This window comes from Platalea leucorodia (genome assembly GCF_965183815.1).
Source record: "Platalea leucorodia genome assembly, chromosome: 5".
Classification (NCBI taxonomy): Eukaryota; Metazoa; Chordata; class Aves; order Pelecaniformes; family Threskiornithidae; genus Platalea; species Platalea leucorodia.
The window spans coordinates 41,736,846-42,313,561 of record NC_138827.1 but is presented as its reverse complement, the minus strand read 5'-3'; the positions used below and the strand labels follow the sequence as shown (position 1 = coordinate 42,313,561).

At 39.0% G+C, this 576,716-nt stretch overlaps 13 protein-coding genes and 1 long non-coding RNA gene across 29 annotated transcripts in view; 7 read left to right on the top strand and 7 right to left on the bottom strand.

The window, feature by feature from the left end:
• Nucleotides 1–5,342, top strand: part of VCAM1 (vascular cell adhesion molecule 1) — a gene marked incomplete at both ends in the record, with an annotated part of 7,297 nt that extends 1,955 nt beyond the window's left edge. Inside the window, 5 exons of the mRNA XM_082312468.1 lie at nucleotides 1–169; nucleotides 791–1,063; nucleotides 1,664–1,930; nucleotides 2,377–2,643; nucleotides 5,182–5,342. The exon at nucleotides 1–169 is cut by the window's left edge and continues 149 nt beyond it. Of these exons, the coding sequence (XP_082168594.1) occupies nucleotides 1–169; nucleotides 791–1,063; nucleotides 1,664–1,930; nucleotides 2,377–2,643; nucleotides 5,182–5,342 (1,137 nt within the window). The remainder of the gene's footprint in view (nucleotides 170–790; nucleotides 1,064–1,663; nucleotides 1,931–2,376; nucleotides 2,644–5,181) is intronic.
• A 23,405-nt stretch (nucleotides 5,343–28,747) lies between these two features.
• On the bottom strand, nucleotides 28,748–38,642 carry RTCA (RNA 3'-terminal phosphate cyclase). Of its 2 annotated transcripts, none has more exons than XM_082313371.1 (11): nucleotides 38,280–38,518; nucleotides 38,055–38,155; nucleotides 36,964–37,107; nucleotides 35,390–35,513; nucleotides 34,808–34,866; nucleotides 34,144–34,285; nucleotides 32,836–32,960; nucleotides 32,642–32,700; nucleotides 31,923–32,017; nucleotides 30,642–30,746; nucleotides 28,748–28,948 (listed from the first exon to the last, which is right to left on the bottom strand). In XM_082313371.1, the coding sequence occupies exons 1-11, from the start codon at nucleotides 38,322–38,324 to the stop codon at nucleotides 28,910–28,912; spliced, it is 1,038 nt and encodes a 345-aa protein (XP_082169497.1). In that variant the 5' UTR covers nucleotides 38,325–38,518; the 3' UTR covers nucleotides 28,748–28,909. The 2 variants fall into 2 exon arrangements, with proteins under 2 accessions (XP_082169497.1, XP_082169498.1); XM_082313372.1 differs by lacking the exon at nucleotides 28,748–28,948 and adding an exon at nucleotides 29,699–30,280 and having other exon boundaries at nucleotides 38,280–38,642.
• Nucleotides 38,643–39,330: 688 nt separating this feature from the next.
• Nucleotides 39,331–52,901, top strand: DBT (dihydrolipoamide branched chain transacylase E2). Its single transcript, XM_082313370.1, has 11 exons — nucleotides 39,331–39,391; nucleotides 43,798–43,921; nucleotides 44,094–44,169; nucleotides 45,094–45,275; nucleotides 45,644–45,771; nucleotides 46,557–46,800; nucleotides 47,584–47,750; nucleotides 48,791–48,868; nucleotides 49,777–49,968; nucleotides 50,136–50,207; nucleotides 51,107–52,901. Exons 1-11 carry the CDS (start codon nucleotides 39,341–39,343, stop codon nucleotides 51,272–51,274), a joined length of 1,482 nt encoding a protein of 493 aa, XP_082169496.1. The 5' UTR covers nucleotides 39,331–39,340; the 3' UTR covers nucleotides 51,275–52,901.
• A 3,806-nt stretch (nucleotides 52,902–56,707) lies between these two features.
• LRRC39 (leucine rich repeat containing 39) lies at nucleotides 56,708–64,947 on the top strand (the record flags this gene model as incomplete). Its single annotated transcript, XM_082314308.1, has 8 exons — nucleotides 56,708–56,832; nucleotides 57,745–57,850; nucleotides 58,955–59,111; nucleotides 59,702–59,838; nucleotides 61,405–61,550; nucleotides 61,949–62,101; nucleotides 63,164–63,303; nucleotides 64,825–64,947. 8 exons carry the CDS (start codon nucleotides 56,708–56,710, stop codon nucleotides 64,878–64,880), a joined length of 1,020 nt encoding a protein of 339 aa, XP_082170434.1. The 3' UTR covers nucleotides 64,881–64,947.
• Nucleotides 64,948–64,955: 8 nt separating this feature from the next.
• On the bottom strand, nucleotides 64,956–69,577 carry TRMT13 (tRNA methyltransferase 13 homolog). Its single transcript, XM_082314309.1, has 5 exons — nucleotides 68,469–69,577; nucleotides 68,086–68,158; nucleotides 66,999–67,073; nucleotides 65,671–66,085; nucleotides 64,956–65,353 (listed from the first exon to the last, which is right to left on the bottom strand). The coding sequence occupies exons 1-5, from the start codon at nucleotides 68,616–68,618 to the stop codon at nucleotides 65,158–65,160; spliced, it is 909 nt and encodes a 302-aa protein (XP_082170435.1). The 5' UTR covers nucleotides 68,619–69,577; the 3' UTR covers nucleotides 64,956–65,157.
• Nucleotides 69,578–71,914: 2,337 nt separating this feature from the next.
• SASS6 (SAS-6 centriolar assembly protein) lies at nucleotides 71,915–84,720 on the top strand. 3 transcript variants are annotated; one of them, XM_082314305.1, is made up of 18 exons: nucleotides 71,915–72,214; nucleotides 73,513–73,573; nucleotides 75,414–75,493; nucleotides 76,641–76,745; nucleotides 77,698–77,869; nucleotides 78,818–78,895; nucleotides 79,277–79,396; nucleotides 79,498–79,689; nucleotides 79,902–80,096; nucleotides 80,489–80,578; nucleotides 80,662–80,841; nucleotides 81,471–81,552; nucleotides 82,008–82,117; nucleotides 83,004–83,099; nucleotides 83,447–83,535; nucleotides 84,021–84,112; nucleotides 84,215–84,317; nucleotides 84,631–84,720. In XM_082314305.1, exons 1-17 carry the CDS (start codon nucleotides 71,922–71,924, stop codon nucleotides 84,298–84,300), a joined length of 2,121 nt encoding a protein of 706 aa, XP_082170431.1. In that variant the 5' UTR covers nucleotides 71,915–71,921; the 3' UTR covers nucleotides 84,301–84,317; nucleotides 84,631–84,720. The 3 variants fall into 3 exon arrangements, with proteins under 3 accessions (XP_082170431.1, XP_082170430.1, XP_082170429.1); XM_082314304.1 differs by having other exon boundaries at nucleotides 83,004–83,117; XM_082314303.1 differs by having other exon boundaries at nucleotides 83,004–83,126.
• A 1,073-nt stretch (nucleotides 84,721–85,793) lies between these two features.
• Nucleotides 85,794–101,198, bottom strand: MFSD14A (major facilitator superfamily domain containing 14A). 2 transcript variants are annotated; one of them, XM_082314307.1, is made up of 12 exons: nucleotides 100,965–101,198; nucleotides 95,285–95,380; nucleotides 94,097–94,159; nucleotides 93,337–93,464; nucleotides 92,147–92,261; nucleotides 90,777–90,995; nucleotides 90,398–90,511; nucleotides 89,817–89,888; nucleotides 89,185–89,297; nucleotides 88,931–89,028; nucleotides 88,183–88,346; nucleotides 85,794–85,876 (listed from the first exon to the last, which is right to left on the bottom strand). In XM_082314307.1, the coding sequence occupies exons 1-12, from the start codon at nucleotides 101,049–101,051 to the stop codon at nucleotides 85,850–85,852; spliced, it is 1,296 nt and encodes a 431-aa protein (XP_082170433.1). In that variant the 5' UTR covers nucleotides 101,052–101,198; the 3' UTR covers nucleotides 85,794–85,849. The 2 variants fall into 2 exon arrangements, with proteins under 2 accessions (XP_082170433.1, XP_082170432.1); XM_082314306.1 differs by lacking the exon at nucleotides 85,794–85,876 and adding an exon at nucleotides 86,667–87,494.
• A 7,314-nt stretch (nucleotides 101,199–108,512) lies between these two features.
• On the bottom strand, nucleotides 108,513–130,573 carry SLC35A3 (solute carrier family 35 member A3). The gene is made up of 8 exons (XM_082312166.1): nucleotides 130,525–130,573; nucleotides 118,258–118,462; nucleotides 117,195–117,349; nucleotides 116,992–117,114; nucleotides 115,863–116,034; nucleotides 112,527–112,645; nucleotides 111,887–112,020; nucleotides 108,513–109,593 (listed from the first exon to the last, which is right to left on the bottom strand). Exons 2-8 carry the CDS (start codon nucleotides 118,442–118,444, stop codon nucleotides 109,503–109,505), a joined length of 981 nt encoding a protein of 326 aa, XP_082168292.1. The 5' UTR covers nucleotides 118,445–118,462; nucleotides 130,525–130,573; the 3' UTR covers nucleotides 108,513–109,502.
• An 86,067-nt stretch (nucleotides 130,574–216,640) lies between these two features.
• On the bottom strand, nucleotides 216,641–254,652 carry AGL (amylo-alpha-1,6-glucosidase and 4-alpha-glucanotransferase). Of its 4 annotated transcripts, none has more exons than XM_082312332.1 (34): nucleotides 254,419–254,652; nucleotides 253,828–253,977; nucleotides 251,148–251,358; nucleotides 250,076–250,242; nucleotides 249,450–249,653; nucleotides 245,074–245,255; nucleotides 244,731–244,842; nucleotides 244,305–244,425; nucleotides 244,014–244,116; nucleotides 243,826–243,923; nucleotides 243,086–243,225; nucleotides 240,449–240,636; nucleotides 239,600–239,723; nucleotides 238,373–238,536; nucleotides 237,717–237,818; nucleotides 237,297–237,449; nucleotides 237,066–237,216; nucleotides 235,768–235,892; nucleotides 235,545–235,657; nucleotides 235,284–235,418; nucleotides 234,608–234,738; nucleotides 233,884–234,020; nucleotides 232,664–232,797; nucleotides 231,336–231,511; nucleotides 229,454–229,556; nucleotides 227,981–228,206; nucleotides 227,425–227,536; nucleotides 226,918–227,053; nucleotides 224,921–225,033; nucleotides 222,926–223,137; nucleotides 222,232–222,329; nucleotides 221,586–221,673; nucleotides 221,364–221,497; nucleotides 216,641–219,891 (listed from the first exon to the last, which is right to left on the bottom strand). In XM_082312332.1, exons 2-34 carry the CDS (start codon nucleotides 253,907–253,909, stop codon nucleotides 219,774–219,776), a joined length of 4,593 nt encoding a protein of 1,530 aa, XP_082168458.1. In that variant the 5' UTR covers nucleotides 253,910–253,977; nucleotides 254,419–254,652; the 3' UTR covers nucleotides 216,641–219,773. The 4 variants fall into 4 exon arrangements, 3 of the variants coding, with proteins under 3 accessions (XP_082168458.1, XP_082168457.1, XP_082168459.1); XM_082312331.1 differs by lacking the exon at nucleotides 239,600–239,723 and adding an exon at nucleotides 239,114–239,237; XR_014228214.1 differs by lacking the exons at nucleotides 221,586–221,673; nucleotides 239,600–239,723 and adding an exon at nucleotides 239,114–239,237.
• A 663-nt stretch (nucleotides 254,653–255,315) lies between these two features.
• On the top strand, nucleotides 255,316–256,390 carry LOC309590568. The gene is made up of 3 exons (XR_014228163.1): nucleotides 255,316–255,447; nucleotides 255,570–255,657; nucleotides 255,762–256,390. It is a non-coding gene; the product is annotated as an uncharacterized lncRNA (long non-coding RNA).
• Nucleotides 256,391–264,980: 8,590 nt separating this feature from the next.
• Nucleotides 264,981–282,495, top strand: FRRS1 (ferric chelate reductase 1). Of its 4 annotated transcripts, none has more exons than XM_082311945.1 (17): nucleotides 264,981–265,200; nucleotides 266,179–266,338; nucleotides 271,500–271,695; nucleotides 271,927–272,063; nucleotides 273,299–273,393; nucleotides 274,099–274,249; nucleotides 275,097–275,276; nucleotides 276,180–276,278; nucleotides 276,833–276,980; nucleotides 277,521–277,637; nucleotides 278,433–278,548; nucleotides 278,834–278,920; nucleotides 279,895–279,992; nucleotides 280,169–280,227; nucleotides 280,954–281,097; nucleotides 282,231–282,292; nucleotides 282,398–282,495. In XM_082311945.1, the coding sequence occupies exons 2-17, from the start codon at nucleotides 266,288–266,290 to the stop codon at nucleotides 282,488–282,490; spliced, it is 1,833 nt and encodes a 610-aa protein (XP_082168071.1). In that variant the 5' UTR covers nucleotides 264,981–265,200; nucleotides 266,179–266,287; the 3' UTR covers nucleotides 282,491–282,495. The 4 variants fall into 4 exon arrangements, with proteins under 4 accessions (XP_082168071.1, XP_082168070.1, XP_082168073.1 ...); XM_082311944.1 differs by having other exon boundaries at nucleotides 264,981–265,378; XM_082311947.1 differs by lacking the exon at nucleotides 266,179–266,338 and having other exon boundaries at nucleotides 264,982–265,200.
• Nucleotides 282,496–288,065: 5,570 nt separating this feature from the next.
• On the bottom strand, nucleotides 288,066–317,885 carry PALMD (palmdelphin). The gene is made up of 8 exons (XM_082311953.1): nucleotides 317,612–317,885; nucleotides 312,052–312,132; nucleotides 306,387–306,517; nucleotides 296,888–297,002; nucleotides 295,990–296,023; nucleotides 295,790–295,900; nucleotides 293,933–295,030; nucleotides 288,066–289,639 (listed from the first exon to the last, which is right to left on the bottom strand). Exons 1-8 carry the CDS (start codon nucleotides 317,654–317,656, stop codon nucleotides 289,596–289,598), a joined length of 1,659 nt encoding a protein of 552 aa, XP_082168079.1. The 5' UTR covers nucleotides 317,657–317,885; the 3' UTR covers nucleotides 288,066–289,595.
• Nucleotides 317,886–325,167: 7,282 nt separating this feature from the next.
• PLPPR5 (phospholipid phosphatase related 5) lies at nucleotides 325,168–558,205 on the top strand. 6 transcript variants are annotated; one of them, XM_082311958.1, is made up of 25 exons: nucleotides 325,168–325,179; nucleotides 326,751–326,837; nucleotides 341,779–341,857; nucleotides 342,778–342,824; nucleotides 343,684–343,753; nucleotides 345,084–345,203; nucleotides 347,616–347,737; nucleotides 352,893–353,014; nucleotides 362,193–362,488; nucleotides 363,520–363,680; nucleotides 365,057–365,212; nucleotides 380,145–380,215; nucleotides 401,288–401,339; nucleotides 404,599–405,989; nucleotides 422,210–422,389; nucleotides 435,169–435,256; nucleotides 443,882–445,104; nucleotides 490,002–490,220; nucleotides 492,389–492,463; nucleotides 512,373–512,561; nucleotides 533,505–533,637; nucleotides 535,916–536,166; nucleotides 545,196–545,372; nucleotides 547,053–547,172; nucleotides 555,831–556,791. In XM_082311958.1, exons 19-25 carry the CDS (start codon nucleotides 492,395–492,397, stop codon nucleotides 555,861–555,863), a joined length of 972 nt encoding a protein of 323 aa, XP_082168084.1. In that variant the 5' UTR covers nucleotides 325,168–325,179; nucleotides 326,751–326,837; nucleotides 341,779–341,857; nucleotides 342,778–342,824; nucleotides 343,684–343,753; nucleotides 345,084–345,203; nucleotides 347,616–347,737; nucleotides 352,893–353,014; nucleotides 362,193–362,488; nucleotides 363,520–363,680; nucleotides 365,057–365,212; nucleotides 380,145–380,215; nucleotides 401,288–401,339; nucleotides 404,599–405,989; nucleotides 422,210–422,389; nucleotides 435,169–435,256; nucleotides 443,882–445,104; nucleotides 490,002–490,220; nucleotides 492,389–492,394; the 3' UTR covers nucleotides 555,864–556,791. The 6 variants fall into 6 exon arrangements, with proteins under 6 accessions (XP_082168084.1, XP_082168082.1, XP_082168080.1 ...); XM_082311956.1 differs by lacking the exons at nucleotides 490,002–490,220; nucleotides 555,831–556,791 and adding an exon at nucleotides 558,147–558,205 and having other exon boundaries at nucleotides 443,882–444,797; XM_082311954.1 differs by lacking the exon at nucleotides 490,002–490,220 and having other exon boundaries at nucleotides 443,882–444,797.
• Nucleotides 417,911–448,995, bottom strand: PLPPR4 (phospholipid phosphatase related 4; the record flags this gene model as incomplete). Its single annotated transcript, XM_082311943.1, has 7 exons — nucleotides 417,911–419,248; nucleotides 421,261–421,434; nucleotides 422,708–422,765; nucleotides 427,627–427,822; nucleotides 429,557–429,686; nucleotides 434,035–434,220; nucleotides 448,918–448,995. 7 exons carry the CDS (start codon nucleotides 448,993–448,995, stop codon nucleotides 417,911–417,913), a joined length of 2,160 nt encoding a protein of 719 aa, XP_082168069.1.
• Nucleotides 558,206–576,716: the final 18,511 nt, after the last annotated feature.

Here is a 576,716-nt window from a genome sequence, read left to right as displayed (position 1 = left end):
TTTCATGAAGATGATAGCGCAAATACAGAGACCAAAATTGTGACATATTCATTTAATCCCACGGTTGAAGATATTGGAAAAGAGATTACCTGTGTGGCCAAGTTACCAATTGTTTCTATGGACTTTGAACCCAAAGAAAGAGTAACTTCTCAGAAACTGAATGCAAACTGTAAGTATTTTTATCCTAGGGCATTCACACCAAGTACCGTTTAATGTTAAGTTTCATGGAATGGGTTTACAAAGCGTGATTTATAAATCATTTATAATCTGCACTTCTTATCTATATTGTTTTTGTAGATAATCTATTGTATTCAGTTGAATTCTCTTATATTCAGTAACAGTCATTGAGTCATTAAATACCCACTGTTGTTCATGACAGAAGTAGGCAATGCTTTGGTAACTCCTCTCACTCTCTTACCTTGGGCTATGGTATTCAGTCAGAAAGTAAAGACCGGAAGAAAAATGGCAGCATGCAGATAAACAATTGTTTTTAAAATTGCCATTGTATGCTTAGCGGTTCCAAGTTTATAGTCCTAAACAATAGGGAGACAAATGTAAGATTAAAAAAAAAAAAAAAAAGTTGTACAGATTTGGTCTAGCTTAGCTTTCAAAGCTGCAAGCTAAATGTCTTATCAAGTCTGGAAGAATTGTTCCACTGTGTTACTGGAATACCCATTATTCATTTTTTCTTAGTATTGTGTGAAATGTACCTCTAGAGAAGCTAGTGTTAAAAGATGTGCGTGTCATTCATCATTAACTTACTGACCTCGCCTCTCTTGTTCTCTTCCAGTTGGTCCACAAAATACTATCATTACTGCATCTCCAGGCAACTCGGCAATGGAAGGAGACCCTCTAACACTCACTTGTGTGACTGAGAGTAATCCACCACCACAAATAGTTTGGAGAAAACATCTGGCTGATGAAAGCATTGAGCATCTGATAGAAAACAATGTCCTTTCTATTCCTCATGCCCGTTTCACTGATTCAGGACTGTACATCTGTGAAGTAATTAATCTGGTAACTAATAAAACAGAGAAAGCAACTGTGGACATTGTTATACAAGGTACAAGTCTGCTTGAATTTAACTTGTATCATCCAGTACCCAACTGGCAGCTGTCTATTTGATTGGAGGATGCTGAAACACTGAAAATTAGGAAATTATGGGGCCTTCTTTGTTATATATTCAGGATTTAGCTTTCAATTTACTGCTGCTCTTCATGGGCTGTGCTTTTCATTTCTATGCTTAATTTTCAGCTAATTCTCTCTGTACTGCTGTTGTACATGCATACCTCTATACATTTCCTACAATGCAACACTCAAAGTGATAAAAGAATCTGAGAATGTGGTGGTGTGGGGGTCACTGTTATTGAAATGATAATGTACATAGCAATTTCACAGGGACATCACAGTCTCCTTCTTTGAACTAGTAGTTTTAGTCATTAGTAGTAAATTTACTAGTCACTTAATAGTAAAACTATTTGGGACATTGTTGTTGTTGTTATTATTACTGCTACTGTTTCAATAGAGCCAAAAGTCTCAGATGGAGCCTGGGACCAAAACCAAAATGAACAGATCCTTGGGGGAGCAATTTCTACTTTGTTAAAACCCCCTCTGTCTTCAGTACTTTTGCATTAGTATAACAGCCTTTTCTTTTGTCATGCAGGTGCTCCAAACATTGCAGAACTCTCCATCGAGCCTTCTACAACAGTTCAAGAAGGAGAAAATGTTACCATACAATGTTCTGCTGAGAGTAACCCTCCTCCCAAGATTATTTTGAGGAGAAAATCTGACAGTGCAGACATGGGGCCTTACAGTGAGGGGAGAATTCTCCTTCTTCCGTCCGTGACATTTCTAAATGGAGGAGACTATGAATGCGTAGCAGAAAATAAGTTTGGGAAAAGTAAAAGTGAAATAACATTTAATGTGGAATGTAAGTATGTGTAATGTTTTCCCAATAATTTAAAAATAATTAGTTAATTCGTCACTTACTTCAGTGATAAATGTAACCATCAAACTAAACAAAACCCTGTGAGTACAAAAAAATCAGCATAGTCCTCTGCTCTTCCCCAAAGAAAGGAGCAGTGCTGATGAGCAAAACAAAGACATGAAATCTTTAATGTAATGACAGTCATAAGGCAGGATCTGAATGAGCGAGAAACTGATCTACCCTCTTAACATTCTTGGTTAGAAGTACTTGGTTAGTAAGTTTAGGCTATAGAGAGTTTGTGTGGAAGCTCTGATACTGTGTGCTTTACTTATTCTGAGAATGAAAAAGAAATTAACTTGGGGAGACCAACAACCTGGCATCCAGTAGGACATGTTGGATCCATCTCTAAAAAATCCAGTGATGATTAACTACAGGATTCTTCCTTTCAGATGGACCGAAGAATACAATGATCTCTGTTATTCCTGCTACTGCTGTTAAAGAAGGAGAAACTGTGACGATGACATGTACTAGTTCTGGTAATCCGGCTCCAGTGATCTCTTGGAAGAAAAAGGCGGCCAATGGGGAGTCTGAGAAAATTTTTCAAGATGCAACTTTAACTATACAGAACATAAAAAGTCAAGATCAGGGGCTTTATGAATGTGAAGCTTATAACCAATTTGGCAAAGAAGAAAAATCTATGAAATTACTTGTACAAGGTTAGTAGAACAAGACAGAACACAGTTTTTTGTTTTATGTATTTTAGATCCAGATCTCATTCAGTGAAGGACAGGGGAATTCTGTCTTTGATGTCAATGGAGTTAAAAGGCAGCCCTAATGTCATTAAGTCATTTAGGAAGCTTTAAACAATGAAGGGTGAAATCTGCCTGAGTACAGATAGCTTATGCAAAGTTCTCACGTCAGTTGAGCTTCCATCACTCCTTCCAATTGGAAAATGTATGCGTGAGGCAAAGAAGCTACACAGTGCCTATATTTTCTTCCAAATAAGTCTCAGTGGAGGATCCAGACACCTACATACAAAAGATTCAAAGAGAAAGTACATGTTGAAACTTCTCTGTGGAGGGACTGTATTACAGCCCCTTGGCTCTCCTTTAAGTTACGACCCTGTATCCTGCTTTCGCAAGCTGCATTTAAGCTATACCAAATGCTGATTCCTTAACCTACGTGCAATGACAGCAAAGTTTCATTTTTGGTAGTAAGTGGACTTTTCTGCTTTAGCTCTGCTGCTTCTGTTTATTGCATGGCAACAGTATTCCTTAGGGATCAGTTCTGCCACTAATCCACCTCTCTTCCTTATTCTTTACTATTTTTGTAGCTGCACCAAAAAATACACCTTCAGTTTTCCCTTCAAGTGTGGTGATACAAGGAGAAAGTGTTACCATCTCTTGCACATCTGTGGATGTTACCTCTGTTCAGAGTACTCTGTGAAACAAAATAGGTGATGGGATCACAACCCTTGAAACAGTAGATGGCAAATATACCATAGACAGGGCTCAGCTAAAGGATGCAGGAACATATGAATGCATATCATTAATGAACTGGGAGAGCAGTCTCAGCACATAGGACTTTATGTCAAAGGTTAGTTAAAATACCTACTGTACAGAGTTAATATTAGGATTTGGTTTAGACAGACAGAATGACATCTTCACTTCAATTTCATTAAGAATTGTCTTTAAAAAAAATGACATGAGTTGCATAGGTTCTTGTCAAAAGTGGTAGGATCTTAGTACTAATGAAAACTTCTGTCCAAAACAGCAGATGCACAGAATAATTGCTGCTTCAAAATTTTTCATAGTTCCACTTCCACCTTTGAAAACAGGATGCAAAATTGTGGAACCTAGTGAAAACAATACTATTCTAGGACTCCTTCCTTTGCCTTCTCTATTTCTCTTCTGTTGAAAGAGGACATCAACCTCTGGTTCTGTTGGTCTCTGTCCTTTCATGAACTCAAATGAATAAACACTGAATTTAAGATAAGAAAAGAAGAAAAGGCTCCATATAATATGAAAGATATGCAACATACTCCAACTGATAAAATGTTCTTTCTGTCAGCTGCTGTTGACTGCAGCGTGTGAAGGACAACTAGTGACAGAGTAGTGTCTAAAGCTATGTGCTCGAATATTATAGTGAATCCGTTAACTGGATTAGTACTTTGTGTGTACAAGCTGCTGATACCTCATGAGTTTTTTGCTTCTGTTCGTTGCTAAATCCTACCTTGCATTTCTTTTCTTTTCTTTTCAGTTCCTCCCCAAAATGTTACTGTGTTAGTATATCCATCAGAAAACGTCAAAGAAGGAGAAAATGTTACTATTACATGTAGCACATACAGTAACCCACCATCACAGATGGTCCTGAAAAAAGTCCATCAGGAGAAAGAAATTATTCTGCCATCAGTGAATGGAACCTTTATACTCTACAATGTCACCAAAAATGATACAGGCAGATATTTGCTTGATGTTTTCAATGAGGTTGGAAACAACGTCAAAGTGATTGAGATAGCTGTTGTAGGTAGGTAGATCTATTGCCTTAAACTTATTTTGTTCATACTTTCTAATGAATTTTTCATCAAGGGTGAGCACAACTAGTTCATGGCTGATCCTTGTGCGACAATACTGCAGTTAACCTAAAAAAACCTCCAAAATCAAACCAAATAAATAATAGAACAGGTGATGAGAATAAGCTGTATTTAAGCTCCTTTCAGGGTGGATGTTATTGTCTCTCTTACCCGAGTTGGTGCAGTAACTGTAAGGATAGGGCCAGAAAAAGGTGGATCCTGGCCACATTTCTGTCCTCATGCATGAACAGTAAGACTAATCCAGAGAAAGTTCTGTTTCACAAAAAGACCTAAAGATTGGGCTTTTTAAACATGGTCTTCTCCTGAAGTGTTGTTTGTGGGAGGTAGAAATGTCCCCAAAGGTTTCCTGGGTAAAATACATGTTATTCTTCTTGTATTCTTCATGAACTCCATGGTATTCTTCATTGTAGATGATATCAGATGGGTTTGAACTTGCATGGCAAATTCAAGGCCAGGACAGTGGCTAGGAATTAAAGTGTATAATATGGAGTTACAACAGAAAAAAGCATAAGGAAAACGTTTTGAAATGTGCTTTGTGCATGAAAACAGAAATAGTGTTCCAAATGAAGGTCATTAATAACACTGCTTTTACAGTAATATACATGTATCTGTTTCAATCAGGTTTTACACAGCTTTTTTCTCCTTTTGTCTCCATTTTCAGGAAGATTGGAAAAAACAGATCTAATGATCCCACTGATTATTGCATTCTCCTGTGTAACAGCAGTAGCAGTACCTGTAGCTGCAATTTTGATCTACCTGTCAAGAAAAGCAAAGATAAATGGATCCTACAGTCTTGTAAAAGCACTCAGGCTGAAAGTGTGAATATAAGTCGAAGTTCATAATAAGCAATGCTATTTATTGTTGTGATGGTTCTACTCTTCTATAACATATGGTAACAAACAAGTGACTTAAGAACACCACCATATGATAGCAAATGGATTTTTTTCATGTTTTGATAAGTATTTCAGTATTTAAATTAAAGGGAAAGCTAGCATCCTGTCCTAGAAAGTGGTAAATCACTTCTGTGTTGAAGCATGCTGAACAAAGAGTTCCTTGGAGAACTAGGTTTGTACATAGTGTATAATTTGTGTTATAAATATGTTCAACTGAATATCAGTTTGTAAAATTGCAGTCTTACTGCAACTGTACAGAGAAATGTTGTTAATACAAAGTATAAATCAGCATCGCATGAGGCGATCAGATGATAATATTTTATTTTGTATTACTCCATAGAGTGAATGTTTTTAACATAATTTGTCTGCTTGTGGTAATGTTTGGACAATGTTCTCTTTTCACTCATATTACCATAAACTCTGTACCTTCAATGAAGTTACACAATCACTGGGCTACGCATTTCTAATTAATTTAAATTAATTTAAGATCTCAAGGCTCATTTGTGAAACATTTTATTTTTAATATTATTCAGAAAGTATCTGGGATTTTAGTCTAGTTGGTTTTAGGACAGCTAAGGTATTTTTGTTGGGTTTAATCATTCTCAGATCAATGTCAGAATTCTGTTATTTCATGATGAGCCAAATCAGACCCTTCATTTAGACTATAAGCTGCCAACAAATATGCTTTACAGAATTCCACTGCAGAATAAAACTACCAGTAGTTTTCTTTGACTAGATCCCCCTAGTGATTCTTGCTTAAGATTATGTCAGAATACACATTCCTATGGAAGGAACCAGTGAAAACTGTTATCCTTAGCAACAGCAAATTCGAGTGTCATGGGAAGCCCAAGTTGTAAAGGCACAAGCAAGGCAGGCAGCCACCTAAAGTCATAGGCAAGGGGCAGAGGCAAAATCTGTACAGCCTCAGCAATGATGGGTGAATTGTTTCCTGAAGAAATGCCCTTCCCAAGCTGCTCACTGTGGAAAACTAAACCTTCCTAAACTTTCCTTTTAATAGACAACTGGTGCCTGCATGCTTCACCATGGTTAGCGCCTTTTTTCACCGCGTGCTCCCGCCAGTGTTGGCAAAATGGCTGTGAAAATAGTGGGCTTTCTGTGCAGAGGCAAAGATGAGGGGGAAGGAGAGGTGGAGTTTGGTGGTATTCTCCCTTACGTCCTTTCTCCTGGCTGGCAGTGCTGCTTTGGCTCATCTGGTTGGCGATGTTCAGCACTGAAGAAAAGGCTGTGGGAGGTGGAGGCACCGTGGCTGAGATGTTGAAGTGCATCTAGTCTCAGCAGCGCCGAGCCACTGTGTTAGGCACAGGACAGTGGGCTTGGCTCCCCCAACCTTGCACACACAAGGTCAAGCACAAGGTCAAGCAGAGATATGTGAAAAGAGTTTCTTGATGTTATACAAATGGTAATAACTGCCCCCAACTGCAATACAAATGCAGATGTCTCTTGGTAGCTAGCTGTGGGATGAGGCGGTGATGCAGACCTCCCATGTATTTTTCATAGCATGTTCAGCAGTGTTTTGTGCACAGTAAATCAGTGCATGCAGGGTCCTGCATTTACCTACAGTTGCAAAGGGAGTCTTGGAAAGTGGGGGTGTAGCAGAAAAATGGGAGAGCAGTGTGGACTTGGCTAGGAGGAATGTGAGCATGCAGTAGGAGGGTGAAGAAAAGATTGAAAACAGAGGAGGAGGAGAGCTTTGACAGGCCCATGACATAAATTTCTTGGAGGTGGTGCCAGGCAGATTTATTCAGAATAACGTCAGGCCTGTCTCAGTGCTGTCTTGTGAACAAACCAGAAAGCATGATTTTTCCACTGTGCAAAACTTTGGTGCACACACATTTTGCCTACTGGGTATAGTTCTGGTATCTGTATTGCAAGAAGGGTAGTTAGAAAAGATACAGAGAAGGAGGACTGGAAAACAGGAAAAAAGAAAATGCCTGGGACTTTCCAGTTTGGGGAGAGAATTCTGAAGGAGGAGGGGATGTGACTGACGTTTTCCAAATTGTGAAGGCAGTTGGTAGCAAACAACAGATGCAGAACTGCTGTTTGCTAAAGGATGCAATGCCTGAACTGCAGGGCACGCAAACTAAGGAGAGAGTGATTTAACAAAAATAATATAAAGTACTTCTTTACACAGTGAATGGTGAACTACTGGAAGCTGCTGCAGAAGGTTGTGGAGGGTAACAGTGTCAATTGGCTCAAAAGGGGAATGGAAAAAATAATGGACTAAAGGTCCATAAACAAATACTAAAGAGAATAGGCAGGAATGTACTGTATAACATCACTAATCCAGTGGCCATTGATGCTGAGCAATCCTCAGGGAATATACTGCAGAAAGTGGCCAGGTTTCCATGCCCTCCTGAAATAGTGTCTTTCACTGCTGGAGACATGTTGGGGTAGCTGGATCACTGGTGAAACCCAGTAAGGTATGTCTTGCCTTCTTATGCCTTCTCTGAGCAGTCTTGGGCCAGGCATATTTGGAGAAGGGGCTTAGCAGTTCCTGTGCTGTTTTTTCCTCTCCCTTAGTCCCTAAGGAATAAAAAGATGAAAGATGAACGGGAAAGAAATAGGAGTCATCCTGCAACAGTGCTTTAGTGCTTGTGTAGTCTTTCCTTGAAGTTCCTCCTCGGGTTCTCAGTATCCTCTCCGCTGCTGGTTTCACCAGTATTTGTAATACAGGTGCAGACGTTAATGTCTACATGGCTTGTCTGCTCTCTCAGGGTCTCCATTAAGTCATATAAGTCAATAGGAGTTGGCCTGTGATTTCAACAGGGCCAGTTTTTCACCCAGAAACACTAAGTGAGTAGATAGAGCTTGTAGTGCTCATTTTAGGAGAGGCTGCTCTTGTGTGGGCAGAAAGCTTCATTTCAGGGAAATCGCAAAGAAGGACCTTGCCAGGCGATCTCCTCCCCTACTGCCTGATTCTTGGTATTTTCCAGGACACTTAATGATTTGGGCAGAAGTTCATCCTATGGAGGTTAAAAGTTCACAGTCAAATAACTTCTCTTTTTATTGAAAATTGCAGAAGGAATGTTGTTTGTCCTTGCGCTGTTTCAAGCAAAATGCAGAGCCTCTGCCCTGGCAAAAAGGCATGAACAGCAGCTCCAACCCAGCAAGTGCTTTCAGAAGGGGTCAGAGCTGCCTGGAGGTCCAAAAAAGAGTCCCTGCCACAGGGCCCATCTTTATGACCAAGAAAGTGGTCTGTAGAGCAAAGGGATGCGACAGGTCCACTCAGGTTTTCTCTACAAAATCACCCCACAGGTTTTAGAGTTGCATTTTCCCCTGCCTGGGCCTGTGCTCAAGCAGGTTGCCCTTGTGTCCTCAGAGCAGGGGTTTACCCCAGCAATACCATGGGGCAATGCTAAATGCTAATGCTAAAATGAGCCTGGATTTGAAAAGGTGATTGCAAAATCTCACTCACCGCAGCTAGTTCAGGATGTGCTCTTCCTTAAAATGTAAAGCTCAAACAGAAGAAGATATGTTTTTTAAACTTCTCCAAGAACACTTTCAAATTATTTTGTAGGTACACTGACTGGAACAGTTAATACGTCCCATGACAGAGGTGCTGTTGTCTGCTGGAGATAACACTGGAGGCCCTGTGTTTGCAGGGACTGGCACCCCCGGGTTTCAGGGACTAGCAGGGCCTGATCATGATGTTTAAGGCCAAATGATGGTCTGGTGTCTCTGGCTGCAGCAGGCCATTCAGCTTCATCGACTTGCTGCTGTGCTGGACCAGGTAACTTCTCTGAGCAGAACACGTCCCCCTGTAGGGCATCTGATTTTGACTGGAAATTCCTCAAAAATGGAGAATATGCCATCGTCCTTGGTAATTAGCTGTGCCCTTTCTGTTGTATATACATGGCCTACTTCCTAGTCCAATTTGTCTGACCTTTTATGCCTTTCTCCCCACAAGATAATTGCATACTGTAATCAAGCCATCTCTTATTTCTTTGATAAACTAAACAGATTGAGCTGTTGTAAGCAAGCCTGCCTTTCTCTATAAGGCATTTTCTACAGTGGTAAATAATCCTTGTGGTCTTTTCTAAATCCCCTCCAGCACTTCAACGTACCCTTTAACATGTGGCAAAAGATCTGTATATGATCCACCAGTGCTGTTTCTGCCAGTACCAGAGGTGATTGTGCTTCTTTATCCTCCTCTGTGCAGCTCTGCTTCCATAAACAGCCTTTTTTTACATTTGCCATTTTTTTGTCAGAGAATCACAGCCGGGAATAAAGAGTAAGTCAATTCCTTATTCCCATTATGGTTTCTCAGTTCTTTGTAGGATACAGTCCCCCAGAGCTGTTCTTAGTACAGTTTTTTGAAACAGAAAGCAATGTGATACAAAGTCAAATGTCTCATGAGTCCAAATACCTTAAATCTAATTTGTCTGATAATGCCTACGTTCCATAAAACCATGCTGACTGGCACTAATTATGTTTTCTGTCCTTTAATCCCTGTATCAGCTTTTCCCATTATTTAAAACTTTGTCATACCAACCAGTCTGAATTTTACTTGGACCATTCAGCCTAGCAATCAAAAACTGAGCTTTTGACACTACTCTATACTCAGTTTGAAGGCCACTTCACATTTAAAAAAGAAACGAGAGAAGCAGTTATATCAGGGAAACTACCTCTCTTGTTCTGTTGCCTATTGTGTGGCTCAACAGCCTTTAAGCCTCGCAACCTTTTGGGATCCACATGCTATATATCCTGCCACCAAAGTGATGCAAGTTATGCTAACAAAAATATGGAAATGCTTGTAAAAAGAGTGATGTGCTTTGCTGTTAGCTACGAGGCATCTTACTAGTTAAAATGTATTATTCCGAGTACCTGGGTAGCCACCAGGTACCAAAGCAGTGAATCTCCTGTCTGCCCCTCTGCCCTTCCCACCTGAGGAGTCCTTCTGATGCTGTTGAAGTACACAGAATGGCCAAATGTGTCTATGAGGTACAGGCGTGTAAAGTTCCCCTTGCTTACTGTGTTCTTGGTTCCTCTCGGAGATTCTGCTAAGGTTTGTTGCGAATGAAACAAGGGGAATATTTTTCTGACAGGTTGAAAAATTTACCCTTACAGGGGCATCTTTTGCTTTTTGCAATGCAAAGAAATTTAAATCCAAAGATTTGTGCCAGGACTAACTGAAGATTTATTTTTAAAAAATCATGTGACAGAGGATCTGGGACTCTGTGCTTATGTGACTTGAAGTAGGACAACAGTGACTTTTTTTTTTTTAATTACAATAACAAAAACTATACCTGTACGTTAACTGAACCAGAAAGGAACATATGAGGAAACCGAATGACTTTACTGCTCTTTGCTCTGTTTAATTGTAAAACCCAGAATGTTGTGACCTAATGCTGTTGATTTTTTTTCTTAAATATTTTACCTTTCCTTTGAATGAGAGGCAGATGTGGGACATCTGCTCTCAGCAGTTGAAAGAAATGGTGCCATAGATGTTGAATGAATTCATGTTCCTGACACAGATGTCATGTCTTCAACACTCCCACCTATTTCAGGCTGTTGTATTTTATGTTGTTCTTTCATATTTGTGAAGGGCTCAGAGACTTACAGTGATGGAGACTACCAGTTTTAAAAGTGATGTAACTTTGAGACACTGCTACCAGTTGAGCCACAGAGCCTCTTTGCTTTGGCTGGTCAAACCTAGTAGATTAAACTAGCTCTTTACAATCCCCTGCACTCGGTGTGCATGGAAAAAAAACGCACTAGATAGATAGATACTTTAGCACTACTTCCAACATGCAGCTGAAGAGAGAACTTCAGAAAATGGGCTTGAGGTATTTACTGGCATTGTATCTTGACCTCCAGCTAATGGGCTTAAGCAACAAAATCTTACCACAAATGGTGCATTCCTTTACTTGTTTCAAGATCAGAACTATGTATAAAATAGAGCTAAAACACAACTGCCTGCAGTTTTTAAAATTACATTGAAAATTTATCTATCATCTGCTATTGTTTCTATTGATTCCCTGTTCGACTAAAAATCAGGAACATTTTGTCCCTCCATATATATCCAAGCATCATAACAGTAGAGTGAGGCAAGACAGCATGATTCTTCACTGGTGAATAATTCATTCAGGCACTCTTATCTGAAAAGCACACAGAAATAAACATTTTAGAGAGAGAATTTAGTTTTTGTAGATAAGCTCTGGGAAAAAGGAAAGAAAAATTCCTTCTCACAAACAAAATGCAATTCTAGCATCACATTGTCGTTGAGTCTTTTGTTCTAGTTCATAGTCACAGTGGCCTGGTGCCGATAACAGAGCAGAGATGGAGCAGATATAGCAAGATTTTGTTTATATTGATTAAAGAACATCACTTCTTTTGAGAAATTGTGACAATGTTGGCATAAACCACTCTTCCCAAGTTGTCTGAGTTGAAGTAAAAAGCAAGAACATGGCAGAATAGTTCTCTACTTGCTTTGTCTGCCAGCCAAAAAAAGCTGTGTATCTGTAGAAGCAGCTAGAGAAATGTATAGGATACAGGAGAATTTATTTCCACATCCAAAGGTAAATTCATAGGCTGAAAATTCTGTGTTCAAAATATAAACATGCTGAAATATCCTGTGTATTATATCTATAAACTTACTGACGGAACTTAATTCTTCTTTATCTTGATGCCTGTTTTGTAGCAAGTATCTGTAGTAGCAAGCAGTTGAAGAGCACTCTTTACCAGTAGTCTGCATGTATGATTATTCCTTTTTCTTTCCTGTGTCTAGCTCACTGTTAATTCAATAGAATGGGGTTGTATACACCTCCAAGATCTGCACTTCTTTGGACATGAAAATCCACCTGCTAAATGCTGTTGTGTTTTTTGTTAGCAAAGCCCTCTTGTTGCAGAGACGAGAGACCGGTGAGTAGATATGAATTATGATTGAGGTGCTCGTTTAGCCTTGGGCTTGATTGAATAGAGAAGTGAAGGTCAATACTGGGTGAGATTAATGCTGACTCACCCCCAAGGTTTCTGTGATCTTTTATGAGTGCACGCACATAATTTTGGAACCAGACCCAGGTAAGGAGGGAACAAGATAATTGTAGAAAGACCCAGTGAAAGGGAAATGAGGTTCACTATGATGTAGAGCCTAAGACCACACTAGGTCAGACTATTTTTAACCAGCAGTAGGTAAAAGTAATGCCTAAAAAATGCCGTAAAAACAACAAGTATTGTAATACATTCTCCAAATGCACTCCCAGTCTCCAACAGTTTTGAAGCTCAGGAGTTTCCTGAGTCAGAGTTTGCTTCACTGCTTTTAGTAACTTGCAATGGATTAATTTTCTGTTTGTTTTGTCACTTGAAATTATGTAAGTTCATAGCATGCACAACATTTCTGTTTGCAAGGAATGAAGTACTGCTTTGCTGAGTTCGATATCTTGTGGTGGTATGTCTGGGAGCTTTTGAAGTTTCTGTTTTATACTCTTTTGGTTTGTGTTCTTTTCAAAATGGAAGAAAGCAGGAGAAAGTTTGAGCAATTTTTCAACACTGAGCTATCTAGATTTCTAGATAATGTCTGGGACACAAGAGAATGTAGTGTGAAGAACTCTGCACAGCATTGCCACAAGCTGTCAGCAGCAGGAGGGAGGGATTTGGCAGTGATCCCACAAATTACAGCTGGAGGGCTGAATGTGTAAAATCTATTAAGGAGTAACTCTGCATACAGTCTCTATTGCCAATTACTGTGTTTAACACAGTACAAGTGAGTAGTCAGTTACTTTCACATTTGAAGAACTCTCACAGATATTCAACATTCAAATTATTATTTTTTAAAACAAATGTAAACAGATTGGATAATTACTTTAAAAATTAGATCAAGTGTTTTCTATAGAATTAGGATTGGAAGAAAACCTATTTTTTTGTTTTCGAGGAGGGTAGTCATACTACTGATGTAATAGTATTTTTATTAAGAGTTTATATTTGAAACAGAGTAGAATGTTAAAAACTTTCAAAAAACCAGCGGTTTTGTGCTGTATCTCTTTGAAATAAAAACAGGTTATTTCATTGGAAGAGTATTGCAATCACATTAAATGAATGTTTATCTTTAAAACCCTAGCTTGGTCCCTTTTTGGACTGGTTAGAATGTTATGTCAGTTCACAAAATTGCTTTTCACCTAGCAAAGTTAAAAAGATTTCTTGTCCAGAAGGTGTACGGTAATTTAGAATATTGCTCCTTTGTGAGACCTGGGCCCCTCCAAGGAACTGAAATCAAGGTAAAGGAGGACAGTTTTGAGGTGGGGAAAGGGGTGGATTTTTGTCTCACTGAAGGGCTGAAGAAGAGTCCCCGTGAGTTTGTTGCAGAGGGATTGTTTGACTTCTTTATTTTCTGTTACACTGTGCTACCCTGTTCCTTTCCTGGAGTATACAATGAAGCAGGGGACGGCTGTGACAGTCAGGTTGAGGGCTGGCAGGAGCAAGACTAGCCACCACACCTTCTCTTGTTCATTGCAGACAAAATGAAAGCTTTCCCTATGCTTTTCACAACAACCCTGGGAAAAATTTTGATGTAGGTTATTCAGATTCAAAGAGAGTCTAATGTTTTTGGTATGTAGAAATCTTGACCAGAGGATGTTAAATAAGAATGGCTGATACATTGTTAAATGTCCTAAACTGTAAAATAAGAGTAATAATAAAACAGGGTAGAGAGTAGTAATAAAACAGATGAGAGAGAAATATTGGGAACCTTACTGAATTGGTAGAACATTTTTAAAATCTCATAGAATTTTATAAAAGATTGTTTACATAGGGATTGTTTCCACTGTTAATGACAAAAATTTAATTTCAAGGTAACATTTTGTATGATTTATCAAAACGAATATGTGAAACAATAGACCAACAGCATGAAGCACAGATGAAACGAGCTTCTTTTGTTGGAGCCTGTGAAGAGTGTGTAATCAGAGCTCAAGTCTATGACACTTGAAAAGAAAAACTGTCAGTTCTGAACCACAAGATTAACATCCCTGCCTGTACTTAAAAGATGAATACCTCTTTTTAGTTGTATCTTTCCTGCAGTTGAACTGTCAAGCACAGACATCTTGAAAGCATGTTTTTTGAGTGTCTTAAAAGACCCATCCTCGGGCTTCTGGTTTTTTATGGAAAGAGGCCGAAGTCTGCAGTCTAGATAGATAAAGGAATGTAGTACAGTGCATCTTCTAGGTCACCCTGATTATGGCCCATATACAAGTTGTACAAAGAAGCACCTCAAATTTCATATAATATGCTTGATCAATTTAATTCTTGATAATTTGATTTCCTAACTTTAAAGAGGTCACAATGAGATTGAATTAAAAGCATAGACTTTTTGGAAAATATACTGATGGCAGGTTTAAAAGCCAAAGCATGAGAAATTTTGTGGCTAATGTAGGCCTACTTTTACATCCCATTTAATCTGTTTTGTAATTTGAAGTTTGTAATCTGCAGATATGTCTAAATACTGTTGCCAGATAAAAAACACATCTTAGGAGACCAAAGCGTATTTCTGGAGCGATTGTAGTCTTTCAATATCCCTCCACTTAGCAGGGGTTAGAGAGAACACAGAGCCAGTCTCTTCTCAGAGGTGTACAATAAAAAAACCAAGGGGATACGGTCAAAAGATGTGACAAGGGAAGTTCCGATTGTATTTGAGCAACAAATTCACGGTGAGGGTGGTTCAGCACTCAGAACAGATTGCTCAGCACCTGTAGAACCTCTGTCCTTGAGGAGTTTTGCAATTCGACTGGAAAAGACCCTGATCAACCTGATCTAACTGTAAAGTTAGCCTTGCTTTGAGTGGGACGTTGGACTCCTGTGGTCATCCACGCCTAAATTTTTCTGTAACTATGCATGACAGAGGCTTCCACGAGATACTGTTGCTTGTTTTGTAAGGAGCAATGTAATTCCCATCCAAGATCAAATGAAAAATATTCAAACAGTTCAGTACACTGCTCTTTGCCAATAAACATCAGGAGGATGTAAGAAACACCCCTGAAGACAGATTTAGGAATAGCTGCTTCTACAGTATTGAGCTTTTTTTGATATCTGATATAGATTGCTTAAATGTAAGTAAATCTGCAGGCATGAGACTTAGTCTCTCTTCTAAATCCTTGGCATTAGTCATAAGTCTAAATGTCCAGTCATTTCATGACTCCTTTTAAAGTGCTGTCCCAAATTACCTGTAGAAAAGAGTTGCGTAGTTTAATTAGACACTTTGTAAAAAGTGTTTCCTTTGATTGATTTAAAATACTTCTCTGTTTTGTCCCCTTGTTTTTTAATTACGATGTAGGAAGACTAAAAGTTTGTCATCTACCGTTTTTCTACTAATCACTAATGTGTGCAATTCTGTCTTACTCATATCTTTTCTAAACGAAAAAAAAAAAATCACCAAAATATCACTCTTTTATGTGTTTATATTTAGAAATGCTTTTCACATGTCAATAATCTCTGTCACCCTCTCCAAAATTTCTAGTGCAATGTCACCTTTCATAGGCAGTGATCAGCCTGGTACTTTCTATGCCAAATGAAGCTCCGTCATTTAGTTTCCTTAAAGGAGTTATAATGTTTCTTGTATAATTCTGCATCTCATTCCTAGCGGATCCTAATATTTTGGGATATTGCTGTCTTAAGCTGACAAAATCTGGCTGATACCAAAAGAAGGTATTTCATAATTTCCAATCCCAATCGCCCATTGGAAGGCCAAAAGGAGAGTCTGCTCCTTACTGAAAACTAATTTCTCACACACACCCCTTTTTTTTTCTGCTGGGTTAATTTTGACTGGATCAGGTCCTGAATCCAAATTGCTGTAGGGTCTTACTCATATTTAGGCCAGTGCAACCAAGCTAGTGGTGGTGATCATCAGCACGATGACAGAGCCATTTCTCCCACACTTGCATCAATTGAAAGTGTCTGTGAAACCAGTTACTCCTGATAGCTGACCTTTTTTTTAACCATAGATGCATACTCAGAAGAGACCTTTACTGAGCTTAGAACAGTGATTGTTAATTGCCTACTTAGTAACATGCACACTAAACTTACAGTGGATTTAATAACTTCATCTAAATAGTCATTGTTCAGCGTGTCACACAGCAAAAATTTCCTGTAGGAAGTCGAAAGCAGTTAGTTTCTCTCTGGAAGTCTTTGATATTTATAAAGCCTGACCTGGATTTTCCACTTGGGTAAGTTGACTGAAAAATATTTTCCATTTCACATTTGAAGTGTATTTGATAACCACGTTTAGGACTTCCTTTAGAGTATCCTTCATTGAAAAGTGTATTCAAGTAAATCTTTATTCCCAGAGAGTTTAAGGTTATCTTAACATTCTTTCAAATGCAAAGACCTGTACTGTAGAAATAAATGAGACTTGTCAGACATTACACAGGATACAGGATTCAGCCCTTACAAAGGAAGATGTGATGATGGGCTGTATCTCTCCTACCATGGCCCTGCAGTGCTTTGCAGCCATATCCCTTTCCTTTCCAGGTTATTGCAAAAGGCATTTAGGATCAGCCATTCATAAATCACCAATATCATCAGAAGCCAATTAAAATATACATTTGCTCACTATGGAAAGTTATAAGAACTTTTGATGTGGGGGAATGCCAGCATATTCTGTTTTAATGAATAAGCATTGAGTAAAAGAGAGAAGTTTTCATTTCCTGTTAGTATTAGTTATAGAAAACACCTCTTCTCCTCCTCTCCTCTTTGAAAGTTCTCACTTGTACGTCTGTTCTGGATTACCTGTTTTATGACCACATCAGCCACATCCCAGGTGCAGCCATGAACTCCACTGTGTGCTTCCCTATGTTACTGAGATAACACCTCTTCAGCGTCTTCCACCTCTTCAGCGTCTTCCACCTCAGCGATGGCATTGACCAAGAGTCACGCTGGGCGGAATGGCAGGACAGCTGGTGCACAGGACAAACCCAGGGCTGTGAGCTGCATCAGGAGGGTTCAGTGTTCACTGCCCCTGGAGAAAGCCTGCAGTCTGGAGCCAGGCGCTTTCCCTAAGGAACCTGGTGAGCAGATCTAAAGCTGTAGATGAATGTGCGCTCTGAGTTACTTTCAGCAGTTTTGCTGTACAAGTGATACATATTGGTATGTCAGCAGCTTCCCAGAATTGTTCTGAAACAGCAAGTTGGTTAAGAACACATGTTGTTCCTGTCATCTTGTATTATCACCCACTTGCTCAACAACAACAAGCCCCCCCACCCCCCAAAACCCAAAACTTTGTGTCAAAATCCATGACTCAAGAACATAAATCTACAAATTGCTGCTGTTTGTCTTCCTACTGTCTTCGCATAAAGAAATTGCTTAGGAAATAATTTTTCCATGATAATCTAGAGTCAGCTGGTTTAGACACATATCTGTGTAACATCAAAATTCGTGTCAGCCAACAGCTGTGCCTTTTTAGAGAAGCATAACTATAGTGTGAACTGACAGCCGTCCTCACAGCTATTTAATACCCTGACCTAAATTTGGGTGTTTGTCACGACTGCCAAAACTACTACTATTTGCTTCTAAGATTAAGGGGGGAAATAATGTCTCTATCTGCATGCAGTTGTAAAGCTGTGCCACAGTAGGTTTTACTCTGTTAATTACTAAAATCCAGTAGAATGTAGAAGACATTGTTTTTAGTATTATTTTAATTATTTTAATATTAAATTATGCAATTTAATTTGGTGGACCTTTAATTTAACTTTGTTAACATATTTGTCTCCTTTCTGCACGGTTGAGTTGCAATGGTATTGACAAGGTAAGAACTAACCAAGTAAGTTGATCCCTCATCTTTTTGCACCAGACATAAAGCTAAGATCCATTTTGTTAGTCTTTAAAAATTACCATGTTGCTCACATAAAGTAACGATCAGAGCCAGAAAATCATGTATTAACAAAACACAATGCTTTTTAAATGTGTAAGTAAATTCAGTGCACTTCATTGAGGCTTCAGTAAGTCTTTTCAGGACTGCGACCCAACCCTACGCCACATGCAACCATAGAGCTGTGGGGTTGTAATTGCAGAAATGTTGTGGAGAGGAGACAGGGCAGCAGCTTGTGAGACAGTGCAAGAATGGCCATGAGAGTGCCAGGAGTCATGAAGCCCAGTGACCTAGGCTCTCGAAAAACTTTCCAGGTGCAGCAGTTTCCCTGCAAATGTTTTCCTCTTGATTTTGTGCATAAAATCCTAAAAATTGCCCCAAATTTGCACTTGATCCTAAGCTGAGACCCCCTAGACTCATAAATGAAAGTTGTTTCTGAGTTACTCTTATCCTGTTTTCACGCTGCATTCTTATTTGTAAAGAGGCATTAAACATGTTCTGTGTGCTCGGGACAGCTGTGGTATAGCACGCAAGCTGGGTGCCAGATTTTGTTCCAGAGAAGAGAGAGAGAAGAGAGTTGTGCTAAATTTGAACAGCATATGAGGCACTTTTGGACGTTTGTGAGAGATCTGTCAGCATGAAAATAAAAAGGTAGGTTTTTTAGTCCTATACTAGAGAGATTTAAAATATTACCATCAGTGATGTGTGGAAGTCTTTGAAATAGTTATAAATTTCACAGTCTTTACAAAATATTAAGAGCAGTCAGGTGGTGAAACTAGAAACTGAGAGCCAGGCATCCTGAAACCTACTTTTTGACTCAGTCTTTTCTAATATGCCTTTTAGCAATTGATTTCACTTGTCTGTCTGTCCTGTATCTTGCCTTGTTACACAGCTTTATCTTACAGGCATATAGTGAAGCTTAATTCATGTAAATCACTTTAATAGGAGAAAGACGCTGGGGCAGAAGAGTGCTCTTCCTCATATGGTGGTACTTTTGAGCACAGGGTAGATAAAGCATATGTAGGAGTAAAATGCTGGGAAAGAGACTTTTCTAAAATTTGATCAAGTTTTCTTTAATCTGTTTTGTTTCTGGGCTTTTTGTGGGTTTTGCATATCTTGGTTTAACTGAAGGTCAGTCTTACATCTATGTGAGAAAAGCCAGTCTTGTTCTTTTCCTGGATGAAGTTGGGAAACCTCAGGAATCTCATGCAAGTAATTTTGTGAAATTTCCATCACAGCTTCCCAGCAGTCTGGATGCAGTCCTAGGCATACTCTGAAACAATACTGTGTCACCTGAACAGGGAGAATTAAAAGAAACACCTCCTGCTTTCAAAGATGTATGTTGTCTAAGGGCCAATAACTGTTATTTTGCTGAGGACTGGGAGGTAGTTGCAAGCCTTCACAAATCTCCATGTATACAATGGGGATCCATTTTTGCGAGAATGGTATTTGACTACATGTTCATCTAGGCTTTATTTTTTAGCTTGCTTGAGCCGGAACTCCCAGGCAATCCATGCCGCCTACACATAAAATCTCACTGTGCCTAACTTGATTGAGCCAAGGGCTTTCCAAGAGGAGTGACTCAGGCATGGGGATAGCCAGGTTCACATGCAAGTCCTACCCCTCTGGGCTCTGTGGGTGCAGCTGGCTCCAGGAACTTGAGTATAAACTCAAGCACAGCTACAGCATTATATATGTGAGCTTAATTTGCTTCAGTTTCATGTGGGTTAAAGAACAAATTGTTTGATGCAAAAAACCCCAACCAAACTCTGTAGGAGGATGTGTCTCTCCTCTATTCATGCAGAAATAAGGTGAATCCCATATTCCAGTATTCCTTCTATTTCATGAGATATCATGAACCACCATTTACTGTAGCTGTCTTTGCAGGCAAAGGCTAGTGCTGCATTCATGGGAACTGAGCCTCTGTCCAGCTAAACCATGGGAGGGGCTTGCAGAGATGTCCTTGAATGCCTTCTGCATCTCCAATTGTTGTAGTTTGCAGGAAGTAAAATGGTTTTGCAAGGACCAAGGTTAGCTGGAGCCAGACTGTACTTCTAATTCTGTAGTTTAACAATACCGTGATACTGTAATGCTTCTGTAAGTAGATGTGAATGTGAGAGGAGGGAGGAGAAGGGAAATAAATGTAAATTTGGAGGGAAGGTGAGGAAATGCACATAAAGCAGGAAAGAAATTAACTTGAAAGCAGAGCACAGAAAATAAAAATAGAAGCAGAAAAGGAAGTAAAAAACAAACAAGAAATAAAAAAGACTTTTTTTTTTTTTTTTTTAATTTGATCCTATTTGTCATAAGTACGTGGTTCCACTGCAACTGAGTCTGCAAGCTGGAGATGCTGATAGTCTGCCGTGCAGAAAATGGGCATTGGGTTGCTCACTTCTTCACATATGTGCTACAGCCAGTGATATGAAGAAAGTGAATAGTGACCAGGGAAAGAGAATGAGAAAGAAGGCAAAAGAAAGGCTTAGATCAATAGGGTGAGACTGTGTAATTTAAACCTGCTAAGTATCAGAGATTTTGTAATATGTCATGAGATCGAATGGAAAATTGTGCACTTTTTCCTGAGATTTCCTTATTTTCTTCTGCTGAATTTTGACCTTATTTATCTTACCCATACTACTGATGTGTCTAGGGGACTAGTGGCTCCTGGAAACAGCCTGCCTATGGTTTACTGGAAACTTGAATTTCATGCAGTCACACAGTGGGTGAAGCAGCTTTAAGGAAAAAAGGTTAGATTGTAGTGGCTGGCTCTGAGACTCAAATTCCTGGGCAGGGGAGCCTGGGTTTGCCCCCCAGGCTCACTGTGCAGCCCATGAGGAGTGGAGCAAGGAACCATCCAAATTCTTGGTGATTGCTGCTGAGACCTAAGCAGTACGTGGGTATGTTTGAAACCCAGTTCTTCCTGCAGGGACATCTTTCTGTCCGTTTGTGATCTTGTAGTGTGAGAGACCAGCAACCTTTTCATCAGAGAGACAGCGGAGTCATTTAACGATCAGGACAAGAGGCGGTAGGGTTTCCTTCTTTTCACAATGTGTGATTTAAAGCATCATCCAGGAAGTAAGAGATCCAGGTTTAACTTCTTCCTCTGCCAGAAAGAATTTAAATAGCTTTCCCTCCAAACTGCAGCAATCACTAGCTATCCAGTTTGCTGTGGGAGAGAGGCTCTCCTCTTTTCCTGCATGATAACCAGAGTGGCTGGGGCATTTGCATGGAGGAAGATTTCATTGGTTCTGTTTCAGGATCACTAATCATTGAATAAAACACATATCTAAATTCTGTCTAAACGTGGGCTTGGGCTTGAGTCTTGGTTGAGTGGCAAAGCATTTGAATTGTGCTTATTTTACAGAGAACATATTAAATAATAAACAGGATACAGGAATCTGGCTTGCAGTCAGAGGACATAAATCTTGTGATCCTGGAGGTCACCATGTTCTAAGACGGAAGCAAACAAATCTATCTAAAAGCACAGTTTCAAAATTACTAGTGCTGACTGACCAAAATGTGTTAAAAGGAAGTTAGTTAAATATCACATTGACCTTTTCTCTCTGATGGTGGTTATCATTGATTCAGTTACCTTAATTCCTTTCTGCAAGTATGAAGGGTTAATATATAAAGTATTTTTATTTAGCATATGGCTTTTTGGACTGTATTAACCCACTCTAAATATTCTATTTCACTATTACTAATCAAATCTGTCTTCAGCTGTGCAGGTTTTACAACTGATTAAAAAAAAAAAAAGGAGCAAAGAAAACTTAAATATGTCCTCAGCTTCAGAGGAGCTGAGCACAGTGCAACAATTGTAAACTTCAGTGGGAGCACAAGTAGCCATTTTTGGAAATAATACTTCATACAGGTATGTAAGTATTCCTCACTTTACCTTGGAGCAGGCCCTGTCCTGTTGAAAGATATAAACTTCTAAATCAGTTAGTTGCTTTTAAAATTTTGCTCCAGCAGTCCATCAAGTTTGAAAATTTTGTTCCAGTTGTAATTAAGAAGGTGAAATAAATTAGCACATTTGAATGTTTTCATCAATTAGTTGCATAGGTCTTTTCTTAGCCCTCCAGCTACAGCAGTAGCTTAGACTGATTTTGGAGGTTTTTTGAAATTGGTCCTTTTTTAGCACTGAAAAACAGAGACATTAAAAATATAGAATTAAGAGTTATTTTCAAAGGCTTTTGAGACCAGAAACTTTTACATTTTGGAATGGAAAGGGAAAAAAACAATTAGTGGTACTATTAAGAATGTTTCAGCTGAGAAGTCAATAGTGTATGTAGCAAAATCACTGGTAAAGCTGAGGAGCTGAAGTTCAAAGTCCAGAGCTATGATGTGGGGGGTAATAAAAAGATGAAAGGTTTGAATGGATAGAAGGCCCAAGATTTGCTTGGCTTTATGGAATGTAATTAATTTTTAAGCCCTATTTTGAGCTCATACAGTTCAGCTTAATTCGCAGAGTCTTCCTTTACAGTTTTAAACCTGATAATTTGATTATGAAAATGAACTCTCCCACATAGAAGAGAATGCTAGCAATCTTGTTCTGATAACAGATATTTATACAACACCGCCAAATCACTTAAACATAAGGGGGCCATGTGCTTATCCTCATTTCTGATGACGAGCCCACTGTAGCTATCTAAGGTTTGTCAGCATGTGTTGATATTCCCTGTTCAGTTGGGGCCAGTGCTTTCCAGTGCTATTTCAGAGTAACTTCTTTGATTTACTTGGATATTCTGAGAATTTAATTGCCATAAATTGAGAATCTTTCTTTACACTCATGTCTTAAAATGGTACTGATAGAGGACCTGATTTTTAACCTATCCTTGATCAGGGAGAAAGGAAAAATCTGAGGAATCTTGGGAGTGGGGGCTGGGGAAGAGAGCACTAACTTTTGTAAAAAGCAATATAATTGGTAAATTTGCATAGCTGAAAGACAAGTGAGTGAGCATAATTCATTTGCCATGGAGTACTCACTAGCAAGCCATTACAGCAAAGTATAATTCAAAATCAGAGTAGTCTGTGGCTAAATTTGGGGGGATGATGGTAGAATAAAAGTGATGGAAATGCTGTTTAGACTCACTGCTTACTCTCCCCTCCTTTCTTTGCCAAATGATGTAATCTGATAATCTTTTTCATTTATGCATATAGCTCAAATTCCATCTTCAGTTATACAAATATAAATTCCCTTAGTCATGGTTTCATCATATTATAAGCAAAGGTTTGCTGTTGTATTATAACAGCAAAGTCTTGACCACTGTTTCTAAAATACAGTATACTAGAATTTGTCCTAGGCTGCACAGGTTTTTTGTATAAGACCCCATTCTGATAAAAAGTGAATGCTTTATTCGCCACTTTTTTTTTTTTTTTTTTTTTAATTGAATATAATACCAGTATAGGAAAGAAGTAGGGATTAAAACAAGCCTGACTTTGTTCAGATGCTACAAGCATTAATGGCTGAGAAAACATACAATCTACTAGTACAGTCCTGGATTACAAGAGTTGCATAAATTTCAGGTCAGCTGGAGTCGTATCAACTAGAACAGTGCAGTGCATGTAAAATTCTCTGTTTATAGAGAGGTTTCCATGTGGAAAAATCATTAAACCCTTTCACAAATTGTCTTTTTACACAGGAATCATTCATCTGGTAATGGAAGTCTTAAGCGGCTAGACAAATATATTTGGAAGGAGAGAAAGAGAAATAATTCTAGATGTTTTCTGGGCTAATAAGATTTGTTCTTTCTATGGATCTTTGAAAACTTGCATGGTATGACAGAAAATTTGTCTAAAATTTCATCCTAAAATACTTGTATGTGAAGAAAGATTCAGTTATTATTTGAAAGTGAGATTTCCAAATCAGACTTCCTTGTTCTAGCAGATACCCTGTCATTATGAGATGATGGTATTGGATTTGGAAAGCATTGAGCAGAAAGCCTCCTGGGCAGAGGAGAGACTGTGAAACACTGAAGAGGCAGCTGGGTGGTACAAAAAATCAAAATCACACAGCTTGTAGTGTGAGCTTCTCCATGTGCATATTCCATAAGAGCTCTTAGCTTTTAAGAGGACTTATCAGTAGGTTTCCTAAGCCTTCAATTTTGGTCTTCAATGCACTAGTAAATCTGGGATTAAAGGAAAAATTCTGGTTCTGCCTAAGTTTACACAGGACTGTGTTCCCACTTGTTCTACCTCAGTCTTTACAGACTTTTCTGTAGTCAAATATTAGGGAATCACTTTCCAGTTGACCTATCTTACTTGATTTTTAGACACTGATATTATTTCCTATTCTCTCCAGTCACCAACAGATTGAATCTCTGTGCATTCACTTCAAGAAGATGTAGCTCTAATTCTAAAAAACTTCTCCATTGTTTCCATCGTAAAGAATTTAATTTGGCATTTTTTCCCTATATGCACCTTTCTTTGGTATAGTGTTTTATTTAACCTATGGCTCATTTTAACAATGTCAGTTATAAATAACCTGTGCTGGAATATTTTAGAGAATTCTTCCGCGCCATGTTCGGATGATCATTAGGTGCCAGACAGGGCATTCAGGATCATAGGATAATTGAGGTGGGAAGGAACCACAGGAGGGCTCTGGTCCAAACTCCGGCTCAATGCAGGGCCAGCCATGAGCCCGGGCTAGGTTGGTCAGGGCTTTGTCCAGCCGGAGCCTCTCTTGTTTCAGTTTACCCCCACTGCCTCTCGCCCTCCCGCCATGCACCAGCGTGAAGGGCCTGGCTCCGTCTCCTCCATAACCTACCGGCGGGTTGCTGGCAGGTGCCCAAATCCATCCCCTCCCCAGGCTGAGCACCCCCCTTCCCTCAGCCTCTCCTCCCAGGGCTCCAGCCCCAGACCAACTTGACCGTTGGTGTCTTTCTTGTATGGAGGGGCCCAAAACTGGATGCAGTATTCTCAACATGGTCTAGAAAATAGTAAATGTTTTACCAATATTTTAGTGACCAGAATGAGACACATAGGCTTGGAAGAGTTACCAGCTGAAGTAGATTTAAGGGCAGGAGAGGAGAAAAGGTTCAAAGGAACTCTTTTGAGAGGAACAGGGCTCAGTCAGAACCAGAGCGCAGTATTTCCTGGGGAACTTTTCGTAACTGGCTGCATATAATGCCATTATTATTTGCCTTGAGACTTCAGTCCCTGCGCATCTCAGTGCAGTGCCTTTCTCTGATTATCGCATTCACGCAAACACAGTTCTCTCTCCTGGAAGTACACTAGGGACACACGGTTTGAGAGGATTCATCCCATTTCCTTGGTATATAGAACTTGTGAGTCATTGCCACTGCTTGTTTGAGCAGTATTAAATGTAAGCATCTTAGTTGTATCTATACACCCACACTGAAGTTTTTATATAAGATTCAAATGTTCCTGATTAACATAAGAAAACCCAGTGCATATTTGTAGAGCAGGTGCAAGCAATGTCTCATCCCTTCCTGAACAAAAGATTAATACATTCCCACAAGTGACTTAATCCAACCTTATCGCTAAAAATGATATGATTGTAAGTGGATACAAATGAAAGTTCAAAAGCTTCAAGTAATGCATTGTAATTATTAGTTAATATTCAAAAAGGGCAGGAAGTTTAAAAAAAAGAAAAGTTACACCACTAACTACCAACAACTAATTTGCACACACTGCATTAATTTTAAGAATTAATTATGCTGTAAAATTTAAGCTTAAGTACATACAGCACGTGCAATGTAGGAGTGTGATGTAACAAGATCTGCCGCTCATGTTTTGACTTGTACATTTAAAATCTAAGCGAATTGAAAGTAAATGTAAACCCAGAGGATTTAAGTTTTATGATGCGGAACCCCATTGAAAAGGGAAAATAGCAACTTGGTAGAATATGAATGATACTAGTAGTCCCAAGTTCATTTTACGAATTTTATTACCTCAGTTAAAATTTGTTCAAGTATATATGTAATGAAGAGTAATTAATTATTGCATATAGAAAAAGAACAGGAATTATGATAAACGGTTCCTGGTAAGAGGTCACCATGAGGTGACAGGATGTGAATTGGGCCTGAGTAATAAAATTCTGTGTGTGCGTACATGTACAGCAGGGAGTAAAAATTGTTTGGGGAATTTAATCCTATTGAAGGGTAAAATCTGTTGTGGATGTCTCCCATCTAGAGATTTTCTAACGGCCGAGGAGAAAAAGGCTGCATGTAAAGCCTGACCAAATCAGCCCCAGGCTCCTTCAATGCAGAGAGCACTGCAGGGATGGCGTAAGGGGACAGCCATCACGACGACGAAGGCGAGCGAGGAAGGGCCGGCACACCGGCCTCCGCATCCATCGGCCTCCTCATCCGCGCGGTGGTGGCCCCGGTGGTCGTGTCACAAGAAGAGGGGGCTGGACACTTGCACAGGCCTGCAAGGAGGCTACCAAGGACTGCTGATGGTTAATGGCCAGCTGCTCTTTTTAACAGGCTTATGGAGAGCGGGGAGGTGCAGTACCAGTCGTCAGTATTGCTGAGCGGCTGTTCATTGTACATTTACTAAGAGGAGGTTTTTTTCTGGTAACTTGGGTTTTGTTAATCTTTGTTAAATATGTTGGCTGAGCATTTCTATGCTTTTGTATGTCTGTTTGGAAGGCAGGAATTGCATTTCAATTTTTCAATGGGAATTTTTTGTTCAACAGATTTTTGTTTTGTTTTGTTGATTTTTTTTCTTAGAAACAAAACCGATGCATTTTAAAATTCTTTCCAAGAGAAATTTTTAGTTAGATAATAACCTGATTTCAGGAAGTGTTGGATAGAGCTGGAAATTCTAACATGAGATAGTTCTCTTAAGGTTTCACTGGCTGTTCTTTTTTGCTGCAATTGTTCCAAGACAGTCTTGGGCATTTGTGAATGTAGGAAAAATTTTTGTAGCACTGCAGACATCATCTCAGGTGTGCAAACTGGCGTAGCTTTTCAGAAGCAAAGAAAAGCTATGAAAAGGTACTCCAGCCAGCCTTTGAGACCAGATATAAAATCATGCTAGAGCTTATCCTACTTTTCATACATAATGTAGCATGTATATGTGCACAAATATATAAAAGCCTGCCTAAATTTAAAAGATTTAATTTAGCTGTGCTTTTATTCATAAGATTTTCTTAACATGACAGGAGCTAGTTATGCTGATTTTATTTAGTCTTTAAACCATCTAGGCATTAACATCCAAGTGTGCTTACAGTCCACAAAGAATCTATTAGGCAAGAAAGTGGGTCATTCTTATTTGATTGCTAAAGTGAAGCAGTGATTACAGGGCAAGACGGTCAAGTGTGTAAGGCGCTCGCTAGAGATTTTAAAACCTAAAGGGAAGGCGTTAGTTCTGGATTGTCATTTATAAAGATGTACACAGGCTTACTTTGAATAACAGTACAAAGAATGTCAATTTTATTACCTCTCGAGGAGCATAATTTCTACAAATGTTGGAATTGCATAATGAAGAAGAAATTTAACTGCCTGTACTCTGTGAAAGTTGCTTGATTGGCTATTGGTAAAAAGACCTTAAATTACAGAGAATCCAACGATCAAACTTCAAAGGTAACAAAAAGGAATACTTTAACTATGTAGGTTACCAACTGTATTCAATATACTTTCCTGTATTAATTTTCAGCAAGGATATATAACTATCTGTAATAAATTTTGCGTTTTATCATCTTAGTTCTAGAGCTTACTGAAGCTTCCTTGTTCTCAGCTGCCCAAGCAACCTGAGTGTTTCCCACGTACCAGAAATCTTCTCAGTTAGGTAGAACTGATTATATAATTTTCTTCTGCCATGTTTTCTTCTGAAGAAATAGTGAAGCACTGGTATACAGCTAAGGTCACCTTCCCAATATGTTTCCTGTAGCAAGAAGTAACTTCCATTTAAGAAGCAGTCTCTCAGCTTAAGAAAGAAAGAAAGAAACAAACAAACAAACAAACAGAACATCCCCACAAAAATTAAACAAACAAAAAGCCTAACCCTTTTTCCTACTCACATTAAATATCAGTTCTGCGAGTGATTAAGCTCTGTTAGGAGGTTGCCCAGAAAAACTGTAGAACCTCCCCCTTTGAAATTTTTCAAAACCTGACTGGGCAAGGCTCTAATCAGCCTGGTCTAACTTCTAAGTTAGTGGTGCTTTGATCAGGAAGTTGAATTAAATTACACCCAGCCATCCCTTCAGCAGGAGTCTCTCCGTTAGAAGGTAAATTAGTCAAGTATATTAATTTTTGGAATTGTGGAAAGAGGTGAAGATTCATTCAAATGTGGTTTAGAAGAGCTTGTTTTCTTAAGCACAGACAACTCCTCTTTGGCGGCTTGCTTTCAAGTTTTTTTGAAAAATACATTCAGAATTCTTCCCGAAGGAAACATCGAAAATCCTTAGCAGCACAGACTCGTAATTCAGGGGTGCTCTTCAACGGCGGCCGAGTCTCGGCGCTACAAACCCGCTTCGGCGGGTATCTGCTGCCGCCTTCAGACCATTCCCAGCATTAGAGAAAAGGAATTATTTCCTCAGAAATTACCAGCATCCCATTCTTTTGCACTAGTTTTCAGATGGAGAGAGGGGAAGAATCCCAAGAAGAAAGATTTTGTTAAGTAGATAGTTGGTGAACGTTTTTGCATATCAGCAAAGGATTTTCTTCGTGTTAGAAATGCACAGTAATGCCATTATCTTAATGAATAAGACAAATGATACCTCAAGTTACATCTTTAGCTGTTAGGTTCAATAGTCGCAACTGAGGGAAAAAAAAAAAAAAAAAAAAGTCTTAGAGCAAAGGCTGCAGACCGGGCTGTGGAACACCTGGAAATCAATTCAAGCTTCCAGAGTGTGTTTATGTCATTTTGGTTAAGTGATTGCAACTCCGTGATTCAGTTCTTCATATGCAAAACAAATTATGCCCTATCTCTCCTTTTATCTCCCTTTTACTTCAGAGAAAGCTTTTGTAGTACGATCAAGGCCAGATTGGCAGGTCTTCCTTACTTAATCCACAGATGGGGGATAACGCAACTAGATTTTATATGCCTAAACACACTTGTGTGTATATGCAGTGCTCAGCGTACATACATCTATGTATCTGTGTGCATACACGTATGTTCAACAGCTCCCTCATCTCAGCTGAAATTACGTACTCCCTTTAAAAAGAACAACAACAGCTTGGTGAAAATGTAGACCCAGTTAGTATACTAACAAGGACAACTGTAGACAGAAAATCCAATCATATCATGAAGTTAGTATTTTGTGTTTGGGGTGTAATGTGGTACATTGCTTTACCTTGCCTGAGAAGGTTTTTTAAAATAGAGTAAAAGAGAATATTTAAAAGAAGATTATTTTATGCAGAGTGTTCTTTCTGTAGGGAGAGAAAGAAATTATGCTTCTGAAAAGGTCCTTTGTATCCATCTCCCACTAACACAACCTGCTGAGATAACCCCAAATATAAATACCAGGCTTTCATATGGTGATATTGCTTTATTATTTCCTCACGCACAATTTAAGCAAAATGGTTAAGGAAGAACAGCGATACAGATTTGATGGCGCACTTCATTCTATATACCTCATAACATAAAGGTTCCCAAAGAATAAAAGTTACATTTTTTAAAGGGGAAAGAATGTATCAGTATTTTTTCAAAACTGAAATAGTTATTTTCTACTTTGGTGAATCTGAATTTTCAAAGCTTCTAATTGAAGCTCTCAAATACATACAACATATTCTATTTGCTGTCCTATCTGTACTCATTTTGCTGCTAACAGTAAAAAAAAAAAAAAAGTTTCAGTTTTTCACGCCAGATTCTCAGCACACCAAGGAAAAACTCGACATCATCCTTGAAGTTAAATCACTCAGATGTGACAGAAGGCTCCCCCTGCGCACATGCATCTTATACATCCATTGAAATGTAGTGCAATACATCACTGAGGTATGTTGAGTTTTGCTTTTGTCAGCTTGCTGCTTTTTTTCTTTTTTTTTTAAACCCTATAAGTTTGGGTTTATCATCCCCATTCCTTGGCACTCAATGATGTAGGTGTCTTTACTGGGATCTTCCTCTTCCGATTTTGTCACAGTAAATTTGGCCTAAAACCAGATTAGAAATATCTCGCTAATTAAGTTATAACATACATAAGTTTAAATATTCAATATCTGATGCCCAATAATAGTATTGCTATGTGTTTATGTATATCACAGCTTTGACTGATTTCATTAAAAACATTTAAATGAAGGTGGTAAAAGTATCTAACCATTCTAAAGGCATCTAACTCTAAAGTATGTTTGCTTTCTACAGGTAAACTCCCATATAAATATTGTAGCAATTATTTTATCCATCCTTGTCCTCCATGATCAAGTTCAGTCCACAGTGCCTGCTAAACTGTACATTGCCTTGCCTAGTTACTGGATGACAACCGACAGGTAAAACTTCCTGAGCTTTTGGACTCACCTTTGTTAGCTGCTCTGCAAAGTGTATAGCGGTTTGAGTATGAAGTGTAATTGGTCCACTTTTCACTCTAGACACCCCCTTTGCTAGCGCCATAAAAATGATCAGCTGAAAGGGAGAGAAAGGTAATTATTAAATAACTCTTCAGATCCTAGGAACTTATTGATTTAAAAAAGAAGGAAAAACATGCAAAATGTCTGTAGATGTAAAAATGTGGTCTGCCAGGTTTCAGAAAAGTTCATGATGCTGAGTGTTAAGAGTGATCCAAGGCTCAAGAAGCTTGGAAATTTCTACTGTAATGCCTATTACAGAAGAGCTGCTACTTTGCCACAGTGGAGTTTGCCACTGAATTCCTTTTACTACATTTAACTTTACTCTCCCCCACCCTCCCACCCTGGAATTCCCCGAAGTCATATCAGACCCCAGATTCGTACATTACCTTTATGGAGAGAAAAACTCAGGAAGAGTTTTTTTTTAATTCTAACACTTTCCGATCACATATTCACCAGACAGATATTTTAAAAAATCTGATTTGATTTACAAACATCACCATGACAAGTACTCTGTAAAGCGTGACGTAACTCTTGAGCAGTTCCCATACACACTGAATCTAGCTGTGGCATGTTTCCACCAATTGTACTGCGCATGCTTTGGAAAAACTAGGATGAGTTCAAGACCTAAATACTTCCTATTATACTACATAACAGTAATGTGTGGCCAGGTGTTTACAACTAAGAGGTAACATCACCCTATCTGGAACAGCCCAAGATTCTTATCACACTGCGTTACTGAAAATAAGATAGTGGAGGATCTTCATTCTCAAATGAAATTAGGTGGGCAAGACAAACAGGAGCACCTCCTAGATATTCTGTTCTCTAATAGCTTCTCTTAGTATCATTCTTAATATGTAACCAGGGAGCTATTTTTAGTCCACTACATGGAGTGCCAAATAGAAGCAAATTCCTGTCTCTTTCTTCCATACCTACTAGGATTTACAGGAAGGTAAAATTTAAGGGTGTTGGTGCAAAGACAGGAGCATCCATGGTCCCTAAGAACTGTATGTAATTTGCTAATCCTAGTGTTGTTGTGACCACACACAGAAACCTCCTAAAACTTCTAATTATCAAATAATTATGTAAAGCCACGCCTACTTTTGGAGATATAGTCTAACTTTGACATCTACATCCCATTCTTTCCCTGTTCAGATTTATGTTCTTTACATGTAATACATACACGAATGTTCTTGCTACTTCAACTTCATGTAAACACATACAGGAGCCTTACTTGGTCTTGCAGAGAATCATCCACAGTTCCACCATGTTTAAGATTCCTAAGCAGTATCTCAGCTGCTTCAATGCCAACCTTGTCAGAATTCTTTCCTAACAGAGAAATTCAAGAGATTGGGATGCTGCCAATTATTATTTAACATTTTAAAAATACAGAAGGGGAAAAAAAAAAAAAAATAATCAAGAAATTATCAACTTTTTAAACCTTATTTCCATATTCTTGCCTCAAATGTCCGCTTAAAAAACCCCTCCCATCTTATGATGACATATAGTTCACACTTCCTAAGCAGTGGAAAGAAAGCAGCCCTGCTTAGTCATTTTATTCAAACCATTTAAAACCAAAATCACTTCTATTCCTTTTAATCTAGATTCACTGTTGAACGAAAACTTTACAGGTAAACCACAAAGACTGTATGTTCTTGAAGTCCAGAAGCATTTTCAACTCAGTGATCCTTAACAATCCATTCTGGTAAAAGGCGAGTTTAATAATTTTGTAATTTTTGTCACTATGCAGAAGCAGCTTAGTACAAAGTGTAAGATTCCATTTACTACGTTTAGAATCTGCTCATTTCCACTGTCCTTTATTGCTAAACAACATCCATTTAAAAACGCAACACTCAAAGCATCAGATCTTTGAACAGATTATACTTCAGATTCCTATTTGTTAATAGTAAATTAAGTTAAATCTGAAAGAGATATACTTCATGGAACTCTTACCTCTCTTGCCAAGTGACGACCCAGCTAACAAACAACCCGTTGAAGTCTCTGCCACAACGCTAAGCAGAAAAACCAGAATCAATATGAAGAACAAAATCACTCGCATTACGCTTTATTTATCAGATATCTAATCAAGACGTAGCTAATCAACGGCAAGAGTATACGTATCAATAGAAAGTTTGGGTTCATCTTACATTATTCCGCTTCCAGTCCCAAAGGCTTGATCATCAGGTTCTCGAACAGGCTGAATGTTAATGTAAAGATCTCTGATTTCTTTTCTGATGCACCTCACTGCTGCCGCCGCCATGTCTTTTGCCAGCTAACAAGATAAGAGGTAAAAACATGAATTAAATTATGTAACTATAGTAATACTTTTTCCTTAAAAGTCTAATTGTTACAGTGAATCCCTGAATAAAGGGGCTACTTTATTAACTAGGAAAACAAAGGATTGCTATAAAATGCCTACAAGCAAGCACTGACCATCATCTCCTCCACGAATTTCCCCACAAAATTAAGGTAACGTTAAATGCTGAACAAATGACAATTATAGTGATGTATGTAGAAGCTTTAATATCAATAGAAATTCAAGACTTTTTCTCCATTTGTAGGGAGAAAGATTTGATTCTAGTCTTGATTATCTCAAGACACTAGATTGTAAAAAAACAAAAACAAAACCCAAAAAAACCAACACCCCACAATTATTATGTACAGAATATACTCTGTAAGATTATAATATATAAAACAACAATTTTAAATCACAGGCAGGTGGGGGCAGATGAAGCTTATCCCATCCTGGTGATTCAATCATAGCCAATATTCATAGGTTTGGAGATTTTTAAGACCAAAACCAGCAGTCCACAGCACTTCAAAGAGTAACTCAGTTTCTCCTCTTCCTTCCTCTACTAATTCCTAGCCTGTGTGCGAGAAGGAGCCTTAAGGAGAGCCCACCACTCATTCTCTGTAAACACAGACAGGATAGGAATAATAGAAAGAAGGGGGTACAAAGGAGCAAATTTCTCTCTGTTTTATCTTTGGCTAAACATACCCTTAACTTGTTCTGTCTAATACCCTTAGCAATGGTTAAATGTGATGCAGTCTGACCTCTGCCTATTACTGTGCACCAGAGTTTACCCATATATGAACAAGGGCCTTGATTTCCGACTTAAAATAGTCCACAAATATGAACAATATGTAACTCAGATATAAGATACTCCTCAATATATGCTAAAGACTTTTGAACAGTGATATGAAGGATATCAAGGACACCATTCTGATTTCCTGTTTTAGCTGCTACCATATTGCTATGCAATAAATGCATTTTAGAAATGTCCACAATTCTATTCTACAGCCTGAATAACTGAAACCATTTAATAAGGCTACTTCATTTGCAATGAAAGACTGCAGAATACAGGAACAGTACAGCTGTGTTAAGCAGATTCCATGCAATTTTATATAGATCATATATGAAGTTGGATACTACCAGAGCTATTATCAGCACTTACTTTTATAGGCAGCGCTCCAGCAACAAATGCTCTTCCATATATCTTTGTCACAGTGCCGCGTTCTGTTAAGTTTATTGGGCTCAACACTTTGACTGGTGACATCTGGACTACAACTTCACCACCTCCCTGAGGATAGTAGCCCCTATTTAGAAACAGTAATCAAATATAATTAAATGCAAAGATCACAACGAAACCAAGAAAACAGCCAGAAGGCTCTTCATAAATTTCATTATACATTTTTATGTTCTCTGTTACTGTACATATGAATTTTCTTGACGTGTGCCTTAGAAATCTTTGTAATAGAATTAGGCTCTCTAACAGTATTACCTCATAACACACATCTTATTAACGACCTAATACCAACATAACTGGCACCTCAGAAAAAGCTCCGTAATGAACTGCCTGTTCAGCATGTGCTTCCCTCAGGGGTAGCCCATAGGAAACACGAAACAGCAGCTGAAGACTTAGCAATGAAAAAACAGACAGGAAAGAACCATATCACATTCATCATATGGTGACAGTACACACAGGGGCAGCTAATGCAGATTAGTTCGTGTATTATAAATTCATCCCTTGGCTTGATTGAGGGCACCTTGTGCGTGTGCCTCTGTGCTCGCAAACTGGTTCATAAGGCCTGCCTCTGCCACGTGTCTCCATAACTCACCTCTTTTTTATGTCACAATTAAATGTGAAATTGAACTTTTCAACTATTGGCTTGAAAACCTGAAAACCAAGCATATATAAAAACACAGCATGAATCTATTTTGCATTTATAATTTCCCACTATTTTACCCAGTTTTCAAAAAAAAAAAAAACAAAACCAAAAACCCCAAAACCATATTGCACACAAAAATTTCAGTTACATCATAAACAAAAAAGATAGCCAGTTTCATCCATACAACTTATTTGACATTCCTCATACTTCATTCTGAATGACACTTTGTATAAAAGGATTTTCTTATGGAAAGGGGAAGAGAAATTAACAATTCACAGCACTTCTAGAATAAAGAACATATTTTAAGTGAAATTTTCTTTAGTAATTAAAAGCAAACAAACTAGTTGCTGTTTCAGGGAATTCCATGAAACGCTGGTTGCTCTCTACGTATAGTACGCTAACAGTGTTATATTCCCATGCCTAATTCCATAATTACAGATAAACTTGCAGTAAGAGCAACAGAAGTACAGTAGTTACATTGCATATATATATGCATGAAAGATGCACCAAGCCAAAGAAATTTTTCCCTACCATGACTGTGTAGTCTATCTGAGGAGCCATCTCAGCATTAGTCCCACCTTTTAAATGAAGTTCTGATGGGGAAGCAGCAAACAGCACACAGGGCATTGCTACCTGCATCAGTAGACACACGCTCCTAAAAGCAATTACAAGATACTCCAATGTTATGCACTCATAATCCACAGAATTCCATAGAATCATTACATATCAAAGGCAAATGACTTTCCACAGCATTTACATAACTATTTGATTTTGAACATTATCTATAAACTTATTAGTCTTAAAAAATACTAATTTAAAACTTCATGTCCTTAGCAAGCCTAAATATGAAGGTTTTTGTTTCACAATAATTGCATCTTTAATATTCCTGTTTGAAATAAAAGTAGTGTAGCTTACTTAATATAGTGATGGGACTGTGAAAACTGTACGTTTAGCTAGCAGATGATAAAAGCAGAAAAGGCTTAGACAGCAATTTTAACATTTTAATACTTATTTAATAACAAACGATTTAGAAAACTACAAAATTGCTTAGAAGCTGGTTAGCATCCCACACAAGAAAATTCAGAGGCATAGAAAATATGCTTTTAGATATAAGATTCCCCTATCACTGAATCTCTCCACATTTCATAGATAATAAAAAACTTGCAAAATAGATTTTCCAAAAGTAAGTTTTTTCAGCAAAACAAAACAGTTCTCTCACAGGGGTTTCAAACATCATTTTGAATTGTGAAAACACTAATCACCACTGAACTGAAGAAAACATGGTTTTGTTTTCTTAAATAACTTCCAAATTTTTGTGAACCATACCATTACTAATTACTAATTCTGCTGCATTGTTGCTTACTCAAACCCTTCTGTGTTGAGTAAAAGGCATCAGCGTAGTTGTTTATACTATTGCAGCTCAGGAAAATATTTAACTTAAAGGAAACTTTAACTTATACCTAACCTGGCTTATGCATCCAAACATCTGTTCACACCAGCCTTCCATAGCTAAACCCATTTACTTGGTTTTGCAACAGATGCCAAGAACAAAGGACCCAACACAGAAATATAGGATAGAAGAAACACAGGCACAAAGAACCGTGGATAGAATATGTTCCCAGTTCCAAAAGACTAGTATCCCATATTGTACCATTACATGCACAAGTAAAATCTCAAAATTTACTTTATTGTATGATGAGGATCATTTCAGATCTCACGGATTTGAGATACTTATCTAATTTGATACATTTATGTAATGTACCAATGTGAGAAAATAATGGATAAAGTTTTAAATATATGGGCAGCTCTTTTTTGCTTAACATTAATCAAGTGTTAAAATTATAATTGATATGTAAGTTGAAAACTATTATACTTGCATCTACCTCATACATAGCCTGCCTACGCTAAAGGTTCTTTGGTCACATCTGTCTGGCTCAGGCAGCACAGATTTTGGCTCATTACCCATGTATAAATGTTCTTTTTTTTCCCCTGCTCTTTTGTGATAATTTTAAAGTTACCAAAACACCTTATGTCATAATTTTAAAGTTACCAAGAGCAGTTAAGAGCAGTTACTGGTCAGTCATTATCGGTGTACAAAGACATACCCTGCTGTTTTCGTATCCGCTATGTGGGTTCCACCTTTGATCTTCCCAGGAGTGAAGGTTATTTCTGTTGAGCCAATTTCTCCGCCTTCCAGGTTCCCCTCACATAGATCTCGAATGATCTCCAATCCAGACAGATGCTGAGGCCTTGGAGTGACAATACGAAGTTAGAGATATGTGCAAGTAGGCTACATACTCACGTTACATTAAAAGAACTACTAAACACCAACTAATAAATACTACAATTGCGAATTTCAGATCAAATAAGGATCAGAAATTCTATCTGGTTCCTCCAGTACTTCTCCTGAGTTCACAGGAGCCAAAGGAGCGGCATTCAGGCCATTCTGGAATTTGCAGGATTCTGGTGTGTCTTCCATTAGAATGGGTCCGGACAGATGAGATGCAGGAGCAGTCGCTTGTCCTAATGTGATAAATGCTTGGACAAAAATGCAATGGGATAACGATGGCAATACTGAACTGGAGCCAAGCCAGCAACTGGTTGCCAGAGCCACAAGAGAGCTGTTTTGCTATGCATCTGTCTTGCTGTGCTTGCGCTTCCATTTGTTTGAGTAATTTAAATAGGAAAGAAACGAACTGTTCTTAACACTATATGCTCGGTGAACCACGTTTGCTGAGGCATGACATGACCTCAACTGTATTTCACGTTTCCCACCGTGCAGTCTGCTTTGCGCCTTTGGAAGCACCTTCGAGGGGCTCTGTAAGCCGGCGGTGCCCGGCAGGCGGCGAGAGGGGCGGCGCCCCCCCTGCCCCGGCAGCCGGCCGGCGCCAGGGGCGGGAACGGCGCGGAGGGGAGCGGCCGAGGGGGCCGCGCCCTCCCGCCGGGAGCCTGCGGGGCGCCCGGCTCAGGGCCCGGCTTTCCTCCGCGCTCAGCCCTTCCATATAAGCGAGCCGCAGACGGGGTTTTCTGGTAAAAAGGCCGTCTTAAAGCAACGGAAATACATGGGGCTTGTTCCTGGAAGTATTTCCGACAGAAGCAAGCCAAGGCGTTTGCACGGCTGCGCCCCACGCCGTAACGTGGCCCCGCTGAACCGCCGCCCGGCGAGCCGACGTGCGGACGCGGGAAGGGCCGTTACCTGAGGCCGGGCTGGCTCCTCCCGGCGCGGATCCGGCGCACCCGCAGCGGCAGGCCCAGCAGGCAGCTCAGGGCGGTGGACACTCGCAAGATCTGCCCGCCCTGCACGGAGAAACGGCGCTCGTCAGGCGCTACGGCGCTTCCCACCCAGCCGGCCGCGACCGGCCCGCCCGTCACCGCTGCCCGCGGCGAGGTAAGGCGAGGCCAGCCCGCCGCTGGTGCTCACCCCCTCCATGATCCCGCCGTCTATCTCCACCCTGTCCCCGTCCATGACTGGCGGTGAGCGGAGCTGTCTCTCGCCGAGGGCCCTGCCGCGCCGATGGGATCCCGGCGGGGCCCTGCAGACGGCGAGCCCCCGGCGAAGCAGCCCCCGGGGGCCGCGAACGCTTGGCCGCAGAAGCGCGCCCAAGATGCGCTCCGGTGGCGGCGGCGCCGCAGCCTGCCGGTGCCGGTGCCGGTGCCTGGGCCGGGCGGCGGCGCTGGAGCAGGCGCAGTGCGGAGCCACCTCCCCGCCCTCCCGCCGTGGGTTGGCGGGGGCGGTGCCGGTGCGTGAGGAGCCGCCGCCGGGTCCCAGCGCCCGGGCAGCCGCGTAGCGGGCGGGGAGAGCTCCACGTCCCGGCACAGAGCAGAGCTGCGGCGGCTTGGCCTTTCCCCTGTCCCGAGGCCGCGGCCAAGGGCCACGCTAGGCTGGAGCGGTGGCAAAGGCGGCGCCCCGCAGCCCGCGACCGAGCGGCGGCTGGGACGGCAGCCCCGCGGGCACGGCTCTGCCCCGCGGCGCCCTGTGCCGCCGCCGAAGGCCGGAGGAGAGCGGCCGGACTCCTGCGGTCACGGTCACAAGCGAGTAGTTTTCCCTGGAAGCGAGATCGCTAAAAGCAGCAGGGAGAGACACACACGGGTTGGGCTGACAGTCACCCTCGGGACTGTACTACAGGTGCACCGGCAGAGGCCGGGCCCTCGGCGCTGCCCTTTGCGCCACTTCGGCCAAGGGAAGCCGCGCTCCCTCCACACCGCCAGCGGCTCTGCGACGGGAGCCCCCGCCAAGCGCTCGGGACAGGGGACGCCCTCCCGTTACTTCCCGTGGGCGTGTGACGGCTCCGAGGCGCCGCCCGCGCTCCCCGGCGGCGGCCCGCAGCCGCCGGCAGCCCCCGCCGCCGCCGCCGCCCCGCCTGGCCCCCGCCCAGGGTGGCCGCCCGCCGCCTGGTTGGCTGCGGCTGGCGTGGCGGCCCTCCGGTTGGCTGGCCGGTGGGAGGTGTGCGGGGCCGGGGGGCTGCCTCTTCGCGGAGGAAGATGGCGGCCGTGACCGCTCTGAGGAGCAGCTGCCGAGCCGCGGGGCGCCTGGTAAGGGGAGCGGGGGACCCTGCGGGTGGCGGCGCGCCCCGTTAGCCGGTGAGGGGGTGGCGGACAACGCGGGGCATCCCCGCCTCGGCGGCGGCATCCTGAAGCCCTCGTGCTTCCTTCTAGGCGGGAGCGAGCGCGGACGGCGCGGCAGACCCTGGGCGCTGGCGGGCTTGCCGCCTCCCCTCAGCCCTCCCGGCCGCCGCCTGCCCCGCGCCTGCGGGCGGGCAGTGCCCGAGCTGCCCTCCCCGCCTGCCTTCAGCCTGCCCGGCCGCGCCCCGCCGCTGCTCCGCGGTGCGGCGGCACAGGTGACCGCGTCCCCCGCAGCCTGTCAGCCGGCAGCGCCCGGCCCCGCACGCCGCGGGCTGCCGCCGGCCGCCGGAGCCCGCCCGCCGCTCCCTGGGGCCAGAGCGTTCTCGCTCCCCGGGGACCCCCAGAAGAGACTTTCTCTGCCCCAGGCTGCTGCCCCCTGAATGTCTTCCCCTTCTTCCCTGTGAGAGAAGCGTGTGCCGCCTGTAATAAGCCACTGACATCCCTCTCTCCTGTTATTTCTTAGTCACCTGATCGTTGCCTTGCCTATACGTTACACTGCCATCACCGCTCCTCCGCCCATGCATCCGCCCCCTCTGCGTACCGTATCTGCACAGAGACGGTGTAGTTACACACACACACAAAGGGGAAAGTTTTGAATCCCAGGAGCCTTGACATTTGTAAATTAAGTAGCCGGCTTACCTTACCATAGTTCAAGAAGTGAATCTGCTTGGTTGCCTTTTAGGACACTTACAGTCTCATAAACATATACCATCATGAAGACTTACTTCATGCTTTCTTCTGCCTTCTTGTGTCTTCCTGCTGTAGTGAAGTGTTGGTTTCCAATTATGTCACTGCTGTTTTGTGGAATGTCAGAAAAAGAAACATCTTTTTGCAAGATAATCCAAGGGAAAACAAAAATTAAGGATCAGTTCTAGTTTCTATTATTATTTCTGCTCTTGATAATAATTCATATTGTATTTTGAAAGCATAGTAGTGAGGAATTTTTTCAGTGATACCTTTGTAATTATCTAGTTTTAGGCTACATATAAGCCATTCTACTAATGTAGAGTATTGAATATAGCAGCTTCGTTTTAGTTTTCTTTCTAACTAAACCCTCTACTCTTAAATCCAGATGGAGATTCTGATAAGATGAAAATGCTCATCTTATCTATGTGCATGCTGTAATATGTGCATAGTTGTAGAATTGGCTGTTTATAGTGTGTGTTTCCTGCAAGCACATTTTGAATTTTGCTAGATACTAATTCTTCTTGTGACCATGTACTGTGACACAGCGATAAGATCCAAGAAACAATATGGTTATTACAATATTAAAGGGCTTTAATATTCTCAATGCTTTTGCGAACACTTTGGCTAGCAAGAGGAAGAAGGACAAAGTAATGGTGGTTGTCCATGGGTCTTTGTGTTAAGTACTAGGGAAGTAATAGTTACCTAGACACTATAGACACTAGGACATGGTGCCAGTTATTTAAATGAGGAATAATGTCTGACTGAAACATGCTACCAAGGACATTGGTTTGGTATATAGGCAACTATATACTGGGAGATACAGAATATGTATGCAAAACAAATCCAAAATGACTCAGTGTGACAACAAGTCAAAAGAGTTCTGTAGAGGAGTATCCTTTAATGAGAAGTCGTTGCCTTTGAGCACAAACTATTCAATTTGACTTTGAAATTCAGTGTTACTTCATCAGGTAATCAGTTGCCTGCAGGCTGCCTAAGAACATTTCGTTTTGAGGCCAGCAGTAGATTTTTAGGTTCGGTGGTGATTTAGAAAAGCACAGTTGGCTTCTTTTTAAGGAAACAACCAAAGCTGAACTGAACAGGGGCAAGGCAGTTCTCCCCAAATAGCATACAGCTCCCATGTTGTCTTGGTTCAAACCACAAGTCTTAGTCAACCAGCTATCAGTGGCTGATGCGTCCTCAGCATTCGTGAGAGACAGGAGTGCGCCCTCAGTTTCTTCTCACCACAGTAACTCCACACTTTGAAGACTTGCACAGGAAAGGTGTTATTTTACTGTGGCATTATTGCCTTTAAATTGTCATATAGCATAATAGTGGTGACATAAACATAACTGCTAGTACTGTACTTGTTGGGTTTTTATTACTGTATTTTTCCAGACATCAAGATATGTAGACGGGCATGCTATGGATATTAGAACTAATTTTGTCCTTTATATGATTTTGTTATTTCTTTATTCGGCATTACACAGAAAATAGTATTATGGTGACTAAATACTGCAATTAATAAGCACAGCCTCTTTATTTCATGGATTTTAATTTTTTCCCTTGTTAGAAAGGAACACTGTTCTACGAAGAGAGAGACTGGGTACTGTATTATTGCTTTAATGTACTAGCACACCAACTTTTTAGTAGAGATTGTGCAAAACTGCAAGCCAAAAAGATTCCATTTTTTAAAAATGCAGTAGTTTTGAACTATTCCTACAAATGCAATTTGAAACAGCATTGAAACTCTTCTGTAACAAAACCAGTCTGTTTTTTTGGCAGTGACATTACTAATTCACTACCTGCATTGGTTACCAAATGTTAAAAACACATGGAAAGCATTATGAAACTTCACATTTAGAAATAGTTCAGAGATTTGATGTGCTGCTTGTGATCATCTTCGCAGGTAAATATTTAATGTTTTCCATGTAGGGTCATCTAAAGAGAAAAGAGTTTTATTGTAAGTTTGGGACAAAAAGATCTTGTTGGACAAAAAAATGTAACCATGGACTCAAGTGGGAAGAAAAACAGAATTAAAAATAGGAGAAAATAGGCTTGTGAAGATGTACATTAGATACCAGTTTTGTAATTGAATGAGAATTTTAAATGTGTTCATAAAATAAGATTTGTCATAGCTTAAAATTACCATTTTACCTGATTTTTTTAATAGGAAAAATTGTTTGGAGGACTAGTGAAAAGGATTTACTATTTGCTCATTATAGGAGTTAGAAAAATACTTACTGTAGATCAGTAAATACAATCTTAGTAGCGGGCAGCTGCAAAGTAACTCAATAACTTTATTATGTCCTTTATGGTAGATTGTATTGTATAAATATTTTTTCCTAAAAGAAAGGTGATATTAAATATAACTTGCAATGCTAGATTAAATAATATAGAAAATATGTACATCGTCAGTTCAGAATTGTACAGTGTTCTGAATAATATACTTTTTTAAAGTGTAATATAAAATCAAATAGTTGAACAGTTTGGGGGGCAGGGAGGGCAATCAGGAAGTTTCATATGCTCTGTAATTACTGAAAGGATTTTTAAAAAAGAAGTTAAAATGAACTTTCCCATGCAGGTGTGCTGTTTTCTGGCTCCTCTAAGAAGATAATTTCTAAATTTTACAGTTTTGAGCTACTTGAGGTACATTGTAGCACCTGAATTTTTTTCATATCTCTAAATTAATTAGAGATAGTATCTACAGATAAATTGTTATTTTTATTAATTTTACAGCACTCTAAGACAACATAACACCAGAATTACATTAGATTTAAGAAATCTTACTAAATAAGAAAGGGTTTGAACTAACTTCTGTTGAGATTAATGATACGATGCCTGTTTATGTCAGTGCAAGTGCTACTGGCTTTGCTTTTGACCAAAATCATGACTGATTACATCATGCTTTAAATCATAAGGTTTTGCCTGAAGAACCTTTCAGAAAATTCCGTTGACCCTTTAAGTTGATTTCTGGATAAATATAATTGTAACCATGAAAGAAAACCATCTTATGCCCAGTTCTTAAAAAATGTCATTAAAGTTGATGTGAAATGATATTTACTTGAAGATTATTGCCTTCTATATATTAACGGAAATAAATGGCAACTCTCTGTGCCCTCTGGTGTGAATTTCCTTTCCAATTAGTACTTCTGATCAGCCTTTGATTGGAATAAGAACTGACAAAGAAAAATATGCTGATTTTTCCTGCAGTCTAGAGGACCCTTCCAGCATCCATTCTGGATAAGAATATTTCAGATGGCTGATGTAGTTGATATTATGTATGCTCTTTGTGTACGTGTCCTGATTACACTAATTGCTTAGAGAAACAATAGCAAGTATGAATCTCTTACCACATATTGTCATGATTTTTGTTAATTGGTTATGTTATTGTGGCTTTGATCTCCCCATGTGTTGTGTTAGTGAAAGAAGTTAAAGACCTGGCAAAGCTTATGCTAATTTAATGGTTATTGTACATTCAGTATGTATTCAGTGTAATTGTGTTTCCATAAGAACTTCTCTTATATAAACTAGAATTAAACTATTATAGTATTATTGTTGCATCAGGAATATTAAATGAGCTCTACATGCCTCGGTCCATTATATTAACACTTAAGACTTTTCTCCCCCAGGTTTGCATTCACCGTGTTAGATCGTGCAGCAGCATTCGCTTTATAAAATCAAAATATGTGTGCGTGTTTGACAAATCTGCCCTCAAGTTTAGTCATCAACAGCGATTATTCAGAACATCTGCTGGTAATCTTTTTCATAATAAAATAATTTATTTTATTTTGTTATTTTATGAGTGTTATGTTAGCAGTTTGTATGTGACTGGTATGCAGTCTATTTTTGATGCATTCAGATTTTTCTGTCTGATATCTTATATTTAATATTAAACATGCTGTATTTTCTTATTGTCTGTTTTAAGTTTCGTGTGGCCAAATTGTCCAATTTAAGCTTTCTGACATTGGAGAAGGGATTACAGAGGTGACTGTAAAAGAATGGTAAGCTCTACTTTCTTAGAAATGTACTGAGAAATCAGCAAGCAGTTTAACAGCTGTATTATCAGTTATTTATCTGAGAATGTTTTCTGGGTTACTAGTAAAGTTTTTCAAGTTTCATTTTCCACATTTTAAAACCTTGTATATACTGAGCTTTACATTTTGTTTATTTGCAATATAATATGGTTTATTTGGGAGTGGAAAAGATGGAAGGAATGGGATGCCCTAACTGCACCTGTATATAGGCTTTCCTGCCGTGATTAATGTTTTTAGAGTGCAGGGGATCTGTCTTTTATTATACTTACTTAGGCTGAACTTTAGAAACAAATGACTGGTCTGGAGAATCCATGTAATTTTATCCTATCCCCCTTCTCTATTGACTTTAGTAAAAGATTTGAACATTTAAATTGTTTGTAAAAAGCCAACAATGAATGGATTAAGCAAAATCAAAGTGCACAGTGAAGGAAGGCAGTGTTGAAATGCCTTGTTGTTTGTACAAACAGGTGAAAATACCTCTCTTTGCATAGAAGACAATGTTTCCCACTTCCAGTTTCTTTTCTGAAACTGATCATATACTGACCCTGGCAATTTGAAACTAAGAACTTCTTTAGGTTCAGACTAAGCTGTGCTCGTTCTTATTTTTAGATGGCTTATAACCTGTCAAGAAAACGCTGCTTTACTAAAATAATAGTAAAAATATATATGCGATGATATTCTAAATCATTGTGTCATTTCACACAACAAAGGGTTCTGGAGCAGTCAGGCAAAAGGTATATAGCAAACGTATCCATTATGTAGAATTTGTCTGCTTATCTGGAATGCATTGTCATGTTCGGGGTGTGTACATAACTGAATTTATCAAAAGAATACACAGCATAGATTTTTACACTTAATATGTTTTATACTAGCCTGTGTCTTTTCTCTTAGGTATATAAAAGAAGGTGATAGCGTGTCTCAGTTTGATAGCATCTGTGAAGTACAAAGCGATAAAGCTTCCGTTACTATTACTAGTCGTTACGATGGCATCATTAGAAAACTCCATTACAATTTAGATGAAATTGCTTATGTTGGAAAACCATTAGTGGACATTGAAATCGATGCTTCAAAAGGTATTGTAAGCCCTTTTTTTCCTCCTGCGTATTTCATGCTTGTCGTTGTAAAACCATCAGTGACAGAGGAGTTTACTTTTTCCTCCTGAAAATCTTAAAATTGAATTATGATTTTTCCTTTATAAAGTCAAGAAAATTAAGCAGGAAAAGCTGTGATATTTTATTTGGATTTAAAATCTCAAAAGCCAGACATTTCCTATTGAAAATTTAGCTTAAGCAGCAGTCTTTAGCATGCTATGTTCCCATCCACAGTAGCTCAAAGTAAATGTTAAAAACTTCAGCTGTCACAGAATCACAGAGTGGCTGAGGTTGGAATTTAACAAATGTTTATAATGTAGTAAAGTTAAATTTTTTCTTTCTGTTTGCAGGTGTTGCCCCAGAAGAAGATGTTGTTGAAACACCTCCTATGTCTCATGAAGAGCACACTCACCAAGAGATAAAAGGTCACAAAACATTAGCAACCCCTGCAGTTCGTCGTCTGGCCATGGAGAACAATGTAGGTTTGCTGAATCAGGTCCTGCTGCTTTTTATCCATCTTTTATATAGCAGTTTGACTGACTAGGAGAACATCGATCTAGAGGAAGGTGCAGTGAGAAATGACTTGTTTTCAAATAAATTTCAAATGTGTAAAAACTGTTGTAAAGATGAAGAGGATTGTGCTTTCTGATGATTATGGTGGATAGAAAAAGAATTACTGTACTTAAAATGCAGCAAGGATGCTTTAGGCTGGAGATTAAGAAAATCTTTTCAGAATAAAAATAATAAAGTATCAGAATAGATTCCTGGGACAGAGGGAGGAGGAGCGAAAACTGGAATCTCAGCTTTAGCTACCGTGTTCTGTTTTTCAGATTTGTATTAGAGCTGAGGGCGTACTAGGTGATCTTTTAAGCGCTTTTCTAATTCTTTTTTCCTGTGAATCTATGAATATTCCATTGATTTTGAAAGCTTGTGGTGCATGTTTAGGAGAAAAATAAAACAATAAGTAGAGAAAATTAAGTGACAAATAGCTTTCCTCAAATTAATATTTCACTGCTGATCCTATGAGGTAATTAAGAGGTAAGTAGTATTCGTGGTTCCTCCTTAAAGTATGCAATTAGACACCTAGCTGGCCTTCTGGATGATTTGAACAATGTTAGGTACCCAATGAATCATAGAAAGGGAAAGAAAACTGTAGGTATGTTAGATCAGTAACTGGAATAATTCTTAACTGTAGCTGGCAATGTAGGATATTTTTATATTGTTGTAAAACGGAAGTGTCATAGCTTGTTATGTACTTTTCAGATTAAATTGAGTGAAGTTGTTGGAACAGGGAAAGATAACAGAATCCTTAAAGAAGACATACTCAATTACTTGGCCAAACAAACGGGAGCTATTTTACCTCCATCACCGAAGGCTGAAATTATCCCACCTTTGCCAAAATCAGAGACTGTGCCAGCTGCTCCAAAGGACAAAGCACGCAAAATTCCTGTATCTGTTTCCAGACCCATTGTGTTTTCAGGAAAAGATAAAACCGAACCTATATCAGGTAAATCATGAAATATAAAATCTTGAGACCATGTTGACAGTAGGCTACCCGTAAATGTTACTCGGTGAACAGTTGATTCCTTTTGATGGGAGTGTGTTTCATGTTGTCGTCATGCAAGTGAGCAATAGGAAACGATGCTCTGTAAGAAAGTGTTGCACGAAATTATTATTTTATGAGATAATTGTTCATGTTTTGGTTGGATGGAGCTGGGCTGCAAGTTGCACTTGCTCATTTTTAATCCATGTTTCTTCAAATGTATGCTGAAAAAGGTAGGAATTCTGAAACACGTGAATTTGTCACAGTATGAATCATTATGTAATTAGTGGCAAAGTGCAGTGAATTTAAGGGTTTATCAGTGCTTAATAAGCGTACTTCAGCATTCACACTTGTTCTGGAGAGGAGTGCAACAAAAGACACTAAGGTAAGAAAAATCACATTCAAAGAGGAAGATAAAAGGTTTTTGCTTGCCTTTCAGGCAGTGTTTATTTGGAGAGGCTGGAAAGAGTAGTGCAGATTACTGTATTATGATTTCAAATACATACATAAGAGAAATGCAGTAATATAATCCGAAATATTACAATTGTAAAAATCGAGTTGCATGTGCTGAATAACTGTTGATCCTAAAGTGAGCTTTACCCTGTCCTTTTTTTGTTGTGGTTTTGTTTTGTTTTTTGGTTTTTTTAAGTTGTGTAATTTGTTTAATGGAAACAAATAATTGAAATTCCACCATAACTTCCCAGAAGCTCATTTTGTTGGTTTAAGAAGTCAGTGAATATTTTCCAGGTTTTCACAAGGCCATGGTAAAGACTATGAGTGCAGCCCTGAAGATACCCCACTTCGGTTATTGTGATGAGGTTGATTTGACTCAGCTTGTTCAGTTGCGAGAAGAGCTGAAACCTGTAGCACAAATTCGTGGAGTTAAGCTTTCCTTCATGCCTTTCTTCATAAAGGTGAGATGTGCAGCAGAGCACTGTTTGCAGTACTTACGCAGATTTTGCCAAAATCTGATCGGTGATTGTTTCAAGTCTGGAGCACCTCTCTATCATCTGAATAATTACAGGTCACAAGAAGAGTCTCAGCTTTTCTTGTTTATTGAACCACTGATGAATTTACTGTTGGGACTGTAGTTAGGGTTATATAATATCATGGAAAATTTTTGAAATATTAATGGGGAAGGATAGAGCAGATAAAGCATTATTCATTATGGGGGTAAGCATCTCTGGGTGTTTGAATTACACAAAACAAATTTTGGAAACTGATAGTATTTTTTTTTGAGCTCCATTAAAATGAACGTCACGTGAAATGCATCATTATTATTTTTGTTAGATTTTTGTTGGTAACGAATCCCTCAGGTGAATGAGTGTGTCTCTTCTGTTGTTCAGGTGAATGAGTGCGTCTCTTCTGTTGTTCAGAAGACCAGGCACTTGCATTCATTTAGTTGCCATGGTTCCATTTCCAACTGTTGGCATCAATGAAGACTGATGCACTGCCTAAGCTGTGCATTGAACGCATAGCTTAGTTTGAAACTTCTGGTAATGCTATTTCAATTAGAGTGCTACGTAAGCACTCATTCTGCTCACTCTCTTTATGGGGAATTAATTACTTCCTTGAAATAATTGTCATCAAAGTGGAGAGCTGAGAATGACATTGCTGCTGAATCTCATAACTTTTGTCTTGGGATATTTGATTTGAATTGTGGAGCAGAAATAACAAATGCAGGTTCAACTTCAGTTATACCTGGGAAAGGGATTATCACTTTTCACATGTCTGCTGCATATTTCATTTTTGTAAGTTGTCTTTTTCTTCTGCTATCCTAATAATGACAGAATGTCAACAGACAAGTTTAGGAGAGTTTAAGCCAAATTTCATTGCATTGAGGAAATCGATATTGTTATTAATCTAAATTGTCTCCTACTGTTCCTTCCTGTCCATGCAGTCTCCGGTTATAAAACATAAAAATCTGTCTTTTTTTTAATTTTATATTTAACAGGCAGCCTCTCTGGGATTATTGCAGTATCCCATTCTTAATGCTTCTTTGGATGAAAGCTGTCAAAATGTCACATATAAGGTTTGTAAACTACTGATAAAAGTTGTGAGCAGAAAACCTAAACTAACAGCTAACAAGGGCTTTTCTGAATGTCTGAGCTAATTGTAAGAACCAAAATTATGATGCTGTGCTGGAAAATAATTTGCGTGACCAGATCCTAAGATTGGAGTTGAATTATTATTGATCTTATTTCAGTGGTTTGTTTAATGACAGTCACTTTGTTATTAAGGCTTGCCTCAAAAATGCATATTAATATAGTGATTTCCTATTTTTCACCTGATGATGGGCCAAGCATTTAAAATTAGAACATGTAAAATCTAATACAGTAATTTTTTAGTAATGGCACAGTGGTTCCACTGTTCCAACGCTCAACCCTTGTGCATTAAAGTTACATTTTAAACTCAGTTTTGATAAAAATTATGTCATTTTCATACAAGTTGCTGGGTTGATACGTCTGGGCAGCAAGTATCTATTTTCTTAAGTGATGTTTGCAGTACAAACTCCTTTTGTGCTGTTTTATCAATATCTTCAGATAAATCCCTATGTATTCCTTCCAGCAAATGAAAGGCAACTCAGTTTACTTTTTTTTAATTTTAGTGTTCTCTTTAAAATCTCCTAGTCATGTGTTGTTACCCATATAATCATCCTAAAGTGAAATATTTTCAGTGCGAAATTGATTCCAGGATTTTGTATTTTCCGGATGTGAAATTGCCAAAATCAATTTGCACTTTGCAGATGTGGAAAGCTAATATGTAAAAATTTACATCCCCTTCTCCCCTCAAAGTTGTATAGAGGAGTTGCTTACTACAGACAGGGCTTTCTAGGTTAAAGAGACAGATAAAGAAGACATTATTCAAGTGCTTTTTTATGGAAAACACATTTTATGTTGACTGCTTATATTAATGTCCGGTTAATGAAACTTGTTGCAGGCTTCACACAACATTGGAGTTGCTATGGACACAGAGCAAGGTTTAATTGTCCCAAATGTGAAAAATGTTCAAGTCTGTAGTGTGTTTGAGATTGCTTCTGAATTAAATCGCCTACAGTCCTTGGGCTCTGCAGGCCAACTGGGAACAAATGACCTCACTGGGGGAACATTCACCCTTTCAAATATTGGCACAGTAAGTACAGGAAAAATGAGAACTTAACTTACATGTGAAAACTGCTTCTGAAATGAATACCTTAGTAAAGTTTAATATGCAATGAACAAAACCTGTAGCAATTAATGCAGGAAGCAATCGGCTTTAAAAAAACTGTTAACTAATATCCCCAGCTTTTTCTTTTCTAGATTGGTGGCACTTACACCAAACCAGTGATACTACCTCCTGAAGTAGCTATTGGAGCACTTGGAAAGATACAGGTATATTAACTTTATCTCAGTGATGGGAGTGTTTAACTCCAGCTAAAACTGAGGTCACCTGTAATGAAAATGAAATGTGGCGTGTCCCTTTGATTTTGTTTTTCTTATATAATAATTTCCCCTTTATGTTACAGAAACTGCATAGCTTGTGATTGAAAAGTTTTGTGATGTTTTTAGATGACTGTGCAGAGACACCAAATGTTTCAATAGAAGTCTCTTATGCCAAAGGTTCAGATTTGTTTTCTAGAATCCTGTTGTATTTCACTCACATTTATGTTTAGCCTTCTAGTTATTAAGAAACAACATAAATATATTTTTACAAGTTTTGCAACATGTCGACAGCATTTTTGCTGTCATCAAGGAGAAGACTATTCTGATAATGAAGTTTAATTTCATGAGCCAGATAGCTTGAATCCATACAGAACTGTGTATGATGAAGGCAGTTTCATATTTTCTGAATTTCAGGCTTTAATTCTTTAATATAAACATTTGAGATCAATGCTGGAAATGAAATTAGTATTAATTTAAGATACTTTTTCTATGTTCTTCCTATGAGCCTTTTGTTTAGGGAATGCTTTAAGGAAACCATCACGTTGAGCATTAACAGTGCAATAAGCTATTCAGGAAGAAACTTTTGAGTCAGAAAGGGTTTTCACTGCTTCGGTATTTCCATGATGGTGGAAACAGGATACGACTGTTTATTATGTAGGTTTGCAATATATTCTAATCCACAGCACAAACAATAACGGGAAGGTCTTTGTGTTTTGAATGGCACTACTGCTGTCTGTCTAATTTAGCAAAATGTTTATATTTAGATTAATGAATTAACAATTTAAAAATATAGATTTGTTAATGGAAGTATTTAATATTTCTGTTTTTTTCCTTCCTCTGATTTTTAGGTTCTTCCTCGGTTTAATGGAAAAGGTGAAGTATTTAAAGCACAGATAATGAATGTGAGTTGGTCAGCTGATCACCGCATCATTGATGGAGCTACAATGGCCCGGTTTTCTAACTTGTGGAAATCTTACTTGGAGAACCCTGCTTCGATGCTGCTAGACCTTAAATAAAGGAAACCATGCTAGAATATGCCTTTAAACTCTGTGGATTAGACTGAATAATTATAAAAGCTGGCTCTGCTAGCACATGCCCTTTGCTACTCACATTATATAATAATTTTATGTGGTTAAAAGTTCTCAACAGCTGATATCAGTCTATCAATTAGTTGTTACTTCTTTTAATTAGTAGCGCTGTAATTTCTTCTACAGCAGACTGTCAAACTTAATAGGTCATGGCGTGACTTCTGAATATGGTGATGGAATGTCTTTGTTTTGCCTTTTATAATACATACGGTTGTGAGGCTGGTGTGACTGAATGACGCTGATCTACATCTGCAGCATTTATAATCTGATTAACCTGTTTTGAAGGGAAATAATACTCATAGTTCTTCCTCGTTGGACACATAAATTTATTTTAACAAATAATATCCAAATTCCCAAAAGAAGTTATGCAAAAATCATATACAAATAAAATGCCTTTTATGCTTCTTGCTGTAAGATGTCCAGAGAGCTTTTTGTTGTTTAACTGAGTAAACCTCTCAAGTTTTTCACTAGTCCACTTTTTCCTGGCAATTACTTGCACAAGTACTCTTTGTCAAATTATAAATGAAGAGGCCATATTTATTCAAATGCTTACTGATAACATTTATTGATAACTATCAGGGCCTTAATACTCTCTAGTATATCCTTTATTTTTATAGGCTGGAAGTAGTTGCAGTCCTTAAATACTTTCTAGTTATTTTTGTTTCTTAGAGAAAGCATCTGTCTGTTTAAAAAAAAAAAAAAAAAAAAAGAAAAGAAAAAAAAGAAAAAAAAAAAGGAGGATCTCATTTGTTATTCTGTCATTAGCTAAGCCTGATGGTAAGCAGATACTAGAATTTGACAGATTAATCAGATACAACAAAGAATTAACATTTTAAAAATACTATGTGAGATAAGGACTTTTTAAACTCAGATACGAGGCACATAATGAATAGGTTCAAGTTAATGCCTTCAGAACAGACAACAGGTATGTGGCTTAAAGGTAAACTAAACAGATGATGAGGATTGCACTGGTTATTTAACAGGAGATATGAAGAAAACTGTTGGATATAAAAACCTTCTAGAAACATAAGTTGCAAACAGACACAAGAAAAGACAGTTACATGGCCTTAAAAATTAATTTGAGAGGCACAAAATGGACATTTTCTCCTTTCTTTAGATATATCAAAAACTGCCTCTACAGGACTGTTCTCCAAAATTGTAGACCAAAGTTGTCTATTGCATTTAGCTGTGAAGATGCGAGACAGAAGCTACCAGAGGTAGAATCTCTGCTGTCCTTGATGCTGAGACTGAGCAAGAGGAAAGCTGGTAACGTAGGGGAGGGAGCATGGGAGCATACGTGTAAGGTGCTATTTATATTTCTATTGTGGTATAAGGGTCTTTTATATATAGGTCATTTCTTACGAAGTTTGACTAATATATCATGCTTATCGCCTACTTCATTTTTATCAGATTTATTTATTCCTAATAAAAAAAAATAAAGCCACAAAGAATTGTAATATTGTTTCTATTTGTGAATTTTATGCAGGCAATCCTGTACAGGTGACTCAAACTTCTATCTCTTCTTATCTTTAAGAACATACTGCACTCAAGACTACCAAAAGAACACAGCCTAATGGCTACTTTCCTACAATGACAGAAAATCCTTGAAAACACCAAATAAGTATATTGTTGTGGTAAGGGATTAGTCTGAATAGTACATTTTTTAATCTGATAATTATGGAGAAAATAAATTGAGGAAATGTAAGTGTACGATAGAAAGCAGTGAAGTGATTTTGAAATATTTGAGACAGAATAGTTTTGCTCACACAAGGAGCCTGAAACTTCTTTGTCTCTCAAAACTCCAATAAAAGAGGAGGTTATTTTTTTTTCCTAGCTCTAATTATCTGTCTCTTTTAAGGAGGAGGAAATCAAGTAGTTAGGTTTTTAGTTATGACTTTTTTAGATCAAGAAAAAACATTGATTAAAAAACACTGTGGGGATTGAATCTATGCCAAAACTGAAAGAAGAAATACCTATACCAAAGAACCTGTTGGATCATTTTTGCTTTTGCATAACTTGAAGAAGAAAAAAAAAAAAAAAAAAAAAAAGGCTTAGAAAGTTGAAAGCTAAAGCAGTTAGTGTCTTTTTAAATAGGTATTGGTGTTCAGGTAGTTAGTTGGTCACGGGCTGGAGAGGGTTTTTTGGTTATAAAGTTCTATGTGGTAATACTAGAATCTAAGGGTAATAATGAGGAAAACTTACTGCTACTGAAAGAGGGTTATAACCAAATGAATGATATTTTTTAAATTTCATCTTCACATTTTATACTCCAGTGCAAGAATTGGTTAGAATTATCCAGTTTTATGGTTTCTGCCTCAAATAGTGACCTGTCATTATTGCTGTCTCTCTCTTTCCATTTGGTTGAAGATGATGATTCTGGCAGAGTTGTTCTCCTTTTATCTTCTCCAAGGGCTCTTTGAAGAAATAGAATGTTAAAAATGTTTCATGATTGGAAGCATGAAAAGGGGTGAGTAATAGCCCCTCTGCAAATCCTGATAAAGGTTACTTTTCTGTCCAGACTTTGATAATTTGCACTAAAATTCTTCAACATGAGAATTCTTTAGCATGGGCAAAAGTAATGAGTAAAATACTTAGTGATGTCATACTTTTTCTAGTCTAATTAGTCAATGTTGCTGTTTAATAGCACTTGGAAGCTCAGTTATCTTGCAGAGAAGCATTACTAGAGTAAAGCAAGTAGTTGTCATTTTGAGTTGTAAACTAGCTTATTCTTCATTGTGGAGCATAACAAGAAGTACTATGTTCTTTTTGTTACAATTTGTAACTTTTGTTAATGGGAGTCCAGGAGTTTATGGGAGTCCAGTCATGTTCAGCAAACTGGGAAGAAATGAAGAGCGGCAAATGCTTGGGGGCTTTGCAGAAGTGCCTCATGTGATACCTTCTATTCTCAGCATAGGTTAAAATTAGAACTAGACTGACATTGCATTGGAGTCCGAGAGAGAGTTCTAAATGGTTTTGGTAGTACAGACAAGATCTTGTAATTTATCTCTGCTCTTGCCCAGAAAGCAATGAGTCACAGAAAATCCCTGAAAACACCAAATAATTGAGGTAAGTTGTTAAATTCTTTCAGGTGCTTGCAGATGAAGTTGTTGGGAGGTCTGATTACTTGGGAGTAAATTTGCGGTTGTTTTACAGCCACACTTGGGAATTCACTTCTGAATTGTTGGCTGTGATGGCATGATTATTATGGTTTTTAGTTTCCTGACAAATAATAAGATCTAAGAACAAGAAGCTTTTGATGGTAGTACTGTTATTATATAATTAAATCTCTTTGAAAACAAAGTCATATACTTAGGCCCTCTTTCATGGTTCTAAAGCAGTGTTTATTGAGTAGTATGCTTTCTACAGCAAAAGAGAGTTGCCCAGTGTAAGCTTTACTAAAAATAAGTATTGTTTTGACTGTACGGTCCGATACTGATTTTAGTAGTACAAATACCTCTTTAGAGATTTGCACCGCAATGTCTCTTTTCTGCGTAATTTATATAAAAGATTTCCAGTTTTCTATCTAAAAAGGCTTATAGTTCAAAAAATATCTCTAAACAACAAGAAATGATAGATCAGGTAAATCACTTAATCTCAGTAGAAGTTTAATCCTGAAAAATAAGGCAATTTAAATTGTAACCACTAATCAGACCAAAAAACCTCATACAATGTCTTAGTGATTACTGTTGCATATTGGGATGAGGAATGGGAAAGATAATTACTGTAAGGACCACTGAAAGAGAAGTTAATCCTTCAAACTAGTAAATGTGATCACATTGGGCGGGGGGCGGGAAAGAGGGTACAATCCTCTCTTTACAGAAAAAAATTCAATCCCTTTTTAGGAACCCGCATGCCAGACTGCATTGTGCCACACTGTGGTTGCCATTTGCATCACCTGTCAAATCCTGCCATTTTTCCTTAACAAACAGAGAACAGTTAAGAATCCTTAATATCAAAGCATTGGACCAGATTCTTCTTTACTCAGGCATTATAATTTGATTTTATGCTGTCTTTACAACAGGAAGCAATCCTGACAATTTACACTTCTTATTATTTGCTTGCCTATACATTTTTAATGACGTGATTTCAGTATAATCAGGCTTTACAAATTACTGTGTTAGCAAAAGACATGGAAAACATAAAATAGAATGATGGACAGTTTGAACACAAAAATGTTCACTGTGCAATGGTGGTGTATCCACGCTACACAAAATTATAATGGAGTAAACACAATAGAAAAGATTTGCTCTAAAAGACAGACCTGCAGCAATTATTGTAGGGAAATATATGTATGAAAAGACCTGAAATTCCACTTTTGTTGTTATGTACCTTCTTGTTTGGAAGAAAGTTATCCTCACTTTTTTAGTTTGAATGGATATGCAAGACATTTTTCTTACTTGTCCCTGCAAATATTAGCAAAAAGTTTGAAAGGGAGCATTCAAATCATCAGTGTTCAGAGTACACTGCTGTTGGCATGAAGTTTAGCCCTCCAAGCTTATCTGAATATCAATATCTTGGCTCCAGTTTATTGCCAAAATAGCCGTTCCCCAAATGACTACAATAATGGCAATAAGAATGCTTTTTAGAGGGATGCACTGATTAGGATGACTGAGTATCCTGCTTTGCTGCTCTTCAGGAAAATATGTATTAATTATTTCACTAAGAAATAGATGACTTCAAAACTTTAGGCTGAATTTTTTTTTTTTTTAATGTGGATCCTAACAGCACGTCTACAAGAAGATTCAAAGAGAGATCTGAAGAATTTAAAAAGCCTTTTCTTAAAGGTAATGCATTACTAAATATAAAATACATTATAATGAGTTGAACCATGAAGAAAATGAATGCAAATAAAGTATACTAATTTATTTCCAGCAACAGTTCAGTTTCTCTAACGTGCAAAACTCCTTTAGTTACAGGTATTTATACCAGGTAGCTGCCAGGATGCAGCTATCGGGATTTAACTGCCTTAAATTGCAGGTAACAGCTTAATTTCTTCCTGGGAGGGCAATGAGTGCTCATATCTGCATTCAATAATTATGGTCAGTTCTCAGCCTACGAATTGGAAGGAACTGAAATAAGCAGTTTTTCACTGACTAAGAACGCAGAGAGATTGCAAGAATACCATTTCTTATTATAAGAAAATTGAACTGGGTGCAATTATCTATTTTTATGAAGCGAAAGCAGTTGGTAAAATTCTGTCAGTTCTATACATTAACTAAATTTAATAGTATAATCAAGTGGGTATCGCAATATTTTAGTTTTCATGTCACTGTCCCCATCTGGTAGCTGATACATGCGCTGATGCATTGAACCTGAGAATTCGGTCAGATTCCTGTGACTGAATCTGAACATGCAAGGATCATGACTGAAACTGCAGTTTGCGTTGGAACATTCACTGCTGTGAAGACACTTTGGGAAGTGAGAATACACAAGATAAATGAAGAATTGCAGAAAGAAAAGGAATTCAGACAGAGGTCTGCAGGAAGGTAGGTAAATTGTAGATCTTTAAGTATGTGAAAAGCTAGACTATATGTTACATTTCACAAAACTATAATTGGTCTTTTCAAACTCAACCAGAGTCTAATTCTTTAGTCATTACTCCAGCAGAATTCCCACTGGTTAGAATCTAGCAATATGGTCAGGTCAAACCAAGAATTGTGTTCTGTGATCAAAATATTAGCATATGTACTAAATCCCCTAAATTCAGGTATTAAAATCCTCTTCCGTGTGATATTCTAACCAGTGGACATATAATTTGTTATGCTTTCTTCTCAATGGAGGCATTAACAGGGTCGCTTGGTCTTCTGTCTGGCCAGCAACTTCATGAAATGTGAAGAAATTTAGCATTCTATTTTTGGAACCCTTCCCAATTTGTCAGATGTGTTTGAAATGGAATAACAAATTCGAAGTTACTAATGGAAAACACAAGCAGAAAGAGAGAGAATTAGCCTAATTTTTGTAATTCTTGTTTAAGTCCCCTTTGGAAATCAGGCTAAAAGAATCCCTAGCTGATTGACCTGTCTTGATTGCACTTACTTTTGGTGGAACTGAAGGCTTTCTTTTTAGGAGACTGCTTCAAAATTAATGGCTTTGGAACTTAATTTCATATGACTTTACATTCTGTTGCCCTGCTGCAACACGTGAATGAATTTATGTCTTCCTTCTGACTGTAAATTTGAAGAACCATAAAATAGAATTCCTATAAATTACCTCAGCCAAACACTACTTTATGTTCTTGCGTTCCCTCAAATTGATGATAGTATATTTAGCATCCAGATATAATAAATGTTGTTTGACATCCAAAAAGGCTACTGTCTCTTTGTTCCAGGAAATAGAATGGATAGTAATTATTGCCCATATTCCTTGTTGCACCACTGACAGATCTTCTTCCCTTGTAGGCTACTACTTGTCTGGGAGGAGAGAGCTGCTTTAGCAAAGCTCAAAGAAAAAGTTATTAATGAAGATGGAAGAGCAATTTTAAGGATAGAGGAAGAAGAATGGAAGGTAGTGTTGATAGGAATGGATATTGCTTGAGTTGAATGACTGATGCATTAGAAAACTACTATTTACAACTTTACACTCACAGTTGTACTATTTTTAATCTATGAAGTGCTCACTGTGTGCTTTGCTAACAATGAATTGAGACACGCTGTTGTAGAGCGTAAAAGCAAGCGGATTTTTTTAGTCCTGAATATTAAGCATTACTCTGCAAAAAAGATAGCCCAAAAGGCTTTTCTGCATTAGAAATTATTTACACTGCAAATTATGAGTTTAATTACGTAAATCCTCATTTAACATTAACATACCAGAACTACTGAAACACATCAAAGTGAAAACCCTTTGTGTTTAGGTGCATGAAAATATTTCGTACTGTTGTTTACTTTCTCTTTCTAAGAGTGAAAATGAGCCAGTAGATTCCCAGAATACTATTATTGTTGTTTCTAATGCGTGGGGGGAAGTGGCTAACTGTAGAATCAACAACAGAGTGGAAGCTAAGAGTCTGTTCAGAGCTACACGGAAATGCAGATGCCAGTTCCTAGGAAGTGATGAGAATTAGATCATGGCGAGGCCAGAGAGTGACAGCCACACCCAGCCATGCTCTGGCGGTCCGTCAGCCAGCGTTCCTTGTTCAGAACTCATAGCATACAGACGTTGTAGTTTTTCTATCCCTCAGCTCTTCTGCTCTCAGATGCTCACTGTTTTTCTTAACAGAATAGGAAATACAATTTAGATCACCATTTAAATGCAAAAAGCTATTTAGAGCAGTTTCGTCTTCAGCTATATTGGCTTTGTTTAAAAAAAAGAAACCAACAAAAGCAAGCCTGAGACTTTTCAAGCAATGACAGTAGCACGGACATTTAAATCCTGGGAGCAAAAAGCAGGCAGGTTAAATCTATAGTCAGAATGACCCGCATTGATGGTGTTCATTTTGGGATGTTACAGTATAGCTTGAGAAGAAGGCAAGATTTCTTTTTTCCTTCTTTTTTTTTTTTTTTTTTTTTTTTTTAATCACAAGACTGTTACTGTTTCAAATAAAACTTCTGCCTAAGCCTGTACTCTTGTTGTATACTAAGCTGAATTTCTTCTGGTTCGTATTTCATGTCTTAGACACTACCTTCGTGCTTATTGAAACTAGTCCATCTCCAGGAATGGCAGCTTCACAGAACTAGTTTGCAGAAAATTCCTCAGTTCATTGGAAGATTTCACAATCTTGTTGTTCTGGATCTATCCCGGAACTCAATTGAAAGTATACCTAAAGAAATTGGTGAGCTGTGCTTTCTTTTATTTTAAGCTGCTTTTCTAAGAAAATTAATCTTACACAAACATGCCGTTTTTGTGCACTTTGCCTGTCTAACAATCCCATTGGGTAGTTAGAAAAGAGACGATTTAAGTCTCACAGTGAGATAGAGATCTTAAAACCATGGATGCCCTATAAATTAAAAAAAAAATGGCTGGATGGAGGAGGCATATCTTTATGAAAGCTCCCCATGAGAAAAAAGCTTGTAAGCACAGCAGATACTAGACATCAGAATGCAGCTAGAAAAGTGATATTGAAAAACAGGCTTCACGTTCTGAGTCTGCAGCATGAGTAGCCTATGTTCATAAGGGGTTTTTTTAGGTTTGGGGTTTTTTTTTTTTTTTTTTGTAGCACTCAACTAGAGTACAGTTCTGTACTAAAGAGTCCTGAACTGCTACTATTTGAATTTCAGGGATTTTTTTTGTTTGTTTGTTTTTGTTTTTAGTGAGAACACAGAGCACTTGTATAACAGTACAAGGTTAACACAAAACAAGTACTATTGTATTTCAAATAGAATGACCGTGAACGTTCATCTTTTCTCATTGTTCTCCCTGCAGGCCAGCTGACTAGCCTCCAAGAGCTGCTTCTCAGTTACAATAGAATAAAGTCTGTTCCTAAGGAAATAAGTAACTGCGTCAGTCTGGAAAGATTGGAACTGGCTGTCAATAGGAGTATCTGTGATCTTCCTCCTCAGGTTTGCTTTGTTTTGTTTAGTTTTGCTTAATGCATATTTTGAATTTATCCAAAACCAATTATCATTAAATGTTGCACTCCATGTTTTCAGATTTGCTTTGATATTCTGATTTCACAACTATTCCACAGGAACGCATATGTGAACAATATTTATATGACCAGTCGAACTGAAGCCACATGAGAAGGACATACATATACCTCAGTAGCTGAAGGAGCCAATCTTCATTTTGTCCAGATCAATGACTTGGTAGCGCATATAGGACAGTGATAGACTTGATGTTAATTTGTTTAGGGTGAAGGTCTGCACTGATATACCCCACCGAGGATCTGACACCTTAGCACAGGGAAGTTCCCTTTTATGGTTGAGATTACAAATTCATACCACATGCCAGGACACAACTGTGAGCATCTTTACCAGAGCTGCTAGCTATGAAAAGGGTTTGTGTCACTTATACAACTGCCTATGCACAAAGAGTTGAAGGAATGTTGTTCTGAGATGTTGAAAGCAATTAAGAGAGAATGAAAACAACTGCTCACCTACTATTGAATTTTAATTTGGGCTGACCTAAATGTGAGAGAGACCTGCATCTCTAAGTATTAGTCTCTTAGGTAGAGGTGACAAGTACGTAGCTGTATTTACTTGTTTTAATTTATTTTAAAAAACAGTAGTGGCAATAGTTGACAGCAATCAGTGCCCTGCAAAATTGAGTCCAAACAGTAATACCTAACAACAAATCTTCAAATGAAAATATACACTATTAATCAGAATCCAGAATTTACAAAATCTGTGTGGATACAGGTTACGTGGTGTAATGTAGAGTGATAGCTTTTAAATTAACAGCTCATAGCAAATATGTAGTTATGTCCTGTTGAGACTACAGTGATGTGAACACTGTGAAGCTTTGGTTATATGTACTTGAGTGGCATTTAGTATTTAGACAGTTGGACCAGATTTGCAATAAAACATCTTTACATCACTTGGACATTGTAAATGCACCTGAAGGCATGATTCACCAAAGGACTTAGGTGTTGCAATACTGAATGATGCTATATTTAATTTTTGGCATGTCTTGCCATGGTAGTAGACTTAACAACATGGAAAGTGTCTAGGTTCACTCTAAAATACAGTCCGTGCAATTTGATCCATAAAAATTGAAATACTTGTCTAATGAAAAATGGCATGTTGCATGGAGAGACACCACTGAGTATGAAATACTAAGGACAGTGGTGTCTTTAAAATTCCTTTTCTTCTCAAGGCTTGGGGTATATCTGCGTTGTAGTCATGGCATTCAGCTTCTCGGCAGTTAGGACACTCACTACCAGGTGGGAGATAAAGGTCTTCTGCCCGATCAGTTTCAAACCTACCTACCTTCCAGGTGAGAACTGTAATCGTTAGGTAATACCAGCTAATGTAACTCAGAAACCATTCTGTGTTTACTAACTCCCAAATGTGTTGTAGTGTTTTTAAATTGTTTTGGTTTTTTTTTTTTTTTCAGTCAACATTATCACAGCACTGCTGTAATGAAACAGCTGTACAAACTTGCATTAATTCTCCCTTTCTTTTTAGCTCAGTGATTTAAAGAAACTTTCACACATAGATTTGTGCATGAATCAGTTCACTACCATCCCTTCAGCTCTTCTCAACATGCCAAATCTAGAATGGTTAGATATGGGGGGAAATAAACTCCAGGAGCTTCCCGATGCAATTGACAGGTAAATAAATCTCAAAGTTCACATCTTATTCATTACATTACTCAATTCTGTTGCATTGAAATTCTAATTATTAAATGCTACTTCAAAAGATTATTTTGATGTTAACCTCACTGCAAACTTAAGATTTATCAACCCTAATGTAATATTTTGGATGAGCTGGAATAATCCATTCAATAAACAATAAATTCAGTATCAACTATCAAATATTTCTTGCCAATGACATTGTTAACTAGAGGTTAGGTGATTATCTTGGATATGGGGTTTTCTTTGAGAATTGTTGTATTCTTTATGCGAGTCCTTTATGTGGCTGTAAAAATTAATCAATTACTTTTTATATTAATGATTGCTAAGATTAATTTTCTAAATCTTGATTGATTGTGCAAATACCTATTTTACAGAATGGAAAATCTCCACACTTTATGGCTCCAAAGGAATGAGATAAACTCTTTGCCAGAAACCATTGGTAATATGAAAAATCTTAGTACTCTCGTTCTTAGCAACAACAAACTTAAGGATATTCCAGCTTGTATGAAGGACATGACAAATCTGAGGTAAGAAAAAGCAATGAATATAAATAAAAATACTATAAAATATAAATAAAAATACTAAAAGCTAAGTTTTAATGCCTCCCTTGAGTGGAAAAGAAAAGGCACGTCCACAGTTGTACAGGTGGACACAATGCCATGTAAATCAGCATAATTACACAGATTCACAACAGTTGAGGATCTGGTCAAGAAAGCTTTGTGTAGCACAACTCATGTAAAGAAGTAAGCTATGATAGTTACAGTCCCAAATGTAACAGGAGACTGGAATACATTTTCTCATTTCTGAAAGGTCCAAATGCCCACTTGTAATTGGCCTTTTATATCACTCTCTAAAGCCACGAGCTAGGAGGAAAAATATGTAACAAGCATAAAAATGACAAAAAGTAGAACTTTGGCACTGAAAAGTCAAGCATTCATGATTAAACAAAAAGGATTAGGCATATCAATGAAACTCTCTTGATTTGAAAAGTAAGAGAGAATGAATGTAAATTTTTAATTGGTAGAATTGGAAATATTATTTTGTATACTATGACAGAAACTTTCCTGTTCTTTGCATTTTCATTTGAATTACTGGATGCTGGCCATTTTAAAGAAAGAATGCTAGTCTAAATAAATCACTTCTAACCCAGTAAGACAATTCCTGTTTTCAGATGTTTTGGAAGAAGCAGCACCTCTTTAAACAAATATATACAAGCATAGGCCCAGGGATGGATCGAGAACAGAGGGAGGCTGCTGCCTTGCAAAGCTGGGAGGATGCAGGCCTTTGCACTCTTGTTCTCCTCCACTCATCTGTTTGAGGGAGCTCAATAAAGCTGACAGTGGGGTGAAAACCTGAAGACAAAATGACAAGGACTGCACTGTTTTCTCCCACCACAGGCAGCTACTGTTATTATAAGGGGTCTTCTTAGCTTAGTTCACTTAATACTACTAATATAGTAGTAGGTTTAGTATAAGAAAAGACTTATTTTGCTCAAAATATTGTTTGAGGAATCTTAATTCAGTTTCAAAAGAGTTGTTCTCTCTGGACAAAACCTATTGCAAGAGTAACCTTTTCTGGTGAACTGTCAGATTTGTCAACTTCAGAGACAACCCACTGGAGTTAGAGGTAACACTCCCTCCATGTGAGGATGCAGAAGAGGAGGAGCAACAGGAAATGTTTGGCATTGAATTCATGCACATGTATATCCAGGAGTCACTGAAGAAAACAGGTATGGCTTTTTTATTAGTTCTAATCCCTCTGGAATACAGTGAGGAAGGGAAGGACAAACTGGATAAAAGAAAGCTAGGATACGTGTACAAATGAAACATGAATAATCTTCTTAATAAATGATTAACACTTTCCAAAAATCTGTAAACAGATTTTTCCTGAGGGCAGGGGCACTTTTACCAGGAGTTGGCACAGTAGGTCTTCACATGAACAGCACATATTCTAGTAGGAACATACTGGAACTATGGAACACTGGAATAAATGTGCCTGAGTTACCTATAGCCTGGATAACTGGGAGTTGATGACTGTCTCTTATATTTATAATTTAATCAGAGTTTACATAGTGTGGGTCTTCCAGCACTGTTTGTCTCATGAAGCTCAACCTCCTCTGTTTTTGGATGTTGTCCAGATGGGGACTACTAAAGAAGGATGTAAGGAGAGATGCCTATGTTCCCAACGTACAACATTTTTAGCAATGAATTATCAACACCTGATAAACAGATGTTTCTTAAAACTTGCTTTCCCTGACAGAAAATCCAGTCACCTAAACAACCCCCCCCCAATTTCATCCCGTTTCTCAATCAGTGTGACAAGAAAATTAACCCAACAGGCAACTAAACACCACAGAGCCGTTCACGTACTCCCCCCTCTGCCCAGTGGGATGGGAGAGAGAATCAGGGCGGGGGAATTCATGGGTTGAGATAAAGACAGTTTAATAGGACAGAAAAAGAAGGCAAAATAATAATAATGATGATGAAAGAATATACCAAATAAGTAAGGCACAGTGCAATTGCTCACCACCCGCTGACTGATGCCCAGCCAGTTCCTGAGCAGCAGTTTCCCCCCGGCCAACTCTCCCCAACTTTATATACTGGGCATGACATCACATGGTATGGAATAGCCCTTTGCCAGTCTGGGCCAGCTGTCCTGGCTGTGCTCCCTCCCAGCTTCTCAGTTGGTAGAGCATGGGAAGCTGAAAAGTCCTTGACTAGTGTAAGCACTGCTCAGCAACAACTACATCAGTGTGTTATCAACACTATTCTCATACTGAATCCAAAAAGCAGCACTATATCAGCTAGAAGAAAAAAAAAAAAAATTAACTCTATCCCAGCTGAAACCAGGACAGAGACCAAAATGAGCTCTTTTGAACAGATGTGGAGATGGCAGCTGTTACTTGCAGAGAGAACTTCACTCATTGCAGATATAAAATGTTCTCTCTGATCTTCATTCTCTGTATCATGAAGGCTTAAAAAATGAATGACTGAAATGCTCTTGATTTAGAACACTAAGCCAGCTTCTTTCTTCTCAATATTTCACGAATGAATAATCAAATTAGCAAAAATATATCAAGATGACAGTTTACAAATAAGTTTTCTTCCTTAACAGATTCCCCTAGCAGCATGGGCTGATGAAAGTACCTAGGCCTACTTAAATAATTTAAGAGGAAATATAAAGCTATCCTGAACTTCAAAATGAAAATGAAGTATGTTAATTTCTCTTAATTTAACCCATTGTCTTTCAGGAAATCTGGAAAGTTGTACTTCTGGTCCTTCTCCTATCATAAATGCTAATGAATAAAGATTGTAACTGTGACTGGAAGAAAAGATGAAGTATACTTCTTCCTAACAAAGAGGCGTACAACAGGTTTCAAATATTCTTAGGGACTTTATTTTTCCACTGATGAGAACTGGTTTGCATATTTGTAATTCCCAGTGAAACTGGGAAATAAAAGACCTTTTCCTGGGTACAGGAAAGGCTAAACCAGGTCTTTTTGTAAGCAATGAATTAGCTTTTTAAAAATAATCCAGATAAGTTTTACAGGTTTTTTCCCTACCAATTCCAAATCTATCTCCTGTCATGTAGTTGGCTCTGGTATCAAAGATGAACTTGGGACAGCTGTCAACAGGACATTCTCCAAGGATACAGCAGACTCTGTATAATACTGTAGTGCAGCCTTGTATCCTCGTTGTTGTAAATATTCAATCCGTCCATGATCAATGAGCAGTTTACAGAGGCAACCTATCTCCTTTCGTTCTTCAACAGTAAGTATCCTAGTTTCATAAAAAGGAGGAAGACAATGAACAACATGTCAGAAGAAGAGTGTTGTTAATCAACATTAGTAGTTAAGCTTAGAAAAACTATTTAAGTTACTCTAAGTTCATTTCAATTCAGGCAAGCATGACTGTTTAAATATTTTGAAGTGTATGTCCATGAAAATCGTATTTTTAAAGTAGAATATTTTTATAAATCTAATAATTAAAACGTTTGATAAATGAGTCATTTTGAGGACCCAGAAGAATTTCATATACCACTGTACAAAATTTTGCTTTTCTGCAGGAGTCCATTTGCTAGAAAAAAAATTACATACCCTTGTAAAGTATCGGAACCACTCTCTGTCTTGCTGAATGTTTGCTCATGTTCTTCTGTCTCGTTAGTGTGATCCTTGCTTTCTTCACTTGTAGAGGCTTTGGTTGTGGTTTCTCGCATGCCACAAGTGGCCCAGCTACTCATTCTCTGAAAATAATGAAATTCTACTGGTCCAAGTCCTACTGATTTAAAGAACTCTCTGCCTACATAATGTGTCCAGTCACACTTGTGATGGCAGCACAGTGCAATAACAATTCCAGCTACAGGCTTACAGTTGTCTTTGTTGCTTTCATTATCAGCACAATTGTTAGAAGCCACCTCTGTCTCCTCATTCCTAGAGCGTTTTGGTGCAGGCTCTTCATTTTCTCCATCACAGCAAGTTGTGTAACTTTCAACCAAGCATCTCAAAGCAAGATCTGGGAAAAAACAGACATTCCCCCCGAAAAAAAGAGTGATGAACACCACGCCATTATTTATACAGGCTGTATCATGGTTGGGAATGTACTTCCCACGAAGAATAATAAAAGTGTACATCACAAACTAAGCCAAAAAGCCATTTTAAGGATCACTAAAAGTTACAAGCATGCTTTGAAAACATGAAAACCCTAAATGCTAAATTAACATTATGAGACCTCTGGAGCTACTAAGGGCTTATCCTCTTGAATATTTTTTCTACACAAGTGAATGTGAAATACTTAACAAACTGGCATATTGTATGAGGATCTCTTCCCTGTAACATATGCAAGTATTTGCTCTAAAAGTTTGATATCTAGGACACAATCTATTTAATATGTACATGTACTTCTTAAATGCTTAACTGTATCATCTTTGTAACAGTACCTATATAGGTGTCACATTTGAGATGTCTGTCTCTACTTAGTAGGCATATAACATTAGAAAAAGTGTCTTAGTTGAAAATTATCAGGACAGAAACACATTTTTCTTATTTGTTTGCTTGGGATACATGTTCAGACAGCCAATACAAATGTAGAAAGAAAAATATTTCAGAGTAGAGGCAAAAAAAAAAACAAACAAAAAAAAGTACTTTCAACAGTTTACACATACATGACCCACACTGCCATACACTATTCTTTGTTCTACTCTATAGAAAACAAGAAAGGTTTTACTTCTGTCTAAAGTAGCCTTGCACATATTATCCATTTACTATTCCACTGAAGTCAATAGATATTTAGAATATAATTGCTACATTCACCAACAAAGGGTTAGAGGGCAAGAAAACCTTAAAAGGACAGTTTGGAAGATCACTCCATTCAGATTGTAAGATTTAGTATCCTAATTTTCTGCAGTTAACACATAGATAATTCACACCTGTCGCAGCACCACACAAATGCTTCCCAATTCCTACCACTGGTAGTTTTTTCTTCTCCAAAATAGGTACCTTATCTGGAAGGGAAAAGGAGGAAAAAAAAAAAAAAAAAGAAGAAAATATACACACAATCCACAACAACCCCAGAACCTCTATTATTACAGTTGGGGCAATATTTTTTCTGGATAATATAATGTCAGCATACTTTAAAAAAGAAATAAATGTTTACCACTACTAAAAATACAGTGGTCTGTACATAGAGTTAGAAGCTATTAAAAGGAAAGTTTCTCTTTCTAAAACAAATGAAGAGAATCGGATGCTGTGGCTGAGAAGCATATTCTTCTTTTTCTTAAACAACTCAACCTTGTCCAAAGGCAAAGAATGTATTTTAATGCTGTTATGAAGCAATATGATTTTGTTTCTGAGCAGCAACACTGCTATATAGCAGTAAAATGATTACCCAAGAACACTGGGCTGATTTTCCTTAACAGAATTATCTGTGGCCCAGAGATTAGCTCCAGCTAAATAGTAATATAAATACTTTGCCTTTTATTAAAATGAAGTATTAGAACTCTAGAATTTTGCATTTATGCTAAGATAGTTACATTTATCTATTTAACCATTTCAGCCTTTCTATACTGCCTATGAAATGCAAATGTGACATTAATCCATCTCCTGGTGACAGGTGTTCCCACAAATTCTACAGTATTGATGTACAGAGCATATCAATGGTATGCATGACTTGCTTTGTTCCGCACACCTAAAACAAACAATGCAAAGGTGTTTAATCCTGCAAGTTCTAAAAAACCTTCAAAATGTTTTTGTTTTGGTATTTCTCACCTATAATGATGTCCTATAAGCGTATAAAAAGCAGAAGATTTTAAATCCCCATTTAATATATATATGTGTGTGTGTGTGTGTGTATACATATGTATATACACACAGCATTGTGTCCAAGCAACCATTGAGAATAATCTTCAAAACCAAGTACATTTAAGCATGCTACGTACGAATTGACTTGAACTCCAGTATTCAGAGTCTAAAATGAAGCCTCTCCTTCAGAATTATGCAAGCCAAGAAGGAACTTACTTAAACATAAGTGTTGAATATCAACTTGGAGCCTTTCAAATATAGAATCTCTCCTTTTATGTTTTCCATCCACCTGTGTAAAGAGAACAAGATCATTCAGTAGGGCTGGCCACTAATAACTATAGTTTTGCTCCAGGTATTAACGCTGGACTTTTTTCCTGTCAAGTCAACATCTGCACATTTCCAACATCAGACACCAAGACTTTTTTTTTCCTAATAAATTTTCTACCAGCAAAGTATAGAATGTAGACAATCACACTTCCAAAACTCTTAACATTTCATAGGCTTTATGTTATTTTTGAAGATAAAAAGCAAATACTAACAGCTTCAATGACAACAGTTTAAACATTATACTCTGCTAATGTAACAACATCCTCTCTTACCTTGAATCTTGTAGTTGCCCTTTCCACAAGCAAAAACTGAATATTTTCAACATTCTGTAAGGCAACATCAACCCAATGAGACAGCTTTCCCCGCCCAGCTCCAAACTCAACAAAACATCTTCCTGGACCAAGTAAATGTAATTTTTCCATGTTACCTAAAATAGAAGCCTACAAACATCAAAATATTATTTATGAACCAAGCGAACATATACACTGTGTATTGTATTGCCTGATAGAAAAATGACTACTTCACCAAACTGCAAAAGACTTTTTCAAGTCTTTGCTTTCACGAGAGATTAGGGAGAAGATGTTGTGTGTACAGAGGAAAGGGATTATAAATTCTGGCTAGTCAGCATCACCCTGCCCTTCTTCCACTGCTCACAGAACTCCACCAGAAGTTTTTGGAATGGATTCTTGGGATCAGGTACACATGATAATATTGTTCTCTGCTGATTCTTGAAGTAGCCATCCAAAATATGGGTACCGTACTGGATTTTCTGTGAAGCATCAGTGCCTGCAGAGCCCTCTCTCTCTGATGCAGTTACATGTTTTATAATACATAGGAAAGTAGAGCACGGAAAGAAAGTACAGAAACCAGACACGTCTCACTTTTTAAATCTTCTTCCCAAAACTTTCCATTTTGCTACAGTATGCAATCCATCTCCCTTAAAATTCCTGCTGTTCAATATACATTAAAAAGGCAGAAGGTAAACTCAGGCTCTCCAATCCTTTTTATGCATCTGTTACACAACCCGGAAATCTAGGACCAGCTCTTACAGAAAAAGTAAAAAATTCCTTTTACTTTTTAGCAAATACAATATTTTACCTTTTGTAGCTTAGATTTATTATGAGTTAATATAAGTAAAAATTCAGAAGAACACCACGCAATTTGTAATTTATTTCAGTATCCTAATAAAGTTTTGTTACTATCACTTAACAAAGCAGCCATTCAAAGGCTATATATATATATGCTATTATTTGAAGAGTACAGAGTTATAGAGCATATCACATTTCCTCCATATGAAGTAACTAGCATTATGCACGGATAGTCGCTCGAATTTACAGCGGCAGAATTCCACGTTTAAAAACATCTATAGCTATTAGTAAAGCAGCGACCATACCTGTTGTTTCAAGTGTTTGAAAGCAGATTCCCCGTTCTTTGGGTCATTTAATGCTTCTTGTAAAGCCTGGTGGGACAGTATTTGTTCCTTAAGGCGAAGTTCCAGGCCTGCATGCCAAGGCAAAACTTTTAGATATAGGTTTCCAGTTTCAAGAGTTTCTTTTTTTGCAACACACAAGTTACAATAGTCAGACATGAGCTCAATTTGTAGCACTAACAAAATAGTCTGTTGGCAGCATAAATCTATCATCATATGTGTACAACAGTGCTGGATTGTTATCTGTAGTGCTATTTGAGTGGGAAACAAAAACCGCAAAAGGAAGGGAAATGAGCTATATGAACAGAAGATCAGTGTTTTATCATTCTCTCTATCTAGTTCATTCTTCTGAGTAAAATTTAGCTATTGGAGGATTGCCTACATCTTGATGATAATTACTTCAGATGCGTTTAGTGCCAAATGTCTCACATTTTCACAGATATCTAACAACAAAAATAACAATGAAATACTTAATCAATTCAATTTAAAACATCTTATTTAAGTATTGAGCTCACCATTACTTGCTTTTTTCAACTTAATTATCAAGTTCTCCAGTTCTTCTTTGGATAGAGAAGAGAGAGGTACCTTTTTAAGGAAAAAAAAAAAACAAAACAGCACCACACATAAATACAAGACGTTTTTATTTTTGCTAGTTCTTTAGTCATATGATAAATTGCAACATGTTATGTAGGGACTGAACTTTAGAATAAATAAATGTACTCACTTGTTTTTCTGGTATTTCTGCTACATCTTTTAAACCTGCATTAATATCTTGAACAAAGTAGACCTTTAAAAATGAAAAGAAAACTGAATTTGTTAGTTACCAGGAAGCAAAAAGCTAAATTCTTCAGTGTTTTTATCATAAGGTACATAGCAATAGCAATCCACTGCAAAAGAAGATATTCCAAGTAATTTTTTTTTCCTATAGTCTGATCCTGAATCCCCAGCAGAAATGACCATTCTGACACATTTTGACAAGATTGAACATGTTCATAAGCATTAAGCTGTCAATGCTTACTCGACTGATTCCAGAGACCATTTTAAGGTTTCCTAGGTAAAACTAAAGGTGCAATACTGATAAGGCAGACAATAAAAAAAGCCATCTTCTGTTTTCTTGAAACAGCTGTTGAGACATACATTCTATTCCTTCCCTCAGCACTGGCTGCAGCTGTCAGCCTAGCTTTCCATAACTCACTGCTAGCTTGCGTGAAGCGGGCTGTTGGCCAGGGCAGCAGAGTGACAGAGGTAGGAAAACGCCTAGGGCCTCCCTGCTAGTTTTGCTTTCCGAGGACAATCTCTCACCAGGCCTCTAAAAGGAATGGCATTGTGAGCGACTCTTCCTAGAGAACGTTTTTCAGAAAAATGAATTCAGCATTTTTGTTTGTAACTAAGAGAACTGAAAAGTTGTACTGAAGTACAGTGAGACGGGACATAGAAGGTGAGGAGAGTGGAATGTGAATTCCATTTCAGCAAGTACTTATTCAACTTCCATAGCGTCCTTACTGTAGGGCTTGCTAAGACTGCTGTCCTCCAGTTCCCAGCTGCTGTCAGCACGATAAATTCTCTGCAGAGCTGTAATGTTTAGGGCCTTAAATCTGAGAGGAAATAGCGCTGAATTTACACTGCACTTACTGGCTTTGGCTTCTCTCTTGAATTACATTTTTTTAAATGCTTTTGTAGTTGGTCTTCATATACAGTGCTAAAATCCAAATGGAAAGAAAAGTAAGTATCAGCATTTATCATGTGAACTCTGACAAAGTATAGGAAAAGCATTTACATATACTTACTGTTTTGGATCAAGAGGACACGGAATTCTTTTTCTGTCATTTTCTTCCTAGTTATAAAAGAAAAGTTTTAGACAACACTTCAGCATGCATTCAGTGTTCCCGTTTTAGAAAAGCTGTTGAGGGACATCTAAGTTTCATAAGACATCTATTCTGAGGTAGGTGGGTTAACTGGAATGCAGAAACTGAGACAAGAATTTAATATTTAAGTGGATCCTAAAAGAATAAACCTATAACGTAATGGCAGTGTTACTGCTGGGCTGAACTGACGGCCCTAGCGCACCCAGGGCTCAAGGGAAGGGGCAGACGCTGCCTCTCCCGCCCCCGCTGCGAGGCCGGCCCAGGCGGCCATGCCGGCCCAGGCCCCCCAGCTGCCGCCGGGGCTTCCCGCCCGCCCGCCCCGGCCCCTCCCAGGGAGCCCGGGGCTCCCCTGACCCCAGGAGCCCAGCGTCCCGGGCCGGAGAAGCGGGCCTGCTGCTCCGCCCAGCAAGGCCCAGTACCTCGTGCTGCCCATGCTCTCCGCAAAAGCGCCTCCCAGGAGCCGGGATCATCTTGCAGAAGCGCTTCTTCCTCTCCACGAAGTAGGCACATCGCCCTGGCACCGGGGACCCCCGGCCCGGCTCCGGCTGCTGCTGCGGCGCCGCCATTTCCGTCCCAGCACCCCCTGCGGCCCCCGCCTCGGCTCCATCTTGAGGCTCCTCCTCCGCGGGAGCCCGGCGCCAAACTCGAAGCGCAAGATGGCGGCGGAGAGTATGTTCAACCGGCCGGTGTGTGTGCAAGTGAGGTGCCAGGGCTGCGAGGAGAGGTGAGGGGCTGGCTTAAATGGGGCGGTGGGCTCTGACTTGGCTTCCTCACCAGCTGCGCGGAAGCTTTATTGCATTCTTTAGGAGAAGGGCTGCCGAGCGACGGCCTCCTTCCTCCTCTCTTTTCTTCCTGCCTTGTGCCCTAGCAGCTGCTGGGCGAGAGGCGAGGCCCCGCCGTAGTGCGGGCGGTGGGCTGAGCAGCCTTGTTCTTGCCGTGGGGCTGCTTACGGCGGGGCCCTCGGGGGCAGAGGGAAGGGGACTTGGCCGCGGCAAGGCTGGAGGTGGTCAGTGAGAGCGGCAGCGGCTGCTGTGGGCGCCTCGCCAGGGGAGAGGGGCGGAAGGGGCGCTGGTAGCGGAGAAAACCGGCGGTGGCTTTACCGAAACGCTTTCGGGGCGCGGGGGCAAGCGCGTCTCCCCTGCAGGCTACGCGGGGGCCGGGATTTCTGCCCCGGCCGGGCCCCCCCGGCGCCGCCGGGCCGGCCGGCCGCGCCGCTGTTTGCGCGTCTCCCAGGCCGCGGCGGTTGCCCCGCGGGCAGGCCCGCCGCCGCCGCCTCCTCCTCGCAGCCTGAAGCCGGCCTCACCGCGGCCGCCGGAGCACTTCAGCTCCCTCGTTACTGCCCCTGCGGCGCGGTCGAGCCCAGGCGTCCCTCCCGATCGGTTTCTGCCCAGGGATCGGTCGATTTAGGCGCACCCGTGTGCGTGTGTGCGTGGCTTAGCACTGGGGTTTGGGAAAGCCCAGGAATATTTTATGTGAAGTGTTTATTCAAAATATAGTGCAGTAATAACTCGGTAATATAGGTCCTATCTGGACTAGACAGTGTATGCAGGAGTTAGGGCTACTCTGGCTTGCCTGCATTAGAAGGCACAGAAAGGCTGATGTCTGGGGGTGTATTCTGTAATGCAAGTAACTTCTCGGATTACTCAACAAGAAGTAAATGAAGACAAGGTAGTACTGTATAAATGGTTATCAAAAGTTTCAGCAATCCTTAATAAATTTCAGCAGGCTTTTCCACAGGTTCTAGTTTCCGGACAAAGTTGCAAAACTTCTGCCTTACTCTTTAAAGTTTGGTGGATAACAAGCAAGAAAAAAACCTGAGCTGACTGAGGACCTGTAATGATAACTGAAACTCTGGGGCTTTCGGGTATCTTAGTAGTAGTCATCAATAGGAACCTTCTCGATATTTCTGCCTAAATTTTTGTTTTCTACATGTCATCTGATTCCTGTAATGTGGCTATGAACACATGTTATTTGGAGAATGTTTTCTTGATTTGTTACTAAGTTTCATCTTTTTGTATACAGGAGGTTAAATGTTCGAGTGAATATTGAGCTACTGTCAGTTTCTAATCCTGTTCATAAAAAGGTTTGTGGATTAGTTATATTTGTGTCATTCATTAAGCATTGTCTGAATTTCATTGTATAAGAGGACAAATAGGCCAAGGAAAAGCAAAATGGGATTTTAGTACGTTTGTCACTTGACCTTATTTTCTTTTTAATATAATTTCTTGAGTAATTTAGTTGGTTTGGTATGGTGGTTGTTTTATAATGTTTTTAGCCCTATCTTTTAGTTTGGCTGTTCATGGGTCTTAGTAAACTTGCAAATTAAAAGTGTTTGGAGACCCTCAGAGGAACCTGAGTTAGAGCTTCAGAGCAGTCTCACTTAGATAAACTCAACACTTATTTAAGAATGTAGAGCAGCAGTTGTCTTTGCAAAGTCCTCATCTTAACTAGCAAAAATGACAACTAGTATGTGGATGTAACATTTTGGTTTTTATTGATAAGTGTGTTAGTCTTTGGATGTTTGGAATTCATCCAGTGGGGGTAGGAAGGAAGTAATATACTAAATTTGCAGTAAAAAAATCTTCTTTCTCAGGAAAAATAGCAATGAGATTACTACTGGAGGTTATAAAATCTTTTTTTGTTGTATGTCTAATCTGTCGCTTGAATTGTACATCCACCTACCATGATGTTAAGATTGGTCATTAGTTGGTTATAGTATTATTGAGTAAAGATTTGTTTGTAGAGGAGTACAGCATTTTTTTGTAAGATTCTGCTGACTGTGACAATGATAATATTAAGTGTGAAGGAGCAGTTCAGTTAAGAACTGTGTACCAAGTTGCAGCCTGTGTCAGCAGGAGCCTGGAAATCCAGTTGGGTACATCAGTGAGCGATCAGTCTAAAAAGATAACTTCAAATGCTTGGATCAGTTAATGGGACATCAAACCAAGCAGGCGTTCTTCTCTTACTCAACAACCTGCCCTAGCTGGTTTGGGGTGGCATTAGTTTTAACATAAGCTAGCTGCTTATATAAATCCCTGTTTGTTTATACATCTCCAGCTGAGAGTTTTGTTAATGTTACAAGTATCTGAATTACTGAAACTTGTTTCAGTTCCATATGTGTACATGTGCTATGGTCACACTTCACTTAGGTTGGAAGAGCTGTGAGGTTTCTACTTACTTTCTTTCCTCTGCTAAGGGAATATTACATTCTTCACACAGGTTTGAGCCTCGTTATAGAGAACAGGTGCTTAGGCCTAATGTACCAGGTGTTTTGCCTAACCCCAGCCTTGTAATGAAAGACTAACCTTCACAGAGAAGGCAGTTTTTCCAAAACACTGTGTAGATCTCCAGCAAACAAATGAGTTTATTTTTAAAAGCTAAGCAGCATAATGCTACAATTTTTTTTACAAGCCTACTGGACTTCAGCTGTATCCATTTTATGTTTGCTTTGCGAAGCTCTGTATTCCAATATAAAAACTCTTCAGAAGGTGCTGTCTTAAACTTTTAGGAGCGGTATGCTCTGTAAAACTTCCAGTTATGGAATGACGTGTTTGTGATCCATTACAGTGGACTGCTGGTGCTACGCTCTATTTCATGATGGGGAAAACTAGCGAATAGTTTTATTTCTGTGAAATGGTGAAGACACATTGAATTTTGAAACCTTTGCTGCTCAAAGGTGAAGGTTTTTATTTGGTTTGTTTTTGTGAGAAATAGTTTTCCTTTTTTTCCCCACTGTAATATTTGAAGTTGTGTTAAATGTTAATGTTTTCCACCTTCTGAATTAGTTGCCACAGTTCTATCTTATTTTTGGTTAAACAGTAAAAACATTAAATACTGTTTGCAATATTGGTTTACAATATTTAAACAACCCTACAGGATGGTTTATGGTATTTTAAATCATATTTAAATATCTGTCTTTTCAGGATTTAGCTGTTCGATTGACTGATGATACTGATCCTTTTTTCCTTTATAACCTTGTCATATCTGAGGAAGATTTTCAAAGGTAAGTGAAATTGTAATGTCTTGTCTGTGAAACATTTCTAAATGGCAAAAAAGAATGAAGGAATATTTTTAGCTTAGAATGGCCTATCTTAGAATCTAGGTTTTGGCATTTTTCACTTGTGGAGTTTTGTCAGTATTTTTGGCAGTATTGTTCTCTTTGACCAGTTGGTGAAACAGCCAAGTACAGGAAAGCGATTGGCTCAAGATTATACAGATGAGTGACAGAATCCTGATGTTAAGTTCCCTGCGTAGCTACACTACCACAGTTTATATTACTGCCTGCATCTTCTGTTTATCGTAACTACTTTTTATAGAGTATTATAAGTGTGTGAACTAGTTCAAGAAATAATTGCAAGAGGAAAGTCTGTTTGTGTGGATGTGGATTCACAGACCTGAGCCTTTGTCTTATGGGTTTCTTGCATACTAATTGTACTGTTGGGTCTCATTTTACTTTACTTGCTCAAAATTTGATAATCAGATTTGGGCACCAGGCATGAACAGTTGAGTTTTCTGCTTTGTTGTTTGAGTGTTTTGGTTTTGTTTGTGGTGGTTTTTTGGGGGTTTTTTCTTGTTTGTTTGTTTTTTTTAAAGACAGATGTGATCAGTGTGTGGCTCAAAAGGCAAAAGTAAAATAGTATTTGTAAAACAGATGTGCAGAAGTGTGTTGTTACACAAGGTATGGCTTTGTGCATACACTGTTGAATGTCTGTTTCTGTCTTTGAGTTGACTGCATCTCTGGTGAAGGTGTGCAATTAAATAAACAAGTAGGCAGATAAAGTCTTGATAATGATTGTGTCTCCCCTCATTGTCCTTTGCTGCTTCTGTGTGCCCCTATCGAATAACCTTACCACTCTGTGCTGTAAGGAAGATGCCTACTCAAAGGAGCACGTTTGTTTTGCCAGTAACTTTTATTTTCCTTAGTGCAGTCCATTTGCAAGAACTCTTGAAATCAAAAATGTCCTCTGGTGATTATTGTCCAAGACGTGATCACATTTCTTCTGTGTTCAGGATTGAAAATAACATGCTAGCAAACTTCAATGACATGATCAGAATTAGTTCTTTCCACTAGTTTAAACAAAATATTTTATAAGAAATAAATGACACTTCTATATATTGTTAATATATTTTTTTCCAATCTGTTTATATAGTTTAAAATCCCAGCAAGGTCTCTTGGTAGACTTCTCTGCTTTCCCACAAAAATTTATAGATCTGCTTCAGCAATGCATTCAGGAACAGAACAAAGATATCCCGAGGTAGGTAATAAGTGTGTGCCGTATTACTCTGTGTGTGTGTGTGTGTGTGTGTGTGTGTGGTGAGGTCTTAAAATACTTGTCAGCCACTCAGACTGAGAAGTGTCAGTAGAATGAGAATAATTTAACCTTTCCATGGACGCATCAGGATATCAGTCAGTGGATGTTGCTGACAAAACCTAAGTCTCAGGAGGACGGAGCAGTGGAATTGATTTCTAGTAATAGTCTCCCCATCTGAGTTGAAGCTGGCAAGCTTCACAAGCTAGCAGAAGTGAGAGGATGCAGCATTGGTCCTTTTTTTTTTTTTTTTCTTTTTAAGTCTAATGCTGGCGAGCTAATCTGAATTTGATGGACCGAGGCGTAAATTGTTCTGTTTCACAGGAGAAGGCAAAGTTATAAAGCATTCTGACAAGGATTTTTTTCTTTCATTTCAGTGTTCAGATACTAATACGTGAGGGGGGAGGCCTGAGGTCCACTCTTCCCTGTAGTGGCCTTTTCATGTGTTATTTGTTTGTGTGGGTACTGAGGAAAGCCCTGCCCAGAGTACCTAGCTCCACTCCAATAGTCAGGCCATTTCCTGAAGTATGTACTGTGGGCTATGAATTTTACTAGGTTATAGGATACCTAAGTCAGGAGTCTGTTTTCCTTTTGAACTTGGTTACAAAGGCCTTACATGGCTTTGGGACTTCTGAATGGGCTTCTGAAAATTTTACAAATAAACAAACTGATTAGTTTTGTACATTTATTTTTATAAGGTGCAAGCATTTTAGTTGATACTTGTAGTATTAATTACAACATAGGGATTGAATTTCCTAGTTCTTTTTCAAACAAAAACTGGGCAGCCTTTTATTGCACATATAAAAACGTATTTTATTTGAAAACAGCTTGTAGGATCTACAGGTAGTTTCAGGGAAAGAAATAAGCTAAACATTTGATTATTTTTGATTTTCCCTAGGTTTTTGCTGCAGTTAGTTTCTTCAGCATCTGTTCTAGATCACACACCTGTCTCTTTAAATGTAGTGGAGACCAACCCTTTTAAACATCTTACCCATCTCTCTCTAAAATTCCTACCAGGAAATGATGCAGAAATAAAGAAGTTTCTAGCCAGCTGTTTGAAATGCCTTAAGGTAAAATGAAGGCTTGTCATAGCTGCAACTAGGCCTTGATGCTATGTGTACTTAAGCATTTTTTCAGTCTTAATACTTCAAAAGGATGTACCAAATTGTATGCTCTGGTTTATTTTAACTCATATATGTCATTGCATGCAGTTATTTGGGTGCATGTTATGAAACTAAATTGTTACTGTTATTCTAGCAATTAAAGTATTACATGTATTCAACCAAGTGCTATAATTTGAACTGGCAGAAAAACAGGTATTTTACACATGCAGTGCATGTAATCTGCAGCTGTCGAATGCTTCTGAATGCTTCGGCGTCGTGTGCTTCACAGCCTTGTGCCGGTTGCCAGATCAACTGCAAAAGTAAAATACTGTAAACTTGCAGTGTCTTTGTTCGGCAGTTGGGTTTAGAAAAGCATGCCTGTGTATATAATTCTAAGGCTTTATGGACTTCAAAGGGCTAGCAGCTGTAAATAGCAAATTAAAATTGTAATGTTGATGCCGTTGGTAGCATGCTAGGTTTTATTTAATGAGAAATTAATGGTCTCATAGTTTGATTGTTGTCTGTTTTGGTTTCATAGCCTGGGATTTGTGTCTCTCCTACTGTGCTGTCATGTTTATAGCCACCTAATAAGCCATTTTAATATAAATTTACAGTACTTCAGTTGATTTGTTGTTCATGCAACTCCTTTGTAAACCAATCTTTATGATAAGATGCTATTTCCTTATAAAAACTTGGTAAGAATTTAATTCAGGGTTTTTACCTTGTGAGCTAATGCTTTTTCTTTTAAATGTATTAATTAATCTTATTCAATATGAAGTTGATTTAATAAGATGATTTTTCCACAAATATACTGGGTATGTGGTTGCTTAGGAAGAGTATGCTGATAAAATGGAAGCTAAATATGGCTTGTATTTTGGGAGCTAAGGATTTGGCTTGATGTCAATTTGTACACAGGAAGACAAAATGATGTTGGAAGAAAAGCTTAGAAAAACGGAAGAGGATCTTACCAGACAACTCAGCTACACTCAACAGGTAATGTAAATTTTTAACTTTCCTGTTGTAAGTTGCACTTTTTTTAATTTGTGGAAAACGTACCTTCTTGCGGGCCGGTTGGTTAGCCACCACCTAGCCAAGATAATTGACTTGGGAGTGAGTGAAAAGAAAAGTAGTCTACTGTAGCTTTTCTTAAGAATGAGTAAAGCGTGCAACTCAAAATTTAGTTCTTACAGTACTAAACCAGAATTTTACTTTATTTTGTACAGAAGTCTGTCTGTTATAGGCACGCACAAATTAGATGCTGAAATTTAGACTTTTCATAATAATTCCATGTCCTGTTTAAGAAGTAACAGTAAAGAATCATTCAGTACTGACTGAAATGCTTAAATTTTTAAAACTCTGTGCCTTGTCAAACAGAGCTTGTCAGAGAAGAGCCGAGAACTGGACAAACTGAAAAATGAATGGACATCATACACTACAGCTCTAACAAACAAACACACACAGGAGCTGACAAATGAAAAGGAAAAAGCTCTCCAGGTATGACAACAGAAAAGAATTCACAATATTCTTCTATGTGAATAGTTTCTTGGCTTAATTTTCAGATTCACTTAACTGCGTAGTTTCTTTGCTTCTCATAGGCACAAGCTCAGTACCAACAACAGCATGAACAACAGAAAAAGGAATTAGAAAATTTGCATCAGAAAAGTATTCAACAGTTGCAGAACAGACTGTCGGAACTTGAGGTCATCAATAAAGATCTAACAGAAAGGAGATACAAAGGAGACTCCACAGTCAGAGAACTGAAAGCAAAGCTTTCTGGAATAGAAGATGTATGACTTAGTAATTCCCGTATCCAAACTTACTATTTTTAGAGCATTAACGCTGCCTGCCTCTGCATGTAATAGAAAATACAGCATATTAAGTTTGTTCAGCTCCTTTTCATTCCACATTATGCTTACTATTTAGATATATCTGCTTAAATTACTATTACGGGTTTTCTTAAAAATAAATAAATAAATAAAATTCCTTCCCAACATTCTAGGAATGTCAAAGAGCAAAGCAGGAGGTGCTGTCGCTGCGTCGGGAGAACACTACTCTGGATGCTGAATGTCACGAAAAAGAGAAACTCATTAATCAGCTACAGACACGGGTTGCTGTTCTGGAACAAGAGATCAAAGATAAAGATCAGCTAGTAATTAGAACAAAAGAAGTATTAGATGCGACACAAGAACAAAAGGTTCCTTCAAGTTCCAAAATAATTTTCTCTAAAGCTCTGTAGAACCTTCTTAATTGCAGTCTCTATAGATGAGCAGCTGACCAGTTTTTATGAATACAGCAAGTAAGCTTGCAAATGTCGTTAAAGATTCTAAATTATGGCATCAAAAGTATACCGGATTCAGTTTTACAAAGGTCGCTACTGTTTTAATGTTGTGGTACTGGCGTAAAGTTAGTGGTACTTTTTGTAAACAAAAAAAGGGATGAATTGAGATCCTATGTAATTTGACTGAAAAGCAAGGCCTGAATTTCTCGTAAGGATTAGTTCTCAGAGAATTGTTGAGGTTCTAATTGAAATAATAAGCGATGTCTATCACATATATTTATTATAATATTTTTAATAATCTTTTAAAGGCGATACTGGAAGAGAGTACAGAGAAAAAACAAAGCCATATTGAAAAACTAGAGACAACAATTAAGTCGCTGTCAGCTGAACTTCTTAAGGTTTGTTTGAACATGCCATTATCCTTATGAAATGTCTTCCTTATTTTTAGGTGTTTCTGATACATTGTTGTTTTTTTTAATAGGCTAATGAAATTATCAAGAAGTTACAGGGAGATTTGAAAACTCTAATGAGTAAATTAAAGTTGAAAAATACAGTAACAATTCAACAGGAAAAACTATTGGCAGAAAAAGAAGAGAGACTTCAAAAAGAGCAGAGAGAATTGCAGGAGACGGGACAATCTCTTCGAATGAAAGAGCAGGAGGTATTGCGATAGGTTAACCCTCTGTCCTGTAAATGCTATTGTGTGTAGTGTGTTGGGTTCTCTGGTTTTTAACTTACTTATTTTCAACAATAGGGTCTTGCATCTTTCCCTGGAATAAAATGCACTCTTTTACTTAGTTAACATGTTTGTTTAAACGTGTAACCAACTTTTTTCATTTTTTTCATGTTTAACTGATTTGTAAAAGCCATCCATCCATACGGAATAAAACTAAAGTTGTGTTAAGAGTACAAAGCAAGGTGATGGATGAATCGACATGCTGTAGAGGGCATGTTCATGTGAAAGCTGGTGAAGGAGGCAACAACAGGAACAGAGTGAACTTTTTCTTCCATTAAGTATATTTCTCTGCTTAGAGTCCTTGCATTAGTTAATCACAGAAAAATTGAAGTGGGAAAGGTTTCTGGCTGTCATCTTGTCGAAACCTTAGCTAGAAGTAGGGCTTATTTTAGAAGAATTATATTGCTTTTGTAAAAAAACTGACTTCAAACTTCTCTAAATATTTTTAGAACAACTTCAAAGATCCTTTTTGTTTATTTATATTATCTTTTTTCTTCAGTTTGTAAGTAGTGGTACCTCCTGATGGTGTTATAATTATTATGGGAATATTGCAGGTTTGCAAGCTACAAGAACAGCTAGAAACTACAATACAAAAACTAGAAGAAAGTAAGCAGTTACTGAAAACCAATGAAAACGGTAGGTTTATACAATTTCATTTCTCTGTCTGTAAAAAGGACACAGTGATCTAGCTGCTACTGACAATTAATGGAAGCAACCGTATTGCTTTACCTGTGTTCTTTTTTTGTGAAGAGCTGCGATTTATTGCTTTTGGAAAACAAGCTTTTGCCTGTAGTGGGTACGCAACAACCTAGAGCCGCAAGCAGGGGCGGCTTCCTTCACAGCTGGCGCTCCTGGTGGCTTGGGGTGGTGGGCGGGGGGGGGGGGGGGGGGGGCGACTCTAGGGGAAGGACCAGGATGGCACGTAGGGGTGGGGGAAGCCTCGAGAAAAAGGCTTTTCGTGAGCCTTGCTTGAGCTCAAAGAGGAAAAATAGCCCACCAAACTGTCGTGTTTTTTGAGGAAGGGCTACTTGCTGTTTTAAACAGCTTGCAAGAGGTAGGAAGTGAGCCTGACCTTTTTCTTCTCTCTTCAGTAATCAATTGGTTAAACAAACAGCTGAATGAAGTTCAGATGACAAAGAAGCTGGAGACTTCTGCCACTACACATGGTGGTGTTAGGACTGCCATTTCACCTCATGGCATGGTAAGGTACAACTGTAAATAATGTGGTTATGACGTAGTCATTGTTTCCTGAAATATATGCCCTTAAAAGGAAAAAAGAAAGTGCTTTCATCTTCTTTGGGCCCTATGGTTTTGGGGGTATGGGGGTTTTTTCTGTTTCGTTTAGTTTTGGGGGGGTTGTGTTTTTTTTTTTTTTTTTTTTAACAACGTAATACCCTGTTGGGTGCTGCTTGATGCCTTGGCCTTCAAAGTGAGAATTTTCTAAGCTCTCATTTATTAAAATACACAAAAAACCAAAGCAAAACTAGCTTGGAAAAGATGAAGCGCAGGGTGAAGGAAAAAAAAAAGGCATTTTTGTGTTGTGAGGTTAACTTACATACTAATTATCTTTGTATAGGTTGAAAAAGAAAGTGTACTATTTGAATACTCTTATTAGTGATATTTAGAAACGTGAAAGTAAGGGGTAAGAAACATGACCTACTATCTTTGTTAAATTCCATAGCTTATTGGTTCTTACTCTTTGTTGTCCCTGTGTGTACAGGTGTCTGTTGTCACCTGGCAATTGATGAGCTGCTTATTCAGCAGTGGAAGGGCACATTCATGCAGAGGTCTCTGATTTATAGCGAGATACATTTAATATATTAATCAGTTACAGGGTGTGTAGCTTATTATGAGCTTATAAGTATTAGCTAAGAGTGCTCAGCTCATCTAACTTACAAAAAGTTAAGAGTTTTCCTTCAGAATGTGAATCTTGGAAAAGTGGCATTTTTTCGTCCCATCAGAAGACTCAAATGAGCGTTACCTCTGTAGTTGTGGTTAGTTGTTAACTTTGGAATTCTGAATCTTTACAAACAATTACTTCAAGACTTGTTTTTCTCCTTTCTGGATGTATTCTATTTCTCTTACAGCCTGACCGACCATCCTTTCCCAGCTCAGGCATCGGTCATCCCTTTTCTCCTCTGTATGCCTTCCAGAACTTCCCAGAGCCAGCACACAACAGAAACGTCAGTTCACAATGCCCGGTACCAAAGGCAGGCGCTTTGACTTTTCTGTTTGGTGAAGAACGTGATAGCATAAAATAGCAAAACGTTACGCTTTGATTACTTCTCAAAATGCACGTTTACTGTATATCCTCGTACTCTTAAACGCCCCGCCTTGAACATTATCACTATTAGAAATAGCTAGTGCTTGGTTGTAGGTTGCTTGTTCTTGCATGCTTTGCTGCACAGAAGAGCTGTGCACCGTATAGAAGCAGTAATCCCTGAGGAGTTCACCCTCCGAACGCACTCGCTGGGGGACCGTCATGCCCGGAGTAGCTCTCTTTTAACCTGCAACTCTTACGTTTCTGCAGATTCAGTTTAACACGCAGCTTTCTAAACTGAGTCGATGCTCAGAAGCTCAGGCAGTGCCTGCAACTAGCCAGCCAGCAAATAAGGAGAAGTAAGTGTCATCTGTTGCATTTTTAGTGTTGTTTTATTATTATTTTTATAGAGCTGTTTGTTTGTCTTCTATGTGTGTCTGGAACATTTCCAGTAGCAAGCTACTTCTGTGACCTGCCTTTCTCCATCAGCATGTTAATGCATTTTAAGTTGTGGCAGACTTAATTGCTCACTAAGCATGGCTTGTAGATAATACATGAAGAGCTGTGCCTTCAGGAGGGGGTCCCAAGGAACAAAAGTTCATTGTCCCTCAGGGGCAGACCTGAGGCTCTCGGGTGATGGGTCAGTCACAAAGTTAGTTCTAGGCTGTCCTTAACCTGCTCAGCGATGGTTCACCTTTGAATGACAAAGCTCATAGGCGGGCAGTAGTTCCACTTCAAGTTAAGATTTTTCTGCATGAGGCTGTATCCACACCCATTCTTAATGCACTGCTAACTAATGACAGTTGTTTAAAATTTTAATAATAATTGGCCTTTTTATTTCTAGTGGTGATAATTTGGGGCTGGACTCAAAATATTTCAAGAAAAAAGATGACAGCATTCCTTTACGAGGGCTTAGTCAAAATACACTTAACACAGGTACGTATGGAAACAGGAAAACAAGAGCTTATTTGAAATGTACTGGCAGGGTATCGATAGTTACGGTTCTGTCAATGGTATCTTGTTTCTGCTGTTCTACAGAGTACCTGAAACCGTACTTACCACCAAAAGCCCAGCCGTCACCAAAAGCTGCGCTAACACCGGCCTCAGCCTATTTTCCTGGATAGCAGACAGGGTTCTTAAAGTAAGAGAGAGTCCTCTTTTAACCATCTGGGAGATTTTGGGGTGTCCTGTAATAATGTATTAGTAAAGTATCACTGTGAACACGAGTTTATCATCAGTGTGAATTGGTTTGCTTTGAGAAAGCCATCTTGGCTGACTTGGATGACTTTTCAGGATACTTAAGCCTAAAGAAAAGAGAAAACTTTTAAGCAGCCTCAGCGGGAGCAACGCTGCAGTTAAAAGTCGCTGGGCTGTGCAGAATTTTCTCTTGGTGGATTGGAGACCCTGTAGGCTTCCTAAAAACCCCACTTAAGTGCACCACTTTTTTGTTACAGGAATTGACAAGCGTGGCTCTGTAACAGATGAAATGTACGCTCCAGCGTTCCCTGAGAGACAACACTTCCCTAGGAATAAATACTTTTCTTGACTCCTTTCAGAGAAAGGATGATGCAAGCAGAAAGTGCGGGAGAGCAGGGCGAGGCTGTCCAGTTGAATCATCTAAGTTAGCAGGCCCGCCTCACTAATCCTGCCTTACAGTTTGGATTTTAAAAGCTTGCTTAGTTTTGGAACCAGCTTATTGGAAGTGCATATAGACTTACAAATATATTTAATATTAAAGGAAGATGCTAAATTATTTTGCTGAAAGTATAAAATTATAATTTAAAATTCTCACTCTTGGTTACCCTGACTTTTCTATTCATCTGTCAGTATTACGTTCCACAGGCCACCAAGCATAAAACAGGATAAGGATCTGAACAGTTAAACTAGTGAAAGTATCGCAACATCTAAAAGCCGCTTCATTTTTACTGATCATACTTTACAGCTGTAAGACTGTGCAGAAATTTACGTTTAGGTAGACTGAGTCTATTCAGCTTGTTCTGCTGTGGGGGGTTCAAATGCTGGAATCATGTAACAGCTTCATTCTGTGCCATCTTTTATTCGGTGGCCCAATAAAGAACTGGCATGCAGGTATTTGTAACATACAAAATACACTTTTTTAATGACTACTTACATACTTCTGCTGTTAAAGATAGTTTGTACCTTTTACCTTAGTCATTTAAGTGCATCCAGAGGATTGTACAATTAAGTGGTTTGTTTTGCAGTGCAAAATGTGTATATTTGTGTATAAACCAGCACCATGATGATGTATATTCACTTCTTCTGGCGTCTGTAAGTTTCAATGGAAATATTAAATGGTTTTTATCAAAAACCGAGGAGTAATGTTTGAAGAGTCCTAACCCAACATCTCCCCTGTCCAGAAATGCCAAGCGGAGGTAAGTGCCAGAACGGCACGGTTGTACTCACCTTACCCTTCTCGGGAGCTTTCTTCCCAGCTTACTCGTTTCCCCACGCAAGGCAGCGCTACCGGACCAGCGCTGGGATGCACGTGCAAGCCCCAGATGGCAGCTGCCCCCTTCCAAGGTCTGTGCTTACGCTACTCTTCCTACTTCTGTCTCAGTAGGTGTAAATTAATGTGAATCGGTCCATTTCTCTTGAAGTACGGATTAAGCTGGTAATAAAAACGCGGTGGCCTTCCAGATCTCCCATTCAAATCTAAGATGGAACAAGACTGTAGCGGGCCTGGGAAGAAAGACCAAGGGCATTGCAGCAACTGCAGCGCACTAAAGGTCGCCCGTCTTTGTTCCCAGCCCCTTTCTCGTAGCCGGTCTCTATCGCGATCCTGTGCCCTTAGATCCGCCCCACAAAAGGGAGAGCATCCACCTGCTCAGGGCGGCCTGAGCTAACAGATGATACAACACCAGCCTGGACCTGTGCCCCTGACTTCTTCCCCACACCTACACTATGGAACTTAAGTTAAGGTTTTAAGAGACATTAACAATTGTTTAAAAATTCATTAAAATATTCAACTTTATTAACAGTATATTTACATATTTTTTTTTTTTCCTGCTCTTGGTCAACCATGGTGAATGTTCAAAGGTAAAAAAGCATTAAGCAATAACCACAAGATGAAAACATTTTAAACCTATACAATACTTTTTATACACAAATTTATACAAAGGAACACTTAAATAATACAACTGGACACAAAAATATACACTTTTAGAGAAATTCACATCAGTAATTGTATAAAGCTCTCTTCTGTACTAAGGGTCCTGAAAATGTCGGACTAAAACGTTAGCTCTGTAATGCAAAAGGGTTATTGTGACAGTCCTCAAAGGCCACGATATAGCACACGGACAGAGGCGAGGCTCTCAGCTTATGGTTCAGTCTCTGTATTCAAGTTTTGAGGTCCTTTATGATTACGCAAACATCAGAAATATAGTGGTATAATAAACGGTACTTAGGAAAGCAGCGTTTTGGAGCCACTATTAAAAGTTGTAGGCTCAAAACACCCACTTAATACTTAAACAAGTGTTTGATACTACCGTTTATTCAAAAATAGAAAGAGTAAATGCACTTACATAAAAATAACCTTTACTGTTCAGCAAGCGTGCTCGTGTGATTTTTCGATTAGTACAAACTTAAAAAAAAACCTGCCATGTGACTTTTAAAATAAAGGATACCAATTCACCACCTCCCTGCTCGAGGACATTTACATTAAGGCTTTGAATCATCTGACCCAAGATTTTACAACATTAAAATGAATGGGTCCACGCCGATGCTCGTATGTCTCATTGAGACGTAGCATGACTAGAATTAAAGCTCACCACCTTAAGGAAACAGAAGGACACATGCTCATGCCTTGGCTCTACTCTTTTTTGTCTCTGAACTAGAACGTCAAGTTTAGTAGTAACAGGATTTCATGGCAAGAGACAAGTATGTAACAGGTTGGTTTGAGAAGTAAATTATTCATTCAATGGCAACGTCTTTGGAGAAATGTCCTTTTTTTTTTTTTTTCCCCTACAAATTTCATGCAGAAAGATACTTCTTAAGATTACCTTAAGAAGTTACATTTTTGATGGAATTGGAATGTGTATCCCAAACTGCTGATGGAAAAAAAAAAAGTCTGAAAGGTCTTCCTGGATTTTTGTCATACATTTGTATCTTGCAGCAATGGTTCTTTAGCTTCACCGGGAGCCTGGGGACTGTGGGGGTGGCCGTGGCTGCCGCAGTGCTTCTTCCAGTTGCTGGAGCGTACGTTTAGGTTCGTGTGTTCAGGAATGAACAAGGCAACGAGCAGCGCCAGCAGCACAGAGCACGCTCCGAATAGGAATGGGGGGCCAGGAATGATGGAATTCTGAGAACAACAGCGTAACCCCAGGCAGTATTAGTGAACCTTAGACACGTGTTAACAGACTACAGTTGCTAATTACACAAATTTCAGGAGGGGGAAGCCCTTCTTCTGGCTCCACTAGCCCGTACAGTACGCGTCCCCGTGTGGAGTCTTTTAAAAGCAGCATGGAAAGAACGCTACATGCTCAGGCTTAGGAGAGGGAGGGAGCGCATGCTTCTTGGGATGCCTGCCAACTTCCTTTTCTAGGGCAAGGTCTTGCTGCTGGGTTTCCTCAACAAACTAGGATCTACTAGGAACTAAAAAATTAGAGAGCTCGGTTGGGAGACTGAAGGACAACAAAACCAAGCCATAGACGACGTGACAGGTAACTACGCTGTCAGGGAGACACGAGAGGAGGGGAGGCTGTGGTTATTACTCCATCCTTCCCGCAATCTGTTCTCTGTACCGGGCTCAGCAGTCGTCTAACTGCTACCAGCTCTGTCGCTTTGGAAGTTAAACTAAACCATACCATCTAGGTAAAACCAACCAAACAGATCAACAGCCCTCCCCAAGAGCGACTGCAGAACCTCTCCACATCCCTCAGGGACCGTCAGCGTAACTAAGTGCAATGCAGCAGCAGCCTCGAGAACGGGCGGGCACGTGACCCCCTCCCAATTGCTTGTTTTGGAATCGGTAAGTAAGAGAAGAGTACCTGCTGTAAATGGTACTGCGTGACCACGCTGCCTCCCGGCGGCGATTCAGGCATGGGGAGTTCATTCAGTTCAACATGAAATATATAGAATATAAAACCATAAAGTGCTGGTCCCAGTCCATTACACAGGCCTCGAATTCCCGTTATCATCCCTTGAACAACACCTGGGAAAAGGAAAAAACACCGTTCTCCATCTGTATTTATACATCTGTAAGTAACCACTTTTAATGGATTATGAACAGCTCAGTAAGACTTTATTCACTTCAAACCGACGCAAGGAGGGAAGCTTCTCTGGGTGGCACTAGAGGAGGGGTGCAGCACAACTGTCATTATAGCATACGCGAGGTTCTTCCACTCCCTACAGGCACGGGGTGGTGCTTCCCCCGCTGTGCTCGTTCCGGGACCAGGAGGTATGTATGCACTGTCCTTGCTACCGCTGCCACACGGAGAGAAAGCACTGCGCGGACAGCTAAGCTAACTTTTGTCAAAAGCGAGGAAAACGAATAGCATGTTAGGTTTGCTAAATGTTTTGCTCCTGTTGGGACCCGAGTGTTTTCCCTCTGTGCCAGAAGGAGGCGGTGCCCCTGTATGACCGCGTCCAGCTAACCTGGATTTTAACATTTTGTGACCTGTGCTCAGGTGCGGAGGCTGCTCTGCGCCAGGAGTCGGGCGGGCACCCTCGGGACACCCTGCCCTGTCACTCGCGGCGCTCTCTGACTGGAATTCAAAGTATTAGGACCAAACCCACCCTGCTGGTCAGCATCAGCAGTTCGTGACACCAGTGCGCTTACAGCTGGGAAAGTAATACTGGACATGGCTGCAACGGCTCCAGCTGCCCACATCATCCTGCAAGGAACACAGACGCAAAGTAACTGCTCTGCACGGGCAGCGTATGTATGCGTGTATACGTACATGCACGCACACTTCAGTGCTTCCCTGGGATAAAGGATAAGATCCAGAAAAACACTCTATCGTTCTGATATTAAAATGAAATTTACATACCATGGTTCTGATCCAAAGCCATACCAGGCAAGCTGTAGTATTTGAAATCCTAGGCCCAGTAGGATGGTATTTTTATTTCCAATGGACCGCATAAGTAAACTCAAAACTATTGTCTGACAGAGAGGGGGGAAAAAGTAAACAAACAAACAAACAAACAATCACTTTTTATTCTGAATGTTAAATACCTGCAGATAAATTAATAACTTTTAAAAGCAACAAAAACCCTCAAAACATTTTATTCTAAATGTTAAATACATGCAAATGAGCAAATTAATTTTAAAAAGCCAAGTAAAATTCTCCAAAAGCACCACTTGCCAAGTATTCAGGAGCCTCTACCAAGAAAACAGCATCATTTAGCAAGTAATATGAGCAAACTGTCACCCCTTCTTTGATGCACAACGGATTTACTGTTCCCAACCCCATACACTGTGGGTCTTGCTGAGCCCCCCCCGTGGGCAAGCTGTTTTTTCATCTAAGCTAAGGGACGAGCGTTAATCAATTGTTAGAGACTTAGAAAAACAGCTACAGAAAAGGTGAGTCACATTTCTGGAACCGCAGCGCCGTGGAAGTTCTCTGCAGCGCTTGGCTCTTTCCAAGTTCCCGAATCAAGGAAATTCCCAGCAGTAACTCACCTGTGCAATAATGGAAAGAATCCCAAGGACTGCTATAAATGCTGCAACGCTTTCAGATGAAAATCCCATTATCTGTATTAAAAAAAGGCAATTTGATTATTAACCGTAAAACGTGTATTATGATGTCACAAACATCAGTAGGAACACCATGCAGAAGACTGGGATTATTCAACTCCTCCCTAACTTAGGAAAAAAGTTGGGTTTTTTCATTAAATCAAGCAAGTATACAAAAATAAAGGGGCACAAATAGAAAACAAGTAAATGGTTCCCTCAAAAAAACAACAAAAAACCAACAAACCCTCCCCAACCCCCCCCCCCCCAGTTTAACATAGTGAACCTCACAGTCCAAGAATAATGAAAATTACAAAATATGAGGAATTGTTGTAGAAGTCCTTCATCTCTCTCCTCTCTTTTTGTCTCTCTTAAGAGAGACAAAAACAGAACAACAAGAGGACTTAAATCAGCTGCTGGAAGCTTTTAAACGCCACCAGTTATCTATGCTTTCCGGATGAATTCGGCAATACTGAAAACTTTCCGATACATTTATTTGTGTTCAAATCCATATCAAGACCTGAAGTTACCTGTCTGAGGTATAGGAAGAAGCTGGAGTATTGACCTGCCTCTGGGAGGTAGGAAAGAAAGACTGTTATGCAGATTAGCAGCACAATGGAGTCTTGGCCGACTTTCTTCAGTGACTACGGCAAGAAAAAAGCGTTACAAAACATTTAATCTTCATATTCAGAAAAGCACCTCAATTAACGAAGCTATTACGTGGTACCACCAAACCATTCCCTCCATGTTTAGCAAGATCGCTGGCAAAAGTATTAGCAGCGACGCAAGGTTAAACTTGAAAAAATACGGGCTTTGCTTTCCAAGCTTGAGAGGTAGTAAATGCAGTCTCTTCCCCATCTCCAAAGCTCACCGTGTACAACTAAAATACTCCATAATTAAATAGCTTACTGCAAAAGGGTCAGCCTGTTCCCACGAAATGGGTGCTCCCCAGGACGCCGGCCTCATCTTCTCTGGCAGCGATTCTGGTACAGCAACAAGAATAAAACAAATGTCCAACAAGGCTATTGCTGTAGCCAGGACCACGACCAAGCTGTCTCCGTAGACTCGACCAAGGTAGGCACCAATAGCAGGGCTGGTAACTAAACTGGCCGCAAAAGTTGCTGAAACCTAGAGCGAATAACAGCTGGTCAGATTTTCAATGGTATCCGCCAACAGTAGCATTACCCACTTTTCCTCCCTTTCAGAAGCCTAACCGTGCTCATCAGGCAGCGATTAAAAGTAACCTTTTCCCTGTGACTGTGTGGTAGCAGCTCCGTGTTTCAGACAGGCAAAATGTTTCAAGAAAAACAAATTTTTTTTTTTGATAACTGGACAGCAACGTGAGGCTCACAGCACTCTTGCATGTACTGACATAATTAGGTTTAATTAACTAGACAGTCTGATATCTCTGGGAAGTGATGAGCTGTATTTCATCTTCATATTAGTGAAATACGCAACGCCTGTTAAGAAAAAAAATCACGCCTATCAAGGGCATATTAAATTTAACATGCTGGTTAATCCAACTCGGTACAATAGATCTTCAGAAAGCAGTTTTCAGTTAACCAGCTGGCCTTGTCCTGAAAGATGGTAACTTTACAACCAAAGGAACGTTCTCAACATGTCTCAATCCTTGATGCGTGCAGGCAGAAAGAAACTATTTTGTTCTATATCCACTGCTTTCGGCTCTTCCTGCTGAATAGGACAATGGGTTCTCTAACTTGAACGCACCAAATAATTCTGCTAATCCAAAATACGTGGGGCTGTGAAGGCTGCTGAGATCTGGCGGGTTATCGGGAGACAACGGAGAAACGGAGGCGAGTTGTAAGAACTCAAGACAGACAAGTTACTCGGCTACGCTCGTTCTGAACGGAAGCGCAGCAGTGTGACCGGTGACGCGAGCAGCAGCGGTCAAGGTATCATACAATGGCAGTTCCAAAACTAGCCAGGAACAAAAGGTTAGATTTTTGAGAAGACGACAGAGTAGTGCTAGTGTGAGAAACGACGGAGGAGAACTAAAGCCCCTCATGGCATCGCTGACACCGACAATAACCGTTAAGACAGACATCTGAAAGACAGCTTTTAGGACGGTCATATTTTAAGTTAGAAGCAGAATAGTCAAGAGATACAGGACTGGATGACAAGGACAATTAAACAGAAAAACCTTACTCCAAACTAAAATCAACTTGCCAGAGAAGAAACAAAAATACAATTTCGAAAAGCTTTACCTATTGGAGTGTTTAGAACTGAATACCACAGAACAGAACCAAAAAAATACCTACCAAACCATAGGCCATGCTTCTTTCATGTTCTTGGGTTATGTCTGCTACATATGCAAAAACCACAGAAAAGGTCACTGCAAAAACTCCAGAGACAGAGATAACAGCGAAGTACCACCTAAGAACGGGTTAAAAAAACATTAGAACAGCTACATAGAAACAAAAAGTCTCCATTTACAATCCAAGCACCGTTCAACAGCAAATCATCTTGTCCAACTTTTCCTGACAAATATGAAGATAAACTTGGGTAAAGCCAATGTGAATGTGCCTTGATACCCTTGCATAACTCCTCCGTAGCGCACCGAGCACAAAAATAAACAGCATAATTTTATAACATCTACGAAAAGCTGCTGCGATTAAGTGCTTCTAGGAAGCGAGATGTCGGACCAACTCCAGTGGGACGCCTATGGCCCAAAGCGAATTAGGAACTTCAGTATTTTGAGAATCTGGTCGTTGAGAGGTCTCAACATTAGCCTTACCTTTATGCTACAGACACTGGCACTCATCGTTGGAAACATCAGTCCACGCTTGGAAACAAGCTACTTCCCAGAGACGGGATGAAGAATCCATGAACCAGAGAGAAAACCGAGAAGGCTCACGGAGCTACGTGGACAGCTGGCTCTGCCCCGCCTCAGGGCAGCCGTGCTATTTCAGCTGCGCCACGCGGGCAGTCCAACGCCACCGGGCGTTCTGAGCACGCACTGCCTGGGAAGGTACGTGCCAGTTAAGAGCTTGCTAACTTGCACACGGCGTGAAAGCCGCTGGATTTTAAAATTTGGGAAACAAAAGTATAGAACTGCAGCAACACTTTGAGTTACAAACGGTTACTTCATGCACGACCTAGCACTAGGTAAGGTTTTCATTTCTGCATAGTTCGTTAGTATTCAAGTAATATGGCCACAACCGGCACGGTTCACTGGAGAGCACTCTAACATCTGTTGCCAATGTCCCGAAGCAGGAAGCGAGGCCTACAAGACCGAGCTCAAAACCAGCAGCTCTTAAAATTCTGACCAAGGTGTTTGGCCTCATGGCAGCTACTTGAGCTTGACTCCGTTCTCCCAACTTTGCACCAAAGTACTACAAAAGCCTCAACCTTCCGCGGAACACAATATTTTATCAACACCGCCAGAAACATAAGCACTAGAGCAACCTTGACAAAAAACGGCAAATCTAGCGTGAAAGAATTTACTGACCATGGGCTGATCTTCATTAGTGGTATTGGCGCACAGGTGAAAAACACGGTTAGCAGCAAGAAGGACTTTCGTCCCCACACGTCAGAGAGGGCACCTATGAGTGGGGCACTGAGGAACGATAATAAGCCCTAAACGAAACAAAACATTTTAAAAGTTAGAACTACATGCTTCGAATCGTGATAGCCGACCACGCCTCAATCTGATAGCAGGCTGGGCTCTCTTTTCATTAAAGGTGATGACGACAGCGCAATGCATCAAAGGCAATATGGTCAAGCATTACTCATCTTCTATCCCTTGTCTGGTTACATAAAATTTGAGATTTGTTACCTCAGAGCTACACAAAATTCGAAATGCAGATGATCCAGTCATACCAGCAGTTTTATGAACTGTGTTTTATAGTTTTATATATTTCGAATTCATATAAACCTAAATGACTGAAGATACACTACTGGAGCAACAAGCTCCAAGTAAAAAATTCTCAAATTTTAACACCACGTGTGTCATTTAGGATTAGTCAACTACCTTTTTATTTGCTGAACCCAAACAGCAGGTACAGACCAAGCAATATCTTACTAAAAGTAAAATGATGCATATTTGCCTTTTAAGCAATCATTTATTCCCCTCTTCTATTTATACTGTGAAATACTGTGAAAGCTATGTTGAAAAACCTCTCGAATGTTTCTCTCTATTGGCAGTCATTTCTAGACTCCTCCCACCACTCACTTTAAATTGTACTTGTGATTAACTTTTGTCACCTTACCTTTACCCCTTGAATTAGGCCATTCATGAGAAATGTATGTTTTGGGAAGGTTTCATGCAAAACCTGGAGAAGAAATACAAACACTGTCATTTACACAATATTAACTATAAATATTGCTCGTGATGCATCCAGCTTCTACAGTGGCACACCCACAGTAGTTTTATGTTTTCATAGAATATAGGGAAAGGAAAAAAGACACACCACAAATCGTCTATTTAATCTTTAGTTCACGTGGAAGGTACTTTGAGATTTTAGCTCCGATTCATGTCATCCAACTTCAGCGTCTGAAATCTAAACAGACCACAGAGAACCTAGAAAATGATCTCAGGCCGGACCCTGCACACGCTACTGTGTCATCTGTAGGGGGCTGGGGAGAGAGAGGAGAGCCATCGCCATTCTGAAGCGCCTCTCAATTTGCTGACCAGAGCCCAGATACGCAGGTTAAAATAAGCACCGCTCTCGGTCTGGCTCGCGTTCTGCAAGATGGATTCCATTCAGTGACCGACGCGGGGTTTATAGCCAAGAGACTGCTCGTGGTTAACATCAGCCCACAGAGCCGCGCCAAGACTGTTTTAGGTGGAGTTTGCTTGGAGATCTTTAAGCCTTCGCTCCTTTTAATTTGTAAGTGTGTGTCACTCTCAAAGATCAAATCCAAATGGAAAGCAACCAACTACATTAGAAAATAATTTGGTACAAACACGCTGGTATGACTCTCTCGCTAATCACAGGGAAGCTCTGACTGGTGCAACAGGGTCTGCGCTCTGAAGCTTCCCTTTAAAGCACAGCCAGGTCAGCAAAGATCTCCCTACCTACACACGCATGCTTGCATAACTTTACCAAATTTCAAGTGTATTTTTGTCCTTACATTTGCAATGTGCCAACTTTTTGTAGCATCTTGAAAGGAAAGATAATTTCATTACTGTCTTACTGGTTTCAAGTCAGAAAATATTTACATGTAAGCTTGAGCGTTAGCAGACTTGCACATAAACAGCTATGCTGCATCATTACACTGCTTTAATGAAGTAATTTTAAATTCCTGATTCCAGGTAAAAATACAAAACTTTTCACTTGCACAACAGAGCAGCTCAATGACACATAATTTTCATTTAACTCAGAAGGTGTTCAGTGCCTTTGCAGTAATTGCCCCATCTCCCATACAGCGAGAAAAAGCTTAAGTGTCGCACTTACCACCAGAGTGGGCGCTGTCAGAAGTCCCCAAGCAAAAAACTCCAAGAAGATGACTATAACAGCATGGTAGACACTCGGTGAACCTATTCCTTGCGGCTAAAACAAGAGAAAAAACAGGTGATTAAAACATCTATCAATCTATCACAGTCAAGAGAAATGCATCTGAACACTAGAAACAGAAGGATTCAGAAGTGAAACAGGACTCAAAACATCGGAATACAGTTACTCAAGCTAACTGGTGCCAAGAGAAATTCCTTCCTTTTTTAACACTTTGCTGCTAAGGTCCTGAAGTGTCTTAATCTTCCGCAGAATACAAAGTGTGCTTCCATGTCAAATTAAAAAATAAACCACTTATACTGCCAGTCTGGGAAACAAGGATGCTACTGAAAGCAGAAACAGACTCTTCTTTGGAGAATTAGTTCCTTTTCCTTGAGAAAAATGCTTAAGCCCACACAATGCTGCATGGAAATCAAGTTTTCATAATTTCAAAACACAGTAGTGTTCACAGTTGGCTATTCCAAAATCTAATTACCTGGTGTGTCAAACACCTTTATAGTACTTCTGTTACCAAAAGACACCACGGCTACGTACCAAACTTTGATAGCTCTAAATCAGGAAAGAAAACCTGAAATAATGAGAAGTGAATCTCACGAACAGCACTGATCCCTTCCCAAATACTGAGAGCAGGCTTGTTAGCTACAACGTGCTTCAAATGTAGGAAGAGATCAGCATAAAAGATTTGAAATAAGGAACTTAAAATTCTTTGGTGATTTAGTATAATCAGAAGTAGCTTTTGAGGAGAACAAAAAGACCATGGGTGGGACAACCTGCTCATCTCATATGCTCTGTAAATGCTACCCTGTCAAACAACATGCCACAGTTCTTCATCTGCAAATTGAGGAAACGGTGCACTAATTATTTTGCTATGAAGGCAGTATGAATAAATCATCAGAAATCTCATATGCATTCTTTAAGCTCAGAAGTGCTGCCTCAACATCTGCTTTCCCGGCTTTGCATGAAGGTGAGTTACCAACAGAGTGGCACCGATTTGATTAGACCTAGCATTTATACTGAGCAAACACACGCAGGCTAAGGTCCTCAGCTGCTTCTCGGGAAGGCTCGGGGGATCCTATCAACGTGTACAAATATCTGATGGGAGGGAGGACAGACGACACAGCCAGACTCTTCTCAGAGGCGTCAGTGAGAGGACTGGAGGCGCACGCTGAAATACAGGAAATTCTACTTAAGCCTTGAACAAAACAAACCCCTGGAAACAGGCTGCCCAGGGAGGCGGTGGAATCTCCATCCCCCAAACCCAACTGGACACAGCCCTGAGGAGCCAACTGCTCCAGCTGACCCTGCCTGGGGTAAGAGAGTGGGTAGTTACAGGATGGTTGGGGTTGGAAGGGACTTCTGGAGACCACCTAGTTGGCTTAGAGATGTTCAGAGATGCCTTCCAACCCCAAATACTACACAATTTTAAGTTTCAGTTAGGTAATACTAGAGTCTTTTATTACAAGATTTATGCAATTCATACCTAGCTTTTCTTTCCAGATTCTAATATTCCCAACCTGGTGGGGGGGGGGGCGCTTTTGAACAACTGTACGAAATAAATACAGAAAACCACACTGGCCATTCACCCCTATTGCTAGAAAAGATCACAATTTTCAAAAGTAACCATATCAAGATGTAAAAGGTGAGCTACAAAAGTACCTTAGCACTCTACTATTTTTCTTTCCCAAGCCCCCTTCAGTAAATACAGACATACCATACAGATGTTTGCTACTTTTTCATCCTTTTCTCTTAAGGAGGTAAATTAACAGTCTTTATGGGTACAGAAAGTGGCTATAATTATCTTCACTTCCCACAATTCCTCTCCCTTTCCACCCACAACCCTTATTTTAGTTTTAAGTTAAAAATTTATCCAGCTCTGCACAAACTGCAAGTAACAAATCTTAGCTGTTTGGCTAAGTCTGATACAGAAAATAAGGTTCATTCTCACAGTCCCCAGGTTCCTGTCACGTTACTGGCTCGTGACCCCCAAGGTATTACAGACGGTGAGGTGGGAGTCATGAGCCACCCCTGTCCCTCCAAGCACCCAGGGTCGAAAGCACCCCCGTTCCGTTCCCACGCAGCAAACACCAGCTCAGCAGCCATCTGTCTCTGTGCTGCCCTCGTCCAGTTCTGGGCAGCTCCTCGGAGATCACATGCACAAACCGAAACAGCAGAATGGTACTAGTGGCTCTTCTGCACAGCTAAACCGTTGGCCATTTCAGAGGCACACAAGCGGGTGGCTGCTGCCATGTCATCCAGCTGTAAGCAACCTGATCAGATCTTTCCATTACACTGGCAGGAACAAACAGAAGTGACATTTAGATCACTAGGGTTAAACTGCCTTGCTTTCTTGTTGCTAATGCTCACTGATCACAGGTACTGTTATTTGTTCTTATCTATAAGAAAAGGAAGTAATTCAGTCACATTTAGACCATCACCTGTATAGCTACTTTTAAAAAATGGTTGCAACTATAAAGTACCAAAAATACTCCTGAGGTGGAGGAAAGAGGGAAAGAGATTAATAAGCGGTTACATTACAGTGCATTAAGATATATTATGTGCATTCAGTCTGCAAGGCTGAAGTACTAGTCTGATGGACCCTCCTACCCCAACACGTACAGTGCAGGTGTTGGGTATTCAGCCCTGTCTTACTCTACAAACCTGCCCCGCTGCGCTTTACAAACTGGCTGATGTAGTGCAATGTAATAACCTAAGTGCACTCAAATCAGAAGGCCTTGCACCTGGAGATAAAGGATACAGCGCCTTTGTGTGAACAGCCTGGAACTGAGATGTTCCAATCAGCGCACCAGCAGCCCTTCTCCGCAACCACGTAGCCAGAGCAGAGAGTACTTATGTTTGGCAAAATCTGGGGCACTAAACAGTGCTCTAAGAATGCCCCTTTCTCTAGCTAGAGAAATGTCTTTCATCAAAAACTTTGTACTGTCAGTCGTGCCAGTGATAAGAAGTGTATATGCCAGGCAACCCTAAGAACACACACCTGACAGCAACAGAATAACCATCCAAGCAACAAGCGCATCAGATAGAAGACCGCAGCTGCTGCTCCTCTGCTGGAAAGGAAAAGGCACCAAATAAAGTATTACGGTCTAATTCTCTCCAGCACTGCCCAGGCATATACCTCCTAATTCATTTCATGCGTGCTTGAAAAATACGTAACCTTACATAAGATGAATTCCAACTGGTCATAAAGGAAGGCAAAATTAAAAACAGCGTTGAAACTCCTTCACTGGTGTTACTGCCTCTCCTTTGGTGAATCTGACAACACACACTTGAGTACGCACACCATTACACACAGTTTTCTGTGATACAGCTACTAAGCTGCAACACAAAAATACCACCATGCACCACCCCAGCCTCCCGCACCACCCACCACCTCGCCAAGGGGACCCAGCGCAACCTGCGGCAGGAGGGGAGCCTTCGCAGGGGCAAGGGGTGGTTTTCCCCTTTTGCTTGGTTTTTCCCTTCCACATCAGAACCAGTGATTAGAAGTGACAATAAATTAAACTGACTGAAGTTCCCCACCAGTAAACTCTTTTTGCCTGCGACGCTGCCTCATTGAACAGCTGTATATTCTTGCCGGCAAAAGAGTCACACGGTTTTCTTTGATGTCAAATAGTTTCAAAATAAACCGATCAGGCTGGAAACTGTACACTTAGATGCTTGATTACTGGTTTGCCAGTAGGAGACATTCAAGACATGGGCCATTTTCATTTACCTGCTTCCCATAATGTCACATAGCATGTTGGGTAAGCAAAGAAACTAAGGAGACTGAGCACAGAAGACTAATTAAATATTTCAGCAAACATTAAAAAAAAAAAAACAAACCAACAAAACCAAGCATAAAGTTTTTGCTGTCATTATAAAGACTACTCTGCTATACCAGACTTCATAATGTATTTAAAACAAATAAATTCTCAAAACATTTGTTTGAAGGCAAAAAATACCACAAGCTGTTATTTTTGTTCTCTAACAACAATCTACATACCTTCATCTACTGTTTATGGCCCACTTTCCCACTGTTCTAAAAACAACTGAAAATTGTACAGAACTCATGTAAGTTTGCACTCTGCTTTTGAAACTGGTGGGAGAGACTGAATGCAGCACCGTAAGTATCACTGAATGCAGTTGTTATAATATCCTTTCTCCTCTCTTGGCAAAAGAAAGTTAGAGATAAAGGACACTTGGAAGTATATTGTATTTCAATCAGTGACTACTCCAAAGAGAAATTCTGAAGCACCATGTCCCGTGATTAACAACATTTACCCTGCTTCCCATTCTAAAATATTTGTATTTAACATTTGCACAAGATAATCTTGTACACTTCTATCTTTACAAAGAGCAGGAAAACATCAACATCCGTCACTGGAATTAGTTTTGTTTCTTACCACTAAATAACCCAGACAGTTGGTCACCACCTCCATGAACAACTGTAGCGACTCTGACACCTCCCTCTTTGCCATTATTGCTCCAAAAAGGCAAACTGAAAGGCCACCAGCGACTTTGTCTGTCAAGATGTCTCTTTATTTGAAATAACGACGCTGTATTTAGAAGAGTGCACATCAAAGCTACACAATGTTACACAGTGGAAAAAATCCAGGAGCAATGATACATTGGAAGTGACGCTACTCATCAATGAAAAAACCCAAGCTCCGACAGCCAAAACACTTAACAGCTTCCTTTCTTTTCAAAACGTGAGTATTTAAGAGGAAGCAAGATAGTGGGAGGGAACCGCAAAACACTTCTTCCAGGCATCCTTTACGGGATCTCTCTGATGCGAGCAAGAGTCTGCCCCAGACAGACTGTGGCTGGCCTCCTCCTTCTCAGACTGTGGAAAGGGAGAGGACAGAGGGCTGCAGTGATGGCGGGCCGCTGCCCTGCGGGCTCAGCCCGCCCCAGAGGGGCTCAGCCCACCCCAGAGGGGCTCAGCCCCGCAGCAGAACCGCGTCCCCACCGCACTCGGTGCTGCCCCCTGCCCCTCACCACGGCCAGCCGCCCGGCGATGGTGCCGCCAGCACAGGCGGCTTCCCAGCAGCGGTTCCTTCCGCAAAGACTCATTTAAATAGTTTTCAACGCCAGGTTAGGTTTAGACACGTACCGCACGACCTGGGACAAACGCGAGCGATCTGCAGTTACCTATGCCTAACTCCGGAGCCGCCGCCGTTGTGCACTCCTGCTCCTGAGCGCTAACGATCGGCCCCCGCTGAGGAAGCGCACTTCGGAGGTCGGCCCCAAGCACCCTGCCGCCCTTACAGGTGGTTCTCGGCCAGCTGCCTCAAGGAAGCCGGCCCGGGACGCCGGAACGAAGCTGTCGGGGCTGCAGCAGCCCGCACCATAAAAGAAACCGAAACCTCGCCGCCGAGCTCAGCCCGCCGCCGCCGGAGCCCGGCCCGCCGCCGCCGCCGCCGGAGCCCGGCCCGCTCGCAGGCCGCCAGCCGCGGCTGCCCGAGGCCTGCCAGCCCCGCCGCGCCCGGCCCGGCCCGGCCGCACCTGCCTCGGCCCCCCGCCCGCCCGCTGCCAGCCCTCCGCATCGCGGCGGGACGCCCCGGGGCTCCGCCGCCGCCATCCCGCCCCACAGCCGCCCCCCCGGAGCGGCCCCGCCCGGCCTCACCGTCCCGCCGTCCTTAATGATGATCTTCTTGGCCAGCATGATACTGCGGTTCACGGCGCGTTTCTTCTTCTTCCCCCCCTGGGTCATTTTACCATCCTACGGCCCCGGGGGGGGGAGCGGGGCAGCAGCGGACCCTCCCCAGCAGCCGGGCCTGGGCCTTCCCTTCCCTTCGCCTCCCCTCCCCGCGCGGCCGCCGCCACCGCTCACGCACCCGGCGCCATCTTGGCCAGCCGCCCCCGGGCCCCGCCGCCGCCGCGCATCACGCGATCGCCCCATTGGCCGGACGCCGGTCACGTGCGCAGCAGGGGCCGCGCGGGGCACCGCCCGGCCGCCCGCCCTTCCCCCGGGCCCGCCGCGCCCCGGCGGGGCCTCGCGCGCGGCCTTTCCGAAAATTAATGGTTAGGGTTGGAAAAAATAAATGCATTTACAGAAATAAATAGAAGAGAAGAGACTGCTGCCAGACGCCGTGCCGCTCGCTGTGACGCGGCCGGCAGAGCCAGTGCCCCAGGAAGGGGGAGCCCTGCCTGCCGCCTCTCCCCGACCGACCTCCATCTTCTGGCCCACCGGTCCCCGCCGGCGCTGCTGGGGACGCCTGGCCTTTTGCCCTATCCCCGCAGCACCGGGATTTTAAATTACATGATGGCGGCCCTCTCTGCCCCTCAGAAGCCTCGGTTTCTCGTGTACCTCGGCAAGCACCGACCCTCCCAGCTGCCCCCTCCCAGCCGAACCCGGGGGGTCGCTTCCAGCCCTCTCCTCCCTCCCCAAGAGGCCTGGAAAAAAGCAGCAAAAAAGGCAGGTCCTTTATAAAGGATATACCTGCTAGACGTCAAAAGACATTTCTAGAGCCAAAGTACGTAACCACAGACATAAGCCATGTTCAAAACCCAACTTGGAGACGTTCTGCTTTCTTACTCTCAAGCTTTAAACTTCGCCTATGGAAACTCTAACAACTTTAAATGGGCAGGCCATTTCAGGTTCTCATTTACCACACAGCCTGAAGGTAATACGATAACAGGGATCGGCTTTCCCAAGGCATCATACCCATTAGCGGAGAAAATCTTTTACAAATGTGTGCTATTATTATTATTAATGATTCTGTGGCTTATAGTTTAAATTCCTTCACCACTGATGTCTGGCAGCACTAAACGGAGCAACATCTGTCCACATCCAGTCCTATTACATTCACGATCTCGGACACAACTCTCCATGGCCATATCCACATACCAGTCTTTCCTCTATGTTCTTCTTCACTCAGTCCTCCACCTTCCAGCCCTCTTTCTGCATATCCCCATCTCCCGCGACACCCCTCTTTCCCCCAAAACCTCAGCCGCGCAGTAACATCTTCCCTGTCCATACAAACAGTGGCGGCTACGCTGAACCTCAACCCTAACACGCAGCTGTACTCCAGCTCCCTGACAGGCAGGCACCGCTACCCTAACAAAGGGGTGTAAATCACTTGCCACTGAAGATCATGTGGGCTTAAGTGAAACTATTAGCCTTAAGACCAAGCAGTCTCTTATCATAATGCAGCGTTTAAGGAATTTAGCATTTCAAGAGGCGTAGCCCTACTCTGGCCAATGGCTCTGCTCTGGTCTCACAGTGCGACAAAGGCAAGTAGGCTCTAGCTCATGACACGAAGCATGGATCTACCCGGCTACCCATAGGGAAAAAAGGATGTTTGCAGCCATTGCTACTATCAGTCTTTTGTTACAAGTCTTAATAAGTTATGCCAAGTATGTGACAAGTCTGTTCCAGGGTCTCTCACCTCTTCTACTTGAAAAGGAGAGGGGTCCTAAAATTTTGGCACCGTTTCAAGTCTACTCCTTGGAGAGAGTGCTGCTACATTTTGGTGGGAAAGTCACACAGAGACATGTGCATGATATGTAAGGAACTCACATAAAAAAGTTAACACGACTACATCTCAGCAAAGACATTTTGTAACTAGGCTGATTAAACAGATGTTTTTCCATCCACACCTTTATATTAGACCAACCCCCCCTTATTGATGTCATTATCCCAAAATAAATGCATCTTAAATATCAAGTTAAATATCATGCAGGCTGAGCAGATGATTCAAGTAAGAATTCCTACATTTAGAATAAACTCCAGATAAATATGAATTGCTTTTGCTGTCGTGAATTTCAGCCAGCTACACGTTTTCAAATATCAAACTCCACTTACCTATGTAAGTCCCGACATAATCCTCTCTGCCATTATTTAACTGAGAGACAAATTCCTGACAAACATTTGATCTCCTGAAGAAGAGAAACAAAAATTGTCTGTTACCTCTAAACACCTGTAGTGTTCAACCTTCTATACAAAGTAAATGCATAGTAGTACCTGCTAGCTGTAGAAGATACTACCATCTTTTTGGAAGCAGAATGAAAACGGACAGAGTACTGACCATCTCCCAAGGGAAACCCTTGATTCTAAAGCACAGACAGACGACGGTTTCAATGGTTTTGGGTAAGACTCCTACAGATTGATTTTAGGCCAAGCTCGAAGATCACTGTCCCCTGCATCCCAGTACTCTGTACCAGCTATGCTCCTTTGGTTAGTTGCTGAATGATTCATTTCTGTCACCTCATGGCCTAAAATTTTCAGTTTAAATCATGCTGCACGTGATCACTAAGATCAGAGCGGAACTGACAAAAGGAACTGACAGAAATGAAGAGTCCTGAAAATTGCTGGTAGCTGGTGAAATGACCTGATTTTATTATCTGTATCTCTGGAAAGAACAGGGAACTATGTTATCCACCATCTATAGCAATGCATTTGTGAACTCTGTTCAGGTCTTTGATATATTAGGCATTGGAACAGACTGTCCAGGGAAGCGGTGCCATCACAATCCCTGGAAGTATTCAAAAAAACGTGTGGATGTGGTGCTTAGGGACATGGTTTAGAGGTGGACCAGGCAGTGAGGTTAATGGTTGGACTCGATGATCTCAGAGGTCCTTTCCAGCCTCAAGGATTCTATGATTCTATATTGTAAATTATAGCTATACAAAACCTCAGCTTCTAAATTGTAACATGAATCAATGGATTGTGTTGTATTCTAGAGGGTATATTGTATAGTACTTTCCACTGCTATCAAAATTAAGTATTTAAAATGGCGGGGGAAGCTACTGAATCACCAGCTGTCTCCTGGTAACTTGTGGCAAAACTCTTCTACAAAGGATTACAGTGTTTTACAATCGCACACCATACTATAGCTTGGTACTTGATACCCAGGCGCTCCCTACCACCTCCAGTTTAGGAACTTCAGTCCTGAATAAGGAGATCAGGGGTCTTCAGACCAGAGGAGTGCAGAGACAGTCAGTCACAAGAACACTGCTGGAATGCGATTCACAAGAAGTCATGATACAGTGGCCAAAAAGAAGCATGTCTCAGTCAAAATTAAATTTATGGCAAAATTCAGTAAGCGGTATGTTAAAAGATACCACTAACAAACATCTTAGAATAGCCTCCTGGAGTTTACAGAAAATTATGCCAAAAATTATGTTCTGAAATAATAAATGTTAATTAAAACATTGTTTTATTTCTGCTAAAATATGCATAAGGCAAGGCTCTCCATTTACAAAGCGCTCAAACAGTTTTATATCATATTCGTAATAAAAGCCGGTGCTTAATTTTCACCAGTTTATTACTATAATGACATTATCTACACATACAGGAGGAAAAAAAGACAGTATTTTACCTCAATATGGATTAAAAAAAGACCGTATTAGGTCACATAAGATGCATTCCGTTGTTCAGCAGTGTTATAAAAAAAAACCAACTGTTTCCAAACTGCCTGGGAACACCATCTATTAGAATTGTATTCAGTGTCATCACACACAAGTATCATTACCAACATATAAAAAAAATCCTAAGACTACCTTAAAAATTTTGCTACAATGGTTGAATACGTGATTTATATTTGGGCTCATATATTTAAAATTAAATTTAAAATATATTGACAATAAAGACAAACTTTTAAAAAAGTGTCACTCATGGCAGCAAATATAAACATATGCTTAGCATATATGCAATTCTTACCAAGCTATAGGCTGCTAATGAAATGAATATGGCTCATTACACCCAGAACAATGATGGAAGGTTGAAGGCAAGAGTTAAAAATGTCATGTCTACTCTTGGAAGCAAATGTGCAGCAGACATTCAATAATGAGCACTGAACCCCACTTATTTTGCTGCATTTCCCCCTGCATTTTTTTCCAGTAAAAACACCTTAATTCTAGAGATCTAAAAACATATAATGAGCTTACCTGGAAAGAGCAGAACTCTTTAGTAACTTCCTGTGGAAAATAATCAGCATTAAAAATGAACAGAACAATGAAAACAAAGGCAAGGAAACACTTCTTGGACTTTGTCACAATAGCTGAACACCATAGGTAATGATACGCTACCACACATGTGGTATAATACCATGTTATAGATAAACATTACCTTTCTAACACACAAAAAAAACCTTAATGTTTTTTAATATCTCATTTTTACAAAACATGGATTTCAGAGAAGAAAACAACGAATAATCTTCCTCATTCACAATACCCAGCAAGAAACACTGTCAATGGGAGGAAAATGAACAACAACTTCAAATTTGGAGAACGATGATCACTTAAATACAACAGAACATGCACGGCCGATATGGAAGTATATTAAAATATGAAAATTACTGACAACGAAAAACAGAAGAAATGCAACGTTTCATTTATCAATTTTAAAACAGTTTAACAAAATCCATTACAGTCTTTTGAATTACAGCCATAAAAATAAGTTAGGAACGCAAAACAATTATGTACTTCGAAAAATCTGTGAGAGGACTGTAGGAGTAACTGAAAGGCAAGCATATGCTACCAAAATAAGATTTGTTTTTTGAGGAAAAATAAAACAATAGTTTCTAAAAACTTACAGTAAAAACCCCAAGGTGTTAGCTTGTGGAAGCCGGTTCTAGAACATTAATCTACCCATTATTACAGCAAACAAAAAGGGAAGTTTTCTTATAGTTTGTCTAAAACAAAGAAGTTGAATAGAACTACAAAATTTTCTGAATTCTTTAAGAAAAAAGATTATTGGGCACTTGCGGATAGCACAGAACTACAATGTTTAAAAAAAAGTTTGTCTTACTTCATTAGAGTCAAGATTTTCCACCACTGAACTGATGATTTATTTTGCTTTGAAGAGAGTTGTAAGTTTATTGTTATTTGACCATTTATCATGTATCCCAAAGATTCTCAAATAAAACTACCAAATATCCAAGTATTCAATAAATACTAGTACTCCCATTATGCAAGTCTTAAAAAAAAAAAAATCACATAATTCAAGTTATTGCAAATAAATACTTAGCTAAAACTTTATAAATATTTAAATAAAATTCTGCTAAGTATAGGTTAGCCTCCTAAATATACAACTAAACTAACAAATTTATAGTCTAAAAGACAGAAAAATAGTTCAGAAAGACAGGTTTATTTTTTGAAAGTTAAACTCCTAGGTTGCTTTTAGGGCAAACTCAAAGCACACTATTCCCTACATCCCAATGCTCTGTGCTAGCTATGCTTCTTTGGTTAGTTAATGAGTTATAGACTTAAAACTGCTTTTTTTTTTTTTTTTTAAATTTTAAAGTCCACATACAAAGGTATCCCAATGAGAAAATGTGCATATGCTCCGAGATTGCAAAGGTTACAGAAATCAGTAAACCCTCCTCAAGTCCCTTCTGTTCTCAAGAAACATACGCTGTCTTCCCTCTGTCTAGAATAATGCTTTTCAACCTGGACGGTCTCAGACAAGAGTCTTTCCTTAGCCTTTACAGGCTAAAGAGAGCTAAAAATGCAAATTTATATTTCCTTTACAGCAACAAGTGTATGAAGAGATCTATCCCTCTACTGGAAAATTTAATGGAACTGTAAATTGAAAGCATGGAAGAGTCACTGATCTACGGACAGGAGTTACTGTTCCTTAGCACAGCAGATATATTGTTTTCCAAAGCTGTATGACATCCTATTCAAAAGCAGAGAGCACATATTCCTGTTCTTTCCTTATTGACAAATATTGACAGGTGCACCTGAAATATTCAAACTGGGTTATATCTAACAGAACTCCAGCAACATGGTGATTATTTGGCCTGTTTGGTCCCTTCCTGCGCAACTGGCTTTAAAGTGTTCTCAGCCTGCTGCTTACATTTTTTGGAGAAATTCCTCAAGGAAGCAACCAATTATATCACCTGAACATTTCTACTACCGCGATTCATGAAATTAACAGTACTAGTGTGTAGGCCAAACGCCAACGCAGACATTACTACCAACGCTTCTCAGATCATGTCAGTCACGCGCTTCCCGTTGTACAGTAAGCGACGCTGCGAGCCACTGTTCTACGCAGATATCTTACCTCACGTTGTGTTTCAGTGGCGAAATGACTACATGCAGTTTTTCAACGATTTTGCCACGTTGGGTGTTATAGGTAAAAGGTTTAATATTAACATAGAATGCCAGTTTAGGGTAATACGAGAGAGTTTTAACTACTGAGCAGCAGAGCTCCTGCACTTACAGCATGCTGGGATAGATTCACAGTTGACAAAGCTTAGCAAGCCCTTGGCATAACTCTGAAAGTTCTTTCATGTCTTGCTCCAATATGATAAACAAACAAAAAGCTGATAATCCATGTCATTGCCAACAGAAGGAAAATGCTATTTTTACTTTGCTGACGTAAATAGAATTTTTCCTTTCCCATTTACACTACTTCATTAAAAAAAAAATCTCAGAGCACTCTTACAGAATCTCCTTGTCGATCCACCACTAAAAGGTGGAAAAGAGAATGAGGTATTTTGGTAAACATTTTAAACCACCTCTCTCTTCACAACATGTTCATTAGCACAAGATAGAAGTGAGAAAGAGCATGAGGGAGGAAAAAAGGAAATCACACATCTTTACCACTTGCCATTCTACAGGTAAGGGACTATTGATATGTTTTTGTATAAATCTATACCTTTACTAATGTAACGTGGATAAGAAGTCACTCTACATTAATATCCATTGTGAACAGGTCTCCTGAAAACAAGTGATTTTTAAGATAGCTTTTTTTGTTTATCAGTTCTGGCTTTTTTTTTTTTTTTTGGTGTTTCTGGCTATATGCAAATACTCCAACAAGTGAAGTGTTCGTAACAGTCTAATTGATCTAAGTTCTAATTGCATCTAGGTTTCTTTGTGAAGTTTTTTTTTTTTGGTTTAAAACAGAAGAATGGCATGCTTTTATATTTACCTATTGCACAATTAATGACTTTTTCATTATGTTTCCTATTAAATTAATTCTACTAGTAGACTGAATAGCTCCAAAGAACCCATTTTGGTCTGTTGGCTCAAGGACTCCCAGAACAAAATAATAATTAAACCAAACAAACAAACAACCAAACTCTAATTAAGCCATTACATAGAAAGGTACTGAAAAAGCCTTGGAGAGTTCATGAGTAAACAACATTTGTTTAAAAAACACCTCTGTAATAAAGTACAGTACAGTATACAGATGATATACCATAATAGCTCTAGATGGAGCTGTTACAGACAACAATAATGGATTTAAAATGTTATTATGGGCTTTTTTTTTTTTTTAAACCGTGGTTAAAAAAATCCCCAGAGGATAGTTAAAGCATAAAAACTACTTTAAAGGTTCTACCAACAAGTTGATTTATAATCAATAAAAAGAATGAACATTACATCTGAGCAAGGACTCCATCATAACCCTACTCTTAGTGCCAGGTTAGTGCAGTAACCTCTGGCCTGTGTTCCCAGAGTTATTGCATCTGTTGGAACACTACAGGCTCTCCGGATGAAGGCTGGAGTATCAACACAGATTTCCAGCTTTCACTCTGAATTTCTCCCTTTGTGTACTTAGGTGAGAATGTTAACATTCTTACAATAGTTTTATATAAGCAACAGAACAGATTTCTGTTATTAAATCTGCCTTCTAAAAATATAAAAATATTTGTTATTGTGAAAGTGTCTTTCCATCATACTTCAATCTTCACAGTTTTAATAAGGAATATCTAATTAGAACCATCACTTTAGAACTATGATGTGTATTCAGCTGATTTCATGTAAATAGACAAACAGTTAAAAACATATTTACTAAGATTAAATACAGTCAAATTGCAAAAACATACAATCTGACAATGTTGTCATGTGCTCTTTCAAAGAGTGCATAGGACATATTTCTGCAGCAGTCAATACAGTAAATTCTTTTGATGCAATCCCAGTCAAAGCTGTAAACATTCCTAATTGCAGTTTCTTGGAAACTTTTTGTTCCTTTCAAGTTTTTATTAGCAAGTTGCACTGGGCATCCCCCTGCCATTTTTTTTTTCATCAGTTACAGACAGTATCATCATCCACCTTTAACCCCTCTGGCTGTTCAAAACTACTCATAAGCATTTCTTCAATAGATTCAGGGTAGCAATCCTTTCCTTGCAGTGCACAATGACACTTTCCACATGCCATTGTTAGCAAGGCCCCCAGTGCATGATCTTGAGAAGCAGGTTGATGAGGAAGTCTGCTATGCCTTAATGGGATTTCCTGCAGGTTTGGGATCATAACCGTATAGGAAAGTAGCTGCTATTACAAGGACGGCTCCGAGGAAAAAGACACTGAATAGAATACAGGGGGAAAAAAAACAAATAAAGTTAGCTCATTTTAGTTGTATTACATAAACAAAATTCCATCAATCAAAAGAAAGGATGTTTTTCCTGTGGGAACGGAGATAAATTATATTTTTCCAGTTTATAAAGAACAAAATAATTTGCCTATATTTATTATAGAAGGATGCAGGAAGAAGTTGAAATAAGAAACTTACACCCACAAAGTAATGTATCACTATACTGACATATTCTGGAAACTAAAATTATAGTTTCATGGAACAATTGTCAAAAGTAATCAGACCAGTCCTTTTTTTTTTTTTTTTCTTTTGCCTAAAGCTCTGTGCAAAATGCAAGCGGAAGCTAAAGAAGTGCAACTACCGTGGTTACCCAGCCATTTTTAACATCTTACATGCTGGAGTTGTGTTTGCTTTGAAGTCCAAAGCTTATGTCAAAGCAAATTACTGCTGCTGAAGAGCCAGTCTGCAAGCCAGTATAATCTAATTTTTGGCAGATACATAAAGATTTATGTAAGGAAAAGATAATAAAGACATCTTTTGTATTGTGACATATGGGCCTTTCGAGTTGTTTTGATAGTTACAAGTCTGAAACAAAATATCCAAAGCCAACAGACAATCAGTACACATTTTAGAAAAGAACCTTGTCATAAAGACATGACAATGTTGACAATTTGATCTTCTGAACCAAACACTAAAAAAACTGTGGCACATGACATGATAATCCTTCAGAGAATACAGTTAGCCTATTTCTGGACAAAATCCATTGCAACAGATTCAAGCACTTAAGTACTTTACATCTATTATCCCAATCAAAAATAATGAAGTGAGAGAAACAATTACTCAGTTTCAGTTCAAATAAATTCAGTTGGCATAAGCAAGGTAGTAGAGATTAAGTTTGATGAGCTCAAGTTAATCAAGTTTTATTAAATGAGATGGCTTCAAGTTCTATATGCTGCTAGTTGGCTCCATCTCATTTAATTATTTACCACTGTTTCCATTTTCACCATGTTTGCAGAAGCTGGTAAGTTACTTATTAATTTTCCATTTGAGTACACTGAAATTCTTAAACCACTTTCTACATTTGTTTTAATAGGAGAAGTATAGACTGCTTCTAATTTAAGTTCAATGTCTTCCACTTTTTAAGCCTAAATAGTTGCTCTACTTCCTTTTTTGGATGTTTAAGTAAACTCTTGCTAATATTGCAAATCCTACTTTTAGATAAAAAGATGTTTCTTTATATCAGATACAAAACTTGTAAATATTATTCAGAATATTTTTACGCTATGAGTACGTGTAACATCTGTGAGGAGTGTAGGTCAATTATAAGCAAAATCCTATTAATATATCTGAAAGCTGGAATATTACTTCTACACTCCATATATTAACAGGCACTGCCAAGACAAGCACTATTCCAGAACCTACCCACGTACAAAACCCGCAGTGCACGGAGCTACTAAAAGCTGATTCACAAAACGTCAGGACACAGTGTATTGGGCCTAGAAGCATATAGCAAGCATTTTTCTCTCTTTCTTGGTTGAGTGTTTTCACTCATAAATATGGTATTGTCTTTACAAAAAAGGCCTGCCTTTGGGCTTCTGGGTGTCCTTGGGCAACTAATTGCTGTAGTGTAACTTCCATGCGTGTACGATTGCAATTATCGGTTTTAGAGGCTGTTTTGAGATTGGATGAAAACCCGTATAAAAAGATTGTCATCGTTATCATTGTTCCGCCGTAACTCCTCTTGCAGTGAGAGGCCTTGTGGAAGATCTGTCCATTTAGAGGACAAAGAGAAGAGAGGAGAGGGGCAACCCCTCTGTCAGGACCTCACTCAGGACAGCCAGCAGGGGGGGGCCTGGTTCAAAGAGCAGAGCTGCAGGCAGCGCAAGGCAAGCATCAGAGCTAGAGGCGACGGGCCTCAGCATAAAAGCAAAGTAGGAGCTCAACAAACTAAGGGAGATTGGGCAGGGAGGAAGAGAAGAGAGGGACAGTGAACTAAAACATAGAGCCTGCAAGAGAGAGGTTTGTCAAAAGCCAAGATTTGAGATTCAGTTATTCCTGACCTGTGGGGGGCTGCATCTTACAGAAAATTTAATCTTGCCAACTATACTGAAAAAATTAAGTATTAGTTATGGTATGTTATGAAACTAAACTTTTATGTGCAAGTTGTATCTAAACATTCTAAAAGTGTGGCTTGGACTTTTTAGATTTACTTTTGCAGTTATATCTGGTAAGCATTAAGTTTTCAACTACTTTTTTTGTCAGCGTACGTGGGAAATAATTCTTACCTTGTAGGGACAAAATCTTGCAGCCAGAAATAGGAGATCAGTGTTGACAGTATGATAGAGAGAGAAGTTGCAAATCCCTTTAAAATGTTGTCTGCATATTTTATAACAGCAGCAATCACCAGCCCTCCAAGTGCCTGAAAAATATTGAGGTTTGGATTTGCAACCTGATAATTCCACTGAGAGGACCTAATTTAACAACATGTGTTTACTTTAGGAAAAGCTTTTATCTATGTTTAGGAGCATCACATTTATTTTATATTATGGATATGGACTGTTGAAGATAAATATTGGAAGAGTTCTTTCCCCATTAATGAAATTGTTGCTTACATTACCATCATTAAATTAGTGGAAATGCTTGTACTATACATTTTTAGCCACAGGAGGAAGGGCATATATATTTTTTTTTAAACATTGCAAAAGAAATAATGCTTACATGCTTTTATGTTGCACAATACTTAGTCATATACTTGCTATATATTTTCCAGGTTTTTATTTAGAGGTTTATCCTAATAGTGATAGATCAGACTTTTGACTATAGAACTCTAAGTAGCTTCAACGACACCCATTAGTTTCCCCAGTCATTTATAGAAGAGTAAATCCCAAGTGGCTCCACAGAAACATGTGATACAAGGCATCTCACCTGTAGAACAACAACTATCCAAGTAAGTTTATTGTATCCTTGAAAAAATCCATTCTTTGACAGTTGTTCTCCATCATAAATGTATACACCCATCAGTCCAAATATGCTACCAAAAAATCCTGAAAGTACAAGGTTGATTTAAAAGCTTCAGGTGAAAAACATGCAAACAGGTTCCTTATCCTCAAGGACTGCTCACGTATATCTGATTTTAAAATAGGACTGCTACTTGCAAGACCATCACGTTCAAATGCTATCAGTGTTCAGACAGATATTCTCTTTTAAAAGCTATTTTTCACACTTATAACAAGTTTTGTCTGTTTCCATTAGGACGTTCTTATATACTTATCTTCCATTGCTTTCTACTGGAATGGGGTGATTTTTGTTTATGGTATATAGCTAAATTAACTTAAACACAATTTCAGTTTTCCTGAAACTGGTCATGAATGAAGGCTGAAGTCACACTATAACCTGGAGAGAAAAACAGGGAAAACTTTCAGTGGTGGAGATGGTCACTGACACAGCAAGAGCAGGACTTATCAGCTTGCCAGTTCAGACAAGGATCTTGGAAGTGGGATTCTTCTGAACCACTCTCAAACACAACAAATGTTTACTAGCAGTGACAATGTCAAAAGAAGACATTGAGATGAGATTGAAAAGTTTATAATTTGGTAAGTGTAGTGTTCTATCAGATGGGAAACTTTTCCTAGTCCCCTCAGGCATGGAAGTAATGCAAGCGCCTCCTCTGTGACTGAGGTAGGCTCTAGTCCTGAGCAGGAAAGGGGGAACGTGTTTTCCATTCCTTTTCTGTGGAAAGCTGACACCTATTTTCATTGCATTTCTTTGCGTCTGAAAAGGGCGGCCTTGTTTTGAACAAAATAAAACCTTCTGTTTGACAAGGAATAATTATTTTGTAGACATAATTAAAAATTTAGGTTTCGTTCAGGTTAAACCAATGACTATTTTTCAATTGATCTGCTAAAATAAAAAAATAAAATCAACTATTCATACATCGCTAATATGATACTGGTATGCATTAAAAGCTGAATTTTTCAACAATTATTCAAATATATTTTCCATTTTTTTCTACAGTTCTAATAATTCTCTATGGATATGAAAATGAAAACCAGGTTGGTTTACGGTTTTTGTTGCTTGTGTTTTAAGAAAAGCTCTATTTCAAACTTCTTGCTTATGAATGACTTGTTCCTGAATGATGCAATGTCTTAAGCGGGCAACTATCTTGCACTTGCAGAAAGGATACACTAACGTATTTTTGAAATAGTGATTTCATGTTTTAAATATTTTCTAAAAGCTGTATCAGCAAACCCTCTATGAAATATGACAAAATTAATTTAATTTTTGAACTGAAACCAACCTTAATAGTAAACATATTCTACTGAATTTTGTATCGAGGCAAGTTAAGCTCACTGACAAAAACTAAACAAAAAAATATCAGGTGATTCGATTCTCACTATTATCACAGACATTTATGTCTTCATATATCACAGTTCTAGTTACTTGTTACCTTGAACAGCTTGCGTTTAGATGCAGTTCTGATCTCATTGTTTTCACAAAGCAATTACTGGAACATTCAATATATGACCAGGCCGACTATCAAACTAGTGAACTCATTTGTTCTCATACATACTTTTGTGCACTGTAGAAAAATCTGAAGAATGTTTTAGAAATGATCATTTATTTTTCAACAATTATAAATATTTAATTGGAAATTGTTTCAGATATCTGCATTGTTGCCCACCAAAGCACTTTTAGCATGGAAATTGAGAGTAATAATAATAATAATAATCAACTTTCCTTGGGAACAGATTTTACATTGTAGCTCCATCCAAAGCACCACATCTTATCTTAAATCCTGGACCAAGCCCCAGCTACTCCACCCTTCTCTGCCTCCAGAATTCCCTAACATAATCTTTCCTGATGTATCCCCTACACCCTGTTCAAGAAAACTTAGTTTTAATATGCATAATTTCAATAAATACTAGCAGATAGTAAGTAGAGGTTTTGATCCCCTTCTCTGTCCTCAAGTTTCAAAACACCATGGACGTAAAAATATTAAAATATAATCAAAATGCAGTTCTCCGTATTTAACTGAAACCATTTATAATTAAACCACAGCAACAGAAAAAGAAACGAAAAAATATTGCTTGTATTCAGACATTTTTGACCAGTTTTTGACCAACTATCTAATTAAAAAAACCCACACCATCTCCTGTTTTTCTGGTACTTCATTACGTTCTACCAGTCTCAGTACGCAGCCTTGATCCACTAAATCATCCTCATGACTTAATTCTGCAGTACTGTGGATTTGATCAAGAGTCCATTCTAAGGTGCTGGAAAGTTCAAATTCTGCTGAAAGCATTTATTCAAATATGCAGTAAATAATTATTGCCTACAGGTGAAGACTAGCGGGATTCCATTAGAGAAAGAAGGGTAACTCCAACAATGTTTTGTTTCTGTTGCAAAAGAGGAACAAAAAGATATTGCCGATGTCACATTTCCAACCCTACAAACTGGATAAGATTGCTTTGAGGTGAGGGAAAACTCATTCAGGAAAATGGATCGACTCTGTCACCATTAATATCTAGGTTCTAGAAGATCCAGAACTACTTTGGAAATAGAAGGTATTCTCTTACTGATAGGTGCACAACAGGTAAGGGCATTAAAATAGTTAAGATGAACTGTCTTTTCCATATGCCTCTCTCCAGTGGTTATACAGACAACTAAAACAAACTGACCTTTGTACTGAAATAATAATAATTCATTACCTCAACTTTATTCACAAACAAAGCAGTTTTTTGGTATTAAAAGTGCCAACCTGTAAAAACTGCCTACCCAGACACAAGAGAAAAAAAATGTTAATTTTAAAACATCTCAAAACATTGATTTAGAAACATATTTTGTTTTAACATTCCTATATTCTCTAAAAAAAGTAAAAAAAAAAAGAGGGGGAAAGAAATACCATCTATATTTATCAGATCTTATGAATTTGTGCAGAAGAGTAATTTTTAAACACAGGATGCGCAGAATACTGCATAAGATAACATTCTTTAGAAAATTTTAAATACAAATTCAATCGACAGATTCTGCACAAGCCTATAGACACTCTATAAGCAGCCTAAATCAAGAACTAGGTTGAGATCAGAAAGCAACTGCTAGAATTCCATCTAGCAGAGTTTATATACTCTTGGTTTTAAAAGTACATTTATGCACAATACTAAAATATTGGTGATATTTTTAATTTATATATATACATTTTGCACATTTATCTTAATTCTTCAGAATGCAGTATCTCTAAGAGATGACTAAAATTAAACTTACCAAGCTGAATGTTTCTGATCCACACGGACTGCTTAGTTTCCTTTAAAATTTTCTCAAAATACACCCCAGCAAATCCACTAGAGAAGCATGCTATAAGAACTGCAATCAGGCCTACAAACTGAGATCCTGCTGAATGCTCCTTAGCAGCTGTTGCTTGAGAGTCTGAAGGCCACTGGATGTAAAAACAGTTATACAAAATTCACTGATAAAATCAAGTCATGAGCATCTATAAAATGCAAATTTGTTTTCTAGCAACAGTAACAGACAATCACATACTTGCAAAGTTTTGTATTTTGCACCATAAATACTTTTAAAGGACTGCAAAGCTATAATTTTTCTTACTACATATTTGTAAGGCGTAAAATTGTGCCTGAGCGGGGAGAATACCCATCAATTTAAACAGGTCCAGGATTTATGTTTTATAAACCAGAACTGTTTCTGAATCCCAGCATGACTTATCATGGTCATTCACAGTCACCAACTTTTGCCACCCGACAGTTACCTTACAAATATAAGCACAGTTAGAAAACCACTTACACCAGTTGTCTTTAAGATGGGATGAATTGTCTTTTACATGTGCCCCTCTTCAGTGATTATGCAGACGACTAAAACAAGCTGAAATTTATGAAGCTAAATCCTGCAATATTTCTAATGCTAACAGAATAAAATGCAGTGCCATAGACAAAAACATACTGAAGGGTCTGCTAATTACTATCAGGATGTTTTGTTCTCATTTTTAATTATTACATTTGAAAATTCTACAAAATGTAATCCTCAGAATTTTTTTAAATCCTTAAGTTTTAAAATAAAAGTTTCTAGGATCTGCTGAAGTCTGCTAAAAATTCTTAGACTAATCTCTTATCCCATGATCCTGCCCTCTGAAAACTACAAACTCCTGTACCCGCGCTATTTAGAACAGAGGCCAAGTTTGCCTCTTGAAAAAGTTCAGGTAAATTTGCCATGCTGAAACCGTATCACAAGGTGAGTAGCAGGACTGTGCTGGCACAGAAGATCTGTGAATCCCTAATGTAATAAGCTGGTAGAATCAGAAGGCTGTATAATCAGTATAGAAATCCATGTTCCTTGAATAAATACATTAAATAAACACAAACCACCTCTTAATATTTACCTGCACAAGTGCCACTCCTGTCATCAATATTACTAATGAAAGCCACTGGTATATGCCCAATTTCTTGCTTAACATGGACACAGAAAATAATGCTGTGGTAAGAATTTTCAGTTGATATGTAACCTAGAAGAACCCAAAAACAGTTACTACCGCATAATTCATGGGGTTTTTTTGAAACTTACAGAGAAATCCAAATACAGTACCTGGTATGTGGCTGCATCTAGGTTTGACAATGCTACATAGAGCAAGTTATTCTGAAGAGTATAAATTCCTGAAGGAATAGCAAGCTTAAGAGTTTCCATGGGTTTGTTAAGGATTTCATCATGTAGCACTCTGTTCAGAGTCCGTAAATTGCACTCTACCCAAAGAAACAACAAAAGAAATAGACATTCACTAAGAGGGAGGGAAGGGGAAAAAAAACGAGAGATAGCGATGTTCTGTGCTTAAAGATTGTTGCTCCCTTTTTGTAGCTAACGCTGCTATCAAGACCTCAAAATACTGTCTATGTTTGTTTGACTTTCATGAGCGTCATATGTGTAAGAAAAAAAGGCTGCAAAGTGTCTTCCTGTAGCCTGGAATATCAGAACTAGTATAATTATTCAGAACACTTTAACTAAAACTTACTGAAACCATATCAATATTTGAAGATGATATATTCATTAAAGAGTATCACCTAAAAAGTGCACATTTAGCAGCCTACAGAGTCATCAATATTTATGCATATACAATAATATTTTTAAGCTGTTGAAGATCAAATGTATGTGTCAAGGAACTGGATAAAGTCAGTATAAAATGTACAAAATAAGAACTAGAGTAAATCTGAATATACTTTTTTTGAGCTTAAAACTGTGCTTCTTCCTGTAGTAATGAAATTGCTTCCTCCCTTCTGCATCTGCCGTTTATTATAGGCTTCTAAATTATCATTCATGCTTTGGAGACACTGAAAGCTTTTCATTTTTTCCTACTTCTACATATGAATTTTTTAAAAAGCCTGAGCAAACATAAGCTTCAAGCTGTTAGTAGAAAATTTATTCTTGCACTCCTCAGTATCCACATTCTTTAAAGAGAACTCTCTTCAGCAAATATACAATATCTTGTATAATGTGTTGTGGAGTGAAGTATGATTAGTGTCTTTCCAAGACTATTTCTTAAATGAGAAGGGAAACGCTTTGTTGTATGCCTGTACTCACATGGCTGCTTTGCAGTTGCCACTACAATACAGCATATTGATTAGGAAAATTACTTGGTGCAAAATTTGACACATACTGCTGTCTTTGTAGACCAACAGAACGCAGGCCAAAATCTTCAGAAGTTCAGCAATAACTACTGCAGTAGAGGATAAGTAACGCGGTCCTTCTTCTTTCAGTGTCCGAGAATAACGCATGGTCAAGACTAAACTTGTGGTCTGAAAAACCAGGATGCCCAAGGAAAGGTATTTTAAATTGGTAGACATTTCTTGACTTTTTTCTTCCTGAAACAGAAAAAAAAAAAAGCCAAAACAAAACAAGGCTTAAAAGGCAATATTGCAGATAGATGTTTCCCTTGGGAACCAGCATATTAAAAAAAAATATCCAGGAGGCTCAGCCAAAGGAAAACAACAAACCTAATCTGATATTTAAAAAGAAAAAGGAGACTAACATTTTAAAAATGTTTCTCAAATACATGATTACAAATGGGGAAGCATATAAGAATATTAGGAGAAGTGATAACTAATAGAGAAATGAAATATTTCTTATGTGTAATAATAAGTAAAGTAAAATAAGGACTATTAACTGATAATGAGATTTCCAATAAGTGGTTTTACAAAAGAAATCTCCCAAGTTAAATCAGTCATGGATTTCTTTATGTAGGTGAAGGCTCAGAAGGTATTTTCAAAGTGAAAAAGCCCCACACTGTGGTACTGCAGAAAGCCCAGTACCCCTGCTGCAATGAGCTATTCCCAGAATGAAGAGATCTCGTTCTTCCACCTCTCCAAAGTTTTTTAGGTTGCAGTCTCTGCCTTGCCAGATGACACAGTGCCAGCACAAGACAGGGTGAGGGTTGGGCTGCTTTAAATGAAAATGAGAGGTATGCCTGATGCTGAAGGAAAAGGAGAGTTGTGGGAAAGCAGGGTTGGATAGGAAGAAGGGGGATGGAGGAGCTGCAGGGAAGCCAGCACCAAACCTGTCCTGCTGATTATTCTGCTCAGAAAAAAATCAGTTGAATATAGATGAGTAGGTGACTGCACCTACTTTCTCATACTGCACTGACTACTACAAACCTTACATTAGTAAAGCTGTATCACCCTCATCTCTACCATGAACTTTCACCAAGCTGACGTGGTTTTCTTTGCCGTTTGTCCCCAATAAAAGCAGTAACTTAGTGCAGGAGATTAATAGAGACAGCAATTCTCATTTTGCAAGCACAATATATTACAAGGAAATTAAAAAATGCATCACTGCTATTCAGAATATTATATAATTTTCTGCTATTCTTCATATGAAGTAAGAACTTCCATACACACAGAAATTAATGCTTTCCATAAAAAATTAACTACTACTGCCTTCACTGCCCGCATATTCAAAAACAGAGCAGTGTTTTATAATGCCAAAGTAAAATCAAATCAGTAATTAAAAGTTAACAAATATGTTTTCTAGTAGAAGAAAAACAGTAACAAGTCAAGACAATGAATGCAGTTCTCACTTTTAGAAGTCTGGAGATGGCATAAGCAGTACTTACTGGATGCATATGCCCGAGCTGTCCCTATGCATGTTTTACACCTACAGGCACACAAGTTTTGACTCATTAGCTATCTAGTTTTGTACACACTACTGAAGGATGTGCTGGTACCTCTAAATATTTGTAGCTGAAACTGAAGCTGTTTCTTGCTGACTGCATTTCTCTAGGTCAAGATGCATTTCATAACAATTTTCACTGATAGTTTTTCAGGGATCTGGAGAGCTGTGCTATTTAAATATTTCTGACTTGCCTTTATAGTGTCTCTAAGCATTAATAGATTTTCTCCAGTCAAGTATACAAAGTCAAATTAATACCTATATGGCATGGATACTTAAAAGACATTGCACTAACGTGCAAATAAATATGAATTGCGAACAGCCACAGAGATATGAAGTGCATACTTGTATCCTACACAATAAAATTGTTTACCTCAAGAATCATACAGTTGTAAAAATATTTGTAAAAGTATATTGGTTAAGGAAGAAGAAAAAAAATGCCAGGATGCAGAAACTGAGGGAAAAATATGCAAGGATTCCTTTAAGGAATCTTAATAGAAGATACTTTTGTATGAACTACGATCTCATTTAACTCACTGAAGAAATAAATGCTAAAGATGCAACCGCACTGGACAATATAAATCAGACAAATGTAAAGCACAAAGCAGAAGAAAGCTGCAGACAACATTCAAGATTTGCTCACTTTTTCCACAGGTTCTGGTGGAATAACCCTTTACATGAGGATGTTAACTGTGGAATTATGCATCCCCAACAACAAAATGAAGAAGATCAGTTACTCAAAGAGGAACATCTTTAAAGAATAGATTTGCTATAGCTGAGAACAAGGTAGAGAAACAGAACAGTTCCCGTGGAGGGATGAAGAGGGGACATGCAAGGTCAGAGATCATACTCTCTGGAGAAATACCAACAGCATAGAGAAGATAGAGGGAGAAAAAGAGAAAGAAGAAAAAAAAAAAAATCCACTGAGAGAAAATACAGAACTGAACTTCATGAAAAGGTCTGCCTATGGTGCTGAAGAAAACTGACATTGCAAAACGCACATGTATGCGAGCCAACTTGCATAAACTTTCTTCCACCTTTTCCATCTACCTCATTGTTTAGTATTGCTTTTCCAGATCGCCAGGTCTCAAAGAGCAACGTATGGTTAAGATGAACAACGCTTAATTTCATGAAAGCACATTTACAGATAAATAAGTTTTTAAACTTTTTGGTTTTCAGTTTTCAAAATGCTTCTGCACAAAATACAGATAATGGGAACACACATCTCTCCTGAACTCGGACCCAAATTTCTGCATTCTGTGAGCCTGTGAAGTGACAACGGGTTTTACAAATGTTCGAAATTCTCAGACATCAATTCCTTAACCCTGAAAATAGGTCACAATATATCAGAAAATAATGTTCACATTAATTTCTTGCTGAAATACAACCATCTATTTACTAGGCAGCTTAAAATGTAATTTTAAAAGTAAATCACTAATACCTTGTTTATGAGTGAGTATCCAAGCATTCAGCATGAAAACATACCAACAAGCACAACAGTTTAATAAGCCCATCAGCAAAGCCATAAGGAATACATACCACAATATTATCTTGAACTAGTCTTGTCTTCATTAGTAATTATGATAAAAAAGAAAACTTTCCCCAGACAATGTGTATCAAAAAGGTGCCAGTAGCAGGAAACATTTCTTTACCATAATTCACTAAAGCAGTTTCAGTTACCAAAATTCACACAAAATGGACTTTAAGTGTCCAGTGTGATAGCTGAAATAAGGATATTTATTAAAGGTTGTCCTGTCAGTGGTCAGCAAGATAGGCTTGTAGAGAACAAGTGTGTAAAGTTTCCTGCTGTACTTAAAAATAATTGGTTCACAGAGCAGGAACTAGGGAGTCCTGAAACTTAGGTATGCCAATGAAACAACCACCCTCTGCTGAGCACACATAAGTATCTTATCAGCGATCCTTTAAGAGAGCTGCATATCAGTCCGTAGAACCTGTTGCAAACTAGGGACTGGATCCAGAAAAGGAGCCAAGTACTGAACTTGAAACAGTTGAACCGTCTTCAACTGCAGTTTCACAGCAGGTTTAGATTTACAGATTACTACCAGAGGTGTAGTTGCTTTCTTCTAGCCATGATTTCCTGACACCCACACTGCAACAGACTGCGCAGTCATATACGAAATGAACTGTCTTCCTCAGTAACAGCCCACACTTTGGTGGTCTTAAACCAACAATGAAATGGAAGTTACCACTGCATTTCCTGTACAGAGTTACAACCAGGCTTAGATTTCTTACTGGGCTTTGGACAGACTGCTCGGTACTCTGCAGGATGCATCTTTTCCAAAAATCAGATTTATGTTTGCTAATTCAAAGACTGGAAGATGAGTGGTTACATTAACTCAGTGAATTTTGAAACGTGTCTTACAGTGAGAGGTGCTAAGTACCTGCAACTCATTGACTGTAATGTAGCCTGTCACAGCTGTTAACTCAGTGACTAGGCTCATTATTCTTTTCTTTTATTAATCTAAGTAAACCTCTTCTGCGTGGTTTATTCAGTACACCATGTAGACACACCCTACAGCCAGATATACGGAAGGCAGGGGAAGAGGTTAAAGGCAGGTCTATATGGAAAGTCAACATGCAGTAAGCCAAGACGGTATTTACAGCCATGCAACATTGGACTTCAGTACACACAGGTGGATAAAATGCAGACGGATACTATGTGAAGAGTTGTTCTCCTTAAAAGTATAAAGGAAGAGGACTTTTTTCCTGAGTTTTACAGACTCAGAAAACAAAACAAAACTATCCATATAGGAAGTAATACCTTCAGCTCAAAGAATCATACTGTGCAACGCCTGAAAAATACCTATTCAAAAGAAGCAGATTTTTTTAAAAGTGGAAAATCACATATTTCCATTTCATAATACTCATTCAGATAAAATGAATAAATTTCCAACTTGCAGATTTTCATCTCCCTTTGTAATTTCTCCAACACAGGCTAAAATTTCATATTTTACATTTTATTTTTATATTGTCCCTACACTTTCCCTCCTAAAATACTGGTAAATTCTAATGTTTGCAGATGAAATACATTAGGCCAAAAGGAACATAATCAATTTGACTTAATGAACAGTAAACATACTATATATATTTTATTTTCTTCTATCCATTCTTAACAAAACTTGCTAATATTTATCAGGATTTACTACATGAGCAACAAGAAGAAGATTACAGGACTTTCCTTAACCTTAAGATTTTGTCTTTTAAAGATCTGATGGTGTAAACACATCTGATGGTAAGAAAGCTTTTCTTACAGTCACTACAGCTGGCTCACTTTTTATTATATTCATTAAATTTAATTTTCTTTAAATTTCTGAAACTTCAAGAGAGTATCAGAGAAAACTTGAAAAAAAGAAATCAGCATCCAAAAAAACCCAAGCACCCAACACTATCTCAAGAAGTAGCTAACACAACAACAACAAACCCAATTAACAACGAATTCCAGTAAGTCACATAACAAAAAAGCAGGTTAAACTCACAGATTAAAATAACAACATGCTCTCTGTCAAGTGACTGAGCAATCCTCAGTAAACGTCATGCATGCAATTACGACCAGGTAACAGATGTGACAGGCTACATTACAGTCAATGAATTGCAGGTACTTAGCACCTCTCACTGTAAGATACAATTAAAAAGTCACTTAAAATAGTTTCGGGGTACCTATGGTCACGATGTCTATAAATCAAGGTCCATTTACCGCTTACCACTGACATATCTTCAGAACAAGTCCATGCAGATAAAATGAGAGGAATTCAGGACAGAGGGAGGGTAAAATGTACCGCTGGTTGCGGCTCCCATCCTGCAACTGAGACCTCACTGGCAGAGCCTAGGATTCTACACAGGCACAGAAGCAAAGGCCTTCCCAGGCGATGGCCTGGGGGTGCACCCTATCGAAAACAAACGCATACGGAGTAACGGAAAATGGTCAAGTGAGGCCTTTCCAACGGGCTACAGAGTTAAAGTTTGTATTAACTTCTACCCATTTAGCAAAAGATTTGACATGAAAATAACTTCTACTGGCAACTATTTCTTTACTCCTCCCTACTCTGTCAGAAGGAAAGTTAAATTTAAAAAAAAAAAAAAAACTATTATTATGCTTCCAGTCTTCACAGTGATGGCATTTCGTGAATTACATTCCTTCCTGCCTAGCTGTGAAATATTTTCACTGCTGACGGTCTTTTAGAGTAAAAAGCCAAGTCACAGGAGTTATTGCTATTGCTAGCTCTTATTCCATTTTATGACTAATGAATTTAAGACTGCTTAACCAAACAAGAGGCACTTGCACATCAGTTAAAATACAGAGCCAAACAGAAGCAGACGACCTGCCTCTTAAAACTGCAAAAGGCAAAGTTTTAAGTTTTGTGTGCCAGTACACCAGGTTCTATGTCTGGGATCTGCCAGAAAATAAACACCGATTGAGTCTGCCTTACAGAAGGAGAAACAGAGTGGAAAGTAAAGTACAGTATTTCATTTCAGTGGAACAGGTATGGACACACTTCCTGGGCATTTGCTCTGAAATCAAGATGGCGGATTACAGGAACAGGATTGTGTTCTCATATTTCTCAGATGAAATGTGAACCCAGTGCTGATGTCACACCTTTACAAATATAATCAACTAGCACTGAACAGAAAAAGCACACCTGGAAGGTGGAGCAAGAGCTAGCTCACAGAACCTGAAGAACGTATTTATATAAGGCTTCCTTCTATGCTTTCGCATGAGTATTGCCCTCTTCCCAGTGTTGGCTAACACGCAAGTAACATGCTACTTTCTGTAACACAACTACATTCCTCAGAGGAAAGTTCTGTTCTGTAAATTTTCTTTCTGTTGGACTCAGTATAGCCGCCTTTTTACCAAAAGTAATATCTAATACAACAAAGAGTTTATGTATAGAAATAAATGGATGGAAGGAACCTGATGAAGCTCAACAAGGCTAAGTGCAGGGTGCTGTACAGGGGTCAGGGCAACCCCCAGTATCCATACAGGCTGGGGGGTGAAGGGATTGAGAGCAGCCCTGCCGAGAAGGGCTTGGGGGTACTGGGGGATGAAAATTTGGACGCAAGCCGGCAATGTGCGCCCACAGCCCAGAAGGCCTACTGTCTCCTGGGCTGCATCACAAGCAGCGTGGCCAGCAGGTCGAGGGAGGTGCTTCTGCCCCTCTACTCCACTCCGGTGAGACCCCACCTGGAGTGCTGCGTCCAGCTCTGGGGCCCTCAGCACAAGACAGACATGGACCTGTTGGAGCGGGTCCAGAGGAGGGCCACAAAAATGACTAAAGGGCTCGAAAACCTCTACTATGAGGAAAGGCTGGGAAAGTTGGGGTTGTTCAGCCTGGAGAAGAGGAAGCTCCAGGGAGACCTTATTGCGGCCTTTCAATACTTAAAGGGGGCTTATAAGAAAGAAAGACCAAGAGAGACTTTTTAGCAGGGCCCGTAGTGTCAGGACAAGGGGCAATGGTTTGAAACTGAAAGAGGGTAGATTTTGATTTGATGTAAGGAAGAAATTTTTTATGACAAGGGTAGCGAGGCACTGGAACAGGTTGCCCTGAGAAGCTGTGGAAGGGCTCTGAGCAACCTGATCTAATGGAAGGTGTCCCTGTCCATGCCATGGGGCTTGGAACTAGATGACCTTTAACGTCCCTTCCAACCCAAACCATTCCGTGATTCTATGATAAATATCCCAGATGGTACTGAGAGTGCATAGACCTTTCTGAATCTAGTAAGTGCTGCTGAACTGGGTTATGAACAAGATTTTACATACATACGAATACTTCTTAACTGCCAAATTTGGACTGCTTCAACAATGCATTTCTTTCTCCCCCTACTCCCTCAATATGTAATCTTTCATGTCTGTGTAGTTTTTTCCATAAACCATAATGTTATAAACATTTCTAATAATCTTAAACCTTGTTTTTCTCACTTTAAAATGCTACTATTGATGTTTTCAATCTTAGAATCATAGAATCATTTAGGTTGGAAAAGACCTTTAAGATCAAGTCCAACTGTTAACCTAGCACTGCCAAGTCCACCACTAAACCATGTCCCTAAGCACCACAGCTACCTGTCTTTTAAATATCTCCCGGGATGGGGACTCCACCACTTCCCTGGCCAGCCTGTTCCAGTGCTTGACAACCCTTTTGGTGAAGATATTTTTCCTAATATCCAATCTAAACCTGCCCTGGCGCAACTTGAGGCCGTTTCCTCTCGTCCTATCGCTTGTTACTTGGGAGAAGGGACCAACCCCCACCTCGCTCCAACCTCCTTTCAGGTGGTTGTAGAAAGAGATAAGGTCTCCCCTCAGCCTCCTTTTCTCCAGGCTAAACAGCCCCAGTTCCCTCAGCTGCTCCTCATAAGACTTGTGCTCTAGACCCTTCACCAGCTTCACTGCCCTTCTCTGGACATGTCTTCCTCAGACTTGATAGAAGTTTCTTCCTTGTTCTCTCCCATAAGCTACTTGTCAGCTGTTCCTCCCCGAATACATGGCACTTTTCAACTAAACCACTGCAAATCACTTAATAATTTTAAAACTTACCTTGCTCTTTCTTTTGTTTTTCAGTTTGTTACTCATTCTTCTTGCTGGATACATTATAATGTGTATTAAGTACACTATGGAAAAAAATAAGCTATGTTTTTCTTAGAGCTTATATTCTTCTTCAGAAGCGTTATTAAAAGCAAATCTTCTAGCAAAGTTTTTTCCTTACTCTTCTAGCAGAAACTGAGTAACAAAGACTTTTTCATATAAAGGTTTCCTTCAGGTGGTATTCCCAATTTCTCCATTTACATTAAAAACATTCTTAACTGGTGAAAAAAAAAAAAAAATATCACCGCATTCAAATAATATTTTCATGACAAGGATATCGAGCACAACACAGTAGAACACTGGTGGACCTTGCTCCTGCAACATCATCTAGCTCCCTAGCCACAACCCCATCTCGGCCTTTTTAAAATCATGCAGATACTTTCTAGCACTGGCAAGTGCACTTATGCACAGAACAGTTAAACATTAAATTGTAACTGCTAAAACCCAACCAATGATTTCTTCTCAACTTTGCTCCAAAAACCTAGGCTTTTGCCACGGATAGTGGAGGCTGTATCACTGATTCACTGGCCTATCACTCAACCAGGAAATTCCACCGTTACCAAGTCTAACAAAGGGAATGCAATGACATATTAACTAACATCTAATTTCAGACAATGCTATATATTGCTTAGGACTCAGGTAAGGTTTTCTTACAGTTTGACAGAAAACCTAGCAGAAAGGGAACTTAACGCTGCTGAGTTTTTTGATCTCACAAAGGTCGTGTTTTTTTTTATTTTGTGGGGAAAAAAAAAATCACCATTCTAATCTATGTATCAGAAAGGAAAAGTTGGGCATTGTGAATCTTAAATGTGAAATTTGTGGCTGAATACTCTTTAAGTCCACCCCACCCCCTTTTTCCTTTACACCAAACCTAAAAATCCAAAGATAAGATTTCTTTGACTGACGACAATTTGGTTTGATGACTATTAAAGAAATCATATATTGAATATAAATATTCAGCATTTGGGGAATTCAGGCCCTCATTGAGCTAAATCTAGCACCAGTATTTCTTGTAAGATGAAGTCTTCAACTATGTGCACAGTAGTGCAATAGTTTTATATTGACATAACAGTCATTAAGCCAAACTCTGCCTGCCAGCACAGAAATTTGATACAACCTGCCTTAACTGCCTCTCTCTTTTTCAAACAGTACGTACACTGCGTTCATTGTATAGATCAGAGTATAGCAAGATCATAGTAGCCACATTCAGATTCTGTGAGCAAGGGGGCATTCAGTCCTCAGTGTTAGTTCAAACGCCCATCCCTCCTCAAGCATACAGGAGTGCAATGCCATGAACTGAAGCACTGCCTGAATGCGGCTCCTGCAGACGTATCAGGCCAATGAAAGACTGAACATTGCATACAGCCGGGGTTTAGCTACAGCTTACACTTAGGCTATTTATGAATTACTGATCAAGTCTGGGTGCTCGAGGCAATGCAGCCACCCTCAGTCAAGGTGACCTAGTTTGAGCAGAGTAACACAAACTAGACACTACAGTGAAAATAAACCTGTAGATGCTTAATGCAGCAAGTTAGTAATTACAAATAGAATTAGACAGCTGAACAGTGTACTGAAGGGGTACGAATATAAGACAAGAAGGTTCAAAAATTCAATGGGAAAATCCTGAACTCCTAACCATCTTACATTATTCTGCTAGATCCTAAGAGGTACAGATCTTAAGAATCTCTCCTCCCCTCTAGAGACCCTCTATTGATGTGATCCAGCTGTGCAGCCTCCTGAGTTCCAGTGAAGGCACTGAGCCTGCGCAAGCAGCATGCATATGGGTATGAACTGAAGTAGTTAGTAAAGAATAAGCCCAGGTGGCAAGCAATTCAAGAATAATAAGAGAGGAATAACTGTGTCTGGCAAGCCTGTCCCGAAGATCAAGTATGTATGTGTTGCCCTCACTTAACATTGCCAAATCCGGAACTGTTTTAAGCAGACACATGTGATTAGATTTCCCTAGGTACCTGTATCAGATGATCCCTGCCTTTTTCTTGTTATTGCAAACAGCAGCATAACTAGCATAAGGAATTAGGCAGTGTAGGCAGCCTGTAAGGTTGTTGAAGACAGAGAGTCACTCCTAACAATGCACTGCTCTAAATAAAGCAAATTTATACTTACTACCACTACAGTCTTTCCCCAAACCAGTATTTTTGCTACACATTCTACTTCTACAAACCAGAACATCACGCATCCCAAACCAATGGACCCTTATCACCCAGAACCGTAATTTTCAATCACAAGTTTTTGCAATGACTAGCACTGTAAAAGGGAATCATGAGCTGCAGTTTCTAAAGGAAGAGGTTACTGTAAATCAGTTTCCCCACGACTGTCACCTCCCTCAAACTCACCCTGCAACCTCTAAAGAAATTTGATGTTGCTTATTCTTTTATAAAAGAAAAGCAGGCATCACAGAGCTAGAGTCTACTCTAGCAAACTGTCTACACAGCGACAGTTTTTGTGGAGCAGGTCCTGTGTACTAACTTAACAGAGAAGAGCTGAACAGGTCAGGCTCAACTCAGTCCACATACAGAGAGTCCAGACGAGTCAAGTGCAGCGCCTATGGAGAAAGGCAACCCCACAGATTTTGGGAGAAGCAATCTGTTCATTCTAAAACTCATTTTGTCAGTCTGCACATAAGTTCTTTGAAAACCAAGGGTTGCCTTAGATCCCACCCCTCCTGTGTAGAGGCCACTGTGTCAGATAAGCTTCCCACTATGGTGCTCGCTCAGTTTTAGAAAGGTTTTTTGCACATGTTCTTTATGTCCCAAATAACACGTCCCTCCATTGCTGAAAGCAGTCCGAGTATGAAATTGTGATACCATGAAAATACTTATAAAGCGTGCATTTCTGTTAACTTCACATACAGCACTACGTCAAGCATAGTGAACACCTTCTCAGCAGAGCACCAGCTGCACCTACACTGAGAAGAAACCCAGCAAGTGAGCCACAACCTTAGCAACAGTGGCACAGCTGCTGACCAGATCATAAAATCATAGAACGGTTTGGGTTGGAAGGGACCTTTAAAGGTCACCCAGTCCAACCCCCCTGCAATGAGCAGGGCCATCTTGAACTAGACTAGGTTGCTCAGAGCCCCGTCCAGCCTGACCTTGAATGTTTCCAAGGATGGGGCATCTACCACCTCTCTGGGCAACCCGTTCCAGTGTTTTACCACCCTCATCGCAAAAAATTTCTTCCTTATATCTAGTCTAAATCTTCCGTCTTTCAGTTTCAAACCATTGCCCCTTGTCCTGACACTATGGGCCCTGCTAAAAAAAGTCTGTCCCTATCTTTCTTATAAGCCCCCTTTAAGTATTGAAAGGCCGCAATAAGGTCTCCCTGGAGCCTTCTCTTCTCCAGGCTGAACAACCCCAACTTTCCCAGCCTTTCCTCATAGTAGAGGTTTTCAAGCCCTTTAGTCATTTTTGTGGCCCTCCTCTGGACCCGCTCCAACAGGTCCATGTCTGTCTTGTGCTGAGGGCCCCAGAGCTGGACGCAGCACTCCAGGTGGGGTCTCACCGGAGTGGAGTAGAGGGGCAGAAGCACCTCCCTCGACCTGCTGGCCACGCTGCTTGTGATGCAGCCCAGGAGACGGTAGGCCTTCTGGGCTGTGGGCGCACATTGCTGGCTTGTGTCCAAATTTTCATCCCTCAGTACCCCCAAGCCCTTCTCGGCAGGGCTGCTCTCAATCCCTTCACCCCCCAGCCTGTATGGATACTGGGGGTTGCCCCGACCCAGGTACAGGATCCTGCTCTTGGCCTTGCTGACCCTGGTGAGGTTCACATGGGCCCACTTCTCCAGCTTGTCCAGGTCCCTCTGGATCGCATCCCATCCCTCAGGCACGTCAACTGCCCTTCCCAACTTCACAGATAGCTGCTTCCCACAGTAACTTCACCGCCACCCTTCCCCTCCCCTCCCTCTTCCCCAGACCATTCCGTTTACGGACATTTCTCTCAGTATCTCCTCAATCCCACCCCTCCCCTCCCCAGCCTGCCCCCACAGACCTGCCTCCCGCCCCATCCACCAACCCCAAACGTCTCCCCCTCCCACACCAAAGGCCTCCCTCAGGCTTCTTCCCTCATCCACAACCCCGGCACCGCTCCCTCCGAGGCAGCCGCAGCCGGGCCCCTGCTCCCCCCGGTGCCAGCCCGGGCCTCCCACCTGCAGCGCCCGGCCGGCGGCCCAGCTCGCCCCTCTCCGCCGGCTCCGCTCCCACCAGCCACCCGGTGTTTCCGGGTGCCGCGGTCCCGTCCCGCAAAGGCTCCGGCTGCAGCTGCCGCCCCGCCCACTCCGTTCCCAGCGCCGGGGCGAGCAGCGCTCCCCGCCCGTCACGGGCCCCGCAGCCGCCGCGGCGGGCAGCCAAGCGACGGCCTGCCGGGCTGCCAGCGGCCGGGCCGGGTCCTGGTCTGGCGGAGGCGGGCGGGGGTTAGCAGGGGCTGCGGTGCTGGGGGCCGCTGCGGGGAGAGGAGCGAGGCGGGGCGGGAAGGGCCCGGAGGGCCGCGGGGCGGGGACCTGCGGCTGAGGCGGCGGCCGGCGCCCGTGGCGCGCAGCGTTACCGGCCGCCGGCCCCGGCCTGGCGCGGCCGAGCGCCCTTCCCTCCGGGGAAGCGAACAACGTCGTTCATAGGGGTACTTCTGCAGTGAATGGCACGCGTGTTTTGTGTGAAATCCATGATGAATTTATTAAAGAAGAGCAAGGCTGGTTCGAATTAAGATGTGGACCTCTCAAAGGGAACCTTACTCCATATTCCAAACAAACAAATTGTCCACCGAATTTTGAAGACCATATTTAGGCAAACCTCCTTTATGCTTCAATTACAGCTTCAGATACTTGGGCCGATTTACTGACGGGTGGCAAAGGACAGCGTGCCCTGTGCAGCACATCAACCCTGCCGGAGGTGGTAGCAGAACTTGGATGGAAATACGTTTCATCAATTGCAACTGTAAACCATGGGAGACAAGCAGGCTAGTAATAAATGTAGCTTTAATACTAGGCACATGTTCAATGAGACATTAATTAGAAGCACGCTTTAGGAGAATGCACTTTGTTAACACCGAACGAGCTTAGCCCATGGCGAACGCTGCTGCAGGAGCGGTAGGAGCGGCGGTACAACGGACGCACCACCACTGACAAGGTGCCGGAGCAATGGTGGCTGCACAAACCGAAGGTGGCTCTGGCAGCTCCAAAAGAGTTTGCTGCAAGATGGGGAACTGCTCCTGAACTGAAAAATAGGCCATGGTCTTGCTGTGACCGCATTTACTGTACCTGCTTGCAGGTGTCAGCATCGTTCTTGAAATTAAACTTGCAGATATATTGGGTATCACAGGTTAGACTAAATACTTGGGACAAGATACAATCAGTTTTATGAACTTAATTACATTTTCATTCCTTTCCAAGGGAAAATGCATTGTTTTTCAGCAGCTTTTAGACTGTCAGCTAATCTGGGGTGCATTGCCTCATACGCTTCTGCGCAGAACTCTAGGTATTTGCCATCAGTTTGAACAGAGTTCAGCATTTCTTTGCTCTGAGCTGTTTGGCTTCTCTAATGAATAAACTTTACTTAACCCCCAAAAATTTCAGTCCCATGAAGTTTTTTCTTTTGCTTTGCAACCTCCATATTGAGCTTACATTTGCTTACGACAGACTAAAACCAATACTCTGATATTATTTGGCATCTCTTCTTCTGTCCCGTGGCGGACTGCTTATCAGATATTTACATTAGCCGTATTTTATGCGATGATGACCAGGCATGGTGCTCAGTTTGCACATACAACAATTTGTTTGACCTCCTCCGCTTTGGTTAATAACCAAATATTTTCTAAGTATTTGTTTGTCACACCAATCAGATTTCAAGTAGGTGTTCATTGCATTCCCCATCGGAAATAAAAATAAATCATATAGGTAGGGTACAATATGCTCACTTAAAATGATGCCTAAAACACTGACAAAACTAACGATATCTACTGATGACTAAAACCAAAGGTAAACTAATGAGAGCGGCATGACATACTAGCTACACATACAACTTAACAGCCAAGTAGCATCTGCCAATTTGACTCAAGGGTATTTTTTTTCTTACATCAAGTAATTAATCTAATGTTACTGAATATAATCCATGTCTAGGATGCCAAGCAACTCTTCAGAAGTTCACATGGACCATTTTGATGTAGCAGCAGAGAGAGCAAAGGCACTCAAAACACTGAATAACAGCAGGAGTCGGGGAGTGGAGTGTTTCCCAGCAGAGCTCTATAAAAAAAGAGAGCAATTTGATAAACCCAAATGAAAATAGTTCTATTTATTACTATTATGAAAGCATAGAAAGCTTCAGAGAAATATTTTCCTATTAGCCCCCTTCTATTATGTAGACACTTCTGATGTTAAAAGATCATGTGCCACATCCGTTGTACACCTAAATCAACAGGTGTTCAGTGTTCAAGTGATAGGCAGGATCAAAAGTATGAAGCACTTAATGTGGTCCCATTTTTCCTCATTTTTGTTGATACTATTCCCATTTATTATGTTGCACATGCATTCTCAAACACTTATTCAGGTATAGGAAATCTGACAGATACCTCACAGTATAAACAATACTTTTAGTTTTCTACAACATATATAGGAAGGAACCAGTAGAAACTACAAAGAGGAAAAGTGCTTACCACTTGACTGCCACCTGAGGATGATGAATTCTGAAAACAAACAAAGAAATCAATCTCAAAGTGTTCCCACCCAATAGTTTCGAACACAGTTTTGCCTGTGATCAACAGAATTTTAATAGTTTAACCCATAGCACGGTTTTAAGTTGTTCAAGAGGAAAGTAGCCTTGCATGGATAAAAGTAAATACTTTTAGTTACATACACACTCTATCTCATCTTACATCTGAAAATTTCAGCTAAAATTGATGAAAAGGCAAAAGTCTATTTTTCTCTCAGTCCATTACCATATTCCATACAGAGTTTTCCATCTGCATAGTTGAAAGAGGATGTTAAAAATTGATGAGTACTGAACAAAACAAGAAGTGCAAAACCAGGTAACCTACCCGTGAAAAACTCAACAATCTAGCTTATTAAAAAAAAAAAAAGCGAAGGATTAACAGAACAGAGTCTATAAAAATCTACACAGAGAACAGGAATTTAAAATTAGAGGACAGCAACACGTAACAAGGCCGCTAACTGGAACATGAAGCAAGACGGATTCAGATTTAAAATATAACTGATATTGAAATAGCTTTCCCAGGCTGAGGCTGTATTTTCCACAGCAGTTTCTTTAAATATGCTCTAATACAAATGGAACTAATACAGAATGTTCTCTTCAAACCAAATCGTCCCGAAATTGCTCTATCAACCACTCAGGTTCTTTGTTTACTAAGAAAAGAAGATCAAAATGCTGTGTTGAAAGTATTCTTACCGGTTTCCCAGAATAAGTGCTTCCTGAGGTAGAGAAGCCCTGAAAAATAATTATAAACCATTTATTTTTGTTGTACGAGATTCCTAGTGAATTGTGTCCAAAAAGCACACAGCAGTCTTGAAAATGCCCTAGATATTAGTAGTTTTGATACTGACTTTGATTTTACCTTTTTCCTTGCACTTTTTTCCCTGTTTTAATTGAGGCATCTCAAGTAAGCACAGCTATGTCCTCTTTATTCCATGAACAGTTTCAGAGGATTTTCAAAGCAATGTATCATTGACTGAACTACAAAGTTTGAAACTGAAACAGTTATCCTGAGATTTAAATACATCATTCTTAATAGAATGATCCAAGCATGTTTCTGTGAGTAAGTAACAGAGCATATCAAAACTCTGCTATGGGAGGAATGAACGCTGCCTCATCCTAAGGTTCAAGTTTGAACAAAATATTCCAATTTTTATTGGTCAGTTTTCTCAGACATTTACCATTGTAGCATAATCTTAAATTTCACCCTCATTATTGTTACCTATTTTAAATACCAATATCCACATTTCTACCTTAGTTGTGGAATACTGAAAGAAGAATATCCTTACTGGCTTTCCTTGATGACTGCTTCCTGAGGAAGATGAACCCTGAAAAAAGATACCCGTTTTTGACTCTAAGCCTATTTGTACTTCAGTATATTCTTTCTATCTGGAATAAAGGACCACAGGAGAATGAACTGTATTTTGTGTCCAGTCATCCAAAAATCCCAGGGAAAAGCTTATCTGAAATACAGACATCTGACATCTTTCTGTTACAAGTATTCTTTTGAATGATGTATTAGTCAGAGAATTTAATTCAAAGTTCTCAAGAAGAAAGTGCTGTTTTGTAGTTATGATGTGTTTAATATATAGAAAGGAAAAAATAATAAGGTCCAATTAAAACATTAATTCACCTGGAATCAGTCTACAGCTAGACTGGGAGCAGGGGGAGGTAAATGTTAGAGTCCTTTACTCTACAGCCCTACTTGAAGAAAGCTCTAATAAGGAAGGTAACTGAAAATAAAAGTGCGTACTGAAAAATTAGAGATGTTCTACAAGAGTCTTATTCAGTTTTCTGGCAAAGTTGCTCTGCTTATTTGAATGGCATTGCCAACAGGTAATCTTACAAGCATTAGCTCTTTGCGAAATGCCATCAAATATGGTACACAAAATGTCTCGCCTTTATGATTCATGTATAACAGAATGTAACATTTGTGTCCGGTTTTTAATAACAGGTGGATACATCTTATTTTCTGTAAGAGATAACCTAAAACATTGTGTGTGCTTATTTATATCTCCTGCCATTGAATGACAAGAGCACGGTCTAAATTACATAGTAAAAAAAGTGGTCTGAAACAGGAGAAGATGAAAATACGCATAGTCAAATGTCAACTATTATTTCCTTCAAAACGAAAAAGAAAGTGTTTTCTTCAAAGCAAGCCAGAAATACTTAAGACAAATGCATATAAAATCAATGAAAAAGTGAGCCCTGAGTACAAAGCGTACGATTACTATGAATTTAAACAGAAATAACTGTTCACAAGTCCCTTACAAAAAAACAAAAAAACAAAAAAAAAAAAAAAGGATCCTGTAATCTCATTCTGTGATTACTAGAACTAATCCAGAAATGGACTAGAAGTTCAGTTACAGAGTAAAATGCTGGCGCAAAACTATGGAACTGTGTGAAAATTGTGTTTGCATTTGTTGAGACTATCTCAGATAAGTAAATCATGTGACACTCTTTGCATATTTAAGTAATTCTCAGGAAAATATCTAGTCCATAACTAACTGGATATAATTTTTTTAACAGGCTTAGAAGAAAAAAGAAAGGTAAACTTGAAATTTTTTTACTTACTGGTTTACCATGTTGTCTGCCTCCAGAAGAATATGAGCTCTGTAAGAAGTCAATCAAACATCTGTTAATTGAATGGAAACACCTTCTATCACTGTCTTGAGACAATTTGTGCAGTACTTAGGACAAACTTATTTGGATGTTGTTTAGACAAGAAGTAACTAACTGGGGTACCTCAAACCTTAGCTATCTCCTGCATACCAAAGCAATGACAATTTGTTATTCTGAATCAAGAAAGCGGTGTTATGAAATACAATATAGCGATTATAGTTTTACACAGAGCATTAATTCATTGTAACCACTTCTTTTATTCAGCTTGCTGAAATGACTTTGATTGATATTACCTCAACTATTTAATTTCAGTAAAATGGCCAAATTAACATATCTTTCAGCATCAAGTAACTGACCTGATCCAGACAGTACAGGGGAAGAGTTAGGAGTGATGGGATGGGAAGAGAATATACTCACCTGTCCACCATAGTGGCTGCTTCCTGAGGGATAAGATCCCTATTAAAGAAAAACACAGGAAACTTAAGTGCTTAAGCGTTGGCAGAATAACAGCAGTTACTCTTTTTTTTTTTTTTTTTTTTCTTTTCAGCTGTGCAGAATGAAACATCACAAAAGGACCTTTTGACAGGAGATCTCAGTAGGAATCTGGAAAGTATATTAATCTAAAAAGATGCAGTGAAAGAGTCCTGACTTAATTCCACTAAATTCCTTAACAGTTGAAAGTAGTAAATTTGGCAAACAGTCACAAAACGCCTGCTAAGACTATTCTCTGACATAAATATACGGACATAAAGTGTCTTTAAGTATGGCTCTGTTCAAGAGAAAAAAAAATCTACTTTATTTGTGATTTTCTGATAGGTCAAATGTGTTCAGAGAGCATCATGTGTGCATTATGTGTACTATTGAAAGAGCATCCTTATTATTCCAAGTACGTAATTTAGGAAAAAATTGTTTTGCAGCTTTTAAAAATCCTCTCCATGCTACAAGAAATTATCTTAATAGAGTGATACTGAACTCAAATGCTTGCCAATGGAGTAAAAAGAAATTAAATTATTTTTTAGTATAGCAGAGTGAAACATTGCAAACAGAGTAATACTAATGAAAAATATGTTCTACCTTCTTATTAGATAGCCATCCATCCTTTACATCTGTTAACTATATGGGCTAGTAAGATTTCTTGATCAGTGACAAACTAAGTCTACAAAAGGAACATAGGGACCTGCTTACAGTAAGAGACTTGAATTGCAGCTGAAGATGAGGAAAGTAGTATCATTGTGGGTAACATACTATAATTTATATTTTCAAAGCAATATCTATTGGTATATTTTGTACCAAATTTCCAAGTATTTAATCTAAACAAATGTAAAAAAAAAAAAAAAGATAACTTTAATGTAACTGAAAAACAACACAGAAAACAGATTTTGAACTGGTGTCATAGCAAAGTGAAACTGAAACATAAAAATAGTTAATTAAAATTATCACTTGAGATAAGAGGCATTCTCAGGTAAAACAACTAAAATTATCATTTATGCAGTTTCTTTAAGTTGAAGTTTATCCATGCCACTCCATTTGAGTTACCGAGAAATGGTCCCTGTTTTCAGATATTTATTGAGAGGAAAAGGACTCTGAAAAACTGACTGGCAGTATATGCACTGCATCATATTTTTCATTGATAAATAGTAAGTAGGAAGAAGGTCTTGAATACAAAGAAAAGTTGCTTGCCTGTACACCATACTGTCTGCTTCCAGAATACGGTGAACTCTGTAAAAAGAATGTGAAATTTTTGTAATTTTTTTAAATACCACCTGGCATCAAAAAAACCTGGACCTAATCTAAACAATACTCATGACACTGCTTAACTGGTAGAACTTTACACAGTTATTAATGCAGTGGCAAACAGCTACTTATCCCCACATCCTATTAGCGGTTTACGCAATGAGATGAACCCCATGAATGATTCCTCAGTATTTTTTCCAAGGTAAGTACAAAGTAAAGCCTTGGCTTTCTTATGTAGAAAGATATAACTGAAATGTCAAGAAGGATTCAATAAAAGCCACATGCACTCTCTGGAATTATTGTCCCTACCTCTGTGACTAAACTGAACTCAATATGTAATGGCTTCTGGGCAAATATGGCAACTGAGCCATGTTTACTCCTGAGGAACTAATCTGTGTAAGTGTTAAAGACAAATTGCCTACCTGTCCACCATGGTAGCTGTTTCCTCCAAAAGAGCCCTATAATCAACAAAAATAGCAATGTTTACTCTGTATTTCAATGTCATGTAGAAGAAAAACAAGAGAACATATTGACCTATTGCAATGATCAAGTCATTTACACTATTACTAGTATACTTTTCTATTTGGTTGATTAAACAAGTAAAGGATTTAGCTTCGATTCGCCCTTATTCCTTCAGATTATTTGCTTGCAAAGAGAAGCAAGCTGATAATTTATATGTTGTTTTCAGCACTTCTGATTCTCAGAGGTGGCATATATACCATGAGTGGTATATTTATGGCACGTGGGTTTTGCTTGATTTCATAATCTCAGAAGAAGAAGTAGTCATCTAAGCAATTTTGACTATACTGAGACAACAGATAACGGAACCCTCTCTCAAAAGTAAATTAGCTTAATTTCAGCAAAACAGTGGGGGTTTTGTTTTTTTATTTACAAAAGTATAGGGAATATACTAATTAGCCAGAAAAATGGAAATACCTTTAACATTTTAAATGTGTTGCTCTGCTCCCACTTGGAAGCATTTTGGGCCAAGATTTTAGATCTAAGTTTCACTAGTTCAATCACACTGTTAATAACCCTCATAAGAAGAGCACTATTACACACACATGTCTAAAACCCAGCAGATATACTATGAGATATTTGAGAAACAGATTCTTAGAAAGGTCCCAGGCCTCTCTTACAAACCAAAAGAAATGAAATGCTTTGAAGCAGACTTTCATGTCTGGATATTTTACAAAATTAGCACTAGTCTTCCTTTAATACAGATACTTTTTTACTTGTTTAATTCAGGGTGGGGAAAGTGCAATTTATTTCCCATGTATTTGTTTGAAAATAGAAATGCATCTGGGTAGCTAGTTTTGAATACAACACTACAGTTGCAAGTCACTTAATATTTTTGTCCTTAGCAGGCTCAGAATTTCTTATTTTAGCACAACGTGAAAAAAACTTTCATTATACATATAAATTCACAGACAGAATTATTTCAAGAAATATAGTTCCTTGGGAATTCTCCAGTATCTGTACATACTATGAAAAATACACAAAGACAAAGAACACTTACTAAACTTCCGCCGGGGCACACACATCCACCCTGTATAAAACACAACCAAAGTTAATTTCCTGAGTCCAAGACTGGAAGAGGCCTCTGAATTAGTAAATCAAACTCACATTCTGCTACTGCAAGAAAACGGACTATAAAATCCTGCTCATAGACTCACAAAGCTCCATCTAAAAAGTAGTTTCTTTCTCTCTCCACTGTCCTTTCAGGCTAGCTGTGCACTTACTGATCAAATTTTTAAATATAGTCTTCTAATTTCTAATTCAAAACTTAGAGTAAAAACCTTACTCACCAAAAGGACGAGTAAAAAATTCTGAGTAGTACTACAGAAAGCAATTTTTTTTTCCCTAGACAGGCCAGAGCACCTGGAATGCATGCAATACTCTTCCATGCTACAGACGTTACGGAGAACAGGTGATTTCTACTCTGATAAAACTAATTGAGAGGTGGCCAGGGGTTCACCACTCAGTGTCTCACTTTCCACATTCAACCTGCATGAAATGTGTAAGAAGAAAAATGTTTAGCACCAAAGCAGGTACGGGAGCTCAAATACAACTGCCATTCAGACAGTTACTACGGGCTACTCTGGCCTGTGAGATGTCTGAATGACACTGAAAAGGAAAGTAACGTGTTGCTGAGGCTTTTGGCAAAAAGGACAGTGGTGCAGGAAAGCAGTTCTTGTGAAGGAAAGGTAGGCAAAGTAAATTGTGAGTGCCTGACACTAGCATAGCTGAACAGTGTGGAGAAAGAAAAGCATACCTGTCCACCAAACTGGCTGCCTCCTGAAGAAACGCCCTGGAAAAAATGAATAACTAATTATGTTACTGAGTAACATTCTCACTTGTTCTCTGTGGTCCTTAGTCTTTCAAATTGCTTCTGTTTAAAATTAACAACAAAAATGGGCTTCTTAGAACCACGATCTGTTTAAGGAAGCATTTCCATGCAGTCAGACAGGCCCCTGTATCATTCGCTCGTATCATGATCTGACATACCAGACAGGCCTATACTTAGTAATCCACACTCAGTTTGGCTTAAAGCTATTCTTTTAGAATGTTCCTTTTTTGCAAAAAATACGGGTCAGTTTTCCTGATGAACTGTGTACCAAAACTGCAAGTACTATGAAAGCAGAAGTTTTACCTGTCCACTATACTGGCTGCTTCCTGAAGAAGCTATACCCTAAAGAAATGAGAAAGCATTTATATTTGTTGCACATTCTTTAACTTACAACCTGTCACAGAAAAACATTCTTATTTGTCTTCCATGGATTTAAATATCACAGGAATGCGAACGCTTCCTTTATAGCCATACTGAAATCTACTGGTCTTTACAGTGGCTACTGTTTAAACAGAACAATAACATTTAAATCAAAGTCAGCATCAGGCAGGTGTGAGTAGTGCTGCTGCACTGCACTGTGTGCTCAGGGCAGCCTCCGATGTTTTACTTTCCTGTGTGGGCTGACACAGCAGAAGGCCATATATTCATCTATTCTGCCTAAAGACTGTTTTGCTGTAAGCCACCCCTTTATAAAATATTCCATTTTTCACAAAACAGAAAAAAAGAGAAAGGTGAACAACGGGAAAAACAAGCCATAAATAGAAGAACAATTCTCACCTGTCCTCCGTAATGGCTGCCACCTGAGAAAAATGGACCCTGAAGCAAAGGTGCCAATTATTTCTCTATCAAAAAGCTTATTTAAGGGTTTTTGAAAGACAGACTATTTTCTTTCTCTGTTGTACAATGAAAGATTACAGAAAGATAAATGCTCAACCTATTCCTTTATGTGTTCTATGCAAATTAGGAATGGTCTGTAACAAACAAATGTTCCATAATAACTGATCATGAGCTATTAGGATTATATACCTAGTTTCGGGAGACTGTATTTGGACTGAAAATTTCTTTCTCCTCTAATTCCCTCTCCAATAAATCTGACAATGAATGTTTTCAGAGGCCAAGGACGAGTTTGTTGGGGATTCCACTCCATATTAAAGGCTATACCACTATGAACCCATCCATCATCTTTCATTTCACAAGGGCGTGGAACACCTTCTCTTAACAACTCCTGACCTTCTCCCCTGTTCCCCTCCTGAGACATACTGCTTCTCTGGTATCAATCCTGATATTGCATTTAGCTGAAGGAAGTGAGGTATTCCATAGGTTGAGGTAGAAGAGGGATGCAATCTGCTTCCAGCCACTCCTTACTGTTAGAGCTAAGAAACCATGACAGCAGCAGAAGGGAAATGGGTCCAGAATGAGGAGGGCAGGTTGGAGAGTAGAACAAGGCCAGAACTGCATTAACTGTGATACAACAGGAGTAATGGCCCTTCGTAGTTTTTGTATTGTTTCAGATCATATACCTTTAGATACCTGATCATCTATTACCAGGTTAACAGAGTTTACTCAAAATATTATTTTTTAGTCAATAAAAAAGTACAAAATTTTGATGTAGAAGCTGGATGTTAGGATAGGACTGCACAGGAAGAGAGTCTCACCTGTCCTCCATACTGGCTGCCTCCTGAAGAAGGTGAACCCTGAACAAAAAGAATTAAATTATCTCTACCCATGTCACAGTACTCCTTTAAACCATGCTCCATATGGAGGAGAGGTACCTAATTTCTTTCAGTGCAAAATGGAGTGGACTGAACCAGACTGTGCAAAAAGGAGTGAGACTCATCTGCATTTACCACGATGCATCAGAAATTACATCTCCTAAAAACTCTCCTGTGGCTTTGTATCACGTACATGTATAACTACTATATACCTAGCAACTAATTAAATCAAACATAAAAAAAACCCCATCTCCTTAAAATGTTCTTTTACACAGAGAACTACTAAGTCTCTTGGATAAAGTACTAAACACTACAAGGGAAGAGTTCTCACCTGTGCACCATGCTGGCTGCCTCCTGAGGAAGGTAAACCCTGAATATCAACAAAAAAGTACACTGTAACTTCTTTACACCCATTTCACAAAATCATAGAATCATTTCATGAGGCTTTTAAAAATTTTGGTCAGCTTCATGAAGTACTAATTTATTTCAGAAAGACATGGCCTCTGGTCCTACAAATTTCAGGAGCCAATTGAATCAACCATGTATTTAACATTCTATTTTTTCTTAGTTTTAAATAATGGTCATCATCTGAACTTGTCTTTTTTAATCACAGTAGCACCAGAATGCTACAGAGAAAGATTTACCAAGAAAATTTTAGACTAAGATAAATAAAAATAAGGCAGACAGCAGGTAGGCAATGAATAAACTACAAGTTTGCATAGGTCAAAACTACAAAAGTGGGGACTTTTAATACTTACTTGTCCACTATAATGGCTGCCTCCATAAGAAGATGGCCCCTGGAAAAATATTGAAAATCAGTTATTTCTGCATATCTAATTCATGGAGACAAGCAGCAAAGACATCTGTATTTTTTCATTTGACCATTTGTAATCTTCCCGGAATAAACTCTGTATTTTTGTCTTCCTTGAATTCACAATATTACTACAGAGAACAGATCACTATAAAGTTTCTTGAAATATTAAATCGAGATAACTATCTGGATAATCCTTTACGTGATAGGAGTCAAATAATGGTAAAACAAATATATAATACAAAATATTAAAAGTAATAGCTTACATGTCCACCATACTGGCTAGCTCCAGAGGAATATGAATCCTGTAAAGAATACCAAATAAGTGAATTATCTGCTGTAGGATTTCCTTAAATGAAAACATGACTCTTCCAGGACAATAGGAGCAAGACAGCAAGGTAAGAGTGAAGGCAGGTGAGCAGGACTTTCAGTATGTTTTAATAACTGGACTTCAAGCCTTACAAGGTAACTTGGGGAAATACTCGAGTTCCTAAGCAAGGGTGGAAAGCAAAAAAACCTACTGCTTTGTTTGCGTGACTTGTTGGGAAGCTTACAGCAGCATTCTTTCAAGTTCTTTCTCTGCTCATTTCTGGAGAATGGCATTTCTTTATTTGGAAAGCTAAATCCTGGGCCAAAGCTAGCAGTAAAAGACTGGCTACCTAACAGGACTCTGAAAACCAAACCAAGCAAGTTTACTGAAACCTCATACAACAAGAGGTGTCTTTAAAGAGGGGAGATTGGATTTGTTTTTCTTCTTAATGGAATTAGGTCCACTACGAATCAAAAATGCTACATTTTGAGTCATTCTTTCCCCATACCTATTTTTTGTGTGAGCTACATTATGCAAGTTTCACAAAAACAAGGGCACTATTTGCTAAAAAAGTCATCATGTATAATTTTTAGGACATATCAAACTCAATGATGAATTTAGTTTACTGAGTTTTTGCTCTTTAAACATATCAAAACTGAATTTAATTGAGTTTGTGAATAACCGTCATTTTCAGGAGTGGCAAGCTGGCTCTCCTTTTGGAATGAGTGCTTACTTGGCTACTGTACTGGCTGCCTCCAGAAGAAGATGAGCCCTGGAGGGAAGAAAAAAAAAAAAAAAAAAAAAAAGAAACCAGTTATTTTTCTCTAACAGAACTATTTTAAAGCAAAATTTCTTGAAGGACAGCAGTATATAAATTTCTATTTCAAACTTTTTTGCTTGGGTTTAAAATCCACTTAAAATGTAAAATCCAGCCTTCTCTACTTTGTTAATGCATCTAAAATTTAGTGTGTACCTGTCCACCAGAATGGCTGCCTCCAGAGCCCTCTCAGGAAGGAAATACCAGTTATTTCACTTTAAAGGATCTGACTGAAGGATAGGCAGCTTATTTCTTTCAGTTTAAAATCAGCACACTGAAGAATGACATCCCCACAAAAAGCTTTTAATATTCATTCTTACAGAATACTAAAGAACTTTTGAGTACTCTGAGCTTCCACAAGATCTGCTAAGCTCATAAAGAAATGAAACTGTTTTGTGTTTAGTATATAATGTTAAGCATCTATCAGAAATGTGTCCTTCATAAGGAATCTTAACTATGTAAAATGACTTTTCAATTGCCCTGTAAAGAAGATATTAAAGACAATGTTCTGAGGTAGACTGCAACATATAGTTGGGGGAGAACTAAGATCTACATTCAGTATGTAAACGCCATTCTCCCGTGCTGAGGTATGGGGTGCACCTACGCATTAAAGTACAGATCAGGTGTGTGCCTTTGAGACAAACCTACTGATAGTCCCCACTCACTGTAGTTTGTTTTGCATCATGGATGTGCCTTGGAGTGAATTAATTGGATGCCTTTCAGATTAAACTAAATCGTAGAATGCTCTCTAGGGGCACACTTAATGCATTAAGGTAGTAAATGGACTTTTGGTCCATGGAACCAGACCAGAGCAAACCCTTCCTGAAATCGTATAGTGTGGCCATCAGTTCGTCAGCACTCATTGTTACACCATGTAGAATGAAACAATCCTAGCTGTTTGCAGCATTTGTCAATGTAGCCACAACCACTATGTTCCCTCAATCTTTATACACTATCCCTGATTCTGAACTGCTGTCCAAAGACTGCCAAGTCAGTAAAAAACAAAAATATCAGTCCCAATTGGAAGTTTCAAAGGAAACAAATCCCAACATCAATAATACGAAGGATGCAGAACACAGGTGGGTAAGAATATTTTCCTGACTGTAGATATACATACATTCCTCCTTCCTCCAAGGGAGCACAAGACCAGTCCTATATACCATGTAACATTAATTTTTGTATGGTACATTTATCTAGCTGCGTCCAAGCCAGTTTTGTATCAGCTGGTAGTCTGGTAGCAATGCCACAGAGTCCTGTGCTAGATACAAAAAGACCCAAATGTTTTTTCTCCCTTTACTGCAGCACATACAGAGCTCCAGTGACATACATGGAATGACTTTCTAATACATGATGAACAGAATTGGTCTTGGAATGCTGTAAACAGGTCTCTCCTGCAAAAGAGCTCTTATCCCTATGAGAGGGCTGGCATCATTAAATGACTGATGTATGAACGCTAACCTTTCTCACAGTAAATGATCTAAGAGGAATACAAAGACATAAAGCCACATCCTTAGGGGATATTTTGACATAATTCCAAGGAAGCCAATGGAACTGACTCCCAAATTAAGTATTTATATTGTTAGGCACCCGTGATTGTGCCAAGCAACATTTTTCATTCAAAGACTTCTCTTTGAATAAATGCTATTTCAAATGGAAAGAGAAACTGTGAGTACTGCATGAATGTCCTGTGTGTATTTTTAATTGTAACTAAGGTAGGTTATTTTCAGAAGTGTATGACTTCTATTAGAAACTGACTCTTTTTAACCTCCCTAGCCATTATATTGACAAAACAAACACAGGGCACACTTAAAAGCTGATGAACATTGTTTACATTTGCAGAGGAATCACTTCTGACTAAGGTAGGGGATCCACCCTGTAAGGGAGGGGGGAGGGGGGGAAAGAAAAAAAAGAAAAATTAGCCTTTGTCTTTGATCATAAACTAAAAATGAAACAAAACCTTAGAATGCCTGTTCTATGGTATTTTAAAGGAAGAATATCACAGTCTGAAATGAAATTACATTTACACTTCACTGTTCTTAATATACCAAGACAGCAAATAGTCTTTTTAAGCCTGGAAGACCATAAATCACAAAGTATCACTATGTATCTACCCATGACTTATTGCCTAGAACATAAGAATGCTACCCAAGGTGCAAGAATGTCCTTTACATACTACATGTTGATTGACCACATATGATTTGCTTCGGAAAACATGTATTACCCTATTTCACAGTCTTTAAATAATTTCATATGGACTTAAAAACAAAAATGAGAAGTGGCTCAGTTTGGTTTTTTTTTTTTTAATTTGGTAAACACTGATTTCTGAGACAACTTTTTATGGTTGACAATTTTGTAGACTCATTAGTTTAGCTTCCCTTCATGATCCCTTTTGTCAATTAATTCTGCTAGTTAATGCAAGCAATTTTTTTTTTTTTTTGAGAAGAGATACACATCTCTGTAAATACTGTATGGGAACTGAAAGTCACTGCTCAGAGAATACACTTTGCTGCCAACTTTGGGGATTCCTGGCTTGTATCAGGAATAGTGTGGCCAGCAGGACCAGGGAAGTGATCGTGGCCCTGTACTTGGCACTGGTGAGGCCGCACCTCGAATTCTGTGTTCAGTTTTGGGCCCCTCACTCCAAGAAGGACACTGAGGTGCTGGAGCGTGTCCAGAGGAGGGCAACGAAGCTGGTGAAGGGTCTAGAGCACAAGTCTTGTGAGGAGCGGCTGAGGGAGCTGGGGTTGTTTAGCCTGGAGAAAAGGAGGCTGAGGGGAGACCTTACCTCTTTCTACAACTACCTGAAAGGAGGTTGTAGCGAGGTGGGGGTCGGTCTCTTCTCCCTAGTAACAAGTGATAGGACTAGAGGAAATGGCCTTAAATTGTGCCAGGCGAGGTTTATATTGGATATTAGGAAAAATTTCTTCACTTATTATCAAGCATTGGAAGAGGCTGCCCAGGGAAGTGGTTGAGTCCCTATCCCGGGAGGTATTTAAAAGATGGGTAGCTGTGGTGCTTAGGGACATGGTTTAGTGGTGGACTTGGCAGCTAGGTTAATGGTTGGACTCGATCTTAAAGGTCTTTTCCAACCTAAATGTGTCTATGATTCCGTGATTCCAAAATCTTCATCTTGGCATAATGAGAAATAACTCCTGCCATATCAGTAATATTTAAGCCACCAATGGAAAATAAATTAAAAGTGCATTCAAATAAATAAGTTAGAAATAAACAGGACCACAAATAATGTCCCAGTTAAATAATTTAGTAAAAGAAAATGTATAATGAACAAATAACACTTACAGAACTTGCCCCAGAACAATCACATCCACCCTGTAAAGAATGCAGAAAATACTTAAAATACCAAGAGCACAGGACTGAAAGGGACTCCAGTTACAACTCTAATTACTTCTTCTACCATCCAGGTATGCAAGCCATACAGTTACATTCATAACTGCCCAAGTGCCCAACTTCTAGAAATTAGTCTATTTTGTTCTCTTCACCCTATGCAACTATTCTTGCACTTATTGCTCTGATGAGGCAAAAAACTTCTAATTTTGTTATCTTCAAATTTGTTATCTACAATCTTTACCTTAAAAACCTTACTCACCAAAAGGACGAGTAAAAAATTCTGAGTAGTACTACAGAAAGCAATTTTTTTTTTCCCTAGACAGGCCAGAGCACCTGGAATGCATGCAATACTCTTCCATGCTACAGACGTTACGGAGAACAGGTGATTTCTACTCTGATAAAACTAATTGAGAGGTGGCCAGGGGTTCACCACTCAGTGTCTCACTTTCCACATTCAACCTGCATGAAATGTGTAAGAAGAAAAATGTTTAGCACCAAAGCAGGTACGGGAGCTCAAATACAACTGCCATTCAGACAGTTACTACGGGCTACTCTGGCCTGTGAGATGTCTGAATGACACTGAAAAGGAAAGTAACGTGTTGCTGAGGCTTTTGGCAAAAAGGACAGTGGTGCAGGAAAGCAGTTCTTGTGAAGGAAAGGTAGGCAAAGTAAATTGTGAGTGCCTGACACTAGCATAGCTGAACAGTGTGGAGAAAGAAAAGCATACCTGTCCACCAAACTGGCTGCCTCTGGAAGAATTTGAACCCTGTAAATGTTATATTTTCATTTAAAAGATTTTCTTTAAGTGTGGCATGTACTGTCTTTTACTCTCTAAACTATGTTTGAAAATATCTATCTGGTTAAGAACGCGATTTTATCTATAGAAAGATTAATGAGGATAAAAAACCCACAGTAGTCTGGAAATGTAGGTATTACCAATCTGGTAATATTTTCTTGAAGTACGTACATTGAGGGGGAAAAAAAAGCCCAACAAAATAGCAGTGAAGAAAAATAATTTCCCACCTGTCCACCATACTGGCTGCTTCCGGATGAGGAAGAGTCCTGAAAAAAATAAAAATCACTTAATTTATATTTAAAAAATATAAATTAATACCAGATATTTATTACTTTAATTTGTTTCCTGGTGTTAGAACATCAGTTAATACATGAATTGTATTTTGACCACTCTGCTTACACTTGGACTTTTATGTAGAGAAATATAAGGAAAAGGTGTTTGAGTACCAAATCAATCTTGCTCTCAAATAAAAAATTGCTGTAATACAACATGAGGACTCAAGCTTTTGTATAACAGATACTTCAGGTGAAAAACATAAAGAATTAGTATTTACCTGTGCACTGGAGTAGCCACCACCTTGAGAAGATGATCCCTGCAAAAAGTACACCCAATTTATTTTTGTTTAAAATGGCTTCTGGAAAACAAGACTATGTTGTTGAACAGTCATACACACATCTTTTAATTTTTTAAATTTTTTTTTTTAAAAACGGTTTGCCATTTGTTTTCACAAGACATGATGCCAGATGTCATGAGAAATTCTAGGAGATAAACAGTTGGGTATAATTTACTCATCAGGATGATTTTTAAATAGAACACCTATTTTGGAAGGGAACTGCAAATAATGAATAAAATAGATGCTTACATGTCCACCTGACTGGCTGCCTCCTGGGGAATAAAAACCCTGGAAAAATGTATTGAAATTACATGAAAAACCCAACTTCCTTTCTTTTGTATTAGGAAAGATCAGGATGCAAGCTGAACACTCCTTGCTTCTCCACATTCCTTAATTTTCTCTCATGGATTGTTCAAGAGCAACAAAAAAAAGGTCTTTCTGCATAAAACAACACATGCCCCTTTATGCCTGTTGATAATTGCTCTTTTGGTGAAAGGCATTCTTTTGGACACAACAATTAAAGAGTTCTTGTATCTCCAACACAATAATTTCTCAGTCTGTGTCATTTAATTCTCATTAGAATAAATAAAATGGGTGCCATGTAAAAATGACAGGAAAATGGAAGCCCTCATAAGTCATACAGCACAACAAAGCAAAGGGTTTCACTTAGAATAAATACTGGACAAATTATGGTATTGAAGCCTTTTGCAGTCAGGCAATGAGTAAAAAAGCGCAGGAACCTGAACAAGTAAATTGTGGTACCGTGTTTGTAATGTGAGTTTGACATTCAAGAGCACTCTTCAACACCAGTTGGGATTTCTAGCAGTACTTCAACACTTTAGCCATATCCTCACTCCCTCTCTGCTTGAGGACTTTCTATCCCACACTGGAAGCTGCCACACCACCTTCCACACAAGATGCCGTTTAGGTGCCTAGCAGTTGCCAAGCACTGGGGCAGACACCCTGGCAACATGTAAGGAAGGAGTGCTTACCCGTTCACTCTGCTGGCTGCCAGATGGTGAGGTGGAATCCTAAAAAATATTAGAATCTAGTTATTGCATGGCAAATATTTCTATTTTTTTCTAAGCAAGGGTGGAAGGCAAAGAAAACTACTGCTTTTTTGCGTGACTTGTTGGGAAGGTTAAAGATGGAGGCTGTAGGATAAGCAGCATCCTTTCAAGTTCTTTCTCTGCTCATTTCTGGAGAATGGCATTTCTTTATTTGGAGAGCTGAATCCTGATATAGCGTAATAAAGGAATGACATCACATCTCAATCTATGTTGTTTCCTCTTAGAATGCTATAGGGGAAAACATCAGCACTTTAAAAGCTGTCTTGGTTTCTGTCAGACCTCAGTGGTACAAACCAATGTTGTTACACCTTAGTTTCTTTCATACCTTAATTTCTTTCAGAGGGCCTTGGGGCCCTCTGTAGTATCATATTTTAGCTTTGCTGAATATCCACAGGAAGATTTTGATACAGAAACTGCGTGGAAACTAATAACACACTATATTTGTGGCTGAAGTGCACAGCTGAATTTATAAACATTTGTGGAGAACAATTTCCTACTAACCAGGACACTTGAAAACAGACTTATTAGAAATCCAGTTAAAGCACAATCAATTACTCAAGACTCCAAGAATACGAGACATTAAACTTGGAAAGTTTTATAAACAGCTTCACCAAAATTAGTAGGAAATATACTTTAGTCAGGAGAAAAGGTATGTTCTTAAACAGAAAAGCAAGCAGTTCTCACCACACTACATGAAAACAGACCATTCCTATGCAATATATAGATGAAGGAACTTGAATCTTACATGTCCAGCATTGGAAAAACACAAATTTTGTAGTGTGAATTGGAGATGGAAAGAGAGGGAATTAGGCTGTGCAGTATTGATAAAGGAAGTTGTATTGTAGAAAAAGAATAAAATTAAATAATGATCAAGGGTCAAATGCAATGTGTTTTCTCAAAAAAACAAGGAAAAGTTGAATTTTAAGAGAAATCCGTATTTTAAGAGCAATTAAGTTGGAAAGTCTTAATTTGTGGGAATTGTTATGAGAGTCCAGAATAGTAAACATATATGGAATATACTCTTAAGGAAATAAATCACAAAAAATAGCCCTTAAGAACAAGAATGGCTGATCTGACATATTGATAGTACTGTACTTGTACTTAAATTAGTGTTATTGTATTTAATTAACTCAGTGAAAAAGTAGCCAAATTAAATTGCTGCAAGTAAGAAGTATCTGGCTGTTTTGTATGCCATGAGCATATAGTAATACTGAGTTTCGATGGAACTTGTGAAATAAAGCAAAATAGCTTCCTTTGTAAATGCTACTTCCAATAACCATTTCAAAAAAATGTATGATTGTTGCAAGTCAGAACTGTTGTAACTGTAGTTTAAATTTGCCAAGTCCATATCAGACCATAGCACAATAATGTGACGTAAGTTAAATCTACATTTTCCTTTATCTATAGAAACAATATAATTTCAAAGAAGTTATTGCAGAAAATTACTAAACAACACAGATGATTAGAATGTACTGTGAAGGAGCTCTTGAAGACCAGATAATGAGATAAGGTAAAGGTCCATGTAAGTCCCTAGATACTTTAAAAGGGAGTACATTCTGATATTGATATACTTGAGAAGAAATGCTTACGCTGTCTTCAGTTTCACCACCTCCTATGGGAGGTGAATCCTGTAAAATAAAGGAAAAACGTGTATTTTCATATAAAAAGGACTCTTACATGATCTTACTTGTGGAGAATATAAAATAGAAGAATAAAATTAATCAGCCACTTAGAATCTCCAGTTTTACCTAAACCAGGGAATGTGCAAGAAAAGAAAAATACATAACTTTACCCGTTGCTTAAGCAGAAGAGGTTAAAAAAAAACCCTCCTTGTAAATATACATTTTTATAAGGAAAAATTTTAGATAAAGTTGATTTGCAAAATTCACCATTCTTTACATTCAAAAATCCCATTATCTATGCTTTCTTTTTAGATCCTGCACTAGAAGTAGCAACATGACACAATCTTCTATGAAAAAGCAATCTGGATTGTATGTCTTTTATTTTTAATAAATAATTCTATATGACTTTGGCTGGTTAAAATGTATTGCTAAAAAAACATAAGATGGTCCCTATAGAAAGATCCCACAATGAGATTCACATCAATAAATACAGACTTCAAATATAGCACGTGCATTCGCCTAGACTTTCAACAGCTTCTGCATAAATAAGGTGTGTAAAGTAAATGCACAAACTATTTTCCTTTTGAATGAGTTAATGCATAAATAATAAAGTAGTAAAAGCATTGAACAGTCACAGTGGCAGAGGAAGCAGGATAGTGTATATAGTGTATCACCTTCCCTCCATTATGGAAACATTTAGAGTTGTAAAGGGGTAAATAAAAGTAAAGAGAAACAAAAGGTAAAATGGCATTTCCATGGTCATCACTTAAAAATAATTGAAATATAGAACCCTGTGCACATAAGAACCAACACAAGCTTAAGCTTTTGATGTATGAGACAAATAATATTTACCTGACCATAAGATCCAGCACCACTGGATGTGGAGGATCCAGCACCACTATATGTGGAAGATCCACCCTGTTCAGAAAACATAAATCATTTTCATATTGTAAAGAGACTTTTTTTTTTTTTAACGCTTACTGTAGGGATTGCCTTCTGGGGAGACTTAAAAAATATGAATATTTACTTAGTTTTCAGAATGGCTATTGAGCGAGTCATAGTTATGTCCCTGTAAAACACTCATTTAATATATTTTTAACTCAAATTCTACTTCTACTTTGGAAGAGACCTTAATCTTGCAGATAATTCAAAGCTAGCATTGTTGAGGAGAATAAGCTTTAACAGTTGGAGGCACCCCACTTTTTACTCCCCTATAAACTTTCAGGCTACTTAGTCAAAAGTATATGCAAATTCACTCTGCAAAGAGAAAAAAAACACCTCATTAAAATATAGTGAGAGCCAAAATACAGAATATAGCTCTATATAGGAGCCAGGGTATTGGCTCTCAGCACTTATACGAAGAGAAGAAAAGAGTATTTACCTGACCATAGGATTCACTGCTGCTCTCATAGACAGAAGACCCTCCCTGTACAGAAAATAAAGTTTATTATTTTGGTTCCTTCAAGAGTCTTCTTTCAAGGGCAGTATAGGAATGATGGTAACAGAAGTCTGTGTTATCTTTACAAACAAGGAAGAACACTTACCTGTCCGTAAGATCCACCAGGATAGAAGGAAGAACCTCCCTATACAGAAAACAGAAGTTTACTGTTTTGTAGTTGAAATGTTCTCTCAAGGAAGACTTTTAGACTGCTCCTGTGCAGGCACAGTGACCAAAACACTTACCTGGTTACCGGAGTAAGAGCTGTGAGAAGAACCTGGTCCCTCCTGAAAGGAAAACACAGACCAGCTGTTTTCTTGCAGATGAGTATTTAATACCAGTGTATCTGGTTCTCACTTTAAACGCTTTCTCCCAATTTTGAGCTAACTTTTATGTACCTAAATAAGAATCAGGACCAATATTGTTAAAGTGGAAGAAGCCTTCTGGTGGTTATTTTCTTAGCCTGCTGAAATTTTAATTCTGCAAGGAAACTGCAGATACCATTCTGTACTGTCCTCTGTCAAACCTCACACCACACATCAGGGTTAATTTAAGTTTTCTGCTCCAAGAGACAACTATCAGGTCTGGAATTATAGCATGTCACAGCACCCACAATATCGGGAGTGTAGGAACCAGGATGATGGGAGTCTGTGTTATCCTGATAAGGGAGGAAGAACAACTACCTGTCCATAGGATCCTCCAGGATAGAAGAAAGGCCCTCCCTGTGCAGAAGACAGAACGGGTTACTGGATACTATTTGGCTACTCCTTCAAGGAAGGTTTTAGATGGAGCTTCTGAATGGGGCATTTTATCTGAATGTTTACCTGGTTACCAGAATATGTGCTGTGTGAAGAACCTGGGGCTCCCTGAAATGAAAACACAGACTAGCTATTTTCTTGTAAACAGGATGATGCAAATAGTAATGTACTTCACTCTCACTTTAGGCCAATATTGTTAAAGAATAAGGAATTTTTTATCACTAATTTTCTTAGCTGGAAGAAAGATCACTCCATGGAAGTTATAAACACAATTTAGTCTTCTCCTCTGACAGGCTTCATGTTGTAAGTTACAGTTGATTCAATTCTTGGGTGTTATATTTCACAACAGTCACTATATGGGGAATATAGGAATGACGATAACAGAAGTCTGTGTTATCTTTACAAACAAGGAAGAACACTTACCTGTCCGTAAGATCCACCAGGATAGAAGGAAGAACCTCCCTATACAGAAAACAGAAGTTTACTGTTTTGTAGTTGAAATGTTCTCTCAAGGAAGACTTTTAGACTGCTCCTGTGCAGGCACAGTGACCAAAACACTTACCTGGTTACCGGAGTAAGAGCTGTGAGAAGAACCTGGTCCCTCCTGAAAGGAAAACACAGACCAGCTGTTTTCTTGCAGATGAGTATTTAAATACCAGTGTATCTGGTTCTCACTTTAAACGCTTTCTCCCAATTTTGAGCTAACTTTTATGTACCTAAATACGAATCAGGACCAATATTGTTAAAGTGGAAGAAGCCTTCTGGTGGTTATTTTCTTAGCCTGCTGAAATTTTAATTCTGCAAGGAAACTGCAGATACCATTCTGTACTGTCCTCTGTCAAACCTCACACCACACATCAGGGTTAATTTAAGTTTTCTGCTCCAAGAGACAACTGTCAGGTCTGGAATTATAGCGTGTCACAGGACCCACAATATCGGGAGTGTAGGAACCAGGATGATGGGAGTCTGTGTTATCCTGATAAGGGAGGAAGAACAACTACCTGTCCATAGGATCCTCCAGGATAGAAGAAAGGCCCTCCCTGTGCAGAAGACAGAACGGGTTACTGGATACTATTTGGCTACTCCTTCAAGGAAGGTTTTAGATGGAGCTTCTGAATGGGGCATTTTATCTGAATGTTTACCTGGTTACCAGAATATGTGCTGTGTGAAGAACCTGGGGCTCCCTGAAATGAAAACACAGACTAGCTATTTTCTTGTAAACAGACATTTAAGTAAGTGAGTCCATTTCTGAATTTCTATTCTTTCAAAATATAGCTTTCAAAAAACACATTACTGCAATCATTAAAAGAGAACACTCGTTATTTTTGTTAGAGATAAGGAAACCTTTAGCAGGTACTTTTCTGTTCAAGTTAAAAGACCTGAAAGAGATAGTAACTTTTCATTTTATGCTTTCTAATCACAGAATCCTGTGTTGTACCTGGAGACTCTATATTTCACAGGTGGTCATGACCCCGATCGTGTTTTTAAAAACTGCCAGAATACTGAACTTCCAAAGTGTAAATAGGGTTTAGGAGAGCAGATTTTTCAGCTCAGCACTTAAAGGAGAAGACTATTTACCAGTACATAAAATCCATTATTACTGACACATCCCCTTTATATACAAAACAGACAAAGTATTATTCTATGGTTAGACTGCTTCCTCAGAGACTATTTGTAGACTGAGCTCTTGTCTTTAGATGAAGCTTAGAGAAAAAGTGGAATAATTGCAGTGTGAGGAATTTGGGGTTCCAAATAAGGAAACCCATTGTTTCCTTTGAAACAAGATGGTTTAAATATGTATAGCTTTGACTCTTAATTTATAATCTTTTCCAGGTTTGAAGAGACCTTCATGTAACTCCTAGCTTTTAAGTTTAGAAGAAAGCTTTTTGCAAGAATTTTCCTCCTGGGCTAAAGAATCTTCAAGGAAGTAGATGATTGTCTCTTTTATGTAAGACATGAATGCTGGTTTGTCTATACATATACATCTACCTATACCTTGCTTTTTTTATGCAGAAGAACAAACCTGCCTATCATGGCCAATGTGTTTACATGCTAATCTTAGGCACTGCTACTGCCCTATGTAGAGAATTGACCCTGGACAGAAAATGATAATAATTCCATTTTTTAATTCAGTCTATTCCTTTGCAAAGATCGCTGAACTTTACTGTTGGGTGAAGACAAGGATGAAGACTATTGCTACCTAGTTTATCATAAATTAATTTTATCAGCTGATACTATCACAAACTGTGTCTTGTGTATCAAAGTGGACACATCTGCTCTGAGAACTGGTTTTCTAATGAGCCCAATTTAGATGTCTTATTTTCTTCATGATGAAAATTATTGTTTGATAGCAACTAAATACACTTGCCTCCCGCTGGCCAAGCTGTGGTGGCTTGCTGTTAAAAACTAAGCCTCTTTTTGCACCAATTTAAGCATGCAAAGAAAAAGGCCCTATTAGAATGAAAGCTTGAATAAAGAAGTCCATCTTTTTCCTTGGAAATGGATTTGCTTATCTAGCAACACAATCACAGGACAAATAAAAGTTTTTCCTCGATGAAGTTTCAATACTAGTTATCTTAATAGACTAGCCTGTATTTTAAAACATGTAGGTCATGATTACTGCTCAGCCTCAATTATATGAAAGAGGCAGTATTTTACCTGACAAAAATTACTGTTGCTATATGCTAATGACGGTTAAGTTCAGAAAGCAGTAATTTCTTTATACAATTAGTTTACTTAAATAGCATGCTTTTTTATAGAAATAATAATCCACAATATGATTCTTGTTAAAATTGAAAACTAAAAAAATATTACACCATTCAAATGGGTTTATGTAAATACAGCCTCAATAAAAGCTTCAAAAATAAGTTTTTGGTAGAAGATAGGTGACTTTAAAATCCACGTTCACCTGGCCAGAAGCCTGGTAAAGCTAGCCTATAATGCCCATGTGACCGCATTCCTTGCGCTTTTTGCTGTCACGGAGACATTGCCTAAGAGAAAAGTTTATCCAGTGCCACTGATCATGCAATTGCAGTGTTTCTCTTTATGGCAAAGAAGAGTTTAAATATTGATTTAAGAGATTATCTTTTGAAATATTTGTCAGATTTTGACATTCTAATCACAATACTTTGTTGCACCAGTGACAAGGACAAGGAACCTAAGCTGGATGCAGTTAAATTCTGTGGTTAGTACAGGGCATATTGACTCTGGTTTTTGAAAGTAATGAATAATTAGCACATAACAGTCAACTGACAGAGCATCTGGATTACCAAGCACAGCTACAGAAAGTTAGTGGCCAAATGGTAATTATGTAGTTAAAGTGGGACTTATTCTTCCATTTCATTGTATATAATTCTATCCATACTAAGGAAATTATCAATAATATTTAGTGTTACCCAAGTGTCCATACTTACTAGGTGATTAATTCAAAATACTCTATTATGTAGATGAAAATATAAACTCAGGAAAAAGAATTACCTGTCTATTACCACTGCTTCCATCAGGACAAATGCAGCCACCCTATAAATTAAAAAAAGGAAACAATTATTGCTTTGTGGAAGTTTAAAATAAAATCTTATTTCAGATGTGAAACTGCGTTTGGGGGAAGAAAGATTGTGGGACTACAGAGTAGTTGTGACCTTTCCTCTACCTAGAACAAATCAGGGGACAGCATAGCTCTATACATTTAACGTTTGCTTTGGAAGTTAGACTGATGCTACGTCTCTCAGTGCTATGTCTCAATACCAGATGCCTCATCAAGACAGAATTATCTGGGTAGTCAAGAGTACAGAGAATCACCATTGTGCTCTTACCAATAAAGCATGTGTGAAATTGAAATAATGTTAAGAAGTGATTTCAGAGAGCCATTTCAGATAAATTTAATCTGAACAGGGTCACTTCATTTACAATTTAATGCATAATATCAACAAACCCCCATGCAAAATTACTGGACTTAAACTCTGACTCCTGAATTTAATTAGTTTAATTACCAGGAAGCTATCTGGACAAGACTAGACAAAAATAGAGAAAATCCTCACCTGACTACTTGATCCACCACCGGTTGCTATGAATGATCCACCCTGTGAAGAAACCAATTATTTTTTATAGAAGCATTTTATCAGAATCTAACATGTATAAAATTATGGAGTGAGAAGTAAGGTGACAAACTCTTTGTACTACTTCCCTGCACCAACAAACAGTATCTGTTCAGGACTCTCTGTATGAATCATTGTGAAAACATAAATTTGGATGAAACTTAATTAGTGACTGGATACACTACACAGGAAATCCATATCAGGAAAACTAATTAAGAAGGCTGTTACTCTCTGGAGCTCAGAGATCTGACTGTACTATTGAATTAGACTTCAAACTCTCTGAGACAGAAGACTATGCTAGTGTTACATCTACATAATGCTGGGCATAGTGGGATTCCAGATCTCTGGGAAGCTGATGGGTACCAATACAGTAAAAAATATTAAGAAAAATAGGATCATGTGCCACTCTGGATCAGTTAAAGTTCACATAATTCTGTAACATATACACTGCTGCAGCAGTACATAAGTCTACAGAATATGAAAATTGGACCTACTTTTGTAACAGAAGTACGTAATCACTAAGATGTACCTTGTTACCAAATTCTAAATAAAACAGAATTATCTATCTGGCCACTACCATCACTAGAGCAGGACTGTTTCTAGAAAAAGATTCTAAAACTATTTGTTTTGTGTTTTGCAAACAATTTTTACAAAGTGTTATGTAAAGAAACATTTGCAATGCTTACCTGCTTAGTGGGGTGAAGGAACAGAGGAGACAGTATATTCTGAGCCCATTATCATTACTTACAATTGTGCAAAATGATAACATTATAGGGAAAATGCTACCAAATCAAAATAGCATCCTTCAGCACAGATAAATTAGCAGAATCTAATTTTCAGAAATGAAATATAATTTATCAGAAAGCTCCTTGAAATGAGATCATGCAGCAGACACTATGTTATTACCTGGAGGTTAGTGTGGCTGCTATTTGAAGTAGAAGACTCATTCTGTGAAGAAATAAGAAATGACTCATTTTTCTGTAAAGGTAATAAATTAAAATACATAGTTCTATTGGGAAAGAACTACCTAACCCTAAACAGAATACTCTGTTACGGAAACTAGATCCTTATTCTTCTTTTTGTAGGTAATACACCAGGGAGCTGTAACACTAGCAGTAGTTCAGAAAAAGCAACAAGAATGGTTTACCTGTACATCATAGTCTCTTCTGCTCAAAACATGTGATGTATCCTGTAAAAAGCAGAGACATTTACTGTTAGGAGATGAAAACTTTATGATGAGTGACAGGCCTTCTTTTTTTCCGTATTATTTATTTATAACAACTCCAGACCCTTTAATGCATACATTGAGTAGGAATGCCTTATTATAAAACAAAAGGTTATTTGTACATAATTTTTATAGGCTACTGCTGAGTATGACTTGAAGCTATACAATACACATATCCGTATCTCCTCCACAACATGCTGAGCACAATAAATTACCAAACTTTATTCTTTCCTACTTCATTATTCTATCTTACTTCAGCTAAGATTTTAGCTGTCCTCTGTTTGTATGACACTCATTTAATTTTAAGTTTAGCTTGGACCAACTCTGTATGTGGTTCCCGAAGAACAGCAATTTGAGCTGCCCTATACCTCATAGCAGGATTTTAATTTTTTTTCATCTATATTCTTCCTCTAAAGTAAATTCACCCGAAGAGCAAATAGCCAAGCTATTTTATTTTACTTTTTCCTTAAATAGGAGAATATTAATTAGGACAAACATAATTAACGAAAAATTAGGCATAACTGGGACAAATTAGGTATAGTTAGGGAAAAAATCCTCCAAGCAGTGAAAAAAGAAAAAAAAAAAAGTTACTTACTCGGGCAACAACTTTCTTGTTTGCACAACCAGAACTCTGTAAAGGAACCAGAAGCCAGTTATTACTTTATGGATGCATCCATCCACACAAAATACTTTTAGCAGAAATCTACCTAAACTTGTCAAGGTGGCATATTTTGGGACAGGAAAATGTCCAGAGAATTGACCTCACTTTCACTAAACAACATAGTGGAAAATATTGTCTTAGAGTTATTAGAAAATAAAAGTAACTAACACTGATAGACTAGCTTTGGAGCAAGAGAGGAAAGTGTCATTTATCTGCCAAAATGCTCATATTGTACAAATAGGAATCCTATTCCTGTGGAACAAATACAAAGTTCGGACTTAACTGCACCATAAAACACACCTACTGAACAGTGAGGTAGCAAGGTCTCACTTTCTTTTAGTGTTCTTTTTTTTTCCCCCTACAATTCAGCATGAACTTGTGAAAGTATAAAACAGTTTGTTTACCAAGCTATGCCTACAGTTTATTCAAAGGGTGATTCCAATTTTAAGTAAATTCGTTTGAGTATCAGTAAAGAATGGAGTAATAAACCCAAAAAGGTTGCGTCAAGCTCATCACCTGAATTTTGGCCAGTTTCTCAGGAGTTCTTCAATCTGCCATCAGCTACATGCTACCACAGCTATCATTTTACTATCAGTAAGAGTCTTAAAAAGCATATTCTTCATCTGTTTTCACCTTATCACTCCTTCATCAGAAGTTCCTGCCTAGTGGAGTCTCCCTTAGCTCAACCACTGTGGTTTGAAGAACAATCTGTATAATGAAATTTTGGTGTTTTGTTTTTTTTTTTTTAACATTCCCCACCCTTCTTTGTGACAATGTTCAGAAGCAAACTCTTTTACAATGAAGTCCAGCAATACGCACTGGATAGCGATAACCAAGGCAATAATAGCATCTTTTGTGAACAAAGGAGGAAGTGTTGAGACTTAAGCAGGGCTTGCTGCTGAAGGATTTTTTTTGCAGAAAAACCTAACGCAATGCATTCAAGGGAAATACAAGCAAAAACAAAAGATGTTTTCAGAAGGCCTCCTTACTTCCTAGTATACATGTTTGATGCAGTAGTAAAGTACTAGAGAGGAAAAATAGGGAAAATAACAAAGCGGTAAAGTGTATGGCTGACAACTGAAGAGGCAAGTAGCTGATGACAGAAGGTTACTCTAGATGGCAGTAAAACAAAGGAGGCTGTAACAGATGGAAAAAGCTTTTCTATGAACAGAAAGAAGTATGGAAAAATGTCCTTCATTTACACAACAGTATATTTCCCTGGTCATGAACTATCCATGTTAATCACAGTTTCTACTTGTAGGACAGATGGAAAGTCTTGACAGAGCGTGTATTACCAGGGGATAAATGTTACTTTACAATACTAGCATATATGAGAGTTTAAATTAGTGGAAAAAGCTTGAGGCAGCTACATGTCTCACGTACACAGATGGTTAATTCCCAAATAACTGTCCAGTCAAAGTGCATATACTACAAAAAACTGTGTTAGTATATATTCTTAGAACAGAATTGTGCAGTTTTAAATAATTGTGCAGCAGCCTTGAGAACGGCCAGAAGGGACTGATTACAGAGAAATATAACATCAAATATCCCATTCTTTAATTATCTTTTTGAAGGGTATTTTTAATTATCTTTTTGAAGGGTATTATAAAGCAATCATACACTACAATTAGAGGCCCACAGGTCTAGTATAGAAGTGTTCAGTTACTACAACTGTCATTAATCATAAGAATTTGAATACTGCAGAAGAAAAAAAGCACTTACCCGACCTTTGGCACTATAGGTAGTGTCATTCTGGAAAAGAATAGATTATTTCCTTCTTTAAGAATTATTTAAATACAGTAAGCTTACAGAAACCTGATTCTTTCTGATACTGCATACAGACATAACAAAAATAATTTCTTGCTCACATCCTCCACAGCCTTGCCTAAATTAGTTTGAAATCCTACCGTTCCAGTCTGAAAAACACTTTAATACCAACTTTAGATTGGTAGAAATGTAAAACGAGAATCAGTGGAAAATCTGCCACTGTATCTCTCTTCTTTCTTTCTTCATATGTATTTAAAGCTTGTCTATAGGATTTTCTTTTTTTGGAAAATTACTGTAAAATGTATCCTTAGATTTTAGGCAAAATCTTCTGTTAGTGAAAAGCCACTGAAATCTTTTTATCCATATTTCATTTCATTAAGTTAAATGCATTTAAAAGCACAAAATGTATCTGTAAACACTTACATGTCAATTTTCAGTAAGAAAACATGCAGTTGCTGAAACAGCTATTAGTGTGGGAACTCAACATTCTTTCTGGGTCATTCTGCTCACAAGACTGCATCTAGCAGTGCAATATTTTCCCATCTATGTGAAAAATGTTGTGATGAAAATATATTGGAGAAAGCATACTCACATCATCACAAGCATTGGGATTATAGTCTGAGGAATCTTGTGAATCCTAGAAGGACATCAGATACCAGTTACTTCCTCACAAAAATGGATTGTTAAAAATACACTTTGATGTTGTACTTTGCAAGATAGAATTGAGGTTCACGCAAAGAAAAAGCTGCTGAATTAAAGTAATATCTTTATAAGAAAAATAAGGAGCCAAATACATGGCTGCAATAGTTTTCTTCAGTAAAGAAAAAAAACAAACCCAAAACGAACCCAAAACAAAAAGAGCACAGAAACGATTACATTTTATTACACCTACGAGAAAGATGATGCAGGGACTACAAAGATTAGCATGAAATAATATATAGCTAGGAGAAAGAACAAACTAGTTACCTGACTATCATAATAGTTGTCTGAGTAGGTCAATCCACCCTTTAAAACAAACAAACAAACAAACCAACCAAAATCAGAGAAAATTAGGATATAGAAAACCTGATTTTGAGCAGAGGCTAAAGCTTGTATGAAGTGACATACAAGTAGGGAAACAGAGCATTACTTACTTGGCCACCACCATAGTTTTGTGAGAAGGATCCACCCTATAAAATGAACAAATATAAACACTACTTCAGAAGAAACTGTGATTTTGTTTGGGGGATGTAAAGCTGGAATAAACAATTGCCTGGGATTCCTCTGAACAAATACAACTATCTAGATATGTAGATAACTTATCAGATATGACAAAAATTCTTACCAGGAGAAAATGAAGATCTACTTACCTGGTTGCCACCATAATTTTGTGAGGATGATGATCCACTCTGCTAACAAAAAAAAAAAAAAAAAAAAAAGAATTAATATTACAATATTGCAGATCAGATATTGTTCAGCCATTGTGGAACCTGTGTGAAGTAAAACCTCAGTGGGAGGAAATAATAATCTCGTACTTACTTGGCTACCACCATAGTTTTGTGAGGAGTATGATTCACCCTGTGAAAACAAAACAGCAACAGTTACAATGCTGGAGAGCTGAATTTGATCAGAATCCACAGAGCTAGCTTTATTAGGTTGCTGAGTTCTTTCTTTCTACATAAGTGCAATTTCAGGGCTGATAAAAAGTATGTTTGAAGAGAATGAGTTACAGGCTGGAGATGGGGAGACTCTGCAAGAATCTATAACCTCACGAGCAAGAAAACTATACTGCGGATTAGAACTATTGAAAAAGTTTTTAATCAATGGATAATAGCTACCTACCTGACCACCCTGTGATCCATCCTGTAAATTAGACAAAAATTATGCCTGCTTTAGACACTTACTTTTTGGCTATGGATTATTTTTAATGAAAGCTACAATACTTGCTTATAAGGAATAAGGAGCAGAGGCAGATACGCAATATAGATGTGATTTCTAACGTAGCAAGCATAGACTGCCAATAGTGCAAAGGTTGATGAGACATGTCAAGGAGCCACAAACATTTATCTTTAAGTAATGCCTAGTACAGCAATGAGTTTCATTCTGAACAGTCTCTAGAGAATGTATCTTTTTTTTTTCCTTTAGAAAACCTAATCTATACAAATGGAATGAAAAATTCTCCTCATAGCATTACTACATGGAAAGCTGTGAGCTGTGAGATACAGTGGCCTTGAGGAAAAGGATTTAAATAAAACACTCCAGTATGTTTCAACATGCCCTCTTTAGAAGAGGAATGTAACTCCTCCAAGTGAAATCAGAAGAGACATTTGTAGAAGTATTAGTGTCAAAAGTGCATAATAAGAACAGTGAAATCCTGAGCTATTGAAGTGAGTGGGATATTTGCCATTGACTAAAACAGGGATGAGACTTCATCCAGAAGAGGCAAAGGAAAATGAAATAAAAAGTATTATCTTTCAATGTTCTAGCAGTTTTTAGAACAAAATTTAAGTGTTTCCCTTAGTCTTAGAAAGAAATAGCTCCTCTTTATAAGAAAACTTTATTTAAAAAAACCCTATATTTATAAATATAGTACCTATTTATATTGCTAAAACACGTTATTTGTTAATACAATTAATCTATCTGATTTTTCTATTTCTTGTGAAAAATTAGTAAGAATCAAGAGAAATATCACGAATAAAAAAAAGAGATAACTATTACTGTTTCCTTACTAATTTTTAACATTTACAGAGATTGTTTCTTTAAACATAGCAGATATCTTTTAGGATAGTGGTTTTTAGATTTCCAACACTGAAACTTGTAACAAATACACATGTAGGTATCTATACTTCACTGCACAAACTGAATTAATTGTTAAGCCCGTCTCTCAAGAACCTCAAGTGGCAGTCCTAAAATATTTTCTGACTTTTGATGGGAAAAGTCCACAGAGAGGCTGGTGAGCTCCAGCCCGGATTTAAGTAGTGCCAGTTGAGTAATTCTGCAGTGGACTTGTTCTTTCCAGAATCTGAACTTAATATCCCATAGAGCTAGACATTTCATAGACATAATGCTAGGAAAAAGGGGGGAAAAAAGACCCCACGCTCCTGTGTATTGGAATATAGTGAGTTCTAATGTCATAATTGGTAAGATAACATGGATTTGCACTCTATGAATCTGAAGCTGGTACTAATTGAGTTAGTGGCAAACCTAATTTTGGATGTATCTTAAAATCAGAGGAGGAAGGCCATTTACCTGGTGGCAGGGATTGCTATCATATGAAAAACCCTGTTAAAAAACAAACAAACCAAAAGGTAAATGCCCAAATTTTCATTCTCTTGCAAAGTAATTCTTTTTCTTAAAATTTCTTATGTGATAATTAACGTAACAAAATTCAACATAAAACTTTACAGAGGGTGAGTTTAATTTTATTTAACCCTTTAAGTCTGTGGTTTTACCCTCTGTCACTCCCATACCCACATACTCACAAGCACCAAGACACATGCACAGAGATGGTCAAAGCAGGACTACTTGTGTGCCACATGGAAAGCGAGGTAGGCTGGCAACTGATATCTCTCTGTATCATCCTAGTTCCTCTTGATTGGTAAAGATGAACTGGTTTTTTTTTTTTTTTTTTTGGACAGTCCTTTTAGGAATCAACAGTTACTGTTGTGTGACCGTCTACCTCAGAATCTTGCTAGATTCACCCATCATAGATCTTAGGCAAGGCTGCTGCCCAACGCCTTTCATTTCCCTGTTTTGGGTATATTTTGGCTACGGCCAGTCTTCCTGTTGGGGTAACAGGGTGAGAAACAATAAACACAATGAGTTCTACCCTGGCTGTCACCCTCCCATTATTAGAGCACAGGTCTTCTGTTGGTAAGTCAACCTGTGACACAGCTTGGGTGAAAGTAACACATTCTTCAGTGTTCATCAGTTTCACTGCTGTTAACTTTGTCCTCATTGTGCTGTTTCTTATGTTTTCACATGCATTTCCATTCATTATTCCATTCATTTCCATTCATTCACTTAACTCATACCAATCCTAACATTTCTGCTAAATACGTCTGCTAAAAATTTCGGTATTTATACTTCTCTTTCACTCTCACTGCTTTCCACAATATATTTATTTGAACATAGGTTTACTATAATGGCCTCATCCATGACCCTTTCAGCTGGGATCTCATCGTTGAAGACACCATCTTTACACTGTTGTAGGCATACACAGGTTGAAATGGAACCAGGATGAAAACCACTAATCTGATTCTTATTCCACAGAAGCCGCTCTCTGACCTTATCGCTTTCTATAGGAACTAAATGGAGCAACATCTAAAAACCATTCCCAAGTAAAGCTTTTATCTGTTTACTGAGTAGACAGATAAATTACTACTTGTCTGTCTTCTGTGTGTGACACTACCCAGGAGAAGCCACTTCATTTTTGTTACAATGACCAACAATATCAGCCTTTCTTGATCTTTATGCTAGATAATTCCATGTAACAATGAAAACAAAAGACTCCAACTAATACACATTATATAACTTATTGAAAAATATGTTATTACTATGAAGAAAGCTGGGTCTAGTTTTTAAATAGTTTGGAGAAAGAGGACTTACTTGTCCACAACCACTGCTGCCACTTGAAGAAGCAGATCCACCCTGCTGGAAAAAAAATAGCAGCTCAGTAATCCAAATATTCCTTTTCTCCATTTCAAATACAGAAATATATTTTAAAGGGCTTTAGCTGCCTGCTTAAAAGGTAGAAGACCAGCTACATCCTACTGTGAATTTTCTTGTAAAGTTTTGCATGTGTTGAATAGTATAGTGCATAAAAAGCTGACACCTACATGCACTCCTTTCCATGTGGGAAAGAGCTGCTTTAATGAGCCTATTTTTCCCAGACTCATATGAAAAAAAGTTCACAACTCTTACTTCTAATGAGAACTTACTATATTATTTCAAGAAACAAACTTCAGAATTCTCAATACATATGTGGGAACACCACATACATGTTGTATACTGACTGGTGACTGACTGATGCTTACCTGGCCATAGGAACCGCCACCTTGAGTCTGGTAGCCCTGTAAGAAAGGCAAGAACTCAGTTGTAAACAAAGCCATAGCCTTAGCACACCTGCAACAGAAAAGCCCATTTCCACTAAAAGTTCCTCTGTACTATGTTCTTTTTCCTTCACGGTAATTCAGTGGTACAAACCAAAATCAAGGACCACTGAGCGACACAAGAAGGAAAAAAACCCAGCATAATCCCCCAAATTAATTTACAAGGCAGGCCCCTACAGAAAAGCTCAATACATTTCAGCAAAGAAGTCTCACCTGGCCGTAGGACTGGCTGCCTTGGGAACCCTTTAAAAAAGAGAATTACCACCTTGACAAGGAGGCTTCTATAAAGAGCATAATGTTTATGCAAATACAGCTGCACAAATGTTTCCCAAAAAGGCTCTTCCTGAGCCAAAGGAGACAGAGCAGGACGCTAGCATGTCTGCACCAGATTGTCCTTCTCTCAGCAAAAGCCACGAGTCGAATCGAGATGCAGACTACCAAAGGAAACATCACTCTCAAAAACCTGCCAGTCGTGCTGGTCACAGAGAGATCAGTGAAGAACTTCCTACAGAATATCCAGTTTGCTTACCTGGCCATAAGAACCGCTGCTGCTGCCGCTGCTGCCGCCGCCTGAGTAACTTGGCACGCCCTAACACAAGGACACCATTTGGTTACTTCCCTTTTGTAAGGGATCCAGCCTGCCTTAGGAAAAGCAAGCAACTACATCCTAAAGCTACGCAGGGCAGTATGAAGAGCCCGGACTTCCTCCTGGCCCTCACAAATGATGCGGAATGCAATGATTTCACGTGCTGGGATTCCAAATAAATACGTAGCACGTGGATAAATTTTGAGTGTGAAAATACACACATTCAGAGAAAACGTCCTTTAAAGTTCAAATTCTGAGCGATTGCTAAGTGCTTTTGCAGTGCCATGGCACTCCACGTTCTCAAATGCTGTATTCTGACTGGTGACTGATGGATGCTTACCTGGCCATAAGAACTGCCACCTTGAGGCCAGTAGCCCTGTAAGAAAGGAATTATTGATTCATAATTATTGTATTTATGAAGCAGATGCCTCTCTCATGTTTGTCTCTTTGTGGTGGAAAAACCCCAGAATAAGACAGAGAATGTACAGACTCTGCTGCTTAACTAGAATGATTTTGGTATTTCTTATTCTGGATGAATATCTGATCACACTGTATTTATCAAACCACAATCATAGAGTAGTTTTACATCTGTTTCAGATGGGACTCTAGTCTTACGAAGGTTTTCCAGGGCATTGAACGGACACAAAATTTATTATTATGTTTCTTTTACCTGCTGTTTCTCAGACACTGAGCTTAGACGGCTAATGGTAGGTGAATACTGACTTCTATATTTGCATTTTTGATGGGCCCCAGTTGCACAATTCCCTGACTCTTCGGGAAATACAGGTGAAAAATAATTTTAAAAAATTAAGAAAAATATATAGATTCATAAAATGGAAATAAAACAATGCAATTAAAAGTAGCAGGTCAAATTAATTAGTCAAGGATGCCAGTACCTTTTGAAAAACTTTCAGTAATACAAAGTTAATGTGGGTAACTATAGGCTGCTGATGCAATATGCCTTCAATATAATGTCAAAAGAGAGCGTATGTTTCACGTACATGCCGACCTGTGCCACAGCTGTCTGGGAGAGTTATGAAGACAGGGATTACCAAAACGAATTTAAACTATCTCGTGTATTTCTGCTATCTGACATAAAGATTCTGACAAAATTCATAGCTATCTTAGGGCTGCTTTAATTCACATAAAAACTGTAAAGGGAGGTAAACATTCATCAACTGCAGGCTCTAAGACCAAATCCTCCTGCAGCTGAGGACCTGATCCAATGTTCGTTAGCTCCTCAACACTGTTTCTCTGTACTGAGACCAAAGGAGACAGTGAAGAACTGACTATAAATTTGTCCTGTACCATGTAAATCTACTGGAACAGGAACAGCACCAAATAGACTATTTCTACCATAAATTTTAAAATTCCATACCCATGGAAAAGATCAGATAGCAACAGGAACCCATGCTTCCTGCAGATATCCATTAAAAACACAACTGTCATTTTCCCAACAAAACTTTTGAAATGGACTCAGATTTTATTTTTTTAACAACTCAATAGAAATTGAAAAAAAAAAATTAAATCCGCTACCTTTTGCAGTGCCATGGCACTCCACTTTCTCAAATGCTGTATACTGACTGATGCTTACCTGGCCATAGGAACCGCCACCTTGAGTCTGGTAGCCCTGTAAGAAAGGCAAGAACTCAGTTGTAAACAAAGCCATAGCCTTAGCACACCTGCAACAGAAAAGCCCATTTCCACTAAAAGTTCCTCTGTACTATGTTCTTTTTCCTTCACGGTAATTCAGTGGTACAAACCAAAATCAAGGACCACTGAGCGACACAAGAAGGAAAAAAACCCAGCAAAATCCCCCAAATTAATTTACAAGGTAGGCCCCTACAGAAAAGCTCAATACATTTCAGCAAAGAAGTCTCACCTGGCCGTAGGACTGGCTGCCTTGGGAACCCTTTAAAAAAGAGAATTACCACCTTGACAAGGAGGCTTCTATAAAGAGCATAACGTTTATGCAAATACAGCTGCACAAATGTTTCCCAAAAAGGCTCTTCCTGAGCCAAAGGAGACAGAGCAGGACGCTAGCATGTCTGCACCAGATTGTCCTTCTCTCAGCAAAAGCCACGAGTCGAATCGAGATGCAGACTACCAAAGGAAACATCACTCTCAAAAACCTGCCAGTCGTGCTGGTCACAGAGAGATCAGTGAAGAACTTCCTACAGAATATCCAGTTTGCTTACCTGGCCATAAGAACCGCTGCTGCTGCCGCTGCTGCCGCCGCCTGAGTAACTTGGCACGCCCTAACACAAGGACACCATTTGGTTACTTCCCTTTTGTAAGGGATCCAGCCTGCCTTAGGAAAAGCAAGCAACTACATCCTAAAGCTACGCAGGGCAGTATGAAGAGCCCGGACTTCCTCCTGGCCCTCACAAATGATGCGGAATGCAATGATTTCACGTGCTGGGATTCCAGATAAATACGTAGCACGTGGATAAATTTTGAGTGTGAAAATACACACATTCAGAGAAAATGTCCTTTAAAGTTCAAATTCTGAGCGATTGCTAAGTGCTTTTGCAGTGCCATGGCACTCCGCTTTCTCAAATGCTGTATTCTGACTGGTGACTGATGCAGACTGCCAACCTTGTACATTTTGAGTATTTGTGATGCTGAGTACTGGCCTCCCTGTGGCCTTGATCCCTAGAAGTCATACCTATCCTTGTGAAACACTTTCCTGGTTGCATGTAGTGGTACAGAGAATATTGACAGACATTTGCCTTTCCCCACCCCCCGCCAAGAGGAGGAAGTCTGAAGAGCCTTCAATACTTGAGTTTATACTATGACTATTCTCATGTGTTACTCCACAGCAATTTATGTTATTATCATGTTAGTATTTGTTAAACTCACACACTTGTTTTTCACACAAGTATCTTTATCTGCATGGCTTTAAATAAGGCTGAAAGACGTTGTACATAGGTCCGCAGTTATGATTCTCCATCATTCTTGATATGGATAAGCAACTATCCTTCACGACTTTTGGAAGTTTGAGATCTAATATACATAGAGTCAGAATCTACCAGTATGGGATTTACGGTGTGATACTGAGCCTAGAATCACTTCTTCTCAGTGTCATGACTTTTATGCATCTTTTAGAGGACACATTGAGTGGAATACAGTAATTTCACTTCAACCAATCACAGATGGAAATACATTTATGAGCATTCCAAACAAAAATAGTTGAACACCAATACCAGATGACACTTTTATGAACAAAAATCAAAGAAACAGAAGTATCTGCACCCTGTGAAATACATTGAAAAATGTAGGAAATCATTTATTTCCAAGTTGTGCTGGCCCTATTTTAGTGAAGTCTACAGGAATATTTCTAGTTGTTTTTAAGTTCACTTACCTGAATATAAGTACTGCTGCTGCTACTTTGCTGTCTTTCTCCACCCTACACAGGAACAAAAAAAATGGTTATTTTTAAGAGGAATTGCTAACGTACTAAGACATTTCAAGAAGCAATTCTATCCTTATATCTACTAGACAGTTTGGAAGCCAGAAAGAGTTCCTTATGCCCTTTCTTACTTTATTTATGCCATCTCCATGCGCTACAATGTTCAATACTTCAGTATATAAAGATCCTTCATAAACAAACTGCTAACAGTATTTATACATCTTGATGTCATTTTCTCAATCAAAATTCATCATATAATACATTGTTGTGTCATATTGTGGTATTTCAAGTGAGTTTAAATAATTCTGCCCTTCAAATGTATCACACAAATTGCAATTAAACTCATATTCATTTATATTCATATTATGACTGTTTTTTTCATGAATAAGCACAACAAACTTTTGACAAAGGCTTTGTCAAAACAAAAAATGGAAAAAAATTGGAAAAGCCACAGTTAACCAAAGAAAAAGTCACTGCAGAAAATCTTTCAGTTCCCATGCAGTACATGGATTATGAGAGCAATCAAATATTCTTCAGTTTTATTTATATAAACACATTGAAAATATTTAACCTGTGTAATCAAAACACTATACATTTAGATTCAGAAATAAAATAACAAGGAAATCTCATTCCTTTCTCTGCCAGCATTCATGACTAGTTATGGAAGAATCTAATGCTATAATCTAATGATTTTTAAAAGACAAATTCCAGCTGGGGTAAACTGCTACTCATGTTTCAATGAAAGTGAGAACTTGTTGTCGCAGTCTGAAGGACTATCATACAAAGAAAGGAAAGCCTAAACCGTGAAGAGTGGTAGGTAGGTTAAAATTGCAAAGGACCCAGAAAAAATATGCCTGAGTGATACCCATAATACTTTACAAACATACTCTTAATGAGATAGGATTGTAATCAACTTTCCAAGTGCCTGGTTATCAAGAAGCGATGTTATAAATACAACAGCAAACAAAAGTTTACCTAAGCACTAACTAGCAGGGTTTTAAAAAAATATAATGCTGAACTAGTTGTTTCCATTAAAAAAGTAGACTATTTAAACGAACATGGAACTGTGCAGGTTATGATTTATGCATGTTTGATTTAATATCAAGTAACATTCAAGCTTAGATTCTAGAATTCCATCCGCCTTCCTGAACAGATTGAGATGGTTACATTTTGCATATTTTGAGAGCACTATGGAATTAGCATACAGAGGTTTTCATATTTTACGACTGTAGAAAACAGCTGCAATGGCCTTTAATCAGCAACAGAGTAGGATATCCACTTTGCTCTAACCACAGAAACGCCCTACACCACCACTGTAGTTTGTGGATATCTAAGATATCCGTAAGTTATCCATACTTATTTATTCCCAAAGAGGTGAATCATTATTTAGTTTACTGAGACAGGGCTTCGGTTAAAACTCAAGTATAATGGAGAAAGAATGTCTACCTGTATTATGATCTTAGTAGCAGAACTTCCCAAACTCTGAAAAAAAAAAAAAGAAAAAAAAACAAAACAAAAAAAAACACAACAGAGAACATTTAATTTGACTTGGTTAAATGCAATGCAGTTAAACAGAAAATACCAAGTTGTACTATTTTGCTTGGGAGAATAAATGGAAAGGTCGCACATGTGATGTACTTAATATCAAATTCTTAACACCTAGCATTAAACTAGTTTATTGTCAGCTCTGAAAGTTTGGGGAGGCAGCCTGACCCTACTAAGTAATTTTCTACACTTGCATCAGCTTATGTGCAGAGTGGCAGAGCACAGGCTATACCATTTTTGCACTACCAGTCAGCTCAGCTTTTCCAAATGTGCTAAGTGAAGCTAAGACATCATCATCATCCCTCCAATCTGTCTCACTGTCACCTGCATTGGACATATATCACCACACATATGAACTAAATTCCTGATCCAGTCATTTGTCTGCTGAATTTTGGGGCATGAGGGACAAACGTAAAAGCGTAGAAGACACCATCCTGAGGCAACAGGTTTGATCCCGTAAGAACTATATTACTATTATAGAAATCATAAGAAAAAAGTATGCTTACCTGGGGGTAGGTATGACGCTGCAAATGAAACAAAACAATCTTTAATTATTTTGCAAAAGGGCTTGTCCAAACAGAATACTGCAGCAGAAAAAGGGTGCTATCTTTTGGATGCAATGCACAACCAAATATGAAAGAAAGATATGGAAAGGATAGCACAGAACAAATGCATCTTAATCTTCATTCAGGTTAGAACAACAACATGTCTGATTAGAAACTAGACATCAGAAAAATGTGTATCTCAAATGTTAGATCATACAAACTCATTTCAACCACCTTAAGGTTAAACTTACTTTTGACTGACTGTATGAATTCCAAGTAAGCAGAGTGGAAATTTAATAGTTTAAAAATGAGAATGGAAGTGAATTTACAAAAGAAATTTGCAACAGAAACAGAAAATAAAAACTGTTCAGGAACACAGAAGCAGTATGCATTGAGACACCTGGAATCTGCAGCTAATCCAGTATCTCTGCAAGTGCTAATAGCAATCATAGAACTATGAGACTTGTAGCTATCTTCCTACTGGCTTTCCCTGAAGATAATTATGCATCTAGGATAAACACTGCCTGCCAAAGAGTTGCCTCCATACACGGGGAATCTTTCTGACAAATTAAGCATGTAGATATTTGAAAGCTTTTTGAGTTAAAATTCTGAGCATTGTAGAGAAAAACTGCTTACCACAGGTGGAAAAGGGTTGCTGTTGGCAATGACCACTACCTATAGAGAAATCAGAGAAAGCTGTTTACTCATCATAGAGTTAATTTAAATAGTTAAATATGTTAGGAAAATGAAAAATACTGAATTCTATAAATTTACAAACTCTGATAATAATGCTATGGATGATCACTTTTATAAAATATTATTTTTATTAAAATTTTTAATGCACATTACCAAGCAAAGAAGAATATATACATATACGTGGTTTACACAAGAGTATGAGGAGATAAATGATTTGCTCCCAGTCACACAATGACTCAGCTGTAGAGGCAGAAGCAGGATTTAATGTATTGTACCATATCCACTGGCCTATACTGCATGTCCTTTTTGATCTTCAACTTTCCATGCCAAACTAGAAGATCAATTTCTTTTCTCTTTATTCAATATTATGCTAAAAAGAGGCTTAATATTGAATTCATTCAAAAAAATTAAGCCAAATGCAATAGTAGTATCTTCTGTTTAGGTTTTAATGTTTTCTAATTAGAAGCTTCCCCCCTGCCCCGCCCCTTTTTTTTTTAAACTGGAAACAGTTTATATTATCCAGTGGTGTAAAAAAGAACAGGAGAGTTGGTGCTATCAGAAGTAAAGAATTCTATTATAAAACAGGGAGAAATATTAAATTTTTATAACTAAGTTATTAAAAAAATAATCTATCAGTATGTTTTGAATTCTTAAAACAATCAGAAATTAAAATTAAAAAATATATCTGTGAGGATATGAATGCATACACTGTGTGTTTACTGAACACACCATAGTATTAGCCCTGAGCTTCCTGGGGACTGAACTGAGAGGAAGAGTCCATGTAAATGAGTCAAATTTAACAGTAATATGAATTCTATTGATTTCACTTGCTTTGAGTCACATTCTCCAGCCCCATCTGAGTAATAACTACATAATCTAGATCCTTAAAAGTCCTAATTACATCACAATCACTATCCTAACTTTTTTAAAACAAATCCCTGTAAACATGTATGAAATTTTATTTTATATACAGTCAAGTCAACTATCAACAAAAGCCACCACAGCACAGCTAGTGAGTATAGGGCATCTAAGAACCAAACTGATTCAAATCATATGAATCAATCTGGGTTAAAACCTTGAAAAGTCTTAACTGGCAAAAGGAACTGTAGTACCACTGAAATAAAAGGAGTCATGCCAAGTTAAAACTGTAAGAATTTTTTCCCTTTGAATTGAAAAGGAGTGCTTACCTTCTTACTGGAATCTGAACTGCTTGAAGGGACAGACTGTAAAAAAAAACAGAATCCATTTTTTGCTTAGGTAAATGTATGACAAATTAACTACAGCACTATTTTCCACAAGAATGTTATCACTAACTCATTTCCCTGAAGTACCAAACAAAATAAGGTTCTGAAGAAAAATAGTAATGTATTGGCAATTAATAAATGAACAACTGAAATCAACTGATTTAATGTTTTTCTATAAACCCTAATTATTTTGCTAGTTTTACACAGCACTGTATAAAAGCTGCAAATGTTTCATCTAGCATCAAACTGGAAGTTTGTTTACAATAAAAATAATCCATTGGTAGGAAAAAAAAAACAAAACCTCTTCTGTCTTCATCAAAATACAAACCAACCCAAACTCCAGAACCCATCCCCCCAAATTAAAAAACCTGCCATTGAAATATAAACTGGAATAAATGGGATGCGCCATAAGAATAGAAATGTTTTAAATGAAGCACAAAATAACGTGCAGCAAAGTTTTCCATTTTATCAACCCATATGTACAATCGCATAGGCAAAAGTCACCAAAATACTTTTAATCCTTAGTAACTATCAAAGAAAGCACTGACTTTTGGAAAAACATAATAAAAGTAACTGTTGTTCATTTACAGAATAAATATAATTGAATTTCTGTGCAAAACATAAGTAAATAACTTCTAAGAAAGCTGATATTACAACATACACTAAACATTTAACTCATCTGTTGAAGTAATTTCCAGATATGATTATTACTTAACCATCTGAAGACAGTCCTACTTTATCCCTTTCCATGAATTTTACTATTGTTTGATAGAAGTTGGGCATAACTGCTTAGTTTCTGAATAGCTTAAGAAACTGAAAACATGTTGGAAAGCACACAGTTACCTGGCCATAGGTAAGACCACTGCTGGATGCAGATGCACTCTGGAATAAAAACATAAACCAGGTATTTATTTATATAATAATTTGTTAATTATATCTAGAAGTCATCGCTTTTTTCCTTAGAGGATGTACACTTCAAATCAAACTGATTTCATCTATACTTAAATACATCTAGGGCAATAGTAAAGTACACTGAACTTTTAAAGATAACTGAAGTAAAAATTTTCCAACATTATACTATAGTCATAAGATTAATGCTGCTCTATCACAAATACAGTTTACACTTACATATTAAACAAAGATAAAATATATTTAATATTTAGGAATTAATATAACTAATGATGTATTTAAAGTTAAGCATATGATTAAGCAGTTTCTTGGCTAAGGTTTAAGTTCCTAACATGCATTAGAGAGTGTTGTCTTTCTGATAGGTTTTTTTTTTACTTGCTTTCGTGATTTTAAAAATGGAAAATATGTTAGATTTTAAAATAAATCTGTTTCCAGGTGAAAATGAAATAAATGAGATGGACAATAGAAATTTCTCTACTAATTAAAGAATTATTGGATTAATACAGAAAGATTATAACAAAACCCAAATAATATTGCACAATATGCAATATCCAAAGACAATGACTCTAACATAAAGCAGTTAGAATTCTGACATTTTAGTAGGCTAACAAATTAAGTGTTTATAATAGGTGATGAGTAGCCTCTATAACATAAATGATTACACTTCAAGGAAGGGATAAGGTAACACCTTTCAATTTTGTTTTTTAATCTCAGAATAATACCTCAGACTAGCACTATTTTCCTTAATATATTTAGGAAGAATAATATAGCTCTACAGAAGACAATCAAATGCAATTTTGCAATAAGGAGATGAGTTAAGAAGCATAGTAGCAGACAAGCAGTAAATACATATATAACCAGCTTACATCTTTACAGGCATGTTGACTATATGCATTCGCAGCACCTCCCTAAGAAAAAAAATAAAAAACAGTTATTTCTCTTCTATAATTGCTTGAGAAGAAAAGGTACGCTTCGGACACCCTCAACTCTGACCGATCCTTATGTAGAATATGTAAAGAAGAGATGATAAGAGGAGTATTGTACTCTCCACTACTAATGTGTGAACACCCATTTGTGAACATAAGAGCCAGGCACATTAACCCTTTGTATATTAGTGATTATCTAGTGGTACTCAGGAAACATTTTAAAACAGACACTGTCAACACATTATTTTAATAGAAGTAAATTATAAAGATTTAATATAATGCTTGTAATTAAAACATATTATGTATGTAATAGGTACATACACATATATGTAAAAATTAGGAAGTGGAAACTGGAGAGAAACAAAAATTAGCACCTTCCTGATTTACAGTCAATCAAATATAAAATATTGAGGTCCAGTATAAATACTAGTAGTTCCTTTTTTAAAGTAAATCTCACTTATTATTATTAATACAATCAACGGTGTCCCCCAAAACTGTAATTTTGTTGTTCTTTGCAAAAGCCCAATACACATTGTGATGAATTTTACATTTGACAAGTACCGATGACATGAATGTTTTACATTTTTGGAAACATTGTCCTTGTTGGTGCTCAGTCATCCCCATTTTTCTAGTCTGAAGTGGCAACTGATAGTGCTTAGCAATAGAACTACATGACTAGCTTACTTTTGTTTACTTGCTATACTAAGAAAAACAAGCAAAAAAACCTGTCATTGACATAGAAAGAGTAAACTTGACTGTTTCATTTACCTTTCAAGTTTTTACTCATTTTTTATATTGAGTAAATGTACATAGTAGCTTTGCATTAAAAAATAAAAATTTTATCTTGTAAATGCTGAAAGGAAACCAAAATAATTATATATATTTGACATAAATCTGCAAATATTTTACTCCGTACAATTAGTCACCATCTTGATAAAAATGCTTCAGCTAGGTTTTTGATCTATTCAGCACCACATTAGAGCACTCTTGCATCTTTCATCTGTTTCTGGATGACCGGCTTGACCTGTCTAGGATTCATAACTTCACAAGTATCCCTGCTGCATGAAAGAATGAAAAACTGAAATAGCCTTAGTTATTGTAGATATCTGTGTGATTACTTCTGAGAGGAGGAACAACTTAGAACATGCAGACCAATTCACACCAGTCTTGTCTTGGGTAGAAGGGGAGAACAGACAACCAGTATAGTACAATGAGTGTAATATAGGTGCAACAGAGGATAGCCCCTTCCAGTCCTTTTTTCGTGATTCTATAATCCATAAGTTTCTATTTAACTTTTTAACATTTTTGTCTGCCAACTACTTCATATCATTGAATAAACTGTAATATTAATCTTCTAGCTCTCTCTTCATTATTTTCTATTTGCAACAGAAACTCACACATGAACACTCATATAAATAACACAATTGAAGGCTAGGAGTTACTATAAATACAGTTATGTCGGGGACAAAAAAGTAAACATAAGAAAAGTGCTTACAGGGCCACATCCACTCCTGCTTATTGTGTAGACTACTCCACTCTGAAATAAAAACAGAAGTCAATTATTTCCATGTAAAAAAAAAAAAGGAGGGGGGGGAGCAGAAAGAAAAAAAAAGCCCTGCTGTTTATGGCATGAAAAGCTGTGCAACTGGCAATGTGTATGTGCAAATATGGGATCAACAAGTACAGAAGTTACCAGTTCACTGGCAACTGGCTGTAACAATTCTAATTTAGTATGAGACATTAGTCATCATCTGGATTTCATAGAACTTTGTCATTGGTCATGTAAGCTTTCAAAATCCACAGGTTGTTTTACTAAATGGTCTCTATTGTAGATAAAATTAATAACTATATAGTTATAGTACTCTTCCTACTTACTAGTGATTATGTTGACATCAAGTTATTAGTATATATCAAAATAATTGTATTTCTCAGAGTCTGGTAATTCCACTTACAAGTAGTGAAGATTGAACAAGTGGAATATTACCAGATAATTCACTAATAAATACAATCACTAGTAAGTAGGAAGAAATATATCCTTGAGAAGCTCAGTTCACGAACCTGGAGGTATACATTTCTGTGATTAAAGAAGTGAAAGTGATCAGCGAGAATGCAGACATACATACCCCAGCAGTTTTAAAAGGCTAACTAGACAGTGAAATCCCCAAATTTTCAACTCCAAATATAATCCGGTGTTAAAAGTGATACACATATTATACTGGAGCTTTAACATACACATGAATATCTAGTGAAGTTTGGAGAAATTGGCAAATTTTTGTGGAGAAGACAGTGAAACACAAGTATAATTAGTCCTTTTATTTTCATCATTAGAAAAAAAGAAATAAGAACAATGCCTAACAAATCAATTAATAATAAGTACAGTTTCATTTTCATTATGCCAGATGTCTCTAAAACTATAAAACAGAGTTTGTGACTGTGTTTGCACACATATGTGCACACACAGGTAAGAATCCTGTAGGCAGATGGAAGGAATTTTTTTTATCCCCTTGAAAGGGTCAAGTTAATGCTTGATAAAAATGCTTAATGTGTGAAATCAGAGGTGGCGAAGCATCTTGTAGGTAAGAATACTGACAGCAAGCTATTGAATTCAACAGAGTGTAGGTAGCTGAACCTAGTCCAGGTACTGAACATAACTCTGGCATTCTGCGTTAACTAGCAGAGACGATATTTCAGTAGAATATCAAATCACCTCAGTACTCTGTAGTTACAGAATTTTAATTGTTCAAGGTTACTAAAGGAAAACGTAGAAATGCTAGAAGTTAGGACTCTTACCTGACTGCCTGAATAGCTGCTCTGAGAGGAACCGGAAGGTCCAACCTGTGAAGAAACCAAAACGCTATTTATTATTTTGCAGAAAATTGATTTTTATATAAATGATTTTCAGGAAAGAAAGATCTACTTGGTGGGAAAAGGAAGAACACACCAAGTAGTTCTCTGTGACTTCATTCCACCAACTGATACTATTAAAGTAATTTCAGATAAAATTATTTTATTCTTTAAAGACAAATAATCAAAACTATACCAAAACAGCTGGTATAAATTAACATAATTCTGCTGCTTGCACCCTTTTTTATCTGGCCTCATACACTTGATGTCCTTCATTGAGGAGGAGACCTACACTGTCAAGATCATTAAAAAGTAGAAGAAAACTTTTTACTGATGTGACTATGTAATCACTAGACACTACGAAAATGTAGGGCATACTTGCTGGGAGAAAGGAAAAAAGAAAAAGAGGCTTCTTCACTGAGCTGAAAGTGATAGTTTTCAGAAAAAAAAATCAAATAGTTAAATTTTATATCTAGATGATGATTTGCAAAAGGCAAGGTTTCAGAGCTGTTGAAATAAGTGATCTTGAAAAGCAAGCAAGGACTATGACAAAAAAGTGAAGACAGAAAAAAGAAAACTTCTATTAGAAAGTTACTCCAGATTAGCTAGAGAGAACCTGCAGGAGGAAATGGTTACAAGGCTGACAACCATTTAGAAAGTTTGGGAATTTAATTAACCAAGGTAAACTGGCAAAAAGAAAAATAGATTGAGCAACAAGAGGGATAAAGCTGTGACTAGAAGCAGCCTTTGATTAGGTCTTGAGATCTTGGGCATTAGCAGTATGTCAATGTCTTTGGGGAAAGAATATTTACCATGATGCATCGGCCTTGTGGGGTGTAAGTCCCTCCACGCTGTAAGAAAGTACAGGTTCCAGTTACTGCTATTGACTGGTGTATGAATACCATATTATTTTAAACAGGAAACCAACTGAATTCATGTTCATGGTCTGAGTGAAGAAGTGTTTCATTGCTTACAATACTTTACACATTGTAACAATATGGTCTGAGAACTGACATTTACCAATTCAAAATAAAAATACCTTCAAAACTGCATACAAAAATGTAACCATAAATGAGATCTTGCTAGGAAAGTAATTTGAATGGTACGATATAATCTTCATGCTACAACCACGAAACAACTGGACCAGTAGGACAGCAATTCTAAAACTGGGGTAAGTGAAAATTGGGAAATGGAAGAAAAATTGCTCTTACCTTGTTACATTCTAGTTGTATCATAAGCTGTGGAAAAAAAAAAAAAGAGGAAACATTTACAAATTATTTATTGGGAAAAAAAAAAGCAGCTTATTATAGGAAACGGGAAATACATTTGGTGAAGCGACGGACAAAAGACAGGTGTTCACTCTTGGTTAGACTGCAAGATGACATAAATCAGTGTTGCTACAGTTAAGACCCTATATGGTAAACTTGAACAGACTTTCTTTACTTTAGCTGCCTATCATGTTTAATATGTTTCATATAAGCACAATTCTTATTAAAAAATATTTCTTATTTTTTAATAAACAAACTCATTTCTAAGAATATGCTACACAGCTATAGTTCCCAGGGACTGGGGCAGCAGTAAAGAACAGCACAGTACACCAGAAGTACAGTAGAGTTCTCCTTATGACCAATTTTCTTTTCTCTGTCTTTACACTATGGATTGTTTTGATAACTAGATTATTAGTTTCCTTATTTCTGTGGGGGAAAAATAACATTTATTTAATTTTTTCATCAATTTAGTAAGGGGATTAGGCAGTTAAATTAAAAGTGCTGAAAATACCTAATGATTTTGGCCATCTTAGTTAATGAACACATGACAACGAATGTATGTCTTGTATCAAGTCAAAGATATTTTAATTTACTGTATTAATTTCTAGTATGCAAATACACTGAAAACATACCTTCCTTTTACTTTTTCCTGTCCCATTGACTGACTCAGAACGCATAGGTGTGAGAGTTTTGCTCTGAATTCCAACCCAAAATTTCTCTAGATCTTGAACAACGGTTGCACTGGAAAGAAAACAAAATAATCATTATTTTTCTATCAAAATATTTCAGCATAAAATACCAATAAACTCTCCTCCCCCCGCTCCAGCCAAGAAAACCCACTCTATTTTGATTTTAAGGGTATGCAGTACAAGTTTGAAAAGATCATAATTTTCCAGAACACTTTTTCAGTTACTGTATTATTATCCAACATAATTTTGAAGATAAATAAAATAGATACTGAGAAGGAGCAGAAGAGGAATGGACACTATTTGAAAAAGCACTGACTCCATGGGGAGTATCAGCTCAAACATCCATAAAAATTGCCACACCTCTTCCCCGCTCCAACAATCTGTATCTATGATAGTGAACTGATTTTCATGGCATTAATGAGTGGAAGTGATCGTGTTTTTAATTAGTGTTCTTTTGCCCCTTTTTATATTCCTCAAGATTTAAGGCAGCAAGGCCAATATGCCCTATCATAGTCTACACTTCAAACAATGTCAGGCTATCAAATATTTAGATATTTTCCAATTACATCAAGCATGCATTTTGTTAGACCAGGTGATATTTTTACAAGCTTCAGATCTGCAAGAAAAGTAGCATTAAACGTAGGATAAATTTGTCTTCTCCTGTTTTCAGCAGTTAGTTCATGGGACATAAACATTTTAAAATTTATCTTACAAGCATTTACATCAAACTACTACTTCTGCTGTTCAAAATGAAAAAAGTTATAATTGAATAGAGTCTGAACTTCACTTATTCAGGGAACTAGTTACATTCATATTGTTGCTTTTGTAATTAAAGAGGTCAAAGTGTATAAACTGATTACTCAAAGATCCATTAATAACACTGTGGTTAATGGAATTATTTACATATATTTACATCTGTAGGACAGTGTTTACCTTTTGTAATTATACCTTCAAATGGAGATCATGTTATTTAGTGAACACAGTGGGAAGTTATGACAAACTATGAAAAAACCCATGATTGTGGCAGGACAAGATCAGAAACAGCAACACAGATCCATGTCAAAATAATCCATAGAAATAACATTTCAAGGGAAAAAAAAAAAAAAGAAAAACAATTACTTACATAAATTGAAGATCTCTAACATCATGTGGAGCAATCCATGTTGTTGTAACTTTCTGCTTCACATCTGAATTTGCATGACTTACTGCTGAATTCTGCAATTAAAAAGAAATACATATAATTATATAAAATGTGAAAGTGACTTTTACCTATATTATTAGCGGAACTGTCTCTACTACAATAGGTAACATTGATGTCCTCCTAAAAAGTGCCAGGTAGCTTCTACATTAGATTCATATCACATATAGAAGATACAGGTATTTCTTGAGAAAGTCTAAATTTTTAAACTCTACTGATGAAATAACTTTGCCATATAAAAAACGCTCACTTCTTCTATCTATTCTGATTAAAGTATTTAAAAGGAAACCAAGCTTAAGTAAGTATTCCAAAGACTGAACACATACCGTCACGTTATGACAGTCCAAGCCTTTAGTGTTTGGATCTGTAATTTTAAAAGTACCAACAGGAACATCTCCTTCTATTTCTCGAGCTTGTAGATTAAATCCTTTAAAACCAACATCTTTAAGTGCTTCTAGAGTCACTGTGAAAACAGACATTTTGAGAAACTTAAGTTTCATACACAACTAAAACTTCTTGATGTTTAACAACTAATTTCCCTCACTCCAAAGCACAAGACTGCATGTACGGAAATTACTTAAAACTTTTTTTTTAAATTTTAAAAAATGTTGGGATTTATTAAAGTCTTTATTAATTATCAAGAGAATGACAATAAAGTAAAAGGAAGAGATTTGGAAAGACATTTCTGTGTAAAGTAACATGAAAAATATGATTTACTGACAATTTTAAGTAATTCCGCTCTACCAACTGACTACAACTTTCTTATAAATCTCATTTGCTCCCCATGCATACTCAGAATATTGGCCAATGGTCCTGCTGACCAAAAGTTTATTTTCTGTCTAATTAGGCCTATGAAGTCAAAATAGCTGCAGGAGAAAGAGAATTGCATTTATTTCTACTTCTGTTTCAAAAGAAAAGATTAACTTTTGCCTAAGGCTGAATTGCAGAACCATTTTTTTTTATGTGTTACAACTGGAAAAAGAGAAACTAGACAGTTTGGCTCTCATGTTCTATATTAAATATGAAAAATTAATAATTATGAACAACTCAATTTTACTCAAATTTTGTTACTGAAGGAGCTCAGAAAAATACGGAAGAGAACAGTTTTATGTATATCCAAGCAAGAAAAGCATGGTTAGATAAAAAAGGTGGGGGGGGGGGGAAAAGGGAAGGTTAGTAGCATCTGGGATTCAGTATTTTTGTCATGGTAAATCCCATATAACCTGTATATACTTAAGTCCATCCATCATTTTGCTGGCAATACTGTTTTAAATAATCAAACAGCCCTCCCATCCTTGAAGGAGTTATTCACACATGTTTACATATCACTCTCCGTGGAAGCACATCCATGCTACTAGGTTTAGGTAAAACAGAGTCCCAGCTGGACAGTAGCTACTTAATGAATAATGTTCTTTTTCATCTACTGAGATACAACAATGAACGTGTGATGGATTACAACTCACTTCAACTTCCATGCTTCTTCTAGCAAATGGCTAGAAAAAGAAGCATTCACAAGCCACTTGAAGTGTGACAGCACCATGAGATGGCATCATAGTGTGGAGAAACAAGGCTGCCAAGGTGTTCCATCCAGAGAGCAATTTGGGATTAGGAAGATAAAAAGGTGGTTTAAGCCACAATAGCTCCACCTCCTGCAATTTGATAAAATCTGGGATGCAGCTCTTAGAAGGATGACTCAAAATGTCTCACTCTTGAGTTGTCTTATATTGCATCCTGAATTTTTATTTTCCTGTAAGATGACAGCATTTGAACATTTAATGAGTAGGATCCCTTTGTATTGCAGAGGCCTGACACAACATCAGATACTCAAATATGAAGCTAAAGAGCAACTAATTATTAGTCCAGTTTGGCCAGCTGTCCCATTTCATTTTAATTTTGTCACAAAAATTACAGCATGAAGTTAAAATACATCTATTAGATAGGGAAAAGAAAAAAAAGAGATAATATATTTTCAGTTATAGAAATATATACATACATAAATATATAAAACATTCAAAAAAAGATTAATATCTGAGGTATAGATGAATGAGATTGAAAGTAAAAAATAAATTTAACTAGACTGAGAGGGAAATGGAGGACTTTTGGTAAAGACTGGTAATTCTCAGAGACACAGATAAAGATTTTATGTCATTCAGATTATTTACCTTGGATTTCATTTCCTGGCTCAAAGTTATCAAAAGATACAGCAATAAGATATGGTGGTGCAGATGTCTGTGGTTCAGCTTCATAGTTTGGTAACAGAGAATCACAATCAATTGACGTATTTGTCTGTGGAAAACCAAGGATTCTGGGCAAAAATATCCCACAGAACAAAAAAACAAAGCAGGAGTGTCTCCTCATCTGTGGAACAAAGAGACAATATAGTTTATAGTAACTCCTTTTTAGTAGTTGCCATGTTTGACAAATATCTGCTTTTCTCCAGGGCAGGAAACAGAACAAGCCTAGAAAGCTGGGCTTTCATTGCATTAATGTATTTTGAAGAAAATAAATTAAATACCTATATACACTGCCAGAACAGTGCAATAAATGACCCAAATATTTCCATTTTAAAGTACTGAATTATTAATAGAAGTTTAAATTCTTTGGTTACATGACAGCAATCCATTTACAGCCATGCCTGCTGCATTATGGTTTTGGACTAGAAAAGGCTTTAAACGAACTTCCTCATTGACCCAGCAGATTTAGCTTAGTTCCTTCGTTATTCAAGACCTAAGACACAATCCTTGGTCTCTCAAACTGCTTTTTGGAGATATAACCATGACTAGCATGCTCTCTTTTGACTGCTTTGCCTACTCCCACTTCCAAGAGACAGCCAAGAAACCTCTTGTTAAAGGTCCTGGACAACTCTTAGAAGTTCTTCAAAATATTTGTTTCCTGAAGGACTTAACAAAAGACTTCCGCAAAGTCCTTTGGAATTTCTAAACAATTTTAAAATACTAAATTGTTAGTGTGTGCTTCCTATGAGTTAAGAATAAATTATACCCAGTACAGAAATTCACAAAAATAACTAAGAGGCAGGACTGAAGTCTAGTCTTCAAGGATTGTTAGTGGAAAGAAAATGTATTTTCTTTATAATTCACTTGTAGTACTGACACTGATAGTAAACTGTTTCCAAGAAAGAAAGGAAACATTTCCCAGCAGTATTCTCAGGTGTTTAATACCAGATTTTATGGCCCATGTTCAAAGTCTAAACATTCAACTGTGGCACCACATAATTTGTAAGGCCATTACATCTTATGAATAGCTCACTGTTCCAGTTACAAAAATGCTGATACTACTGTTAAATCACAACAAGTATTTAGTAACGCTATTTTCCATGCCTGTCTGCTACAGGATTGCCTTGTGTGATACAATAGGCTGTAAGAGAAAGAATGGAGATGTTTACTTGAGATTTTTTAAAGCATTTCAAACACAATGTAAGAGATATGTTCAATTTGTATCATCTACCTGTGTATCTTAATTTGTGCACGAATGCATAAGACCATTCGGTTTTGTACGTGCTAATGAAATAACTAACAGAAGCATCTGGAAGCGGGGGGGGAAACTTTAGAACACAATTTCAAACACCCATGCACTAAACTCTGAACTTAAACAACTTTTTAAAAAAGCCGCTGAGTCAACAGATAATAAAACAGGTGACTGTGAAGTGTTGAAAGATTTCCTATAGGAAGATGATAAAGGCTTGCATGGTGTCACAACCAGTAAGTGCAGCAATCAGGAAAGCTATATATGCAAGTTATCGTGTCTTTAAAGCAGATGAAGACTATCCCTCCCAAAAGTCTCATGAAAATGTCACTTAAATGGGAACCTGGTAAGCATTATGTTTTGGTATCAGCACGCTGGGTGCGGTTATCCAATCTCTTGTGACAATTTTGACATGGCCCACCTCTAATTAAATTTTAAATACAGCATGTAGGTGCTATTATATTAACAGATGTGGTAAACAATGATTTAATATGAACCCGTCTATGTGTTGTTGAAATCTTTGTCTGACTCATGGAGAGATGGAAAAAAAATCTGTTTCTAATTAGATGTTCTATTTCAAAGCACAGAGTCTTCAGCACTAGTTCAGCTGGAATTGGAAAATTGTCTGGAGCTGCACTCTGCCACGAAAGAAAACCAGTTTGAAACCTCCTTTCCTCTTTTTCTGGCTAGAAGAGAGGCAGGAACACAAGCACAACAAGTTAAAACACAGCTGAGATGCCTTCTCTTTGCATCAGCTCTCTGATTTAACAGTTCAAGAGCTATCCTGAGAGTCTCATCGTGCCATCCTTTGCAACTAGGTTTTAGATGAGGAAGAGAGAGATATTAGCATCTTACAAAATTCCAAGTCCAGACGTGAGGCAGAAGCAGAAAATAGTTTCCAGGGACCAGAATTCCAATACATATTCAATGCAGTCATGTTATCTTGCACCACAAACGTACCTTTTCTCCATGAAAGATGTATAGAAACTAAAAGTAAATATTTATAAAATAGAAGCATAGGGAATCCTGGCAAATAAATATTATTTGCAAGCTTCTAATTGGATATAATTATGAAAAATTAACTGTAACCTCAGTTCCTTCATCTGATGGAAAAATTCTAATTCTTTTTTTTATCAGAGATACAATCCCTTCTTCCTATGAGCCTATATGGCCCACATCTTTCCAGTACCTGAGCTGCTACCTTAAGAATCCTCTTCCACGTTTAGTCTAACACGACTTCAGGCCAACAATTAAATCCCTGGGTGCTAGTTAGTTAGCTACTGCGTTCAAAGTCTAGTGGACTCAGGAAGAAACGCTTTGGTGGTTTGCTTCTCCAGAGCCTTGGGCAAACTTCTGAATGGAGGCAAAAGATGTTTTAAAAGCCTTTAAATATAGAGCATTTAATTAATATGATAAAGACTTTTCTCTAATTTGAAAAACACAGTCCTGGCAAGTCCACCCTGCCAACAGTTTAAGACTCAGTCCTGTATACTCCTTTCTAATCCCATTCTTTCTGAGTATTTTTCACCTTTCTTTTCTCCTCCTAAATGCTCTTGATGAGCCACAGACTTACTCTTTGAGAATAAATATCACCAGTTAGTGTGCACCCTGTCCACCACATCCCCAACAACACACCTTATCGACCGAGTGCTGATGCGTGGGCATCCTCCGGTCCCTCTATGGTCAGCGTGGAAGAGCTGCGGCTGGGCAACGCAGGTGCCCCAGCAAGATGAGAGAGAGGAGGCGGAAGGTTCGGCCAATCGGCAGCAAGGCGGGGAGCCGGCGCGGCCAATCGGGGCCAACCGTGCGTCTGCCGTGGAAATTAGGACACCGCAGGTGGGACTCTCCTGCCCAGATGGGGCGATGACAACACACGCTGCTCACAGGTGAATCATGCCCCCGCTGACCTTTACCTAGGCATCTGGGATAGGTAAGGCTCCTGAAGGTTGACGGCCTAAACTAGTATGTTGACTAAAATCTACAGAATTATGCTATACAGAAGACTTATGAATATTTTGTGACCAGTTCTGGTAAAATATTCTACGCTAGTCTATTTCATTTGACCTCAGAGTATTCTGCTGCTAGTTTTTCACTTTTTTACTCCTTTCTTACAGTTGGAAAAGACATGAAAAATTCCGTAATACTGCCAAGCATTTTCTCACAGCAAAGAGTTAATGAGGCTGTTTTATCTCGTGTACCTTGTGGGAAGGATCTGAAGTTATTGCATATGACCTGCATTAAAAACTAAACATTTTTTTTCCTCTTCAGAAGCATTTTCACAAGGTCTCTGCTGAAGACTGGGAGAAGTCCAAAAGCTAGATGACGAATAGAATAGAACAGAATAGAACAGAACAGAATATTTTCAGCTGGAAGGGACCTACAACGATCATCTAGTCCAATTGCCTGACCATTTCAGGGCTGACCAAAGGTTGGTATTAAGGGCATTGCCCAAATGTCTCTTAGACAGTGACAGGCTTGGGACACCGACCACCTCTCTAGGAAGCCTGTTCCAGTGTTTGACCACCCTTTCAATAAAGAAATGCTTCCTGACATCAAGTCTGAACCTCCCCTGGCACAGGTCTGAACCATTCCCAGGCATCCTGTCGCTGGATCCCAGGGAGAAGAGCTCAGCACCTCCCTCTCCATGTCCTCTCCTAAGGAAGCTGCAGAGAGCAATGAGGTTGTCCCTCTGCCTCCTTTTCTCCAAACCAGACAAACCCAGACTCCTTCGCTGCCCCTCATAGGACATTCCTTCCAGCCCTGTCACCACCTTTGTTGCCCTCCTCTGGATGCATTCAAGAGCCTTAACAATATGACAGACATTTCTATTTAACCAGGGAATACCAAGAAATCCGTGAACCAAAGACAGTTCGCAAGAAACTTCAACTTCTTGATGTCTGTGCATTTAAAATGCACTTAAAATTCAAAATGCTGATAGCATTTTAAGAACATTATCTATTTTTAAGATTTAGGGTATTTAACTAACTGCATTCTTTTTCAGTTAATCACCTTTAATTAATGAGTAGCATTTTATTTACATTATTCCATTATGAAAGACATTACTTCCTATCTGCTACTATCCATTGGGGAAGAGATCATAATCTTCCTTCTCTTACTGTACCACCAAACTTAGCATTGATACCAATGTCATAAATAGTAATGAAAATGCACGCTATACTCCACAAATGCAATAACATACTGGCAACACCGTCAAATAAATGGCACAGTAAAGGAATGTCAACTGATTGCACTAAAAACATATAAACAAAGAGATGGGATCTTACAAATGCATATATGCAAGACCTCCTTCACTACCAGCAAGCAGATCCTGAGAGGTAACCAGAGGGATCAGAACTATTACTCCAGGCTACTCTGAGCAGCAATGAGTACTCCATGAATATTTGGTTTGACAGGCAGATATATAAATGTCAGGCAATGAATTGCTGTAATCTCAGTAATATTATGGTTATAAAGAAGCATAGATAAGACAAGCAACATGCTTATGTTGGCTGTAACACTAATAAAATACTATACTGAATAAGCTGGTAAAGACTCACACCATTAGTTTACAATGTGAGAGTTGTAAACCTGCTGTCCCAGCTCTTACACAACATTGCTTGCGGTTTATTTCAAAGGAACAGTATTTCTACTGAATCAAACATAGAACATTGATGCAGTATTAATTTACCTGTACTCGAGAATTCCCAATTAAAAAAAAATCTTTTTCAGGTCTCCACACTTGAAAGGACAATTTTGAGATTATTAAATACCGACTGAACTAGTGGTGAATTCCTGGCTCTGGTGAAACCATGATTACAAAGTTTGCTACGTACTGAAACTACTGTGCAAGTGCAGATCAACGCTACGCTGCATGCACATGGATTCCCTGGTGCTTGGAATGCCTTCAATGCATATTCCTGTGTGAATCTTAGCCACTGGTTTGGGTTTTTTTTCAGATCTCTGATTGTATGGTAGCCCATATATAGTTAGCTGGTCTTTCTTTAAAATAATCACATTAGACTTGTGCCACCAAGGGTGAGTCAATTCATTTAAGGAACAAGTCAGGGAACACGGGGGAGAGGCCAGAGTCCAGAGCACTGAAAGGAAGGGGATCCCTACTGGACAGTGGGTGAAAATTTTAAAGGGTACGTGGTGGACAAAGGGAAAGTGAGCTACTCACATAAGCAAAAGAGTATCTTCTTGAATAAAGGACTGCAAACCCTGGCAGAGTTTTCTAGAAATATTTTGTTTCTACCAAAAGCTGTTTAAACCAAATCAGACCAAGCAGCCTGTTTCCTTTTTCCTCACTGACATTAGGACCTCCAGCTGCCTTCATGACCCTCAACAGCCTTCAGCTTGCTCTCTGCAACTTCTGAGCCAAGGATTATTTTTATCGCATAACTTACACTGCAACTGGAAAAGCTAGAAAGCATAACAAAGCTTCAGCTAATGTCAACGTATATACATAAATAACAAGGGAAAAAATGTGAGGGTATTTTCCTCAGGGTCTGGTATCTTTATCAAACTGCTTTATGTTTCCAGTATGCAGTATTGTTATACCACTGAGTCTTGGACTTCACAGGAGAATTGACAAACTATTGGCTTGGATACCTCAGGTGTGCTGGCAGACAATGAATGATAGAACAGTAACCACTCAAAAATTATTTCAGAGAAAATGTGCATAAGAAGTGGTCTTACGGATATGAAGAGGTGAGATTATAATCGTATACATCTTTTGTTGAGTACTCCAAACTGACTCTATGAAACAATAGAAGTGAGTGGGAAGGGAGAGAAAGAAACTTTATTTCTTCCAAACACTATTTTCCATAATTCTGACAAAGAAAACAACTATTATGGAACACCCTTGCCTCCTAAGTGCCAGCTGCCTTCCCAAGCTCTCCCCGTCCTTTTCTTTGTTTCCTCCTTGCTCAAAGAGGGAAGGCCAAGAAAAATTCCTATAAATGTTAAAAATAAAACTTGCTTTCCTGACACCTACTTTGACAATCAGAAGAAATTTCTGTAATATCCTACATTTCATCTCCAAATGAAAGTGGTTTGCTCACTGTACAGTATTAGTGCTATTAAGAGGATGTTATCATTGCTGCAATCCTCCAGCATACTTTCTGTAACTCGAAAGTACTCAACAGAAGTTATTTTGAAAGACATTCTATGCTAAATTTAGTGGTGAGGATTCTTAATAGGCTATGTGAATTGTATCACAGTGATTATATGAAGAGACATATTTATTTACTTTTCCTTCAAAACCAGTATTTCTTCTGCCTTATATCAATGTGTCAATATTTATATCCTATTTCCAAGGCCTTTAAGTATTGCCACATTTTTTATTTATAAGGGAACATTATACTTCCTACGTTGAATAATTATATTCCCTTCTTAAAAATACACCAACATACAATACAGTAAAATTACTTACTACTTAAAATAGCTCTAGTTGTAACTAAGTATATTGTTCTTCAGAAAAAGAATATTACATTAAAATAGTACATTATAAGAGCCAACTAAAATCTACATAGTATATTTTGCACTTTTAAGGAAATATATTAAAGGTACTCTCAATAAACGTGTAACTATCTGATAATTCAGCAAACCTGTAATTTATACATTTTTCTAGAAAAAAAAAAGAAGATATGAAAATTATCCTTTCTCACATATTAAAAATTGTTAACTCCTTGTTGTCTTTAATTTCTTGCCTTTACTCATGTTAGCGCTTTTCTTGTCCGATTTAAACCCTGCCAACATTAGTGTAAGTCTAGTACTCTATAAATAACAATAATGTTCCACACCCTGAAAGTCCTAGTTAGATGATGTGACTGGGAGCCTTACATGAGGATTAGTGAGCAAAAAAAAGGTTTGACTTGACCACAGAAGAGTAGAAAGGGAGTGATCAAATGGATTACTTCTGTGGAACTTTTTTGCCACAGTAGAGATGAGAGCGAAAAAGACTGTGCATAGCTTATTGACACCATACACTTACGTGCTGCTCAGGAGAAACACCTGACATGAACAGCACATACAACAGCAATGACATATGAACATTGCGTCATCTTATCTCATGCATTATGCAAGCTAACAAATAGTACTGTCCCTATGTGCTTTTAAGGTGAGTGCTTGGGTGTGGTTGCAAACATATGCAATACTTCATATAAGCCACAGTGACTACCATTTGTTAGTGATTTAACAGACTCTATATTCAGATTTAAGTAAATGTAAACATCTGTTCATGGAATGGAAGACATCATGGAAGAGGGATCCCACTACTGAGATAATGCAGCCCAGAAGAAAACTGGAGCCTTAATACTAACAGTCAAAATTCTTTGTTTTCACAGTCACAGAGAAACTAAATGGTCACTCATACACATCTCACCTACTGGTATTAGTGAAAAATTCTCCTTGTATGTAATTTGTATCTATGGATCCAGGATACTTCAAGCACAGCTGAAATATGTTTACAGGCTATTTGTAAGTCCCTGGTGGCCTAGAGGATTAACCTGTAGAGTGAAGTTAATGCAATGCATATATATGCAGGTGTGGTCCACTCATGAGCGAGCAGCTAGGGTTCAGTAACGCTAAGTTTAGTTTTAGAACTTCTACCAATCTGACAGTACTGGGTCAAAAATACCATCGTTACATGATACAAAACACTGACTGGTATAAACTCACTTTGCTGATGCACTCTCATTCCTTCAAAAATTTTGACTGCTTAAGCTAATTGAGTTTTGGCTAATTTGAGAGAAACATTGTTGCATGTCCATAACTGATACCCATGAAATCTGCGCTACTATGTGATCAGACAATGCACAGATCTGGTATTAATAAGCATAGAGAAGCAGCTTATGAGATTCTTTCAATCTCCTAGGCCAAGAGGGAGATGCTCGCATTAGTGGACATTCCTTTGGACTTAAAAAATCAACTTAAACATTTGGGATCCACTTCTTTGAAACTGTAACTAAAGGAAGTTTATTACTTATCTTTACATCAATCTATACAGGATGTTCCTAGGTAAGAGAATGTGATTGTAGCTTTGGGGGGGTCTCAGGCTCATCATTTATAGAAGCCAAAAAGCAGCCATCATGGAAAGAAGCATACTTTTTTGATAGGCAGAAAGGTTGCCTAACAACATGTGCACAACTACTTGAATACAAGAGCATAAAGGAAGCAGAGGAAAGAGGGAAGGTATGATGGGCTCATGTGGTTTCTGAAAATATCAGATTCCCAAGCAATAGCCAGTTAACAATGTATTTTCCAGGACATGATCAACAAGGTATTTTGATATTGTTCAGGTTTCCAGCAATAAATAATAACACTTCCACTGCATCTTTTCTGTTTGTCTCTGAACACGCCTTGCAAACAGTAATGAAGTAATCCCCACAGCTCCTTGTGAGGCAGGGAAGCATTATTATTTGTACCTAATTCTGCAGATGAGGAAACCAAGTCACAGAGGGATTAAGTGACTCGGCCAAGGTCATATAGAAAGTCTGCTGCCACTCATGCTATGCGTCAGTCCTTGTCAGCACTCAGTGACACTCCTTGAAAAGTTCACTCAACCCCTTTCTCTGCGTAGGCCAGCATCTTTAAGATTTCATAAGTATCATCTTCCACCCTAACCTTGACTGAAAGAAGAAACTTCATCAGCCCAGGTCAGAGTCAGGCTGAGCATGATCACCAGTTAATGGCTTTCCTGATATTTCATTTAGGACTCCTGATTATATCCAGGATTCTACCTTATTTTCACCTCTGCCAGGAATGCCTCCTAATGGACTCCTCTAATTTGAAACTATGTAGCTAGGCAGGATACTATTGCACAAAGAGACCATAAAATAAATACATGCAGTAATTATTTTCAAAGATACATACGTATTTCTCTCAGAACACATACAGGACACAAACCTCCCAATTTCTACTCCTGCCCTTAAAAAAACCCACCTTCCGTCTCTACACAATATGAATCAGCTCAAAGTTTCACACAATTCATATCACAGTATGTGTGTATATATATACACATACAGACAAATCACAAATAGCATAATACCTCCTGTATAGACACTGTTATACTACAGATGGAAATCTCTACATATATAACCCTTACAGTAAAAAATAGCAAGAATAGTCTGAAAAAATTAAAACCCACATGCTCAAGTATTTCACTTTTACAGTAAATTTGCAACCAAAATCTCTGATGTATTTTTACATGTAAGCATTTATGTGAAGCATTTCACATATTATTATTTCATTGTGTGTTTGCATATCAGAATAGTTAGTGTACTTAGTTTGGGTGATGTCTTTGAGTGATGAAAAACTTAAGTGCGCATCATGTCCCTTTCTTCTTGCTGGTAAAGCAGAAACTTGAGCTTCATCTTAGATCTTCAGTTGCCCAAACTTTGTCTTAAGTTAAGAAATTTCTTCGTATCTTCCTCACTTTAATTTTTCTGTTCCTGAATTTGAACAAACACCCTGAATCTCTTGTTTCAAAGCTCTACTTTGTGCACATAAAAGTGGAATATTTTCTTTTTACTGTTTAATAGTTTGTTAAATTATACACTTTGAAATTTCAGAAGACCCTGATAGCACAAATACCTTTAGTAATTTAATTTACTTTTAACTTACATTATGTTAATTTGCATTTCATTTGCATCCTAGGAAACAGTCTTTCCACTGAATGCCGGTCTTTTTGTAAGATCAACATGGCAGACAATAAACAAAGCAACCAACTCTGTGAAGTAAAAAAATAGTCAATGTGAATTTGGGGAGATTGTGGTTAACATATTAGGAGAAGTTAGCTGTGTTGGATGGGGAAAGAGAGAAACATTACTCTTTTATCTGCATTAAACTGTAAATTGAGAAACTGGACATAGCCCATGAGTCAACAATTAAATATGGGCCTCTTCATATACAGCAAAAGAATTAACATGGATACATATATGGGCCACAGAAGTGATCTGTGCTTTTTTCACACACTGGGGAAGAGAAAACAACACCATCATCCCCTGTGACCCACACAGTGAATGCTGCATATTGCTCAGTTTAAACAGAAATGCTGAGAGTCAGTCACAGCCAAATCAAGAAGCCCAAGAATGAATCAGTATGTTCAAGACTCAAGACCAGATTGACAGCTGTTTCTTCTATGCTGGTCATACTAGATTTCTGGTGCTGCATCAAACTACTGAAACCCCCCTTCCCCTCCCTCACCTTCTTCAAATCCAGGTCTAGGATTCTTGCATTCTTTATAACCTGTCTCTACTTAAAAGCAATCCTATACCAATAATAGCTCAGTTCCTCCATTATATTAGTAGAAAAGAAGCAGAGCTGCTCTTGGTTTTTTCTTTTACTGATTCAGCAATCCACCTTTTTAGTTCATGCATTAGTAGTGCTGCTCCAAAACCAGGAGTGCCTTTTCTTTGGGGACAGAAAGAGTCATTTTGTAAACAAAAGAACAGGCATGAGAGCTGGGGGAGCTGCCGTCTATTCCTTGCTCAGTCACAAATTTCCTGTGTGACTCTAGCAAGCCATTAATCTCTATATGCCTCATCTAGAAAATGGGATAATGATATTTAACTATTTCATTGGGAGGCTTTAATGATTGTGAAATGTGCTGAGCTCCTTGGATGGAAGGAAGCTGCTGTCAGAGTAAACAGTAATAGCATGATTATGTTTGGTGGGAAGGTTTTAGGAGAGTCACTTTGTAACATCAATATCACAATTCTGCATTACACAGACAAGCCTGGCTAATCAAGTGAGTCACTTACCAAGAAACCTATGTTTTACTTCACTTGTGGTATCTATGCATACTGTCTGGACCCCAAAGTCAAGATGAACTGTTAACACCCTGTAAGTCTGTGGAAAGAGATACTTTCTTTAGAGAATGACACATCCTTTCTCTAGTCTTAGAATCTAACTGCAAGCACGAGCCTACAAAAGGTTTAGAAACATGCCTATAGGCTTTGAAATCTGCTACAGACTTGTACATCCCACCATGTGACAGATCAGAGTCATAGACAGTAGCACAGATACCAGTTCCTTGTTGATTGTTCCTCTGATATTCTAGAGAGCAATGGGTCTTGAACTAATGTATCTGGCACTCACATACTCTTAGATGGGAACACAGCTACGGATTCTGAATGCATTTGTGAAAAAACATCTAATCCATTCAGTCAGTGGGAACCACAGATGCTTAGAATCTCTAAAAAAAAACACATAACCTTTTCTGGAACTTCTCTATGGATATAGGTACCTAATGTTAGACATACATACTCGGCAGTTCTAACTTCCCAAAGCCTCACCTCTCTCCAGTGTCCCATCCTCTCCCTCCTTCTCATCAATATTTCCTGGTTTTGTTTTTTTTTAGGTTTATATTCCTTTAATTGAGAAGAGGGCGTGAAATCAAATAATATTCTATACTGCTTTGGGCCAGCATAACATGAAAAATGTCATGACTATCTCCTACAACCTCAAACAACTCATGCTGACAAAATGACTGGTAACTTATTTTTGGGCAACAACTTGAAACTGATGCTTCTGCTTCCACCATAGCAATCCTCATTTCATTTGTGATAAGGGATTAATACTGGTCACCTAACTCCTCTGTGATGTTTTAATGTTGGTAAAATGTCAATGAACGTGTGTTGTTTTCCTCTTCAAATTAAAAGGTCATCCGATGTAAATAGATCTGTTTATATACACAGTTTGTAAATACCTAATACCCCACTACTGATACCTTAAAAAATTCTTGATATCCACAGCCAGTACCTTGACTACAGGAAATAGAGCGCCACTTTTTTACTTGAAAAAGGAACTTAATCAAGCATTCACTTTCACCAAATGCGTGTTACTATATAACAAGGAATTAGAACAGAGAAAACAGTACACAAGAAACGGAAAGCTATTCTTGTATCACTGTCTACAGAACACATTCTCAAAGGTAAGGCATGGCTTTCATAGGATTACTAGGAATGTTATTACAATCACAGCAGAAATAAAGTCTTCTAATGGTAGTGGCACTAGAAACTGTAGCATTGGTCCTATCTAATCTATGCAATTCACAATGCTTTAGAAATTTAACTGAAATTTTCTCTAGGAAACCTTATCTGCCCACAGGAGATCCATATGTCAGAAAAAGTATGAGATCCTGGGATAAACAAGAAGTTCACGTATTCTGACAAACACAGGGCAACTAGCTAGCTAAGCAATTGTTAAGATTTTGTTACACCATTTTGCAACCTCGCCACAGCAACACAGCTGAGTAAGGATCCTCTCACACTTAAGTCACATTTCAAGGTTTCATATCTTAAAGATCAGGAGATTCCACATCATCACACTAGTGCCTGTTGAATTCCTGTATTGTTGGAAAGTGAGCAATTCCGAGTGGAGCCAAAAGATGTCATTTAAATAGATTTGTAGGTAGCTGCACTTTTGAGTCCCATCACCAAATGACTTGATTCACGTCAACCCAAGCAAAACAAAAGACCAGTTATGATACGTAAGTGGCCAGAACTCATACAGTGGGTCAACGGCTTAAAATATTCATTCTACAACCAGTACCTTGGGAAACACACACGAGGTAATTAGTCGAAGTCCTGAAAATAAGAAAAATTTACCATTTACTATAGCAATTTTCAAAAACTCCATCGCAAATGAGTGTTGAAATAGGAATTTGTAACACAGGACCCCGGTGGTTGTTTCTGCATGGCAGTATCTGAATAATGCAAATTCTGTTAGTAACAGTACATTAAGTAGATGACAAATTATGAATTATTATGTTATGGTTACAAATTAGATGTAGGAATACCTGAATGGACCGCTCCTGTTCTCTTACTGTTTTCTGCCCATTTCTGTGCTCTGGTAAGCCTTTGTGACAAGAATCATTTTAATATATGTGTCTTCTAAAGTGTTCAATATAGGCTCTTGCAAGACAAACCATAGCAGATGTACTACAGGAGACAGCGTTAAACCTCTGAAAACTCTTCAATTAACTTTACTCCAAATTTTAAAACAAGAAGCATTCACCTGTTTTGCAGATTGCTGAAAAATAGATGTAGTGTGACAAGGTCTACCCAACACTTAAAACTGATCATCCACTAAAGCTGGGGCTTTTCTAGTATGTGTTTATACTCTAGAATCTGTGGCTTAAAAAATAAATTGGGGCATGTAAGCTCCAAATATTCTCTTTCAGCAAAAGGAATGCAGTAACTACACTGTATAAGCTGGCATCACTGACAGGTCTGTACAAATCTACACTTGCTTATAACAACACAGAGATTTACAACTGAGAATGAGCCCTACTTTTAACTGAGAAGGCAGTGTCTGCCAGCAGGACCTCACACTCAGTGGAGAAAAATGTGAGCTTGGCATGACTAAGGTAGGCATTAGAAGATGTACAGCTGGGAGTGGATAAACTGGAATGGGCAAGGTCGAGAGTATTAAAATTTGGCCTATTTCTTCTGCTGAAATGCTCACTGAAGGATTGTACAGGGACAAGGTACCATACAGTTAGTACGTGAAAAATAGTAAAAATAAACCACTCTTCAAAAAAAGTGTTAGGAATAAGAATGTGTATGACAAGTTCATGCAAATTAGGAATTAAGAAAACTTAGGAAAATGTGAAGAGGCATTTAAAACTCTAAAGGATGAAGTTACAGATTACTTATTTTCCCCTGAATCTTGCTCTTGATATGTATTTGGCTATATGGGCAACTATAGGAAGTTTATAATTTCAGAGCATAAAAATTAACTTTCATTATAATTCATATTTGCAATGTATGGCCTTAATAAGTTTAGAGTAGAAAAATTAATTTCTTTATAATTCATATATGTAATAAACTTTAAATTGTAATGTTTATGTGGTTAGCTGCCAGGTACCTGAAGTTTTATACATTTGTAATTTACACTTTGAAAGTGTTTAAGTGTCTTTTAATTGTAGAGGGCCACTTTGTTGGAAGGGTGCAACCCAAAGTTCAAGGGCTGACACTGACCTTTGTGGTGATGACTTGGAGCCTGAGGGAACTGGGATGTCCCTTAATTTATTATGATGCTGGCTGAGACACATCACAAAATTTTCTGGCCTCTTGGTAATGGTAACCTCATTCCCTCGCTACAGAAACGCAAGCTAGTTAGGATATACATGTTCCTCAGTATGCTGTGGCAGCTTCATGCAAATGAAGTGGAAAGCAGAAAAAAAAAGAACAGAAAATCTGGGCAAATTCATTTGGAGGAATCCAACTGATAGGCTTTTGCCAAAAAAAAAAAAAAAAAAATCAATTTTTATTTGAGCACCACAGTACTGTCAATTCTCGTGATTCAATAATGAATTTCTTTAAGGCCAGAAGAAAAGTGATTACATAAGAGTATCAGCTTCCTTTTTTCACCCTAGTTATGCAAAAAAAAAATTGAAAACATCATCTGTATTTTAAATACTGAGAAGAGTGATTATTATTTTTCAAACCTCATAGCTTTGTATGGTTGAATTTGCAATCCTGTATCTAATAGTGCTTTTGCTTTTCTAGCTAAAGGGAAGACTCTCCTGTTGTAGAACTCCCTCACACCAAAAATGAGATTGGACCAAAAAGTAATCATTCCCTTGGCTTTGGCTTAGGACGTTAGCCATGATACAGCTATTGATCTGCAATGCTGCTTGCGGAAATGACAAACTGGACTTCTTGTAAGTGGTTGAGAGACACCTTTCACATCATTAAATAACAATTTCTTAGAACTGCCAATACATTTAAGAAATGCTAACGATAGTAAATTAGAGCAGTATCTTCCACTTACCACTAAAACAGGAAGCGTATGCGCGAACGTCTTCAAGACACAAACTTCTAGGTAGGTTCTTATTTTAATCAGAGCCTTTTTGACCCTCTTCTTGTATATCAGAAATCTTGTAAAATAAAACTTTTTGAACTTTTGGGTAATACAAGACCTAGATATTCTATGTAGGCTGCAGCATTGCTAAGCCAAACATTTTTCACTACAGTGAAAAGTTTGGAACAGGGTGCAACTGAGAGTTTATTATTGCAACATGGGAACAGGCTTAATCCTCACAGTCCTAAAGAAATACTGTCCAGTACGACCCTGAATTTCTATCTAAGCAAACACGAATGGTGGATAACAACTGAGATGATGGTCTCCAAAATCAGAAAAAAAGCAAGAAGATGGGAGATGGATGAAAATCACATCTGTGTAAGTCTCAGTCTCCGGTATTTAACAATCACAGCAAACCAGAAACTAAAATGGAAGGTGTAGCGTTAGTGGCACTCTGATTCCAACTAGCCACAGCTATTTATTTTGAGAGAGAATATAGGAAAAGGAGGGAGGGATTTGTGAGAGAGCTGAGGGAGTGCTCTGTGTTTCACCATATCCTGTTTTGAACAGTTTCATTAAGGCTTACCCTACAATTAATTTTAGGAACAGATCTTGCAGCACCCTAAGGATATCTACTCTTTCCTGGCTCTGTGCTCCAGAAGCTCACACTGAACTGATACTGATGATACTTCTAGACCATAAACTTTCTCCAAGCTCATCAACGGTCAATAAAGCAAATTATTCGCTCCATTCCAAAGTTCTAGATGATAGCATTACTCTTGAATTAGACTGCTGGGGAGATGGCAATGCACCTTAGTAACCTGAGTTACTTCCTACTTAATGACCTATGACCTACTGATATTATTTCGGAGCTTAGAGTGAGAAAAAATAAAACCTTTCAAGAAATTGTTTGCTTGACACGCAGAAGGCCAGTGGATCATACAAAACTGAAGTGCTAACGAAGAATGAAAATTAAAAGCATAGCATATACTATATGAGGGCCTAATGTAATTTTCATTAACAAGACTAAAACTCATAACCTATCTGTAGAGCACGTTCAGTATATTGGAAAGACTAGAAGCAAATTTATAAGTACAGAATCTACAGTTATTTCTTAGAATATTTTTTCCTAACAAAACTGTTTCTAAAAAATAACAAAAGCTTGAATTGAATGTGAGAAAAAAATGTGTCATTAACTGAGCTGAAGTTTTAAGTAGCTGTTTTTTTCTGGTACTGAATAAAACCAGGTTCCTAAAAATGAAGCTTGGGAACCAGTAACAGCAATGTACCAGCAATGGTAATTATCCTCTCCACTTGCAAGCATATCAAAATGATACCTAATGTTACGAAAACAGAAGGGTGTCTGCTTCAATCTATCTGCTAATCTAGATGAAGGACCCTTCTTTGCTCAGAAATAATGGGACAGGAGAGGTGTGGATATTGTACATGCAAAGACTACTATTTATTTATATGGCTGGGAAACAAGAAGTTAGGCGTGACAGGCTTGAGCAATGCCTATTACCATTTGTGCAGATGGCTTGGTACACTGAAATCAGTCCTGTGATAATTATTTCCAAGGGCTTGACTGGATGGCATTGCATCATTTTCAACTTTATACCCAAACCATTTTTGCAGTTCCAAAAGTAGATTCATCCCGAAGCACTTGACAGTTGTACGATGTCAGGAAACGTACTTTAAGAAAATTATAAGGAAGAATTTTTGATGTTCAGAAGCACATATAAGATTACAAGATCTGACAAAACATTTTTAAAAGATGACCATCTAGATGATCATCTGTACGACAGTGCAGATCTTGTCATATAAATGCAGCAATTGGAACCGCAGAGGAAAGAATAACTAAAGAAAATGTTTTTGTTATGGCCTTCTTTCTCAGAGAAGCATTCCATTCTCACAACAATAACAATGACTTTTTAGAAAAAATATAGAAACAAAGTAACAATTACAACAGAGTAGTCCAAGAAAGACAGCATCGAGAAAAGGTGTACTTTAGAGATTTGGGGAACAACGCTATCATTGTTAGCTTGTTACTTCTGATAAATTAGTTATGCTAGCTTCATTGTTTTAAAATAGCCACCAGTAGAATCTTTAGCCTTATAAATCAAGGAGATTCGTAAAGGTGTACCTACTCCTAAAAGCATCAGTAGCTTAACTTGAGCTTAATTAAATAAGATTTTAGTAAAGGGCTAGTGATAATTGCAGTAGAAAGAATGTGAATGTGATCACCTAAAAAGACACTCCTTTTCTCTCCTGTCCTGAGAATTCCCAAAGAAGTTGAAGAATTTACCGGAAAATTGAAAAAAATCTCCCTTACGACTTAGTCTGCCTGCCTGCCTTGGACTGGATGAAGGAAATACATTTCGTAAATTTGACTGTAAATTTAAAAGTCCAAATACCAAAGACTGAGCAAAAACATTTTGAAAAAAATTTTTCCGACAAACTCAAAAAATGTGTCACTGTCAAGTAATACTTCTGACAAAAATTTAATGAGGAGATTTTAATGATCCAAGATGGAATCTGAGAATGTGAACTGTAATCCAGAATAGACAACTGATGAGAACAGCTGGGTCTCAGACTCAGGCAGTCCTCCTGATTCTAAGCAAAGTCTGGCTGCGCCTATATTAACGCTATAGTTCAGGCCAGGAGTACACTTTCACATCACTCCTGAAGCACTTGTATTCTTTATTTTAGCAAAATCTATCTTATTCCTCTTTTTTCAAGGTCCTCCACAGGTGCATCTAGCCTTGGCAATAACTATACTGTGCCCCATTCTGCCTGATCCACAAGGTCCTTATTTACGCTGAGTCAGCACCTCTCACAAACTGTTCACTCCTCTTTCTTTTATTAAGAGATAGCTGTCATACCACATTGAGAAGGAATCTTCTAAGTGCAAGTTAAGTAAGTTTTTTGGTGGTAATCTATTTTCACATTTTGTGTAAGTGTGAATGACTTTTCAGATATTTTGGAGTCTGGAAGTTGCTTCATTCATTGATGTAAAATAGCTTGACTTTGGTGACAGACACAGAGTGAAAGATTTCTCTCATGTTTCTTTGCAGAAGGCTATTGAGTGAGTAACATGGAGATGCTGCATGCATCTTGGGCTAAATTCCTACTAGACTGACTAATTTAAAGTGGTTTTAATTTCACTGGATAATGAATAAACATTTTCAAGCACTTAGACTCTTTAAATTTGTAAAAATAAAAAGACACCTATTAAATAAATAAAAAATCGTGTTTGCAATCAAGTAAGCTTACGGGAGCAAGGGTTATGACTGCTTATGTCATCATACTCAACACAAGAGCACCTTCTTGGGGCTTCTAGATATTGCCTTAATACAAATATATCAATATCCTGATAGGGACTTGGAAGGCACAAGAGAAGCCCGCAAAGAAACAGTTTGACTACGGCTTTTCTCAGTAGAATCAGACGATCTTTATTGTTGAATATTCAAAGGTCTCCTGCAGATGTGTCAGGACTGGGATGTGTGTCTTGGCACTCAGGACTTGTCAGTCAATCAGAGCCTAGAGAGTTTCAACGGTATTCCCTGACTGTTTCCCAAGCCCTTCCTTTCACTCTGCATAGTAGTGAAAAGTCACCGCAGGATGTGTTCTCATGATGCTATGTATCCACGGTTGCACTGAGTTTTCACTTTCAAAGGCAGAAGCAGGTGAAGTCCCACTCCTTCAGTAGCTAACACTATAAGGAATACTCAAGCAACAATTTCTGTTCAGTATTTTTAACATACTTTCATGGTCAATTTGAAATCTCTCTACTATAAGGAAAAAAACAACTTACTTTCTATAAATAGTCAGTTCCCCAGAGCTGGAACAGTGTCTTCCATTTTGTTTCAAAATACTAAGCATGCCTGGAATCATATCTGAAATAAATAGTCAGAAGTGCAGTATATTTAGTATAGCTACATTTTGAGGCACATACATACTCACCAGTCTGCAACTGTCTGATTGGGATAGAGTCTGTTAATGCCTGCCAACATCAACCCCAGAATGCCCACCAATTCATCCTCAAAACAAAAGCAGCTGGCTTCTCTTTGGCATTCCCATTGCACGGCAATAGATAGAAGTGCAGCAACAGATAAAATCTGTAACGGATAAAGCCTCAGAACAGCTAATATATCATACGTGCTTTGGTAGTGCAAGTAGCTATAGAGCCTGATTTGCAAAGACTGCTCATTACAGATAGCATAATACCAGACAAAGGACCTAGAGGCTGAAGACAAAACATTTTTACTGAGGCTTTTTAACCTTTCCTTTTTGACCTTTACTTTTTTTTTTTCTTCGCTCTTAATCACTTTCCTACAACATCACTGACTCCTCCATCAGACAGAACATGGTCTTCCTGTGTGAGCTGTGGCTCACACCAACTTCCTGGCTTGCAAAGTCAGTTTACAAACCTTCATGTCCTTCTGGCAAAACTTTCAATCCTGAGGCTTGATTAACAAACCAGGCCTTGGAACATCCAAAATTCTCCATCCTATAGACCAAGCCAGAGGTGACATAATTTTTACTAGACTACGGAATCTTTGTGTTTTCAAGTCCTCGACTGTCAGGTACTTTGGTCTCCCATGTAGTATTCAAGGTATGGCAAAATGAGTGACATATCAACAACGACATGTGATTTCCAAGATGAAGTAATAACATGAGAATACACACAACTCCTAGTATTTTGAGGAGGAGAATCTGTTTTGGAGGACAGTGGGAATGGAATATACAAAGAAGTCCAATTCCTATCATTGTTTCATTATCAGGTAACCCTGGGTATAAGGGGCACACAGAGACCCGAGCATAGAAGAAAATGCAGAAATGAGCTGAAGACAGCGTAACAACAAAGATCTCCAAACAGGTGAGGGACAGGCATGTAAACAGAGCCTGTTTACAGGGAAGCATGACTCATAGGGTACCTTTCTGTGAAATGGAAGAAAGGTGTCCCTGGTGTGTATGCAAGCCATTCAGTTTACAAGACTGGTGAAGTGCACACGCTCTATACATTGGATAAATACAGCCGCCCCCAAGATAACGCAGTTTTCCGAAATAAATAAATAAATCACTTCACACTAGTAGCATTCCCTTGCATATACTAGTCATGAAAATGCTTTGAACTCAGAGTTTACTTAATGACAAATACATAGCTAGTTACCTAAGGCAAAGATCATGTGCTTTTGAAGTGGTCACTCTTGTCCTTCCATCTAATTGTCCCCTTGTCTCTTGCTGTTACTCATGATGTTAAGCCTAAATGTGAGATTATCACCTTTTGGAGGCAGAGACCAAGTATTATGTCTTTGAAGCACAATCAATCCTAATTAGCTATAATCAATAATAATTATAGTTATGTAATGGAAAATAGGAAGGTGAGGAAAAGGAAATGGCTGAGATCATAATAATTACTTTGTATTAGGACTAATAGGGAAAACTAGTGTGAGAAGCGAGCCACCCGAGGAAACAGATACTTATTTATTCGGGTTTTCCTTAGAGCTGAAATAGTGAAGTTTAAGGGTACTACGTGTCACACTAAATATGATTTACAACTTCAACAAGCTCTGGAAGTGAAGCTATACTTTCTTTCTACTTGAGGTACGTGTATCTCTGAGGGTTTTGCTGTGGTAACCTCTTTGGAATGCAGCAATTATCACCTACGTGGCAAATTGGAAGTGTTACATTCCTCTGCTAGTAATCCACTCCTCCATTTAGCCAGAGGGCAGGGAGGAGAAGGAGGTGACTCTAATGGAGTTAACCTCACAATATAAGATTTAAAAACCCTCCACATGGACTGTGAAAGCCCTGTATGCCCATGAGATACAAGATAATTTGGACAAAAATGGAAATTGAGCTCCATAGCACTTCTGATCTAATGCTTTATGTTCCTACTGACCACTGAACTCTGGCATTCCCAGAAACGTTGCTCAATGCTATTTTGCTACACAAGATAGGGTATTTTTTTGTTTTCTGACAGGCTCACAGTTAAATGCTACACATCGAAATGATAATTTCATGCTACAGCTATTTTTTGCTTTCCAGTCCAAGGAGAAGTTATGCTACATCTGCGTAATGGTATCAGCATGTAGAAATATATACATATGTAAATAAATAAATAAATATCTGCATGTATCAGCATAATGCTACTATTTCAGGACTCAAATTTTACAAGTAAAATAATACTTTATCTCCCAAATAGTTGTGGATAAAAGGCAGAGTTTCAGAATGGGTATGTACTTTAAAGGAAGAAAAAAGTAGTGCTGCACAGGCATAAACTGCTTAAGTTAAGAACCATTGTGTTATTCTGAACAAGATGGGAGAGCAGCAAGAATTTCATGCATATTAGTATTCTTCCTACTCCGGTTAAAAACAAACAAACAAAAAACCAAACCACAACTAAGAACCCCCCTCCCCCAAAACACATAAAGCTCAGTCTTTTGGTTGCAGTTCAACAACCTTATGCAATCTCCAAGACCAACCACAAGTGCTCTTAGTTCTCTACCTAATTTGACACCTATGTTTTAATCACCATAAAAAAAATCCTATGTCAAATCCATGTTTTCTCAGTTGTCTTTATTACTGTTGGCCCATATCCAGGTCTTACACTAACAAAGTAGTACTCGTGTTAAATTTAAAAAGCATGTTCTGTATTAGCTTTCCATATTGCACAAATTCCTGCTCTTGCCACAACCTGTAGACTTATATTAATGCTAAACCCAGCACTTTGAAGATCCAAAAATATCAGATTCAGTTGTGAGTAGGTGTAAGATGACAGTGTTTTGCAGCTTTTATTAATGAAGATAAATGGTCATAAGATGGTGATGAATACTCTTAGTAGTAAGTGGTGTAAATCGGCTTTTTAGTGCAGTGCTGGATTGTGCTCTGAGTGCAGGTCACAGGCCGCTTCGGGTCTTCAGTGGGATTTTTTTCTTACGATGGTTCCACAGAGAATATCCTGACCATCAAGGCTGTTGTTGGTACAGGGTCACTCACAGCTGTGCTAGACCTGTAGTGACTGGGCATACAGAAAGCCAGGGTAATATGTTAGTGTGTGGCATGTCTGGCAAATAGAACTTTTAAGGCCTCTTATCCTTCCAGCATTTTTTAGTATTTTTGCTCTGCACTAAGAATCTACTGCCCAGCCTTTGGGCCGTCAGATCACTACAATCAGGTAGAGTTCCTGCTCATGAGGACTAGCAAATTAATTTTCCTGAGTTCCTCCAACCTGCTGTTCCATCTATTAAATGGATTCCTTACAGAATGCATTATTTTTTGCAACAAATTTGAATGCAATTATAATATATAACCATCCTTATGGAGAAGTATTCATTTACTATAACCCATTAATTTAAAGACTTTCAAACTTAGCATGATGTTATCCACAGTATAAAAGACAGACTATTTGTTAACATCTTATCACCCTTTCACAAAAGAATAGCATCCTTGTAGCAACTGTAATTATAAACAGTAATATAAATATCCTTAATACATCTTTTAATTAGGTTTAACAAGTTAAAATACTTTGGAGAGTCAACTCAAGGTTTAAGGACCACCTGGCAGTGATTCACCACCCTGGAGTGATTCACAAAGCACTGACTGAGAACTTCTGCAGCAACTCAAGAAAATACATTATACTATCTGCTACAGCTGCATACTCATACTATTCTTTGTACTACCAATACATAACCACACCTTTGCATGTCTGCTTTAAAAGGGTTAAACCACATCTACATCCACAGTGTAAGATATTAATTAGCTACTTGAATCTAGGTCACTGTGTATAGTTTTGAACATTAATTCAAACAAAGTAATGCAAGTGGGAATAAAGAGAGAACAGAAGTGAAAAACAGCATAGGAAAAGGGAAAAAAGGAAAACACAAACACATCTCAAGTCAGAAAAAGTAGCTGAGGAAGAACATATATCTCATAACTAGGTAGTCCACAGGACTTAGCTGTGGAGCCAGTTACTTTCAGCTTCACATCTAAGTTCACAGAAAGACAAGTTTCCTCTTTAATTAAGGAATCTCTTAGTTTTACATTTCCAACGCTCTCTCCACCGATGTGAATGTAAAAGTCAGGAGTGTGTGGCTTCCAGTAATAGTAACAGAAATGGGTGTTTTTATCATATAGTCTATAAATGTGTGGCCTGCACATCCAAATATCTAAATTATGGAATAATATTTTAGAAAATCATTCAGTCTGCATTAAACTAATACATAGATATAACTTTCATGTATCAGTTCCTCACATGCCATGTAATAATGCAGCATGATGAAGAGCATCTCCAAAGGCATTCAATGGATATTTGAGCTGTTTCATTATATAAAGCCATATGATGATCCAAAGAAAGACATGTCCTGGACTTTTTGAAACCTTTGTGACATATTTCAGAACTCCATTTGGACATCGTGCCTGAAACAGAGCCCAGAGAGCTGTGTACAGTTAGGTCAGAGATGAGCATAGACTGTGAGGCTTCCTGATGGCTAAACACGATATGATGTGACAGATGTGAGAGCAAAGGAGCTGTAAATTGTAGGGGATAAGGTGTTCTGTAAAACTAAGTATTTAACTACAGGTAGTGCAATCTAAAGGCACATATACAAGCAGACCTTCAGGCCTACCGCAAAGCATTGTGAGATTGGGCATGGTGTAAACTGCTGTATAAGCCTTGGCACATGTACAGTAGGATTACATATCAAGCACATATGGAGGGTGAATCCAAGGCCTTGCCACTTCTCATGACAGTCCCGATAATAGGGCAGATATAAGTAGCTCCTGATGAGTGCAGTGCTGAAACAAATGTTAGTGTTACTGGCACGCTGTGGGAGCGATCTGAGCAGGCAGAATTAACACAGTATGGATGGGAAAATAATTCTTGACTTCCTGTTTTTAAATGTCTGTGTTCTGCTGAACTTGACACTCTGTAAGAATATTACCCACTACCAGTCACCCCTCATCAATACGTTAACAAGAAGAGTTTTTTTTCTGTTAATAGTACCACCAGCAATGGAAGCAGCAATATTCAGAGATCACATCCAACAGCAACAGCAAAATCTACGGTTGTTTGCTTAGAAGATACCTGTTCAGCTAAGTAGGAGTTCGGCTAGCAGCATTCTCATTATCAGCAGAAAGCAATTACTGATTAACTGAGGACGGCAGTGAAAATGATGGAGCAGGAAACCAAAATCAAAACTTTCCAAAAAGAAATGCGTTAATCAGCTGACACTAACTGTCATCCGCTTCCGCATGTCCTGAAGCTACCAAAAGGTCTCAGGGTACAGCAGTCACAATTTTCCAAGAAAGGAAGTTTAGGCCACAGACACACCTACATACTATGCAAATGTCTCTTCAGTTCATTCAGAGCAATCCTGAAATTCTTAGCATTGGAAATAGACTAGTGCAAGTGGTGTGTACTAGTTACTGTCACAACTGTTTAGTATTTCAAAGCATCCTCATGTCTGAGTTTCATGCCAAAAGTGTAATGTAATACAATACTTAATAAAGCATTAATAGTAAAAAATGCTAAAGATGATGTAGTATCCTTAACTTCTACTGCGTTCACCCATGTTTGAAAACATACATACATCAAACATATATACGTGTTGAAAGAGTATACTTATAAGCAGTACATTAAGTATATAATTATAGCAAATTAAATAGAGAACGCTGAGAATTAACTTTATGAGACAAAAGTTACTATTATAGTAACTACTGCTCTGAGTTAGCTACATCAAAAGACTTTAAAATGTGAAGTTCAAGCACATAAAACCTTAGAGTCTTATGTAGTACTTATGTTGCCAGTGATTTTGATAATTTCTGGGTGAAATTCACAGTAGTTTTTTAGCTATACTGAAGAAGGGCAAAGCGAAGGATAGAGAAACTGAGAGTCCTCTTTAAGACATAATAGTGAACTGGCTGAAGAGCTAGAAATAGAGCTGACAAAACAATGCAGAATTTTACTGCAGTCAGGTAGAAAATGTTCTTTCAATCTCTACAAGAGTTCTTTTTCCCCTGAGATTTCAATATAAAAAAAAGTATCTATTTTTCAAAAGTGAAGACCAGATGACAATTGAAATAAGTTTGGAAATGCATCCATGGTTACAATTACTTCCTCAAGCCACTCTTCCCTTCTGTGGTGCAGAATTCCTAACCAGACTACTATTCCATTTTTGTATAATACCACTAGAGCCCTATGACTGTGATGCCTGATAGGACATACTATGCAGTTGGGAAGACAGAAAAATAGGACATAATGTATTTAGGAGTACTAATCTCACCAGGCAGTTGGCAGTATTTCCAAATCAAACTACATTTTGACCATCACCATCTCCTCCTCTCCATCTTCCAGGATCTGGAAGTATAGTCCATGGACAGCTGTGTCCAACAAAGGGACTCTTCGGTTCTTACATTTATTAACATCACAGTAACGGACTGCAGATTACTTTTGTTGTACAGCCTCAGCCCATACATTAATGGGCACTCCATGAAAACTTGAGAATACTCTTCTTGTTCTTCATTTTGCTGACTTCTTCTTGAGTCTCACACATGAATTATTTTATTCCAGGCTGGACGGTGTGCTTCCTGTTGAACAAAACAGTATTTTTTTAGTTGTTTACAGTATAAATAAAATTAGGAAAAAACCTCCAAAATTAACTTCTACCCATATTAAAAAAAAAAAAAAAAAAAAAAAAAAAAAAATCTAAATTTTTGAATTGTTGAAAAAAGTTTCTTTGCAAAGGTTTCTCATAAACTGTAACCCCAGTCCCCACTTTTTTCATTCAGCTGCCTCATCTCAGAATTAATCTATAAAAAAAATAAGATAAAAGTGATTATTTCAATGCAACATTAATACAGGTAGTTTAAGCAACATCAATTTAATAATTTCAGTGAGGTTATACAGGGTTACAGAATCCAAAATGCATACAGTTAAAGAGTTAAATATTAAAAGCTAATTTACTTGTAAAAATCTCATAAAGTCTATGTAGCATGAAAACAATTTAAAACAGATCTCGTTAGTCTAACAGAAACTGTGTTAAATCGTTTTTCTTTTATACAACATGAATGTGATGAGCTGTTACTGTACAGTTAAAAACCACAAATAATGGTTACAATAAAATGCCTGTTCTTTTTCAAAACTTCTACAACATAATAACCTTCATTGTAATACTGTTGAACAATAGGCTATTAAATTACATTTGATCATTTTTTCAGAAGAGGACCATGAAAAATCAAGGCAAATGGTACAACCTAGAAAATATTCTCATTTATTCCAAAAATGACAAAACAAAATTTCAAGAAAAAGAAGAATGTTGGCAGTGTTCCGAATCCTTCCTCTGCTTGGTTCTGCTGTGCATCAGACGCTGTCTTTTAAACAATCTCTCCAACTCTGAACAGCTTCCTCCTTTTGCCTTCCTGAAAGACTGGAAGACAGGGTCATGCAGATCATCCAGTAGGCCCAGACTAACATTAAACTGCAGCTTCCCCCTCTCCATCATTTTTGTTGTGCTACAGCACGCAGCCACGCAAGACACCAGAACTCCCTCTCTTTCCTGCCTCCTCCCTTTGAAACACTCCACAGGTGAGGAAACATCCTCCTTGTCCCTCTTTGGTGTCCTCATAGAAGTCCTTCTCCCTTTCCTCTCATATCCTGCCCTTAACCATCACCATATCTCTAGCCTTCCTGAAGGATTCACTAGCCACCAAGCAGGAGGTTGCTCTTCGGACAATCAGTCTGAAGTTAAAATTGAAACACTGAAGCAGGGACTGAAACACAGAGGTTCTGTCTTCCGAGAGATTCTCTACCAAACAGCAATGCTACATCTCTCTCTCTCAACAAATATTTAAGTGCTTTATAATTTGAACTCTGGCAGCAGACATAGAAACACCCACCCCTTGCAATTAAATGGGGCCTTTTATGTTAAATGAGATCAGGGAGAAGGATAAGAAGCAAGATGACACTCAACAGCAACACTCAGTTTAGAACAATTACTTCATCACTGATGAAAAGTATGTGCTAAAATTTGGAAGAAAGGTTTAACTACCTGACTGAAGGCTTCTTATCTCAGCTACTAAACTAATAAACATTTACTTTTTGACTATTATAACTTTCAAACTTCTCTAGTCAATCTTCCAGCACAGGCAGAACAAAACTTTCTAAAAACACAAGCACAAAATCTCCAAACCCTTCACGTTTTTAAGGAATTTTTGTGCAAAGGTCAGCTTTGAAACTATGACAGAAATAATCAGATGAACACCTGTCTACTCCTGCTAACACATATAACTTATTATCAACTAGCTTTTATTTGCTTTTAATATTTTTGCAGAGAATGTTTTCTCCAATTTGATAAACCCAAAGTACAAAATTCTACCAGCTTTTTGGGAATACAGCAGAATTTAAAGTCTGTTCTGTTAGATTCCCACAAAGGTACTGACTTTTTATTTCAAGGAAGGCAAAAAATCTCTATGTATGTCTGTTTTGAAGAACCTGTTGTGCCAATGTATCCAATCACAGTGTAGGCTCCCTACCCTAGAACAAACAATAATTTATAGCATTAATACTTCCGATTTCTACTTTTAACTGCTGTTTATAAAGATGTAGAAACTGTCTAAAGCCAAAATTATGCAAAAGTAAAACTGCAATTACTCACGGTGTGGAAATTAAATTACCCTATATTTACTCTGATCTAGCTGATAACATAATCTGGTGCTTAAATTTAACTGAATGATGCCTGGAGGCCTTAGGAAAAGCTCTGGTGTAACCTAACTGTACCAAACGCACCAATATGGCCTTCAGAGGACCAGGATGAGACCTGGAGCAGCACTAGCCAGACAGCCATTACAAAACAAAACCACTTCTTTAACAGCTGTCACAGTAGGTCTGATTATAGGCTTTACAAATTACAAAATTATCTGGAAAACGTGGTGCTCCCACCCAGCTTCAGCAACTGGAATAACTGCTAGAAAATGTAGCCTGTTAAAAACACATAAAGCTGATGGCTAGAGCTTAAAGCTGTAGGACAGATGCACCTGGATTTTTTCAGCTACAGACTCTGTATTTTTTCTTTTGTATTGTATTTTATATAAAGCTGTTCTGAGCCACTTAAAACAATCTACCATTTCATATCATTCTTTTTATTCTTTTTTCTTATCATGTTTCAGTGCCTGAGTCCATCTAGATTCCGTCCTACTGCTGGTATTCTTATCTAGACTTCTCCATTACTGGCTTTCATTCTTAGAGTACAGCCTCACAATTATCTTTAACCAACAGTATCACAACATAAATCTGAAGCCTATGAATCTTTCATACTCTATGAGAACAAAGGCATTCAAAGCAAACTCTGGCAACTAAGTCTAAGCACTATGCCGTTTTCCTAAGTCCCTAATTATTACTTTTCAATTATCATTTCATCATTTTTATCCTCACTGCAACTAATTGTCCTAGAAGAATGCTGTGTACAAGTTGAATGCCATTAAAAAAATCCACATAACAAAATACTTCAGTTAAAATAACCACAGTTACAGCGAAAGATTACCCAGGCATAATTATTTTCAGTTTTCACATTAAGTTTGTTTGTATATAAACAAAATATGCAAGGAGACAGATACGAATGCAAGCAATTACAGAATCATTAGATACAACACATAAATAAATGCCTAACATACACCCGGTTTTATATTCCAGCATTTCCCATTCTTTAGGGGATAAATAGATTCTTGAACTTTGCAATAAAACAGATTCCTGAACTTTTTAATACTCATTAGCTCGTGAAATCTACTCATTAGCTTCAATTATCACTTTAAAACATCAAACTGTCAAATACGTATTCCTTTCCTCTTCCCCTACATGGGAATATATTACCGAAACATTTGCCAAACATCTAAAAAATATTATTACGATTCCGACCTGGGGGAAGGCAGAGTTCAGCCATTAAAACGGAGGCAAGGGAGTGCGGCCGCACAGAAACAGGCGGGCTTTCTCCGAAGGAAGCACCGGGGAACCGGCTCGCCCAGCCTCGCCTCAGCACGGGCCCGGGCCACGGAAGGTGGCGAACTGGCGCCACCCCCTGCTAGGAAGCGGGAAACGTTAATTTTTCAGCTGTGGTAAAAACGTGCGTTGTTCTTACCCGACCTTATCGTCCCCAACTTTCCGCCGAGGTGTTTACCTCCAGCCAGCCCACAGTGCTAGTCTCTAGGTTACCATACACTCAAGTGAGATCCTGTCTAACGTGTCGTCCATGATGTTTAAAGCAATCATTCGCATCCACACAATTTATACACCAACTTATTTCAAAATTCTACTCCAAACTCTCCTTAGGCGTAATATTACAAAACATCTCGACAACAGTTAACCTACTAACGCCCTCTAATGACTGCTCTCACTAAGACAATATTACCTCATTATTTTGCCACTCTTCAGGGTGTTATGCAAGCAGCCGTGAGCCTTACTTTTGCATTTGGAACCAATTTTTCACTGCATATTATTAGAGCAGATACCACTCTCCAGGTCTAGGCTGTATGTAGGGCCCTTATAGACAACGGCCATAGGAACAATTACAAAGAAATTTTAAAAACAGCTCCTAAATGTACCCCACAAAGGAACAGATTGTTCATTTTGTAGAAACCTTTCCCTTGAGATGTCACTTGCAAGAAATAAATCTTTCTTCCAGCTTTCCTTAATTTTTATATGTGATTGTGACTCTAAAACACACTTTAAAAAGAAAGACTTCCACTATCATCATTTAACCCCACTTTAGAGCATCATGCTTTAAAATACCTGTACTTACAAGTCTGTGAGTCCTAAGTGACTGCAAATATCTTTCTTCCTTTAGAACTGATCAGAAGATGTCATCTTACATTTCTCATCACTACACAAAATTAGGCTCCAGTTTATTTGACAAAGTCAGACTTAACTCAGAAACATAAGACTCCATGATTGTTAGAAAATTTAATACAAGGAACTTACCTCTACTAGTACTTGGAGCCTAGGTCATCCAACTTAAGACCTTTGCCAGGCCGAAGCACAAGTCTTTTCTTTCGTGGCCAGCTTTCCTTCTCATTGTAAAAAGGCACCATAGGGAGAATAGTGTCGCCATCTGAAGTTGTACTGAGATACTGCTGTGGCACACACATGGACACTGAGAAGAGAAGTGCTCCTGGGTCTCACAAATTACAGAAGCGTGCATGACCTCAGGTAAACAACTATTTGTCAAATATAGTCAACGACACCAAACTTCATTTGTGTAGTACTCTGGGATTATTATACAGGGCGAACAGCCACCTATGGGTGAAAGGTTGTAGATAGCACAGACATATCACAGAGAGATAAAAGATTTCTGAAGGAAATGGATTCAAGGAGGCATTACACGATGAGACAAACACATCACGGGCAACAGGACCGTGCAAGTGCCTACAGAAACTCAAGCAACAGCACAGGTGTCTAACAGTGCCACCTGAATAACCACGAGGAACACAGTTTTCTTTCCGTATTGCTCTCAGGTTCATTTTCCTACCGCCTCAACTGCTGGCAAGTTTGCATGCTAATTCTGCTTTGGAATTTGACCCTGTGAGAAATAGCGGTTACTAGAACAAGTAACAAGGAGGTTGCCCCTTGTTCAGGATCGTGCGTGCTGCTCATGCTCCGAAATCAACATTCCCTTTCCTCATTTTAAATGGACATTGCTCCACTTGGACAGCTGCACTTTTATGCAAAACTCAGAACTAGGAAGCCTCTGCTTTAATTTAGTAAGCACCTTCTAGTGAAACACCAAACGCATGGGTAAGTCTCACAGACTGTGAGTAACGCTCAGGGTTGAGCTCTCCTTCACGCTGCTACATTAAAACGACAGGTGTACAAACTCCGGGGTTTGCACAACAAACCAAACGCTCACAGGCGAACCCATTGTCCTTCTTACTCTTGACAGGCACACTTGAAGAAAACGTTTTCCGTCAATCAGGGCAGGTTTCACCTGTTTCCCTGACAGGGGTGGAGCTCACCTGTGAGGAACCGCTGGTTACTGCGGGCGGTGCTGCGCCCACCGCCGGTGCCGAACGACTCCTGACGCGCTTTTATGAGACTTCTCCTCATGACTTGGCTCGTCCTAACCCTCCGGCGGGGCTGCGTTTTGCCAGTCGCTGCTCCTGAATGACGAGGCCCTGCGCTACCCTGCGGCTGGAGGAGACGATGCACCGGCTGTGGCACAAAGGGACGTTCGCTCAGGAAGGTAACCCAAATAACCTTTTAAAAGTGAACTAATACGCAGTAGCCGCAGTAAATGCCAGATGCAGTTAAAGACCAGTTTGAGCACGCGGTTATGATTATTTGTATCTCCACCAACCTGATCATCACCCACTTGCGCGGAGGCGCACGCCAGCCCTGCAGCGCAGCTTCCCGCCCTCCGCCCCGCCGAGGGAGGCGGCGGCCAGCGAGCTGACCCGGATCCCCCGGCTGCCGGGCGCGGCGGGCGAGGAGCGTGGGCGCACGCAGGCCTCGCCTCCCCGGGCGGGCGCGTAGGCTGACAGCACACGCACGCCCGTCCGCCGCAGAAGAAGCCGCCCTGGCCCAGGCAGCCTGCGCCCCCTCCGCCGGCAAGCGGACCCGCGCTCCGCTCCTGTCGGCGGGGCGTTTCCCTCAGCGGCCCCTCACCTTTCCCGCCGCCGGGCGGGCGTTCAGCCCGACGCCGAGGCGACGGGGCTCCGGGCGCGGCCCCGGGGGCGCCCCTCAGGCCGCCGGGCAGCCCGCTTGGCCCCGCCGCAGCCAGCAGCCTCCTGGAAAGGGGAAGCTGTCTCTCTAGGGTGACCTACAATAACGCGGAAACAGGGGCAGATAGCAAATTTCCTGACAGAAGATGTTTCCCAAATTGCCATCTGCGGTCTTAAAAGGAGCTTTCAGCAGAAGCCTGCCCGGTCACCGCTAACACTTCATCCATTTACTCCTCGACTGAGCTGCTTGAGGTGCCATGAGGTTTCAGAGATGGCAGCTCTGAGGTTATTATACAATAGCATAATAGAAATTACTTTCTTAAAGGAAATGCTTGAAGAGAGGATTAGATAAATCCTAATTTTATAAAGCATGCAATGAAATGGGATAGTTGCAAAACACATTCTATCGCAGTCACCTGTGCTGTGAGACTTGGATTTTTACAAAGCAGAGCTGGAAAGTGAAATCCCTTCTCTATAGCGACAGAAATTTTGCACAGAAGGTTAACTAATAACTGTGTATGACTTGGGCAGCTGTTAATCAGTACACCTTAGGACTGTTCTCTTGCAGAATTTGCGATACCATGATTTAAAATTACATAAAAAAAATTTACAGCTTTTCTAGCCCAATCCCACTCAAACCCAGCTGAGAGAGCTGACACTGACACAAACATAAGAATCTGTGTATAGGGCAGAAGTGTACGTGTTTTTTTAATGAGTTGATCATTGATGTTAGCATTTTTTGTTATTAATGTTTGACCTGAGGAGTTCACGATCTCTCCCAGTGTGTGTAAAATTGTCAACACCTGAACAAGCATAGTCATTTCTAATGTGTTTTTTTTTTTTTTCCAAAGAACCACTTGAAAAGGTTAACCGTCTGAATTACAGAATTTTATTTTGTGCATTTCAGAAATAAATGAATAATGACATTTTCTAAAATCAGTTGTTGCTGTGCTAGACAGACACATGTAAAACTCATCTCTCCATTTTACATTACAACATGCAGTGCGAGAATGATACATTATTTTACTTGAATGGTCAAGTTAAGCATCTTTGAATAAACCAAGAGCTATTAACTGTACGAACACTGGTAACAGTCAATTATTTCAATTGGGAGGAAGGGGAAAAAAAGAAAAAAAATGTCTGAATACCATATAGATCCAGAAACACCAACTGGAACACAGTGGATTCACAGTTCTTACTAAGTTCTTTAGTTTATTTCTAAAACATATTTGTTTATTTCTAAAGTGTATTTTACTGATTATAACTTTGCAACGCTGGAAGTTTTTGAGTGTATAATACAAATGATACTAATGAATGAAAACACAGTTCAGGATCAGTCAACATAAGTCTGCTATTTTTAGGGGATAATTACTTTTAGTATAGAGTTTATCTAGATGAATACCAATTCATGTAAGCGTTAGATTTAACATTGCTTTCTTCCCTCTTCATTTTTAAACTGTCTGGCACAACAAAGTCTTGAGTATCTTTGTGATTAAAAAAAAAAACAAAAAAAACAACCAAAAAAACCCCAACAAACCACACCAACCCCCCCCCAACAGTTATAATCTCAACTCTTACTTTTGTTGCTACTTAACAGCAAAGTCAACCAATATGATACATACTTTTTTCCTATTGAAAACATTTATCTGTCACTAAAACTATGCTTAACTGATCAGTGCAGAAGCAACATTATAAATGGGCATGTTTAGAAGTTCCATAACATATGTATTTGTGTACACAGTGGTGATTTATCTTTAAAACTTTACTATTAAATTAGAAAAAAAACTAGCAGTGACAAATATGCAGTCTCTATCAGCAGTGCAGTTTGCAAAACAGTGGAAAGTCATCTGTAATAACATAGGAAGGTTTTGATGAATGATTTTTCACATTTTTTTTTCCAACACTGAAAGAGCGTTATTGCCAACGTATATAATTTGACACCTGTGGAAATCTGCTTCAACAGTCATAGCTCTTAAGTTACACTTCCAATTTTAAAATGTTTTCATCAAGTAAGAACAATTTATTCTGCCATATTGTTCCTGCTTCCTAAACCACAGGAGCTATAAAACATACCTTGAAATAATAAACGAGAAAATTATCTAGGAAAACACTAAGAAGCTAGTCATACAGTAGGACATAAACTTCAATACCATTATCAAGAAGTTTGGAAAGTTCAGTACATTATGAAAAATACTTTATATGCCTCTTGCACATTAAAAACAGCAATCTGTGGCTGACATTTCAGTAGCGTTTTCGAACAAATGACATCTCTCATGCATTGTGTCAAGAAAATAAAAATTTCCCAACCCATGTACTGCAGCAGCTCAAAAGTTGAGGTACAATATAGACCTTTCCTAGTCATAGCTTCCAAGTACTGAACACTTCCGCAAGGGAGTTCAAATACTTATTAACCTTTCAAATAAATGGTGTGAATATAGCCACTTCTTAGGATTCATCTATCTTCAGCCTATTAACTTGCCCTTAAATGTACCTATCTGTAACACATCTCCCTGAACAAGACAGCACACTTGCACCGTACTTTAGACAGGGTACAGAAACTTTAAAATACGGATATAATAAAATCTTGACCTACGTGTTATTAGTGCATTATAATTACATCCTGTGTATATTTTTTTTTCAGCATATGTTGTCTAACATTAATAAATGCAATACCAGTTTTGCTTTCCCCTCCTGTGATGTGGGAAGTGTTGTCAGCCTCACTCTCTGTCTGTTTATTGCAGTAAGATGGAAAAATCACATGAAGAGAGAGTTGAGAATTACCAACTGCACTTCTGCCAACCACCCTTCAGTTCAGGAACACTGAACTGAACTCAATAAGGGTACGCAGGCATCCAAATATGAAAGAACATGTGTTTTGCATCATGTTCACCGGATGCTGTTCCCAAAGAACAACACATAGAGGTAGCATGCTTATTCTTATCAGTGTAATTTCAAAAGGCCTAGAAACCTTCTCTTCTCTTCTCTGGTGGTAGGCTAATATCTCTTCCCACTGATGTTAAGTGTTTTCACCTGCTTCAATAAAGCTAGGATTTTCCTAAGAATAAAGGGCTGAGGTGACCATACCTTTTCAATAATTGATTTAATTAAGCAGTCAAGCACATTGACTTCTGTATCTTTGGCCTCCCCTAACATATAGGCTGTGCATTGTATGCATGTTTCTTATGAATTCTTATGAATTCCTCATGGTGAAAAACAGATTTAAATGAAGAAATGTTTGCTGCGTGGCCCACAGCATTTAAATAAATTTAAAAATGGATTAGCATAGGATATTACCTCATTATTGCTTGAGTTAACTCCCAAAGTAGTTTAAAGTTTTTGAAAATTTTATATATAACTTCAACGGTTGGTTTATTACAGTATTCATAAACTTTATTTCTGTGGTTGCTTAATGGAGTGTTCAACTGAACACATACCAAAGAATTCCCCATAATACAGTTCAACAGAGAAACATATTATGCCTTCATTAAAGTATGGTGCTACAGCACAAAGCATACCAAGCTCAGAAAGCTATAGGTTAGTCTACTCTCCTTTAAGCATGCATTTGCAAAACATTCCTTTACTCTTAAAGGGACAAAGAAAAAAAAAAAACCACATAAGAGCTCTGTTACTTATTTTTAGCTCAGGAAAGAGCCACCTCACTTTGTTACATTAATATTTTGATTTGAAAAGTCTAAAAAAACCTGAAGCTACTTAAAATTAAGTTGTGCATATTCTTGAAATTGCTCCTTACTAGAAGTTTCTGCATGAAGTGTGCACTGCAGTTTTATTTTATTGTCATGGCCTGATTTGCAAAAAACAGCCCAAGCCCCGCACAGTTATAGGGCATAGAAGCTGCTGACATTCGGCATCTTTGAAAGTCAGGACACAGCTTAAGTGGTTGTGCAGAACAGGACATTTCCCTTGCAGTATAAGCTAAGTGTTCATTTATGCCCAATAATAAGACCACAGAAGTTTCATCAAATCAATCAAAATAAACTTTTACAAGTCATAAAGGATTTCAAGGATAACACCAATTGACCAGGCCTGAGTTTCACAGCTAAAAGGGCAATACTGTCCATTTTCATTGGTCAGTTCTGGAAGCCCTTTCCAGGATGATCTGATTAAAAAAAAAAAAAAAAAAAAAAAAAAAAAGAAGTGTTGTTGTTAGATTATACACTGAAATTAAAAGAACATTTTCATTTTAAAACATTTTAGAAGATTATCTCAGTAGGAAACAGAAAACCATGACTAAAGGTCTGTTGTCCTACAGGCACAGTATGTTCTTTAATAACTGAAATCTAATTCACATTTTTTTTTTTTCCTGCAGCTGGGAATTGTAGTTTTTTGTAGGGGTGCCTCTCCTTCAAAGCAGACTCTCTGCTGCTAATAATATCTAAACTTACACTCCTGGCATGTTGCTCCTGTTTCTCATTCAGGTAGTTTTGCAGTTGGAAGGATACGAATGATCTCTGAGATAACTGAATGGTATTCAAACTGCACTTGAAACTGGATTATGGTGCTAAAAGTAATAAGAGCTGGAAGACTGCATGATTACATGAGCCTTTTTTTCCTCCATAGGAATGAAAAACCCCACAAACTAACGTACTTACAGAAATACTCAAAGTTGAGCCTGTTGCTACATGAGTAATTCTGTACACAAATGAAGTACCAAAACGGAGTATAAGTACACTACTTAAGTAGTAAGACAGAAAAAAAAATGGATGTTACCAAACTGCAAGTTATTTGGTAATACTACCAAACAAGACACTCTGACAAGACACTATGTAAGGCAAAAAGTTGCTTAACAAATCCCTTTTCTTCCTCATGTGGTCAGACAAACCCTCCTGTCATGACCAGTCCTACTGAGTTACTCTTATGGCTAGAAATAAATGCATATTTGAGGTTCTGCAGAACAGATTATATGGAAGAGATATCAAGGGCAAGATCTTTGTTTCTTTTCATTTGTCTCAAATCCTTAAGAGTTAAAAAGATAACAGACAGAAAAAGGGGAAAAACAGTGTGGCTTTGGTGGTTTGCTTTTTAGAGGAAGAACTCAAAATGTAAAAGAACATTTAAGGGCCATAAGCAAGTTCCTCTGCATTCTTAGAATATCAAGGTTATTAAGATTCTGAAACACTGTCATACTAATTTCCTTATTTGTAACACAAGAAATCCTAACAATATTTTGCATCAGCTTATCTGCCACAATTTTAATCTGTCACTACTAGCTCTATTTTGTTTTGCAGGTTGTTTTGAAACATTTCAATTTTTTTTAAAAAAACAACTCACCAACATTTTTTTCTGAAATTAATTTTTTGTATGAAATTAGATCCTAATTTTTACATAAGGTTTCTCTCACCTAGTCTTCACATGGGTAAGTGTTAGTAGTTCTGCAATCTATAAAAAGCACTAGATCTCAGCTGTACTTCAAACCTGACTTGAGATCTGCAATAGCACATATAGTAGTGAACTTTATAAGTAGAAAACAGATGCTGTTTATATTATAGATCTGTACTTTTACATGCAATTGGAGAGTGGATACCACTAGCTCGAATGAATATTTTGAATCTGTGTTAGCTGGTGTCTTACCTTTCAAGGTGAACATAGTGGCGAGAAAGAACATTCTTAATCATAACTACTGTTTTTGCGTATATCTCTGGACCAATCAACTTCGAGAAGTACAATTTGGCACGAAGAAAATATCCAATTGGCCACAGCCATTCCTAAGCAAAGAATTAAAAGAGATTATTATTACTGTCAGATTGAAAAGGTGATGGCACTTTTTCTAAAATTGAAGAAACTGGCTCTTACAGGTCCTTGGTGGTAATTAAAACCTCTGGCTACATTATAGTTGTCATTGTCAAGAGCATTATCATATACTCCACAGTAAACCATATCACTGCAAGAAAGAAAAAATAAATTATGCAAACAAAGCCTTAACAAAAATGATACATAAAAATGCAAAGCAGAAACGAACCAAAAATTCGTTACGGCATTTACATTTAGTGATGGTTAAGTTAGGGAGGTTTCCACCAGGTTCTGTATTTGAGACGACAATGGAATTCCAAGTATGGTTTAAACTAGTAGGAAAATGGTTAAGGTCTTGGAATGACTTCAATTCATAATTCTGCCCCTATGTTTTTACTGAAACTGTAGTGCTGTGCACTGTATCATACATAAGTATGTATCAAGATGCAAATTCAACATCTTTTATGATACCAAATTTGACTTGCTTACTGCGTGGCATCCAAAACCACCTGGTGATTGTCAACATAAATAAAATCAATTGCATGGACTTTTAGAACAGCAAAATAATTGTTCGGGAAGTATTTATTGCAGCCTTACTTCACAGGGGTATATGAGGATTTTAACAAAAGAAATACTACCCCCATGCGTCAAATAATTCCTACTGTCATGTTTTGTAATTAACGCTTATTCTCATCACTACTATACTTACTCTGGGTCTAAGGTTTTCATGCCTAATGGACCAAGAAGTTTTTCCTCTGCTATCTGCAGAGCTTTCCAAGCTCTCTCAGGTGTGAACAACTCAGGGGCCTAATAAAATAATAAAGATTTAATGAGTAAATTGTGCACGTACACACACGCAAGACCGTGTATACAAATGTAGAACACCACAAAAAGCCCAAGTTTTGTGTTACTGAATCAACTTCTGGAACCTACAAGTCAGTGTGAGCAAGACAACAGAAACTATCCAGTGATTTTTTTTTTAATTTTAGGTTTTTTTTATATATACTTGCCAAGTATTACTACTGAAGCTCTTTACAAACCTGATAAAGCCAATAACCAACCCATGCTTTTTAGCTAATTTGACAGGAAAAGCAGCCTCCCAGACCTAACCTTAAAAGACATTCGGAATACAATGAACACTGCAAATTTATCCTAGCTATGCACTAGACAGCAGTTTCATTTAGGTAAGTCCTGTCAAGGATGTATTTTTAGGAGACACTCCAAGATGGACCAATATTAAAAGCATAGAAAAGAAAAGCTTTCAAAAATTACTTTAAGTAATGTATGTTCCTGATACAGTGCCATGCAGATGAACTTGACAATGCAAACTTAGTTCAATAATAAAGAAAATTAAGTGCAGTTTCTTCCCCCCACCCCGCCACAACCGCCAACCGGTCACTTACCACAACCATTGCTATTGTAAAATTTGGCCTGAGCTGGTAATCACACCATGGACTTGAAGCTCCATAGCTGTCCTTATAAATTCCGCGTTTGTGAATGAGATTTGGATGTTTCTCATTAGGATCTGCTGGGTTCTCGGAGACAAAGAACAGCCTTTCAAAGTGTCCTTGAATTTTTCTGTTCCACTCATCGTATGTGATAGTCTCCTCCTTTCCTGCAAGATGTTACATACAGGTTTTATTTTCTGAAAACAGCCACAGTGGTAACATCAGAAGTGTGCTTATGTCCATTTTTACTTATTTTGCTTATTGAAGTTTTACTTAAGATACTCCTAACACAATAAAGGCCGTAGAAGCATTGCAAAAAGTTACTATCTAAAAGTTGAATTACACTGCAGATCAACTCCAACACATGCACAATGTTTTTTACACACTATTTTCTAAATCACAGTTAGCTGGGAGCAAACAGTATGATCTATAGTAAATATTTAATTGAGTAAGTTTAAAATTTGTAATTAACATTTCAGCATGGTAACATGTCAACTCTTTTATAGTACTTGGTATACCTACTCTTGCTATTTTGGAGACTTCAAAGAGAGTGTCAAAACATTAGGATAAGTGTCACTTTTAAAAGCTTTCTCTTCCTGAATTCCTGACACTTAACATAACGGGAGCAGACCTAGGATCACCTCTCTCCAGCTGGTGATTCCCCATGCTTAGGCCAATTCTACAGTTGACAGGAGCAGCTCACTGAAACGTCAAGTGAGACTAGACAAACATCAGCGTTTAGTCAGCAGAATTGTCCTAGCGATATCTTCCTGACTGAGATACACATACATCTTAAATAAGCAGTGCTTTTATGAAGGAACCAAAAATAGTAAAGAATTGTATGTTAGTTTTATATTAGGTGAGTACAGGAGTATTGCCTGTTTTTCTTAAACTACCTGGAATATAGCAAAAAGGACAATACTACTAAAACTGAAACACGGTATTGACAGAAGAATAAAAAGCCTAGAAACTAACACTAAGCTTATTCTTAAGAAACAAAGCATAAATTGTGAATAGGAATTAACGCTGGTTTTAAAATGGATTCAGCAGTAGATGAATGAAATTTAAACACAGTTACATGAGATTAACAACAGAAGGAAGTATACACACATCAAATTGAATCTAAAAAAGTTGCTTATGATTCTGGAACAAAAAAAGATAAGTCCTATAAATATTATTTCTACATCTATGGATTATAATATTGCTGTGTACTGAATTCTAGATCGTCTTACTCTAGCCATAGTTTTTAAGAAATCCTGAAATGGCAGGTAAGTTCACCACCAAGGAATCTGTACTTTCTAGGACAGACAGGAAAAGAAACACACAAGCCCCCCTTTCAATCTATTTTAGAAAATGTGAATGTAAGAACCATTAAATTAATTGCTTTCCAATTATCCTTTACTGAAGAGTAAAAAGGCTTTACAGGGCATATATATTCACTTGGGCTGGGTAAGCTCAAAGTAAAGTAACTTTGTAACCAGAGCAGTATCCCTCTGAAATGTAAGGGACATCTAAGGATATTTACGTAAACTTTCACAAAGAAGTGGTTTTCCATGCTGTGAATAGTGAAGAAAAAAAGTAGTAGTATCTTGTGTCATTTTACTTAACATTCTTGTAATGAATGATGCATATCATCATAATACATAATAATCCTATCACTTATATCCATTTTGAGAAATGGTATTTAGGCTTCAAAATTCCTTTGTAATCCACACCTTAATACATGAAATAAAATATTTGAAATATTGACAAGACACTATCAACTCAATAAATTTTTGTAGTAACAAAAGACTTTAATTATACAAGATACTCTCCCAAGTTTTTCCCCTTTTCCCTCTAAACCTTCTTGAGTAATTTGATAATCATCCCTGATGTTATATGGCCAGTATTTCATCATTTTAGTTATTTTTATACTCCAGTAATACAATTATAAGATGTGCCTGTTTTTACCATGTCTTTTTATAGTGACTCCACGGAATGGAAACACATTTTTCCCAGATAAATCCAGCAACCAGCGAACAGTCGACTTGCAAAGGCCAACAATTTCCACAGCGGAGCCATCTCTAAAATAATAATGATTAAAAAAGCCCAAGAATTACTTTAAGAAAGCTACTAAAGTTCCATAAGTAACTGGGAAAAAAAAGAAAAATCTATCTTCTTTAGAAACTATTTTTCCCCTATTCTCCTACTATTCCCCCATTTCTCCTGTATGAGCATCCCAAAGGTCTACACCAATGCAGTGTTTTGTGAATAACAGCTCCATCATCATCACTACTGTTGTGATTTTCTAAACTTCAGTCATACCCCTCTCACCCATATTCTCTTGAAAATTAAGAGTCCTTAGACATTCCAATGTCTCCTTGCAAGGCAGCTACTCCGTCCCTTTGAGTTTTAGCTGCCCTTCTCTGTACCATCCTTTATTATGTCCTTCCTTAGACCAGCACTACACAGAACACTCAAGATACACCTTGCAGGTGCAGGGTTTCACGAAGAGGCAGAATGATGCCCTCCGTCTTGTTCTAAACACCTTTACTGATGACACCCATTACTGTTATTTTTATTATAGCTTTTTTGGCTGCTGCTGTACACTAAGATATGATTTCAGAAAGCTACCAATGACTCAGATTTTCTTCCTGTGTTGTAGCTCAGTTCTGACAGGATTGTGTACGTGTGGTTTAGACCATTTTTCCCCCTAGATATGCACTTTACCTACGCTGAAGCTTATCTGCCACTTTTAGGCACGCTCAGTTTTATAGGGTAGTTTTGAGTTTCATGAAGGGCCAGGCCAAGAATAAGAGAAAACATTAGCAGAAGCAAACTGTGTCAATTTATTTGGATCAGTAGGATTCCACCTCATGAAGAAACAGCAGAGGAAAGGGTGGAAAACGGGTGAGGTTTTCTATCAGCTAACAGTCAGGAAATGAGCTTGATTGTAGAGTGGCTAACAGGTACTTTTTTCTGTACAATAGACTAAAGTGGTATTATCATACCCAGCTAATTTGTACAGATTTAAGATAACATCAGAGAATCAAGTTGTTTGGGGCTGATCCTTTTTTCATGTTCTTAATCACCAGCATAAAGTTAAAACTGTGTTCAATACAGAGGTTCTCATCTGCACATGCACTTTGATAACTTTAGTAATATTTCTGCCATAATAGTTTACTCAAGTCAAACGTGAAGCATTAAAATAAGCACTAAATGCAACTTCTTAGGCTTGCCTCTTTTTTCAGGTGATATTCAGATAATCATCATATGCATAAATTTCTTATTATATTATATTAAGCTATACTGCCTGCTTGATGTAAAATTTTTCTCTAACATCACCAATTTAGCCTCTTTAGGGCAGCTACCTCAACCTCTCTTGGTTACCAATTAAAATACCTGACTTGTCAAGCAAGATAATGTTTTCCTTCAGTTCTCACCCACAGATGGCAATCTATTTGAAACTGATGCTGTACTAAACTCAAGCAAGGATACCTCCAGCAGTTTGCTAGCACATAGTAAAGAGCTTATTTTTAAAATGTTTAATCTCAACTTTAAAGACTTAGATGTTGTAGATATTTTTGAATTCTAAATAAGAAATATTCAAACAACACAATTATCAATAGGTATCTCCTATAATAAGTCCAAATAACAAAGTACTGCTAGTACTACAAGTATACAGTTTTTCCTAAGTTACATTTTACTACTTGAATTCAAAAGCTGATTCTGTATGGAGCTAAGACCATGCCAGAAGCTGAGGGCTTCACCTGCTAAAACCACACCTTTTTTTCTTCAAATAAGCAAAGAAAAAAATTGCCATTAACATTTTAGTACACAGAAACATTTAGAACATTTGAGAGATCACCTCTCAGACGTGTTAATGAAAGGCATAGTAGTTCTGCAGAAGAATTTCAGTTAAAAAAAAAATTAAAAAAATCTCCCCCCCCAAACCCTGGATTTTGTACCTTGGAGTAGCAGGAATTCCTCTGTTGCGAGCTCTGTCGCTCTCTCCCATTTTATCCATCCAAGTGCCACAATTGAAGCGGTTCCCTCCAAACACAAAGCCAGTTTCATGGTCAACACCTGCAGTTACATTAAAACCTGCCAAACAAGAATACCACGTGTGAAGTCTTTATTTTAAACAAAGCCAAACCCCAACTGCCTCCTCCTGCCCCAGCCCAAACCTCCTATATAAAGAAAATCTCCAAACGAGATCTGAGGTGGGTTTCTGAAGGCAACTGTACTTTTTAAGTGAACTTTTATTTAAAGATAACATGTACCACAACATATAAACAGTTGCTGATAATAAACAATTACACACTTCTTAAACATGAAATGTATTTAAAGTAATATAGTTTTAGTTGCATTAAACATAATTGATTTTTCAAATATAAACTGAATAGCTAGAGGAAAAGAAATATAAAATATAATCATCATCTTTTGAATTGCATAGCAAGTGTTCTATATATTACCTTCATCTCTCATGTTTTGATCTATCTGCGGACCAGCGTTCCTTTCTCGGAAATTTATGCCTTCCATGTGTCGTTGCATTGCTTCCTGTATTACTTCATAAAGTGGCTGATCCTACATTGATTGCATGGTTGGATGATATGTGAAAGGCAAGATGAAAAGCAAGTAGAAAGGCTCTATCTAATGTGCAAATAGTAGCAATTCTTAGCCTCTAGTTTATGACACTTCAAAAGAAAAGCAACTAACATTTTCAGTAGCATGTTTGTTAATTGCAATAATTGTATACAATTTTTAATATAAACATTTTTTCAAGACAAAAAGCAAAGAAATTTTAGAAGCTTATGGATTTTTTTTTCCCCTCCATCCCCAACCCCCTGCACCTGTCTGATCATGTGATGCAGATGTAGTGAGAAGTGCCTGAAATACGGAATTCTTGTGCTATAATCAAATTTCACCATAAACAACAGATAGCGACAGGTTCTTGTAGCTAGAAAAATTATATCCTTTAATTAAAAATTTATAGTTGTGTTAAATACTGAAATCAGAAGTGATCCTTACCACAGTGCCTGCAGGCTGAGGAGAAGAGTCATCTCTTGGGTACATCCTAGAAACAGGACACCTGAGAATGTCTAATCCGTTTGGAACAATTTTACAGTAGTCCTGGATACACTGAAGCCACCACCACACAGCATCACGACAGTTGTATCTGGCATGTGTCCCTTGGCCAAGCAGATTGGGAATAAGACCATGTCTTAAAGTCCCACCAAATGCTAAAATGATGTTTCTAGAACAAAAGAAAAACAGAGTCTTGACTAAGTTACTTTCAAGGCCATTAGTGGACCAAGTATTAAGTACAAAGCATACAAGTTTACCTTAATAGCAAGGTAAGTCAAGGAGACAAACAGGATCTTAAAGACAGATGCCAGAAGTTTGCTGTTGAAAGCTACAAATTACTTCACTTAGCATGAACTTTTTACAATAAGAAGTCATCTATTCCCTACAAATTCCCCAACATGAATACATTTAAATCAGTTTGTACAAAACATACAACATCTGCTACTATGGAAAAGCTAGTTTGCTTTTTCATAGGTAGCGATATAAAGCCTAAATCCAAATCCCACTGAGGTCACAGGGAAGGTTTTTATTGACACTGTTTATGATTAACCTGGTATCCATTCTGATGGGCGGGATGGAATGGGGACAGAGGGCAGGAGTAGATGGGAATTTCCTATTAAAATGGAGAGGTGACAGCAACTGAGGTTTTGAGAAGTTTCATTTGAGAACCGCTGTGCATACCTTGTGGAAAACATGGATTCCAACTAGCTTTAAAAGGGAATACAAACATACTAGTAGACTGCAGACCTTACCGCATGAGAAAGGTAATAGTTGGCCAGGCATACAACAGCATAAATACATGGTAATTTAAAACAACTAATTTTTACGTTTGTAATGTGGTGAGCTCCACCCGAATTAAAAGATTAATGGAAATATCAAATCAATAGACCTGGCTTGTATCTGGCTCATTTGTGAGGTTAGAAATTTACAAACAGATACCAGGTTGGAACAATCCACAATAAGCTGCTTTTAGTATTAGTAGACAAATACTAGCAGTTAAAAAAAAAAATCACGATAGACATGCAATCATATCTTTCCGATTAAAATAATATTCTCTTGCTACTTCAAATTTTTAAATAAATAATTTTTAAATTATTGCTCAGCATCAGTGATGCAAGTACATGTGAAACACAATCACTTTGTTTGAGGACAAGCAGTAGTGTTACAGGGGTTAAAACTACCTTATCTATACAGAACATCAGCTTCATATCAGCACTAAGAAAGCAAAAGAGAATCATTTAAGTAGTATTTTTAATTCTACTTAGAGAGAACTCCCAAATCCATCTAGGGCCATTAAAGTTTTATACTGCACATCAACTGTTTCTCACAGCTTGTGTGTCATCTGAGGTTTTGAGAGCGTGCTTTTTTCCTAACTACCCGCAAAACCAGTAAGAACAAACTATAAGTCAGTCTTACCTTGCTTCTAGATAGCGCCCAGTAACTAACATTAGACCTCTCAGTGCAATAAAGGTGTCCCTTCCCCAGGAGCGAAAAATGCCAGAAGAAAAGTGAGGTAAACCTAAAGAGAAATGTCATTGTTCATCTCATTTACTGATATGGCAGAAACCTCCAAGCACACACGTATGTATAAAATAACCAGAAGTAAAAATATATTCGCATTTGTAATTTTTTCCTAGATTAAGATTTAAAGTAAACAATCTTCTAGACCAAGTTCTTGATAAAATGAAATAAAACCTCATTTTAGAACAATTATCTTCTAGAATTTCAAGATCACGCAACAGTCCCATTTAAACTTTTATTAAATCACTTTGACACTTAACCAAGTGCCATCCTTTAATTAAAAGAAGCAGAAAGAAAACTAACAAACAAAAAGCCAGAACTATGACAAAATTTATAACGCTTTATTGGCAAGAGTTTATGTATGACAGCTGTGCCATCTCAGTAGCATAAAGGGGATAAGACTGAAGAGCTAAGAATTTCTTCAGCCCAAAGCTGTTCTCAGCTACTGTAGAAGGAATCCCGCTTCTCTTTTCCAGCAGCTTCTAGAACTACATCATCTACTACTGTAGACACTATAACATGTAACTGTAAGGATGATTCTGACTGATAAAGCATAATAATTACAACAGTAAGGACCATCCTTGTCTTTTCTTCCATTTATTAACTTTTTCAACCTAACAAACAAAAAATTCCATATAGTAAGTTTCAAAACAGCAGTCTCTTGTGCATGCTTGATAGAACAACATTTTAACTTCTATCACTTACTTTTCCAAAGTATTTGCTAATACTCAAATATGGCTTCCACACTTTCATAATATATGGCAACAGCACTTGAGAATGACATCCATGTACAAGTTAAAAATCTCACAGACACAACTACCAGTGAGTATGTGAAGGAAATATTTAAAACCAAAGCCTTTAGTGTAATTAATCTTTATGACCAATTTAAGGGAACATTGTGCCTCTGTGCTTCTAGGTAACACTAAAGCAGGCAAATGGAATGTTACTAAAACCAAGAAACTAAAAGCAATAAAATTCCATGAGGGAAAGACAGACAGCAAAAAGAAGAAAATAAACACCCCAGTGAGACAGATGCCATAGAATCTGTAGATGTTAAAAGTTTCTATGGTTTCAGAAAAGGAACGGGCCAACTCAGAACAAAACCAAATTCATTCTAAGCCGCTAAAGACAGAAGATAATACTTTTGACATAGGAAAGGGGCCAATTCAAAGACTGCCAGATACTGGCAGAACATTCGGAGGTATAAACACTATTTGCTGACTGCTTTTATGCTCTTTCCTTTTGGAGACTGAATTCAGATCAGGCATTCTGGTCTGCTAATGGTTCTTTCTATTTCTGAGAAGTTGTAAACAATAGATTCACCCTTGCACTCCATTACAATTCAGTTCTTAAATTCAGGTTTAAAATAGATCAACTAAAACCTATTATGCTACGTATATTTATCTCAAGCAAGTCTTCTGGAAAGAAAGAGAATATACTTGTGGATCTCCATATATGATAAAAGTGGATATAGCTAAAAATGTCTCTAAATGAAGTGTTTATAAGCTCCCTCCCACCCCCAAGAGCAGTAACAAAATAGTTGTCCCCAAGAAGTACTGCTAGACAAAACTCCCATATTTTTAATATGGGCAAATCTTGATCTTAAACACAAGTTACAACACAGGGGAAAAGCGAGGAAAACTGCTGCCTACATTTTGTACATGGTTGCTGACATATGGATCCCAAGCACAATGGAGGCAATTTTAATATAGTTACCAAAAACAGTTTAACTATTTTGGAAGATTTTTTTTTTTTTTTAAATGTTGTCCTCACTTACCAGCTGCCAAAGAAACACAACACTGTTCTTTCTCATTTGTAATCTCATTCAGCCTATAAGGAACATCATGTAAGGAAGGAGACAGATCCGGCAGGCAAGAATATTTTCCTATCCCACACATCTGGACTGAACCCAAGGAAAGGTGTTTAACAAATGTTGATCCATTCTGCACAAAGCTGTAATTCAACATAACTAAATTAAAATAACTTTTCATTCAGCAATATCAGTCTATATAATGTACCCTTTTTCATTTACAGAAGATTATTATAAGTATTATGCATAATGAATATAATAAACTAACAATAGTTAATACTAGTATTTTGCATTAACTAATTTTTTACAGAAGCTTTAATTTGTAAATCACTTTTTTCCCCAAAATGGGTGCCCAGTGTTAGCCTTAAATTTTAGTTTATTAATGCCAATGGGAGTGTTTATGTTAAATACTTCTAGCGAAAAGTGTAAAAAAAGGCAATTGGTTTGGTTTACTTGATGACTACATACAGACTTAAGATCTCAAAAATACGATAAAAGATATTTACTATGACCAAAAGTTTGTCAAACCTAGTCAGTATTTTTAGAGACTGCCACATTTTTATATATATTCATATATATATATATATAATTGTAAATCAATAAATCAGTTAACACACTGTCTAAAATAATGCAACCTGCATTCCTGACTAGTTCATCTCCAAGCATTTTTTCATAAAATATACTGTTTTCCACATGATTTCACAACCATAGCACATTCTATGCCCATTTTAACATCCGTATTTTTACAAAATAATACTGATTTGTTCAGAATGATCCTAGCTAGAATAAAGCCTCCATTAAATCAATCTCTCTTCTCTTTCCAAGAAACAAAGGGAGAAGCAGACACTGAGGATTAAACAGTTATTTCAAGAACTAAGCGAAGTGCTCAGATAATGAAGAATATTTAGCTGTGTTAAAGAAGAAATGTTGAACAAAGCATCAGCATCAAGTACAATCTGGTATTTTCTTTTTTCCCTGAACTTTAAGGAATCATTGCAGTTGTACTAAAACAATAGCAAAAAAAGTTTCTGAAGCCTGGCAAAGAAATGCTGTCTTAAGGTTTCCTCCTACTGCACAATGCCAACAGTAGTTATAAATTCAAACCCTGGATAGACAGCTAAACTCTCAACCTTCCAAACCACCACCGTTAGAAGATGGATTTGCTATTCACCGCCAATTTTACCCTTTTACATTGGATGAGTATGAAAATGTTCAAATTACATTCTCCAGCAGCTAAAACTTAAAAGGTGCAAATACATACAGATACCTCTATAGCTCTGATATGCCAAGCATACCTAGACATCTGATGCCATCCCACATCCAGAAGCGTTGTGTATGCACCCACTAATATGGCATCAAAGTAACATGGGATGAGGTAGCGTGGAATTCTCTTTAGGTAGACAAACATGGCCTTCAACCATTTACCAACCTATTAAAATACATTATAATTAGAACTTAATAACACTAGGGCTCAAAAACCAGTGCTTTCAGGATCCATCTAGTTAAAGTATTTGTCACAGTTTTTGTGCGTTTATTACACCCAAGTTATGCTTGACCACCACAAAGATGAGGTTATCTTCAGTTATTAATAACACCACTAGCATGCAACCATTCATGTCTAAGAAGTTGTCCATGCTAGATATTTGTGGTAGAATTGCTCTAAAACTTCTGCTAAGAGAGATGAACTCTAAGAAAAGTAGCAGCGAAAAATCTGTACTGTACCTGTACTACGACATAAATGGGCAAGAACATCAACTATGGAAAGAGATTATATTTTGCTAACCTTGTAGGAAAAAAAAAGATTATCACAAAGAAGTTATTAAAACCGAGTAGCAAAGGAAAGCTGCAACTGAAAAGGCATCACTATGACCCAAGTATGGGAAGGAGGTTTCTTACTGCTTAAAAAGACAGGACTGAAGTGATGAAGCTTGAGACCACGGATAGAAAATTATCAGAAGGCTAAATTATGTACAGCCACTAGTGAAAATGACTGCAGATCTGGGTCTAGGACTCAGGATTCTGGAGCTTCACCATCCTTATGTCACTGCAAAATGTTTGACACCTGGGAAGTATTTCTTTTCTTTCCTTCAAGCACTGTTAAAGAACATCATAACAACCTACTAGAAAGTCACTAAAGATTTAAACCTTGCAGATGAAGAAAGTATGTGTCAATACATTACATGATGACACTATACTTTCAACCTGGAAATTATGAAGGGAAAGTTACTTATGTAAACAGTGAAATTTTAAAGTTTAGTTTCATGTGACTTCAGTATGGCTATAGGTACTTTATATTTTCTGCAAAACAGAATCAATGCCCAACATGTTTTTCACTTCCCTTTCGCAGTCTACTCTTAAAAAGGACTGAGGAAAGAAAGACATGTTAATGGTTTAATCTCCTAGAAGAAATAGCCTAGACAAGAAATATGTTACAGACTGAATTTACAAATATACCAGTAAATGAAAAACTACTAATTTAAAACCCCAAAGTCACCAAATAAGTATATTTACTCACTTCTGCACAGGCTCCTGCACGTGAAATCAGACGATTACTGACATAATCAATCATCCAGTCTCCAGATCTTAAATTATCACAAAATGGATGACCCAAATCATTCTTTGGTCTAATGTCTGCCATCACCGACATTAACCCTGAAGATACAAACCCAACTCTGTATTAAAAGACACATCGTTATCACAAACAGCAATTACAATACAGGAGAAAAAGGTAAACAGGAACAGATGCTTTAACTGGATTTAACTGTATTACTTCTCTTGATCTGCAAAACGAGTTAGAATACAATTCAATTGTACTTTCCTCAGCGTACATCGTAGACAGTTATGAAAATCACTGTGGAATAACTAGCATGATGGAATTCATATATTTGATAAATGAGCAACACTCCTCAGTAATCTAGTAATGCCTAGGGTGTAATTAATGTGACTTTTCACTGGAAGTATATGTATTTTCTTTTTATTTTAAAAGCAAGGGCATTGCTGTTAAAACACGTATTGAAACTTAATTTTGCAGCCCAGAGTATCGAGAGAGAGGGTTGTTGTTTTAGTATGTGATTTCCTGGGTACAACACTGATTAGTAGCACGGTCAAGCAGAAAAAACCTTGCTGGGTTTTATCCAAACAATGACGCTAGCCATAAAATAGCATTAAGGTATGATCTAAATTGAGCAGTTCTATTTCACTCTTTTTCTTGACAGAAAAAAGAATGCTGAAACTATTACCTTGGAGGCCTGCATACTTCAGTGGTGACCAGTTTGGTATATTGTAACAGCCTCCACCGTCTTCTTGTTCTTCTGCCTCACACCTATACAGTACTTGGTTTAGGTCAGCCAAAGTTAGTTTAGCTGCAATACTGAAAAAACAGTGGAGAAAAAAAATTTCCAAACCCAAAAGCAACATTAGTAGGGAAACAGAGAAAGGATTTCACGAACAATTCTAGTTTCAGACTTAAATTAAAATAATTAAGTATATACAACTCTCTCACCACTTAATCTTGGAAATTAAGAGCCTAATTTTTTCAGATGTTCCAAGATGTTCTGCTCAGATGTTTCGGCATTTATTTAGAAACACAGTATTAAGTACAAACCCCGAACAATGATACCCCAACACTGACAAGCACTTCATATTAGTAAGTCTACTTTAAGCAGCAATTACACAGAATGTGAGCAGAAGAGCTTGGGAAGTTTTTAAGTATTAACCCTGCTTAGTACTATACATATAGAAAGAGTATCTCAGAATTTTTATCGCACTCTGACAATCCAAATCCATCCGTAGTAACAAAAAAAAAAAAAAAAAGCCCAACAAAACAAACACACCCTCACTTTTAGTTTACAGACTGTTCTTTGCTCCCACTGTAGCTCTCTTGCTTCTACTTTAGAAACTTAAAGGAATACTCACGAAGAAAATAATGTTTTTAATATAGGTGCTGAATGATCATCAGGAAGACTTCCAGATTTAAAATGAGGGCTGAACTGGATCAAATGATTGCGGAGTACACCAACAGCCTCTTGCGCCTTTGGGTCCAGACTAACTCTGTAAATATGAATGTGTAACTTGTAGAAGCGGAGCACTTACAATAACCATTCCCAAGTTTCAAAACAAAGAATCCTACCCTTCTATTTTAACTAACACAGCCATTTGGCAATTATAATAACGTACCTGAATACTATTACACTTCCTGGTGTTAGTTTTTCAAATTCTATTTCTTGAACAAATTCATTTGGCCCTTTTATGGCAGTTCCAGCTTGCTTTATAATTTTACTGTCTTTAATCTTAGAAAAGAAAACACATTTGCAACTCAAATTCAATGTCTTTTTTCTAATATAAAATATCACAAATTACAAAATATTTCATCAGAACATGGGTGAAGGAAGCTACTTACCTGGATATGCTCTCTGAGTTCCATTGTGAAATTAGGCAATCCATTTATAAAACGTTCATCTTTTTTGTAAGGACTAGCATTTCTCTCAATAGTCCTAGCCTCAAGTACTACTTCTTCTATTTTTCCTAAGAAAAGTTAAACCATGTTGTAGCTGTTAAGATACTTTAAAAGTGATTCTTTTTAAAACATCAAGCAAAACCTAAAACTAAAAACGTAAATATTCAAAATACAAGTCTCAGTTGTACAGCTAAAGAACAACCAAATGTGACAAAACATATGGGGAATTGCTTTAAATATCCTATAAACATTCATTACATGTTCATTGGCTGTATTGTATTTAAAACTGCAATTTTGTTATTTTATAATAAAATAACCGTAAAAAACACCCACCAATTAGTGAACTACAATCTGTCTTTTACTGATCACCAGCTCTGTTAGTTACCTTATTATATTTTAGGAGATTATATTAGATTGGTTTCCAAACTGCAGCTACAGATGGTTTATCTTAAAAGTGTAACAACTTATATTAATATTCAAATATTCTAATTTTCTCTATCCTTTCAGTAATCTATAAACTAAAGTATACAAGTCTTGCAGCCACTTGTAAATGTCTTTATATATAATGTGACTGATTTAAAACAGGCATGCACACACACTCAAAGAATTGAGTATACTTAAAAAGCCAGTGTGTAAAGCTTCTCTTCAGAAATATGGCCAGGTAATGTGCAGAAGTCGTTATACTTTGCTACTATTAAGTATAGTAAATACTTTGCATATTTAATAAATATTATTTATGTATTACCTATATATTATCTTTATATTAACTTCTGCATTACAATGTTGTTTCTTAAGATGTATTTTTTAAGATGTATTTTAAAACCACAGTCATACATAAGAAAGCTTAATAGCAATGACATCAACAAACATGGTAAGATTTTAGCTTTTTTCCACAGTATAACACGTAACAGTAATCCCCCCCAACTCTTTACAATTAACCACGCTGCTGTTAACTATTTCTTACCAATTCACAAACAAGACAGTAAATAAAACCACACCCTCACGGGGAGCTTATAGCAGGAAGTATACTCAATATGAATGCCTTTGAAAACCCTAAGTAAGGTAAGTTTGTTATTATTTCTTTAATAACTTTTGGTGCATGCATGTTAGTACATATAAAAGGAGTGTTATATGCTGAAAAGTCTCATATTGGTTTCATGTGTTTGAACTTAAAAAGTATGGAATTAGAATAACTTGAATATTTTGTACACCTGTCATGTCTTGAAAAGAAATCTCATTACCTGGGATACACATTTCAGGTACTTCTTTACTGTAGAAGGAAGTTTTAGGATCCCTGAAAGCAGTTCGACTTACAGCCACAACAGACTGGTGTGTGTTAGGACAATGTCTTGTCACCGCCACTATATCTTCATCAACTTGATCTACATACACCTAGAAAAGACATACCATTGCAACTGTGCTCACTCAGGAGCTAAATACGGAGCAAACGCAATGTTACCCTCACTTCTTGCCTGATTAAAGCCTTTAGCCCCCAGCTCCTGATGCAGCCTGTTTATGGCCAGCCTTCCTGCTAGAATTCCTGTTTGGAAGTTAACTTCACCAGAAGTCAGGTGTGCTGCTGGATTCCATTTTGAATAAAACCTCTCTTCAGATACTACAGAGATCTGTAAAGAAATTAAGATTTAAGCAAATATCAACTACTCCAGAAAAAAACAAAACAAAACCAAAAAAAAAAAAACAACCAAACACCCAGCTGGAAGTCTCAACTATATAATCAATTCAAGTTTCATATGAAATTGGACAATCCAAAGTAATGCCAGCTAGTAAACTGCTTGGAATTTCAAATAAACAACATTATCATATATGTCCTAGGACAAAAATAAAGTTTACATTTTTAAAAGTAACTTAGGAGTCAAACTGTAGACACGTACCTGGTGTGGTACTAGTTCATCGTAGCCTTTGGTGCTTCCTGTAGCACAGCATGCCATGGAAACAATCATTGCACTAGGAAGAGCATCATATGCAGATCGGTGCTACGTTAAAAAAATAAATAGGTAATAAATAGTGAAACAAAGACATAATTCATTCCTCCCAATTCAGCATACAGAAGATATAACCAGTTTAACAGAGGAATGGCTAATCACACGATCATCATTTTCTCAATCACAATAGAATTATTGAAAGAAGTTACTACAAATGCACTAACAAAAGCAACTTAAGAGAAACCCTCAAAAATAAGCACTCCAATTCCCACCATTTTCTCTCATTCTCTCCTGTAAAGCAGGAGCTAAGGAGAACAGGTTAACAAGCAGAGACAGAACCACTTATAGTAGCTGGAATGAAAGAATCAAAACAGCTCATTAAATAGCTTTATATACTTTTTCCCTTGAAAGACAAAATCTTGAACATCAGAGGGAGTTGTTATAAAAATTTTATTCTCTGCATGAAGACTTGAAGATCTGAAACACATTTTTCCTAACTATCGCTCAGAAAAAACACCCAGATCGCACCAAGCCCTCCCGTGGTTCAGAAATACCAATTCAGAAAACGCTACATGTAAACTTTGGTGTTCGGTTGAGGTGCTCACCTGAATCGGACATTCATTATCATGTGTAATATCCATAAACAGAGCATGAGCAATAGCTGGCATCAAAGGCCTCAAACGTGGCTGAACAAAAGAGCCAACAGGTTCACCTCCAAAACGATAAACTAACCTTCCCTCTTCATGGCTATTATAAGCAGTCATTGCCTCTAAAGAACAAAATAGGTAAGTGTTTGCATAAGAATAACTACCATGGAATACAGCATGCACAAAGATGTTAACACAGCATTTCACAGTTGTTATTTTGGCGCGTTCAATCATTTTAAAAAAATCACATTGAAACTATATTCTCCAATGTGGATACATAACCTTGGAGTATTCTATTTACTGTAATGTATTAAGGTAGAGAAAGGTAAGGGGGAAAAGGGAGAAACAAAACAGCGATCTGAAACTGTTTCTCATAGTCTTTAAGAAACTCATGCAACAAAAATCAACACGATGCAGCATTTGCATAGCAGAACTGTGCTACAACTCCTCTTTCTCTCGCTAGAATAAGGAGTGAAATATTTAACCTTCTGTAAATTAATGCAGGATGTCTTCTCTTATTTTACAGCTAGTACTGTATTTTTTGCTGAGTATCAAAAAAGTCACAATACAGAAACTGTACTTCTGATTACAGGGAGTGTGAAATTAAAAGTGCATAATCCAGAAGAGACCTTTTCCTTGGAAAAAGCACGTCATCTATAATCTCTTGTTGGAAAGAGACCACACGCACAGCAAGCCTACCTCTTATTAAGGAGGTAATGCCCAGCCTATTCACAAAGATATTGTCCAGCTCCTCATTTCCCGTGAACAGTTCAGCCACTACATACAAATCGGCTCGCAATTTTCTAGCTGTGTCCAGCATGTACTGCAAAAAGCACAGCCAAAAAAGCCACAGAAAGGGGAAAGGTAGATACAAAAAAGGACAAGTTTCAAAGCTAGGCAGGGATTAGACAATAGGAAAATGCCATGCAGCAAAGACAAACAGAAAGCCAAAATTAAGGAACAAAGAAGTTGTTACACAGAAGAGGACACACAAACACAAGCAAAATCAAGAATTAGCATACAACACAGGAGAAGTTAAGTAGAACATGAAGAAGAAAAGGTAATTGCATAAGCAAAGAACATGAAAATGTAAGAAAAATAAAAAAGCATACCAATGTTAGTTTCACATTAAAAACTCCAAACCATACACAACAATCCTACACAATTTTCAACTGCTTATTGTACCTCTAATCAGGCTGGTAATTCCCAGGCGGTTGACAAAAACATTGTCAATGTACTCACTGCCCGTGAAGAGTTCAGCTATCACATAAAGATTAGGTCTGACTGATCTGGCTGTTGCTAGCATCTCCTATAGATCACAATACATTTTTAATGCAAGACATCCATTGTCAGCTATGTATATGCAATCATTAACATGAACATTAACCAAACAGAAATGTGTCATTCATATATGCAGTTCATTAAAAAAATATTAACAACAAGTAACGTTCATAAAACCGTGTTTGTACTTTACAGAGATTATTTATGGACTGAGTAATTTTAAGAAATGCTCTGAAGACTTCAAGCTAATTACAACCTTGTTTTTAAACAAAATCTTAACTCAAAATGCAAGAACAAAGGCTGGATAAAAGAGATACCTGTCAAGGTAAGAAAGCTGAGGAGGACTTCAGTTTAAGCCTTCAAAGTTACCATTCCAAAAATAGTAACAATAAATGAAAGAATGGCAGATGTTTTGAAATGGCTGCATTTAAGAGCCACTTACAACTTTTGTGTGGGCAAATCAGCTTGTTTTAGAGAGCTCTTCATAGATTTAGGTAAGTTCTGTAACCAAGCTAAGACTAAGTACTAACAACTTGCACTACTCAAATCTATTTAAAGCTAATTTACTACATAAATACAATTTCTGGACGTAGTCAGCTCCATGGTAAACAATAAGCACCGAGCTTAGCAATAAGCCTGCCAGACTAAACTTGCTGCAGGTGTTCTGCAGGTGATCCTGCAGATTTTGTAACAACAATGCAGGACTTCACAGACAGAAGCTGCCTTATAATAAATATGCTTAATTTTCCGTACCTCAGCTACATGAATAGGTGTTGAGTGACAGTTGTCAAGACGAACACCATGGAAATATTTGGCAGTGATTTCAGTGTATTTTTTCATATGCGCCCAGAGGTATGGGCAGTCTTCAGGTTTATTACCATAACGCAGTTTCACACTGTCTCCCCAACAAATAAGCTCTCTTCTCAAGTAAACATTTGAACCTGTAAGGGAAATAAATTCACTATAGTGTGTGTGTATATATATATATACACATAGCATAGAATGCGCACCAAATTGAAAATGTGGTATTTCATTTTTCTACCGCTGAAGAGCAGAACACTGTGATGAAGAGTAAAAATTCTAACAATAACCATATTGACTCAAAATCTATATACCCTACACTGATGTATAATTTCAGACTGCTCCAAGGGAATATTTAACTTCTATAGTGATACCAAAATAATTCTTCAGGTTGAAATCAAATTCCTTTTAATTCTTCAAAGTAGTATAAAAACTGTACTTGAGGAAAAAAGAAAAAAAAAGCAGCAAACAAATGAATGAAATCAATAGTTTGGTTGTTTATACCAGCTAAATTCAAAAAAGCATCTCACTCTGTTACCATAAACTGCCACAGCCACAATTTAAAATTTTATCTTCTGTTAACAGCAGACTGTGATGACGTAAGGCAAATTTCCAAAGTACTTAGGCAGGCAGGTCACTTCAATGGACAAAGTCCCTAAATAATTTGTGTTTATGAAAATATTTATCCTCCACCTAGCCTAGTTTCATATACTTTTTTCTGCCTTCCTTTTGATGCAATCAATAAAAAAAATTCTTCAAATCTGAGTTCACCTGTAATATACTTACTGCACAGAATATACTGACAGAGGTTTACCTGTGACAAAGACTTAAATAATTAGTCATATCTAAAAAAAAGTGACTTCTCTCCTATATAAATCACATATTTGACAACAGCAGTAATATCATTTAAAAAACAAACAAAACCATCAAAACCCCACACCATTTATTTATTTGCAACATGTAATATCCAGGCACAATCACGGAATTGTCAATAATCAGACCCCACATAAGAGAGATATAATTATCTTTGAGCCATCAGTCTTCTGAAGGTCTGTTTATACTCATCTTATCTAAACCTGATCAAAGCATGAACAGGGTCAGCACCACTCAGGATGGATAAGACAGAGCTACTCCATTGCTTTCTGCTACTCCCAGACCAGCTGTACTGATGCATCACCATAGTTATTTTAGTGGTTGAACCTTGAATTACATCAGGAAACTTATTCAACTGAAAAGTAATCCTGCCTTAGCAAAGAGATTATTTTTCAGCCAGACTTATTTCCTAAGACTCACATTATGGACGCCAAAGTGATTTGGATGAAATGAGAGACACATAACAAAGAGTAAGCAGCTAATAAGCAAAGAGCAGGGATTGTAAGTCACCACTACTTCCAAAAACATTCACTTAAGCACAGCCTACCTTTTATCTTCACTAATGGCAACATAGCTACACGGGCAGAAAAACTGGCTTTCTTTGGATGTACACCATGATTTTTTAAGGGCCATTTACAGAACTAGCTGCATTTGTTTTGCAACTCCTATAGTTGTGCCCTTATGTATCATCTTCTCACACTGCATTCTCAGTTGAAATAACGTGTGGCATAAAAAAAAGGTATAACACAAGTATAAAGCACTCAAAAAGCTACAGACTAATTAAGAGAGAAAACTCAGAATGGAAGTTAGGTATGCTAACTAAAACCAGTGACTGAAGGAAAAAATACAACAGTCTGCCCAGACGAAAGGGCAATTAGCTGAAAGACAACTGAACAAAAACACCCTTGAGACACGTATTATCCTCATCCTTGTGAGGGAGGAAAAAAAAAAAGTAAATGAAAAGCAGTGAAAGAGCTGTAGATTATTTTGCAGAAATGCAATGTTTGCTAACTCCAGATTACTCTGAAGTATCAATCAGATTAGCTTTTACAGCAGATTCAAACTCGTAGATAGATATTTTTAATTAGAATTAAACTGGCCTTTGTTTGATTCAGTTAACTACTCTGAAAACAAGAGCTGTCAACCTTGCTTTTATTGGATATCAATGCTGTCCCCAAAGGAGTCAGAATACAATATTTTAGTGGATGGTGAATTCATACCCTATCTTACCTTCATAAGTAATCTACATACTTATTTCGGATTAATTGGGTCACCTCTTGACTGCCTCTCACTGGACCTTTCAAGGATCCAGTTTTTGCTCACTAATGCAGTAAAATACTATCCACCTTTTTATTGCATTAGTTTTCTGCCACACTGTCATTGTCTTATGGAAATGCCAACAAGCAGTGGTGTTGGAACAAAGTATAAAGTAAGCAAAGACAATGACAGAAGTGAGGAGGCAGGATATCCCCATTTCAGTGGCAGAAAGCTGGTAGTTTCCCTCTCAAATCTTGCAAAACTGTACCTCAAATCCCAGTTCTTACAGTTAATCTGTATGGTAAATGGGAAATAAAAGTAAATAAACTGAGTATCTGCCTGTTATTCTGCAGCCTCATAGGAATACATCTGGAAAAAAGATAGATTAAATAAAATCCTTTTTGCTCTGGCTAGAATGTCAAAAGGTTTATAACACGATTCAAAGTTTTTTTTACAAACCTGGTTCTGCAAAATTTCTAAGAGGATCATCTCCCATAACCCAGCCATTATGAGCCATGAAATAACAAGCTTTATCTGGCTGATGTATCATAGTTTCTTCTTCCTCCACAGTCAGCTCTTTGAATGGATAAGTAAAATACCTACGGAATAGACAGGCAATTAAAAAAAAAAAAAAAAAAAAACAAACCATAACATAAGGTAACCTAAGCTGAAATTCTTTGTCTTTGAAATTAAAATATCTGCTACGAACTGGCTTGTAGATAAAACAGACTAAAAAAATCCAAACAGCTGATAGACTATAAATGACGGGGAGTTTTCCATTTTGTAGCATGTCTTGAAGGAGAAAGGACAAGTGTTGCCACTATCTTGGTGTCAGCTGGTAGTGTAAGATTAAAGCCCTAGCCCTTCAGATACATGAGTGGTATCAAGTACATCAAACTTGAAAGGTGTAAACTTTCCTAGTTCCACCCCTCTTCCACCTACAAGAGCAATTTGCACTATGTAAGGCTTTGATATGCTCCAAGTATTGTTGCATGCTCTCTGGTCACATTTGTTTATTAAACAGTTATTGTTCCTTAAAGACAACAGTCAATTCATTAAGTGGCATTTGTCCATAGGAAAAAAAAAAACACAAACCACCATACACTTGTACACACAAATATATACTTTTAATGAACTTTGAGCTCACTTTCCCTGGATAGATTCTAATAGTTTCCAAACAAAACAGAACAAAAAAATACCTGGTAACTAAAGGATATTTTCTACTGATAGGACCCAGCTTAGGACCATCACCAGCCAGTCGTTCATAAACCACAGTCCCCACAAGACAATTGACAGCCTAGAAATAATCGAATTATGCATTACTGAAATGCCTACATTTATTTGAAATTTAAAACAGTTTAGTATTAAACCACAGTAATTATAAGACCTGCTCTTGATGGTGATTAGTTTGTCTGTATTGTTCAGCATTCAGCTCCTCAATCCGCTTGCGAAACCAGTTACAACATTCTTCTATTGCTGCTGGCCCATTGCTTATCAGAAGGACATTAAAAGCAGAGAACAATTAGAATAATTTATTTTTATTTTTAAAACATGCAGTATAACTAACTAAAAGGAATGAAAAATTACATTTTTCCCATCTCTGAAAATAATTTCATTAATTTAGTTTTGCAAATTTAACTTCACTTATGATTTTACCTTATAATCAATAATACAATACCTGTGTGGTATGAATGTTGCCAGTGCTATATTCATATCTACAGTACAGCCAAATCGTCTATAATCAGGGTCCTGAACTATTTGAAGGTGTTGATTTGGATCAGATTTAGTGCTCATTTTGCCTAAGAACAAGATAGAAAAAAGTATTCATAAAGTAAAAATAGGAATTACATTTAAAAGACATACAACTTTTAGAATTCTAGCATAAGCAAGATATGGGTAGACAAAGGCTCTGAAGGCATACAAAGTCTTCAAAGACTTTACTAGCCCTCAAAGCATTCTTCTATGCTTAAATCAGCACGACAGATTTCTCACATAGCAAAAAATGGGATTATTTTGTTTTCCAGCTTATTGTTAAGTTTACCTATAAGCTTCTCAAACTATAAATATATAATCCACATACTTCAGCAACATACCCTTCCTTTACCTTGAGTTAGAAGCGTTTTAAATTGCTGCACAGCTTTGTTAACATCCACTTGGAAAAACTCCCATAGTTTAATTTTTGGATATATATCTTCCCAAATTATTTTGCGGATACACTATAAAAATAAAAACTATGTTAGTTAATAATGTTGATGATTAATATAATTAAGAAGTGCTCATATGAATTGTCCAGAAAAAAAATATTGGGGAAGTAAAGGGTTATTTCATTAAATGTATCTGCAAAGTATACACCATTTTTTGTGCACTTGCACAACCTTAGAAATACTAAAGGTTCATTCAGCTATTTATAGTGTTCATTAGCTTATACTTAGTTCTCATTCACTTACATTCAGGTGATGATCATTTTCAATCAAGGGAGGGACCCCTTTAGCAGTATACTTTCCATCAGCCACCATACAGGTCAAGTGCCACAGAGCTCTATCCAAGACCCAAGCTGGCTTCAGGTGAGGAGAATTTACAAGGTTATAGCCACATTCTGGATGCATTCTCAGCCATTCACTGTTAGCAGCTTATTCAAGAAAGGGAAGGGGGGGGGGGAAAAAAAGTAAGTACACAAGCTGAACACTTAGTTGTTTTGTAGAAACATCTTAACACCAAGAAGTTAAGGTACTATGGCATGTATACTTAGTTCACATTTCAACTAAAGTTTTCCATGCCAAGAGAAAAACATGTCTTATGCAGAGGTGTGCATTACTGATAGCCGTTTGTTTTGCAACAAATACAGCTGCAGAGACTGCAGAGAAACTTTTTATTAGTTACAAAAATATGCAATAGACCATCAATTCCAAAACACTAAAAAAAAAAATTAACATTTTATGTTAATAATGGACACGAAATGCTTTTTGTGTGCTGAAAGCCAAACATACGTCCCAAAACAAGATTTAAGATGGACTAAGTTGTTTATATTTTAATATTCTTAACCCTATCAGATGATACATACACAGAGCCAGAGAGCAAGAGTGCACACACACCACCCAAGAAATAATTAACGAAAAATGTAGTTAAATGGGCTTTTAAGAAAGGATTAGCTGTGACACTGGTGTGTAGATAATAAGGAGCAGAGTAGTGGGAAGTGATGCCACTGAGTCTTACACAGGAAGACAAGTGCACTGCCTGCTGCATGCAAATGGAACACTACTTCAGATCAAATGCTACACAAAAAAATTATAGCAGAACAATTAACACCTAAGCCCCAAGTTTGCTTAGTTCAAAGAAGCTAAAAAAAAGTCAAAGGGAAAGAAGAGAGTGTACTCTCTCAGTCTATAGTATGAACAGCTCTTCTGAACACCCTCTTACATTACAGCTCAAGATCATTATGAACATGGCAAAATTCTATGTTTATAAGGTGAAACCATTTGTGGAAATTAAGATCTTCATGGTTTAAATGCCACCTACAATTAAAACCACCATACTTATTTCAAAGTTACAAAAAGCAATAGTAAACTCAGGCTGTTAAAGGCTGTTCTAGGCCAACCAGATCCCCCTCCCTTTTTTTAATACATATACTACTTCTGGAAAAAAAAAAAAAACCAAACACTTTTCTCTAAAAAGCAAAAACTAGCTTACTCTTATTCATCTAGCAAGAACCATGATTTACTATAAAGGACTTTCAGGAGTAAATACTACTAATTCTAAAAAGACAATACACCATTTAAATTGAAGGTATTATCATGCCAAAAAAAAAAAAGTCAACAGGTCTTCCACTAATTCTGGTACGGAACAGAATGATGTTTTCCGATCAGAAAGTAAGCTCCAATGATTCACAACATAACACCAAAGAAATCTAATTCTGCAGAAGAAAATTTGCCCAAAACATCACTTGTGATTACATTTGTTACAGCTAGGGAGATAGTACACTTAAGTGTAAAAATATGGAAATATTAAGATGAGGAATTACAGAAAATTATTTCTAAAACTCATTACATTCTTATTTAAGAAAGTAATTTCACATTGTGCAAAGGACTAATTCATTGTTCTATAAATCAAACACAAACTTATTATTTAGTAGTGATGCCCACTGCCCAAAGCTTCTTTTTTTTTCCTCCCCTTTATAAAACTGAGAAAAGGTGGTGGTTGATGCAATTAGTCAAGTGCTTGGAAGTAGGATTTATTCAAGTGTTAAATTGCAATTAGACAATAGTAGCATCTTCTGAAAGATAAAGAAAATATAATTATTTCAGTTTATTGTATTACTTCATCTGATTTATTACAGCCACTGAAAGCTCAGAAAAGAAAAAAACCTCTCCTTTTTCTACTTCCTGCTGAAAATTAAATGCCAGTGAATACAGTATTTCTTCTTTGAGGGTGTTCAAAAACCCTGAAGGAAATGGCAGCCCAAAAAGGGCACATCTACTCAGTTACCAGAGAGGGTTTGCAAGTTTATCTATGATACTCCTGCTAACATGCCAAAAGTGCATCTATATTTAACATTAGTGCACGTATCTATTATCTACTTTACTTTTAAAGTCACGTCATAGATGCTGGCTTTCATTAGAGAGTAACAGAGATGTTAACATCAAAAACCGATTCCCACTGTTCTCTACTGTGCAAGCAGTCTGTTATCCATTCCAGTGTAAAAACCAAACACCTTAGCTTAACTGCTTAATATTGAAAGTGAGCTGTCTGACTTTACCACAGGAATAGAGGGGAAGCACTGCCATTTTTAAACAGTGGTCTCAGCTAGAAGACAGAAACTAACAACAGATACAACCACTGTAAGATGAGGGCTCATGAGCTGTTAGAATTACCAGCATTAGAGGATTTACTGTGAGACAACTTAAGCTTTTAATGCAGACATGCTGCAGGATTAATAACGATGTGCAAGTATTCATAATCTGCTCAAAGTAACTGACCATAGGTTTTGTATCTTTTATATTCAAATGGATCTATGAAACACGTTTTACAATTAAATCACCCTAATGTGCAGGAATGACCTAATTTAACTACTAGAAATTACTGTTCAACTAAAATGCCCCCCCAAAAAAGAGTAAAGTTAAATTTCCATCTAATCAAGATCCAGACAAAAAGAACCCCCAAAACTATTTGCCTATTTTCTTATTTCAAAAGCCCCTGAAATGTTTTACCTCCACAGGCATACACAACATTACTGCTTACTCAGACATTTATCAATGTATCTTTCTGCTTATGCTAAATTTGGCATTTAACAAAGGTTGGAGTCAGTTGTAAATCAAGAGGTTTTGATTACAAACAACAAAGGGGGGGGGGAAAATTCAAGTTTAGAAGTTTGAAAGTAGGAAAGAAAGCTATCAACTATACCTCACTTAATGATGTAAGTCAGGACCATGGTCATTTGAATATTTCTATCCTGTTAGAAGACACTTCTAAACATCCTTTCACCATAGTATAAATGTTTAGTCATCCATCCCAATGAAGATTACTTTGAACTCTGAATGTAACCTGAAAAAGTCCTTCTGCAAATGTAGCCAAGTAATAATGTGACATTTTTCTTCTCAAATAGATTTTTGGAGTCTAGTCATTAGTTTAGACTTAGATATTACTGTCCATAAAAACATTCTCCTTGGTAGCATGCAAATATACACAGTAAAAAGATGACAGAATCTCAAGCACGTGTGAAACTGGACTTCTAGTTAGTAACATGCAAGAAATTTTTCACCCAAAATTGGGATAATGTTTAAAAGCCTAATTCCCTCAGACACACAGCCAAAAACTATATTTAGTACCTTTTCAACAAACAGATAGGGCAAACAACAGGGCCCACATTGCATTGCAGACTGACTGGGTAGGAACATTTGGCAGCAGTCAACACCAAAGAACTAAGGCAAATAAAGCTTGAAATTCACAGGTATCTGTGGTTAGGGTTTTTTTAAGCCTCAAAGGACTGCAACATCAACACACGGAACTATTTGTTGTACTCTCTACTATGAGAATGCTAATTATTGTGATCTTTAGGATACAGCATAAGATGAAAACTCCATTATAAACATAATCAAAAGTAATCTCATTATCCAAATAATCAGCAAACTTACAAATGACGAAGTACTATAACTTAAATTTCATCAGATCATATGGAAGAAAACCCACTGACCCTCTCTGCACAACAGACAACTTTAGCTACAAAAAGCAATTAAGAGAATTAAAGCCTTCAATGCATTGGCATATCTACGCTTAAAAAACCCCACCCCAAACACAAAGCTATCTTTTTTTCCCTTTCCCCACAGACTGAGCTGTAATATTTCCTCCATTGCCTAATCCTAGCCTCTTGTTCCTATTCTCTTCGTTGTCTGCATTTTAGGTCCAAATTAGAGCAATTACTTTTAAGCAGCTACAAGAATAATACCCTGTTTAACAAGAAAGTACTCAGTCTATGTTCACCAAATAATTCATAATGCAGATTCCATTCATCTATGTGGGAGCTGCACACTGCAGATCATAAAAATAAGCATATTATAAAAATACAGACACATGCACAGTTCATTAATTCTCTCTAAGAAAGGCTCTATTCACCCTTTCAGTAACAATACTAAATTCTTCTACATCTGTTATGGAGACATATCAGTTATAACTGTTAAGAGTTGTCCTGGATTTGAGAGATTCAAAGACAGAGACAACCAAGTTGCTTAAAACAGCTACTAAAAGATGGGATCGAGGGGGAAAAGTTAAGGGAAACAATGAAATATAATTATAGGACCAATCTGGTTATTAACACACACAAAAATCATACCGGTATGATTGTAGACTACGTCTGTGATGCAAAGCATATTCCATTCATTTTTCAATTTTTCCACAAGAGCTCCTATATCGCTCCAAGTGCACTTTTTATTATGGCTTGAAAAATCAGGATTTACTTCTAACTGATCAGCCAGTGAATAACATGATCTAGACAGTCCAAGCTTCTGCAGTGGTGTAAAATGGATCATGTTGTAACCTACACAATAAGAAGCCATTTATTTAATAAGTTAATTGAAAGAAGAAGTTACAGTTATAACATTGTACTTAAAGCTAATGTTTGGAATAACCCGTTAAAATGAATCTGAATCTTGCCCTTGAAATTCTACATAAGACAAGCTTTAAAAAAAATCACGCTCTCAGTTCTACAAAATTCCAAGTCTATCCAAAATCAAAACAATAAAACTGGTTTCCCCTATCAGGAAACTCCTGAATTTGCACCCCTGCAAATATTTTAATCATTTCACTGACTTAATCTATTAACTAAATTGAATCTAGTGGAAAATATTTAGCCTACAAACGAAAGAACAAACAAGCTGTTTACATTGAAGCTCTTCAGTGTAACTTCGCTTTTTGATCATAAGACAAAAATGTGCATCCTTTAACATGTATTGGCATTACCTGTTTCTTTTGCAACTTTAAGCCTATCTTCCCATTCATGAAACGGTCCCAGACACTTAGCGAGGAACGTCTGGAGCGTCACGCAATCCAAAGGTAACACATGATTATCGGCTCCAACATGCAAAATAGGATCCACGACTATGTAACCTCCTCCACTTTTTTCATTTCTAGGAAAAATTAATTTTCATTGGTATAGCGAACACCCATTGTACCAGTCAGTTTCAGAGAGAATCCAACAAGCTATTTCAAAAACACAGTAGCCCAGTACAGTGGCTGGGGGGAGGTGAGGAACAGGACTGCAGGGCACCTGAAGAAAACAGGAAACACTGAAGAGATGTTCGTTTCTCAGGCATCATCTCTCTACTGGACTTGTGCCAGTTGCTTACAAGAATATAACTGGGATACAGAGCTTTAAACTCCCTGCAAAAAGTGAGATACCTTTGTTATTTTCTGAGACAGAATACTGGTTCCTCCTTTTAAGGCATGGACAGAAACGAAGAAAGTTGACTGCCCATCTTTTATACAAAGACCTCCATCTGGAACACCATCCTCAGGAAGAGACCTGAGCTAAATGCCCTTTTTAGCCTAAGGGAATTTTACCACTCATTTTCCAGAAACTCAGAATACCAGACTACAGTCATTACAGATACTGACATTCTCCTCTGCACTTGTCCTGTTGAAACAAAAGAGGAAGAACGCCAGAACCTCTGTGCTAGAAAGACAGAAAACAACCTTCAAAGTCAATGAAGAAAGCACAAATTAATCATTCTGCTACCTAGAATGCGGATTACTTTGAAAACTTGTAAAAATGGCTTGCCTTTCCAACATTTACAGAAAATAGATAACTTTGTTCTGCATATTCTCCAGAATATCTTTGCATCAGCAAGCATCAGACAATCACCACAGCTGCTGTCTTTCATTAGCAGATTCAGATAGGCCCCATGGCTGCAATTTGAAAAATGCATGGAAAAAATGTTTGTTTGTTTGTTTTTCTTAAGAGGGATTTCTCCAGGTTAAAATGTAGACCAAGGGAGCAGACTGCATTTGGCTGTAAGTATAGAATTTCACTTACCCAAGACTGAAATAGTACTGGTATGACCCAGAAATTTGGAGATCCAGCTTGCAGTATTTGTCAGAGTCATCTTCTTTTCCTGTGGGATTGTGCCACGACAGTGTCCTGAACTTGTGGCGATCAAATACTGCTCCAGAAGCTGGATAATTTGTGTACACGGTAACAGGCTTGCCTTGAAGAGTCGGGCCCAATCGGAACTGTAGTTCAAAACCTCAAAGAAAAAAGATAAAATCACTTTATTGGGAGGACTAGATATTTCTATTCTGAAATTACAAATCATAATTCGATATTATGTTAAGAAGAAAGTGCACCAACGTATCTGCCAGGAATTTCGGTAGAACGGTATATTTCTACAGCATCATCTCTCCCTACTTTCCTATCATTGTTCTTTGCACACTTTACATATAGTCCTTTTCCTTCACTTATATGGCACTATTTATCTCCTTTCCAATTTGTTCCTCTTTGCTATATAAAAAGTCTTACAACCAAAATACAGTAAAACATCATGATCATCAGACTACATACAATTTTATATAGATTTTGGTTTATGTAGTACCTAAGTATTTAGGTTTACCAAGTCTATACATTAAGCTGACCCATGAAAACATCTGAAAAAAAAATTAGGAACACATTTTGAAACAGAAAATATTTCAAATCCCTTCATTCTTCATTGACAGTTTACTAAACGATGCTGAATTCCTTATGCTTTTAACTGTAAAATGATATATACTTGTGTCTACAAATGTACAAACAAATCGTTACATTTTCAGAGAGTTCAACAAATCAAAGGGAGTTTTGTGTATGTGCTGCAGGTCACATACACATAGAAAGAGCAGCATTTAGGCTTAAGATACCCATGACAATGAGAACAAAATAAAGTTAAAATATTGGGACCTAAATCCATACTATAGTCTGTTCAGTGGAACGTGAAAAATTCTGTTTAGTCAACAGGTTTCAGAATAGGTTTCCACTTGCAGGTACGAGGGCCACCATCATGCGGACGGCTAATTACAGGGTCCTTTCAAGTGACTGAAATAGGCATAAGTGCTTGCACAATAACTTTTACTAAAGTACACGCCAGTTATGCAGTTAACTGTAGTAACACACCCACTAGCCCTAGCAGTCTACAAAATGGGGAGTAAAAGAAACCTGAGTATTTGTAAAGAGAGAAAGTTATTAATACACAGATAACAAATTATAAAGTGTAAAAAAACCTGAACAATGGCAAGTTCCAGTACCTTAAGCTGAAAAAAGCCACTTGCTTATTAAATAGAATCATGGGGACTCTTAATATCAGAATTCAATGTCTGAATACATTTAAATGGAAGTCTCACCAAGCTCACCATTTCTTTTATTAACATAATCACCACTGCACCAAAACCACCATGTAAAGCAGTGGTTTTAGGATCCGAATGTCTGTCAGGTAAAATGAAGCTCATTTGATCAAAGAAAAAAAAAAATAAAAAAAAAAATCTCAATCTTACATGAAAAAAATCACTTTTGGAAGGTTATGTACACTCTCCCCAGTACTGTCCTGACATTTTATTACAGGGATTACTAAAATTAGAGCACAGGGATATATGCCATTGATATCTTATTTCCTGTAACAGTTATACTGACATCAGGAACGCTGTGCTCAAAATTAGCTATGCCCTCTCAGAGACTGCTACCAGCCGAGGCACTTTGAATGCCTGCTAGCCATGCACTTCTGTGTGACTCCTCCCAACAAAACTTATACAACTGGAAGGATGAGTTAATAATCGAGGTTATGGTCAACTCTACATTTCTTCACTACTGACATTTTCTTATATTACACTGTCAGAAAATTTTGAAATCAATATAATTGAAGAGAACTCTTATTCTCAAGAACCAAAATATTGCTCCTCTGCTAAACCACTTTGATATTAGGTTCCTAGATCAATAACAAAGTAATAAAACCTGCAAAATTTCATGAATAATAAAAATTGTTACATCATTAAAAATGGTTTCTGAAGACAGTGGCTTTAGTTTTTTTGGTTTTTTTGCAAGAAGAACACTTTCAGCAATAAATAATGTCAAGTTCTTCAAAGTATGCAGCCAGAATACTAACCTAGCACAGCTATAAGAAATCTGACAGGCAAGATAAGATTTAGGAGGAGCTAAAGATCCCATATGCTGAAACATTACCTCAGACTTTACAAAATGTTGGTATTACTTATGTATTTCAAAATTATAATACTAAAGATGGGGTGTTGCATAACACATTGCAGATAAATACTAGAGAGCTTGACTTATGAGGACTTTCTCGGGTCACTGAAGTACAGGTTATAAAAGGAGAGGTCCTGCCCTGCAGGGCCCGTCTAAAAAATGCTTCACACTTCATTTCCGTGAAGACGGACGGCTCCGAGCCGATTTGCTCTTCATTTCTCAAGAGTTTCATGAGCCAGACCGAACCGCAGCTGGAGCCCATAGAGCTCTGCAGTGGAAGCAAGCATGTCAGAAATGGTTTCATATTAAAACAAGGAAAAAAGTTAAAAAAAAAAAAAAGAAAAATAGACCACCACCGCAGGCTGAGCTCCCTTCCCACTGCTCCCCGAAGAAGGTGGCGAGCTCCCGACCGTTTCCCTCTCACCCGGTCCCGGGGGCTCCCCGCCGGGGAGGAGGAGGGTGGGGAGGCCGCAGCCCGCCGCCCCCGACCTACCTTGCTCCAGCCTGAAGAGGGTCTTGTCCAGCTTCTCCATCTCGCTGAGGTGCAGCAGCCGCGTCTCCTTACCGCTCGGCATGGCTGCGGCCGCCTGCCCGCCGCTCCTCCCGCGCCAGCGGACTCACTTCGGGGAGGGAGAAGCGAGCCCTGCCGTGAGGGAACACAGACAAAAACCCACAGGTCAGCGGCGACCCCCGGCGGGACGGCGGCCGTTTGGGAACGCCTCACGCCGCCGGTCTCGCTTACATGATCCCCAGCCCCGGGGGAGAGAGGAGACGAGGCGCGGCAGGGCAGGGAGCAGGGGGAGGAGGGTATGAGGGAGCTGTCAGGAGGCACCCGGCCCTCCCCTGGCGGGGACGGCCGCCGGCAGCACCCCAGGGCAGCTCCCCGTCCCACAGCGCGGCCCGGCCCGCAGCCAGCGCCGCGGAGCTGCCCCCGGCCCGGGCCGCCCCCGGGGGGGGGGGGGGAGCCTGACACCTGTCACTCTCCCCGCTCGCCGCGGCGCTGCGGGGGCCGCCGCCAGGCCCCTTCTCACCGCCCTGCCTCTGCGGGAAGCGGCGCCCGCCTCAGCCGCCCCACCATACTCACGAGCGGGCCCGCAGAGCGGCGGAGGCGCGGCTCCCCGCCGAGGGCGACGGCTGCCGAGGCCGAGCAGAGCCGGGGCGGGCGCTGGAGCAGCCCCGTCCGCCCTCGCCTGCTGCGGCCGCCCCGAGCTGGCCGGGCGGGCAGTCGCTCGCGCACTCGCCAGCAGCCGGACAGACGCCGCAGGACCGCTTTTTTCCTCCCCTTTTCTGGCTTTTTTTGAAACAAACTTTATTGGTTCCGCCGCGGCCGCGCACGGAGACGGGCGGCGCCGGCGCAGCTCCCGCGAGAGCGCAGGGCCCGCCCCGGCGGCGGTGCGGGGCGGCCGGGCCGGGCCGGGCCGGGCCGGGCCGGGCTGGGTCTGCCCCGCCCCTCCCGGCCCTGCCGCCCCGCCCCTCCCGGCCCCGCCCCGCCCCTGCCGACCCCGCCCCTGCCGCCCCGCCCCGCACCGGCTGAGGGGCCAGCCTCCCTCAGGAGCCACCCGGCGTCGTGGCGGCTGCGAGCGGGCTGAGCGCCCCGCGAGGGCGGGCCCCGGAGCACCCCAGGGCTTTCGGGGAGCGCAGCGCGGTGGTGCCTGATCTCCTGCCCCTGCCTTTACAGCCGTAGCCCCCGCCAGCGCCTTTACGCACGGCGGGTGCGTACCGGCACCAGCGACCGCCCGCCGAGGGGGCTCAGGCACCTGAAGCTAAAGCTCGGTGTGATTTAACAGGCGTTCCGCTGAGGGAAGCGTGGCCTGAAGGGCTGCCTGACGCAGCCCGGCTGACGCCTTTGGGCCCAGCCGCTCCTTGCCGTGATGGAAAGGCCGCTCCGCGGGGCGCCCTCAGCCTCCCCGCCCTGCTGCCTCAGGGGCCGCGCCGGCCGGGGCCGCCGCCGGCCGGGGCCGCCGCCGCCCGCCGCGGCGCACGGCGGCCGGGCCGGCGGCTCCTTTCTCATAGGCTGCGCTGCTGAAAAAGCGTGATGTCAGCTAGGGTTTAAGTGCTATATATAGTATGCGGACAAGACTACAAACTCCGGGGGTCTGTCTTTGACCGAGAGGTAAGGTGGTTTAAAAAAAAAAAAACAAAGCCAAACCAAACAACCCACCACCCGTGTTTTGAAGAATACCGTCATCTGAAGCGCTGTCACCAGACGGCCCTTACCATTGCTTTATGTTGCAGAATACCTGGGACAGTTGCGCCAGGCCTCTTGCCGCCAAAATCATTAACTGCACCCCACTGTTGAAGGTCAGCCTTGCAGCTTTGGAAGGTCAGTCTATTTTTATTGCCTAGAACTATGTAAAAAAAAAAAAAAAGTACTTCTCAATTTACAGTCACTATGTTATACTGTTTATTCTTTTTTTCTTTCCAAAGGTGGTATATTTTGTGGAATTGGGAGGAGTCTGCAAAACAATTTAGACTTAACCATTTACTTCCAGTCATCCATGCATACCCTTATGACTGTGTCTTACTGCAATGTGTTCATCCAACTACGATGCATTTAGGGGCAGTCCAAAGGCCTTGATATTCATGGAAATGCTTTCACCCATTTCAAACGGAATTTATTACCTTTTGGTAGCTAATTTTTTTCTTTTCCTGTTCACCTGCTCCTCCCTCTGAACATTTTAAGAAATCTGTTTGTTCCTCATTACAGTTCACATTTTTTGGTATTGTTGAGAAAGGTTTTCATGTTTCCTCCAGGCTTGCTATTGTCCTGTCATGTACTGCAAACGGGGCAGGATTTAGAAATTTTATGAGCTGCTTACGCAGTAAACAGTTCTAAGAGAGGAAGAGCAAAAAATGCCCATGTAGCCAAGTCCTTTGCATAAATAGTTACCCTAAAGTGCATGCTGAATACCTTGTGAAAAGCAAGAAAAACCCAAGAGGGTATTACTAAAGGCAATTTCACCACTGCTACTAAGTTTTAAAATGTGGCTTTTTTGTTTTCTCCACTTAATAGGGAAAGTCACCCTGCTCTAGTTACTAGGTTTGCACTGCCACATCTCCACTCTACTAGGCATTTAGACAGGTTTTGGAATGTATCCAAGTTTACAAAAAAGGATTTTTAAGTTTCTCAAGACAATAAATCATTAAGAAACCAAACTAGCATACAGCCTCCTGATTCCAAATCCTGAAGCAGTTATTTTGACCAACATTTGTGACTGTAGGTAGAACAGATGTCAACAGTCTAAATGAAGGACTTGAGCCACAGCAAAGAAGTTTCCTAAGTACTATTAAATCACATAATAATTAGAACAGTATCATTTCACTGGCCTTCAATATGAAAAAACTGACTATTACAAAGATACTGAATGAATATATCAGGTCCTTTGATGAAATTTAATCAGGAAAGAAGAGCAGACTGCTCTAATCCTTTCTCCATCAACATCACCTCTTATGCTGGCACATCCCTTACAGACTTTGGGCCTGTGTTAATTTAGCAGACGTAAATTGAGCAGGCTTTCTGTATATGGGAACCACAACAGCACAACACCAACGCGCAAGCGCTGCCATTTAGCATTGCAGGTATTGTACAGAACACAGCCAACAGCAATCACGTATGCCATTTGCTACACTGGCATCTAAATGGTGGATTTCACAGTGCCATTTTGCCTTTAGCTTGCAGTTTCTCTGTGTGTGATATGATATAGCACAGCAGGAAAAGATCAATAGTTGCTTCAAAATAAGAGTGAACACCATACCAATGTCATTATCAGGAAATAATTTTCCAGTTTTTTCAAATGCATTAGTACTAGAATTATTCAGTCCTTTTACATACACCTTCCTAGTACTCCCTCCCTTTCCTGCCTTCTGTTTTGCAACACAGTATTACAGAATGCTCATCCTAGCAGTGGCCTCAGTACACTTTGGGGAGCCTGTTCACTAGGTGTCAGATCACACTCCATCATATTGCTTATGCCTGTTTTAAAGGTTATGACTGTAAAGTGTGGGAACTTAGAGTACTTACATGACAGTACTTTTTTTTTTTTTTAAATAACAGAACAATATCTCTCAATAACAACAGTAAAAGCTAACTAGCGTGGAGAGAACTTAACTGAGCTTCTAACTAAAATTAAAAGCAGATTCCTTTGGCCTGTGTGCAGGAGATATGCAACTTCATAAAATTTAAAGTGATAGCACAGCTTTTTTCAATGCCCCACACTCATAACCTGTAAATTCATGAATTAACACTGTACTATTGTTCAAACAATAGGAAGCTTCAGAGGTGTTGAATCTTCTGTGTAGCTTTTGTCTTCTAATGGGGAGATCTCATCCAGAAATGCAAACCTGATTTTGAAAGAAAGCTCATTTTCTTTAAAACCGTTTAAGTGCTGTTCTTAGACACGTTATGTGCACAGCAGGAATTTACATACAGCCTTAGAGATTAGAATCTAGTATTGAGAAAAAATGTTGGTCAGAACATTGAAGTAATCACCTGTAGCCTATTTTTTTTTTTAAATCCCTTCTGAATAGCTAAACAGATTGCAATAGCCTGATAGGCAGGGAATAAATAATAGGCTGGAATAAAAATGTCTGTATAAATAAGAAATCAAATGAGATGGAGAGACTAGGACGCTAGCCTATGCAGTTTGTTCTTACTGAACATGTAAATGCCCTTTCCTCTAGTTACTTGGCAGTGTTGGTTTGACCTTTCAAAGATGAACCTGGTGTCATCATGAATTTTTGGATTGCAGAAACATTTTGGGTTTGTTTTTAATCCCAGCTCGGCCATTCTTTTACTGTGTGGCCTCAATCGATCAATGCTTGCTGTTTTAACTTCTTTATAAAGTTAGACCGGTATTAATTTTTAATAGAAAATTGTAAAATTCAATGCATTTATCTTTAAAGAGGTCCAAATAAAATTTTATTATAGTTAAATATAGCTTTTCACATAAATGCTTAAGATACCTTTGACTGTGCTTTAGCTAACAGCATCACATCAATTTGATATTAATAATCTTCTGCAAGTGTGGTGACTTGGCAAACAAAATTTTAAACTTGAGTGTCTGAATGGTATTCTTGTACCGTTTAACTTAGTTAAGTGTAAAATAAATCCACATGTACTGGTGCAATTTCTGTTTTACAAGGAGAACATATTACACCAGTTTGCTGAATCACTACCAGCACTTTTATCTTTCTGTAAATTGTTCCATTTAACACTAGTGAAATACGCTGAGATTTAAGGCTTCAGAGTATCTATTCCTAAAGAAACTGTAGTAATGTTTTATCAAGCAGATCTACTCTTTCAGTTTTATATTTCCTCCTCAAAAATAAATATTGAGAGAGTGTCTCTTGCACACTCCGTTTTCTTTATGATGCTCCTTCCTACTGTATCAGCATAGTAATCCTTAAATCTTATCTAGGCAGCTCTTTAAGCTCAAGTGGTAACCAATTGATTGGACTTGAGTCTGTTGTATAAAACTGGCATCTGACTTTTAAGCGAAGAAATAACTACGTACTAGCCCCACATAACCTGAGGTTATCTGAAAGCTAATACTGAGGTCCGTGGGCCTGCTCTGTAATCTTTCAGCACAGACAGAATTCAAGCCATAGTAATTTAAACAGTCTACCACGCTGTGATATGTTGCAGAAGGAGAACATTTCACCAAATGTATCACTACAGCAGGCATTTGTTTTAAAAGATAATTTTCATCTCTTCCTCATCTTCATGTCTTGGAACAAATTCCTGATTTCTCATTGCCAAATCACTTCCAGTCCCAGGCCTCTTTTCAACCAGTTTTTGCATTCTACCACCAAGTTAAGCATGAGCAGGAAGAGCAGGGAAGATGATGCAAGAGTGGTTTGCACTGGGATGCTACAAAGCTAAAATTCAGAGTGACAAATCTCCTTTTGCTGTATAGCAATCAGTGTACCCAATTCAACATCTACAGTTGAAGCATCACCAAATGCTGTTACCAGAAATTCAAAGTCCTTCCTTAATGTTTGTCTTATTGATATCGTCAGATCTTTTGGTTAGCCATGAACTTGAGCTTAGGATTGCTGATCAGAAGTAGCTTGCCCATAAATGGGCAGCGGCTCCTATGTGAACTCACAAGAGCTAGGAATTACTGCTGTATGTTGGAGCAAACTGCTGCTGCTGCCTAGCTTTTGAGAGTGTCTTACCTCTGTGCACCCTTCGGCTGGGGCTGCACGGCTAGAAGGCGCGTCGTCCCCTGGGTGGTGGATAGGGGATCCCTCTCTGGAGGGTGCACCGGATAAAATTGAAGAAGGTGCCGCGAACCAACGCAGCCTAAGGGAAGGCCACCCTGACAGAAAAACCACTGGCCCTCCAAGTCATGGGGATTGGGCAGGAGGCCAACTACCTCCTCCCAGAAAAAAAAAAAAAAAAAAAAAAAAGTTGCAGAAACGACGAGCATCAACTTTCAAAAAAAACCGAAATGGCGGAGATGGAGAAAATCAGTAATGAAGTGAGGAGGAGGAGATGGAACTGGATCGGTCATGTCCTGAGGAAAAAACCAACAGAAGACTGTGCTGTGGCCCTTGGGTACTCCAGAGCACGCAGCCGCAGACCGATCGAAGTGGAAGAACGATGTTCACGCCTTGTGTGCCTCCTGGCACTGAGAGAATTCAGATTCAGATTCAGATACCTCTGCGCAAACCACTGGCTCTCCATTCCAGCTGGATTCTTGTTGGTGGAGAAATCACTGTCTCATACAGTAGTGCGGTATTGATATTTTGCCTCCGAGTAGGTCAGTGACATATTTGTTGGGTCACTGCAGGTGCTGTGCAGCAGATTCCCCCGAAGTCTGGAACTTCCTTGGAGGTACTGGCTTGCACAGAGGCTATGTAGTAACCTGGCTCTGCAGGAGGCAGCTTTCCATAGCATCTCTGGACTGGGTCACTTCACACCTCGCTTGCTATTCCCCTGTGCTCATCAAGTGAGGATTGCTGCTTATAGGACTTGAAAAGTGGTGGGAAACAATCTTCTCTCTCTTATTCTTCTCACAGCTCTCCTATGTTGGATATGCCTTTTACCAGCTCTGTTATAATCTGACCAGCTTATTAGCTTTTGAAAGTCTCTGCAAGCATTTAGGTGAGATGTGCTAAAGTAAGAGCTAAAATCCCTGCAAGCGTTCCTACCGAGCATACTCAAACATCACCACATGGTCCCCCCACAGGGGTACTGGGCATGTACTACCCAGCATGCTGCTACCTCTAACCGCATTGCCCATCGTGCAGCATCCCTACAGAACGATTGCTTGTGCTTCAACTCAGAGCAACCACAAACCCCACAGACACACCAGGTCTGAACAAAGAATACGTTTATAAGCCATGAAGGAGACAAATTGAGAGCTGCTGAGAAAAAGGTGAAAAGCTGAAAATGGGTTGTCTGTGAAAGGACCTCTGAGATGAGATGAAAAAGAGTGGGAAAATTAGTTCCTAGTCCGAGTGAAAGGAAAGAGGAAAAAAGCTGTGGGGCAGAGATGTAATTGAGATTGGCTAGCAAAGAAACTGATCCGTGTGTGGAAGAGCATTGTACTAGATTTCAATTAATCTTGTAGTTTCACATTACGAATTGTGTAATCGGGTCTAAAGTGTCTTAAACTGAAGCACTTACAGGTCAACGCTTTTGCCAGCAAGCTCTTTGCTCTCCGTGAAATGGAATAATAGGATCTCCTCACATCTCGCTGATATAATAAAATTAATACTTTTAAAAAGCACCACAGAAATGGTGAAAAATATAGAAAACTCAATAAAGTTAATAATTCAGTACTTCTGTCAGATAAAACTTCAATAGCGTGCATCAGATAAAGCGATGGCCCTCATCTCTTGAAGTGGGTAAAATGATTTTACTGCAGTCCTTTATCCATTGATTTAATTGTGTTATTAATTCTCCACTGAATTAAGTGGAGACTCTTTCAGAAAAGTGGCAGGTTGTCATTGTATCATAGCACCGATATGGATCTGTCTCAAATTGATATCAGGGAACCAAACTTAATTCTTTCATTTGAGATAAGCAAGGAAGTATTTTTCTGAAAAAAATTCTTTTTAAGTCAAAGTCGATGCACATTTTGGTAGAAAGCGTTTGTGCACATACTCCAGCTGTTGATGTGTCAGAATAGAGGTACAAAAAGAAAGTAGGTTTCTGTGTACTCCAGTGGAAAGCCTTATTTTACTTAGTGGGTAGTGCCACCAGGTGGCTACTTAGTGTAATTGACTGAAAGCCGTAAAATGCATTTTTCTAGTACTGCTAGGTGGGCAAGTATTTTCGTATAAATACGTTGCCAAGTGTGAATCTTTATGTGTCACATAAAAAAATTTAAAAATAGTGAAAGTAGAAGGGTCTGATTAGTAGAGAAGAATAAAGACCAAAGAGAAGCATACATAAAAAGAATATTTCTGGAGGTCAGTGGAATACATTTATCTAGTTTGTAGGATAAGAGTGAGTCAGTTGGTAAAACAGGTAAGTATGAAACAGCGCCAAAGCTCAAGGGAAAAAAATTAATTAATTATGGAAAAAATATGTCATCCTACATTGTGACTTTTATCATCATTTATTTCCTTTCAGATGGTCATGATTGTTTCAATGACTCAACATTCCCCTCTCTTTGGGGAAAAAAACATATGCAAATTGCATTGGTAGGAAAAATTCTTCATATCTAAGATAATATTATTGTTATTATTTTCCTAATACATATTTAGCTAAGACGATAACATTGAAAAGCTTGAAAAATGCTGAAGTCTAGTCTTGTAAGTGTAGGATGCAGAAGAGGGAGACGAATAAATACAGGTGTCAGGACTGTTATCTTCATAGCAAGACCAATCTCCTGCATGTATTCAGCCAAATCTAAATGCACTTTTTCAAACGTGTGCCAATATATCAAAACAGAAAACAGTAATAACAAAAACTTCTTAGATCCAAGTTATCCATCACCAAATCAGTCTGATAGGGATGCAGCCTTTTTGCACATGACTTGATTTGGACTCAAGTCATGTTTATTGTGATAACCTTGCCAGTAACAGAGAGAAACCATTTGCCTGGTACACATATATATGAAACTTGAGCAAGGGTTGACCTTAGAAAATGCCACAGTTTTGCTGTATAGTTAGCTTAATACCTAAGAGGAAAACTGATTACAAGGAACCACATAATGACACAGGTTCTCTTCAGACCTAGCTACAATGGCTTATTGTTTTCTGTATTACTTTGGGCTTAAAAATTAGCATAGCTATCAGCATGTGCCTTGGACTGCACAATATTTAATTTCCAAAATTATATATATTTTACTTAATTGTTTCTTCAGTTGTTAAGCAACAGAAATTCCCTTTTATATACTCAGCTTGTAGTCTCCTTTATGAAATTGCTGTTGCTTTCAAAATTACAAGCTTTCACTTACTTCCTTGAGGTCATGGAACAAACTATGCAAAAAAATTCATTAGCTTCTTTTCACATTAGATGTTATGTTGTTCACATGCCACTTGATGTCATCATCCTCTGACATAGTTCAATAGTAGATTACATGATTTTGTCTCTTTTCAGGCTTGCAGTAAGACGAAAAACCAACCCCCAGCCCTCTACGTCTCTAACCAATCATTTGGTTAAGCTAGAAACTTCTGCTTGCAATAAATACAGAATTATTATGAACACACTAACAGAGCTGCAATTGCAGTACACTTTACAAAGAAGATGCATCTGCAGGCTTTTTATAGTTCATATATCCCAGTGCATTTTACATCCTTGATAAAACTTGGATATTGACACTTAACAAATTAGCATGCGGTACTCTCTCATAGAAATATTTTCATTAAGGCTGTAGAATGGTTGATTTTTTTTTTTTTTAAGGACACTAGGATGTTTGAAAGGATTCCTTCCAGACAGATTGATGATTGCCTATGCAGAAGGAGTATGGGCACTTGTACTCAGTAGTTAGAGAGTAATTGTTTTTTCCTGGTTCTCTTGGTTTTTTCCTGGTTTTCTGGCTTTATAGCCCTTGGGCAATAGCTAACACCTTCTGAAATAAAAGAAGCTATAAAATGAGAAGCAAAACAGTATTCCCTCTCTTACCCACTTTACCTTTCACAGATAAATGAATTTATTGTCTTAAACTCTGATTACAGTTTCCAACAGGATGGTAGCTTGCATTTTCATCCCTCCTTGTGGGTCTTAATGAGGAAATTACTTCCATATATTCTTATATTTATAACAATGTTTCAGAAGTATAGACCCCATTCTGTCAATGGGACGAGACTCTAAAATAAGATCTTAAAAAAATATTTGGATATTGATTCCTACTAAAATCTGTGTAAGTTACGAACCTAAATATTGTCAAGAATATTGGTCACTGTGATTACCAGAGTTTTCATACTGTAAATGTATTTATGTTAGTATTTGTCATACTAATAACTTATCTGCAAGGAAGGCTGTTTTTAATCAGCATAAATTAATTAGAAACACAGAAGCACTTAATAATGCATGTGTCTACTTGGGCTTACAATTTTATCAAACTCTTTCATATTTTGGAGACTTTATGAACGGCTGTTGTAAACTGAATGTTTTTTTTTCCCCAGCTAGGGGGGAATATCCAGAATATCCATATTTAATTTTAAGCTGTTGATTGTGCGTTATGTTTCTTCAGTTGCTGTACACCTAGTGAGTTCTCAGCTTCCCAGTGACTTCCATGAGCAAGATAATGCAAGTGTAACAGCCCAAGCATTTGCCTGATTCAGCAAAGTCGTTCATTATTGTTTTTCACATTAAATATATCTTTTAAGATGCTATTACAGGGTACCTCTAAGGGTAATGCTGCTTTTATAGAAACTGAGAAAACAGTAGAACACTAACAGAGCATTTGCAAGTCTGCTAAATTTTACTAGATGGTACTTTTTAAGAAAATAGGACTAAATTACTAGTATGGAGATCACTAGAACTCCTCAGACCTACTAATAAGCAACTGAATTACCAGAGCCCTCCAGTCAAGGTGTTTGTTAACGCAAACACAGTATTTTTATTCTGTGGGAGGGCAAAATTCCCACTAGATTTTTATTAAATAATTGTCTTTTTCTGCCGCCTTGATTTGTGAGCAATTGAGGACTTGGAATGAAACAAAGAAAACCAGAGCTCTGAGGAGCCCGTGTAAGTACCTGCAGCTTCTGCCGGCAAAACCCCAGTTACAGCCAGTACTTATTTGCTTTCTTGATAAGAAAAACCTGATTTTGCAAGCCCGCGTATGTGAACACCTTTAGGCGTACGAATACCACCACCAGTGAGCTCTGCAAGCTTTTACAAGGGCAATCTCTCGGTGACACCCACGGGGCAAGACGCTAGTTGCAAAACCAGGCCGTTCCTCAAGGCCTCCAGGCGGAGGAGGCGAAGGCGTTGCGCGCCCTGACGGCGCTTCGCAGGACCCCAGTTCTTCGGGGGGTTCACACCGGGCAGCGACTTGGGCGCCGACACAGAGCCTCCCCCACCCACCCCTCCGCGGGCGCACCCCCCGCCCGCCCGGCCCCTCCGCGCCCCTCCGCCGGCAGCGGCCCCCTGCCGCCGGGCTCCGCTCCGCTCCGCTCCCCGCCCGCCCCGCCCCGTTCCTGCGCCTCCCCGGCCGCCGCCCGGCGGGAGAGCGCCTCGGGGCCGCCCCCCGCAGCCAGAAAAGCGGCGGCTGCCGCGGGGAGAGGCTTGAGCAGAGGAGGGGGCCGGGCCGCCCCGCCCGCCGCCGCCTTCCCGCCGCCTTCCCGCCACCCTCTTCTGCGGGAGCCGTGCCGGAGGCGAGAGGAGAGCGGCGGGCTGCCCGGAGCGAGGGCTGTCTTAGCGAAGCTGCTGTAGCTCCAGAGCGCTTTGATTAAACTGGCGCCAGTGAGTGCTCAAAGTGTAGATACCGCAGGCTTTTGAAAACTATATATGCTTAATAGACTATCTACAAATTAAAGTTTGGTGAAGCTCTTAAAGCACCTTGTAGCTGCTGCCTTTCATGCAAGCATTTCTGCATTGCTTTAGAGAAAACTCTTAAGCCTGCTTGCCTTAATGAGTAAAGGTAAGCTGTGGCTTATTTTACCTGGAAGCCACACCAGCTGTGTTCCTCTTGCATCTTGTTTGCTTCTTAATGTTATGTGAATATTACTTTCTTATTTTGTTTCTTAATTAATGTGTGTAGGAGATGGCTGTATGGTAACTGTTACGGTAAACGTGCTGATCCTGTAGTTGGATTTGCTTGTTGGGGTAACAAACTATGTTGTTTTTAGGTCAGCCTGCAACTTTAGGTTCTTCATATAGATAGAAGTTTGCAAGGTTGGGGCCTTAAACGTTATATGCAGAGCAGCTGCCTAACAGAAAGTTAAATAATCAAACAACTGAACAGGGCAAAATCCTTGCCTTTTGTTCATTCTTGGTGGGATATATGGAAAAAAGATGAAGTTACTGTATTGCTTTGTAAGATTGCTTATCCCTTTTTTAAAAAACAAAGTGTCTCTTTGATAGGGAGTAAATGCGTAAGAAACTTTAAAATCATGTTGCAAATTTGTACCAACTTGTGCTTTGAGGAAGAAGGTATCAAAAGTTGTGGTTTGGTTCCCCCTCCCACCCCCCCTTAACTGCACCAGAAGGTAATTAAAATAATTACTTAATACGAAACTCTGAGATCTGTGGAAGTACATGTCTTGACAAAGCAAAGGAAGCTGCAGGGTCAGTGCTTCATTACAACTTCACGCATTTCAGCTGAAGTGTAGGGTGTTACAGGCTTAGCTTGGGAAGCAGTACAAAGCGTGTGCCTGAAGTAAAGAATGCTCTTAGAAATGTTTCCTTTTTTGTGTGTGTGTGTACTGTTTCTTCTTTCAGACAAACTTCCTCTGATCTTGGGTGTGATAAAGGTTAATACTGTTAGATGCAAGCCAAATAAAAGAGGTTACAATGTAATATAAGTTGTCTTGCTGTAAGTAGAAAGCCAATGGCAATTTTACTCAGACTTGGTCGTTGTAACAGAAGGACTGGCTGTAAGGTAAGTACCTACACTTACACTGTTACAAAAATTAACTTTGAAATGCACAGGCCTTAAAGTTCTCTTTGAATGTTACCTGAGTAGAAAGACCAAGAGGCTGAGGTGTGTATGTTTTGTCATCTTGTGGGCATGAGTGTGTGTGTCTGTATTTTAAAAGTGAGTTATTGTGAATGTGAACACTACTTGTTTTCTGCCCTTGCTCAATCCAGCTATTGTGATATGACCACATTTAAATGAGCAGGAGAAGTTAACCTAAGCTCTTTTTCTGAACTCTGAGGGAAGGTGACTCTTGGACAGCAAGGCTGTCTGCTTTTGCTTTGTGGGAGTATATTTCTAAAGAGATAGAGCACAAACACCTTCTGTTAATACAGCTTATTCTCCTTTAGATGGCTTTTTCCTTTTTACACTTGCCTCTTGTCTGATGGTGCTCAGGAGAAAAGTTCTGGCTATGATAGTTTTCGTACCTTTGAATTGACAATATGTTTGCCTTGTCCTTCCTCTCTTCTCCTCTTTCTCTCCGAAACTAGTTTTAGATTTCGTACTGTGCAGCTAATGAAGTTCTGTTAAACAGCTGAAAGAAGATAATATCTGTGAAGAGATCCTGAGTTTGTGTGTGAACATTGTGCCCTTGAGGAATTAGGCTACCAGGGCTTTCTTACCTGTTGATACCTGCAGGGAGTGTAGGAGTTTTTTTCAACACAGGAGGGAGTAACTTACTGCTCTCCGTTTATCCAAATCCAGTTACTGTAACATTGTGAGATGTAATCAGGAGAATAAATTCCCTTGTATACTCAATATTATTAAAAGATTCCCACTAAATTTTAGTATGGTTGGTTCAGGCTTTTAAAGATTCTGTTCCTAAAATTATAGCACTCATTTTTTCCAATCATTTCTTATTCTTTCCTCCTCCCTCCTTAGGAGGAGAAAGACATGACTCCTGAATGAATGGGATGATAAATTCTAAATGTTCAGACAAGTGTAGTTGTATTGCATTGAAACTTTACAGAAGCTGGTAGCTATTATTATGAGCAAACCTGTATTTTTCTATGCAATCTGCCGTGCCAGGCAGAATCTCTTGAGGTTAAGCCACAGATAATTACTTTGGCCTTTAACCATTAATTGTTTGAATTATCACAGAGGTGTTCTTGTCTTGTCATGGTCCGTCGTAAGTATGAAGAATGCTAGCTACTTCATCTCCATTCATACTAACTGAAACGGTTGTTTCTAGTTCACTCTTTCAGGAATATCTGCTGTAGGTTCTTAGTGAGCTTTTCTTGGCTGCCTCTCATTTAAAATAACTGTTCTTCATCCCACTACTGTTGGAATAATTGGCTACGCGTGGAGCACCTTTGGGACTCCGTTCTGATTTTTCTAATGACTTTCCTCCAGATTTCTGGTGGGTTGCATGCAATGTAGGTTCCCAAAAAAGGGTGCTCTAACAAAAAACTCTATTTCTGTCTTGAGTTCTGACCTGCCCAGCAAACATATAAAATAACTTGGTAGTATGGCTCAAGAAATGCTTGACTGAAACTTCAGATTACTTTAGAAGTCAGCTGTTAGTATTGAGTAATCTCTGTATGAAATTGAATTTTACAGTTATAATCAAGTTCCATGTGAAATGAATATTAATGGACATTCCAATTACTCTGCTTCCTTGGAAAAGCTTAACTTCTGTCTAAAGCATTTTGCCCAAGTTAGTTGAGGGTGATGAGATGACTGTCACTCTGTATGTTTTTTTTTTTTTTTTTTCCCCCTCTGTTAATTAGAGGGCTGTATTATAAATGGCTTCAAGTACACAATTCTCTCCCTCCCTCCACCCCAAGAGTGACATGATATTTGAAACACTGTTAGAATTACAGGTAATGATGAAGTTTCTTTGAACAAACTTGTTCTGAAGCTTTCTTTCCTGCCAGGGTCTGTGAGTTATGTATTATACTGAAGACTTAAGTAGGGAGAGTGAGGGAGGCAATAACAAATTTGTAGTCATGGTTCAAAGTAATGAGTATTGAAGTATTTTTTCCATTCTAAATAAATGGAATATATAGCTATAGTGGCTGTAGAACTCTAATCAGACAAAGTAGGAAACCATGTAATCTTACAGAAGAGGTGACTGTTTTATATAGGAGTGACCTGTTGCTTGCCAGTGGCTGACGGTTGGTTGGTTGGTTGGGGTTTTTCTGTTTAGCAAAACAGATGATCTATTGTGCAAATACTTGGCTGAGGATGGATATAATTGCTTATTGATCTTCAGCCTCAGTATAAAGATGCTTTTTCTTGTCCCCTTTCAGAATTGCTTATTGCTGATTCATTAGTTTAATTAGGTATCTTCCTTAGGTGTTTTTTTAATATTGTTCATTTTTTAACTGCTACTGATATGTGCTCAGCTTTCCAGACTAACTCACTCTTTCCTTCTCTTGGCCAGACTGTCATATTCATGAGGGCTGTTTCGTGCTCTTGCAACAGGTACTTTTTTAGAGCTAAAGGAGACATCTTAAGCTGCTTATAGGAGGAAGTTTTGGGCATCTCTTGGATTTCCGTTCTTCCTTGCTGTATATTCAGATTTTGTGTCCTTGTCTTTCTTGCCTGTTATGATTGGTATGAAGCTTGTTTTGAACAGGTCTTGGTTGAAGGCCGAGGGCCTGTGTGCATGTTGCAAAAGGGGGTGGGGAGGCACAGTGAGATCCTAGCTGAATTAGGAGCAGCAGATGAGTGATTGTAAACTGCTATTTTTGTCTATTGCAAACTACAATTTTAAATATGAAGTTCTATGTGTTATAAAAAGGGTTTTACTATGGTATCTGAGTTAAAGTCCAGAGTTCTTTAATCTGAAATTAAGGAATAATTTCTTAAAGCTTGACTTCTCTAGAATGTTGACCTGTTGTACTGTTTTTTTTTTTCTACAATAACAGTTGAGTAGATATTTTCCTAAAAATGCAAAAAGAATCTTTAACCACGGAACGATTGATGTTGTAAGAGTGCTTCCCATCTTCCCTCTGCCTCTTTTACTGTGTAAGTGGAGAACGTAGAGTGCCACAATGTATTTCCAGATTAAAGGAGGAAAGGGACTTCTCAAGGCAACTGAATAAGTGGTTTTTTTGAGGAAGGCTAAATTTTAATATGGAAATTACTGTCCTTTATAGGATCTAGCCCTCATTTTTGAAAGTGCATAGAGAAGATTGCTCTTCTACAGCTAGCCCTGTTTAAAAAAGAAAAAATGTTCTAAAAAAATGCTCTTCAGTACAGTACTTCTTTCAGATTTTGGCTTTTTTCATTCTTTTCATCTCTACTTCTTCCTCTTTCTGTTCTGTCAGCTTCTGAGTCAGTTGAGTCTGCCAAAGAATATTTCTTGTTTTGTTTTAAATCCCTACCACATCCTCTGCTACTTAAACTAGAATACTAACCTACTCTTTTTCTTGTCTCTGCGGTATGCAGCCTTATCTCGTCTAGCAGCAACTTGTTTTGAAGATTTCACTGGTACATATAAAAGCTGCTTTAATGTCACTGTTGTACTGAATCTTAGTTTTTAGCTTCCTGTAGGCTTCCTTAACTTATGAATTAAATCATGTTGATGTAGATTTGTGACAGTTTGGAGAAGTATTGGAACTAGAAGGAAAGGCTTACTCTAACTAGAAGTTAAAGATATTATCATAATGTTATCTTGAATATTTGGGAGGAGGAGTTGAGTGTTGGGTTTTTTTTTTCCTAGTTCCTGAAATGTAACTGTTCAACCTCTTCTCCCCTCTGATTTTCTTTTATTTACTGGTGTAAAGTTGCCAAGGAGCTCTTATGTTGAAGTACAGACACCCTGGGTACTGTGGATTTTCAGCACTGAATGTATGAGAACTTTGGAAAAGTTAATATTGATGACTCTTAGAGAGTGTATAAGACTAATGACATGCCTAGTCTTCATTTGACCGCTTTTTAGGTGTTGGGGTTCAGTCTGAAATGGCTCTGTGCCTTTCTTATCTTCATGTCCATGTGTGCTGTCAGGGAGCTTCATAACCTGATATTTCTTATCACTTGGTGCAAAATGGGCATGGCTCTTCCAGAAGGCAGACCTGCTTGCCTGGTATATGTTTCACTAGAGCTGATAACCCACTTCTTGTGCCTAAGGATTGAAAGGAAGTTTATCTCTGTTCTCCTGGCCTTTTGGACATGCAAATACTTTTTCTTGTTGGCTGAGGCATTCTGTAAACTACGGTACAACTGTAAACCCTGTGTGCTGCTGAGTTACAAAACAATTACAACAGCTTTTTTGAAAACAGTGTTGTGGCAGAGCAAGACATTACATGATGAATGCTGGAATCAGGGCTTCATCTAACTTTTAGGCTCTTTGGTCCTACTACCCTACATGTTTTTCATGTATACTGTTCCCTTAATGAGAGTGTGAGAAGCAATGATATTGTTTGACTAATTGTCTGGAGGTCCAATATACACAAGGAAGAGTTCAAGGGAAAAGCCTTGTGCTTGTCTCCAACAAACATGCGTATTTCTTTGTCTAAATCTTTATACCAAACTCCCACTCTTTTGCATGTATAACATCTATTTCTGACTTTTGGCAACTTCAGTTTCCCTGCAGAAAGAAGAACTTGTTACCTGGGAATTATTTGTCATATGTGAAGAAATAGACACGAGTTGTGGAAACAAAAGGCAGCCTGCAATGATGCACACTTTGGAGCTATGATTAATAAAAGAGTGGGCTTGATACTAGCTGTGTAGTTCCTCAGTACTGTGGACCTGTATACATCAATGAAACCTTTCAAGATCCATCTGTCCTGTGCAGATGTTTAAGGGACTTGGTGGGTTTTTTTTGAGAGAGAGAGAGAGAATGGGAGAGGTGTAAGCAAAAGAAATCTAAAAAGCAGTGTCAAAATGCACTGAGAGAAATAATCCACCTAGTGGAAGGAGGGATCCATCTACTCTCTGTACTCTTGGTGGCCTGAAACACGATATCTGTGAACAGTCTTGCGAAGTCTGGCAGTTATCAGAAGTGCATGTTACTTTTAGCTTCTGCAGCTGGGAATGGTGTCTTCTCATGCATGCTTTTGTTTTAAACATGTTTTTAAATTTCAGTATTCAACTGACTCTTCTAAAGATGAGTGGTGACCTGTAAAGTAAATGTTTATTGTATTTAATTGCCTATAACTCTTACTTTATATAGATGGAGCTGCCTGGCCTTGCTTTTGCTGTTTGGATGTTTGTTTGCTTCTATGCATCTGTGGATGGCTATCCAAGTGGAAAAGTAAGAGAAGCCTGCACTAGCATGATACCCTGTCATGGTAGCTCTCCACAACCGTCACCTGAGCACACCATTACAGTGAATAGGACTGAATTTAAACCAGGGGACAACATAGAAGGTATTGTGTCAGTTATAGCTCAAGAGTTTAATTTGCTGTTTCTTTGTGTTGTAGCATGTCTTTACTCAGCTAGCTATACTAGATCTATCTAAGCAGTTGAATCTTGTTCAGGTGATCCATTTAGCAGTCATTCAGTACTTGTAAAATGAGCTTCTGGTGGTCATTGTTGAAATATTTCATTCTTCCTCTGGAGAATATTTCAACTTCCTTTTATTTTTCTTCTTGTTTCAGTTCACCTCTCTGGACCAGATTTTGAAGGATTTTTCATACAAGCCCGGGATGCAGAACACCTAGATAGCCCCGCAGTTGGTTCTTTCATGTTAGTTGACCGGAGACTTTCTCAGCTTCTGACATGTGGCCGTACCAAGGTATAGTCTAGTGTCTTAAAATGGGACGTCAGACACTGAGGTGTTTGTACTGGACCATGCCTGTAACAGGACAGAGCTAAGCTACGTAATCTTCTTTGAGCTCAGTAAGTCTCTCAGGAAATTGGTCTAACTTGCAGTATAGAGGCATGTCTCACTGCAACTCTGTCAGACTGTTCTTATGAGCCATTTAAACTGTCCTGGTGGTACAAGGCTATTGACTGCTGCAGGAAGATGCAGCATTCATAATGTAACTTTCACTTGTGCACAATGATTGTAGTGTGTTCTTGTTGTTGTACTTAATATTAAAAAGAGGAGGGTATGCTGTATTTGCTTTGAAGAGGACAGTTGTCAATAATTTTCCATGCTTGTTAAGAACAGAGAAAATGTCTTACAGCAAGGGAAGTTTAGGTCAGTTATTGAGGTAAACAAACACTAGAATAGACTATGGTCTTTAGTGTTGCTCTGTCAGTTACTGGTAATGGAGGCTTCTTAGTAACAAGTTAGATCACAATCTTCAATATCCGTTTTAGATAAATTGATTCTGCCTCATGTGCAAGAGATGTGAACTCCGACTAGTGTTTCAGCAACCTGCTTGAACTTCATGAACATGTACAGTGTTATCTGAGCTGCTGTGGACAAAGTTCTCAGTTGGCCTAGATGTATTTTTTTTTTCTCTCTATTTCTACCACCTGCTCCCCCCAGTGGCATCCAACTAATGCATTCATCAGTGCTGTAAAGCCATGGGGATGCCTGGGTTGTGCCCTCTGTGCTCTGAGGACTTAGTTCAGTGCTGCGTCTGATCTGTTTATCTTGTGCAAATAGCTCTCTGACCCCAGGACTACTTTTGGTTTTTGTCCTCTGGAATACTAGTTCTGTTCTCTCTGTACAGTCATTGCACTCTCCCTTCATGTTCCTACTTTAAAAAAAATGGAGCATTATCACACCATTTCTGCATAAATGCTGCAGGGACCTCTGTCTCATCACTGGAGTCTTCTGGATTGAAAGACCTCTAGTTGTTCCTTTTAGCCTTAAAGTTTGTTAGTACATCTAAGGTTCAGTGGTAGACTTTATCTGGGTTGATCATGACTGACTTGGGAAAAGCCAGTTGGACTGGGTCTGTGCAGTGTAAGAGTGCAGTGTCTGTTTAGGATTTAGCTGCAGCCTGTGATGACTATTAGCTGAAATTTCCTTAGTGCATATCCACTGTATAACTCTTGATATGTATGTGTTTTCAGAATTCAGCTGTCAGTCACACAAGTAAAGCAAAAAAGAAACACATAAAAGTTTATTGGATTGCTCCTGGAGATGCACCAAAACATGTACAGTTTCTGTAAGTAAATCTAGTATTAGTTCTAGTTTATTGAAATGCAGATAAGGTAAACCTGTACCATTGTCTATGTCAAATATTGACCAGCAACAGAAAAGTATCCTTGGGCTAATGGCCTGAAAACTCAACACCTCTTGCTTGCTGCAGAGTCTACATTAATGCAGACACTTGTTCTTTATGGAAAGCTTGGAGATGATTAGTTTTATTTTTTTTTTTTCAATTTTTTTAATTTTTTTTTTTTGTGGGGGGAGTAGAAGGAGATTCAGAGACCAGTTTATTTAGTATTTCTGGTTAACTGCTCACCTCTCATGCCTGTAAAATACAGTGTTAAGAATCTTCTGTGCTTGTACCTAACAAAATGGTATGTGTACCCTCCTGTTATACTGCTAGCTTTTTGGGAACTAATGGATGAAATCTATGCAACTCTTCTCTGAGATTGTAATCTGTGCCACAGGCATGAATGTTTCTTATATCCAGTAGAGCATGCAGTAGTATGTTTTAGAATTATTTTTCCACTGAGATTTCAGATATTTTCCTACTTTAATCCCTAAAATGGTAGAGGTCTGCATAAAGATGGGGGTTTAACAACTAAGTTGAACAAACTATAGAAGTTTTTCCTTTTTGCCTTTTTTTTTTTTTTTGAAAGTAACAATCAGGTGATGATGTATTCAGTAATGACTCTGTGTGTGTTGTGGTTTTTTTTTTAAGAGCCACAGTTGTGAAGAAATATAGGATTTTCTGGGTGAAGATTCCTGGTCCCATTGTTTCTCAACCTAGTGCACTGTCCCCAACAACACCCTTGCATGCAACGTCAGAGGCTATATCAACTTCACACCCGATTTCCTACTTATCAAAACCAGTAAGTAATTATAAAACTAAATAATGCTATCTTAATGCTTGTGATCAATGGAATTTAATGAAATAACATTGATACAGCCTATTGACAGAAAGGGAGAGATGATGGATGAGTAACTTAGATATCAGAGACCAAGAACATAGACAGATACCCTGTTACAGTAGTTGAGTTGCCTGAACTTGTGTGGGTTAAATGTTGTCAAGCCACACATGGGTCAAAAGGTTGATAGAACATGTAGAACTTAACGGTCAGAAAATATTATGAATACCTGGGAAGACAGATGGGAAAAGATTTGCTCTGGTCTTAACTAATAACTTCCTATTTAGTAACTGCAGGCTCAGACACTTCCTTCTATGAGTTCATCTGTGTTACTGACTTCCATCAATGATTCTTGAATGGATTGAGCAAGCATCACCTTTTGATCAAGAATAAGTGTGACTTCTAATCTATGTATTTTTCTCATTGTGTATCAGCGGAGTTGCTACTTTAAAAAGGAAACAAAAAGCTGGTCTTCCCTTCTTTTCTCCTTCACCCTACAGCTGATATTACCCCTCTAAAAATTAAACCAAAGGAAGTTTCTCTAAAGTTTTTACTTTCTCTTCAAAGTTATTCTATTATAATGTCTTTAAAGTGAAAATTCAACTTGAGTAAAAGTACAGCTTGGAACTTGCTATCATTTTACCTACTAGCCCTGGGGTAATTGTAGGGATGGGTTAAGAGATTGGTATGTAGACATAGATGGCATTGCTTTGCTCTTCCTTTTATGCTTTCTTCTAGAATGGGGTAGAAGAGGAGGAAGAAGAGGGAAACTCGTGTTGATTATGACTTGTTTGTTTGCTTAATTATCTAGTTTAATGCATCAGGTTGTGGAAGTACGAAGTTCTGCATTAGGAACCCTTCAAACTGTGATCCCGAGAGTGCTTCCTGTTTCTTTCTATCCTTCCAACGAGAGAAGAGTTCAGTATTTATTGAAATGAGTGGTCCAAGTGAAGGATATTTAGCATTTGCATTGTCCCATGACCAATGGATGGTGAGTGTCCTATTCTACTTCTTTAGTTGCTTTTGTGATCTTAGTAAAGTTTGAAAACTAGCAAAACATGCATATGGAAAACTGAAATGCTGCTAGATGTCGCACAAGGTAACTTCTCTCCCATGGTGCTGAAGCACAGGTTGCCTTTTGTAGGTGGGTAGTCAGTTTTAGCTCAGGACTGACTATTTGCAGTAGAATTTCCCTGTGGATATCTGTCTTAGCAGAATCCAACTTGTCTGATTGCACAGTAGCTGACTGGAATTCTGGGTTAGATCAATCTTTTTTTGTTACCTAGCCAAAACCCCTCACCTGTCAGAAGCTGAGTTGCTCTGCTTTCTGAAAACCATTTGCATTTCATCATTGTTTGTACAGGGTTGACTCCATTCAATCTGAAAAAGTGTTTAGAGGTCCTTTTTTCTAATTGGTGTTAAAGTGAAGGGACGCTGCTGTTGACAAATGCATAATCCATAAACTAACTTGCACAAAGGAGATATTGTTTATATTCATGTCCCTAGTGCAAGAACACTTGGTTCTTAACAGTACTTTGTCTTTATAGCTATGAGGAAAATAAGCTTTTAACTAAGGAGGGGTTTTAAATAACATTAACATCCATCTCTCATCTGGTTAATTTAGTAAATCTAAGTAAAGAAACTTCTGATAATATGGTTGTTACCCTGGGAGGAGGGGAGTGTAAATCATAACATGCCTTACTGTGTGTCATGTGTTTGACTTAATGTGGTTCCTCTGTAATACTGAAGTGTTTGAAAGCTGGGAGATAATAGCTTGACAGCTAGTGAAATCTGTCTCAGGTCTTGTTGCATATATTAAATCAAAGAGCTTTTGGAGACTGCCAGTAGTGGTTTTTATTGGGCTATAAATACCTTTTTATTTGAAACTCTCCAGGGTGGTGATGATGCATATCTGTGCATTAATGAGGACCACCGCATTCATGTAAGCACTGCCTATCTGAAGGGACGAAGTCCTCCTGTTTTGGATTCAGAGGTACATTTGAAAACAACTAAGACACTGCTACAATTGTAGGTTGGAAGTAGTGAATGGTATGCTGCTGCTTTGTGATTTTTATTTTGCACAGCAGCTGTAAATAGTAGGGTGGATCCATAATTCTTTAAGGTGAGATTGGTTGGGCTCTTACTTCCTACTAAATGTTACCTTTAGAAGTCTAAATTTAATTTTAAAAATAAGTCACATGGCGGGGGCTTACTCTGTTAAGGAGCTTTGTGCCCATTATTACTCTGTCCCTTTGCTAGAACTGGAGTTGCAATCGAGATACCTTGGGTTAAAGGTTGAAAGGGAAGGGGAGATTGTTGTTATGAGCTGGAAAAATTGGTGGTAGTAAGTCCAATCCTGATGTTGCTGTGCTGACTTACTGACATACCTTCTAAGTTGGTATGCAAGAGATTTTTACCCCCCCGCCCTGATCACTGCTGTTCTTTCTTTATGCAGCAATGACACCCTTGTCTTTTGCAGGGTTACTTTTAAGGTAATTACTCTGCCGGTCTGAAAAGACTGGGTGTTAAATGTCTCCTGTTCCACAGAATGCCCTTGAAGATGTGTCATGGAGGCTTGTGGATGGTGTTCTTCAATGTTCTTTTAGAAGGAGCATTCGTCTTCCTGCTTATAAAGGGAGATTTAATCTGGATGCCAGTTACTACATCTTTCTGGCAGATGGGGAAGCCAGTGAAGGTAAACTTGACTTGCGTATGGTTGCTCTTCTTTGAACGGCTCTAAATGAGTTAGTAACCTTTATGTAAGATACAGCTTAGCTGAGAATTAGTATCTGAACTAAGGTTTCCAAGTTTGAGGCACTTAGTCTGGTCATCTTTACTGCCTCTCTGATCATGGGTTTGCTTTTGGAAGTTGTAGTAAATTTACTCATATATGTGTGTTGTATGCCCACTTGGTGCTAGGAACTGTTATCTTCTTGAGTGCTGGCCACATCTTTTTGAAATGGAGCCTAGCATCAAAGGGAATTATTCTTGATGTCTTGTGTGTGTAGTGGAGGAAGCTATTTTCTGTAGAGGGGTGAGTTGGTTCTTGTACATTAAGTATGCAAGACAGCTTAGGTGACATCTTAGGTTCTTACCATATTGTGTGTCAGAAATTTAGTTTGTATGATTATGCTCAGTGGTCACAACAGGACTTGCATTCATAAATGAGTGGGCACACTTACAAGTGCAGTGGCTTTCATCAGCCATAAATAAACCACTTTATGTCACTGCTTAGGTGGACTAATATACAAACATCGTCGTCAGCCTCTGATCACCAGTGGAATATACAATGTCACAGGCCTTCCTCAGGATATTGGAGGTTCCCGGTCCCCACGACTTATCAAGGCTCATGGTAAGCTGCAACTTCTAGTTTTGTCTTCCAGTTCTAGACTTGCTGAGACTGGAGAGTTAAGTTTTCCTCATTACTGCAGAGTAGGTATTTCCTCTTGTCTTTCTGGCACTCATGTCTTATATACTGTTGGCTATCAAGATCTGAGACGGTGAAGACAGAGTAAAGTTACTAATAATTTTTCATTTCAAGACCAGCATTATAAGATTCTTTTTGCACAGGAAAATGAACCTGCATTTGCCTTTTCTCTTACATTTATAATTAGGACTTGTTTCTGTTTACCTGCCTCTGGTTTAATTTATTCTAGTTGCACTATTGGTTTAATTTCATTTGAAATGAGAAACCCCTTGACTGACAGTCCAGAGCCATTGAAGTTAATGAGAATTTTTTCCTCTCACGGTACTGGATTTTAAAGCAGGCTGATGAGAGAACTATCACTCATTCTTTGTCAAAAAAATTGTAAGAAATGTCACTGTTCGTCCTCTGATGTCTAAGTTGGTGACAGAACAGCATCTCTCTCCAGTGTGTACTGACTGTACTGGCACATATGGAATGAGCCATAGCCAGAGCTGCTCTGTTGTGCTGTGTGGGCATAGTATGGTTTTCTTTTATATGGATGTTTCTGCCCACTAGCAAGATAAATGCTATAAAGTTGTAGTCTGAACCAGGTGATTAAAAACTTATGACTGGTAAATTCTGACTGTATGTGTACGGACTAAACTATTACATAGTCTTGGAAGCTGTATTCATATGCAGCTAAATTACTCACGCTTACCTTGTGTTTTTTTCAATTTTCAGGAGCGCTAATGTTTGTTGCTTGGATTACCACAGTTAGTATTGGTGTTATTGTTGCACGATTCTTCAAACCTGTCTGGTCTCATTCATTCCTGTTAGGAAAGGAGATGTGGTTTCAGGTGGGCAAAATCTCTCCATATCTCCAGCTGTATTTTCTAGCTTTATTTTAAGCAGAACTATAAACCTACTAGATCCAAGAAACAGGAGATTAAACTTCGTGTATTTATCTTTCTTTAACCTTATAAAATGGAACAATAACAAATCAAAACTTCACTTACTTTACTAGTAAAAGCAAAGTTTAAAGAGGACACTATGAACATCTTTAACTGTAGATCTGTTAAATGTATTTTAATGGCATATTAAGAAAGCTATAGAGTTTCTAAAAGCAAACTTAACTTTTCTAGGTGCATCGTATGCTTATGTTGACCACAGTCATGCTTACAAGCATTTCTTTTGTATTGCCTTTTATATACCGAGGAGGTTGGAGCCAAGTAAGTGTGTGCTTTTGTTTTGTTTAACTCAAATGTAAAGGTTGGACCAAATTAATGAGAAGGAGGTCTACTGATGACTAACATGTTACAACTGTGGCCGAGGAAATTGCTGTGAAAGCTCTCCTTAAGTAGGCTGATTTCAAATCCTAGCAACACAGAAGAGGAATGTTACCTCCTTTAACTACAATTGAAAAACTTCAGTACTTTCCTCTCTCCCTCTTTCTCCCAAATAAAGTCCTTGCTTACAGTTTCTTTATGTACTAAATCAGTCTTCTTCCTATTTCCTTAGAGAACTTGAATTTGGGAGGGGAGTGAGGATGGGACGACTGACTTGTTAACATAGTAAACCTGCTGGGAATAAGTGTATGAACTTGGACTTGAGTAACTGATATCCAGTGATTAAGCTTAGTCTGGAACATTAGATAGAGGTTATATACCTGCTGCTGTCACCTGTATAATATTTGGTGCAAGGTGATACCAGAAATTGGAAAGTTTAGAGAGTATCTTAATTAAATATGGTAGAAGAATGTTGTCACAGGTATGAGCTAGGGAAATTGAGTAAAATGTTTTAGGGTTAAGATTAGAACAGATAGGGTGAGAGGGGAGACCAGTACTGGGAGGAGTTACGAAATAGGCCTCTCCTGAAGACACAGAATTCAGAATGAAGAGCTTGGAGCATAGCTTCTTCAGTCATATTGCTCTCTGCTCTTCAGCTGGTAGAATTTCTCAATACAGCAAAAAGGCAGGGCAAACCCTGGGCAGGCTTCCCAGTGTCTCATGCTGCCAGGGAGAACAATCTCTATCCAGCTGCAGGGCAGCTTACTGTGTCCTGTTACCTCTGCTGCTCTAAACACAGTGCTGCTCCACCATTGTAACTTACTAATACAAGCATAAAGAAAAAAAAATGCCAAAAGTTGATAATTTTGTATATCTTTATATAGATATGATATTAAAGAAAAATGTCCTGTGTTTAGCAAGCAGGTTTTCATCCCTATCTCGGCTGTACTGTGATGGCTCTGACAATCTTTCAAGCACTTATGGCAGGTTTCAGACCATCTCGTCATGCACCAAGGTACTCGCAACTAACTCATTAAGTTACAGCCACAGGAATTAAATATATGTGTTTGTTTAAATAAATAAATCAAAGAACATTGTTACCTACTTTAAAGATACCTTTTCAATATAAGAAGAATTTTTATTCTCCCCGCAACCTATGTAATCAATAAAATGCTTTTAATTGTTTTGTAGGAGGCAATTGTTTAACTGGTTTCACTGGAGTACTGGTACAACAGCTAGAATACTAGCTGGTGAGTAGGAGTAATGGTTGTAACTCCCTTTTAAGTGATTTAAAGGAACTTTGTTCATTGTATTGGCTATTGCTTGTCTAAAACATCTATGGACATCCAGTCCAGGCATCTCTGAAGATTCTTTTTCTTGCTGGCCATCCTCTATGTGAGTTTTAAGTGGCCATCAGGTGCAGCTTTAGGGAGAAAAAGTGACTATGTAAAACTAAAGAGATTACAGACAAATCTGAAAGATCTCTGTAATGAGGACCTGTTCTTATCTTGAGTAATTTCTTTTTGTCTTGGAAGATTTGAGGATAGTGTTCTTACAGTAACGTGGTTCAATGTTATTTAATGGTGGAGGGGAAACTCACTTACAGAACCAGAAGCTGGGCTTAGTTCTATTAATAGTGACAAGTTTCCACAGGCAGCTTAAGCACAAACGTTGTGGTGACTGTGGTCTTGTTGGTAGAGTCACAAGTGCTAGTGTTTGTGTGACTGGGATGTGATAGGGCATTGAGCAGGCTGAAAACTATCTTGGCCTTCTCCTTTCCTCCCTGCCTTCCCCCTCACACTGCCCCCAAAAAAAATAAAAAAGAGCTTTTAGCTGCATGGACTCCTTTTAAGCTCATTCCCCAAGCAGTTGTAGGCAGCTCATGGGAAATCTATTGCCAAAGGTGTTGAGAGCATTTTTTTAATTACCCTAACACAGCACTCTTAGTGTCTTCTTATCTTGTTTTTACTGACTAGTGGTGACTATGTTCTTGGGAATGGATCTACCAGCACTTGACCTACCAGACCCATGGGACACGTATACAATGATTGGTTTTGTAGCTTGGCATGTTGGTATTGATGTTCTTCTGGAAATACACAGCTACTGTCTCGTACGTAAAGGTACAAACCCAATAAAACTCCTGTTGTTACCTTGCTTGCTGAGGATTGTGCAGAAAATGTAAGAGAGTGGATTGAATTTCAGGAGGTGTTCTTTGGCCTCTAACTTGGAAGCTGAGGGGGAATAAGTCTCGAGTAATGGTGTCATATCTTCTGTACAAACTAATATGGGAGTAAAACAGTTTTCAAGACCGGAGTGTTCTAGAAAAATTGGTTTTGTGCTATTCTAAATAGTAGCCTCTTATTTCTCAAGTCACAGTTCATAGGAGCAGACTGAAATGTGTAAGTATTTTCCAAGAATCTGTCACTGTTTGCCCCAATTTTGATCCCAGGTGGATAGGTAAAGTCCAGGTTAATTCATGCAGATTTAGTCTGCATTTTATTGTGACAAAATGCTGGTATGTTACTGCATGAGCAAAATGATCAGAAACTTGAGCACAAACACTTGCAATTTTGGGTGAACAGGGGAATGAAGGTGAAATCCTGACTCCAGTATGTCTAGTGAAGAGATTGGTAGTAACTTCATTGGAAATTCTTAGCTTCACTGGCTGGTGTCACTGAGAGGAGATGACTGTGCACATGTAAATGACCTGTATCTAAGGCAGAGATGAGACATCTGCAGAATTGAAGAAGCATGATTAGTTAAGAGGCTTTGTAAGGTGGCACGTGGAGAAGTAGTGATTGTAACAGATGTGAATTTAAATTTAACTGCAGTAATTACTTCCTAGAAATAGAGAAATGAACCAGAAATGTTGAACAATGAATATTCTCATGTTGGAAAATACTTCTTAATGAAATCTAGTTGTTTTAAAATGAAAAGGAAAAGGTTTTAGATAAAACAAATGTTTTGTCCAGCTCAAAACTCAGTGTTTTGATGACTCATTCTAGCAAGAGAGACAAAATGTTTTGCCACTTCAATGTCCAGAAGTTACTTTTCGTAGGTCAGCTCCAGAATAATTTTTCATTTGTATTGTGCACATGATAGTATGGGTCATGAAATGTCAAATGAGACTTCCAGGCGCTTTTCAAATTTGATGCTGTATAAGACTTAGTCACAGGATCAAGACTTCTGCAGTATAAAAATGAAAAGCCTCCTTCCTCTTAAGAGCAGACTTTTTTTTTCTTCCCACTAACAGTTGAAGTCATAGAGGATGACAGAGTACAGATACTGCAGTCACTTACATCTGCAGAAGCAGAGGTAAGTCACAATTTCGTAAATAACTACTATAAGATGGGATGATTCTTTGTTTAAACCAATAAAAAGACTGGCACTTCTATGGCTTTTCTTCCCCTTCTCTTGCAGGGTCGTCTGTTTAAACATATTGTGCTAACCATCTATGTCTGTGGAAATATAGTATTCCTCGTTGCCTTCCTGGCAGCGATCAACCAAATATGAAATAAGTCACTGAGAATTTTGTGATGAAATATTGTGCAGTTGAAAAACCTGCAAGGAATGGTTTCTATTACAACTTTTCCCTCAACACCTCCCTGAAGATGTAATTGAAGAATAATAGCACATGTGCGTCATGCTCGGTGTTAGGGAGAACTTGAATTCAAATCTATAGAAGGATGCTGCAGTCCTGCAAAAGTTGTCTTCTGATGGAACTTTTAATGGGAGTCTTTGCCTGAGTAAGGAGTGAAGTCTCTATTTTTTTTAAGTGCAGTCATTAACTTGATTAAAGCTTATAGGTTAAGAAGACTGAGAAGATGTGCTGAAAATGCTGTTTTGATAGTCAGTTCTCTAAACCTTTTGTGAAAAATTATTGGGAAAACTGGAAAGACTGATTTGGAATCTTATCGTATCTGTTCACTTTACTGTGTTCTAATGGCATGTGATGTGACAACTTCCTGCTCATGACAGTTTTGTGCATTAAAAAAAAAAATCTTGGTGAAAAACTATCACAAATGCAGGTTTCTGCATGAGCTAAATGCTGTTGTCTATCTTTGCAGTTAAATGCAAAAAATATTCTCTCTGCTTTGAGAGCACTTACACAAGCATGTGGGTTTGGGAACTTCAGTCCTTTAGTAAAACCACCATTTGCCTCATTCAAAATACTGTTCTGTCCCGTCCCTCCCCAGTGCTTCTAAACCATAAAGAGAAAATGTGTTTGCAATATTAGTGCATTAAAACCAGTTGTACTTATCCAGAACTGAAACAGGAAGAACTTACCTGTGTGTATGGATTTCTGTGTTTTGCTGTCTATGGTTGCTTGTGGCTTCTGAATTACTTTTCTGTGTGAATAAGATGGGTTTATGCCACTTGATACTTAAGTGGAAGTGAAAATATTTTGCTCAGGAATGTTGCAGTTGTATTTGCACTATTGAGCACAATGTAGATTAGGAGTTGGTTTGACTTTAGGAAAAACAGCTTCTGTTAATGTTAAGTGAGAGTCCTTTGAGCTGACATATCTGGGAGACAGAACTGTCTTTATAAGGATATGGGAGGGCACTTTTTTTTAGTCAACAAAAGGTTTATCTAAATATATGAACTAGGTACAGAGAGTGGAAAGAGACTATATTGTTTAACTTTTTTGGTTCATGATGTGCCGAAGCATGGAAGGATACTCTTGAAACGGCATCTCAGAAATGAACCCTTAATATGACATGCAGTACAGTGCTTTGCATTTGTGTTTTGCAGCTCTGAACAGTTTGCTTCCACACCTCTTCACTTTTGATATGGGAAAGTATCGATTTTTAGTTGCAATGCTTCAAAATATACCTTCAGCCTAGGGCTACTAAGCTAGCTGGGAATAAAGGTGGTAGAGTATAGGATAGAACAGTAAATAGCGAGGCCTGGCTTGGTATAGACCTTTATAGCAACATCTCTACTACCTGATGGCCAACTCTAAAATACTCATAGATGTGGGTCAGGTAGTGGTTTTTTCCACTTACTAAAGCTGTCTATTTCTGTCTCTTCCTCCATCTCCCCAAATCCACAATGCAGCCCATTGCAGGGCCAAGTCATATTCAGAAAGCTATGTGTTTGTAGTCAATGATTATCTCTTTCGCTGCTCAAGTAACTGGTTTAGCAATAAGAGCATTTATAGAGCTGGGATTAATTCCTTTGTCAGTGGCAGCAGCAGAATGGAAGTGTAAGTCGAATTGTCCCCCTTCCTCCTGGAAGCTGGAAAAGTCATGTACAGATTGGGAAAGGGGGACTATGAAGAAATATGGCAAAACCCAGGCTGAAGGGCAAGAAGTATATGGCTAATTGTGTGGGTTTTTTAGAGAACTCGGATCTCAAAAGCCTGGAAATCACAGGCCTATCTGGTGCTAAAGTTTTGGGGGACTCTTTTGTATACCATGAGTTTATAGAAGAAAATCTCTCAACCTAGGCACAATTGCTGGCTTTTTAAATTGAAGTCAATGCTGGATTCTTTCTGTAATACAATAGCTGTACTGTGTGTTGTTTCATTTGCATGTGACAATGAACACAGGGTTTTTAAAACATGAATGTAAATATCTTAATAAAAGTTTTTGTCTCTTTTACTAAGGTGAAAACACTATCAAATAGAAACTAGAAAAGAATAGTTTTGCCTAGCAGCAAAATGGATTGTCTGTTTTCTTTGTAGATATTGTTTTATACATTAAAGCTATCCAAGTGCTTCCTGGAGAAACTCTTATTGAAATTGAATGTTAAAGTAGTTTGTCTCTTTAATGCAGAGTTTCTTTTCCTCAAGAAGAAGAAGAAAAAAAAAAAATCCTTGTTCCACATCTAATACAGCTTTAAAGTTGGCAAAATTGTCGGTTGCTCTTTGGATAACTTGGTCTTTGCCAGTGCTGGTAATATTGCCTAGTTTCTTATGTGAGGTCTTATGTGCAATATTGTAACTTATTCGATGGAAAGACTTGTTGATTTTGTACAATGTTTGTTCACACTACCACCCCTGCCCTCTTCCTAGATGACTAGTGAGAGGAAGCGATGTGTCACTGTATTCTAGTGACTTCTAAAATTTCTGGTATACTCCTTTGAAAAAAAGAAGAAAAAAGTCTGTCTATGGAAGTGTTTGATATCAGCAGGAAAATAGGTGACAGGCAGTTTGGCTCTAAAGACACTGGCAGCTGCTGTATATTTTTTTTTTTTTTGAGTGATAAAATATTGTATAGAAGAAAATTCCTATTTCTTTGCTTCATAAAGGAATCCTACTGAAGTTAAGAAAACTTCTTCACAAGAAGAGATTGAGAAGGTTTTGGTGTTCTCTTTTACTCTCAGATTAAATTTGTGATGACAAATCAACATTAGCATATTTCTTTTGGATTCTTCTAGACAGGAAAACACTCCCAGTCAAGTGGAAACTTGTGATCAGTCTCACAACAAGTAGTTTGCTGTTTTGAGTTGTTAGGTGCAGCCTCCAAATACTGGTCATCTGCTCTTGACTTAACTACAAATCATGTTTCTTGCATATGTTTTGAACGAAAACTGATGCAAATAGCTCAAATGCAATGGAATTCGCTGCTACTTTGCTTTCCCTGAAATAATTTTTTTGCTAGCTGACATGCAGGCTGCAGAAAGAACTAAGAAAAAGTGTGCTTTGTTTCTCTTCCTTACACTGAACGCTACACCGTTTTCTGTCTTGTCAAAAATCACAAGATGGGGAGACTCCATATTCAGTGTAATAATGCCCACGTTTTTCCTTTACCCAGCTTTGAGAAGGCTAGAGAAAGATTGCCTGCCTTTTGTTTTCCATCATGGTTTGTAACACTATGTGGCGCTCTTGTTCAAATAACAGCATTTTTACTTTGCTTGCTTTCTTTAATCTGTCAGTGAGCGATTGAGACATGTAGAGGATGTCCAAAACAGGAACTGTTCCTAGATGAACTAAGCAAAAAAATCTCAAGCTTTATTAAGAAACTCGGTCTTTAAATTCAAGCCAGTTCATACAGACAGACGTTATGAAATGGGTGTTTATTTGATGTCTCTGCTTAAGCTTTTGTTTGAATGGTTATGGGCTTTTGTCATGTGTGTAAACTGTGCTCTACGTGGGTTCATCCCTTTCCAAGCAACTTAAGATGAATGGCAATCATCGAGGAAAAACTGCAGTCTTCTGCATTTCGATGCAGAAGTTAATATCTCAGTGATTTTTAGACCTTCAGTGCAAGCTGAAGTAAGAAAGACTCCAAGTGAATAGAAGGATGGTTAAGAGGAATGATCTGCTAGTAATTCTGAGAAATTCTTTGCTCACATCAGTCTGATCCCAACATCTCTAAGGGCTATGTGTGAAGGGGGGTTGCTGTTGCATTTACTTACCTGAGGGACAGGACAGGTGCTTCAGAACATGCTCATACATGAGCTAATTCAACCACTGTGTAGCCTCTGCTGGTCTTCCTCGTGCTGTGCAGAAGTGACTTTACATATTGCAAACCACAAAAGCTGAACATTTGTGTCACACTGAACCAGATATCGATGATAGTCATCCTGGACAAATGATACTGCACTAAGAAGGACTCCAGTTTTGGCTTTGTTTCAGAGAGACTTTGGTCTTGCTGGACCCTAGAAATTGGTCAGCTTTAATGATGAACTGGAATTTTGCATGGCATCTCTACTGACGTGAAAAAGATGATTTGCTGCCTTGTAATTCTGTTCTTGTTGATATGGGATGTGGGAAAGCTCTGGGCTGCAGCACTCAGATGATGAACATCCCTGCTTCCCAGAAGCACACAACTCTTGAATGCTCCATTTTGTGTCTCTGTTCCTCCGAATGAATGATCGGATATCCATGCTGCTACATAGCTAGTGTATTAGTGTGGGACAGTTCAGATTCATCTGGCACAAACGGAACAGTTTTAATATATGCAACATCAGAATTGCCATATGGCAAAGCAGAGATCTGCTGAGCCCAATATTGTCTCCAGAAGTGGTAGTAATGAGTACTTAGAGCAAGAGATGTTACAAAACTGCAGTGATATTTTCTTTTTCCAGCAAGATCTCCTTGCTACTTACCAGAATCTGTGCAAGGATGTCCTAAGCTAGAAACTGCAGCTAGACCATGAACTTTTGTAGCGATTGAATTTTATCTATTAAGTGTGCAATGAATTAATTAAAAAAAAAATCTGTTAATGCTTTTGCCCCTCCCCCCATTTAATTAGTCACTATGAGAAAGTACTGCTTGTTTTTGTTTTAAGCTTGCTTCTTGATGCCATTGTTTAATGACCTGTATTTTGGTTTTACCTTCCTGCCTTTATCACAGTTCTCTAGGCCTCTCATGTCTGTGCCTTACTGTCTTTTTCCCTGTATGACTGCTGCTGTATTTAGTCATTTCGTGCTTCTGATAATCTTGATTACCCTCCTCTGTCTCTTCAGAGATGGCGTGACCAAACTCTACTCAAGTTGTAAACATGAAGTGCTATGCCACAGTTGTGTTTTCATTTGTTTTCCATGCTTTCCCTAATGAGTCCTAAAGCTCTCATCATTTTCATGGCTTCTGAGCATGGAGTTGATACTTTCAGAGGACTATCTAAAATAATGCCAAGGAGTTTCGTGCTGTGTGCGGTTAGGGTTATTTCTATTTTTTTTAACATTACTTTTCATGTATTGGTAGTGAATTTCACTTGTAGATTTACTACACATTCACTATTGTAAAGTCTCTCTTCAGTCTCCTTTCTTTTAAACTACTTTGAATAATATTATGTTGGCAGCAATGTTTTTGCCCCCTTTTCCAGATCATTTAAGTTCGATAGCACAGATTATTGGGGAAGGCGGGGGATGAGGGTCCATAGCAATCTGCCACTGTTACAAAAACTGCTCGTGACTACTTCATATCACTCTCCTATTCTCTCACTTTTTGGTGTATCCTGTTAAGAATCTTTGAGAAGATGTAAAAATAATAATATAAAAAAAAATTGAAGGTAACTCCCTCTCCTGCTCTCAGAACCATCAAATAACAGAAGAAACATAAGAGGAAAAAAAAACCAAAAACCAAAACACCCGCTATAAAAAAGACCCCAAACAAAACCCAGGATAGACATAGAGAAAGTGTAATATAGTTAAATTTATTTGTTCTTTATCTACTATTCCACTCGCCAGGTAACCATCTCGGGCAAGTCCTAAAATTTGAGAGTATTACCCACTTCAGACTGGGAGCCACCAAGTGTTTAGAGGCTACAAGTCAGCTGATTACTACCATCGTGCCTCAGTATGAGGTAGTAGCTTCAGTTTCTTGCTTTGAAACGAGGAAGACCAGCAAAAAAAGTTATGGTTGTTTTTTTTGCTGGTGCATAATTTGAGTCAGCTATACTAGAATAACACAACCTGAGCTTTATCTGTTTAGTCATTCAAACCAGGAGAAGACCTGGCAAAACACAGCTATCATACTGATTTGAATATAAGGATGTAGTGCTATGAGGCACTTTTTCCCCCCAAGAACTATGTACTGGAAAAATCGGACTTGCATGTGATTTTTCTAGGTGTAACTATACCTTATGGCTGCTTTAAGGGCCTTTAGCTCCTCCCTCACGTGGAAAGAAATAACCTGTTCCTTGGTGGGAGCCTTGGGCCTTGCTGGAGAGCTGTGCCCACCAGTGGCTGCACCTATAACAGACGTTTAGTTGCAGCTGTGGGACAAGCCATTGGCAACTCAGTATTTCTGATGGGAGGCTTGCACTAATTTTAGCTCCCTGGCCAACTGAAACCTGTACACTAAGCAGTTTTTTTTTTTTTTTTGATGGACAGGCACTGCCTGCCTGGCAATCAGTTTCCTGGAAAAGCAGGGCTTTCTGAGCAAGCTAGGAGGTGAAACCTTGCTTGGGAGATCAGGCTGTTCATAGTGTTACGCACAGGATTGATCTGTGAGGTTATGGGTGGGCAGCGTGTATGTGGCACGGGGAAGGGAGCGGGGTCTGAGGATGGCTATGCTGTCATATGTAAAACAGAAGGGTGGGTAGACTGTGGAGCTCTAGAAGGTGGTTAAATATTTAAATGCTGACTTTACTATTTTTGGTTTGTTTTGCTGTGACTTAAAAAGGAATGCTTTAAATTTTGGCCAAGGTGGTATGCTTGGAAACCAGCTTTTATATTTACATTTCTTCCTGCTCCTCTCTCTCATGTTTAGTTTTTTATTAACCAATGCTTTTACCAGAAGAATGCTGGGATGGCATTTTCAATCAAAATCAGGTAGATTGGCAACTTTGAAGTGAAACAATGTCCTGTGAAGTTCCGTGGAGATGTGTGTTTATCTGCTCTGTATATATAGCAACAACGTATTCCTGATTGTGGGAACAGGTACACACGTGTCTTCATACTTGGATACGCTGCATTTATGGTCTTAGGTAACTTTCCACTACTTTCAGCAAAATCCAGGATGTGATTCGTGTGTATGTGGCAGCTGGTCAAATCTAAAAATCTGTTAAAGTCCATTGGATTATGCAGAGGGCAAAATAACCCAGATGCATAAAACAGAAGAGCAAAACAAGCATTATGATCCAAAAAAAGGTGTGTTGAAGAAACTCTTCTTGGTTTTATTCTGCTTTGAGTAGTAAATTTTACTTCTGTGTCATTACAGCTGTTAAATCACTTTTTTCCCCAGCTTTGCCATTCTCATTCTCAGAGCTGAAAAAAGAAAACAAACAAAACCGTTGCATTTCCAGGCTAACTTTCTATTTCTGATGCTAAATCTTATTTAGAAAAATGAAGAATACACGTACCTCCGGTGGTTAATCCAGCAGAATAAGCATTGGTTTAGTGTTATAAAAAGAAATCAGTAGAAGGCATTAGTTCTGGTAATTTTGCAATAAAGCGAGTATATTAAGAAATTGCTCCACTATTGCTATTTGAAAATCAGCACAGCTCTTTTCTGTTTTGTTTGTGTTACCTTCACTAATGTGTTACAGACAGATGGTATTGTCCTTGACTAGATGCTGGCAGATTAAAAGGATGCATGAATAATTAAACAAACTCTTTGTTCAAACTAAACTCCTCAGTGGGAGCTGTAATTGTTTGGAAGCCTTTTCTTTTTTTTTTTTTTTTTTTTTTTTTTTTTTTTTGTGTTGATGTTCACAGAAAACTCTCCTCTTTTCCTGGTGTAGTGAGTCAGAGTGGGAGTTAGTCATATTCCTGATTTGAGTCTGAAGGAGTAACTTAATATCTGTATAAACATCACTATGGCTATTGTCTGTAACTGGGTATAATGTGGGTTAGATTGAAAGTGACAGTGCAGGGCAGATGATTAAATGTTAAGGTTATTTTTAGAACAGCAATATAATGCTGCTGTTTGATATGTAAGAGCCTCCCCCCACCATGTAGCTGATCTGAGAATGCGGTGGGAATAATCTCCAGCCCTCTGACCTCTTAGTTTGAAGAGTCACCCAAAATAGCATCTCTCGTTCCTTCATCCTGCATATATCTCTCTACTGAGAGACAGGGAGCCAAAGCAGCTGTTTACTTGATTTATGCATGTCAGCAAATGTCCAACTTGAGTTATGTTTTGAATGCTGAAGTTGTTGCAAATCATAGAAGCATCTGAGTGTAACTTTTATATCGTAGGGCCACTAATGCTAAGCTTAGCTCTTACAAAGACCCTGTGTACTTGCAAACCAAGGAATTCTGAAGGATTCAAGTCCTGGTCGTGGTTTGAGAGGACAATCAGTCTGATGCTTCACTTAAAGCCAACAGTCCATTTTTGTCTGGCTCTATTTGTTACAGAAACAGATGGCATGCATGAATCTTTCTCTATTAAAAAGTTTTATTGTAGGTTACTTTCTTCAATGCAGACGGAGCTAAGTCTCCGTTGTGTTTTTTGAAGGTTGCACAGCTTCTAGTAGCAAAGAAAAAAATTAGCTCATCTAGACTAGCTACCTGCCAAAAGCCTTGGATCCTCATGTCCTATGAGAGCCTGTTCCACACTGTCAGTAGGTTTTACTGCCTAGTCAGCTTAAGTTTTTCCTTTCCGTATTCATTGCACTATGTCTAGCCTTTGTTCCCTCCCAAGGACTTTTAATTTCCCTAATGAGTATTGAATCTTCGAAACATTTGCACACTAATTCATTTGACTGAAATTTAAAGAAGAAAATAAGCTCTAATAATGCAAAATATTGGTGTCCTAATTATAGCATTGTCATCCTTTTCTCTGTATGGTTTTTCTGAGGGCACATACTTTGAGACGTTGGTCCCCCACCAACCTCACAGAGAAAGGAAAATTGCTCCCATATGGACAGAGGTATGTCCTACATTTCTGTCAGTTTTGGGGGCATGCCGAAAGCTCCTAATTTAATCTGATATTTCTCTATATAGATTGGCACATGGAACAACTCCGCTGCCTCCTAGTTGTCGTTGGCCATCACTAACTTTTTCAGTAACTTGCTCTGAAGATTCATTTCTTTCCCAAAGCAAGACTGTTTCATAAGGGACTGTCTCCCTGGCCTGGCCTGTGCTTCCTTGCTTTCTATTCTCTTTCAGAGAGTCCTCAGTGCCTGTTTAATGTTTAAATGCTGCAACTACCTCCTAAAGCTTCACTTCAGAGAGGATTATTTTTTCTGTTATTATGGTTTGTTGTTTTAGTAATGAACGATGAGGTACCAAAAATAATTTTGACTCCTCTTTTCACTGCTGGTGTTTAGGGTGAACCTGCTAGGCTGGGCATCAGTGGCTGCTTTGAAAACAATTTATTTCCCTGAGAAACAGCTCTGTGTAATTACATTGTTCTAGATTTAAGAGGCTTTCCTGGTTTTGTTTCCTTTTTAGAAGTCGCAGTAGGATTACAGGACTGCTTGGGAAAAATTGAGTCACTTCCTGGCTTTTTCCACTGATCAAAATGTCCCAGGGAGTGGCAATAAATAGGTGGAGGGGTAAAGAGGAATATGGCTTAGTTCCAGATTCTACTGGGCATTTAAGACCTTCACTTAGAGGCAGTGCTGACTGTTGGGGTGTATTTTTGAGGCAGTTGCCAAACTGCTTTTAATTTAATTGGGACCGTTTTTTTTCCTAATTGGCTATTTTCTCCTTAGTAGAATACTTGTAAGTAAATGGGTAAGACCAAACACAGATTAACAGAAAAGATTCTCAAATGTTTTTGCTAGATTTACACTTATCCCCCTTCCCTGAAAGTCAGTGTTTGTTTTCCACTAACCTCAAAAGAGAGAGAACCCAGATTGTTCGGGGAGTGTCTGAGTGGCAGGGGAAAACAAAGAAGTTTCAGGCGCTTCTTGCGGGAGACAAAAATAAGCAAAGTTTGTTACAGATCGAGGTGCTCCGCTAACATCTCATGGCCTGCATATGGCCCACCCGAATGGTACTGTCAGCTCATAGTTACTTCTTGGAAACCTCTTTCCCAGGATCTGTTCGGGAGCACCCACGCAGCAGGCTGTAGGATGAATGAATTGTTTCAGTAGCAACCAGCTGGTGGGTGGGTGAGTGTCGCTTCTCCGTTTATATGCATATACATATGTGATGGGGGAGTTAAGGGAGTATCCCCAAAATATAATGGTCTGGAGCAGTGGCTGGAGTGGTTTATCTTGCCTGTACCAGCTACTTCTGCTTTCAGTTGCTGCCATAAGAGTTGCTGGCAGCAGCCGTTGGTCCTGGAGGACACAGGGATGTGCACAGATGGCAGAACTGGTGCTTGAGCGAAGCAAAGGTCCTTTGAAGTGGTAGAGAAGTGCAGTGGCCTCATTGATCAGAAAGGCTGGGCAGCACTGCTAGAATATTTCAGGCTGTTGTGTGCATGACTGCATGAGGTTGATACTCTTGTAAACTGGGAGCATTACTTACTGAACAACACTTCCCAATCAGTGCGTGCTGATGCAAAAATACCCAAAACTCCTTATGTGATCCAATGACCACCCTCTCTCCTGGCTTTACCTGTATTGCAAAGAAATGCTGGGCTGCCAATGCAGCTTTAGGCAGGGCCCAAACTTACATTTTTTTTTTTTGTTGCCAAGTTGCAAAATTATTCAGAATATAGTCTGGAAGAGGAGCAGGGAGAGAATGTGGGATCAGGACCCCTGACCTTCCTATAATTCAAGCACAGCCTTCTTTCCTTGAAGTGGAATGTGACTACTGGCTGAAATCTGCTGCTCTGTAAATATACTTCAATGCAGTTTAATTGTATGCGTTGAAGTGCAACAATCATAAAGAAGAGCTTTCTGTGTTTCTGGAAGATCTTGCTATTGTTCTTTCAACCTTTTATTATAAAACTTTATAGTAAGAAATAGATACCTTGAGTATTAATAGAATACAAAAAGTGTTAAAAAAATAACACTATGGACTATATGGACTAACCACATGTAGTGATGGAAACTCTTTCATTGTCTTTCACAGGCTATAAAAACATCTAACTCAGGTTAACAAAAAAAATGTTAAAACTTACATAAACATTGTCAAGGCAAGGTTGGCAATGCTGATTCCAGAAAAATGCAAAGTAAAGCTGGTTATGAAACAGCCTTTCTGATTTGAGGAGCAATTTGGATTATCGAGGAAGTAGTTAGAATGCAGATAGGCACAAAAACATTCCAGCAAGGAGACAGTGTTAAGAAGCAATGCTGTTAGTTACCTGGTAGAAATGAAAACTAATTCTGCTAATTGAGGTAGCATTAATGGAACTTTTAATTGTCACTTGAAAGAGAACCACTTTTAATCTTTGAAGGTTACAGAAATGGCTTTTCTGAGAGAGTTTATTTTTCAAAATTTGATATGGTAACTAGTGCATTGCTAAAGGTGGAATAATTCAACAGTACCAAAATGCAGATTGGCATTTGTTAACAAATAAGAGGAAAGAAATGATTAGTAATTGCATATTAGTCTGTGAAACAATCCAAATAGTAAAGTGGAACAGTTGCTAGCAGGTAAGAGTAGTATCATTTTGCTACATGAGCAAACAGCAGTGACATGACTTTCCTTTTCTGTTACCTGTTAGTGAGGGATCTTCAGTACCGTCTCCAGATACCTGGCTGTGAAGACGAGCACGGTGTGTCGGTGAGCTTAAGCGTTCCTCTTGTTCTCGCAGGGAGATGGAATTTTTGTGGGGTACCTTGTTCAGGCTTGTGCCCAGACTGCTCACAGGGTTTGTCTGTGGGACTTCTGTGATTTTCCTGCTTGGTGGCTGATAAACCTGGCTATAGTGGCCTATGGGATGATATGCTGGTTTCTCAGATTTGCTGTCATCTTCATTGTCATCATCAATGATAACTAATTCTGCACGGATAACCCCATCATATCGTGACAACTTTTGGTCTGCTTCCGCATCGTCATCATCAATGCGCTGATAACCCATGAAAATCATTGTTACTGGTTCCGAATCATCCACGTAACATGGTACAGCTTGGACAATGCTGCACTGAACATCTTCCTCATCTTGAGGTGCAGGGGATGTTTCATTAAGATGGCAGGGACTTAAAAACCTTGTCTCATTATGTCTTTCTCTTATATTCTGGTGAGGTTTTAATTCCTCATGTGCAGCTTTTCTGTCTTCATTATGTATCATCCTGTTTTCAGGATTAGTGTGCACTTTCTTCTCTGAATGGGAAAGTACTGGAGAGGGAGACTTCGGCTGTATTGCCTTTGGAAGATCAAGCCCGTTCTCTTTACGTTGCTGCATAAAGGGCTCTGTTTTGGAGGACAATTCTGTCTGATGATTGCTAAATCCATTCATCTCTCTTCTGTGACTGTCTTCCAGTTTTGGCCCAGGGACTAATTTATCTTTCTGAGGAGTAACTGGCCTGCAAAATTTGTTTGCAAACACGGGCTCATGATACTCTGTGGGAGACTGGGAATTTTTTTCAGTTGCCTGCCGTAGCAGGTCCTCCACCTCAACAGGAGCAAGTTCATCCATCCCATTTTGTGTTGTGCTGCCATTTGAGGACACTGCATAGACTGACTTCCTGCCATCATCATAGACTTTAATTCCTGTCTCTTTAAACTCCTTTGAGGGAAGAGGTATTGTTGATAACACTGTGTTTTCTCCTGTCTTCATGTCTTTTTCAACTTTAATTTCCATGGCAAACAGTGCTGTTGAAAGAAACAAGTGCTTAAACTGATAATGCAGAAGCTGTAAGAAATATTATAGAAGAGTTCTGACAGTAATAGAGAATGACTGTCAGAAGGAATTATCAAATACGTGAAATCATCACATACGTAACCAATATATTAGATTCTCATTTTGAATGCCCCCTTCCATCCTGTCAAAACTTGAAGTGGAAAAAAATATTTCATTTGGATCTAATTCTGTGAGGAAAAATAAGCTGTTGAGGAGCCAGCTTTCGTTATGTGATTGACTGAGAAAGCCAGATTTAGCCTTGGCCCCTGGTGTTGTGCTGGGCAATAGCAGTTGAAAGAGCTCAATGTGCTACAAGACTGAAGAATCTTGGGCACTCGGAAGGGTTAGGAGGCTCGCTAGTAGTTGGGAAATAACCAGCCCACTGCTGGCTGCCCAGTAGGTGTAAGCGCGGATGGAAAATGTGAAACGCATGATATGAAGGGAGGAACTACTTAAAGTTGTGCCAGGTAGAGGAACGAAGTGCTGGAAAGAAGTGTCAATGTTGCAAACACTTGATCCTTATTCTCAGTGGTACATACCTTACCCCAGTATCCCCACCTCTCACTTTTGATGACCTCACTGATAACGCAGCTTAAATGAGAACACCATTGTCCCATATCTGTTATGTTTATTCTTCCCTTAAAGCGTGTTCAGTTCAATTTATAGTAAGTCTTTGCACGTATGGACACCTATGGACCCTTTACACGTATGGACGTTACTAATAATAGTACCTTTTCTCTTTTCTTCATCATCGGTGGCAGCATGTGCTGTATTTCTCAGTGCGGAAGGCCTGAAATACTTGGGAAGGTCAGGTATGCTGGCATATATGTAGTCTGCTGCCTCTGAATAAAGAAGATCCACAAAGCATTTAGTATGTTTTCACTAACTTCTACAAGAAACTTTTTAAAAATATTTTTTTGAGCAAACATACCTTTTTCAACTCCTGCTTTTTCAGTCTTCACAGACTAGGAAAGAGAACCATTAACAATAAATGTGATTAGTCAGTTTTAAGATGTTAGCTAGACATTGCTTTGCTTTACCTGGTAGTTTTAACTTTTTGTGTGCATGGCTTCATACTGGAAAAGTGGAACCTGCTCAGTTGGAGCATGGCAAGGGAGAAAGTGAAATTTTTCTGGTCTTTTTTGCCAGGACAATTCCAAGTCACACAGGGAAGGACAGGACATTACAAAGTGTTAATCGGTGACACAGCCTCACACTGTGGCCCAAGCTGGTTGCCATCAAACACTTTCAAAGGCTCTACTTTGGCTTTCCAGTTGTGCTTATCTCCCTGTGTATCTTTAAGGAGAGAGAGTGTATGTGTGTGTAAGAACAACTGGGGAACTGAAGTTTAGTTTCATCATTATGTTTTTGAGATGGTTTAAGATGACTTTCAAATCATCAAAATGACCTTTTGACAAAGACTAATGACTGATAATATTAAGTCATGTTTCACTATAATCTCTCTCAGGGACCTGGGGGAAAGCATGATGCAGTTTAGCTGAGCACATCACCTGAAGGAGTATGAATACATCAGCTTCTGTACCTGTTTTGTCTGTCTCTGGCTGAGATGCAAAGTAGCTGGTTGGTGTTAGTGCCAGTGCTATTTTTTTTTTGAGATTTGCTATAGATGAGTAATGATAAGAATTGCTCCCCCACCCCCATAAGCAACCAAATGGCGACATTTGGGCACTAGAACAATATAACATCTTGACCCCTCTTGTGTTTGAACTACTGTCACTTTAGACAAAAACTCATGACCACTCACAGGTCATTTGGTTATTATGATGAATGAGTAGTGAATTCTACTTCTGGAGTAATTTGGCACTAACCTTTATTATGTCTTCTGTTGTCTTCTCAACAGACTTAAGTTTCTTTAAAATTGCTTCTTCCTTAGCTGAGACTTCCATTTCCTCTCTTTCCAGAGCCTCAATTTCCTTCTCCAGTCTGCAATCACAATTTCCTTTGATTTAATACCAGGCAGAGAACAACATTGCAGATTCAGTACGTTATGAAGATGGACATTAGTTGGGCTGGTTCTACTTACCCTGACAAATTTTGCTCTAATATGAGATCAGCTTATAATTTCACATGCATCAGGAAATACTATGAAATAGTGTTCGTTTTTTTTGGTTTTTTTTGTTTTTTTTTTTAAATGTACCTGCCATAGATTCCTTCTGAGCCTACTTTGAAAACAGTGGCTGAAATTAACTTATTTTTCAGGAGGGAACAGATAAGGAATATAGGCCCCCCCAGCATTTCCTCATCCCTAAGCAAATTTTCTCTGCTACATTGTCTCAAGAAATATGGTTACTCCTTTGCAATTAAGATGTAGGAATCTAGTATACAGACACCAGGGTTATGACTCTGTCTCTTAATTTTGTATGTGTACTTGTATACATGATGAAAAGAAGCAAATTCTTTTGTTGTAAGAAAGTCAGAAGAATGTTCTTGTAACTAGTCGTACTTAAAGGGCTATAGTACATCACATCATATGCTATATTTTAATATATGTAGCTAAACTGTATTCAGGAGGATCCTCTGTGGAGGAAAGTTCTAGTCAATCTATAACTAGGAGCTACAATTCCAGAACAGCCACCTCTGTCAATGGAAATCAAATTGCATTTGTATTTCTGAGGGGTAGAACAGGTATCGTTTTTTTGATAAAATACTAACAGCATTTACAAGTACTTTTTGTAGATAAATCTTAACTAATTTTCTAATATGTAAATTAATACAGCTAGAAATCATAATAGTGATGTGCTTTGCAGACTATTTTTATGAAGTGATAACTTCATAATTGTGTGGATTTTGAAAACTAAGCAACCTGCACAGTGGGAGGATGCTCAAGAGACTAAAGTCTGAAGCTTTGTTGTTTTCCAGTCTATCTGGGATTGAGAATGAAGAATTTACAAACACCCAGGATGATGAAGGGGCTTTTGGGGAGGGGTGTGTGTGTGTGTGTGTGTGTTCAGCTCCAAGACGCCAAGACAGTTCTCCACGGTTTTGCATGTATGAACGTGGGTTCTGGGATTTCAAAATTCTTTGCTTTGGTAAAACAGGTGTAACAGTGCTTGACTGACAGCCTAAAGCTTGATTCTTCAGGGGGGAAAAAAATCTAGATTAATGATGCAAGATATTGCAGATGTGGGGTGGGTGTTATTGTGGCATTCCTGATAGACTAGACCAGAGTGTGTGTAGCTACAGACTTAAAAATACTAGTAAGTTTTAAGGGCTCCTCTTTGGGACTGTGTACTAAGGCTTTTACAGACATACATGTGTCCTTCTTAGTCACTCATTGGCATTTTGTGTACCTAATTCTCTGGGAAAAGTGCTGAATTCTTGTTTCTGGAAAGCACTGCTTTTCAGCAGAACAGCAGTCATGTAAGAGGCACTGGTTCAATGCACTGAGAAGCAGCTGGGAAGGTAACATTTGCAGTATTTGCTCAAGTAATATCCTCACTAGAATCGCCAATGAATTTGCAAGAGAAAACGGGGTAGTTCACAAAGGTGTGGTACATGTTGCATCAGGTGCTAATAGCAATCACTTTCTAAGATTGCAATTAGGTGAGATTTCCAACAGTAAGAAACAATTTTTAAGGGTCTGTTTATTAGAGGAGGAGCCTTGATTGCACCCACGTTTAGTCAGTGAAAGCTTTGTTTTACAAAGACTACAAGCCTACCTCTTATGAGTACCAAATATACTAACTTTGGATATTCTCTAGGACAGCAATTGACCTATCTCTGTCAGATTTTAGTAGTGCAAACCAGAAGTATCTTGCCATTTAGGACTTGGCTGATGGGCTAACTATTTTCTTAAAAACCCTTTATCGTTATGTAAGAGGAAGATTGAAGCTCAGCAGTCAAAATTTCTTTTGGGCTATTGACTTCTGCTGTAGGTTTTTACATTATTTAAAAGGGGTCACAGCTCCCTTTCCCTCCCTTTTTTATTATATGTTAAATCTATGGTACACGGTTTCTTACACGTTAAAGCTGAGTACAATGTTTAAGGCACCTTTTTCCTAATTAGAGTTTTTATTTTCTTAGCATGAAGATGTTTGATGAAATACTTCTAGACAGAAAGGTCCAGGATAAAATATCTAATCTCTATGTATGTGAGAGAGGGAGAAATCTATGCCTGGTTAAAGCACACCTCTAAGGTAAAGTATCTCAGTCAAATCCTTTTCTCTGACTACTGCAGTGACTTGAGCAGGTGTCCTGTATCCTATTTTTTTCCCTCTTTCTAGTCAAGACTGTTCTTTTCTGCATAAGTGCATATTTGTTGGGTTTTAGATAGAAATTTGCCTTATTAGCCTAGTAGTTGAGAAGTCGCTTTTCCATGAAGACCTAGAATTAAGTCCAGATTTAACTCTGAACTGGGGCTTGAACTGGATCTCTCATGCTATAGGTGAGTGCCATATAGCTTCAGTCTCCTGGTTCATCTACCTTTTCTTTTTGGGATTGTTTTTGGAAGAACTTCTTTTAACTTAAAGGAAAAAACAAAAGCAAATTTCAAAACTTTCCATATTTGAATGAAATATGTCTTCCATTATTTTTGAATCCATGTCAGAAATTGATGACTGTAGACTTAAGGCAGCTGCAACTGATATCACTAGTTGCTGAGATCAGTCAGAATAGAGTTACAACTAGATGATCTGAGCCAAAGTTACAAATAGAGTAATGATGGCCTATAACCCTGATAGAAAAAATTGGTTTATGTTTTGACTTATTCTATAGTATGTACTATGATCCACAATATTACATGAAAGTCAACATTAATAATAGAAACCTGTCCTCCCTTTAAAGTAAGCAGACCAGAAAAGTAGAATGCAGGCTGGCAGAGTAGCACTATTATCTCCTTCTGTGTGACTGCTTGAGGAGTCTGAATAACACAGTGTCTCTTTCCCTATTTAAACTCAGATTTATAGAGCTACAATAATAGGATACTACATGGACTTTTATCTGCTAGTGAGAATATCCTCTTTTTTGAAACACAAAGGTATCACAGACCTCAGAACCGAGATGTGAAGAAAAATGCATTCAGGATGAAAGTAAAAGTTAAAAAAAAAAAAAAAAAAAAAAAATTGAAAGCAGTTAACACTTTGGACCTGAGCTCTGCAAAATGCCCTTAGGACCCTGCTCAAAGGTACCAATTATAGTGCTAAAATTTAAAAACTTTATAATGAGGGGATGAATATTCTTGGAGGGCTATAAAAGAAACTAATGCAATGATCATGTGCCATATTTCTGCACTTCTTACAGAATAGTATTTGTTTAATATATTGAAATGTTGTATTTTTACATGAAACTTGATTGCAATATTATCATAATGTGAAAATTAATCATTAAAAGCTCACAGAAGCATAATGAACTGAAGAATCATTAACCTTTGCTATGGGTTTATTTCAGTCTGGACTCAAACACTGGTAGACACACAGGTGAAACAAAAGGAGGAAAAATCCTGGATAGGTATTAAAAAAAGGGGGGGTGAGGGGAGAGAAAGAGAAGAAACAACCCCAAATAGATCAGAGATGATAAACCCCATATAGTTATCTGGGAGATCAAGAAAAGTATTATTTAAGTTTATATATGCTCTCACACCCATACCAACACCCACTTCGTATGGTAATTAAGAGGAATGATTCAGTGCTTAGTGGGGTTAGGGAAAAATTCTCATGCTCATGCAATGGGAATTGCATCTAGACCTCAGATATCTCTTTTGCATTCATACTTGCATATAGACATAGATTTTTATGGTTCATTTTCAGGGGATGTTGTGAGTGTGCATGCTGGAATTTATTGAAAGGAAACTTTTTAAAATGGTGCAATCTGTATAGTTCAAAGAAATCAAAGTCCTTTTGACTTTGTGCAGTTGAAAAGTTATGCCAGAATCTTTCTGGTGTGTTTAAATCTTTAGAAACTTCTAAATCAATGAAATTTTTATGAAGTTACATCACAGTTTGTCTTGGAAGGGTCTAACAGCTACACTAGCAATTATAAGAAACGATCAATGGTGCTGCTGTGTTTTGTAGAGAAATGGAATTATGACATAGCTACTGTATTAAAACAATCCTTTGGATATTTTTACTTCTCTCCTCGAGTAGTGTTCATTATTCGAGAGGGGAAAATAAGTAGTATGGAGGTGTGGATGAAAGAAGGAACCTTAGAAGCCGAGATACTAAATTAGAGGTTTCTCTGCCAAAGTAGTAGCTGAATTAAGAAATTCTCCAGAGCATACCTGACTGCTGCTGGCCACCAGCTAATCTGCTGGGGTTGGCACCGCTGCCGTCCCAGAAGAAAAATAAACGGCTTAAGAATGAAAAGCAGGTAGGAGGATACCACCCTGGAGAATACTGGCCTGAGAGGAAAAGGCAGTTTAGCAAGTCCTCACATGTTTTGAGGTGAGTCAAATGCTTTAGCAGCTCTTGAGTCCATCTAGCCTTAGCCTGCCTTCATGTATCACGTTACATACCATTGAATAGACCTCAGTTAACTGTGGTGATGTTTGTGCATTTTTAAGTATGTTGTTTAGCAACTAATTCCATCAAGAATGAGTGCTATTTGCTAAAACTTAAATGAGAAAATGGGACTCCTAATTCTTCATTCAGCTTGTACCCTGACCAAGGACATGCTCACTTGGCTCACTCTAACTTCTAACATGTAAAGAGGGTGAATAGGACAGATAATGTAAATGCTGTTTTTGTCTGTAACCAGTGTGTTCAGCTATTTGTCTGCAAGGTGGTTCAGGCCACTCGCTATTCACTGTTTTGTTGTTGATACAAAGAAAGGAACTCTTTTATCAAAAAATGCTCAAATCTGAACTGATTAGCAGACATACACTAGCTCTATTCGACACCTGAGTAAAGAATGGTTCAAAACAGAGGTCCTATTTAGGAGGGTGATGGAAAGGCCCATGCCACTACTGGAAATAATCTGCCTACAATTGCGATTGTCCTCTCAGCAGAAAGAAACAAAGACTGGTCTAAGGGTATTCAAAAAGTCTTCAAAGTGATTCAGATTTTTTTTAACTGATGATAAAACCCACGCAGAATAATCATTAGAGGGGACAGAATGTATCTGAATCAAGTGAAGTTTAGTAATCCGATGCCCAGAAGAAAGAATTCTACTGAGCTTCTCAATAATATATCTTACTGCTATTTTATAACGTGTCGATGTCATCAGTTTAGCAATCTTTGATTTACAGGGCAGGTCAAAGGTATGACTTCACATATATGTAGTCAAGCAAGCCTTTGTTAGCTTGGGTGCCATCTATGGCATAGCAGAAGCACTGTGCAAGTACTGTATGGTGGATATTTTCTGCTTTTTAGTGGACTTTGTTCATACTGAACTCCGTATCACTAGGCTTCTGTATCACTGCTGGCTGGTTTGAAACTGGGCTGGGTATGTCTAAATAAAACTTAATGATATCTGGAAGGCAGCTTTCTAGAGGCCTTTGCTAGACAGCTATTGAGGAGTGGTAGGAAGTATAATTTATAGCAAAAGATGCTTGATGTGAATAAACCTGCTGAAATTCCTCGTTCAGAGGGAAGTTCCCACATGACTCCAGGTATGTTCTTCTGCCTCTGTTATCCATCTGTAAAATCGAATGTCCTTGCCTGAGTCCTCTCTGTATCATGAAGATAAAAGCTGCCAAAGACTTTAAGGTGTGTAGATTGTTTGGTTATGAGAGTAAGTATATAAGTTAAAATACTTCTTTTGATATTAAGGCCTTACAAACCTCTAAACTGTCTTCAGAACTTCAGCAATGGTGAATTAAGTCATCTTAATTCAAGGTGGCTCTGGAATGTAATTAGGAGCATTTCTGTACTGATTTTTGTTTCTAGGATGCATTATACCTGTAAAGTTATCGTAAGAGTGAAGACAGCATGTCATTTTGTGTTATGCTTTCTTTGTCAGTTAATCTTTTCATTTTATGCTGATGTAACTTGTCTGATTCATTTCACTACAAATAAATCTGAAGTATTTCAGATGTATGTCAAGAAGTAGGAATCATTTTAAGGAGGAAGCAATTTGGTGGAGCTTCCCAGGAGAGGGTCACAGGCAGGAAAGGTTAGTTGGTAACACTGGTATTAACAACAAATGGCTGTGGAAATACTTAGTTCGCCATGGAAAAAATCAATTGCCATGAAAGAGTGGCATATATAAAGATAAAAGAGGAACCATTCACAGGTTCCGTTAAGCAAGTGTAGTAAAACAAATAGCCTTATATTCTTGGAAAAGGAATATTTTTTAATAAGAGGATAAAACCCAGCAACTACAATGAAACATTTATTGCAGTTTTTTCCACTGTAGTGCTTACAGTTGCAAGTAAACTTACTTTATTTCATTTTCATCAGCATTTAAATTGCTGGTGTATGGTCAGAATATCGGCCATCTAGGTATACAAACATTCCTTGTGCTTGTAATTAACTGAATCTGGAACTATGTAGGAAAAGAATTCATACCTAATACATTTCTCCTAAATGCAGGCATATAAATAGAAACTATTTAAAAACAACAACAACAAATCCAAACCAAAACCAACACAACAAAACAAACCTGTCATCCCTGCATCCCACCTACATGGGAAAGGAATTCTAAAATGAATTCTTTTATATATGCTGAATGTTAACCAAGTCTCTGGCAAAAATTCTAGTGGGAAGGTAACAGGCACATTTCTATAGTTAGGCTGTTACAGGCTCAGGCATACATCGAGGGTACGAGCTGAGGAACCTCCACCCTGTTTGGTATATGTGTGCTCTTGGTCATGTGATGCAGTACGAAGTGTGCGGTCTTTCCATTCACAGTGTATCTGCGTCTAGTCCTTAAAATTATCAAAATGTAGAGAGAGGCTGAGATGTTACTCCAGAATCCATGCTGTGATTTAAGAAAGCAACCGGGGACAAATGATGGGTTTGGCACTTTCATTTCTCCTTCCTTAAAGCACAAATGCATTTAGAAAACTTCCTTTAAATGCCTATGGGCATCTTTTAAAAGACCTGGAAGCTTCTAATTCAGATAAACTTGAAAATTTATAACCCCTTGTCAACTTTTGGATCCAATCTAGAATTAAAGCACAGGGAATATTCCTCTGTGATGCTAATTTACCTACATAAATTAAAGGAGTTTTTTAGGTTTGAAGCTCCAGTTGAATTACTGTTTTACTATTTGTAATAGCGATTAAATTCTAGTCATGCTAAAAAAAAAGTTTATATGGCTATGTTCAGAGAAGTAAAGCTCACTGTCTGTTTTAAGTTTTGATCTCTGAGGAAATAAAAATTAAGGCCACTGAGCTGATGACAAATCCAGGACAATAATTACAATAAGAGTATCAAAAGACTGTAGTTACAAACTCAGGATTCTGAGAGACATGGAAATGATATTACATATGTGAATAATCAACCCTATTTGCTGAAATCTCTGAACTAGTGTTCTAGGAAGCTTTTTAAGTCCTAATCCTGCATTTCAAGTCTTCCCAGGGACAGGACAGGAGGGACCCGCTGCCAGTGTTGCTGTGAGACAGCTCAATTACAATGACTCAGGTGCAGAGAACCCTAAAGGCATGTTATGAGGTGACAGACTAGATTTAGATGCTGGAGATACAGTACACTTCCTGCTAAAATATTTCACTGGTTTTAAGGCAGTCAGTGTGTCAGTTCAGTAGTTTTCCTCTTTAGTGGCATAGAAATTCACAGACTTCCACTATAACAGCATTGCTTGTTCTTTACTTGGGTGTTGTCAAATTAATTGGAAACAGTGTAGATGTAGGTTATGTCAGGAGAATAAAAGCATCCTTCCCTCAACATAGCCACACACCAAATCCAGTTCTTGACTTGGTTCTGAGACTTTTTTTTAAAAAAAAAAAAAAAAAAAAAGGTAGTTTAAAAGATCTCCTATCACCAAATTCCTTTAGGGCATAAAGGAGATGTCAGCTCAACCTCCAGCTCTTACTCAAAGTCACAGGACTTTGAAAATCTATCCTCCCAGTGCTTGGAGGAGGACTGGCCTTCCAGTGGGCTGGTGGGGAGCGACTTGCTCAGTGCACCTTCCCTGTTGCTCCTGAGCCAGTCCTTCTCCACGTGGCTCGCTCTCCTGGTGATCGCGCTGTTGCAGGGACCCCTCTTGCATGTCTTCATAATCACAACCTGCTGGGATGTTTTTAGAGCACACTGTCTACCTCCTACCACTGCAACAAAGAATTCCACAGAGGTGCGTGGAAAAGCTGTTCTGTTGAGAAAAGTGCTTTCAAGAAAGAAGTCAGCATAATTATAGGACAAGCTAGCACTAGGCTGCTGCCTGTCAGCCAAGAGAATTATCGTTTGTGTCAGAGAGATGGAGTAAGGAGGGAAATGGGGGGGAGATAACTGGAGGAGGTAATCTTGGTGACAACTTTGCCAAAAGAGTGCGTGTAGGAGGACAGTGGAGGAAGAGGAGAGTACGGAGGAAGATGCTATTGAACTGAAATAGAGGAAGAAGCCTCAAAAAAGGATGATGAAACTTTCCAGAATCTAAAGAAACAGGAACACTTCATCTTTTCTGTGGGTGCTAATGGGTAGTACCACGCAGTATGCCTGGACCCAGGGAAGGAGCTGATTGTGTACAGAGCCCTGTGGTATTTGGGAAAGGCTAACTGCAGCTAATAAGCACCTAGAATCATGTCCATAGTAAATAAGAGTCATATGTGAGACTGTCTATGCAGTTCAATGTTAGCCCTATGTGGCAGGGAGGCACTAGGCAATGAGATTTGTAGGAACATCTAACATAAAGGGTAGAAACAGGCCTTTGCTACAGTAGGTTTCTGGGAATAAATTGAGGACAAAACATCATGGAAGATAAGTGAAAATAAGGCAAGCGATACTAATGGGGCTAGGCAGCTTGTACCGTTCTGAAGTCCTGTGTTATGGTAGAAGTCAGGTATTAAAGGCTGTGCAGGAGCTAGGGAAACTGAAGAACTTTAAAAACTATTTACTGTGGTTTTTTGTTGTTTTTTTTTTTTTAAATTCTGATTTAACAATTGCTATCTCAGAGCAAAACCCATATACCGTGGCTTACATCTATTGAGTATAGCATGAAAGGGGTATCTGGAATTAGAGAAACAAATACTCCACAAGAAATTTATTATGCAGTTTGATAAAATTCACAGTATGGAAGCTTGCATTGTGTATTCTCTAATTCTAGCTGACCAGAAAATATAACAAAGATTGCTTTACTCTGTGTATCAAACTGCATATGTTTAGCCCTTGCTGACATTTTAATGTTTTACAAAATGAGGTAGGACTTTTAAGCAGGGACCATTTTAACCCAGAGAGAAGGGCAGGGTTACTACCCTACCTGAAAATGTCTTGTTCCAGCTCATGAGTGCGTTGTTGGTCCTCCCGATTCTGCTTTTGCATTTCTTCTTGCTCTTTTGGAGTGAGAGAACTAAGGCCATCCAAGAGCCATTTTTCTCGCAAGGCTTTTTTCTGATTGGGAAAAATACAGACAAGTAAGTGTACTTTAAAAGTTAGACTGTTCAATTATTTATTGTATTTGTCTTGATGCCATAGGTGTGATCCACATTCTTGTGCTGTATCTACCATAAGGCAATCTGGCAGCAGTGAGTGCCACTAAAGAAATACTGAAAAACATTTGTGTTTTGAGATTGACTTAAAACCAAACTCATTAAGAACAATGTCCCATTTTATTTGTCCACCCAACAAATACATAGAGGATGTCAATTGCTACCTGTAACAGATTAATATTTATTAGTGGATCCAGTGGTGTGTTTGTCCTCAATAAAGCAAAACAGTTTTATCAAAGTGTACATATTACAGAGTCATGCAAAAGGCCCCTGTCAGAAGTGCTATAGTTTTATTTCAATAGCCCTGGTTTCTGGGGTCATGGCGTTGCATAAATTCTGGGAGGGGGTATAAAAGGTGAAAAGTTTCTGTAAATAAGGTTGTATAGGGGGCAGAGATCTCTAGGGAGTTAGTGATGCAATGCTATCTCTGGGGTTTACAAGGAACTTGGGTGATTGTGGTAGTGAACTCACATTTCATCTGGTGAGGATGTGTGGGGTAAGAGTGGGACTGGAAAGGTAGAGCACGGGTTGTTGATGTCTGGTTAGTGTTTCAGCAGACCTGCTACATATTTAGAACTGCTGTCACAGGGGCAATCCAGGGCTTACATATTTAGGCCCTGACCTGTTTAGTGCCTGTGGAGTTCTTTCTGTACAGCAGTGGCTTATAAATGCTGTATTGCATGTGTACAGGTGAGTGGATCTCTCAGCTGTGTTTTCAAGTTTTGAAAAATATGGCTCTATGCACTGATTGATTCCTGCAGCTGTTTTACAATATGAAAGGTGGCATCTGAAAGTCATCAGAGCTCTCTTAAAATATTCCTGGTGGAAAAAAAAATATTAATGGAGATAAGTTCATATTTGCAGGCTAGAGGTTGTAAACCATGCAACCTTTCTTGCACTCTTTTTACTCCCTTCAGTCGAACTCAGGAATATAAATCCAGTTGCTGCCTTGGGGAAGAAGTGGGAGTCAGGGCTCCTTAGAAAAACTCTTGCAACAGGGGGGAAAAAAGCACACATATAAGGTTTTTTTAATTAACCATGAATTTTCCGCTTGTAATTTAGATTCCTGGAGCTGTCCGATTTCCATGTTAGGTTTTTTGGTTTTTTCTCCTGTATGGTTTCGTCAGTTGTAGGATGTGGATGAAGATTAAATTGGATTTTGACTACTGCTGCTTTGAGGCAGAGCCGTGCCCAGGACTGTTGAGAAGGCTGCATTAACCTCAGTGCCGCTTGCAGTGGCTGTGGGAATCCCTGCCTGCATCCTGTGTGTTGAGTCACTTAAACTGTTGCTTCCTACACTTTTCTGTTTACTGTATACTTCCCATGAGGTTATTACTGGGGCTCAACTGATGGAGGAGGATGCACGTAGGACTGATTGCAGTTAAATGCAATTTTCAACTTGATGTGTGACATACATGATGTGACAGAAACTGTGGCTAAAACAGGCTTGTTGGGAATTCTGTGGCACTCCACGGTACTTCCCCACACCCCGCTCCCCAGAACATAGGAGCGATGTTTACAGTCGCCTTAGCCCTGCGGGACAGTATTCTCTCTCTCAGCGCTGGAACCTAGGAAATCTGTGGGAAACAAGAGCCACTCAAGACTGATGTCCTGAGCCTTGACTCTGGCTGTAGGATCACTTGGCAGCACTTCCTGGCAGTTGTGTCTTGGGCTCAAATGAAATAAATGCAGATTTTAACAGAAGGGTTTTACCTGATCTGGTAGATGCATGTAGTTTGGTATTGCCACAACTCTTATTGACCACAAAATACAGTTTTCTCAAGTTGGAGGGAACACAGTTATTAATTCCCTTTCAATCAAGATGTTTAGGTTTTAATGATAAGTAGGGCTCCTAGAAAAGTGAGATTTTAATGCTAGCTGGATTAGTCTAGCATTGCTGTCTCCAAAAATAAATCTATAATTCCTTGGGAGAATTACAGCGGGGCTGGCACTGTAGGCCTCAGAAACTGATAACACCCATTGAAATCAACAAAAGCTTAATGTACGTATAGGATTAGGCCGAAGAAAACAAACTCCCTAAATACAGGTATAACACAATAGTGTTATTTTTGCGTTTTCCTAGAATAGTTTGCTGCTGCTTCCAACTAAATGCCATGTAATCTTTTTAATTTAATTACCCCACTTTTGAAAGAATGATGCATTGCGTATTTTGGAAACAGCCTTTGAACAACAGTTTCAAGGCTGCTCCGCTGAGGCACTGGCACAAGTCAGTGCAGGAGCAGCTGCTTTGGGGCTGTTGGGTTCTTTCTGCTGTCTAGCATTTCCTTCCGCTGTAAAGCATCTCCAGCTCAGTAGTAGGTTGTGAATATGTTATAGCACTTATATGGAAGTGCTTTCATTTTGCATTAGGCTTGGTACATTAAGGGAAAGGGATACTTATATATTGTGATGTGGTAAGACCCTGGGAATGGCCAGAGTGCTGGAAAGCAACCACTTTCTTTTGTAAATTCATGGTCGCATCAGGAGTACTGTGACAATATTCTGCAAATTCTGTGAATAAATGTCCTACATGTGCTCCAGGTATGACTGCACTGTAATCCTTAACAAGGCTGGACTAACACTGAAAGATTCATCCTTCCCTGGAAGGCACAAGTGTTTTGAGTTCATGGGTCTTGCTCTCCCAGTGGTATGGCAGTTCACCTTATAGCATGTTGGGGGAGGCATAAATAATTTTTCGCAGTTTTCGCAGAAGATGTAGTTCAACACTGTTAACTCCTGGAATAAGGAGGAGTGTGACCAGCACCTACAAGGTAGCACTAGTGGAGTTCAGGCATGTCAGAAACCAAAAGCGTAATAAGCTAAACTAGAAAACCTCTTGGAAAGTACATGCAAATCAGCGCTGACTATGCTTTTTAAGCAACTCTGTCTGGTCCTTTCCCTTGTTGCCTCAGCGAGACGGATTCCAGATAGGAGGAAGAACTAGTTGCTGGTGCATCTAGAATTACGTGAGGATGAAATTTCCCTTGTACCCTCGCTAGCAGCCCCCATTACCCTTGCAGTTCCATGAAGCCCTATCCACACAGGTGTCTGTATTTGCTTGCATGTCCTCTACTTCATGTGGTAGAGGCACATGTGTAGGGAACAAATATTCCTTCTCCAGTATGGTTCTACCAGATAACTAAGACCTGTCATGATACCTCATCTGTCTCTTTCTAGTAAGAAGTTAGCTTGGGGACAGCAAACAAAGTCATTGGGAAGCCGGAGCAGAGATTCCTGTTTACAAAAAGGAAGTTAAAAAAAAAAAAACAAACACCACCAAAAAAGCCCCACAAAACAACAACCTTTTATTAAACCTGTTGCTAAGGGTTATAAATAGGAATGAAGGACAAAATGAGGAACAGGGTAGTGATATCTGGCTAACAGGAACATCTATGTGACAGTGAGATTTACTAACCTGCAATAGTTTCCTAAGGGACAGGTGCAAGTTATGTTGAATAGGTCATGGAGCTCTAGATTTCACCATGCGTAACTGGTAGGAGTATAAATGAGTGAAATCAACCTGACTCACCAGGGAAATGAGCCCTCAATAAAATTTACAGAAGTGCCTAAACATTTTAAAAGTCTAAATCTGTTTTAAAGTGATTTCTGCACTAGGTTCTTGTGTTGACTCCATGGAAATAGCTGAATTAGTCTGAAGCATAAATGTTCATTAAAGGACAAAGCTTCTAGGGCATCAAGCAGAGGATGTTCATATAGTAATGCTGCATCTGATATTAAGTGCCTGTCTTAGTACTCAGTTGGAAAAACTAGTCTCCGTTTTGGGTGCTCCAAATAGCTAATGATACGTATATATTTATACACCATACATATATATATTTTAATGCATGCTTGATCCCTCTTTGCCAAGTGAATAATTTCCTCTGCAGATCCTTGATTCACCTCATGTGCAATATGACTGAGTTTAATTTAAAAACTTTTCTGTATGATATCTGTATGATTTTTCATAGAACAGGCAAATAAATCACGTTCTCTGTCCTGTTCCAAAGGAACAGCGTTTTGGTAATATTTTTCCAGGAGTGCTTTAGCTTCTGTAAAATTCCATAAAACATCTTCAGAATAAGTGCAAGGTGGGGTTTTGTTTTCTTAACTTCTTAACTTCGTGGTACCTATTAATGTTAGCTGAAGGCATGTACTAAATCTGTAAGGAAACTGCCCGAGGACTCTGCACACAGCAGTAGTGAGGATAAGCTGGTTGTCTAGAATAGATCAGTTTATCTTTTTTAAAGGAAGGGCAAAAGAGTCATTCTGAATTTATAGGCGTGGAAACTTGAAACATGAATTGCAGTACTCCATGTAACCATGTACTAAGATGGAGGAAGGCAGTCACATGTTTGCTGCTTATTAGTTACAGGACTTAGAAAAGATATTCCCCTCTCTTTTAGGCAAGAAGTTACACAATTGGTCAAGCTTGTCCTTATGGTCACTACCTTCCAACAAAACCTAAGCATGGGTGACTTTTGCATTGGCTTGCCTGGCCCCTTGAACTAGTTTATCATAACTTCTCATTTTTTTGGCTTGACACAAAAGAAGAGGGTGGATGAAACCCAGGATCAGGTGTTTATTTTGAAGAGGGATCTCTTTTAAATATGCTTCTCCCACATTTGCTCAAGGAGACACGCCGTGCTCCTGGTATTCATTCAACAACTCTTTCTTGAAACTGTTTATCTATTCACATGATTAAAAGGGTATGTAAAATACCAAGTCTTGCATATTTCTAGAAGCATAGATTTTTGTCTCATCTCCCTAAGTGACATGTACTGCCAAACTGCAATAGACATTTAAAGAGCAGTGGTGTTGGGTAGAAATCGCTGCAATTTCAAGTATCTACAGAGGTGGATCTTTTGGTTTCTTAGTAATTTGGACTTTGTAATTCTGAGTTTAGCGGGCCATATTTCAGGACAATATTTGCAGCATTTATGTTTTGGTTTTTTTTTTTTTTAAATATACAAAGAAACAGCAGTATTTTACCAAAGATTCATTAAACAAGCTGACAAAAGGCTATAGCCAAATAAAAATAGGCTGCTTTTTTTTTTTTCTAGAAGAAAGTGCAATTAGACCTCATGATTGTACTGCACCCTGTACCAAGTGAGGTTGCTGTAGTGGAATTAAGGAGTGAACACACCCAGTCTGAAATGTGAGGCTTAATTTTCAGCTGTGAGTTATTCCTGGTTATGATCTCATTTTATGCCATGAAAGTGATCAAATAACATTAGCTCCTGAGTGTAATTTTTTTCCAAAGGGTGATGCTTATTAAAGTCAAATGGAGTCCTGGCAAGACTCCGAAAAGCTTTGAAAATTTGACAGTAAAAGCACGACTTAAATGCATGAAGATTTGCATTCCAAAATCTAAAACCTTTATTCATGCTGAACAACTTGAGGCTATCTCTAGTTACATAAATCCAACACTTTACTTACCTTTAAATGTTGGTGTTTCATTTTTTCCTCTTCCACTTTCAGACGTTTCTGTGTAATTTCTTCTTGCAGTTTTCTTTTGTCCTACAAATTAAGAAAACAATAAAACTTTGTTTAGAGAAATTACTTGTTGCTAAAAAAATTGTTTAAGTGTTGTTCAGTAGGGTGAAATCAATCCATGCAAACACAGCCTTATTTTAAAGCTTATATGGCGCTCAGGCAGTGCATAATTCTTAGCAGCAACAGCTCACGTGTCCTATGCAGGTATGGTTTCTGTTACTCTTTCTCTGAAGTACGTTTGAACGTGTTAATGACCACAAAGCAGGGATGATCCAAATTAAAAATAATTTACTGTTGGGAAGGGTAGGGGAAGAAAACAGGAAGAAATAACATTTGAGCACAATTGCACATGCAAAAAGAGGTTAGAAATGGGTCCTGACCAAAATTCCTAAGGCAACCCACACATCGTTTAGGAGAGGAGAGAGTCTGCATGGTCTACACTGTGCAGCTGTGGTACATCACTAATGAAATGGGCTGTTGGTGAATCCAGCACTGAGCTTATGTATCTTGTGGCTAATAGCTGGAATAAACAGGAATAAATAAAGACATAAAAATTTATTTCATGAGTCAAGTAGTGGTGAAGATGAATACGGAGAACGGTAGTATCCTTCATATATGTTGCTGTTACCTCTAAATTTAAAAAAAAAATATTTTTTGTTTGTGAAAAGGCTGTTTTCATGGTTGCTGAACTTCAGAAAGAAAAAGCTCAAGCAGTACTATCTATCATAGTGCCACCTTCGTGCTTTTTGCTACAAATTATAGAAAAAAGGAAACAGGTGAACAGTCTCTGAACACTGGCAACACTTGAGCCTCTTGTGTCTTTGGATAGCTGCTGTTGTGTGGAGGATTCTTGTGGCTCCTCTGTATGAGGCCAGACGCTGGTTTAGTACCTGGTGTCCTCAGCAGCCAGTGGGAAAGAAATCATGCCAAAGGAAGCTAACTTTTACTCTTACAAGCTGTATTAATAGGCTATTCTCTTGGTCAGCCTTAATGCTATAAAATCCTGTTATTGGACATGGCAACTTTTGCACTTGTTTCTTGGTGTGTTTTAGGGAAGTAAATTAAATCATCTGTTGTCCTGTGCAGACGCGTTTGCTGACTGGAGGCTAATCCCCCTTTCCTTTCAGTTAGGACAGAGTACTGATAGGTTTTTTTTAACAGTCTGTTTTCAGACGAGTATGGTTTAGGAAGGAGTTAAGTTCCTCACAAACATAGGAAGAGACTTGCCCTTTCAGCTCACCTGAGCAGCCAGCTGTGTGTAAGGAGAGTGGAAAGTCAGTAAGAAGGAGGTGCTGGGCATAAGGCTGGGAGTTGTTCTCCACTGTTTCCCTGGGATCTGGGATTTGGAGGCAGGAAGAGCCGTAGTGTTCTTGGCCGAATCACTTCACTATTACTGGAAATCAGAAATTAGCCGTGGGGCCACAGCCTATAGGGACACTTTGTTGAAAGATAGGAAGTAGAAGAAACCACCTAGCCTTGTGGAGATTGAGGGCAGGACTACAGGCTGCCCAAGCACACCTGATGGTATGCTGGGGTTTAGTAGATGAATGAGTGTCGGAGGTCTCTTCTCTCTTGCAGTCTGTAAAGTGCAGTAGCCATCTATAAACACCATCTGTACCTTACAATTTTTCCTTGATGGTGTTAGTCTGCCTCTTTAATACACAGAGCAGGTAGGGATCTTGCCTCAAGATACATGCTACTTTCATCTCTGTAGTGGTTTTGAGTCATGCTTTTTAATACAGTTAACAAAGCTACTGATTTAGGATTGCTACAATACTTATTTTTTCTGCAATGTCCCTTTTTAGAGACTTTATCCAAGAGCTGCTATGCTGGATTTTACTCAGCCAGTTCTGATTTTGGAGACATAGCATCTGGTCTTTGACCTTCACACCTTTTATATTTAGGAAAGATTCCTGATCTCATTGTATAAATGGCCTTTAAATAACCAATCATTAGATGACCAAAGGGTGACAAGAGCTTGTGTTTACAGATTGTTACAATTCTTGAGGAAACTGCTTTTTCTCTTTGCTAAAGTTCTGGATAAGATTCTTAGCCAGAGAATGCACTTTTACTTGGTTTATACTATTAAAAATACTCTAAGTCAATCTAAATATTATTTTTGTACCAGTGGAGATGTGTACTGAGAGTTTGGGCAGTCTGAAATGAGAAGCGATACACAAAAATACTGTGCAGAAAGAAGTCAGAGTGCAAAGGCACAAATAGCTGCATTTTAAAATAACTGTGTAATAAGGAACCTATTCAGTAATGAAACTTTTGCCTGTTGATCTTGTTAGAGGTCTGTGTTTCTTTTGCATACCATATTTTTTCTCTTAAAGTTTTCTACTTGTATCCTTTGTTGGTCTAGCATGTTTTAATTTCACTGGTTGGTAATAAGCATCCATTATACAATTATCCAGACTAAATGGGTTGAAATAGATTGTATTTTGTATATCTAGTCAAAGAAAGCTGAAAGTCTAATGCCAGAAGCTAAATTCAAGGAAGATGTATGAGGAATCTTTTTGAGCCTTGTGTTGCCAGAATAATTTTTAAAACCTGTTAGGACACTTCCTACAGTGTATTCTGCTACGCTTTGTCTGCAAATCATGTCGTGCTGTACAAAGCCTGGACTATATGTGTAATGGAATAAATGTTTATTCCTAGATAGCTAAGAGATCCATGCTTCTACTAAACTTCATACTCTGCCCCTGTAGATAATCAGGTTGCTGGCAGAAGTCCTCTAATCCTCTCTTACTATGCTCTTGCTAATGTGGGCGAGATTTGCTTTTTATGAAAGAACACCTTCATCCCTTCCTCTCTGTTATGCACCAGTGCAAGGTGAGACTTGAGCCTTGGTCCTAATTTTCACTCCTACTGAAACATGTAGGAATCTTTGACTTTTGAGCATAGAAAAGAATAGTGTTCTAAATTGGATCTATGTGAAAGGCAGGGAAACGCATCTACGGAGCAGTGTCTTGCTAGGTATCCTGTGTGCCAAGTCCATTAGTTTGTCAGTGGTCCACAGCAGTGCCAATATTGGTCTGTTTGGTCCCATGGAAAATGCCATGTACTGTCAAGGCCAATGGAACAGCTAATCTTTTAGGTGATGTATTTTTGTTTTCATATAATTTTCCAGACGTAGCGCTTGGTTATTGAGGGGTCTTATCTGGAGGTATGGACGTTTTAGTCTGATGGCATGAGACTGCAGAAATGTCGTAACTCAAATCTTTAATCATAATTCAAATCTTCTATCATTTTTGTTTTCCCATAGAATGGAGGATTTGATGAGAAAGGATTAAGCCTAAGGTTGTTCTTTGACTGTTATGTCTCAACGTATTGAGACAAACCAATGCTAAAGCTTTTGTATTTTAAGATATGACAGTCTCTCTAACAAAATGGTTGCATTTTATTTTTCACTTGTTATGTTCTATATACACCAGCAGCAGGTGGAAGATATATAACAGAGAAAAATGGTTCCTTTTCAGAGCCATGGGAGCATCGAGATCTTAAAAAAAAAAAAAAAAAAAAAAAAAACCAAAAACAAACAAAACCAAAACAAAAAAAAAAAAAAGGGGGGTTTCCTTTTTGCTTTGCTACATAGGGAAGATATGAAAAAGAATTTGAAAACCCCTAGTGGCTCTGTGAGAGCCAGATGCTGTAAAGGAGCCAGACATTTAACAACAGAAACCAATCAGGTTTTAGTGCAAGTGTCGTTTTTTATTGCTCTGAGCGCCCCTTGCTACCCTCTGTTACATTCTTTACAACATACACCTTGCAGGTAGCACTTGAAATTCCCAGGTATGTTGCTTGGGACAAACCTTCCCAGAGCCACCGAGTAACTCGCAATTCTGATTGTCATGTGTTGTTTTCTTAGACAGCTCGTATTGCAAATTCTTAAACCTGATGTTAACTTCGCCTTATTTAGGCTCCTTCGTTTCTGCAGCGCATTATAACAAATACACTGAGTGTTTCAATTAAATGCTCTCAATTGATGACAGCAGAGAGCAAATAGTTCCTTTATGCAGCCAGTGTAATAAATGAAGCCATGGCCAGAACCCAAATATGATTTCCTATTTCCTGTAATGCAAGACACTGGAAGCTGTTACAGTTTCTTAAAAAAACACTTCTCCAGTATTTATCTGGAGGTGAAGACGCAGCCAGCGGACGCCGACCCTGGTACGTTCATAGGAGTCCTCATCAGGCAAGCGTGCTGCCCCATTCCTCCTGCCAGAGACCAGGAAGTATAAAACATTGCAAGGCCCGAACTTCCCTGGAGCGCCAAAATGTTTCTTATCTTTTGAGCCCATTCGCTAGAGACAAAGTCCAGGTTATGAGTCGGGTTCAAACACCATTACAGTTAAACAAAGGAACATACTCTAAACCCTCTAAAACATTTCAATTTACCATATTGTGGGCTTGAGTCAGGTCTCAAGTAAATATGATAAATGGGCCTGTTGGCTTTTATCAAGTGTCATAATTAAAACCCAACCAAAGTAACCCCCAACCTATTCAACTCCTGTAGATTTCCAATTATGCCTTCTCACATTTATTTTGATTCCAATAAGGTACTTTTTAATTCTGCCCACCAGTTATTCAGCCAGGAGTGTTTGTTTCAAAACTAGTCTATCATGCTAAGAGTGAGAAAAATACCTTTGTTCCCATTATTTCTTTTTAAAGATTGCCTGTGACAGTGAGTGATCCTTCTGCAGTTTTCCTTTCATCCCAAAGGGCCAAATTTTGTTTCAGTTTAATTCTTTTGTAACTGAATAGGTTTCAGTGGAGATCAAATCGGAGAATTTGGATTCAGCCATTTTTGTTACATCGGGTTATATTCTTTTAAAAAAAATAACTCGGTAGTTCCTTTAAAACACTAAATCTTTTGAATCAGATTTCCCTTTAGAAGAGAAACTGAAAATGTTTTCTAACATCTTCAGCATAAACTTTACCGAGTCCTTTTTTTTTTTTCCCTCCTCCGAAAACCGACAGGTAGGAATTTGCTTAATCCAAGCTTGTCCTTTTTTACTTTTCAGACAGCAATATTTACGATAGATCATCAATAACTCAGAAATTGTATTTAACCTCACAACGCAAAACCAAAAATCTTTCATCTCTCAGTTTTGTTGTGAAATGGGAAAATTGATTTGTTCTGGAATTCTCTAGCTGCCTTTTGACCTGCTGTCCTTCAGGCAAACATTCAGTTGTGATGATAGTAATATGTATTTTAGACTGTCCAGTAGTGATTTGCACACATACTTTCACTGTTTTGAATTTAATTTGAAAGTGCAATACAACCCCTAATAAAGTCAGTACAGGCAACTTTGCTGTCTTAAAGCAATAGCTTATAAACCAGAATTAAAAAGTAACAATTTCAGGCAGACATAAGTCTCTTTCCATCCTGGGATAAATCATTCTTCAGAAAACACACAGTAGCTCATTAACACAATGCTACTTCTAAGCCCTTTTTTTTTTTTTTTTGTAATAGCAAGTTATAACTATAAGCACTTACTGTTATGGCCTGGAATCTTTCTTTCAGCAATTCGGCTTCCTCCATTCTAGAAATCAAAAACAGACAAGTAGTGAAGGAAAACAGAATGAGACCATAAGCAAAAAGCCTCCTGGTGGGGCTACAAAAAAAGCTGAGGTGATTTGATCCAATTCCAGAGCAGAGAGAAGGCAGAATTTTTGACTTGTCAGGAGAGTCCCTGAACAGATGAGCAGATCAGTCCAGACAGACACATGTAATGAGGGTGTGTAGAAGAGGCAGACGTGGAGAGTGCTGGCATGAGTTGACTGACAAGTTGGAACAGTGGAGCACAAGCCCTTTTCCTTCAGAAGCTGCCAACTCTTTGTTTTAATGTGCTCGGTTAGCGTGCCATTGCTTCTTTAACTGTTAAATGCCCAAACCAGAATCCTCCAGGACCGTGGTAGAAGTAAACTTTTATTATGTTCCTATTTCTCTTTCTTCCCTTTGTATATGCTTCTGGTGGTAAACAGATATTTTGCACTTATTTAAGTGTTCCTATTTCTTATGAAACTTATTTCACCTGTGTGTTTTAACCTGTTGTAATGTTAGCAGTGTAGACGGAGTGTTTTTTTTTTTTTTTATTTTTTTTGAGACGGCAGTTTTAATTTAGTTTCCTAGATGAAATTTTTAGAGAAGCCGTATTCACAGCTGGAAGAATGTTTTAGAACTGCCAACCTAAAGTAAAATAAACTTTAAGCAATCAGGTCTGTCATTGAGTGCCAGTGTTAATCTGTGCAATTACTGGTCAGCTATCTGGGACTCAGGGGAAGCTTTGTCTAAGTAAGGATTTCAGGATCATCATTTCAGTGTTACCAAGATGAGTCTAAAATGCCAGTGCCTCTCATGCTGGATTTACATTCAGCTGACTTGAAGGGTTTTTTGCTGTGGACTTCTGCTGAAAACAGCATTATGCTCCTTAAGGGATGCCGAACGTTTTGACCTTTCCAATTACACGAGTGGGAGTCAGCCTTCCAAAATCAATCTAGGAAACTTGCAAAAGAAGTGGAACTGCCTCTAGTAAAATCCAGTGGTGGAAAAAATTGTAAGCAAGATAAAGCTGAATTCAAACAGCATAAGGATGTAATGTGCATCTGGAATCCCTTTGTTACCCTCAGTATCATGTAACTTAAGTCTATGTAAGGACACCAACAGGAGAGTCAGTCAGCATGTTTGGGTTTTTTCCTGCTAATTCATTGAGATGACTAAACTCAGCAGGATTTGGTGAGGGGTTTTACTTTACATGTGATTACGGTGACCTGAATCTTCATGGCAAATCAGGCTCATTACTAGCAAATTCTAAGATGTTACAGAATTGAACACTTGATGGTGAGTTACATCCTCATAATTCAATATGAATCAATATTTAATTTCCATTTCCACTTTTTTAGTATGTCATCACTCATCCATATACACAAGCAGACTATCCCCCTCCACACTGGGATTAAGGATGCATTAACATTTTGTTTATACTGTGATCCACCCTGAGGTTTTGTTCAAACTTGCAAAGACCCCATGTTTTATTCTCCAGTGAAGATTTTTTTTTTTTTAATATTAATATATGCCTCATTTGGTCAGCATCCAAAATTAAAAAAATTCCCACATAAAAGCAAATGTGAAGTTCAAAGACAAGTGTGCTGAGGTATATCAAGAGACAGATTTCATGGGAATTTAAATGCGTTCAGTTTATGGATTTGACAATAAGTTTAACCACCCCACTGAATTAAATATATTCTTGCTGCAGAAGCCAATAGAGAGACAGTTTTTCTGTTTAATCTTTCATAAGTTAGTATAGCCTGCCTTATTATATTTTGACAAAAACCCCAAACTTATTTCATCTTTGTCTTCTGCGAAGTTAATCTTAAAATTTAAGTGTGTATGTGAACTTCAAAATGTTTAAAAGTATTTAAAGCAGCAAAGGATTACGTCAGAAATAAGGAAGTTTCTTTTGGGCCAGAATCTGTACTCTGATATAAATGGGATTTCATTCTCAATGGGTGGAGAAATGAGATCAGTATTTCAGGTTCAAATCAGAATAAATGGGATTGCATTGTTTTGAATTTTTATGATCTAAAATATTTTCCTTACTTTATGCTCCAAAATCATTTAAATGCTTTTAAAAACCTTACTTGTGGATGTTAATATATTTACAGACCAGAAAAGTATTTAACATGTCTTTTCCTAATCTGAACTCCCAGATTTTGAAGTAACCTGAAGATAATTTCTAAAATGTTGCTTCCCTTTTTAAGTGACCGTTATTAAGAAAGTATTTACAGCCCACTTTAAACATTTTAAATTGTTTAAATCATATATATCCCCTTGCGAGGCAGGATTTGTTGTTCAGTCAATAGGTTGTTTTCCAGTTGCCTTAATCCTATTCTAAATGGGATTTATGTGCAAGAGAAGAAATGGACCAGCTGTCATTTTGTCTGCCCCTTAAGCCTGCTTCACCAATAGGAGTATCCACGGTGTTATAGGTTAGATCAGTGAATCTGAACAGCTGTATTTTCAGACTGTAGGATTCTTGGAACAAGGTTTTTCAGAACTTGCCTGCCAAAAATGTATCCAGAGAAAACTCCCTACCTATTCTGCAAGTTTAAGCCAAAAAAAAAAAAAAAAAAAAAAAAAAGGAAAAAGAAAAAAACCAAGAAAAACCATATCTTTTGGAAGGATAATGTGTTTGCCTGTGTTTCTGTAACTGACAACTGTATATATTTCTTTTGGTAGAACAGATTCTCTGAGTTATGCAGAAAATGTTGGTTGTATCACATGATGAGTCATACAGGTTGGATTTTTTTGGCTTCACTTCTTCTTTTGTTCATTTCCATTTTGCACTGGGTACCTAATGTAGGGGTAATAATGAGAATCTAACGCACAAGGTGAAACAGTGGCATTATGAAGTCTTAAAGAAAAATGGGTGAGAATTTAGAAGAATGCAATATCCTGAACCAAAATCTAGAAGTAGCACCACAGAAGCACTTTCACAGCTGGAAATGCAAGTTTCGTTGTCTGTTTCTGGAGCAAAGTCTGAGTACTGGCATAGAGAAATCCTGTCACTTCAGAATTGTAGCGGCTGTCCCTGGCCATACTCTACAAACAAAACCATCCTCAGTTCTACTCTTACTCATAGCACTGGGATTTCTTTTGAAACAAATCATTAACCTAAGGTAATACATGTACAGTGAGTTATAGATTATTGTAGTACCAAACAATTGCTTCTAAGAAGAAACGTATCATTAAAGCTAAGGAGCAAGAAGCTTTCACTTTCTGAAAAAGTGAGTTTGAAGTGAATGGAATTGATCAGATTGTTATCAGTTGAAAACATAGCCTATACTTTCTGGAAAGAGTGATTATTGAGTTCATGAATCACCATTTTGTGCATCTTAACTAGTCTGATTATTTTGCTTTGTGATGACCTGCCTTCTGTAGCTGTGTTTGAAACAGGAAAAGGGTGTTTTGGACCTGGTATCAGAGCGAATTTTATATTTTTACAGTGAGCAAATGTACTGCCACTATGCGTCTGTCTGCATGTAGCCTTGAATCTCTGACAGCAGAGAAATGGAAAGAAGATAAATTTTATTGAAGGTCCCTCATTGAAAATGTCTACTGCAGTGTCCTGTCAATGGACCCAAAGGTCTGGTGTCTGGGATGCCTCAGCTGATTGAGAAATGGTCTCTTCTCCAGCTAGAACCAAGAATTTGCATTTTAAAGATGAAAAATAAGACAAAAAGAAAGAGAAATTTGAAGATCTAAAATCTTTTGTTTATTCCAGATGAAATGCATACAAATAGACAACTAAATCCTTTGGGCAGTTGCTCCCCAAAATTTTTTTAGCGACTTTCTCTTTAGCTGTATGTTATTTCCCAAAAGAAACAAGGTTTGTTTGTCTCCCTGAAAGGTTGGTTTTGAAGGCCGTTTCCACCATTAGTCTGCAAAGTACTTCCAGCTGTTTCAGTCAACAGTGCATTAATGTTGCACAATAAGCAGCAAACAGCTTTTGTCTATGATACATCCAGCTAAGGAACTCTTCTGGGGTTCATCATGGTGCTATTTTTTTGGCTAAAAAGCGTAAGACGGTCATACTTCTCAGAGATGGAAAACTTAGCAGTAAATAAAAAGCTTGAAGTCAAGGGAAAGAATACTAGCCAGAAGCAGCACCTATCACATTAAATTTATTTTACTTTAACCTGATTTTTTTCATATTATAAATAATATATTTTCATGTATCCATCAAGTCATAAATTCCAAGCTAAACTGGAAGGTGTTTCATGAAAAATGTGTGTGTTAATAACAGAGGAAAAAAGCTTTAAAGTGAGGATAACCTAGAGAAACGAAGTTAAAAACTATCCCCAGAATATAATTTTATATACATGAATTTGTGTATATATACAAATATATATTATATATATAAAAATAATTATTAGTAATTAGTAAAGACATTAAGTATCTTTATGGGTACTTCTACATGTTTAAATACTGCATCTAGGTGTACGTATAACTACCAGACTAGTTGTGTGTAGCATGTCTATGGTAGACTTCCTCATTGCTTGTTTTCCTTGTGGCTCATACATCTATAGCTTTCTAGCCTCTCAGTTTCTGTTGGTCACTAAATCTTTAATCTAATGACCTGTTTAGTATGTGGGATTGCCTGACCCTTATCAGATGAATAAAATTTAACATGCTTTCTTTTATGCTTTAGTCAGACTCCAGATTATATTAGCCAGTATGCTTAAAGATATGTGATAAATCGGGGCGGGGGGGCGAGAAAAAAAGCCTTATGTCCCTCCATCAAATTACACAATATTAGAAATTAGTAAAAAAAGTGTACATTTTTAGGATCTTAGAGGAAGTTCATAACAAAACCTCTGCTAGCTCTTAGGAGGGATTAAAATTTTGCCTTGAAGGCCACTTTTTGAGAAGTAATTCCCTACTAGGCAGGTCTTTCAACATGATTAATTTCTTGCGTTCTCTCACTGAAGCAAAACAATATCTGAGTATCTCAGTTTTATACAGTTGTATGAAGCTAAATTCTACCTTCTTTACTTGTTTGAGTAGACAAATTCCTCCCTGAATCTCTGGGAGGAAAAGCCTTGAACTATTATGTTTCTGTTGGTACAACTCCCTTCCTGTTGCTATTCATAAGTATGAATATATTAAGTTTTAAAAATCAAACTAAAGAAACAGCTGTTGGTCATTGCCTTCAATTGTTTTAAAAACTTTGATTATTTTAGTAATATTTTATAATAAACCTGCTTGTCAGATAACTTTCAATATTATAGAGAAGTTTTAGAATGCAGCACAGGCTCTGCGGTCTCTTCCGTGGCAGGTGTGTATATGACATGCACAGTGCAGCCTAGCTATAAATGCTATTGTGCTAAATACAGATCATCTTGCCCCCATTTTCTAAAATTACACAGTGAACTTTGTGAAAGTATTGATTATTTTTTAATCAGTTAAACATGTTTTTTGTAGCCTTTTTCATGTTCCCAGACACTTGTCAATTCTTGGCCTCATGTATTTTGGAAATGTTTTATGAAACTCTGAACGTGGGAGGCTTTCCAAAGCAGCTTTAACAAACTCTGTTGTCTCTCATTTAAAAATCACACTTCAGTGAATAGTTTAAGTGTAATTACTGTGGTGATATTAAATGTGAGAGTCTTAACAGAATGTGTTCAGGTGCCTAGATAAGTGATAGGATTGTTTGGTGTTTGTTTTTTGTTTTTTGTTTTTTGTTTTTTTTTTTTTTTTTTAAATGTAAACTGAAATAAATAAAACCACAAAGAGTCTGAAATACTCAGGATCAGAGCCTTAAACATGTTGTGGAATGCATTGCTTGCAACCCAGCATTTTCCAACTGCTGCAGACACACACTTCTAAGAATAGTGCAGAGTTTTAAATCCTACCCAGCCAACTGCGTGGGGAATTTTTAGCAGGGCTCTCAGAAACAGCTTTAGTTGTTGTGTAGTTTGGTTGTGTTTCATTAAGCGAAAGCAAATACCCCATAACCAGGGCCAAATCCTGGGGAAAGTAACAAAACCCACATGGGTACTGTGCTGTCCATAGTTAGGTAAACTGCATGACATCATAGTCTTCTGATGCTCTCGGAGAACGCAAAGAGAACAATAGTGGTGTTTGGGTCTAACAGGCCTCAGTAGGATTGCAGAGCAAAATTAGGGCCTTGCAGACATATTTTTTGTGAATGCTTAGTGCCAGGTGTGATTTCTCTGAGTACAAGTGCTGCTGGTGGAAGCCTTGAAAGTATAGGTGATTTGGTCTAGAAGACACAGCTGAAGTAGGAATCCCTTAGGAGAAAATCTTTCTTCTGCACCTGAAGCTGGGTGGGGAGATGGTGCAGAAGAGGCAGAGAGTGGAGGTGGTGAAGCCACTCAGCAAGTTCCCCTAATGATCAGCCTCTTGTTTGCAGGCTGAAGACTGGAAGCTGTGTAGGTTACATCAGCTGATTCCCATCTCCTGAGGCATGGGCAGAGCCCTTGCCCTGCTCCCCTGGGAAGCTGCCTAAGGAGCCTGTGCCTGTAGCAAGTTCTACCCTGAGCACTGGAGCTCAGGTGTTCTGCAAGATGGGATGAACCTTATCTGATAGCTCTCAGCAGAGCAAAGAGAAATTACTGCTTTCTCCACCCACACTTCCAGCCACTTTCCTTCCTCTGACTACTCTGTGAACCAACTGAATTTGCTAATCTGTCAGGAAAGTCATTAAAAAAAAAACCCAAAAAACAACAAACAAACAAAAACCAAAAAACAAACCCCAAAAAACCAAACCAAACCTAAACTGCCAAATCCATGAGTGTTCACTATGCTAGTGAGCTGAATATGTTCAATGGGAGACGACAGGAGCAGTAGCATTAGGGAGTAAGAAGGAATGGGATTCTGGCTGGGAGATGAGCAGCGAGAGAAGATGGAGGAAACGTGCCTTTTCTGGCAGCAGTGAGTTGCTAGGTGAACTCTTTTGTCTTGCAGGCCTCAGGCTTACCTTACCACAGTGGTCCAGGGACCACAAAAGACCTTATACTGACATGTATAATAAGCATGTATGCTTAGCTATTTTTCTGAAACTTGAAACTGTTGTGAAAACATGACTTCAGACTCTGGCAATCCTTCCTGTGCTTCCAGATACTCAGTATCCTGCGCTGTGGGTGGGCAAAAAATATCCCACATACAATTTGTTTTGCATAAGGCTTTCCAAGTATTAATGGAAAAAAATACGTAATAAGATTATGCAAAACTTTATTGTTAGCAGAGCTGATAAGAATATCTATGGCAGATAACTCTTGTTGCAAATACAGGCCTATTTTCTTCAGTGAAGAGGACCTATTTTTTTGCTGAGGAGTTTGTTATTTGGGAGCAGTGGCTGAGAAAAACTCGTCAGTCATTCAAACTGTTAACTTCAGCTGTCCCCTGTTCGTTTGCAGTGCTGGGTAGGTCATCTGAATAACACGGGGACTCTGACTGAACGGCTGACGCCTGCCACGTGGAGCGCCGAGCGATGCAGTGCAAGCAGCTGAAGCCGAATAGTCATCCGGATGCCTGTGAGAGTATGTCACCAACTTCTGTTTTTCAACAGATTCAAATATTTCACTTCTGCTTCTCATAGCACTGTATATTGGCTTAACCCCTTACCTTAGAGTGGTGATTATTAACTGGGAGCAAAAAAACTTGGTCTAATAATGGTTTCCTTTATTTTTCTTGTAAGATTTGTTTTGATTGTCAGGATTTCAGACATGTTTTATAGCTACATTTTCTTACCAGAAAGGTAATATTATCTTCCTCCTTTTCACCTGAATCTGAAGTGGATCCTCTGAGTGATATTATGGTGTTTGCTTGGTATTCACTTACGGTGAAATTACATGAGAAATTTGAACTGATAATAATGGCTGCGTGGTGCTGAGAAGAGGCATCCTGCTTCTCTCTCTCTCGGTCTTAGACACGTATTCCCACAGTTTACTTGGCTGGCTGCTCACTGAATCCTCTTGCTAAGCTGGCAGGGAACTAGCCAAGCAAAAAGGTGGCTATTGCTGAGCTAGTGAGTCAAATCATTGCCCAGAGAAGTCTGATGAGTGCCAAAATGTGGTAAAGGAAGAGGGCAGAGGGTGGAACTGTGGCTACTGGAAAATGCAAAGGAGGGGGGAAGAGCAGGGGAAGAGGAGGGAGGAGTAGGAAGAAAGGGAAGTGGTGGTAAACTGTTAGATAAACTAAGCTGTTCAATGTAAATTTACCTTTACAGACTATTTAACACAATGTAGGGAAATCTTTTTTACACTGTTGGCAGATCAAAGGTTAATATTTTATTACCATCCATGAATAATGCAAAAAAAAAAAAAAAAAATCTGGCTGCAAGTTGTATGAAAGAATATTTTGGGGAATATAAAAGCTCTTTTCTTGTCATATCTTCTCAGCTATGAACAAGTTCTTTACCCAGTGACATCAGGAAAGCCAAGCTAATCTGCAGCTTATGGTACTGCTTCATTAGATGTAATTTCTGAAAAGTGTCTTTGAAAATTTCTCTTCAGCCTAGCCAGTAGGATCTCTGGTTGGTTGGGAGATCCATTATAGTCTTTGCATAGATTTCTCACTGTCCAAATGCACCCGGAGACTGATGGCCTGCAAAGGCTGGAGTTGGATACTATTTTAATCATCTATTTTAGCAAAACATTTTTACATTTGAAAGTAACATCGTTGCATTTAGCCTGTAGGTGAAATGACTTTTCAAAAAGGGTTTTGATGCCTAGTGTTAATCTAGAAAAGGGGTTTGTCAGGTAATTTCTTATTTCACAAAGTATTATAAGAGCTTCCTGTGAAGGGGATCAGACTTATAGCCAATGGAGTTAAGAGACTTCGAGAAGCCATTTCTTGGGGTTTGGATTAGAAACTTAATCCACAATTCTTGCTTGTAATCATCACTGGATTGGACACAATTAATTTTGGTGTTTGAAGGAAAAATCAAGAAGACTCTAGCAGTTCTAGTTAACTGCTGCCGTCCTTTAATTTAGTTGGTCTGTTCTCTTACTTATTTTGGCTAATGCAGCTCAGGATTGTAATAAAAAATTGTCATTATCTCACGGCTGCTCAGTGCTTGTATGATAAGTTTTATATTCTTAATTTCCAGTGGACCATCAGCAATGGGAGAAGAACCAAGGAATGAGTAGCACACAGAGTAATCTGTCCTTTCACTGAAGGAAGACCGCATGTCAGTGTAAGTATCAACATCTTTTCACATAGTCTACACTTCAAACACCAGTAAAAAGTTAATAATTAATTTATTTATACATGTATATTTTTTTCCTGCTGAGATTCAAGAATGTTCTTCATGTAAATACCCTTTCTACAACTGTATGATGTATATGTTCATGTAGGTTCACATTAACACTTGATTCTCTTAGGGAACAGCCACTTATATAATTATTGCTTGGAATTTATACCGTAAATCTCAATAACTGTTGTGCTGATTTATTGTTGAGCTGTTTAATGTTATAGCTCAGAAATTGAAGAGCTGAAGTTAGATAGATCAAACAACTTCAATAACATCAATTTGGACCTCCAGCTAGCAGAGGAAGGCACTGTTGGGGACCTAACGATCTATCCGAAGGAAATGTCAGCTTAAACACAGCTGAGGGACCTTAGCTCTCTTTAGTCCTAAGAAATGTCCTACAGCAAGGTCATATTATTCTGAACTGATTCTTTTTACCAGTATGGAATTTATTTCATGGTTGACACAGTTTCATTTCATGTGTGTTGCTCGTACCTAGAGAACTTCATGCCTTTTAATCATAAAGGCATATTTCTTATGTCATCTCCTAGCCCCTCATGAATTTCATAGTTCTGTAAATATCTCAATTAAAGATAGTGACAGGCTGTGATTTCAGGTTCCTATTTTGAATACTGGTTGTAGCATAGTAGATTAAATAAAATAAAAATGAATTTGCATTTTTTAAGAGTACCCCGCCACCACCACAAATTGCACAACTTCTGCACTTAAGAGATGTCTTGAGGGTTACCTGTTCTTAACAGAGGCAGAAAATTGCTTTTGTAGTAATCATTTGGCTTCAGAGAACTTTAGAAACAAGTTCCCCTTATTGGGAGAGCTGATCACTGGCTTTCTGAAGCTAGGTTAAACCAATTTTTTAAGATATGTGCATGAATTCTCAAGAAGTGCAATATAGATCAGAAAAGGAGCAATTTCTACACATTATGACCATAATTCTTATCTACATTTAGCTTAGTTTGTCTGTGTTCAGATAGTGACATTGGGACCTGTCCTGAAAATAGGCAAAGGTGTGTGTTGGGGATTTTCAGAGCTGTGTGTGTGTCCCACGCTTGCACTGACCGGGTTGTCCAGAGCTGAGCTAACGCTGCCAGTTGTGTGCTACCATATGCAAATTAGCAATTAGAACTGACGATGCAGGTACTGGAATGGGTTTGTTCAGTGGCTCCTGCTAGGGGGTTATAAACAACTCTTCTAAGCCCTCATTCCTTTGACTGCAGCCTTTTGTCTTAATTGCCTTATCATTATGACAGCTTCAGCAAAACTGACAGCAACACCTGAGTTGCCGGCTGGTACTTTCTCCAAAGTGATAGCATCTGCTTTCCAAAAAAACCTTGTGTGAGCCTCAGCCTCTTCCACCTCCTCCTCCCACTTCTGCTAGACATTATCGTAATCCTCAGTCTTTCTCCTATCCTATATTAATTGTATAAACCCTGAGCAAATCTGTCTACCTCTGTCAGTGTTTGGTGAGGAAGGTCCTCTTCTCTAGGGTGACAGCTCTCAGTGTGCACAGTCTGCACTGACAGGCTGCAGTCAAAACTGACCACAGTTTGAATCACCTGGTTTAATTGTCCCTAACCTAAGCAACTATGAAAGCCTCAGATCAGCTTTAAGTGCTTGTAGGACATTCTGAAAATATTCCTCACATACTGGTCCCTTAGGTTGCGTTGTGTATAATGCTTGTGGCGTAGGACTGTCTTTGAGTGAGTGAAATTAAATGCCAGTTTTGAAAACAACATGAATAATACAAGAATAGATATATAGGATAGACTTTGAAAGATCATGAGCATGACTGAAGCAATCAGGATTTTATTCTGGTTACACAGAGCTTTCAAAGAGAACCGTGAATCAACAAAACATCTTGACTCTTGATTCTTCTTGTTTCTCTTCTAGAACATTACTTTAAATTCTCTAATTAACCTTTCCTTGGAAGTACTGATTCACTTGTGATTTTCCAATTCCTGTATGTAAAAGCTATCTGTAGTACAGCTTGTCAAAAACATTTGTTGTGAAAGGCAAATATACTAGAGACTACCACAAATTCTCCTGTCCTAAATCAATGTTTTTGGATCCACTTTCCATTCTGTTTTTGTTCCCCATATACTTCTATCTGCATGCTGTGAATGAATCCTACAATTATTAGATCCTACAATCTATTATCCAAGATTAACCTCTCAGTTGTATTTTTTTTTTATCTAGTTTTGCCTTTAATTTACTTGCTTGATCTCTTGAGTGATTAGCCAATAAACTTTGGTCTGATTTACAAGAACACTCCTAGCTGGTGAGACAATGACTAATCTCTCTAATTTACAGTTACCTCTAGGATCTAGATATCCTCTGTTTCAGACATGAAAGTGGGATAAGAATTATTTTAATTCCTTGGTTTGTACATCTTTGATTATTCAATTATTTTGTCATTTAATCATTCTAAATAATTGGATCCTCCTGAGTAATGAAAAGGCTTATGACGATTCATGAACAAGGTGCCATCTCATTCCATGTAGATGTGGGTTGATTAATAACCAGTTTGAGATATGTCATGCATTCTTCTTTATCTGTAGGCTAAATTAGTAGTCTGCCTGGGTTAACCTCAGCACTTTACAGAGAGTCTCTGATGGCATCTGCCTCCAATCTGCTTAATTACAAAACAGTTAGATTTGCTAATCAGGCTTTTGGTTTTTTTTCCTTTCAAACTCTGGTTTGCAAGGCTTATATCAATAACAAGGCATTATGAAGGAATAGCTGAAGATCTCTATGTTCCTTTGGACTTCTGCACATTGTGAGAATTCTTCATTAGCGGCGTTTCATGTTTTTTCTCTGACAATAATGCCTACACGTGGCAAATAGACCTTTGCAGTGGCCCTCTGCAATTCAGAAATTACAAACTGCCTCATGTGTTTTGTAGTTCTAGGAAAGAGAATCTTATTTTTTTCTTAAGGCTCACATGTATGAGACACATAATGTAAATGACAGTACTAGTTTACAATTATTATAATTCAAAACCAGTACTGCTTAGAGCTAAAACAACAGTACAGTATTCACAGTGGTTGAGATTTTGATGTGCCATTGTGCAGTAGGAGAACTATGCTTGTTAAATTAAACTGTAAGTGGCCTTTTGTACTCTTCAGTGTTTTGATCTGTGGCACTTTTTCAAAAAACAGAAACTGATTGAAAGCAACTGAATCTAAACCCATCTGATTCAACTGGTAATGGCTTACTGTTAGGTATCTTGATGAGACAATTCTTGCTTGAGGATTAATATATTGGCTGGGAAAATAATGTAATCATTGCAAATTCTTCTTTATTCCTTTAAACAAGAATAAAAAATGCTAGCAACTTACAACTTATCTTCATTGCCATATAAAAACTCTTTGCAAGAGAAACTTGTGATATAGAAGTAGAGAATAAATTGACAACATTTTGAAGATGAGTTGAATGAACACCAAATTATTTTTTGTGGTTTCTCTGCCCCCTCAGCACCATGAGGGATCAGAATTAGCATTCTTAGGCCTGCATTAAATGAAAAATGAGTAATGCTACACAATCACGAAACAGTTTATACATCTACCACATCATATTAAAGTTTGGCAGAGTTTTTAGTGACTTCTACCAAACTATGTTACTTTCCAACTGAACTGCTGTGATATTTGAAGACGGTAATAGCTGCTTTCAGAAAACCTTAAAGCCTTGGCTGTGGTTTCTCTCCTTTGCAGATGTCGTTTTCTCTTGAGTGGAGAGGAATAACTTTTTTTTTAACCATTCTTTAGTGCATTGCTACTAAAAGAGGTAGATAGCATGACCCAGATAATTTTTGGCTTGTCAGTCTAACATCATCAGTTCCAGGCAAAGTGTTGGGTAGGCTGATACAAGATGTAATAATGCATTAAAGGAAAGTGATATAGTGAGTACCAATACATGGGAATTAAGTTCTGTCACTCTAATTTGATGTTACTTCTGGGAAAGGTAATAGAGTAGATATATTCTTTTCATTGATACCTTCCTTAGGAATGACATTTACATAAAGCCAACTCAAGAACATAGCAATTGTAAGAGCTAAAAAGTAAAGATGACAGTTCACTGGCACGAGGTGATCTGGAACACTAGCAGACTGTGTGCTCATAACCAACATTCATTTCAATGCTGTCAAAAGCAGGGTCGTATGTTTAGGAAGGATGAAATTCCTCAGATTGAGGCAGTGCCATGAAACCTCATGATGCTGAGGAGATCTTGGGAGTCATGCTGGATAATCAGGGGAATATTTACTCTGATAGCAAACCTGTAGCTAAAATGGCTGATGTTCTAAAGAGGTTTAAAGTTCCTCTGTATTTGGGAATGAGTGCAACTCTTGTGGGGAATAGATTGTCCAATTTTGCTGGCAATATCTCAAGAGGGATGCTAAAATCTGACTGGAATGTTATGAGAAGAATGATAGAAGGATTTAAAAGAAACTATACTCTGCAAAAGGAGCTTAACTTATTAAATAGAAAGTTAAGTGGTTCTTCAGGAACACTCTATAAGAAACAGGAAATTTGACAATACAAGGCCTCTTACTTTAGCAAAATGATAATGAAATTCAGTGACTGGATGTTGAAAGTTGAAATTTCTGCATGCTAGAAGAGATATTAAGCAGTTAATGTAACAGTGTCTGAGTGCAGTCTCCATTGCTGCAGACTTGAAAAAGCAGATTCCTTTGGCCTCGTAATCAATGGACAATAATGCTGGCGGAGTGGCAAAAGCAAAATGATGAAACCTGTGACAAAACCTGGCAAATTTCTTAGCGTGCTCAGGAAAATGACAGATTAGATGGTACAAAAATGGCTTAATCAAGGGTCAGCCAAACTTGTTAGTACTGTTTTGGGCATTTACTGAAATAAGAGCATCAAAAATCCCTAACATAGTGCTAGTATTCCCTTTTCCCCAGCCGTGCTGCCACCGCAGCCATCAGAAACACTCTTTGCTCTTCCACAGTTTCTCTGGAGCTGTTTTCAGGTTCTGAGAACACCTAAATTTTCCTTACAGTCTCACACAGCACTTTCTAGTTTTAATGAAACATTTCCATGTTTTTCTCTGAAGATAAAGTTTCCTAGTGGTTGACAGACACAAGTAAGAGTGCAGGTAGGAGTAAGACTCTTCCCTTAAACTAAATTTATTTAAGATTTATATCTAACCAGTATACTTATATTCAACCTTTCATCTACGACCTTTTGGTAATTAGTATTAAGTGAATGAAGAGAAGTAAAATTATTCCAGTTATTTAGAAACAAATGTCTTACTGAATAATTGAAAACACCACTTACAGGACAATTTAAAAAGATTTCCTAATGGTACTTTTTCAATTTTCTTCTGACTTTTCACATTATCGGAAGAAATTTTTTAGACAATCTAACACATCAGAATTTGCTATTTGTCACAGGTAGGTGGTGTTTTTGGCAGTTAGCTGTCAGTATTATAATAGCATCTACAGTCCTACTGTACCGGTTATAGAACATATTTTACAGAACGTGTTTGTTGTGACAGTTGCTGAGTCCACTTGCTTGCAACCTTCCTTTTAGAACTTTGTACATTTTAAGATGTCTTTTATAATCCAGAACCAGTGATTTTCAAATGGGGACTGGATTTGCCAGTTGTTTGGTGGTCTGAGTAATGAAATGTAAGTTTAAGGACTGTGTCTCCTCCCTGTCTTATCACGAGCCTAGATGAAGTGTGAATGAGTTCATGTAAATCAGGAAAATCTGTGTATTTTCTGTCTGACAGATGGGGAGAACAGTACTTTCCTAGCTCACAGGGAAGGAGTGCCATTATTGAACATGGCCTACTCCTTGCACAGCCATTTAGATGAGATCTGAATTCAGAATCTAGCTAAAATGATGGTTAGTCATTTGGTAAAATAAACATTGGGGAAAAAAAATCACTTTAAACAGCCTTTTTGACTTACGGATGTCCATGCAAAATAACAATTGCGACCAAACATAGCAATAATGGAATATTGCCAAAATCGTGCTACCAAAATGCAAGCCGTCCCGGCCCAGAAGAGAACTGAAACAGCTGCTTGATTCCTGTTGAAAACCCTCGAAGTCATAAGCAAGTGCTCACCGTGAAGTATGAGCTGCCTGTGTTTCAAAGGGTGTGTCTGTTCTGTTTTATTTCTGTTGCAATAGGCTGCTGTGCCTGACTAGTCTCCATAACTTTATCTTTTAACGAATTATTTTGGATGGTGCGGACCCAGCAGCAAGCTAATATACTATAGTCATCATTAGCAAATGTGATTTGCCCTTGAACAGTCTCCTATGCTAATCATTTTATGCTATCACCATCCTTTTTCAGAAGTAGCTGTATTTGCTAAAAGCAACCTGCCCCTGTCCATTTGCCAAGGGAAGGTCCTGTCATGTGATTTAGTACCTCTCAAAAAATGTCTCTGTGTGGCTTGGCTGACTTCTCAATTCTTTGCATGCGGAGACTGTTTGAATATAGCAGGCTGACTATCTTCACCGAGGGCTATAGCTCCGATCTCTTAGTGCCCTTTCTAAATCAGCAACCGGACTGACGTTATGCATTAGCAGATGACAGCGCTTGGTTTGGTGATGAGGAGTGGCATTTTTCACCCTGGGAGACTGGGGGCTGAGCCAGGGGCTGCCCTCGAATTTCTCCTGAGTCACAGCTTGTGCAGAAGTCCTTGGCTGTTTTGATCCACAGCAGAAAATGCAACCAGTAAGCAGGCCTTCTGGTAAATCCTGTGTCTCTTTGCATTCAGGGTTTCCTTAGGGGTCAGCCTGATGGCATGAAGATGAACTACCTGGGAGGAATAGTACTTCTCCCACTTGGCAGAAGCACCGTCTCTGTTATATTGCAGTGGTATCACTGCCTCAGTTTATTCTTTGTGACAAGGATGTTCGCTGCAGCAGACACAACAGCTCTTTACAAATGCATTGCTTGTGTGACAGGCTCAGCACTCTGGGGCAGGTTTTCAAGAGGGCTCAGTCGGCTCTTGTGATGCTTACAGGCAGTTTTCTGAAGACCCAGGACAGTGAGCTCCGAACACAGAAGAGCTGTAGAAACTCTGCGTCTGTCAGCAGTGCAGGAAGTCTGTTTCTGTGTGCAGCAAACATCTATTTGTGCAAGGAGTGACCACAAGTTCTCTTGTTTTCAGAGGGGCTGTTTATTGGCTTTTGGAAGGAAATATGTGACTTGTCAATAACTGAGCTTCTAGTTGGTATTGAATTCCTTCTGCCTTGATAAGTGGTAGTCAGTGGTGATAGATTATTGTATGGTGTATATACAGCACAAGCCACAATATTGGGCAGAAGAGATAATAACACCTCTCTCTAGCTGCCTGCACATATCAGGAAAGTGTGTATCTATGAATGTAAAATCCACAAATCCAGATATTCCTCTTATGCATGTGTCTCTATAAGTAACCTCTCCTCTAACTGACCACTGACAGAACATGGTCTGTGCAGAGTCTTTTACAACCAATGAAGCATGTTGTGCTCCAGTCATACTAGGTGTTTTACAAACACTTGGGCAGGCAATGGTGCCAGCAATGAGCTTACAAACTAAGAAAATAAAAGGGGCCTTCATAAAAGGCTTGGCTTTGAATCTGTGATGCTTTGTATGTGCTACCTTTTGTGATAATGTTAGAGACCTTATCTGAACTGGGCAAAGTGCGCTGCTGGAAAACATGTATTTTTAATGTACTTTAAATAACATAACATGATTCAATGCTTACTGTGACCAAAGATCATCTAAAGCTAGCTGGACTTACTTAGCCTTCCACTCCCTTAACTTTAGCTGCAACTAGATAACTCATTTTTTAACTCCGCTGTCTGTATTTATTCTAGACAATAGCCTGGTTTATGGTATTTATAGTGTTGTTTTTTCTAACAATACCTTCCAGTTTGGGAAAGATACAGAACATTTCCCTGCCTGAAAGGTTACAAAATTTAATGGTAAAGGTAGAGGATAGTGAGTCGTGGTCCTGAACACTCACAATATGTGAGTAAACTGATGTTTCTGATGAGGAGTCATAAGGGATTGGCAGAAAACCACATCTGGTAGTGGGAGATTTCTCTGGGCTGTAGTACTGACAATGAGCAAGATGAGGGAAAAATTAATGCCAGAAGGGGTATTTAAGACCAGGAAAAAAAATTAGAAAAATATACAGGAAGCCCACTACTTTCTTTTGATTAGTTTGATTTCATTTTAGTTTTGGTATTATTTCATGTCAATGACTAACTTACAGTTACGCCTTAGACCTCTGGAAACATTCAAATAGATCATACTTGAACTTCTGGAAGAGGTCTTATTATAAAGGTAACCTCAAGAACACATAAACCAGGGAAGAGATCATGAGGATCAGAGATCGTGATGAACACTAGGAAAAAGTTAACTTTCTCTTACATGAGAAAGTAAGTTGCTGAAGAAGCAGTATTCATGATCTATAGTTTGTTGTTTTGTCTGGCCATCAGCAGGTATATAATAACAAAGCTTGAAAGCTCTTTGATCAGCAGTTCAGCTCCCACGCTGGGAATGAGGCAGGGCTTGCTCAGCTGATACCTCATTCTGACAAATAAATTGTGTTACAGGATGGACACAGAGCAGGAGTTGGTGTGGCATCAGTAATAGAGCAAACCTCTACCAACCACTGTTTGTGGGAGAAGTAAGAGCACGGAAAGGTTAACCAACAGCGCATCTAGTATTACTTGTTCAGCTGGAGTAAAGGAAGCACTTTCAAAAAAGGAAACACAGAAACTGGCCTTGCTCCAGGGATGAACCTGCTAGGGCTTGTAGGTGTCAGCTGTCTGTAGTGGGTGGGTAGAGTCTATGCATGTTTTGTCAGATCCTGGCAGGGTCTGCACTGCCTACGAAGAGGGCTGGGTTGTGTTCTGGCAGGTAAATGTGGGTTGACAGAGTAGCTTAAGTGTGGAAACAGCACAATGACACAGTCATCAGACTGCACGAAACTCGGTGAGAGCAGAAAGACGCTGGTTTTGATTTTAATGTAAGAGAGAGTTCTCCCTCCTCTGAAGTCCAGACATGATAATGGTTCTTTCTGAGGGTACCAGCAATTCCCTTTGCATGTTTTCATACTGGATGAAACTAATGTTGCCAAGGAAGTGTCCATAGGTCCTTGGATTCCATGGCTTTGAGAGCACACACTTCATAGTTATCGATTGTGATCCTTCCAGCCTGCAGCATAGGGAAATAAATACTAACAACTTAATGTGGCTAGGACTTAATTATATGGAACCTGATCCTAAATTTATAGAGCCTAATCCTCTATGTCTGTTCACCAGTTCAGATCTAGCCTAAGTCCCCCAGATCTGATGTGTAACCTTGACAGAGTTACTTCAGGTTTCTGTCAACAATGCACAGAATCAGGCCTGCTTTTTGTGAGCAGCTCTGGGCACTGTTGACCAACGTGAGATCCCAAAGAGCTTTAGTCCCCTGAGTTACAGCCCAAAGTTTGCTCCTGGGGGTGAGGTGGGGGGGAAGTAGCTTTAATTATTTGTAGAGATCAAATTTGTTAAAGAAGGTTCTGGCTGTGCAATGTAATTTCTTTATAGCATCTGCTGGGATATTGCAAGCTTGGGCTGAAGGAGGGGCTGGCCAAACAGCTTAGCATCTCATCTGCACTGAGGGAGCCAGCCAAAAGAACATTACGCTTGTAAGGCTCAAAGCTGACTGGAAAGCTATAAGTAATTTTCAGTGGCACGCATAAGGTAGGTTTTGGCTCATTCATAGACTCCTGGGGGTAGTTTTCTAAAATAGCATTTCTTGTGGGTACCTTTCTAAAGACACACATACAATCTTTATCCCCCTAGCATCGACTTTGTAAGAAAGATTGAGTATCATTGTCTGCTGTTTTGATAGATGTTGTAGAGTTATGCTAGGAATAATAAACAACCGGGATCTATCATCTACCTGGGAGCCCTTGAAAAGCTCCGTGTAGATGAGAAATATCACTTCTTACTGCAGTTCAATTCTCACCTCAAAGAAGGTAATTTCTCTGTACTCTGTGAACCTCTTGGAAAGGCCATGTTTATTTTGAAACAAAAATTATTGAAAATCAACGAAAAATCCCATTTAGGGTTGGACTGTATCCATCTTTATGCTCAGTTTTGCATGGATCACAGTGCATGTCCCAGAACAGCAGCATTAGTTTAAGCATCCCTAGAATCTAATTCTTAAGTAAAGTAATATGTTTGTAGATAGATACAGTTTAGTTTTTGTTTCACTATGTAAAAGAACATCTTGAAACATAAGGATTGATTAGAAAAGTTTCTCATCTCATTATAAGGAATTTCGCTTATGGAATTTGCTGACTCTTTTTGGACTCCACTGAGCAATCCCAGGGCATGGTGATCTCTACTGTGCAGGCGCCGAGGAGGCAAAGAGCACCTAGAAATGAAGTATTTGTAGTTCAAAACATATAATTACAAGCTCTGTCTGGGCAGATTCAAGGTCAAGGTTGTTGCCTCGAGACAGAGAATCTTTATGGGAAATGGCAGCTAAGGATTAAGTCTATAGAGGAATATATTTGCTCCCTGCCCAAATACAAGACAAACCGCATTAACGTGCTTCAGTACATTGCATTACTCTGCAGCGCAATTAGGAGTATCTGCCAAGAAGTTTTTTAGAGAAGATAAATCTTTGATTTCTAGCAGCAGCATGTGGACGAATGACAGTCAAGACACACATCATCCTGGCTATTCTGCAGTCAACTGGGAGTTCTGCACTGCTCTGCATTAGGGGAAAAGGAAATAAGGTTACCCTGGCGTTTCCTGAGTCTTTTAGCTTTCATTTTTGGCTAGTCAGCCATTACCAAAACAAACAGGGCCAAAGTCATTCTTTGGGTATCTTTGAAGTCAGAGGAGTTATAGTTGTGCTAAGTCCCAAGCTTCTTAGTATAAAGGCTGTGCAGAACTTTGCAGGAGAACCCCCTTTTGAGAGCTTTTCTCTAATGGAATGCAGCGTTTAGCGTGGCTTTTCATTATTCATCATGACTCACCTTGCTGCCTGTTCAAAAGCTGCATTTGCAAAGAAGTGGTTTTGCCTTTTCTCAGTTTTCAGTGAAACATGAAAAAAACCTCATGAAAACAATTAAGAATCATGCTTAGGCCCATCAGTATGCTGCGGGTTAATGTCGAGAAGGGTCAACTAGGGTAAAGGTAATTTCAGTGGCAGTGTTTTGTTTCCATTACTGCATTTAAAAATCTCTTGATGCCCAAAAGACTTCATAGGGTTCCTTTTGCTATTACAGTGCTGTCTCTTTACCTCATCCTCTCTGCTGTGTGTGAAAAGTCACGATACGCCTGATGTCTTTGCAGTCTTTGACCTAGGTTACAGCCAGGGTCACTAGCAGGGAAAGATATCTGTTCTCCTTTCCTCTCGCTTTTAATGTAGAGACTGATTTTATCTACCCCTTAAGCTGATAGAAAAAGTAGTAGAAGTTTGCACAAATGTTTGCATGATCCCACTAGGATGAACATAACCCATGTTCAGATTTTTTTTTCCACTGGCTGCTTCATATTCCCTGTGATGGCTTTTCCTTGGAGAATGAAATGGGTTTTTCTGCACCTGATAATCCCTATGGTAGATTTTCCCCAATACTCTGACTTTAGCATCACATTATAATGAGTTCGTCAGGGCTGCCTCACATCACCTGCAACCTAGAGCAAGTTGCAAATACTTGGCATTCCAGTCTATGTAGCAGACAAAGGCTTACCTTCAAGTGCTTGCTTTTGGGAGGCCATCACAATGACACTCTAACTGATGGACAAACCCAGGTTTGGAGACAAACGTTTGTTAGTTTTCCCACTTTATTCTCTTTCACATAACAGCTGCTGTATTTTCCAGCTTACTGTTTCCTCAGCTAGCATTGCCAACATTAGCTGTTTCCAGACTAATGGAAACTTTCTTCTGAATGAAGCAAGTTGTACTGCCATCTATTTGAAGACGGAAAACATTTGTAATCTTTACATACAAAGAAATAAGATCTTACCATAAATATAGAAGCAAAGCACTGTTTGTGCTCAGATCTCAAATACATCTTTGAAATAGCTGTGAGCTGGAAAAACATTTGGGAGTGTGAAGGAAGATGAGTGCTCTAAACATCTCATCATGAAATGCAAAAAGTTATTCTTTTATATTGCTTCTTGAGCTCTTTATTCCCTCAGGAGATGGCCTTTTGAAAAGGGAAATGTGGCAAACAGGAAAAGAAGGCATTTAAGGAAGAAGCACAACTGTAGCCTGAATTGTTGGCTTGGCCTTATCACATTCTAGATAGAGGAATGGAAGATGAATGGATTCACACCCAAATTCCACTGCAGTCATCAGCAGAAACTTTAGAACGGGACTCAGGGGCCACGTGTCCACCTCCATGTGCAGCTGTTAAAGTGCAAGGATCTCTGAGCCTGTGTCCTGACATACTTCTAGTTGCTTGATCCTGTTCTATAAATGGGAGTGGTCAGGTATTATGGGTGCAACCGCAGTGACAGAGATGTCTGTAACCTACCTAAGAGAGGTCTTGTGTAATTTTTGTGACAGGGATTCATGATCCTACAAATCTGGCCTTTTTTGTTCTCTAGTCAGCATTTTCAGGCCTCCCAAAAAAGCACAACTTCTATCTTCATTCTTTTTCTGCAATCTGCAGCCAGAGAGCTGCACGGTATTTTGTTCAGGATATAAAATGCTGATCTTTTGAGTAATTTCTCAGATTTTATCTACTGTATGGAATAACTTTATAGTTAAGGCAGTTTTGCACATTCAGAAATGCTTCAATTAGAAAATAGACAGAACTGCAGAAATGAAGCGACAAGTAAATGGACATAAAAAAGTATTCCGACTTTCTGTAAGAAGCTTTAGACAGACCAGATTTCATAGTTAAATATTAAGATATTGTGATCTCCCTGTCTTAAAACCAGATTAGGAAATGGAAATGGGTTATCAACTGAATGAATTGATTGTCATTCTGTTTATGTATCTATGTCACAGAGGGAACCATGCTTTTCTGTAACTTTCACGTGGCAACTGCCAGAAAAGAACAAGTAAAGAAACCAGCAAAAAGTACTGGCTTATATAACTTTATTTACATGTTTATATGGACTATGAAATTGCTAGAAATGATTGCTTTTCAGGAATAGGTTGTGACAAGTCATCCATCGCTTGATATCTGGGCCCCCAGCAGACATTTTGAGAAGTTAAAGAACTCTGCAGTAGCTTCTATGTGTTTGTTTTCATAAGAACATTCATTGGCAGGCCTGTCAAGTGCTTGCTGTGTCAATGATCTCTCCAAAGTCTTTCTTATATTTGTAATTGCCTGAAAATTGCTATGGTATGCTCATTTCAGGGATTTTATTACAGACCAAAGGTAAGTACAGTGTTATAAAGTAAACCAGGACAAAATTCACCTCTTCTCCCATGATTTAATTTGTCCAGAGGTCTATGTTGATTTTTTCATTCAATGCGTGGCTTGTCCAGAGTAGAAAATGATATAGAAATTTGAGACTTAAACTATCAGCATAGCACCACTGAGTTTTAGTTCATTTATACTACAATGAATCCATAATCAAATATTTTTGAATCTGTTTGCACTGCTTGACACTCTTTAAATGTTCAACTAATATTATTACCATCTATTAACCACAAGACCTTCCTATGCTGGGAATATTCCTTATCAGATCTGGGTAATCTTCCTGTTGAAATATCACTCAGTCAACAGATGGGAGTGGGAATCTCCCCAGCTAATGGCTAATAGATAAGTGCTGCTCCTTAGTGGTTTCCCTTTCATACTTACCGCTTGCTATCTAGCCTTTGGGAAACTTGATTCTTGTAATCTCTTTAGTAATCAGTCTGGACAAAGGTATTTCAAGGTGTGCAGGAATTAAATAGAATAAGAGAACTGTGTTGGCTCTAGCATAAGCAAAGGGAACCTTTCCAAAATGATAATAAACGAAGGTTTGGTGATAGGTAGAAAACTATAGGTAGAAAAAAACCCTATAACTTCATAGTGTTTGCTAAGAATCACGTTGTCCGCTGGCATGTATGGAAATATACAGTAGTGGAGAATCTGACACTGTACTTCCATAGTGGATTGTGAATTCCCCCTGGAACTCCGAAACTTGAAATGTCTTTAAACAAATAGAAGCAGCTCTCTTGAGTCTTAAGTCACGAGCACGTTCTGTGAGTACCGGTTTGCTCTGATTCAAATGCCTCTGTAGACTTACTCTGTTTTGTTACAGAAAATACCACCTGGAAACAGCTGGGTAGGTGTTGAGCTATGATTACTACCACTGAGTCCTGCTACGTAGCACCGCTGGAAATTGCGCGCGCTGATAGAGCGTAGTCAGGCTATTATTGCTGTCACTCTGAGTCAGTCCAGACTTCCCCTCAGCACCCAGCCTTCCTACCCTCCCTTCAACCCTTCTACCTTCAGGCTTTCATGACATGACCTATTATGCCTTTTCTTTGCTGCTTCCAAGTACTTAAATTAGTGAAATCATACAGGCTCCTGTTGCTCTGTGTGCAGATAAACTTTGCTATCAGTTGCATAGCTGGTTGTGACTGATTTACACAAGTCCCAGCCTGAAGGTGATACGGACAGTGCCAGGCAATCACAGCGCTGCTGTTTGCTATCTGACTTTTGCTCTACATAGCCACGTTCTGTGCACTTCTGACACAGTTCCACCAGGAATTTTTTAAAAAACATTTTTCTGATGCAAATTGGAAGAAGAATGGCACTAGAGCACTGCTGGAAAAACTGGAAAACCTTTATGTTCATCTCGGTCTTGGATTTCTGAGAGGAATTTACAATGACACTTCAGCCTACAGGAGCACGCAAACACTGGGATGACTTTGTACGTTCTTTCTTCAGGAATAAGGCTATAGAAATCAATGGCCATTTGTTGGACTGAAGCTGCCAGAATTTGATTTCAGCCTTCTCTGTGCCTGAGGTTGGATTTCTTTTCATTTTTAAAATGAGTGATATTTTTAAAACCAAAGTCAGTGAAAATCTTCACTATGTGTCAGCCTGTGTCTGTTTAATACCTCTCACAGGAAGTTAGCAGAGCAGTTTTTCGTTGAGGTAGACATCCAAAGATTAAACTCATTACGCACCAATATTGTTTAGAAGTTTGCGGGAGAGTGTCACTCCACCAACTCCACATACGAGGTTCACTATAACTGTAGGACAGACTTTAGATTCCCTCTGCAGTCTGTGGAGATGGGCATCTCCAGGGGGCACTTTGGCCCTTCCTAAAATAGATGAGTTGCTTTCTGGAAGTGGCTGACTCCCTCTGCTGACCACAGAGCCTCTTTCGGCCGTGCTAGTTTTACTGTTGACAAAACAATGTTCTTGATTCTTTGTATTAAAAAAACCAACTATGCAGGGTAGAACAAGTCTAATGTGTGGGCAAATGAAAGTCCACAGACTTTGAAAATATATTAATTCAACATTTTAACATGAACAGGAGCATTTATGTTGCATTTTCATGTTAACGTACATTCTTTATCCCCCCTAATAGGAGTATTCGGGAGGGTTAACTCTAATGGGCTGTTGACTACTGTCAAATTTAGGAAAACCAAAGTGCAGGCCTGGAAGGGAACCAAGCTGGGTCTATGTCTGTTTTCCCTTTGCCAACGCTGCACAGCCCAGTACTGATACTTCTGACAAAGGCCTAGCGCCCTCACAGTAGGCAGATAGGGAATAATCTGCCCTTGCCTCTTCCCTCATGGGCCTTACCTGATCTGTAAAAAAAAAAGATTGGCTTCAATTTGGAAACATTAAATAATTTTTCTACAAAGCTGATATCCTAATTGTACTTGAAAATTCTGGAAATAACTACTTAATGCTTTTCTTAATATTGAATCATAGGTTTCAACAGCCTCCTGTGGCAATGGGTTCCACAGTTTGATTACACAGTGAGTGTAAAAGAATTATTTTGATTTTCTACCTTTTACTTCTATGAAATGCCTCCTTGTTTCTGAACAGAGATGCACGCAGATTGGGAGTTTTTCATCCTCCTTACTTTGCCTGCTCCTTTCTGCATTGTTTCTAAAATAAGTGATTTTAATATTCTCTGTTTTTCAGGAAGTAAGGTCTTTTTTTTTTTTTTTTTACCCTTCCCCAAGTCTGTTCTAATTCTCCCAAATCCTTTCCATAGCTGCAGAGACCACAGTGCATATAACATTCTAGACAAATTTGTGCTAATGATTTCTATAAACACATCCTAACATTCTGGTATTCACAGTTTCAGCCTTTATATATCTTCTTTGCATTTTTGGCTACAGCTGTGTACACAGTTACATCTTCACTTACCTAAGATAATACTGATGTCCATTTCTTGACCAAATATTGCCATGTATGCATACCTACAGCTAATTCAGAGTTCAACAAAGTGCCCTAGTAATTCAAACCACGTTTATCAGCTTTGATTTTCCTCTCTCATCTTTGTGTCCATTCACCTAGTATGCTTGGATCTCTTTGTGTAATAATTTCAATTTTTATTGTGACGTGCACAGTGTGTTGATTGAGAGTGGAACTGAGATTCTACATTCCTAGGTAGAAATAATAACCCATGGTAATCTGCATGGGAAAACTTTAATTTTTAACTAAGCATATTAAGGAAAAAAACCCCATATATTATGTTATGTGTATTATTTAAATGAAATAATGTCCACTAACAGCTATTATTAAATTAGTGAGAAAGAAAAAAACACAGGAGAAACTTGGTAATTTCTAAACCAGTTCCTAATTCATCTGCTTATTTCTCTAAAACAGACAAATGTCTCTACCGAAACAAATCCACTAAAACTATGGATGTCCAGGGCTGTAATTTACCACAAAGCAGGTAAAAATGACTGTGGTTAATTTTCTTCTCTGAGTTCAATCTGAAATGAATTTTCTGAGCATCACTATTACAGCAAGATGTGAGAGAAAGGTAAACAGCCAGGGGAGACTTCTCCCTCGTGCAAAAGGAAAGCCCCTTCCATTTCAAAGAAGCTCCATCTGTGCAGGCAAATTCTATAGACAAGGTGGGGGCTAGGGAGGGGATGGGCAAAACACAGCAGAGAAAACTGGAAGACGAGAGATTGAAATAAAAGGGCAATCGGAGGATATAATTTAGAGAGGCAAGAGAAGGAAGATTGAAACTATGTTTTCAGCAACTTAAAGAGGAGATTAAGGTGCCAGGGTGTTTGAAAGGTGAAATAACCGATTTTGAGAGTGAGAAAAGCTGAGCAGGAGTTGTAATTTATGGAGGTTAGGGACTGAGGAGTTAGGTCAAACATGAGCTTCATAAGAATGCGACTTCTGATAATGCGCCATAAGACAGCAGGAGACTTGGCGTGGGGGATGTTTAAGGCAATCCATTGCTGGATAAAACTCTGATGGCCAAAGAAGATGCACAGAGCAAGTCGAAAGTCGTCTTTGTTTATACTTGTTTCTCAGCGATGGCTTCCCTCACAATGCTTTTTGCTGCCTTTCCTGATCATACAGAATGTTTTAACCAGAACTGGCTAATTAGGCTCTCATATTAAAATAAATAGTTCTAGTTCTGACAGTGAAAGGTTGTGGTTTAAATGAAAGTCAAACCACACAATCTGTGTACCTGTGTCAGCTGTGATTGTTGCTGTGCATGGCTGCTTTGCTGATGGGCAAATCAGCACAGTGACCACAGTGTTTCTTCTGTATTCAAAATCACACTCTGTTACTGTTTAATGTCACAGAAGCAGGTTTAGAACAGTTGGTTTAAATTTAACTACCTTTCAATATCCCCTTCTCCTTTCTTCTTCACCTTTCTATCCTCTCTTTCTCCCTGTTTTCCCCTTGTCTCCCAAGAGAGAGCTATAGTCACAGTCACACAGATATTTTAAGATTCGTGTAGTTCTAACTTTGAAATAGATACTCATCTATTGTGAACTGGCACAAATGCATTGAAGGCATGCTGGATTAATACAAATAGTTCTCTGTCCTCTCCTCCCACATCTGAAAGCAGAAGAACTCATAAGCCAGATCCACGCCATAACTGTAGATGTATAAACTAGGAATTCTTTTTAGCATATAAGAAAAGCAGAATGAAGAGCAGGATCAAAATACTATGGAAAGACAGACTTTGATAGTCACATTTCTTAAGAGCAGTATGCAGCCTGAATAGATTTTTTTTTTTTTTTTTTTTTAAGAAACTGAGATCTTACCTTTTTTGCCTTTGATGTTCAGAAACCAAGGTGTCAGACTGCATTTTGATGTCACATTTATCACTACCACTTTGCAAATGACGACAAGGTAGAGGACTGAAAGAAGTACAGTCTGAGATGGTAAATCCTTTTGATGCTGTGTTATTATGCTCTATTCATGCACGTATCCATCCAGGTGAAGTTTGACTTTCTTTTGTGGGGTTAAGAAAAACAGATGGAAAAAGGTATTTTAGAAATGTCCATGACGGGGCTAAGAAACACTTGCTAAAGACTTTTCCTCTGATAAATCAGTTACCATCTAAGGGACCTACTTGTATTGTTTGCCATTTATAATCTAGTAAATATTTAACTTGCTACATAAGAGACTTGGGGCTGCGTGATTTATAAGTGGGTGTAGCCCTTGCTTTGGCATTTATTGTGGCCCTTTGTTCTGGACAAAGCCTAACTAAATTAGCGGGTGAGGTAAAGATTGTGGTGATTTACTGTAATTTCTGAACAGATAAAGATGCTCGGCAGGTGCTAAAGGTTGCTTTTAACAAAAATTATAAACTTTCATATCATGAACTGTTTTAAATGAAATAAGTGTGTTGACAATCTTCAGGAAAGATCACAGCAAATGCATTCTAAAATTGAACTTCTGTGATCAGGAATGCTGAAATTTCTTAGAGATACAATGAGCGCACTATATTGGATATGGAATCAATACATGTTTTGTTTCATGCAAAATTGCTTTGAAAGCAATAATTTCATGGCACCTGTTCGATTTTCCTGTGTCAAGTTTCATGACACATCGATTTGTCGATCCAGTGGTGTGCGAAGAACGAAAGGAAACGTGGCTCCGTGTTTGACAGGATGCCGTACTTGCTCCCTGAGCCGCATCTCAGACTGTGCGGGATTCGGCATACATGATGCAGAGAATGTCTGCATCAAATCTGCAAAGAATTTGTCTAAAAGAATATGCAATCTCAAATATTCAAGTTGTGTATTAGACAAATTGAAAAATCTGGAAAAGATGCTTCTCTAAGCAGGTTCATCAGGAACAAAGAGTTAAGGGGGGGGGGCTGGGAACAGGTCAGAAACCTGAGGGGCCATTGCCACCTTCAGTGGAAGTTTCAGGAGCTGGGGAATCTGGCATGTAAATCTCTGAACTATCATAAAAAGACATGGCCTTTTTAGTTTTTTCCGTTTTGGCGATGCGAGATCTCTCTGAGACGTGGAAATATTTGAAGGCCAGCTGGGATATTGTTCTGTGTTTTGTAAGATAAGTGAAGGTAGGCTGGCACAGGCATTGGTGAGCGCAGAAACACCAGCTGCGTGGCAGCCTGGGTCCAAGTCTACAACACTTGTGCTGGCTGATACAAGTTTTGTTCTGCAAGCAGTGTACCCCAGTTCCCAGAGGTGACTCCTGCTGGGCAAGATTACCGGCTATAAGTGAGGTCTGCTCTTTACTGATGGGGAGATCTGCTGACTTACGAGACTCACTAGTCCCAGAGTTTTGGCCTCCTACCAGCTGAAGGCTGGTGAACTGTGTCATGGTACCACCTCCTAGCCTTCCTTCTTGACTCATGGTCCCATCTTTTGGGTAGGTGAACATAAACGAGCTGGAAAATATAATTTTGTAGGTGTCATTTCTACGCTTGTGGTTTAACTCCAGTTGGCAACCAAGCACCACACAGCCGCTCGCTCACCCTCCCCCACCTGGTGGGATGGGGGAGAGAATTGGAAGAGCAAAACTAAGAAAACTTGTGGGTTGAGATAGGAACAGTTTAATAATTGAAGTAATAATTGAAGTAATAATTGAAGTAATAATTGAAGTAATAATTGAAGTAATAATAATAATAATATTGTAATGAAAACAACGAGAGAGAGAGAGAGAGAGAGAAAACCCAGGAAAAACACGGGATGCACCCGCTCACCACCTGCCGACCGATGCCCATCCCATCCCCGAGCAGCGATCGCTGCCCCCGCCCAGCTCCCCCAGTTTATATCCTGGGCATGACGTCCCACGGTATGGCACAGCCCTTGGGCCAGGCTGGGTCAGCTGCCCTGGCTGTGCCCCCTCCCAGCTTCTTGTGCACCGGGCACAGCACGGGAAGCTGAAAAGTCCTTGACTGGTGTAAGCACTACTTAGCAACAACTAAAACATCAGGGTGTTATCAACATTATTCTCATCCTCAATCCAAAACACAGCCCTATACCAGCTACTAGGAAGAAACTTAACTCTATCCCAGCTGAAACCAGGACAACTTGGCCAGGTAAAACTCCTAAAAATCCTTTGCTTCTTGTGTATATATTGCCCTAGTTATTTGTCTTCAGGAAAAAGATAAGAAAAATATTTTAAACACTAGCGAAGGAAATAATTTTAAAGGAGATTAAAAAAATCATCTGTAACTATGCTGACTTGAATATCAACTCCTTTATGCAAGATTTGCATCTTTAGATTGCATAGGAACCCAAACGTTGTAATTTTTAAAATATTTCCTTTAAAACGAATTCTTTACATTGAAATCTTTCCAGAATGCCTGTAGCGTCTCTGGCTGTAGCGTGGCTTCAGTCTTGATACAACAGCTTCTGGGAGCTGCAGGATCTCGCCTACGAGGTCCGGTGCGGTGACGTCTCCCTCTGACGGCATCTCTGCGGTACTGCAGGGGCGGCGGGGGGGGCCCGGCGGGGCGGCGGGGGGTCAGCCGGCGGCGGGGGCCACCGCCGTCCCGGTAGCAGATAAGAAAGAAAGACGGAGGCGATCCCAAATCCCAAACGCTGCTCCGTTTCTTGACGCCTCAGAAAGGCAACTGCCAGCAGGAGCAGAGCACTGATTCTCAAGCTTGATTATTAACTGTTTAATGCCTCAGGACACAATTATTTTTGGAGCAGTGTAAGACTCCTAATTCATTAAAAAGTCTGTGCTTCTTACTTAGACAGAAACAATATAGCTTATTTTTGAATATTTCTCTTTTGTATTGTTTTTTATGATCTCTAAAAACACACGCGTGGGATTATTTTCTGCTATAGGCCTATCACCTTTTAAAAAGGGGGTCAGAAGTGTAATTATGGTATTATAATTACATAATTTATAAGTATCCCCTATATTTATATCTAATAAAGACTTACTGTATACCATGTTCAAGCATTACTCACAAAAAATTTAATTCTGATCTACTGCGAATGTTTGGGTCAAATTCGGGTAAACCAATACCTGAATAATAACACTAAAAGCAGGATGGCAATGTAATGAACATACACAAATATTCAGAAAAGACTGGACAAAACAGAGAGGTCCCTGGCAGACTGTGACTGGTAAGAAAATCGCCGTTCTTTCATAACGTAGAAATTCATGAAAGCATTGCCTGGATCTATGTGATGCAAAAGACAGGAACATGCAGTTAGTGCTCTACAGGTTTTATTATGGACATTCAAAAATACACGAGATGCACGTTAAGGACCACAGACCATGTTGGCTTTACTTTATGTTGAGACTTTCATCTTCGTATAGTAGCGTCTGTAGCTTGACATTATCTTAATATTAGTTGTTGTCCTACAGGAACTTTGCTTGCCTGAAGAGATAATTTTGTTCCCAGAACTGCTACGCAGTATTATAGATGTGATGATACTTTCTTGATTGCTTTCTTTTGAGTCTTGCTGCTATCGAATTTTAACCCAAAACAGCTTTAAAGCAAAAGAACGCCTTTTCCTCCTCTGTTAAGGCATCATCTCTTTCACTGTTGCTCAGTTTAACCAGAACAGTAGCAGTAGTGTGGTGGGTTGGCAACGGAGCAGCTCAGGGCAGCTGATGGATTTATGCTTCGTTATTTTTTGTTCAACTGGTCAGGTACGAGAGGCAGTAGCAAAGTGTGTGAAGTCTCAAATTTTCTACACGGTTCTCATGAAGTGCCACCTAAGTCAGCTGAGAGCTGTACCTACTTAGACTTCCTTGTAAATGGAGGTAATGTGGAAATGCACATTTACAGCTTGACTTGAAATCTCTACAGATTTGCAAATGTCACCAGCGATCATTAAGAACTGATCCTCTGCAATGGATAAAAATCATGTTTCATTTGGCACCAGATCACTTTTCAGATTAGTATTCTTGAAATGAATTTAAATTATATGTTTAATAATATGTTGTTCAATTTTATGTAATGTGAAAGTGACCCACCATCACTGTGTCATTTCCTATGTGTTGTTTTTCTACGCAAAGTGCTGCCAAACTTTCATCTGAAACACTAAAGTGCTGCTCTGATTGAATTTGATTCCTGGCATTAGAAATCTGGGCTTAGTTGCCTTCTTTAAGTGTGTTGTAAACATTTCCAAACAAAGATATACAATTGTTAATGTCTTCGAGCCTCTTGCAGAGTCCTGAAAGTAGATTGCTTTGAAGTGTTGTTACTATATTTAATTTCTGTCTGAATAAAAATAATTTTATTTCTATTTAGGCATGTCAAAATACCTTTGGTTAATTTTGTGTGACAAAGCCTAGATACGGAAAAGCTGAGAGCGTCAAAGGTCTTAAGCCTGTAAAAAATCCTGATCTTTTTTCTGTCACTTGAGTGGCACTGGAGAAAGATCTAAGACACTGGAGGAGACATTCCTCTTGGTGCTTAGCTCTCTGGCTCGCGCTGCATAGCTGCTCTCATTCGCTTAAAATGTAAAAGCAAATTTTACTCTTAGAGGGAGTAAAATTACTTTAAATTGCCTCGTTCCATTATCTCTAATTTAAAAAATTGCCTACCCATCTGTTTGTCTTTCACATAGCATCACCTCACTTTGGAAGATGCATCCTGATTCCGCTTTTCAGGGGTGCGTCTCTGGGCGTCGCACAGAATGAATTTTATTCCTCTGTATATTCTGCTGTTAGGGTCTCATACAGAAGAATTTATAGTGTGTCCAGATTGGTGGTTTAGTTCCAGTCAGGAATGTACTTTTGTAGCCAATCTGCTTGTCCCTGTTAAACATGCTTTGGTTCACATCGTGGAGCAGTCTTGGGGTGCTTCATTGGATCTCTTTCAGGGGAAACTGAAGAGGGCGATGGGTTCCAAGAGCAGAGTCAATGCTCACCAACCAAATTCAGCCCCTAATGGGACCTGATTAGTTCTTGTCTGAGGTCAGCCCCCATGAAATATGCATAGTGAGGATGTCAGGTCATCAGCACCAACTGTTTCATTCCACGGCTCTGTTTCGAGTGAACCCCAGGCCTTGCTGATGTGTCCGTGGCCTCTGTCTTGTTAGTACGAGTCCTTTTAGCAGAGGCGGTGTCTGTCTCTTTGGCCTTGGAAGTCCTTGTGGAAATGTCTCTTAACAATTATGTTTCTGTGAGACCACACATCCAATTGCGCTTTATTTTAGGAGGGAAGGAGGAAGGAAATCGATTCTTTGCCAGAGCCCAGTCTGAGGTTTTACTGAATCTACGGCAGATTGCTCAGTGCTGGCGTTCTGCTTTGGCTAAACTAGAGAAGCTGGAATCAACTGTGTTTATTTTCAAATATCCCCAGAATCAGAGTATTCCCCAGGTATTCTCTGGAGCTTAACTTCAGGCTTGCCCCTTCTACAAAAGTAGGGGAGCGGAGAGAGACACAAGGGGAGGTTTGCCAGCTAGCAACAGGGAAGTGGCAAAATGGAGCGTTCTCTTCTTACACCATATAAATAACCATTTCTGGAGTCTTCTGGGACACATTTTCATTTCCATTTTCTTTCTTGCCTTCCCAAAAACTTCCTCCCAAAAAGAAGCGATAGAGGCTGACCTTTAGATGTCATGTTTCTTCATGTGGTATCTTTTTGGAGAAAGCTTGACTCTAGTGAGACTAAAAGAAAAATAAATTTCAGTAATGATGAACTAATGCAGTCCTAATGGAATGCTCCTAGACTGACTGGGTTTTAATGGCATGACAGTGTAGCAAATTTCTGGATTTTAATGAGATAAGCAAAATAACTGCCCTTTACATGATACTGTTAATAGGCTGAACTTGATTAAATTAGAACAGAAGCAGTTTGCAGACCGAGGCAGGTATACTGTGGAAACACTGAGTTCAACATCAGTGACATAGCAAAGATTTTTAGGTTCCTGTGGCTGTGATTTATACCTAAAAAATTAAATTTGGAAAGCTGCACACATTACCAGATTGGATTGTTGATGCTTCTTCAAGATTCCCCCCCCCCCCCCCCCCCCTTCCTTTTTCTTTTTCCTGCTCTGTAAAAGCTCAGAGTTCTCTATAGGTTGCCATGAACTCTTGGAAGAGAAAGTGCATGAATGTCAAATCTTAATAGTTTGAGGTCAAATATCTTCAGTAAGATGGGAATATTTGGTGCCTATAGGACAGTTCAGAGCAGTTTTGAGGTGATCCTGGTTTTCTGATTTTTACCATGATTTGGCACTTGTAATTCTATACTATGATTGGAGCTGGCATTCATTGATATAGCTGCGGTTGACGTGTCTCTAGCACCTAAGAAAAGGAAGTGATCTTCCTTAAGATTTTGGGCAGTTATTCTGTGGAATTTAGGTAATCTATGGTAAAAATGTCCACCAGTTAGAAGTTTAGTCCAAGCAAATGGCTTCATCTGAACTCACAAAATACTTGATGTGCTTTTCAGGTATGACACACGCTAGTCATTTTTGTTCCTCACTGGAACTCAGAGGCAGGAAATAAGCTTCAAAGAGATGTTAGTGTAGCGATACGTTATTAATTCCTCTTTGCAGTTGGATGAAGCCTTGAAGAATTTGGGATAAAACTCAGCTGTCTTAATGAAACAGCATTTTTTAAATCGTATTATGTACCAAGCTAATAGCTGCTTCAAAATTTTACTTCATTAACTGGGAAACATTAAAAGCTCAAAACCACTGTGAAGGATGTGTTAATCAAAAATATTAATGGAATGTGCTGACCTCCAGATATATGTTCCCATGCACAAAAATAAGGGCTCTGTAATTGAGACCCATTAATGATTGTGGCTATATTGGCTGAAATAGCAGACTCAGGTGCTGGCTGGCATTCAATATTGCCAATTTTTTGCTCTGTTAGCTATATAAATGGGGGGGAAGAGAGCTTTAACAGCAATCCAGTCTTTACTAATGGGAAGGTGCTTAAGATGCAAATGAAAAGCTCTCCTCTTCCCTCTTTCAATATATATAGTAAGTGTATTCAGTCTGTCCTTGCTTTCCTCCTGTTAAAAGAAATTTATTATTTGAGACTGAGCCGTGCAGATTTCTGTGCTGCTCAGTGGTTGTGCTACAATACAAAGATCATAGATCTCATTCCCATGTAAGGACACCTCTTTCTTTCTGTAGCAGAAACTCATTAATTTTAATACACGCCAGTGAAGCAGCTGAGTGGGCTTTGAGGTCTCCTTCACAGCAGCATGTTCTGTTGCTTCTGCACCACTGAGGTCATTATTCTTTTATTAAGAAAGCAAGGAGGAATACAGTGTGTACTGTCCTAATGCTATCTTACTCAGATATCACAGGGCACTCTCCAGAAACATAGAGAGCCTGGCTGAAAAATGAAATGAAGCCTTCTTTGTTTTGTTTAATCCATGAGTGAGGAACATGTGGCACATATTTCTGCATGATTTGCTTCCTCTCTATTTCCTTCGTACTCTAAAGTTACGCAGGTCAAGGCTAGGAAAATTGGCTGTGTAAGAAATAAATGCCAGCGATGCTATAAAGGGCCAATAAAGGACTTGTCTGCATTTCCTCTGCAAACAGCTGTATGTAAGGTATTTCCTCAAGTCTCCAATATTTAACTGTGCTGACGTGAGTATTTCTACAGAGGTACACATTTGCTTTCTGTGTTGCTTCTTTAGGATTGAGACTTCTTTCAAGACTTGGGAGCCCAGTTCCATTTCTGCCAGTTCCTAAATGGGTCTGAAAGTCTCAGCCCAGTTCTGCCAGAATGCAGGAGGGGAGGCATTCATCTAGTATTCAGGTCAGTGAAGCTTTTTAGGGGAGGCACGCAGTGGTGCTCAAGACCTGAGAGTATTGATTCAGGTCCAATTCAGATTTGAATTCAGAATGGAGGTTTGATTCAGCTGTCACATCCTCCAGCCTCTTTGTCCCACCTCTGTTCTGTCAATACAAAAACAAATAGCAAACAGAGAATCTGTAGATTTCAGCACACTGTCATCTGAAGTTAGTACTCAGGCAGAATACGTGGTCATTTCTGCATATCCTATATTAGCCATATTTTTGCCTTGTTCATTAAAGAAGTCTCTATTTAATCTCAGTTTTGATTCTGCAGAATTTCTCAGGACTCAGCTGTGGGCATTAAATCCAAGCAGCCGTTCTTAAAGTTTCTAAGACTGTCTCCCTTCTTTTCTCTTTTTAGGTTTGTGTCTCCTTACTGTTCCTGTGTAAATATGCCCTTTTTTTCTGGTTTTCCCCAAGACTTCTTAATTCTAATTTACAGGCCCAAAAGTCTCCCTCGTATGCAGTAGTTCCCATACTCTGAAAAATGTGCACCCCGAGCTCCAGCAGAGCCTTATCCAACCTACCTCTCCTGGGCAATCGTTCAGGAAAAAGAATGAAGGAAAGCATATTGGAATGTCTCCCAGTAAGCCCATGCTGTTTTCTCCCTATGGTGATCGATTAGTGTTCTGTCAAGAACTGCACACGTTAATTGATGTTCTGTGTGATGGAGGGTGTCTGCTGCGTTTGCTTGTTTGCAGTTCATGTACAACAGAAATGTTCTATGTAGTGTCTCTCTGTTCTGCACTGGGAACTGGGGTGTGGCTGGACAGCAGCGAGGCAGGCAACCTTGTTTTCTTGTCCTTGTTACCTACATAGCAGGTTGGGTGAATCCTTTGGCAGGAAAACAAAGAAAAAGTGTGTTTTGCTAAGCAGACTTTTGTCTGGCATGTGCAGAGATGAGAGGGCTCCTGTGAAGAACAGAGAGTAGACAAAAAGCCAAGCACTGGAAATGCTAAAAGAAGAAAGACTTTCCAGAGGACCCAGAGTGATGTGCTGCAATCTAAAGATGAAGCAATGTTCATTGTATGTATCGTTCTCCCCCATATCTGCATTAGTGTCAGTGCTTCCATGGTTTCCTGAGAGTTTTATCAGCCATCAAAAATCCAACTTTTATCCAGATCAACGTTTCTGAATCTTTACACAGTACTCTGGTTGCTAGTCGAATGGGAAGGAGGTGAAGGTTGTGATCTCTTGGAAGCAGTGCGGCCTTGGATCAGTGTAAGCTGATGGGAAAGATTCTCTCACCTTATATCATTGCCCTGTCAGGCAGAAAATAATATTTGCCTCAGAGTAAGTGAACAACCTGTTTATATTTAAGTTAATCACTGGAGGAGTTGGTACCACCCATTTACTGTAGGAGGAAAGGTGTTTTCCATGACCAGATGTCTGCATTCCCTCATTAGGAGGACATAGTCCTCCATAATGGTGGCTGGCATGCTAAAAGTAACTGGCTTGCTGTCAAGAAATCTCTGGTGGATGATTGAGGAGAGTTAGAATCAGAAGAGCAGCTCTGAGTATGAAAAGATGCATAAATCAACATCTTCCCTCTATCTTGAGTGCTCACTTAGGCAAAGGGAGCTGGATGCCTGGCCAAGAGGCTGGGTAAATATTCTGTGAGTGTAGCGGCTGAAGGGAGAGGCTTGCTGCTTGGACAAAGGCAAATCTTTACTGTGAAATATCTTCACAAAAAGCATTGAGGCTTCCTGCCCAGGGAAAAGCTCAGGCCTGGAGATAACTGAGATTTAGAAAATGTCAGGTTTTATGAGAAGAGCCAGATGATGGCAGCATAGAATGCAACAGAAGACTGAGAAGATTCCTGGGTTAAGTAGCGAGAGGCCTGCCCTTGAAAACTGAGTCAGAGTTCAACCTTTCCGTCTCATCCTCCGCTTCAGCAGTGGCTTTTGAAATACAGGTTTACGGTTCTGGGAAGAAGAAAAGAAAACAGATATTTTGTTCTGTGTACATGTGTTGATCTTTCCTAAGCTATGCAATAAATCAGCTCAGAAATCTTTTTGTGTAGCATCAGAGGTAAACAATTCTGCTTCATCCTTTCAGACCCAGAAATCTTGTATTTTTTCCTCAGCTGTATAAATTCTTCTAGCAAGTCCTACCCTCTACAAATAATACCTTCCTAATTCTTGTCATCAAAACCTAATCTGTAACTACTGCAGCCTCCAAGACAGAATTCAGAATATAGCTCTGGATATAATGGAAAATACAAGCCGTGCGCATGTTAGATTTTCAAGAGAAAAGCTTAACAAATGATGTCTGAATCAAAGATGATTGTCTTGGGCACCTCAGAAACTAACGTCTTTTTTTGTTGTGTGATAGAGACGTGCTTGTCTCTGTGGCAAAATACCGGCCTGCATTTTCCTGGAGCACTGATTACTGGTATTGGCAAAGGACAAGATGATCACTGCGCAGGGGCTGTTTTCTCTAGGTCTACTGGTTTGTATTGGTCATGAAAGCAGGGAGTTGGGTTTTAACATAGCCCTTCAGAATTGCTTCTGCAGAGGTAGCTATACAGCCCCGGGAGAAGCAAGCAGGCGGCAGAGCACTTTCAGGACACGTACCGTTATGAGATAGGAAGGGAAGACCGTGAAGCACCACAAGGTCACAGCACATTCACAGCTGCTGTGGATATGCCTTACCTCTGTGCTGCTACCATTTGGAAGTGGGATTGCCAAGCTGCTCCAATGGTTTTATTTTAATGTTTATTGACAACGTTCCCCTCACAAGCTTATAGAAATAGTTTCCTGGATAAGCAAAAGATAAATGGCTGAAATGCACTTGAACATCGAATGCTCTCCTGCCAACAGAGACTACTGAATTAATGCTCGTTACATCTGCAAAGTCCTCAATCTCCTTGGGGTTTAATTTAAATTTCAAGGACATGGGTACTTTACTGAACACTTAGAGAAAGAAGAGATGCTGCAAGGAGGAACTGGGACTGTACCAGCTTCTGAGTTTCTGGGTGGGATGGGAGTGCACTACGTTTTAAGTTCGACTGTTTTCTGGAATGGCAGACTCTCATTGCTGCTGTGACAGGCTCTGGCTCTACAAATCTCAGTTATTGTACAGTTGGCCCTAGTTTGTAGAGCAGAACCGACTCTTTTGCCTGCACTGCCTGCCAGCTGAAAAGGAGGCGGTCTCCTGTAAACAGCAGGAATTGTCAAGCCCTGCTTCACTGGGCTACTTTGAGAAAAACTAAGGACAATAACTTTTGTCCTTGTATTTGTGTAAGCACCGTCTCTGGGACTGCACCCATCGTGAGTTTCTACCCCAGCACTTGCAAAAGACAAGATTCTGGCTTATTCTGGTTCTATTAGTTGTGATAGTAAATAAGGGCATTGGAACTAGAAAAAAGGGGATATTTCCTTGTGAAACCTACCCAGGGCAGCTCAGTGTTATGGCAAGAGAGCAGGCCTCAGAAAAAAGTTGACTCTCCTTTCCATTCCTGAGAGATCTTACAAATAATAGATGTCTAGTGTGTTCCTCTGGCTGGTAAAAGCAAATTCAAACCACTCAGTAGCACCAGTAAGGGATGTCTGGAATTCCCATGGACAGAGAAGCAAAGCCCTCATCTAGCATATGTACAATAAAACAGGAAGGGGAAAATACCTTAAGGGGGGCGGGGGGAGTAAGATACCTGCTACTACTTACTGTCCAATGCAAACTAAAATCCTTGCTAATAGGGACAAATGGCTTAATATCCGTACAGCACTTTGAAGATCTGAAGTACGGTAAGTGCTATTATTATTATTTTTACTGCAGAAGCTAAGATTGCTCTTCTACATAGATATGTTGGAGTTTTATCTTTAAAACATAGTATTAAAAAAGGCCTGTGTGAAATTTTTCTGAAAAGGAATGAATGGTATGGTACATTTATCAACACAGTAATAAAGCGTTCACAATTAGGCCCTCCACTTTGTATAGGCATGGAGGAAAGGAATTTCTGAGTCAGCATGTGGTGCCATTAAACATCTTTAAAAGTGGTTTAATAATAGTCTTTTCACATCTTTTTAGTGCATATGACTCTTACTTTAAAAATAAAAGAAGAAAATTGCTCTTGGGGGTTGAGCGTGCTGCATTCATGCTATTCTGCACCTCTGAATTTAAGTACTACAGTCAGGAGGGTGAACAAAACATGACCGTGAAAATGGGCATCATAATTGTGGAGCGATGCTGCTAGTGCACGTTTTCCAGGAATGCTAATTAGGTGCGTGTCAGGGGTAAGCAGACAGAGCCTCAGTACACGGCTGTGCTGCTCCCCCTCGGAGATCTGTCTTTCTAGTCATGAAATCTTTGCTGTCTTTTCTAACCTGTAGTTTTCAAGACAGCCACGTATTGGTGTGTCTGCTGTACAGTGTCTGCTGTTAGTCCTTTGGAGCGAACAGGAATATCCTGACGCTGTATCTTGTCACAGTCAATCTTTAAGGGTTTGAACAGCTCCAAGACAACACTTTGCTCCTAATTAGCAGCTAGTTTAATACACAAAAGTTTTGCAGCTGTCACACGGCTATGATGAAAACGTTGCGCTCTTGGTTACAAAAGGTTGCAATGCTGGAATAAGGACAAGACCTGCTGGTCATTTACTATAGAATCAGTAACATTGTCCTTATGTCTTTATCTTTTCTGGGATAGGAAGGACTGCTGTGGCTAGGTTATGAGGATAAGCGTAGTAGTAAGACTGCTGTGACTTTGTGTGACCAGGCCTTCGTTACTGTGGGTGGACAGCAATTCTTAGAAAATCAAAAGGTAGGGGCTGGCAGCTGAACTTCCTTGGTTCTTTGAAAATCTTCGTCTCAAAAATCTCTCTAAATAAAAACTACATTTCCAGTTTCATTTTAAGTGCAGTGAATGATTTTGTAGTAAGCTTTTCTGGGATCTCTATAAATATGCAGCATAAATTAAATTATGTTGTATGTCTACCTAATATTTACTTGATTTGTTGAGTAACATTTAGAATTTCCTTCTTATAGCACGTAAACATAATATGAATATGTGTATGGGAGATAAGACAGATTCTGGGCCGAAACAAAGTGTCAGTCTGGAAGTGGTAGAATGGTAACCAAAGAAGGTAACATTTTCAAGTAATAGACCTCACTAAGGCAATTTTATGTTGTTTCCGTTGAGAATTAAATACTGTTTTCTTTGCTTACTATGATGTGTATTGCACTCTATCACATGTTCTTTCTCCTACTGCTCATTTTTCCCAAGATGGATAGAAAGAAAAATGTATTGTATATGAAACGACTGCTTTTGCTTGATTATTTTAACTTACATAATGATATGCATGACAGTATCAGAAACTGTCTGGAGCCTCCCACACTGCCTCCTAATAACAAATGTAAAAAATAGTATAAGTTTTCTTGGCCATGTTACCTTCTGGGACATTGAGATTAAGATGATGTATACACATTTACTGTACACAGACACAGTAAGTCTGCAAAACTAATATAAGTTATCCACTTAGTCTTGTGTTCTATTTTCAATGTCTACATTTGCAGATCATTTTAACAGAGTTGCATTTATCAAAAGGAAGAAAATAGTTTTAATAAATTATTGCTTCACATATAGGGTGAAACTGTGGAGATTGCAACAGATTTGTAACTATAATTTGTCTGCCTATGTTCCTCTCATGATTTCAGTTTGCTATGACTTTATTCTTCACAACTAGTTACAAACTGTTTCATAGCATTACTGTGTGCTATTATGTGTTTGCCAAGTTTTACCCCAAAGGTATTTGCATTTCAGTTCTGAGTGAAATTCTTCCCGTACAGTAGGTGATTTGCAAGGTGCTTTGTGATATTTGGTGATAAAAGGTGCTATGTAAATTATCTTTACTACCATATGGCCTCTTCATGTTCCCAGTTCAAATCCACTGGGAGAAATCTCTCGGCAACATCAACGGAAGCACATCTGGTCCACACACAGCCTACGACAGAGTATTCTTTTGGTTTGATTAGTGCTTCTGTGGAAGTTCAAATGTATTAGGCATAAGAAGAAGAAACAAAGGTTCTCAAAAATGAAAAACACTCTACAATGTGTTTGAGATATGCCAAAAGCTGTTCTCGGTGGAGATAAGCATAACAGATTTTAAATTGGCTTGGTCAGAGTGAAAATCACTTGTAAGGGCACTGCTTACAAATCATCTGGACTTTCAGGTCAGTAGTTTACTGCAGAAATGCTCCAGACCCTGCATATTCAAGCACAACATGCTAGATTTTACTAAGTTCTCTTTTTCCCCTGTTGCTGACCCACCGGTGTGTTGATATGAAAGTAAATGATGACTGTTGGTGCAGTTATGTTCTGTGCTGCTTTCAGATGAGGGAGGCAAGTAGTCTTACCCATGGGATATGCTGATTGTCATGCCTGCAATGCAGGCAGTTTCCTTCTAGTGCTTACAGAAAAGCATGCCAAATTTGTGTCAGTGATTCTTTCCATTGCAGCCTCTTGCAATCTGAAAACATTTTCAAAATAAAAATGACAATGCCAGTGAGAATGAACTTTGACAGCAGTACAATGAAATGTGTGGGAGGGAGCACTCAATCTGCAGACTTTGAAAGAAAATCTAATTCCACCTCCAGTCCTGCAAGATGTGGTATCGGACCAAGGACTTTCAGTACAAGTAGCAACAGTGTACAGTCTAATTCATGCATGGTGAGAATAATCCCTTCTGGTGCATGCAATATTAATACTCCAGGGTTTTCTCCATCTGTTGTCACGTATGCTTAAATTGTAACCTCTTGGAGGCAGGAAGTCACTTTAGTGTTTCATGCATTTACTGTGCCTAGCACAGTCAGACACTGTTAGGGGGTAATCATCGCTACTGTAGTACAAATAACACTTATTTTTTTCTCTTGGACAAGTCACAGGAACGAAGGAATAATATCATCACTCCTAGGTGTATAAGCTCCTTCCTAAAAATAGATGTATTTTTTATAACTGAACGCAGGTGTAAAAGTTACCTCATTACTTTAATGAAGGTCCAGGTTTTCACATAATACAACTTGTGGAAATCTACTGACAAATGTACCAAACAACAGCAGCAGAAGAGACTTTCTGTACTGGTAGGAAGATAAAAACAATAATCATGGTACCTATGGTGAAGGTAGGAAAAGGAAACGGGGCTCCCTGACGGCTCTCAGCTCTGGGGGCACATGCCATCACCATGATTTCTAAAGCACGATCTCTCAAAACTGTCACCTCTGCCCAGGCAGAAGCGCCCACTTCTTTGCCCCGAGCACTGCGAAGCTGGACTGCATTTCTGCAGCCATGTTAGGAGCAGTGTCCCTGTTTGTAATCTTGCTGCAGTAAAGAAGGTGACTCACATGATTATATCAGAGTTGGTCCGCAGTGTTTCAGGTGAAATTTTTGTAAGTCCGATATATTAATGACTGGAAGGAATGAGGAAAGAGGTGATGGACTTGCCATTGCTTCAAGTGAAAAATGGGTGGTTGTTGGTTTTGAAGAAATTCTGTGGGCTTCTAAATATAAAATTAGAGGATTTAATGACCCTTTGTGGACCTTATGTTCTAACCATATTAAAAATTCATCAAAGATTAAGAAGCAGGTGCACAAAAGGAAGATTCTGTCTCTATATAGCGACTTCTAGAAGAAAATTTGGCCTGAGGCTGTCTTTTTTTTTTCCTCTTGGTGTACTGAGTATCCTCAACAATTAATTCCAAGCTGTTATTTTTTAGCTTATTAATAGGTCATAGGTAAGAACTAGATTAGACTCATGTTTGCATATTTACTTATCCTTTATTGTCCGGCTAACAATCTGCGCTTTGTGAAGGGAGCAGTGAGTATCTTCCCAGCAGCGTGTGCTGGAAGAGCGGAGGACAGAGACGGCCATCTTGTTTGCTGCTCTGTTGAAGTACGTTTTTGTTTGGCCGATCTGAGGGCGAGAATTACGCTATTCGTTGGGAGAAGCTAAGACGAGTCTTTGCATCTTCTGGGTGATGAACATCTCTTTCAAATATATTTCATAAAATATTCCCTACTGGAAGAGCTTTGGTAAAAGTGCTTTTGCAAAGAGACTGCTCGAAGGAGTTAGGAAGGCAGTTGGGAAATGGAATTTTCCTCCAGGAAAACATTCAAGTGATTTTTTTTTTTTTTTTTCTTTAGAGAATTTTTTTCATCCTGAATTAAGATAAAAAGCCAACAGTTTGCAGTCTCTCTTGGGGTAAAAACTATGTTTTAGGAGAACCAGGTTGGAAATTTCAGTTGACCTTCAGCTGCTAACAGGCAATACAGCTGCCTCTTGGGAACGGCTGTATTTCTCAAAATCCGTTCAGTTCTCTCATGCAAGCGCTTTTTAGCTGATGGTATATTTCTTTCTTCGTAATTTTGACCATCTCAAAGAGCTAGCCAGGCATGGATGCGATTACGGGTGTGAGTGGAAGATTGCAATGACTCATTTCACTAAGGAGAATTCAATTTCAACTTGTTTGGACTGTAAGGGATCACACAAATTTCAAACAACTGCTAAAAAGAAATCCCTTCTGCGAGTGAGGAAAAATAGCATGTTTCATCAAGGAAAAACAGCAAACCGTTGTCATTCTTAGAGCGGTGCGGGTTTCACTTTATTGGATCCCAGAAAATGTCCTGAATTTTGTCTTAATTGGGTTTCTCCATACTGGGTGTCTGTGGCGAGGTGCTGGCGCGGGGGGCGGCCTCTGTGAGGGGAGGCCGGGGCTGCCCCGTGCCAGGCACGGCCGGTTCCAGCCGGTTCCGGCCGGTTCCACCAGCCCCACAGCAGGGCACAGCTCAGCCCCGCAGCCAAGCTGGCGGTGCCTCTGTGAAAGAGTGTTTAAGAAAGGGCAAAACGCCACAAAGGTGGTGAGGAATGAGGAAACAAGTGTGAGAAACAGCCCTGCGACCCCCAGGGTTGGAGGAGGAGGAGGAGGCACTTCAGGCGCCATGATGTGAATGGGGTGAGAGCTCTCTAACACAAGCCAGCAGGTTCCCTCACATCTCTCCAATGAAGTGATGCAAATGTCTTTCTAGCGTTTGCTGGTTACAAGCCATGGCAAAAAATATCTCAGGTAGGGGAGATCACACATCTTTCTGAGGGAAATAATAATGTATATTTTTGCCTTAATCTTTCCATGTGTGTGTTTGTATTTTAGATCTTCTGAGACAAGAACGAAGAGCAGTTGCTTAGGAGACAGAAAATATACAAGTATTAATGTTTAATTCTCTAACTGGGTCATTCGCTTTTTGGTCACAATGCTTAAAGCACTTGACTGGAGACTGAAGAGATGGAGAACCTGACCATCCCCGCTAGGTGTTGCAACAAAATGTCTGCAGGGAGTCTTTCCAGAAGGTGAATTAGGCTGCTAGTCAGGCTGCAGAGAGCAAGAGCCCAGCCACAGACCACAGTCGGCAATGAAAAAGCACATCAGTGCCCTGTGCTAGCAGCAAGGTAGGTTCCCTAGTAACAGTTTCTGGTTGCTGGGCCGAGTACAGATAGCCCTCTCAGCCTCCCTCTTATTCTGTTTTCTTTTCCAAAGGCAGTGCAATATTTAATTAGCTACAGTTTGTTTCTTTTTATAGTGAAAACAAATATTTGCAATATACTTTGTGCAGTACAACATGTTATGTCTGATGCAGCCTTACAGAATGTGAGCTCAAATGGATTTTTAAAATTTTGCACAACTGGAATTTGTTTTTCTGTTATTTGCCCAAACAACTGGTACTCTCTTGGGTGTGCAAACACACACACAGAGGCATATTGATGGTTTCTGCTATACTGAACGGTGCTGGGAAATGCAGAAATTTCTTTTGTATTTGTGACATGTACTTTGCTGCTTTCCTTTAAGCAGCTTAAAATCTTGTCTGGGAGGTCAGGTAACTTATGCTGGCTGCATCCTGGGCAAAAAGAGCAAGTCCTCCAACAGTATCACAGTGGGAGGACTGGGACTGCCAAGCAGCACGTCTTTCTGGAGAATATGCTCAGACGCTTAATGGTTATATGGAAGCCATTTAGTGATTATACAGGAGTAATCTCTTCTATAGAATTCCTCACACTTATCACAAGATCACTGAAATATCTTCCTACTTTAGGTTCACTTCCCTTTCCCTGCATTATGGGTTGAGGGAAAGAGTTTGTGAGGATATAGAAACCATCCTGTGTGATACTAGTGAAAGGGAACAGATACAAGTTTTGCAAGGAATTTGCTGCACACTGCTTAGATGAGGGAGGACTGTGAGCGGTCCGCAGCAAAAACTGGCCAGAGCCAAGACACATGTACCAACCAGTCCTATCAGTTAAGGGGATTATCTGTGTTTTCTAATGCCAGAGGTTTTCTATTATTCAGATAGCTTTAAGTGCTTGGTGAGTATGCAAGATGGATAGGCAGAGGTGATACCTTACATTAGACAGACCAATTGATTGCAAAAAGAAGATTTTGGGCACAGAAAAGCCATTAAGGACCATGTGTCTTTTTTTTCCAGCTGTATCTTTTCGTTTGATGAAAGAAGTCAGCTCTCCTGGTCAGCAACCCCAAGATGTGAAGCAGCATGCCTGGGAGCTATATCCGAAGCCTTTGCCACTTCCCTCAGTTGGCTCCAACTCTGTTGGGCTTTGGGGCAGAAACTTTGGAGCATCACAGCAGGTAAAAGGAGAGGTGTTACACAAAGAGGTCTTGAAAGCCCCAGAGCTTGCTAGGTGGTAATTTCTTCCATTCTGCAGCTTCTGCAGAACTTAACCCTGAGGCTAGTCCCTGAGGGGTCCTTTCTGTGGCCTAGAGGTGGGGCAGACCTGTGCTCTCTCTTGCTTGCTTCAGGAAGGTTGCTCCGACCCATGGGCTGTTTGTGAATAGGCAGGGTTTGGCTATCTTCTTCTTCCCTGAGCATGCCAAGAAAACTGCTTATGGGGTGGATGGCCCAACCAAACAACTTTAAGCATGGTAGTGTTTTATATTCCAAAGTACCACAAAAAATAAGATACTTTCTCACCTTGCAAAGCTTCCTGCTTAATTATTTACTTCTTTCCTATGTGCAGTTAGAATATTAAAATCAGTGTTGTTCACCTAAGTACATCCTGTTTGACACAAACAGGGATTGCAGAATCAAGTCCTCATCTGAATTATTTAGAATATAAGTTTGTATAAATCAGGGACTAAATCAATTGCGGTCACTGGAGATAAACCAGAATCCTTTCTGTGTTTCAAAGTAAACAGAGTGAGAGCTCTCTTTTTTAATTAGACTTTATAGCACCTAGGTGTACCCTTGGCAATTTAACTGAACTTAACCAAACTGAGATCTCATCAGGTTTTAATTGTGTGGTTAGAGCATTATTAAAATAAGCCATCAAATGGCCCTGAAAACAAAATCCTATGTGCCGCAGTACCTGGGGTTCATAAAGACTTATAATCCCTAAATGCCTGAGCACAAATTAGTCTGGGTTGGGTGGGTAAGTAGAGAAAGGGTCGTCCTGTGGTAGTATGCAGGCAAAAGAAATTGTTCTGTAAATGTTCTGGTTTTAGTCTGCAGCTGGCAGTTCATCTTCATCTGCAACCTACCCTTTCTTACCAGGTTTTTAATCAGTCAGGGACATTGTGTAATTCTGCGTCACATAGCCTGGGGCATTTTCACATCCCTTTGCAGGATAGACCAGTCTGATTGCAACTTATAAGTTCACAACTTTGGCAAATTGTTACGTAATGTTATAAGATGTCTAATCTCCTTTTGCCCAAAACTGTCACGCATGGCTGGATTCTTGGTGAGCACAAGGCAGTTAAGTTGAAGGCAGTGGAAATTATGCTGCTTTATACCAGCTGAGAATCCAGGCCACAACATATACGGAAATCATAAAGCCTCTGCTCTGGTTTCTGCTATTTTCTGGTATTTCAGCGTTTTGTTCTTACATATGCCTCTACAGTTACTTCTGATTTCTATTGTCTCGGTGAGAACAGGATTGAGCTTTTCTATCGGTTTGCATATGTATATATATATACACACACTAAAAAGTAACTCTTGCTCTCTGCAGCAGGAAACCAAGGAAAGGTGTAAGAATCCATTTGTTTTCTGGATGGATGATGAAGGCAGATGCACCCGAAGAAAGCGAGGTGGACAGGTCTCTGGCTGCTGCTGAGACTGTTCTGGTTTATCAAGAGGCCTGTGGTGGTTCCTGCAGCGTGGGGAGGTGAGTGTACTCTGATGTCACACCCTGGTCTTGACGTTATTGTTGCAATAGTGAGCCCTTGCTGTTTATTGTTGCGATAGTGTGCCCTTGCAAACATTGTTGCCTCAAAGACACTGTTGTGTTCAGAGACTGCAGTGCTAGTGTTTTCACTGTCAAATCCTCAGTGAAATGAGTGGGGCTGAATGATTTTTCCTACCTCCACTACAGCTCTAGTGTAGACAAGAGCAGAACGTGCTGCCTGCAGCCATTAGAGTCTAGAGCACCAGGAGTTCAGGGCAAGAGAAAGCTGGAATGCCAGTGGGTGACCTGGCTGCCTGAGGGAGTTCATGAGTATACAGAAGTGTTTTGAGCTGAAATGGGGTGAAGGAATTGAGGTTGCAATACAGATGTGGCAAAAATAATCTAAACACGGCTGAAAGTGCTGAAGAGGTTAAAATTAGCATTTATCTGTCCTGGTAGTATCTTGTTTTGTAACTCTTAGAGGAAATCATTCAGTGAGAGCAGAATTACGGAAGTTAAATGGATGACAAGTGTTAACATTTTTAAGGCCTTTGATTCTGCTTTTGTCCTTCCTACCTGTTAGATCTAAAGTGCCTTTTCAACTACCGAGCTGTAACCCACAGCAGGTCTGTGCTATCGTCTTTGTTGATCCTTCTAGAAATAAAAAAAAGAATTTATGTAATCTGTAAATAAACAAACTTTCTCTTATGCTATAGATGATGCTATATCTTGAGCTCTTACTAACCACCGTTGAATAATGAACATTGTATGTTTATATATATATTTTTCCTATCCGTTCTCATTTAATTGTGACTATTAAATATCTATCTAGAATAGAAAGGATATTTATTTCAACATTGTGAAAATTCTGCAGGTGCTTTGTTAATTTTTAGATAACATATAGCCTTTTATTAAATAATAATAACAATAATATTGTAATTCTCTTAGTGTTTCATTAAATTCTTCCTATGTTAAGTTATACGCATCCTTTTTCACAAATAGCTATATAAGAAATGCAGTTTAATTTGGGATTATGTTGTACAAATGTGTCTTTGTGAAACCAGCAGACCCTCGGCCTGTGCTCCCACCAGGGGGCAGGACGAGACAAAAATTAAGGAGCGTTAAGGGGGAAAAAAAAAAAACCCCTTCAATTTCTGCAAAAGCACAATCTCTGCAGCTGTGTGACTATCTCAGTGAAAGCAAGTCTTCTGTTTTTCTGGGGGGGTAGTTACGTAAACAATGCTTGGCTTCTGCTTCAGTGAATATATATGTATTGCTGCTTCTGCAATACTGTATGTCCTCACAAACAGAAGTCCTATGATCTATTTACAGAGGCATTTTTAAACTATATAAAGCTATATAATAAATCTGTATGTTTCCCATCTTGGAAAAAACAGTGGTGTTTTAAATCCCCTCTGCAGCATTTGAGCTATTATTCTTCTTAAACACAGTTCGAAGGTAATCCTAGACACTGTAATTCGAGACTGTAGCACTATATTGTCCTTTGTAAAAACAACATGGAAGGAGCCTGAGGCTTATGCCATGCCCAATTACAGCAGAACTCTGATGTCTTAAGTGTGCCTTGTGTCTAGGAATAATGCAGAAGGCAGCCTGCTTTCTAAGATATTGCAGTGACCCATATGCGCAATGATGGAAGGGGACCACTAACTGAAGCCTAAGTCACTAACTGAAGACATAAGTCACATAGCTGTGAGGAGCAAAAACTAGGTTTGTTCATAAAAGTGGATGTGCTTGTAAGGAATGCTGTTCATAATTAATTATAGCCCAATCCCAGGTGATTTGAGTACTCATCTCTGAGCAAGAAGATTGTGAAAGACTTTTTAGTAATTACACCGCAGAATTTAATATCCGTAAAAGGAGGTGAATCATCTGAGAATAGAAAAGTATCAACTAGTTCCCAGGCCACTCCAAATCTACAGCTGAGGTGTGAAGCCTGTAGCTGTTACCTGTGGGCTGCTCACAGCCATGATTTTACATGTATGCTACCAGAGGTACAAATCACCAGGCACCAGAAACCGTGGTGAGAGTACCTGGGTTTTCATTCATCATAGCTTTGTATAGGAACACTCTGGCAGCAAACAAGCAACTTGCAATTGACAGCGCACTTATCTTTGCTGAAGGATCTCCCAGGCTTAAGGAATGTGTTTCAGCAGTTACCAGCAAAGCAAGGCCCCCCTTACTTAAGAGAAAGAGGTTCTCTTTACGACCTGTAATTAAAGACGCTACTAACTTGAGTATCTCTGGAGCTTCTGATTGTCATATAAACTTTATGCTTCAGCCTTGCATTTGGCTTGAGAGATAAGTTATTCAGGTAGGTCAGCTATGTCAAACAGGTAGTTAGAATAAATACAAATAGATGTGGAAGGTCTGAATGCTCAGAGGTGTAAATAACTGCATGGAGGCCCGGCATATACTGTTTCTTACCCATCACTTCTGAATTGAAACTGTGAACCTCAGCATGGTCCTCTGCACTGTCAAAGCTTGCACCACTGCTTTTGGGTGGTGGTGGGTTGTATTGAGGAATGCATTTACAGGAAGTGACCACAGCGCAGGGATCAAGTAGCAACTCTGTCACGATGACATAACCGTGATCATCTGCCAGTTCTCTTCCAAAGCAGCCAGAGACTTCGAGTATGTTTCTTCTATATCCTTGGGATTTCTTTCTCATTTTAAAAATCAGAATTATAGGGAAAAAAAATTTAAAAGTCCGGAGTCTGGAATGCTTCAGAATCTATATGTGTAAGAACTTATACTTTTGGCTTTTAGGTAGACATGTCATAGACTCACAGACTCATGCAGGTTGGGTGGGACCCAGGATCCAGTCCAACCCACTTCTTAGAGCAGGGTCTGCACTGCGTTCAAAGTAGGTTTCTTAGGGTTTTGAAAACCTCCAAGTGTGGAGACTTCTTGGGCTACCCAGGCAACCTGTTTCGCTGCTTCAGTGTCCTTTCACTGGCAAAACCTCTTTTCCAAATGTCAAGTCAAAACCTCCCATTTTAGTTCATGTCTGTTGTCTCTCATCCTCCTGCCAGGCATCTCTGTGAAAAGCTTTATCTTCCCAAGAATGTTGTTGCAGGTATTGAAAGGCTCTATTAAGTCACCCTAAACCTTCTATATCAGTGCTGTGGAGGTGAATATTTCTGTTCCTATGTTTTCACTGTGACTATGACACTTACATAACTGGGATAACATCTTTAGTTATTTTCTATACATTTAGATGGAATCCAAGATACTCTTAAAGGTTATGGATCAGATTATGGTAATTTCCCCTTAAACAGACACAAATAGATATGATATTTTAATAGAAATATGCAGTGTGTCTATATCTATAACATATAGGCATGTGTTACTATAATAATATACAGAAATTCTATATATCTTAAGCAAGGTATAAACATAATTTATGTAGCTGTAAATTATATATAATTATATATATAATTTTATTTCTAACATCTGTCAAGTGCTTTAAGAAATTATTGTAGTACTATGCTAAAACTTCACAAATCTCACATATTTAAGTGTAGAAAAGTAGTAATGTGTATCAAACAGCTCTGGTCTGGTAGGACTAGAATTGAAAATTTTCTGGTCCTGTAAATAGAGTGAAAATGAAATATTTTACTATTATTACTGACCTCATTCATTCCAACATCATGGGTCAGCCCCCCAAAAAGAGAATAAAAACATTTCTTAAAATTCTTTTTCTTTCCCTTCATTTTTGCTTATAGTTGTGTTTGTTTCATGTTCTAAGCTTTCCCCACTGGCTACTGGAGTTAAAAACTTAACAATTTTCTGCTGCTGCAGCAACTTCAAGGGGCCAAAATAAAGGGGCAGTAGGGGAATCTGAGTACTTTATTTGAAAGGGAATTGAGTTAGCAAGGAACAGATGAAGATCTGTGTAGGGCAAAATGAAAAAAGTACTAAAGGGAAAAATTTCCTCAGGCATATTAGTATGCACTAACTTCCAGGGGTATAAATATCCACACAAGGTGGAAGCCAGAAACAATGCTTTTACTAATTTTTTTCCTCAGTAGAACAATTCAGAAAGTGGCTTTTTATGTGGGAGTTTCACAGTTGGCTGAAACACAAACTCAGAAAGTTTTCAGCTAAAAACATTTGGCAGAAAACTGAAATTTTTTAAAGCAGCTGCAGAGACAGTTCTGTTTTGCCAGTGGCTTATGTCTCATTTTCCTCCCTTGGGTTGTCCGAGGCTGGACTGCATGGTGCTCTGGCGGTGGCAGCATGGGGTTCACAGCAGCGCTGCTCAGGCAGCTCAGTAAGCGCTGGAAGCCGCCAGAATATCTAATTGGTCTGTATTTCCTCATCAGATGATAAGTTAAAACAGGTAGAATGTGAACTCATAAGTACTTACATACAGGGCAAATATAGTTTTGTTGTGTGACAGTGAAATATATTAATATGGCTAAAGCATGCTTAAATAATAAAAGTAAGTCCAAACTCTGAATTATAAAGCTAAAATCAGATTCAGGTTAGTGAAATAAATCTATGGGGTTACCCTGGATATAACAGGGGTCAGAACCAGCCTCAGATTCAGTGGTAAATAAAAATCAGGAGAATACTGAAGGCATGCACACTGTTGTCGTAATTGCGTGTATTTCTTGAAGGTGTATATTTCAGTGACCAAGCCTGCATTTTATCCTTCTGTAAACTTCTTTTTTTTTTTAAGGTAATATCTTGTTTTTAAGTTAATGTCAGAATATTAAGCTATTTAAGCTTATTAGCTAATAATCAGGTATTCAGAAAGTTAAAACAAGACCATCTGTTTTTAATAACAGTCTGTAATCTCTGATGAATCAAATGCCATGATCTTAAATTCTGAATGTGATTCTGAAAATTATTTATCTCACTGTACTTTATAAGATTTCTTATTAGATAATTGTTACAGACACTAAATGGATGTCTCTCAGGAACATTCAGTTAATAACTTTAAGTAAATGAGAGGACTGTCTTTCCACCGAAAACTGCCAGAAGAAAACCAGCATACATTTGATATACACAATATAGTAGAGTTTACTTTAGTCTTTTTCTTTTTCTTTTTTTTTTTTTTACTGTTTCTTAATCCACCTAGTCTCGATTTTTTTTTTTTTTTATGTCTAGACCATATTTTATAAAATAATTTGTTACTCTGTTGTTGTTAATTCAAAACAATGGATAGGAGAAACTAGGGGCTTAATGTAAAAGTACATAACCACAGTGGCAGGAAGATCAGGGTAGATTTAATGTATGTTGTTGTGAGTTGCTGTTCCCAGTGAACAGACTCTGATGAGGTATCTGGTTGGTGTCAGGAGTTAAGGAACAATTATGCTGCTATGCATCTTTTTTTGGTCTAATGTGGCTACTTCCAGGAATGCAAGAGGTGAAAGGTGCTGAGTCCATCTCTTTGCACAGGGGTGATTGCAAAAACATGATCTAACCTCAGCTATGTTGCCTAGATACAATTGATTAATGTGTGATAGATGCAATTTACGTTTTTTCTAAAGCAAGTTATAATATGGAATTTCGAATCATTTAAGGTACTTTGCAGCAAATGGCAACTTGTAGGAAAAAAAAATAGTGAACGGAAGAAAAGAGAATCTGAGAATAACAATATAACATTTCTTCTTGGCTTAATTGTGATTATGACAGTGAATTCAAAGTTTCTTCAAAGCCCTTCTTATATGTACTGCTTTTTCATCTGAGAATCTCAGAAGTGCTAGAAACATTAATTAATTAACCTTCTTAATAATTCTGTGCAAGAGGATTGGTAATTATTATGAGGCACTCATTCTAGAGTGGTAAGACAAGGCACAGAGAAGTTAGGTAGTATACATAATGTTAAATACTTTGGTAGTACCTGAAGTAGTTACAGTGTGAAGTCTGACAGGTAGAGTTGCGATCTGAGAACAATCTAAAAAAATAGGCACCTTCAGGATATCTTAGATTGAGAACAAGAAATAATTTTCTAATCTTGCTACTCCTGTTCTTTTAACTATTGGACCTAAAAACTGTCGAACGTTAGTTGAACAGCTATCTGGATTTCAGTAGCTATAGGAGCAGCTGTAAATATAAATATTGCTTATGATGAATTAGCTTCTATTTGATATTTTTCTAAACTTCTTTGAATCAAAAAATTCCAAGAAAGTCTTGGCTTCTCAAGTATTTTTCTGACATTTATAGTACAGACAGAAGCCTTAAAAGATGAGTACAGCTAATGGCTTATGTACTAGCAGGCAATCTTTTCTTAAAGAAGTCTTTGCTTTAGAGCAGTGGCTTGAGGAAGCCTAAGTCGTTATTTTTAATGCTAATGTTGATACTATTATGAACTATATGAATTCTTCCTGACATGAGAGCAGTATTTTGGATCATAAAAAAAGAGATTAAAATACAGACAAAAATGTAAAAGATGATTTGGAATCTGATGTGTTTTAATGAAGAAAAACCTTGTGGTCAGCACTCAAAGCTTATGTGATGATAAACTAGATCCTACAGAAGGAGCACGGAGGGGAAAAGGAGCTCCAAGAATTCCTGTAATACAGCTAAGAATAATTATTTAAATTTATTGTTATGTTCAGTGACAACTATTGTTATACTGAAAAGAAAAAAACAAAGCAGTGATTACAGTTATTTCTCCTTAGATGCTTGTGTTTGAGTTTTAATCTGATGCTTTGACTCGCTCCTTTGTCCCCTAAGATAGAGTCAGGTTGTACAAGCCCAGCCAAACGAGAGAAAAGGCACGCTCTGTTTCTGCCCATATCTGTAGACTGACCTTGGAGTAAGGAGACTCTTATAACTTGGGACTGGTCATCTGCAGCTTCAGTGGACAATGAAAACAATACCAGCTGTACAGTTTGCAGGGAGGGCCTAAAGCCATGGTAATCCTGTGGCCAGGAGGAGAAAGAGGGAGTACTGTACACTTCTAATATATATGGACTCTCATTAATTGGGGGATCATGAGGGAACAAGGTTTGATAGATTTCCGGATTATCTTTCTATGTCCACACGTTGAGCATTATCTTTCCATTGCTGAAAGTGAAGTGGCTGGATGTTAGCTGATTTTCACTGTGTTATAGATTCACATCCAGGCCTGAAGAGCTGCAGATTCGCACTTGGCTAGGCTGCAGTGCATTCCACCGTGTTCGGTTCCTCCCTTCGTGGTCTGATGAGGCTGTTTCAGAGCCCTTCAGCTTTGATTTCACATGTATCTACTTTCCTTCTCAACCTCATCAAGGTGTGAATTAGAACACTCTTCATTAAATACCTTATGCAGATGATAAGCTCCAGCCCTGATGACTAAGGGAGAATTCTTCCTTGGGTGAAAAAAGTGCAATGTAGATGCAATGTACTCTTTCCTCAGGACAAATGGGAATGAAGGATGTGAAGATAATCTATAGATAGATACATACATATTGTGGAGTCGGAATCTCCTTCAGTTTTTTTCCCCTGTATCTTTCATTTCTTCTATAACTTTAGTTGTGTGTGTAAAGTATTTTATAAAATAAATGTATTTAATGTTGGTTTAACTGAGGAAATGGAGAGGAAAAAATAAAAGACATAAATCTAACAGAAAGGCTATAGATATCTTCTTGGCTTGCAGATATCTTCTTCAGCGCTGTTTCCATGGAAATTATTTATAGTGCCTGGAGGGAGTGAAGTGCAGGTCACAGATCTGCAGAACTACAGTAGGCTCTCAGCCCAGTTAGGCAGAATCTGACAACAACAAATGGGAATGTCTTTGAATGGAGCTCTTCTGCTTTCAGAGGAAAATGTAATCTCTTATAAAAATGTGGCTTTGAAAGAAAAATATTAATCTCTGTGGCAGTTTGGGGTGAAATTGGAACCAAGAGCTGTCGGTTTTCATAATGAAAAGAGCTTCAAACTCCCTTCCCTCCATTTCCCCTCCCCTTACTGCTTGAGGTTGTTAAGGGTTTCATCACATTTATTAGAGCAGAATTCTAAGTACCATTTTGGATAATCACCATGTATTCCAGTTTGGCTAATTATTTTACCTCTTGAATGTCTACCTGGGATATGCTGAAACAGAGCACGAAAGACAAATCTGGCAAATGCTGTGGATACTGCCAGTCATCAAGGAGCATATTCTGCATTTTATTTACAGCAAAATATATTTTGTATAAAATATCACATATATGGAATGTTTTTATATATTATATTTATGTGTGTATTTGTGTATATTACATATATGTATATTTTTTTCTTCTCCAAGAGTTACAAAAATACATTATATAGCAATTTGTGTGAAAGCCTTTCGTGGAAATGGATGCTTCCTATAAAGAATTTGTAAAGAGGGGTGAACAGATATATGGACTGCAGTTTGAATTAGAGTATCAATCTTTCATTTTGTCACAAATTACTTGGCAGTATTAATGCAATATTAAGGAGTTTCTTACTCCTTTCTGTCAAGAAAAAACCCTTGGGACATTTGATTCATATAGCATATAGCCCAGCCCACACTGAAAACAAAAATATAGATCCCCTCTCGTTGCCCTGGAACAGAACAGGATGGTGACTGAGGTATTGAGGCCCATGTTGATTTGCACTCAGAACTGTGTAAAATGGGATGGAGCTGGGTGTGGCATGTTGGTCATTAGTTCTCAAATACACTGCAGAAAGATGAATTTTAAGCAAGGAAATTGTCCTTCCAAGAGCATTTGTGTTTCAGCTGTTTATAGCTGGCTTTCTGTAGGCAAGGTCTAGTGACTGTATTTTCTGTCTGTGGTTACCACAGCGTGAATCTATTATTGGTCTATTAGCAAAAAATTGTTTTAGCCACAAACCCTGACTTACATCTTGCTTACAACTATTTTTCAAACTTAGTTTAGTGTCTGTAAGGTTCTGTCCACTGTAAAGTGATACACTCTCCTGTAACTTCTTATCCAAATGAACTGTGAAAATTTGGAGATACTGAAGAGGCATTGAAGACATGCCATGTCTGCTGGTTATATCAAGCAAGTAACTTTTATGATGTCCCAAGTGCAGTGACAAGATTCATTACTGCAGATGAATTTTCTTTTTTTGGGGGGGGTCTTTTCTTTTTTGATGGAAAGGTAAGTTTGTACCATTCTAAAATTGTCTAGAAATGAAGGGAAAAAATTATGTATCTTACTGATCCTTTTCTTTTTCTTCATTTGACTGACGTAGTGTAATATGAGCTCATGTAGTCTGTCTGTCTCTCCTCATCAGAGCTTTTCAGAGGGGAAAAAAGTATTGAATTTCCAATTCCATACCAATGTTGTGACAAGGTCTCCCCTCCACCCCCCTTTCCAATATCTATTAATTTTTTTCATTTGGAAGATACTCTTCAAATTAGCACAGTGTTTCCAACAGTTCAGTTAGGTAGGCCTCTTTACCACTCAGGTGTAAAAACACCTTAGAGGTGTCTGCTGGCTGGAGGTTAAATATTAACGACAACCTAGAAATTCAGCACTCACCTCATTAATCCATTTGAAACCATCTGTCATAAAAAGATGCAATATGCCACATCACTTTTTTTCCCCTTTGGCATCTGCCAATTAATTTTTAATCTCTGAGAAGTGTGTTGTTAAATTCAGTAATTTTGTGGCCGTGCTTTTGTCAGTTTGGATATCTTGGCTGATATTTATTAAGACTGCTTCCATTAAAAGAGGCTCTGTTTGAAATCTTTTCTATATGGCAGTAAACAATTCTTCCCTTGGTGTCATCTTTTCTTTTTGGGACGGACTGTTCTGAACAGCAGTATGCACAAAGCTGTTCTCCCTAGGAGTTGCTCTTGGGAAAAAAAAAATGAGCAAAACAAAACCGGCCCATATGCTCCCTTCTTGTGCAAAATGTGTTCAGATTCCCACAGTGGTATGGAGTGGCCATGGAATGAAATATCTTAAATATCTGCCCATTCATGTTGTGCTCCATCCCTATAGGCATGGACTGAATGCAGAGAGCAGTAAGAGTTGTGAGCCTTTCCCAAAAGACAATGTGAATGGAAGATTGACTACTTAAGTGCTTTCTATAGTATTAAAGAGAGCAAATCTGTATGCATTTCTAGGGCATCATACTGTTACAGACTGAATGCCAGACTCTGTCTCTCTAACTATGGTAAGAGATTCAGCAGATGATAGTTTCATCTGTTGTTACCTACGGTGGTGTTATGAAGATGTATACTAGTTAGCTCTCAAAGACTTAGCTTTACATTGATGGGAGTAATTGCTGTAAGAAGAAGCACTGATGCACCATTATGGCTGCCTGAACAGGGCACACTTAGGTATTTCAATATTCTTTCTTGACATTCAGTAGCATACTTAGATCCATGCTGATCCTTTTGCATAGCAATTGAAAAGAAACCTTATTTTTCTTCACAACAAGCAAGATGGACTGCTTCACTTTTTGAGACATGTTCATTTATTACTTTTTCTCATTGTGCTTTGAAGCTGTTTCTTGGTAAGAGAAGGCTTACGTCAATGACAGTCTTCTGAAAAATAAATTTTTAGCAGAGCATTAATCAGCAATATTGTCTTTGCTGCAGGTCTTTTATACAAGCTTGTCCAGCACTGTAGAAAACCCTTTTTTGCTTTTGCAGATGGAAATAAAGAGATACTGTTTCTGACTATATTTTGCCCTCAAATTCCCATGCATGTAATTGCAGTGGTGATTTGCTAATTGCTTGCTTATTTTTTTGATCTACAAAAATCCTGAATATAAGCAGTCAGAACCCAGAATATGTATCCCAAGAGGAGCTCTAAAATATGATTGCATAAGAATGAAGCAATATTTTAACCCTATCGGATCCTTCTGATGGTATCCCTATTCTTTCCATTGTATAGCATCTAGATGTGTGTTTCATTATAATAATACTATAGTAAAGCTGCGTGGTTTCGACTCCATTATCATGATAATGTTTTGACATAATACAGCTCATTTATCTTATAAATTGCTAAGGGGTAGTTTTTAATTGATAATTGGTTAGCAAACTGGTGTTTTAGTTTAGTAGCCATTGTCTGCTGTGTGTAGAGGCTGAAAGGGAACCTCCTGCTAGAAATTAGTACGCTGGTTAGCTTTACAGTTGTGTGAGAAGAGAAGGGCAAGTTGCCCCTGATGAAACCCTTGCACTGAATTGCTTTTTCCTGAGGTGCTAAATGAAGCTTAGCAAGGAAAAAAGATCAGATTGGCAGCGATTAGTGCGAACTCTCACAAAGCCCTGTACCCACTTCTGAAAATTTTACTAATCTAAACAGCTTCCTTGGCTTTTGTTTGCCATTGTACCAGATTAATCTCATTATTTTATTTCACCAAAGTGAAATAAATAACAAAAAATGTAGGGTAAATGGTTTCTTTTCAGCTGATGAGTAGTCACGTGCTTATCAGCCAAGCAGAAGAGTACTACCCATTACTGTGAATAATGCTTCTAGACTCAGTTTTGCACAGTACTGTCTACTGTTTTTTAATTTAGGCAACCAGGCAGAGTGAGTCTTCTGAAACGCGTTTCACAGAGATTACTTTATAAATGAATTTAACACAATTGTCCCAAATTTGTTAAGAACTCTGAGATGGACATCGCTGATGAAATATTCAGGAGAGATTTGGTTGTTCATGCAGTTCTCTACTAGCCATTATCGTGCAGTAGCTCTACAGAGGCATAAAATATACAATACCTGAGATTTTCTTATAGCACTTCGGCTTCACTACTCTTTTCTCTAGAGCTTATTTCACAGCAGCTTGTGCAGAACTGTCATGAGTAAACATCTACTCCTGTGTTTGCATAGCCAATCTATACAAGCATGGCTGAGAAGAAATGATAATTCTTCTGCAGTTTACTGCACTTGCGAGGGGTACTTGTTTCTATAGTCATTATTTTATCTTTTTGCCTCTCTAGGATTTTAAAGTATCAGTGCGGTAGCTTGTACACGTGAACAAGGTGATATACAACACACACGGAAGAATTCTAGGCAAATAAATGATCAGCTGTCTTTGACAGGAAGGTGTATTTGAGAGGAAAAGCACTTAGTGTAAGCTGAAGTGAACATAGTTAATGTAGTTATATGGATGTGTCAGTTGCCTGTTGTCCTGTTGGCTTACCTTTTCTATTACAACTCCAAGATAATTATGCAGCTCCCTGACATGAATGGACTTGGTCAGTCCCTAAACAGAGTATGTTTGCAGTTGAAATCAAATACAGTCAATGCTCTTGGATTCTGTTAATTAAGGCTGACACTGAAGGCATGGGAGAGAAATGCGTAGATAAATTGTGTAACTGCCTTCAGCTCAGATCTGTAATAGTAATCACATATGAAAGTGCACGAAGCAGAATGATTAATTTTTCTTATGACTCAAGCCTCACTCTGAACTTGTGCTAAGCACTGTTTTGTATGAGCTATCTGCAAATGGGTATCTGGTCATTTGGGCTGGGAAGGCAAAAGTAACCAGATCTGATGCTGAATGAAACCATTCCTCTGGGTGAAGTTTGCTATACAAGCTGGTATGTCTTAGTTGTACCAGTCTAGTGACCTAGCTAAGATCAGGAGGAGTTTTGGCCTTTTGAATAAGAATAGAATGTTTCCGTTGGAAAGGACCTTCAATGATCATCTAGTCCAACTGCCTGACCATTTCAGGGCTGACCAAAGGTTAAAACATGTTATTAAGGGCATTGCCCAAATGTCTCTTAGACAGTGACAGGCTTGGGACACCGACCACCTCTCTAGGAAGCCTGTTCCAGTGTTTGACCACCTTCTTGATAAAGAAATGCTTCCTAATGTCAAGTCTGAACCTCCTCTGGCGCAGCTTTGAACCATTCCCAGGCTCAGCACCTCCCTCTCCACGTCCCCTCCTCAGGAGGCTGCAGAGAGCAATAAGGTTGCCCCGCAGGCTCCTTTTCTCCAAACCAGACAAACCCAGACTCCTTCGCTGCCCCTCATAGGACATTCCTTCCAGCCCTGTCACCACCTTTGTTGCCCTCCTCTAGACACATTCGAGTACCTTCACAGCCTTCTTAAATTTTGGGGCCCAGAACTGTATACGGTACTCAAGGTGAGGCTGTACCAATGTTAAATACAGCAGGATAATCACCTCTTTTGACTGGCTGAATTATGTATGGAAAAGAAAACTTCGATATGATCTTTACATCCACAAAGGAAGGACTTTGTCATCATAGCATCTTATTGAAAGATTAGGATTATAGAGATACCTAGTCTAACCTCAAAGCATGGTTAGCCAGCAGCTCAGACCAGGTTGCTCAGGGCTTTGTTCAGTCTTGAAAACGTCCAAGGAGGGAGATGGCACAGTCTCCTGGTGGGACCTGCTCCACTACCTGGCTGCTTCACAGTGGGAAAGCCCCTTCTCACAACCAGCCGGAGCCTCTCTTGTTTCAGCTTACCCCCACTGCCTCTCACTCTCCTGCCATGCACCAGTGTGAAGGGCCTGGCCCTGCCTCCTCCATAATCTCCTTGCAGGCACTGCCAGGTTGCCAGTCAACTGGAAGATATGTTCAAGAGCTGGAAGATATGTTTGAAGCACTGTTTATTTATTTCATCCATATTTCTGCGTTCCTCTTGAATGTTGCATAATAGTACGTGAAACAGCATTTAGATCCAACAAGATGTATTGAAGCATCCCTGAGTATTTTTGCTTTTTAAATCGCAAGCTTTCATAAATTCAGATTTTATGGCAGGAATAAGTATGCAGTGTTTTTCTTTCTTCCAAAACTGACTTTTAAAACTCCTAGGGGTGGGAGGTAAAAATGGAAGGGGGGGGGGGGGTAGAAAAGAGGTAAATTTTGATTTTTCTTGGATTTGTAATGCCATTCACACTAACATTCAGTCTGGCTGTGAAGTGTGCATGAGAGAGCGTTGGTGAAACTCCTCTTGTAACAGAGGTATTGATGTGTTCACAATCAATGAAGTCTTAATGCTTCCCTTTCACATTAGGTGCACCTGAATATAAGGCTGACTTTTTGAATTAGGATCTCAAGTATGGATAAGTAATGATTGTTGTGTATTTTTTTTTACATTTCAACTCTCTAGATCTGTTTGTTCCTCAGTAAAAAATATACAGTGAAATAGGAAATAACACTCATTCCAGAGCTGAAATGTTTATATCTTTGATGATAAAGAATGGTATTGAAATCAGAATGGGACAAATTAATTTCTGTCACACACCAGTGGTTGAATTCCTAAATCTATTATTGATGAATTGCAACTGTTTAAATCAGCACTGGGTGTGGTAACATGGATTTTTGAATTTATTTAATAAGGGTAATCGATATCTGTTGGAAGGCAGTTCAAAGAAAGCCTCTTAGAACAAGAGGAAACACGAAGACAATTCTAGGAGTTCTTGTTCAGCTAGCATCAGTGGGGACCTTGTTTAAATGAACAGGGAGTTTGGTTCAAAGATCAAACACAGAAGTGTATCATTTTTCTTGAATATGTTTGTATTTACAGGTTGGCTGTAAGACAGCCACAACAGGCACAATGAAATTGCATGGAAGCTTCAGAAAACGGCGTGCGCTATGTATGGCATAGGAATACTATATTTTCACATGAGCAGTAAGAATGCTCTCTCGCAGTTCTGTTGAAGTTGCTTGCTTCAAGGAAGCAATTTTATGGTTATCTAGTCCACTGGATATAGGCACACCTATTGCTGCACTGTACTAGTGCTGTTTGTAACCATGACAAAGAAGGGAAAAATTGACTCTCAGGACTGTAGTGAATAATCCTAATGGATTGGAGTAGGGAAGTACAACACCAGGCGTACTACCTGGACTCTGCCCCATTTGAGATGCATTGGTAGGAAATGAGTGGCTGAGAGTTAGATTTAATTTAAATGCTGCTACGTTTCAATTTCAGGTAACTGATTCTTGGGTTTGTGGGTTTTTTTGACTCCCTCATCTGGTTGATTGCTCTTTCATTTTTAACTTTTTTGTTCTCATAAGTTCCTGTGATGTCTAATAAACCTGGCAATAAGAGCACGTTACTGTCAGGAGCACAAATTGCTTCTCAATAGGTAAGTGTTGAATTTGTTCCTCTAGCTAAGTAATAACAATATCGATGCCTGTAACAATAGCAAGTAATGCCAAATGTTAGCTCTTTTTTTTTTTTTTTCTTTGCAAGTAACAGATTAGTTTTTCAGCTCAGTACTTGTACTTTGAAACTCTTCTTATTCCTCTAAAATTTTGGTAACTTTCTCACCAGGAGTTAGAGACCAAATTACAGCTATACTCAGTTCAATAAAGTGCTGTGAGGGGTTATTCAGTTCAGTGGCTTCTGCTGTCTGCACGCTTTTCTGAGATTTTTCCTTTATTTTCCTCAAAGCAAAGCACTTTGCTTTACTTTTTGTGGTTCCTAGTTAAAGCTGATGATCTCCTTTAACATTGCTTTGCCAGACTGTTAGGTTAAGCAGTGCCATAATATACTAGGGTCTTTGTTTTGAAATCCAGTAGCTAAATTTACTTAACAAATGTAGCTTCCACAAAAGTTAATGGAATTAAACCAGAGCTCTGACTTGAGTCTGACATCTTAGCACTGAAAATAATTTGTTCGTTTACTTGTTCTGGCTCACAACTTCGCACCGCTCAGCCTTTGACCTGGAGAATTCTGAGCAAATAATTTGTGTGAGAAGTTCAGTAGGGATGGTCATGGAGACTTCACACAGAGAATGTTTGTTTTGGGGTATTTTTACCTTCCTGCCAAAAAATGGAGTAATATGTTACTTAAAATCCCTCCTAAGTTACAGATAAAGATCCCTGTGTTGCCTGTACAATAATGACCAACACTATCTGACAGTGCGTGGTTGCCCAGGAATTTCCATTCTTTTCTTCTTTCTGACCCCCTGCAGTGGCCTTGCAAACAAAATTCTACCTGCTATGTTTATTTATTGACTCTAGTTTTAGCACTATTTGCATTCTTCCTCTTACTGGTCATATTTACATTTCTGTGTTTCTGGGGTTCCTTAAACAATATCTTAGACAACAAATCCAGCTGGTTTCCAGTTAGTCTTACAATGTGGAGTACTTTGTTCTCTCATCTTAAAAAGGGAGATTATCTAGTTACTACTGTCATTAACCATTAGACATTAATTCTCTAATGATTTAACACATTTTGTCTTAACAGACATTTTAACTTTCATCACTGTCAGCTGAATTCTTTTCACTTGTTGCAAAAATATTACCTAGAATGAAAAAAGTTACACAATTGCACAAATTTGATATACAGCAATACATTAATGACACAAAGTTATGTAACAGTAGGAAAGTAAAATGGTGACATATATAAGCCCCGCTCCAATATATTTTAATGATGTGGATTTGAGTCTTAGACTTTAAGCTTACTCTGCAACAGAATCTGGCTGATTTGCTGACAGCCTTTCCCCAAAAGAAGGAAGTGTTTATATCAAGTCTGAGTACCCAAAGTGATAAGTGCATTGTGATCATGTTTACTCATGAATGCTTAAGTGCATGCAGTAAATACCAGAGTCTTTGAACATGTGTGAGTTCAATGGAAAAACCCCAAAGGTTCATCATATAAAAAAGATGAACAAATTGTTTTCACCCAGGAGTTGTGGATCACGTTTTTAAGGGCACAGCAGGAGTCTCATTGTCCCCACCTACTAATTCCAATGTTCATGCGTGTCACTGTGCACACATCACACGTGTTGGCCCATCTTTGGTTATTTGCTTTGTACACATAAATTCAGTCATTGTATATACACATCAAAACAACAGCACCCACCCTCTTAATCATTTCAGTGGAAGTAAAAATTGCGGGTAGAAGATGCTCTCGCTTCTTAGCATCCGGGCTTAGACCTGGGTGCTGATCGTTTAGATGCTCTTGAATGGAGGTTTTCCTTCCAGTCTTCAGCTGGCTGCAATTATATTTCTGTCATCTTTCATTTTAATCTGTGCTGATTTTTTTTTTTCTTTTTAAATCTTACTAAATATGAAAGCAGAAGCAAGGAAAAACATCTGCTGTAGAAAATATTCTGAATTGCAGTTTAGAGAGTTTATGAATACTGTAGGCTTATCACTTGTAGAAAACTGTGTGAGTGGCACACTGTCAAGTGCAGACAGCATGGTGGGAGATCCCAGTATGGAAATCTTTTTTTAATGGTAGTGAAAAGATGAAAAAAAAATATTTGGAGGGAAAAGGCTTGATTTGGAGGGTGAAAATGGTATGTTGGACATAAATTAAATTACTGTATGGATTGAGACAGATATCACATGATTAAAAATCCATGTGCTTAGTCCACCAAGACTCTATAGAGCTCATTACCACCATGTGGGAAAACTCCAGCTGAGAACTTCAGGCTGATTTACATGAATAAGTATTAACTTATGGATTTCAGGGAATTGGCCTTGTATTTCTAAAATCTAAATTTCTCATGCTATTCTATGAATGAGGAAGGATTTGAAAACTCAGCTGTGCTTTTTCACTTCTAAAACTGTGTGTTTTCTGATTCTATTGTTGTTGTTGTCAGCTCTTTCATTAGTGCTTCTACCTGTCTTTAATGTTGCTATGTCTACCAGCTGGGTCTCTAGCTAACTCGCAGGAAATATTAACAGAAAGTGTTGGAGAAATGGATGATCGGGCTGTACAAAATAAATATCGTGGGCTCTGACAGAATGTAAAAGATTGTACTTGTTACCAGAACAGTCTTCTGATTTCCAATACAAATGCCAGCTAATATGTGTGTTCCAAAGACCTGCCTGCCAAATACGTTGGATTTGGAAAAGAAATTTTCCTGCCAATTGCTGTATGCTTAGCCTGCCTGTCATTATCCCCCTCAGCTTTTTTTTTTCAATGATTGTGCATTTTACACAAGTGTGAAAGAGAAGCCCTTTAAAATGCTTTTTGTGTATAAGATACTCTACAGGCAACTCACCTGCTGGAAATGAAACAATTCTGCATTTGTTGACAATTTTCTCCCCTGCATGTAACATTTATTCCACAAAAGGCATGATTGTGGAATAAAGTTCTTATTTGCTGATGCATTCGTTAAAGTGAATAAAAGCATGATTTTGTATATGGTTTAAAACAAGCTGAGCAATTTTTAATAAAAGAAATTTCTTTACAGCAGGGCAGGAAATTGTTTTCCCGTCCTATAAATATTCACTCTTTAAATACCTTCTTTATCGTAATGAAATTTGGACCCTTGAAAATATTAATGAACTTATTACAGAAAAAATGCAGTCAGGAAAATCACAACATTTAATTCAAATGATTTTGGAATATTTATTTTTTATCCTTATTTTATATTATAAATGTAAATGTCCAGATATAAGGAGAAATTCTAACAAAAAATAGTATTTTCTGTGTTTTGAAAACATAAGCTATTTGGATATCCGTAGAGATTTTTCCATTTCTCTTAAACAAGAAGTCTGTTAAAGTGTTTCTTTTCCACAAAATGTTTTAGCTCTGACAATGCCATGTTTTTAATTGAAAATATTTAGTCAAATAATTCTCATCTGCCTCCAGTACAGACTTTACCCTTATATCCATTTCTGATCCAACCAGTACTAGATTTTTTTACTTCAGTTTAATTAAAAAGACAATATAGGATATTTGCCATATTTTAAATGACTTTAGTAAACTGGGCAGACCCACCATTTTGTTGATCTTTGCAGCAGCATAGTCACCAAAATACTACAATGAAAACTTCTATAAGAGCTTTCACATTGGCACTGTGCCGAATTATCTTGGACAAACTATGCCTATCCTGATAGTAGCCCTTCTGCTGAATACAAAAACGCTAATGCTTGACATATACAAAGTAATTTAGGGGTCAGAATGTCATCCTGTCTGTAACAGAGAGCAGGGTGTCCCCCTGCACTCCATGATTTTGCGTATGTGAGTATATGTCCTCACGAATAACGAAATAGGCACTTAAAATTTTAATGGTAGATGTGTCTCCAGATGTTCCTTATCAGACACACCAGCACACAGTCAGGATTACTGAGCAGCAAGGGGATGCACATCCTACTCAGCATTGGCCACCTAATGTAACTGCTCACTGAGCTGTTGCATCTGCGGAGACTCCTGGTATCGTTCATGGAGAGAGGTCCGTTCTCCCAGGCAGCACGTTTGAGGCAGGACCTCAGGGGCTCAGAATTCCCTAGTGTACAAACCTGCATTTTTCCATTGACTGTAGAAGGTTTAGGATGATCTGGTAGAGTTAGGAGCCCAAAGGTGAGGGAATAAATACACCTATGTGGATTACCAGGCACACTGCTGCAGAAGACCCTGACAGACTGAGAGCCTTGGGGGCTTTGTCAGTAGGTCACGCACGGGAGAGCAGGGCCATGTGGCAGTCCCATGCACATGTGATACAATCTGATTGCACTCAGTAGGCAACTTATGCAGTACAGGGGCAGTTTCTCTGGGCATTCACTGTAGTTATTTTCTAGATGAACTACTGCTGTATCTCTTATCTGAGACATGGGCTGGGTCCTGAAGGCCTTTGACATGTACTATGAGACAACCCTTTTTCTTATGATACTGTCTGCAGCTTAGCTATGGCTTCATGTTCTGCTAGGTAACTACTGGGATTGCTAATTTAGTTTTCAGATCCTTGCTAGTGGAAACAAAAGGGCCAGGATTCTAATTGTATTCTTTGTGTGTATTGCATAACTATATACTGTGGCCTGCAATCCACATACACGTAGAAGGCCACCCACAAACTAGCTCTAAAGTCTCTGTTCTGCTACAGCAGATATTTCTGCTAGTTCAATTCATAAAGTCCATCAGCTGTCATAATTTTTTTCTGACTTGTTTTTAAATTCCGGTACTTCCAAGAAAAGTGAAGCTTCAAGCTCTTGCTTAAGCATTCATGTAAGAAGTACCACTTAAGCATTTTATAGGGGATTGGTTGTGTGAAGTAGGACAAGGAAGTGTCAAACATACCAAATGTGTTCTGCTTCAGAAATTTATTATGTTTCTGAGGCACCAGTACTTGGTTTGTGTGGCAATGCTGGGTTCTGGCTGTCTCTTCTGCACTCACTTCTTAGGGCTCCCTTAGGCACTACGCCATGCTAATGCCATGCTGGCTGTGACAAGGGGATGACTTCTTCAAGGAGTGTTTTAGTGTCTTTGTGGAAGAACAGAAGTTATTGTAGGTCAGCACTTTGTCAGGCTCCAAGGGCTATAGTTTCAGTAGATTTTCTTCAAAATATACTAGACTGGTATGGACCTTAAATTAAAGGTTCCTAGACCGACTGATGTCAAATTTTCTGCCAAAGAATGATATTTAATGAAAGTTTTGCTGTTTCACACCTTATCATAGTTAGTGTTCTGTAGATGTGACGAATCCTGATCTTCGAATGGATTAAATTTGTCTCATGGACACCATGGGTCAGAATTTGTTCCTCTTGGCTTAGAATTAAAATATTAGGGAGAGGATTTAATGTAAATCCTTACTTAAGGGTGTTAAAGATTAAAGTGAGTTCCGATTAGCATAAATCTTTCAGTCTCTGCTCCCTGGCCCCTCACAGCTGCCCATAGGTACCACCTTTTAAGAAACAGCACGGAGAGATTTTATTAGTTCATCAGAGCTTGTTGGGACAGCCCACTGTGAAAAGCAAATCCATCATGACTTTAGGCTATGTGGCTCGTGAGTAGGGTCTGTGCCTGGCAAAGTCTTGTAATGACTAAGTCTTGTAAAATAATTCTAATTGTTCCTTCTTTGTCCGATCCTTCCCAATTCAGATAATCCTTTCTAGTTTTTCTTAAGTTGAAGTTCATTATTTTTGAAGTTAATGCAAATTCAGGTATCTAAATAAATAACCTCAATGTCATCCAATGCTTTCATAAAATTCAATAGAAGATGCAAGCATCCAGTGCTTTTGAAAATGAAATTGTGTTTCACTGGAATTGGTAGCTAAAATGTAATTGTCTTTAGTTGAACCATGAATCCAATCTGGATATTTAAATGCGCATTATAATAGAGCCTGGACACCAGCTGTCTGTGTCCCATTTGTGCTTTAAAATTTTGACCTTATAGCCCACTTTCAAAAACCCAGGTCTGAAAATGCAGAGTTTTTCTGGATTGGGAGAACAACCTACTAATAAAATATCTAAAAGTGGGCTTCCATGTTAGTATTCTTCAAATTTTAGAGCTTTGGTACAAAATTGTATCAGTATTAAAACCATATTAATGATATTGAAACATTAAAGAATATTCTTTTCATACCACACAGTCAGGTGCATTATAGTCATGGAGATCTTATGGCAAGGTACTGCACTGAAATATAAATGCTACTGTTACAATCCTACTTATGGCTGGTTTAAAATGAGCATTCATTCCTATCTCTTAAGACACCAAGGGTACATACACACATGTGTGCACACATATGCACACACAAAAAGCAGTTGCTAGCATTTGTAAAAGCCTCAAAGTTAATTTTTAATTATAGACTAAAATATAGTAATGTTTTTTCTTATATTTTGATCAAAATCAGCACCTCCATATTACCCTAATTGTTCATTTTGGTCCTTATATATGCTAATATGTATATATTATGTATATACTATATGTATATATTTGAGGGAAAAAAGTAAGACTTCAGGACTTACAGCTGGCCTAAGTCATGTTCCTAATGTTGTGGGTTTTGATCTTTCTGGTGTATCTAAAGCTCCTTCTCCACTTTTCACTTCTATTACTTATAACGTGCTTTACATATATTGTTAGTGAAGCTGTGATAAAAGGTAGCAGTGGTAAGTGACATCATTGATAGATTGTTGGCTTTTTTGGGCAGGTTTTTTTTTTCCAGGGAACTGAGATTAAAAACTCTTTGCTGTAAAAGTGTCACAAGTACTCTCCTCTTTAACCCCAGCTCCCAAAAATGGGCTTATATTTACTGTTAGTGTTAATGCTGCTGCTTCTTCTAAAAAGAAATTTTATCAAAATTATAATCAGCGTTTGTGTCCCCTTCACGGAAAGAATTTTGGAGTAGCTCCATCCACTGTCTTAAGGGAGTCTTGTACGTCCCAATCACAATTAAAATTTACGATCAGGTACTTCAGTCTGTGACAACTTAGACTGAAGACAACACTCCCCCTTAGACACAACATTCTTCTTAGATTGTCAGGGTGATCCTGTGCCCTTTGACCAGTGCCAGGAGGCTTACTGCTACCTCTTCTATGGAGAAATGATCAAGGTCAAACCACTGTATTTTAGTACTAATATTGAACAATTTGGCTGTTAAATTACATTTAACTTTCCACAGTGACTTTGACGGAAATAATCAAGGTTCTTAAGACATGCCAACCTAATATAATATTACTTTAGCTTTGATCACTCCTATGGTTATGAAGAAGAGACGGGAAAACACATTGCAGGCTCACAAAAGCAGAAGGGAAAATGCTTTTTCATTGGGGTTCTGGCTTTTCAAAGGAATTTGAGAACAGGTGTGTACTGTAAAGAATTCTGTTTTAACTAGCTCTTAACATTAAGATTTTTTAATTATGTTTCCTTCCCCATAAGACATTTTAACAACACCCAATGATTTTTAAAAATAATAATTTTAGGCTGTGTCATTATGGATGGGTGGATGGATGAATATCTGTCATTGCATATGACAGGCACCTACTCTTACAGAACTGTCAGGCTTGTGCTTTTAGTGTTATTGTTTCCAAGAAAGACTGCTGCTGTTAGGAGAGTTCTTACAGCGGAAGGCAGAAGAGAAGCCATTTAAGATCTCTTTTTCAGCAAAGCTGAGGTTTCATATGACAGGGTACTAAGTAACTGTATACATAAAGTACTGGGCATGATTTTTAATGTTAATTTTTGGAGAGGAATATTGAAGTATTGAAAGCCTTGATGTTCCCATTGACATTGCATCTGGTTTTCTATTGTGTTGTACTTTTTGTACTCATTTGTGAAAATTTTATTCAAAATCTGTGGTAGTTACTCTCGATAGCTGCTGTGTGACAGAGAGAGAGAGACTGTACAAAGTGTGGTGAAAAGGAGAATCACTTATCTTGTTGTTTAGAGACTGCGTGGTATCCATGCCTTATTTCCTCATTCTGGTAATACTGGGAACATTGTTAGTATGGGATTATTCAAACATAAAGTAATCCTTAAGTAGAAATTTATATTTGGATTGTGATGTTGTAAATCACCTTACTGCAGAATGTCGGTTATCAACAGCTACATCCTGGGCACTACAGTTTTCTGTCAACTGTGTAAATTCTCACTTTTAGATGACAAACCGTATTTTAATGACCGCATGTGAGTAACACACAGTCTGACAAAGGATAGTGGGCAACAGACTACAGCATTTTAGAATACTCTAATCACACCTGCATTTCCCTTTTTCAAGGCAAACATCGATAGGGAGAGGTATCTAAATGAGACGGACTGGTGGTGTGCTGGCAGAATACTGTTCTAGTCCTGATTTTCCAGCCATGCTGCTTTAACTGAAGCTACTCAGAGTTTTACCACTGATGGAAGAAAACTGTATCTATGAATTGTTTTCTGGTTTATGCTTGACTACCTCTGTATATCATTTCACAGCAGCCTGTTTATGCCTGTATGTGGGTCCTAGCCTGTCCTTCATGGATGAGATCCACGGAGATACATTAGGGAATCTGTGTGAGCCTCTGGAAGTGCTTAAAAAGCTTTATAAATTAAATATCATATCTAAATGAGCCATCTGGTCTACCAAGAAATAACTCACCTTAGTGAGTATTTTATTTAGAACCACTAAATAAAAATATTAACTATGTGTTATTCTGAAAGTAAAGGAAGAACACAAAAAATCACCCTGAGAAAACCAGAAAAAAGTTTTAAGGGAAAAAAGCACACACAGAACTAATAGATACTGAACTTGTTGTCTTTGGTTCTTTTGTAATGTGAATGAAAGTAGGTGACCATCATGAGTTAAGCTTTGTTTCTTTTTGCAAAAGAGGGAAGTATTTAGAATAGATTTGTCTGAAGTTTTGAGTGATTTTATTGTGAAATTCACTGCTGAAAAGCAAGAAGAAATATAGTATGCTAAAGAGAAAGGGGCAGAATTCTTCATTCTCACATTATGGTGTGGAAATATTCTGCTAGAAAGTGGGAACTTTAACTCATGGCTGCCTCCCTGTATTGAATGACAACCCATCTGAAAACTGTACTTCTGGAAGTAATGGTACGGAAGCTTGTGATCAACATTGCCAGTGGAAGCAAGGGGTTAGGATGAAGCTGGAAGCTGTGGAGATGGAGTAGATGGAGAGAGAAGTAAAAAACCAGAAGAGAAATGTTTTCAGCAGTTATATGAAAATGCTGGCTTTGTTTTGTTTTTCTGCTGTGTAGAAATGAGTGACAAAGCCACAGGGAAAGCAAATGTGATTTCAATCCATCCATTTTGAAAACATATAAAAGTGCTTTATCTTTAGCTAATTACAGTTAGAAACCATTTTAATCATAACTAAGACCAGTTAAAAGATGACAAATATTGAGTTTTGTAGTTATAACTACAAAAATTAATCCCATGACAGATGTGATTTTAAGATACAAACCTATAATGAAGATATTAAATGTTTCATTAAATTCTTGCTATGTATCATTAATTCAATTCTGAAACATCCCCTAAAAATGAAAAAGAAGAAAAAGTACATAAATAATATTTGTATGGGGCATGTTACCCCACATTAAATCAATATTTTCCACTGATAATAGCTAATGGTGATTATGTCAGCTAGGCCAAGGTAGAAGGCTACTAGACTTTTGTAACAACTTTAAATCTGCATATCTTTGCATGCTCTCCTTGTAAGACTTTTTTTTTTTTTTTTTCTCTAATACAAAGTTGCCTACAGGGTTTCTGTAAATATTTTTGGAAAATATTGCTTTTAGCAGCCTGAGTGTGAGCAAACCATTGGAGGATTTTGTGTTCACTATCTTACGCTCATTTAAAAAAATCTGATTTTTTTTTTCTGTTTCCTTTAAGTTTATTTTATTAGGAAAATTACAAGTTTAAAGCTGAATCTGTAGGTCATCCTATATTGTGGGTGAGATAAGGCTTGTGGTGGGCATACTCCCCATCCTCCTAATGGTGAATTCAGATGCATTTCCCTACAGTTGCAGGCTGTGGTTATTCTCTGTAACTCCAGTGAATTTCACTGAGACAGTGGACATGAAGAGTGAAGTTATTAGTTGGTGTATTTCATAAGACTGTTTAGCACTGGTAACACATGCTATAAATATGTGGCTGGGATAGCTTCTGAGATTTCCAGACACATGAATGTTTTCCTAATAAAACTGACTGGATTCCTGTGAATTATGTCTCATTTTTCAGGGAAATACTAGACAAGTTTTAGAAAAATAAACTTGCTCTGTTTCTTTAATTTGTGTGAGTTTTACATTTTAGTGATCATAGGAATGCACAGTTTATATTTGCTTTTAATCTAGTTTATATTTTGGTGAAGCTCTGTCTTTTAAACCGTAACTGGTTGAAGTAATTTTCTTGTAAGTCCTTAATTTGTCAGGCACTCAGCTGCTTTTAATATTGTGTTGCTGCTCGAAATTAGACACGAAAAACAGCTTTTTAACGTTTTGTGTTTCCCAAGTTGCCTTTTAGAGGCTTTCTGCAGGAGGATCTATAAACGAGGTCTCATCTGGAACTAGAAAAGGGAAGTTAACATTAATATTTTGGTGCACTCCTAAAGCAGGCCGCATTTTTAACCATTAGGAACCGTGCAGAAATGTAACGTCAGCTTTGATCATTTTTATTCCTAGTGTCTGTCTTTTGGGTCCTTTGCAGTTGCACTTTGGAGTGAAAGTTATCATGAGAGTAACATGGTTCATCAGAGGTATCACAAAGTGTCTGTGTTTGTTCATTTGTAACTGACATGGATGAAAAGAATGAAAACAAAAATTATGGCATTATGCCAAACTTGTCTATGGAGAGGTGTGATGAGATATTTAAGGACAGCTGTTTTATGAAGCCTTAATGTATACATAGTGGCAGCTGTAGTTTTCTTAGAGCAGAATAGCAAAAATGTAAGAGCAGCAGTGCTGTACGTTTTGAAGAAGAAAGTTTTTATTAACTTCCCATCCGTGACCAAACTGTAAATGATAATAAATTGCATAGAAAATGTCAGGAAATTGCATCGTAGATGTTCTTGCAAGGGCTCAAATCAGATACTAGTAAAAGGTGGCTCTGGTTGAGGATATCACAGTCATTAAACGTAGCTGCATTAAATCCAGTTTGCATCAGGCCCCATGTATTGCCACAGAGACATTGTTTGAGAACCCTCTGAACCATAGACAGTTGAGCAGTTGAGATTTTTCTTACATTATTGTATTGATATTTCTGCCTGGTCTTCCATATCCTGAGATACTTTTCTCCATCAAGCCATTCTAGCACTAATTCTTGTAACACTCTTGGTTTTCATTTTGAAGCTCCAGTCAGTCCTAATTACAAGACAGACAAGTACATAGGATTATTAGTCTTGAAGAACTTTGTAAATGTCAAGAAAACAGAGTATGGTACATTAGATATGTGGTATGTATATCAGCCATAGCTGACAGTAAAGATAGAATTCCATAGGCTTTGTGTGTTTTACTGAATTACAGATTTGAAGAATGCTGAGGAGTGGTGGTGAGTAAAAGGGGGAGGAGAGTCCTGGATTTACAGAAATGTTGGTTCTTGTATGTCTCTTGCAATAGCCAGCTCATAATCACAAACACTGGATGTGCATTATGCCAGGCTTACATTCCAGCTAGAGCACCTACAAAAATGTGTTGGTACAATTGTAGGCGGATACATTTTAGTTGCTGTTTTTGTATTGTGCTGTTCTTTGTAACTCAGAAATACTTGGTGATATAATTATTTCAGCCACCAGGTGGATGTGCAGCCATCTGTCTGTTCTGCCATCAGCCAGGCTGCTGCTACAGTGCTGCCTAGAAAGAGATATTTTTCAATGAGCAGCCAATGCCTTTCCTCTTTCAAACTGTCCAATCTGTTTCAGAAATCAGTTCTTTTTCCTCAGACCGTTTTGTGAACATGCAGTAGATATTTCCCATCGTCAAATGAGCTTGTTAGGAAGGGCAAAGCTGCTCCATTGCAGACTGTACTTTTGCTTTGATCTCAAGCAGAAATCTGCTTTTATCAGGTTCAGTAAGCTTTCTTTTTCCACTACACTGCACTGCAGTATTTAAAAAAAAAAAATGCAGAGAATAAAAGCCAGGTATCATGGGATTTCCTCTTTCTTTCTGATAAGCCACCTTCCCAGTAGCCTTTTCCAGGAGTGCAATCTAGACAGCTGCTGCCTTTTGGCTACATTGACACGTTCAGCAGCTGCACTTGCATTTAGGGTAGTAAAAGTCTGAAAGCTGCTTGAACGTCACTTAGACTGAGTTCAGGTTTGATCAGCTTTAGCACTTTTTTTGATGTTTCAGATGCTTAAGTTAGTAATAAAGCACAAGATGTCATGCAGTAATGCCAGTTAATTATTATCGTAGCCATATGGGGAGGTAGAATATCTGTTAACTGCATCTCAGCTGTATATTAATGTTCATTATGACACAGCTTATGCAGCGCTCTATCCTAGTCTCTTGTATAGCTCCTGCATAGCATTGGTTAAAGCTCTGAATTTACATTTCATAAAGGAAAGTGTGTTTTGATTTCATTTTAATTTAGAACAAAGCAACTTTTATAAACTTCTTCTACATAATGGAAATTCATAGTATTTCAGTTTTAGCATTTGATTTCAGAATTTTGAAAAGATATTTCAAATTATACCCTGCAACTATTTTTAGTATATCCTGAAATAATGTGTATATATATCTATAAGAATAACAATCTAACATAGCAAAAATATCAATTCAAGTCTAAACAACAATTGGGAATGTATATATTTTTAATTTTTTTTATCAGACCCTTTGTTTTTCTAAAAAGAAGTTTTGACAGGAGAAATTAACTTGTTTCGTACTGAAGTAACAAACGAGCTGTTAAGGGAATCACCCAAATCAGGTTTGCTCTTTTGAATCCTGATGCCGTTCCAAGTGAACTTTTTAAGGCAAATGTATCTTACTATGTTGCTGTCCTGTGCTCTATAGCATGACAGTAGACCGCCTACTTAAATAAAATGCTGTTTGAGTGCTTCAGAACAACCCTCAAGATTAATTCTGCTTTATGTCTTATAGATAAAATACAAAAGCATCGCTTCATTTACACGTCAACAAAACATCAAAAATAGAGGTGTGCATTTTCCTTTTTAATATTGCCTTGACATGGAGATGTCACCTTTCCTTGTGACAATGGCAGACCTTGGTGTCTGCCATCAAGGCCACTATTTCTTTGGGTTCAGCCTGTAACTTACAGGTCAGAAGTCGCTTAGAAGAGTAGTAGTGTGGTGGACCTATGTTGTCCAGCTGTCTGATCTGGGGACCAGATTTGGGAGCAGGTTGGGGCAAGAAGTCTCTGTAACAACGAGCTTTGCTGGAATCAGCTTGATGAATGAGGTTTAGATTTACTAGTCTTCAGGCTTGCCTCAGCCTCCAGACATTGCAAATCCAGTGAGGGGGCACTTAAAGCTTTTTCTGCCTCCATCTGCCTGAGCAGTATCTTCTGGGATAAAAAACTGTACCACTGGGTAAAAAAACTGGCTGGATGGCCAAAGAATTGTGGTTAATGGAGTTAAATCCAGCTGGCGACTGGTCACAAGTGGTGTTCCCCAGGGCTCAGTACTGGGGCCAGTTCTGTTTAATATCTCTATCAACGATCTGGATGAGGGGATCGAGTGCACCCTCAGTAGGTTTGCAGATGACACCAAGTTGGGCAGGAGTGTTGATCTGCTGGAGGGTAGGAAGGCCCTGCAGAGGGACCTGGACAGGCTGGATCAATGGGCCGAGGCCAACTGTATGAGGCTGAACAAGGCTCAGTGCCGGGTCCTGCACTTGGGTCACAACAACCCCATGCAAGGCTACAGGCTTGGGGAGGAGTGGCTGGAGAGCTGCCTGGCAGAAAAGGACCTGGGGGCGTTGGTTGACAGCCGGCCGAATATGAGCCAGCAGTGTGCTCAGGTGGCCAAGAAGGCCAGTAGCATCCTGGCTTGTATCAGAAATAGTGTGGCCAGCAGGACCAGGGAGGTGATTGTCCCCCTGTACTTGGCACTGGTGAGGCCGCACCTTGAGTCCTGTGTTCAGTTTTGGGCCCCTCCCTACAAGAAGGACATTGAGGTGCTGGAGCATGTCAGAGGAGGGCAATGAAGTTGGTGAAGGGTCTAGAGGACAAGTCTTGTGAGGAGCGGCTGAGGGAACTGGTGTTGTTTAGTCTGGAGAAGAGGAGGCTGAGGGGAGACCTTATCGCTCTCTTCAGCTACCTGAAAGGAGGTTGTAGTGAGGTGGGGGTCGGTCTCTTCTCCCTAGTAACAAGCGATAGGATGAGAGGAAATGCCCTTAAGCTGTGCCAGGGGAGGTTTAGATTGGATACTAGGAAAAATTTCTTCCCTGAAAGGGTAGTCAGGCACTGGAAGAGGCTGCCCGGGGAAGTGGTGGAGTCCCCATCACTGGAGGTATTTAAAAGATGGGTAGCTGTGGTGCTTAGGGACATGGTTTAGTGGTGGACTTGGCAGTGTTAGGTTTATGCTTGGATTCGATGATCTTAAAGGTCTTTTCCAACCTAAATGATTCTATGATTCTACAGCTATGTGAAAATGATGGAGGCTGTGCAAGCTAGGTGTTAAATGTGATGTCTGATAATTTACAGGGACTTGTGTTATCACTTGCTCTTCTTGCAGGTTATCTCCTGTTTTCTCATGAACTTTAGTTAAGCCATTCAGAAAAGCTCACATATGGCTCTTTCTACAACTCTTGCTGGCTATGAATCTTCTTTGTATTATAGGCAGTTATAATTTTATCATTTTGTATAAAAGCTGCAGTCTGTTCTTGTTTTATAACTTTGTATTTTTCATACTAATGATATTTTATATCCCTTCGGCTGGGGCTGCATGGCTAGAAGGCGCGTCCCCTGGGTGGTGGATAGGGGATCCCTCTCTGGAGGGTGCACCGGATAAAATTGAAGAAGGTGCCGCGAACCAACGCAGCCTAAGGGAAGGCCACCCTGACAGAAACACCACTGGCCCTCCAAGTCATGGGGGTTGGGCAGGAGGCCAACTACCTCCTCCCAGAAAAAAAAAAAAAAAAAACAAACGTTGCAGAAACGACGAGCATCAGAAATGGCGGGGATGGAGAAAATTGGTAACGAAGTGAGGAGGAGGAGATGGAGCTGGATCGGTCGTGTCTTGAGGGGGAAACTGACAGAAGACTGCGCTGTGGCCCTTGGGACTCCAGAGCACGCAGCCGCAGACCGATCGAAGTGGAAGAACGATGTTCGCGCCTTGTGTGCCTCCTGGCACTGAGAGAATTCAGATTCAGATATTTTATATCACAAAATAGTACTATCTTCTCTGTACCTTTTTATTATCTGCATGTGTTACAAAATATTATCATGTTTGCCAGTGTCCTCAGCAGACATTCTCATACATAGTCGTTGTATGTCACAGAAGCGTACGGGCTTGTTCGTGAGGTAAAATGTTGCTGGGAGAAAACAGGTTGGTTGTAGTTTGCCAGTAGAATGCACAGAAGAGAAAATAAAGCAAGTGGGAGCAGTTGAGGTGAATTTTTTTGGGGAGAGGTAGGTAAAGTTTATTTGATCTTGTGTTAAATATTAGGTGTGCAGAGCTGCTTCTCAAGCAAACAAACTACTTCAGGTTGTTCTTTTAGCTTTACATAAGTACTCATTTCTGCAGTACAGACTCAAAAATAACTGCCGAAAATTTGAGGTAAAATAAAATAGAAAAGTGTCAATGAGATTAAAAGATTATTGAACCCAAGAACAATTTACATTTGACTTTTTGCTTTGAATTGTACAAAATGGTAAAGTTTATTCAACTTCATGTCTTCTAACCATGTGCATATAGGCTATATGCTAATGACTCAAACATGGATATAAAGAAGAATCTCCTCTAATGCAGTAAAGACAATGGACAGATGGAAATTTCATTGAAACTGATACTGTGGATGTTTGGCAATGATGCAGGACACATGGACCCTAACACTCTGTTACTTTATTGCAGCAGCGGACATGCTTTCTCTAGAGTTTCTTTGCAATCTACCGTATAATGTAATTTTTAAAACATAGACACTTTCTCGCACCCCTCAGAAATGTTTGCTCTTCATCCCACAATCCGGAAGATCAGCTTTTTTTTTTCTCAGAGAGACTGAAGTGCTCATAAAGACTTTGCAGACCAGCTTAACATTTCATATACCATGTGCAATGGGAAAGGAGATGCAGCAAATTACTAGGATGCTGCTCTGAGCTTAGGTACACAGCAAGCACTTGTTCCCTGTTTGGTTTGCGTGAACATGCAAGCAGAAGCATGTGGTGCTGCTGTATCCATAGCATGGAAAAGGAGATGAGCAGCTGCTGACAGTATTTTGCTATTCAGTTGATGTTTAGGGGTTATCCGTATTACCTGGATCCTGGACATTGATAAGCCAGAATTAGTACACAATTGTTCATTTCTGGCTGTGCTGGCTGTGGTCTAATATGTATAGTTCTGTTGAGAACGATGTTTCCAATTGCATATCCTTCTAAATGGCGAAACATAGAGGGAAAAAAAAAAATCAACCTTTTAATAGAATGAGTTGTTTCCATGCCAGTTCTCTTCTTTGGGATCAAGTTAATCAAAACATTAGTCCCAAACTTGCAATTTATTTATTTAGAGCAGTCTTTCTACATTCCCATAAGACCCTGAAAAAATGTTTCCTAATTCAAGAGCAAGTGAAGTTTGCAGCTAATATTTACCACCTGAAATACAAATAAGACGATACAGGTTATAATCGTGAACAAGTATTTCTTGTTTTATAAATGCTTCTTATATTATGCACTTTATTTTTGGCAGGCCATTATACTAACACCTGCAGGCTCCATAGAATCACTGTTACAAACATTTAGAAGTAATGAATACTTACTGTTTAATACATCTGGTGAAGAAGATTATGATGAGAAGGTAAATTAGAAGAAGAAATGGAACAAACCGTAATTGGCCATGAACTGTGAAATGAAACAAAAGAATTGGTGCAACAAGTTGATGAGGTGATGCTAGTGAAGAAAATGACTCAATAGACAGTGAAAGGGAATTATTTGGTCATTATTTGACAGATACAAAAAATGTATGAGGGATGGAAGGATGAAGATAGAGTAATAGGCTTCAGTTTATTTGAAGCTATGAAGTTGCACAGTAGTTTACTTGTGAAGCTGTCTGGTTTTCATTTCATGATTGTTTAACTTTTTGTAGCCAGCGCATCTGCTTTTGTCCATTGCCATCTTTCTTTTGGATCTTGCTCTAAATTCTTATTTTATGTGGACTTTGTTCAATGCAATGCCATCAACTTCAGTGTACTGATGTACCCCATTGCATTGTGGGTGCTTCATCTCATGGAAATTTTTCAGATCTTTGTGTGATTAAAATGCAGTAGGCTGAAATTCTTTGTGTAAGGTACAATCCAGTACCCTCTGAAACTGGTGGATTAGACCCACACTGCAGACAATGAAGAAAAAAAAAGAAAAGAATTAGGTATCATGTATGGAAAAATGTATGGAGATGCAATGAATGCCCTTAACACCCAGTGATGACAGAAGCCTGACTACAGAAAATGGTAATGACCCATAGTTTACATTTAGACAGGGAAACAAGTGTATATATGTATAAATGGCTATTTTACAGGTATTCATAGTCTGTCTATATCAAGTGAAATGAAGTTACAAAATTTCATCAGCCTGTTTTCCCTTTTGTACTTTCAACTTATTGCAGATGACTGCAGGGCGTTTCCTTTGAATGGTAACTTCCATCTGTATATCAGGTTACCAACACGTACAAGCCACATAAAATATACAGGGTCTTGATTACTTTTATTAATTTCAAGATCTTGCCCACAACAATGCATATTTATTTAAGACTGCAAAACCTACAGTACCTCAAAATCTTTTAAGAATACTGTAAGCCTACTTCCTCATTAGCTTATTGTTTTTAATTACAATATGAGCTTTTATTTTTACTTGATGTTACAGAACACTGGCTTTTCAGCAAATAATACTATTGACTGATTTCAAAGTTTGAAGACCTGGCCTAGATCTAGCCTCATTTTACTCTTTAAGAACAGGTCATAGAAGTAGAGCACATCAGACTGGGCTCCCAGCGGGGAGAGGGAAAATGTGTCATGACTTTGTTTGGGGAATGCGAGCAGTGCCACCTGGCAAGTTGAGTTCTTTTCTGTAGAATCAGGCACAGTAGCAGGTGACCTGCCTTAAAATCGTAAATTCAGCCTTAATTAATTTTCAAGAGCAGACAAGGATCTGCATTTGAAAGTAGTCATCTGATGTTTAGCTTCCTGACATCACTGCAACCGGATGTGCTATATAAGAAATCTTGGAGGAGATATAACTTATTGGTGTTAAATGTTTCACTTGTTCTGAAAGAAGGACATATCTGAATCATCCCAAACTTGTCATTTCAGTCTCTTACAAGTGGGACCACAGCAACTGAGACAAAGCTCTTCAGATTCCTTTCCCTTCCCGAGCTCTATCCATGTAGCCTTAACATTTTGAACAGGCTCCAGTGCCTATACTGTAAAGACAAAGAGGCATTTGTAGTGAATAATTATTTTTTGGTAGCAATAATACAATATATATAATGCTTAGGAGGTAAGTTATATTAACATGGCTACTGAGCATTTTGATGTGTACATGACTCAGAAGTGACCAATTCAGAGTTGGGATTTTTGTTTTGTTATTAATTAACTTCATGTGTTGAACTGATATCATGCAGGCTTTGATTCCTGGCATTCAGAGAGATGTGTTGGGGACATGCAGGAGAGAAAGGTGGAAGAAGGGAGATATAAATCACCTATTGTTGTTTCTCTTCCCAAGCAGAGGAGTTGGCATGCAAGCCAAAGTAAACGGTTATGTCTGTAAATCTGAAATAGGGTTTCTGCAAGAATAACTGCATTTAAATTGATTAAAAATATCTACTCTGCTAAAAGTCAATAGAAAGATTTTAAAAGGTAAGGAAGGATACCGTTGTACTCTGAGGTCCTTATGCCTACATTTTATTTGAGCTAGAGTAATTACACAGAAGATGCAAATGCTCTCGATAACGCATTATGAAAATCCACCCTTGAGTTTGTAAATTTGTACGTGAACCCTGGGGCATCAACTTGAAAAGGTTTAGCCCACAATGACAACTCTGAACAAATGATTAATAATAACAATAATACTGAGCTGTGTTTGGGTTAGATATAGAAATCTGGCCCGAGAACCAAAAATGCGTGTAAAATGAATAGCCATTAAAAATCACCGATTAACAGCTATATTGTGAACCTTTTTGTCAGATTCCAGAAAACAAAAATCAATAACATTTCAGAGAAAATAATGCTCAGAGAGCTGCCAGCATCATTTTACTTGTTAGGTGGCTAAACAAAAGTGATTGCAGAAGTATTGAGCATGAATCTGGTATAACAGCTGCTCTCATTTGTAGGGCTTCACTGACTGCATTGAAGTTACTTCAGATTATGCTGGGATAAATTAATTCTTAATTTGGCCATTGTTATCTGATTTGATTCTTAAAAGATCAAATATTTTATACTGTTTGCAAGATGGAACACTTGTATTTTCTAGGCTTAGACAAAGCAGTTATATCTGGTGAGGCACAGATTTGAACCAGGATGTCTGTTGTATCCTTCACCTATTCTGACCTTCTCTAGTTTTACTTTTTACTTCCAGAGAGTGGTGACAATTTTTACTACCAAAAAGCCCCAACATTGCAGTGTGGTGTCATGAATACGTAAGCCACTACATGTGCTAAGGATTTTTGGCAAAGTTCTTCATGGCAAGTGTACTTCGGTTTAATCCATGGATTTAGAGAGGTTAGCATTGCTTCTGATTACACTACGGAAGGAAAAAACCAAGTTATGTAGGGGGAGGCGAAGGTTATAAATGCAAGTAGGGTTATAAATGCAAGAGGGGGGACAAGTTCTTTGTCCTACTTATATTTTGAGATTTGAGGATTTCCACATGATCTCTCAGTACTCCTCATGGTTTCATTCTTACAGCTGGAATGGTTGGTGTTGATTAGCACAGCCAAATTATCATGAATCATGAGTCAAACCCGGATGCATAAGAATGTTTTTAAAAGACCAAACTCCTACCCTCCTACTTGACCAACGTAAAGTGACTCGGGCAAGAGGAAGAAACATTTTGTACTTTTGGATTTTAATGTTAGCGGTTTCTTTCTTGTGTATTGGCTTTAGTAACTGCTAAATTCCATCTGATAGAAATGACAAATAGTTTTGTTTTCCAGCGGACAATTTCTTCATTGTTTCTAATTTAAAAACCCAGGTACTTTATGCATGAAAGAGAATTAAGATTCCTTTCTTTAAAATGTAGTGACATCTTTAAAAAGCTTCAAGAAAGTTGAAAATAGAAATAGTGCAGCTGACTTCAATAAGCATAACCAAAGAGAAGTAGAATAAAAACATAATAACGTAATAATTATTACCGCTTTAGTAGACATCTATGCTACAATAACCCCTAGAAATCTCGATAAGGCTCATGAACTCATTGTACAAATATGAGAGGCTCTGATCATACTTGCCCAGAATCTAAGGACTTAACTGCAAATGGATGTTTACACCAAAGTTTCTGTGGCTTTGCGGAGTCCCTGCCTATGCACAGAGTTCCTCTGGTGGAAATCCAGCTGCAGGGTCAGAGTTTCATGGGTCGCGAGCAAATTCAACTGCAAATGTAAGGCTTGACACAGGCAAATCAAATGCAGGTAACTCGGGAGAGCTCAGCAATGCTAATGAGCAATGTCAAAATACCAGCCCTGTGATGCATCTATACATTATAGTTACATGAATGGGAAATTAATCTCTATCCATCCAATCCTTCAGATGCTGCTGCTTCTTGTCTTACTACACTTCAGTGCTCATTCTCTCATATTTATTGTGTCTCACTGCATAATGTATTTTATTTAATTTTTCTATACCATAAATGCCAGAATTAGACATTTATTTCATGGGTGTTTGTTTTTGCAGGCAACCTAGACTTGAAGACTTACAGCTTTCTCTCAAATCTATGTTCCTACAGGTTTGGTGTTTTGTTTTGTTTTGTTTTTTTTTCTTACCCCTCCCCGCCCCCAGTCCCAGTCTAGGGTTTTAAGCTGGCAGATTTCTTGCAAGTGTCACAGGAGGAGTGGGTAGTGAAAAGAAGGGGATGAAGCTAAGCCCAGAAGTTTCTGCCCAGTTTACTTGTTTTCTACCTCCTTATATTTTAATGATTGTTTTAAGTGAAAGGAGCTATTAATTTCAGAATTTTCATCAAAAAAGAAAATTTCTTTGTAGAAAAGGTTGCACTGAGTTTCTGCTACTTTAAACTTCTGTCATGTACCAATATCTTTCTGCACTGCCAGTTAAAGCTGCTGTTCTTCTCTCTATAGCGGGTTATAGAGACTTCTGATTTAGGTAAACTCCCTAAGGCTTTTTGGCATTAGCTGATGATCTGCTGTGCTTAGTTCTGCATCTTCTTTTTTTTTTTTTTAATTGGGAGAGTGAAAACCACCATTAAATTGATAGGTAATGGCTTGAAAAAGCATGGCGCTAAGTTCCTAAATGGTGAGGAAATAAGACAACTCAGAGTGTGGGGTTCAGTGGCAGGAAGACACTGTGTGGCCAGTACTACAGGATTTTTTTTAAACTTTTACACCAAGTACAGCCTACATTTTACCTGTGTGAGAGGTAAGCCTCCGAACTGCAGAAAAGAAACTAAATGATCGGAGATCTGAGAAGACCCTGTAAACATAGAAAGCTTCATAGCCCACTCTTCTTGTTTATTATGTATATATTATGTATATAGTGGTATAATGATCCTTTTTTTAGCTCACCACTGTGCTGCAAGGATCAAATAATTATGCTACACCAGTGCTTTGAAGATGCAATGTGCTATAGACATTGCTACATGGAATTTGTCTGCTTTCATATGTGGCAGTGTGCTCCTATCAGGCAGTGTGCCCTCTGAGTTTGGACTGGCTTGATTTGTGTGAAGCTGTCAGTGTCATAGACAGCACCGATTTTCTTCGGTGTTTATGTTTCTAGGGTTTATCTAGAACAAGTCTAGGGATGCAGAGGAGTTTTACACCATGATCCTCAAGGGCAGACACGTATTTAGGTAGTTACTTTGGTAAGTATTAAGCTTTCACTCTTCTGAAGGAGGATGTAGACATCAAGATTTCTTCAGTTGGGGAGCAATAGTGCAAATAGGGGAGCCTTTCTGCCATCACTGAGTAGGAATGGATATTGTGGCAGAGATCTCTGATACTAATACCACAGTGAAGTCGTGGGTGAAGTGAGGAAATAAGCTTGAGAATGGTGCTAAAATTAGCAAATGTAGGATGGAGATGTCAAGTCTGGAGTCGTACTTCTCTGTAAATAATTTAATCCTGAAGTAATGTCTTCTGTCTGAAAATAGTTAATTGGCTATTTTATAGCAGCAGACTAACCTATTCAGAAATAGAGAAGTTTTGGGTTTTTTTTTTTACGTTGAGGTAAGTGACGATACTCCTTATAAATGTGTGTATCTGTATGCTGAAATTAGAGTATCTAGACTCTTAATGAAATGTATGCTGAATAATTTTCCACCTTTTGACTGTCTCAGAACAAGTTTAGAAACATAAGATGGAAGAGTTGCTAGTATAAGTGAAAGAACAGATGAAATTTTAGTTATATAGAACCGACTCAAGTGATTAGCTCTTACATAAAGGGGGAAATGAGTGCAGTGCAGGCCAGGCGTGGGGACCTCTGGTAGCCAGTTGGTGCTAAGCAGATATTGAGAGTCTTGTTCACACCCCCCCTCCACCCCCCGCCCCATATGAGGTCATTCAGACAGTTGAAAAAAGCCATGCTGGGAGCTGTGTTTTGGTATTGTTTTATAACCAGAGATACTAACAGAGTAAAGCTTTTACTGTTGAAGGATTGTAATTGCAATAATAGCAATAACCTGATATGGAAGTCCAGGATCGACTCCTAAATGGGAGATTGGCTTTGGAATAGGGAATTCAGAAGACAGAGATAAACCAGCCTTTGAGCTGCTTATGAAGAAATGGATGGAAAATCTATTTCAGCTCTGTAGATGTCAACATTCTCTCTCACTTTAAAATAAGCCTGACTGCAAATCTGCAGGAAATAAGTCCTGTTTTGAGTTTGAAACTGTATTTAAGGAATAATTGGGTACCTGCTTCTCTCTTCACTGAAGAGAGAGGTGATTTAACTCCTCTACAAGTCCTCAAGCAGACTACTTTGGCAAAATCATGCTTGTCACTTTAACAGTAATATACTTATGGCTGAAGCATTCCTCTACCTTTACCTGTACAAAGCCCTCTACATGTCAGTGTGATTGTGTGAATGTAAACAAGAGCAGAATCTACCTCATTCTTGGTTTAATAGGAAATGCTGAATTGCTTAACAGGAATTTTTTCCTGTCTCTCCTTCCCCACTACCCTGCTAGTAAATTAAGAAATTTGCGTGAAAGAATGTAGAGAGTAGAAATTTGCGTGAAAGAATGTAGAGAGTAGCCTCATCAGCTGTAGTGAAATAAGGTACTCTGAGATTTCCTATATTGCTGGAAGAAAGAATCGTTAAACCAGACTTGGGAAGAAACTCTTTGCACTGGAAAACAAAATACTACTATGAAAACTAGTCCTGAATAAAAAGACAGAACTAACCAGTTACAAACAGTAACATGGCATCCAAGAACAGGTCTCTGTCAGGAGTAAAATTACAGAATCTTGATCACATTAGTTCAGGCATAATTATAGCAGAATTGCCATGGATTGCAATAACGTTACTTGCATGTACAAATATTTGGTCTGTTGGGCTGCTAGTGGAGTGGTTCCTGTACAAATATTGCATCTGGGCTTTTGGCTTTGTCATAAGACAATGATGGGGATTTTAACAAAAGCCACTTCTTTTGCATGAGATCTGTATGTTGGCCTAGTGCTGTAAAAATACAGTTTTGGGGGTCCCGAGAGCATTAGCATTCAGCTGTGCCTTTCTGTTACTGATGGAACAAAGTGAGGTGGATTTTATTCAATGGTATTTTCCTCATTTTTCATGTTCTCCCTCTCCAAAAAAGCAGAGTTATGGTCTATGGCCCCAGGACCAGGACGTATTGGCCGAGTAATTAATAACAGTAGCTGTCAATGACACAAAAATAAAGTTGGTAAATAATATTCTCAAGGACAACACCTTTTAGTTCTGAGAGCAAATTGAGCCAGTTTGTCTTTTTATCCTTGTTGCTTTCTTTATATTTATGTGGAAACACAGGCCATTTTACAACTGAACTTCCTTTGCAGTGTCTGCCTCGTCCTGAGCACTGGAACTTGGACTTCACCCTCATTCCCCATTCTCATGAAGTAACTTCCTTTTCTGCGTTTGTGCTGAGCCAATTATCCAATCAATTGGCACCTTTCCTTCATCAGCCAGCCGTGTATTCTTCTTCATCATTCTGGGATGTCACATGCTACCTGTGCCTGCCACCTGTTGTCACGTTTCTTCAACAAGGCAATGTCCAGGCTAAGATGTGCCTTGCAGGTTTCCCATGCAGTCAGCTATTTTGTCTCCTTCTCTGCTCTTTTCTAGTATTTCCTCAATTGAAGTCTATTTCTTGCTCCTAGTCTGTAGCCTTAAAGGACAAGGGAGCAAAAATGGGCTAGAGTCCTCTTAAAAATGCCCATGCAGAAGCTCCTGTCCCTGAATTCACACTACCCAGCACAGTGAATCTTGGGAACCTGTATTCTGTTGACAGGTTATGTGTTATTTCAGCTCAAACTGATTTCACAAACATGGAACAGAAGCCACTAAAATGTGAAAGGAGGAAATTCTGGAACACAGATTTATTTTCTTCAGTGTAGTTTGATCCTGTTCCCGTTTATTTCAGTGGCTTTAGATCAGGCCCTATTGCTAATTTCTGTTCCATTCAGTTTCCCTGGTAACGTTTTATATTTAGCATCATTATTCTTCAGAGATGTGGCATGGAGGGTTCATTTTGAATATGAACTATTATAATTTTATTTTAAATGTTTCATTGCATGGGCAAAAATGGAAAAAAAACCCAAACAACCCAGCCCTAAGCTGTTCCACAAAATATCTATAAATATCTGAAAAATGTGGCCGTATCACATGGTTAAAACCTTTATTACTTCCCCCCTGCCCATGGCTTCAGTGGAAGATTTTTGGAAGACAGGTTGTTATGCATTCATGTATTTTTAAATCTCTTAAAAACCATTATCCTTTTGTACACTAGAGGTGTGTTATTCTGATTTTTCACGTCTGCTACCATAGCAGGCCCTAAACTGTCAGCAGCACAGTGATTCTAAAAATAATTGGTCTGGCAGAAAAGGAGAAATACTTCTCTCATTCATCTTCAGCACTAGTCACCTTCTCTCCCTGCAAATTGGCAGGACAGGAGTAAAGAAGCTGTGGAGGTTGTATCTGTTTCCATTTCTAGGTTCTATTTAATGACATATACTTGTATAGTCATCCGAGTGCCTTGCCTAAAAATTTCGTCAGTGTCTATAAGGAATGAGACTAGCTGAAATTCTTGGTTTGGAGACTCCAGCAATCATTACATAATGGGATTATAGTTGGAGGTTGCAGAATATTTTTGCTTTTTTCTCCAATATTACCTGCTTGTCCACTTGAAATCAACACAATGACGCTGACTAAAGAACAAGTGTAGCAGTTGGTAAGAAATTTTTGGTTTTCCTATATTGATTTAATGAATTAATTATGATTCATTTTAACCCTTTCTCTCAACTGAGAGAGTGGCCAGCCTCCCTGACAAAAAGCAATGCTTGAGAACTTAGGCTGAATTTAGCGGGAATGAAAATAACTCTACTAAACGTTAATAGTGTGAAAAAGTTAAAAAACATACAAAAAACCAAAAAACTCACAGTCCTATGTCAATATGATGCTTAGAGTTCAGTGCTGCTACCTCACTGACAAGGAGAAAAATGTAAATTAATGTTTTAAAGCTTTCAGTATTTTTCAAGATAGTTTGGATTTAGAGTGCCATTTGACAATTAACAGATCAAGGACTTTCTGATTATGTCTTTCCCTCAAGTTGCATAGGAAAGATGATCTGTCAGAATTTATCAGCAGATGAATAATTATTTATCCTCTTATGTAGGCTCATATTTGTAGTATTTGTCAAGCAAGTTCTCTCATAGAGAGGAATTATAATATGAGCACTACATAGTCTGATGAAAGCCTTCCCATACCCCAGGCTTTGTAACTTCCTTTTACCTGAAATAATTGCCATAATAAGACATAAGGTCTAAAAAGCTCTTAGGGTTTTAACTGAAAGTCCTGTGCTGTTCAGAAGATGCCTTGGTTACAAGCAGATGCTTCTATTTTCCGGCAATCCTGAAATCAAGGCTCTTCTATAAATGAAAAAGAACCCCTCATTTTCTCTGTTGCTAGGGAAATGGTAAGAAAGAAATAATCCTTCCTCTTCCTTGAAGAAATGACCAATTCATGTCATAAAATGTGTCATTCTCAGTACTTGTTAGCTCCGTATCTTCATCTGTCCAAACAATCTTGACTAAGTCTGAGATAAGATAGTCTGACAAGACTTAGATGCTAATTGGGCCAATAAGATCTCATCACTATCTCTCGAGAGGTTAAGTAAAATGATGAGAAAGTGGCTAGTTATGGCCATTGGCCCATCCCAGCTCCCATACCCAAGAGTAGTGCTAATGGGAGCTGATGGGTTGCTTTCTGCCAAATTTACTTGTTCTTTTCACACAGACACATTGTTTCACCTCTTACAGTGAGCAGGAATGAAAGGCTTTCTAAAAGAAGGAATTACTGGAGCTTACATGGTACAAAGGCTCATACAAATTGCCTGTCATCAATTGGATCTGACGGGCAGGAAAGACAGGTTGGTGAGGGAGAGGGTTAGGACATTTGCTAGGTTCCAGCTAGAACATTTCTCATTTTGAGGTTTTGAATTTTAACACTAAGGGGAGAGCTGAAATGCTGCTGCTTTCATTTGCTAGTGTGGGTTAATAATTAGCCCCTGCTTGCATTGATGGTTTTGTTAGTGCTGATTATTTGATCTGCTTTGGAAGACACTCTGCTGTTTTGAAAGCTACATGTGATGGTACTGTACATTATTTGCACTTCCCTTCTGTAGAATCTTTTTGTCCTTTCTTAGCAGGGAGAGAAGGAATGGAGAGCATTAAAAATAGGTACCTTGAAGCAGTATCAGCCTGCCAGAAGTGTGTGTCAGTCAGCTTTTGTTTCTGCAGACAAAGGGGCATAACACTGCCAGTGATTCATACTGCCAATACAGTAGGGCTCAATGCTGTCTCAATGGGCTGTGGTATAGCAGTTTATGTTGGGTTATGCAATACCTTCCCTGGTGTCCTGATGGCTAGCACATAAATGCTTGGCAGAGATGAGCCTCTAGGGTCACTTTTTGACATATATATTATGGCCACCTATATAGGTTACAATCACTATCTTTCTCTCTGTGTAATGGCAAACACAGAGAGAGATTGTACTTCCCAGAACATGTGCAATCTAAGGAAAAAGAAAAGTAATGATACAGTAAAAGAAAGAAATGCGTAAACACAACCTATTGTATGGAGTTGTAGTTTTTGTGAGAAAAGAAGGGAGGGTACTAGGACATGGCATCAGTGCTGTGGTGAGGAGTGCTAGATAGTATAAAATTTTAAAAATACCTGGATTTCCACTTTTCTAAGGGCATTAAAGGAGAATGAAAGAAACTGGAGACAGCAAAGGTTTCCAAACCTCATTGTCTTCCCCTCTTGTCCTTGTTCTGTTGCTTGTCAGCAGTTTCCATGCTGGTTAATCACTGACCCCTGTTACTACTACCCCAGGTTTGTCATTTCCCAGGCTCTTATTGCTAACAATTTTCAAAGCCCAAAGCATCACACAGACTACTTATGCTAGAACAAGGAGAGCCAGGGCTGCACTGAACCTGTGAGAATCCACATGTTCTGCATAGTCATACTAAGAATAGTGCATCTGGTTTCTTACTGGCAGTTATAAAATAATGCTGGTCATTTCAAGGAATGTTTCTTTTTATTTTTTAATCTTTTAGAAATTAATTTACCCACCCGTCAAGCATATATATGTCCACGTGTGTGCCAGATTTTGACATTATGTCATGTCAGGATTGCTTACCTGGGCAGAGCCGTAAGTGGTAGCAGCAGCTAGAAGGTTCCCTGTTAGATTTATGTAACCAACATATGAGGTTATTTAATCTTGGGTTGAACTGACAGTATACGTTTCCCCCAGATTTATCTGGTTCCAGTTAAGTCAGTGGAATTCAGATCCTGAAAACAGTGACTATGTTAGCTAACATACAGAGTTGCAGAATTTTTTCACATCCACTATGATAGTTAAAGGATCTTGTTCATTATAACTGGGTCTTCACTGTCCCAAGAGCCACCGCATCCTTTTTTTTTTTTTTTTTTTCCAAAGGTGATGTAGATGACAGTTTGAAAAGAAACAGCATACAATATACAAGCCTTCTGTCCTTTTGTCTCACCTTTTTAATTAGCACTCATTACTCTGGTATATACCAAGCACTCTCAAGGAGTAAACACAAGGCCAACCCACACGGAAGCGTTCTCTTTCTTAAGACTCCTTTCAGGCAGTTAGGAGCAGAAGATTCATAGATGTGAACTTTGTGTTCAGTGGAGAGACAATGTAGTCAACAGAAGCGTGGCATAATATGTTCCCAGAGACCCACACTGCTGAGCCAAAAGGCAGTTCTTTTCTCAGCAAGGTGAAGAGTCACCAGAATCAACTAAGTGCTCAACAAAATGCCTAAAAACGTGTATTGCTTCCATATTTGGAAAATATAGTTCTTAAAAAGATATAGATTGAAAGTACTTTCACCACTTTTGTGCTTAACATGATAGATCTGTGATATTCATATCCAGAGGCTTCTGCTTGCATAGGTTGTTCTATGGTGTTGGTACCAGAGGTGTGTAAACGTTGCAAATACCTGAACTTCTGGATTAATAGCTTCTTAATTCAATTGAATTTCCTGTTCTGGAAAGATGAAAGATCTTTTCATTAGTGCAGGAAACAATTACTGCAGTTTACATAAGGTCAATTCGTGCTTTTTAATACAAAGCAGCATTACTGTGTAAGCTGCTGCCACTGAGTACCATTACGCAGTGAAATCCATGTAGGAGTGCATTTAAATGGAACACCTTATTTTGGTCTCACAGAAGAGAGCAAAACTGAATAATTTTCAAACATATCCTTTTTTTCCCATTTAAGTGATATCATCAGAATTCTACCAGGAACTGGTAGTACTCAGTTAAGATTAATACAGTTGCAGGAGATTATAACATCTACCAAATGTCGTCTTTGTGCCCTAAATATAATACACAAAACAGATATTGCATCTCTTGCTGTAAGTTATTATACCACTAATTTGTTTCATGTAGTCAAATACTTTTAAGGAAGTGAGAATCAGGTGGGCTCAGAATTCAATGTATCAGCTATATATCAATGCTAAACTCTCTCTGGATAATCTAATGCTGCATGGTACTGTAATTTTAAAGCAGAAATATATTTGCACTTCACTATAGAATTATGAATAATGAGATACTGACTACACAGAAATAACATTTCAGCCTTGAACTGTTGTCATTATAATTTCTTCTAAAAGTAAACTTTAAAGTTCAGTTTCTGCAGTGATTTAGACAGTGGCTTATTTTTATTTGTTCAAAGAGTTCATTGATTCCACATAAAGCAATTGCATGTTAGGTGAAACAGGCTGGTAAGTCTTTACAAGACTGGTACAAGACTGGCTATAAGAGAAGATGAAATGTGCAGTGTTGTAGCATATGGTTCTGGCAGCTGGATTCCTTATGTACAAGAAAGTACCATTGATTGGAATAGGAGAGATGGTTTTGAATTAGAAATACAGAATTTGACCTTCATTCTGTGAGAAATAGGTACAAAACCTGCACAAGTAAAGCACCCTGTAACTGCTATAGGGGTATTGCCTGGATAAGAAGTGAAAGATGAGGCACTATAGCTTTTTTTCGTTTTTCTGAGGATACAAAGCACACTGGACATCAGATTAAAGCTTCTGAATGGTATTTAATCCTTAATTTTTTAGAGTTTTTCTTCTCTAGTTTTCCACGTTATTAAGTCCTCTTAGAAAGTATGCCAAGTCTGTGCAGCTATGTTGTATTATATGTAATAGTTGATCATCATGTATCTGTTTCAGATTTTAATTTGTTATTGAACAAAGCAAGTTAGATGCATTTCGTGGTATACCGCTGATCCACGGTCTGTTCTTAGTGTAGCAATGATGCAGTATATCTAGCAGCTACATTTGTTTCTATGGCAGCAGATCTCTTGCCATGTCTCTCTACAGGTTTTTCTTTATAACAACAGACCATTTATACAGTCTAACACTGCTTAGTGGCATACAAGTGCTACTGCCCAACTCACCATCCTTGCTAAAAATCCACTCTGTGAGCTTGACCTGGAAATACACGCCTCTCACGAGTTCTGAAGTACTTTAGTTATGTTAGTTCCATGTCCAGTGTTGAATTAGCTATTCTTCTTCCTTGTTGTAATTTTCCAAATTTCTAATCTTGTATCTCATAAAGTATTCATGTAGTTTTTGTATCACTTCACAGATTAAAATATGCTCTCATCAGTTCCTTTGGTTCCTCCCCTGCCCCCAACCAATGACAAGAGCTCAGGGAGCTTTGTAAACTAAGCACATCTTAACTATGAAGGAAATTAACTGTTTTACAGTGACCCAGTCTTCAATTATTTGATGAATAATTGAAGAGGGATTAAGAAAGCACTGATTGTACTAATTATCTGCCTACTCTGCTTGATAAACATCATGTACAAATTTACAAATGATGATTTTGTGCTTTGTTGAGTGCTACTTAGTCTTCCATTTTGGAATTCCATTCTCCTGACTCATTGTTAGAACTTTCTCCTGACTCATTTTCTTTTCTTGGGTAAGTTATAAGATTTTTTTTTGCTAACTTTTATCTGAATTGTTCTACTTGCATCATAAAAAGGTTAGTGAAGGGAGGACTCTTCATAAATCTCATTAAAAATGAAAGCTTTTTAAGAAACCTTTACCAATGGTCTGCCTTGGCTTAGCAGATTAGACAAGTCTGCAATCTGTTAGGCATACAGAGCTCACAGCACTTTTGTTTTGTATTACCAAGCAGAATGTGATATATAAAGTCTTAGCTGTCCTGATCATTTAAACCACGTGCTTCTGTTCCATTTTTCTGCTCATTATTAAAAGGTGGAAACCTCATTGTCTCTGGTAGTAAACCAAGGCATTAATTTGGCACCAGACCCATGGTAGTTCTCAGGAAACTAAAACCGAGAAGTGGCCAAAGCCTACAACTATTCCCCTGCCAGGCTGGCGCACACTCAGTGTTGGGAGATGTACGTTGCTGGAACCACTTCCGTGAAAACTCTCCTCTGATAAAAGTAAAGATAGCTGTCTCAGACTATACAGAAAGATAAGAAGTACCAGAGGAGACTGCAACTGATACAGTGCAGAGGTTTTACCTAATATTTCTTTTGGGCCTGGGAACAGATTTTCAGCCCCTGATGATGCTCTGCTAAAAAAAGTGTACACCTGGCACTCCGCTAAGTATCCACACCTCTTCTTGTCTAAAGCAAACAAGTTCCAGGGTGACTGGCCCTCAGGGCAAATTATGTAGCTCAGGCAATGAACATCACATTAATATGTATATGAAAGAACACCAAAAGAATGCATATTGAAGACTTTGATAAACATAGGCTGTCCTAATTGAAAAAAACATTATAGCTAGTTTTAGAGAAAATTCAAATATGGCTATTGTTTGCAAAGCATTGATTATATTGTCATATACTTTACAGGTAAAAGTGAGCAAAGCTATTGCTTCCAATTGTGTGATGTTATTCTCTTAGCAGAGCTAGTTTTCTGGCCCCAGTACAGTGTGGGAACAGACATTGTAATCAACAAGCTCAGTTTGAAGCAGGAACAGAAATAGGAAAAGAATCAAATTCTGTTGATCACATCGCGCCCAGATATACTCCAGTCTCCTCTGAATGATTTGGTGAGAGAGCAGAGCTTTGCCTTATGCATCATTTAGTAGCTGCAGAGACTTGACAGATCCACAAATCCCCATGACTTTCATTTCCCTCTGAACATCACTGGCAAAGGGAGATTCTTCTGGGGGGAAATAAAAAAAAAAAGTTGTTTTTTTTTCTTTCTTTTTTTTCCTCAAATGTAAGATGTGCTTTCTAGGTCTGAGCAGATTTGCTTGAGTTCTGGATGACTTCTCATCTTAGCTCTTTTTTTTAGCGGGGCTATGCTGGTAAAGCCATGGAATGTGCAAGTTTCCTATTATCCTTTATGGCAAACCACTGGAGGAACAGATTTCTTCTATGGGAGGTATAACCAAATGATGTCTTTATGCATATTTGGTATGCCTGAAGAGATTACTGCAGGCAAAGCAGAAAAATTTTAAAGAGAGTATTTGCAGCCTGGCCACAATTTGTTCCTTGATTTAAATTATCTGTTTAGCTTTCTCTTTCTAAAGCCTGGCTTGAGCACGTTAACTTTGTGTTATGTGTGCATGTGTATGCACATGTATGCAGCTGGAGTTCCCTTACTTTCATTTTGAATGTGCAGTATGGAGACACTTGTTAGTTTGTCCAGTGCTTGATACATTCTGTGCTATAAGGTTTGTGAAGAGATTTTATTCATCATTTTATGAACCAGGGTTGTAATGCCTTTAAAATGTTCCTGCCAAATTAGCTGTGCACTGATCTGTCATATAAAAGGTCTTCATAAATCTGTACCAAACCGATTATGGTACAGTCTTGTCTTCTGTGGCTTCTTACATCAAGACCTCTGAAGCTCTTTTAAAATCCAGCGCAAAACAGATTTGAGTTTCAGTTTAATCGCTCATACCTTTGAAAACTCCTTTGCATGATTAGATACAGGCATCAATATGGATCACAGTGAGATCTCTTAATTTAGTGACAGTATTGCTGTAGCCAGAATGGTCTAAGAGAGTAAGACGAGGTTTGTCAGTAGAGGTAATTTCTCATCTTAGATCAAGTTTTATAATATAACCTCTACATCAAAGGTACCCTTCAGAGGGGGACTTCATTTTTACCCTAACTTTAGATGTTTAAAATGTGCCTTTTAAAATGTTTGAACTAATTGTCTAGGCCACTTAGTAGTCCACAAAAGGGGCCATTCCCAGAGGAGAACTCATCAGATTTGTATTAGATGCCAGCTTTCAGTAGAGTCATACCCTAGCAGGATCTGTTTTACTCTCTTGCACTCCTTCCCAGGGTCTCTCTGAGGCATACCTGGGCCATCGCTGCCTGTAGCTTTCCCAGGCTACCAATACGTGTCCTAGAGGGTGGGACAGCATAACCTTGGTCCCCAGCCCTCGTGCTTCATGCAGCCTCATTCAAGGCAGTCGGCTGCTGTGGCAGATAACCTGCTGCCACACCAGCTGCCACACCAGCATCTGTTGTTGGCCAAAAGGAGAGGCCTCTCCTGAAGGCTACTCATGCAGCGGGGTAAGGACATTCTCCAGGCCCAGCCACAAGCAGAGAGCTCCTTCAGTCACCACAGAGGGAACAGCGTCATGACTGTACATATGCTTCCCTTCCTCTCAGAGACAACATACTGTTTTCAGATTCTCTTTTGCCTGAGGGCCCCTGCCTCAAATTGTCATGAAAGTCCTGGGACAGGGATTGCCAAGTGACCCAGAGCTGCACCACAGCTTAGGGTGACACCAGTCAACCCCAGCATGCTGTCGCTGGGAGCACGGCACATGTATGACGTTGTTGTACCACTCAGCAGTGCAGTGCCTGGCTGGAGCCAGCAGTCTCTTCAGCTGCCCGTCCCTCCACCACCCCAGCGGAGGCAGGTCACCTGCTAGAAGGACGTGCAACTACAAAGTGGCAGCCTGCACAAAGGAAAGCTTCTCGGAGTCAGTTTGCTTTGCTGCCAACAACTACGCAGTTTTGAGGTTTCCCACTGATGACCACTTTTGCGTGTCGTGAGATACCTAATATTGAAAAATAATTTGGGGGGGGAATGAGACTTTGCTTCACCACAGAGATGACTGAACATCAATGAGGAATTTTATCTTTATTTTCATGATGTTAGCACAATAAACTCACACAGTAGCATTGATCTGTACTTATTTAACAAAATACATTTATAGCAATTTACAAATTCTTTTCCATTTGAAAACATTGCATAACATTTTATTAAACACAATACTTTATATAGAGAATTCTCATTTAAAAACATATTTTATTTTTGAGTATTTTCTTTTCTCAGTAAAGCACAGCCTAACAAAGAAATTCGTGCCTGTTAGCAAGTAAGAAAATCAGAACACTAAGAAGATGTCACCTGTCAATTTATTTGATTAATTTTAAATTAAGGTATCAGTGGAATGTAAACAAAGAGTAATTTTACAAAAGGCTCCTTATCAAATATACATGCAGAGGTCTGAGTTCCAATGTATATATTATTACATTTCTGCTCTCTAATGTAATATAATTTGATAAGCCATTATTAAAAACAGTAGCCTTTGGCACTTTGAGTAAAAAAGAATATATCAATATTTATGTAAAGAACACAATTTCAATGATTACACAAGAGCTTTAAAATCTTTTGTTAAGAAATAGGAAACCTTAGGAAAAATATCACGCTGCACTTGAAATAGTGCAGCAAGTTTTAGAGTAATAAAAGCAACACATATGCCAATATATATCTGACTAAAACCAAGGAATAAAGAACAAACACTCCCACCAGGAATCCTGCTGTTTCCAAAACAGCTAAATTGCCAGAGGGAACATTTTCTAATCTTTGCTTTATTGCCATTATTCTCCATTTCAATTTTCCATCATTTCCAGGTTCATCTACTTATGTTCTTTTCCCCTGCACTTACAAACTAACAAATGATTGCATCTTTTTTCCCTGCATTGATAGGCCAACAGTGATTGTGTCTTACCCATTCCTTTAAAGCTAATCCTACCTGCTTTATCATGTACCTAGACTAAACTAAATCCAAAGGGGTTTGTTCATGACAATCCAAGTGTTTGTAATTCCTAGGAACCTTGTACAAAACTTCATATTAAATACCAAGGAGTAAAGATTCATCCTTTTAAAAAGAAAAAACAAATCCTGACTTGTAAATACTAGAGTCTGAGAACATATTTCTAAAAAATAACTCTCTTTCCCCCCCCTCCCCCCCGGCATCTACGATTATTTTTCCCAGCTAATGTGCCTTAAAGTGTGGCTTCAACATACTGTGCCTTTAACACACACAATATGCTGCAACCCTACTAGTTAGCTTCTTACATGTAACCTGCAGAATACTTCCTCCCAATCATCAAATGTGCGATGGGGTCGCCTTCTATTACTAGCAGGAAAAATGTGGTCATTTCCTCAAGGACCAACACTCTTCCGCAGCACTGGGTGATGGGCAGGTGAAGGAAGCATTGCTTGACAGGGTTGGCTGACAGCACTCAGCTAAGCCTGGAGCACCTCTATAACTGGGAAGGTATATAAAGCTTTTCATTGACTCTGAATCCCTTCTTCTACACAGATAAGCAAACGTCATCCTCATACTTCTGAAATTACTTAGGATTGGGGTTGCGTTTGGGATTTTGTTTTGGTTTTGAGGTTTTTTTGTGTTTTTCTGTTGGTGGCTTCTTTTTTTTTTTGGTCTGTGTGTGTGTTGTGCTATTTATCTTCTTGGGATGGAATGATTCTTCCTTCTGTCTCCTACTTGGCTGCGGTAGGGTGGGCTTTTGCTCAGCGTTCTGTGGGGTAGGGTCTGTAGACGGGTTCTGACTATGTTGTATGTATCTGGTTCTCCGATAGTCTAAATCAGAAGAGGACTTAGAGCAAAACACTCCTCTCAAGAAGCCAGAGAACAGACCTGATCTGCTAGTGCTTATTCAGTGAGGGCACTGCTAAGCCATTCCCTCCCCCTCCTAGCAGGGGAGCTGGGAGGTGTCTGACAGTAGTTCTCTTTCAGGTGGAAATAATCTAGGAAAGAATGAGGAGCTGCACTGGGCCAGCACTGCCCCTGTCTTCCTTCATGGTTTAAGTTATTTAAGTCAGAGCCAAATGTAATGAGGCATTTCTTCTAGCATGCCCAGGACATGCTATGCTTATTCCTTTCAGAGCTTATCCTTTCAACAATTTTTGGCAATGGAGATTTTTAGCAGGCAAGTTCTTTCGTTATATTTGAAGCTCAATTTACTAAAATAATCTGTGATCTCTCAGGTGCAGAGACCCTCCATATTCTTAAGTGGCAGTGGTGGGAAAAAATATAATGCTTAAGAAGGCTCTGGAAGGTGTCTCAAGGGAGGTGAACAGTAGTAGTGGCACAATGCAACACTCACTCAGTGATTCTGCAATACCAAGGCATTCCATTTTTAAAGCGAAGCATAAATCCCCTAAATGATGGTGACTGGGGTGAAACTTGTGATTGTTCTTGTGGCATACTAAGCAAGTGGGGTGAATGACTGCTGCTAAGTGTGAGCTATGATATTAATTGCTGTCTCCTTGGAAGCTGGCCAGGAAAGTGGTCGTTTATTTTCATTTACTCATGGCTCACCTTTCACATTTGCACATCTTGCAGTTATTGGTGTACTGCATTATATGGTTAAAAACTAATAGAAAAATGGAGGGGTTGCTGAAGGACAGAATAAGAGGTTTAAAAATGTAAAATCTGAATTACTTCTGGTACTTTAAAAGACCCCTTAAAAAACATAATTTAAAACAATTCTACAAGTTAGCCCACTAAGAAGCAGCCTCTTCATTAGTAGCACCTGTTCTTAAACAAAAGTTGAGCAGTAGCAGCAAAACTATTCAAAATAGATAGTTATTCCATTCTAATGGAATGTCACCCACACATTTTTTGTTGCAGTAGACATCTTAAAGAACTACACAAAACCTTTGCAATCTTTGAATGTGACAGATCCACTATAACAAAGCTGTAAATATTTCCTACGCTAAATGAATGCAGCCAGCATCATCATAGTATTAGCACTATTACTTTTAAAGTAACTGCACATCAATATGTCATGTGTTTGTAGAGTCTAATAAGTATGCAATTTTTCAAAACATGTAAAGTTATCATCAGCACCATCCTGTATTAAAGATTTGGTGCAAATTCTGCAAAGGTGAATATATATACCATTGATACAGCCTTTGCTGTGAAAAATTCAGTCAATTTTGGACACAAATATAAATAAAATAAAAAGTTGGCACATTCAGGAAATAAGGTGTCTGTGTACAAGACCATTGTTTTGATTGACATCATCACCCTCAGATAAACGTTTTGAGTCTGAAGAAACAAGTTGCATGAAAATGTTTCACATTAGTTAGGTTCTGGCATTGTGCTTTTCCCCCCACCACATGCTTTCCACAGGCTCATGCACATTGCACATCAGCAGTGTTCAACAACAGTTGTGCTGCTGGTCAATAATTTGGCACATCAAAGGTAAATACCAGCTCAAAACAAAGAGAGCAGAACCTGTGTCAAGATGTGTTTACTTTGTGGTGGTATGGACCAGCTGATATGTCTCCTCTCATTCCTTGTATGCTCGTGTAGGGGATGTGCCTTTATAGAAGATGTTTCTGGTGTTCTCTGGACTGCTCCCTCTCTCAGGGATTAAAATGATGTTACCTTTTCTTCGAAGTGTTGAGTCCCGGCTAGAAGAAATGGACAGAGTCTCTGAGCCAATCTCACTTCCCTCCACTGGTGTGACTCTTATTGTAGTGATTCCATGATGGTGATGCTCACTGTTATCTATGTTGCTCCTTTTCCTGTCACCTGACCCATAACTGTCTTTTAAGGAGTCACAGCTCTCAGAGTCTCTGTTAAGATCATTTAGCTCGTATGTCTGACGAAGGGTTACTTTTTCAGGACCTTTCCATTTCCATGACCCACTTCCTTCACCTTCTGATGGCATCTGAATTACAGGTCTGTTATTTTCTGGATGGGCCTCAACTCTGACAATGCTACTTGGCTCATGGTCTGTCAAGGTTTTATATCTGATGGCTCCTGTACAGGTGACTGTGCTTCCCTCTGAACTCTTTGGACTGCCCTGAAGCACTCCTTGCTGCTTAGACATGGCTATTACTTGCATGATCCTTGGCTGGCTATTGCTTCTACATGCAACACTCTTCTCAGCAGCTTTCAGCCATTTAGCTCTAGCTGAACTACTTTTGGGCGATGTGTTGACGTTCTCCTGAGTCTCTTCAGGAATATGCACTAGCTGGGATGAGCCAGGACGTGACTGAATAGAGACCCTTGGCCCACCAGAAAGACCTGAATTGTTACAAACTGGTACACTGCCAGGTTGAATTTTCAGGTATTGGCTAGTTGGGCCATGATGATCACCATTTACACCCACTCTGGAGGGTTCTGAGCTTGACCTCATTTCAATAGCCCTTGGTGGTGACTGCCCAGATTCAGTCTCTATTACTTGCAGTGATAGCTTTCGACTTTCGTTCTTGTTCTTCCACTGGGAAAGCAGCTGTTTGGAACGGGCAGAATCCATTGATGCGTGTATTGTTGCATTTCGTCTTGCTGGATCTTCCAAGGATGGTGTGTTGACTCTTGGCAAGGTGTTGCTGAAAGTAACCATGTTTTCCTTTCCCATTGGGCTTCGAGGTGTTATTATTTCTACATCAGCATTTGCTCTCTTGATATTGGTCAGAGACCCTGAATCTCTGTGGTTTCTATTCAGGATACTTTCTGTACGGTGAGAGACAATGCCATCACTGCTGCCACCATTTTTACCTGGCAGGATTCTGTTGGCATCTTGACTGAGGTCTGTCAAAGACCTTAGAGGTTCTCTGTGAAAATTTGGGTGAAACACATTCTCGTCGCTTGGTAAGAAGTTCCCCACAGCATATAGGCCCTGATATTTGAACAGAAGCATCAACAATCAGTTATGGAAAAAAGAGACATTTTAAGGTATTTTAATTATATTCTTCTGCCTTTAAATAAATATTGAGTGATAGAATTAGTCCAGCTTAACTGACAAGGTATGCTCACTTTCCTTTCCTCACCAGTATACCCTTATTCCAAATTCTGTCCTCAATCTGGTACATCTAGATACATATGAAGTAGTCTCAGTAGGATAACTAGGGCACATAGTTCATGGCAATAAATAGTCAAGAGAAAGATCTAGCCTCCTTCAGTTTTCTTCATTTTATAAAGCAACAGACAGAGCTGAAGAAAGAATGTTTTGTTACAAAAATAACAAAATAAATGTTTGCAGTCTTCTAGGCAAAAGCTATTTTACAGCTACACTACTGTCTCCTCTGATTTACTGAATCTTGTTACAGCTTGAGTTGTTCTCTGCTCTGTGATTCTGCCCTTTCTACTGCATAATAACTGTGTAATACAATATCTACATGATAGAACAATTTATCAACTTTAAATCAATTGCTTTCCAAGCTGCGCAGAACTGTAACAAGATTTAGTTATACAACATCTTCTTATTCAGCAGACTCACTGTAAAGTGCTGTCATTTTAAAAAGACTCCACTGAGAGAGAATATTCCATGAAAGGGTCAAATGCCTGTCTCAACCACTTAGGTTACTTGTTCTTTACACTCCTTTCAGAGTTATTTGTAGTTTCACATTATTACCGTTCCCCTTCCTCTTATTGGTGTGTAGTTTTCAGGGCAGATTTACTGACTACTGGGTATCCAGGAAAATGTACTCTCTGATGGATGTTGTCATGCAACAGTATATGGAGAAGACCTAACAAAGAGCATACTTGTTTGTGGATTTTAAACATGGGAACAATGCCTCCATTTATGAGAGTCTACAACAGCTTAATCATTTGAAATAATATTCTCAACAGAGTGCCTTTCTGCTCACAGTGCAATCATAGAAACTGACTTTAGTAGCTCGTGGGGTTTCTGTTATCTACCCTGGCTGCTCTTTCTTCTGCCACTGTGAAAGCCATTTTTCCCCCAGTCACCTTTGTAGACCATCTGCATGTACCTTAGATTATCTTATCACAGAAAAAAGGATACAGACTTATTTTAGTATTATACTAAAATTCATTGATGACTTCTTGGGGGTCAAAAACATCCCACTGGCTGTTAAGACTCTTCTGTTCACCTGCCCACACTGGAGCAAAAATGTCGTCAGTAAGCTCCTCATTGCTCACAGGCACCTGGGTTGACACTGTGCTGAACAGCTAGGGCAGCAACAGTCATGTTGGAGACACACTGAGAGCAGCAAGCAAAAGCAAATGCTTGACGAGCTTCCTACTGACAGACAGGCCTATCCTACATACTCCCTTACAGGACCCTTCCAAGGTGCTTCATCCGTTTCAACCCAGTACAGAGGAAAAGCATAGGAATAACCTGGCTTGGGCATCCTATTTCCCCTGCATAATTTCCCCAAGAGCTCCAAAGAATCACAAGGGTGTAATATTGCCTTTGATTTCTTGCAGGTTCAACAATTTACTCAGCTGAGTTGCTGCATATTAATTCAACCATTTTTTTGAGATCATAAAGCTAACGTTGGCAATATAAACTCAGGCTGGCAACAAATACCAATTAATCCAATATTTTTCTTGCGTTATGGTTGTAAGTGTGGAGTAGAAAAGATGAGTATCTTTAAGTATTTAATGAAGCACATAATGTTAGAGCTGTTTCTGTATACAATGCCAGATGATTATATACCACTTTGTGCACTGTTATGGCACTTTAAATTGGAATACATATTTGCTTTCTCCTATTTATTTTTAAAGTGATTACCCCTAACATCATCATCTTCAACACATTTTGACTATGTTTTTAATTATGGCATGTGACCATGATGAAAGGTTTTCATAAAAAATACCAGTACTCTTATTACAGCCTTATCATCTTTATTTGCTAAAACTTAACTACATGAATATTATATTTACCAAATAGAGAGCGATTCCTCCTCCTATGAGAAAGCCACAGTAGACATCAACTGGATGATTCTTATACTGGGTGATACGAGTCAGACCACATATAATTCCACAGATGATAAAAGCAAAGACCAAGAGTGGTTTCAGAAGTTTTGAGGAGTCTGTTAACGTAGAATTGAAGTACATCTTGAAAAAAGAAAGAAATGAAGAAGCCATTGAAGAAACTTAAATTCACCTAAGAGGATGTTAATTTCTCACATTCAATGTTTCTTTCATATAGATCACTATAACACAGTAATATTGCAAATAATCAGTTTAATTTTGTTTTACAGCCATTAAAATTTGCTCACTTACTGTAGGAAGATCTGAAATCATAAGGAATGGATTTTCAAAAACAATAGGCAGTGTTGCTTATTGACATCAGTTAGGATAAGGATTTTATGCCTAAATACTGTTCATAGTCAGAGCCTCAATGTTCTGTAAATGTAACTAAGGAGCCACTGCTTCTGAAATACAGAAGCCAGATGTCATGCCAGATGACAGCAATAACCTGTTCTAACAAAAGCTACCACCAGATGCTTTAGAGAGACGTTTCTCAACTGGAGGCCATGATGTCAGGGAGGTCATAAAAATTAAGTGGAGGTGGTTCATCAGTATTCCACATTTTGGCCTTTCCCTGAGCAGAATAAATACTGGCAAGCTCCCAGTACATGCACAATTCCATTATCTAATTTGATTGACTAGTTGTTATTGTTGTTTTCCTCTGATTTTTACAGCATGAGTGATGGAATTACTTTTTTTTTTTCTTTTTTTTTTTTTTTTTTTAAACTTCAAGTAAATGGTCACTCATACAAACATTGTAGTCCATACTGAAGAAATGTCATTGGTCAGCTGTGATCGCTGCAGCATGTCCTACAATTCCCTGCTAGTTACTGATGTTTTTTATTCACTTGCTTTGCAGTAGCACCTTGGAGGCCTCTGGGAATGATTGTGCCAGTTCATGCATGCTGCAATTCTATGGAGGTCATATGAAACTACACCACATAAATGTTTGTTCCTTAATGCCTCAAGTTTAAAAGCAGCAAGTCAAGTGAAGACAGCAATAAAGAAAAGGCAGAACACATAAAGGTTAATTTGAATGGTAAGTTAAAATATCACCCTGTAAGATAGACAAGCACTGCATTTTATATGTGAACAGTATGAGGCATCAAATATACTTCAACATTACAGTTTTTATTGCTTCTTAACAAAGGATGTGAAGCAGTCAAATCTTTTCTGTATTCTTAATAGAGCTGGTTTTATTTTAGCTGTTAGTAGTTTTATTTTGCTTTCAAACTAGGAGGGTAAAAACTTACATCCATCCAGGATATCCCGGCAACACATCACTTTACAATATACAGCAAATTCCTTTCTGACTTCTGTCTTGTATAAATGAAAATGAACAGAGTTGGTTACTCACCGAAATGTACACTGCTGCAAAGGCTGCCAGGGTGGCATGTTGAGAAGGGAATGACTTTCTGCCAAGGAAGGACACTCAAATTATGCTTCTCAGTTCAAATACACTGTGCTAGTGTTCACTTGAAAAAAACACTGGGTGGTACAGTCATTTTCAGCTTACACTTGCTAAGCAATATGTGATTGATCAGTAACATTTAATTTCTAAATTTATTTTCTATGATCTGGAGAAAGGACCAATGTTAATGAAATGCCTTTCTTTTGAAGTAAATATTTAGCATGAAATTCTTTTTGTGTACTAAGAAAAGTGTGTGTACTAAGAGAACAGTGGGAACAAGCTTGATTGAGAAATATCTATGTTTATTTCTATAAATAAATTCCCATAATAACTTGTGAGTAAGTACCTAATTATACAACATTTAATGCATGAACATTGATCTTATGATTATTCTCACTGACTTCACTTGGACTCTTTTCAAAGTAAGGACTCATACACTTTGTCAATCAGGCCCTAACTTCAGCAACTGAATTCATCATCTTCATGCCCCTGCTTTGTTGCTCTAATAATGGAGGCATGACAGGGTGGCATTCTTCTCAGAGAGAGGCAAACTACATCTTTATTTGCTATGTCTTCAGGTTTATTTTTTAAATTTCGGCACTTTACAACGTGATAGAAGTGAATGGAGTGCAAGAACACAGAAAGGGCATTTTAGAAGTTACTGGGCCCCTTCCCGAAGCCCAGAACAAGAGGGTAAATGAAAATATGTCCAAACTGTGTGAGACAGTAGGCAATATCAGGTCTATTCTTGAAATTGCTAAGGGCCTTCTGCTCCCATTGAAAACCTGGGGACTTGAATGATGTGGACTGGGTCTTGAGTCAGAAACTACAGACATGAAAATAAAAAGTGACAGCTTAGCTTCTACTTCTCTGACAAGGAAAAGGAAGTTTCCTGTAAGTAGCAGCAACTCAGAACCATCACATGAGGCCCTCTAACATTTGAACATTATTCTTCTTACAGCCCCATTTTAATCCTCTAAAAACAACAAAGGAAAAGCGATGGGAACATGAAGGAGAGACTTTTACACAGTAGAGGGAAAAACTTAGCTGGGGGTAGATTCAGTAACACCTGTTCTATGGCGGACATCTAGTTCATAGCTTGTAGGAGCCCTAAAAAACTTTTATGACCTCTGAGCTCTAGAAGTGAGTAAGATGCAGTAAAGATGTATAGCAGTTTATATCTGTACATTTATCTCCTTAAAATGGCATGGAAGTGTAATGTACTGTGCTGGCTGTCTTGGCGAAGAAGGGTATGTCTATCTTGCAGGCACAGCAGCCACTTTCATGTGAGAAAGCTCAGCTTGGGATAAATACTTGAACAATCATTCAGCTTCGCAGATGGGTCTTGCCTCCCTAACTGGGCTCCATGTATAGCCCTTTTCCTAGCAGCACCTGAGTTAGCTAGTTTAAAATAGCAAAGACTGAAACATAGTCCTTTATCTTTAGACAAAGACCTTTTTCTGCAAAGCAGCAGAGTCTACTTTCTAAATTTCTTTCCTATGCATTTTGTCTTGTCAGTTCTAAATAATTCATTGGCAATTAAATGTGCGCAAGTAGTTCAGTGTGAATGCCGCACCGCTGACCTGAATTTGAGCCCATGGCTCCAGCGTGTTCATGACTCTGGCCAAGATGAAATCAGCATGATTCCTTTTTCGTTTCTAAAGACAGACCTAAATTCTTCTTATTCTTCTTCTTTTTTTCCTTTTTTCCTCTCCCTGAACAAACCTTTCACAAATAGTATCCCTGGGGAACAAGTTCAGGGTTGAGGACAGGAGGATAAAGACATGAAAAAAATTTAAATGTTTATAATGGCTAGTCAACTCCTTTACCCGGTGCAGGTTTTAGTGGAAGCGTAAATCTACTTACAGTCTCTGTGGAGCTAATGCGTAGATTCGATTCTATGAACTTTAATACCACTCAGAACTTAACCTTAATTTGATGGCATTTTTATAGTATATAAGGTGTGTCACTATGCTGCAGTCAATTTTCTCTTTATTCTATTTTCTATTCATATGCTTTCAGGGCAAGCACAGCATGTTACAGACTAAATGCACTCTGTGTACTCTCTAATGGTGACACTGCTTTTGTTCCTCTATTTGTTATCTTTTAATTTAAAATGAAAATAATTCAAGCTAAAAATATGTAGCCTTTCTGTATGGCTCGGTATTGAAAAGGTGAACAACGGTCTCAAAGAAAACATGTCCTGAACTCAGATGACAGTGCATCACTCTAAATGCTCATGCATGAGGACGTGGAGAGGGGGAACAACGATGAGAAAAAGTCATACTGAGAGAGAGCGAGTCATACTGAGTCAGAACATCAGAAATTATAGAGGATACAGAACTCACTGGAGATCTGAATAGAAATGACTGAAAAGGGTCTTTGAAGATAAATTGAGGAAAAGATGGACAAAGGAAACCACTGGATATTTGGGGATGTTGCAGAAAATTATTTCATATAATCAGCTGGATAATTATGTGTTCTTCTCTATACTTTTCATAGGGGAGTCTAGAGGCAAATTTCTGGAACCAAAGTTTCTGGGAAGTACAAATAACAAATGAAGGGCATTAGCAATCTCAGAAGAATAGGTCCCTCACAAGCTGAAATTATTGAAGTCAGATTAACTTCCTGGGCTGGAGAAGTCATACCATAACTCCTATAGTAGATGACTGAACCAGTATTGAACCAGTAGCAAGTGCTGATTGCTTTGGTAAAGTTGAAACAGGCATAAGGAAGCAACAATTTAATAAAGGAAAAATGCAATAAAATTAAATTAAGAAGAAATGGAGGGTGGTGCCAGAATGTTATAGATCGCCAAATGTATCCTCTATGATGGGAATAAATTTGACATATCAATATATGGTCATCTTCCTAAAGAAACAGAAAGACACAAAACCTGATTGCTTAGTCTTAATATGTTACAACTAATTTTGCTATTTTTTGGAAGTGATGACATTTAAACTTAGGAGTGATCAGCGTTTTTGGAATGGCTACAGGCAGTCAATTCAGAGCAGTAGGTACCATATTTGAGATGATAATGAAACGAATGAGATGTAATCATGACAATTTTTCTGCCTGCTCACGTGTAAAGCTACACCGATTTCCCTGGGACACCATGTAGGTGCAAGACACTGCTTGCAAGCATCAGGCTTCAATGGCAGTATCCCAGTAACATCAAATGGTTATGGGAAAAGAGAGAGTGAGGTGAAGGCTGGTATAGTAATTCTGGTTATGCCTTTCACCAAAATCATTGTCACCAAATTATTTGGGCCAAATAGAACTACAGTCCTTCATTCCAGCTCCAGATCACGCCCACATATATAAATTGCAAAGATATGGCAAATTAATCAATGTTAATTAGGAGTCTTAGCTCACTAGACATATTTAAGACCAAATACATCAAATAATTGAGGGTCTTTAAACATCAGTGAAATTGGTTTGTCCCAGTGAAAGGAGACAGATTATGAGATTTGCTGGAAGATACTTACAAAGTGAATGATTTCATGATTCCCAAGTGTGTCAACCATTGAAATAAATGGAAAAGCAAACAAACTGGGGGAGAGGTGCCTTAATATACAGACAGAATATTTTAATAATATCCATGTGACAAAAATGTAATGCTATGAGGCATAAAGTTAAAATAGAAGCTGGCATCTGGGGCTGCATACAGACCAAGAAAGGAGTGCAAAGCTTTAGTGAAGTGGATGTGACAGAAGTAACACAGCTTCATGTCTACTAATCAGGTACACAGAGAAATTATGCAGCTGAGTCAGAGACAGAAATTGTAGTCATTTCAAGCATTCTATAATTTTGCTGTAACTTTTTTGGAGAGCAGGAGATTTAAAAAAGCACCAAACTTTTGAAGGACTGCAAAACATTCAAACATTCAATGACTAACACGCAATAAAGGTTAACCTAGCGTGGAAAAGATACAAAAGACTACTACTGTATTCAGTGAAGAGCTTCATGATTTCTCAGTAGTGTAGTGCTTATATTTATGACACTTCATAGTAATGAAGTCCTTGAACTAACGAGTAGCAGATGTATTGGAACAGTACAACTTACTGACTTCTATGTTCAGATTCCTTGTTTAAATCAATGACCTGTCATCAGTAATTAAATTATCACTATTTTATCACATCAAGCTTGTAAGATATATAAGATATATAGTCTGGTTTATATCTCAACTTGACTGATATGCATGTGCAAAACCTGCTATTATAAACAACAGTGATTTATCTCCTGGCTATCTAAGTAGGGAGGCTAAAGACCAAATGCTCAAGGAGAATAAACCACCAGTTAGAAATACCACGAAAGAAAAGGCATGTGTTTGGGACCACACAGATTTACCCTCTTGTGGTCTTTCCTCTAATAAAGGGATTTTTTCAATGCTGTCAATATAAAAAACTTAATCAACTAGAGAAACAGAAAACAAACAAACTCCTCCAACAAATCCCAAAACGAAGCCTCGCAAACTAAGACCAAAATGCCAGAACAGTAATGTATGTTATACAGAGGTCTCAGACACAGTACTTGGGTGACCTCTTCCCCTGCCTGTTATTGGTAAGTTCCCACAGGGAAAAGCAGTAGAAGCTATATGTATTAATGACGGTATGGGAAATTGTCTCCTTTGAAGGAGGGAAAATAACTAGCTACTAACAACTGTGCTTCGGAATGTGACACAGTCTTCCAAAGCCCACTGTTGGCCTAATATATTTATAGAGAAAATTGAACATCACTAAAAAGACACACTCTCACCTTTGTTATAAAAAACTGAAAAACTAGAAAAAAAATCTTGAAACTGGGACAGAAAATAAAATTAATACTTAAAAATGTACATGTACACGATGAAGGATAGAACCAACCTTCCAGCATTGATAATGTTGAGATCAGCTCCTGAGCAAATATCTTCCACAACATATGAATTCTCTGAGCAGGATACATTTAAGGATGTATAGTTAGGCTTGCAAACAGTCAGGAAATACGGTGCCTGATATCCTGTTGATAGCTGTATAATATCAGTAACAAGAGCAGTAGAACAAAGACCAAACACATGAACACCTGGGAGAGAAATCAACAGAGCTTGTTAACTTCGTTATATGCATAAATTGGATTAATTCATTGTGATAAAATATATTCAATGGAATTCTGGTGGCTTGTGTTATTGGACTTGAGAGAATTTAACGGAAGAATAAGCTGTATTTTTTTATGAAGGCTTATTGCAAAGTTGAATTCTTTAATGTAAAAAATTAAGATTACTTATGCTTGTTTTCTTCCTGTTGATACTTAACATTTCATTTTGATGGCTTGATGTCCTCCACCATCTTTTCATAAAAGTGAACTACACTGGAGCTGCTTCAATTTGGAAAGCAGTTTTCTGAACTGACTAAAGGACAGCCAACTATTTGAGGAGAGCATTATGTGCTCATCATGTCCTTGGACTTGCCCACTGGGATACAGGCTTTTAATAAGGTGGACAGCTGCGCATTAGATCACTGCTCTGAGGACCTGTTCTCTTTTCACCACCAGGGACTCATCAGCTGGCAATAACACTGGCTACCTTCACACCTCTGATATTTCTTGAGTACCAAGTCCTTGCCACGAGTCCAAACATTTAAGTCTTTTTGGTAATTGATCAATGTTTCTGTCTGGTTAATAATGCCAAATTCACAAGGCAGTTGAAGTAAATGCACTTGTTTTACTGAGCATTTTCAACTGCTTCTCCCCTAAAGATTTACCTCTAATTCTCTACTTGTATTCATATAAATAAATTTATTTTTCATCTTAAAATTGAAAGAATACTAAAGTCATTAAAATATGAAAGAAACTGCAAATTCAGAGTATGAATCAAGAATTAAATTTATGCATCTTTCAGCTTCTCTTTTTTTGGTGATGCAATGGGATGCCATACAGGAGGAGAAGTGGAGAGCATGGGGTATCTTTACAGTCCTCCTTGCTGATGTTGTAATCTACCATCCCCTCTACTCACATCCTCACTGCTGCTCTTAAGAAGACGCTTTACCAGTCATAGACTGTGTAACCTCTCCTGTCATTACCTCCTTGCTTGCCAGACTACAGAAACCTAGTGTATAGTCACCAGGTTTTCAGTCTGCTGTCCTGCAGGTTGTCTTTGCCTAGGCTGCCCTCCCTAATGAAAGATTTCTGGAACAGAGAAAACCTTTCCTTTAGCCACTCTTCGGTAGAGGAAGTTAACTGTAAGAAGGGGAACAAAGTCCAGTTGCCTTTTCCAGTTCAGTTTTCATAAATGACAATTAAAACAAAGTAAAATAAAACAATCCAACATGTTCCTCTCTATCATCAGGTTGCCAGATTCTAGCCCTTTTCCAAGACGTAGATAAACATCTCCCAGAAAAAGAACGTCAAATCTAGTGACAGTTTCTGACAAGTTTTTACTGTCATGCTGAATACTGTGTCAGGTGGGTTGAATCCTTATGATGCATTGAAGACAGGGAGGGGAAACTATAGGCTGAACCCATTAAAAGGAAGCCAGCTCAAGGTGGGCAGAGAAGGAAAACCAAATTATTCTCTTAGAAACACTGACAATAGTACAGGAGAGGAAAGGGAAAACGGAGAGTGTAGATGCTGCATTACTGAGTACGGGGCTGCTCTGTCGCTCCATCCGACAGTTTCTTCTCACGTTTTCTGACAGAAGAAGATCTACGCCAGTGACAGCCCTGCACTGCTCTGAAAGACTGTTTCAGAGAAGGAAACCTGCATGGTGAAAATTGAATGTGTATGGAAAGCTCTTCTTTGTGACTAACATTTGAAACCCACCAACAAATCTGACAGCTCTTCTAAGAAAAGAATTGAAGTTGCATCCTCCTGCATTAATATTGGCCTCTGTTCCAATCCCATTTCTTCTTTTGGACAGGCAACAGTAGAGAATTCCTTCTCCTATCATTATCTGCAATGACAAAGGAGCCATTAAATTAAATGTAGCAGTTACTCAGAAGACACTGATTGAATTTAAAGGGCTGAAATGTAACTATAGCACAACCAATGTCATCCACTGACATGTACTCGCCTTTAAAAGATTTGTATCGATATGTAAACATTCAGCAATGCAACTTAGCCTGAGTGAGGGCAGGCAAAAAGGTGGCACTGAAATCAAATGTAAGTGGCATACAGTGTACAGTCCTCAGTGGAATCGGGGTCTTGATCCACAGCTGAAATAATTAGAAAATCTCACCTCTAAAATAATCCAGAGCCACTGCAATATCTTAGTGCTCCTGAGGTGGTTTTAGCACTCAGTCTTGGCCTCAAGCCTAGCAATCCCTAGCAGCTTCTAATTATGTGGCAGCCTGCTCTTCTGTATTTGTTTAATTTGGCTTGGGTTTTAACCAGATCCACAGCAGTAGAAAAAGTTCTGTCCTTATGGTCCCTCTGAACACACCAAGCAAAACAGATTATGACTGAAGCCCTAGACAAGAGTTTATAATAGAAATAAAGAGAAGAATATAAATGAAAAGTGGTGTTACTTGCTGGAAAATCCAGATCCATTTATACATTTGCAGTCTCAGGTTTGATTGCTTTCCTTGTTAAATAGTGCAACAACTTGGAAATCTATACAGGGCTTCTACAGAGTTCAGAATAAGGGTTGGGCTGAAATACTGAAATTAATGTGGCAGTTCTCACCGCTAAGAGGAGATCCACCTTGTCTATCTACAGATGCATTGAAAACTAATATATGCAATGCACAAAGCTTACAGTGCAATGAGATGCTAAAGCATCTGAATTATGCTGAATCTGCTGTAATTACCAGCAGTTTGTCCATGCTGAGACCCCTCACCCTAGCAGAAGCGAGATACAATGGACAAGCTTAGTCTAACTCTTTGCTAGCTAAAGGCTTAATAAATTGAAATTTCCTTTCTTTGCCAGAAAAATTGAAGCAGTGAAGGTTGTCTCATTACATGGAAAAGTCAGTGGTAAGGGTTATTTAAGGAATTTTATTTAGATGAGAACTATGGTCACTATTATCTGTCTCCATTTGATCAATTTACAGCTGAAACTTCCTGGAGAAATCAGTAGTACTTCAAACTTAAAAAACAGAGAAACTCCAATAGTTTTTAGCCAAGCTCTAGGGAATGTCTGGCACAGGGAAAAACACCAGAGAGATGGATTAGCTTGTGTGATAGAGGAGAAAATTGGGAAACAGCAAGGCCTATGTCAAGGAAAATTCAGAGGCTGGTATTTCCAAGGAAACAAACTCCTACAGTAGAGGAGGTAGTAGGACTGAAACTGCCAGCAGTGAATTTCTCTCCTTGCTAACTGATTTCCCAAATCAATGTGATCTAATTTCCTGGTGATCTCTGTTAGAAAGCACACTGTTATCTTTAAGTAGGTTTTTAGTCAGTGGCTGATAAGGGTTTGAACCTACACTGATATAATTAAGTAACTGGTCCTAACATTTTTGAATGAATAAGTGGAGAGAAAATATATCAGAAGATCAGATTCAGAGTTCTTTAAAGCAAATGGAAGTCATGTTGCAATTCAAGTATATCTACATTCCAGACATAAAAGATCCATGTTGGTAATTTCATACAAGTCCAGTTGTTCCACACTGAAGTCCCCTGTGGTTTATGAATGCATATAGGAAATTTCATATATGCCACAAGCTATAAGACATATGTCAATAATACAGATAGTGATTTTCTGTAGCACATCAGGGCTACAGAACAGACCTGGTTAAAAGCAGTTGCTGCTTATTAACAATGAGCAAAAAAACCCAAAGGAAAGAAAAAAAAACCAACATAAAGCCCCAAATCTACACAGATCTTTCTGTAATAATGGCTTGGGAGAATAAATTACAAAATGCTAGATTTGTTGTAAAAAAATTTACTATAAAGTGAATAGATTCAATACGTTCTCCAGTCTTGCGAAAAACTGAGTACATCAACAAAAATAACATAGAAAAAAATTAAGTCCTATATAATATTTATATAATATTTATATAAGGCTTTAAGGAGGGATTGAGACTGGAATTTGCTTGTCTCCTCTGCCTCCCCTCTCCTTATTTACACTCTTTGGTAATATTTAAAATGTGGCTTAATCACACCTGTATTTTATTGAGTCTTGATGGCCTCCTGCCTCATACTGCAGTAAGTACCTGAATTGCAGACAGAGGCTAGCATATGCTGTGATACTGGAGATCCTCAATTTCTTGCATAGCTCATGCTCTCTTTTCCATATTTTACAGGTTTTATAAAGTGTGTAATTCATTGAAATGTTAATGAAAACTAAATTATAAAATGCTAAACTCTACAAGATGACAGTGGCACAATTGTAAACTTTTTGCATTGAGCTTCATTGCACTATTTTTCCAAAGAAAAAAGGAAGAATTGAACAAAAAAAACCCCTAGTTTTTTACTTCAGACGTGGTATTGAATAATAAAGAGCTGATGCTCTACACCATCTTCAGTGCCTTTTATTAAAGGAAGTTGTGTATTTTGCATTATCGGAGCACATTCTCCAACTAATACAAGCATCACATTCATGCTTACATTGATACAAATGAACTACACCTTCCTAAGGCTTGCAGCTTTTAAGCAGTTGTACTTTGAAGCTTCAGGATTCACTTTCTTTACCGATCTTATGTTTGATAGGCATGCTCAAGTGTGGGTTTGAATTCCTCACATGGCAGGGTTTTGGTTACTTGTATGTACTGCTGGTAGGAGAATGATTCAAGCAAGAATAACGTTTTTTATTGCAAAATTTCATGCAATGCTTAAATAATTCAGCTGTAACCAAAGCCCTTAATAAACACTCCGTAATGAAACGGACATCTTTCATCTCAGTTGGAGGTGTTTGATATTACCTAGGCTTGACATAAACTCTCTGAAGTAAAAATCAGCTTTTACCCCTCTACTGTGGCCCAAGTGAATCTATATAGATTCTTTTTATGGTTGTTTCAGGAAAGTCCACTTTGTTGTTATCAGAAACACTGTCTAAACTTAAGAAACCCAGCCAAACTGCAATACCAACAAGTTTTGTTTTTATCACAATATTTGGTGTTTGCTGCAAGCGTCTGCACCAGGAACACTGTGAGCCTTAGCTCCCAGTTCCTAAACGAGTAAAATTCTTAGCCTGATGGTTTTGCAAAATCTTTCAAAAATGGTTTCTAAAGCAACCAAAATCAAACACAGTAAGAAGAGTTCAGTTTAAAAAAAAAGGCAAGTAACAAAAAAACACCCTGGAAAGCAAAGAGAGAACAGCACTTGATGATTTTTATATAGGCATCACATTTTATGGATTTTGTAATTGCAAATTGGCCAGTGTTATAAAAGAAATGAACTGGTTGAATTTAAGGTAATTCAGAGGAGCTGTCAGCAGAGCTACATTTGCAGCTGGCCTTAGAGAAGTGCCTAACCGAGATGCGCAGTCATTGCTGTCAGGGGAGAGAAGAGACCCTTTCAGAAGGTTGATTCAGCTTTTTAGGTGCACGGAATCACCCACTCAAGGTGAATTTCTCTCTCCATTTGCCAAACTGGAGTGGTGTGAGAATAAGGCTCCTATCTGAGCTGCCTAAAATCAGACACAATGAATTCCCTCTAGTGTATATATATAAAGGTAAAGTCTTTAGATTTCATTTTAATTTGACACAGCAATTCCAGCAGGGACAGTACTCACCTGTATCAGACAATTTGTAATTTTTTTTCTGTAAAATAGTGACCAGACTGCTCATATTCTGATGGACATTTCTGTTCTGCTGAAATCATCTCCTCCCTTTGGGTGAATGATTAAACCAGCCTCCTTTTGCCTGCTCTTAATGACTAACTCGCAATTTAGAGGAGTCCCAGTGCTATTTGGGAAAGTGTAATTTATTTCACCGACATGGTTGATATACCTTCTCACTGAATAAAGCTAGTTCTAACAGAAGTGGCATGTTCAGGGCTGTAAATGAAAGGTTTCCATTTCCAACAAAATCTTGAATTTTTGGTGTATCTCAGAGTATGGAGATGTCCTGTCTGTAAAAGTCCAAATATTTGTACAGCATAAAAGAATGATTCAAGCTATTCTCACCCAACTGTAGATGCTGTTTCTTAACATTAATGCCCACAATTAGGATAGTGTGAGTAGATGAAGTGCTACAGCGACTGTTTTAAGCAGTGTGTCTCCTCCTGTTCTAGAATAAAAGATTAATTAGCCTGGATGACACTCTGCAGCCTAACTGAAACCAAAGGAGATCTTTTCTTTATGCCAACTGAAACTCTGTTCAAAATCTTTAATAAGTGACAGTGGCACCTAAAACTTACCGTAATTGATGGTCCAGCAAAAACCAGACTAAGCAGCATCAAGAAGGGAACAGACTCTTGTGTAGGTTCAATGTATGGCATACTCAGACTCTTGTCATAGCAATTAAATCCAGAGTGAACTGGCTTGAAGACATCAGTAAGTTCAAGAAAGTAGAGGCTAACAACAGAAGATGCCAGTATGGGCAACTAGAAGAGGAGAAAGCAACAAATTACTGTTTGGAAATGGAATAGCAATGCTTTGGTAAAGACAACATAGTATGTTAATAAATCTCTGTGATTGCTATTTACATCTCACTGCTCCTTGTCATATCCATTTTACCATCTTTAAATAATTAATTCTCTAGAGATATGATACTATTCAGTTGATATGAAATAACCCCGTTTTCTACCAAGCTAGTCAAAACACCCAATCCAATCTTCAGCTCACATAATTTAGCCTTTTCATCTATGAAACATTAATAGACAAACTTTGATTTTTTTTTTTTTTTTTTTTTTTGCAAAGGAGGTACCAGGACTGCAGTCTCCCATGTGGGGCCTCAGCATTCTGCTGTTCATCATGATGCTTTTTGGTCCTTTAGCAACTCTCTGTCATGTATATGACAGTGTTTATATCAAAGCCAATTTGCATTAAGTTTCAAAGTAACAGTTAATGAAAAGCAGTATCCAGTGCTTCCCTAGAATCTAAATACGTGATAATATAGTGTTCTGCCTTTGCACATTCATTTTGTAATTCTATCAAAAAAGCAATTAACTTGGGCAAGACTCAGTCTGTTTAGAACCATGGTGACTATGGTTCACAGTTCTTTTTATCCTTTTAGCTTAGTGATTTTACCCTTTGCAATTACTGCCAGTAATTTATTAAGAGTGAAGTTGGCCCCTCTGGGGATAAATTCACCCCAGCTTGCCACCAGCTCCTGCAAGCACAGATTCAACCAGTAAGCCTCTGTGGAAGGAAGTCGTTCAAGAGAAAGAGCAAAAAGGCATTTTGAAGCCATTGGTTTATAAGTGAACAGAGAGGGCAGCCCTGCCCCCAGGGCGGGCATTGGGGCATTCAGAGGTGACCAGCAGCATGTGATTATTCTCTGTATCCTCTTAGTAAATACTCAGAAACGTTTTTTGTTTGTTACTTCCCAGAGTCCTCACTGAACAAGACATCAGAACAACTTCCTGCTCCCCCACTGAGATGCAATGACTCCTTCCCTGTGTCTCTACTGCAATGAAGGTACCTATGGATAACATGATGTGAACTGCCTATCTGCTTCCTTTTCTTGTTTTTCTTAAGATGACTATCACAGTAACTTTTCCTCACTGTTAGCTGCAGCTGAAAAGTAAAAGCTTGCAACTAATAAATATATTCACTTAGATAAAATCATCCAAAAATCAACCAAATCAACCAAAAATCAACCAAATCTTAGAAGGCTGTATCACATCTCTTGAGGAAAAAACCCTCCTCTTCTACATCGAGCACCTCACATTATGAGAAATAGGGATTGTCCTAACATGATTTGGGGCATACTTAGGTTATATTCTTCTTGCAATGTTTAGTACACATTTACAAAAATAATTGATTGATTAAAATCAATGTAATTCATCACATTCTACAATGGAATAAAAAAGCAGAGGTAAAAGTGGATAAATACGTATATTGGAAAAATGATGAATAAAACCTGCTATATATGGCAGAGGGACAATTGTTTCTTGCATTAACTGGCCATTTTCAGATTTTTAAACATTGAGCTTTTAAAATGCAGACTTTTTGTGCATAAAATGTAATTCTGGGTGGTTAAAGAAGGAGGGTTCTCGCTAAATTTCACTGAACCATTTTTTAATACAACTTAGTTTTTGTTTGGAAAGAACAGCTTATCTTTGATGTGCTGAAGGATTTGCAAAGGGTGAATTGTATTTTCAAAGTGTTCTAAGCAAAATCTGCAGAAGGTGGAGAATGAAAGAATTTTGCCTGTCTGGTTGTCTGTGTTCAAGTTGATTGCATTGTAATGTTGCATAGTATAGAGGCTGTGATTGTGTAGAAAGAAGGGGAATAATGTGTATTGGCATCCCTAAGTGCTATGAGCATTACAAAAATAACACCAGGCATCTAGTAAGTTTGCTTCAGTAAGTAGTGTGTGTGTGTATATGTATATATATAAAACCCAAACATATATGCATATTTGCACTCACATACTATATTACACATACATATTATGTATAGCATATCACATACACAATATGTAATACATATTATGTGAATACATGATGTGTAATATAACCATTATATAATCTGACATATAATATGTATGGCATAATTATATACAGTGTAACTACATTGAGTCATGCTTCCACCCATCGCAGGAGGAAGTCCAGCTCTTTAGCTGGATGCATTATATACTACTACTTCTCAATTCCTGCCGGATGCAGTCCCTGATTGACTAGGATGCAAGCATGCGTGATTAGTCAACATGTGCTAGGCTGTTTCTAGTGATGACACAGATAGGCAGGGATGAAAGAGGACTTCAAGTCTTCATACTCTGGGAATAATTAAGATTTGTTGTGGAACTGGGTGCCCTTCCCTCTACACCTGCCTGCACAGAGACTGTGGGGCTCTTCGGGATAAGGGGCCTCCTGACCAGAGGGCTGGCACAGTGCACACTGTCCTGGTGTGCAGGGAGCTTGCACCGGGTCTCCGCTGCTCTTGTTGGGACACTGAAATTCTGCACAGCATTTGAACTCACACGTATTGCAACTTCACTTCTGCACAGCATTTAACTCTTGAAACATTTGCAATGTCTTTTATTATTAACTGTTTGAAAGTCATACCTAATGATTTAGCCAGGGTCCAGGTCCCATGGGGCAAAGCATCTTATAACAGGAAAACCTATTCCAATGAGCTAAATGGACAAAGCACGCAAAGTGCCTATTGCGCTTCTTTTCAGAAATTATGCCCTTTTATCTAGATGTCCCCAAAGGTTCACATTCTAGAATGGAAACACAGAGCAGGCAAACTCATGGAACACCTTGCACTCAAGAGTTTCATCTTCATTGTGTATTTTTCCATTTCTCTTAATGTCAAGAAAAGGAAAGCCTCTCCTTGAACAACAGGCTCTGCATTACCTACAAGTCCACCTCTACTTTGATTATGGTATTCTTAGGCAGGCAACTGTTTCAAATGGCAGTATTGAACTATCAAAAATAGGTGATATACGAAGTGATATTTTATTGTGGGACACTTAAATAAAAGATGTGGATAACTTTTTTTTTAAGAAAACTACTGTATGTAAGCTATAATTTTATTGTTAATTACAAAACCAAGGAATCGTAAGAATTGCATTTTACTGTCTTATGACTTCACTACAGGACTCCCATGTTATTTCTGACTGTAATTACCCATTCTGCTAAAAGAAAAGAAATAATTCTAAAGGACTGAATCTCCAACGTAACTGCTTACAATACTAATGAATAGGTTTATAGTCAATTTGCTATATACAGTATGTCAGATCCCACAGGACATTTTTCTTCCTGTCTTTTTTAAAATACAAATATAAAATGCATCTTCTAAAAGTCTAACATTTCTAAAAAAAAGGCAAATGTTTCTAAAATCTTCTAAACAGTATAACTGGCTAATTAATACATGAATATTTATGGATTGTTCTGCTTAAGGCAGCAGTAGTTCTGTAATTATAGACTTCAGCTCCCAACACCTTGAAAATGTCAAATATAATTAGATGGTAGAATGTGTATTGTTTTAATTACAAAATGGAATAGGAATTTTCCTGTTCCTAATTAGAATAATAAAACCCCCAACCCCCGTTCACATATCTTGACTAATAAGTCTTTATACTCTTACTTCCTTGGTTGGCTAATGGAGAAAGATCCCTGATTAGCTTGTAATTTAGACATGTTAGGCTTAGAGTCTTAAAGCCAGGACCATAATCAGCATAGCTGCTGAAAAGGTCTGATTTGGGATTTATTTATCTCTTTCAAAAAAGATTTTTTTCTTTTTCCTCCTGTTATTTTCTTAAACTGTAAGTTAAGAGCCTTTATTAAGCCATAGGACTTTGCTATTGATAATACTTAATGTTATTAATATTTTAAAAGATTTTGCTGTATTGAGCTAGGAATTGTCCAAGCATGAAAAAGATGATCTCTATTCCCAAGAGCTCAACAAGGATGTAAATACCTAGAGATCTTGTAAGGAGAAAAATAAAAGGTGAAAACCTCCTGTATGTTACATAGTGCAGGACAAACCAAAAGAGCATTTGGTAGCACAATAACTTCTCTGAACTGATGGGATATGTAACAAATCTTCCTTCTGGCCAAGAGCCCCAAGACATATATCACACATTGCAGAGAACTGAAAGAGGAGACGGCTGTGAGAGGAGTTCAGAGGTGGGAGATAACAGTTCTTCAGGTTGCCCATCACTCTTCTGTGGGACATGCTGTGATTGCTCCTGGGGCTGTTTTGGGGTACTCCTGGTTTACTTGTGAGGATTAAGATTATCCAGGACCCATAGTGCCAGCACAATTCATTATTGGTCATATGAGATAGCCTACATATGGAAGCCACGCTGGTCCTGCCCAAAACCCACGAGTTGGCTACCCCTCAACAACCAGGCCCAAACTTGCTGGGGCACCCCCAGGTAGATGGAAACGCTTCTGTTAAACTTCCCTATGATTAGTTTTCTATGGCTTCGAATACATGAAAAGAGGAACCTGTAGAGCTGTAGCCCACTAAGTACAGTATTGTCATTGCTACTAACAAGCCACAGATTTTGTACTGAGTTTGCAAGGACTCGGGACTAGGGCTTGTCAAACATGCTTTGTAGGTACTTGTCTTGACCTGCCTGGAGCTTTGTTTTTATTTGGTTTAATTGTAACAGCAGTTTTTCTAATGACCTTAGAAATTAGGCTATGCCTAATCTGTTTTACTTTCACATATCTTTGTATGGTGCAACTCTGCATGATTTTTGTATCTATATCTAGTAGTAACAAGTAGCTGTTCTGTATAAATTGAGCTATTTATGACTCTAGTGTAGCACATCCCAAATCCTTTGTCAGGAGCAGTATGATGTTGCTGGTGATTCTTGCTCACTCTAGGAACCACGTGGGTTCATTTTTATGTTTGCTAATGTGCTTTTACACCTTGCTCTTTCTCTTTTGGTCTGTCTTTTCACATTACATCCTAATGTACTATATGTGGCATGGTTTACATGTGTTAGATGCTTGTTCTTTTTACTCTTTGTTACCCCTAAAATCAGTTTTGCCAGCTGCAGTTCTGCATTTCTTTATCTGACCATTGGGTGAGTTGTTTACAGCCTTGAGGTCTCCAGTACCAACCAGCATAGGCCCCATCTCTTGTCCTATACCTGTAACTCCACATTGCACCCTCAGTAATGCAGGAATGCCTGGTATGACAGCAGAGGTCTTGCAAATGGGACAGTGGAAGGCCAGGCCTTAGCAGTAAAATCTTATTGGAGTGGATGGAACCCTAAATAACACAAGGTTGTCCTTTGGATAGCTCAGCATCTGGGGCACTGATTTCTGTCTCTGGCCTCCCACCAGGCACAAAACCTGTTGTTCTGAAGGAAATACTGAACTGCTCTCGAGTTAAAATGTAGGACCTTTAACTTCACTATTCCACAGGGTCTCTGCAGAGCCCTAAATTTCTAATTCAAGGTGCTCCCTCCCCTTGGAGAATTTCCAAACAATCAAAGCTTCACTAGAACTACATTCTCTCAGCAAGCGTTACTGGCAAGTCAGTAGCAATCAGATATCAATGGTTTCTTAAATGACACCACAGAGACAGTGAGGCTCAAACCAAAAGACAGACAATAAATAAGCTCCCCCCCCACCCAGTTTCTCTCTTACCTTGAAAGAATATGCAACTGGATACATACATAATTCAAAACTCTCTGAGAATCAGTAGCTTCTATAAATGCCCTTTCTCTAAAACTGTACACTGGTAGTTAGATATCTAACTCTTGTATTTGCCAGTACTTAACCAAGCAAAGAGTCCATATTTATCTTCAGGAGAATAACATCTTAAAATCTATGGGCTTTGTGAGAGTGCAACCATGGAGTGTCATATACTCAGATGTCTCAACCTGTTTTGTAGGTTGCAGATATGTGACCTCTCTTTGCTTTCCTACAATGCACTACAGGCGTTCTCTCTTATCGTGAACTCATATCCAGATCCTGTGGCGGTGTTGTATTGGGCTGTGTTGGTGGCTACCAGCAGACACTCTTTAAATATGAGTTATAAAACTGATTAGCCTGGGCTGTATTTCAGTCAGGCTAAGTAGGGGGAAAAATTAAATGCCTCTTTTGTAATTATAGTTGAATATTGAAGTCACTGCTCAGTGTGCTGGCTGGAATGACTTGAGTGATTTTCCTTGAGACTGGGTGCAAATACAAAGGCTGTGGAATTGATTAGTTTTACCTGCCTGTATAAAAGATAGGCAGAAAAGAGAGAAGCAGTATGTATGCAACTTTCAGAGGAGGTCAAGACATGATTAGCCAGATGCAGAATGAAGATAGTATGACTAGCCCACCTGTCAAAAAGGATTAAGGGATGCCTGATATGCTATTTGGATCTTCTATATTTTGTAAATAATTTTTAGACTTGGATGGCCAGAAAATTCTTAGATCCTTCGGTTGTTCTGCAACCCTTCCACAGCAAGCAAGGAGCTCCTGAGCACAGGAGCTGCCTCCTGATGTTTCTCTTCTTTTTCGGGAATCAGGGAATCTTTGTCAGCAATGAAGTAAACAAACCGGATTGCCTCAAAGAGGTAGCTAATAAATGCCATTGGTTTCTCCTCATGGAAAAAATACCAGCAAAGTACTTGGGAGAAGGATGGTCTATTTAATAACTATGTTGCATTTGCACTGCAAGGCTGTGGCATTGTGGAAAGTTCTATTAAAATGTATAATAAATGTCAGTCGTTGTGCCAAAGAATTCATGGTCTAAATGACAAGGCACAACAGATGGATGAGACAAAAAAGAGGGCTGTGGTGGGTTGGAGGAGGCAAGGTATTCCTATTCTTAGCCAACTACTAACAGCGATTGCAACTTTCAACCGCCCTGGCTGTTGTCCTGTTGTGCTTTGCTGTGAGATTCACAAAAGACAGGAGGAGAGAATGGAAGGAGGACAGGTCTCTCTTATCCTGACAGGAATGAATACTGAGGTCATGGCTATGATTGATTGAATACCTTCCAGAAATAGGTCAGGAAGAAGAAATGGTACCAGCCCAAATTCTGCCATTTTCTCTTGGTTTTGAGAACCTGCGGCTCCTGCTTAGGTACACCAGTGCCGTACCTTTACCCTCAGTGCGACTGCTGTGCAGGGCTGGGATTAAGACCAAGCACAAGATCAAATGCATTGCAAACTGGGCTGTCATGAGGACTTTTGAGAGACAGTACCAAGCACAGGATGGCTGTAGAGCAGGGGACTTGCTTGACCTAAAAGTCAGGTTTGTACATTTTTTTATGTTCTAAACTTAATTCTTAAATGCCTCAGGCTTATAAGAGAAGGCATTCAGGCTTTTCAGAAGTCTAAGAAAGATTTGCATCTGTATAAAGACTTTTTGCTTTTCTCTCTGAACTCGAGTTTCTGCTGCTTCTTGTCTCTTTTTTGGATGCAGGTTTCATCTGGCCCAAGGCTGTAAGGAACTGGTCTGTTCTCTAAAGGATTTTTACCTCACCATTGTCTAAGTTTTGTGGAAACTAATTGCAGAGACATGATATGATGGTCTTTCTTCTCCTAGATTTAACACTATTGGATTTAATTTCAACTCACCGTTTAATTTCAACTCACAGTTTAATTTCAAATCCCAGGTGTCATTGAAATCTATTATCATTGCCATTTTGGAAAATTAAGTTATCCTTATTTCCAGCATTGATTTTAAAGTTTGATTTAATTGTTTAGTGACTGCCAGTTAGAGTCTAGCTTTAGAAATACAACAGACATCTTCGTGCAACTCCTCAACCCTCTTGATCTTTTGCCAAATCTTAATAGAAAACCTCTCAGTATGTGTAAGACCAAAAATAGAACTGACACATCAGTGATTAAATTCCTATTTATTTCAGAAATCTCAAAGTCATGCTGAATGCATGGTAATCCTAAAAGTGCTTATTTCTTTTTTTTTTTTTTTTTAATAAATGTATGTGAAGCAGCAATTACACAGGCAGAAATCAACAAAATAAAAATTAACAGAAATATTCTCAAGCAGGAATAATCTAAAAATACTTTAAAAATATTTCTATTTAATTAAGTATGTGTGCTGAAATAGACAGCAAATCCTTAGGCAGAAATTTTACAACACAAAAAAATACCATTACTGCATTTCTTTTCAGCGTGACTTCAAATGTAATTGATGATTCATTATATTAATCATGATTACAGTTAATTATGATTATTAATTAAATCAATGATTAGTTATAATCCATGAATAACTACAAACAATTAGATTTAGGATATTGCATGTACTGTTGATTATGAAACTTCTTTTATGCTCCTGCTGTGCAAGGTTATGGTAAATCAAGAACAGCAACACTTGAAAAAAAGGTGGTTGTTATTGGGTCAGGGTGTTACCAAACTTCAGCTAGAAGTTTCCTCAAAACCCCCATCTCTAGGGGACAAAGCTGCCAATCTCTACACAATACTACAATTTATTCTACTCTCTAAAATACACTGGTTTCCATACATTAAAAAAAAAAAAAAAAAAAAAAAATCATTCTGTGGGTGCCAACCCTTCTCCAGTGGCTTACTCTCATGCTGTTTTGCTGCTTCTGAACTCCCTTCCTACAAACTGAACTTTTAATTGACAAGATCATCAGTCAAGATACGATGTTTGTAACAGCTCAGCTCCTGTGTACGTAAGGTTCCACAATAGGCTGTTTATTAATTTTGGCTTCAGGGTAACAGATTTTTAAGAATTATAGAAGAAAACCACAGAGAGGAGTATAAATTTTTGGAAGACATAATAATTTGGAAAAATGAATCTCCTTTAATTTCTAATGTATTCAGGCCTCCTTTTACTACTGGGGTATTTGGTCAGGAGGATGGTGCAGGACTGAAAAGGGAGCAGAGACTTCTTTCACTATGAACTACTCAAACTCTACACTTGCCAAGCAAGTAGCCAAACACAGAGGGAGATCTAACATGTGGCATTTGCATTTTTGTCCCAGGACAGCCTTGGCACAGGCCTGACACCTCCCTTTGTGTTCCCCTTTTCTGCTCATCTTCTGCTAAAAGCTGGTAGCATGCAGGCTGTACAGCTCTCCTATAAGCATAGAAGCAACGTGGAGGATGTAATGTTGATGACTTGGCCAATGAATTATATAGCTGCTTTGAATGCGTAGCAGCCTCCTCAGGCCTCAGATAGCCCCGTAATATTTTGGGGATGCTGGTCTCTAATGCACTGTTATAAACAAATCTGACATCTGTCCTCTGTGAGTCTGCCACATGACATGGTCAGCTCAATAAGCAGACTGTTAAGTGTATTTCTCCTTCTTCCCCTGCCCTCACACATGGTTGACTCTTTTGAGAGAAAAAGCAATGTATTTGGAAAGTAATATGCTACTTCCACAGTATGGGGATAATTTCATCTTCTACAGTTGGGTTTTTTGGCTGGTTCTTTTTTTTCTGCCCTAAGGCTAATTTAAGCATAACAGAAAACCTGCCTAGAGAGAAATGTGACTACACTGTGCCTCCAAAACACAGTGGTATAGTTCAACTCTTACACTAGATCCAAACAGCCTGTTCTTAGGAAGAAAGATTTAGCCCTGTAGCCTACTCTCCCTCTACTCTTATTCTAATCACTGCACTCCCTTGGCTTGTTGTGTCTCTTGCAGTCACACCTATACATGACTTGCAGGTGACAAAGTGCATAATTTAAATGTGGTGCGTCGTGCATGGCTGAATAGCTGGAAGAAAATCCAGATGTGACTGAGAACTGGCACTGAGCTACTAAATGATATGTATAAACTTTTGACGTTTCAAACCTAGCTCTGTCAGCATATGACAGAAACAAAAGGCAATAAAGCATCTGTTGGTGAGCCACAGTGAACATTCTCTGCGTGCACTTATTTCAGTGGAAGCTGATGACCTCCTGCATTTTTCAGCCTGGAGTCCAACAATAACAGATCTTTGTGCTTTCTGCTGGTCAGAATTCCAGCTCCTTTGGGGAACAAGAAAAATAAGTGGTCTTCCAGTACTGAAAGAAGTGTTTCCAAATAATCCTGGCATGATTAACTCCTGGCTGTGCTCTGGAAAATGTAGAAAAAGAAGCTACCTGTATCTGTATAAATGCATCACACACAAGAGTCTAGAAGACAACATAAGGAAACAATTTAACTGTACAAGGGACCTTGTCTGAAATGTCTCCGATTTTAGTCCCTGGAAGTTAAGACACCAACAGATGAAGGCCGTGCCACAGGAACACAATTTAGCTGAAGAATAAGTGCATCAAGTCACTCAGATTGACAGTACCTTGGCCTTCTGCATTCCCACATCTGGGGCACCAGCTGAAGCAATAGTGCCACTGAAGTCAAAAGCAAAAATCACAGCGACTCCTGTGAAACCAGGATTTAAACCAGGAGTTTTTCAAGTGGGATAGCATGAGTGAAGACAGTCTCTTTCCTTCACCAAGAAGAAATGTATCTATCTGTCCTGTCTCTAAAGTGTGACCATTCTGCCAGGAACAGAAACTACATAACCCGGGAAGTTTTCCAGATTCATATTACAATGCAAGACATCCGTATTTCTTCTGTAAGTGACTATAATTATGATATACTCTGAATATGCTGAAAAGAAAGTCAGTTAACAAAAAGCAAAATTTATTCCAGGCATTCTCATTATCAATATCTCCCAGAGGCACTGTAGACTTTTTACCATGAAAATGAATTCCCACTAGACCAGAGGGACTATGAATTTTCATGGCAAGTTTTGTCTTTCTCAGCTATGCAAATGAAGCTCAGATAATCCATACAGTCTACAGAACCCTAAAATGCCACAAGCATAATTAGGAATAAAAGAGGCCAAACTGCCTGGCAGTGCTGATTACCACGTGCTTCAGGTAAGCATGATGCACAAGGCAATCTAAAACTATTCAGCTCTCAGGAGTGTGTGCTGATCAGAGGCTCTGCTAAGCAGAATTATTATTTAAAATAACCTCTAAAACATTCTTACGATACATAGGATAAATCATCAAGTTATTTTATGAATCATGAAACTTGAAAATATGTAATTGAAAATGAGTTAAGATTTATTTCATAATGCTCATTTGTTTGCTTCTGATATTTTTAGAGAATGACCCATCCACACTTTTCAGAAGCTTCATTTCTTCGTTTTATTTTCTTTTCATTTCCATGTCTTCCAAAGTTCTAGCCTGATTCTCCGATTGCTTTTCCTGTGTAATGAAGAATAGCTCTAGTGATAACAATGATCGTAAGAGGGGCATACTGGTTTTATGTTGTAACTCTGTTGTTGGTAAAATCTGCTAGTTTGTATTATTCTTAAATTAGACTGAAACCAAAATCAGGCCCAGAGTATTTCTTTTGTAGTTAACCCTCAGTTGGCCTGCATACGTTCTACGTAATCATATTTTAGCCAATCCTGAAAGTTGCTGCCATCAAACACATTTGTTTACAGGAGTTAGTCTCATGCACAACACATTCTTAAGGATCTTAACATCATAAAACCTTCAGTGTCAGAACTGTATTTGTTTGCTGCTATTTCTAAAGATAAGGTCCTTCTGAAGCAGGAGTCTGTCTTTACTTGTTCTGCATGCCTTAATTCTATTAGTTATTAGATATTTTTTCACTCCGTAACTGTATAATATTTCATTTGCATAACACGAACACATCCCTTTCCTACTGCTTCAGAATTTTGACTTCCTCCTTGACCCAACATCCTTTTTTCCATGTCTTTCCTTTTGACTAGTGTTTGATAGAAAAAACAGCACTTTTTTGTAATGTCTTTTCTAAACAATCTGCTTTTCCTTTTGCCTAGACCTCCTGGGTCTTGATGCAAAGTGGATGACAGCAAACCCTAATTTTCTTATTTGAAGGTGCAAACTTAATGCGCTATTGTTTTTTTGTTGCAGTTCAGGGTGGGGAGGGACTGTCTGCTATGAATAGGACAGGGAAAATTAAAGCGAATGAGTGGCAGAAAAAAAAAAAAACATAAAAGAATTGACAGCATTCAGAGGAGAGAGGTCGAAAGCCTGTTTCTCATCATCCATTCAATGACCATTCATGAAAGTAAAAGCTTTAAAATTCAGAGAGCCTTAATTAAATTGGGTAAGTTTTGTTTTTAAGTAGTTGGCTGTTGTTGGATCACATTAGGAGCTTACCTCCTGCTTACAAAGGAAATCCATATGACGTAGTAATGCCAGTCAGCCACACTGGGGGACTCCTCTATCCCTTACACTTGCAAACTTCTCATTGCAGTTAAATTATCTTTGATTAAATCCCTCTTTATGAGGTACAACTCAATCTTTGGTTCTCCTTGAGCCAATCACAATGGAAGAATCTAAGCCATCATGTCCTTTTTCTGATGCTGTTGAAGTGCTGGCATCTGCCTGTGCTACAAAGCTTTAGAAAGGCATTCTCATTAGTGTGATTACAATTAGCGTGCGTGTGGGTAAATGCAGGGTCAATGTACACAAGTAACAGAAGCTAAGTGTTTCTTTCTAAAGATCATATGAATTGTTGTCACCCTTTCACTCAAGTGATTTGAGCACTCAACTGAAATGTGTGAAATGGTTTCAAATCCTCCTGCTGTGTAATGGGAGAGGGCTAGTAACTTGCCAAAGAGTTTCCTAATCAATGTTTAGGCTCAGGTGTATTGCAGCCAGTTTTTTCTCTTGATGTTGCTTTTACTTGTACTGAATACTTGCATGTTCGTCAGTTCAAGAGGGGTCATAAGGCTGCAGTTCAATACTTAGAACTCGCTCCTGGGGGAGAAGGGCTCGCGCAGGCTCTAGACTCTGCTCCTGTGACTGAATAACATCGAAGTCCTGAAAGTTCATTAGGAGACTGTTCTGTTAAGTGAGGACTCTGACTCCCTCTCAGAGCAGCTGGGTGTTGAAGAGATCTCCACCTCTTTTTAGATCTAGCTGTAAATGACTTGCTGAAGGTCTTGAGAGTCCACACCAGGGTGGAGAACTCACCTGCTTCATGTGGGAACTGTACACAGAGCTCAGTCTAAGTTCTTCATTGCTCACAGAATCCTTTGCCTTATTCCTTGTAACAGCTACAGGGAGCTTCTAGGGGAACTACAAGTACGCAATTAGTATTATATAAGGCAACTCTTTTGAGCAGCAGGCACACGTTTTGTGCTGCTGTTCTGTATTTCATCCCATCTCGCTGCAGGCCAACGCACAGCCCACCAGTTCTGTTGTGTCTTGCAGGATCTCTGCATCATCCCCTGTATTAGAGTCATGCCCCGCAATCTCCCTTCCTGCTTGGATTCCCAAAGCAACAGAGACAGCACAGAGAGTGAGGAGGCCCCTACCCTTTTTTAGGGGCTTCTCCAAGCTTGACCTCTCCCTCCTATGCAAAGCTAACTTAAGCTATATGGCACAGCAAGCGCCTTCCACCAAAGGGCTTTTCTTCAGCAGGCCTAATTACATTGATGGGATGTGTCTGATGCTTCCATACAACCAGCCTCTGCAAAGCTTTCCAGTTGGTGCAGCTTACTTTGGGTTAGCTCCTGACCGTGGCCAGGTGCTTGGGGAGCGCAGGGGACAGAGACATTCCACTGTTACCTGAAATCCCTTCTCAACCTGACCCCTTCTACCACCTAGAGAACCTCCAAAGCCCTTCAAGTGCACCTGAAAGAAAATTATTTTTGTTTTCTATTTCACCCAATATTTATATTTTAATATTTTATACATTAAGTATTGTATATACTTTTCTGCTCTGATTTAGCGTACCAGTTATTGATAACTTACACCATATGTTACCATTAAGTTCTTCACATCGTTTTCACAGCCTCTCTCTGGGGTAAGTTACACGGTGCCTCAAAGTGCCTCAGTCACTTCCCTGTGAGTGGGGTCGCCTGAAACACTTTGCTCAATCCGTAAAACATTTTTACCTCCCTCTTACAGCTGTGCCATTAAACAAATTCACATCGCACCAATTTCCTTACGCTTAAACTGTGTCTGCTCCTGATGTTACAGAAGTCCGTAAGTGTCTGTCCTTTCCCGGGGGGCTCAATGCCTCCCAGTGACACACCAAGCGGCTCCTGCCTCTGCAACTCCACCTGCTACCAGCTGAGCAGCCATAGCAGGTTTTGCTCTTTAAGATGTGCCGAGAACCTCATTCCATTTTCAAATCAGACATTTTTAGCTCTGTTAGAGGAAGCACATAATCCAAGGGTTGGTAAAAACGTACCACTGATTATCATTTTGAGAACATTTCTATTTTCCTAAGCATTCCTTTATGAACGTGATTTTTATTCTACCAAAGCAATGCAAGCGGCGTTTGCCTAGCAGCCAGCCCTTCTTGAAACATGTCTTCCTCCCCAGAGGTTCCTGTGCACATAGCATGATTTAGCTGAGCAAGCCTTTCATTTTCTGAGTAATTCTTAGAAATAATTCCCACGTGAACAGACCGCAAAGGAGAGGTTAATTTACGCCAGTTCCTTCAGGGGGGCTTCAATGCGCTGCTTTCGGTGAGGCAAAGCAGCACGTAGGGATTTTGCATCAGACGGTGCAGAAACAGCGCCGCGGCGAGCTCCCCCTCCGCGGGCAGAGCGGCGTGCCCCGCCGCAGGGCTCCGAGCCGGGCAGGGCTCCCCGCCGCGCCGCTGCCCGCGCCCCCCGCCAGCCCCGCCGCCCCCGCGGCTGCTCCCGGGGGGCCGCCTCGGCGGGGGCGGCCACTCACCTCCACGAAGTAGAAGCAGGGCAGGAGGGTGACGCTGTCCTTGGTGACTTTGCCCTTCTGCCGCTCCTTGGCGGACATGCTGGCGGGGGCTGCGGGCGGCGGCCCCGCGCTCCCCCGGCCGCTGGCAGCCGCCCGCCGCGGCTCTCCTCCGCCGCCGCCCCGAGCCCCGCGCCGCCCCGCGCGTCCCCTGCGCCGTGCGCCGGGCTGACGTCAGGAGGCGGCGGGGCGGCGGGCGGCGGGGGTCCCGGCCGCTTAACTCCTTCGCGCCGGCGCTCCGCCGGGCGGCAGAGCCACCGGGGCTGACGGGGCGCTGCGCTCAGGCCGGGGGGAGCTGCGGCGGCGGCGGCGGCGAGGGGTTTGTAAGTGTGCACTGAGGCACCTGCACAGGACCCCTGCGGGCAGCAGGGCGTACGGGACCCACCGCTGGGGCTTTTCTCTTGTTTCTGGGCAGTCTTTCTCTGAAACAGAGTAGCAGAACGGCCCTGGGAATAGCATTCCTGCACGGGCAATGTTCTCTTGCAGGTGTGCTCTTTTTGAGATCAAATTGCCAATGACAGCTCACCCCAGCCTCGGCGCAGGTCAGGCGGACTGGTGTGGCTGCGGCTGAGCAAAACCGAGCTCTTCAACCCCGTGTGCAGTCCTGAGGCATGTGATTTCTCTAGGCTGTGAAGTATCTGGTGCAGTTCCTGATACAATCGTAAAGAGAACAGAATTAACCTGAACAATTGTTTCCATGGTGAAATGTGTTCTTTTGAGATCCTATTTATGGATCAAAGTTTGCAGCCTTTTCTCAGGTAAGCTCCTGTTGATGTCAACGAGAGGTACGCTGGATAAGGCCTGCAGGAGTTCTCTGTACAAGATGGCATTTTCATTCTTTTGTAGCACATAAATAATGTCTGCAAAGGTTGTCTTCCAACTGTAAGCTTATTCTTGCATTGTGGTGTTTAGCTTTAATGTTCAAGGAGAGAAGTGTGACTCAAGCAGTCATCACTTATTTCCTGTCCCTCCTTTTTGTGGGAACATGGGAAATAACCTGCTGTTCTTCTTCAGCTGGTCGCTAGTATTTTGTCTGCTGTAGCCAGTGTGCTATGGCAATGGAGGTGAAGATTCTCACCAGCCCCTTTTCTTTCCTAGCTGTTCTCCTTTCATTTACCCACAGAGGATGTGCCAATCCGTGCTCTGCACTGAGCAGACAAGCAAAGAAGTTTCGTAAGAAGGTAAAAGCAAAAATGTACTCCATGCCTGCAGGCAGGTGTGGAAGGCAAAGCTGTACTCTCACTCCAAATAATTGAAAAAGACTTTTCAGAGCTGTGACAGGTTGCAAGTGTTGCCGTACCAACATACAGTCTTTTCCTAACCCAGTGAGGAAAGATTTCCAGGGTTTCTGCTGACTCAGGGGTACAGGGGACTCACTGGTACTCCTGCAAGAGGAAGGTCGGGGGGCTTCAGGCAACAGAAGTGGCCAGGAGGGTTTCTGGGAGTGGAGGAGCTGCGAGCAGGGGAGGTTTGTGCCTGACTGTCAGCACCAAACTCCAGGAAATTGTTTTGGGTGGTGTGGGGCTGTGTGGTAGTGTGGTTCCTACCCATTAGTGGTCTAGCTTTTAAGTAAAAAAAGGTCCCTTTTTGTTAGTCTTGCTGCTGGGTTATTCCAAGTAAAATAGCAAGAGTTGAGAAGCTGTAGCAAGACTTTGCTACTGCCAAATATGTAACTATTATTGGGGAGAGTGGTTAATGAGCAATGGCCACTTAGAGCTGCGTTTACTGTATCAGCCTCACTTGTTGGGAATTCATGAATCTGGCTTGAAAATCATTAGCGCACACCATTAAAAATTACTGAAGCATGTTTTGTCTGCCTCTGTTTCACACACGATTGCTTCATTCTGGAAGAGCAGGGGGGTTAGGGTGCTTCTCTGGTAAAATGAACTGAGAAACTCGCATCGTGATGTAACTTCAGAAACTGGCAAAAACCAGACTATTATTTATATTGTATTATTGTACTGCCTAAAGGCCAGTTAAGACTGCAGCTGTGATAGTTAGGTACACTAAAACACAGGGTAGTAACCAGTCCCTATTCTACAAATTCTCACTATAAGTAAGTGTCTGGTGGGAAGGATGTAATGCAAGCTGTGTGACTGCTGTAAGGGCAGGAAGAGTTGTGCTAAATCTCTGGTTTTGTTTCTCGCTAGAATGTACTGATAGAGGGAGTTAGGAGAGGCGTTATATATGATTTAGCTGAAGTGAAGCAATTACCTTTTTGTCAGTGACAGACCTTGACAAGAACTTCTGCCCTTTATCTAGTCAAATAGAGGAGGAAAAGGATCATCAGCGCCTGGGTCCCAGAGTGTGGCAGATCTGCCTTGCAGTAGTCTAAATGTGATACTGATGGGAAAGTATGGACGTGGCTAGGGTGCATTTCCCACCCTTCTCTCTGGGCTTTCACTTGTTCTCTGTTGAGACTCGGCTATAGCGACCACTTTCTCAAGAGTAAGTAACCAAGGTACAGCTAGGCTGTCACTTCATCATTTCAGTCTTGCTGTGCTGCCAGCAATGCATTCCGAACTTCCACCTTACCTGCCCAGGCAGCACCTGATGGATTCTATCCAGAGGCTCTGTATCTCTCTTCATCTTGCAGTATCCAGAGAGGGCTGCAGTCATTTGGATCTTATGTCCCAAACTAACATAATGGAGTAAGAATATTTCTTCTCTGCTTCTCAAGACTGACATTTAGGTTCCTGTGTGTTCTCTTTCAAGCACATGAATATTGGTGGAAAAAGGGAAAAGTCCCTTGCTGAGTGTAATAATATGGCTTTTGGATTAAGGGATTCATCTATATATTAACACCTGGAAACACACAAGTGCCCCCAGTGCTGTTGCATTCAGCTCTTTTGACAGTTAGTTATTAGAAATTATGGGATTGATTCCTGTTTATGTAAAAGCTCATTGGATTGCTCTAGAAGTATAAGCAGCCTTCAAATGGGTATAACATACATTTATATCCTTATTAAATTCCCTTAACATTGATAGAACAGTGTGAAATGGCTTTGGCGTAAATGAGTATCTCATCTATATGGTCTCCTAAAGGAAAATGTGTTGGTGGTAAAAAATTCAGAAAACAGCTCCTGTCTGTTTCAATCAAGATAGTCTTACATGAAAGTGTGGTGATGCATGACTTACGAATGCCTATTATCTATGTGCAGGATAGTCATATGTACAGGATCTGCACTAACGCTGACAGGTTTTTTTACGCACCTTCAAGCAATCTCTGTAACAGGAAAATGTCATGGAAACATGTTAACATAAAGCATAAAACTGTTTGTTTATGCTTTCCTTCAGCAAAACCAGTTGAGTTAATGGAAAAATTTAAAGAGCTTGAGGAACTAAAAGATAAAATTCATAGATCTGGAGTATAGGCCTCTTCTGACTCATCTGGAATAAGATTTTAAGAAGAGAGATTTATTCTTCCTTCAACAAAGAGAAAACATGGCTATCAGTGGGTGCCCCTGGTGATTCCAAGCTGATTTTTAAGAGCTCGGCTTGACACAAAACCTTGCACCCTGTAAAGAAGTATTATCAGTGGAGCTTCTTTAGGTGAAGCACTTTTTGCACCTTTCTTTGCATTGTCAGGCAGATAGCACTTGCCACAGTTATCAGAAACACGATTTGAAATTATTTTCCAGCACAGTCCAGTGTGTTGGCGAAGCTGCACTGTACAAAATGTGACCGCAGGTCATCAACTCTTTATCCAGGTCCCCTCTTCCCTCTGCAGCAAAGTCTGCCTTTATTCCCAGGCTTTGGTAAGTGCTGGACACAGGCAATAGCTATGGTTTCATGGCTTCCATGGGAACAGAAAGCATGCTGCGTAAGCAGGGACCTGTGCTATATCACTGAATAAACCCCCTTGTAAAAGCAGGATGAAATAATTTGGGAAAGAATTAGAACTGGCTGAGAGCCGGTGGGTCTGTGGCTGTGCAGATCCACTTGTCAGACAACAGCACTAGGGGCTTTGTAGCAAGCAGAAGTTTGGCCAGAGGCTGCAGCAGCAGCTGCAGTTGCAGTTACCATTGCTTAGTAGCCTAAGAAAATGTGCTTTCCCCTGGTCGCCACACAATTTCCCTGCACAAAGGCCATTTCTGGGACTGTGTGTATGGATCACAGTTGACTCCTTCATATTATATAGATGGATTTTTTGGTTTTGTTTTGCCCACTGCGCGTGGGATAGATGATGTGAACTCACCATATTAAAACTGTAATCCTCTTCTGGAGAAAGAGTGGCATATGGGAACTGGGCTCTGCTGTGTGAACTGACAGATGATTTTTGTTCTGCTTTGCTTGCCATATCAGAATTCAGAAATGCAGCAGTATGTGTATATGTGTGTGTGTGTGTGTGTATATTTATTCGTCTTTTTTCCCCTCAGTCCCTCAGGAAAATGTTTGGTTGGGGGAATTTGCTGTGTGTATTGAATTCACATGTTATTCCGTAAGTAAATCTGCCCTGAGCAAGTGAGAGGACATTGCTTGTTTTACAGTCATCCGTTTAAAAGATTGTTGTGGTCATAAGACAGATAAATTTTTACAAATGTTTCATGAACAGGCTTTCTAATCTTCGGTGCAACTACTTTAATATAGTCTGTTACTTGGAGAAAAGAAAATGGTGGCTCCCAGGACAAAGTCCATGTCAGACAACACGGCAACATCTTTTCTAGCATCCCAACAAGGCACCCTACATATAAGCCTGGTAAATGTGATGAAAGGGAAAAATGATAGGATATAGCAAAATTGCATAGCTGAATGATATCAAGGGCATCCCCTTAATTATTAACATTTGCATTAGCTTTTCGCAAGTGCAAGATTGTTTTTTCCTTACTTTTTCATGTTAGGGCAAAATTTTCTTCTCTGACCCATCTGTAGCTCCCATGTGAGCAGCACATAGCACTCTTGGATAGATGGCATGTGACAGCACTGGGAGATTCATAGTGGAACAAGTTCAAAACATACAAAAGAGATCCACAGTGCAGACAGGAGAGTTAAATTCTGCTTTGAAGTTGTAATTGTATCAAGCAATTGTTTCTCCACTATGCCTAATAATCTCCTGTTGCTGTAAAGCTCTGTCTTCCCATGTCTTTTGGCTACTAGATATAGGTCACAGCTTTAAAGTAGCAGATGACTCTGAATGATTCCTGGCTTTCCAGCTGCCTTTTACACTGCAGTGTTTGGTCCAGAAATTAAATTTTGCATGTTTTACATCAGTCATGCTAGGATCATTCTTCTGAATCTGTGGCTTTAAATACTACCTGTGAAGATGTCTACGTAGTATTTTGCAGACATACATGCCTGTGCTTTCTGGCCTTAGGCAGGTTTTGGGTTCAAGCTATGTGGCTGCGGAAGCATAATGCTGGACTGAGGTTTGTACAAACTGCTTCCCTTAAGTCCAATTTAGTACCGGGCTGAGTGGTTATGTGACTTTTAGTGAAGCTGCCTTGTGGCTGACTGATGTGGAATATGGGAAAAGGAGTTTATGTTTGTTATGCCCAATATGCTTTTATTTTGATGCTGATAATGGCATATTCTTGGTTACCTGCATACATCTGGATTTAAGATCTTAGTTACAGGCATGAAGGCATGAAAATGTCAGAATGTGAAAATCACAGACTGTTTCTGGGATATCAGTGGCTCTTTAAAGCAACTTTGTGTAGATATCAGTAAGGCACAAATCTGGATTTTTATGCGGTGACCTGTCATAGAGATTATGCTTGAATCTGGGCAAGTTACTTATCACCAGCTAATTAAATATCAGCCACTTGGTGTATGAGCTGAGGCAGAGGTCGAGTGAGAAACTGCAATCATGCAATTAACAATAGTACCCATTTGTCTAAATGGAAATGCAGAAGTCCCAGCAGGAACCCTGTTTGCCCTGCAGTCTGTATGAAATACCATGTCAGAAAAGGGCTGATATACAGGGCTGACATTTTGAGTACTGCTACAATAGCCTGTTGATATCAATCCATCCCTTTCTAACCACTGCACATATTTGCATCTGAACTTAGTTTTGCCATTTCCAAGACTCTGATGTCATGTTTTTCCAACCTAAATAACCTCCTCCTCAAAAATTTTTTTCTTAAAGTAATATGCATAAACACAATATTACTCAATACATTTTAATGAAAAATGTATGCTTCAAATTCTGTGAACAAGACAAACTGTGTGCATGGCTTTGAGAAGGAAATTTAGTAAGTGAATGGTAAAAACACAAGATGGTGACTTATTCACAGGAGGTGGCAGCAAAAATGTCTAAAATACTAAAATATGTATTTTTCAGAGTGTTCTTAGATGTTCCAAATTCACAAGAGACAAAAATCTTTTATTTTTGCAATATTGAAGTCCAACGTTAACTTTCCTATGAGAACCTAAATTATTTTGGAAGTCTATAATCATAGTGCTGTTGGTTGTCAAGGGCACAAATTAGGTGGCCTCAGGACTGAAGAAAACTCCTGTCCCCCACCATTAAATACTCATTTTCACTGTTAGTTATTAAAACCGAGACATAAGAACCTACCCTGTGTGTACATATGCACGTAAATATGTTTTTATGTACTTATGAGGTCTTAAGGCTTAGATGCAATGTGGCAATTGAATGAAAGCATGTCAGCTAAAAATGACTGCAATTCCACAATAGCGCTCAATATATATCAGCATTAACTATTTATACTGTATAGCACCAGAGAACTTTATCACTGAACTAATAGAAAAGGGAAAACCATGAAGTGTGTATTTTATTATTTGTATAACATTTTCCTTGAAAAAAATATACATCATCAGGCAGCAGAAAAACTCATTATAAATGAATGTTATGCAGAAATAGCACAGCACAAGAATCAGTCTATCATCTTAGGCTAAAAGTGAAAAAACTGATCCATGATTAAGTTGAGTAGAAAAAGCTTGATTATAAAAAACAGTTGAATATTCACAGAGAGAACATTCTTTATAAAATTAACACGTCGGCAAAAATGTAAAAGGCTATCCAATCATTTTGTGTCTTGGTTCTGTAACGTGAGACTGAAGAGCTGTCAGGTGGCTTTCAGCCCCTTTGTGATCATGCTTAGAACGCTGTTAAAATCAACCATTGCTAAATTAAATGTAGAAAAGTTTGTTAACAGTGGGAATGTAGATGCAAACAGTCAACAGGTGTTCACCATAGAAAGGGAACAGTAACTGAGTAATTATTCCTTGATATAGATAAAGATATAACTATACAGTTTGCATTATCATTAGTGGAAATAACTGAGGATTTAGCACTCAATATTAAAAAATTATGTCTAGTGTCTTGGTTTAACCCCAGCCAGCAACTAAGCACCACGCAGCCGCTCGCTCACTCCCCCACCGGTGGGACGGGGAAGAGAATCGGAAGGGCAAAAGGGGAAAACTCGTGGGTTGAGATAAGAACAGTTTAATAACTAAAGTAAAATAAAAATAGAACAGTAGTAATAGTAATAATAACAATAATAATAAAAACAAATAATAATAATACAATAGTAATACAAAGCAAGTGATACATGTACAATTGCTCACCACCCGCCAACTGATGCCCAGCACGTCCCCCAAGCAGCGATTGTTGCCCCCCCCGGCCAACTCCCCCAGTTTATATACTGAGCATGACGTCATATGGTATGGAATAGCCCCTTGGCCAGTCTGGGTCAGCACCCCCCTGGCTGTGCTCCCTCCCAGGCCCCCGTGCACCTGGCAGAGCATGGGAAGCTGAACAGTCCTTGACCAGTGTAAGCACTACTTAGCGACTATTTAGCACTACTTAGCAAGAACCAAAGCATCAGTGTGTTATCAACATTGTTCTCATCCTAAACCCAAAACACAGCACCATACCGGCTACCAAGAAGAAAATTAACTCTATCCCAGCTGAAACCAGGACACTAGCAATAGTGCCTGCGTAGCAGAGGTGTGCCAAATAGGCATGCTTCTTAGACATAGCCTGATGCTCTGGATAGTTTCTAGCACGGAACATAAAATGACAGTGGCAGAAATGGATATTTAGCTCTCCAAACAGTTAAAGCTATAGTGCTCATCTTCTTCCAATGACATGAGAGGTTGCAAATTGCAATCCTTCTCTTGTCATATGATGGAATCTACTGTACATTTGTTTTACTGTCTCTCTGCACATGTTCAGTAGCTGCAGTGCTTCCCAGGAGTGTGGATTTACCACACACACGGAGGTCAGCAATACTGCCCATGCACAGTAGGTGTGGTCTTATGGACCACAGTCATGCACACAGTTAACTGCATGCACTCCAGTTTCTATACATTCCCAATGAATAAACGCCTATGCAGCCAGTTAAATATTATCTTTGTTTTATACCAAATAATTTGTTTCTATGTGAGAAGTTCATTGTCTGTAGAAACCTCTGGACTTCCATCTGACAGAAGTATATTGCTAAAGTTCAGAGTGCAAATCCTGAACAGAGGTGTTACACCTATGCACGCTTCTTGTTCCAAACACTGTAAGCCCGTATTTTCTGCCACGTCGATTTTTCTAATACCGCTGCTCCTGCCTTTGAAACTGAAAGGAATGTGTTTTTCAAGATGTAATTATGATTGCCTGTATAATCATTGATTGCTGATATTTTGGTTTCTGAAATAATTGAGCTTTTTTTCTCCTTTTATCTATTATTCAAGTTATCTATTATTCTATTATTTCAAATATTTTAGGAAAAAACAACACATGAGGCCTTACGTAAAAAGGGAGCTGCATATAGTTAGCAAAATATCACTGGGCAATTGGGATTGAGTTTCCATTAGCGTTCGAATAAAAGGTTAGTACTTTGCTTAAGTAGAGGACACAAAGTGGAGTGGTTGATAGGTATTCAAAATTATGCAGATTCAGATGCAATGCTTCTGAACCAGTTCGTCTCAACAACATCTGTGTGACATTGTTATAGTCAAACAGGTTCTAGAGGAAGTAATTTGGCTTCGTCAGTTTGGCTTTGGGTTTTCCTTAAAGTGAGTCAAAATGTCCTTTAGTTGATCTGAACATTCCCAGGGCGGGCAGGCCAGTATCAAGCTTTGCTCTCTATTCCTATGTATAAATTTGCCCTTGTAGAATTACGCTTCTGCAGAGAAGCACATGAGCTCATAACACACATACAGTTTGTTTATTCTTACCTAAAATGTGGCTTCAGTGGAAATACTGTAGAGTTTACAATAATACAGGGTTGAAATTCTCTGCAATATAGTGATTACTCTCAGCCTTCTGAAGTCAACTGGAAGTGACAGACTTTAGTGACAAGTACACTGGACTTGCTTTCGATCTGGGTAAGCAGAGAACTCTGGTATTTCATGTTCAGTATTGGGGTTATATGATTATTCATCTAAAATACTGATTTAGCTTATCACAGTAAATGAGCACCTCATAATTTAAGATATTTATGCTTAAGGTATCCCTATTTTGTAACTAAGGAAATGAAATATGAAAGACTAAGAACTTAACAAGACCTTAGCTTTGCTGGAATAGCTCTTCGATTAGACGTACCTGGCATAGTTAGACTAGTAAGAGCTCAATATGGATTCAGTGATACTGACAGAAAATTTCTCTTTATGGCTTTTCACTTGGAGAATAGGAATACATTATCCTCATTATGAGACTTACTTTGTTGAAGTATAAAATACAACGATCTTTAAGGCTCCTGAAGTAAAAAAGTCACACTTCCGTCAACATAGTTGCACGATCAAATTTTGTAAGCTGTGCCATGGCAATTTGCCTGAAGGGAAGCTGAAAGCTGAAGTAGTATCTTCTGAGTCTTGCCAGTGCCTTAAACCACTGGACAAAGCTTCCGTTTCTTCCTGTGACAAAAACTAAGGGCAAAGAATAATAAAACACAGACTGAATGAATTAGCTTAATAACTGAAGGAAAATTATCATAAGTAACGGCAACAGTAATAATGAGAAGATATCCATCATGTAAGGGGGTGATTTGTCTTGGTGCAATTCTTCATTTCCCCTGACTGGAATATCTTAAACACCTTCAAGCCATTGTGACTTTTCATCAGGTTTTAAGGATCGTAACTATTAGGCATAACTTGCAGAAAAAATGTTTGTAACTTGAGTGCTGTGGGCCACATTCTGCTTACAGGCGTGCCTGTACAATATGTGCTTGAGAGTTAAATGGGTGGCATTTTCTATGATTGTACTCATTCAATAATTTAAAAAAAAAATCAATTACTGATAATTAATTCTTTTAAGTAAATGGACTGCTTTAATAAATAGATATTTCTACACATGCTTGGGAGCATATGCATATTAGGATATTTAATTTCCAAGTTGTCAACGCTGCATCTAAATTCAGTCTGTCTTCTGGTACATACCTACAAAAATCTGCAGATTTTTCAGATAGCATTTGGGAGTAGGAGGCAGTTATTGCTGATGGTCCCAGATTCAGTCCCCAGATAATTGTCCTGCAACAACTTGTTATGTTTGCAGAACGTGTGGAAAATAGAAGATGATTTTGCAATAGGGCAAGCAGAAGTGGAGGCTGTCTATCTGCTTGAGCTGTGTGCAGCTCACTGCGTAATGTGGCAGTAAGTTCTTGTTCTGCTCCAGTAAACGCCAATGGTAGGATAAAAAGAAATGGGGAAGAGCAGGGAATTAGACATATCTGATGACTTAATGAATGCTTTTAGCTTCATGTTCTTCCGTTTAGCACCTGGCTTTCCCTGGGTGGTTGTTCCTGAATTTGACACAGTCTAGAAAATAAATGGCTACATATAAAATCTGGGGAAATCAGGGCTCCAAGTGTTACCTAAGATACACTGAAGTAGCTCAAGTGTTCCTCAACTTTGTTGCCTGCAACAATGCCCTGTGGAAGCATTCAGGAATGCCAAATACTTGAAGTGCTCCAGTAACCATAGCTGCTGCAGGCCTCTGCCTTGTGGACTGGCTGGTGGAGAGTTCTCCTGCTGGCCTTATAGCTCTGCAGTGTGTCCCTTGGCCTACTGACATGTCTCCAGAGGGAGATCTGACATCTTTATGGCTTCTGTATAATCAGAGAACTGCAAGAAAGCCCCAAATGAGGGACAAAGTCTTTGCTCATATAACTTGAGAGGAGTTAGTCTTTATCTTTGATTTTGTAGATGTATATACTGAATATAAAACCTGCATTGATTGATTACATGAGGCCAGCATCATTTCATGGAGTTGTAAACTTTGCCTAAGTGGAAGAGTTGAGGACAGATTCTGTTGATGTTATGATCTATTCTTTCTGGAATGACAAGAACCAATTTAATTTGTATGGAAAGCCAATACTATATAATTGCAGACATAGTTACAGATACATACTGCCAGAAGATTTGCTATGTTGTGTATTTGCATGAAAAAAACCACAGGCCAAAATCATTGCCTTTCACGTCCCATACTTGAACTGTAAGAGAATAAAACTTGCTCAATGCAAAATTAAATGCATTATAGGGCATCTACTGGCTCATTTGCCTCTTTGCAGTGTGGTACATGCGTAGTTTTAAATTATGTGCAAGTATGTAATACAAACCCACATTCATTTTTTTATTGTTTATGCAGCTCAAATGCTGCACGTTGGCTGCCTGTAGCATGGCTAGATACATGGATTTACTTGCAGAATTTTTATTTTCTTTAATTGAAACAAGGATCTCTGAGTACAAAGATGAAAACAGAATTCCTACTCTGAACTTAGAAATCTAGACAGTTTTTTCCAGACAAACTCAAGTCTCTCAATAGTTTTAAATAATTCAACTTTGATAACTTTAATAATTCTGTAAAAAATTCCATTCATGCTTTAATAACTCAGTAACATAAACTGTAATGTTTTCCACATTTTTCCAAGATCCCAGTCTGCATGTATTATAGTCCTTTTCATTAATGTTTTATCCATAAATTCTTCAATGACTTAGTCATTCAGATTGGATTGAAACTTACACCTCATTTGTTTCATAGCTGAAGTTTAGCGGCTTAGATATTTTAATAATAATAAATCTGAATAAATCAACTTTTCCAAGTTCTCTATGGTCTAATGATTACAGAAAAGCATAATGCTAAATTAAATCACATTGACTTACTGCTTCCGGTAAGCAGTAGAAATGCTCAAAATGTCTCTACAACCTCAAAATCTCAGAAAAAAATCTTGTGTGACTTGGACATATGAAGGTGGCTCAGCAGAGTCTCTCTAGTCAGCCTTATCATTGGTATCATTGTATCCAAATGGGAACAGACAAGAAAGCAGGAAGCCTTAATTCTATTCCTACCAAACTCTGTATCTAGAATGGAAATTAAATTGAACATAGATGTACACAATCAAGTGACAAACAAGAGCAGTGTCTACATCCAGGAATGTTCTGCAGTGTGTCACTAAAAACAACCAGATGAAAAGTGCTGAAAGTCCTTCAGGTACCTGAAGGAAACAGATGTTTTCTGAATGCTTTCAGTTACAAGAATCTTGTCCTGCAGTATTTTCTAAAACAAACTCAATTCCTCCAAGTAAATGATGTCCCCCTAAAATGGTAAGAATTATTTATTTTCAGGAAATTCATGCATTACTTCATTTCTTGTCGGTAGTGGGAGTAAAATGGAGGCAACTTCTTTGATGAATTTGAATGAATGAATGCCTCATTTACCCTGGCAGGCCTGCTGAAGGCTTCATCCTGCACCATGTGAGCTTCTTCCTTCTACCTGAGCTCTCACCCTGTTTAGTAGGGCTTGAATGCAATAAGCAATTTTGGAATTTGGACTTGATGTCTCTTGATATCAAGAGTTTTTTTCAGAGAGAAGTACAGGATGCACCCATTTCAGCATACATGTGGCATTAGCGGCATAAGAAGGATAGATACTTAGGAAAGATCATCTGAATTTATTTGAGAGGGGAGATACTGTGTAGCCCAGCAAAATTCAGCTGCCATTCCCAGGGAGTACCAGCCTGAGGAGAAGCTTTGTGAATTAGGTGGTGAGATCTACAAAAGGGGAGAAACTTGTTTTGAACAATATGGAAGAAAATAAGAAAATGGCTTCCATGGCCAGACAGACCTTTCGACTGGGTAAGTCAGCTGCCAGTTATCGGTGGAGCAAGGAGCTGTGCATTGCCTGAGGCAGTAGCTCATTGTAGGTTAAGGGAGCTCTTAGTGATTTGCTTTGGTAAAAACTGTTATTGAGCTAAAAAAGCTATTTCCTCCAAACACTTGTAAATCCATAAAAAGCGAGGCATTCCTTCTTTGAAATATTACTTTGAAAAGCCCACAGCATTTTACATACTAGGATCTCACATTAATATGCAGCTTAATTAGATACCAGAAATTGTTTAAAATCTCTTTTCCCACTGTGAACAAATGGATGTCACCCTGCCCAATTTTCAGCAGTACCCCTGCGTTGCACTGAAATAGAATTATTTATATCTTTAATCTCACTCAAATTAAAAAGCAAACTGTTGGATTTTGGAAGAAGCAACAGCCTTACAAATATTTTCTTAATTCCAAATTAATCCAAATATACAATAGCGTAGTTTTCTTCATCTTTCCCAAGACTCCATTTATGCTGATTAAGGGATTTATTTGTTTGGGATTTAAAAGGCTTTGATAACAGAACATCAATATAAGAACTTATTTGGTAGAATGTAATTTTCCGTGTTTTTCATTACTATTATTTGCCTTCCTGCTCTGGCAGAATGCTTTCCGGATACAAATTCTAATGATAAATAGGGATCTGTGACCAATGACAAATTACATGTCTAAAAAGAGAGAAAATATATGAAGGAGGTGATTTTTTTTTACTGCTTAATACTTAATTTTACTGTTCTTTGAATGGGCTCATCTATCTCTCTAATGGCAATAATTTATTTCTACTATTTTTTCTGCATCTAATACACCACTTTGGCAACAGAAAAGTTTACCATTTTGATGTAAAATTCTACACTTAATTGATAATGATTAAATAAGAGTGTGGGAATGTTTCCTTTCATTCATATAGGAATTAAGTTCAGATAGTCTGACCCGCTCTTAGACGATCCTAATGGTTATGAATTTCACTATAGTAGAAGAAGTAGGGCGAGTAATCAGCAAAACTTTCTTATTTACGTGCTTACCACTTGATGAATATGCAGATGAACCATATCACCATCTTGGATACCAGATGGAAATTGTTTATGACTCTTAGATATGATCAGCTAGTTTATTTATGGTGCAAAAGCAAAATTAAAAGCAATGACTGCACCTATCTTCTTAATTAAAGAGGTTAAAATGCTACATTTTTAATCACTGTGATGTCAAGATCATGAGCACTGTTAAGAGGATAGAAAGTATTAACACCTTCCCGGGAGTTAAAGTGTATCCATTAATCTGTTAATGGATTGGTGGCTGAACCAGTGAATATTGATTTGTCTTGGGATATAGATTTAAGGTTTGGAGATTTGAGGAAGGATGCGATGCTCCAGAAGCAGGCAGTGACCCATGATACGGGCTACACATTTCTGTATGTTCTTGCTACAAATTTTTGTATCTTCTCCTTTTATTTTACGCTCTCCAGATGCTTGTGCATCTCTTGTTCATGTCTCTTCCATATAATTTCCCATTTTCCATGCCATTTCACAGTCCCAGTTCTATCACTCCATTTTCTACACACCTTTTCTTTCTTATATTCTATCTTCATGTGTTGTTCACTCCCTCCTACATAGTTTCTTACTTTTCATGCCTCCTCCCCCATTCTCCCTTCCTTATCCTTTTCTCTCATCCAGCTCTTTCAGTCTTCCATTTTGATCTTCTCACCCTCTTTTCTTTACCTTTGCCATGTCTATTTCCAAACTCCCTGCCCCTGTCTCCACAGTGCTCCCCTTCTTGCTTTTCCCTGTCATGCGGTCTCCTGGGTACTGCCAGCCAACCAGCCTTGCTTAGGGCAATAGTTAATTGAGACAGTAAGCAGAAACCAGGTGACTAAGCCCTGAAGTGAAGAGCAATACGACACCCTTCTCTTGACTTGTGCCTGTGCCTTGTGCTTACCGTACCCCTCTAAATATTACCCAGACCAAGGTCATCACTGCCAGTGTGACACCGTCCCATTTTGCAAGCAGAAGTGACGCTGAGGAGCTGTCCAAGGTATGGCTGGCGGTCCCGTCTGTCCTGTCCTGTCCTGTCCTATCCCATCCCATCCCATCCTGTCCTTCTGTCTTTTTCTCCTCCAGTATTTTGGTACTGAGCTTTTCAGGAAAGTGGTTGCAGACATAGCTAGGAAGCCTTTCTTTCTCTCATCCTAGTAACTTGACTGCAGTCTGTGGAGAGGTATTTGTTGATCTGGGACTGGCTAATAGAATCCAGGAGGGCAATTTCAAGGTGCTGGAGTCAGTAGGATGTTGCAGTGCAGGCAGCTCAGACACCACTTGAGCTGAAGAAGATGAGGAACACAGTGGAAAGCAGTATCTCTTGTTGCAAAGTTTGGCAGAAAGAACATGTGGTTTCTAGATGGAGATGGAATTACAGACAGATCACCAGTGTCCTGCTTCCCTAATCACTTGCCTCGCTAGAGTTCTCAGATATGCAGATATGTTGGGTTTTTTTCTATATCCAGTTCATACCATCCAATTTGATTGTTTTCAAATGTTTGGGAAAATGCATTTAAAATGTGCTTCTGTGCATTGCTATCAATATTATGAACTGACACCTAAGGACACAGTCTGTTGACCTAACCTTTCATTTAGAATATATGTAACGGATATCTGGTGTATCAAAGATGTGGTGAGAGACATTGACAGATACAAAGGATCAACCTTTACCTCTCCTTGCTCCAAACAATACTTTGTTTTCATGGGCATTCTCAACTAAGTAATCATATTTCTTGCCTAGAATGTTTGCATCATCTGTTTTAGGAAGTAACATCTCTACACAGAGGATTAGAGAAAGTTTGTCTATTTTTTAGTTTGCTTAATTTGTACATCTGAGAATTCTTTGTGTGTAGTTAATTTGTTTCTCCAGTGACTCAGTTTTCCCACTTGTTTATGGGACTCTTTCCAAGAGTGATTGAAGAGGGACTATTCCTGAAACCCAGAAAATGGGATTATAAAATCGCCCTCCAAAAAGCAGGAGGGTGGCATTGGCACAGTGCATAAAACTTTCGTTGTTTTTTTCATTAACTTTGTTCCACCTTTTTTGGGATCTCTCATAAGCTCTCTATGCTGAAGTTTACGCTTTTGTTAAATGGAGACAATGTCCTTTTCGGTCTCAGGAGATGATACGAGGGTTATGTAAACCATAATTAAATTCAGTACTGTGAGATCATTAGAAGAAAGTCTCTTGTTGTTACTGTAACGGTAATCTTTAAAGAGACTCAGTTGGGTACAACTTCTAACAATCTTGATGGGAGATAGAATTTTTCAGGAACTTCTGAAGACGTTGGAGACTTAGAAGAAATACTTATGATCTTTGCCTCTCTATACATTTTGATTACAGACTGAGTCCTCTTGCCAGAGGAGCTATGGGGATCCTCTAGTGTCCCTAGAATTTTTAGAATCAGGTGTGATAACAGGAGGTTCACACCCTACTCCATCTAATCTCTTCCAATTGTGCTGTCACACAACGGCAATACAGCAGTTGTTAGCTACTTCTGTGTCTCCAGAAGAATATCTGTATAATACATAAAGTTTCTCTAGGAGAAAGTGAACCTGAGTTTGTGCCTTCAAATCAGTATTTTCCATGGCTAGTATCTTTTTTAATGCAATGACACTTTTTTAATGACACAAAGGAATGACTTTTCCTGTAGAAATTTCACAGAAAGCAGGAAATATGGGTTATTATTAGTACTGTTCTATGAATTATATGTCACAGGTTTCCTTTTAAATATAACTCATAAGATTATTATATAAATGTAAAATTTTATCATTTTTTACTATACTTGAATTCTTAAGTACTTTTTTCCTCAATTTTTTCTGGGTCTCCAAGGAGTGTTTTAAAATGTAAAATGGGAAAGAAAAGGCATGAGGTTTGGCAAAGCATTGCTGCGATGTTTTTCAAATGTAGTAACTATTTTTCCAGTTTGGTCCTCTTATGGAAATGTGGTGAAATAGTAGCGTTAGCAGTGTAATGATCAAATGTCATGGAAATCACTTCTGAGTAAGATCAGCTTTTGTATTTTGGAAAACTGTATCGAATATGGGAGAAACGGAAGCTGATTCTTACGCAGTTTTGTAACAAAAATTATAATCGCTTGTGATTTATAAAAAGTCTGTCTAAAAACATACCTCTGGCACGTGCAGGAGGGCAAAAAAGAAGCCCATGTATTTGAAGAGAAGTTTGCCAGGTTAAGTGTAATATTCCTCTGTGTGGACTCCAAGGATAGGAGGGAGGAGAATCCCCACATGGCTCTGTAGATGCAAGTTGCATAGATTTTCAGTTCACCCCTGCTACCGCAAGACCTATAGTGAATAGGTTACTTAGTAAAAAAAGGAAAAGAGAGAGCATTTTTTGTGAGTTATTTGCTGCTAGTTCATTTACCCCTAGAAAGATTTGCAATAAGATACAGAGCAGAGGGGTGCAGATTATACCTGATATAATGTGGCATGCATTCATTTTGCATTAAGTGCAAAAATTAAAAGGAAGTATTCATAGCTGTTCCTCAACCCTGCCCTCTCCCACCGCCTTCAAATAACCTGCTCAGCCTCCTGGGAGTGAAACGCTACTGTAAGTGCCACTTTTTTCTGGAATGGATTTTACAGTAATCAGCATAGCAGGACAACATCATTCCCTTCAATAGCTTTCCTGTAAAAACTGTTGAAAACCAGCAGCGATTGTTTGTCCTCACTTCCAGCCTGGAGTGCTTACCCTTGGATGCGAGAATCATGCTGAGTCCTTTCCTCCAATGAATCCTCACCTGCAATTAAAATGCTGCAGATTGTATTAGTTACTCACTTATACCTGGTAACATCAATGTCTCCTAATGATATTGAGCTGACCCCTGCGCTGTGCTGTTTGCCTTCTGCTGGTTTGTGAGAGAGTTATTGATGAGAGTGAGGCCCAAGCAACTTGCTCTGTACAAGTGCCCAGCAGGGCGCATGTGGAAACGCTGGTTACTACTCAGCTGTGCCCTCTGCTGAGTCTTGTCTTGGCTCCCGGCTGTTCCTGCTCAACTGGGTTACAACTTCCACGGCTAAATGGCTCCAGGAAGGCAAAAATGAAGCTTATTTACCTGTGTGTTCTGGCCTTGCTCCTTTGACCAGTTGCATTAAGTTGTCTTTATTGAGATGGCAGAGGTTTCAGTGAGATGCCTGAGAGAAACCTTCACATCTTCAGTCAGTGACCCTGCCCCCAGAATTTTCAGGCGATTATGCTATATTTAGGGCCTGGGGACACTAATGATATTTAGCAAAACAGCCACAATCCCTTCAAAAATGTGTTGCTTAGTAAATGATCGTGCTGATCAAAAACAACAAAAAGGGTGTTTGTCTCCTTCATGTTTTCTTATGCGTTAAAAAGAAGTAAAGGAAATAGTTTTGTGACTATGGTCAGCAGAAGTTACCCAATATTTCAATAGGGTGATCCACCATGTAAAAACTGACTCTTTTAACATAATTTCTTTTCAGATTAATATTGCACTTAAGGGGGAAAAATCCAGGCCCAATTGAAGTTAATTACTTCAGTCAAACTGTAATTTAAAGTATTTCATGAGGACCTGCACTCCTTCATCTCTCTAAGGAAGTTCCTTTTTTTTAAGCTGAAAAAAGGATATAAGGGAGGAAAAAAGTTAAATCATACATCCATAAAGCTCACATTTATTTCTTGTACATACAGGGCAGTTTTGTCTAGAGCTGCCTGAGATTTTCTAAGATATCTTTTAAACACTCCTGAAATTTTGATTAATCTTTCAAAGCATCAAACTTTGCTATAATAATATTGATATTTCCTGCCCTGCTGATATGGCTTGCATCATTTCAGTACCATATAATGTCGGATCATTACTATAAAACATATCTTTGTGAGGAGAAAGAGAGCGAAAAACTCAAGAGTGGCATAGCCAGGAGAAAATGATTCTATCTCTCTGCACGCATGAAGGGAAATGTCATCATAGATCAGACATTATGCACTACACATGCATAATGTATGTATTTTTTCCTCCCATTTTCTCTCAGTCAAGTCTGATTATGAGGAGAAACTAAAAAAATAATGGACAACTGGAAATTGCTAGAATATGTTGTTATAGAATGTTTTGAATAATATTAAATGAATTAGTTATGCCATCAGGGGGAGAACAGCTGCGTTCTGAACTAGGAAATAGCCTGATTCTGCCTTCATTTTTATTTCAAGCCAGTGAAACTAGCATATGACTGAAGTCAATGGATCTAATGACTCTTTCAAAGTATCTTCCTGGTAGGAACTACTCAGAACATAACCACCTTGCGTGCAAAAACCATTAGAACCAAATATTGCTTCCTGGTGTTTCAGATTAGCTCCTTTCATTTTCAGTGGGATTTGGGAACATAGTGCGAGCTGACTTAGTATAGTTATAATACAGAAAGTCCATTTGGAACACTTTGCAGGAACAAAATATGCATTCCCTTACAATGTGTATTTTAGACATTTATTTACTGTATATTTTAGGTCAAGTTGTCTCATATTCATTTTAAAATTTTAAGTAGACCGAGGGCCCCCTAAGGCCATATTTCTCTGAACATCCCGTGTGCTTGCCCCAAAGTTGAGATCTGGGAAAACTGGGACAGTTGGTCTGAAGATGCAGCACCAAAGGGCGTATGTACTTCAAAATATATATAGTTGTCTTCACCTTCTTCTGTCAGGATTTTCCCCCTCCTACTTGGAAAGGCAAGGCTATCTTGGCACCTATAACGCAAAGATCATTGTAGTTCTCAGGGATATGTGCTGTGGTGAAAATACATGAGGTGGCATGGAGAATAACTGCATTTTATCATTTATATAAAGCTTATTAATGCTGGAAAGAAAAATTGTCATTATGGAGTATTCTATGGTCAACTGATAATTTTTTTATGCTGTCAGCCTGGCAGTGCAGTGATCTGTGTTTAATGAAAAGAGCTGTATAAGGAAAAGAGGACTTATGGTAAAGCTGTGTTAAACATCTTTCACAGAAGAAAAGAGGGGTCATTTTGCTACCTCCCCAGTGAGCTGGGTAATGTATAAGCTGCATTGTTCTTGGACGCCTCATGGGGGCTGTGATCTGTCTGTTCTATCATTCTTTGTACGACAGTACTCTTCCTTAGTGCTGTATTCTTCCATGTCACACGGAGGCCACAGACATCTGGGTCAGATATCTGGGCACAGATTAATTCTGCCCAAGTTTAGGCACCCAGTCCCCAGGTTTTCCATATAGTCAATGGAGAGAGTGAGTGTGGTTTGTGAGAGGCATCTCCAGAAGGTGATTCGGGTTTTAGGAGGATTGGATATACTCCCTGAGGTTCTGCTGGCTTTTGGTGTAGTTGGAAGCTCCTAGCTGAGGTACTTCAGTTAAATAACTAAACCTGGACGAATCCAGGCCTCGGTATGTATTTTATCCCCGAGGCTATGCCAGGGACAATCCGTCTCTTAGAGTGTCGGGATTAATTTGAAAAGAATACGTCTTACATATATAGCATTAAACTAAGACCCACTGTGAGCTGCAATCTTTAGAATGTGTCTTCAATTAATGTCATGCCAAATTATGTTTGTGGTGGAAATACACGAATATGAAATTTCATAAGAAATATGAAATCACAACCTCCTATTTCAGAGAGTGGAGTCCTCCTTGTTAGAGCAGCTCACGTTTGTGCAACGGTCTATCTGCACTCCAACTGCAAAGCACACCAGGCAGAACCGGTTTCATGGCTCAGCTGGTAGTCTTTGCTCCACCATGGTAACTGGTAAATTTGGCTCAATGCAGAGACGTTCTTCTTCCTTTCTCCAAAATGGAGAATTTTGTCCCCCATAGACTTCACTGGGATAAGACACAATAAACCTGTAGGGGTAAAGCTTCCTGTCCTTTCTTGGTAAGAGCTGGTTATTTTAACTGCACTTTAACATTAAACTCCCAGGCACTAAATCCTGCATTCTATGATCCAGGGTTTCAGTGCAGAGCTACATTTGCTCTGAAATATCTAATAAACTGTTACGTTTCTTTCTCAGTAATAGGGTAATGGACCCTTTGAAAATTACTAACTTGATCCTGATAGTTTTCTTTTATTTAATAAAGAGAAGAAAAATTTGACTCCCATTATCACAGAAACAAAGCAAACCAAAGAAGAAAATCTGCATGATATGGGACTGTGTGTTTTTAGCACCTCTTAGCTCTAAAATGAACCTCCTTAGCTCTAAAATGAACCCTAAAATGCACATTTTCCATTTCAAATTGCTGGTGGTATAATTAAAATAGATATTTTTACTGAGATTACATACTCTTTCTTTTTACAGTGCTAAGGTACTTCAGCATATGACAGTCTTAAGTCCTGAATGTACTACCTTGTAAAAAGCTCTTATGGCTATATTCACTCAAAATCTCATTTGCAGATGCATAACTCGGTATATACCCTTTTCATGGCCTACTCCAGATCTCCCTTTCTTCTTAATAAAAAACAGTGAGAGAAGGATAGGGTTGCACATTTTAAGAATGGTGTGTTTCAAATCTTCCTGTTTTAATTTAAATAGATTTCTTGAGATAAGGGGAACTTTCAGGCAAAAGAGTGAGGTATCCCTGTTTATACTAGGTTAGAAATATGCAAGACTTGCAGCATTCCCTTAACTTCACTCCCACCCCAATGATGCATTTTCCCCTTTCTGGGTTATCTTTTTTCTGATCTTTCAAATTCAGCAGGGGGATAAATATACAATTGTCTTCTACCTGTAGTCCAAACGAAAAAGGATGGTAATGATACCAGGCATTGCATGGATACGTACATGGATGGCTGTCCTGAGAAAGCCTGCTATTTCCAGCCTATTCTGAATTGCAGTTTGCCTGCAGTTACGGTTGTGATATCAGGACATCTTCTCTCTACATGTTTGTGCTTTACAGCACCAGCAGTACGGTGGTCTGTCTTATTACACGGGGCATTAGGGCAATTCTCTTTCCCTTTGAATGTTTTTACCTAGTGAACAAATGAATTTGCCACGTGTCACTGAACATCAACAGGAGTAAAATCTCAGTAATTTGGACAACATCTCTACTAGAGAAAACCTTCATCTCCAGGGTACTAGTCATAAATCGAGAGTTTCTGAGTGTGATTTTAGCCTTGCTAGAATTTCTGTTGAGGGAGAGAGGGTTGTTTTTTACAATAAATACTGAAGAAAAAAATCTGATTGGTAATATAAGTTATGCCATATGCAAAATTCTCTAAATTTGGATACAGCTGAAAACATTTATCAAGTGGACGATCTTGTAGAGAAATAGCATAAAGATCTTACAGAATTGAAAAGCAAAAATCATGTGAAATTGAGTAGGAATATCATTGCTGTCCTACAGTAAATACTACAAAACAGTACAAAACGTGTTAGTATACATTAAATTCAATGAGATTTTCTCATGGGGGATCAACATATCATCAGAATCCTTGGGATCTTCTTTAGGGTTATAGCTACAGAGAGCTTTCAGTTCCGATAATGCCTCATGTCTGCAATTTTAACTGCTGTAACTCTGTTGTGCATTACTGTATGTGAAGGTTGCCCACATACATGTATACTGCACTGGGTAGCTGGAGGCCCGTTCTTTCAACTAAGCACACGCCTTTGTAACTTTGCCCAGTTTCATGTGTATCGATCCGTATGCATATTCGTGCACTCACAATTAGTCTGCTTTTTGGAGACCTGTGAATAAAAATATTAGTGTATGGGGGGAAGGGAAGGAAAGGATGTACCATTGTACATTTGTCCTCTATTGTATAATTGTCCTCTACTGTACAATTAAGGACCACAAAAATAATTAATGGATATACCACTAACTGGGTAAATATACAGTGCTAAGCACAAAGAAACCTTGCTCTTTTTTTTTAACATCTAGATATGACTGTAATAAAAAAGAAGCAACAATTGTTTGTATTACCCTCTAGACAACATACATTGCAAAGCACTATATAAAGTGTGGGGTATGGACTCTGAATATTCTTGTGAAGAGGGTTTAATTTAGAATAAGACCTGATCTACTTGCAGTGGCACACTTCAGGAGCAACTGTACTGCAGCAAAGGGAGTAATCCCAGCACACACTCAAAATCAGGCCAGATTGCTTCTGTATTTCATGTTAGGCTCCATTAATAGCTGTTTCAAATGTCTGCACTTTGTGGTGGTATTATCAACACCTGGAAAAGTAGTACTGCTCTTCTGCACTAAGGCTCGGTTTTGTCTGTTTTTGACTCCTTCAGTGTTTTTTCTATAGCCTAGAGACCACTCAGTAAAGGAGAAGATGGGAGCAGAGACTGACATCCAGGCATGTTTTTTAAGAACATCTTTAATGAGAGAGAGAACAAGTATTTCATTCTGTTCACTCGAGCAGAACAAATTATGGCATGTCCCTAATACAGAGTGCATGGGCACATGAACCCAGGCATGCTTCCTACTCTGCTGTCTGCTTTTTTTCTGTGTGGTGAATGTTTCACAGAAACTAAAAGGACACGAGCCATTTTATTTCAGTCCCTGCAGCTCCTCAGTGCAGGAACATCATAGATTTTTTTCTGCTAGGAATGATGATGATCTCCAGACAATGGTATGAACAGAAAACATGAAGCCTATTTCTTCTCCTTTCAAATCAACGAATATCTTAACCTTAATTTCAAGACAGAGATTTATATTTCCTGTGATTGGACAAACTGTGCAATTTCCCTCTTGCGTGTGGGCTGCCTGCAGCACCCCTGGGCACAGGCAGCAGGGAGCAGCTGCCTGCGCGCAGGGCTGGAGCCCTCTGCTGAGCACTGAGCTCTTGCAAACGTAGTGGAGACATTGGTCTCCTCTCTGTATTTATCTGTGCATTTTTTGTCCTTCCAGGCTCTGCTCCTTTTCTCTTAATTTCTCTTCATGGTGCAAGAATGTGTTATTAGTATTTTTACCCAGCTTCTCATCTGTTGGTCTGTGGGATCCATGTGCAGGGTGAGTGGGCAGGAGGCAGAGGCAGTGGGGACTGGCCCCAGCCTGCGGTTTGGGCAGGGCCGCGAGGGCAAGGAAAGGGGAAAGTGCTGTCGCCAAGTGTGGTGGGCCCCGGCTGGGGCTGCAGGGGACAAGCGTGGCGGTGGCGGCAGTGGCGGCAGTGGCTGGGACACAGCAAGAGTGACACCAAGGGCTGCATCCGCTTCTAGCCCTGGTGTCTGAACAGCCAAACAGGAATTCTGTTACAGGAGATAGAAATATGTTGTCTTTTGAGTGTAATTGATCTGTAAAAATCAATCAGCCGTGATTTGCATTGCTTCTTCCTTAGCTATGAGGGACTGTCAGCCATGTGTGCATAATCCTGTTTCAGCTGGCACCGGCAATCCCTGTTGGGATTTTCCACTGCACCGACACAGTGCGGTTTGAAATTCAGAAGTGAATATGCATCAGACTTGCTCAGTCAAAAAAACCCCCAAACATTTGGGCTTCCCCCCCCCCCCAGTGAGTCCATGTAATCTAGAAGCAGTCACATGCTATGAGAGCTCTTTGCTTTCATCCTGTTCTCTCTCTCACTCCCTGCAGCAGCTGCACCCTGAGCATCCTTGCTGCGCGCTCGGAGCCCTGCTGTGGGCAAGCGCGCTCTGCCCGCTGCCCCTGTGCTCCCCGGCCCAGCGCTGTGCCGTGCCCCGGCTCTCCCTGTAGTGGCCTTTTAAAAATAGTTTTGGCACTCCGTTTTTCTTCAACAGAAGCATTTAATTTCAGTAAAAGCATGTAACGTAGTTTGTTTACGTAGATACCTAATGCATACGGAAACTTCCTAAAGACTCTTCTTACTTTGCACCTGATTCTATTCATGTTGATTTAACAGGCATAAAGAGTAACTAATGTTGCTAAGAAGGACAGTAATACTTTTAAATATTTTTAATTACATAAAATTATCTATCCTCTGGAAGAAATGAACCAAAGAGATTGAAATATGCAGTGAATGCTCTTTAATGCATTGGGGAATTGAACATATTATAAGAACTCACATAGATGAAGTGCTGATTAGTATTTAGGAAGACTAATTATAGCTAAAGACTGCTCTACTGAGCATAGGCTGATATGCAACCTTGCTGTGTCTTCAGAAATCTTTAGAGCGTAGGACACAAAACAGACTTTACCTTTTCTGAAATCTGGTGCATGTGTATTTGTATGGCTTACAAAATGTTTTTTGTATGCAATGAGTGATGAATTGGTATGTAAATAAGGAGACAAAGCATCACACAGCTGTAGCAAAACTGGATGCAACTTCCCTGGAAAAATGGAATCTGATTTCTAGGGGCGTTCATCTAACAGGATGAATCTATGCAAAGCTTGCAGGATGTAAACAGTAATGTTTTTGCTGATGTCAAGGGCTTAATGAGTAGGGAATAAAGTGTACTGGAAGACAATATATGGGATTTAAAAATAAAATAATCTATATTTGCACATTTTTTCCAGTAGGTTTTTCTTCTAACATACAATTCTAAACTCACAAATGATTTGTGGATGTTGACAGAAGATATTTTCTGCAGTAGAGCTGTTCAATTCAATTTATAAGGTATATGATGCTTTTCCATATTGAACTTTACCTACATTTGCTGGGGCATGCTTTGCATGTGCTGCAGCACCAAGAATGTTTAAGCTTTGGGGCATAAAATGATCAGCTACTCCAAATGGGAAGAAGTTCATCCTTCTATCTAACAGTGCGTCACTGGAGTTTAATGTTTTCTGGAGCAGTAGTGGTTGTTCAGAAAAGATATAAAGCTAGATGGATCTTTGATCTTTTCCTGTATAGTGCTGCTAATGTTCCTAAATTGCTACAGACAGCTAAAATAGAAAGAAATGTTGCAAATGTTGGTCCACACAAAACTTGCTTCCTTTACACAAAATGTTCCACAGAAGGCAGTTGGCTAAATCTCCGAAGTAGTAGGATTTGGTGCAGAACATTATTTTTTATAAAAATGGAAAGTATTAAATAGGTGTTCAGTAATATTTATCAGAAAAAATGATAAAGCATATTTCATTCTCCAGCCACCAAAAATCCCCTTGCACAAAAACTTTTTCTCTGAAAATAGAAAAGAAACAGCAATTCCATTAAATGCACCAGTGACCCGTGCATTTCTGCTGAGGTCCCTGATTTGTATTGCTATAGCACTAGCCAGCTATCATGCGCTTCTATCTAATGTAGTTCCTCACTCTGAGCTAAACACCCAGGATGGGACTTAAAAAGCCAGTTTAAAGAGGAAGAGCGTAAAGTGGTTACGGAAATATTTTCTTCTAACTGAAATAATGGTCAATAAAGTGACCAAAAATAGGCCAAACGGGCGTATTCCTTCTGGTCAGGATAGAGAACAGCTATTTTCATAGAAATAATGAGCTGTACCAACACCAGATGTATCATTACCATAGTCCTAGAGCGAACAGAATCTAACACTTCCAAGCTTATGACAGCAGGTAAGGTGAGGATTTTATTTTTGTCTTGGATGAATGTTAAAACAACTACTTTCCTAACGTTTATTATTAAAATTCTCATTAGAAACCAGATTAAGAGGTCTTAGAAGGGGTGACTTCCACTAAATAGATGTATCACATATCACTTAATTTTTTCTCTAAGCTGCTACACATTCAGTACCATTCCTGTCATACAAAGTGCCTATCTGCCCACTATTTACCCATCTTCCTGCCCCACTCAAACATGCTATACTGATTTTGTACCAGATTCATCCACCATAACCATGCTTGGGATGTTCTTCCTATAGAATGGGGCCAAACTAGGAAGACACACAGCTTGGTTTGAGATAGGTCTCTGAGCAGCCTATTAGCTGTGGCACAAATCGCAATGATGGCTCTACTCTTGATGGAAAATCAGCATGTGACCTTTGGCCTATGTGATGGAAGAACAGAGCAGTTTGTATGCCCACAGCTGAGACCTCTGAGAAACAGAGGTACCTTTGTCACAGTCTAAGTACAGAAGGAAACAAAAGGTACCTGGGAACATTAAGAGGTGCAGGTATAGATAACAGTTATGGATGGAAGTACAAAAGACAGAGGTACTAGCTTCTTTTTCAAATTTACAGTTATGTAGCTATAGCAAAAAGATTTTGAGATTTTGCATGAAGTCTTTCTTAAGCCACATCCCTCATCCTTAGTTTCCTGGGAAAAGATTTTCAATAATGAAACCGAGGGGTGCTAAGTGTGTGCAATGCACAGGTACATGGGGTACTAAAACAAGTGTCGTTCCTTCCAGTAATGTCTACTTGAAAAGTATGGCTGTAAAATTTTGCAGAATTTGTTTTCAACTCCCTCCTGCCCAATATCATGGTATAACATGTTGCGAAGGAAACAACCTTGATAATGAATTTTATTTTCTAGTAGTGACAATGTAATCTTTTTTTTCTGGTAGAGATATTTCCTAATATGTGTCATTGGTGGTGGTTTTTTCGGGCTGTGTTTGTACACCATTCATAAAAATCAAGCACAAATGGGTCTTCTTATAGGAATTGTAACCTCCAGCTTCCTACTAGCTCTCTACTACCTATCTACTCTGAGGTTTCTTTTGTGTACATTAGAAATACTTAAAAAACCTTATTATTCTTGAAAATCATCAAGTACATATTTATGTACCTTTCGATAATTTGAAGAAAGTAATTATTCAAAGAAAAATGGAGAGACATCGTGGTAGAGATTGACCAGTGAGGAGGTAGTGGCGTGATGAGTGACTAGCCAGTGTAAGGTCACCCAGAGACATGCTCAACCCGGTGGACCAGTGGTGTCAGCAGTACTTATTCCCGCATAAATAGGTTTTCATTTCCTTTCCTCTGTCTTTTTTAGTCCTATGCATTGTTCAAAATGAGATGTTTAGTGACAGTGCACCTTCTGGCACTTTGAACAGATGCACCAGAAAATTTTTGCAGAGTATGCAGCAGGTAGGAACGGGCATAATGGACTATAGTTTGTCATGGTGGTACTTATACATGTTCATATAGGCTTCTGAATTAATGAATTTTTAAAAAAGTGCTCCTGACATTGAGTGCTGTAATGAAGCAGATCAGCTCTCTGTCTAGCCTATCATATTGTCCAGTCAGAATGAGACGTAGGCAAATTTTCAGTACAAAGGAGGTTAAGAGTGCTCTTAAATTCATAATCACACTTGGAAGTGAAGGCAGGCTTTGTGCCAGGGTTCTGCAGACAAAGAGTTATGGCTTAATCAATTCTGTTACATCCTCCTCTCCACTCTACTTCACAGTTTTTCTTAAACTTATACCTACGCTGTTCATAAAAATTCATCTCAGATTTACTGGATTTCAAATATCCACTTGTGTATTAATTTTTATGTGCTATTCATTTAACTGGTGATTCTGTAGTGTTGATATTTTAAACCTGACATAATTTACAGGATAGATATCTATTGATTTTTTAAATTATATGACAGAAAATGTGATGATTTTGTGTTATACTTTTTGGAATGCTTTGTAAAGGCATTCAAAGAGAGACAGTAGCATGACGTCCATTGTTTCAAATCTCAAAAATATCCCAGGCAAAGTAATATGGCTTTTACCTGCATAGTTCTCAGCTGTTTTCTTTTGTCTCCTATATTGCTGTCATCACCAGAGAGTCTGAAGGCCTCTCGGGAGATTAGTGGGCCATGCAATTATTTTTTTCAGAACCCATGACATCAGTTCATTCTTCCTCATTCTTTCCTTCAGGTGTGAATTGTATAAGATAGGCATTATACAGGGGAAGCAGACAGCCTACACATGCTCATGCTGCCCTAGAATTATCCTGTCACTGGCGCTCCTCCTGCTGAACTTGAAGCAAGAGATAGTGAGTCTGGTGATGGATGAGCATTCCTGGGGTAGTTCTTTCATAGCCTTCAACTTGACTGGAGAGGACTTCTAGTTCCTTCAGTGAAAATCTGTAGATGGTAGAAAAGTTCATTGTGTCCCTGTCTTTATCCCCAGACTTACAGCAGACTTTCACAATTCTGACCAATGTTTAACAGTTTGAGGATGACAGCTGAGACCCAGAACGCTCAGTGCTTCTGAGGAGATAGCAGGAAGCTTTGAAGCTTTGCAGTGCAGAAGAGCAAGAGGGTCTGATGTACTTGCTTTAGTCCATGTTGACAACACTGAGTTAGAGCTCTGTAAGGACTGAGAGCTTCATTGCATAAAAGTCATACATAGAAGTCTAAGAGGATGAGAATATCTACCCTCTGTGAACTGACAGAATCAGATATACACGTAGAGCAAGAAAGTCTTTCAAGAGTCAATTCTTCCTTCTGTTATCTTGCAAACACACTTTAAAATTCACTATATATAAAAATAACAAGCAGGTGTTCAGAACACCTTAAGCTAGCCCTTCACTGACTAGTAAGTCTGGATGACACCAGTATTAACAGCTTCAAGGGCCATTTTTTAAAAGGTATAAATTATATCTCAAGAATTTGAAATTATGCACAAAAGTATACAAAGTGATATCCGCAAAGTAAAGGCACAAACCTATTCAGAAAATAGCAGGATGTTGAGATCTGTTTTTCTGTACATAAGGCCAAAAGTCCAATTCATTTCAACAGCAAATGGAAGGATCATGGGTCTTTTCTTTCTCTCTTTTTTTTTTCTTTTGAGCTTGGAAAGAACTGGGAATAGCAAAAATAAATCCTTATCAAGAACCATTAAGTTCTCTTCCAGAATCTTTCAAATATCACAATTCAAGTTATCCTTCAAATGTCAGTCTCAGATTTCAGTGTCAAGTAGTCACCGCCTGTTCTATTATTTCTACTGCTGCCTACCTTGAAAAAAGTCTATTCACAATACATTCTTTTTAAAGATATGCAGCAAGATGTTAATCTGTCTTTCCATCTATCTCTTGTAGTGTTTTTATTGCAGTAGCATCTGGGCCTCAGGAACAGACACTATATTAATGTTAGTACAAAGAAAAACCTAGAAAAAAATTGTGACTGTCTGAGACAGCGGGATGCATTTGCACCCTTTTTTACTATGTGGTGTTTACCATTTATGCATTTTTTTCAGGGAAGTTAGCCAGAAGCCTAGTAGAAGTCTAAATCATAGCTGTAGCTAAACTGAAGATGGATCATGGCTATATCCATAGTTAAAAACTTTTTAAAAGGTCAGTTTTCAATGCCGTGTGTGCTAAATTATGAACTGTGTGCTTAATTGCGCAGAAGTCATTTTAGGTTGCATCCCTCTTTGCCTACACAGTTGTTCTTCCAGACTATGCTAAAGCTTTCAGTGGTTCATTCAAATGAATATAGGTCATTGCACATTTTCAAGTACTGCCATTGTCCCAGTAGTCTTTGTTAGCTAACCTAAATACTTTAAAAAATATTTCAGCTAAATATTTTTCCTTGTAAGTGTGGACAGTATGATAATCTGAGCCTACACCTTTGTTTTTCCCTTATTGGTTGATACTGATTTTAAATTACAAGCAACTTACAGCAGTGACTATTGTTCCCTATCTGCCTGGACAGCAGCTAATACATTTGGAGTATTATTGAAACTTTAATGAATATTACTAATTATGCAACTTCTTTACAGACTTCAACAGAGCCACATGGCACTGCAACATTCATTATCACAAAGAAACTCACATAGTACATAAGACATTTGCAAGATGCTTTCCAACAGGTCTCAACCAGTTGAAACATGTTTGACCTAAGTGCTTGAAAGTCTGTTGACTGTGAAGGAAAAACACACCGTTCTTCAAAAAGAAGAGAGGTGTTTCAATTACATTAAGATCTTCTAGTAGCAATGCTTTAACTTTCTTTTGATCTGTCTTAGATTATTTGACAGTAGTGGTAGGCAAGAGAACCTATAGCAAGAGAGCCTTACTCTTCATATGTACAGTATAAGCTTCCTGTAGGAAAAGATTGTTTCATGTGGTAAATTGTACAGCAATTAAAAATATGCAGCAATCTTCTCATAAACAAAAAGTAACACGCTCTTGGTGAAATGAAATGTTAATTGATAATTGTTAGAAAGAGGCTTTTCTCAGCATATCTTTCATGGAAAAAGAAAGACATCGAGTCTAAATAGTACGTTAGCATTACTTTTTTCCAGAGCACATGAACTTTATTTTTCAATCACTTCTATGATTTACACATATATTCTAGGATGTCCCTTTAGACTGCACTGTCGCTTCATGCAGTAAGGTCCTGGAAGTAGCCATGCATGAGATGGCAACTTCCAGACAGCTTTCCAACTGTGAAGTCTTCTTTTCTCTAGGAGTGTGGAGTTGAAGGTTTTTTTACCAGTATCAAATTAAGCCCTCTGGCTCTTTGTCTGCAAAAGGGTTATGGAATGAAGGCTCATTGATCACCGTGTCCCTATCCATGCTCCATAGGATAAAGAAATCAGGCAATCAGTAACAGGGATGTAAATGTTCGTAGTCCCTCTTGTCCCATTACAAAGGCATGCTTCAGTCTCAAACTCAAAGCACAGGCATGCTGAGTTAGAACAGAGGGCCATCTAGCCTGTCTCCCGTTTCTGGCTGTGACCATTAAAGGATACTTAAGGAAAAAGTAGAAGAAATAGAGAGTATGTCTTAATGATCCTTCCCCTGAAAAGACATCCTGAATTTAGTGATTTATAATCTGAAAGTTCATCTGGATCATCACGTTTAAAAACTGATCATGTCCTCAGTGAATGTGTCTAAACTCTTTTGGGAGCCCTTTCACAGCTTTAGCTTCCACAAGAATATAAAAATTCCCAAGACCTTTCTGAAACAATACATTTCTTTTCTTTGTGATTCATTTCTTAACACTATAATAGCAAGATAAAGACAGGCCAGGCTGTGCTTCTCAAGCTGAAAGCTACACTGCAGCTAAACTTTCATTGAAGAGCAGGTAACCCTGTGTTTTCTAGTAAGTGTCTTGAGGTAAGAACACTTACATGGACATTTTCTGCAACTGATCTCACAACAAAGATCCAGCCAGGCAGTTGTGGTGATCAGACACTTTTGACACTACTCAGTAGGACTGCTTTTACACACTGATTTTGACCCACCTAGATTCTCTTTCATCCACAGTAGCCCTTCTTATTTCTTTACAATCTGTCACATCTTTACTGTGAAATGACGTCTCACTGTATTTAGGCTTCCTGGCCAGCAAGTTCTTTTTGATGCTGGTATCCTCGTCACACCTGCTATTTCAACATGCTTTCCCTCTAGGGGTTCTTTTCCATTATGCACATACATTTCAGGTGTTGCTTACTGTCTTTTTTTTTAAACTACTTTTTTTTTAAAGCCAGATTTCTTCACCTATGTCACTGACTCACCTGATGTTTTCTTTAATATAATCTTTTGTTTCTCCTTACTGTCCCTTCCTTAAAAAGTCCTTCCTTCAGAAAAAAGTCCTCTATTGAGTGGCCAAGAAACCTAAAACCTTCCTTCTAAGATTAGTCATTGAGTCATCTCCCAGTTTATTTAATCTTGTATTGTATGTATTTCATACATGTTCCTTCTCTTGAGGCTGGAAGAATTCCATTAAAGACCAGATAAGCCAGTCTTTCCCAGCTGACAGCTCTTTGATCCTGTTCTTGATGGAGTTTTGCAGTGACATTTTTCAGCATGAAGCAGGAATAGTGGATTCTCCCATGATGACTTTTTGTAGTTCAGGGCAACATGTATTCTTGCTCCTGCCACACCACAGGTCTTTCTTTCCTCCAGATCAGCTCATTGACTCTTTAATGAAAATCTCCAATCATCCATACATATCTGTTTTTCATGTTGTAAATGTTCTTCTTCCCTTATCCCTCATCTGTTATTTCTTTATCCATTATTTTTCTTCTTTTCTGATCTCTGTCATGATCTTCGGTATAATGCAATTAATTGTCCTCATGATCCAGTCCCTCCTTATTTTCATTGCCCCTTACTCTCGTCTTACAGAGCTAGCTGCATTTCTTTCCCCCTTCGTGTGTCTGCCAGTTTCTTCTTTTTATTTCTCCACCTTGATCTTTCAGTTGGCTGTCTTTTCTCTTACCTTGTCTTCATGGCACGAATGGCTACTTTTCTTTTCTGGGTCTCTGTGTTTCTGATCCTCATTTTCTTCAGGGATCTACAGTTCTTGAATCTTCCATGCTGTCTTGTCTTTTCTCCTCTGTCATGTCCTTAAATCCCCTTTAAAAACTTGATTCTATGTACCCATGGCAACAGTCCCTTCAGATTCTGTGACCAAAGCAAGCACTGAATTAATTCTGCAGTGCTTTTCTTGTTTACCATATCACATACAAATGGGAGAGCTGAATTTTCTTATCTGATGACTCATAACTCTCCACTAGAGCTGATGTGGGAGCCCTTTTTCTTAGAGCTGAGTGAACAACTCCTAAGGAACAAGTCATTGAGTGAAAGTAACCCTTTTTTCTTTTTTTTTCTAGTTATCGTGAAACAGAATCTGTTGGATTTTTACAAAGAGTAAATATTGAATGGTTGGTTAGGATGTGCTGAGCTTTGGAATATTCTTCCCAAAACCTTTAGAGAAGAAAGCCAGCAATGGGCACCACATATCTGGGATGGAGAGGGAGGAAATAGGATAAACCAACTTTGTTAGCAGCCATCTGTTACTCCCACAGATACTGCCTCCTTGTGCATGAGTGATTAAAAACATAGGAAACAATGCAGTAGGTTCAGTCTGAGGGGATAGCTTTGCAAACCCTTGGCAAACGCTACTAGGAAGCTGCAAGCACCCCTCAGTCAGTAAGAACAGCTGCCAATAAGCTCATCACAACATATGATTGAATGTTACATAGATTCAGAGCACCAACTAGCAAGTTAGGGAAATTACACAGGTGTTACCCGTATAACATGCACATTATCAACTACAAAATTAGGAGTGAAATGCAGACGTGGCTATGATACATAGAAGGATGCTTAATACTTAAGCAGGGATGTAGGTGTATACAGGGTTGATTGATCTTGTGAGATAAGGTGCTGGTGTGGTTTCTCGTGTCAGTAATACTAGAAAGAAGCTGCTTATCTGATTATACAGATTGCGGAGAGGACTAGTTCTTTTAGCAGAAGACTCTCCTACAAATAAGATGCATCTTGACCATCTGTTGCCAGATGGAAGTGTTCTACTTCTGAATCACTGGCTGCAATGACATATTTAGAAAATGAATCTTTCATGTATAGAGCCACAGCACAAACTGTTTGTGATGAATCTCGCATACACATGCTGAGGTTATATTTTCTGTTTACTTGGCCTTAAGTTATAGTATGGCTATATACTCCTGTGAACATATTGTTATTTAGTAGCTGGCAAATCCTGCAGTTCACACCCACCCTTTGTGAGGTATCCCAGTTGCCTGAATAAGAAGTATGTAATTTATCATTAAAAAATGCAAACACAACATAGAGGTCCTATTTCACTTTTATTTCGAAATCTGTAAATTTATTTGGGGAGTCTGTAGGATTCAGCATATGTACTTAGGTGGCCAGTGCAGGCAGTGTTTTGGTATTTGGGCAGGCCCAGAACACAGCCAATCGACTCATACACCTTCACTTACAGGTCTGTACTTAAATTTCCCCTGTGAAAAAAAAAATCGCATTTTTTCTTTCTTTTTTTTCTTTAAGATATTTACTGTGATTTTTTTAGTGAACAGAGATTAAGAAGAAGAAAAAAATTATACATAAGCTAACTGGGAACCTTACAATTATGCAGTAAAAATTTAAGTCATTACTGTTTTAATGAAGTATAAAGATGATTATCACGCTTAAGTTCTTTGAAGTTTAATTGTGGCTTTTTACACATATTATTATGCACAAATTACATCTTATGCAGAAGCTGAGAACTGTCAGTGAATTTTATCTTAGTGGAAACAACGCCAGGTTTTAGTCTTCCACGAGCCGAAATGAACTGAGTTTATTTGGCCAGAAGGAAGTAGAACAAATAAGTGGAATCTGAAGAAACAGCATATAGAGATTTATACATGCCAGCCTCCATCAAATTTGTCTAAATGAGAAATAATTGATAAACAGATTGTTACAGTGTCATAGAGACTCATACTGGTGACGTGGTGCACCTCTCTGATTCTGAAAAAGAACCATACCCGCTCCCATTTGTAGTTGCATCACATCTTTTTGGCAATACAGAACTTGCTTACATAGTCACATGAGGCAAGTACTTAACGTATTTTAAGATACAGTTTAAAGAAAAGTAGCAGCTAAAGGCTGGGAAGAAAATCATTACAGTGTGTTCAGCCCAGCTTCCCCAAAATCACCATCAGGAATTCTGCAGATCAGCAGTTCAAGACAACTTGAGATGCAGCTATTATTAAATACAAATTAGTTTTGATATACATGTGACTGTAGTGACTTCTGCTTCTTCTTTATCTATACGTTTGGTGAACATTAGAGCAGTTGATTTTTTTCTGGCAAAAAATATTGAGAAACAGCAAATTTCACAGGCTGGCATGTGAGCTAGCTTTTAATTAATACAAGGTGGAACTGATCCTTGTAACAGAAACAATAATGCATGATATTTACATCTACTCAAAACTAATCAACATAACTCAAAATTTGGATATTTGGCAATAATGAGAATTAAAAACTCAGGAAAGAAATGTCAATATGGAATAAATTTGAGGAAATCACAATATGACCTCACTTTGTTATTAGTTTGTTCTAATAATACTGTTAATGAGACACACAGAAAGTACATTAATCAGGATAAATTTTATCAGCAGCTGTTTCACATCTGATTCCAGATGAGGCTATATGACAGATAGGTCAATGTCCACGGCTTACGGTGGGCTGACTCCACATCCATCGTTGGTAGTGACTGTGACTGATCAGTCCCAGAGTTGAAATAAGCGATGCACAAATGGCCCTGCAGATCCTATATAGCAAACTGGAAAGTGAATAGAGAAAGTGTGGCTGGCCATAAAGTACTTCAGGGACCCTAAATACTCACCTAAGCATTGAGTGAGGCAACGAACTGTGGGACAGAAGTAGGTGCAATCATGGATGCATCAAGCAAGCTTGACTCACCCACTGCCTCCACAGCACTACCAGCCTTGACTGTGAGGGACTCTCAGCAGCAGTAATTGTAGTGTCATCAGTGTGCAACTAAAAAAAAGGTTTAAATTCACACAATTATGTTTTATTTGTGAATTATGTGTTCAGAACTTTTAGGACTCAAGACTTGGTTACATTGGGTTTAAAACAGAGCCAGTATTGCTACCCCATTGCACTGCCTGTGTCATTCATACCTCACTGGCCATTGGTAATACACAGAGCTGCAGCTGATCTTGCCTTGCCTGGTAAATCCATTCCTGACTGCAGAGCAAGCTGCAGACTAAGACTAGCTGTTTAAAACATTCGACATATTTGAATATTTTTATTCTAAAACAGAGAGAAAAATGAAGACAATAAGCTGTTCCAAGTTCTATATGGGGAATTATTCCAGACAGTTACACTGTACTAACTATTTTAGCGAGTATCTCTGCAGAGTTTCCCACAATCAGCTGCCTGACTGTGGGAAGGTGTCTTTGTAGGTACCTTCAGAGTGGCAAGGGCTTCCTGTTATTACACTAGAGGGTCGTTGTCGCATCCGTGTTGGATGAGATTTTATGTCAGCACCAGGATTTTGCTTCTTCACTCCAGTGTAGTTTTTTTTAAGTACAAAGCTATAGGATTAAGATTTGCCTTGATTTCACAGATGAAGTAATTTTATGAATTTCTTTTATTGGTTAATCCCATATTAATTTGCCTGCTTGCAAAACAAGTGCATTCTTCCCTCATCTTCTTAACATAAAAATGACCTTGTTATTTCTTATAATGCAGCTTGTTGGGCAAAACTTAATCCTGTCGCTGCAAACATAATCCAGTGAATCCTCTTCTTGCTGATAACACTTTTTACTATTTGAATTCCCGTGGGAGCTTTTGATTTGTTGTTTGACAGGGTTGCAGGTCCTCCTAATGTTAATCTTCAGATAATGAGTAATCTAAGAAAGAGAGGGATATAGTTTCTCTGGTTCCTAGCTTTAATCTTTCATGGTAATATGATTGTCTCTCAATACTGTTTCAACTGTTTTACAGTTTTTTAAAAACTCATTTTGTTTAATTTCAAGACAGGAGAGCACAATTTAGCTCCCAATATCATCACAAATGTACGCCCATCAGAAGGCCAGCAAAGAATGATGAAATAAGAGACAGTTTTGCAACACATGTGGAAATCACTGGGGGAAATACTGTGTTGGTGTATGTCGCACTGCCTCCAATCTGCCGATAACATTCTCCTCCACATTTCATTTACTCTTGACCTAGATGCTGCTGTCCGTTGGCAGTCACTGATGGCGCAGCAGATGCTACAGGGACCCTGTTGGCTGTGGATTAATGCACTTGCGAGGTGGAAGGTTATTTGGAGGAAGTGGCAAAGCAAGTAACTGCCCTGGGCTTCAGAGGGAAAGAGCATCTGAGTTCATTACTAAGGTTCACCAGTTAGTGGCACTCATGAATTTTCAGGTAGCAAAAGCAGCCGAGAGTGCCTTTTCCTGCTCTCATCAGGGTGATTTGCAATTGTTCTTCTCTCATGTGTCTCTCAGCTGATAGCAACCTATCCTTGCACAGTTTAGATTTCATTGGCTTCACACTTTGCTTTTGAATATACAGGAAAATGTTGACTTTGATCTGTAGGATCTGTGTCCAAGTTATCTTAAATAGTAATTTCTCCCGCAGCATCTTTACTATCAGTATAAGCCTTGTTCCTTCTGTTCCTTTTTCCTGTTATGTTTGTAAGAGATACGTTCTCTCTGCTATTGGGGAGAATTGGTTCTCGTGTATTTCTTTTCTTACTCTGGCAGATCTGGAGCCTGAAAGGATCATCATTCCTGTTTTTTCATTTTACAGTATTTTTATAGGAGAAAAGCAATTTGGAAAAATGTCACGTATTTGGCTGAGAACAAACTCCCTAGCATTTCACATGAAAAAGGTATAAACATTAGTGTACAAATTTCTCTGTTTTATCACACGTATCTGAAGATGAGTTCTTTGATATTCTGTAGTTTGGTTTGATATTCAGGTTACACTAGATACCAGGCTCATCTCTATTCTGTCAGTTATTCAAAGAGCTCATTTGCTGTTCATAGAGTTGGAGTTAGCTTCCCATGCTTTGTCTGTCCTCTCTCCTCACACTCCAAGCTCAACACTAATATCAGCACCAGGGAAAAGAGACTTTTAATTACCGCAGCACCGAAGCTTAAAACGTAAGAGAAATCCTCTTGGAGGAAGAGGAAGAATAGTGTGAAAATGTGGAAAACCTAGTGAACTTGTTCTTCTAAAGATTGTTCTGAATATACATTTCAGTATTTCCACTGTGAATATCGTTCAGGTTATTAACAATATTTTCCTCTGATGATTTTTCTCAGCCTTAGAGAAGCTAAAAAATCAGCCAAAGCTGATTTTTGTCAGCTTTATATCATGTAAGAATTCTTTCTGATGTAAGAACAGAGACTTCATTATCTGTGAAAGCCTGAGTAGAGTTTGAAACAGCAGCTGTCTCTGTGCATATGCATGGAACAGAGAGGTAGCTGGAACATAGGTAAAAATAAAAAGGGAAATCTTCACTAACAGTATTTTCCATCAATAGAGTATAAACTGCTGAAACATTAACTTTAAAAAGTGTGGGTTTTTTCCCCAATGAAATTCAGCAGTGACAAGAGCTGTGAAATTTAAGTTTTAAGTATGAAACTCCTCAAGTTTGCACTGTAACTACAATTTTTGTGTAGCTGGGTATCAGGGCTGTGCCTTTGTGCTCATCCAGGGAAGTCCGCTGGGTGGTGCAGGAACTCTCAGTCTGGCCATCTGCAGAGACAAAATAGTGGACAATTTGAAACAATGGACTAACCTGAGACAAAGTGGTTAACTGAATTCTTAGCCACCTTCACAGCTAAGTGTTTGACTAATCAGTACAGGAACTATCTAGGTGGAAATTCTGGACTGCCCTGAAGGCTTCCCCAGGAAACTCCTGCCGTGCCCAGACCAATTTGTGTGTTTCAATGTGTTGGTTATCAACCTGGGCAGAGAATCTGGACCTTCCAGGGACTCCCCAGCTGGTTCATCTTGGAAAATTGATCAGGCGGTATATACATATCCTTTAGTCCACAAACTCTAAGCTCTTATGCTTTACATTCATGGAGCACATTCGCCCTCCTTATGAATAGATACTGATGATAAATAGATAGATACAAATGATATAAATGATAGATATAAATGTCGGTATCTCAAAGTATCTTCATTGTTTTTCTTTCTCTTTTTCTTCATTAAAATGTCATCATCTTCTCCATTCTCCATTACCTCTATGAAGCCTATATAGATTTGGCACATAAAAATGGTTTCCTATCATGAAGATTTGTTTTCTTCATAGCACAGTGACCTTATTTTCCTGTTTTCTTGACAAATACAACACTCCCCAGACACATTCTCTGTTTACCTTCTGGCAAGCCACTACATTTTTACCACACTGGGGAGTATAAGTGCTACAGATAGTTCTAGTGAGCTTTATTTGCATTTTAGTAGATTTTTTTTAGTTCAGAGCATATCTTTACATCTCCTGAATTATTGATAAGTACTTTTTCCTTGGTGTAGGTGAACTTCACCCATCAGTTGAAAGAGACAAATGAAATAGAATATGCCATTTGTATTTCTAGCTGAATCCCAAGTTACAGCAAAACCTGTGATGGAATAGACATCTTGTAATGATACAGTAGTGTCTTAGAGCTGCTTGGCACTTCTATAACAAGGTATGGAAGACGGGCAGCACCAGGCTCTCAAATTGCCCTCACGCTGGCTTTCACCAAAAAAGAGACGTGCCAGAAGACAGTCATACAAATGGCAACTGTGAATAATACAAGTAGTAAAATAACGAGAAGGTTAGGAGACTTCCTTTCAGAACTAAGGATATTTGAGTTCATTTTGTGGCTCTGGCAGAAATGTGGTATTAAGTAAATCACTTGAAGTCATATTCAAGCTGTAAGCCCAAGTACTTCCTCTTCTGTTTCTGAGTAATGTTGGAAGTGCTTAAACTCTAGGCATCTTACTTTTTTACATTAAAAGTTGTTTAGAGTTTCTCAGAGCTCATTGTTGATGTCACATCCAAAGAGAAGGTCTCCCTGTGAACCTGAAGTACCTGAGGCAGTAGGCATGCCTAGAAATTGCCTATAGAATTGATTTCCAGGCAAAATGCAGGGCAGCGACTGCTTTTTGTAAAAACATTCTGCTGTTTTGGCCATGGTCTTGCTGCCAAACTCCTACCCCTTTACACAGTAGCTAAAAGTTAAAAAAAAAACCACCCTAGAAACATGAATGCAATTCTCTCATGTTGAGGAGAGGTGCCGAGGCTTCTTATAAATTGAATGGATTTTGATGCAAATGGGATCAGAAACACTGAGAGCATGTTCGCAACAACTGTCTGAATTGAGGATGTTCAGCCTACAGCTGCCAAGTGTGAAATCCACCTGTGGTGCCTAACCAGCCGCCATTTGGAGCTGCAGGGGGGTACCGCCGCTCAGTCAAGCGCTGTTGTCCGGAGCTCCTCCTGGAGGCGCGCGCTTGCAGTCTTTCTTCCAAAAACAGAGAGCACAGATGTGAACATGACTCCCTAGTCTAGCAGTGAGGCAGATCGGTGATGACATGTGGCAGGGGTAGGCTTGTCTGGAGAGTGATCCTTCAGGCTGCTGTTAGGCATACCCCCAGAACAGCAGCTGGAGGGAGGCAGGCTGCCTAATGCATACAGTGGGGTACTGCCAGAGAAGCTGTTTCATAGGCTGCCTAGTAACTAGTTACATAAAAAGACTTCATATTACTAAAACAGAACTAGTTCTTTACCAAGAGCTATTTCTAGGGCTGCTTGTAGCATTTCAGCCGTGCCCTCACAGATGGCTTCTTGATGCCTCATTCAGGCTCACTCATCTTCGTTCAAACTCACAGCAGCAACCTCTGGAAAGGCAATTTCACATTTGGTATCTGTTTATCCTGTGTAAAGGGTGTTCCAGGCTCCAACCAGTGTCTGTCTCCATGTTATGGAAAAGGAAATTCTGGGACACACCTCAGGCTCTAGAGTTCATCCCCATTTTGGTGCACTGAATGCTTTAGGCATTGGCAGACACCCATCTGCAGTACTTAACGCAACATGAACAAGAACACGTCTCTCCTTTGATGCCGTGCTGGAGAAGACAAATCTTAGGCCCTTTTTGTTCTTGAGGTAAGAGCTGAAGAGCAGCCATGTATTGGTCCTTAATGCTCAGAGCTTGTTCTCTTTTCTTCAAGGTACTGTTAGCACTCAATAAATTATAAATAACTGCTATGTTGGTGTCTCTTTAATGAGCTGAGCCTATAGTTCCAATGTGCAGTAGCTGTGCATGCACATCTCCGCATGCAGTATTAATGGTTGTATTATGTAACTGTATAATGGAGTGTCAAGGAGTCTCTGGGACTCTTGCCTCAGTGCGGATTTGAATGGAATATGAACAGCAGAGTTTGGCCCTGGGTGCGTACAAGTAAATCGATCAACAGCAGAGCCACCATTTTCTGTTTGCTTGATAAATAAGTTCAGCCTTTAACAATCTGAGAGAGATTTTAAGACCATATGCTTGCTTATGAAGCATTTTCTTGTTCATTGCTTTGGATAAACACAAGCTGAATGCAGATAACGACTGCTGTGTTTGATAGCACCAAAGACTGAGCTAAAAATGCCCAGAGTGACAGGGTCCCAGCTGAAAAGCTCATAGCTCCCAGAGAGACCCCAGCTGGTGCATGCACAAGTCTCACTGAACAGAGCAACTGCTCTGTTTCCACATCATTACTACTGACTCAGAAGGGGAGGGAGGCACAGTGTCAGACTCCCTCAGCCACCTTCACGAGGGGAGGAGAGCATCAAAGATGCTCTCTGCGTTGCTGAGAGCCAGGCTGCACACATACAGAGCAGAGTTTGTTTCTCCGATATTGCTTGGAAGCATCTGCTGTCTCTTCTCTTCAGTGTGTTGCCTCCTGGACTGTTCAGCCCCAAGCCCTGTATGAAATATGCACATGCACAGGCAGGGCACGGGAGGGAGAAGGAGAAGAGTCAGCTACAGCTTACTAAAGCATCAGAGCTTTAGTAGAGCAAAGGGAATCAAAGATGGATCTGGGAGGCCATGGAAGAGAGAGAGAAGGAGATGCAAGATGTTGGAAGATGAGCTACGTGAGAGAAGCTGCATGAGGAAAAGGGAGTATGTGAAAAGGATAAAGAGAAACTGGAGGGGGAACACAGGGAGACCGGAAGGAGAAAACATAAAAAAGGAGGGAATGGTGAGACAGAAATGAAGAACAGTAAGGGGCACAGTTGAGAAAAACAGAAGAGGGGTAAAGGACTATTTCAGTATCTTTTAGGAAGAGCCTAGAGAGAAGCTTTTAAAACTAGAGTTTTAAAAATTAAATAATCAAAGCAATAGTGTTTGGTTGGTTTTGGTTTGTTTGTTTGTGTTTTTTTGTTTTTTTTTTTTTTTTTTTTTTTTAAGGAAGAAGAGAGCACTCTAGAGGGGCTGCCCAGCATTTAGAAGTTTTCTAATTCTTGAAGATGCTAACTCCTCTGGAGATATTAGTGAATTTACTATTCCAGTCATGGGCTGATTCCTAGGATCATTACATCCACAGTGCATTGTTTTCTGCTCTTATTTTCCTATGGCAGAGATTATAGTGCAGGTTTTTCTTTCAGGCGGTTATTGCTTTTTTGGTTTGTTTTATTTTTAACAACAGATCTTAATTTTCTTGCAAGGGACTAGGAAAGTTTTTGTAGCTGTGGTATTGCGAATAAATATTCTGTGGATCCTTCAGAACCAGAAATCTACTATACTGTGATTGCAAGACACGACTTCACAGCTTGGTAGTTCGTTCTAGTCCTGTGTTCCCATGCTTCTGTAGAAGCCTGGTAGATTAAAATTTTAGTTTTGAAAACTTTTAAGCCTTCAACTAATGCCCCTTCAGCAAACCCCTCTAGTATAAACTTTAAGAACATGCTTAAGTTTCTTTGAAGTCAATAGAATTAGAAAAGCTCTGCTGAAAAGAGATAAAGGATTTGTTTTGTTGAAGTATGCAGCAATATAATTAAAACAATTTTAAGTACAAATCTTTGCACAGATACTGTTATTTGGAACAAAAATGGCTGGAATAGATTTAACAAAATAGTAAAATCTAAATTAACTTGAAGGTCTTTCATACTGGAATAAAGGAGCGCACATGAACAGTCCTCTACCCTGTTGTAATTCTCACCATTCCTTATTTTGGTACAAATCTGTGTTTTAAGCAGGCCTTTTATAGTTTGCTGTGGGCACATTATTCTAAGCAATGCTGGCTTCCTACAGATGGACACAATATACTTTGTTTCCTTCACAGGTGAACATGATTTCGAACAGCAGGTGTCAGTCTCAGAGAAGCTACATGACATTGCCATGCTTCATATTAGTTGAGGTAAGAAAATACTGTAGATGCACTGCTAAGTTCTTGGGTATATTTTTTAAGAAAATGCTCTCAGCAGCAACAGATTTATATTTTACCAACATATTTATGTTTATCTCAACATGGACTGCTATCTGCTAGTTGGCAATCACTTACAGCAGCTGTGAATAAAATTTCTGTCCCCATACTGTATTTTTTTCATGAGAGGGAATGAAGGGGGTCCCTATGCCTGCAATTTCATTTTAAGTGGATGTGATGTTCTGAAGTGCCAGAATCCAGGAGAGTGAAGTACCTCTGAGCTGGACCCATATAAGTATTGGTGGTTAAATCTTGATAATAATACTCCGTCAGTCTAGAATTCTTTTCATTCATCAGTCTTAAACGACCTTACATTTGAGAGTAAATATCATTATTTTAATTTTAAAGATAGGGAGCAGTGGAACAGAAAGTTACTTTAGTTGTTCAAGGTCGCTCAGTCTGTCAGAACAGGAGACATTTTGGAATAATGCATATTGAGTAACTTAAGCACCATCTAAACCAGTTTGCGTTTCTTTACTTTTATTTTTGAGACTATTCTGACTGAGGCACTATAAACAATTCCTTTTCTTTACTCTGATGCTTGTAGATCATGCTCATAGCAGAACTGACCCCAGTTATGTCTGCCCTGCATGGAGCTGGAGCTGCAGCACGGCATAGGTCTATTTGGCTCTATTTAATCTGACTTTAAGGTGGCTCGCTTCAGCCCCACCATGAACTCAGCAGAACTTGCCTCCTGCAGGGATTTTGGAGTGCCTGGCTGCTATGGCTATATCCCCACTGTTAACCTAATTGTGCTAAAGCTAGGTTAGCCAGGGTTAGATCCAGAGGGGTATGGATAAGGATGCTGCACAGCCATAGCTGTGTGTGTGGCCAGGGGCGCGCTCATTGCATTTGACTGTGTGAGGCTGGCAGGTACAGCCCCTTAGTCCCTGTAGTAAATGTTGTGCTAGCATTTCGGTGTAAGTAAGTGCACTACATTGCAGTCACGCAAGGCCTGTGGTGTGGAAATGTCCCATTTCCGGCTAGGTGCAAGCTCACTTCTAGAGAATGGACCAAATTATGTTGTAACAAATATATTACTATATAACAATATATATCTTGTGGAACCCAATAAAAGATTGGTGTGAAGGAGAGTGTAACTTCTTCATAGGGCAGTTTTTACACTGGTAACTCAGTTTAGAGTAGTTGCATCCATTTATATTGGCGGAGGTTTTGTTCCCATTTCTCTTAAGGCATTTCTACATCCAAAACATTTGGATCACGTATAAAATTCAGGCACCATTTCACTTATCTTTTAATGCATGCTAATTATAATGAAAAATCCTGATGGTTCTTCCAGGATTGCCAGCTGATTTGGTATGAGGGAGCCTGAGGGAGACGATTAAGCTACATTTTGAGCACAATCTTTCCTGACTTACTTGTGCACACTGGTGTCATTGAATTCTGTGGACTGCACATCAAAGTGGAACATCTTCAGATAAACATTGCTCAGGCTGAGGGAGAGTGGGGGATTTGCATTCAATTTTCTGCTCAACCACAGACTTCATGCGGTGTATTGAATATGCCACTTGGGCCTTACTGCAGAGGCAATTGGGCATTGTTATGCCTGGATTTTAGGCAATGTTTGGTAGCAGTTGTTCCAGGGGTTTCAGTGGTGCTTAATCATAGAATCATAGAATTGTTTAGGTTGGAAAAGACCTTTAAGATCATCAAGTCCAGCTGTTACCCTAGCACTGCCAAGTCCACCACTAAACCATGTCCCTAAGCACCACAGATACCCGTCTTTTAAATACCTCCCGGGATGGGGACTCAACCACTTCCCTGGGCAGCCTGGTTCAGGGTTTGACAACCCTTTCAGTGAAGAAATTTTTCCTAATATCCAATCTAAACCTGCCCTGGCGCAACTTAAGGGCATTTCCTCTAGTCCTGTCGCTTGTTACTTGGGAGTAGAGACTGAACCACACCTCACTACAGCCTCCTTTCAGGTAGTTGTAGAGAGCAATAAGGTTTCCCCTCAGCCTCCTCTTCTCCAGACTAAACAACCCCAGCTCCCTCAGCTGCTCCTCATAAGACTTGTGCTCTAGACCCTTCACCAGCTTCATTGCCCTCCTCTGGACACACTCCAGCACCTCAGTGTCCTTCTTGTAGTGAGGGGCCCAAAGCTGAACACAGTACTCGAGGTGTGGCCTCACCAGTGCCGATCATCTCCCTAGTCCTGCTCGCCACACTATTTCTGATACAAGCCAGGATGCCATTGGCCTTCTTGGCCACCTGGGCACACTGCTGGCTCATATTCAGCTGGCTGTTGACCAGCACCCCCAGGTCCTTTTCCGCCGGGCAGCTCTCCAGCCACTCCTCCCCAAGCCTGTAGTGTTGCATGGGGTTGTTGTAACCCAAGTGCAGGACCCGGCACTGAGCCTTGTTGAACCTCATACAATTGGCCTCAGCCCATCGATCCAGCCTGCCCAGTGGAAGTTTTTTCCTAACTTATTTGTAATATTGGACTTCAGAAGCTAAAGTTGAGGAGCATTAAGATTCCCCTGTGGATCTAGTTCCTAGACTCTCTGTGTCTTGCTACCCATCTCCTTACCTCACACTGATACTGGGAAACCAGTGCTTTGGTTGCTGTAGGATGCTTAGATCCTTCTGTGATTCATTTAGAGACATCTGATAAATGGAGAGTGGGGTATGTCGTAAATTGAGGGAGAATACAGCAACATCCCAAGGAAAAGTTTTTTGTGGTGTAAACATTATGGCTTAAGTGACCTTTCCTGAAGAAATTTTCATCCTCCATGGAGTCTTTCTTCTTTGCCTTTTAAATTACCTTTTTTTTTTTTTTTTATCAGCACATTTTGGAAGTTGTTTCCATGTGGATAGAAAATTGCTTCATTGTCTGGCATTATTTCTGTCACATCATTTCAGCTAGTTTTGTAACTTGGCAATTTGTGTTCACTGTTTTCAAGTAATGCTTGTGATCCACTGTGACACAAATCACTGCAGATCCACTGGCTTTTCTTGCTTGTGCTATGTCACACTGAGACCGCATCAAGATGCATGACCTCTGTATCATCAAATCTAATGGCATTAGGAGATCCAAAACCCCGATGATGCCATGATACTATTATATAAGTTTATGTCATGGAAGTCATTAGGGAGGTGGTACTGAGCAACTAGAGCTGTAGACAGGGATCAGGAGACATGGTTTCTATTCCTGAATGTTGGGGGGAATTGCTTAGCCTTATTCAACTTCTGGCTCGTTATTTGTAAAATCTGAATAACAATTCTACACCCACATGTGATAATATACACAGGAAGAAGAAAACAGATATGTTGGAGCAGTACTGTATTCTATAATCAGTTGTTATTATCATTTTTCTCCAAGATCAAAAGGTGATCCAAATGTTGTAACAGCTGTAATTCTTTTTTTAAAGCAACTGAATAAGAGAAGTATGCAATATTTGAGCACCTGTGTTTAGGTATTTGGGTGATGAAAAGGTCTGTGAGCTTTCTCAGCCTTCCTTTAAAAGCTTCATTGTATGTTCCTCACTTCTCTAGCAGAAGAAATTAGTCCACTCACATACATAAGAGACATGGCAAGGCAACAATTGTGCTTACACTTAGGTTGCAGCTGGAGAGCAAAAGAAGGTATCAGGTAAGGGTTCAAGTATCTGCAGCCATACAGCCACAAAACCAACTCCTGTATACTAGTTAAAGGGCATAGAAGCCGTGAGGTTCCAGTGGCAGTAGTGGTGACTGTCATTTGGTGGTGATTGCCTGTAGAGACCTGGCGTCTCTGCAAAGTTTATAGGACTGGGCTATCTGTCAGAGAAACTGGTGATTTGCAGAGGCACAGTAGTAACTAAGTGGCTGTGTGTGGCTTTGCCAGTATGTATTTCAAGAGTTTATTTTGCATGGGACACAGAAAAAATCTGCTTTCCTGGAAATCTGTCAGCCTTTATTGACTTGAGTATTAAAGCATTTGAGCAGGCGTAAATGTGATACAGGGCATGACATGGGACTGTACGCAAGTCCTAGCTTGCTTTTCAGAGAAGTGTGTCTGAGATGCTGTTGCTCTCCATGCTGCTGATGTCCTAGCAGCACTTTCTCCTGAGCTCTACAGCAGCTGGGAAGCAGGGGCTTAGCCCTCAGCCAGGGCTCGGCCTGGCACTCCTGGCTGGGAGGTAAACGGGCCGCACAGCGTGGGGCAGCACAGCTAAAGCTGTATGAAGGTCAGTAAGTACCTTAGCCCTGGAAGGAGATGTGAGGGTGCTTGTCGGAAGTTACAGCAGGGAATAGTGACATACATGTTAGTCAGGTTCTATTTCACTCTCTTCAGAAAAATACTACTTCTTCATGAGTAGCCTGCAGGTTAGGAGCAAAAGAAAAGGTGGAGATCAGGGTGATTTACATTAGGGAATGCTAAGACTAGTTTCTCTCTTGCAACAAGGCAGAATAAGGTTTTCTCCACTTAGAGCTTGCTCCCAAGCATAGGCTTAACTCTGCTAAGCAATGATGTTACATCAGGAGATAATTTATTTGGTAGATCTAGTTTCTGTGCTCTTGGCCTTTCTGGCAATATTTAGTGGAATTTTTTTCCTAACTTATTTCTAACCTTGGGAGAGAAATTATCTAAACAGATAAGATGCACAGAAACTTTCAGTGGTAAGAAAACCAGGGTCTCTGCAGACTTCATTCTTCTGGTGATACTAAGCTCTATACCTTTCAAAATGTCAGCTTTTCTCTACAGAACAGTCTTGTAAGCTACTACTGTCAACCTTTCCGAAAACCTCTGTCCTCTTCAATTCCCAAGTGATAGAAAAGATGCACCTGGGTATTCTGTCATCTCTTCCAGACACTTTCATTAGTCTAGTTCAAAAAGATGAACCTCTCTTTATCTGTTGATCCTAGTGGATGGAACTAGGGGTTTGTATCTGACTACCCAAGCTGGAGGAAAAGATGTAAATTCTGTAAGACTTTGAAAGCTCAAAAATTGAATCTGCATGGCAGAACTTGAGCTGTGCAAACATCTGTTATATGCTGTCAAGAGCTTCTGCTGGTTCAAGGCATCATTTATGCAGTCTCTTTTATACTTGGTTTTCTGTATCAGACATTGAATTCTTATGGTATGTTGCTGCACTTGTTTATGTATTGTTTTCCTGCTGGTAACTTTTCCATTCAAGAAGCTAATGTAAGCATCAGGTTTGAGATTAATCTCCTCAAAGCCATGCAGTATCAGAAGGTAGTTTCTCCAGCAGTACCAACTCATGCAGCTACTATGACAGACCATAAATTTAGATTCCAATGGCCAATTATTGTCCAAGAGTATTGTTCAGTTTTCCTTTGACCTAAGTTTTCCCTGCCTTGTCTGTTCTTATGCAAAATCGGATTTATTTCTGCTTTCTCTAAGATGTTTTAACCCTTTTGTTGTTTAGTGAAGAATCTTTTTCTAACCTGTGCTGAAAACAGCTGTCCAGGTAACAGCTGTGAAGTAACCTTAGCTATCTCTCTTTAATGGACATATTTTAGACATGGCAGTTAGCGGTCAAAAATGCCTGCTGGACTCAGTCTTAACTACCCTAAATCTAACTGTACTAATCTTGTAACTACTCAGTATCACCAGGTGCAAACTTTTGCTAATCTTGCACACTTTTGCAATTTTAGGCTTAGGCATTCTCCTACTAAAAGCATTAAGTGGTACTATTTAAACAATATATGTGTTTTTTTCTGGTTGTCTTTTTTTCCACTTGTGCATATAAGTATACTCACTGGAATCTCTAGAGAAGGTATAATTCTTTCACCTGGTATTAAGTTTCAGAAATTACTAAACTTACCTTTTTTGAATGCAGGAATTAGAATACTACTAACTCTGGCAGTGGGCAGATCCTTTAATATATGTACCTGTGAGAATATTGACTTCTATGTACTTCAGATATTTCAGAGTTACATTCATCAACTACCTATCTAAATTTTTGTGAAAAAATTGCCTTAATGTGCAAGGGACTTCTGACTTCTTAGCACAGAGCTCTGAACTGTGCTTAACTGCACTGATAGGTTTTGTCCTTTTTTAGTTTTTGTCGGGGATATATTTTGTAGCAATAGAGCAATGGCTTTTATTCATGCTTCTCAGGAGATCCTGGCTGACATCTATCTCTGCCTTGGTTATGCATTCTGCAGAGCTCTTTATGCAATTTATTCTCCATTGAATTGTGAGCTTTCTCATAGCTGAGAATCAAGATGACTCAGACAATTTACAGCTGATTCAACAGTAGGAGGTCAATCTTAGTTTCTCCTTTACCCTTTGGGTTCTAAAGATTTATTTTCTGTCAAGAAGGACATTATTTATAATCTCTCTCTTGTGTAATTTTCTCAGCCCACCATTTTCTTATCTTTTTTTTTCTGTTTCCAGTATCTAAGTAGCTTGTCAACAGTCTTAAAAACTGGTCAGTAAGGCATTTAGCATAGGATGCAGAAACTAGTTGCATGTGAATGTCTGAACTGCAGTTGTATGAATTTGTGGTGAGACTGGAAAACCAACAAGGAAGTAAGTAAGTAAAAAGCATTTCACATCTCCCATCAAAATAGCCAGCCTTCAAAATCTCAACTTATCAATCAATCTTTATTTTAATTTATAACTCTCACAATATATTTTTTCTTTAAATTTAGAAATTTTTTTTTCCCAATGGACCTTAAAGATATTGCACTGAAGTGAAACACTAGATATGTATACTGGAGTCTGCTCTTAGATGAATAGAGTTAGAGTGTGCTTTCTGCTTCTACTAAGTATATTTGTTGGTGTTCATTTATTTGTGTATTTATTCCCATTCCAAGACTTGTAATCCCCTTTAGGTATGGAGCAAGATGCCTGATAACTTTTTTCTTCAATGTGAAATAAACCAGCACGTGAACAGGGAAGTGCAATATTAAATGTCATGCAGATTTGTTTCTACTAATACTGTTGTGTATTGTTGATCTCTTCTCCATGATTTAGCTCTTAAGACTCTGCATAGCCACTTGAATGCAAAATGTATGTCCTGAAAGGAATTAAAGAAAGTATAAAGATTATGATAGCAGTTCTACGATGATAATAATAATAACAACAAAACCAACAATAATTTAAAAATATATTCAGCTGGTTTTTTTAGTCATGTTGTAAGAAAATGAAAACTGTTTTAAAGTAACGCAGTGCTTTAAATACCATAGGTAAATGCAAAATACGAGGACAGGATCAAATATACACAATATTTGATGGAATTGAAGTTACAGAGAGATTTGATAGGAAAAATAAAATAAATAAATAAATTGTAGCTGAAAACCCTACTCCATAGCTTTCAGTGACTTTGGCTGTCCTTGGCTTGCTGCTTGGTGGAAAGCCATTCCTTCAATTACAAGTAGCCCTTTGACTCATTTTGACTTAGAGAAAATATATTTTTGACTGTCCTGCATATTACTTGGAGCATCTGAATTGGGGGAGATGATTTTTTTTCTAATCTTGCATCCCATTAACTACTCCTGGCTTATGACTTCAGATAGAAATACAATCCTAACAGGTGGCACAAAGAAGTTGCTTTAGGGAGATACATGAGATTTGAAGTACGAAGTGAATTGCTTAGGCAGTCTTTGTCATTAAATTTGTTCAGGATGTTATAGAGATCATCTTACAGAGCAATTGTGATGACTGACTGTCCTCTAGCCCCATTCCAAAAACAGAAAAAAAAAAAATTATTGGTCCTTTTAAAATCTTGCTGAATTTGATATATCAATCATTTGACAAAGAGCATGGAGGGAAACGCATCTCTAGAAACTGTGTGTGAGTCTCCTGTTCCAACAGATTCTTCTCTTCCATTGTGAAAATAGAAAAGTTTACCTGCTCAGAATCTGAGCCTTGTGAGTGTTACTGCCATATATTGAGTAGCCTACATTTGCTGCACTGTTCATTTAAATAGCTTTTGGATAGAAATTACCTTACATGAAAGTAATTCTTTCACAATTCTTTTCAGTTGCTAATTTCTGTAATTCATTTTAGTAATGCTTTGCAAGAAAAAAATATGTGCCACAATACGTATCTGTTTCATCATTGCTAGATAGGAATAGTCCACTGTTAGAAACAGTCCCCAGGGGGGCTCTGGCTATCTGTGTAGTATTTTACTTTCAAGAACAGCAACACATTTTATTTGACAATGCCCTGAAAAATTAAACTTCCAACTGTATCTAACAGGATGATAAACATTCAGAGAGAAGAGGATTTCAATACTAATCATTCACTGAGAGCAATGCAACTGAGAGAGAAAGAACTGATGCTGATGAAAAGCACTAATTGTGCTAATGAAACTTTTTAATGTCTTCTACTGACAAGGCAAGCATTGGAAAGCTGCTGCTTCTTTGAAATGGATAAAGCATAGTAATTCAATAAAGGTTCTTTATTTCTAATGTAATCTTCCCAAGCAATTTCTGAGCTTAGCTCTCATAAACCAGTAACACCCTAGTAAGCAATTTCATTGTAGCAGATAATTGTTTAAGGACTTGCATAATAGAGAACCAGATGCAAGTAAATGTCCTGCATGTAAGGGTTGTGCCAGTCACCCCAGGCAATGCAGAAATGAGCCACCTCCCCCTCTTTGTTCATCTTCACCTGCTGGTACTGAACACGATTGTAGTAGCCAATAAGATGAAGCAGGTACAGTTTCTCCTGCTGTCCATAATGCCTGATATACTTATAAGAAATAGATCAAAGCACAAGATGGCAGGAAGAGAAGATGCCAAGGACAGCAGGATCCAAGGCAGCTATAATGTGAGGGAAAGTAATCCATGAGTGAATTTTTTCTGGAATTGTCTTGAAGTCTGAAGAGGTTTCCAGAATTTTTCCTCTTCTCTCTGATGCAATGACTTTTCCAGCCCTGACCGTGAGAAATGCAGGGAGAAAACAATTCCTGACATCCACCGAATGCATTGTGGTTTACCTCTCCTGCTGGCTGTCCTGGAGGAAGGGAGGGCATCATGAGTTCTCTACCTACTGGATATGAACAAGGAGCTGAACTTCCCTTTCTCTGTGGGATATTTTTAGTATGCTTAGGCACGTTTTTAGACATTGGAAGTATTTTCGAAGAACTTGTATAGCATAACTATCCCAATTGGTTTATAAGCTTTATTACTCTGTATTTCTTTAAAACACCCACACTGGTGATATTTTTCTTGAAAACTGAAATGAAAAGATTATGTAGAAGTATCTATTCATTACATAAAACCAGTAAGATACAGCTACTGGTGCAGGATTAAATTGCTGTGTATCAACAGCAATGAAAATGTCTCCTTCCAAGATTTTCTTCTATCTCTGGGGAAGATTATATGACAAAAGCTGCTCTGTGTCCCCATTTTCATTACCCTTGTTTCTGGAGTTGCTAGTTGCAACATTATTGTAAGGCAGTTGAGATATTAAGTAGAGAGTGCATGATTAAAACCTGTGTTGATGATATGCATTTTTTAGAGTCACACATAATAGACCATACATGGTTTTCCTAAACTTGTTGTTGACTTTGGCTGTGTAACTAATGCCAAGGTCAGCTGGGACAAATCTGATATTGTTCCCGTTTCTGTGGGATGACTTTTTTTTTTTTGCTAAGTGAAATTTTAGATGTTCCTAATGGAATTAAACACTGGACATTAGGATGCCTAATAAGCTAAATAATTTGCTTCAATCCAATTTGGATACTGTCCTAGTTACTGTAGAACCACTATTCAGCATGCTGGATATTGGCATTGCTCTATGAAGAAAAGGTTAATGCCATAAAAATTATGTGTCCTAAGATGGTTGTATCTGTTTAGCAACTGCCCACTCCGTTTCCCAAAGGTTAATTTTTGTGCCGGCTTAGTGAGAATCTGATTCTGCAGCCCTTATGTTCTGTACTCAGATCTCCTACTGATTTTAATTTCTCTACATTAACAGAATTCTTATGGGGGGAAGGCCCAAACACTAATAATATTTTAATATCTCTCTATTTCTGACGTGGTTGTACTTCATAGTTACAGCTTTACCACACAGCAGTCAGTTCAAAGTAAATGAGCCTTATATGCTTCTAAGAATATAAGTTTCTGGCAATGTGAAGAGTGTAAAAACTGCATGATGCTTTAAGGCCATAAGAGTAAAGTCGCCAGGCGGTCATAAGAGAGAAGAGATAGTGATCTTAGTTCTGGCAGATATCAATTAATCCTCTCCCAGAATGAATCCTGAAGATATTCCTTGATTCTGTCCCAGTGATACGGCCTTCTTACCCCTCTACCACCTGCCAGGCCTACGAAGAGCCAGGCTGCCTGTGCATAATCAAGCTCTCCTCACGTTGTCCTGCTGTCACGCCAGTGTACTAGCTGTCTGCGTGAGCTGTCGAGCTGCTACCTTTTAATCTTTTTGCTCTGGCAGGAGCCTACAGAATCCCCCACTTACTGCATTTTCCCCCAAGAAACCTGTAATTTCAACTTCTGATGTGCTTGCCAACTTTGTAGATGTACCCTTGCACAAATCTCTCTCGCCCCACTTTTCCTCCTTTAATCATTTCTTCCCACGTGATCACTTGCCACTTCTTTCTTTTAGTACAGTCGGTTGTCTGGAGTTAAGCTGGCTAGCTGGATGAATAAGGCATCGAATGAGTAAGGATTTCCGAAAGCAGTGATCAAAGTAAAGAGTTGTGTATTAACCAAACAAGCGCATATTTTGTTACATAATAATTTGACAGTGTCCCCTATTATATCAGTGATATTCATATTCTAATCTAATAAATTTCTTACCCTTTAGCCTAACAATTTGTTAAACACAGAATATTTTTAAATGAGAAGCAATCTCAAGGAAGTTAATTTAGCAAAGAGCTTGGATTCTTTGGTTATTAATAATTCATGGTACCAACGAGAGCAAGTTACCACAAAGGATCTTCAAAAGCTCGTTTATTTATTATTTTATTATTACTCTGGCTCTTTACCTTTCCAGCTGCTCCTTGCAGTTCAGGATTCACTTCTCAAAGCAGCAAAGGCTGTTGCTATGTCTCTCAGAAATGACTTTTCAATGGTTAATGTTATTTCCTTCCTTGCTGCCTTCCTGAGTCACCTGCTAATGCTTGACAGTATACTTTTTGCCTGGAAGGTAATTATGATGAGAAATGATGACCACGTCAAAGGGGTAGCCTCTCGAGGACCAATCCTGTAACAGGTTCTATGTAGCACCTTAGTGGAGCATATACATATACACACACACACACGTATATATATGTGTATATATATGTATAGTCCTACACATATATACATATATACTATACATATATATATGTATAGTCCTATATATATGTGTATAGGACTGTTCCTTTAGAAAGGGGAAAATTAAGAGATATCTTTGCTGCTACCAGTGTAGGTAAGCGGATGGGCAGTTTCACTTTGTACCAATTCACCAATTTAGAGGAAATATGATTTTATTTTTAGACATGAATTACAATAATCAAGTGAATTACAGTAATTGCAGTGAATCACCATTAGAATGGATTGTAATCATTAAGATGAAAGACTGCAAATCTATGGGTCAGAGTAAATCAGAAGTAATTCACAGAATCACAGAAAAATGTAGGTTTGAGGGGACTCCTGGCAGTCCTGTAATCCACCCATGTGTTCAGAGCAGGGCTGACTTCAATTTTAGGTCATGTTCCCGAGAGCCTCGTCAGGGAAGTTTTGCATATCTCCAAGGATGAAGATACCTTGATAGGAGGAAAGTAGTTCAATAGTGATGGATGGAAATGGATGCTTCCTGCAATGATTGTTTGGTAGGAATCCAGTCATCTAGAAATGCACTTACTAACTTCAGTGTGAGCAGGCCTAATGCCTTAAACAAAGGTTGTCTTTTTAGTCCTGCTCTGGGCTGAGCCTTGTAGCCAGAAGGGGTAGTGTAGAGGTGGTGTTCTGCAGAAGGTGGGGGCTTCTGAAAGTGCAGAGGCATCTGTCCTGCAGTGGGCATGAAAATTGTGGCTGTGTGAAACAAACCAGCGCAGGAAATTCCTGTGAGGTGTGTCCTCACTGGCTGGGTGACAGTGTCATTCACAGCGGTATCACAGGGCTGTATGAACGCTTTGTGTCTTTGTGGCTGACTACTTTTTGTCATTAGACTTTACGTTTTCCTCTTTCTTGAGTTTTCTGTCTTCGCTGCATGCTCATGAACAAGCTACAAAAGAAAAGGCATTTTTCAGAGAAAGGATGTTGTGAAAACATGAATGTAACATCAACGGCTTGGTTGGGAATGGAAATGTGTGAAACCTGTGTTTCTTGTAGCTCTGTGGATAGTGAATGCCGAAGGCTACCCCGGCATACAGAAGAGCTGGGTTCTGGGTGATAAGTATTATGAATTGGACTTTAAATATTTTTAGTATTTAAATTTTTCAAAGTAATCTAAGAAAATCATCAGTTCTGTTTCTAGCTTTCTTGAACAGTTACCTGGTAGCAATGAATAGTGTCTGTAATTCTGTTCGGTAAATTCTGTGGGCTTTTTTTTTTTGCCTTTTTCTCCATTGAACCACTGGCTAAAGGTATCCTGAACTTGCTCTTTCTACGCTTTTCATCTTAATTTTATGAAGTAATGGATAATATCCAACTTGGGAATGGGATTTCAGGTGTAATGCTAATGAGAAATGTCTGTTATAATTTGTAAGAACATAAGTAGTTCTACCGCACAACTGTGTGTGAGCTTATCCAGCAGAAACTGTTACAGAGGATGTATTGGACTTCTGCCAGCATGAGCTGCATACATTAAACGATAACCAGAGCTGGAAGTATGCAGTGATTATGGTGCATAATTTATGGTATTAGCCTATTTGTCTTTCCCTTTTGAGAGAAAGTTAGTAAGTGGGTTAATTTAATCTTATGTGCAGACTTGTGCTTGAAAGTATCTTTGGAGTCTTGTATACCTTACCTGTTCATGAGACAATTGCTAAGGGCCAAGCTTGGTTATGGAAAGAGATAACTCTGCAAGTTTTACTATGCAGCTGCCCCTGAATTGAGGAATCCTCAGTCTTGGCAGGAAGACCTCACAATTCCATGCAGAGTCCCATGCCAAAGTGACAGTCTAATATCTTTTACACACTTTTGGATGGTTTTACCTTTCCCCTCCTCAGTATCTCAGAATATTTTATTCCCCAGTTATGGAATTAGCAAAAGATAATGATGGCAAGTGTGCAGAGCTAAAAATTAGTCACACTTCTTTTTAAGTGTGGAATTTAAAAATGAGAGGGTGGATTCATCGAGGTAGAGACCAGGCGGTAAAACATCAATGCTGACAGCAGACAGGGCGTGCTTTTTCACACAAGTTTTCTTGCAAATGAACAAGGTCTCCTTCAGTTAAAACAGAAGTTTATCTCTGTCTCTCTGCTAACTTCAGGTGTTGCGCACAGATCTTTGAGCAATGTGTTTACAGTATGTGTAACTGGGGACTGCTAGAGTCCAGTTCTTATATGCGGCTAAGCTGTGGGTGAGAGCATAAGTAACCACAGAAAGGTGGCTGGATGGGCTGGCCATTTCCTTCCTTCATACTTCTGTGTTTTCAGACCGATGGAAGTTTTATACTGACAATGTAGAATCTTGAAGAGCGGGCAAACATTTACTTTAAGTGCATTCCCTTAATGGCTGTACAGAATATTTAGCTGATAAATTGTATTTAGTCTCACCATTTATAATAAATGGTACAAAAGAGAAGGCAAATCATAAATGCAGCAAACTCCTATATTCAAATGAGTGAAATGAATTCAGTAATATGTAAAGGGAGTTTTGGTCTATAAAACCTTCAAGCATTGTACAAATGTCTGAACTAATTTTGGATTTTGTACAAAATCGGCTGTACAGATACATACAGTGTACTGCACAGGGCAGGTCTGTGTGATTATTTTTTTTTTTCTGCTTGACTACTGCACCATGAATAGGCTAGTGCTTTGCTTCTGTCAGCTACTGTTCAGTAATCTGCTGCATCAATCTTCCAAGGTATCGCTGATTACCTCGAAAAGGGGTTTCCTTTCATCAAAAGAAATGGTAAGATTGATGATATTCTGGGTGAATGCAATGAGTAAGTTTATTCCAAAATCCTGAGGTTACTCATATGATTTTTATCGAACTAATTATGCCAAAGATTGCCAAGTTTACAGTCAGTTTGTATAACATTGCAGTTACTGAAAATGTGTCTACCAATGAAGAGAACTTCATAGCTGCGGTAATAATTTTCTAAGCGGTAGACTTTTTCCTAAGTTTATCTGAGGTAAGATTAAATAAGCATTATTTGAGCTTTCAAATATCAGTGTTTCATTTCATTTCACATTGACAAAACTATGTTCTGTATTTTTTTATTTTGACAGGATAGTTGTAGATACGCTAATTCAGGCTTTAGTTCTCAAGATGTACAGGCCGTAGGTACATGGTGTCCCTCTGGCATCCCAAATTTCTGTTCTAACCTATGAAGAACTTGCATGTAATAATACTTCTTAATTTGAAGATAGCAAGCAGTTTTAAGAAGATTAATTATCTTATTGATGTAAACACTGACTAGGCAACTAATGTGCTGTTACTGCTACTCATTATATCAAACTCAATCATTTCATTGTTGCCTTGTCCTCCTCCTCATTTGTTTCATCTCCATCTGCTCACTCTCTCTTATACTTGCACTGCATTGTATGAGGTGCCCAAGCCTACCAGGGCAAAATGTTGTCTTCTGTGGGAATAGGGTCTAGCTCTACATAATACTGCAATACAAATGCAATATTAATGCTTATGCTGCTGCTGATTTGACTTTTTTCTCCCCGTGTGACTCTTGAAAAGTATAATTCCTATTTTGGAGCTAGTTTAGCTATGTGCGAGGGAAAGTTAAGAGTAAAATTGATCAGATCTCACTAGAGCCCTTTAAAAGAAGGGTGCTAGTCTAAGCTCATCGTCAAAGCTTGCTTCATTATTGTTGCAAGTGGTATCATCAGAGGCTGGTATTTCTTAGGATGGAATGAATGATATTTTCAGAGGATGATTCATCCTGCCCTAATGTAGTAGAGCTTAGTCACCTACTGGAGTTGTCTCTCTCTGTGAACTACATACTAATACCATATGAAAAGCTTAGATTTGGTGCCTAACTTGTTTGAATCATACTGCAAGTGTTCTGGGCAAGCCCCCATTTCTGATTCTGTGCCATGCTCCAACTGCTAGAAAATCATTTTTCTCTTGCGTTATGATAGTCCTACAAGTATAAATTTTAGCAGTGAATGCCCTGGGCTTTAGGACTTAAATCACTGCATATCATTAAACAATTTAATTAAACAATTAAAATGCCCTTTTAGTTATCTCTTAACAATATCTGTTATTAAATACAGAGGAAGAGAGCATTGTATATTGGCAGAGTAAAGCTTGCATCAAATACCTAAGTATTATACAGTGTTCTTCTAAAGTTTGTACACAAGTAAATCTCTTTCCTGCTGTTTGCCAAATTAGGGGGCTTTCCCTAATTTTCTTCCTCGATAAAGCCAGGAGGTCTCTAAAGATTTTAGTTCATTCTGTCTCTTCCCTGCTGCTGTGCCATCAACACAGATGCAGGATTCCCTTCAGAAAGGACTGGTTTAGTGTAGTAGTGTGGAGCTGTAACAGGGAAACAGCCATGGGGTTGCCAGCTGCTGTCACTCTGATAAAGCATGAAAGAGATAAACAAAAAGGTAAAAACAGTGGGACAATTTGATATCAATTCTTATTTCTCTTCCCATTGAGAAGGCTTTGTTGGGTTGGCTTTGTTTCTTTACTGCCTTTTGCCATAGCAATATTTTATAACTAGAAAATACTATAAAAAGTGGTAATGACACATGAAAGGCACATGAAAGGTTAGTGAATTTGGTTTGGAATTGGAAGTACCTCCCTGTAATGAAGGTCATGATTTCAAAGTATTGCAAAACAGTGCAGCTAAGGTTTCTCTTTGTCTGCCCTGCTCTAGATTGTGTCACTTGAGCTGATATTTCACTTAAAATTAGGCAGCAAATGAAAAGAACAAGATAAATCTATGAGGACTATCAGGGGAACTCCTCCTCTGACATCAGTGGCACTATTCCCAAGAAAGTTAGTTGCAAAACCAGTCTGTCTGTCATCTGAGTTTCAACTGACAATTTTACCAATAGCCTTCTGAAACAAAAATTTTCTGTTGGTTCTGGGCTTTTCTCTGCCATTCTGCTGTCATTGCATATCACTGGTATAAATCTGCAGGGAATACTGTGATTGCAGAATATATTTAGCTGACTGCATTAGTCACTGGGGATTGTGTTCTTGTGCTTCTATTTATTTGATTTAATACGTTTGCATATTCAACTGTGCAGCCAATAAACATCATGTTCATTATAATAAAAAGTATAGCTCTGGTTTTACTTGACCAGCTAACTGTATATTCATGAGGGCAAGCCTCTGGTGCGCAGGCCATGCTTATAAAGCACGTCTGCAACAAGAGGAATTGGTTTACGGGTATTAAAATAAAGCAATATTTGGTATTATTGTCTTTTTGCTTTTGTAATATTCTAAGCATCTTGTGGAGCTTGCTTACCTATGCATTCCTAAGCATTTCTACCCTTCATTATTATACCATAGCATATGTAGTCTACATAGTGCAACAGTCAACTTCTATGAAGAGAACAGTAACAAGCATCCCGTGCATGTGTGTTTTTTTAACTGGTGCAAGTCAGACAGAAGCTAATCCAGATTTGAACTTAACTTTATCAGCTGCAAGAAACCAAGCCTTTCAGACTTGTTCTAAGGAAAAAAAAAATTCTTCAAAATGGGAGAAGAGGAAGAAGGGGCTGAGAAATTACGACAGCGCCAGAGCAGGCCTTATCTGTATAAAAATAAATACATAGTTCATCATTATTTTCAGAAACAGTCATAAGTTTACAGAGCTTTCAAAGAAAAAAAATCATTGAAATTTTTATATACCTTCTGCTTTAAAGTTTTTTGGCATCTGGTCATCTACTCTGTAGTTGAGCCCCTTGGTATTCAATAAGGTGACCTGACTACTTTTCTCACCTGATGATCTTTACTCTAAAAACTGGAGGTTGGAGAAAGGGAATAATTAATTCCCTTAATTCCTCAATGAAGCATCATGTTGACCATCAATCGATTTGCCTACGTAGCACCATTTCTTTTGAATGAAAAACAGAGCCTGACATTTTCGTGGTTTAGTTTTTTTCGTCAGTGACCTGAGCTGACTCAGATCACTCCGAGCTGACTCTGAGTTGACTGCCAATGAAGCTGACTTTAAAACTCCTCTTTGACTTAAATCCTGTATTCTCTGATTTGTAACTCTATTAAATGGCCAGTCCACCTGTAGTATTTGAAGCATGGGCACTAGATTAAGCCAAATAATACAAGTGAAGATTGTATCTAATAGATTTATTCCAGCCTGTTGCATGATTGGAAGCTACATATTAGAGCCTAAATAGTGTCACTGTTGTAGAGTAAGAGAAAAGCATAAAGACAAACTCCCTTCATTTTAATGCCCCTTAATAATTCCTTTAATAGTCTTATGCTTCATTTAATGGCAGCCAATATATGCTTGCTAGCATTTGAGTATCAGCAGAAAAGACAGAGCGTTCAGGATACAGATGTATTCCTGTACCACCAGAAATATTATTAATTCTGTTTAGCCTTAACACGAGAAGGCAAGGGCATTTCTTACAGTTGTTTACATCTACCTCATGGCAGGGTGTAGAGAAGGGAAAGTCAGATTCTTCTCTCCAGGTTCCCAGTGACAGGAGGTGAGGCAGCAGGCCCAGGATGGAGCACAGAGAATTCTAGCTTAATAGAAGGAAAAACTGTTTTACATGTCAGTGGTTGGACACTGGCACAGGTTGTCTAGAGTGGTTGTGGAATCTCCATCCTTCGAGATACTTGACAGTTGACTGGACTGAGCAACCTGATCTAATGGAACCTGTGTTGAGCAGGTGGTTGGCCTATGTGACCTATGGAGATTTTTTCCAAAATCTATGATCCGAAATCCTTCAGAGATTTTGATAGTAGCTTCAAAAAAGTTTTGTAAAAACAGGACTTTCAATGTCCTCTAATTCCTATATGCAATAGCTCCATTGGTATCATCTATAAATAGAAGTTGGCTTGTAATAGCAAAATGCAGGAGTATTTTATTAGCTGGTTACTGGAAAAAGGTTGATTTCCCCCAATGCCAATTTTTGAAATAAATATGCCACCAGTGTTTCTCTGGGGCACCCACTCAAATAGAGCAGAAGAGCTGAGTCTAGTGCTCCTTGCAGTCCTGCTGTTGACTTTGGACTTTGGATCAGCCCTTATATCCTGCCAATGGGGGGATTCGCATGCAATCGCCAGGATGAAATTAAGATTTTTGTGTATGGTAGTGGATATTGGACTGCACTAAAGAAATGGGGAAAATAAGCTCTGTGCTAGGCAGAATTCACCACAAGATGTCTCATGTCTCACTTACATATTTTTCGCATCGGTAGGGAGCCATCCAGCTACGTCTGGTGAGTGCAGTGCGAATGCCGTGATGTAGGTGCTTCTGGGGAGTGTGTTAAGAACACGTAACAACAGACTGGACGCGGATTCCAGGCATGAAGAGTGCGTTCTTCAAGGGCCGATTAAAAATAAATGCACGCAGACTAACATCACTGGTGATGAACGCAATTCTCCAGAAAGAGGAGGAAAATGAACAGTTAAAGCCAAAGTACAACACTAGAAGAATGATTGCACGTTATAAAACAGGGCAATCAAATCTCATTTGTTATTTCTAACAGCCTTTACTAAGTAAGCCAAGTGGAATCTTTAAAGCTAGGGTGTCCCTTTAAAGACTGTTTCCCAGCCATATAACATTTTGGGGTGGGGTGGGGGAGTGCCTTTAGGTAAGTTTTTATCTTTTGCTCTCTTGGCTTTGGGAATCCAGACCAGAGCCCACACATGAGTGAATCTGTGCAAGCATTGGGCACGGCTGAAACATTGGGAACAGTCGTCTGTTCTCAAGTGTATGTGTATGTATTTTTAAGTGGAACTCTTTTGTGTTCATATGTGTGTGACTTCTCCCAGCACTGGAGCAGACTCTTCTCTTACTCTGGGATGTTACCTGGGCGAGGACAGCTTCGTGTCCAGCTACCTATCTTCTTTATAGCGGTTAAACGCTAATTGCTTTAATAGCCATGCATAGGCAAAAGGATATGTGTTTCCACTTTGAGGCCTTTACCACCCCGGCAGATAGCGGCGGGCCCTTTGCCTGCCCGGCCGCGTCCCAGCTGCGGCTGCCGGCGGTGCCGGCGGCTCCGGGCGGGGCGGGGCGGGGCGGGGCGGCGGGCAGCGGCGGGAGCGGCCCGGCCGAGCGCGGCCCCCACGCAGGTGCATGTGGCGGCGCCGAGGGGTCCCGCCGCACCCCGCCCCGCGGGAGGCGGGGGGAAGGCGGGGAGGGCTCGCTCGCCAGCCGCGGCGGCGGGGCCGTGCCGCGGGAGCTGTCCCGCGGCCGGGGAACTTTCGGATTGGCTTTCGCCGCCGGTGGGGAGCCTCCCCCCGCCGCCCGGGCCGGGGTCCGGCGCGGCGGCTGCTGCTCCCCGGGCGGGGCGGGGCGAAGCCGCCCCCTCTCGCCGCCGGGCTCCGCCCGCCCGCCCGCTGAACGAGCCGGCGCCTGGGCTGGAGCCGGTGCCGGTGCCGGAGCGGCGGGCCGGGCCCCCGCCTGCCCTGCCCTGCCCTGCCCTGCCCTGCCCACGCTGCTGGCCGCCGCCGAGCCGCCTCCGCCCGCGGTGGATGCCGCCGGGGAGCGGGCGGAGCGCGCCGCCGGGGAGGGGGGCTGCCGCGGCCGCCGGAGCCCACGTAGATGCGAGTGCCCTCTCCGCTCACCAGCATGCTTTACTTCCAGATGGTGATCATGGCAGGGACCGTGATGCTGGCTTATTATTTCGAGTACACCGACACCTTCACGGTCAACGTGCAAGGCTTCTTCTGCTACGAGGGCGCGTACCGAAAGCCCTACCCGGGCCCGGAGGACCGCAGCGCCGTGCCCCCGGTGCTCCTCTACTCGCTGACGGCAGGCGTGCCCGTGCTGGTGGTAAGCTGGCAACTTGTTGGGCTGGACCGGGCCGGGCCGGGCCGGGCCGCGGGCGCCGGCCGGAGCGGCGCCGCCGGCGGGACGGCTCTGGGGTGGGCGCTGCGGGAGGGGACCCTCCGTGCTCCCGGCGCTGCGGGGCTGCGGCCCGGTCCCGCGGGCCTCGGCGGGCAGCGCTGCCCGGCCGGCCCCTGCCCCGGCCCCGGCCCCGCCGCTGCCCACCCCGCGCCTCTGGAGTTTATTTTTAGCACCGATTTATGTAACCGCCTGTGTCTCTATTGCCAGCCCCGTTCCGCTCCTTTTGGTAAAAATCATCTCTTATTTTTCGAAACGTGTGTCGGTTGCAGGTAGATGGGCAACCTGAGTGAAAGCCGCTTGTTTGCAACCACTTGCTAATAATTTCACTCAGTACTAATTAGAAACCCCCTCTGTCAGTTTATTTTTTTTGAAAGTAAACTGGTATCTGCAAGGAACAGGGAGCAGTTCTGCTTGATTTAGTTGTCTCCATATGTGACAGTTACTGATGTGTGTGCAAACTAAACCTGTGTGTCTCTAATTGAATATGATCTTCTGTCAATCAGGTTTAAATAGGTGTATCTAAAATGAGATTTATTTCATTGATTTTCTTTGGGTTTTGGGAAAAACAGCTAAGAGGGAAAAGCAGTGAGATGTCTTCCCTTCAAGTTGCTGAATGTACTATTTGTGTTGTCAGATAACAAGGGCATTAGCATCATTTAATAATCCCTGACCATACTGTGGAGCAAAGACTGAGAGGGAATGAGATGCGAGTGTTTAACCATCGGGGATGGATTATATATAAAACTCATTGGGTGCATGCACAGTTACACATACAGAAACTCCTTGTAAAGAGTTTATTTTAATCAGCTGTAAGCATTAGAATAAAAAGATATACAATAAGAGGCCTTTTAAGATAGTAACTGTTAGTTTCACAGATTAATTCCTTTTCAGGAAAATATAAAAAATATGAGAAGAGAAAGCTTCATTGAGATGATACTATGGTAATCCCAGACACAATTCCCTTCTGCATTGTAGCACCATGAGGTCTCGGATGGTATCCAACATAAAACCTCATGGTCAAGCTCAGGCTTAGTATTTGAGACTTTGTTCTTTTTTCCTAGGGATTGAACTACATCATTTGGCAAAACATGTTATGTAGGCATTTGGTTTCATTTTCCTTTTTATTTTAACATCAGTTGGTTGACCATTTTATTTACCTGTTTGTTTGTTTGCTCTTTTGAACCCCCAAATGCCATTGAGATTTTAAAGGGTCTTTTTTTTTGTTGGTGGTGTTTTTCTGTTGTTTGCATGTGATGTTTGTTTTGCTTTTAATTCTATTTCTTTTGTTTGGCTCAGGAAGTTATAAAGATTATGTCAGATATTCATGATGAGCATCTCTTTTTCCTAATATGTGTCAACAAAATGGATTGGTAGTTTCCATTCATTTCCTGGGTGCTAGATGATTACGTCAGAGAAATCACCATGACATTTTGGGTTGGCAGTCTTGTAATTAGCCTTGCTAAAACTAATAATAGAATTTAATGATATTTGACTGTGCTTCCTCTCCCAGTCACCAGTCTCTCAGGCAAATGACATGCATTGGGAGGTCAGGGCATGGAAAACCACACTGCAGGTGCCGGTGCTGCCCTTTTTTTTTTTTTTTTTTATGTTATTTTATTAAATGGAGAATTCAGCCCCTGGGAATCTCATGACTTCAACAGCATTAAGTCTAATCATTAGCATTCTTAAATAAAGGCAACGTTTTTCAGGCTTCAGACAGAATTCTGTTCTGATTCTCCATGGGCAATCCTCCGGGACTTTGTGTTTCCGCAGGATACCTCTTGCTCAGTTGTTCAGGATATGGACATTGCCTTTGCTTGTTCTTTGCATTGAAAGAAGTGGTGAAGGTAGCATTTCTTCACTAAGGCAACTTGAATGCTTTTAGCAGTAGGTGAACTTCCTTCCCAAGATTGCAGAGATGAATTAGATTTTCTTCTATTTCATTTGTTTCTAGTCTATGACAGTTTGAACATAGATGTTCTGTGTATTTTTTCTTTTTTCGATAAATGAAATATAAAAGTGAACCATGTAACAAAGCCATATTTCTGCCTGCAAAGATACAAGTGTAGACCAGTGAAGGAAATGGATTTCTATCAATATAATTGTACTTTTTTTTTCCCCAAATCACTATTGTCATGGAAAGTAGTTTATTAAATATTGTGATTTGTGAGAGTTTTAAAAAAAATGCCTTTTTTTTTTCTTTTTCTTTCTGTTAGTTTGTTGTGTGAGGTTAATTCTGTTTCTGGAGTTTTGAGATAGAGCAACAAAGAGTCTTTACCTTGGTGTTCAGGGTGACTGTTTTTTTTTTTTGAGGGATGGGGCTTGTTGAATTGGAGCCATAGAGTGCTTCAAGGTAACCCAGATTCTCTTAATGTGACTCAATCAATGACTCCATTGCACTGAGTTTTAATGAAGTTTCTCTAAAATCAGAGAATAAATGAGTTTTTCCAGTGACTTTCTTCTTTCTACATGCCTGCTATTAAAAAAACCTGAAAAAGTAAAGTACCAGTAGCTGGATCTGTCTTGATGAGCATCTCATCAGCAATGGGTCTCTTCCTACTTAAGTGTCAAGCCACACGGTAGAGCCGAGTGTCTGGTCACAGGGCAGCAGCACGCATTTGCTGAGACATAAATAATGAGCTGGGTCATTTGACAAGGATGTACCTGTGAGCACTAAGTTAATCCCGGAAACGTTCAGGTTGGTCTTTAAAATGCTACTTCCTGCTAATGCGTTCCTGCAGCCCTGGTGTGGCATTGCCGCCATGCTTCCATTCCTGAGTCTGTCTGTTTCCCCATCCCGTCTGTCCCCATGCCATCCAAGGACAGATGCAGCTGGCTGTCAGGTCACAGGTCCTCAGGAGTCTGATCTGGGAAATGGAGTCCTGGGGCAGAAGCAGAGACTGCTTGCTCTGCTGTAATGCTTGACTTGCAGGTGCTCTGGTATGGGAAAGGGAAACTGACTGAAGGAAGGGGGTTTTGTACTCTGCACTTGGGACTTACTGGGTTTGTATCTCTACAGTCTTTTGTCAAGTATTTACAAAGTATTAACCAAGTATTTGGTCAGCCCTGAAGTGGTCAGACAGTTGGACTAGATGATTGCTGTAGGTCCCTTCCAACTGAACTATTCTATTCTACAATATCTCCTAGGTCATGTAGGAGCTAGTAAGAAGTCAAATTCTTGTGCTATTCACTTCAACAGTAACCATTTTTCTTGTCTGCTAATAGACATATCTGCTTGAAGTCCCTGCAACTTCAGAGTTGCCTTGGGAAACTGTGGATGCCCCCTCCCTGGAAGTGTTCACAGCCAGGCTGGATGGGGCTTTGAGCAACCTGGTCTAGTGGAAGGTGTCCCTGCCCATGGCAGGGGGGTGGGAACTGCATGATCTTTAAGGTCCCTTCCAACCCAAACCATTCGATGATTCATAGGTATAAGAGCAATTGTAGGAAACCTGTAGAGGAATCTAGCAGCTGTTCTGTAGGATAAGAAGAGCTTCTTCCTTTCCCTTTTTCTAGTTGGTTTCCCAGCTTTTATGCAGGTTCCATGAAATGAAGCAGGATACATTACAACATTGGTTTTCCGTGTTCTATGGATTATCTCTAAAGGATGTATGCACTGTTCCTTATCTGTTAAATTTGTACTTTATGAGTTCTTCCACTGGAGAATTTTGAGGGCCTGAATGTTTGTGTTTGTACTTTTTTGTTGTTGTTGGGGTTTTTTGTTTGTTTGTTTTAAAAAAGGCCGAAAACAACTGTATCTTAACAACAAAATATATGGTCCATGCTAATGTTAGGCTATTATTTGTGGAAGGTCTAAGTCATACCTTTAGGCACAGGTAAAGTAATGCCTTGAGTGAGTAGATGTGTTCGCATAAGGAGCATTAGGCAGACTAACAGTAAAATGTTCTACAAAATGTAGATGAGGTTGAAACTGCAATCAGAAGAATGTAAAAGCTCTAAGTATGAGATTCTGTGATGGAAGGCTGAGATGCCCACAGAGGCAATGCCCCTGTGGGCTCCCTTCCTCCCATTTGTCTCTGTGACTCAGGGTGGAAAGAGTACTGCTGGCTCTGCGCTCCCGTCCTTTTACTGTCCGTAGCACTAATATCCAGAAGTCTGTGGTATACTGAGGAATTCTCACTATACTTTTTTAAAAATTTTTATCTTTAAGTCAAATGTGAAGGTGACAAGAAATACGCTCTTGATTTGAGTCTATTCAAATGTGTAATAAGCATAAAAGTGCTAGTTGAGAGCTCAGTGCTATTTAAGCCATTTCCCAAAGTGCCAGTTCTTGCTCAGTGGGCTGGTTGCTTTTTTAGACTTGTTATGACAGATGTAGCTTGGGAAATATACGTCAGTCTAATCCTTTAGCTTCCAGTAGAAATGATTTGTAGAGCTGTGAGGCTAGTTTCTCATGTTTTCAAAATCTATAGAGTGATCAGTTCTGCATTATTTCTTTCTGGTAGATCTTAATAATTTTGACCTCTCTAAAATACTCTTAACTGCACTCAAGGATTCTTTTAATGAGTCCAAATGCTAATATGGATTACTTAAAATGTCAAAACTGTTTAAGCAATAAGTGGTGTAAAACTTAATATATTGGACCTAAGATGTACGCTGACTGATGTATAAAAGCCAGGAGGAGATAATGACACACTTTCATTAAGATGTGTAAACAGTTTTACTCTGCAAATGTTGTTTGTTTCTATTTCCAAGTAACAAGCGGATGATTACAGTACTTATTCATAAAATATACACTGTTCTATTTGCCTAGATGAATTCCTAGCATGTTCCTATTTTATCTGAAAACCAATTAAAGACTAATTTGTTTAAGGATAATCCTCTTAATATCATCACTGAAAAAATATCTGCCATTCAGACATGAAGTATTGTATTCTATTTTTTTGAGTAGACTGGATGAATCTTTAAATTGGTACATCCCAAATAAGGAATGGCTGTAAAAAATCAGGCATCCTGCCTTCAGCTTAGCTTAAGTCAGTCACTTTCTTCTTTCTGATCATTTGAGGAAGGAGTTTTGAAATCTGGCAAAAAAGACTGTGAAGCGAGAGATGTGACATCATTGTGTATTGAATTTACTGTACCCTGATGCTTTAAGAAAAACCAAGATCATTCTGTGAATAATGAGAAAGAGAAGTTACCTTTTGAAGGATCAGCACAGATTTCATAAGTCTGTCTTCTTCAGTGTCTTTGCTGATCTTTTAACAGTTCCAGGGCTGAGCAGCTCAAGAGTAGTTGAAGGATATGCAGAGACCTGAAGGAGATGCGCTGCTTGTTTCCAGCACATGAATCTAGCTGATGTGATTGGGCATGCTCCTATCTCACCCTTTTTGAACCTGCTAGTCCCTGTTTTCCTTCTGGCACCTGTGATTCCATGTGCTGTGGCATCAGGGACTGATCCGATTTTATCAGGTTGAGTTTTCAAAATGCTCTTGTCAGAGCAGCTTTTAGTTAACGTGTAGTTCACTGAAACTGTTCTACTCTGATGTAACTTAGTGCTGTACATGAAAAAGGGTGCTGGATTGTGATCCATTTCTGGAACAGCAAAATATTCTGTTATCTGCTTGTTATAACTTAAAGAAAAACACAATTTAGAATTAAAGTTCTGAAAAAGAAATATTTCTGGAAGTGTCCTCTGAATTTGCTGTGCCAGGAATCTGTAAATTTACCTCATACCTGAGAACTCTAGATGCTTTTCATTCCTACCTTAGTCAGAAAAAAGCACTGCCTTCACAAATGTTTCTTCTATCTATTTTAGGCTGATTATTTTTCTACTTCATGGCTAGTACCAAGTCGCTTTAGCTTCTATGGACATTTTGATACTATTGGAAAAAACTAAAGCACAGGAGCAGAATCGAACAGACTTTTCTCCTGCTCTGCCACTCGAAGTAGAAGTGGCCTCTATGCATCCTGAAGGAGACTAAGCCTTTGCCAGAAAGAAATCAAGGAAACTTAATAAATAATGCAAGGATGCACAGTTGCCAGCAGCTCTGTGTTACAGGGCAAAAAATTCTAACAATATGTAGTGAGGTATTCAAGTGTTCATTTTTAGGTACATCTTCTAGAGCAAGTTAGAGAAATCACCCAGCAAAGTGTTTAGTCTGTCCTGGTGCTCTTTTTCGGGAGCAGTAAGCCTTTTTGCTAGGTAGGTAGCTGCAATATTTGAACATCTCCCAATGCTGTTTTGAAATGACAATGGTAATGCAACAGAAGATTAGAATTGTACATCCAGACTTGTATGAATTGGGTAGACTAAACATAGCCTCTGGAATCAGATGGAAATGATTTTACTTGTATGAGAAACCCTCTTTAGCTTCTTGATATATGACCTATTTCAATAATCCTGGAATATCTTTGATTAGCTAAAGCTTATTTATGTTTCCTTTTCTTGTTGGCACGTTTGACAGCTGTTAAGACTTCACCTGAAGAAGGAATTGCCAGAATACTTTTACTCTGCAATCGTGTTGTTCTTGAAGGGCCCATTTGGTCTCTGTCTTCATAGTTCTGTTTCAACCTGTGTGCACCGCTGCAACTTCTTTTCTTTTGATGGTTTTCTTCTTCCATTCTTACACTTGGGGTGGGGGACAGCAGAGTGAAGAAAAAAGACATGTAAAACTTGCTGCTTTTTTTTAATGTGCAAATGCTGGGGACTTCAGAAAACCACTTTTTTTGGAAGGGGGGGAATGCCTGCAGGAGATGTTAAAGCTAAGGGACAATTTATGTCATGCTCTTCCTTTGTGAAGGGATAATTGCATTGCAACTTTACTTAAGAATAAAAAATAAATCACACTGTTAAGGTCTGCAGTAACTTTGTGTACCAGATGTCAGTATTGGCCTGTTGGGACACATAGCAACACAAATACATGGTTTGATAGTCTGATGCTGTTTTTATCCCAGCATAAAACCACTAATCCAACAGAGCTGTAACCAGGAGAAACAATAAAAGATTCAGAACCATTGTGGGTTTTCTTGGGAATTCTTCTTTATCTATCTGTCTTCCTTTTGTGCTGTGATGGCTTACATGAGCCTGCAGAAGTTATGTTTGTACTTCCGATTGAATGTATAATTTCTGCTGTGCTTGCTGTGCATGCTATTTACAAACACTAACCATATCGAGGCCATATGCTTCATCCCTTGATGGGCTCTCTGGAAGTAAAGTGGCAAGCAGATGTGAACAAGGCGGACAGGGTTCTGTTTGCAACAGCTGAATGCCTGCTTGTCCTATAAACGATGCACTTATGTTTAAGTGAGAAATTGTTAATCCAACTAATCCTGTGCGATTAGGGAATTTGTATGCGTTGTTTGTAATCTAAAATAGTAGCTTGATGTAATGATCAGTTTCTCAACCGTACAATTCTTGCTCATTGTACATCATGCAGGATTGAGGAGATGGGTGTCCATATGATACATAATAAATGACAGCCAAAGTAGAATTGTAAGTAGCTGTGTTTTTCAGCCTTAAAAGCAGCGTGATGTTTTAAAAAGCTTTACAAAGCTCTTGCGGCATTTCTCAGATACATAGAAGTGAGTGATGGCCCAGCTTTCGTCATAAATGGTTCTTATTTAGCTGAGGCATGGTATCTCACAGATTGCAAATAAAAAGCCTAGCTGAGGTGGATATACCACATCTCCAGCACTCAGAAAACATGTACATGTGACATGCTGTTTTAATGAGGACTATCCATTGTAAACATGCTAGTCCTTAATATTCATGTATAGTACAATGAACATGGTATTGGCGAGGGACTAGGAAAGCAAAAGTTACAGCACTTGCTATCTCTGATCAGCAACCTGGCCTTGCTAAGATCACTTCTATTCACCTGCAGGTGGGAATATATTTATTTTCAATGTAAAGCACTAAGAAATCTGCAGTAGAAAAATTACTGTATATATTAAGATTTTTATCTACTATTAATCTAATAAGTTGTTTGGTACCACTTCAAGATTGACTCTTAATGCTGGATGCCATTTCCTGGGGTACGAGGCACCATAAGAAACCCCCCTGGTTATGCTGGGTGAAAACTCAGTAGGCTGTGGATTCCCCTTCTGCTTACCATTCTGGACAACATACTCTGTTACCTGTAATTTTACATGTGTTATATAAATGTATCATAATTATCCACTGTATAATCATAATACATTATATATTACGTGAAAATTTCATAGAATGGTTTGGATTGGAAGGGACTTTGAAGATCATCTGGTTCCAACCCCCTTGCCATGGGCAGAGCCATCTTCCACTAGACCGGGTTGCTCAAAGCTCCATCCAGCCTGGCCTTGAACACTTCCAGGGAGGGGGCATCCACAGCTGCTCCGGGCAACCTGTTCCAGTGCCTCACCACCCTCATGGTGAAGAATTTCTTCCTTATATCCAGTCTAAATCTACCCTCTTTCAGTTTAAAGCCATTTCCCCTTGTCCTATCACTACATGCCCTTGTAAAGAGTCCCTCTCCAGCTTTCTTGCAGGCCCCCTTCAGGTACTGTAGGCTGCTACAAGGCTGCTGTATTTCATTAACCTTATATACTTATTAATGTACAACCAATTGTAAATGCATCGTAGCTATATTTTAAGGGCTTTCTTCTTTACAAATAGTATTTTTCCTTCTCTGCAGCTATTACTTCTTGCCTGTCACCCATGTAGGGTTAAGGAGTATGTATGAAGGCATTCATTCGTAAACTAGAGTTTTTTGTTTTGTAAAATAAAAAAAAAAAGCTATGAGAGCAGAAGTCAGCCCAACAATATCCAGCTGCTCTGATTCTTTTTACTTTCTCTACATAACATTTTGAAACACCTGTTGTTTTAGGCTGGTAGGTTTCATGCTGTGTCTAAAAGAGATCTGAGTCATACTTTTTTTTTTTTGTGTCATTCAAACTGTGAATAATAATGTGAGGACTTTCTTCTGTCAATTTGTAGTTTGCCTCTTTATAAATCAAGTATTAAATATTAGACTCAGTAAGCAGAACTCAGCTTCCCTGTATAGTTATTTTGTGTAGTAATAGGGATTTCTGTGACCTGTCCATAGCAATTTAGGGCTCAGACATGACTGAATTAATTCTGCTTAAAGATTTGTTAATCACAGGTCAGCTGAGCTGCAGTAACCAACCATGTGCAACTTGCAGCCTGTGGGGAGCACGAGGTGAAGTATTTGAGCTTGACCTGCTTTAATTAAGACTTAGGCCAATGCATGTTACCTTTTTGGATTTTACGGAGTGGGTGCACAGGCTGTCCGTAACGTGGCTCTGCTGACAAGTGGAGACCTCATATGGTCAAACTGCTCCTGGCTGAAGTCTGACCTCCCCATTTGCAGAAGTGCATGGCTCTGTGCATAAGTTCATCTGTATGCAGAACAATAGGCGGACATGCCTGAGTTTCAGTGCATACTTAATAGTAGTTTGATCATACTGACGTAGATCGAGCTTGGTGTCCGGAGCTGCTTCACTGCTCAGTTTCTGCCTCTCTTGTTCCTATGGGCGCTCTCCTTGGACCTGTTGGGGTGTATCTGGGCTCTGCCATGAGGCCAGGCTTGAGGCTGCTGCCATCGTGCATTCAAACTGCGTAGACATGAGTGTGAGCGTCCAAGAGGCCTGAGGGAGGAATGAGGAGCTTGTGCTGCGTTGTGCTGTAGGCCACAAGCATGCTCATGTGAATGGTGACGAGGACGGTCCGGCTGTTAGGGTGGTCCTCTTTGCCCTCTTTGCCAAGTGCTCATGCTTGACTGAAATCAGCGCTTCAGTCAGTCACGGGGACTTTTTCCAGAGCGTTTAGCAAAGGCAGATGAGATTTGTAGGCAGGCTGACCTTGGAGTATGTAAGTAGTTTGCAGACATCTGCAGCTGGCAGAATGAACGTACGGAGCTGGGCTGTGAGCGTCTGTCAGGCTTTGCCTTGATAAACGGATCTGGCCACCCAAGCAGGATGTACATTTAGCCTTTACTGCCTAGCTGTCAAGTGGTAATTGTGAAACTAGGCTTCTCTGTAAAGCACTAGGAGATTTGTGCATGAAAAGAATTATACAAGAGCTAGGTATGTACTAATTGTTAATTCATTGTCTTGGTATTGGTGGGATTTGATCATATGCTTCAGTGCTACTTGAAATAGCAAGGCTTTCCTGAGATGGAATAGTGTATGTGAATGAGTATGGTGCTGATAGAATCTTTTCATTGAACCACATTCATTTTAAGAGTCAGTATTGCAGTTTTACTCAGTATTTCTTTTGTTTATGAATTGGTTGTGATTGTTGTGTGATTAGAAGTCGAAGGAAATAATAAAGCAGAGACTATTTATTTAAAAAACTCAATATATTTACATATATGAGTGTGTATGCACAATGTGCTGCCAGAAAATCATCATGTTTACATGGTTGATTTGTATCCATAGTTTAGTACACGTGTTTTTAACCTTGAATGCCAATGGCAAAAATTAGTGCCTGAAAGAATTAGTTCACTGCACTAGAATACCTAAAAAGGTTGTTGCATCACCACGTGTGAAAGCACCTTTCAACACAGCATGCTTTGAACTTCTTTTTCTAGTAATAACTTAAGTTGCTCAAATAATGAGAGACTACTTCCAACACCGATTAAAAACACAATATATGTTCATACATTTACATAACAATTATGTGTTTTATCTAATACCCCTTTACTGTCTTCACAGAGAAGACCAAATGCTAGCTCTTACAAAGTGTGCCTTGAAGACAGGCAATGTCAAAGCTTCACAAGATCTAAGATTTTTAAGTAGACTCATTCATCCTTAAAACACTTCTCTCGCCACTTGAGCTTTTTTGAAGATATTTGATAAAGCCAGCAACATGTTTACTGTTATTTTAAAGTTCTATGCAAAGGAGGTGATCCTTGTAAGGTAAACCATTATGCCCTGTTTTATGAGTGGAAGGAGATACAGTCACACACTGAAGAAGAGTAGCTGGGCTTACTTTGGCCTGTAGACTTCCCAATTAGTTTTCAGAATACCGTTGCATGCCTAAAAGAGCTGTTTTTATACTCTGCTGTCTTCACAGCAAAGTATACAATCTCCCCTCTGTCTTGTAGGCATTTCCTGTACTAGGAATTTTCTGCTAAAATTTCCCACTCTTGCTGCTCCTGTTTCAGCTCATTGGCTGCTGTGCTAATGAGGGCACTTGGGACTTCCTCTTAATTCAAGCACTGCATTGTGTAAACTCCTAAACAGGGTCAGACAACATAGTGTTGCCAGCTGCACATCTGCAGCCATCTGGATTTGTGGCAGGAGCAGTAAAATAGACGTTGTGTGGCAGAGTTGAAAGAGTGACAAGAGGGGTGCAGATCATATTTGCAGAAAACCATAAAGTAAATGCCCCATATTTGATTGATAGGATATACAGAATCATTATTGAAATGGTCTTTCTACATGTAGACGTATCAAATAAAGACAAATGGGATATGCTACTGCTATGCAATGTTCTGTGAAAAAGCTTGCTGGCTAATTCACTACCATTGCATTGTTAAGAGAAGAGGTAAGTAATTATTAAAACTTCTGATGCTCATAAAGAGTTCTCTGCTCCCACTTCTATGCCTTCATTAAGATTCTGTTTCTAATAAACACTACTTCAGTATATTAATTTATTATAATAACGTTCTTAAGGAGAAATAATTGCACACTGTGAAATAGTAGCTTTCAAGGGTGAGGAAAGAGAGGCAGGTGAATGGTCACACATTGTTTTGTATCTGTATCTTTGTTTGGGGCGTGCCTGGAAGAGGGACTTCTGATCTCTCTTTCTTTCCAATCCTTTCTCACTGACCAACATCTCTAGTGATCTCGCTGACCAGCATCTCTAGTGACCGTTCCAGGAATAACATCCTGGGTCGGCCTGAAGTCAGCAAAGCTTCAGAAGTTAACTTTGGTAGAGCCATGGTTTCATTTGCTTTGACCGGCACTGAAGTGTCAATACAAGTTGCAGTCTCTGCTTTTCTTTGAAAGCTTTTATTTGGTCATTTGTTTCCTGGCTTTCACAGAACTAGAAATGTGGATTAATACTGTCAGGGTTTGTTACTCCGTAGTTTTACTGCTGGTTTTATGCTGAATGTACATACTACGCACAAGTAACCCTGATGTGAGACAGGTCAGAATAAAGTCATAGTTCCGGATCAGATGCTTCCCATGCAATGGCTTTTAAAGTGTTTTTAACTCATTTTTAATGACACCTGGATCCTTTGCAGTAATGCTCACAACGTGAAGACTATAAAGTGTTATCTAAGAATGACTTAACGTAATACGAGCAGGAGTGGGCATTACAGTTCTGGACTTTTCTTTCTGATTTATCTGACCTGTTAAACCTCTTTCCTAAATATTTAGTACTACTCCCCTGTAAAATTGGCTTGCCTTCCTGGTTTTGTTTTATTATCTTCTTGGGCTGGCATACATAGCTAAGAGCCATTTCCCCACTTTGACTGAAGTATTGCTCTTAATCTGGAGTGCCATAGGTTTTCACAACTAATCTAACTCCTCTTGAATTTAGTGGGGATGTTACCTTTGATTTCAACTGGAAAAAGATAATGACCTTAATGTATTTGGTGAGTTGTCAATTATACTGTAGCCTAAGATAATTATAAAGGAAGAGATGCTTATACAGAGGCCATTATAATAGGAATGGAGCTAGTTATGTGCTTTCGAAGAAAGCTATTTTATTTTGAAGGTAATTTTTAATAAAAAGGTGTAGAATTGTTTTCTTGAGCTGTCTACTTAAATTTATCATTATGAATCAAATACTAATTGACAGTATCAAACATAAGTAAAAAACAATTACATGTATATGTTTTGCAGACACACATATTTTGTCACAAAAATCCAGAAAACAATTTTTGTGGAATCTTACAGCTATTAATCATATGTGCAGCCTGTTTTTCTCATAGTTATATTAAAACACAGGGTGCTTATACTAGTACAGTGTTTGGTCCTTCAGCTTCAGTTCTTTGATGATGATGGCATTTCAGTGAAAGTGGCTTTCCTTGAACTGATCTCAGGATTTATGTATCTGCAAAATGTGGCTGGCCTTGAGTAGCAGTGAGATAGAAGTAAAACTGTGAAAAGCAAGAAATTCAAATATTCTCCTTCCTCTGAGCCTCTGAGAACAGTTGGCTCCAGTCATATACTGACACTAAAACCACTGCTTTGTGACCAGAATCTTTAAGAGATGCCTTTTATGTGATGAGTTTTTATTCAAACAGGCATGAAAGACCGTTTATGTTGAATTTTGCAATTGAGTGTTCATCCTGGGTAGAAGAGTGCAGTTGTGTAGATCACCTAAGATTTAAAGCATAAAGTAACATCGCTGTTGGAAATGATCGTTGGTATGGGTATCATAAGCATTGGTATTGTGCTCATCAGGGAATAACGTTATCAACATGCACAGAAGGGTTAAGAAACCAATCTCCCTCAACAGACAGAACAAAGTACTGTTTTCTTGGACACACAAGAAACAAAGCAGTTTACCAAGACTGGGCCATAAGGAACCACAGTCTTTCACACGTATCACTTGAAGTCCAATAGAAGACCTCCTTGATACAGCTGCGTGCAGAGCTGATCGTGCTGTATGGAATTCATCTTCTAATAGGGAAGCTGAATAGTAGGGCTTGGAAATGTTCAACAACTGAAAACCTGTATGAATTCCGTATTATAAGAACCTTATCTGGAATATTTCAGCCTGAAGTAACTTTACCTTTTGAAATGTGAATTGATGCTTTTAGAAGGCAGTTTGGAATTAATTCTTTTCTCTTCCCCTCACCATTTTCAGATCAAAATGACTAGTTTTTTTAGATGGTGAGAATTTTCTCTAGCTTAATATTTTTTTCTAGCTTCTGGGTGTTATTTTTTAAAATTAGAAAAGCTCTGTGCATGGGCCAGAATTCTCACCAAAGTCTGTTACCTGTTACCTCTTGGAATGTGTTCACCAAGAATATTTGTCTCGGTATTGTGAAACTGAGCCAGCAGTTAGATGGTTTTGGAACCAGGTGCCAGACACTTATCTGGCTCCCAGACTGCCATGTTAGCATTACTGAGCTTGTTTTCCTAGTGTCCTGGCCATTTCTAATCCCCTGGAGAACTGCAGTGCAGAGCAGCTGGATGCTTTTCATCTCCCAGCGATAGAAAAGGTTTAGTAGACATGAGCAGGGGATGTAAGGCCAAGCGCAGTGGGTAAAGCGGGCTGAATGTGGAGCAGATGTTCCCGTCAAGGCGGAGCCCGGCAGGGCCGGCGCAGCCTGTGGGCTGCTTGCTTGCCCCTCTGCTTCTGTTACAGAGCATCAAACGCAGGACCTGCCGCCACGTGCCAAGGCTCGCCCTCTGGCCCTCTGTGGTGATGGCACAAGGCCCTTCTCTTAGTTACACTCAGAATAGTGGGGTCCTGGTAACTGTTTCTCAAAATGATCTTCTACGTAACCAATCTTTGCTCTGGCATTGTGTGCTTCCAGCCCTGGTGACAGTGTGCTGCTGAGCAGAGGCTTTGCCTGTTGGATAATGTAGGCATGCTCTAGAGGAGACACCATTTGCATACATGATCAATTGCTCAGTTAGGGGAAAAAAAAAGAAAAAGGGGGTGAGGGAAGGAAGCTTTTAGAGACACTGTACTTAAAAATATTTCATTTTTTTCTGTCATATGGTAGAGTAATGAATGAAGATAATTCAGACAATGATGAAGTTGTCCATGTCTCTCTAATTATGTGCTCATGGGGTTCACTTGAAGCTCCCTGGTTATAAATGCTTGGTTATTATGTGCTTCTTGCTTTCAAATGGCAATAAAGTCTTCATGAAGTGAGCGACCTTTACCATTGTTACGTACTGACCATGTGTACAATGTATTACAAATAGCAGTAAAGAATATTGGTCCCTGTCAAAAGTAGCATTAGTGTTTAGTAACAGTAGCCATACTCTGCACTACAGAGAAATAAGTAAAGCAGATAATATTTGACTGTTAGATATATAATCTTATATAGCTATTTTTCTTTTGTAAATGGCCATGACCAAATATATACCAAGAACTCTATTAAAATTTTGATATTTTTCTCAAAAAATGGAGAGTACATATTTTTAAAACAAAACTTACTGAAAAAAAAGCTGAGTATTTTTTTCCACATCTTTCTCTAGAAAAGCAGTTTTCTTTTCACATCTTTTCTCCAGACCTTCAGAAGCTCCTATGCAGTATGGTCCTATATCTCCATGCTGAATGCAAGGCGAGATATTTTGTATTTTCTCAATAGCAGACAGATTTATCTAGGATTTATTTTTTCATTTTCCTCAAAACTATTGGTCATTTTTTACTATAGAAAATGAACTTCTGTGAAAATCAACCAGGGCATTTGCTGTCAGTTTAAGCAAGCAAGAAGCAATGAGAACAAGAAAAACAACAAAGAAAATGGCCTCAAGGGAAAGCTCTGCATAATGAACTTGAAATTGCTACTGCTGGAAATACTGTTGCTGCTTTTCCTGCCAGGGCTGTCACCTCACACAGCAATTTTAGCTTAAAGCAGACAGTGGAGCTTATCTACAGCATCACGACAGACCGAGGTTTATGCTGCTAGGTTTTCCAAACTCTAGAGACCACTGTGCTCTGTGGTATGCTGATGGCATTTTTCAAGGGGAAATAGGCCAGAAATAGCCCATGGTCTTGCTAAAAGTTAAGAAGAAAAGATAAAGAACAGGAACAACAAAGCCTATGGAAGCCATATTTTTAAAAGAAATCTACTCCACACATTTTAAGTGGGAATGCATAAGTGAAATGAATGGGGAGGCCATGCAACTTAAATGATAACAATTTGACTAGAGATACAGAGATCATCCCCGAGATGTTGAGCTCCAGTTCCCAGCTTCCCTTCCTGCCTGATAAGAAAGTATGAGAAAATTCACTCTAGAGAGAAAAGCAGAGCTGTGGACTGCCTGAGATGCTTATTCCCCAAAGGTACAATCCCTTGCCATGTTATTTCTTGAGGATGGTCTCACAGAAGCCTTGATTAGGGTTCAAGTCATGCCTAAATGAGAGAAATACAATGAATGAAAAGAAGTCGGAGGAGAAATTACAGCGCACAGTATTGTCAACTGTTTTTTTTTTTAAACTTGAGAAGTTCAGAACATGGATAAATATTTAGTGGTCTTTTTAATGCAGTAACTGCTTTTCAGTGTTACTCATCTATCTGAGTGGTTGCTGTAGCTACAGCATAACCCTGAGAATTGGCAGAGAGGGAATCGTGTATTCTACCACGTTCCCTGGCCCATATGAAATATTTCATGAACATTTGTATGCCCTAAAGTAGGTGTTAGCTGGAAAGATCTATGAATGTGTACACAGGAATTTCTTTTCTAATCCCAAATAGAGATTATCAACCTTAAATTTCAGGATTTATCCTGTTTAAATGTATTAATATACCCTCAGATATCTTGTCATCTAAATGAATGTTTAATTCTTACTTGAATCCTGCATTTTTATAGGAAGTTACGTCATGTATGAGAAGGTAGTCCATAAAATAAACCTCATTAGTATTTCAGAAGTGCAGATTTAAGGTCATTTATTTATATAGGCGCTGGCTGTTGTAAACCATATGTGACACTAGGGGAAGTTTGTTTATGGAGTCAGTTTGCTGGAAAATCAACAAGGTCAGAGCTGCTCTAGCTCTAGTATTTGGAATGAGTCAGGTTTGACATTTCAAGTTGAAAAAGAGCTTGGAATTTAGAACCAAGTTAAGAATATACTGGATGGATGATTTTGGTAAGGACAAATTAGATTTCTAAATTGACATGCAGTGCTAAAACTAGGAACAGCTTGCCTGGATTCAGAAAAATGACTAATACAGAAAAAAAAATGAACTTACTTGGGAGGAAGGAATCAGTGTAGGGAATGTGTGCTAAACGTTGTACGTATCCTGTACAGAAAACAAGGAAAGGGACAAGTATTGGGTGGTTGGCAATAAATATATTATTAGTACAAAACCACCATGAAAATCAATCAGCTAATAAATTAATCAGGAGCTAAGAAGTGAAACAAGAAGTATTAATTTTAGATCTCACCCCTCCCAAACCCTGTTCCTGGCTGTCGAATGGGTTGTCACATTGCAGACAGGATACAATTGCTATGGAGATGGTTATGAGAACTTTTCCTGTAATTTAGATTTTGCTGGGTTAATATTTCTTTTCCATGCTTCCATAAAAAAAAAGGATTATCTAAATGCCAGTTATGAAGTATATATTAAATATCTTCATGTGGGGTGATTTTTGTATTGTTCCTATTACAGTTCATATTGTGAACCAGGACTAAGGGCCTTCCCTGTGGTTACAGAGGGAAGGTGTAGTAGAATAAGGACCTGATCACTGCCTGTCAGAGCTTAGGCCGATGCTCGTCAGGTGATCATTCTTGTCTTGCTCCTTCCTGTAACAGTTATGTACACTGCATTTTTACCTAAGGACTGTGAAAATTATTTTTATATATGTTCTTTAGAATACTGGAAAGCCTGCATTTTGTATTGTTAGTCTTCAGGTGAAAATTGTTCTTTTCCTTATGCTTTACATGCTGTAATTATATGCCAAAAGGATTTCTCGGGGAACGATGGCCTCTGCTTTTAAGACCTGTTAAAATATCTGTAAGCTAAGATTTTTAATATCTATCATTCTTCAGGAAATCTGTACAGTGTTCTAAAGTAGTATGATCCTGTTAGACAGAATAAGGTAAAAGATACTTCTAGTATCTTCACTTTTTTCATTGCAAATTATATTTCTGTACCTGCACTTGTGTAGCTCTGCCCAAAAGTTTATGTTGCCTGAGCTTTCAGATTCTCCATTGCAATCTTTCACTGTCAGTTTTGGAATATTCCAAAAACTTTTTGCCCCAAGACTTAGCCAAGAAGTACACGAGTAATTCTATTATATTAAATGTTATTTGTTGACTGGTTGCAAGTCGCATATGCAGTGGAAGGGGTAATGGCGGTCCCTGTGCCAGAGGGAATGCAGAAATTTTTCCTTTCCAGAATATGCCAGGCATGCAAATTATGGTAAAGGGCAAGAGGGAGATTGCCCTCCCTTTCCTCTGCCCTGTAGAGCTGATTATTGCCAGTGGTGCCAGAGAGAAGACGGGGAAGAAATTGCACTGAGAAACAGGGTCTCTCCTGGGACTTACTGAGATTGAAACAGATTTTCCTCCCATTTCTGAAACATCAATAGGCTGATTATTGAGATGAGCAGCACTTGTGCTGAAGGATGGAGGAAGGAGAAGAGCTTTAGCTGAGCTGCCAGTACAGAAGAATACAGAACCTGTATTTATTGCCGAATTCCAGAACGATTCTGTCAAAGTAAAGCCACAGAAGCACAGAGATTAATGCCTGTTGTGCTCAATGGCATATCCCACTCTGATTACTTCTGGGGGTAGAGCACTAGGCCTAGTATAGCAAAAGTTTTGTCTTTAGCTGAGTTCTGCATCGTTCTGACCCTTGCACCTGCGTACCCACTGTAAGAGTATTTTCGTTCAGCTAAGAACTTGAACACTGCTCCCTGCTATTCTTGGAGCAGAGGGTTTTCTTCATCCAGGTCACCATCAAAGACAGGACATGTAACAAGGAAAAATCGCTGCCAGCGGCAAGGACCTAGATGCAGCTGATGAGGACAGGTTGCTGGAAGCGAGGATCTCCTTTCCTATAACTGAATGAGCAGTTCTCCCATTTGCTAACCCCAGCTTCCCTACCAACCAAAAAAGAACCTGCATTCTTAGATCAGCAGATTCAGAGACTCTGCTCAGAGCTGGAGAGCTGAGCTTGCTGGCACACTTTCTCTTTGTGTTCTTGCAAGAGGTTGAGCACTGTATATCACAGATGCTTCCCTTGTGCTGGAGTCTGCTTTTTCTTGGAGTTTGGAAATCTGCAAAAATTTTACTGAAATTTACTGGGTTTGGCAAAAAAAAAAAATCAGTAAAATGCAGAATCTGACTGTGTTCAGGTTGCCTAGTCCTTCATGTTTCATTATTCCAGAGGAAAGAAGGGAGCTACTGTGACTCACAGTAAAAATCTTAGTCTTTCAGTTCTCACCTTTATGAATCATATTAAAACTGGTTTTTTTGTTTGGTTGTTTTTTTGTGAGAGCTGTAGGGGTCATTGGGCTGAATTTTCCTTATCGTTGTCATAATTTTGATGACCTTGAATTCAAGGTTGAGTAACATTTCATATGTGTACCCATCATTTGTTAATTATAGATGAAGGAATTGTACTTCAGTATGCTGAAAATTTGCTTGCATCAAAGTAGAGAGAGGATACTTTTTAGTTCGGGTATTGAAATTTCTGTTTCATCTAAAAATCCCACTAGGATCTGAAGCCAGTCTAAAGTAATAGATGATGACTGTTCCTGTGACAAACTGAATTTTGCTTTTTACATGCTTGCCGCCAGTTATTTTTGCTATTTGTGCCACATTATTTATATGAAGCACTTTCCTCCTCTGTGTGTCACAATTTAGCCCAAAGTCATCTGTGTACATCTACAAATAACTACGTAAGGTCCTTAATTGCATTTTTCCTGTTGACAACAGTGTGCTTATGAGCCATCACCCATAGTTTGTTTTTTTTTTTTGTTGCTGTTTGTTTGGTTTGTTGTTTTTTTGTTTTGTTTTGTTTTTGTTTTTTTTAACCAGTGCTGTGTGTAAAACTGTTCAGACCTATTGTGATATATGAAAAGGTTTATAATTTCCTGTTTGGTCAAAGGTTTGGAAAAACCTAGGCAATGAATCAGATTTGATGGCATTATTTCTTGTATTTGTGTAGTATTAAGACTTCAGTTTGCTGGTCTTCATTCCTGTTTATCAAAGTGTGACATACCTATCAATAAGCTTTACTGCTTTTCATACAGAATAGTGGAAGAGCCTTGCCTTTAAGTCCCACAGTGAATCAAAGCTGGAATACAGTGGTCAGTATTTGGCCCTTCTGCTCTACTCTTTTTGATCATACCTGTGCTACCTGTTGTAAAGCTTCAGTATCATAGGTTTAGATAGATACACACTTAAGGCTTGGCTTTGGCTATTAAGTCTCAGTATCATAATTGTCATGAGTAAATTAAAGGTCATGTTTTGCTGTACAGGTAAAAACACATCCTAGAGGGGATATTTTACACTTAAAGTCTGTATTTTTCTTTTGTTTATTTGTGATTTTTTTTTTTTTTTTTTTTTTATTTTTCACCAACCGTAATGTGAATGATCTATAGATGTGAGAACGTTATTCATTTTGGTGTAATGAATGTGAAACAGGACATGCTTAATGCTAAAATTTCAGTGGTGACACTTTGTTGAAGCATGAGGAACAAAGCTAAAGACAGACTTGATAAACTTGGATGGCAAAATATGAATCAAACCCTGTTAAGTATGTCCTGGCAAATGAATCCTCTGAAGTGAACAGGTGCTCTGTTGTGATTTTTTTTTTCTTCCTCTTTTTCTCTTCCCCCCCTGGTCCAAAATGTAGACCTCAACACTGTGAGGTGCTGAGTGTCAGTGAAAGCCACGTGGGAACTGAAATGTTCAGCATCTTTGAGGATTAGGCCTTTACTTTGGTCCACATGTTGTGCATTATGCAATCTGTTGTTCTTGAACTAATAGATTCCTTTCTCTTTCCCCTCATCCTGAAAACTAGGTTATGTTATGTTGATTCCAAGTTTATTCTTTTTTAATGCAAATAAAGAAAACCAAGCTGTAAGGCATATTTCCCTCATAAGAAGATTAACACACAGAACTCGGTTCGCTTATGTTGTCTTTTGTGCTGGTTTGGTCTTGTTTCCTTAAGATGAGATAGCCATCTCTGTAATATTAGTATATTTTACTCATTGTAATCTGATCTACCATTTCTCTCCCCTTTTTTCTCCTTCCCTAAGATTATCGTTGGAGAAACTGCAGTGTTTTGTCTACAGTTAGCTACAAAGGATTTTGAAAACCAAGAAAAAACAATATTAACTGGAGACTGTTGTTATATAAATCCACTGGTGCGCAGGACCATCAGATTCCTTGGTATGAGCAAAATTAATGCTTTCATTTTCTGAATGGTGAGAATGATCAATTATGTCTTAATTTTGACCTGGGGAAAATATTCAGATAACCATACAACACTTGAGGTGTAGTCTTAACACAGGTGCAGTGAGTTGTTTCATTTTGGGTAGCAAATGAAGCTTCTTGGAAGTTTGAATAAAAAAAATAGTTGCAGAAACAGCAGTAAAAATTGGGACCACAAGGGGGAAAAACAACCAGCAGGCGAGGAGTAGGGTGAAGTGGAGAGAGGAGATATCCTTGTGCTATATCTATAGTTGATAGTTTTCTTTTGGTTACGCACACACATAGCAGCCAAAGTTGAAGACATTGGGATATAAATGTGTGTTTGAAGCTAGGCCTGGTTTAGGTACTTTCTTAGCCTGGGGACTGTGTTATAGTCTCTAGTAGAAAACTGTACAAAATCCATGTGGACTCCACTGAAGTCAGCTGTAACTCCCCCATTGACTTCAGCAGATACGGGATGTCATCCTTTCCACTTAGTTCATTGTAAATGTGTTTGGAGGGAGAAGTACCACCACTCAAAATGTCTGTTGAATATTTCCAGATGGTGCTTTTTAATACGTGCAGGGATGCCGTAGCAGGACTCAATTCTGTTGTTTGATTCTTGCTCATGGTTGTATCGAAGAGAAACAGCTGGAGGAACGAAGCCTTGGGCAGCTAATCCTTCTGTGGGCCCCAGTTGCAGGGGGAGGGAGGGGATGTGCAGCTGTGTCTGTATTTGCAGTGTTCGTGTAACAGCCGTGCTTGCCTTCCGAGAGCGTGCTTGCTCACTGTCACACTGGAGTGCTAGAAGTCTTTAAGGATGAGACTGTCTTGCGTAGGTCCAGAGGAAGTGGGGAGTGATGACGAGGAGCCTCTCCCGCTCCAGTTGCTCTGTGTGTAATCAGTGCCCACCTTTCCTTCCCTTTTGGTGGGACCTCCTTGCTCACAGAAGCAAAAAAAAATTGGGAGGGAGGGAAGGGATGACCAATGACCTCCACACTGTTCTGCCAGATGAGGCATCACTACTTGTTATGCTCACGCAAAGAGATGTGGCCGCCTGTGCTGGGGCAGTGCACACCCTCAGGGCTTGCTGAAAGGGCCCTTCTGTGCAGCGACTCACCAGTGTCTAGCAGCTGAGGGTGAATTAGTGTTAGTGTGACATTGCTAACCAGCCAGAATCCCAGAAATCATCCTCAGTCCTCTATCTTTGCTGAGAAAAAAATCGGACCTTTAGAAACGCACATGCTTCTGTGGGATCATGTCTGCTGTGGTGTACATCCATTAAAGTCCTCATGGTGCCTCATGAAGCTGGGAACTGCCAGAACTCACGTTATATTTACAGTGAATTGAAGTATGGGAAAGGTAAGGTGATTTGCCCATGGAAATACAGGAGAAAATCTGTAGCTCAGGTGGAATTTGAACACACACCTGCTGGCTTTGCCTCCCAGTCAGGGTGCTGTGTTTGCATTTCCTTCCAGAGCTCATTTCCTGCTTCCAGAAGGATAGAAAGGGACCTCAGAACAGCAGAAATCTGTTTCCTTTGAAGTAATCAGACACATGCATTTCCAGTCTAATGAACGGTACACGTGCTTAATGCTTTGCTGATATGTCTGATAAAAAAATCTCTTTAGCATAAGTAGCTCCTCAGATATATAGATCTTTAGCTCACTGTGTTGGTATTGTGATTAATATGCCATGCACAGAGATGCACCCAGTAGCAGGCAGATGAAGACAACTCGTGCATGGCAATATTGAATTATTCAGTACTTCAGCTTCTTTACAACTGTAAGGGAAAGAAAATGTTTGTCCAGTACGTGCTACGACTTTTCAAGTTACTTCTCCATCAGGGCCTGACTTCCTTGGTTCTCAAGCAGATTTATAGGGTGAAGAATTTGCCTCTGTCACTTCTGTTTGGTGAACATGGGCAAAAGTTAGGTACCAGCACAGCTGGATACCCTGAACAGTGGAGATCCATGGCTAGGGGGCCTAGGAAAGTGGGCTGCTTGCACAAGAGGTGAGCGTGCTCCTCCGAAGGTTGGAGAGAGATTGGGTGTGCGGGTACGTTGCAGTGTTGCTGCTGTGGTTGTGTAGGAAAGTACCATCTCCAATATGAGCCAGGATCTATAAGGTACAATACACATCAGAGTTTTTCATGTTCTTAAATGGAAGGAGCTGGTATATTACTATGATAAATACTATAATATGTTGCCCTGGAGTGAAATTGTCAGGAAATTTAACTCTTTGTTTCCCTCTTTAGGAATTTACGCATTTGGACTCTTTGCTACGGACATCTTTGTAAATGCTGGACAAGTAGTAACAGGGAATCTTGCACCACATTTTCTTGCACTTTGTAAACCCAACTATACAGCACTTGGATGTAAACAGTATACACAGTTCATCAGTAGCGTACATGCCTGTACTGGAAATCCAGACCTTATCATGAAAGCCAGAAAGACATTCCCATCCAAAGAAGCAGCACTAAGCGTATATGCAGCTATGTATCTGGCTGTAAGTATATTGTACTATTTAATGTCACTGTATTTTTGAGAGCAAATGGCTCACACTGTGAGGGGAGGAGGGAGGAATGGGGAGAAGACAAGGCAGCTATTGGCTGATTTTATGTATGTAAACCTTCTATGAGTTACTCTGAGGCCTTTGAGAATTTGATTCATTGGACGTAATTCTGACAATTACACTTGTAATAGTTTTCTGAGCCTTGAAAGCTAAGGCAATGCTGAGAGAGGGCAAGTTGTCCAAAAAGGGTTATAGATTTAGGATAACCAGGTTCTTGGTTTAATTTTTGCCCATTTCCAGAGAATGTGGGAGGAGGCTTTGTTGAGAGGTAAAGAATAAGGGTAGGGATTGTCCTTGGTAGGTTCCTTTCCATGTTTTAACCCAGTACAGATTAGTAGAATTGCACACAGCTATATTCTTTGGTGGGGTGAAGCAGAAGAGTGGGCATATGTGTCTCATCTCTGCAGGTTTCCCAAGGTCTGTGCATATCTTTAGGTACCAGAATTGGTATTTATAGGTACCTCAGTGCTCATGCAAAGTCAATTTGGCTCTTATTCTGCAATGAAGTAGGCTGCAAGACAGTCCAGCCCTTCTTCCCTCTCTGATACATGGAGTGATGAGCAGGGCTGGGATAAAAACTGGTGTTCACTGCCTGGCATCAGAGCTGTTCTAGAGGCTATTGAGAAGAGTGGGGAGGCAGGTGAGAGGCAGAGTGACTAATGAATCTCACTCAAGTAATTCTGTGCAGTACTCCCTGGCTTCGTTTGCAGTGCACATCGTTCTAGTCTTAAGCAGAAGCACATCTTGTTCTTAGTAAAGATATCCCCAGCCTATGGGAGTCTCCTACCTGACCTGCCCTGGTAACTGCAGTCCTTCGTAGCCCTTTGGATGGGCTCAGGGCTGCCCTCATAGTGTCAGTGGGAAACTGGGCAAGTGTCCGTGTACCTCTGCGGTCATTGCAGGAGTCATCCCTTAAATTCCCTGAGTATTTGAACACTGGCCTGCCTACACATACGTGTGTGTGTGTGCGCGCGTATGTATGTGTGCATATATACACGTGTACGTATACGTGTGTGTGTGTGTGTGTATTGCTTTTGAGCATATATTTAATGAGCTGACTTTTAATTCCTGATTGATCTGGAAACTGATACTTGCCAACATGGCAAAGATCCCAACGCTATCCACAGACAGTGTGCCAACTCTGTGCTTCTGAATATGATTTTAGAACCAGTTGCTTAAAATCTGCAGCACTGACAGTAACATTTACCAAAAGATCCTTGTGAGCAATGTCTGTCTAAGAGATGTAGATGATCAGTTAGTACAGGCAAGTGTTATCTGCAAATAAGAGATGAACAATAAAATTCTATTCTAACTTGAGGCAAGTGTAACACTCCTAATAGTATTGTCTTTATTTGGGGAGATATCTAAGGCTTTGCTTCACTGAAACATACCTCTAAATTTGGCGCAAGCTATTTTAGAAAATATTCAGCATTCTTCATTTTAATTGCTCCTATTTTTCTCATCCATCTGTAAAGTTGGATTTCCACTGTTGCCGTGAGTCACAGTAACTAAAGGAAACCAACTGTTCAGCTACCACAAAGCAGGAAGGAAAATAGTATTAATACATTTTAGAAACAAAAAGTAGACATTAGCAAGGTCTAATACCTAGTATCAATGGCTTTTGACATGAGCAAGAGTACTGTATGCAAAGCTTATGTTGTCTGTGGTCAATATACAGTTAGCCACATAAAAAATTAAAACTGCTGTGATCTGTTTCATGACTTTATAATCTTTCAGTAACTGCAGAATATAATATATCCCGTGTCATTACTGTATCGCTGCATGATGCATGACACTGTCATGATTTAACTAAAGCACTATAAACTACTCAGGATTTCTGAATTCTTATAGGCTGCCTAATAAAGTGAATTGCTTTGATGTATCAGCTGAGTTGTAGCCTGCAAATTTAGGTCCTTGATGCAATATTGGCAGTCCCTTTTCTTTTTTTTTTTTTTTTTTTTCTTTAATCCTATTGCATGGTTGCAGCTAAAAATACTGTTTATTGCACACCAGCGAAAGAAATGCGATGTTCCAATATTTGGGGTCATGTCCTTACACTGTCATGATGTTTATCAGGATAGTTGGCTCTGAATAACAACTTTCTCATCATTATTCACTGGAGTAGAAGATTTAAACAGTAGCCTAGTCTTTTTGTGAGCAGTGGTACAACAGTTATTGAGAGCATGGACATAAAGACCTCCATATATTACTCAGCTAGTATTTCATGGGCATATAATCTTTGATACAAAATGTGCTTTCTTTTTGGTTAACAGAAGTATTTGGGAGAGAGAGAGGGATTGTTACAGAATCCTCCCTGGACATTTCAGCCAGCTGTGCACAAAATGAAACCAGCTTAAAGACATAAACAGGCAACAAGCTGATCCAGAGTCCTTGCTCTCTGAGGGGGCGAAGTAAACAGCATCAGACTTGGGCGATTTCACCCATCAACCCATTTAAAAACAAAGCCTATTCTTTATCTAATAATTCCCCTATCTCGTTCCATTTAAGCGCCATGTCCTTACCACCTAGCATCTGTGCATATTGTCTTGTTAACAATAGCTTCTTTTTTCATCCAAGTTTTTGAGGCTTCCTTTTTTCCCCCTCCCCTCTTTTGAGAGTGGGTGGCTGCTATGGTAACTCTGAATTCCCCTCCTGCTGAAAGTACAGTCTTTTTCAAACAATTGTATTGCTAATATTTAGACCTCTCTGTAATGTTTGCCTCTGTTACTTTCTCTCAGTACCTACCAAGAAAGACTTAGCAATGGAAATGTTGAATGGCAGCACTATGGTTAGGTGTTTTCTCTACCCTGCTCCAAACACAGACACTTTCAAGGATGCATTACCTGTCTTCTTAAGACTTTTAGGTTTAGTTTTCCCTGTGTACCAGAGACTTCAAAATGAACTACTGTAAATCTATTCCAAAACTCTAACCAAGCTGGCTGCTACCTGGGTTTCTCCTTAGGTGTCTGCTCAGTTCATCTTTGTTTGTTTGTTTGTTTGTTTTTGCTTGAGTTGGGTTAATAAGTTGACTACATCCACTTTTACTTATTGTAAGCGTTGCAGTTCACCCTTTTGCAGCTGGAACAACATCTGCTAACATAGCTATTAAGGCAAACACTGCAAGTTTATTAAATAGAATATAATTGTATAAGCCACATTTTGATATGCATAAGCTGACACAGCCTGGACAATGAGAGGTATATTTTGAAGCAGCCAAGTGTGCACGTACTTGTGTTTTTTCCACAACTGAGACACAGAAATGAGAAGTCATGAGTCTTTTTTTTTAGTAGGAATTCAAAGTGATATATGAAGATTTAGTCAGTCTGTTCCCGTGGATTTAAATATGAGACTTGTGACTAACAGTTGTCCTTTGGTGCTGCAAACCTAGGGGATTGGTTATTGCTAGTTGTAGTTTAAGACAAATTTTAATTAATTCTATAAAACTTTGCTTTTTTGTTGTTTTATTCTTATTGCATGGGACAAGAGCAGTTGGCAGCCGACCTGTCTGTAGGGTAGTGTTTGAACTTGGTGTCGCTGTGTACATTTCAGACATGCTTTGGATTTGTAATGATAGAGGAGCAGGTTTAATGTCTTGCTAATTGACATAGCTCTTAGGTCTGTAGGCTGCTTTTGTTGCTTTGTACTGTGAACGCTTGGCCTCAACTGCAGCCTCAGGCAGGGCTAGCAGGTAAAGCTGACATAATTTTTTCCTCTCTGCAGAGTTTTTTTTGGGCCCGAGATCATCTTTTCTGCAAGGTTCTTGCTCCTGGCATTCTGCTGGATCGTCTTTGCTGTTTACTGTGTCTATAAGTCACTGGGAACAGACAGGAAGGCAGTCTGGGTCACAGTGCTGGCAACATGGTGACATTCTGCTCAGTGTCCCTCCTTGATCCAGTCTCTAGGCCTCGTCTCACCTCTCTGTCATCTTGAAGTGCCTGTTTGGCTCCTGTTCGATAGGCAGCTGGCGGAGGCATGACAGGCCTCTCTTTGATAGGCTTAAGGGAGTGTTCAGGAGGAAAAGGAGTAGCAGAGCCACCTTATTGAGTCGGCTTTGTTGTCCATTTTTTGTTAGGAAATTAAAGAATTAAAGGATTGTTTTGGCTGCTTTTCAGAGACAGTGTTAGGAAAGTGGGATTTCTTTTTCAGTATCTGGTGCAGCAAGTAAAAATATCCCTTGATACTGATTGTACAGCATACATCACGGGCTTCATATACTGGGTGTATTAGTTACTTTCAGACTGGATAGTAAAATAACATTACAATTTGATCCAGAAATTTATTTAAAGACCTCTAGGTATTTCTTGTCAGTTAATTCTTCATTAGAATTCAATTGCTCGAGATAACCTCTGTAGACTGAATCAGCTTTAATTAATATTTGGGTATATCTTACAGTTCTGCTACATTGAAAGATACCTCTTTCCTTCTCCAGTTGTTTAGAGTTACGACTGCGGGGAGCTCAGTGGGGAACTTAATAGTAAGGTCCAGCATTTCTAGAGCTTTCTCTTCCTTTTGCCAACCCAGACCCCTGACTTTGAAAGCCAATTTTTGTCTAGGGTCATCAATAATTACTGTAAAACTTATGGAGAAAGCTGGAGGAGGCTTCAAGAGCAGTAAAAAAATCTTCAGTGGGCAGTTGCAGAAAGGCCCAGATGATTTGAGAATATGACTGTGGTTTGCTCTGGAAATACTTTGACCCAGTAATTATTAATCAAGGAAGCTGAAGAGCTTTTAGGTTGTCAAACAGGATTCTAACTAAATATTGAACCTGGTTATAGACCACCATCCGCTATAGCCCACTACTTTTTCAGCTTTTTGATCTCTGACTATCCCTTTTCTTGTAGGTACGATGAATATTGAAAGTTGTGCATTCCTCAGGTGGAACATCTATAACATTACTTGAACAGTTCAAGATTCTTTCTTTAACGATAGCACATTATAAAAACAAAACATGAGATAATTTGTATTTGGAGCACTGCCTGGGATAGGTGCCTGTACAGTGAATCCTTCCTCTCTCTGCTTGTCACTTCATGAGTCGCTATTCTCTGCCCACTAATGGACTGGTCTGTCCCTTTCTCAGTCCCCCAGACCATCTGCTTCAGGGAGGACTGAAACAGCAAACACAGAGGGGATCTTCCTACCCGCATCCCTGGGCCCCAGGCTGATGAAATCAGCTAGGAAAATTAAGCTCCCTCCTGGCTGGTGCACACAGCCTGATGACTAGCTCCGCTCTAACTAAAACGGGACTCTGGGACCTGTTACGTGTGTGTTTGAGTGCGTAGACGTTTGTGTGGGTGAGCCTAAAGATAGCTGAAAGACGACGACTAGGAAGAGCTTGCAGCATAGCCCAGGAGGCCACTTTGTCCTACACTTGACATACAATTCCTGTTCTTTTCTTATGTGTTTTGGAATGATTTTGTTTGCACTAGATTTAGGACATATTTCACATGAGTCAGACTTGCAACATGACACTTTTGAAAGCTTTCCCGGTACAAGCCAAGTGCCGACACTATGATTATTGCTTATATTATGACCTGAGACAGTCACGTCAGAAACCTCACAGGTAGTTTTGTCTTTGGTGGTGATGGCAATGATTCTGGCTTTTTCAAATACATATTTTCAAAAACACTTCAATTAAAGTTTTTCTTTCAATTTATGAGGTTCTCTGAAGACTTCTCTTCCAGCATCTTGAAGACTGAAGGTCAAATGTTTGTGTTTTCCTGAAAATCTAGTAAATATTGGTATATAGAATGATCAGATAACATCCCCCTCCTTATATGAGTCTCTGCTAGTGTCTGCTTGCTGGTATCACCTTTATATCTTTTCATACTAAAATCTTATTTCAGGAAAAAGGAAAAGCAATAGCAGTAGTTCGAGAGAAGATTCACCGCTGATCTGATGTTGCAGGAGAATGTGCGGCCTGCAAAATTGATTCTAACTAACTACTGTATCAATCCTTGGCCTCACATACAAAATATCTGCTGTTGGTCTTGCTGTTGACTAATTTAAAAGATTTCTTTAATTAGATTCTTCCTCTCCCAATTTCTGTTCTTAAAAGGAGCTGAGATGGACTCATTCAGTAAACATCTTAGCCATGTAAAAATTTATACTGTCATTCATTCTCACTAATGTTTTAAACCACTGAGCTATTTTCCTTTGTTGATACTGCATTTGATACTTATAAAAAGTAAGAGAAGAAAAATCCTGTCATCTTTTCAAGATGTTTATTCTTTGTCAATTATGGACTGTGCTGGCTTATAGTTTTCCTTCCAGAATCAAGAAGAAAACAACCACTTAATTGTATTTTATTCTTAGTGTAAATCAGATCTTTGACTGAGTCAACTGTGTTAATATATTGTACTAGAGCTGCAAGAGGTCAAGTTTAAAAATGGACTTCTATGAATCCTGCCTTGGAAGAGTCTACATTTGCTATGTAGAGTTTTGCAAATATACAGACTGTTTGCTACACTGTTTCAGGAAAAGTTTACCCTGTTTCTATTGATTCCTTAATAATATTTTAATATAATACTATTCTTAACATCAGTGGTGTCTGTTCGTTAAAGAAAAGATAGAAATGGTACCTATGCTGGCAGAACCCTCAGGTTATTTTGAATACGGGACTGGGCATGACAATCTTGACTGCACAGATAGGAAGGGACTCAGCAGATGGAGGTCTTTATTACGCACATGAGGCACAGCATGAGTGTGCAGTTGTTTCTGCTCGCTCAGTGCTTTGTCTGAGTAGGGATTTGAAGGACATGCTTGATTGTAAAAAGATTCTGAGAATTTTTTGCAGAGCACTTTCCAGTTTAGCTTTGTATTAAAAATGTTGAAGCTTGACTGAAGTACTACAGAATCAAGTATTTGTGTTATAATGTGTTTTGACTTCATAAAAATTGAGATCATCTTCTTGGGTGATGACCAGGTGTTACAGATAACTGAAGTATATCACCAAGACTTGCCTTAAACAAGCTACACTCTTTTTTTTTTTAAGCTGTTTTTTCCTTCTCAGTAGTCATTTTGATTTAATATGCCACCATACAGAATTAAGTGCAGGATAGCTTCCTGCCAACTTGCCTGTGGCAACTTCACCCAAACTGTTTGAAATTTGGTGATTTTGCTGCATATTCAAAATATTAGAATATTTTCCCTAGCACCAGATGTTCTAACATGTAGTGTGAATGTGGATAATGGTGGTAGTATCCAGGAGTGCAATGAGACTCACTAAAATAGAGGGTTGCTGTGTGCAACCCTCAACATTCAGTGTTCACTGCTCTGTCTGTAGCTTGAAGAAAACCAGTGGTGCTAAAAAGCTGGAAATTAAAGTTGCAGTTGTCTTATCAGTGGTCCACATGGTAAGAGTAACTCACTGAAGAGAGACTGCAAAAATACAAGGAGCTAAGATAAAAGGATAGTCAGCAAAGGGAGAAACACTATTTCTGAAATGGTCTGGGAAGAAGAGAGGAGAAATGTAGTTTGAAGATACACCCCAAAACTCTTGTTTTCAAACCTTTGCTCTGTCTGCATTAGTTGAAAGCTTGCTACTAGTTTGCTGTTCATCACATAAGGTACACTGAAGATGTATGTGTTGCAGTACTCTACTGTAATGTTAAGCTTAAGTTTTGATTCGTCCTCTAAGCCATGGATCTTTCTCTAGTGTTTTGAACAAAATTATTGTCAGATGTTGCTCTTTTCAGACAAGCTCTGACCACTACTTCCTTCACTTTATTTATTGTAACTCTGACTGCGCTTCCTAAACTACTTCTTGACTGGATTATTGCAGTCCTTCATAACTGATTACCCAGTAAATTCAGCTGAAGTTTCAGACAGTACAAAAAAACCAAAGGACTGCCCAATTGTTGGCCAAAAAGGTACTGGTTCTTCAGTGCAGATTCATCTGTTTCCCTTTGCAGTTCAAAGTGATGGCATTACACACTTGGAGTCTCTAGTGGAACTCCATAGAAAATATTTGCATTCTCCAATCTAAAAACCATCTAAATATGAAAGTTTTAGGGATTTCAATGGTTTAATTGCAGAAACATCTTCTGCAGAAAGTAAATACTTTTTTCTCAAAAAACTTGTTAGTTGAAGTATAATTTTTCAGGGGAGAACTTTCAAGCAGCCTTAATGCCAAGATTCAAGAGAATGGAAAATCGAAGATTTGGTATTCATTTCTTCCATTGGCCCATCAGAGCTTGGAAAGTGCTGGCTTAAACCCAGTAGTCACTAATGCACCCTTAGGGCAGAAGAGCTACTCTGTCATCAGGCAGTGCTTTTAATTCAGTAGTATTGCACAGGGAGAGTTAGACTGCAAGCAGGGCAGATAGATAGATAGATTTCTCGGAGTTTGACGCATAAAAGTTTCTGCATTTAGATTGGTTTGTGTACTGGGGGGGATTGGTACTAAACATCCTCAGTCACCATCTGTGAAGTACAGGAGTGTATTGGTTCAGCACTGGTTGAAACTACTACACATTATTTAAAAAAGTAGGTGCTGGCATTTAGTTCAATTTTCACTGCTTCTTGACAAATCTCTAGGTAATCACATGGAGAAGTTGCGTATGAGGAAGAAAGACATTTGCTAATGAAAACAAGGCCTTGATGTAGCCCCTTCCAGGGTTAAGATCTTTTTCTATTATTGTCAACACTACGCAGTGAAAAATCAGCCCCTCTGCATAAATAAGTACATAGATTGGGAGTAATAGGGTAGGATTATCTAATTTGCCTGTTCTTTTGGGGGCTTTTCAAGTTCACGTAAAATGTAATTTTGCTGTATGGTCTAATTCTTTTTCTGTATGCCTAGGAAAAGGGTGTGATGACTTTATCTAGCACTCTACTTTCTTGTTTTTTTACAAAAAAAAAAAAGCCAAATACACATAGTCTATTCGAACAAAATGTAGAGATTTTATTCGCCAGTTAGTGGGAGATATCTATCAGTCTTAACTTTCTTCCTTTCTAATTTTCAGATGTATATCACCAATACAGTAAAAGCCAGAGGAACAAGACTTGCAAAACCTGTTCTGTGTTTGGGCTTAATGTGCTTGGCTTTCCTTACTGGAATCAACAGAGTAGCAGAGTATCGAAATCACTGGTCAGATGTAATAGCAGGATTTGTAATTGGAATATCTATAGCAGTATTTTTGGTAAGTGTATATGTGTGTGTCGCTTCTCTTTTGAAAAAATCAGTGTATAACTTTGTCTCTTAAACTATTAGTAGCCTTGACTTTTCAAACAACTAAATGACGAAAAGAGGTGTTTCTAATTTTTGTTTTTAATTAGTTATCAGTTTCCTTAGTTACATTTACATACACTCAGAAATGTGAAGTCAAGAAAGGACTGATCAAATGATCTCTTTTGACTTCATTGCAAACCAGATTGTAGCATTTCAACCAATAGTTTTTGCATCAAGCCTTACTTTAAGCAAGTGTATATCCTTCAGAATAACATCTAGTTATGATTTCATGTATAAAGTATTAAATTCAGTATAGTGATACCTACACTGATCAGAGAATAAGTAGCTTTTTTTTTTTCCGGCTTTAAAGTAACCCTATTGAGTTTCTTTCATGCTAATTCAGGTTTATGTTGAAATTTTATGTTATTTTGTATCAAAAAATCCTTGTTTAGCCTTTTCCTTTTCTGGAACTGTGTTCCAAAACCAGATCGTTAGTCACAGTTCACAATGACTAGTGTCTGTGTCAGAACGCTGCCACTAATCTATTAATCACCTTCACTGATAACTTCAGCGCAAGACTATGGCATAGAATAGTCACTGCTGTTTACTGCTTGCAACTTTGCCTGGCAGCTTGTAATAGTACTAAATACACCTTTGAATTTTTTGCCCATGGAAACACTTTTGAGCTTGATTCTTGGATCTCAAGGTCTTGATCTCAAGATCTTGGATCTCAAGGTCTTGGATCTGAAGACTTGGCTTGGCTGAGAACTCTCACAAGGATGGCTGAGGTGGGTGTTTTCACTCCTCTGAGAAATGTGAGGGCAGCTTTAGGTCTCCCTTAAAATATGCCTGCTTGCATTTCCAAACATTCCCTTCCACACAAGGTGTCTGGGAGTTATATTTGGTTGTTCATTTTTAAGAAGTTTTTCCATTCTGTTTGTGCCCCTAAAGTCATAAAAGAGAACAGAATAGAAAAGAAATCTATCCCCGCATTTTTTCTTATGTTTTGTGATGTATATTGCATAAACTCCTTTGAGTAGCAGGACATCAAATTTAGTTTGTATTTTGAAGAAAATACAATGGGCAAACATTGCTGCTCACCTGAGTGTCTGAATTAGTAGGAACACTAACAAACTGGTGTATATCACATTCCTAAATCCCTGTGTGAGTCACTGATGCCCTGAGCAAGTTTAGGGTTTAGTTCAAACTTGGAGATGGTCCTTGCCTCCTTATTCTCCCTTTCTTACTCTTCATTTGAGAAAGTCTTTGGTGGTCAAAACTTAGATGGTACTGACCCTTCATAGGAATTTAAGGTTATTGTCATGTTCTGCTGCACGTGCTCTGGACATCTATTCATGGCATTGCTAATAATTGGTATTCTATTATTCAGCATCGGTAATGGATTTGCTTTTAGATAAGAGGGTTTTTTGGTTCTCAGATGGTGCATGTAACAATGCATTGGTTGAAAATCTTTTGTCTTGAAATATTAATTAAGGATTTTCTGTAAAACATGAACTTCACATTTCTGTGTTTCTACTGTAAGATGTGACTAAAGCTGGTGTCAGTTGTGCCTAATTATGGATGTCAGGATCAAAGCTCAAAAAAATGAGTTGTTGCTTAGCTATTCTGTTTATCTTCTAATCCCTTCTAGGTTGTTTGTGTGGTAAATAACTTCAGAGGACGTCAACCAGAACATGAACATTCTCATATGGATAATCTGGCCCAGATGCCCATGATCAGCATACCCCGAGTAGAAAGCCCTTTAGAAAAGGTAATGTCTGACTTTTCTAAAAACAATTAAGTAAAATGTAGCTTTCCTGGAAGGATGATCCCAAACTATCTTGACAAGAGTGCCAAGGTAATCAGATTTAAAGTAAGGAGACACGGCAGTGAAGGAGAAAGAAGGGAAGAATTAATTCAGAGACACTCCTTGGGAGACTCTTCATGTCACCTTCAAGAACAATCGTTACGTATCAGTCCAGTTTACTACTGTAGCCACTGCAAAATCTGTGGAGTCAGGCTCAGTAGATCTGAAGCCCTCTTTCCTTGTATTCCTCAAGTAAGTTTGATTAACACTTTGGCTGAGAGTCCACAGAGCCTGAAGTGCTTAGAAAGAAAATCTAACCCCTGAGCCCAAGGGGTTATGAAATTCAGGTACGAATGGCATTTATCCTAGTTCTTTGGGGTATGTCCTCAGGCTAGTGTAAAGCATCAGATGCAGTCCCTTGTGGATCAGCTGTGGGGCTCTTATCAGGCATGTGCTAGCCCCAGGACAGGGCACCCACTTGAAAACATTTGCACTAGCAGGGCAAACATCTTAATGAACGTGACAATAATAGAGAGTAGCATGGGTCATACAGTAACTGCACAAAAGCCATGATCTCTTGCCAAAGCAGATGGGATTTTGGACTAGGACATGCTAGTGATAGTCTCCTGGGTATGCCAAGACTTTTTGCATGAGTAAGTGTTGCGTAGTGTTTAAAATTTATTTTCGTTTCCTGTAATAAAAATTTATGTTTTTTGAAGATGATGTTGTACTATGTAAGTGTTAAGTAAGATTATGTCTGAACAATTTTATGAGCAAACAAGCACTGAAATAGATAGCATAACCAAATAAAGAAAACATTTTAGGCATTTTTACCAGGGGGAAAGTTTGAACTACTAATGCAAAGTTTGAAAGCAATTCTACTTTTTCTAATGACTTTATCTGTCATTATTTGTTAAAATCTCTTGTGTTATGCCAAAGTTTGAAGACAGTAAACAATTCTACACTGGGTAGGGCACCAAAAGTATGTTTCTATGGCATTCTTTTACATCCAAATTACTCCTGATATTTTTTAATATTAAACATAAGGAGAAATGTTTTAAACCACTTCCTAGTCTGTCTTAGTCACTTGGAAGTGGTGGAAGTTGTCGTTTAGTAAGAATTGCTGCTAGCCCTGGGTTTGTTATTCCTTCCCTTGAAGGGAAAGAAGATTTCTTTTCAGAATGATCTAACATGCCTTTTTGAACCATGTGTCTAAGCTACTTCTGCTGATATCTTGTCATAAGGAGGTCAGAGTCTCATTTGCTTGAACAAGCATTTAGATGATGAATGTATATCTTCAAAATAATCCATTCAGTAAACTTTCTGTAAAATGTCAAAACAAAACAAGATGTCAGTTGGCCTAGGACATACCACATTAATAAGAGCATGTCTTATTTATATGCTAGGCTCTCCTGCAATAGAAGCCATTTCTGCAGCTCAAAAGCCATCATAGGTAATAAATGTACATACTCGGGCTGTTGAAATTTTAAATTTTTCTCTGGGGATAAAGACCTCATGTTAACATAGTGTTTCTACCTGGTTTGACAGCCTCTTGCTCACGATGAACAATGTTCTTTTCCTGAGACTTGGCCTAGGCAAGATTGAGATGTTGTGGGGAAAGCTATGGGAGAGTGTGGAAGGGTGGTGGCAGGAATAATGTTTGCTCTGCTTGAGGGTGACCTCTGCCATTTGTGAACTGCCCAGGACCCTGTTACATGAACGAGCTTCTTTCCTTGTGAACCCATATGCCTGTGGCAGGAGAGGGTAGCTGTTTTCTGTTACGGAACTTCTCTCTAGATAATTAAATTGGGGACTGTCTGCAGGGTGTTGCACTTGGTGAGATCTTGGTGTATGGGTTCATCTTTGTCTATGTTGCAAAGCCTTTCTCCTTTCCAGACAGAATGGATGACATGGGAGGATGATAATGGGGAGACTTTGCTATTTCTTCTGTTTCCACTCTCAGAAAGTTTAAATTTGAATTAGCAAATAATTTTTGAAGAAGTTACATGTGAGTGCTTTAGGTGTTGAGTTTTTGTGGATTTTTTTTTTTTTATGTTTAGTCTAAAGTTTTAGATAGAAGCCAGACCCTGTTAAATAAAAGGCACTAAGAATAATACTTATGTGGAATTAAGATCTAAATTGAGTTATCTCAATTAACTACCATCACTACAGGAATTATTAACTTAGTCTTTGCTTTTTAACTCCCTTCTTATTTTACATCCTTTGCTCTCCTCTGGAGAGAGAGGGTTGCTAAATAACTTGTGTGCTACTTGCCTTTGCCTACTTTAGCCATGTGCAAGTTACCTTTCACTACATTTCAGTTAGGGCTGTTCCAGTTCCATATTCTGAATGCACATACATTTACATTTGGCTTATTTTAAATCTGTTTTTCCTTATTCTCAGTCTGCAAGCTCCTGTGCCAGTATTAAAGACAGCTTACTGTCAGAAATCAGCTACTAAGAGTAGCACAAATTCTGACTGACTGAAGTTATCATGGGCTAAGGCAGTGCTAGCATGAAGCAATGCAACTCTGTCATCAGTATCTAAAAATAACAACTATATGGGTATCTGGAGTGAGCAATTCAAAGATGGTGTCTTAAAGAATGACATCATTAGAAATGCCTACCAGATGGGACCTCGCTCATTGCAATTTTGTTATAAATTCACCCATAAATGAATAAGCACACGATGCATCACACAGACCTGGAAGCACCTTATTTTTGTGTTTCCAGATCTGCTACTTGCTATTCCAGTGCTTTTTCCTGCTGGAGAACGAATGCTCTTGGCATGCTTGGCATGCTCTCCGTGCTGCCACTGTCTGAGTTCTGGTGGAGGTCAAGAGATACATTTGAAGTGTACTTAAATAGGAATATGTGTACTTGTAATATTCTGGATTGAGCTGCTGCTGGTTAATGATAAGGGTAGATCACTGTTTGCATGACACTTCTGTTTAATTGTGGTGCACGCAGATGATTAAGCTGTTCTGCACGGGTACCCACTTCTCATGTACTCAAATAAGCCATAGTTGCAGAGTGTCTCCTTGAAGAATCCTTGCCAGGGCTGGCTCAGCAATGCAGACTTATTGCTTTCACCTTAACTACATTCATCCTCAGAATTAATGAAAAGAATGAAAGCCAAGAAACCTCATCACTCACCCATCTGCTCCTTTTTCTCTCCTGTCTCTGACCTCCTTCGTCTCTTATGAGACAATTCGTGTATCAGTTAGCTGGCACTCTCCTACAGAGAGGAGGCTCTCTTCCTACCACAGTCAAGGTTAGAGACTCCTGTTCTTTTGCAAGAGTTACTGGGAAATAGGGATATTCTGAGTGGTACCAGGAAGAGTTTAAAGCTCAGCTTCATCCAGTGCAGTCACAAACTATTTCTTTCTCTTTCAGGGGAGACTGACTTTATTTCATGCTAAAGTCACCTGAAATTGGCCAGGGCTTACAGAGGGTCCTTAAACCTCTTGTAGGAGCTGCTGACTCTCCTAGCCTTTTCTTGTTTGTTTTTTTTTTTTTGTTTGTTTTTTTTAAGTATTCTAGCTTTGAAAAAATCAAATACAAAGGGAACATGGAGCGTTTTAGGACTAATTGAGACAGTAGATAGAATACTGAGGCAAGAGGTTTTAGAAGGAAGGGTTGGGTTAGGAGAGGCACTGTGGTTCATCTCCTGTGGCATGAGATGATTACTGTGTCTGATCTTCAGTGCTTTCTGTAGCTGTTCAATATTACCTGTTTGTACAGTGGGTTCTTTGCAGTGCTCCGTTTGACCGTTAAGCTGCATTTATCCCCAAAGTCTCTGCTTGACATTCCTTCATAGTGCTACTTCTGTCAGCAATGCCCAACCATGTTCCCAAACACAGTCACTGTTCCTTGTTACAATGAAGTTTCTTATACTCCACCCATAGGACTGACTCTCCAGCATGACTGTGAACTAGAAACAGATAGTTTAGGATCTCTCGCTCTCCCTCTGACAGAGCCATTTCTAAGTTTTAATGGTGATAAGTATTTGGAATTCCTCTCACAATATGTGACATTCTTGTTGCCTGTCATACCAGTTGCTAGTGACTGTCAGGATTAATTGTCTCAAAAATCTTGAGTTTGACACTATAATTCTTGTTCTGTTGTCTATGTGCCGAAGGTAAGGGTGGTGATAAAGCATTTTAACAGCAGTAAGTATAGATATTGCGATGGATTCTGTTAGTATTTTAAGACTGGGGAAGCTTTCCCCTTCTGATTTTAAGGTGTAATGGTTTTTCTATTTACTCCATCTTGATTATTCACAAGACATAGAACAGCGTCTTCACAGTGTCAGAAAAGGGTATTTTTAATTTTAATTCTCAGTGTTAATGCATCTTCCTTGGTCTTAAGCATTTTGGTACTAACAAGTCTTTCATTGGTATGTGCACTTGTGTACATGCAGCATGGCCTAGGGAGTCCAGTCTGGTCCCTGGGGCTCTCCGGGGAGACCATTGGCCTATCGCTGAGCTCACAGGCTAAAACACAAAGATGTTTTAGCTCATCACACTACAGGCAAATGGGGGAGAGGGTTTGTGTCTATTTCTGTTGCTTCAAAATATTTTAGTTGAGAAGTATCCAAATACTGTTGTGCTTGGTGTCCGAAAGTGTGCATAAATATCTGTGCAGTGTTTTAGTACATGTATGTGTATCTCCAGGATGGCTTGACTAGAGTCCATGTGCTGACATTAGCTTATAGGCAGGTTTTCAGATTTCTGTTGTCATAATGGTTCTCTCTTGATAATACAGTATGTTAAAGGAGATATAATAAAGCATTGTTTCACACACAGAAACATACCCAGGAGAGGCAGCTCATAAAAGCAACGAGCAATTTTGTTTCAATGTCAAGCATTTGAATTTGCATTCATGTCCTACTCTTCTGCTTAAGCCTACTTCTGGGGGACTGTACAAGAATTATTTCTGTTTGAATGCAAACTGTGATCACCACGTCTAATGTTCAAATAAAATAATACTTAAACACAGGAAATGGAACAATATATTCAGTGTAACCTCCTTAAATATACGTGTTGTAGGTGTTACAGAATCAAGGTATTAGTAACAATCAAGAAGATCCTTTGCAACGAAACTCCCTCAAAGCACGCCTCATTAGGTTCTTCTCCTGGATGTCAGGAATGGACCGTTTTGACCCTCTTCATATAAGGCAATAAACGTATGTGCGCAAGAGCGCACATGAGTGTGTGTGTGTGTGTAAGTGACACCAAGGCAGATGCAGTGTGGCAGCAGCGTTCTGTGCAGGTCTGCAACATTTTAAGTGGGGAATTTCACTTGAACTCATTCTTTTCTCTAAAAATGTGATTCGTCCAGTAAAAGCATAAAAGATACTTTGCTGACCCAGAGAATTGTATGATAACATTATTATTATTGTATGATAAATTATCATTTGACTGAACTACTACAGTAGTATTTTTCTATTTCTTTTAACAAACTCTGCTGTGTTAAGGACTACGAACAATTTTTCAAATTCCTGTTTTCAAAAATGGAAAAATCTTTTTTAGGATTATGACTATTCTTGTGTATTTCTAACTGTATTCATGAGAGCATAACAAAAGAATTTCAAGTAAAAAATATTTAATATATATACTGAAAACTGCAAACCACAAAAAAGTAGTCATGGATTTTTTTTCAATGCTTTAACATTGTAGAATCTCTTATAAACAGAACTTAATGAAAATCTTAACGGAAGATATACAGGTATGGATCATTTCCCCCCAGAAACCTGCACTCAAGGCTTAGCCTTTAGCTTTCATTTTTCTGTTAGTGGTGTGAGAGCACAGTTATGAAGCATGCTTTGTTCACGTGGTGCTGACACCAAGCTGATACCGTCAATTTAGAATGAATAATACAGAAGCTGGTGTGCCTGTCTGTGAAACTGCTGCCGTTGAGCAGACTCTCAGCATATTCTAATTCTTTTGGGTACTGGAGGGAAAATCATTTCCTGTGGAGTTGGAGAAGCTGAGGTCTTCTGCATGATTTTTTGCTTGTCTCCTGCATCTGTGTGAATCTGTTTGCTGACGGTGATTAGTATCTCACGCTGAACTTTGTCACAGTAAATCTAAGCAGAAGTAAAAAAGCATAGTAAGAGAGTTGAAATGCAGTTATTCAAGAGGGATGCTGTTTGTTTATTTTTTTTCTGTAAAGAGTCTCAGCAAGGCTTATTTGTAGTCTTGCCTGAGACGATAGCATACAAAAAAGCATGAATACCCAGACAGTTGCATGAATCTGTATCAGTGATTCTTGCCACCAGCAAGTGATTAATTTTGACCTAGTTACGCATCACCCTGCTGAGTCCATTGGAAATGAATTGACAAGTCTTCGCTGGGGTCCAAATCAATAGCTCCACGATCGGTAGCTTAGCAGTTCTCTCTGAGCACTTATTGAGGAAGGGGGATTTTTTTCTGTCTTATTATAATCCCATGCTCTGCATGTCCTTCCAAGGATGGCGACCTGCTCATTTTGGAAATATAGCTGGCAGGAGTCTGAACCACGTTCTCCTTTCCTAAGTAATAGTTATCCAGTCCTGAATTAATGGCACATGAAAGAGCATTTGGTTCTCTGCATCACAGACAAATGTGTGTCGCTTAGAGAAAGGGACAGCATGTAGCAGGACTTGAAAGAATTTATTAGAATAAACAACCAGGAATTTTTTTCCTCTAATTCCTCATTTTTAAACCATCTTACTTATCAACAAAGTGAGTAATTTTAGACCGATGCTAGTTTAAGTTGACAGGATAATTTTCAGGTCTAAATAAGGAAAAATAAAGTGAGTACTGTGAAGAAAATGTCATAATAGCCTCACAGCAACTCCAGAGTCATTGAGGTTGCCCAATGTATCGTCTTTCCTGTTATGAAAGCAGAAGATGGCCAGCCAACTAAAATGCTTTGAAATGGTCATGTTTTGTTTTCTAGTTAGGAAATCTAATTTTGCTTTTCTTCTGCAGAATCAAAATCTGGAAACAACAGTTGCTAATATTGTTTACTGAAAATATTTTCACAGAAAGTTGCACACTGATTCTTTATTTTCTAATCCTTTTTAAAAGATCTGCTGGCTATGGTTTAATCATTGTTATTTATTTAAAATATATTCTGTTTTGGAGAAGAATGTACATAGATGCTTTACTATTGTGGTGTTCTCTTATGAAAGCTGTTGTAAAATACAGCAAGAACATTGCTAGAGCTAAAATGCGTATTATAGGGGAGGGGGAAGAGAGCTCCTCCTCCTGGACACAGCACAGTTATGGCGCAGTGAGAGAGGGAGCAAAGCTGCCAGCCTTGTTTGGAGAGGAGGGAATAAGAGGCAGCTCTCCTGTGCTCCCATCAGGGTAATTCTAAATTCCTTTCTGTAATGTGAAAATCAAAGATGCCTGCCTGCCTCCCCCCAGCACAGGCTGGTAGACAAATATCCAGACAGTTTAAAGAACTGAGAAATATAAACTTGTGTGGTGGCCACTGTTTCTCTCCAGCACTTTCTATGGTATATGATAAGGGATGTTTTGAAGGATTTAGAACTTCCCTTAAGCAAAAAAAAGGGAGGTCTATCACACTCTTCATGAGTTACCTATGTGCCCCCTCCTCTTCAGCTTACACCTCCTCCCTTCTGACCTTGGTCTGCTCCAGAAGGGGAGGTGATGAGAGAAATCTGCAGTGCTTTGTATGGTATTATTTGCCTCTGTGCATTTTTGTGCTGGAGAACAAACATGTGGCTTAACATCAAGATTCCCTTTATTAATTTTACACCTTGCATGTTTTATAAAAAATGGTGGCAGTCAAGGGTACTGTGTTCCTAAAGGGAACGTACAGTTCCTTTGGATCCTGCACATGACTGTGCAGTTGAGTCTTCACCTACCAAATGTTTGCAGAAGCACTTGCTTAGGTTAGAGCATGAAAAATTAGCAAAGCTCTTTGGGATGCTGCAGTTTTACTGTGTAGAGTCACACATGGTATATTTACATTCTGATACACATCTTTGTGTTCGTAAGAATCATCCCATTGAAGGAAAGAGAAAAATAGCATTGCAAATGAAGAGGACACTGTAGTGAATCTGAAAAAGAAAATTTGAATATGAGTTCTCAACTGCTGAATGCAATTTTGTTGTAGCATTTCGCTACTTGATTCTGTGCCATTGAGCTCATGGGGAGCAATTAATCTTTAAAAAAATGCAACATTAAAATTGTATTAACGCTGAAATAGAATATTATAATCTGTCAGAAACTGTCATTTTAACTTCTAGGAATTTTGCTTTAAATTATGCATAAAGTAGCAATAAAAGTACAGCTAATTCAATTATTTACATTGTTACTTAATTTTAAAAAACCTATCTAAAACTAAAATATTGTAGAACCATCACACCTAATTGCTTTGTTCAGCACACTTACATATCCAGTCTTTCAGTGGTTAACAAAGAATTGCTATGGGAGTGAGTGAGAGCACTGCAGTGAGAACCAGTTTTGTTTGCCTCATCCTGCAATAGTCTCCAAACATAAGGCTGTCCCTAAAGAACAAGAGGCAGAAATTTTCACAATGGCGACTGATGTCTGTCTGTGTGGTTTCTGGGTTTTTATCTGTTTGTTTTTCCTTTAACTCGTAGAACCACATCACGGCCTTTGCAGAAGTCACATGATGTTGACGCTGATGTATATTCACTCCATTGGACTTCATCTCTTTTCACAGCCCACACTCGATAATTGCAGTGTATCAAAAATAAGAAATTTTTAGAAGTCCTATCTCTGACTTGATTTTTACATCATTAAAATGACACCAACATTTTGAAGAATTCTTAAATATTAGAACGTCACTTTACTTTCTAGCAAAAATATTAACTGTTTACTTTTTGATGGAATGGGACAAACTGAGCACTAATTATATTTATCTGACAACACCCTCTATTTTGGCTTCTCATTGTTTTTAATGGTTCATGTACCTATTCCAACAGTACTTCATATTTTGATTTGACTTTGATTTTTAAAATCTACATTTTTAATTCAGCATGAACTTGTTTCCATTTGAGGCAATTTCAGTGTATAAAAACTAGACGAATATTACGTTCTGTATGAAAATGCTGTTTGCACATTGTATTACGCTGTATTCCATGTAGGATATCATTCAAACAGTATGTTATATGTAAGACTGGTGCTTCTGCTTTTGAAGAGAAAAAGAAATGCCAATTTTTACTGTAATAAGTATTGTATCATAATTAAAAGTTTATTTATTTGGATATTTTCCTGACATAATTGTAGTTGAATTGTTGTTTTGTAGTTCTTGAATGTCTTGGATGATATATATGTATCTAGGTTAAAAGAAATGAAAATAATATAGGAAGTTTGGTCATTGATATATTCTTTATTACTAATGATATCCTATGAAAGGTTAAGGGCTCCATTCTTAGCTCAGCATATCTGATGGGAAGCCGTGCTATTCATAAATCATTTAAACGAATTATTCAATGAAGCCTGCATCTTCTCATATTTGTTGTACACCCTGATATTATGCTGGGAGAATGGGTGCTAAGATAAGAAGAGGGTCACTGGCTTAGTGAGGAAAAGTGCATATGGGTTTCTACTCTCCATTTTCATGTTGGATCACTCATGGAAAAAACAAAATGGCTTCGTTAATTTTCTTCAGCCTAAGTGACCAGGACAGGCAGACTTTCTCTCTGCAAATCTTTCTATCTCTGTTTATGTTTCAGGGCCATATTCTTGCAAAAAAAATCCTCTGTTAGTCTGTGTGGTGTTGATGATTTTTCTTCAACATCAGGCAATGTTATCATATCTGTGTTAGCGCTGTGAATAATCAAATTGAGCCTCCCCTTCAAAAGACAGCCTTGCTGACTATTCATAGTGAAGTTGTCCTATAAAAATTGAGCACCAAATGGATCTGAATGTTGTAGATGCTGAAGATGCTCTTAACACCTGCCAGAAAGTTTTCCGCTGGCAATAGCTGGTACACTATAGACACATTGAGAATAGTAATGTTCAGTGTAGGCTGTTGAACATTCTAGGCCTTAAATTGTCCATAATTCGATGTATTTCCTGTGCATTAATCATTGTTAGAAGACGCTTGAAACATAAGGCTTTAGAATCAGGTATATATTTTCTATGATGAATTTTAATGCATTCCCATATAGTCATCCAGGTAACACCTGCTTTTAACTTCTTATTTTAACCTCTGATTTCACTAAAATGCAACTACCTAAATAGTGCTTGGCAAACAGGGCAAGGCCAAGTCATCTTTGAGTGCAATAGAGCATATCTCACGAAGTCATTGTGCTAAGCTGAGAATTAGAGAATAAAGAAACACAGCGGTCGGGAGAAAAGTCCTAGAATAGAGCCCTTAGCTACAACAACATTACTTAGGTGATTGAAAATCCACCTTTATTAGACTATCAACCATGTTTACAAAATTGTAGTAGGTCCAAAGTTTGTAACACCATGTTAGGCACACTTACCTTTCTCTTAGTCTAGCTATTTAGGGTCCAAGGTACAAATGATTTCTCTGTGTGCAGATTTAAATGAAATCTTCACTCATTTTTGCATGGTAGCAAACCTGCATTTTTTATATCTGATTTATAAGATTACCAAGAGATTCTTTTATGTTAAAAGAGATGACTCTTTCAGTGTACTGTATATCATCAGCTTGTAACTGGTCTCTTTCTCTCTCAGGATCTTTCCCAGTCAAATATTTGGGTTAAATTTATCATATTATCTCTGTGAACCAGCAGTGAGAAAACAAAAAGAGAGACACTCTGCTGTATAATGTATTTTTAAATAAAATAATTTTTCATTCATATGTAGTGTATTGTTTTTTAGATACCTGCTCTAGATATATTTTGGTTGATAGCGTACATATAATTAAATGATGATTTTAAGTCAACTGCATTTGGTGATATGTTTTCACAATTAACCAGGAATCCCCACAGTTAACTACCTTCCCTTAGAAGTGGTTCTGGTGAAATTGAAAAGCAGGAGAGGAAGAGCTGTATTGCAGAAGAGTCCACAGCCTGTTGGTGAAGGACTCTCCCCAGGATGTGGACCGGCCAAGCTCCAGACCCTACTTTGATCGATTTTCAGAAGTGGCAAGAATTTACCTCTCCCGCATCTGTGCCTCTCCTCTGCCCTGGAGCTTGGGCCTTCGCTCTTCCATTCTGGACCTGAAAAAGCTTTCAGTAGGAACAGTTTGCCAAAACAAAAGTAAGCTGGCATTTTCTGACTAAAATGGCTTTTTGGTGGTTGCTTTTAAAAAAATTCCAGTGAGGAGCCTATGACAAACAAGCATCATCCCTCACTCAGGGAATATTCTGGTGCAGAGTGGCTCCTGATAAAAACACTACGGTTGAACCATTTCAGTGGTTTTGAATGCAGCTGTTTTTATGATCATTGTGGACATTTTCTGTGTGTACTTCAGTGAAACAGCTCCACTCTATTTATAAATGAGATGTTTAAGAAGCATCTCTAATGCTATATGCTGTTCCTAAAAATGGAATTCATAAGGCATATGGGGACACCAGCTGGGCTCATATCCGTACCATTTTAGATTCCCTTATATGTAATCTGCTGTTTGTTCGTAATCGTGAACTGCATAAGACATACAGCGATAGCATCTGGGCTCACATCTCTTCAGCTTTTAAAAATGTTCATTTTAACAATATGAATTAAAAGAGGATAATGTTGGTATTTTTCAGCTGCAATTTTCCTTGCTGTTTACTGTTGCCTTCTAATTTTGTTGCTGTCCAAGATCACAGTGAGTGCGACAGTCCATTTGCACATTATGTTAGCAGGGAGCTTTTTATACTCTTCTGAAGTCTAATTTTGGTATTTCTGAGGCTTGCCATGCAGAAAGCAGAGTGCACTGCATTTTAGGAGCAGATAACCTGAGTCTGTTTTGATCAAATACATCCCTGGCCATCTGCATAGCCTTGGCCTTGGGGACACTCGGGAGCATTTGCAGGCAGAAGGGCGAGCAGACCTCCAGACCTCTCAGCCCTGCAGCACCTCCCTCCAAGGACACCAAGAGCATTTTCGCCAGTCTCTGCCTCCGACAGCTGACTCAACCCCAACGCACCAGACTTTCCTGCTGTACACCAGCACTTTTCATCTCCCCTCAAGTACCTTTGCAAAACTGGACAGATCAGGCAAGATACCACGGCCTCACCCCAAAGCGTACTACAAGCATGACTGCAGCTGGAGCCAGCGGCTGCCAGGTTCTCACTTGGATAAGTGGAAAGCCAAATGAATGGGGACCTATCATGGCTTCAGCTTTTGTCCTTCTCTCCGCTTACTAGGCCTTTTGGTTTTCAGGGGCTTCTGCAAAGGCAGGTAAAGGAAAGCTTCACAGTCTGCCCACTTGAACCTCCGCTGCATGCCTAGGGTTGTGCAAGCTTTACTCTTGCTATTGGCCACCAGGGACTTTCCACTAAAACAGTGTGTTGCCTTTTTGTCATCCTTTCCTGTGTGAGGGTGGCTGAAAAAGCTCCTTAGGGTTTCCAGGCTTGACCTGATGTTCTGGGAAGAGGAAACTGTGAACACCTCAGAAATACTCCTGTCAGGGTGGGAACTGGAAGCCCTAGTGTGACTGTGTGATAAGCCTGGTTGTTTCCTCAGCACTCCCTGAGTTGCCATGCCAAGGTACAACTCTAATAGGTTTGCTTTTGATACTAAACTGCCTGTATTTGCCTCATCATGAAGCCCCAGTCCATTTCCAACACAGAGGATTAGGTGCTGCTCAATACTAGAGCTTGCTGTAGAGAATCCTAGGAAGCGCAGCATATCATGTATGAAACCTGTCTCCAGTATCTGATGAACACTATCCCAGACAAGTTGGTGGTAAGATAGCCGTCATTAAGGCTAGCTTGAAAGATGCATACTTGCCACTTGCCTGAAAGGATATAACGATCCAGGCATTTGATGGTCACTCTAGCTGGAAGCAATATAACCGGCTAGTGTCCAGGCTCCAGCTACTTATTTTCTGATGATGATGGTGACATCCAGTTCTGTGCCTGTCATGTCCTTGAACTCAGTTTCTTCCATTCCAGTTGTCAGCTCTTGATACTACATTCTGCTGTGGGATGTGATATTCATGAGGCATAAGGGGAGTGTGGCTGTGTTCATCAGCAGACCATTTTAGGTACCCTTACATGTCTTCTGCTCTTGGTCTGTTATTATTAGCTATGTAAAACATGTGGAAGTAAGTTAATCTAATTGAATTAGGACAATTTAATTCTGAATAAACGTATACACCCAGAGGTTTTGTATGATTCAAACTAATCCACAGCAAATCTCTAGCTAATTCAGATAAACCGTCCTGAATTGTCCCCTGTGTGGACAAGTCCTAAGCCTTTTTTTTCCCAGAGGAGCTCTACTGTTGTAATATCTTCCCCTAGTGACTACAGCCAGAACAGCATGTGGCAGCTAGTTTCCTGAAGTGATCACATCAGCAGAATAATCATCTCTAAATTAGGCAGCTGCTAGTGGCTTCATTAGTGGACTGGGTGCAGAGGGCTGCTGTTGTGCTCTCAAAGTGATTAAGAATGGGCACAATGGTAATGTCCAACTGTGAAATTACTGAATCCATCCTCTAAGATGGGGGTTTCAGTAGAAGCCCCAATAAAGAGTTTTAGTCCCCAAAACCAAATTCTTTGCACCAGTGTTCTCATCTGACAACGTTCAGATCTAAATAACTAACTAAAAATAAGAAACCAAACCCTTTTTCTGACAAATCTCTCCCTAAATAACAATGTTATACCTAAATGCATACTCCCTGCAGCTACAGGGAACTTGTAGACTTGCTGGCAATCTTTAATGTGGCTCTGAATGTGAGATCCCTGAGTTGTGAATTCCTAGGATTGCTGGGAAGTAGGCAAATAACCCTAAAAAAGAGAGTAAACATGTCTACAACTGTAAAAGAAAAACGAAAGAGCTACAAAAGAAGAAGGGGATGAATTTCAGAAGCAGGGGAAATGACTTCTTACGCTCTTTACCAAATGTGCCAATTTGAGGTAGATTTGCTTTATTTTTCTTAGTTAAAATATCAATACTTAGTGGATGGCATTTCTACATCTTTTAAATACTGCGGTAGAAGAGAACTGCTGCTCTTAGTCTGCTGTTTCTGCTAAGAAATCATCGGCTGTTTCATCCTCTTTTGCTACTGTTGCTTAAGGAGGCAGCTACTGTTCCTTCCTTAGCAACCTCTATTTATACAGTAGCAACTGACAACTTAAAGATATTCTACTCAAATATTCTAAATATAAGTCTGATGTGATGAGAATGAAGTGCTTATTTAGGAAAACAAAAGAAAAGCCCCTTTGGCTCTCGTTGAAGACAGGGGACTTGAAGCTAATCCTAGTAGGAAACACCAGGAATAAAACAAGACCCTTGCCTTTTGGCAATAATTTGCATTGCTGTCAAGACAAGGTGATAGATCTTTTTTGAGATTAATACCAGGTTTTTTCTGAGCAATTAGAGAAAACATTATAAGGATGTAGTCTTGGAGCATATAGTCTTCCAGAAAGAAACAGAGAATGCCCTTGGTTTTGTGTTATATTTATTCTATGGAATCACACTCAAAGGCAGTGAACACCAGTGCAGAAGAGGGGGAATAGAAAGACTAAACAAACTATATATTGTCAATGATGGAGGGTGAGAGCTTTCCCACACTGAGTCTTTTTAGGAAAGAAACCAAATAAGTAGGGACTTGATGTCAACTGATCGTATGACAGGATTCTGTCATCCTGGGTCTCCTACGGGAATGTTGCCTGCTTATAATGTATACGTTTCAGTCAATTACCATTTTGCTTAGAAAAACAGATAATCATGAGATGTTTGATCTTCAGTTCTTTGTCAGATTAAGAGAAGTCGGTACTCCCATGGCATTGGACACTATGCTGCTGCTTTTTATTTGCTGCCTGATGACCTGCCTGCCCTGCATATTTAAGGTAAAAGGCTGTATTCTGCATTTTTTAATGAATAAAATGGAATTTTTCTTCAGGAATCTGATGATCTGCACGTGGAGGTGAAGAAAATCTCTCTCATGGATGTCATTTCTTTTGAAAATTGGGATTGTAAACTCAGTTCTACCTGTATACTGCTATAAACCTGAAACTAAAGTTTTTTCATAGTTGAGGGGAAGGGTCACCACTACAGGCTCAATGGAAGAGCCAGCTTCTACAAGTCTCGAGCACTGCGGTGGGAGATACCACAAGGTTTTGATCACCTACAAGGCTCTTTATGACCTGCTTGATCTCAAGTGTGTGATTTGATTTCCAAACGTACCACTGACTTCACTATGGTTGTGGTTTCAGTTGGGAGAAAGATTGCTGAGAAACATATATGTCAACATAAAAGAGAACAGTACTAAAACTTTCCTCTTCATCTTCACTGGCCTTTAGTATACCTACTCCTTTTGTTATATGGCTCTGTGCTCTGTCTTCACTTTTTCACTCTGCTTCTGGTGTTTGTCTTTCTCATTAGATGTTACATATTGCTGTGTCACACTGTGTAATAACCAGCAAGTGTAGTTGGACTTAGGCCTTTGCCAGCATAAAATGGATTTTTCAGGTGCAGATATGAATACAAAAGTAGAAAAATGTGATGAGGTACCAATTATTTTAATGGGAGTGGAGCAACAGCAGAAAATGAGATTGTTTCAGAAAAAATGGAGGGATGAGGAAAATTTGATAATAAACGTGAGTGAGATCATCTAAGCTAATGGCTTAAATCTGAATACAAGTGGAATTTCAAAGGATATAACGTGCAATGATTTTATAGACAGTGGATGAGAATTTCCTATACAGCTGGTAAAGCAAACAGATCATACTAGATTAATTCACAACGCTGCAGATCCTACAGACGGTGGTCTGACAGTCATGTTTAGAGGCACAAACATGGCCTGAATTTGTGACGAGTCACAAACTAATCAGAAAGCAAAGATGTGCAGGACTGTGTGTATCATGCCTTCTGCAACATAGCAGAAAAGAAAATTGATCAAGAAAGGACTAGATACTGCTCTGCTGTATTCTGTTTTGTGTAACTCCTGGTAGGAGTCAGGGCACTTCTTCCAGATTTAAATAGGAGACATAGCGGGGGGTGGGAGGGTGGTTTTGTATCTTTTTATCATTTACAAATCAGACCATATGTTTGTTAATTCTTTCAAATACATGTGGTATTTGGGAGCAGCACTCCAGATATGACAAATGGCCCTTTCCAAAGCAAGCTTCTTGTGTGGAGCTACTCAAAGAAAATCACCAACAAAGATGTACAGGAGACAACAGGAGAATCCCGATCATCATCACTCCCCTTCAGCCACCTTGTGACCTTCTGCTATGAGAGGTCCCCTTTCTGAAGCTTATACCCCACCCTGATCAGGCTTTGAATTAGACCTCCAATGTAGGCCACCTAACGTGAGTCCAGTACCTCCTCTCCTGCGCATCTCACCTCTGCTCTCGCCCCCACGCCAGCCTGCACTCACAGGCCATTAGCAAGGCTTCAAACACAGCTTTTGTATTAGCTGCGAGGAGGACAGAGGCGAGCTGCAGCTTCCCCTGTCACTGCTGTTGTGCAGCTAGAGCTGAGATACACAGCCATGCTCCCTCCTGGGGTAAAAGGATACCACACGTCTTCAGCAAGACAGCAAACTGTGGGAAACCAGGCCATGGTCTTAGTTGCTGATGAGTATTTGCACATTTGTATTGTTATGTTGGTGGTGTTTGTCCTGACAGACCTGGTTGTGACAGGAGGCTGCAAGCTCGCGTAGATCAGCGGTTAGCCCTGGAACAGGGAAAGGCTCTTTCACCTGCCAGATGGAGAGTGGAATTATCATGTGAATTTATCAGCTGTGTCTCCCAGAGGCTTTAAGACATCCTGACATAGCCCTTTTCCAGGACAGTGTGTTATCAGAATAGGCTTTCAGTCCATCATTATTTCTTGAGTATGAGATAGATGTGATTTCCATTCATTCTCTGTAACAGATGCCGTCTTTTTTTCATATGCCAGTTTCTTATTCTTGATTACTTTTTGGACTTACTCACTCTTCCATATTGATCTTTTATTGCTGTTATTACCAGATGGCATAAAGAGGTTTGCAGCATACATTAATCTAGCTTTAAAAATTTTCCATTTCCCTTCAGTGCCATTCCTCTCTGCTGAGTTTTACACTTCAGCGGTGTTTAAGCATGTCGTCTTCCTCATTGTTTGGTGTTGGTTTGCAGTTTAGCAATTGGCTTAGAATATATCATAGACAAATAGATAGCTTTGCCTTGCACTTTTCAACACCTAGGCTCCTGTGGCAGTGGTGGAACTATGACATTCTGCCATTTTGTGCGTTATCGGACGTGAGTGCTGGTTTCAGTGCAGAGGTACAGGCAAGGAGAAATGTGAGACTTCCCAAAAACAGGGAGAGACCTCCTGGTCCAGGCAGCAGTGTCCTCGTTGCTCTCCTGGCACAGTCACTCATGAGACTGAGGAAGCTCTGTCACAGGCAGGTGTGGTCCTTTTGGAGCCCTGTACTCGTGTTCAGTGCTATTGTCACAATAACAGATGCATTTTGCTGTTTTGCCTGTACACTTCTGTTTCTGTATCAGCAGGGTCAAAGTGGAATAAGTAATGCCAGAAACACACAGGCTCCCTGACACTTTTTCAGTTTCTGTTGTCTGCCTCTTCATGCAAGCATGCAACATGCTGATAATGTCAGTACAAACATTGCATCATCTGTTTTCATATCCATCCTTCAGATACGACTGACCGTGTTTTTACCAGCAAGCAACACAAAATTGACTCTCCTTGTCTTACTCCGTTCCTCTGGTGACTCCCCCACTACTGTTAGTCCCTTTGACTTTGGTTCTATTCTAACAAAGACCAATATGCAACAGAAGTAGCGCTGTTTATGACTGTATTTGCCTTCTTGTTACATATCTGGCTACAAGTGTGATGTGATTTGTATCTACTAGACTGTAGATTCTTTGCACTATGAATTGTCTGTATCTGGGTCTGCAAGACACCTCATCAAATGGAGCATTCATCATGAATGGGACCTTTAAATGTCATCCATAATCTTCTAGAGACACTTTTATCTGTCTGGGACACATTTGGGATCCCACTGCTGAGCATAGTACCTGCAGACCTGGAACAGTGGACGTAGCGCTGAGATGCTCCAGCCAGCCTGTGAACATGGAAGAACAGGCTAGGGTGTATGAGCATCTTTCTTTTATGCTGCTGAACTGTGCTGCTTATGACTTAAAATTGAGATTACTGTGAAATGGGGAAGGCATGGAAACAAAAAAAAAAGGAGAGAAAGAAATTTAGCTAAAGATTTTAAGAGCTATTTAGATATTAAGATTCTGAAGGGGAAAAGTTGCTTACTGAAGTAATTAAGCATATCAGATGAAAAATTACAAAAAAATCTCCACTGAAAAGGGAGCTTTCCAAATATTTTGTCAAAGAAACCTTGTATACACAAAGAAATTCCAAATTGATTTCTGCCTTTTTTCTGAGACTAAGCCTTTTGCTGTGCCATCCCCTGCAGGAAATTGCAGTTTGTGATCAGTGTACGAAAGTATAAATTGACTATATTTACAGACTATATTTATGTAACAGGGGTTTGTTTTCTGACTTGCTGTTCCCTGAATGGAGCTCATCATGATCACTATGCGCAATCAAGTGGACTTTTGCTGAATGCGGGTCTGCAGCCAGGACTTTGGATATCAGCTAGATAAAGAGCAGCTTAGGAGCTGGAGGTGATGGCTACTGAATCCATCATTCACTGATGCCCTTGTCACACACCCATGCTCCTGCAAAGAGAGATTATAACCAAATCACTCAATTTGCAACCTTAGCAATAGAAACTGCCACTCTTGGTAATAACATCACAGTTTCTAATTACAGCAGTTGAGAGGCTTCTAGATAAACGAACAGGCAATTTAGTTTGACTCTAGGTGTCAGGGTCCTGATGTTTCTCGCTGCTCATTTATTTCTGGAGAGGTCTAGGAGAAGGATTTGTCAGGCAGAGACTGAGGGGACATGAGGAAAGTAGTTCTACAGCTGTGCGAGTGCTAACTCAGCATTTTGAATAATGACGTAGGGCTCCATTTATCAGATAAGGTACTCTGCCTTACAGGACTCTGTAGCGATGAGAAGGTGCTATAGGAGGATTCACGCTCGTCATCTATTAAAGCAGTTGGTCATTGTGGTATCTAAAAGCAAAATCATGGTAAGAGACCTTTTTTTCATCCTAGCATAGTCACCTGTTCCCTGCTACACCTGCCCAGCCCGTGGATATTTCTGAAGCACTTGGGAGACTCCAGAGAAGGGAAAGTTCAGTTTGAAGGAACTGAGGGAGTTTAAAATTTTTTTAATCTGTAATAGTTGTGTTGTGCATCCTTTAGTACCTGGCCTCAGAGTTAGCCTAATGAACCAAAGCTTGGGGAGTAGAAGTGCCAGATCCTGCCAACAGAAGACCTTGGCTTGAGCTGGCATATAAGTAGACCCTTGAGAATTAGTGGGAGACAGTAAAAATTGCTGGAGACGCATTGAATTTTCTTGAAACTTTAAAAAATAATGCATTTCTCCTTTATGTTGATTTTCTAGGTACTCCTGGCAAAGACTAAACATAGAGGAAACACTTCAAGCCATATTTTCCTCAAAACAAAAATACCATTTAATAGTTGTTTTGTTTTCCTGCGTTCTTATTTCTTTCACCTGACACAGTCCTAAAACAATTGAAAAAAACCTCAAATATATGCTTGCTTATGAGATGCTTAAACGTCTTATAAAAGCAGGTGATTTTGGCTTGCTGGATGTTGACCAATGTGGTCACCCAAGTAATTAGAACACCTTGCAGTTTGCCTAGTTTTTCAGCCAAAACAGTCAATTTGTTTCTTATGGATTAGTTTTGATAGAAAAGGGCCTGGTCCCTTGGCTGGTCTTCCCTGACTCTAATTAAAAACTGCTCGTTGCCCTGGGGAATGCACTCCTCGGGAAACTTGCTCTTTTCAGCAGCAAAGAAGCAGCTGCTACAAGTGAGCATTACTCCTGTTTCCATTTCTCTGTTCTCCTGGTCTTCGTGTCTCAGCTAGTATCAAAGAAGCAGGAGGTTTCAGACAACAGCAAAAATAAGATCTGAGCCCATATTTCTCTTCCTCTGTTCTTCAAAAATGGTGTGGTAAAGGTTACCTTTGGTGCAGATATAAGTTTGTAGCTATGTCTTGTTTCCTTTTCTAAAGGGAGTTTAGTCCAAGTTGTAGTCCAAGATCTTAGCCATTTGGATGAGAAGATCTGTAGTACATTTTGTATTCTGGCTAACCTCCAAACATAATCTGCCTGGCTTAATTTACTCCATGCCACCAACAGACTGATAGAGTTTTCACTCCCTGTTCTTCAATTCGGTATAGAGTTGCTGTGCACCACTAAAATAGCCAATCCAAGGTAGCCACTGGGCAAAACCACTAGTGGCTAAAGAGGCCGGCTGTCCTGGGGCCAGGCAGTCAATACCCAGTGACGCAATGCTGGACGGTGGTCTGGGCTTGCTAGCTTAGAGGCTATTGTTATCAAGGTCCTTAGACAACTTTTACAAGAATGATAGATGCATAAACTGTGTCCAGACTGTTTTTTGAGCATGAAATTTGCCTCATGTTTACCCTGCTTGGAAACGCTTTCATGAACCATGAAGGAGAACTGTGAGCAGAAATATTACAAGGAAAGCTCCATCTGTGGGCAAGGAGAGACATAAATTCATTTTCAAAGGCAGCTGGTAGTTTACCATCTTTCGTATTTGTATATGCTGTAGCCTACTTAGCAGTGCCTTTCAGGGTTCGGTTGAAGTCTGTGGCAGAGATTGGTGGCTGAGATTTCTCACACCTTGCTATCTGCCTTACTATAGAAAATAGAATTAACTGAAGGATAGTGCAATAAATACATAAAACACATTATTGTAAACTGTGAAAGCACAAGGGGAGAGACGGGGAGTACAGAGTTGGGAATATGGAAAGTGTGTTTTAAGCAGGACATTCAGTCTGGAAAGCACGGAATATAAGAATTAGTAGCCTGTGCTTTGAAAGTCATTCTTCATAGAAAAATCACATTCTAATTTGTATTTTGTATGGAGTTGTTCTTTATTATTTTGTAAACTCAAAGAAGTTCTCTAAATGCTTATTAGAAGTTATGTTCCTTCTAAAAGTGTGTAATTTTATTTGATAGCTATTTTTATACTGATGGATCTCTTTTTGATTACTGTAATCTTGTATTTAGGCCTGAAGAGATGCTAGTAGAGCTATCTTAGTAGAGCTAGCTTGGTAGAGCTACAGCTGACTTGGGCTTTTCCAAACTGGTTGTAGCAATTTTACCTTTCTGTGTCCTTGGGCCAAAGTTTTCAAATGCATTTTAGCTTTCAAATGTTAGTATTTTTTCAAAGGTATCAACTGCCCACATCTACATGAAAGTGCCTATGTCTGGATGAAGCAGTCTAATATTAGGCTGAACGCTTGGATTTGGGCTTAATGTGCTGGCACTTAGGAGCTGATGCTGGAATGACCCTACAAGCGTGAGCTTGAAAGTCTTATTTTTTTGGCTTTATGCAGAGGAATATGATTGCATAGGATGCTGAGCTGTGGAAATACATTACTGTGGGACAGACACAGCAAAGGGCTTCCAGACACGCTGAGGAGCTCAACTTGAGATTTTGGATTTGTCTCAAGCTCTTGATGAGCTCATTGGACACAGCCAGCAGGGACTGAAAGCAAGAAGTGCCTCATCACTGACTTAGCAGGGGCAGAGGCGACCCAAACAGTCCATGCAGAACAGATTAGCCTGGAAAGATTCCCAGGAATGAAAAGTATAAAAGCAGAGATTATACCTCATTCCGGCAGGGTGGTAGAAAAGGCAGGCCACAAGTTCACCCTTCCAGTGTGCGCCCTGGGCACGGACACGGCAAGAAGTGCTGCTCTCCCCCATGGGGTGGCCTTGCTTCTTCCTGCTGGGGCATTCGTGCTGCCCACAGTGCTGGTGCTGCCCAGCCAGCTCCTCTTAGGCCACAAAACAGTCTCTACAGGAGGCAATTTCTTTGGGCCAGGAAAAGGTGCTTATATACCATAGCTGAGGGATTTGCTAAAGAGTCTCTAGAAATCAAATGTCAAATGCTTTAGCTTGCAGTGGGACGTCAGTGGATTAACTTTTGGATGCCTTTGAAAAGCACAGTCTGTGCTATTCATTTGAGAATTTTAAGTGGCAGATTCGTGGATTCTGAATAGCCCTTTCTTGAAATCATAGTTTCTGGATTTTATAAATCTGTTAAGCCCCATATTGGAATATTGCTTCTGAAGCAAAGAAATCCTCATTTTGCCTCCACTGTGTATTGAGAGATTTCCCACGCTTACAGGGCAGCAGGAAAGATCTGTGCAAAGTTGAAGCTGGGAAACCTAGTTCTGCAGCATACAGCCATCATGCACTTAGCATGTGTTATTTAGTAATATTTCTGCCCCTACTTGTCTTTGAATAAACCAGAAAGAAAACAGCACAAGGCTTGATTTGCCAATACCTCTGATGTTCACTCAAAACTTCCAGTTTAGACAAACATCTTTTGGAAGGAGGAGAGAATAGAGAAGAAAAAGTTGAGAGAGCTGAATTGTTGTTTGGCATGTAGGCTGAGGAGTGGAGGTTTTGGTTTTTTAACGTAGGTTATCTGTGGAAACCTGGGCAAGTGACTCGGAAGTGAAAGCCTGTGACTCATCCCACAGCGAGTGAGCAGGCAGCTAAGAGGAGTTACGGAGGACGGATGAGTACTGGAGGATACTAAGAGGAGTACTGGAGGACGGATGGCCCTTCAGAGGACAGAGAGCCCTTTGTGCTTTAATTGCTCACACATTGCAGCATGGATGATCAATCATGTTTTCCCAGTGCCAGTAGTTTTTCTTAGTGGTGAAATAAAGCAATGGCTCCTACATGCAGAGATGGTGATTTTCAGGGCCAGATTGGTAACTGTCATGATGCTGCTGAAAAGGTAGTATTTAACCTGCTCTAGAGCACAAACTGGATTTTGACCATCCTATCAGTTTCCCATGCATCCTGAGTGGTTGTCACACGCCGTCACGATCCAGTCATGGAAAATGTTTTTCCGCGCTTTTTAAAATGCATACTTAAATGTAATTTGGTTAAATGAGATCCCTACCATTAGTTTTTGAGAACCATGTTTTGATCCAGGGCAAATTTATCAAGCTACAAACCACGGAAAAAAATGAATTTTAAATGAAAATGCTATCAGGCGTTATCTGTGAAAGCACCAATGGTTCTGCTATAATAAGTTTATCTTTGTGCCTGCAAGTGGTCTTCTAACGGAAAAAAATTATTAAATTGTGTTTATGATGTATTATGGCATTTCCATCATTCCATCGCAGAATAATACTCCCTTTAATAAATCTTTTTTTTTTAGACAAAAATCTGTGTGCTTGCATTTAAGCATGAGAATGTTTCTCTGATGTTCAAGAGTTCATTTTAAAATGAAATTTTACAGCCCTCACCAGCCCTTCATTCACAGAGCGGGCTTTTATTAAAAATACTTTCTCATGTATTTGTGATAATTCATGCTTCTTTGTCCAAACAATTTAACATTTTATTTAATTTAGAGAAGCCTACAATGATTAAACTATAAAAAAACAAATCATGCAAAAGCTAAGCATCTTCTGTAATGCAATTAATATAATGAAATTCCTTCTGAGATTGGGGCAGATCCTATATCTAGATTTCATTTTAGTTGTTTTTTCAGGTAACAAATTAACCTCTACAAACTTTATTAAAATATTTTAACTACAGAGTTATTCTGGTTATCCTTTTCTGGTTTCTATGCAACCTACCCGCTGTGCTGTAATATAATATCAATAATACATGATATTTTTATTTTATTTGGTAATGTGTACACATTTAAAATAATGGAAGAACAGTTCTCCAGCACCCGTCGATGATTCAGTGCAGTGCTCCAAAGTGTACTTGCAATTCAGTTCTCTTAATATCATCTGCAGCTGTTATAATGGTGCGTTGTACATTTGCAGGCTGAGATCACTTCGAAATAAAAACAAGATTTAAAGTACTTCTAAGTAGTAAATAAGCAAAGAATGATGTTCTTCATGCTCTTTACTGCAGATGCTTTTTCCTTTTACAGGTTATTTCAGAACACCTCAGGGCCTACCTAGTAGTTTATAGATAATAATACCCAATTAAACTATATAGTTTTCCTCCACACATCACCTCCCTGAAACAGTCTGGGGGGTGAGGAACCAAACAGAGCATGTGGAGGTTTTGTTTTTATTGACTCAGTGTCAGTAAATTCTCTCTGGTACCAAACTGCTGCCAACTGAATAATTCTTTTTTTTTTTCTTTTTTTTTTCTTTTCCCCTTCAGGAGTTAGAAAGCAAAATTCATTTTTTAAGGGGGGTGGGAGTAGAAAGAACCTTATGTGCAAGAAACGAGAGGGGGAAATTATCCTTACTCAGTCATGCACCTTGCACACTTCTACAGCTATTTCCAACATATTACTGAGTATTTATTTTCATGGTTATGGCTGACACTTGTGAGTACTGTGTACTGTTCGTAACCACTTATAACTATGTCTGCAGTGCGCCTGCTGTGCCCATGGGTGTTACAACAGACTTCGCTCTTCTTCTACAAAGGTCATTTTGGGCTTCTGATAGCTAATTTTTCCGCCCTGGTGATTTCCCTCTGCCTCCCCTTCCCTCCTGCTGGGTTTGGCAGCAGCTGTGTGCCGTGACCCGAGCTGTCGCCCATCCGGCCATCCCCTTGCCCTGCCACAGCACTGCAAGGAGGGCCGTTCAGAGGACCCCCTCTGACTGTTCCTGGGGCCTTGGAGCAGTCCCAGCACCGGCACTTCTGAAGGAGGAGTTACCGTTTCGGCAGGAATTGTGGCCCCCGCGGTGTCCATTAGATATTTTATTGGGAAGATTTGAAGTACTGTATTGCAGAAGTCACATTCTGTTGGGAAGAGGGATGGCTCAGAAAAGTTTCTGATGGAATTGCAGGCTGAGGGTCACCCTTTTGGTTTCTGAACTTGGAACTGGGCTCTTTATAGCTGCCACTCCCCTTTGTGTGCATTTCAGGACAAGCATCTTTGCTCTCTGAGCCTTTTCTCACTAGGGCCTTATTTTGATGTTTAGCATGCTGCGAGGGGCTTGGCACTTTGTATATTTTCTCATAACTGCATTTCCTTTAGACAGATTAGACATTAGAAATTAGAAATATTATTATATTAGAAATATGGTTTTTTCCTCATGAGCAGCAGCATCTTCTGTGTCCCTGTTTTCTGATAGATGAGTACTCAGGTACGTCAGACATTTTATCCTGTGGCTCTGCACAGTGCACTGGCTGATGCTGGAACTTGGCCTAAATCAACAGAAAGCGCAGGACTGTGTTGAAGCAGGTTTCCAGCCATTGGAGAACCCCAGTGTTAAAGCCAGGCTTTTAGCAGCACTGCACTCAGTCTCACAGCTGTAATATGACTGTGGTGTTACCTGTCTTTCGATGTGTGTGCCTTGCTCAACAAATGAGGCTATAGGAAAAAAAAAAAAGCCATCCTTGTTAGGGTGTTTGAGTTTTACTTCAAGGAAATAGAAGCAAAACATTTCACTGAGAAAAGTGAATATATCTTTATCAAAGAAAAGGAAAATATTGAGAGAAACAAATAGTATGTGTTGAGTAGTAATAATTTTGCAAAACAGATGTTTTCCTCCAAAGGAAGCCTGACTCTAGTTGGGTGTGGCAACACGTGAAGGAGGCCGTGGTGAAAGTAAGCACGGGAGGAAAGGAGAAGCTCCAGCTCCTTGGGAGCTATTACCATGTGTACGAAGGATTTTTTCTGTGAAACAAGCTTAAAACTGATGACTTTTAAAATTAACTCCAGGCATCTATTACCATAGGGTTTTGCTGAAGCTAAAAGCTTAGTAAGATTCAGAAAAATGACTTAGATGTACAGATGATGGAAATGTTCGTAATTATTGTAGATCGGATTTCAAGCTATTTGCAACATAACTAAAGCATTAGGCTAAGGAAGCACTCTTAGTCCTGAAGAGAGGACTTCTCCTATAGGATTGTTATTTCATATTTGTGCGTACCCAACCTCTTGTCAAAACTTCAGTGCTGATACCCACCAGAGACTGCATACTGGACTAAATGGATCTCCGGTCGAGTCTACCCTTACAAATCCTCTCTCAGCTATTTTGTATCTGTGAATTGGCTACAAATGACTTCATGAAAATGTTTAGTATTTACAGTTTGAACTGTTCAGATTGGAAGTGACCAAATCAGTAATGTGGCATCATTCTGCTTTCTGCCTGGCTAAATATACAAACACTTAATCAAGACAGACCCTTGGTTTGGGTTGTTTTGTTGAAATGGTTTTGGTTAGTAATAAAATACAAGGTGAAGTCTCATTGTAACGGGGCAATAATGTTGCAAGTTTGACAAACCTGATTTGTGTAGCTAGCAAATAGCGTGTAGGTCATAAACAGCTAAGGAAAATAACATAAATCATAGCAGGGCATAATGTAAGGAGCAAATGTTGGAGTCATTCCCATGGTGTTTCAGTACCCTTCCCCTTGACATTTGCAACTGTTAAAGTAGACAAGATACAGTTGCTCCACATGTAGCAACAAGGCATGCAAATGCCCCTCAATTTCTATTTAAGAAATAATTCAAGTATTCATTTAATAAGTAATGATAGGAAAGTATTAATTTAAATATGACAGGTCAGGAGTGAACCTGTAAAGAAGTCAGATGTGGGCATCATCTGATGTTTCTGTAGTATCACATTCAACATTAGTTTGATCTATTAGTCCTTTACATATGTTGCAAAACCTGTCTTTTATCTCTGTCCACTGGGATAAGCAAATGTGGGAGTGGGGCGCAGTCTTGACATGGACTTCTTTGAATTACTTTGAACTTTTTTTTTTTTTTTTTTTTGTTTAGCATTGCTACTTCTTAAGATTTGTTTTCTTTGCCAGACAGAATTCCTTCCAGTATTAAAAACTATGGAAAACTTTTTCTTTTTTTTTTTTTTTTTAATAGGAGTGTGAACAGTATTGAATATTAAAGAAATTACAGTGCAGTGAAAAGACATTATTTGTTGCAGTGCTAAACACAGAGAGACAATAAATGATTCTATAGATTACAAGAACATGAATCACCGAACAGAAATGTATCAAGACTGCGGTGCAGTTAGTGAAAGTGTGGTTTCAGGGCTAGAGGTGTTTAGCAGTTGCTAGAAATCAGCTATAATGTTAATATTCTTTGCAGTAGTTTAGTTTAAGCTGTATAACATTTACATTTGCTCCAAAAGGAAGACGTGCTGTGGAAAGAAACTGGATCAATTTTTATATTGATCTGCAGTTTACTCAGGGGTTTTGACTGCACCAGCATCTGATGCTTTTCCAATAATTCGTAAACGAAAAGTAATAAACTGCAGTAAATCTGATTAACCCCAAACTTAGTTTTAGGAGGATCAGTAGTATTTCAATAAAATAAATACATTGTTATCTCTTCCACTGGGGTTTTTCATTTGGAAAGACACAGCTATCTGCATACACTATGTGTGAACTGAGCAGATCTGACTCTCTAACATTTTAGGCTTATTGTATAACAAATAGTTTGCCACAAGACCCAAGAGGCTGATGTTTTGGGGCAAGCTATTGAATTCCTGTGGGTTATCATTTTGATGTGGTTAATTACATATACGGTTGTAAGCTTAAGGAATTCTGTTCCTTTCAGCAAAGATTCAGCAATGCATGAAATTGTACAAAATGCCCTGGATTTTCATAGATGAGATTTCCTTAGTTAGTCACTGCATTTCAAAAAAACCTTCCTTGCTTGTATTTCCCTTTGTAATTGTCTTTGCTATAGGAAAAGTAGTGTGTTCAAAGGCAGTCATTTAATTTTGATAACATCAGAGCTGTAATATTTTTGTTTCCTTGCGATCAGATCTGTCTGCTTCTCTTACGTTTTTGACGAAGTACAAATGCCCATAACAAATGCCACAGGCTGCAGAATCCTTGATGCTAAGATGTTGCTCTGATTAAGAGCTAGGCAGCCAGCAAATTAGACATGCTGATCCTCAGATGCCGAGCTGGAACTTTGATTAGTCACTGGCAATAAATATAAAAGTCATATCAAAATATCTTCCTCACTCATAGCTCAATATTGTGTGTCATGCCTGTCTCTTTTGCAGCGATCCCTCCTGTTCTCTGCAAAAATGACCAGCAGCCAAAATGTGGCACAGTGGCAGCAAGCAGTAGAGTGGTCCATGAAATAGTATGTCGATTATGTAAGGATGGAGGACATAAAATAGTACATATATCAAGTGCCTTGCATAGACAGCAGTAGCTGCAGCTTACCTGGGCCAATCTGTTTAATATTAATTTTTCTCACAGTGTACACTGTTTCATAATGGATCATCTAGTCTGTGTGGCTTCTCTACAGCCCCATTCAGCTGCGGAGTCTCTCTCAATGGGGTGCGCAGGCCAATATCAGCCTATTTTTCAGATGCTTTTGCAAGTGATCTCGTTGCTGCCAGACCCACAGGTGGTGCCTGGGGGCACGCCGGGTGGGAGCTGCAGCTCCAGGCTTCCCCTAGCACCGCCCTGGCTGGAGCACAAGGTCTTCCCACATGGAGAGCTGAGGCAGGTCCATAGGAAGGGGCTTTAAAGTGCCAAACTACCAGCCACTCCCCAGCCCTCTGGGGAACACGCCTGGGTCTCGTGCAGGGCTGCACCGGTGCGGGGAGCCTTCCAGAGCCTTGCAGGGTCACTCACACCTGAGCAGCCACGCGGGCAGGAGATCGCCAAGGGGTGAGGGCCGCAATGGCTGGGCCAAGATGCCTGTTCAAATGGACTATTGTCCTCGTCTTGAGTTGGAGTACTGTAGCGTGGAAAGCCGTAACCTGGAGTACTGTGGCAATGAATGGCTGCGCTGGCAAGGAGGGATGATGGGCTGCGTAAGCTTTGATGCCGTAATAATCCCTGTAAGTATAAATGAGCTGTTGATCGTAGCAATTATATAAACATCGATTAATTATTTTCATCGTGTTTTTCAGCTGTTTTTGATATTGTATAACTGAGTTTTAACAGTGATAGCAATGTGAAAAAATCAGTAGTATTCTAAACAAAATCTAATTTCATAAGGGATCTATTTTACAGTTTAATTTTAACCCTTAACTGCTTGATTTGCTTTCAAGTTAGTAGGAAGTCCATCATGTGCTCAAAGAGCAAGTACTGTACATTTCGAGACAAGAGGGAAAAAAGAAAGGAAACCACATCATCCATATAAATAATGAAGCTGAACCCCTGATTTAAATTCAAAGCTCAATTCAGCCTTAACTATAGAGCTGCAGCTGGCACCTCATAATATAAACACTTAAGTGGCCTGTTGAGTTTATCCTCAATGTCCACAAATGAAGTTATAAACTTTCTTTAGAGCTTCACTTCTGCTTCATTGCCTGC

What these genes read in the sequence shown, in the direction of transcription:
- SLC35A3 (XM_082312166.1), bottom strand. Translation starts at nt 118,444, where the DNA reads ATGTCTACCAATTTAAAATACCTTTCCTTGGGCATCCTGGTTTTTCAG. An exon ending in GTTGGTCTACAAAGACAGCA is followed by an intron (nt 117,350 to 118,257) that starts GTATGTGTCAAA and finishes TTCTTTGGGTAG; the next exon opens with AGTGCAATTTACGGACTCTG. An exon ending in GATCAGAAACATTCAGCTTG is followed by an intron (nt 112,646 to 115,862) that starts GTAAGTTTAATT and finishes TTGTACTTTCAG; the next exon opens with GATTTTTTGGTAGCATATTT.
- AGL (XM_082312332.1), bottom strand. Translation starts at nt 253,909, where the DNA reads ATGCCGAGCGGTAAGGAGACGCGGCTGCTGCACCTCAGCGAGATGGAG. An exon ending in AAAATGATCATCACCTGAAT is followed by an intron (nt 244,843 to 245,073) that starts GTAAGTGAATGA and finishes TTATTTTTATAG; the next exon opens with TGTATCCGCAAAATAATTTG. An exon ending in ATGAAAACCTTAGACCCAGA is followed by an intron (nt 221,674 to 222,231) that starts GTAAGTATAGTA and finishes TCTTTCTTGCAG; the next exon opens with TGATATGGTTTACTGTGGAG.
- PALMD (XM_082311953.1), bottom strand. Translation starts at nt 317,656, where the DNA reads ATGGAGGAAGCCGAATTGCTGAAAGAAAGATTCCAGGCCATAACA. An exon ending in CTGGAACAAGACATTTTCAG is followed by an intron (nt 297,003 to 306,386) that starts GTAGGGTAGTAA and finishes TTGTGATTGCAG; the next exon opens with ACTGGAGAAGGAAATTGAGG. An exon ending in TGATGAAGAAAAGAGAAAAG is followed by an intron (nt 295,031 to 295,789) that starts GTACTATTATTA and finishes TTCTTTCAACAG; the next exon opens with CACTGTTTGCCATGGAAATT.
- FRRS1 (XM_082311945.1), top strand. Translation starts at nt 266,288, where the DNA reads ATGGCAATTTTACTCAGACTTGGTCGTTGTAACAGAAGGACTGGCTGT. An exon ending in CCAAAACATGTACAGTTTCT is followed by an intron (nt 273,394 to 274,098) that starts GTAAGTAAATCT and finishes TTTTTTTTTAAG; the next exon opens with AGCCACAGTTGTGAAGAAAT. An exon ending in AACAGCTAGAATACTAGCTG is followed by an intron (nt 280,228 to 280,953) that starts GTGAGTAGGAGT and finishes TTTACTGACTAG; the next exon opens with TGGTGACTATGTTCTTGGGA.
- MFSD14A (XM_082314306.1), bottom strand. Translation starts at nt 101,051, where the DNA reads ATGACCCAGGGGGGGAAGAAGAAGAAACGCGCCGTGAACCGCAGTATC. An exon ending in GCCTAATTCAAGGGGTAAAG is followed by an intron (nt 93,465 to 94,096) that starts GTAAGGTGACAA and finishes TGTTTCGTTTAG; the next exon opens with GGCTTATTATCGTTCCTCAG. An exon ending in TTCTTTCCATTATTGCACAG is followed by an intron (nt 89,298 to 89,816) that starts GTGAGTTACTGC and finishes CCTCTCTGTCAG; the next exon opens with ACAATAGTTTTGAGTTTACT.
- SASS6 (XM_082314303.1), top strand. Translation starts at nt 71,922, where the DNA reads ATGCTCTCCGCAAAAGCGCCTCCCAGGAGCCGGGATCATCTTGCAGAA. An exon ending in TGCCAGGGCTGCGAGGAGAG is followed by an intron (nt 72,215 to 73,512) that starts GTGAGGGGCTGG and finishes TTTTGTATACAG; the next exon opens with GAGGTTAAATGTTCGAGTGA. An exon ending in TCTGAGGAAGATTTTCAAAG is followed by an intron (nt 75,494 to 76,640) that starts GTAAGTGAAATT and finishes CTGTTTATATAG; the next exon opens with TTTAAAATCCCAGCAAGGTC.
- PLPPR5 (XM_082311954.1), top strand. Translation starts at nt 444,684, where the DNA reads ATGTATCTATCTGTCCTGTCTCTAAAGTGTGACCATTCTGCCAGGAAC. An exon ending in CAGGCGTGCCCGTGCTGGTG is followed by an intron (nt 512,562 to 533,504) that starts GTAAGCTGGCAA and finishes TCCTTCCCTAAG; the next exon opens with ATTATCGTTGGAGAAACTGC. An exon ending in CAGGACCATCAGATTCCTTG is followed by an intron (nt 533,638 to 535,915) that starts GTATGAGCAAAA and finishes TTCCCTCTTTAG; the next exon opens with GAATTTACGCATTTGGACTC.
- RTCA (XM_082313372.1), bottom strand. Translation starts at nt 38,324, where the DNA reads ATGGACGGGGACAGGGTGGAGATAGACGGCGGGATCATGGAGGGG. An exon ending in GCGGATACGAAAACAGCAGG is followed by an intron (nt 35,514 to 36,963) that starts GTATGTCTTTGT and finishes AATTGCTTTTAG; the next exon opens with GAGCGTGTGTCTACTGATGC. An exon ending in GTCGTCACTTGGCAAGAGAG is followed by an intron (nt 32,018 to 32,641) that starts GTAAGAGTTCCA and finishes TTTCTCTGTTAG; the next exon opens with GAAAGAATTCTGACAAGGTT.
- TRMT13 (XM_082314309.1), bottom strand. Translation starts at nt 68,618, where the DNA reads ATGGAAAAATTACATTTACTTGGTCCAGGAAGATGTTTTGTTGAGTTT. An exon ending in TTTGTGTGGTGCTGCGACAG is followed by an intron (nt 66,086 to 66,998) that starts GTGTGAATTATC and finishes GTTTTTTCCCAG; the next exon opens with ATCTTGCTTTGAGATGCTTG. An exon ending in GGTTCCGATACTTTACAAGG is followed by an intron (nt 65,354 to 65,670) that starts GTATGTAATTTT and finishes TTATGAAACTAG; the next exon opens with GATACTTACTGTTGAAGAAC.
- DBT (XM_082313370.1), top strand. Translation starts at nt 39,341, where the DNA reads ATGGCGGCCGTGACCGCTCTGAGGAGCAGCTGCCGAGCCGCGGGGCGC. An exon ending in ATTATTCAGAACATCTGCTG is followed by an intron (nt 43,922 to 44,093) that starts GTAATCTTTTTC and finishes GTCTGTTTTAAG; the next exon opens with TTTCGTGTGGCCAAATTGTC. An exon ending in GAGGTGACTGTAAAAGAATG is followed by an intron (nt 44,170 to 45,093) that starts GTAAGCTCTACT and finishes CTTTTCTCTTAG; the next exon opens with GTATATAAAAGAAGGTGATA.